General features: G+C 42.5%; 13 protein-coding genes, 1 long non-coding RNA gene and 1 other non-coding gene across 23 annotated transcripts in view; 7 read left to right on the forward strand and 8 right to left on the reverse strand.

The window, feature by feature from the left end:
• The first annotated feature begins 51,746 nt into the window (after positions 1-51,746).
• serpinh2 (serine (or cysteine) peptidase inhibitor, clade H, member 2) lies at positions 51,747-69,040 on the forward strand. Its single transcript, XM_041965408.1, has 5 exons — positions 51,747-51,813; positions 52,413-53,053; positions 58,312-58,404; positions 58,971-59,203; positions 67,702-69,040. Exons 2-5 carry the CDS (start codon positions 52,420-52,422, stop codon positions 68,005-68,007), a joined length of 1,266 nt encoding a protein of 421 aa, XP_041821342.1. The 5' UTR covers positions 51,747-51,813; positions 52,413-52,419; the 3' UTR covers positions 68,008-69,040.
• A 7,250-nt stretch (positions 69,041-76,290) lies between these two features.
• dnah2 (dynein, axonemal, heavy chain 2) lies at positions 76,291-288,956 on the forward strand. Its single transcript, XM_041965689.1, has 108 exons — positions 76,291-76,300; positions 76,514-76,651; positions 77,786-77,932; positions 80,240-80,334; positions 86,970-87,118; positions 101,285-101,404; positions 102,498-102,504; positions 105,689-105,777; positions 118,960-119,136; positions 120,177-120,366; positions 120,971-121,049; positions 125,754-125,884; positions 128,311-128,405; positions 129,287-129,349; positions 129,503-129,509; positions 158,705-158,830; positions 183,501-183,677; positions 213,573-213,761; positions 215,997-216,178; positions 222,829-222,890; positions 224,273-224,341; positions 225,749-225,825; positions 225,960-226,124; positions 226,286-226,514; positions 226,826-226,936; positions 227,389-227,627; positions 228,227-228,418; positions 229,376-229,533; positions 229,670-229,757; positions 230,595-230,800; positions 232,304-232,433; positions 233,025-233,207; positions 233,398-233,612; positions 233,928-234,074; positions 234,510-234,666; positions 235,038-235,147; positions 235,907-236,036; positions 236,483-236,671; positions 236,882-237,026; positions 237,183-237,375; positions 237,790-237,990; positions 238,573-238,729; positions 239,108-239,282; positions 239,898-240,061; positions 240,443-240,604; positions 241,075-241,178; positions 244,049-244,205; positions 245,018-245,100; positions 246,111-246,291; positions 247,136-247,274; positions 247,735-247,952; positions 248,487-248,567; positions 248,758-248,883; positions 249,092-249,202; positions 249,504-249,692; positions 250,136-250,239; positions 250,845-251,034; positions 251,397-251,577; positions 251,829-251,956; positions 253,916-254,068; positions 254,204-254,329; positions 255,713-255,931; positions 256,551-256,668; positions 257,014-257,150; positions 258,102-258,239; positions 258,386-258,544; positions 258,780-258,932; positions 259,223-259,314; positions 259,496-259,691; positions 261,067-261,291; positions 261,546-261,650; positions 262,480-262,668; positions 262,979-263,064; positions 263,258-263,388; positions 263,587-263,736; positions 264,251-264,418; positions 264,596-264,756; positions 265,200-265,339; positions 266,566-266,698; positions 267,133-267,272; positions 267,623-267,833; positions 268,010-268,126; positions 268,432-268,573; positions 269,777-269,946; positions 271,017-271,133; positions 271,273-271,437; positions 271,593-271,715; positions 271,930-272,078; positions 272,276-272,342; positions 273,744-273,894; positions 274,048-274,196; positions 274,439-274,572; positions 275,645-275,789; positions 275,983-276,182; positions 276,626-276,752; positions 277,151-277,337; positions 277,850-277,998; positions 278,233-278,416; positions 278,641-278,831; positions 279,037-279,228; positions 279,684-279,868; positions 280,366-280,600; positions 282,350-282,501; positions 283,075-283,189; positions 286,302-286,478; positions 287,053-287,127; positions 288,437-288,587; positions 288,802-288,956. The coding sequence occupies exons 1-108, from the start codon at positions 76,291-76,293 to the stop codon at positions 288,954-288,956; spliced, it is 15,651 nt and encodes a 5,216-aa protein (XP_041821623.1).
• A 3,148-nt stretch (positions 288,957-292,104) lies between these two features.
• Positions 292,105-385,972, forward strand: kdm6ba (lysine (K)-specific demethylase 6B, a). Of its 3 annotated transcripts, XM_041964995.1 has the most exons (27): positions 292,105-292,208; positions 294,587-294,791; positions 295,197-295,237; positions 326,443-326,509; positions 356,414-356,475; positions 371,235-371,321; positions 373,296-373,417; positions 373,947-374,070; positions 374,283-374,378; positions 374,514-374,787; positions 374,912-374,989; positions 375,219-375,389; positions 375,553-375,729; positions 375,884-376,441; positions 376,658-380,310; positions 380,454-380,580; positions 380,879-380,984; positions 381,066-381,271; positions 381,430-381,536; positions 381,629-381,697; positions 381,888-382,036; positions 382,165-382,279; positions 382,398-382,585; positions 382,700-382,841; positions 383,212-383,338; positions 384,010-384,180; positions 384,343-385,972. In XM_041964995.1, exons 8-27 carry the CDS (start codon positions 373,952-373,954, stop codon positions 384,358-384,360), a joined length of 6,651 nt encoding a protein of 2,216 aa, XP_041820929.1. In that variant the 5' UTR covers positions 292,105-292,208; positions 294,587-294,791; positions 295,197-295,237; positions 326,443-326,509; positions 356,414-356,475; positions 371,235-371,321; positions 373,296-373,417; positions 373,947-373,951; the 3' UTR covers positions 384,361-385,972. The 3 variants fall into 3 exon arrangements, with proteins under 3 accessions (XP_041820929.1, XP_041820931.1, XP_041820930.1); XM_041964997.1 differs by lacking the exons at positions 292,105-292,208; positions 294,587-294,791; positions 295,197-295,237; positions 326,443-326,509 and adding an exon at positions 336,201-336,320; XM_041964996.1 differs by lacking the exons at positions 292,105-292,208; positions 294,587-294,791; positions 295,197-295,237; positions 326,443-326,509; positions 356,414-356,475 and adding an exon at positions 361,858-362,218.
• Positions 385,973-390,309: 4,337 nt separating this feature from the next.
• Positions 390,310-397,341, forward strand: tmem88b (transmembrane protein 88 b). The gene is made up of 3 exons (XM_041965397.1): positions 390,310-390,819; positions 393,238-393,642; positions 396,348-397,341. Exons 2-3 carry the CDS (start codon positions 393,244-393,246, stop codon positions 396,630-396,632), a joined length of 684 nt encoding a protein of 227 aa, XP_041821331.1. The 5' UTR covers positions 390,310-390,819; positions 393,238-393,243; the 3' UTR covers positions 396,633-397,341.
• An 889-nt stretch (positions 397,342-398,230) lies between these two features.
• LOC121627024 lies at positions 398,231-398,394 on the reverse strand. The gene has a single exon (XR_006007985.1). It is a non-coding gene; the product is annotated as a U1 spliceosomal RNA (small nuclear RNA).
• A 2,459-nt stretch (positions 398,395-400,853) lies between these two features.
• Positions 400,854-404,002, forward strand: si:cabz01076231.1 (calcium-binding protein 2). Its single transcript, XM_041965406.1, has 8 exons — positions 400,854-400,907; positions 401,159-401,221; positions 401,433-401,568; positions 402,291-402,321; positions 402,682-402,825; positions 403,069-403,178; positions 403,470-403,617; positions 403,818-404,002. The coding sequence occupies exons 2-8, from the start codon at positions 401,160-401,162 to the stop codon at positions 403,844-403,846; spliced, it is 660 nt and encodes a 219-aa protein (XP_041821340.1). The 5' UTR covers positions 400,854-400,907; position 401,159; the 3' UTR covers positions 403,847-404,002.
• A 282-nt stretch (positions 404,003-404,284) lies between these two features.
• tdrd7b (tudor domain containing 7 b) lies at positions 404,285-426,371 on the reverse strand. Its single transcript, XM_041964959.1, has 20 exons — positions 426,276-426,371; positions 423,983-424,189; positions 422,882-423,026; positions 418,404-418,611; positions 415,567-415,649; positions 413,574-413,782; positions 412,788-413,150; positions 412,350-412,657; positions 412,073-412,265; positions 411,812-411,923; positions 411,435-411,637; positions 411,214-411,348; positions 409,335-409,418; positions 408,884-409,018; positions 408,651-408,761; positions 408,020-408,168; positions 407,654-407,886; positions 407,331-407,514; positions 406,920-407,080; positions 404,285-406,217 (listed from the first exon to the last, which is right to left on the reverse strand). Exons 2-20 carry the CDS (start codon positions 424,187-424,189, stop codon positions 405,997-405,999), a joined length of 3,444 nt encoding a protein of 1,147 aa, XP_041820893.1. The 5' UTR covers positions 426,276-426,371; the 3' UTR covers positions 404,285-405,996.
• Positions 426,372-427,151: 780 nt separating this feature from the next.
• Positions 427,152-440,205, forward strand: LOC121626510 (dynactin subunit 1-like). 4 transcript variants are annotated; one of them, XM_041965068.1, is made up of 32 exons: positions 427,152-427,268; positions 429,221-429,286; positions 429,408-429,602; positions 429,807-429,888; positions 429,995-430,026; positions 430,459-430,479; positions 431,075-431,098; positions 432,046-432,132; positions 432,546-432,698; positions 432,877-432,900; positions 433,420-433,617; positions 433,793-433,997; positions 434,106-434,184; positions 434,360-434,519; positions 434,748-434,852; positions 435,000-435,191; positions 435,275-435,391; positions 435,481-435,633; positions 435,775-435,935; positions 436,150-436,318; positions 436,569-436,637; positions 436,893-437,105; positions 437,272-437,433; positions 437,611-437,742; positions 437,855-437,980; positions 438,104-438,246; positions 438,399-438,571; positions 438,831-438,949; positions 439,039-439,234; positions 439,322-439,395; positions 439,488-439,577; positions 439,669-440,205. In XM_041965068.1, exons 2-32 carry the CDS (start codon positions 429,245-429,247, stop codon positions 439,804-439,806), a joined length of 3,834 nt encoding a protein of 1,277 aa, XP_041821002.1. In that variant the 5' UTR covers positions 427,152-427,268; positions 429,221-429,244; the 3' UTR covers positions 439,807-440,205. The 4 variants fall into 4 exon arrangements, with proteins under 4 accessions (XP_041821002.1, XP_041820999.1, XP_041821001.1 ...); XM_041965065.1 differs by lacking the exons at positions 431,075-431,098; positions 432,046-432,132; XM_041965067.1 differs by lacking the exons at positions 431,075-431,098; positions 432,046-432,132; positions 432,877-432,900.
• Positions 440,206-441,168: 963 nt separating this feature from the next.
• On the reverse strand, positions 441,169-444,601 carry fam113 (family with sequence similarity 113). The gene is made up of 9 exons (XM_041965691.1): positions 444,529-444,601; positions 444,359-444,438; positions 443,809-444,041; positions 443,446-443,596; positions 442,748-442,994; positions 442,566-442,622; positions 441,979-442,047; positions 441,489-441,656; positions 441,169-441,302 (listed from the first exon to the last, which is right to left on the reverse strand). The coding sequence occupies exons 1-9, from the start codon at positions 444,599-444,601 to the stop codon at positions 441,169-441,171; spliced, it is 1,212 nt and encodes a 403-aa protein (XP_041821625.1).
• Positions 444,602-446,435: 1,834 nt separating this feature from the next.
• On the reverse strand, positions 446,436-456,359 carry rpgrip1 (RPGR interacting protein 1). 2 transcript variants are annotated; one of them, XM_041965480.1, is made up of 31 exons: positions 456,269-456,359; positions 455,689-455,820; positions 454,701-454,754; positions 454,473-454,593; positions 454,082-454,287; positions 453,886-453,988; positions 453,536-453,676; positions 453,141-453,246; positions 453,013-453,036; positions 452,762-452,908; positions 452,603-452,676; positions 452,280-452,500; positions 451,989-452,095; positions 451,777-451,827; positions 451,512-451,691; positions 451,235-451,352; positions 450,939-451,102; positions 450,478-450,823; positions 450,163-450,323; positions 449,791-450,023; positions 449,529-449,644; positions 449,005-449,213; positions 448,715-448,771; positions 448,455-448,630; positions 448,186-448,264; positions 448,041-448,095; positions 447,738-447,832; positions 447,418-447,607; positions 447,246-447,330; positions 447,035-447,162; positions 446,436-446,708 (listed from the first exon to the last, which is right to left on the reverse strand). In XM_041965480.1, exons 2-31 carry the CDS (start codon positions 455,774-455,776, stop codon positions 446,449-446,451), a joined length of 4,095 nt encoding a protein of 1,364 aa, XP_041821414.1. In that variant the 5' UTR covers positions 455,777-455,820; positions 456,269-456,359; the 3' UTR covers positions 446,436-446,448. The 2 variants fall into 2 exon arrangements, with proteins under 2 accessions (XP_041821414.1, XP_041821413.1); XM_041965479.1 differs by having other exon boundaries at positions 447,738-447,835.
• A 668-nt stretch (positions 456,360-457,027) lies between these two features.
• btr33 (bloodthirsty-related gene family, member 33) lies at positions 457,028-461,137 on the reverse strand. 3 transcript variants are annotated; one of them, XM_041965482.1, is made up of 9 exons: positions 460,982-461,115; positions 460,839-460,896; positions 459,853-460,425; positions 459,649-459,744; positions 458,691-458,924; positions 458,366-458,507; positions 458,202-458,228; positions 457,844-457,989; positions 457,028-457,729 (listed from the first exon to the last, which is right to left on the reverse strand). In XM_041965482.1, the coding sequence occupies exons 2-9, from the start codon at positions 460,866-460,868 to the stop codon at positions 457,298-457,300; spliced, it is 1,680 nt and encodes a 559-aa protein (XP_041821416.1). In that variant the 5' UTR covers positions 460,869-460,896; positions 460,982-461,115; the 3' UTR covers positions 457,028-457,297. The 3 variants fall into 3 exon arrangements, with proteins under 3 accessions (XP_041821416.1, XP_041821417.1, XP_041821415.1); XM_041965483.1 differs by having other exon boundaries at positions 460,893-460,896; positions 460,982-461,099; XM_041965481.1 differs by lacking the exon at positions 460,839-460,896 and having other exon boundaries at positions 460,982-461,137.
• A 43,031-nt stretch (positions 461,138-504,168) lies between these two features.
• LOC121627023 lies at positions 504,169-505,477 on the reverse strand. The gene is made up of 3 exons (XR_006007984.1): positions 505,406-505,477; positions 505,213-505,255; positions 504,169-504,331 (listed from the first exon to the last, which is right to left on the reverse strand). It is a non-coding gene; the product is annotated as an uncharacterized LOC121627023 (long non-coding RNA).
• A 5,612-nt stretch (positions 505,478-511,089) lies between these two features.
• On the forward strand, positions 511,090-527,132 carry si:dkey-183c6.8 (protein O-GlcNAcase). Its single transcript, XM_041965329.1, has 17 exons — positions 511,090-511,129; positions 513,383-513,434; positions 516,042-516,139; positions 516,756-516,886; positions 516,973-517,144; positions 517,262-517,360; positions 520,010-520,279; positions 521,637-521,723; positions 521,912-522,387; positions 522,484-522,658; positions 522,784-522,840; positions 523,266-523,351; positions 523,506-523,610; positions 524,052-524,143; positions 524,284-524,473; positions 525,717-525,876; positions 526,327-527,132. The coding sequence occupies exons 1-17, from the start codon at positions 511,090-511,092 to the stop codon at positions 526,461-526,463; spliced, it is 2,427 nt and encodes an 808-aa protein (XP_041821263.1). The 3' UTR covers positions 526,464-527,132.
• A 2,378-nt stretch (positions 527,133-529,510) lies between these two features.
• si:dkey-183c6.7 (urea transporter 2) lies at positions 529,511-549,157 on the reverse strand. Its single transcript, XM_041965376.1, has 9 exons — positions 549,089-549,157; positions 548,169-548,319; positions 547,427-547,616; positions 546,686-546,814; positions 545,590-545,779; positions 541,331-541,478; positions 532,011-532,145; positions 530,275-530,324; positions 529,511-529,856 (listed from the first exon to the last, which is right to left on the reverse strand). Exons 2-9 carry the CDS (start codon positions 548,293-548,295, stop codon positions 529,674-529,676), a joined length of 1,152 nt encoding a protein of 383 aa, XP_041821310.1. The 5' UTR covers positions 548,296-548,319; positions 549,089-549,157; the 3' UTR covers positions 529,511-529,673.
• A 21,312-nt stretch (positions 549,158-570,469) lies between these two features.
• The window catches only part of syt4 (synaptotagmin IV), an 8,988-nt gene continuing 2,741 nt past the window's right edge, over positions 570,470-576,716 (reverse strand). The window contains exons 2-5 of the mRNA XM_041965415.1: positions 576,403-576,716; positions 575,946-576,269; positions 571,332-571,452; positions 570,470-570,883 (exon numbers count right to left, since the gene is read on the reverse strand). The exon at positions 576,403-576,716 is cut by the window's right edge and continues 306 nt beyond it. Of these exons, the coding sequence (XP_041821349.1) occupies positions 570,564-570,883; positions 571,332-571,452; positions 575,946-576,269; positions 576,403-576,716 (1,079 nt within the window). The 3' untranslated portion in view covers positions 570,470-570,563. The remainder of the gene's footprint in view (positions 570,884-571,331; positions 571,453-575,945; positions 576,270-576,402) is intronic.

Raw genomic sequence — 576,716 nt, forward strand, 5'->3', positions numbered from 1 at the left:
AACACAAATAGACACATAAACACACTCTGTCAGCTCGTCACTTTCGGTTTTCATTGTTATTTTATGTACAAGCAGTTTTGGGAGTTCCTCCCAAGGTCATCTTAATAGACTTTTGTTTTCTCACACATACTCACTCAAACCAACCATATACTACCCCCCAGTGCCATAAATCACATCCACACACACACGCACATCCATCACTGTGAGCAAGTCAGAATGACAAATAATACCTCCAACAATAGGTCCTATTCATCAATATAGCCATATGTTTTTCAGCAGTGAAAAATGCCAAAATAATGGACCAAAACGTATTCAAAACAAACGCACATGACGAATGTTTGAAAAACTTCATCACAGGCCAAATTGGAGCTGACTATTTCTGGCAGCGGAGGCCATTTACTTTGTATTTCATAGAACTGTGTTCTGTGTTGTGTACACTCAGATAAAACAAATCTACTTTGAGAGTTGCAGTATCTAAGATGCAGAGCGGTGCTTCGTATCATTTAATGCTGAGCCAAATACAGTTTTTGTATATAGTAGGTAGTCTGTTTAAAGAAAAGTTTATGACAAAAGCTTGTGGTTTTACCAACCTGACTATCAGTAACAACAACACTGTTCTTGCTGAGATCTGGTCATGTGGCGATCGCTAGAACGGCGTCCGACAGGACAAAAAAACAGCCAGACATTTCGAAACATCCAGGTTACAGGTTACAGGTTAAACATATTTGGGAGATAAAACAGGGATTCAGAGCAGATGCAACATTTAGCCATCTGGAAACAGGATGTAAATTTTATGATCTCAATAGGACTTACCTGGTTAAATAAAGGTTTGACACTAAAATCATAATGTTACGGCATATTAAGCAATTAGTAGCATCGAAAGAAGCAATACTGCTGATGCGGCTGTGTAAACTACAACAGTTAGAAAATAAAGCTGTTGCTCAGCTTAGTACCACCACACTGGGCAAGTCAGGTCAAGTCAATTTTATGTTTATACACTTACCCAGAATCACAACTTTGCCTTTAGCAAAGGGCTTTGTAGTCCTTACAAAACCCTCTATCCTGATTGGATTAGGAAAAACTTTATTTTTACCCCACCCTATAACGAGCTTATTCTGGACCTGGACCACAAAACCTCATGAGTGCATTTTCTCAGGAGGTGTTATGTTTGTACACAACATTGTGCAACTTTTTATTTTCCACGGCAAGACTTGACATGATGTCAGTATCATTTTCCGTTTTCAGTCATTCTGTAACTGCTGTACAGTAGCTCATTGAAGTGGAAGCTTAACCGTTTGCGTAGACGACTTGATCTAAACCAGAGATGCATGCGGATGATTTTTGCGTCCGTTGACCAACCATGTGACACCCTGTTAGAATCTATTTGAATGTACTCATGCAGAAATGTACAAGGCCAAATAAAGGCTAGGCCGGGGCTCTGATGAGGTTCGTAGTGTCAAGGCCACCTCGCCATCCAGCCCTGTTAACAATCTGCATTCAGGCACAATGCCGACTGATTACTAATCAGAGACACTAAGAAACAGCCAGCTGCTCAGCCTATCAGAGCTTTCTGCAGACACACACACACACACACACACACACACACACACACACACACACACACACACACACAAAAGTGGAGCAGAATACATACAGAGAGCCAAAAAGTGTGATTGCATCTAGGTAAGGAAGCAAGTATAATGGCCATGATGTATGCATTTGTGCACACACAAAAGACATTCATGCACATACTCCTTCCTTGTATGTTTGTCACACGCACACACAAACTCAGACACACACACACACACACACTCACGCAGACCTCTAACAGCCTCCAATCAGTAGCAGTGCCATGCAGAGATGAGAGGACCACACCTCGTTCTGAAAACAACTGAAATCAGTTTAAGGACACGTATTACCACTGCGCTCCTTGTGTGCCTCACTCCTCCTCACCCCTTCTCCCCCTTCCTCACCCTCTCTCTCTCGTGCGCTCTCCGCCCCCCCCTCCCTTCCCTCTAACTCCTGCTTTTTATTTTTCATCGTGTACCACCTGAGCTCTTCAAGGTTGCCGCCACAATTTGGGTCATTCAGCTCGGCCCCATTTCAGCCACCCCGCACAGGCACACACATACACACACACGTACGCACACACACAGACATACATGCAATCACACACCTCCCCCTCTGTGTATTACCTGACACCGCCAGGTGGGAGAGACTCTATTACCGAGTTGAACTCTGACCCCGCTTCGACTGCCTGGCCAGAGAAGAGAGATCTGTGGTGTGTGTGTGTGTGTGTGTGTGTGTGTGTGTGTGTGTGTGTGTGTGTGTGTGTGTGTGTGTGTGTGTGGCGTATCTGTGTTTGTGTGTGTGTGCGTGCGTGTGTGTCTCTGTGTGTGTGAGAGAGAGAGAGGAAAAAAAGAGCTTTGTAACCGAAACAAGGCCATTCTAAATGTTTGTGTGTGAATGAGCGTTCACATTTGTTTGTGTGTAGGTATGTGTGTGTGTGTGTGTGTGTGTGTGGGGGGGGGGGGGGTGGAGGTGGGGTTGGGGGGTTGTGCGTGTCTTAAATGACACCTCTGGCCATTATTAAGTCCAGTTTATTCTCCCGTCTCTGGCATATTTTCTACTCTCCATATGTTCACATTTTTCCCCTCAACCCACTTCCATAACAGCGCTCACTGAGTTTGCACACACGCCATCTTATTAATATTCAAGAAATCCAAGTAGCGTGTAAGTTTGGATGTTGGCTCACATGAGCATCAAATCCCCCTCACATTAACTGGAAAAGCCTTTATTTGATTAGGAGAAACCACAGTATATGACTGTAGTTTTGGATGGTGGTGTTTGCAAGGGGACTGGCTCATAGTTTCATCCATTTGTAAGTGCTGTTTCAAGTGAGGAGTCCGTACAGTTTGTCCATTCATGCATACAGGCGAGAGCGCAGTTAAAGGTCATTCACCCAGATTACAAAAACATACTTTCTCACTTCACCACAATTCTCTCCGAGCCGCATAGATTGTCCAAATTTTATATATCGACATTTTTGCCCCCACCTCCATGCAATGGATTTTTATCAAAAAAACATTCCCTATAAAAACAGCTGACGGTGTTTTCTGTGAATTATCCAGAGTATCAGTTTTTACTGCTGTTAGTGCCACAAATGAAATGTCAGTCACCATGTGGAGTTACAGAGCTCCACCTCAAACTGGCCTTCAGAGAATTATCCACAATATCTCCTGTAACACCTGCTGGCTCAACCTATAGCCACTTCATGCTACTTTCCCCCTCACTGTTTCTTTTTTGTGCATTGCTTTTAAACATGCCGGAAATCAGTGGTTAGCTTGGAATAAACGTGAAAAAGTGGGTTGTAAACATGAGAGGTGATAAATGCCGTGGCTGAACAACAAACAAGGGAAGAATGTCTCCTATGGAAAATCAAATTTCATAAACAGAAAACCCCAAGGAAAAAGACATGGTGGTAGGCTGCAGCCAACTCTGTTTGACTGACGAGGAGGAAATGTGATGCCAGAACAACACAGCATTGTTTATTTTAGTGCCAAAGATGGAGAAAATGTTGAAAAAACAAAACAAAGATATCATGTATTACCAATCTAATGAGGACACGAGCTGCTTGCCAAGATGTTGTGCCTTTCTATGTAACACAGCCCTCCTCAGCTCTGTTTACAACACAAAGCCCCAAAGCAGCGCACTATGATATGGGAAACACAAGAAGAAAGGAGAATTGGAATTTTGGCAAAATTTGGGTGTGAGCTCTCCATCGAAGCAGAGCAACAGCCCCCTTCTGTTTCCTAAATGTGGCCTCCTGCCTCTCTCTACAGCATGCCAAGGCTGCTGTGGTGGGCGGAGAGAGGGAGAAGGGCTTCCTCTGTATGTGTGCATGTGTGTGTGAAAATGTGTGTGCCAGGAGAGGGGAAAGGAGATATCTGCTGCATATGGATGCATCTTTGCATGTCTCTCTCATTACGCATTCTGCATCCCTGCGCGTTTGTGCATTTGTGTGTGTATGTGTGTGCTCGAAGTCGGGGGAGGTGGCTGTGTGACAGAGCGCATTTGACAGAGGCAGGCAAAATGGTAGTCAGATCAGTCGCCGTGGTAATTGGGCGCTCTTGACGTTGTCATTTGCAGCGCCTGGAGCTGCCATTACAGTGTGTGTGTGTTTGTCACTCTTGGTGTGTGTGTGTGTACATGCAATGTGTGTTTGTGTGTGTGTGTGTGTGTGCACTATATGTCTTATGTCTATATGCCTACAATTCTCATTCAGCACACCCCCATAACTTAAATATATGGCTTTTGCATATAACTTTACCTCATCAAGGAAGGCTGTGATGTATGTGTAAGTGCTTACAGACATGTTTATGCAGAACCACCCCTCCAGTCACTCGTTCCTGCCTCCCTATATCTGTGTGTTTCATAATGTGTGTGTTGAGTTGACATTTTACTGTTCTCTCAGTGCTGGCCGGCATCTCTCGCTCTGCACCCCTCAGTAATTTCCCCACTGACTGTCTGCTATCTGCCTGTCTGTGCCTTCCCCTGCTCCCTCCCTCTATCTCTGCTCTCCTATATGAGATGGTATGCCTGAATCACCTCCATTTTGCCGCCGTGACCTCAATATAGTTTGTCCACTGCCCATATTTCTGCTGTGTGTGTGTATGCCGGCCTTCCTGTTTATACAGTAAATCTGTCTTTAGGGCTCGTTTAAAATTTTTCCACACAGGTACCAATATCTTGACTGTTGACTTGAATATTAATACGTGTCAAAAGGAACATCACTAACAAACAATGGAGGACAGCTAGACGTCATTGTAGTGTTTCGTTTGCCTAATCCAGGGTGACGTTTGTGGTTTCTGGAAGCGGTGGCAGAGTGAGACCTCGTACTCTCTCTGTGCTTGGGAGCAGCTAGCTCGGGTCTGACGATCATCAGCATTTCTCTCCTTCAAGCAGCCCCGTGTTTGCTGTCAGAAACGCTCTCCACCTCTGCTCCAGGTATTCCATCCCTGCGTTGAAGAGAAGAGGATGCGGTGAACAAACTCGCTGACCAGCAGATACTTGTTAGCTGCACTGGCTCAAGTTCACTTCATAAACTGTGCAGAGAAGCCGCTGGTGATACAAAAAAAAATCAAAAACAGTGAGCAACATGCAGCCAATCACCAGCATTATTAGATCTTTGTACAAGCAGCTGAATGCTTGTTGGCTCATTGACGCTAATACGATTTATGCCACCGAATGACAAGGAATTTCTTGATACTCCATACTATTGAGGCAATTCAGTCGTTGCTGTAAAGGTATCGATCGGTATTCAGTACAGAGCTCTATCGGTCTTTCACTCAGAGCGGCTGTCTCGCCTTTCTCTCTGTCTCTACTGATCATGACTGCTGATCAATTCATTACTTTTACTGACCTTTACAGACACAGACTGTTAGACTGGCGTCACTGGATGGAAAGGAATCAATAGTTCTTCATCAGTGATTGAATATGAAAACAACTAGAGAGCAGGGTTTGACTGCCGTTTTTAATGGCCAGTACTAAAGCAGCCGATAGCTGATGTTGTGTACATTCACTACTTTAAATCCAATCAATATTCAGAGTTTCCCTCAGAACCGTACTAGACTGGAAATGCCTGTGAATCAGCATTAGATATGGTCCACTGAAACCTCCTGCATTAAACCCACTGATACAGAGAATGATAATCACAATTAATTCATGCACATTTGAAGAATTCTTGATTAAAATGTTTCGTTACAGCTCAATTGAATGAACGCATGCCTCTTCTTAGCTATCCGGAGGTTTATTTCAATTTTTTTCTCCAAAGGTTTTTCCTATTCTTCTTATAGTCAAAAGTATAGTTCAAACCTGTGTTGTTCTGTCGGATTAAAATCATGTCAGCTGACTTGGGCTCCAAATCCGAGTTAAGTATGGGTTGGATTTCAGTTTTGGTGAATAGATGAATATGCACATCCTGCATATGTGAAAAAGTTTTGTAAAGCCTTTCGCAGCTCCAAAGGGGGCTGCATGAAGTCTGATGAATTGTTTGTACTTTGAAAGTGAAATAAAATCTGGATGTGTGGAGTAAGACAGACCTCAGCAGAAACTCCAGGTTACATTAGCCCCGAGCATAACACCCAAACCTGGAACCAAAGTGTCGGTGGCCATGTTGCATTGTTGGTAATGTTTGCAACAGGATTTGACAATAAAGTGGAATTAATTTAAAAAAGACCATATCTCTGGTTCTGCTGTGTTGTTATTTTTGTTTTTTTATTTTTTACTATAGGCCTCCATCATGAGTCTGGTGCTAAATCAGTGAATGTTTAATCATCATTAAACAGCCTCCTCAGGGAGAGACAGAGAGATTTGGTTGTATTTCGTGCTTATGTAATGTAATTTTGTTTTATAATTCTTTGGTTTATTTCAGTTCAATACAGTATAATATTATTTATTGGGTCCATTTTTCATTCATGTGTATAATGTTTAATGTGTTCAATTACAGCACATTATAATTATCTTCTAATATGACTGAGGATACATTTCATATACTGTGTATGAAGGTTTTTTGTGTGTGCATTTTTACACACATATTTAGGCATGTGATGTAATCACTATTATCGCTGCCCTTTAAAAACCACGCATCTCCAAAACATCTTTTTCTGAAAACAGGCCTGTTTTCAGCTTCGTGCCAGTGCAGTTTTCAGATAATCCAGTGGGTTTTGTTTGGTTTGTTTAGTCAACAGAGCAGGAGATTTTTTTTCCATTTCATAAAGGAAATATTTAATCCTTGAGTTTGTCTAGAAAGTTTAAAATCAAATCGATATAATAGGTGGATGAAGCCCATTAAGATGCTGAATGGGGTATTGGGCTATAAAAATAAACTTGACTTGACAATGTTATTCCACTCACTACAAATGTGGAATCAATTATTCAAATATCTAATCAATCACGCTGCATCGGCTTGAGATAAAGGTGTCGCTGAAAGGACTGACTCAGATATCAGCAAACCAATAATCAGGCTGACCTTAGTAGAGAGTGATGATGTTACTTTGTCCTGTCACTGATTACTGATCTCGAGTCCAACTTCCATCTTTTTTTATTTAGTTTCAATCTAGTTTGGCTTATTTGCTCCTCTGCCTGTTTGTCTCCATCTGTTTGCATTCTGATGTTCTTGCTCTCTGTTTATTGACCTTTGCTTTCTGTCTATCTGCTCATCTGTCTTCCATGTTGTCCTCTTACCTCTCATCCTGTCTGTCTGACTCCAATTTACTTTCTGTATCTGTACCATCCAATCACACACCGTCGCATTCACACATGCCTTCTTTAAACCTACACCTGTTCTCCGCTGGGGATGAACCAACACACAGGTCTCCTGCTATAGTTTGCTATAGTCAGTGGTGTGTAGATGTGTTTGTGTGTGTGTGTATATTCAGGTGTGTATTCGTTGTTAATTAACCCCTGTCACCCCACCCAACCCCCCCCAGGAGTGGCTGTGTGCTGAGCTCGATCCCTGAGCCCCAGCCTGCTAATCCACACCTGAGTCTTGCACACACACTCACACACGCACACAATCACACACACACAGATCATAGTGAGTCGTTTAAGGTGTGAAAGATAGGTAACTTGTGTGAATCTGTCCTTGTGTGAGAACACAAAAGCATATCAGCACTGCAACACCTGTGCAGCAGTGGTTTCTGTGTGTATCTGCGTGTGATATCACACAGTCTGAGCTGGAACATATTATACACACCTGGGAGGATTTCGGCCTCATACAGTCATGCCACATTGCTACACACCCAATCGCATAAAAACTAGACATACACACACCACAACTATGCAGACACACACACACACACGCCCGCGCGCAGTCTGGCCAGGCGCACCTCTCCAGGCCTGAGCGCGAGTTGTCTGGCTGTCACTGTGGCATGTTGTGCCAGAGAAAGAGGAAAGCGCGGCTGAAGCGTGCTGTTACGCAACCCACTGAGGACGAAGACCGAGTCTCTTGATGACACGCGCACACACACACGCACACACAACCCCACAAACTCACTAAGGGCTGGGTCTGGATTACAGCTCTCTGCCTCTTTGTGTGGATACCAGACACGGGTGCCATGCTGCCAATGCAAATGCCAACCCAGATGCCAACCAGTGTGTATTTGTGTGTGTGTGTGTGTGTGCGCGCAACTGTGTTTTGGGCAGGAGAAGAGTGACGGCTACAATGCACACACAAGTGGCGTGTGTTTGATTGGTGAGCAAACAAGCAGACTGGCATGCATACATACAGCCGGCTGCAACGCATGCACAGTCAGGCACACGCACACGCACTTGCATGCACGCTTATACAAACAGCCACATAAACATTCAGAAGTACACACACAAACATGCGCACATGCTCTATTGTGACTTTATATGCAAGAGCTAATTGTCTCTCTGGTGCTTTTTGTTTTGCCATTATGTGCTTCCTCCCTCTACTCCTGTTTAAATGGAGATACTGTCCAACTGTGTGTGTGTGTGAGTGAGTGTATGCAAAAACGAGCGTGTGTGTGTGAGTACAAGCATGTGTGCCATTTCAATCCCCTCACTTGGATGCCCACAAAAACGCTTGTCCTGAAAGAGTCCTGCTGTTGATGTGATTGTTTTATGGCTGTTTCCATATTTGGGCAGATTCAATATTCTATTCCACTGTCTCGCTTGCCAGCAGCTTTGACCACGCTATTTGCCTTTCCCTGTCATTCAGGAATGCTCGGGCCCATTCAAACCTAAACACAGCTTGACTTTATACCACCAGCCTCGTGAAACACTGGGCCTGTTAATACACTTGAGAATTATCCTAAAACAAATAACTTTCAATCGTCAAGGTCAGGGGACTATGAAAATATGTGATCCCGCCGTTCCTCGGTCTTCCCGGTGACGATGTTGGACGTTATGAGCTGGGCTGGCAGTGGAGCATTTTATGGAGCCCATATTAGGGTTGGACTGTGATCAGGCTGTTATTGAATGTGTGTCTGGCCTGCTAAATCCGTTGACTGGACGACAGACCCAACACCGTCAGAGAGGGCTAAATACCCCTCAAAGGTAGATCTTGCTCAGCCATAGCTCTCTCTCTCCACTCAATTTCACTTCATTTTAGCACGCTGCACCTGCACAAGTGAAAGGTAATTGTCAAGTGGGACTAAAGGAGTACTTTTCTGTGGCCAATCACAGTCTAGGGAGGCGTCCAAAAAAGCTGCCTGCTTTATGAGCACAGTCTCTGGGAAACTGTCCTCTGTTGAACCTGCGCTGACCAGGCACAGGTGTCCAGGATTTAATGAAGAGGCTGTGGACGCGCTGGCTAGAACATACAGAAAGAGGCAGTACAGTCTTTTTAAATCATAAAATAGATGCGTTCCAGCATTTGTCAGTATTTGACGAAGGCTAAAAACTCCCAGCATCCAACAGTGACAGAAAACAGTCCACCAGCTGTTAACTACAACCATTTCTGAATTACCATTTTCTTTTTGAAGCCGCTTCCCTTACTTTGATTTGTCTTTCCAAACAAGCAGCACACAGGATGAAGTGTATTAGGGAGCACTTAGCCACTTAGCAGTAATAGCTTAGCCACTCTAGAGTTGGTCTTTAACATAGTTACAGAATATTGGACAATACATTACAGCGAAGGGCTGCTGTTGTACAAGCAGCTGTGACTGTTAGACTGAAATTGGTTTTGTTCAAAATGGAGGCGGCTTGTTCACTACGTCTGCAAGTATAAGCCCAAGTGAAGTGGAATTTTACTGTAGTGGTATAAACACACACACACACACACACACACACACACACACACGTTGTTTTGTATTTCTATAGCTAAATACCTGTTGTCATGAGTACATGTGTTTTCCACTCACAGGAAATGCATGTATTTTGCTATAACAATCTCTTCCATCCAGGTATGGAAGTGCTGTCAGCCCTATAGCATGACCCCGTCATTACATATGTGTGTGCGGCCATGACTCTGACATGTGGGTTAGCATAATAACTGCTATGGTAATGAGGCAGCAGTTTCCCCCCAGACCTCATGCTGCTCGCAGGTAAATGGTGTTTACAACCCGAAATGTTGGGGATGCGGCTGCATCTGTGTGTGTGTGTGTGTGTGTGTGTTTGCGCTTGCAGTTTTTGGGTATACATGTGTGTGTGTGGACAGCTGGGCGGCTGTGTTTGGACAGTTGACAGTTGAGTGTGACAGATGACGTCTCTATCCTACCATTATAGAGAGATGAGAGCAAAGGACGAAAGTGTGTTTGTCCATGTGATTTACTGGAGGTGGGAGGGTGGCTTTCAACCAGCACATACACACACACAGTCGTGTTTCCATCACTTACATTAACTTTGTTTCATTTCCTGGAGACTTAACCTGACCCTAACCATAACTACCACTTGCCTAACCCTAACCATTACCCCAGCCTTAACCCAAGACTCCACCCGTAAAATTTAATAACTTACGTTGTGGAGCATTTTGTCTTCATAAGGAAGGTGAGTCCCCACAATGTGACTGTGTAAACAGATTTATGTCCCCACAACCTGAGTAATTCACATCTCTCTCTCTGACACACACACACACACACTTCATCCTGCGTGTATTTGGGGGTGCCCGTGCACGCGCTGCCGTACATGTGCATTTTGGTGTTGTTGTTGAAAGGCGAGGGGCGTAAGCTGACAACCATGACAGATGATGTCTTTATCCAGCTGTTTCAGAAGACTTGGCGCTGTTTGTGTGTGCGTGTATGTGTACATTTCAGGGTCATATTTGCCCCCAGGCGTTTTGGACCTGATTCTACAAGGGCGGGAATAAAAGGAGGGGTTGTTACAAGTCACACCCCAGGAATGTCTGTACTCCTGTCTCCCCTTCTGGGAATTTCCTCTTCTCTCACCCTCTTGTATTCTTTCCCCTCTCTCTCACTCATTCCTTCATCCCTGAGGTGACAGGTAGAGGGAGGAGGGAACGCCAGATGCACACCTGGTTTATTTTTGTGAAGCGAGGAAGAGGGAAACGGAGAGAGCAAGACAGACAAAACAGAGAGAGGTAGTCCTTGAGTTAGTCCTCTGCATCACTGGTTTATTCATTCAGGATCTGGTGCATAAGTGTGTGTGTGTGTGAGTGGGGGTGCGTATGTGTGTGCATGTGCGTGTGTGTGTGCGCTTCTGTGTCCTTGTTGGTTCGTGCATCACTGCACTTATGTGTGTCCTCTATCTCGCATGCATACACAATATATGCATAATACGCCATTTGATGGGACACTTTCATCCAGAGTGCTCTGCAGTAGCATGAGTGTATACAAATTCACAAAAATTCAAGCATTTAAGGAAATACAGTACACATTTAAGTTTCACTGGGAGATTGGATTGGAGTTTAGATGCTCCTGATCATTTACCTATGAAATGATGACATTGCCGCTGTTTATTCCAGAGTGCCGTGCCTATGGCGATAATAATAGGCTCATTATCATTATCTATCAGATATGTGTGAGTCGTGTGTGTGCTGAACGCTTCCCATTTGTCGTATTAATGGGACAAAATGCTGTTCATACAGCCAACTATACTGGAAAGGTAGTTTGAGTTTGTGAGTAGAGCACTGACCTCATCCCTCCCTGAAGCGTACTCTTAAGCCTGCCTGAGTTTGAAAAGGGTGCGACAATAAATTCCCCCCCTTCGGCGTAAACTGCAATGAGAGCCAACAGGTGAGTGTTGGAGTGGAGGTGGGGCTGATAAAATGTTAATGAGTCATGAGTCTGAGTTATATAGTTTGAATTTTATATGTGCAATATCTTTCTGCAATAGACTGAAGAATCATCTAAAACTGTCATCTTAAACGTATAATATGTAACATTTCCACATTAAAATGACAGAAAACGTATGTTATGTATTTTGTTGAGTTGTGTCATTGGTGTCATATCCCCTTTACCCCCTCTAGTTGCTATAATGTCCCGGGAAACACTGGAAACATCAGGTGATACAAGACATCTCCCATGATCCCCCGCTACTTCACAACATCCTCCACTACATCTTTGGTTGACATTGTTTTGGTTGAGACCCCTAGTTGCAGAAATGACATACTGTGTATTCAACCTATAGCAGTTTGGCCAGGTGAACTCAGCTATTGTTCACTTCTCCCTCTACTTACAACGCAGGAAAGACATCAAAGTAATAAAAAAGGTCAAGTGAAATATGGTACGTGTCAGTCTCTCCAGTGGTGAGATGTTATTAAAATTACTGTCTGTGCAAACTACTGCCAAAGATGGTGGAGCTTTTGTGGGAGAGTATCAGCTATTGCAAATATTTGAAAATGTGTGATATTAATAGTCTTAAGATTTCGATTTTTCCTTGTGAAAAGTACAACCACAGTGTGTAACGCGTTGCTCCCACTGCACTGGCTGTGTTTTTGAACAAGCTTTTTCTGGCGCGTCGACCATGACAGATGCGACCCAAGGCCCGCTAACATTTCTGCACTTAAGGTTAATGTGCTGTTTTTTGTTTAAGCATTTTATGAGCCGCATATTAAAAGATGTTAATCATGAATACCAGCTTTAAGCTTGTTACTGTGGCCGTGTCCTGCTTCCCTCTGTCCTTTTTGTCTCAGCACTTAAACAGCCTAACTACCAAACAAAGCTGGAATTTAAACAAGCAGAAGAAGAGACTCATCGGCTCGTACGCGGAGTTGTTCGGTCATGAGAGAAACCTAGGTGACTGTGGACAAAGCCACTTAATTTTAGTATATCAAATCAAATGCGTTTGGCTCACGATTCGAGCCAGCATTCAATTTCTTGCTTCTTTTTAATAGCTTGCAGAACATTTTAACTACCACTTAGCACATACCTGACAACATGACTGCAATGGAAGTAGGGAGTAGGGTGATGTAAAACCTCTAGGAATCAGTGTAATCTGTGATCAGACTTTTTCAGTCCTTGCCGCACCACAGCACCAACACGCCGCTCTCAGCTCTGCTGCAGAACACTTTCGAGGTCAGCTCTATGACGCCAGAAACATAGCACACAATGGAAGTTACCCCGCCGCACTGCTTCCCTGTGAGATTGCCACCTCTCCCGAGAACAGCGAAGCCGGCAAACTCGCTGCGCAGTGCATCAGCACAGCACTGCCTCACTTTTTTTTTTTTTTTTTTGTTAGATTTTGCTTGGTACTGTGACGATCAATGAGATTTTCCTTTCATGGCTCTGAGACTCCAGCTAAGACACGAAATGTGAGTTTCACAGGTTAAAAGCAGAGACTTGACGGGTTTGTCGACAGATGGGGCTGAGTATCTGGCTTATGGGATCGATTTTTAGGATATTGGGTCAGCCCCTTCACATCCAGGCCAGGTTTGTATGTATATAGAGGAAGCTTCGGCTATTGCATTAGAAAAAATAGAGCAGGGGACAGATTTGCATTTGGGTAAAGGTGCACGTGTACCCTAGGCTATCCTGTCTATGCCGTGTGTGCAGTCTGCATCAGATATACTAAATTACTAAAAGGTCAGTCTTCTTACATTCTACTTGTACACTATATCACAATAATCATCTTTCAACAGAAAAACTGACCGAGAGAAAATGTTATATTCCTTAACTTATGCAGTACCCCAGGATGTGCAACATATTTGTCGCAGAGCACCTTGCATTTGAACATGTCTAGCTGCATTGATGTGGAGTGGCTGAGTAGAGTCCCTGCGTTTTCTTTGTGCTGATAAGTGGTCAGGCCTTGGGCACTTGTATTTTAATTAGCATCAGGTGGTATGAGCTTGAAAATGCATGAAGCGACGGTGTAAGATCTGTCCTTTTGCTGAATGCGTTATGAAGAGGCTTTGTCAGAGACGGCAAAATGGCCAGGGCAGCTGAAGGAGAAAGAGCTTTGAACAAGAGAAAACAACCTGAAATGGCGGCGGCTGCTGGGTTCACGGCCGGAGCACGAGTGTGTTTGTTTTGCAAGAGAGATACAGAGAAAGACGAGTATGGGGGGAGGACTAAACACGAGACGGCAGAAAAATACAACCTGAAAAACACAAGTATTGATTTGAATGTCCTCCCATGTCTCTTTCCCGCTTCCCCCTTTCTCTCCTTTGCCCTCGCCATCCCCTCAGCTTTTATTTCCTTGTCTCGCTGCCTTTTTTCCATCTAGAGAGCTGCTGGAGGACTTTATTTTCTATCCATCTTGAAGTACTGTAAGGATGGATGGAGGACAGGATGGAGGGGTGGAAAAGAGGACGAGCCTTTAAGAGAGAGGCAAAAATGGATTGGAGAAGAAAAGTGGAAATGGAGAGACAGAGAGGGAGAGGGAGAGAGGGAGAAAAAATGGGCCGGTAGTTGTTGAAATGAGTGCAACCGGTGCAGCTGAAATGGAAAGAGATGCTTAAAGTGGAATAGCTGTAAAAAAAATAAAAAGAAGAAGGAGAAATAGGGAGCGTATGAGATGGACAGGGAGGGAGAGAGGAGGAAAAAAGGGAAGGAGGCGATGTTTAAAGCAAAGGAGGAAGAGGAGCAGACACACACACACATCCAGTGTGATGTGATCTGTTAGAATGTGATTGGAGAGACGGTGACTGAGTGAATTACTGTTCATACATACGATTGATAACATTATTGTTATTGAGGATCCATTTCAATATGGCTACCGCACCTTTTACATCCTTCCATAAACAAAACGATTTCATCTGCGCACTCGCGCACACAGACACACACACACACATACACACAACATACATGCATAGCGTACGCTGTGTATTTATGTATATATCCGTCTCAGTTCATACTACTGTTATTGTGTACTGTGTTTAGACAGATAGTATTTTGATGCTTTGACAACATTGTTTTTGAAACTTTTATGCCGATAAAGCCTTTTGAATTGAATTGAGTACAGGAGCAAAGGATGCTGGGAGAGGTAAAGGTCTCGTCTGCTCCCCCCGCTCCCCCCCCAACACCCCCTCGTTATCCCTATTAGCACCTGCTGGGCTAACGAGGGCCCCGCTCCCCGTTGCCAAGGCAACTCCTCGCCAACCTTCGCTCATTCTTTCTTCCCTTCTCTCTGCACCCCCACCCCAACCCACACACACACACACACACACAACTCTAACTCCAGCAACCACTAACTACCTTCAATCTCAACCCCTCCCTCCTCCCCTCCACCGCCTCCTCTCCAGGTAATGAAAGGAAGATATGAAGCAGAGGGGGGTGCGGGGAACGAGCAGGGGGGACCCTGAAAGGGAAAGAAAGAAGATTTGAAGTGAACATGCATTATACCCTGTTTCGCTTCCCTCTGCCATATTATCCGCTGCTGTATCCTATTGACTATTCAATGCATTCAGATGGCGTACTCATTCATGTAATGGCTGGATGTGGAGTGGACAGTGTTTGCTGGTTTTATTGCAGGAGACCAATGAGAGAAACCCCTAAACACAGAGACAGAGCTAATGCAGTGCATGTCAGTCATCGGACTTAACCTTGCACTGATCCTCCACATTAAGCATTATGGTTAGTTCACCTGTTCACCTTTTATTATATACAACACGCTGGCTCATCAGATGTTTGCTTACATACATATTCATTATATATGTGTGCAAACAGACCCCCTCCAGTGAAAATCAAGTTTTTCACCTTGTTAACATGTCCATATGGTGTTTTTTATTCTGTATACTGTATACAACTAAGGAACTAATCCGTCTCTACTCGCAGGGTGGGGCTACGGTGAAACAAGGAGTGTCAGAGGGGAAGCCAGGTGTAGCTGAGCATCGATAATATACAAGACATGTCGTGGTTTTGGTTGCAAACTTACAAAAGCAGAAATGATGAGCTGTCATGACTCACCAAAAGATCTGAGAATCGGAGAGAAAACTGAGGTTTGCAGTTTCCAGTGGACTGCTTTGTAGAAAAACAGATTATGTTTTGCCACAGAACTTATAATACTGAAGCCCGATGCTGTTCCATCCATTTATCCTGGGGACACAGCCGGGATGAGCCAGCGTGTTGCTAAGTTTATTTTTCTTCAGTTTCATCCGTTGACTGTGTCCAAACAAATCTGCACTGCTAGATAATGCTAGCCAACGTTAGCCTGCCAAGATGATTCATGTCAAACGCTGACAGGACGTTTTATATGGCTTGAAGGTGTTGACGGAAAAAGTTAGAGAACATGTTACTGAAAACAGTTTGTCATGATGATAGCGATGCTGCTGAATTAGATGATGGCTGTATCTATATATACATTAATTCTGACAGAAAGCTTCGCCTGACTTCGGGGTTGGTGCTGCAAATATATATAACATGTTTTGAAGAACAGAGATGAGTTTTTAGGGGTTTAATCAATGCCAGGACAGGAACTTTAAATAAAAGTAGTCATACTTGAGGCTCAAAAGTCTTCCATTCAAGTGCTTTACTGAAGCATGAACGTCTTTACAAAAGACATTCTGTTATGTCACAGAAGGAAAAGCACAGGTGTAAATAATAAAATGAATGAAGGCTGAATTTCATTTAGCTGCTAACAGGTCCTGATATTGTTCATGCTGGCTCACGGTCACACCGTCACGGCTCACTGGGACACCTGAATACAACAGAGCCATAGTTAATGTTGTTAGAAACACATTGACTTTCCTGCTATGACAAGTCAAATGTCTGCTGTGAAAAGATCTGTTGGCTCTATTGTTACCCAGTTGGCTATTTTTGGATTAATTATGTTTGGTAAAACAGTGAAAAACGCTGTACAAGTACCTCAGAACAGATCTTAAGTACAGTAGTTACTTTGCACCACTGGTTTTCACTGACACAATGCTACAATAAGCATTTTTGTAATAAACAGAGTCAAATCTTAGGATTTGAACAACACATTTTCTGATATTGATATTGGTTTTCAAAAACTGTATTCAGAGTCAAATCCTACAAAAGCGTCGAGCAGGGGGAGGCCTCGCTGTTATTGCTCACAAAAGACCATTTTGTCTCCTTGTTCTCTCCTTCCTCATTCTCTCACGGTCCTCCTTGATCGTTCAATACTTTCTCTGGCTCTCTCGGAGAGATATCTCAACAGCCGTGCTCATTAATTCATGAATGTGCTGAAAGTGCTCACTGTTGTGGAGGACCGCGGGGATGCATCGGCAGTGAACACAGGTACACATAATCATGTGAACACACACGAACGTTAAAGTCAAGTTGAAATGAAAAGTGCCTTTTTTAACCCTTTTAGATCACGTCCCACGTGGTATTGTGCACTTATTTAACAATATATGCCAAGGAAAAACAGGAAATCCATTTTTTTTGTATTCCTGTGTCAAAATTCAATCAGGTTTCGTTCCTGTGAAACAAAATATAGGGCTACGTCTCCGGTAACTGGGGCGATGAAGATGTTGAAAGAAGCGAGTAGTTCACGTCTCCCAATGTTATGTCACCAGCCTGCCCATACTGTTTCACTCTGAAATATGTCAAGATACCCAAAACGCCATTTCATCTGGACTTATCTCTTTGAATCGAGTCTATGTTGGGGCAGGCAATCCCAAAAACAACCACAGTCTGGTGGAGATCCTCACCTTGAGAATCTCTACCAGACTACATTTAGGAAGTAATGTACTCAGTACTGCATAGACACACACACACACACTCAGTTACACACACACACACACAGCCACCCACACACAGAGGGAAGTGGTTGTGAATTCACCGTGTGTCCAGTAAGTGCTGATAATGAAGCTGTCTGTGGTGATCAATAGAGATCAGCTCTCGTCACTTCTCGCCGCTCTGGCCCTCTCCGCTTCCCTCGCCGGTCTTATCTGAGTCCTCCCTCTCCATTCCCCTCTGCACCTCCTCACTCCCTCCACTGATTTGTGTTTGCTCCATCATCGCTCACTCTCCTCCCCCGCATCTCCAACATCAACGCCGGCCTAGAAATGTTTCGTCCGGCCGGTTCCTGTCTGAAGGGTATTGCCACTTGCAGTCCCCATGCACGGCTGAAAAGGAATGAAATAATAAAAACGAATTTCTGACAGTCTTTTGCTAATGAAAGTATTTCTGAAATGGTAATCCTTGAAATCACTGATGATGTTTCGAGGTCAAACAGTTCACAGTGGAAAACACCAACAGTGAGTTTAGAGAAAATATGGGGCTTTGGGGGAACTATTAAGCATTTAAAAAAAAAAAGAAATTTATTTGTGAAACCAATGGATCAGATATGTGAGTGTAATTTGACAGAGGCCATTTGTAGTGAAGAATTATCACCCAACTCCACAGTTTCCTCCAGCTCTATGATGCATTTTAGTGTCTTTCGGCTCAGTGTTTTGGTTTTGCAGCCTGCAGCTTTACTCTTATCAACCCTGTTCGGAGCCACAGCAGCCACAGCTAAAAAGCTCCCATGGTGGAGCAGGTAGCAGGCTAAAGAGGTTTAAACAGAGCTGGAAGTCAGTGAGCACTGGACTTAACATCCATCAGGTGGACAGAAACCCGACACCAACTGAAAGCTAGTGTTGCACCAAGTCTCCTGAATGTGCAAACAGACAATTGTTTGCTAACATGTTCGAAAACAGGTGATCACAAATGTGTAATTAATTTGCTCCACTTCCCCCAACTGGGCAAAAAAAAAAAAAAAAAGGTTTTGAACTTGAACTTTAATAAAACTGGGGAATGCAGCTTTAAAGAACATCCCATCAATTATCTACACCATCCATTATCTGAATCACTCATTTAGAAATGAAATTAAAAGGTCATTAAGATTACTTCCCAAGCTGTTTGTTTCGACTTTTTAAAGCTTATTTTTACCTGAAGTATTTAGTTTTGCGTTCACATTTTGCCATAATGACACATTTACTGTGCCTTTTCTTTTCACTCCCCCCAAAAAAAGTAATTTAGATAAAGTCCACATGACTCTGTCTTCTTGCAATTAAACTGGTAAATATTATAAAATGTTATCATAACTGATAGCAGAAAAAGGGCATATTCTCTGCCATCAGTTGCATTGCTTGACTCGGCATGCTTTTAAATCGAGGCAGCGCTCATATTATCTGCGAAAACAAGCACAGCTTTATGAATTCTAACTGCTCAGGTCACAATTTAGTTTAATTCGACCAATGTAAGGTTGATTACGACGGCATATTTCACCAGTAACACTTTTTTCACCTTTGGTGTTTAAAACAACAGAAAGAATCTGCCATGAAAATGGGAATATTGATATTTTACGAATATTACATTAACAGTGTTGTCGGGCTCAAGTGTGACCCGCATATGTAAAATAAGCCGGAATCAAAATCGGTGCCAGTGCCATCAGTACCCGTCGAGTCCAGTCAGTTCTAGTCTTAAATGTCAAGCAGCTGCACTCTACCATCAATTTCCTTAATCTTCCTCCCTCTCTCCTCCTCCTCCTCCTCCTCTTCATGCTCTCTGCACCCTCCCTTTCAGCTTGCGGAGAAGATCTCGGTTGATTGCTGTGGTTGATGGCTGTGAGGAGAGAAGGAAAGAGGCGAGATGGAGAGGGAAGATGAGCGGGTGCGGCAGAGAAATGACGGGGTGCTGTTTGCCCCCTCGCGCAAATTTCGGATTTAGGGTTTTCAGATGTTCACACCGCTGCAGCTGCAGAATGGATGAGGGAGAAAGTAGAAAAGACAAGTGCGAGAAAAATAACAAACTGACATAAAACCCAGAATGGTAGCAAAAATAATAACAGTTGTAGCAGACACTGCAATTGTTGGAGGTGGAGGTGGAGGTTGGGGATGTTTTTCTCCCCGCTGCTGCTGCTGTAGTCGTAGTTTTAGCAGGTTATGCTATATTTGCTGGTATTTTTGCCGCTCATAGTGCTGTTGTGTAGGTGGTTGTTAGTGTGGATGCCTCAGAAGCAGAAGTTTTAGCTGTTGTTATGGCAGGAGGTGTGATTGTACTTCTTGTTGGGTGCTTTTATTGTTGTGATTGCCACACTTGATGTTGCATGCAGTTGTTGGCAGCCTTTTCTTTTTCCGCGGACGTCTTGGTTGTTTATATTTGTTGTTTTTGTTGGAGCAACTGTTGTCACTGCTGTGGTGGTGGTGGTGGTGGTTGTTGTTGTTGTTGCTGCGCCTCTACTATTTTTCATCCATGTTGATCCAGCCAGCTGGCTGCTCATTCTGTGGCCCTGTGTCAACAGATAGGCCTGAGATGGATGCCCACTGGTCTTTTGTTGGAGGGAAAGAAAGAGAGACCCCCACTAATGTCTCCCTTCCCTTTCACCATGTTTCTGTTTCTCTCTTTTTTAATGTCTCCCTCTGTCCTTTCAGTCGTTCTGCTGCTGTGATTTGTGGCAGCAGGCAGTGATAGGGGAGGAGGTAACTGTAGGGTAGACTTGTATTAAGGGAGGGGAAGAAAAAGAAGGGAGGCGTGGGGGGGACACAGGGCACATCGCTGAGTAAATAAAGGGATGTGAGTTGGGTAGTTGCAGTTTGTCAGGCCATACACACTGTGCCAGCGTGTGTGTGTGTGGATGTGGACGTGTGCACAGACCTGCGCTAAGTCAGTAAATCTGCATGATGCATGTGAATGTGTGTGTGTGTGTGTGTGTGTGTGCATGATAGCACACATGCTCTGCTGTGAATCGTCTCACAGATGGACGGCTGCAAACACACAGCAGACCTCATTCATATTAATGAGCCAAATCTATACAATGAAAATTTTATGCCAACAATTTGTGACTGGATGCCCAGTGTATATCAATGTGCTCAATTAGTGGAGGAATTGGTATGTATGAGTGTGTATGTACAGATGGGTGACAAATTAAAAGTGTCTCAGTAAGGTGTTGTTCCCCCGCACGCCTCCAGAATAGCTGCAGTGCTTCAGTCATAAATTCCTTTAATTTGTCACCCATCTGTATTTGAAGCGCTCAATCTATCAAAAACTCCACCAAGTGTCCTTTTCGTAGCCTTGAACAGTCTTTATCTTTCTGTGTGTGTTAGGGCTGAGCAATAGTTTAATTGAATCATTAATCAGCAATGTGATGCAGGCATCACTGAGATGAGAGACGTCATTTTTTTAAAACAAAAAAAATTAGTGGTGCCATTTTTCTTTTATTATGTGTAAATATTTTTAACTCTCTGACTTTTATTAGAGGACCTTTAACTTCTTGTTGGCCCTTTCGCCAGTTGGTGACAGTTAAAGCCGACATCACACTTTTTGATGAAGTGATAATCACGATTTGAAAATGCTGACATCAGGCAGGTTGTGCATCTTTTTGTGCACATGTGCACGTGTGTCCTGTATATAGAAAACCTGTGGGCCTTTATTACATTGTCCTATTCTTTCCCATAAGGCCTCAGCTATGTGTCACTGAATCACCATCTTTCTCCCCCTCTCCATGCAAAAATATCACCCCAAATAAACTGTCAGAGAGTTGCTCAGATGAAGAAATAGGAACTGAGAATATTGTGCACGAGTGTGTATGTGTGTGTGTGTGTGTGTGTGTGTGTGAGTGTATGAGTGTGTAAGCATCCCACCTGCGTTTGTTCGTGCCGATGTGTCATACCACAGTACGCTTATGCAGTTGTTTGGCAGTGACGGTCGCTCCCATGTCAAAACACACACACACGCACACACACACACACTCACACTTGATACCAAGTCCAATATCAGTGTAAATGAGACAGGAGGACCACTCTTACACCGGGTGCACACAGCAGTGAGTGTCACTGTCACCGCAGGAGAAGAGAGGATGAGGATGCAGAGAGTCAACAAGATAGAAAAAGGAGAGAAAAGGGGAAGGCTGGAAGCAGAGAGGAAGGGGAGGGCAGCCGAGTGGTGGATACTGCTCATTGCCATTGTTATTCCCCCCTGCAGAAAATGGCTACCTCCATTAAGTCACTAATGATCCCTGCATTGTGCCATGGCAGTGTCGGTGAGAGGGACTGAAATGTCTGAGCGAGAGAGAGCCGGGGAGTGATGCAGAGCAGAGGTGAAATTATGGAGTGAGTGATGGAGAGGGAAGGAAACGGGGAAAGACAGAGGAAGGAGAAAGAGAGGGGAAAAAGAGGAAGTAGCGGAAGAGTAAGAGTGAGGGGACGATAAATGAACAAAGGAGAGTGAAGGATGGCGCTGCAGGGAGACTGAGCGAACATGAATGTGACATGCATTTTCCATATGGTGCGGCTTCCTGACGTGGCCCTTTTTCCTCGGTACCGTGCCCAACGCCGCGTCTGATCCGTCATGTCACTCACCGCCACTGGTGCATGACATTAATGGACGCGCTCGGGACGAACGGGCACATAAGAGCAGATACATAGACACATCCAGTCAGAGCCACTGAGGCGCAATGCAATTTTTTTTTTTAACAGACAGACTCTACTTCACACACACGACGCACACGAGTATAAAAACATGCATCATGGTCGTCGGAGGCCTGTAGGAAGAGGCAGTTATGCCACAGAAGATAAAGCAGCACATACGCAAACGTTAAGGCTGACTCTCTTGATCTTGAGCAAGTTTTCCGCACGCACCCACCCACCTGTGTGTTCGCAACCCCCCGAAATATCGTCAAATTAATCTCTTCTCTCCACGCCTCAGCGAACACTGTAGTCACACAAGCCCGTTCTCCAGCCAATCACCGCAGAGATCTGCTTATTGAGGAGCGGGCGAATACCACGGCTAGTTGTTTGATTTGAATTTGAATTTTAAAACATCTCCCTCATTACATTTTCCATTATTCAATCAATTATTCATGAAATCCACAAACGAGCGAGGGCGCCCGGATGCCGAGCAAACACTTGGACAGCCCTGAACTTGATTCACTGTTTCTCCTTCATAACCTCCAAGTATGTGAGCTCCTGCCTCGTATACAAGTGTCTCCTAAGGACACTCAGAGAGACAGAGCAGGAGGAGAGAGGAGATGTCTGACAGGAGAGAGGCCTGCCATAGACAACCAGACCGAGTTAGAGGGATGGTAGCAGAAGCAGAAGGGGATGCAGAGAGGGGTGGCAGATGGAGGAAGATGAGAAGTGGGGCGCTTGGGAAAGGCAGAAGGATGGAGGGGAGAAGAAACGAAGAGGAAGGGAGACGCAGACACAAAGAGGAAGAAAGGCAGACGGCAAGACAGAGGGCAAACTGAGTTGAAGCAACCACGGCAACCAGCAGCATCTGCGATCAATAATATGCGCCCAATGTGTGATATGCGGAGCGGAGCACCAGCCGGGCTCAGGCCCGCCACCCACAGCAAAATACTACGCCACCTGGAACAGGATATTGTGCTTGAATAATAAAATGGATCACATATTTTCCCTTCTCTTCACATCACTCTCTGTCCTTTTGTCTCCTCATCCTTTTCTCTGTGTCTCCGCGCAAGATAAATAAAGAGATGTAATGAGGAATCTTACAAGCTTCTGAGAAGCAGCCATTGTGTTCTTATATTACAAGTCGTGAATAGTAAAAGGCCCTCGCTGTCTCGCTGTAGTCAAGACACAATTCAGGCAAAGTCAAACAGGCACTTGGATAAAATAAAAGGTGGGACAGGGGGCCTTGAGGATATTGAAAAGGCAACAAATGACCTTCTCCAAGTTTCATCTCTTCCCCCGTCTTTCTCTCGCTGTGTGTCTCATTTTCTGCCTCTGCCTCGCCATCTCCCTCTTTTCCCACTCACTCGCTCGCTAATGGTTATTTACCTTGTCGGAAAGGGCTCCGCTTTCTCACCGGAGAGATCGGCAACAGGACGTGAGCAAAAGCCGAGCAGCCTCGACAAAAGAAAGGGAGGAGAGACGGAGCGGGCAGAAACGGGAGAAAGGAACGGAAAATATATCATTCATGTCGGTCTCCCCGGTGACACCGACTCTCCCTCCCACTCTCCCTCACAGCTGTAATGGAAGTGAAGGTTTGGCCACAGACAGAGAGGGGAGAGGAAAAAGAATTACATGTCAATATTTGTTCCCACTGGCTGCTTGGATTGAAACAGATACGTTACATTCTCTTAGTCTTTCTCCCCCTAAAGCCAATTCGAGAGCTCTACCTTTGTTTGGGATCAAGAGGACTTCGGGGGTCGCCTGGGAGAAAGCAGACATGGCAAGATAGTGAACGAGGACACCGAGGAAAGGTATGAGTTTAAGGGAAAGAGGGCGAGAGGATGACTAACGCGGACAAACAATGGTTTTATGGCCACAGAATGGGAATAAGTGGAGAGTGGACATTTCCCATAGCAAGTCTTTGGAACACAAACAATGAGTCAAATCATCGTGCGGGCCAGCTACTTCTCTATCTCATTGACTACAGGCTGTATCATCAGGATGAGCACTTATTGCTCTTAAGCCACAGGCTGTCCCTTACTTGGAAATTGCATTGGCTATACGAATAAATACTACCAAGAGCAGAATTGTTTGCCGCTCTCCAACAGTTGCTGCATTTTGTGCTCTTTGGAATAGCCAGTACGGCTAACATCGCACCTGCAGTTTGCTTTCTGCAGTCCATACCACAGCGGGAAAGTTGGCTTCGTTATATTTGTTTTGCTAAGGTCGACAATACCTCGTTACCAGACGGCTGTGGCTTGAAAACAGACATTACACGCCGCTTCTTTTTTTTGAAACAATTATTCCCTGCCTTATAGCGTTCCACCCGAGTAAACCCACATGTTGTTGTCGTTTGCTGAGGAACAGCAAGAGTCCTCCTCTCCTGCTGAACACAAGGCGCACAGAATAGTAGCTGCTTTATTGGACAGAGTTTTAGTAATCCCTCATCCAAATACATCCGATTTTGGCTCGTGTCAAAGGACCTGTCTGCGCTTGTTGCTAAATTGTTCTTCTTTGGCAGGGACGCCAGTTATGAAAACAGGAAGACGCAGCTTGATACGAGTACCAGTCCAAACTGTAGTTTCCAGTTTGCCTCCTTTTATGTTGGGGGAAAGGAAAAGTCAAGGGATTTCCGGAGTCTTTAGAACACATTGTCTGGGACAACCATGAATGTCTACAACAATTAGTCCCAATTCATCTTTTAGATGTCAGTGAAAGCTTTGGGAGGAAAGGTCATGGGATCAACGAAGTCATCATCTGGGCACCCTGAGTGTCATGAATCATTGCCACCCCTAGAGCCTTACTGCTAGCATGCCTACAAACCTAGATGGCATTTTGAGTGCTTTTAGTTTGCCTGCAAGGTGGCATCACCTTTATGAAAGCTCATTATTATAGTTGTTTAGTGGCACCAGAGCTTGACTGTCACTGTTGCAACAGGACCAAACAAGGCGACAGACTTCAGCACATCATGTGGACACAAGTAGCAAAAAAAAAAAAAAAAAACTGGCTGATGCCCTTATGTGTGCCACAGATTGACAGCCTCACTATGTCAATATTTCATTACGCTAATACTCACTACACTACTTTGTGTGTCAGGATTGATGACATATGTGACGCCAGCTGATTAATTGGCCAGAGGCAGCCAGCCCTTCCTATCCAGGGCCATTTGTAAATGCTTTGTGTGCTTACAAACTGCACTTACAAATCAATGCAGCGCTATCTAACAATGCTTACAAGCATTGGAATATTGAATGAGGCATACTGTTAAGGTCATCCAGAGTTGTACAGTGGGAGCAGCCAACCCCTCCTGCAGTCCCTCTCGCACTGAGCAAAGATTTAGAGATGTAGTTTAGAGTTATCTCAAGCAAAAAACGACTCTGGGAAACAGAGATAAAGCAGGTGTGGAAGATCCTTCAGTGGTTTAGGTTTACTGTAAAGGAAACTGGTGTCACATTTTGTTATATCGCTGTCAAATTATTAACCTCATTACTGCCTTTCAGTCCCAGTTTGCCACTACTTTTACTGAACAACTGCCCTCTCTCCCATTCATCATTCAGAAGTTTGCTCAAAGTCAAGTCTTAAGATCCAAATCAGGCCACGTGAAACAATGATGTTGATTGTCACCGAGGCAACAATTTTCTTGCGGCACCAAAGGCGTTTGATTGTGAGATTAAGGTTGCAGTCATTTAACACAACCTGAATAAAGGTTAATTGTGACTGCAGATAAAAATTATCATGGCATTCAGACTAATCTGTTTGGAACAAGTTGTCTGTGTAGCATCATAATAATTTGCTTTTTGCGCAGAAGTTGTATCACCCCGGGCCACCCTGGGATTTGTAATAATTGCACCAGCTGTCTGCGTTCTTAATCCCATACGAATCTGACATGCCTGTAATCTGTAGCACAGTGATCATTTGATAGTTTTTCCAATTTGATTCGGCATTTTACCAAATTTGGGCCATTTTACTTTCCATAACAATTTCTTTTCTGCACTTGCCTTTCTCTTTTGTTTTAGTGAAGTATGGAGGCCGCTGTGCAAGTTCCTAATGAAAGCTTGATAGCAATTTGGGTACAAATTCAAGCGGCTCATCTAGCTACTCCGCATGAGGACCCATTATGTTTCTGTTGTCTCCAGAGATAATCCTTGGGATTAAATTAGAGTGAAACACTGAGTTTGTTTATCTGATGGAAAAGCAATGCATGAAACACAGACATGGATAAGATACCTAAATCATTTGAGGTCCCCAGGTCCACCCGTGCAAATGAAGCAAAATCAGACATGTGGTTAGAACTCATATGAGGCTGCAGATGTGAATTTAATTTTGAGTAAATAAAGCAGCAAAATAGTCCAAATTTTACGGAGATCATGACTGGTTGCTGATTATCATTTTGTCCTAAAATTACTAATCTGTGATGGATTATATTGTGAAGGAACCCTGCAGTTCCAGTCACATCCAAATGGCATGTTCCAGTCAGATTGGAGGGTAATTTTCTTACATTACTGTACATCTTACATCTGCATTTCGTACTTTGAGGATTCTGCTGAATTCTAATGAGTGAAAGTGCAGTAAAATACATAGCAATATTCAAATGTAAAGGTCAACACCAGAGTGTACCTGAGTACGGTCAATGTGAAGATGCACCCTGAAATGACACCTCCAGGTCGAGTCAGAGCACTTTGGCTAAATGCAGAACTACTGTATGTGGCATGCGGTCCTGAAAGCCCTTCATTCTGGGACAGGGTGCCCTTTTTAAATAATGTAACCTTCAGAATGTGAGGGGTGACTGGTTGTGCTATTCACTGTACTCATTTTAAACGCTCACTTCAAAACATGGCCCCAGGGGCCTCATTTGAGTATGGACAGCACTTCACAGTCAACATTTGACCTTTAAAGCCCCAAATGGCTTTTTCCTCAGTTATTTCGCTGTTGCATATGCACATTTCCCCGAAGGATATGGATTGCAGATGGCAAATAGCTTTTGGGATTGTTTTCATTCAGATTTTCCCCAGTGCTCTCAGTCCAGTTCAGAACTTGTTTTGTAACCTGTTTTCAAAATAAGATAAATCGAATGCAGACTTTTCAGACTTCAAAAAAACGTTTTTTGAAGTTTTTGTCAGTTGTGTTTACTGACAGTCCTTCTCGTAAGAGGTGTGTCAGTCATTCTGAAAAAGAAAAGGCTCCACGTGTTCTTTTTTTTCATCACGCAGTTTGTGCCACATGCACTTTGTCTCATTTAGTCTGTGCGTGTCATTTCCTGTGTGTTTTCCCTGTAATATTAATGCAAGAAAAACTGTACTTGATAAGTATTGAGGCTAATACGCTTCTTAAAAATTGCACTTATGTAACGGATAGAAACAACAATCTCTTTCTGGAAAGTCAGAGATAATCATTTTCTGTTAGGAAAGCAGATTGACCCCTTGAACACTCCCTGCCTTTTGGAGGAAATAACTTTTTTAGCCTATCACCTCTGCCCTAAAGAGATTTGCACGCTGCTGGGCCCATGCAAGCATATGATTTCAATCTCAGCCGATACACTGATAGGGATCATCCAAAAAAAAAAAAAAAAACACATTACACTTAATATTGCAGCATGCTGCAGCAATCACATAGTACTGTAAGATGTATTTCCCCCTAGTGTGGAAAAAAAGCCATCATCACGAGGGAAAAAACTAGTTCTCATAACCAAAGAAGGTGTTTATTACAGATCTGCAAGGAGGAAAATGGATTTACAACAGCCACGGCTGAATCTGTATGCTAATTTGTCTCAGAGCGTTAGCATGAGGCATTCACTCAGACACCGTGAGACAAACATCCACCTACTCCCGATGGCCTTGATGTACACTTTATGGCGCAGAAATAGAAACGCCTCACCTCCCGGCAGAAGTTCACGAGACAGGCACATGGAGGACACATGGAGACACATGAAAAAGAAATGCAGAGATGAATGCAGCATCAAACAGTGACTGAACTGCCTGCTTTGATTCAAATGCATATGCAGCTACATACATAGGAACCGTGCTGTATGTCTGTAGAGGAAGGTGTTTGAGGGTCAGTTTGCAGAAATTATGAAATTACATATTTCCTCTCTCACTTCTACTGGCATGCAGGTAATTGTAGTTTTACGTGCTATGGTTTCCGGATGTACACCTTTTAGATTTCTGACTACGCCCCAGCTCAGTAGAGGTGAATGAAGTCTCATTTGTGTTGGTCAAGGAATGAAAAATGACGCCGCCTCTTTTGAATCTAGAGTCCTGGATAATCTACAGACTTTCTTTTTCAAAGGAATGACTCTCTACCGGAGAAGTGAAGCTGTTGACAGTTTGGTCTGTGGATTGTCCTTGGCTGACTGAGACACTTTGTCTGGAAACACACATTGCTGTCAGTTGTTTTAAATGTGTTCTTTGAAATGCTGCGAGCACCACGAACAATACTTCATGCGCCCCCATGGTGTCGGGGTGGGAGCAGAAACCTCAGAGGCAGATGTGTCAAAACCTGGACAAATAAAAACTATCTTTTTTTTTTTTTTTTTTTTTAGTTATTTTGGTGAATTGACCCTTTAACTACAGGTCAGTTGCTTTCTAATGCCTAATGCATTGATTGTCAGCATTATTATAAAGCTCAGGTGCCACATGACAAATGACTGATTATACCCCTCTGATAAGTTTGCAGCAACAAAGAGTTACTGAAATGTATTGCCTATAGGATAACACTGATTGGCAGACTTATTAAGAAGCTCAGGTGCGTGGTGGTGGTGGTGTTAATAAATGGGCCCAGGCAGTGTCAGATGCCCATCAGGGTACAATAGAGGGGGGTGACAGGGCTGGGCTGTCCCATCAGTCACAGTGCGGTGGGGGGTCAGAGGTGACCCTGGCACCCCATCTGGTTCAGAACACACAGACAGGAGAAAGGAGAGAGGGGGGAAGTGTGTATTAAAGGGAGTGGCAGTGGTGATGCTTGGGGTTGGGAGGGGGTCGTCAAGTACGCTTAGAAAGATAGATGCAGAAATGGGGGGCCTGATGCGAGCGTACAAATGTGTGCATGTTCATAGGCGGACGCATGTGGACACACTCTACATCTGTAGTGTGTAACCAGAGCGAGCCACACACTCATGCATTCTCTCGCAGAGGGTTGGGGTCAGGGGTGATCTGTCACACGACCCACCTCAATTGTAACAGATGGATGCGCACACACTCATACACACGCACACACTTCCACACGCACACACAACCTTGTGTCCCAGTGAGGCTGGCAGGGTCCTGACCCGTGTGACCAGGCTTGCAGACCAGGCAGGCATATGGGCCAGGACCCCGGGGGAAGCCAGAGAGACAAAGAACTGTTTGGCACCGTTAGAGGATAAACACATATAGTTTACCCAGCTTTTAAGTCAGAGAATGAAATTTACACACCTTTTCTGGATAGCAGATTGTTGTTGTTTGGTTTTTTTTAAGATAAGTTCTTTGAAATTGCTCTCTGCCTCGTGTTTGCTGCATACTGTTATTGTTCTCTTTAAAAGAAAAAGTCAAGCACAGTCCAGTGCTGATAGGAAAGCGTTGTTGTTCGTTCAGGCTGGGATGAAGCAGGTGCTGGTGGTAGTTGTCATTGTAAGCTTGGACGAGGAGGGACATACATGGGTAGGCATGGCTGGGTCCAAATGAACATGGGTTGCCTCACCTGCTGCAAACTGCAATTTATATCCCACATCAGTGAATCTAATTCCTTTGCACTTATTTTTACATAGAGTCATTTGATTTTTGCTTTGGGGTGGTAAAATTGGCAGAGGGCTGAAAACAATCTGTGCCTGTCTTGTCTTGTTAGATATGTCACCTAAAAACCTTCAAGGAACAAAATGGCAGTTTAACCAGTCCTGAAAAGATTAGATCTGAACTGCAGTAACACAACAGTCTGCTGGTGTTCTCCAGCTCTTTGTAGGCATATTTACAGCATATAAAACAGAACATCAATCTTCAACTTAAAGGACTAGTTTGACATTTTGGGAAATACACCTGCTTTCTTACTGAGAGTTAGATGAGAAGATCAACACCACTTTCATGCCTGTATGACTAAACATGAAGCCACAGCCAGCAACAGATTGATTTACTTCAGTGTAAAGACTAGAAGCAGGGGGAAGCAGCGCCTTTGGTGAACACTAATTAACGCATAACATCTCATTTGTTTCTTGTTGTCTCATTGTCCTTGGGCGTTTGATTTAAAAAGATGCCACTGATGCATTATGGGAAGCGTAGGAGCTCGACCTGTGCCAGAACCTAAAAGTCGGGATATGTACTGGGATGTGTTTGCCTCTTTAAAAGTTGACATCGGTCTGCACACCCAGTGTACAACGCTCTGCCCCCCTGTGTAGTTAATTTAATCTGGTTTCATTTGTAAGTTGCATTCCCAAGTGCCTCCTGCCTGGATTGTTTTTATAGAACCAACCTGGTCTGCATTCTGCTGATCGTCAGCAACCCTCGCCTGTGATCTCTCCTCTCTTATCAATAGAGATTAGCTTTCTCCGCACATTTACCATCTATCACTCCATCTATTCCCTGTCTCTCTCTCTCACACATGCAAACACACACACCTGTCGCTACATGCGATGTACGCAGTCGATCAGCTTGAGTTGAAATCTCTTCACTCCCCATTTGCTCCCAACTCCATGTGTATGCATGCATGCAGACACACACACTCAGACCTGAGAGATGTGCACAGGAACAAATCACCAGCTGCCAGCGGTAAATGAAGATATAACCACTCCTGGCCGCCATGTACCTCCAGCAGTGCCACTTAATCCTGCCATAGGATCTAATGTGGATGGACTTCAGTGATGGAGAGAGACATGCACTAACAAACACATCCACTCTAGCTAACAGTGATTGACATGAGCCTGTGCGAAGCTCCCCCTGTCTTTTACACACAATCACCCACACAAACAGGCCAACCAGCAGAAACATACAAGCGTGACAACACGCGCAAACGGTGCACACACGCAATCCACACGTCTTATTGCAACAGTCACAGTAACACTTTATGCTTCAATGGTTAAAACGTTTTCTTTTTCAACTGCTGCCAAATCTTTGATGTTCATCACTGAATGACATTTTGCCAAGACGAAACTGTATGATTCCAAGGCCATAAAAACACACTGATGCATTCTCACACACCCTGCTTTTCTCTCTATGTATATATTTCTATATATCTCTTTGCCATCTTAGTTTTGCATGTTACAATAGTAACATTTGATAATTAGCACTAAACAAAGCAAAACTGAGGCTGCATAGGACAATAATACATTTGACCTGATGTCAGACCTGTCAACACTGGGGTTTGGAAATATGGGAAATTTCCATCCCACCACCACAAAGCCCTTACATTTAGACAGCGGTGCACGCAGTGAATCCTAAAGTCGCCACTAGGCAACCACTTGCTTTAAAATATCAGTTCAACAAGAAGGATTGGGTCAGCTGGTTCATATGTTAAGCAAGTGACTACAGTCAGGTGGTCAGAGTCCGATACCTTACTGAAAGTGAAAAGCTGTGAACATGCCTGCATTTTACACAACACAAAAGAGCATATAAATTCAGCACTTAGGTTATTTATGTATTACTTCAAGGATTCGACACGATTTTCTACATTTTTTTCTACATGTGATTTTGAGAGAGGCTACTGGCAAGTGAGACAATCGGTAGGAGAGGATGATTATGAAAATGGATGGCAGAGATAGTATAAATACATTCACTGGCAGAGCATGTTTCTGTGCCTCTTGGGCGCGCTTATACTTGGCAGATTAGTCATACATCGCTTTTCCCTGCGTGTGATGCACAGACATTTGTGTCCATATTTTATCCACATTTTACAAAAAGCATCTCTTTGGCTGGCTTTGCTCCTCATTAAGTACAGACGAGCCTCCTCCCATTTGGTGAGATACTGGACTTGCACAGATTTTTAGACTTTTTGGCCTCTCAAGTTCATCCATCTTCTTCTTCGTCCTCTTCTTCTACCATTGGCGGGTGCCGTTTGAGTGAATGACTTTGTGTCACTACAGGCTACAGCTAATGTTCTACATATTGCCACCTGCATTACCGGAGGGGAATGTAGCCAAATATTAAACAAGCCTGGTGGTTTGACCTCCCGTCACTGTTACAGCCAACCCTTTTTATTATTTTTTTCTTTTTTACAAAGGTTAAAAATACGGTAGATCCACAGGAATATATTTGAAGGGGAGGAGAGCAAAAGAGAAGGGTAAAATACGGGAGGGTCCTGGGTTGACAGGTCTGCCTGATGTTAGTGTTAGAGGAAAAGTTAAGGGATACTCAAAGAGCTTACAGTTCATCCTGCGGGGGACATCAGTGTCTGTTTCAAATTTCATGGCAATCCATCCAAAACTTGTTTCCACATGCAAAACCACATATGTCAAGCCCAGTGTTGCACCAGAGAAAATGCCAGATGATCACCCAAGTCAGGAGGATGCATCATCAGGGAACCAAGAATAGCTGCACAAATTTTCACTGGATAAGAGAAAACTTTGATCTGCTGGTGGCCCCATATGAAAAGCCAGAGGACCACCAGATTCAACAAGGTGAATCCCCTGAGGACCATGGCCGCGCACAATTTTGTGTCAACCCATCCAGCAGTTGCAGAGATATGTCAGTGTAGACTGAAGTGATGGACAGACATACAGACAGACGGACAAGTAGACAGACATCCCCAGAGCTCACACAGATCCTTCTATTCTCACTCCCTCTCTCTCTCTGCCAGTCTCTTTTGTTCCCTGTCCTCCCTCTGTCGGGGTCTGTCACCGTTGCCTCCATCTGCAGAGAGCAGTGATCATCGTTAATGACAGGCGGGCTTTAATTAGCCCACAGTAAACAATTAACACAACAGCAAAAAAAAAAAAAAAAAAAAAAAAACATTTCAATGCAAATCACATCCTCCAATGATAAAGTGCTGCAACAATATCAATGAATACATTTGCCTGTAATTAGGAACACCTTCTAGGTTATTTCTGTGCGTGTGTGTGTGTGTGTGTGCGAGCATATGCATGCAAATGATTGTATATGTGTTTTGTCTTAATAATTCCTTTAAAACTGTTTTCCTTTCCACTTTGCTGGCCTTTTGTGTGACTCTCTCATTAATGCTCATAGAATTGCCATTTCAGTAATGGATGTCTGAAAGTAAAGCCATAGAAACTACAATCAAATGAAGCTGAATGGGCCGCAGATGAATAGGGAAACAGGATACAGTGAAAATAGCTTTCTCTGCTATCTCCCTTTACTCGCCGTGTTTTTAAACACATCCTGTTTATTATTTTCAGTGTAAAGAAGATCTGTATCTGCACTGAATCAAATAGGCAGTTCATGACGGAGCGTGGAAATGAAATGTGGCAGGCCGCCAAGAACAGCATACAATGACACAAGTTGCATTGTATGTCAAAATACATCCAGCCTTGAATTGCAATTACATTGTTAAGAACAGGACAAAGAATTACAGGCGGAGGGAATTAAGTCGTATTAGTCCATCTGTCATTTATGGGTTGTCAGACCCTAGAGAGCATCTTCTCTCTGTTGGTGATTTGGTATGGTGAGCCTCTCCATATGCATCACACTCCCCAGATCCCTCAGTCACGGATGAAATACTGGACTCCAGCATCCCAACAGTGGAACATGATGTCTGGCTGACAAATTAATGACAGACAAATGGCATCGATCCTCGAATGCACTGGCTTTGTGTTAATTGCAAGAGTAAGTATCGAGTCTTGGATAAATCTCAGCTAAAGGCCGTTTGCTCGGAAATGATCAAAGTTCCCATGTGGAATGAAGTAAGGGGCTACAGTGGTATTTTTCACTTTCAGTCTTCCTTTTTTACAGGGGGCTTTGGTAAATGTCATGGAGTGAAACTGGCGCTGTTGACACAATAAATAATTTGTCATCTTAGGCCGGTGATACTGTAGGTTTTACTGCAAGTAAATTGAAATGCCTTCCATGGTGTAGCAATATAGCAGCCGATGGACCTGATACAAACCAGACAACAGCAGAAATGTCATTTCCAGCAAATGTTGCTCTACTTATCTGGGTCAATCACTAACAAACATGTCACCTTGTCCTGACCTGTAATTGCAGAGCCTCCCTACAGGCCAGCCGCTGGGATACAAAACAAGAAACAGCAGCAGCCAGATGTATAAAGGATGTAGGTCGACAAATGAAGAATACGTTTCCACGCAGAATCTGGTATTTATTGTTAAAAATGTGCATACCTTCACGCATGCTTCACACCATGTGTGACACTTCATTTAAAACCACAGACTTTTTCATGACATCATAGCTTTCAACAACAGCCCGAACTCAGTTCCAGTAACATTTATATGAGTGCCTCTTTCTACAAGCTTGATTTTACTCCAGCATGTGCAGATTGTTTTCTACAGTAACCCTCCCAAATTACACAGAATGGTGGGAATAAAAATGATCATAAATTTGACCCACTTATGTATCATTATTCTTATTGGTAGGCTGTTATAGATTGCAATACACAGTGAAGTGATACATATGGCTGTGTGTAACGCTGTCTACATCACCAGTGCCAGATCAAGAATGGAATGAGTCTGGATTTTGTCCAAACAGATTAAACAGAGGGGTGTTGACATAAATAATTTTGGGAATGGGCGTTAAGGCGTGCGCACATACAAAAGCTTTCACAATGACTCATGTGGGTAAATCTGCCGTGATGATTGGATATTTCAGCTTTTGTGCATATGCGAATGTTTGGTCATGAATCTACATAGTCCTTTCAAGCATCGGGCCCCCAAGAAAAACAGCAGTGAGGTGTGTTCCTGTACAAATTTAAAATCCTGCTCCTGAGTCCATTTCCAATTCGAGGATGTGCATCATATTCCATTTTGAACCAAACCTGTCTTGTCTCCATCTGGGTGCATGAGCCCAAATGGATTTTTGCGTTGTCAAAATTACCACTTTGATTTCAGCCCATATTGACTCCATCCCTTTAAGGGCTAAAACCACTCTCCCCCCCTCCCTCCTTTTTATTCCATGTTTTTCATGGCATCTCCATTTTGGCCCTGTTCTCCCATTTTACTCCCCCCTCTCTCTCCTCTCTCTCTCCCTTTCTCCATTCTCTGGAGTAATTGCATTGATAGTGAACAGTGCTGCTAATTAATTATGCAACAGCCGAAAATTGAGGTGAGAGCGAGGGATGAGAGGAGGAGAGATGAGGCTCGTGCCAAATGGTCTACAGTAGAGAGAGGAGCGAGCGAGAGACAGGGAGAGTGTATGAAGCACTGTGAGAAAAAGCCAGATGGGAAGCAGAACAAAGGAAAAGCACAAGAAAATGAGGAAAGAAGGAAGATGAGAGGCGAAGAACGTAGCAGCTGAGAGGTTATGTTTGTAACGAGGATCTGTCAAAACGTGAAGATCAACAGCGCGGAGGCAAATCAGGGCTCTCCTACAGAGGAAGATCAGAAGGATGGATGCAAACACTGGTGGAAAAGTCAAAGGGAAATTTCGCCGGCGAGAGGCGCAGATGTGTTTCTCATACTTAACATATGTCCCTGTACTCTGCAGAGAAAATCCTACGAGAACATTAGATCTGATGGACGAGGGAGGGTCAGGTTAAAAAATACTGGGACTGATTAAAAACCTGAGTCAATATATTCCAAAACGAGGACCGAGATAAGATCGTCTTTTATGAATATATCTTTCTACTCCCTGTTCAGGGGATTAGCAGAGTTGCTAGTAGCTTAGCTCCAATTTCCAGGAGCATGTGGTGGTTTAACTGTTGAAGCTACTCATTAATTTATACAGCCCCAGTGGCAGAAATTGGCATTCACATTAATTCAATGTTTAACCTATTTACAATCTTAAAAAAAACAAACATAGGAATATTAGAAAGCTCAGCATTATAATAGTTTATAAAGAAATAGCTTAAAACATGGAAAAATGTATTTATCGAAACGTTCTTCCAGAATAACATGTTCTTGCAGTTGTTATCTGTATAGCAACTGCAGCTCTTCACAAAGATGATTTAAAATATGATGGAGAAGAAAACCTACTTGATAATGATAGTAAGATAGAATAAGAATGAAAATAAAGACAAAGTGTAACATATGATGGAAAATAAAACTAAATAAGAGACAGAAAATATTGGTAAAGATAGATTACATGAAAATGCATAAAATCAAATAAAATACAATAATTTCAGAGGAGTGCAGCAGTGCAGAAGCGTGAGGCAAAGCACAAAAGTAGGATTGTATAGGTCCACTGAAGCCGAGCAAATACTGTAAGGATTCAGCCAAATTTTAGCCCCATATTGGGGGTTTTCAACTAATTTTAGATTTGGGCTGAATTTCTGCCAGATTGTTGTGTGATTGGGGGCCACGACGCCTGATTAATTGGCTGAACATTCAGCGTTTGCGTGGATTTCTGGCATATCAGAAATTTTGGTCAGCTGACTTGCAGTTTGAGCAGTTCCACAGTCTGATTCCCCTGCAGTCAGAAGACTTATTAGAAACTGGAGTGAACTCGTTTTCGTGTTACTGGAGCACTCTTTTACACGTTGCAGCTGTAAGTGTAGTCTTGACTGAGAATGCTGTGATACAAGACTGAACTTCACTGAAGACGAGGGACCGTGTTATCTGCATCGTCCAACACATCTGCATCTCTGTCGTCCTCTTCTCTTCCCACTGTCCATTCATAGTAGAACAGCACAAAGTAAAGCTGCCTGTCTCTGTCTCTTTCATCTTGTCTGAATAAACTTTACGCATTGTACAAGATTAATAAAAAGGTGCCTGCGTGCCAGCTTCACACACTTCGTGGTCTTCATCAGCGGATGCAGTTTGCTCAGTTGTCATAGAGCTGCAGATGTTACAACTTTCCATTATTCTGAGCCCTTTTAGGACTACCAGTCCACGTCGGCTGGCTCTGACAGATAAGGCTGTGGCTTTTTATTTGAAATTTGAACTACTGTTTAAATATAGGAAAATGTTAAATATTGAATATGTACTCATCTGTTCTCATTCAATATTCTTATTGTAGAAGTGCAACTGGTCACACCTTTCACCACACCGGGGGGCATTTTGAAATTGCATTGCACGTCCTGTTTTCCAGTCGGTGAATAAGGCTACTGTTATGCAAAATGGAGAAAAACAGCATTTTGGACTGTACAGCATAGAGCTGACTTTGTAATACACAAATGCTTTACAGTAGAGTAGCGCTGGCTTACCACTCAACTGGGCCAGTGGAGATACCGTGAGTGAACCGAGCTAATTCTTCTTCGTATGTTAGGCTAGGGAACGTGGGCTGTGCCTGAAATTATATTTTTAAAAATTGTTAGTTCAAAATTGTTTAAATGTCATTTTTTGGTAAAGTGGACAATCCGTCAGCTGATGAAGAAAGTGTGACACAGTTCAAAGCTTAGAAACAAGCAAGTAAGTTGACCTTGAGTCAAGATCATTTTGAAGCTCTGAAGCTGTTTGATCGAAGAAAAAAAAAAAAAAGCGTACCATGATATCATATTTTTTATTCATTTGGGTTGACATTGAACTGAGCCACCCCTTGCACATCCCCATTCTGTAATTGCTTGCAGAGTATTATTGAAAAAGATCTCTATTGGTGTCTTTCATAAGTCATTGTTAACTACTTTTAAATAGAGTAGGAGCTCATAAAACAACTCTGACCTGCTGAATCAGTTCTGGCTGTGACTGAAATATTTTGACCTCAGATCAGATCAAGGCTAGTCAAGCTCTTGTCCTCCCTTTCTCCGATTTTTCCTCTTTCCTGCTTTTTTATTCTACATTCAAGATAATGCTCAGGATTGTCAATATTATATTTATGTAACAATGTTCGACATCTCCTCCATCCTTTGCCCTTTTTGCATTACGCCTCACCTCTCTCCTCACTCCACAGACTCTTCCTCTTCCACTTTCCTTCAAATCCGCCACCCTCCAGCCCATCCCCTCCTCCCCCTTTCTCTCCCACTGTCTTCTCCATCTCTGCCGCCCTCTCCAGCTGAAGTGCTGGCTCGACTAATTAAAAGCCTTAATCAGGATTCATAATTAGGTCTAATCAGCGCCTTGTACCATTCCCTTGCATTCCTCCTTCGCTGGTGGTGAAGGCCGAGATGCTTATGAAATAATTTTGGCAACTTAATATGTCCAAATGCGGAGCTGGGAGCAGGGTTTCAGTGAAAAGGGAAGAGAGAGGAACATGATTAGGACCAGGCGGCTGATTGCTTCCCCTTCCTCCCTCCCTCCCTCCCTCGCCCCCCCTCTGGTTCTCTACTTCATACATTCAGATTTGTTCTCTCTCTTTCTTTCCCTTCCTATCTTTCTGCTCTTTTTCTCTTGTGTGTGTGTGTGTGTGGGTGCGCGGTGCCCTCATGACAAGACAGTGGGGTAATAAAGCAGACAGCCTCCCAGATTACAGCTCCCTCCTCTAACGCTGCTCCTTCCACCTGCTTCATTACAGCTGAGGCCACAGCACACTAAACCCTGCAACTGCCTCTCCGCTCTTTACTGCCTTCTGTCCACCTGAGCTCTCATCTGTTAGGATTAACACCCAACACAATACAGTACAGGAACAGAAAATAATTATACTGTTCATTATGCAGAAGGCCCCAGCATAGCTAAGACTACAGCCTCCTGGTTTATTACGATGTCTCTGTGCTGCTCTCATCACTTCTACAAAGTAGGAATATGATCCCACTGCAAAGGAGCTGCTCCCTTTGAATCTCACTGGTGTGTATCATCGTAGCTCATAGAGTCCTGACCGTGCACAATGTTTCTCTTGCGCCTCTGTGTCAGCCTCCTGCTGTCTGAATAAGAAATTAAGAGGGGGGAAAAATGAAATCGGCTTGTAAAAGAAAAAGAGAAAACAGTAAAAGCCTGAGGAAAGCTGCAGAGAGCAGATTTCAGTGTGGAGCTTATTCTGTCCTCTTTGTCTGTGCTGTCAGAACCAGACCATTTAAAATATATATACCGGGTGCCCAGGTACATGCTCACGCTGCAGTACACACATGTAATAGCAATTATGATGACAAGCATTTTCCAGGGAGCCATACAGAAATTTGTCAAAATCATGACGTGCATTGTTCTGTGCAAGCTTTTAGGCTTATAATGGAGTGGTTACCTTGACGGCCGTGAATCGAGCCATGTAGAGCAACAGGAAAGGTTACTGAGGGCAAAGAAAAACCAGAATTGGTGTCATTTTCTATAAAGGTTGCTTTTTTATCAGTTTATCAATGAAGGGCAGATTTACTTCTAACAAAATCTTTGTGCGTCTGGACTTGTGGATCAACAAGCGTCACAGGAAGTTAGTCCACCAGAAGCTGTTTCTGTTGACACACCAAAAAGAAAGAACCCCCTGCAAAGGAAAACAGAAGTTGTGTATACCAGCATTTACAACAGCAATGGGAAACACATTTGTGAAGCAGCAAGGGCCCTGGACCAAATAAACACCAGAGGCAGATAACATCAGCTGTCTGTTGAACAGCAGTTGAAAACTGGCCACAGAATTGACTGGGAGGGAGTCAAGGTCAGCGACCAGAAGACTGTGGATGGCTGTGCGAAGATAAAGGAGACGGAGACCATCTTCTTGAGACCAGAACCAAGATAAGATTTGGATTTGTCCCCTGTTTCTTACATCAGAATCATGATTATAGCAAGCACAACTGTTTTAGTGCATCTCCTTCTCTGTCTGCCATCCGGTCAAGATGTGCACATTATGTAAATATTGTAAATAGTAGTTTTTCTCAAGTTTTTTATATATAGTGAATATTTGGTTAAAAAAAGAAACTTGTAGTGCTTTGCACACATCCAGAGACACTTGACATGTAGCATGAAGTCATTATTCAGTCCCATTTTACCTCAGTCCTCTAACATTTGTTAACATTTGGTGAAAGTACAGTTACAGACAACACTTCTAATCATAAAAGATATTTAAATAGATATTTATCTACTATTTTATTGGCATATCCCACTGCTTTGTGAACCTTAGGCTTCGGTAAGCCCTTTTTCAGCACCAGAACAATTGATCCACATGAGTAAAGGTATGTTTTAATTAGAGATTTGAAGAATTTCGAAAATCGGGTTTCCACTTTTCAGCTTTAAGGCCAAATTGTCTCTTCTCAATTGACTCATTATACAGAGAGCTGGAATTCTTCTGCAAATTTTGATATATAAGTCATAAGTATCATGTTACATGCAAGTACCTTTAAAAGGTGAATTTACAACGATATGTAAAAATTGAGAAAATGCCTGTCCACCCCAGAGAGTTAACCCATGATCTTTTCTTAAAATTAACAAAGTAATTTTCATGCTTAAGTTTGGACACTCCAAGAGATTTAATTCAAGATTCAAGATTCAAGATTCAAGAGTCTTTATTGTCATTGAGCATGTCAATGAAATTTTCATTGCAACCCCCATGTTAGAAACAGATAGTTCAAATCTTCATAAATACTCTGACTCCTCAAACCTTGTCCCAACAATCAGCAGTCATGGGCTCCTCTCAGCAGCTGTCTCCACAAAGCAGGAGAAGACTATAAGAAGAAAAAGCATATAAGAAGCAAAGCATTTTCAGGTAGTTGTTTCCTCAGCTTATAATGTAATTAAGAAATGGCAGTCAGCAGGAACGGTGGAGGTCAAGCTGAAGTCTGGAAGACCAAGAAAACTTTCTGAGAAACTGCTCAATGGATTGCTAGAAAGGCAAATTAAAACCCCAGACTGACTGCAAAACACCTTCAGGAAGCTTTAGCAGACTCTGTGGTGGTGGTGCACAGTTCTACTGTGCAGCAACACCTGCACAAATATGACCTTCATGGAGGAGTCATCAGAAGAAAACGTTTCTTACGACCACAAAATTCACCATCAGAAGTTTTTGGCTGCAATCAATAAGTTTTGAGAAAAACTGTTGCAGAATTTCATGAGAAGAACACCTCTCCAGCTGTTAAACAAGGGGGTGGATGGATCATGCTTTGGACTTGTTTTGCAGCCAGTGGCTCATGGAACATTTTACTGGTAGAGGGAAGAATGGATTCAATTAAATACCAACAACTTCTGGAAGCAAATATCACGCCATCTGTAAAAAAGCTGAAGATGAAAAGAGGATGGCTAAATGATCCTGAACACACCTCAAAATCTGCAATGAACTACCTCAAGAGGCATGAGCAGAAGGTGTTGCCATGACCCTCACAGTCCCCTGATCTAAACATCATCAAAAATCTGTGGATTGACCTCAAAGAGCAGTGCATGCAAGATGACTCAAGAATCTCACAGAAGTAGAAACCTTTTGCAGGAAGAATGAACAAAAATCCCCCAAACAAGAGCTGAAAGACTCTCAGCTGCATCCATAAAAAACATACAATCAGCTACATATGTGTGACATATTAACAAGTTAAACTACCCAGTCGTATATGCAGTAGTTAAATGTAGCTCCACTTTGACTGGCTATAACATTAAAATGCTGCCTGCACATTAATGCATCAATAATGTAGTAATACTCCATCAGGGGCTGTTCTTCCAAATAAGCACGAGAACTTTTGATCTGTGTCTACATTTTCTTATTGGCATTTCCACACTTTTAATTTTAATGCAGGACCTTAACTGGTGATGAAGTATTTTAGCATTGTGGTATCACTGCTTTTATTGAAACAGTCTGAATATTTTTCCCCCTCATTAACGAAATGAAAAACAGAGCTTCTGAAAGGAGAACTGGGTGGGGCGCAATGCAGGGCCACTTCCAGCGAAACAAACGAATCAGACACAATCAGACCGCGCTCGAGACATCTGTTAGAGCTCGGCTGGACAGTGTCATCCAAAAACTGTAAAATAAAGTTTTCTCCAAAATGATTGCACTCATGAGCAAATCAAAAGACTGCTTCATCTACAAATCTTTATCTTTAATGCACTGCCATCAAATTAATTGGCACAATAGCAGAGATTACTGGAACCCTGCATCTCGTGTCATCTCGTGTGTCCACGTTTCCCGATGATTGCTTTGTTGCAAAGATAATGTGTTATGGAGCGCAGAGGCCAGTAAAGGCTGCCACTCTACTCGGCTGTGTTGGGGGGGGGGTTTGTTGCGGTAATTGTTTTTATGTGTTGAAATTATTGTGATACTGAATTATTGATGTTCCACATGGCAGCAGTGATCTTGTGCCATTGGTCTCATCAGTGCCAGAACAACAGGAGTGTATAGGTTAGACTGCGTGTAGACCAGGGTTTGCTCTTGGACTCGCCTCTGTGGGAATATTTAAAGATTTGTATCCGGTGGACAGTGCCCCCCTTTAAAATCCCATATGTGTGAGTCTTTTATTGCTCATTGCAACAGGAGGGAGAGACATGAACTGAATCAGCGATCGGCATCCCAAACATCATGCAATTCAACAGTTTAAAAATTCAAATGCGCTTTTAATAAATGCATGAGGGCTGCACCTGTGGCCACTCTGGAATTGCAGTGAAGTAATATTTACAAGCCTCTCCGTGTACATCTTCTGACTTCACACTGGGTGAGGCTGAAACTAACTGTAATTTTAAAGAATGCAAAGTGAGTGAATGCGCGGTCGCCCCTGCGCTTGCACACACTTCTGCCAGTAAATGTTTTCTTTTTTTTAAATTGCTGTGTTTGTAGAGAAAGTAAAGGGCCGAACTGGAACTATAAACTAAAGGTCAAAACTGTACAGAGGCTGGCTGAAGTGCAAATGGATGGTCAAAAACTGTGTGTGTGTGTGTGTGTGTGTGTGTGCGCACCACTGGATGTTGATGAGTCCACAAAAATTCTTTGAGTTTGAAGCCGGCCTCTGATTTGAAAGAGCGTTATTAGTCGCTTTCACAACCACTGCAAGGTGCTTTCAGGGGCGCTTGATGTGACACCCACGTGCGCACACACACACACACACTACGCCGCTGTCTGAGCAGTCATTTCCAGGGATATTAGAGGCCCTATGACACGTTGGGCCATTAACAGCAGAATAATATCACAAGTTGACCCTTGACATTCATAGCAGCTTATATCGCCTCGCTGATAGACGGAGGCTCTGCATATAGCAGTCTGTACTGGAAATGAACCGACATGGAGGGAGAAGAGGGCAAAATCCCATCTTAAGCCTCGCTGGAGCGAATAGCAGAGCGGCTTAGGGGAGACGGGGGTGTCGTGGGGGTGGGGGGAGGGATAGAGAGAGACAGAGAGGCTTTGATAGAGAGAGGGAGAGATGATGGGATAATGAGAATGGAGAGAGCAGGTTTTTTTCCCCCCTCTTTTACAAGGTTGCAGTTACACCCCCTCCTCCATCTCAACTCTCGCCTCAAACCCGGTGTGACGGCATTGCATTCAACCAGATGACATCACCTGTTGATTTGGTCGCAGAGTCACGGTGATATGATACGCCCCTCACTCTCTTTTTTTGCGCTCTTTTTTTTCTATATTTGTTTTAATTCTGCCAGCACACGCCACTCACCTCATCTTTCATTCCTGTGCCATTACTCATCTGCTCCCTCTCGCCTTTTGCCTGTTGCTTACCAGAATTCCCCTATTTTTAGATGTATGTTAATGCGTGTTCCTGTCATTACCCACTCCCTTTCCTCGGTAGAGTTGATTAAGAAAGCGGTGACGCTGTTCATTTGCGTCTCTCAGCTACTCAAATCCCCTCATTTGCCCCATACTTCGACCTCTTACCCTTTTCCCCTCTGCCTTGCTTCCCTTTCCCACATTATTCCGGTTTCCTCCCACCATCAGTGTGCCCTTAAGCTGCGGTGTGACCAGTTTCCCATGAGGCTGAGTGGCAGCCTGACCGACAGGCTGCCTAACTTCGCCTCTTCCACCCCTCCCTGCCCCACATTTTCCACCCGTTTCCCTTCCATCCATCCACCTACCAACACCCTCAGATGACTCAGTGCCCACCTGCCCTGCAGCCATCATCTATCAGTCAGTCTGAATCTCATACACACACAATGGATCTCTGTGTGTGCTCCTTTGGATACATGCGTACAGTAACCGCTGTGAAGGACTAAAATGACAGCTTCAGCCCTCAGGGATAGGCTGAACTTCTGTGTGTGTGTGTGTGTGTGTGTGTGTGTGTGTGTGTGTGTGTGTGTGTGTGTGTATATGTGTGTGTGTGTGTGTGTGTGTGTGTGTACATGCTCAAGGGTGTCCGTGTACATGTAAATGTAGTTATCTCTATAAATATGTATGGTAATGCACAGGGAGAGGTTGTGAATAAAACATGTGAACAGGTGATGGCAGCTCTACTATACTCTTTATGGATGTTAATCTCTCAGGCTGTTACCTGGCTGTGATTGTGAGAACTTCACAATATCCTGCTCAAATGTCACTGCATCCTGCAGTCAATCATGCTCAAGTGAGTGTGTGCTGTATCCCTGTTCTATATGTTCTGAATTACATCACAATAACAGTGACTTTTGAACATATGAATATGCTGTCTGTATGAGGCAGATTGGTAAATGTTCCACAATGCAGCTTAACCATTATCCCGTAAAAAAGTTTTTGCAATAAAGTTTTATTATAATTAAAGGGCAGCCATAAGCCGAAAGTATAAAAGCATAAAAGTAACTCTTTTTATAATAAAACTTTAATGCTTTGCTGAGGACATTCATATGCAACCCAACTACTTTTAATTCTGGATACATCAATCATTATGATAGACTTGTTTTTTTGGGTTGATGCATGTAAACATCATAACCTGCTTATAATGACCCAGAAAAGCTTTTCTCCCAGTTATGAAAAACCTGATTAACATATCTGGGATACATCCGTATTAGCTTCAGCAGTGAGGTGAATACACATATACTTTGCACTTTATAGAACTTTTCTTACTTTCTGCCAAGCAAGTTGATTTAAGATGATATTTGATTTTATTTGTTTTGGTAAAAAGACCTGAAATATTGACCGATTAATCAGACTTATAGGAAGTAAATGTGTGATGGGTAAAAGTCAGCGCCGATATTCACTTACATTTTATATTCTAATCTAGAATAATAATAATAGCAATAACAATGACATTAATCATGTTATCACAGAAAGCAAATACACACAAAAAAGCTAATGCTCCAAAAGATGTTTGCCAATCGTGAAAAGTAAATTGTCTGCTGCTGCTGCAAGGGGGAACGTGCTGTCAACCACTTATCATTTCCACTGGATCAGATCAGTGTTAAACGCTTTGCTCAGCAGCATTTCAACTGCCTTTGACTGAGCTCCAGAAAAGAAGCGTGATCTTTGCATTTTTAGCAATGGCTGCATCATTGCTCTCAGGATAGCAATGGCGGACTGTCTGTCAGTCAGTCTGTCTGTTCACCAATTTGGTCCAGACTCAAGACCTCAACAGCCATTGGATGGATTTCCGTGAAATTTGGTTTAGATATTGATGTCCCCCCTCAGGATAATTTGTAACAAATGTGGCCATCCTTTTATTTTTTCATCTTGCGCCATCATCAGGTACTAAGACCAAGTAGTTGCAAAATGAATGACATTCACATCAGCCTCAGCTGTACTTTGTGTTTGATGCTAAGTAGCATAGCAGCATGTTAGCATGCTTACATTCACATTCAGCTAATGTCAGCGTGGCAATGTACAGCTTCGCTGATCCGCTAGCACGGCTGTATGCTTTTAGTCTCGTTAATTGTTGCCTGGTCTTTATTTATGCAAACACTCAACACACTTCAGCTCTGTTTCAGACCGCCGCTTTCATTTCTCTTCCAAGACGAGCCCACAACTTTGTCTCGGGAAAGAATGAAGGCAAAACGGAAGAAATTGGATCCAATTTCATTCAAAAGATGCAATTACATTTTGGTTGTCTTCATTAGAGAAACACTGCACAGTATGTGTTCTTTAGCAGTGTGTAGGAGTTTTTTCACTTTCTTTATCAGACACAACATAATTCCAGCTGACATCTGTCTCCATGACTTAATGACGTGCGAGGCATTTCTTTTCCTGCAGGGAGCCAAACTAAAGAGGTAGCTTGCAAAGCACTTTTGGAACAACAGTATTAACTTGTACACGTCTCTAAAGACAGTACAAATGGAAACTCATTAAGTACTGTGCCATAGACAGTCAATATGTCCATGTCTCCTTGGCACCTGTACATAAGCATCAACATAGCAATTTGAAATAGATATAATAGAACTAGATGCTGAAATCATTTGTCTTCAGTGGACAGTTGGTTTTGCATAAAGAAACCCATGACCTTTATCAGCCTCGATCTATGTGGCCATTAATTCTCCCGACCAACAAATTCACAGTTTCACATTACCAAGTAAGAACTGTGTGGTCTGGAGACAAACGAAGACATTGTAAAATACTGGAATAATAATGCTGCTTTGTGTTGTGCTTTTTTTTTTTTTTTTTTTTTTGGCTGAATCTGAAGTGTGAGCTTATTTTTGAAAACCAGAAATTACAACGCAGAATAATTGCTGAGTGATTTGTCCTGATCAACAACATTTTAATTACGGCTGTTTTGTCTTGCAGGGCAGGAAAAAAAAGAAGAGTCTTTATTTCCCTTTTGTCAAAAACAACATAGCTCACACACAATCAGACGAACTGGTACGAAAACATGGGCTCTCACTGTCAGCGCGTCATTCATCACTGTCGCGGTCATGCTCAGTTTACTTCAAGATGACGAAGTTCTTTAAAATTGGCATGAAAAACACAAACAGGAGGTCACTGAAGAGAAGAGGAAGGCTGCAGACACATGAAAATGTCCTGTAGTTTAGAGGATTGGGATGAGGGATGGGGGAAACTCCCTATGGGCCCAAATGAGACAGTGTAATGACTTGCCAGGGTTGATACAGTTTTCCCAATCTCACTAATGCATTCTGCTGTAGACATTTTCCCAGCTTGCCTCCCGCCTTCCTTCATTCCTCTCCCGGCCTCGTCTCCGTCTCTGTCTCTGTCTCTGTTCCAGCCTATCAGACATGACAGTACCAGCTACCACCTGCTGGCAAACTCACAGCCAGAGGATATAAGTTGTGTGTGTGTGTGTGTGTGTGTGTGTGTGTGTGTGTGTGTGTGTGTGTGTGGGGGGGGGGGGGGGGGGGGGGTGGTGAGGGTGTCAGCATATCTGTCTTGAAGGTGTGTGTCCACGTATGTGACAGTCTTGGGTGTGTTTGTGTGCGGTTGAGCGCGAGGCACATTATACACGCGCGCTTCTGTACGTGCAGTGTGACGAGTCAAAAAGCGGACATGTTGATTCAATGTCATGGAGTCTGAGCGAAGTGATCTGAGTCACAGGTGTGTGGCGGTTACTTGGGGTGGTGTTAAGAGCAATATTTAATTCCTATAAAGATAGTTGTCAACACTTGGCTTGAAGCAGCTGTGCGCTCCTGTGGGTGCTTGGCATTTGCTTTTCTGCCTGACTCACCGAGCACATTAAAAGCCACTTATTTGCCTTCCTTGCTGTGTGGTTGTGTGTCTGTAGAGATCTGTACGCTTGCTTCTGTACTTCTGTGCATTGCACTCAAGTTTGGGTACTTTTACAGAAACATCTAATGACAACAACAAAAGGTGAGAGACCACCTATTTCTTCAACAAGCACACACACACATGCACAAAGAAAGAAAATCAAACACCAACCCCCTTCTGTCTTGACAGCGCGGTGCACTTTCACAGGGCCGCAGGAAACATTTAAAGCTTACTGGGAACGTTCGAGATGAACAGCAGATGTGTCTGTGATTTTGGCACTGTTCAACATGTTCACCCCGACCCCAGCCGCCACTGACCCTCCTCACCTTTCCGCCGCTGCCCCCTCTCCCTTCCCTGCATTGATTAAATACACATATTCCTTTCTTTCCATCTGTCCAGCCATACCTCCCGCAGCCTTATAAAGTTTTGCCCTAGATTCAAAGCGGGGGGAAAACAACATCCCAGTCGGGGGACACACTCATCTCCCACTCCCCCAAATCTCATCCAAAAAGTGTATTTTTAGATCTTCGGTAAAGCAGACCTAAACATAATTTTAGCTGTTGTCTACTGTTTATGCTGTTCTGAATTTCTTCTGCACTGTCCTTTTACTTTTGTCTCCATTTTTTTTTTTTTTTGCCTCCATCGATCTTTGTTTTCCTTGATGGATTTTTACACAAAAAGTTAATCCTATATCTCCAAGATTAGAAGCTGCTGATAATAAAAAATGCAAAGGTCAAGGTCCTGGTGACTTTAAAATAATCCTGTCGATAATCCTTTCATGTGTTTCCCTTTTATTTGCGGTCAATGTTAGATTCAAAGATCTGAGCCAGGATGAGGCTGGGGTTAAGGTAATACTTCAGTAAAAATCATGGTGGCAGCTTAGCAGCTTGGCTAGACATTAAGTAAGAGCCCTAATTTGAAAGGACCACAAGGGAACTTGATGTAAACCAACAGGACCCTGTGGGCCTGTCCAGACAGGGTCTGAACCAGCTCTCTACTGGTTGAAATGGGCCAGAGTGGATGACAGACGGGCAGACCAGAACTGAGGAGAACAGCGGCTCACATGTTACAGGCTGTTTGTTCTGTACAGACTCCAAAATCTGTGAGACGTGAAGGCACGGGGAGCGATTTGGAAGGCGCTGGAAAGGGAGAAAGAGCAGAGGAGAGATGGGAAAAGAGTAGGAGTATGAGATTGAGAGGTGAGAAGCAGAGAGGAAATGGGTTGACAGTGAGTAAGAGGAGGTGGGAGAAGGTGGAGGAAAGGGTGGGGAGAGGAAGGAGTGCTGTGGGAGGGCATTTTTGCATATTCATTGGAAAAGTTTTGAGTTTTTGTTTTAGGTTTTATGGTAAAGGGGTTCCATCTGCTTCATGTCCTGTCTTAGAAATGTCACTTTAGATCCAGAAAAAGGAAAGAGGAGGAAATAGATACAGTATTGTGAGTATTTGTGTGTGTTAGTGTGTGTGTTTGGAGCCCCCAGAGGTAGGCGTATTAAAGAAACTGCTAAAACCTTGGGCACAGTGACGTATAAGGATGCCTGAAAACGGCAAGGAAGAGGAAGTTATGGAGTGAAAATGAGTCTAAGGAAGCTGAGCTAATGTAGTGCGAAGTGAAATATCTCATTCTGAAAAGAGCAAAGGGGAAGAGAAGGGAGAATTACATAAACGCTGCAATATGTGTGAGACGTTGAATGTGTGTTGAGGAGAGAGAAAATGAGAACAGGAATAGGGCATGGGGGTGGGAGTGGATATAGCTCTAGGCCAGTTGGCAGTGACCATAACGGCTTTCATTGCGAGGTGTTGATTCTGTTGCCGAGCCCTTGAGCCACGGGCGTTTAACCTCAACAACAGCCAAGAACAATGGCTAACAGCCGCATAAACGGATAACGTGTGGGGTGAAATACAACATTTACTGCCGAAGACAATGACATCTGGAGCTGGAAAACTGAATCAGGGCTCAAGGCTTGGACGAGGTGCTGAGAGGTGAGGGTGAACAGGGCAGGGTGCAGGTGGAGTAAGCTGTGGAGGTGCATTGTTGTTAAAGTGCATCCCTTTATAAATCCCCAGATGCACAATCTGCTGACTTCTCAGGTTCCCAGCCAGTTCCCCCGGGGACTCGTTTAACTGCAGCGCTAACCCTGCTTTTTATGAATCTTCTGCGCTGTAACGTGCGTCGCTGCTCATTACTGACGAGACTGACTGTGATGTGGCGCTGGCGGGGGGGGGGGGTCCCAGGAGGGGGCCGTGACTCCTCTGGTGAGGGTTAAGACCTCTAAGGTTGCACACATCGACTCATCACCACCGACATGTTTACACAGCCTGTCAGTGCAGCCTCAACGTCATTAACAAATGCGTGTGTGTGTGTGTGTTTCTTTTAAGTGTCCCTGTGATGTGTGACTTCACATCCGCTGTTGGCGTGGGTTGACATATATGCTGTTTCTCTTTTCGCTGTAGATGTCCAGTAATTTGATGATTTGTGCCTTATTTCCAGGGAAAGTGTGATAACTAAGTGTCTGCGAGGGCAATGTGTGTGTTTCCAAAGGAGACGGAGAGGGAGAGTGGCAGCGAGCAGAGTGCTCAGTGTGTGTTTGTGCTTTCTGCTGTGAATGTGTTCCAGATATTGCTGCTGATGGTTATCTTTCGGAGAGAGCTCTATTGATTTGGCTGTGGTAAATAATTGGTTGGGTCTACAAGCTGTCATGTTCGGCCTGATTGCTGAGCATTGGTGGTCTCGAGCAGTTATCTTCCTCCATATCCCTCTCTGATCCTTCTCTAGCCTCCTTAGTCTATCTCTACATTTATTGATTAGGACCCTATATGGCCATTCTCCATCCTTCAATTTTGGCAATAATCCCGTCCCGTAGCCATGTGTTACAAGTTATCCGCCCTCCACTCCTTGTTCTTCTGGGAGAGAGGGCAGGTACAATTTAGAAAGGCGAAAAACAGGGAAATGAGGAGAATACAGAATGGGGACATTTGGAAGGGTCAGACGTAATGGAGGCTTGCATGGTCTGCCCTACTTTTCCTTGACAGTAGACTACATTAGCACAGCTACTGCGAAGTGAGGTGGAGTACGTGGGTGAATGTTTGGAGGTGCCCTGCGAATTTCATTTCAATTACTAGCACTGAAAAAAAAATCAAGAAGCAAAACACTTTCAGCAGCTCAGAGTGTCACTGCCCATTCCCTAATTAGCATCCCAAAATGCAGACTGGATCCGCACTGAAAAGAAGAATTCCTCAGATGGATTTGCCTGGGCTAAATCTCGTCTTCCTGCTGGCTCTGGGGTCTTTATCCTGTCCACCGGGAGGGCTGGATGTCAAGTTTGGGAGGCCCTGGCCCACATGCTGCAGCCTCTGGCAGGGTCACTGAGCTGAGGCGCTGAGAAGACCATTAGCGACCCCGCTTGAGTGGCTTTGGGAACTACAACCCCCAGTGAGCCAAGAACAAGAGGGCTGATTATCCGAGCAAACCCACAAAGCTCTCTTTTGAATGTATGGAGGAACGCCTCATTTACTGCAACTGGTGGGGGGTTTTTTTTGTCCGTTTAAAAACCTATACCAGCAACCCCACATTACACGCACATAATCCCTGCCAAACTCCGAGGAACAGCTATAATGTATCCCTGCAGGGACTTTGTGCTATTTAATTATGGTTTTGATGGTTTTGTAAAGCATAAATATATTATGCCTGCTTAAACCAGTTGGATACAGACACCACAACTGACTTTAAAGCGAGCTAACCGAAGAAAAGTTCATTTTTTATACACGCAGCTGTATATTTAGCTGTGATATGTGGTATAACGGCAGTAACACGGGGTTACATGAGGTTTAATCCACGGGCCAGTATGATGAGCACGGACTTTTATGGTACTTTTTCACCTTTTTCACGACATTACTTCTAAACGCTTTTTACAGTTTTATTTTCGTACGAACTACATTTCACTGCAGTCACAGGGGTATTTTGAGTGGTATATGTGCGCCTACAGCCGTTTTACCCCGCTTTCCGTTACCGGTCATCGCTTCACCGCGACGCCTGGAAGTTTGTAGCCACCCCGGGGGGAAGCTGAGGGGAGCCGGTGAACTTCCTCTGAGAGCTGCCACGTCTGAACCCAGACCCAGCCCCACTTCCTGCGGAGCACATAGCTAACAGGACAGCAGCGGAGGACGGGGATAAACCGGAATTAATTAACGGTAAATTTAAACAAACACGCCTTCTTGTTCTCGGAGGTCCTCGGACGTGTTAACAGAGTAGCCTGAACGAGACAGCAGACGTTTTCCGCCACCTTCTCGGCAAAACCTATAACGAGTCGGGCTTTTGTAAGGCAAGAGAGAAAAACGCTGTTTTGTTTTCTCCTTTTCATTCACTCGTTCGCTCCTAGTCTAAAAATCTTTCTTTTGAAACTTCATCAAAGTTAATTGTCGCACTCAGTTTTGTTTTTTTGTTCGCGCAGCGGGTGAGATAATAACCATGTTGTCAAGTGGGGAGGAATTTACAAAATCAAGTTTACTGCTGTGGCACTGTGGGAGCAGGGGCTGCTGTTTGCACTAAGAGGAGTTATACAGCAAAGAGGGAACCCTAAGGCTGTGTTTATATTGCTTTATCTCAAATATGAACAGTGCAATAACAGCATGAGCAGAATTACACTGTTAAAAATCGGTGTATTGAAGAGTTATATTCCTTGTATTATAAATGAGAGGAATGCTCTCTCTTCATTTCTGTCATTGTGATACACACACAGATACTTTTTTTTTTTTCCTCACACCCTCTCCTCCCTGTGTTTTTCCTCTAGATCTGCCATGCTGCCCAGGCTTCCTGTCTGTATCCTCATTTTTTTGCCAGTTCTGGTACAGGGCAGCACTGCCAGTTCACCCGAGAAAAGCCCTGCTGCCCCAGCCAGCCCTCCATCACGCCCGCCGCCTCCTCTGGGTGACCCCAGCTGGGCTCTGGGTCTGCGCCTGTACCAGGTCCTCCGCTCTGGCTCGAGCTCGGTGAACACCATCTTCTCCCCACTGCTTGTGGCCTCCTCCCTTGGAGCGCTGAGTGGAGGATCAGCGGGCACCACTGCCAGCCAGCTCCAAGACCTCCTAAAGACCTCATCCCCCGCCAAGGATGGAGCCCATGCTGGGGAGCTTCTGTCCGCTGCCTTGAAGAGCTTCACTAAAGCCAATGGGACCAGCTTTCACCTGCACACATCCTCAGCGCTGTTTTCCAAGCAAGCTCCTCCAGTCAGCCAGGCATTTGTGAAGGACAGCCAGGCCAGGTTCAGGCTAAAGCATCAGCCACTGGGGAAAGGAGACTCCAAGGCTGACCTGAAGCAGCTCCATGGCTGGGCTCAAGCTGCGCTTGGTGGCCTGGAGGGAGCTCCTTTAGCAGCTGAAATCCAGGCTAAGGCAGGAGCACTGATAGTGGCCAATGCCATGCGCTTTAAAGGTAAGTAGAAATACACAAGTAGTCTGGTCTATACTGAGATCACAATGCTAAGGTGCTAAATGCTAAATGCTAAATCATAGAAAATATGACATTGGTTGGGTATTGGGAAATGATGGTCATGAAATGGTATTCATACATGTGATTATTTGTTAGTGTGTCTGAAACAGTTCTGGCTGCAACCCTAACGGAAGCAACTCTGTAGCCAGCTGAATATTTCATTGTGGTGAGTATCCAATTGCGGAACTGGTTGGCTGTAGACACGCAACATAGCAGCAAGGCTGGACTGATTAAATTATGCTGAAATAGACTGTTGTGCCTCGTAATTGTGGAGTCATTTGCAGTGATAGTCGAGTGGACATGGGGAGCACTGGGAGAAATCCTGTTGGGCTGGTCGCTTTAGCCGCAGCCCATTATACAAAAAGAGCAAGAGAGATGCGTCGTAGGCCCACTTTGATCATGCACCAGCCCACATACCACCCCTACCCCCAGCAGTCAGAGAATGTGTAAAAAAAAAAAAAAAAAAGTCCAGAGCCATTCATTTTCTTTTTAGTCCCAGTCCATTCCTGTTTACGATTACGCAACGTCTCTAAATTGAAGTTGTTTGCGGCATTGGATGAGAAGTCTTAGAATATTAATATGGCTTGCACATGTACCGTTTTCAGTGTTCAGACAGCACTGAGAGCCTACATGCCAGTTTTCCCACTACACTGTGTGTGCCAGCGTACCCACCCATGTGCAGTGTGCATGACTGTGTGTGTTTCTGTGTGCGTGCATGCGGTGGACTCCAGCTGGTGGACACAGCAGATAAAGGATGATTCTGGGGTCTATCACTGAGAGCTTATTCATCTTCCATTGGGGGGTGATGTGTCATCTTAAATAATTGAGTAACAAGTGTCCAGACTCTCTCCCTCGGTGTCATGCCTAACATCTGTGCTTGGAGCGCTCCAAGTCTGCGGCAGCACAGCTTGGCTCAGATCTGTTCTTTGTGACGGGCTGCGGTGGTGGAAACTAGTCAGTGTTTCGGTACGAATGCACTCAGTTAGAAGCCCCATCTGTGATTGAATAGTTGCATCCCAAAAACATATCCATGTAATCCTTATCTGAAGTTCTTCATTCATCATTGTGCCAGCTTAAAAAGCGATTAATGTAACTTTTACTCAGCCATTAACGGGTGTCAGTATTTGTACAACAGGATTTTAGTTCATCACGAGTCAAAGAAATAGCTTCTTTCCCATCTTCATGAAAACTTTTCAGCAATGTAATCTACCATCTCTCTCTCTCACAGAGAACAGCGAACATTTGTGTGCCTGCTGACGTACAATCTCATCTTTGTTTGCAGTCTCCACAAAAGATGATGATGTGTTAAATATACCCTTCTGTTTCATTTGTTCTTTTTGTGGCGTTTCTCTCTGTTTTTGTGCTTTTGTCATTGTTTATCATGTGTCTAATCTACCCCTGTCTCCTCTTCCTCTTCTTCCCACATGTCTCCTGTTCACATCCTTATCTGCCTCTATCTGCCTCTGTTCCTTCGGTTTCCTCTGGCAGGTATTCTTTTTATTAGGTGCAAAAAAGGCAAAGCTGCTGAAGTGAAAACAGGTTGTCAATAGATAGACTGCCTTTTGAAAATAACATTCCCTGACAGACTATACATTGATAAGCAATTTAATTAATTTTCTTTGTTTGATGTTTTGACTTCATTACAAAATTACTTTTTTGGGAACAGACCCTCGTTGGTCTGTTCATTAATTTTATGGAGGAAATATACAAATTAGATTATACAGCAGATTGCAGCCCACAAATTAGATTATGGAAAATTGGATTCCTTTAGTTTTGATTCATAATTTAGAAGTGGTCAATAGTTTGCTTCTTGCTCTTTTGAGCTGCCTCTCATTTGGTGTAACTTTTGTTGTCTGTGATTTCGTGGTCACACAGTGTCTGATAATGTAATGGTTTCATAGATGGTGCTGGAATTTGTTTTGGCAGTGAACAGGCATCAGGCGTCCTCCTTGCCCATTTTTGTTTGTTTCACTTTAGTTAATCATTTGAAGGGGAGAATTAAAAATGCTCTTCTTGGCCCCTCCTTCCCTGGCCTGTACACAGCATTCAAAGAAAGGGAAGGTCAGGGGCAATTAGTAGCGGAGCATGTTGATAGTGGAGAGATGTTAAAAGCAAAGAGAAAGGCAAGAGGGCTGCAGAGAAAGAGCAGTGTAAGTGGAGATTTCTGGGTGGGAAGGGGACAAAGAGATGCAGGGGAAAAGAAATGGGAGAAAAGTAAAGAGCAAAAACTGAGAAAAGTAAAGAGAGGGTGGCCTGCTGAGAGAGCGAAAGAGATTGACAGACATAGTGGAGGGATGTAAAAGGCCTATCTTGGGAGTTCTAGTCCACGCTAGTTAATTAATTCAGGCTTTGTTCCTGTTTTAGACAAATACTGGAGACGGAAGAAGAAAAATAAGATTGTGGGGAAAAAAATAACAGAGAGAAACTTTGACACAAGATAACGCAACAACATGGGGAACTAGAAGGAAAGAAAAGGCGAGCACGAACAACAAGTCCCCACATATTTAACCTCTAATAATAGCTTCTGAAATACCACAACTACTCGTAATCAAAAGTTGATGAGGGAGTAGAGGGAGCCGGGCGGTCTCATTGATTCTCCTCTGGTTTGTGCCTGAAGTTTACAGTATGAATTCTTAAGTCAGTGAGCGATTGGATTTCGTAGCTGTGCAATTGTCTCATTGTTTATTGTTGATGGATATTAATGGTTCAGGTTTCAAGCGATCTCTCCTCTGCGCTGTTGTCCTATAAAAGAAAATAATGCTGTGCGAACCCAAAGCTCATCCAGATAGGCCACCACAGCCACACACAGAGTCTGCTGTGCAGGCTGGTGAGATCACTAAAACTCTCCTCGATACAACTTTTTACATTTACACGCACATATGTACACATACTGTGAAGCAATTATCCATCATTGGGACATCATTTCAACAACACGGCTGCCACTTCAGATAACCTTCAGCCCGTTGTGTCTGAATGCCTGTGCGATCAGCTTTCATTCTTTGATGTTATAGGAAGCGGAGCAAATGTCTGTGACTTGCGTTAGCATGCCTTGGAGGGAGAATCACATGTGGTTTTGCTGTGATTTGTGATTGGCTTGGGTCCAGTGGAGGCTGGGTGGCTTTTGGGAAAGCGTGGTGCTGAAACAATTACCTGATAATTGATCAACAGAGCATGAGTCAACATCATCTTCGATAATCAGTTTAACAATTTAAAGCGGCACCAATTTTACCCATCAAGTTCACTTTTCATAAGGAGAAACCAGTCGGTCCAAAATAATAGTTGTATAGGGTCTTCTGCCACAATGGAGCTTTCCAAAATCTGAACAAAATACCACTGCTGACATTGTCAGGGGAGTACAGTTTAAAGTCCAACTACAACTACAACAACTACAACTGGTGGAATATTTCAGCCTCTACTGATTTTTTTCAAAAATGTGTTTTTTAAGTTTTCAACTTAATAATGCCAAAAGGTGTTGAAAAGATATACAAACCAATATTAGCAAGGTTTCATCATTTCTGACCTTCTTTTCAGCTATGCCAGGAATGTGGCTTAAGGCATGTCAATATTAGTCATTGCTTGGTTCAGACTGAAATATCTTATCACTTACAAGATGGATTCCTGATGATTACTGAATTTTCCTTTAGCGCAATGATGAGGTTGATATTTGTGGGTTGCCTGACAACGATTTAGCCTCTTTGGGCAACAACCGATGTTTTGGCGCTTCCTGTGTAGCCAGTGGTAACGGATATCCAGTTGTTTACAGTCATTGTTTGAGTCTGAGAACTTAAGATGCAAAGATGACATTTTGGCTAATCTCTGTAAACAGTTATCTACATTTGAATGCAGATACATTTTTATAAAGCTAAATCGACATCAGATGAGAACCGATGGGTTCCGAGATTGCATTTCAGCATATGCTTTGTTGTCCACGCGCATGCACCCAAAGCCTGTGATTGGTCAATACTACTCAGCCTTAGCTGTACTTGTTGTTTAATAGTTGTACTATTAAATGTTCACATACATGCTAACAAGCTACACTAAGATGGTGATCATGGTATATTATACCTGCTTATACCAATAGGTGTTAGCATGTCATTCTGAGTATGTTAGTGGACCGATGTTAGCATTTAGCTCAACACACCTCTGTTCCTAAGTACAGACTTACAGTGGCTGTAGACTCCAGTAGAGTCTTGTTTCTATCTGTCTCTTGCAAGTGTCCCAACTTGACAGAGGTGCAATACTTTTTACGGAATTTATCAAGCAAAAATGTCAAACATTCAATGAGAATATCTGGCATTTTAGAAGATTTGCTGCTTTACTCTGTTCTAATTAATTCTAAATTGACTATTTTAAATTGTGTGGGATGGTTGTTCAAACAAAAAACAAAACAATTTGAAGATGTTGCCTTGCCCTATTGGAACTTGCAATGGGTATTGTTCACTATTTTCACACATTTTGAAGATTAATTGATTATTGATATAGAGAATGGAATGCTCTGCACCCTTTGTCCAATGCAAGAATTTAATGATAAAGCCAAGCAATCGGTCTCTAGACTTTCATCAGAGCAAATGAGCCATTTTTTGATTTTTTCTTACCTTCTTGCACCTTTAGTATTGTGTCATGAGTGTGGTGATCTTTTCAGGTGATTAATTGATAATGAAAATCATCATTAGTTGCAGCCCTAGCCTGCCCCAGGTGACATTCACAAAGAGTGACATAAGTACAAGTCATAATCTGTCGACCTCTTCGCTCCATCCTGTGTCCCCTGCACGACTGAATTGGCCGGCGGCTTTGGGAAAGTGTTGTGAGGTTATTACAACAGTAATTCCACTACTCTCAGCCCCTCCTAAATTGACAGCTGTCAGGGGGTTAGCAGGGCCAAGTGGGATGTGGTGAACACTGAATGGGACAGTGTGGCCTTATGGACCTCATAACTGCCTCAGTATAGCACTCTCAATTCAGCAGCTTTTAGAGGAGTAGACATTTTTTAATGGGCAATAGATATTGATGATTCATGAGTAGTGTCAGCCAGTGTCACTGTGTATCAGGTCTATATGTATTTATGAACAGGCCATTGTTTAACCTACTGTTCACCCTTTCACCTCTTTCAATTATTCAGTATTTTCTTACAGCATGTCCATTTAAGTCATTTGTTATTCAAAATGGCTCTGTCCTCTGTGTTTGTTTGGCTGCTTGTTCAGGGCTGTGGGAGAGAGAGTTCAGCGAGGGGAGCACAGATCATCGTACCTTCTTGGGAAAGAAATACACCAAAGTGATGATGATGCACAGAGCAGGTAAAAAACACAGTCTGTCGCAGCTGTACTCCTGCCAGCAAATAAATGCAGTGAAAAGCAATTCGAGTTCTAAAATGGCTTGAACATCTGTACGGTCCAATCTGTTTCCCTCCTATTTATCACTGTGTACCTTATGATTTATTTAACTTGCTTTTCATATTTTATGTATCGTCTTAAAACAACAAGGCAGAGTGAATTTCTGTTATCACAGCAGTAAAAGATTTTGGATACGTTGTATTCTATTAATGTTATAAATGTTATTTCCATTTCATGAAAATGATTATTTCAGTGATCCATTGTCATCCTGTCTAAGGTTGCATTCACATTGTGTTCGAAGGGATTTAATCCCTGTTGCTCAGTTCATTTAGGAAGATGAGAACTCAGGTTGCACCGAATAACTACAGTGACACAGCTGAAAATCCAAGTCTGAACTGCTGTAGAGGGCTCCTGCTCTGACCTACTGCTGAAAAGTAAAAGTGTTACAGAATGGCAAGCATCTCCTTCTCTCCTTGACCCTCTGATCTTTCCTCATCTCTGGGCATGCCGCTGCTTGTTCCTTCCTCCAGGTTTGTACCGTCACCATGAAGACATGGAAAACATGGTGCAGGTTCTGGAGGTGCCTCTATGGGCAGGAAAGGCCAGCGTGGTGCTCCTGCTGCCCTTCCATGTCGACAGTCTCGCGAGGTTGGACAAGCTTCTGACCCTTGAGCTGCTGTCCAAGTGGCTAGAGAAGGCCACCATCACCAGTGTGTCCATCTCACTGCCCAAGGCGAACATCACCAGCACACTCAGTCTGCAGGTTAGTACAATAAACTTCTAGCTGTATTCATGGTAAAATGTTTGAAGAATATGTACTAAATGTTAATATGTTCTAAATCGTGAACACTCAAAACAACAATGATGACTTTAAAGTTATGTTAATTGGGACTTGAGGTAAGTTACTGTTATTGTAGTTATATAAGTGGAATAGGCCTTTTTAAGACATTAAGGCATTAAGACTGAATAAACTTGACCTCAGCCTCAGCCACTTCTGAATAAATTACACTATAATGTTTTCGTTTCCATAAGCTGTTGAGTCCCATATGTAGAACAGGCTAATGTATCATGCTTGTGTTATGTGGCAGGCGAAGTGAGATGTCTGTGGCTGACTGCTCTGAAATGTTTGGATAAAAGCCTTGGCTGATGTTTTATTCCTCACCTGATAGGCTTGAGAAACTCTTTGAGTGCAACCAGAAGGGCTTCACTACTTTTCTTTATGTCACTGACTTCACAATGTTGCCCTTGTATGACACCCTGTTCCATTTTGGATCATTTCTTTATGCGAGGTACATCCTCTAGGTTTGTGCTTGCATCTTTTTTTCCCTCTCTCTTGTGGTGCATATACTGCTGCAACTCCTGAATATTCCCCAAAGGGCTTGGCTGACTCTGGAAATCCTTGGAGTGCGTGTGAACAACCAGGTGCTCCATCCCCAGCATCCCCACCACCATGCCCATCTTGAATTGGCCTAATTTAGAGTCACCTCATCTGCCCCGATCAGGGGATTTTTGGTGTTTTAAGTGGGATATACAGGTGTTTCTGTGGGAGTGAATACCTTTAGTTTCTCTTTTTGTACTTGGCACAGTGGTCTTAGGTGATGTGCTTGTACAGTACATCAAATGTGCAGTGGAGAAGTGGAATTTGACGGAGTGGATGCTGCACGGAGCCTCGATTTTAGTTTCGTTTTTTAGTCTCTCTCCTTTATTCATTTCTTGTGTCCAAACACAGCATCATTTTTCACTTCACCTGATGCAGTTTCTCATATCTCCAATGAATCCAGTCATTGTCATTCCTTCTTCGCTTTCTCCATCCTCTTCTTTGTTTTTTCCATGTTTCTTCTCCTTTGTTCCCCGCTTCTTTCTTGGCGACCTTCTCTTCCTGACTTGCACTCTGCTTATCTTGGTTCTCTTTCTCTTCCTCTTCAAGAGTAATTCTTTCTCTATTCATATGTCAGTCCACTTCCTCCTCACTTGGCTTTGTTGCCTCCTCGCTCTCTGCTGCTCTGCCACCATGTTGTGCATTTGCTCCTCCATGCATTCCTCACCTGTAACCTCTGTTTCTTGCCTACTTTTCTGTCTTCCTTTGCCTCTTTAGTGCTCTGAGTAACTCAAGCAGTGGCCTGTCTTGCCCCTTCCAGTTCAGTGCAGACTCTGTCTCAGGTGAGTTCGAATGTTACTACATTCCACACTTCTGCTCTCTCCCTTGAGGTGTTGGGCATCCAGCTGTACACATAGTGTTGGGCTGTAACAGCCTTCAGCAGGGAATCAAACCCTGGCTGCTAGGAGGCTAAGAGGGGCCTGAGGATGACCATGGCCTATAGTTCCTCTGTGGGCTTCAGAAGCCTCCCACAGACCTCCTTTTGCAGGAGCACAAAGGTCATGCCACAGTCCAGCTGGTAATCTGCCTGTATCTCTGCTCCTTTTAACCCCAGAGCCAGCAGGTAGCTGGTCTGAGTCAGAAGAGTGGAAGCCAGGAGGAGCACCAGGCAGACAGACAGCAGCTTAGTGGCTTCTGATGCTAATGTGAGTGCATGGGGGTTGTTAAGGTTCAAACAGGCCAAACCGGAGGCTTTGTCGGGCTGCTGTCTGGAAGGTTAGAGAGTTGTCGAGCCAGTGGAAGAGCACGTATTTGACCAGGCCACAGGGCCCATAGCAGGGGCAAGGGCACAGACAAGTTGCTAGAATCACACAGGCCTCCACACCTTTGAGACTGTCCTGCTGAGTGGGTCATGGCAAAAAAAGAAAGTTTCCTTTTCAAGCTTATTGTACTAATATTAGTTGCAGTCATAGTTCTACAGGTTAACTTTTTCATTTGCAGTTGCCAAATAATGTACTCATTAGGGATGTCCCAGACAAGTTGGGGTTTTTTTTGTTTTTTTTATCTGACACATTGAAAAAACAGGCAGAGCTAATGCTGATGGTCCTGGTTTAAAACTATTAAGTTAATTAATAGATAAGACTTACAATACTGTTGGTATTGTTGGGAATAAAGAAATATTTCAGCCACCTTAAGATGAACACAGACCGAATGCAAAGCAATTTTTCACTTTGCTTTTTTTTTTTTTTGCACTGGTCTGATAGCTGGATTATTTTGTAGAGTGGGATGAGTCAGTGTACTGACTTTGCAGAGAGCACACTGACTGTTTAGCTAGCTACCTGCAACTGGCTAGCGCAGGACCTTTATATGAAGGGTGTCTGTGTGCATGCTAATGAGACAGCTCAGACTGATCTCAGAACTCCCCAGAAACTTCAACTTTTTCTGTTATTTTCCTTCGCTGTCTTTCCTTTTTCATTTAGTCTCTGTACAAACAACCTTGGGATAAGTACAAATTATTTTAAGTCAAAACATTTTCAAATTTCATGGAAGCGCCATCACCTCAATTCCCACAACTCAAATCTATTTGCATCCTCTTGCAACTTTCCATTGACTTTGTATGCAGTTACTTAGCTTCTAAATTTGCATCACGTTCGGTCTGAATTCACCCTTTGATTCAGAGAGAGATACAGCAGTGGGTGGTGTAACATTTGTGGATGACTGACGGAGACACGGTAAGAGAGAGAGAGGTTAGTTGAACTTGACAGATACAGAGGACATGCCAGTAAAACCCATTTCCCCAGGGCAGGGTACACTGACTGGAACCTAATACAATGTCCTCTTTACATGTACATTGTAACCTCATCATGAACTGATGAAATCCACTTTGCCCTCTTTCTAGTTTAACAAACATCTCTGAAGAGTTGTGCTGCCATGTTATTCTGCTAGCCATGCCCTGAAGAACAAGCTTTTGACATCAACATTGTCAGGGCACTCTTGGGAAGAGGCTGTAATCTAGAGCTAAAGCTTGAAACAGCTCCTTTTGACATGGCAATGACTTTGCCAGGGAGACAAACAGGGATTTTTTTTAAACCTGTAAATAACTAGATGTATCTGTGTATTTTGCTCTCATTATGTAACCTAACTGTGGACAAGCACTTGAATGTTTTGACCTCTGTTCCTCTGAGATGTCACGAGTTATCTCCCTCCGTTTGCTCTCCCAAGAAAAAGAAGTACATTCGAGGAATCATTATGAAAGGTCTAAATCTCTGAACAAACCCTCAACCCTCTCTGATCTCATTTCATCTGCCTGTCCAACCCCTGGCCAGTGACGGCCTGCCATGTCTTCTCTAACAATAATTTTTCCAATTGGGTCGTACAAATAATTGCTCATCACCGCGTGTTAATACTGTTTACCACTCTGTCTGTCAGTGCCTGCGACGGCCATGGACTGCTGAGATTAGGGGGCAGCATCTGGACAAACAGATCATAGTAGTGTGTGTGTGTGTATGTGTGTGCATAGATTTGCCACATCCAAACGTGTCCATTCCTTTCTTTCCCTCTGTCCTCTCTCTCATATCAGTCCCAGGGATCTAATTCCTTTTTGTAGGTCTCACATGTGACTGTAATACGCCATCACTCAGCATCACATTGGCTCCGCTGACCTAAATAGGAGTGACATTCGGCAGGCAAGTGAGCAGGAGAGGTGGAGGAGGACGAAAGGGGGGTCAATGATTGCTCGGGGACAAGGTGGAAAGTGTCACAGGGAACTATAAATAGCTGCAGAATTCAGCCTTTTTCTTTCTGTACATCTCCCTATTTGTGGTGTTCTCCTCTGGTGAAGGGCAGACTGTGTCGGAGTCTGTAGCCGGAGACGGAGAACCCTCTTAACAAGCCTGGCCCAGAGGTCACTGAATAAACCACCCTCATCGCTCTCTCCCTCTGTCTCTGATCCAGTCCTGACCAGGCCACACACACACATACACACTAATGGTTGAGCTTGAGCTCCATTCTGGCTATATCTCCAGTCGGTGACTAAGACACATGAGTTTGCACCGGAGAGCTCACTCAATCACAGCTAATGAGGTCAAAAGGCCATAAAATATTTACGAGAGCACACTCCACAGTATACAGTATCGAGGGACAGCTGTTTTAACACAGCCACCACAGCCGTGCATCATATGAATTAATCAGATGTGTTTCATGGCCATTAGTTGAATATTCTCTAAAAGCTAAGGCTTCTTTTTCCTTTTTCCATTTGTGGTGAAATTGCCCTGTGGAATAAAAAGCGGTTCATGTGTATATGTGAGCGAGTGAATGAGACACAGAGAGTGTATTGACCGTGAAGAAGAGGTAAAAGCCCATGTAAATAAGATACCAATAGCGGTTTTGCTGATGAGACTCAACAAAGAGCAGGAGAGGCTTTGAAGCCTCAAGAGAGCTGATAGAGAAAGGTTTTTTTTTTTTTAAAGCTTGCATCAAATGTATCCATGAAATGGAGCTGTGGTGATACCAGTGCCACATACTGCATACTTTAAACCACCCACGCAGGATGTTCAGGCCAGTGTTGAATAAAGCAGAACATGTTTGTAGTTGTCAAAAGGTGGCAACAGCTTAAAAGAATCATTTGGCAGGTTTGATTAGTAAGCCACAGAGAATAAGATGCGTAAACTGTGCAGGAGCATTGGAAGTAAGGATAGTTTTACTCCTAATTTGGACCAGATGTGAGCTAGTTTGTTTCAGTCGAGGTTAGTTGGTGTTGATGGTGCAGAAATACAATCATACCATGTGGAGTGTTTAAGAATTTGGATCATTTGCAATGTGATTAATACCTGCTGCAAATATGCCTAACAGGGATGTTGCATGTGCTATAACCGGGGCGTTAAGGCAATTGATATTATTTGAGATCATCAACACCACATAATGAGGGGGGGTGCTGCTACACTAACCAAGGCTCATGATACATCATACTTCATTCAAAATCGACAAAAACAAAATGAAGCTCAGCAAAACTGTCTCATCTTTCCACTGTCACAACAACAACCAGCTCTGGTTTGGTTGTCCAAGCTAGATGTGGAAATGTTCCAGCTCCAGTGCTTTTCAACACTGGTGATGACTGACCTTCCTCTCGGTCCTCTCACGCTTCATGCCTCTCCTGTCCTCACCTGCTTTGTGTCCTTATCGTCCCCGGAGTCAGAGTCTTGGTGGGAGCCGCTGATCACCTCTGCACCATTTTCCCTGTCGTCAAACTGTGCTCCGTCGATCTTGAAGGCCGAGCTTCATCCCGATCCAGCCATGTCCACTGGGAGGCTGCTGAGCCTGGTTCCATTGCCAACTGTGTAAACACCAACAATCCCCTGGTGCTTCAAGCTTTCAGTCAGGGCAGACTCCAGTCAGCTAATGGGGCCACTCACTGCATGGCTAACTGAGCCAACTAGCTGACGGCAGCTCATCGCGATAGCCAGAGATAGCTACAGCAAAGAGTATAGTGAGTAACAGTTAGGAGTGACCTTCAACAGGTGGCCATGTCTTACACATTACCAGTCCCTTTAAAAGGTGCATATAAACAGTTTGTGGTGGTGTGTGAGACAAACTCCATTTTCTCAGTCTCTTTGTCTCCCTCCACAACACTCTCTGAACACTCAACAGTCCTTGTTGCCATTGTCTCTTCAAGTCTTTCATTCAAATTTAGGGTTTTCTACTGTTTCTTAGCATTTTCTTCACAAATTGCAGCTATAATTAGCAAGGAAGACTGTTTTTGACTGATGTTCATTTCTGTTTTTGCACAGGAACAGAAACATTCAAGTTCTTGCAGGATAGATGGGAAGATGATATACTTAATTGTACCTTTGGGGAAGTTTGTCTGGGCTCTGCTGCATTTCCAAAAGCAATAAATGCAATATGCAATTCACAGACATAAAACATCCCATAAGACATTAAAAAACAATTCTATGAAATAGTTACACAGTACTCCCGCAACCATGCAATGTTTTTCATGGAACCAAGTGAAAGGACTTAAATCTGTTGTCCTCTTTACTCAGTTGTTCTGCGTGTGCTCCTGTTTGACTGGCCTGAATGTTGCTGGAGATAGTTGCTATGTGTGGTATGTAGTCTTTCCTGCGTTTTGATAACCATAGTTTGCAAGCAGCAGCTGATATTAAAAGAGCACTATTTAGCATTAGTCTCCAATTGATCTCTGCTTTTCCCATCATCTTACTTTCTTCCCCATAGTCAATATTAAGGCTGCTTTGTCTCTTAACATTAGCCACAGTGATCCCTCACAGATGGAGCTGTAACATGTCCTGGCTGCCACAACCTATCCACTTAAAACTCCCACAGGTACACCCAACAAGCTACTTAGTGGGCTCACCCATCAAGCTGAAATAATGTGATGCGGAGTGTTGCACGCCTGAGGGTTGATGCCACGCTACCTCAGGCCTGGTTCGACTGTGCCGCTGTAGGCCAAGTAAGCCCTTACACACACGCACAGAGGAAGCCAACAGCTGACAATGCCTGTGGCTCTCGCTCGCAGACAAATAGCTCGTTGATGCTGTGTGCAAGGCATCAGCAGTCCACCCAGTGCTGTTCCATCTAAGATTCATGTAGTGCTTCAGAGAGAAAGGGCAGCCAAAGAGCACCTCCCAGAGGTTTTTCTCGCCATATAATGCAGTGCCACACCTCTGTGGTGCACAAGGCCTCCATAGACTCCTCTGACACCCCTGGCCTGTTTCCCGGCATTCAGCCGCAGGGTCCCTTAATTTTTAAACACTTCAAAAAAATTAACCAAGTGCTTTTGCCTTGACAAGCAGAGTAGGAGAGTGGAAGAGAAGGGCTAGCCCATGTGGGGAACTATTGAGATGCTTCATACTTGCCCCAACTCTACTGTAGGCCAAGTGAGCTGGGCCCTGAAACAGTACTGGTGAGAAGAAAGAGCAAGGATGGACATGAGTGACATCGACAGACACAGAAGCCAGCTGCTTTTTCTCTCGCACACACATTTGTCTTCAACAATTTGAGGAATCCACGGGCTTAAGCCTGTTTCTATTTCCCTGTTAGATAAAGAGCGGAAAACCTTGAAATCATTTACCGATGGAGAAGCCGAGGGAGCGATGTATACCGGGGCGAGCTGGCCTGTCAAGGGGATGAGAAGGATGAGGCGGGGAGGAAAAAGACTGAGTTAGAAGCAGAGAGGGAGAGACAGAGTGGGATAAAATAGAGGCACGCAGGGCAGATGAGAGATGGGGATGCCAGGCAAGTGGCAGAGCAGCACAGGAAGACAGTGATGTAGTGGTAGCGGGTGGAGGAAGAGAGGAGGAATAATGGATGAGGACAATATAAGTGCATTAGAGCAGGAGGTGGTGTGTGTCTCTGTCTGTGTTGATGGGGAGTTTTGCATGAAAACACTGGAAAGGGAATGACGGAAGCCTACAACTGTATGTACATCTATCTACAGCATTTCGTGTTTAGGGATAAGCTGACATGATCCACTTTTAACTTCCCGTTGCATGCACATTTCAACTTTTAAGTAGAAAAGCAGACATTCTACACGGATTATTACAATTCTCCATTAGTGCGCGGTTTTAAGGGCAGGGTAGAGCCATAACAATGTGGTTTTGAAAAGAAAGCCAGCAAGGCAGCACCCACAGAACATTTCCAGACAACTCATCCAAATAATGTTGTGTTCTTGTCTGCCGGTAAATGTTATTTCCAATAAAGAGTTCAATCAGCCCAAGTTTAAACAATGCTAGAAAACAAGAGATTCAAACACTTGTCCTCCTCTGCAACTTTTCTTCCAGCCGTGGCCTTCCGCACATTCCACACACAAGTCCACACAGGCACACACTCACACCCACACATGCTCTCCTCTGGCCCCTGGAGAAGCCTGTCACTGTGAGTGGCCCTCTGCCATGGGAGGATAAACTACCTGTCATGACGACGACTTTCTGTGGAATTCATATCAGAGATAAAACAAAGGAGGTGCTGAGGTCACGGGGCATCACTCTTAAATTATTCATCTTCTGCTTCCTCCTTCCGTCTCCTCTCTGCCTGTCGCCCACTTTGTTCTGCCAGCGCACAACAAGGGCAACTGTCAGCCTCCTTCCCATCTAGAATTTTTGGTACAGAAAGTAAATAAACATGGTACAAAACTCCTTTAGAAAAGTTACTGATTGACCGATTTGGAGGGTATGTTTATGTTTACGTTAATCATGTGGCGAGGTTTGGGAAGGGCAGTGCATGTCTCCCACTTCTGAAGGTCACAGCATCATGAAATTTTAAAATGTGCTTTCCCTCCCACTCATTGTTTGGTCCTCTTGCGTGCATAATTGATCAGTGTCCTGGCAACTGCTTGTTCGCATACACTGGATGTCTCTGTGTAGGCAAGCTTTGAGAGAATTCAAATCAAGGAAGTCCATAAATTCCATCACTCTGTGTTTTTTCAATTCCAGAAACAGTTGTCTGCTCTGGGCTTGACCGACGTCTGGGACCAGAAGGTAGCAGATTTCTCCGGGGTGTCAGAGAAGAGCAAGGGGAAACTCTACCTAGCTGAAGTCCTCCAATGGGCTTCCCTGGAGCTTGCTTGTCAAGCTGGGAAAGGAGATGCAGATCTAGAGGAGGAGAACATAGAGAAGCCCAAGCTGTTCTATGCTGATCACCCTTTCATCATTTTGGTTAGAGACAACGCTACTGGCGCCCTGCTGCTGATGGGAGCACTGGATCATGTGGAGGGAGAGGCCCTCCACGATGAACTTTAGCGACCTCCAACATATATCCTTGATTCCTGTCTTTTTTGGCTCTGTCTCTTACACTCTCTCTCTCAAAGACTACACACTGGTTTCTAAGTCAAGACATTGTCATTCACTGTGGCACACTATCACATCAGACTACAGCTGGCTGTCATACATTGACACTGCATAGTCTGGCGCTGACTGACACTGACACTGCCATACCCGACACTCATACAGTCGCACACACATCCCGACACCTACATGGCATACATAAATGAAGATTCTGTACAAGACATTACTAAAGTTGACGGATACAAAAAAAATAGTAACTTGGAGAGACTCCCAGCATTCCTCTCTCTCCCCCACTCGTGCGCCCACACACACACACAGACATACACATTCAAGGACCCAGCGATCAAGTCAATGCAAAACAAAATGACAAACCAGAGTGCACTGACAAACACTAACGTGCTGACAAGCAGAAGTGGTTACACTGACACAACACTTAAAGCAGCAAGAACTTTTATCAAAGAGAGGCTGGCAGTGACACTTGAATCCTCCCTGACAGGCCAACACCAGGGCAGGTGAATGTATGTGTGTGTCTGTGTGCGTGGTGAACGGCAGATCAAGGGTGCCCATGAGGCCGCTCTCGGAGCTGGCAGGGACCTATGGCGGGGTCCCCTGGGCTACATCTGAGGAAGACTGATGGATCAGCCAAGTGCTTATTGATGAGCCAGCTTAATGCTAATGGCTGTAATGAGTCACAACGCTTGTCAACAACACGGAGAGGACGGGGAAACCTTTTAATCTCTTAATACCATCAGGGATCAATGACACCGTTATGCCGCTGGAAACAAACATGAATGACATCGCTTGACTTAAATGTAACAACTTAATATTTAGGGTGATTACAGCTATTCAAAGATGTATTGATTTTCATTTGTGTATTTGTTTTTCCAAGTGCCAGAGAGAATGGTTGAGATATCTGAATGAACGACAGTAGGTACTGCTGAAGTGTATGTTTGATTTTGGGAAGGTGCATTTTTTTAAAATAAATGTCTGGGTGTTTTTTTTTTTTAACAGTATACTGTTTATCAGTGTCTTCAGCTGATCTGATACAAACCAATGAATCATCGAAACATGTACTGTCAATATGTGCAGATTGCCACAGCTTCATCTTTCTTGACAGCACTGATACAAGCTAAGACAGGAGACTATTTATTTATTTATTTCGCCTCTGCCGTGAACCGTATTAGCTGACATTGAGCCTCAAGGGTGTATGGAAGCAGCTTTAAAGCCCTGAACTAGCATCAGTCATTAACGTTTGAGGGGCAACACGTGATGGCTTACAGTGTATAAGAACATGCAGCAACAACTATGTCAACACGCAGATGCTTCCCAAAAAAAAAACAGGTAAAATGTGTTTCTTTCATTTCCACCAATGAATAAGTGAGAAATATAATATATGACACTCCCGTTCAACTACATAGGGTGCTTTAGTGTTATACTGGCTGTCCATGTGTCTACACACACAAAACGCTTGCTGTATACAGTATTTCTTGAAAGTAGAACTGTACATGTGTGCTACATCTGTCCTGTTCTAGTGCTAAATAACGTCTAGACACACAGCTGGTCTGTCTGATGCACAGTATTCAACGAATCTGTTCCAGTTAACACCCCAGTATTACAGCTTTGTTCCCAATTTAGCCCTCTGCACAGGTCTGCTCAGCAACAGTGTGTGCCGTGCATGTGTATGTGTGTTCTCGTCTGAATAAAGCTACTACAATGACCTCTCCGCAGTGGCCTCCTGTGCAGCGGAGACTTGTAAAGGGCACTATACTGCAGGTATACTCTACGCTGAATAAACCCGGGAGCTCAATTTAGACAAGCCAATGATGGATCCGAGGCCGTCTGCTGTGAGCACATCAATCCTGCTCATTCCAACACCGGCTCCCCGCTGACTCACCTTCGCATTTCATTCACTTCAGAACACTTACAAACACATGCATGTCCACATCCGCTCACAGGTAGCCAGGAATAATCTGACTTACAAAGAAAAGGTAGGAAAACCTCTTCTCAGTGATGCATAGAGGAGCTATATGCACAGTATGTCCAAGTATGAGGTTAGGTATTGCACGCCAGTAAAATAAATTATATTTAAAGGAGCATTGCACCAATAGAATACGTATGAGCTTCTTTTCATCCTGTCTTTTGATACAGGTGTTTCTGTTAAGCCAGTTTTTTGGTTCTGATGATTTTTATCATTTTATACATAGTATGACCAAAACCTAGTGATCAGTTCACTACTATGGCTGTGTTTCAGGTGTAGGACAGGAAATAGATGGGGGCGGTTTCATCTGTGCCTTCAGTCAAAACCAAAGTGCTTTAAAGTCATTGGGTGAGTCTTCAAATCCAACAGACTTCTTGTTGTGTGTGTGTGTGTCACATGAGTCTACTGATTTAATGTCTTAATTGGCCTGTTGACATTTACTTTTCCCATGCTTTTTTCCATTTAAATTTATGTCAGTGAGCCACACTCTGCATAATAGGAAATAATCATTTTTCTCTGGATTTAAGGGAGAGCATTTAAGGGAAAGTTCCAAACTAATTACATGTAACACTAAATAAAACCCAAACTAAGCTGATTTGTGCAGCACTCTATAGGTTTTAGAATAGTATTTCCCACAGAAGAATAAATTTGATTTGCCGCAAAGGAAGCGACCCTGAAAGTTGTCATGCCACTGTGCTTAATATATTCCAAAATGAAATCTGGTTGTATTCAGATTGCCTGTTCAGACAGCCTTTTTCCTCTTTGTTGACTGCTTGTGTGTTTGTCTCTCGTCAGCATGCACTGTGGCCGGCGGCACTCCTCGGCGATGGCAAGGGGAAACATTCTGGACAGGTAACTGAAGTGAGCTGCATTATGAGCCCTACATGATGACTTGACACTGCCACCAACAGCAGAGCTTCACTCCACTCTCTCGCAAGAAAAAAAAGAAGGGAATTTAATGTTTAATCTCTGTTTTTGAATAAAACATTTGAAAAAAAAACGGGACCGTGAACTTCTTTCCCGCTGCCTTGTATGATGGGTTCAACCCTTGGACAATCCAAGCGGCAGAAAAGAGGGTGAGACAGCGAAAGAGCACTCAGAGCAGAGTCATCCCAGTTACAATACAGTACTTACCCTTTGATATGAAGTCACAGAAGTGGCTGTGCTCAAATGGGGGTCAACTTGCTGATAGGCATGCTACAGAAACTCCTCCATTTTCACTTCGCTCTTGTTAAAAGCTTGAGATAGGTCAGAAGTAAGAGGCAGGCATGTGATACATGAAAAACAGCGATGTTTCATACTTGTGTTTGACCGTAGGGACAGCTTACTGACACTCTGAGAAACCACACAGATACAGCCAACTGCTTCAGATCATGATCATTCAGGTGTGGATATAAACCTATGTGGGGTGTGGGAGATTGTAATGAAGGGGCACTTTCTCAGCTATTTAAATAGCAAAATGGCCTTCAGACACAAGTAAATCTGACAAGTGTTTACACAGCTATAGCAAGCGTTCACATCATGGGCTCTCTCAAGAGCTGGGAAATGCCTTCCTGACACTGCTGGTGACTCAGGAAAAGCCAAGTTCATTCAAACCAATCGAGTTAATTTTGTATGAATTCATGCAATTTTAGCAAATATGTGTGAATTAATCAAGAGCCTTGAGAGATGCAAAGACATTGTCCAGATTGCAATAAAAGCTGAGGCAGACCTTTGAAAAAACATGCCATGACCCACTCTACCATCAGAGAGAGCCGCTCCATGCACTTTGATATCAAGCTTGAGGTAGATTCCACATCATTACATCTTTTATACGATTATACTGTCTGTGAAATAATTCTGATGATATTTGTTTTTGTTTCTTAAAAAAAAAAAACAGAACAAACTCTGATCTACCAGAGGGTGGCGCCATTATCATTACATTACATTACCTGAACTACGCAGCTTATGTAAGCTAGGTAGCTGATTGGCATGCGGTCGTTACGATGGAAAGGTTGTCAGCCACAGGGGGGCACAGGTAAGAAAAAGGAAACATATTGTAAATTTACACAAATAGTCGTAATTCGGCATGTTTCAGTGGAGCTATTAAAGGTGAGAATACGTAACTGTTGCTAAATATTTTCGAATTTTGCTGTGTTAAACTTGCTAGCTAACGTTTACGTTAGCTAACGTAAGCTAGCTAAGTTAAGTGTTTGTTAACTTTGGCTAAGGTTAGCTTAACTGTTTTGAGCTAGCCTGTGAGCCATTTCACATGTTAGAACACTTTAAAATGAGTGTTTCAAATAATAATCATCCAGACATAACGCTCCCGCAACATGCAGAAAAGTATCTGGTGTGAAATGCCACAATTCATGTTTTATTATGTGATGTGGTTAGAGGGGGGCAAGATTCCTGTTTTAAACAACGCCACAGTTACAAAGTAAAAGACTGAAAAAAAATAGATGTTTTCATTCATTTTGATTTTTTTTTAAATGAAAGAGCGGCATATTATTCAGAATTAAGGCATCCACAAGGAAACTGAGGATTGTATGGTTTGTCATAAATGCATACATACTTATATACTACTATGCAAACCCATAATTGTTGAGTGGGATCACTCTCTGGAAACCACAAGCTGACAAAAAAACTTTTGAAGGCTAAATATCACACAATAGCTTTACTCTGTCACTGTTGTCTATTGTCTTTCTCAGCAGCAGATAGTTAATCTGCCTGCAGCACACTGTCTGCAGCAACCCATATTAATGTTATTGATCATTGTCAACTTTTGTGCTTCCTCTAACCTCTGATCGCATTGTACTGTGGGGTTTCTTGGCTTTTTTTCTTTCCAGTAAATGTTTCTTTTTTCATTATTCCCTTTCTCTGTTCTTCTCCCACAATAACCTGTCTCCTTTATTGCACACAGTCCTTAGAAAGTGACAACTTGAGAAACTGAATCAAAGTTTCAATAAAGCCTGGACTGCTGTGGGCTTTGACAAGTGAGGTGGCTAGAGTGGAACAGTACAGAATGAGACTGAAGGAGGACATCTCGGTTCCAGAAAGATAAATAGTTCATGAAGCTGTTGACTTCACCATTTTATTACTTTTGTCTCAGAATTTTTCCGCCTGCCTGCAGCTCTTTCTGCCCACAAATTATTCATCATGCTCCCCACAGGCCCCAGCTGTCAATCCCAGGATTAGGAGTTGGTAGGGAAGATGGGAGTTGCACGTTTGTCGAGCTCAGGTGCATGGATACTTGCCAGGATCTTGATGAAACTGTAAACGCTATCGTGATACCATATTATCATTTCAGCTTTACTTAGAAAAAGACATAGCTGCAGCAGTGACGACTCTGACACTGAAGACACGGCTGCTTCTTACTTTCTGTAAGGTTTTCCACTTTTAGTTCTTTGACCTTTCGTCTCCCCTCTCTTTTGTAGCTTCCCTTAGGGGGTTGAAAACGACAATGAACCCTTTCTGATGGTCTGAAGTCTCTCATGTTGACTACGGAAGGTCTGACCTGAGGGTAGACAATAATGATGGCTACACACAAGGACATACATACTCCATGTGTCAGGATTTGATAGGAGGATCATGCACATATTGAAAATATATACGTAAATGTAAATGCTCTTGATATATTGGAAATATATTTAACATGGTATGATTATTGGCACACAAGGGGAAATATAGTATGTCTGTCCTACACTTTCTCACACCTCAGTACTGTGAATATTTCCTTTTGATCCAGTGTCCAGCAGATCTTGAAAATGACAAAGCATCAAGCACTTATTCGTATCGTTCTCCTCCAAAATGCCTAATTATATAATTAAGTGATTATGTCTGTTAGGAAGAAATTGTGTGGGTTTTTTTTTTCTTCTGGAGTTTGGAGTTTTCATATTTTCATTTGTACAATAGTCAGTCTCAGCATGAACAATTACATCAACCCTGAAGTCCAGACTACTGTCAAAAGTAATGATGGTGCTCAAAACAAAGCAAAAAAGAGACAGAGAGAATAGTGAGGCGAGATTATTCTGACAATGTGAACCAGACGTAATTATGAAAATTGGTGTCCTTCAAAATGTCACGGCATTTCAAAGGTCTATTATAATGTTTTGTGTGTATGTCAGTGCATATACAGTACTATATGTCTGTAAACCACAGAGAAATTGAAGTTGAATGCAGTGAAAAGACTTTGGCGGGGGAACAAATGCCAGACTGTGCACCAGTAACCTGGTAAAGCCATCAGTTTGTTAATGGAACCCTTGTCAGCAATGAAGAATTGATGGTCAAGGTCTCCCAACCACCAACGGTGTCACTCTGCATGGTTAAAACTACATATCTACACTGCAGACACATGTGAAACTGGAATACCACTCAACCCAAGACATATGTTATTCTTGTGTTCTACCACAGTCCAATCAATGTTTGTGAACATGAGCAACTCTCACTGTGAGCCAAAAAAAAAAAAAAAAAACATCCTGGACTCACCTGCTCTGTCATCCAGGCTAACAGTCTCAGAAGTGCTTTATAAGCACAGAATGGAAGGTGGATTTTGTGAGCCAACAGATGTTTATGTGGTAGCCCATGCCTTTAGTACCAAATGTGTTTTCTAGTGAAATCACAATTTGCCTTTGGGCTTTACTATCTGTACAGCATTCCACGCCCTATATCCTAAGACACTCCCTTAGACACATGAGGAGAAACTCCCCGAAAATTGTTTTAATAGGGAAAATATAGATTCTAAAACATAAGTGAAGAGTATAGATCCAGGAGGACAACTGAACAGTGTCCATCCCAGCCCCACCCCACCTCCATAGAGACCTGTAAAGAAGACAAGACCAATCACAGAGAGAAGAAACAAACACAGATGGCGAGAGTCATGTTTAGGGAGAGTTTCCTTGAAAATCTCTGTACTCTCGCAGTTCTTTGAAATTCAGAGAGTTAAATGAGAAACTTTGTCCAGTTGTCATCATCTTTTTCCATAGAAACATCGAGTGTGTTTAATCTTGACACTCTGCCAACTCTGTTGAGACGGTTGAAGTTCTTGCATCAGAGATTCATTTAATAGCTCTAGCTTTGTTTCAGTGTGGCAGCAGGTTATCACGTCCAGGCAGGGGATTGGATGCTGCATTTATGTGTACAAACAACCTGCTGTTTGACTCTGGAAATCAGTGTACCTAATGGTTAAACTCCATACTTCATAAAAGTAAGGTTAACACAGTTATGTTCAGCTGCAGTTGGATTTTAGATCAAATCAAGCATAAAACAATGCCACGAGTAAGGCTTATCAAACTGTGATATGACATATACCAGTAAGTTTGCAGTATTGTTGCATTTGTATATATTGCCTTCAAATACATAGATTTTTTTTTACTCAACATAAAATAGACACTTAGCGGTAATAAGTGGTTTTGTAAGCAAATGTGAATCAAGTGATAGCTTTCAAATATCAAAATAAATGTTGCAATGTATTTTGCCCATAGCTACGAGTCAGCTTTCCTTCCCCACACTGCTCTGCTGGTACAGAAATACTGTGTCCGTCCTGCTTGTTGTCGTGTAAATGTGCTCAGTGAAAACACCTTTAGGACACTTGATTAAGTGTATACATGGCCAAATAATTAGGCTTTTGTTAGGTTTGTGTTTTACAAAGCCAGGACAAATCTGATAACTGAAGTGCATGTAAAAGCAGTCACCATCATACAACAACCACAGTGCACCAAACCTAGTGAATGTTTTTACTGTTTTTATTAACTGTTTCCTGATCTCATTTTTCCTTTAACCTTAATGGTATTTTTCTCTTTGTAGTGTAAGTCAGCCTTTTTTCTTTTTTTCAGTTAAATTAATTTTAATGCTGAAAAAAGCAGAATAAAAACAGATTTGGAGAATATGGAGAGCAGGATGAGATTGTTGGTGTGCGCTCAGTGAACCTGCACAGTCACTGTCCTCTCATCAATTGAATTAATAGAATTAATTACCACTCCCTGCCTGGGAACACACTGCTGGCATTTACATATGGTGACCTGCAGTGCATTTGCCACCGTGTTTATGTATGCCTTCATGTGTGTACACGCACATTCCCCTTGAAAATAACAGCTCCTGAGTGTGGGCAAGGATCACGCACACACCTACACTCACACACTGGCACGTGCACATTTTGCTGTACCTGCCTGTTAGTGTTATTCGACAAGACAGGTCCATGTATAATCTGCATAGTGATATAATTTGGGTAATATTGGCGATAGCTCAGGGACCACCTGCTTGTATGTTTGAATTTCTGCTGAATGGGGCCAGGTGGGTTGGGGGGTTGGGGGGCTTCACAGAGTTAGAACACAGCCTTCTCCAATTATGATATACATCGTTATAATTGGGGCATACATGACATTGGGTGGTATTTGCACAAACCTTTCCTGCCATTCTTCTGAGGCGTGCATGGTTGCATGTTGACTTTATCGCAGCTGAATAACCACCTTTTTGTCTTCTCTTGTCCTTGCACACACCATCCAGCGGAAGCTGCTATTAGTTCTGTGGATCATTCCTCGTATAACAAGGAGTGGCTGAAGGACGGAAAAAGGAAACTGCGTTATTCCACCAAGGACACCTCCATCACAGCCATGGCAGCTGGAGTCCTCTGTGCCCTCACAGGTACAGCAGACGCTCCCCCTTAACCAAATGTAGCTGCACTGGAGTGCTGCACCGATGGATAACGACTGAACCCCAGTGAGACATGTGTTATGGAGCCCTTAATGAAAGAGTTGTGCCCCATTGAGCCCTATAATGAATGTTCTGACATTGAAAATCTCAAGGGGGGGAGGGCGGCTTAATTCCTGAGTCACTTCAAGTAACGAACAAATTTTGATAGAGAAAATAGTGGCTGGACGTAGAGAGGGACGAAATTATGTTTAGTTGTGTTTTTTTAATTGGCTATGTGTGGTTAGTTCGGTATGCATGTACCTGCATGTCCCCATCAGAGAGAGGCGTTCACATGCCTTTGTTCAGGCGCTTTATGCAGCCTTGTCCAGCTTGTCTGATACCTGTTTAGCTTTCATCCTGACTAATGGAAATGTCAAAAACACTGTAGAAAAGCTGGACTGCCCATTCTCCTCAGAAGCCAAAAGATGTGAAGCAGAGATTGCTGCCAAGCCTCGTCAAAGACACACACACACCCCTACACACACAGGAGCAGTGCTATGCAGTATTGTAACTGATAAGAGCTTTTGTAGATTTTGGTAATGATGTCCCCGAATACCAAGTGAGCTGCATCTAAAGAGACCCACAGGAATTAATAAAAATGTCTCCTATTTCATGGCTGCAGTGGTTTTCTGCTTTGGAGAGATCACAAAAGGGAATCACTGAATGCCACAATTTAATTATGTATTTCAGGGTGTCTCTGTGTGTATTGCGCCTTTTGGAAATTTTTCATAGCCATTATGATCTTGCTCTTTGTCTTTCCCCTGTCTCCCTTTTCTACTTCACTCTTTCATTTCTCTTGTGCTTCTCTTTCTCTCAGCACTCATTTCCATTTCTTCCCTTTTTCTAATTTCCAATTTCTCGTTTCCCCATTTTTCCACTGCCCTTTCTGTCTTGTCTTTCATTCTTTCACATCCTTCCTTTTATCCCCGTGTTCCCTTTCATACCTCTGCCTCTCTTCACCGCCACTCTGATTCATTTCTCCTCTGCTTCACTCTTTTACGTGGACAGGTGGCAGAGCAGCTGGCCTACTACGTCCGTGTGTCAGAGACTGTAATCACAGAGGAGACGTTTGATGCGGCCATACAGTTTGGCTCAGCGCAGGGCGACCCCACCCACAGCTGAGCAGGGTGACCTGTTTGCATGCCCCTTTGGTTGCCTTCAGCACCTACTGGGAAAAGAGCATCAAGGACAATTACACCACCAACATGTACCGCTATCTTGCCAGCCTCACAGGTGAGTACCTCAGTAGAAGTGAAGGAGACAGTAGCCCATTAATAGATACTAAACCTGGTTTTAGTTCTAAAAAAAAATTCTCTTCACTCCTATAAAGAAGATGTTTATGGATTTCCTCAGTTGAACATTAACTACCCACAGATATTCATCACCTCTATTAACATTTGCTCACTTCCACCTGAAGTTCAGCTCTGTTCTGGAGCTTGTAGTCTGATGTTTGCTCTGCTGACTCCAGCTACTTTCTACTGTCAGCTGCAGTTGGCTGCTTGAGTTTTTTGAGAAATTGTGCAGCATGTGATATTGGGCTACACGAATAAATGTAACTAGACAAATTTTATGTAGACCTCTATTTGACCCCTTCCTCTGCAGTTGCAAATCCATCATCATACTATTGTAGCTGAACCTTTGACATCGTTTCTTATTCCTTCTTTCAGTCCTGTAGATCCCATGTCTCAGCCCAAAGCTTCCTCGGCAGCAGCACTTTTCATGAGTTTCACTAAAACTACCTAAAAATTTCTCTGTCCTATGCACAGAACATTTCCTGTTGAAGGGAGAGTTCATCACAATAAAGGTTATGGTGCTATCCTCTTCAGAAAATGTCAGTTTGACAGGCAGCCATTGATCTGCTTCATGTGGAACAACAGGCACTTCGACAATTTGGACCTGTGCTTTCATGTTGCAGCCAAAGAGATGCTCTCTGTTGTTCGTAAAGCCCGAAAGGTAAACGCTGACGGACTAGTTGAATTGAGAGACACACAGGGGTAATCACACAGCATACTGGTAAGTTGTGATGGTTCAATTCTCATGCTAATTATCTCAATCAGCGTACAAAACGCCACTGCTTTTTTTAAGAAGCAACACACACTCCATACACACCACACTGGTCGTAAACAGAAACTGCACACCCACAATTACAGCCTCGTCTACCTGACAGAGCTCCATGTTTCCCGGATAATCAGACAAAGATTGGATAATCCTGACAGAAATCCTTTTCATTCCCTCAGCCCCCTGCAAATTCTCATTTTGCAATATCATTTCAGTCAATGCACCAACAATCAAAGGCCTTTCAAGGATTTCAAATTCCTATACTCTGAAATCATGCCTGTGGGGTAAACATTTTTTTTTGCTTTCTAGAAACTTTATTCTAAACTTTCCAGATTCAGTAACAATGAAGTCACAATGATTTGCCCCCTGTGACTGCAAAGCATAAATATGTATGTAAATGGAGAACACAGGTAATACTATAGCTCCTGGGTGTACAGATTTCACTCCCATGTCAGCCTGAGTGGTAGCAATCATGCAAAGCACTTATTTGGCTCTGAGCAAGGCTGCACCTCAATCACTTTGTCTTTGTCCATTTGCTTCAGCCTCACAAAGGTCAAGTGACCATAGTACATAGGCACACACATTGAAACGTACACATTAAATAGGTATGGGAACAAAACAGTATCCACTGGCTGGCTAAAGACCCTGCACAGATTTATATTATGTGCTTTTTGCTGTTTTGCTCACCTTCTGTGCTCTGAGTCGCTTCATTATTTTCTCTTTTCCTCCACCGTTTCCTGTCCTTGTCATGTTTAGCTCCTCTGTTTAAAGGCTAATGGAGGGTTGCATGTTGTTGCCACTGGGTATGAAAGTGTTTTTTTGATGATGCCCAGCTATCTTCTTTATGCTGATCCTAACTGTTTCCTCAGTGAAAACCGATAACAGGAAGCTGTGGTCTCACCAACACACTGGCCTGTGAAGTCCCTCATTATCCTTAAGACCTTACACACTCTTCCCCTCTGCTTTCATTCATGTGCAACCTCTTCATATATGACTATTAGTTTCATTCATGTCAGAATACGATGTTATTTTCATATCCTAAGTGGTACATGCTGCATATGTGGTGGAGTGGAGGACCACCATTGCTGGTAAAGTTGTAAACACTTGATTTCTTCCGCTGAGGGTTGCAGATTGAAATCCATTTGATGTCAGTGCAGAGAGTGAGTTGCATATTTCATTCCATGTAACTTAACAGCTGTTTTCCCTGTGCTTTGTAGACACAGAAGACCTATAAGTGTGCCACTCTCCCAGTACTCTCCACTCTTTTATACAGTTCCTATTCTTGCACTTTGTAGGCATAAAAACCTCAGAGAGCAGTGCTCTCTTGACATGATATATATGACTTTACTGCATCTGCTGTATTTTAAGGAGAACACAAACCTTTTTTTCCCTCATGATTTGCAGATCTCACACCAGAGCGTAATCCAGTGAAGGTCCGAATGTGGCTTGTGTGATGTTTCGTATTATATTATTTTTGCACAGATAATGTGTGTAAGGAGGTGGACAACACTGTTCTCGACATCCCAAAGGAGGGCCTACAGCACAGCCCTGAGGAGGCCAGCCTGGACAAGAAGCTGGTACAGAGAGTGGAGAGTGAGCCTAAGGGGCTGTGTGTGTGTATGTGTGTGTGTGTGTGTGGGTGCCTTTGTCTCTCCATTCGTCTCTCTGGGGATGCTGTCTAAAAGGTCACACAGACTTTATCTTTTGATCTGTGATTCTCTGTTCAAAAACCATTGAAGCTCCAGCATCTGCTTCCTGACTCTGACTCTTTAGAGTTTTTATTTAATGAGGCATTGGGCTCACCACCTCTCACCTTCACCTGTACACATTGTTCATAGTTTTTAGTCTTTGGCTCTTTGTACCTCCATCATCTTCCATTTCTAAACATCCTCTTCCAATCCAGACCTTTACTTTCATTGTGTCCTGTTTTGAACATAATTTGAACCTTTCTTAGCTCCCTTTGTCCTATGCAGTTTGTCTTTACATCTTCATCTCCCCTTTCCTCCATCACTTTACACCGAGGAGCTTCTGAATTCCCAGAAAATGATAAGGATGAGGGATAAATCTGGTTTCCTGCAAGAGATGGGCTTCTGGAAGAGCTGCTGTGCCAATCTGTTGGGCACATCAGCCAGTAGCTGCAAAAGCCAAAGGTCAAGCAGATCAAGATTATCATTGCCTGATATCAGATGGAACTGTCAGTACACTCTGCTTCCATCATTGGTCTGACATTGCCTCCGCTCTAACAAACTTCTATCAGTGAGTGGGATTCGATTTTCCTTTTAAATCACGAGAGACCAATGTATCCGCGTTGTCAGGTTCCTGACCTTTGAAGCCACTCATTTCACTGAGTTGACAATTCTGTCTGATATCAGGCAATAAATTCAGAACAGAGTTCTGTTTGGATTTAAGAGTATTGGCACTTTTAATCAATTTATAAAAGTCTTGGTGGCAAAGTCTATGTCTATAGTGGTTTGCCATTGTTATTGCTCCTTGGTTCAGGTGCACAGCTTGATAACAGTTTGACAATGGCATTAGTCCTGCCCAAGGCGCTGATTGCATTATTGTTGGTCCTCTCATGGTGCTCATTGGATTGACTGCTTTTTTAGCCGAGAAACGGCTGTTTCATGTCATACTGCCAGGTGAATCGGTTGATCTGGTGGAGTGGGTGGATTCAAAGATCTGTACCCAGGCAAAGATTATCGTGCAGAATATCAGGTTTTTTATGAGGTGATACAGTTACAGAGAATCTGCAGATCCGTGAACAATGTGTAACAGTGTCTTTAAAAGGTCCATCACACAGTTAGTCTAGAGCTGTAACTGCAGTTGCAGAGGCCACTAAATGTTTTGTGTGACAGGACACATCTTGATCTCATAAAAATGTTATTGATAAATTTCGTCCCTACTGCCATTATAAGATTAAATGTAACATGCAGAAACTAACAAATGTACTGCAGTCGTACTGTATAAACAAAGTGGTGTATTCTGGAAGCTGCTATCGGGAAGTTTATGAAACACACATGCACCCTTCATTCCTGGAATTGCAAAGCTTCTGCTCCATTGACTTACTTTAACAGTGGCGATGGTCATTTCAGATAAGTTACCTGTGCTTTTTCTTACCATTAAAATTGCATGCAAGGTGTGGCTTGGAGCATTGTGCAGTCTGGCACAGCACATAGCTTCGGCTTGCACAGCTTATTGGCTGGTAAAAAGCCACCATGAGGCACAATATGATAAATTATGGGCAAACAGAGAATATTGAGGCTTTATCCAGTCTGCTTTACAGCTCTGAGTTGGCTTAGCCAGCTAAACAATCCATTTAACACTGCAGGGTCAACTCTGCCCAACAGCACCTGCTTGGATGTGGAATTTAGGCACTCTGTGACTGACGACACTGGCTAATTCTCAAATCCAACACAGTTACCTTGCTGTATACATGACAATGAAGGCAGTGTTTTGAGTTCATTGAATGTAGCTAGACAGGAAACGGAAAACAGTGATTTGTGAAGTCTGCGTACAAGTGTACATACAGGAGGAAAGAGTGTACAGAAAAAAGAGATTTTTGAGATGGATGGTTACGCATTACCGTTACCTGCTGCTGTGTAAGTGAACACTTTGTGTACTCAGATTTTAATTCTATTCTTTGCGTATATGTTATGCCTGGGATTGCCCAAACCTGCCCTACCTCTCCATATTGAGGGAGCCCTATGAAGAGCTAGCCCAGCTGAAGCGATACCAAGTGGCTTCAGCTGGTGGCAAGTTGCTCCTAAGATGTGACGCACTGTCAGTCTCACTTGCATCATCTGGATCAACTCAACTGACGTTCACTGCACTGTGCACTGTTCCCTTGTGTGAGGGACCTGCATTTCACCATGATTTCTTTGCTTAAACTTTGTTTGCGCTGTCTGTCTTTAACTCCCATTATTCTCACAGAGAATCTCATACTTACATGCTGCATTTACGCATCCTTGTCCAAAGATCCAGCCTGAATATTTCAAACATCTTTGTTGTAGACAATTAATAGACATACTACTTCACACAAAAGCAATCGTGTTTTCCACAGATAAGTCAGTAGAGCAGCATTAACAGATAACCTTTGGCTGTCAGAATGTCCTTTCAGTTGAAGATCGGCTCTCCAGTCGGATTAGGTTTTTGTCTTGTTCTGATAAGGCATCATCATTACTGAAGCCCACTCCCACTCATCCTGGTTGTTCAGGCATCAGAGTTACAATAACATGAGAGTGAATGCGCTGAATAAAAGGCCCCTTCACTATTTTCATTACCACAGCTCTTTTCATTTCTATTGACAGCTCCGCAGGCTGAGGGGAAAATGTTTAACCTTAAATAATTATGTTCTGAACCCTTATTGTTACAATCATTTGCTGCCCTGTTGCATGACTTGTCTTTGTCTTTTAGTCTTTTATGTGTCCCTCTATTTCAACATCTTCCTCATCTTCTTCCTCTCTGCCCTGTTTCACTCTCTCGCTTATTCCTTTGATAATACATTAAGGCTTACTGGCTCAAACAAAAAATTTGGTGTAATTATAAGTGTGGATGTGGCTGAAATGATCTGGCAGCCCAAGCACTGTTAGGGTGGCGCTTGTTTGAGAATGATTGAAGTGCCATTAATGTGTACCTTTACCCAAGGACAATGCAGTGCACTATTGCTGGTTTGTCCACCATGGACTTTGTAGAATTTCATTAATCATGCTGAAATGTTTTACCAAGTTTGAGAAGAGAGCAAATATGCTGAATGGTGTGATGGCTTTGTGACCTAAATCAGCATCCCTGGCATGAGCGTCTCACATCTGGTTACATCTCCAGTGTCTGGCTTCATGTTTTCACATTTTTCAGTGCTCTTCAGTGGTGCCATGAAAGGCTTTTCTGTGCCCTCTGAGTCGTTTTACTCACTTATTCATTATTTCTCATAACTGAGGTGGTGGTAAGATATTTTACAGCAATTTAAGTGCTTTGCTGAGACTGTGTTGTCGATAAAGGCATCCTGTCTGTGCTGAGTAGGCCAGCTGGTGACCGCTGACCTTGATGTATGCATGTAATGTTGGACTGCATGTGTGTAACGATCTTGCAGTATAATTGTGCAAATATGTATGTGTCTTGGTGTACTTTTTTTTGTGTTTACCAACCTGCTTTCTCTGCAGTGGTGCATGTTGTCACTGGACATGGAAGAACTTGGAAACCTGTGGCTTGCTATGTTTTATACAGCTCAGATAACCACGGGCTCTCCTGCAGCGCTGCTCACTTCTCATGGTTAGGAGGCTTTCTTCCCCCTCCAGTTGTATTAAACGCTAGAGATGGAAAATGTCATGTTTATTTTCTGCAGGAAAAAAAGGATTCCATCAAGGCTCTCTCCTTTTCTGGAGCAGAGCCAGATCACTGATGTGGTTTCCATTTGTGTCTGATGTTTTTTGGCTAACACTTTCTAATCAGAGTCCATTTGTGTCATGGTAGCATGTGTGGTTGTCTGTGTCCTTTTATGTGTGTGTGATGTGTAATGCATGCACTTAATGTGTCCTGCTGTGTGTTCTCTCTGTGTGTGCACATCTGTGACTGTGTGAGTCTGCGTGGTAAGTTTGTGTGTGTCTGTGTGTGACTTGCCACTGCCCCCTCTCTCTCCTGCAGGGCCTCAACCATTTTCTTCATTTGTTGCAGCTTTGTGTTTCTTCTCTTTCTTTCCCCTCCTCTTCTCTTTTTGCACTGGGGAACACAATGTCTGGTTTCATATCATTTTCCAATCACTGAAGGCTGCAGGGCAAGGACTTTTGACTGAGCTATTTCGTTCCAGCTAATACCAAAAAGAGGGGAGAGAAAATAATAACCCTAGTGGTTGATAATAGCTGCAGTGATCATTCTGCAGTCATTTGCCTCTGGTGCTCTCTGTAGCTGCAGCTGATGTTGTCTTTGTTTTGTTACTCCCCGCTACACGGAGCTACACCACTATTACAAGCTGTCCGACACCCTTCGTCTCCTTCATGTCCATCTGAGATATATTCAACACCATCTGGTTGGTTTTACAGAGGGAAAAACATGAGATGTGCAGTTAGAAAAGAGGGGAGAACAGAAAGTCCAGTGGATATGTACTTTAAAAATCAAGACTGGCCTGTTGTAATGCATGCTTTTTGAAGAGGTCCAGATTCTGAGGAAACTGATTATACAAGAGCTTAGGGGGAAATCTCTGGAGAATTAAGATTCAGGGACATATGTTGTCTTCATCTCCACTCTCCTCCCTCTCCTACCCATCCTTTTTTCTGAGAGAGAGGGAGGGAGTCAGACTGAAAAGGAAAGGAGGGAGGGAGGGAGGAAAAAAAATCATTATTAACTCATAAGCTGGTTAATGCTGTAGCACTCTCAACCTTCAGCTCAAATGAGAATTTCCGTCATTTACATATCAATTTAATTTCCTGTGTTTCCCTCTCCTCTCTCCCCCTCCTTCATTAAAAGTAGCATTTGCTTGCCACTGCAATCAGCCTGTACAACACATTTTCCTGGGTGGTTAGCACTCACACACACACACTCTTACACATCCCGCACGCGCACATACACACATAAACAGAAAAACACACAGGCGCACACAAAAAACAGTGATATTTTGACACAAGCAAATGCAGAGATGCGCACACCTACATTTACTTTGTGTCATCCTGCCGCGCACACACACACACACACACACACACACACACACAGATGTGCGAGTACACACACACAGATGTAGAGGCAGTGTGTTGGAGCCCAGGCAGGCAGACAGAGCAGCTCCGTGGCCCGCTGTAGCTCTGTCAGGATTAAACCAGTGATCAGAGAAATGAAAGGGAAGCTGTCATTCCACATAGGCCTCTATACACATCATCCTCAATAATTACACCCTCTCCTTCCTCCGCCTCGCTTCCTCCTCTCTTATAACCTCCTACCTGTGTGTGTGTGTGTGTCACAGACTGCATGCTTGACTGACACCCAGCACATCAAATAGGGGCTTTTATGAAATGTGCGCCTGCTTGAATTACACTCACTTTAAACCTTACCCTTTTTTCCCTCTGTGTTATAAAGCCACACCTGCGTGTGTGTGTGTGTGTGTGTGTCTGGGATTTGTGTATTTATGTGATATGCATGCATATGTGTGTGTGCGCGTGCCCACGAGGATGCATGTGTGAGCGTCCCCTTTTGAATTGATACAGATGTGCGTAGCCCTGCTCAGCCCACATCTGGCGGTTAGACTGAACCTGCAGGGGATATATATGCAACTAACTACTTCAATCTGCGGCTTTAAACTTATGAATGTGATCAAATATTCAGTTCAAGCAAAGTGTTACACAGCAAGGCCTCAAGTGTAAAGTAAGTTTAAGGTCTGTCAATTTAAGTCAATGCCATATGTGACCTTTGGTATGAAAGTCAAGAGGTACCAGATCTAAGCTGTCATAGAATGATCCCTTTCATTTTTTGCGACTAATTTTAATGGAATTTCCATTTTGACTGGAATTACAGAGAGTACACAGAGGCTGAAGACTTCAACCTATGTCACATCTCAAACATGGTTCCAAGACTCTGTTGGCTGAGGAATGAAATCAGTGTAGCTTCCTTTAAGCTTTTCCTTTTTTGTGTTTTTGTTGTGAAGTTGTAGTATAGTAGAACCTAATATTTTTTGTCACTGATGGCGCCTTTTTTTTTTTTTAAATGAATGCTATTAGACAATATTTCAACATGTTTTTTGGACATTTGTGTTTGTGAAAGTTCTTATCCATGTTTTCCCAGTTAAGTTACTTTGTCGTTTTCATTTTGGGTTGCCTTTCATGTGTAGTTTGTGTGGTAGTTTTCATCATGTCAGCCACTTACAAAGGAAGTTGAGTCTCTCAGTGGACCATACTGGACCCGGAGCCAGAAGTCACACTGAGCCAGTCCACTCAAACCAGTATAATACTTCTGTCTCCTCAGCTGAGCTTTATAAAATCCAAAACGTGTGCTCTGGAGCGAGTAATGAATAAGCTAATACCTTGGTTTTGCTTGCTGTTTGTCCCCTTTTTATAGCTAATGACTTTGTACTGTATTCTACTTCGTATCCAAGGTTTTGTATAACAGTGACTTGTTATTATAGCTCAGCACTTGAGCGTGTAATAAATGTAAATCTCAGTGTCTGTAACTTGGTCCCCCGAAGCTCATTATTTGTGACAAGTGTGTGAGACAGTGTTTGTTTTCTGCTGTGTTGCAGATGAGTAATGAGATCATTCGCCTGTGCTTCCAAAGCATCTCTCTGGACAGGATCTTTAAGGACTACGTGATCTCCAGCAAGCAAAACCTCTGCCACTGCTGCCTGGCCTGGAAGGAAATGTACTTGCACACCTCACAGATTCACCACAAGTAAGACAAATATCGCCCATGTAGGGAGTCAACGCACTGAGGGTCCTTTAAAAGTCTGTAAAAAAGCATATAGAGCATTGCAGTATTAAATGTAGTAATTAGAGGTCTTAATTTTTCACTGTTTTGCAGATTTATTTTTTTTATTAAATTTCATTTTCACACAACTGTAGAATGAAATAGATAGTTGAGGCAGAGTTGGGAAGTAAGCCCAAAAGTAAACCCAGTTAGAGCTATGGTAAATCAATGGGACTGACTGTTGTGGATTTATTTTCTCATCCATAGTACAGTTTATTAGGCTGGAAATCCACAAGTCTTATAAAATCCTAATCAACTCTGAACGTCACATCTAATGACTGACCTTTGCAAATTACAGTCGTGGTCAAACATGCTGCACTCAGATTTCAGCACAAACTTCTAAATTACATTCAGATTGTCCATTTTTTAAACTTTTGTGTGTGTGTCAAGGCTTTTACTAGTCTGACCCCGAGTTTACATCAGAAGGGACTCATCAGCAGCAGCATGCAGACTGTCCATCTACTTCATTCAGACTCTGACTCACTTTTGAATTAAAATGCTACCTGAGTGCCAATAGCTGTTATTTAGACACTCTTTACAGGCTAACAAATGTCAGAAGTACGAGAAGCAGTTGGTCTTGGTTGTCTCTCCACAGTATTTTCCAGAGGGCCTCACATTGGGTACATGTCAGAGGAGTAAAATGGTCCTGTTTAAAAATCCAAAAATGAGATAATGAGTAGTTATTGATAATTGCGATCGTACAACTGGAAGTGTTTTTGTTCATGAGACAGACCCCGTAATACTTCAGAAACCTTTTACAAAACGGGGCAGAATCTACAAAGTTAATGTGTGCTGACTGTCCTTGGCCCTATTTTGTGCAGACCAGTAACGGCTCTGTAATCTAGAAAGTCATAATAGCCAAATTGCAACTGGGATTTAAAATAGTGTGTTCCCAGATGCACTGCATTTTCAGTTGCTCGTGTTAGGTTTGACATGTACGTCCGATCTACGAGGCCAGGCCAGTCTTAGATCAGCTCTGACAGAGTAAATGCCATATGCGGAGCTATTCTTACATATACTGTTTATTTATTATTTCAGTACTTAACTGTGTTTATTCTTCAATTATTTGGTTTTGTGGGTTTTGGTTTTTTTTTTTGTTCTTTTTGTTTTGTCTTTTAAAAGTTTGGAAGCAATCAGATCGTCCATGAGATCAGTTTACCATCATTACACAAGGTGCCACAGGGAGGAAACTCATGTGTCGGATTAGCGAGTTTCAACTCATTCTCTAGAACTAATTTTAATTTAATTTTCTACATGAGACACATTTGTGTTTTTCTTATTATAGAATAGAATATTTTCCTGCCCGTAGAAAATGCAAAGCAAAGTGTTGAGTGGAAGTTTAGATTAAGAATCGAATTTAAAGCAGATGAAAGATAGACAACTCATCACAGCAGAAAAGGGAAAGAGCAAAGCTTTGAGCTAGAGGATATTGCTAAGACAAGCTTACCAACGTGTGCTATGTGGTGTCAGTCAAGATACATTTTATCAATTGGGTCTTTAATCTGCATGAGGAATTCTGTAGCCCTGCACTGGCTATTGACTGAGCCACATTCACAATCACTACTTAATACAAAAGCAGTTCTATTACTCTTGTTTTTTGTTACATAAATGTGTAGGTGTTGCTGATGGTATTGATAAAAATGACAGATTCTTCTCACTAAAAGCAAATAGGGCATTTGTGTATAATGACAAAAGATGTGAGAGTCTGCTTACTTCAAAGTGATACAGAATTACTGTAGTGACAGCAGATCACTGCAAACATCTGCTTTTCCTGTCAGCGAGTTAGCTTCCTCTCGCTGTCTTTGCATGAATTTACATACACTTTCTAGTAACAGAGTACACAAACTGTACACCCAGATTGACCAATTCAGAAACTACCCACAGAAGACGAACACAAGGAAAAATCACCAAATGGAGCATTTTTTTCATTGGGCTGAGAAAGAAACTGTGCTTCAAGTTGTTTCCTTGAGTTGTCAGTTAATCAGTGGGTCAATGACTTTCTGAACCACAGATTTTCACTTCATTACTATGATTGCCCTAAGAGAGAGTCTGAAGGGATCCCAGTGTTTTCACTCACTCACACACACACACACACACACACATTCCAGGCTCTCCAATACCCCTAAGGGCCTTTCGCTGTCTGCACGGGCAATCGACCTCATCCAACCAATTAAAGACGGCGCTTAGTTCCTGATCGATGGCTGAGGTTGGGGTGAGGCAGGATGAGGACAGCAGGAGAGCAGGGGAGCTATTCAAGAAGATCCCCTTCATGGCCCAACGAGAGTTTTTATTTGGTCTTCCTATCTAAAGCTGCTCACCCCAAGATCACTCTTAATATACCAATGAATCAATTGTTATTCCAAATGGAATTCATTTTAAATAAGAAAATCAGTCATTGTTGCATCACTTTGTTGACAAACCATTGTTTGATACACGTTGGAATGAATCCACTTGTTAAGGTATATGTAAAGTTAATTAAGTCACTGTCATTCTTTTGTGATAATAAGTTTTTGTTGCATCGACATGCAAGGCTACAGTTCATAGTGATATCTAAGCTATGTTGCGAAGGTGTTCGAGTCATTGAACCAGAGGTTTATTTTGTACTTACATGCAGAGGAATGCAGAGAGTAGGTCATGTCGAGTCATTGGTTCACAGTTTGTGTATGAGAGTCTGGCAGACACTGTATGTAATGGGAGAGATTCAACCATAAGAGTAATCAGAGTCATGACTTTCAAACATCCAGAATCTGAAGAATTTCCTTTTACATTAGTTTTTTTATTATTGTTATTTATGGAATTTCTTAGACACCTTGAACTCAAAAGGCCTTAGAAGAGAGATAGCCACCACCACCAATAAATGAATAACATTCCCTGCTACAGTATCTCTAGTCAGTCCTCCCGTCATTAACGGCTGGTGAAGGAGGAAGGGTGTTAAGTAAAGAGACGCTGATCTGTTTTTCTCCCCTTCAGATATCACACCAACGGGCCTGTCACCCACACAGCCAATATCACCGTCAGTCCACACACTGGGTTCAGTCACAGGGCAAGGAGAGAAAGCAGAAGGGAGGGAGGATAAAATGAGGAAGAAGAGGGGAGAAGTCAACAGGGGTAAAAATGCGACTGTGGCGTGTCCTGGTGGCTCAGAGCAATAGGGCACATGCCATATCCTTACAATGCAGTGTGTTTTAGCTTCCGTATTTCTTCCCTTTATATAATGTAGTGTATACATGCACAATAAATAAAATGAATAGAGACAAGTAGTTCATACACTACCAACAGAAATGAGTCAGAAGTTATGACTTGAAAAGAGAGATGAATGGGAGAAGAGTGAAATAGAGATGAGAGAGATGAAGAGGACCAATGGAATAGTGCTAGATAAGCTATAGAAGGCGGCACTGACGGGATGCAGTATGAATAAGCAAAAGAGGACTTTTACATCAGAATACACCTCACTAGCTCTGACACTGGCGAACCCATACCTAGTTGCTGCGGTGAAAAGCACAATCCAGGGAAATTGGTGAAGTGCTGTGAGATGCAGTGTCAACACAACAATACTGACAGCTTGGAAACCCATTTATTAGTCCCCCAAGATCCCACCAGCTCTGAATTTGTCACAGAATTAGGTATCAGCCAGGGAATGCAGCCTTCTCTGTGCAAATGGAATCAGCGGCAGAATAAAGTCATAAATTGAAAGTCTACTGGCAAATTGTCACCAGCGCCACAGTAGCCAGACTGTAGCATTTGCGTCCTTCTCACCTTCCTGCTCTTAAAGCGCAGCTCAGACTCTTACACACATCATTCTTTGCATGGTCACTCCCACGCAGTATTAAGTGCAATGAAGTGATTCTGGGACACATTAACGTGGCAGAACGGGCTGTAATTGCAGTTAAGTAACTCTTTTTATGTATAAATGCCCATTTCTTAAGAGCTGACATTTTAACTCACTTTTGTCGGTTTTCTGTACAAAGCAGTTAAGAAATCCAACTTTTTTATCATAGATACAATATTGAATAATGTCCGGGAAGTGGTCACTAATGTATGTATTTTGTACTTTTTTCTCATCATTAGCACTATCAAGAGATGTTGATATTCAGGAGCCGTGTTGATGGTTTCTGCTCCAGCCGGGTTCCTGTTAGCCTGGCTGTTGGAGCTGCAGAGACAACAGCCTTCAGCCTCATCACGCCACACCTTGCCTTCATAAGGTAATAAACCAGGTGCTGAGACCTCCGCCTGCCTCAAACTATTTCTTCTGTTCAATTTCCCGTGTGACCTCACTTCTATCTTTCCTTTCCCTTTCTTTTGCCTTCACCACCTCCTCTCCTTTGCCTCTCTCCTAGTCTCCTTCACCTTCCTCCTCTCCACACACTCGCCTGCTCTCTGTCTGTCACTCAACAGCCAATTTACGACTCAAGGAGACGCAGGAGTGCAAAATGCATTCACAGATCGATCAAAGTGGAGACTTTGCCATGAAAACAGCTATGAATCACAGTTAGCTCCTCCGCTCTCCTGCAACTTCTCTTTGGTGTTATAACATATATGTTTTTATTAGGCGATACAGTGTGTGTGTGCAGCCACACACTGCAGAGTTTATTTAGTTTATATAACCCTCAAGGGTGGTAGTTGATATGGTTTGTTTTTGTGCCCTGTATGTATGTATGTGAGATACTTTAACTATCTTGTATGTGAATGTAAGTGTTGCATGAGCATGGCGTGGTGACACATGATAAATGTGAGGCTGGCCGCAGCCTGCCCTCTCTCCTCTCTGTCCTCCCGGTGGCCTCTCGCTGATGTTCTCTCCATCTCTGCCTCTCTCATTTTCAACCTTTTTCATCAGCCCCCTCCTCTCTTTTCCTCTCCTTTAGGACCACTTCCAAACACTGTGTTCTTAGCATGTGCATCCATGCAAGAGACGCACGCAAATACAGTCATGCACACACACCTCTCTGTCTTTATTTAATCATTGGCTCTATTATAGGGGATATTTTCTCAGACAATGCCTCCAAAGGCGGTGAGCCAGGCAGGCCGAATGAGAGGGGGAGATCTCTCTATCCCTCATCACATGGAAGCCACAGTACTGGCACTCCCACTGACTGAGATGAATGAATTTAATATATCTCCCTTTTGAAGCACAGATGACCTCCTGATATGGCTCTCTGTCTCTCTATCACAGGAAGCCTTTATTTTTTTTCGCTTTGCCCATGAAATCTGGAAATGCACAGGAAGACATCTGAAGGGATTCTGACAGAGACTAATTTGTTTTATGGCCTGATGTGACTCGTGCATATCTTTGTCCGTATAGGAACAGGCACCCAACACTTTTATGATCATGAGATCCGCTTATCATAGGAGTTTATGTTTGTGTGCAGCCGTATCTGTTTATAGCGGAAGCAACAAGCTGTGCTTTTATGCCTATGGGAAATATTGTATTAAAGGCAGTTTAATAGCTGCTCTAGCTTATGATGTGATAATGCAGGGTGATATTAAAATAAGAGGGATGATCTGTTTCTCGTCATAAATGAATATTTGTCTTGATTTTCTAATTCTTGAAGGTGAAATGATTATTTCATCCTTTGCTGAGGGTTAAGGTTCAGTCAGCTGCTGTGGTGCCTCTGGAGTAGGTCAAAACTGTCTGAGTGCAGCTTTAATCCTGCACCTTTGACCAAATTTATGTCGACATTTCTCTTTCTTTTACCATACGGCATGGTGTTTGTCTTTGTGCTAGAGCCTCTGCTTGCTTACTGTATGTATACAAGCATGCATGTGTGTGTATATTCTGATAATGTGCTTCCATACTGAAGTAAGCCACAGTGACCCCTCTGTTATTTCCATTTCCATGTCCTTATTGGATCAAGAGCTCTCCTGAGACACCAGAGACGTTGATGCCTCCGGTCATTTTTCTGTCTCTTATAACTGACTGTCCCAGTGTGCTATGTAAGTCCCACTTAATTAGGCCTCAAATTGGATGGATTTACGCTTATCCAGACACCAAAATGTCTTTTATTGGGTATTTATCCCATGAGGTTAGGACCACAATGATCAAATTACACTGATTCAGACTTCTGCATAGCCTTTTACCCTGCTAAGCACTGTATGTTCTGTATGGGCAAATTTATGGTGCATACACATACTACGCATAAATACTGACCCCACATCAGCCATCATTCATTAGAAATGGAAATATGTTTTTTGATTCTTAAACAAGAGTAAGGGCCTTAAAAACCCAACAGAGACCCCTAGAGGCCAGATTTCTTTCTACACCCGGCCATTCCAAACCGTCTGGAAGTAAATAACCATCTGTCATATATTGCCAAACTCTGACCCTACTCTGTTGTGAGCAGGGTTTAAAATAGTCACAAATCAGTGAACATCACTGAATTAACACAACCCCCACAGGCACTTGTGGGAGGAAAAAGTAGTTTAATTTGGAGATGACAGTGTGTAGATCATATAAACATGATACAGTGACCTATAAAGTAGTTGTCCAAATAAGGTGAATCAACAGTTTCTAAACTGTAGTTTGTTTTTGTTTTACTATGTTTATTTTGCAAATGATGGTTCAAATGTAACTAGAGATTTCCCAGTTGAGATTTTTTTTTTTTGCAATTTCGAGTTATTTCAAGGTATTTGACACAGCCTCCCTCCTGCATACAAATGCAAGTCACGATTTAGACGCCGATGATGAAAATTCTGGCAAGTAGTCATTTTGTTTCTCCATAACAAGGTTAACATTTTTCACAATCATTATCTTCCATTTTAATTATAATCAACCTGGCAAATTAATGATTCATCATAATGTTTAAATGGCATAATTTAAGAGTCTTAAACTTTTCCGATGAATGAGTCTGATGAGTGAGAAGAGGCTGAAAAGAAAAAAACGCATTATGTCCTCTGAGTGCGAAAAAGTGTCAGAGGCAATGAAAAGCATAACCTTTACATACCCAAAACACCTGTATGTCTTTGTATGTGAGCAGAATTGGGCATTTATTTGTGTGCATGCGTATGAGTGAGGGAGCAGGTTTCGCGCACACACAAGGCACCAGAGTGCTGTTAATTTCCGCCTGAGCACGGGAACGGCCACTAAAAGTATCATTGAAGTGATGAATGTGCTGCTGGGCACAGGCATCAGTGTTTAATCTGAGTCATTGGAGAAATAGCACCACATCAACTTCAAACGACTTCCTTTCATCTGCAGTTAGAGACGGATAGTCACAGATGTGGACCCTCTCCCCTTCTCCTTGTTTCATTTCTCCTGCACATTTTCTTAATCCCTCATGTATTCTCTGCTGTTGAAATGAATGTAAAACCCCATCCTTCAAACCTCGACCTTAGATGTATGTGCAGCACACCTATGGGCCCATGTGTCTGCATGTGTCGATATATGCTGTCAGGGATGGGATTGAATAATATCAGTGGCATGTTTATCATTTCTTTGCTAATAAACTGCTTCAGTACAAATGCTAGTCCTTAGTTAATTTAAAGTGAATTATACAGTGCTGCTGAGCAAATTAAACATAGCAACTCAAAGAGGCTCTTTTATTATACTTATAAATTATATTCCATTTACTAAAGTCATCTGTTTCCTGGTAGCTGATGTCTGGTGTTTTAGTGTAACATCCACTGCAAGTCAGTAATGTCTGTGGTGTAGCTTATGCTCTGTCTTCTTTATTTAGCACATACATTTACTAAATCAATTAAAATAAATTTTCTAGAATCATCTGATAGGGGGTGGTGGTGACAAAATAGTACAGTGGTGACTTCCCACTATGAAGGCGGATAATGGAAAAGATTGCAACAATGATGATAAGGATGGCGACCATGACAACAAACAACAGTGTAAATGGAGGATAATGAAGAGGGACTGCCCACACTGCAGACAAGGTCCAAAGGGAAGAAGAGATGGGAAGAAACTGTGATGACAGTATCATCAGCGTGTCAGGCAGATGCTGGTTAATGGCTATTGGGAACCAGTTACACCGCTAAACAGACTAGGAAAGGTTGGCTTTGAGGTGACCACTGTGATACAATAAGAAGGCTTCTAATTTTGTGTGCTTGAGATTTCCAGAACAGCTGGCATGTGCATTAGTGTCTCTCTCAGCTTCCTCACATAGATCAATCAACCAGACCAAGTACTTGTCATGGAGCAGAGACCTCGCAACAGACTTACCAGGATGGTAATGTTAGACTTGGAACACTAGCAACAAAGTTAATAGAGCTTCCCTTACCCCTTATCCAGAGTCATGTCTGCACTAATCCTAGTCCTTGAGTTTTATGAACATTGTAACCAGTGTTCTAGTACTAGGCCTTTATAATTAGTACTACGATTTCATTCTTGTGTTTATTTCCTCTTCCTTGATCTTGGAACAGTTATTTTATTGTTTGGTTTCATTGTTTTAAATACCATTATTTTGGCTCCAAAATTCCTCACTAGTTTTTAGACATGAAAAACTTCTTATGCATTGATGGCATTTCAAAGTAATGCAGGTCTTTAAACAAGGGGTGATAAGACTTTGCTTTGTTTCTTAAGTAGTGAGTCAGTTTTTCCACAGAAAGAATTTCCTCTACTAATACCAACCAGTTTGTTAGTGTAGGGGGGTCGCTTTTCAGCCAGTTCCTGGTGATGGTCTTGTTGCTCACCAGTATCAGGATTGCATTTTGTGTTTATTTACATTTTGCACACTGTCCCAACATTTTTGGAAGATGGGTTGCAAATCTTACGCTGACCCTCATCATTTAAGTTGATGTGTTTTTTTTTTAGTTGTGCATATTTCCCAAAAATATATAATCAATAAAATGATCACAGACCAGTTTACACTGAGTAAATTTGGTGCGTTTTTAACCTCTTTTTACTTGTTTGGTAATCCAGTCCTTGTAATATATTTTTAGCTGCATTTGTGTTGTATGTATGTATGTTGAGCCTTGAGACTATAATATGTTTGTATTTGTACAATTATGAAACAGCACACTCTTACCTTGTGGTGTTAAAATGTGGTGTTTCTCTGTGTGTAACTATAAACATTTAAGTTTATGGACACTCTGAGCTGCCAGGCATTTTAGGAGTTCCTGTGTTTTGCACAGTGACAATATAGTGGAGAAATGCCCACTTTCCTTGTATGCCATATTGTTTCGCTTGGAGTAGCTCCTGTCAAGCAAGACTACTGAAAAAATCAAACTGTGCTCAAGTCCCCACAGATTGAACAAAACGTAAAGAATGTAATAAAGCCTACACAGGCAAAAAATGTGGGCGCAAAAGGATTGCAATTACAGTGTGTTAGCATATTGTTTTTTTGCATGATTTTGTGTAAACCAAGTAAAGAATCAGCCCTTTTTTTCCAGATGGATTTGGGAAGTCAGGTAGTGTAGTAACATGCTGAGGTCACATGCCCATTCTACTCAAGTCGAAGTAGTACATCTCTCCCTCGTCCCCACCTTCCTATTTCCACTGTGAGCAGCAACTATAAACTTTTTGTGTCTTCAGGATTACCTTTCCATCAGGGGAAGAATGAAGTGTGAAAAGCAATCTGAGAAACGCCAGGCCACCGACACACAACTTCAGCGGATGCAATTATGCCAATGACAGATCATTTTCTGACCTTTATCCCTCAGCCTGTATGGATGGCGGTTTGCCACTGTGACAGCCTGCTTTTTGTTTTCGTGCACTTTACAATTTCGTGACAGCTGGAGGCCCAGCTCTAAAATGCTGAGGTGCTCATCTGTTTGAAAGACAGCTTGACTTTTGTGCTGCTCTTTCTCCTTCACTCTCTATTTACTTTTGTTGTGTATGTCTCTGTCAGTGTAACATTCTCATTATTTCTTTATCGGTTTTTCTGCTCCCACTCGTCCATCCTCCTCTTCATCTTTTGTTCTGTCTCTCTTTCCCTCTCTCTGTCATCTATATTTCCATCATTCTCCAAAGCCCGGGTCCTGGACCAAACCAACATTTATGTTCTGGTTGATGCCTCCATTCAGAGGTTCAGAGACCTGCTTGAGGTGAATTGCTCTCTCACACAACCAGAGCCCTGAATACATATACAGAGACACACCTGTGCACATAGGATTGGAGTCCACGTTGTCAACTCTGCAGGTTCATGCTGCAGAAAAAGGTGTCAGATGTATTGAATACCATCCACTTCAACTCGTGCCTTCATGCTGCTGCTGCCACTTGTCGTACTCCTGAATATATCTGAAAGACTGTCTGAATGCTTGATGTGTCTTTCTTATCTCCTCCACAGTTTACCCATGCCTATAGCTTTTTGTCATACAAACCATGGCTGTTATCTGTCATCTCTCCGGTGGGAATGCATTGTCCTCCTCCTCTCCTTTTGTTATCCATGACATTGCTGTGGTGCTGTCTCCCATCCTGCAACGCTTCACTGGTACAGCTGAACTGCATGAACTAAAAATCATGTTATATTTTACTTTCTTAATTTTGAAATCACCGTGCGAATGCTCTATATCAAAGCATTTCACAAGTAAAGACCTACATTTAAAAAGAGATGCAATACATTGGTTTGCAGACTTTGTAAATGACCATTTGACCTGTGCAAAAAGAATGCTTTGGTTTGATTTATTGCAGGGTTATGATACAGCTCCATTCACCACCACCCTCACAAATTGGCGTGTCTATGACATTTAACTTATTTTAGCTTAACCTTTGGTTGCCTTTTCCCATTTTGTTTTTCCATTCTGTCTATCCACTATCTCTACTATTGTTGACCAAGCCTCCCTTTGGACTTGGCCTGATGATTTCCTTGCATGCAGATGTCCTCCTTTATAAATCCATGGGATGTGACCTTGAATACATTTAGTCCTCAATATTTTCTCAGTTCTTATCCCATCCGTTCGTACATACAAGACATACATACTCTTGTGTGTTCATTCCTTTCACATCTATTCTACCCAGCCTTTTCTCCCTTCTGTTCCATCTCTGTGATCCACCTGCAGCTATTTTACATAGATTATACTACATTATGCCATGCAGAGCAGAGTTGGTGCCTAACATCTTTTTCATACGTGTCCTTATCTTAACCTGTCTCTCCATAACAGCTTTGCCACGTGGGATGTAATTTTATCTTTGCCATGTTGCTGCCAGCAGCAGCTTGCCCATTGGGAGGAGGGTCAGCTGAGGGCCCCTGCCGCGCTTCAGCGGGCGCCAGGGGCCAGAGATCACCCACTGCCTGCTGCAGATACAGAACAGCTTCCACCGCTGCCTACAGATTCTGAACTTCTGAACTTTGTTGGCGCGGGCATCCTGGACGTTGAAACACCACCTGGCACAATGATTACAACAGGTAGTGCTGTTTATCTTTAAAGGACAATTACATTTTTTCCCTGTTTTCTATTTCTTTGTCATTTCCTCACATATGGGGCCCAGTGACCTTCTCGGCCTGGTGGTTGTCAGGACTATTATTAAACTGGTAAGAGTTGTCAGAGCTCATACAAGTTTAATGGATCAAAGCAATGGTGTTGGGTACTATTTAACTTAGCCAAAAGCAATTAAAACAGTCTAAAACCTGCAGCATTTAGACCAACATGTGGCACTAATACTTTTCTGCAGGAGCCAATCCTAATGAAATTGTGATAGTGGAGTTAAAAAAGGGGAATACAGGTTTCTTTACAGGCTGCCACAACTGAAGCTGTCGTCTTAAGATAATCTCTTATAACATTGGGGTGCTACTGTATCTGTGGTCAGACATTCAGAATAAATAAAATTAAAACTGCACAGAAAGTTTAGAACAGCTTTGATAATACTTTTTAAAACTGCTCACATTTTATACAGTCCTCAGTGACCTTATAGAATGCATGCACAATAGATATTATTTTCTGCCAGTAGATTTCCATAAGTCCCATACACTGGACCTGAAACATAAGGAATATACCATTAACAAATAAAGTAATTTACACAATAGCTTTCAACACAATGGCTTGTATTTCACTAAAATACAAAGACTATACATACTGGAGAGAAGTCCTGTTTAGTCTTTGATCAACGTTGGAAAAAAATAACCAAAACTGCAGATAAACCCCTGTTCTTCTTTGGTCCAGAATATTTGCTCCTGGGTATAAAGTGTGATTTTAAAAATAATATTTTTAAATTAAATTAATTTAAAAGCTACGGTGACTGAATCTCGTTCCTAGAGTCTGATGAATATATGATGTGTGAAACAACACAAGTTTATGAATCTAGGCATATGTGTCAGGATTCTTCTTTTAAAAGTAGATGGCCGTGATAAACTCAGTTTGCTAAACTACCAAACATCATTACCGGAAAACATGCTGGTCTTATTATAGCAGGATAGATGAAAAAAACACACAGCTTACTATCTTAAAGTGTTAAACAGAACGATAAGCTCACAGTAGGCCAAGGGCAATGTGCAATTAGCCAGAATGAAACATAATAGTGCTGAGTTGTAATGTTTCTGCAATGACAATAAACTGTGCAATTGTATTTATTGTATTGTTGTTGTTATGCAAATGGGCTGTTCACGTGTTTGTTTCTCTTCTTTAAAATGAAAGCAAGCAAGATGAGTAATCTTACATCGATGAGTGTTCCAAACACAAAGGTATAGTTGTAGTCCTTCAAAAGGTCACACTTGTAGATGAAGCAGGATTGGCTTCAGTGGGATTTAGCGAGGCCTAGTTCAAAACCGCTGTCTTGCTATGTGCTGGATTTTCGAGGTGTTCAGGTGTTCGGTCATTGAGCATGCCAGGCACAAATGGGAGGGATGTCAAGGACCTCGATCACGCATCACGACCAAATTAGGAGTAAATAAGGCTTGCATTTTCTAAAGAGCAGGTTGGAGGACTATCTTCTCCTTTCTGTTTATTCTGTTGAAAAAATAACCAATTTTGAGCAACGAGAGCGTTAAACATTTGATATGAGAGGATCATGCTGATAACTGGTATAAAATCCCTGGGCTGTCATCAGTAGAATTTAGATGCCTGGTGTTGCTGGAAGTAATGGAGATAAATGTGGCGTGGCTGAGAATCTATCTTGTTTCTTCCCTCTGTGTCAGTGCCTTGCCCTGTGAGCCAGGATAAAATATCTCCTCTGTTATGCTAGTTCCCACACACACACACACAAATCCAGACAAGGGTGTTTTGTCATCTTTTTGTCATTTTTCAAGTAATAATGGGTTGCTGTATACAGTTGTCAGACAGGACAGGAATCAGCTTCCTTCCTTTCACACATGCACATGTATGCAAAACATCCCACCCACCAGTATCCGGCCACATCAGTATTGTCCATTATCATTTTGTTTGCATAAAGGCATCATTGTGTGTGGATAAATTGGCCCTAGATAGTTTCTTTGTTCAAACTAATTGTTGTCATTGATAGTCAGCCATTTGTCATGTATGCTGCAGAGTCTAAATTTGTCAACATGTTCTCAAAATGGAGATACAAATTATGCAGTACAGTCAGTTCTAAAAGGCTAAAAAACAGGAAACCTGAATACGCTTTTTTATAGTTAAAAAAAACAATGTGTCTTGAAATTCAAAAAGGAAAACATAAGTATCAAACTAAAAAATGACTCATAAATAGTAAAAGAAAAATGGCACTGTACAGCACATGTATATTCATGAAGCACACAAGCACACAGCACTGAAATGTTTCAGTCTAGAGCTCCTCCATATGGACTAATGGCTGCTGTCCATTGCTAGAAACCAAAGTGCATCAAATTAGAGTTGTGTCTAGGCAGCGTGTCCATGTGGATGTGTGCATCCATAAATTTGACATTAAATGCATAGTTAGTATGTGTCTTCCAGATAAATGAGCGTGCAGTGCTACAGTGTGTGTGTGTGTGATTTATCTGTGTTGGGGCCTTTGCTCTCCCAGTGACGCATGACAGGAACACCCCTTCATTGTCATTCAGACCCAAAAAGGTCAGCAGGTCATTATCTTATCTGAATAACATGATCAAAGATGGATGTGCTGCCTGTGTGGCATGCATGTGTGTGGATGTAATGTATGTGCTGGTGTGTATATATATTCATGTCTGTATTTCCCTTATGTTTCAGTACTTACAGTATGTGTGTATGTATGCATATTTATTCGGTGTCTGAATATCTCTGTATGTATGTGTGCATTTCCAGACTAAAAGTCATGAAGGTGAAGACCCAACCCTCCAGAGACTCGAGCTCACACTGTCCCTCACCCCGCTCTTCTGACACATCCCAAAAGGTCTTGGGAAAAGGGGTCCGCTGGCAGCATGTGTATGTATGTATGTGTGTGTGTCTGTGTGTGTGTTTGTGCAATGTGGATGATGGATTGGGGTCATGGGGGGTTGCAGGGTTGCAATGTTGTTGCCAAGACAAACAGCTGCGCTTGTGTCTGGGGCAGGTGTTTCATAGCGACTCAGCACATTGAAATTAGTCAAATCAATACACCCCTTCCGCTTCTTTGCATATTCGTGTGAGTGAGAGTGTGTGTGTGTGTGTGTGTGCGTGCATTCCTGTTTTAAATGTGTGCTTTTGATCTATTTAATCACTTCCTCTACTCGGCTAATCATTATGTGTCTTTTTTTTCTGTGCATGTATGGAGGTTTTGTGCATTAGTAAAAGGTTTTTGTACTTGCATCATTTCAACCCTGTTCCTATGCAGTATTTACAGTTGCCTAACTATAAATTGTAGAGTACCTATTGTCTGTAGTTTGCTATGGCCCACATACACCAGTCAATTTTCCTTCCCCTAAATGGACCATAGAGAACTGCCCATTCTATCACTTTTATACACAGAGAGCAAAGGCACTTTTCCCACAATAGTCTTGGTGTGTAGATTATCCACCCTCGGTTGATTTCTGAGCTTTCTGAGAGCCCCGAGGTCTGTCTCAGCTTCCCAGTGTGTGCTGCATTCACTGCGAGCTTCTTTCTCACGCTCAACCAACTTTATGTATTCACCCATAGATATAAACACCACTCTCCTGAGTAAAGACTCTTTTTTTTCCATTGTCTTGCTCTTTTTCTCTCTGTATTTTCATCCTCAACACTCACTCAGACTCTCTCATCCTCTTATTCAGGTCCTTTTAAAATTCTTCTTCCATCAAACACACCACAGAAGCAAAAGTGGTGGAAGTGTACTGTATTGTTAATATACAGCTGCACCAGACGACAAGACCTTCTCATGATCCCAGACAGGAGGCCAGGCTCCCTGAGCAAGGGCCATTGGACATTGCTTCGATGATGAGAGAACCATGAAGGTGAGGCCTACACAGTAATCCGATCCTTTCTCATGTACTTACCCAGTTGTTTATACCAGCATTACAACAGTTGTGTGATAAGACCTCTGTTTGTGTCCTCACTGCTTCAGAGGTCAGGTAGGCTGAAGGCAGTGTTGGATCTAATCAACAGGTCAGCAGCGAGTGCATGGTGCCAACAAGCTATTTCCTGTAACTTTACATGTCTGCACAAAGCCACAGCTAGTGAAATATATTTGGGTGACAAATATGGTATCAGCTCAGTTCCAACAATTGAGCTGCCATGCTTTGTCCCACACTAAACGTTTTTTACCATCCCAGTTTGTTTTGTTCCCAGTTCTGAAATGCATGCTACATATAAGTTTTGTTTTCCCTCCTCACTTTGAATGACTTCTTTGGTGATTTGTATAGTGAAAATCCATTCATATCAACATGTTTCCCTGTAATAGTCTTTACAGTGCTCAACACTACCTAGAAGCCAGCAAGTCGCCTTCTCTCAAATCAAACAAGCTAATTTCACTGATTACCTGTCAGTCATATATCAAAGATGCAACCCAGGATAGGCCTCCAATTCATACTTTGGCTATTTTCTGTCTGTGACAAAACCATTAAAACTGTTCAAAACCTAGTATGTGAACCAGGAAATGAGTATTACAAAATAAAAGATAAATGGAATAACAGGGAAGTGCTTTAACTGCTAAGACAATTTACACAACACAATTTTGGGATTCCTGTACCTTTAAGTTTTTTGTTGAGCACTGTCCATTGTTTTATCTTTATTGAAACGGAAAACTTCTACCCCTCCATACCCAAATAAGAAATTAAATCTAACAGAAAATAAGAAATAAAATAAACTGTAGCACAGAAACATGCACTTGAACCAAAACTGGAAAAAATCAGGATGGACCGATGCCCAAAAGTAAAAACTAGTGGATGCACATGCACTCTGTCTCTCACCCATTTGCTTCCCTCTCTTCTCCTTGTCTCTCATTCACACACATATATGCAGACTGTGGGATGCCAAACAAACAGTCAGAGATAGGTCAGTATAATACAGTCAATAAGGAGTCTTTTTATGCCAGCAGACAATAAATGTTTTTGAACAGGAACTATCAACCTGAAAGGAACATAAAAGTCAAATCTCCATACTTGGAAACACTGGAAGGAAGAAAATGCCTTTCCTCACACATAGTAGCTGAATGTGCTTTTGGTTCAGTCATTATTCAGTGAGTTCAATGCACTGATAGTCCACTGTTCAAAGAACCAATGAAGGCCAAGTAAGGCCAAGTTGCCCAGCTCTTTGTGAGCCGGTCTGCACCATCATAGGGCTGTTTTGGGTTTGAAACCTTGCGCCTGCCCCGACAAACCAGATTGATCCAGGCCAGACCAGACCTCCCCCTGACCGAGTTCTGTATCCGTGGCTCCAGTCCAGCTGTGGCCTTGGTGGCTCGGTCACTATTAAACACAGCTGTGCCGCCTTGCCTCTGGGAACACACATACAAATGTACACGAGTAAAAAAACAGTGAGAGCTCATACACTCTTTAACATTATTATCTCCATCCGGGTACACGAAGAACAAGCATGAACAACAGTAAGGGAGCTTTAATTGTACTCAGATATGATTGCGTTGCCCTTCATTTTACTCATATATTCTCGTTGGAATAAGATATTCTTCTATTAAGGTTGAAATATGAGACAGTACTGCAATACAGCCTTGCAACAGTCTCCTGTGAACAATAAAATAGATGATATACAGTAAGTATGCTGCTGTGTGTGTGAATCTTGAATATACTATACGTTTTTGCGATCTGCTGTTGAGGGAGTAACTCAAAACTACCCTCTCATGATTACGAAATAAAGCCCCAGGTACTGATCCTCTCTCAGATAGTATTTTTATGGGATGATATTACTTATTTTTTTCTGAAGGTGATGATGTACATAGTGGGTGGTGTTTTATGCATTTACTCGTCTAATATTATTTCCTGTAATCACTTTCAAAAACTGACAGTTTAACATGATTACATAACACTAACATGAGAGCAAACGACATGTGATGACACAGCGATAACTGTAAGGGGATCTCAGTGCATCAGTCGACCTAGAGATCAGAACCGATCCCTGAGACTAGACTAGACAGTGAGATAAGATCTGGAGCACATGTTTGTAGATAGAGGCACAGAAATTAATGTTTCGACAAACAGCACGTCCTCAACATGTCTTTTTTTTTTTTTTACTCTGAAAGTTTGTAGTGACATTAGCTGCTTAGCTGATTTTACTCTGATGATGGGATATTTATTTGTGCCACAACTAATTTAGTTTTGTTTTGTTTGTGTCTTTATTTTTTTCGAAGAACAATTTTAATTCAACAGACTCTGTGTAGATGCTTCTATTTTAACAGCTACTGTGCAGAAGACAGAATCTGTGTGTCTGCCCTCCAGATACTCCTCCCACACAGTGGCTTCATTAGAGTAACAACTACGCCTATCTTTTTAACTGTTACTTTTACTATTTTTAGTCTGGGTGTCATGGTTGTGATTGCATTTAACCTTATATACATACCCTTATTCCCTCATCATTCATCTGCTGACAATACAGTCAAAATGTAACACTCTGAAGATTTGATGGGTACAGCCTTTCACACTGTCACTGAAACACACTCATATTTTGTCAGTATTTACAGTAGTTTAAATGTTGCTATGTGATTCACAGACATCCCCTCTCGTTAGGACAAAGTAAACGTTCATGGTCTTGGTTTCTTCCTCACAATCTGCATGCATTTAGCTGTGTTACATGCATGTTAACCCACAGCAAGCTGATAGACTTTTCAATGTCACACAGTGCTGGGATGGCAGGGAGGCAGATTGACAGTGTTATTGCAAGGCGTTGTTTCATGTGCTATTTAGGGAAGAAAGAATAACATGAATCCCAACTAGATCAAGCCTGAGGCATTTAAACTAAGATGGACTCCAGTCGTGCTTGCACCCTTGGCATTGGGTCAGGCCCAATCAGGTGTTGGCTACAAATCAAAGTTGGAGTGTGCCCTCCTAAAACAATAAACTACTTTCAACTTGAAAGCACTGTGTTCTGCTCAAAACGAAGCCAGGCAGTGTTTGTTCTGAAGCACCTGCTTTTCATTGGCTTTGTGGCTTCTTCATATTTACTTAAATGTCACAGGCAACAGTTTGATGAAAGCATATTCCTGTGAACATGCTTTGTTTGTAGAGCTAGAGCAGTTGCTGTTTACGGTCTTAGCCGTGTCCCTCATTCTTTGACCCGCTCCCTTGTCCTTTCCTTTTCCTGCAGGCGTTCCAGAAGCCTCGCTTCATGTCTGAGACATACAGCATAGAGCATCCTCAGGCAGGTCAGAGAGAGAACCCTGCTACCAGTAACAGGTCTGACACATACACACCAGACACTGAACTGAACATGAACACAACATACTAGGAAGTGAAATGCTTCAAGGGTATAATACCAGTCCTTGGAGTATCTGTGATATTGAATGCTCTGATGTTTTTAGGCATCATAATCAGGAGCATCAATAGCGTTATCACAAGCTTCGTACAAGCATTAATGCATTCATGCACACAAAGTTCTGGTTGCGGTGCCTCATAGGCGGCTTTCATAAAAAATAATGTTACAGATCAGCATCATCAAACATACTTTAGCTGCAGCATGTGTTTAACTACAATACATTCTTACAGAAAAGATGTATATCACTTCATAACACTCCACCACATGCCTGCTAAAATCACAAACATTTCAGAAACAGAGGATTTGGCCAAAACAAGGAAGATTGGAGAGCAGGAGAGCGGATGAAGATCCCTGAGTAAACAGTGGAAAAAAGCAAACTTCACTTACATTTTCACTAACAACCTCATCATGTGAAGATGATAGTATTGCTTGACAGCACAATGCAATGCAGAGAGCTCATATATATATATATATATATATACAGAGCTGGGACTTTTCTAAGCTCTGTACACACTCATCTGAAAATTAGACCTTCTTGTAGCAAGTGGAAGTACATTTCCGTATGTGTGTGTCTGTAAGTGAGCCAGCACAAATCTAGCCAGCCAGGCATGCCGCGAATGTGCATAACCCAAGAAGGGACCCAGTCTAAGGTCAAGTGGATGCACAAACACAGCTAATGCTGGGAGGGTTTTCTCCATAAATGAAACAGTGATAGCCTTTGAGACATTTGTCCAATAGGTTTGTTCATACAATGAGAAAATGATTGTTTGTTAGAATTCCTAGCCTGTCAGACATTTCCCATGAAACTGTTTTTATTCTCTCAGTTGGTAAGACCGTAAATGGTAGTTTAGCAAAATGAAGTGACACGTGTACCCACCCTTGCTGTCTCAGCAGTTTACGTTATGAGATCATCTCGCCTGTTCCAATAATACACAGTGACATAAAATCTCTAATATTTGCTTAATGCACATCTGTGTACGTGTGTATGTGTATGTGTATGTGTGTGTGTTTGTGCATGTGAGAGAGAGATGCAGTTCACTACTAGCTAATATCAGCATGTGTACAGTAATATTGTCTGTATTTAAACTATTTTTTTAGTATCTTTGGTGTTTAGACTGAGGGAAAATTTTGCCTATGCAGTAGGTTTAGCAGAGCGCCTAAGATCTAATTCATACCATACGATGTTCTGCTTAAGAGGTCAGAAATTCTGTTTGTTGATGGAATCTCAAAGTGTGTATCGGCTGAAAGCTGAGGTTGTAATCAACAGCTGTCAGGGGAAGATGCTGATGTGTGCTGATACATGAGTGTGAAGAAGGTGGTCATTGAAAACAGTTGTCAGTCATAGTTAGCTTACCATGAATACATAAATGCTAACAAGAATTTCTCAGAGAATTGTTTTCCCATATTCGCCACAAAGAATAAGGTTCAGATGAAGTCTGGAGGTTGGTGGAAATTTACAGCGGCCCTCTTAAGAATAGCAAAACAAATCTGTGTGTGAGGCAGCGTCTGTTTGTGCTTGTGTTCAATAAACAAGTGGGACAACTTGATTAAGTCTAGTTTAGTGTGAAGACGTGGGCCTAATGAGGGATATTGGTTTCAATGTGCTAAACAAAAACAATGGCATTATAAAATGGGAGCCAAGTGTTTTATACAGGGAAAGCTCGTTTGATGAAGATCACACTGAATTATACATTACGCATATTACATTAAGCATTTATCATCTAGTAATTTGGTCTGCAGGTGCTGTAAAATGGCCATGTAGAAACCAGATTCAGTCCCGGCAGATTGTAAAGTGAACGATGTACAAGAGCGGATGAATTTAGGTCAAGTCATCATGCATTGAACTGTGCAATGTGTACAACCTCTCTGACCTTGCTGTGCTGTGTCTGTGCACAGCTATAACTGTAACACTGTAGTAACAGAACAGTGATTCTGTGGCATTACACATTCCCTTTACTTTTGCCTCCATTGCTCGATTTCGCATGATATTTCTAGCATCCCCACCTGTATTTACATTCTTGCTCTGCTCTTATTGTGGTCTTTTCCTCATATCATTCTTTCTGATTACCTCTTTCATTCATACACTTACTCACCCACAGTCTCCTGTGTTTTTCTGGCTGCTTAGCTGTCATCACTCTGTCATCTGCGTTTTCTAGCCTACGTAGGAAATGAATGCAGCAGAGCAGCAGTGGCGGCGGAATGGCTGCAGTCCAGGTCCTGATGCATAGGCTGTTTGAGGGGAATCTGGTGTCTGATGCCACAAAGGTCATAAAATGGAAAGATGGATGCTGTGCTGACTTTTAGCACAGCACTCAGTTATCACCAGAGGGGAAAATGTGCGTGTACAGCACATGTATGTGTGTCAGTTCAAGCATGTGTGCTCAAGTGTATGCATGTGACTATGCATGTCTTTTCATCTGCACTCATTTAATGGTTCATCAGGGAGCAAAAGGCATTAATCGTTAGAATGGAAAATTTATTAGAGATGACAGACACATAAACACTTATAGATACAGTACATGCATGCACATACACACTGGAGCTTCCGTACATGGGTTGCTGTTGGCCTACAGTTCAAAAACAATAATAAAAGCCTTGGGATGAGTTGCCAGGGGGCAGCTGGAGCCGCGGCAGGTTGAGCATGCCTAATGAAAACTTAATGCTCATTGGCAGGGATTGCCACTGCGCTCCCCTCCGAGGATTTAAGATCAGGCCGACATCAAGCCAATGTCAAGATCTGTGGAGCCCAAAGTCAAAAGCCTGGCAGTGTGTCTCTGCATTTCTAGGTACACAGACAGAGAGCGTGAGAGACACAGAGGGAATCTGCAAAAGAGATCTAAACTGGCTCAGAATAGTCACCCTCCTTCCTTACCAACAAAATTCCTCTTGCAGGCTTATTCTGCACGCCGTGCCTTATCCCCATGAAAGCCATAAAATCTGGAGATTGGCGCTTGGATCTGGAATTTTGAGTCAGAGCAAAATTACTCTCCTCAGGAATTAGGTCCAGCAGTGTAGACAGCAAGTGAGAGAGAGAGAAGGGGGGGCGGGGGGTGGTACATACTGTATAGAGACAAATGTGTACAGGAAGAGTTGTGGAGAGACAATATCATGTTGAATCTCGGTGGGAACATGCTCTCTGCTCCCACAATTTGAATAGGAAAGTGTTGGATGGAATGTTGGCTTGATGTTGTCTGGATAAGGCCTGTCTACAGTAATTCAAACCAGAGAGCGAGACAGAGGATATGAGGCACTCGCTCTGTATCGGAGACGTGAGAGCCATGATATCCCTGTGTAATGAGTTTCCCTCTGATCTGCAGAGCTGCAGAGAGAGGCAGGGAGGAAAGGAGTGACGGACTGGGAAATGGAGAGGAAGGGATGTTGGAAGAATGGGAACGAGGACTTTGAGGGGTGGAAGAAAACATTGCATTGCTGACAAACTTGGTGGAATACTTCATGCTCCCCAAAATCCTCTCCTCACTTCCTCATATAGAACACACACTCTTACAGTAGGTCCAGTTGATGAATATTTGTCCAATTACTGGGTGACATGCAATGTCCTTCTCACTACAATGGATGCCGAATATGCTAAATTGACCAAATAAATACCTTGTGCGATGATAAGGGTTTTATGTTTCATTGTATATTATCTATAATCTTTTAAATCGTGTTTCTGAACATGGGGAATTAAAATTTGTTGAGCACTTTTTCAAGGGCTTGTGTCAAAGTAAATTTCTTATTACCGAACATTTATAAACAGCACAGCTTAGTGATGTAAGGCATTCATTTTCGATGTGGGTGGTATGTTGAATAGAGCAGTTTCTTCCTCACCTGTGTGGCTTTCTGTTCTTTTCTATTCATCTTGCTTTCCTTCAGCTTTGTTGGTAAAATGTAAACAGACCAACAGATGTTAAGTGTCGGTAACGTTAACTCCAAATTCAAAATACTTCTACATCCAAACTGTACTCAGCTGAAGCACTTCAGTACATTTATTTACTATAGACTTGTGTTGTCACATTAAACTGTAGTTCCATGTTTAACTCTTCATGATTCTCCAGAAGGATACCCTGTCCTGCTGTGTGTTTAACTCCATAAGCTGTTAGCTCCATTAATTCTATTAGCTCCATTAGCCAAAAACACTGCAGGACAGCTAACTAGCTCTCCTGCTGATTTCAACACAGATTTGTTATTCACAATGTGTGTGTGTGTGTGTGTGTGTGTGTGTATGTATATATATATATATATATATGTGTGTGTGTGTGTGTGTGTGTGTGTGTGTGTGTATGTATATATAAAATAGGGTCCATCCCACACGAATCGTGAGTGAAATTTCTTTCAGATTTGAATGCATCAGAGATGCTGGAGGAGTACCTAGCAACATCACTGCAAACTAAAACATCATGCAATCAAGCGCAAAATATGTGATAGTAACTATAGTAACAGCATGAGAAGATGCTCTCCATTGTAATCAACGCTTCGTTCAGTTTGTCACAAGCAATTTACATCCATATATGCATACATAAATTTATACATACTTACATGCATACACACAAAAATCCCTTTCATCCCAGAGGCGTCCTGAGGAAGATCTCTGTTCATCCAACACATTTTCTATTATTGCTGGGATATTGAGATGCTGTTAGTCTCAAGCCTTGCTCTGCTCTCACTGAGATGTCTCTGCATGTCTAGGCATTGTCTGAAGCAGTGCACATTGCACATTGTTTGCATGTGATTTTATTGGTTGCAACATGGGAATTTTTCCTGTTGTTATTCCAGGGGAGTTGGAGCTTGAGGACCACCTAGGGGCTCACCAGCAGAATTGTTTCTAAACAGTGTGCTCAGCAGTGTTGTTCTCACTCTGAAATTCCTTCTTGCCCTGCTGCCTGCAAAACTTTTACAGCAAACACTGTTCTGTGTGTGTGTCTGTGTGTATTTTCTGGATATAATGATTACACTCCATTGAACAATCTGACTGTTTTGAGGAATGACTTAGTATAGCAGTGCCACAGATGTATGTCAACAGCAAAGGTTTTACCAGCTGCTTGGACTGCAGTCCAAAAAAACTCAAGATAATGCCGATAATACATTTTCCTGGTGTCATTAAGGATTGCGTGTCCTTTCTCTGCCACTCCAAGACGACTGTAAGAGGTTTAGCAAACTAAGTCTGTGGCTGTATCTAATGAGTTGGCCCTCTCTCCTTTCCCTCTCTGTGTGTCTAAGCTCCAGGAGCCAGGGGTGAGCAAGTGGACTGCATGTCTTCAGGGTCCTGACCGGAACAGAGAGTCCCCTAGGCCCAGACAAAGGTAACTCCTTCTCCAGCTGGGCTGGGAGAGTCATACAAATATGTTCACATTGTGCTAATGTGCAGAAACAGCATTTTACATGTGTTGCTGTAGTAGCTGCTACAAAGCCGACTGAACAGAAACTCAAGAAACACACCGTATGTTTCACAATCACTCTTTTCATCTGCCCACCTCTACTATTTTGTCTTGAAATTACATGCTTTATTGTTGTCAGTAGTGATTTGTCTGCCCATCATGAAATATTGCTTCTTCTACCTTTCTGTTATTTGTCACAAAGTCATTTTCCAAAGCAGCAGTTTCCCTTCCAACATGTTGCTGCACTATATTAACTTTGATGAAAGTGTTATAGCATTTGGAGAAAGAAGAAAAGAATAATGTGACCTTGGCCTAACATTGACAGAACTGTCAACAGACCTTGGTTCATTAAGCAGTAACCCTTAATAAGCCACGCTATCTATTCATCCTGGAACAGTCAAGAGAAGCAGAGTTACAGTAAACCTTACTAGGTGTCCTAGAATTGCTGTAAAGCTTAATTAGCTTTGACACAAGGCCCTGCATTTGAAAGGAAATTATACAAATGTAATGTAATGAGTCTCATTTAACTGATAATTAGATGTCATTTTCCACCAAAAAAGGCTACAATTTAATGAGACATTTCATAATATCCAGGAGATGTCAAGATGAGTGGGGATGAAAAGCATCGGTTTGGACCATCTCTCCTCCTGTAAGCTTTTTGAGTCCAGGACAATATTAAAATATTTGGTTCCAGGTTTTTTCAGATGATTGTATTGACAGACATGATAGAGGGCATACACACATAAGCTTCTTTCACACATAATTCCCAGTAAATTACTGGGATAACCTCTCAGGCACCGCTAGTGGTTTTGACTATTCACACATGCAGCTACATTCAGGAACATTTCCATCTTGCGCCTCTTCACCTCCCATGGCAGTGTTGGAATAGATGGGGCAAGGGACAGTCGAGCAGATGACGGTGGTGGAGAATGTTTCTTCTTATTAATTTCAGGAACTGTGGACGAGGAGCTGCTTTTGTCCGGTGCCAGTGTTCTTGTGATGCATTTGATAGTCAATAACTTTTTGGGAAACCAATGTTCGCTACATCGTCAGTGGGGTCTTGTTATTGGTTCGCTCACCGTCGAGCATCTTTCATTCACAACACAGCCGAACTGCCATTTTCTCTACAATGTTACTCGGTCTTGAGGTGGGAAATGGGTGGTACAGTTTTCCCCTCAATATCGATCCCTGCCTCCATTCACACTCCTGTTCACCCCATAGAGGAAGTGTTCTGAACATTTCAGGGATAGACTGTTTATGTGTGAACGGGCCCATAGAGAAGCTTACACAACATGTGCAGTGTTGCACAGTGGAGAGTAGATATGATGCCAGGACATGCTGACACATTATCATACACATAGTCCCCGCAGCAGGAAAGTTTTGCATAAGGAATGCAAAATAACAATAGGCAATAACGGCATGTGGAGAGATCTTTATTTATCTTGCTCTGACATTTACTTCAGACGGGGGAGTTCTACCAATATTATTCTTTCTCAGACACAAACTCGTACACATATACAAAGGGAAGAATTTCATATTTTTGGGCTGAACAAAGTCATCCATCTTCCCTGTGTGATGCCCTAGCTTTGTTGCAGTTCCAAGGTCTGAGTCACATTGAGAATCCCATGCAGGCAGGGCTACACCTTGTATACAGCATGATAGGATAGGGAAATAGCCATTTTTCCTTGTCAAACAGCTCAGAACACACACAGACAAATACTTGCACACAATGCTTGGATTCATATAAAAAAATATCTTGTAAGCAAACAGACCGTCACCCACACAGTGATACAAAGTGAGCTGGCATTATAGATCACAGAAGCACTCATGTCTAGGCCGCTGTGGGGGGATAAATCAGAACTGACACATGAGTCATGCCTTATGCATGTTGTTTGACTGTAACCTGCATTAACGAGACAAGCAATAGCACACATCATAACATATTAACTCAACTTGTTGTTCAGCGTCCTGGACAGCCTTGCCTTGATAGAACAATATTGGCTTTGAGAAGAAAGAACCTGATGAATCTTTATGTCACAGAAATCAATGATGTTGTTGGAGATAGGAGCCGGAGTTTGGATTTGACTTTGTTTTTTTTGTTTTTTTTCATGTAGAAAAAAGGAAGCAGGCTTGTTCGAGTAGCCTGCCCCAAGGCTGAAAGCATTGATCCCGTGGAGGTTAGTATTAATACTGATGGGGGAGGTGGTTCTGTGTGATAGATAAAATCAGTATGGGTGTAGGTGTGTCTGTTTGTCTGCGCCCACAACACCATCTCAGACTCTAAAGGGCTTCTTGGTTAGAAAATTACTTGGAACACATTTTTTGCTTAAGAGCTTTCCCCCCCACATTTTCCACGACAATTTAACAGCATGCAGATCTGGGCTCATCTGGCTGGGTGTTGGATAAAAGCAGGCCGAAAGCACGAATGGAAAAATGAATTTGCTCACTGGTTGCAAGCTCCCAATGCTTGTTTGTAGCGTTTTAATCAACAAGGTCTTCATCATGCAAATCAAAACGGAACATTGCAGTAAAGGATTGGGAGCTTGAAACCAGCATGCAAATATGTTTTTATTAAAATTACGATCAACACATCAAGACAGTTTTCTCCAGACCCCAAACTCAATTTTACTCTGCTGTTGAAACAAGCCCACAATCATAAAAAACCTCTGTCTTCATATGGTGATCCGAATGGTCTGAATATAAAAACCTAACTCTTAACTGCTAATACCATAGAATCTCTTGGGGATCCGTTAGCATTCTTGCATGACTTTTATTAACCTTTGAATGGGATCCAAAAAAACAAATGGCTGTTTGTTTTTGTTATACCAATGCCTTTACACAACCATTCCCCAAAATGTGTTTTGTTTGGGAGGATTTTTAATGGGAAAACGACAAGAAGACAAACAAGCAAAAAACAGGAGAAAATTGAATAATTGCCAAGTATAGGCAGCATTATGGAATGTGTAGAACACATATTTGACCAATCATTCACTGTAATCCCTTTTCCAGTGGCCACGCTGCTGCTCTTGTTCCTTTTCATCGCTCCCCAGAGCACCCTTACCTCTGCTTTTCACGTTAACGTATCATTCTTTCTATATTTTGTTTTCTTTGTATTTAACAGATTCTTTCTGTGACCTTTTCGCAGTGAGCCAGCGAGTGTGAATGTTCAATTTAATTCAGCTGGTTTTTCAAATGTCACTGTAAGCAACCTATATGGCAACAGCATACTGGATGGTTTTTTTTTCTGGTTTAACAACCCCTCTGAACACATCTTCACTGCATCAAGTATCTCTGTCCGCCTCCTCTTTTGCTCTTTTAAACTATTTCCACATTGTCTTCTTATCCTGTTAGTACTGTACAGGGAAATTTCAGGATAACAGTACAGCACCTGAGTGCAACAATGTACTCAGTAAAATTTCTGTTCATTTGTACAAGCTACTTTCTGCACTTACAGTGTTTCTATTTGAGTAAAATATAGTCCCTCTACCTCTGCTGTTGACATCAAATATTTATATGTCCCTTGTGCTTGTCCCCTTTAGCATGTGTTTTTGTTACACACATTCAAGCCAAACAACTATTTTCTGCTGTGACTGAATGTGAATAGAGGTTAAAATCATGACCGGTTTGATCAAATCGGGCGAATTTAAGAGAGCGCGCAAATCCCCAGACACAAAAATGACAAAGTTAAAATGAGGTTGAAGCACAAGTGTGTGCGAAAATGTACTCAGAAAAATTCATGAGGCTAGATCCAGGCAATCTCATCTTCAGTCTCTTCAGTCAGTTCTCCCCCATCCCTCCAAAATATTCACTCAGTGACCTCTGCAACCACAGCCAGTCACTTTTTCCTTCCATTAATCCGCACCTCTTTATCACCCTCATCTTAAAATCTGGCCATTACCCCCGTCTTCATGCCAATTTCTCTTCATCTCCCTTCTCACTCGTCTTCTGTCCATCCGCCTGTCCATTTTTCTCGAAGCATCACATGTCTGAGTATGTGTCTGCGTGTGAGAGGGTGGATGCATTGCATATATCACTGTTCTGCATGCTGCCTGTTTCACATGTTTCACTATCGGCTCACACTACTCTGCCTTAGTGAAACTTGGAGGCGGAGTTTGAGCTGCAAGTGGCATATAGTGCATGTACACTGCCTTACTGGAATGTTCCAACTCATTTACTTTAATATTTTTGCTTTGATATGTGCTTCATTTTCCATTCGATTCTGTTCGATTGTGAGCTAGCACTGTTTTAGTGGAGGCAGCCAATTACCTTGAAAGAAGACCCCTATGTGTGATCATTGTGCACTGGTATTGATGAGCTTACTACTTGGAATGTATGAAATATATCCTGTTACAGAATTGCAATGCCATTTCTTTGGAACATCCAAATGAATTATAAGCATTGCAGCTATGTTCTGTTGGCACCTTCATGTCTGTCTGTCTCTCTGTGTTTCCATTTTGCAACCTTTCGTCCCTGTTTTCGGTCTGGTCCACTTTAATCCCTCAGAGCAAGGTGAGCTGATGAAAGACTGCAGTGGCCACAGGGGCGACTGCCAATGCTGGATACCTGCAGGTATAACTGAAGACCTAAGACCTGGCCTGGGAGACCTAGGAGATCAACAACCACTGCTTCCCTCCTTCTCATCCACTGGTGCATATATACACACAGGTAGTTCATGAAAGAATGTACCTGCCAACCATTATTCCCTCTCTTCTCTTTTCAGCCTTTTTAGGAAAAACAACATTCAACATTTAGATGTTGCGAGGATTTTTTAATACGTAAGGAGAGAATGTCTTGAAGGCAATTTGTTGAACAGTATATGAATGCTCTTGTAGGCTTCAGATGAATTCATTTGTACATAGTGTTCAAAGTAGCCAAATGGGATGGCGGGTGAAGTTATTTGAGATGGATGGTATCACAAACAATAAGTCATCACAGGTGCAAAAGATCAGATGGCATCGATGTGGCAGTAATGCTCAATTTGTTGTTTCCTAGCCACTAAAAATACTGCGTAGGAAAGAGAGAGGGCAGAAGATTTGTCTCCTCTTAAACCTCAGATAGGGACTGGATCCTCCAAAGCTCGAATTTCTGAATATGTCATATGCCAACAAAGTCCAAGAGCAAAATATTATACTTGTCATGACCCGTGCCATGCACGTCGGTTTTTTGTTAAGTTTCCCATTGTGTGTTGTCCTTGCCTGGTTTTTGTTACATCCTGTTTTATTTTGAAGGTTCATGCGATGTGTCTTTGTGTTGCTTTACTTCCCGTGTTTTCCCTCCCATGTGATTGTCTGATGTGTTTCACCTGTGTGTCATTAGTGTTTCTTCCTTGTGTATTTAAGTCCGTGTCTTCCCCCCTGTCCTTGTCAGGTCATTGTCTGTGCTAGCTTGTTGTCTTGCCCCCTTGCCGTCTGCCACAGCCTTAGCCACAGCCACAGTCCCAGTCATAGCCATAGCCCCCTTAGTAAGTGTTTTTCCTTGTGTTGTCTTTGTTCATGTCCGTGCCATGTTCCCAGTGAGTGTTTCCTTGTAATGTCGCTAGTCCTGCCACGTTTTGTGTTAGAGTTTCTTGTGTTGTCTTAGTCTTGTCCCCAGCTCCATTGTGTCTTGTGTTCATGTGTGTTCATTCCCTGTGATGTTTGTTGTGTGACTCCTTTTCCTATAGTGTGTCTTTATCATAGTTCCCTGAGTTTTGGTTTTTGTTGTATTATCTTTGTGTTTAATGAATTAGCTTATTTTTGAATCTACGTCCCCGTTGTGTCTGCATCTGGGATCCCTCATAGTTTCCCCACTCCCTGACAATACTTTTAACTCATATGGAACTGTTGTCTCACTTTACCAATATTATTTAAAGTTTGTCATCTATTCAAGGGTAACTTTCTGACAATAAACCTAAATATTTTTAACTTTACAAGTTAAAAATGGAACACATTGTTAATTTTAGTCTCTCTTAGGCTAGATGGTCTAAATTCGGGGAGAACAAGCATGCTCACCTGGGTTTCAGGGCCTCTCAAGGACACACCGTTGTGGACCACTTTGGAGCACCCAGCCCCCAGAATGGGACACAGCTTGTGAGTTCCAAAATTAAGGAAGAAAAAGTATGAAAGCACGGCACATTGGTTCAGAAATCAAAGGACACTTGTTTTATATTCACTTTCGTTCATGATCTGGGTCGGGTTTTTTTTCTTTTTGAAAACAAACACAAAAGCAGTTTTCAACTTTTGTGTGTGGTAGAAACCTTGGTGGTGGTGTCCTACATGAGAATGTGAAATGATGACTGAAATTGCTATAAACATACAGTACTCCACACACACAGCGCATAAATAGTACATCACAAACCACCTCTCGAGTTTTAATGTTTATTATTGATAAGCTGTTTTGTGCAAAAACTCCAAGATGTGAGGTATAAAGTAATTTTGCAGCATGCAGTTTGTCAACTCTGAAATGTCAGTTCCTTTGTCGTCCACTCAGCGTGTCCTGCTGTCTGTTGAACACCTGCAGCGCGAGTTTAGATTTCAAAAGGTGGAGACTGATGCAAACTGGAATGAAATAAAAAGACTCGCTGTGTCTGTATGCAGAATGATTCACAGACAGCAGTTGAGCGGTCAGCATGAATGAAGAAGTGTAGTCGATGTGTGAAGAATAAACAGGATGGTATTTGCGAGCGCTTCGAGCTCTGCCAGCATTCACACTTAAGCACACCTGGCCAGTCTCAGCTGCAGTGAGTAGTTGCAGATCTCGTAATTTCAGTTTCAGGACACTACAAAAGTGTTTGTGTGGGTCAGCTACCAGAGGGCTTTCCAACACTTTGTGTGCAGTTGCTGTAATGATTCAGAGAAGAGAGAAAGTGAGAGTTAGTGGTTAAAAAGTCAAGATCATTGTCACTGTGACCTTGGTGGAATCAGTACACTGACGTCCAGTCACACATCACTGCAAACATGAAACTGAGCACCGTGTGTGTGTACACATGCCCATACTATACATCCACAGTGCAAGCATGCATTATTGCCTTATGGATTTGTCAAAGACATTGGTATGTTAATGGCTGGAGTGTCAACACTGTTCTGCGTGTGTACACACAGTAACCTGCCTCAGCACTTTGGCTCTTACACCCTCGTCGATGACACTCCTCCATCAATAAAACTAATCTGATTTCTTTCATTGGGCAAATGAAGTTTGCATTGTATTACTGCTTGTTCTGTTTTGCAGTATTGATGCTATTAGCCATGATTGCAGGATAGTACAGGTGGTTATGGTTTATTACTTGTTCCTTTTAGATTAGGTTTTTTAGAATTCCATCAGCAATCTCTCACGCAGTAGCAGAATGTTTTTTGACAAAGCACGCTGATGTCTGAACAAGTAAGTAACCACATTTGTTGCATCACTCCAGACTGTCTCTGGTATTGAAAAAGTACACCTCGCTGAAAAAAAAGCAGTCTAGCACAGCCGCCCAGCTGTAAGTCCTCATGAAGGTTAATGTTCAGTTTTTGTTGACACTAAATGAGCATATTGCAGGATGTAGTTTGTCGAGCTGTTGAACATATACAGAGAGGTGTTTTTGTTATTTAGCCTCCTCCCATTGTTATAAATGGGGCGGACAAAATAAAAGAAACACTTATCAGTACTACATAATTCAGTTCAGCACCTCTTTAAAACAGTTTCAGTATCTTTTATGAACACTTTGGTCTTCCTGTAATGCATATCTGTTTTCTTCTTGTGTTTCACCCCCAGATATAGTCAAAAGGCCAACAGCGTTCATCAGGAAGAGACGGTATTGAGCATCCGCTTTGTCATGCTGGACTGTTCACCCCTCACTGCACCCTCAGTGCAGCACTGCAGTGAATGGCAGAACAGGTTCACTCAGCTGCCAACGCCTGCCTCAAAGAACTTACAAGACAATGCCAACAGGTGACGAGTGAAGGAAACCAACCACCCAGACATTTATGATAGCAGATATGTGGGTTAAAGCATGATGTTGAAAGCTAAATTACTAATAATTCCCTCTGCTGACCGTGAACTGCTAGGGGAATAATGTTAGAATTGATCAGTATTTACAATGGACATATTTGCATAAGTCATTTGGTTACCATGACAGCATGTATGTGCATCAGCAAGTGAGTGTAGGACTTTTCCATGATCAATCAAAAAAAGACAGTTTTAAGTCCATTGAAAGTATTGCTATCCCATAATTATACCTGCTGGAATATTGCTATACAAGGTGCTGTTTTGTCCTGTCTCTACCTGTTTGTAATGAGTCATAACATGCAGTTGATTTGCAGTCTCTACCTGACTGAGAACATAAAAAAAACATTAGAAGCATTTAAGTGCTGCATGACCTGCTGTCAGTCACCTGAATTTGATTTTCTCACATGGGTTCTGGTGATTGGTTCATTTGTTAAAAGCTGGTGTCAACACGAACTGGACCAGAACTAAAATGCAACAATGCATCATCTTTTCCCAGTAGAAAGCACCCTGAGTCTCTCTAGTGGACTAGCTCTGCTGTCTAATAACCTAAAGTGTGTATGCTGTTAGCATAACATATTTAGTATTTAATTAATCTACACTGAAACAGGCATTCCTTTGCCATTCTGACTTAGAAGGAATAAGGTCAATGACAGTTTGCTGTTAATGCTTTTCTGTCAGCTGCGATGTTGTACTGTACACTAAGATCATCTCTAATCTTCATGATTTGAAAGCTAGGACAGACCACGAAAAGTCATTTTTTGTTTGTGATGTTAATCAGTTGATAAATATCATTTGTATTGAGAGGGTGACACAGTGAGCAGCTGGTCGCCGTCCTGTTTGTTTAGATTTAAAGTATTCCAACAGAAGCTAGTATTCTCCACCCTTTCTGGAAATATCTAAATGATCAAACTGAGGAGTGAAATGGAGAGTGTCACTGTCTCTAGGCCGTGTTCCATCTTAAAAAGCTTAGCTGTCTGATGCAGGCAGGCAAGCCACTCCATGTTAGTTCAGCACAAGTGTGAGCCACCCCTTCAGATGCTGGTGGAGCTCGGTGAGAGCCTGAAGCTCTTGGAGAGTCTGCAGGGTGATTTGGCCAAGACAGAAGCTCAGAATCCTCTCATCCATGAACAGATTGCTATCCTGCTCAAGTGTGAAGTCCCGGTGGAAGAGGCTGTAAGCAGCTCGCTGATTAATAGAAACATGCATACATATCGAGCAAACAATGCATACTCTCGGACGTCCTTTAACCATAGGTTGCGCTTTGTTAAATGATACTGAATGTTGACTGCTTCCTCTGTTGACATCCTCTAAACAATCTGAACGTCTCACAGTTAGTGAGAGAAGGCACCATGCATCACTATTTAATACTATTTACAGAGTGCAAATTAAAATGCCTGTCATACTTTGTGCTGCTGGTCGTAGTAATTGTGCAGGGATGCTGGGAGGGAAACTACTCATTTGCTCCTTGATAGAAACAAAGATGTGACCCAGTAACAGGAATTTGTTATATAAATATCATTTCACCTTCATGTTAATCAGGCACAAGCGTTTGAAGGACTTTTTGACCCCTCTGAAGTGGAATAATGAAATCTGTGCTTATCTGTGTGGTTATACTTTGATGCATCAAAACACTGACATCAGTGGTGTAGAATACATTATTGTGGTATATATTGACAATGAGAGCATTCTCATAAAGATTTCCACCCCACAACTAGTCTCCCCACAGGAGCAGGACATGTGTGAGGTGCTGAATCCAGAGTCGGTGTGGCTCTAGCAGGTGTTGATTGACAGCTACCTCATACACAGTGGGAAGTTCAAGAAGAGCCTCGTCTTCAAAAAGAAGATCCAGACCACAGGTTGGACGCTAGCTCTCACCCTTTTTCTCTCTCCCTCCCTCTGACACATATATTTTTATATATATACATGATAAATTCAGGTAAAAGGCTAAATAAATCGTTGTAGCAAAGTATTGGGCTTCCAGAATTTCCTCATTTGGTGTTTTGATGATGTTAGTGGAAAGCGCATTGGTCCATAACCTCCTGTAGGTCACATGACTGATTGATTGATTCATACTCCACTCATGTAGTTGGGTTTTCTTTTAGTTTGTCCCCTGTCTCTATTATCTCTACAGGTGTTCATACATATACCAAACTTAGCCAAGCCCTACCTGCAGAGATGAGATGAGTCTCACATATTAATTGCATTTCAACACATTACATGAACATTATACATTGCAAAAATGACATTAAATGGATTAAAGAAAAATCCAACAAAGAAGCTGAAAGCCTTCATTAAAAGCACCCTGGCCGATCTCTGTGTGTGCTGGCATTGCTCTGGCACACACACGATCACACAGATATTTTTCTAATCTTTTCGGAAGCATGGCTTTATGGAGTGCACATGTCTGTGTGGTGCGCTTCTCTCTGTGTGTGTGTGTGTCAGTGAGTGCACATTTGTATCCATCCATCTGTCCTGTCCCCCAAAGACCAGATGACTCAGCTGGGTGTCTATCTGCATGTCTGACATGATGCAAGGCCTCAGCCTTGACTGGCCCAGTGGGTGGTCACGTCCCTGCGTGGCAGAGCAGCAGGCTGAAGCATCTCTCTCCACCTCCGGCCCTCCACTCCCTCCACTCGTTCTTTATCTCCTCTCGCTGTCCCTCTGTTTTCATCCTACTGTCAAGTGGATTAACAGGGAAAGGTGGAACTATCAAGTATTGCACATATGGTGAAATACTATCACTTTCAACGTATTTAACTGGTGTGTCCCACATGACACACAAATCATCATCACCAATATTTGCTCTGTGGAACTGGACTAAATAACAACTTTGCATTGCCATGTGCTGTAATATAAAATTTCCTTATGCATAGAGGGAATCTACATTAGTGGAAAAGTGCTACCAGTACTGAAAGCAAGCACCTTACTGCTGCTCTGTCGCTCTCTTTTCCTCTGTCCCTACTGAGCCATTACTGATCTATACAAGGCCTCATCAGAACCAATAGCCTGTATCTAATCTGTTCCTGCTCCTGGTGATTTCTGACTACACGGCTGCTCCCTTCCACAGTATAAGTGACGACTCTGACTGGAGGACACACCATGACTGATCCCCTGTCCCGTCATCATTCCTCACTTCCCTCTCCCTGCCTTTTTGCTCCTTTTTTGCTCCTCTCTACCTTCTCTTCTGTTCCCAGATCCTCCCATCATTCCTCCCCTTTCCCGCACCTCCTCCAAGCTCCTTTTTCCTCCTCCCTGCTCTCCTCGGTTTCCCCCCGTGTCTTCTGTCTCCAACTTCCCTATCCTCACACACACCGTGTTTTGTGAATAGCTGAATGTTTACTTCATGTCGGCCTCATCATCCATTCTGACTGGGCCTCTGCTGGGAGGATTTGCTCTTCTCCTTCGCATTTTATTTGTTCCCCTATTTGCTGTTTCCATTAAAGATGAAATTGAAATCTCCTGTGCTAACACACACACACACACACACACACTCACACACAAAGGCACATAAAAACACGCACACTCACAGGCATCAGTCTGCACACTGCCACACGCGTCGACTAACAAAACAACAACGTGCTATGCCAAGGCATATGAAAGAGCACAAACCTCTCGTCCTACTTTTGCTTTACCTTCTTCTCATCCTTTCGCTCCACTTCCTCACTCTCTGTCCTCGCCTCCACCTCCTCTGCTTCCTTTTAGGTTTTGCAAGCGCGGTGGGAGACAGTGTGATCCGTGTTTTGTTTTTGTGTTGTATTTCGTTTTATTTTGCTTTCTCCTTCATCACGAAATAACTGACTTTTCGCCTTTCTCCATCTGCCATTTAATTTCAGTTCTCTTGACAAAAGTTTTTCACATATTCAACACCTTTTACTTCTCTGCTCCTCTTTCTAAGCATTCTGTTTCCTGTGACAACATTTAGCTCTAAGAAGGGGAACAAACTAGCCCTCTTAAATGAAGACCACCTGCTCCCCACTTTCTTTTCCCTACAAACGCTGTGCTGGTTCTGCTTATGGTGCCACTCCCGAGCCTCTTGAAGGCTGCCTCCTCTCCGTCCACAGGCTGACTTTTGAAAACACCCTTTCGGACAGGATGTAGGAAGTGTTTGTAGCATTGCAGAGGAAAACAAAGGCAGTCTTCGGCAGGTTAATGAGGCCAGGAGGCAGCTTTGTGCAGAGCTTCATCAGTATTCAACAGAGGCCTCCCTTGCTCACTCTCCCAATAATATCCCAGTCATTTGGGTCAGCCACATCACTGTGCCTCTGTGAAGGGCACCCACACACACAAACAGAAAAAGAGAGAATTCTTGGACGGTTTAATAGAAATACAGTCTCATCAAATGTTCACCTCTCATCATTAGCTCGGTCCTACACTCTCTTGTCTTTTTTCCATTTCCTCACTGTATCCATCTCTTTCACCCCGACCTTCCCTCCTCTCTGATTCTACGCTACTCTTCCTCTCTCTCTACCCCCACACATACAGCTCCTTCGATTAAGATAAAGTGGGTAATCATATATGAATTATATTAACATCTCTAATAGCTACGGCGAGTTATTGGTTCCTCATTAGGACCCCGCTCACTTCAGTGGAGGCCAGCTTTCAATATCAGGTAAAACAGCAAAGTGCAGTAAAGAGCTGAAGTGAAAGCAGATATGAGCTGCAGATGTGTGTGCGTGCATCCGTGCGTGTGTCTCACCGGGGCCTGGGAGCTGGGACCTCGCCACCAAGCAGTGTGTATGCAGTGAGTGCAGGCCCAGACTATGAGTAGATGGGAGGCGAGGGAAAGCTGTGAAGATCAAATATCCCGTAAATCAAAGCTGTCGCGCAAGTGAGCAGGGCCGTGGGAGCCCTCGGTGTGTGTGGGGCTTCTGGCCCGAGCTGAGGGCCAAAGAGGATGCCTGGGCCTTGAGCCAGCTCCTACCGTCCCACGTGCCTCTTTTTTTTTTCCTCCTTTTACTTTCTCCACATCTTCTCTCATATTTTCACCCCTGACCTTCTCTCCTTTAATCTCCTCCTCCGCCTGCTGTACCCTCGCAGCTCACACTTCTCCCCCATGTTTGATTTCACCCGTTTCCCCTTCATCTCCCCTCTCCTTCAGCTCCTTTCCTCACACCAAATGGCTAACTTTCCTTCCTTCTTTTTCCTACCTCTCTCTCCACCCCCTCTCATACACAGCAACGTGGCTGCTGTTAAGACTAAACATCACATAGATAACAAATTCCAGTCACAATGTTCCAGCTCCTCCACTGTCTAATTATGTCGCAAACTGTCACTGAGCACGTTGTCACAGAGGTCTTAAATTAGTGGCTTGGCTTAATGTTGCAAGCACATGTTAGGTGTCAGATCACTTGGAGTGTGTTTGTGTGTGTGTCTGTGTGCATGAAGTAGGGATGTCACTTCATTAAGATGAGTTATGATATTAGATTTCCTGCTATCTCTCTCTCTCTTTCCCTCTCTCTCTCTTTGTCTCTGTTAATTTGTGTGTCTACTCCATTCTTGTCACAACACAAGCAAAATAATATGTGTGTATTCCTGCAGGCTCTACCAGATAGAGTAGGCGTTGTTGTGTTATTTTTTAACTGCATCTGTGTTAGTATGTATGTGCACCTGTGTGCATCTGTTTGAACCCCCTCAAATTCAGAGCAAATGCTGGAGAAGTAGTGCTCATAGTCCTAACACACTGTATTTTTGTCCTGGCATGACCTGACCTTAGTCTCACTGCAACAGAACAGGCAGTTAATCCACAGAGGGAAGCTGTGCCAAGTGTGTGACCAACATGTGTGAATCGGCCAAGATGTTAGCAGGGGAAAACACTTCCTTTTTGTTACTTTCTCCCAGTGCTTTTTTTTTTTTTTTGCTTTGCTTTATGGAACCCTCATCCTGCGTATCACATTAGCATCACTTCATCTCTACGTGTACCGACAGAGAACTACTTTCAAGAAAATATCCATTAGCAATGGGCAGGATTCTGATCACGCATCAAGCATGTGCTGGCTTTCTTTCCAGGCATTGGAGATAGAGGTGCAGAGGATGGCTGGTTCTGTGCGATATTTAATAGTATCCCCAGTCAATGATTAGGACGTCACTTTGATGACGATTGTCAAAATGTTCCATTTCTCCACAAACCGAGGTTGTAGTTGGAATCAAGTTATGTCTTCCATTTTCTATAACAAAAAAAATTCTTGACGAGCATTAAAAAGAAAGCAGTTTTGTTATTTATGTTGTATCCTTCACTGGTTTGACCCAGCTGCATTTTGTGGAGACCTCTTTGTGCTATTATGTTATGCGCAATACAACTGTAGATGAAGAAATTTTCCGCTTGTATTCTGTTGTACATAATTGTTGATCAGCTGAGTTGCTCGCTGAGTCTCCATTGTATTGTGCAGTGTAGCATAGCATTGAGTTTGCCGCTCAGCAATGGCTGCATAAATGCATTAGCCATGGGTCTTGAAGGAATATTTTGGTTTTGTGAATGCTGGCCTTGCAACAGCCTTACATGTATTACAAAAAGCGTGTTTTCAGTTAGCTTTTGTACATACATCTATGTTTGGTATGTGCAGGTATTGTACTTGAGTGCCAGCTGGAACATCTGGAAGGTTGCTCAGTTCACAATGCTGTGGACGAGGAGGGCATGGAGAGCACAGCACAGGACATGTTCAAGAAACTCCACAAACTCCACAGAGAACTAAAGGTTAGTTCTGTCACACAGAGGTGGATAAATAGCTGCAGATTTTGGCTTCATGTCTCAGTGTGTCAGTCATGCTTCAGTTGTAATACATTACCTGGGTCAAGTTAGATTTTGTTTTATGCAAATAAAACAGCCATACTGAAAGAATTAATTTGCTCAGTACAGTAAAATCTTAAACTTGTACTTTGATCGTGGTCTCTGTAGAAAGAACAGAGAATTGCACTTTGTGTTTATAATGGATACAAAGATTTCAAACTCTTAGGGGACGTCATTACAAGTATTTTTAGCTTCACACTCACAAACTCTGCCTTACATGCATTTTACAGTGACAGCTAACACATTCTATGGCTTTCCCTCAGGATGCGCAAAATTTGTTGCTAATATCACAAAATGAACAGCTCCTCCAATACTAACACCTCAGCAGATCTAGCAGACATTACTTGATCTTTGTCTTCAGTCTCCTGTTACATGCTGTACATTGTCTCAGATATACTGTAAATCTTCTCACTTTCATTTGCTCACTTTAAATGCTCGGTTTGATTCTTCTGCACAGCGCTACGCCATAAGTGATGTTAAGGGATAATGATAAACTGGCAAAAGACCAAATTCCATAGAATAAGATTATTACCGTGGCCAGTCTAGTCCTCACCTCCTAAAGTTTGTTCTGCTGCCTTCTTTCCAAGATCTTCCTCTCAGTCTTGTTCCCCCCCCTCAGTGTCTGTAGCTTAATTCCCAGAGGGTCATCCAGACCTTTGCTGCATTCTGTCCTCACTCTGGGAAAGTGGGTCCTTCTTTCTCCCACTTTTTTAGCACCAGCATCCCTGTCCTGACTCATCGTGTCCATTGGGTCAAAATTGGCAGTGGCATTGCCAAAAATACAGTTGGGGCAGACTTGTTTTGACAAGAAGCCAAAGGCAAGCAAATATGAGCAGTCAAAGGCAATGGGTCTTATCATCAGTGATGTAACTGTTTGAAAGAGCCCTCCTAAGCACACTGCACTCAGGAAATAAAGGAAAATAAACAGAGGATTAGATCTTCAGCTACACCACAAAACAACTAAAATAGAAAAAAAAGAAAGATAGAAAACACATATTCCTTTGCTCCGTGTGTCCCCTGGTTGTTATGGTAGTCGTTGAGGGTAATGAAAGAGAAAGAAACACACTGAGGAAGATGGTAAGGAGTCTTGTCTGTATTAAACATTGGTGTATTCGCCTTGTGGTTAATGTCAAGTGTGGCTAAGGTACCTGGGTCTCTAAGGGGTTGCCGAGTGAGAGCACTGTTGCTGTGATTAAAACGGTGGAGAACAGCCAGAGGGTGATAGTTGGCACAGATTCTGCTCTGTCTCCCCCCCCACCCTCTATTTCACCCTCCATCCCTCTCCTCTCAGTGCCAGCTGTCAGTTATGTCAGTCAGTGTGCTAATGATGCTCCCTGACAGTGCTCAGAGCACAGTGATACATCTGTCATGCCCAGATATCTCTCTATTCATATGTAAGCAATCCACAAATGCCCTAGTTTTGTATACTTTGGTTTTTACACAGGATGAGCAATTCATGATCCACGAATGTTCGTTTTTTAGTACATTACGTTTGCTTCTGTGGTATGCTGTGGTCATTAATACCACTTTCACTCAGACCCCATGTTTGACGCAGGATAACAAACCCGTGTTCACCCACATTTGACCCATTCCTGCCACGCTGCTGACACAGGTGAATCCTGGGTTGTTGCTGTCAAGACCCAGATTTGCTATTTTAGCTCCAAATCCATCACTACTAATAGTGTACATGTACAGTGTTGCTGCTTTCAGGTCATTAAAAGTGGTTAGTGCAACATTTCCACTTAAGATACAGCTTGCCAAATAGTCTATCACCCATCTAGTATTGGATGATATCAAGCCTGTGTGTGCACATAGTGCATTCATAGTTGTTTAGTGTTTAATGAACAACGCAGGTCAAAGCGATGAAATCTTTAACATCACACCTTACCTGCAAGGTTTCACACAAATTTTGCGACAACTCTGACACCCCCTTTTTGTATGCAATTTACACTATGTCAAATATTTCACGGTTATTATTTAAATGATGTAACATTCACACGCTGGACGACCAAACTGCTCTGTAAGCAGACCCTGTGCCTTTTATTTTTACATGTTCAAGTCAGCTGGATGTTGCTAATAATACTTAGCGAATCAACAACATTAAAGTTAATTGTACCTGCACTCTCCACAGAAGTGCTGACGCCGGGTGACGCCAGTGAAACACACAGCTCTTATCACTTCCACATAAACAACTAATTAAGAAAAAGGAACGTCTCGTCAGAACAAAGTCAAAGTCATTTAAATATGCAATGAACAGAAATTAAAAGACTGAGTTTTTAAACCTTATGTGCTGATACGCAGTTTTTACCTCTACCACTTCCACCTTCTTTCAGGAGCTGGACACATCTGTGATGAACAGCCATGCTGACCAAACCAACACTAAATTCACCCTGATGAAGATCTGGGCCTCAACAAGTTTGGTGGCAGGGTGAGTCTTCTGGAGCTGTCCATAGAACAGGTCCAGTCTCGTCCTCTAGACTGACTCAGTTTGCTATTGCTGTTCCCATTCATTCTGATGCTCACCTTTTTTCTGAAAAAGTGGTACGCAGACAGCTGCTGTAATGCAGATAAATGCAGATGTGTCTATTTTTAGGTCTGTGCCAGCTCTGATTTGAAGCTTGTGTTTTCCCACCGCCTTACAGATTTACTCACCTTTCCTCTCATACAATACATTTCCCCCTTCTTCTCTCCCATTTGTCTTCACCTCTCTCCTTGCCCCTTTCGAAAGGTCACCAGCATTAGTGTTTGAATTCTCCATGGCTAAGTTATTCATTTGACCTTGTAGTAGTACAGTGCTGGTCTCCTGGGTGAGCCACATGAGACTCTTGTTATGGTTCCAAGGGTCAAAGGGCAAAATGGATATCCTTTAAAATTGTATTTACCCCGAAATCCTGAATTTTGTTTGCATATATGTGTGTGTGAGCCCTGTGCCTCTTGCATCAGCATTAGAACCATATCAGGGTATCAAAGGCTGCTGTGCTGCTGGGAATGATGAATGGCTACCAGGTGCTGAGGTCCATGTGGTGATCACCTCAGGTAAGGGCCTTTGGCCCCGCTGCCAGGGGAACAGAGAGGGTTAAGTGACGAAGGCGGCTCATAGCTCTAGCCCCATAGCCCTCCATAGCCTCTGGCAGCAGCTCATCAGCTTATTCCCTAACATCTCCAAAGGCCCGTGTGGATGTGGAGCTCAGGCAGACAAGTGTAGGGAGAACTGGAGACATGGCGTAATTTCCTCCAGACCGGTGTGGGACTGTAGGAGAGGGAGAAGGGGCAGACTAGTTCCTCGACTTCCTTCCTCTCTGTCTCCAGGCCTGTGGTCCTGGGGCAGCAGAACCAGTTTCTGGAGCAGCCTGTCAACCTGTGTCAACATCAGTGCTGCCCCTTGCCCGCAATGCACCCCAGCACTCACAGAGGTTACATAAGTGCAGATTTAGTGTGTGAATAACCTTGGCCTGGGGATGTGTCAAAGAGGTCTAATTCAGACCTCCCAGTAACCCCCGCTCACTCCCCCAAATCTTTCCACAGTTCACTGGTAAGTCATGTTGTGTAGAGGGAGGGGAGATGGAGCGAGATGAGGGAACACATAAAAGAGATGCCGTTGCATGCTGTCATCATCACGCCTGTTTCTAAAAGGTTCTCGGTCTCTGATGTGCGCAAGCTGCGGCACTCAATAGCTGCTAAGATCAATGGTTTCCTGCCTCTAGTGCTGCCTCATGTCATCATAAAAAGTTACTGTTGGTCCTGTGGAAAGGAAAAATAAAAGAAAGATCTCTCCTTTTGCATCCTCTCTTGACTGGGACTGTTTTCACCTGAGATGTTTTCCGTCTGTTAACGTTAAACTTTGGCTTTGATATTGGAGCATCTTAAGGGAATCGCTGAGACGAGGCAGGAAACGTTCCTGAACATTGCATCATACAAACATGAGGGTCACTGCTGGCTGAGGTGAGAAGAGAGCCTTGAAGGCATGGTTGGGTGGCAGGTCAGGGGGTCAAAGGTCAATCAGCTTTTAAGATCAAGTTTCATGATCGAGAAGATCAGTTATATGGATGTGTTGAAAATCAGGTGATTGGTTTTGCGTTAATCTCCTCTGTCTGGGACTAAGTGAAAGCATTTGTCTCTGTTGATTTTTGATGCTGTTTAGGGTAATAATCTTTTAAAATGAAAGTCAGTCATCTATAAATACTCCTACCCTTCCAAAACAAACACTGGGGTTTCGCCAGCATTGAAGTAGATGAGGCCAGTCACTGTCTGTGCACCACAGAACACACAAGCTTTTACTTCTGCTGTACTCGCACAGACACGACATCTATAAATAGCCACACAAACACACACTCTTCTCTCACTCTGTGTCTCTTGCTTCCATGTGTGGCCAGACGTGGGCTTGAGCCCCACAAAATTCAATTTGCAGTCTAATTCCATATCAAAAACATGGTCAAAACTCCGTGTTTGTTGAGCGCGACACAAACAAGCAAGGACACAGTCTCAGCATGGCTCCACCCGCAACCTCATTATGGCTGTGCCCTCAAGTAACAGATTTGTCCTTAATTGGTGAGTTGTCCTAATTGACTTTAGCTAATTTATGGATTAGATTATTTTTACCCTTTTTCCTAATTGAACCATAACTTTTATGCGTTTCCCTGGCTGGCCAGGTCATGGGTAATTGCTGCTCAGCGCTATGAGTTGTGCATATCTGTGAGGAAGCTGCAGGTTTTGCACCATCACGTTCAGTTATGTGCAGCATCCATATAGAAAATGAATCCAATAAGTGCAACGTGGATGAAAAAACAATAGCACTACCTGAGCAGGAGTAAACAGCATGAGCTTCCATTTCTCAGGCTGATGGAGTGTATCGCCTTGGGGTGCTAGTCCATCTAGAGGCGCGTTGGTTCTTGGAGTGTTTATGTTGGTGCTATTGCGGAATTAGCGTAGCTTGCTGGCTCTTAGGTACTGGGGATAAAATGAAAGAGGACACAAGGGCACAAAAGAAGTGGATTAAAGTGGAAAAGCTTGAGCTTTTAAGAGTTCTGATAAGCATGGACTTTTCAAATCTGGGGGCTTTACATTGACTCTACTGCTCGTCAGGAACAGGGCATGTGTCGCATCTCAACATTTTACACAATATCTGAGTTCTTGCAGGTATCTGAGAGACAAGTCCAAGAGGAGATTCTTGGTTGTTTTGAAATGTGTGTTTTTAATGTACTTACATGTGGATTTTTCTTTCTTGTCTCATGCTTAAAACCAGCCTGAGGCATGACTGCTGCTATACAACTGTGTATTAATTATAATGTCTAGCTAAAAGAAAAAATAAACAACTTTTTGTAGATGTTGTAGGAATAGTTAAGTTATAGGAAGTGTTGACTATATTAAATAGAGACAACTGTTCTCTAATTACTTATAATTTTTTCATTTGATTTATTTTTAATGATTTATTTTGTGGGTAACTATGCAGCAGCAGATGTAGAATAATGAACAATGCTAAATGAAAAAAGCTTGGGTGAACTTCTGTTGTATACACAATTGTAGCAATCAGTTCAAGCACCATTACAGAAACATGTGGAATACAAAGACAGTTCTGTGCAAGGGATGTAGTCTGTACCCTTCAGGGGGACACTGCTGTATCTGTATGCGTGCATCTGTGTGTGCTGTATATGTATGTTTTTTTTTTGGGATGAGGGGGGGTTGTCGTGTGTGCGTGAGCATTACAGTATACAGTGTGTTTGTGTGTCTGAAAGTTCATGATGGTGAGGAGAGGAGGTTGAGACGTGTCAGGGATGAAAGTGCTGCATCTCTCCTTAGGGCTGTCAGCCTGTTACCAGGTGTCACTTCAACTCCTCTCGCCCACCTGCTTTCCAGCCTCTGCCAGACCGCTGCCACGCACACACATACACACACACACACACACAAGAGCTGCAGACAAGAGAAAGATGAGTAGAACGAGAAAGCTAAGCAAAAAAAGAAAGAGACAAAAATAAACACAGATCATGGACTATGTTCTCCAATAAAAGCCAGTATTTAAATGATGGCTTAAATGTTGTATGCACTTCCATGGCATTAGTTCATCACTACAAAAAAGTAAAAAGTGTTCTGTCACACATTCCTTAATTTAATTTAATTATTTGTTTCCTCAATCTTAGCTGCTGCAAAGCTGGTGTTTCACAATAAAAGCCTTCCAGCGAAGGGAAAGGATAATGTTCTCTGAACCGCCCAGGGGACTGTAATTTGAAACAGATGGAGGAAGTGCTGAATTTGTATTTACAGCAAAGAGCGGCAACGATAAATTAATGTGGCAAATGGAGGCACAACCAACAGCAGGGAGGCCTCTTCCATAAACATGATCAGATTTACAGGAATAGGAATAGAGCCCTGTCTGTTATGCGAGCCTGTTTGTCTCTTCTGTTGAGGAAAGTAAAGGACAATAGGCAGACCGTAGTACTATTCTGTCTAAATGCCTGCTACCTTTCCAGAATTGTCTTTTCTCACCACTCCAGTCTGCTCACAGTTAAGACGGGAGATGTTGAGTTTACAAAGCCTGCATCATGCAGCTAAAATCCAAATAGATGTTGAGGTTTTGGTTCCACAGCAATCTAAAAATACTTCGGTTTGCAAGGAAATATTCAAGCGAGAAACAAGGGTTTACCACACTTGTGTTTTGTGTATGCATTTGCAGAACAGAGGGGGGAGGGGGGCGCTGAGGGAGGCAGAGATTAGGCAGCGGTGGATGAGAGCAGCAGAGACAAGTTAAGAAGGAAGGGTTTCGATGTCAAGAGCCAATTCACATTTGAAGGCGATAACACAATAATTGGAATTTGGATTGATAACGGTATGCCGGAATTGACAGGCATCAATAGCTTCTGAAATGCTCCGTTGCTGCTATCATTCGGCTCCTTTCACTACTCTTTGGCAACAAGACATCATTACTGCTTCCACAAAAGTTTGTTGTGAACAAATCACATGCAAAAGATTAATAGAATAGCGACATTATTACAACATACATAAACAGCAGTGTGCTTGCTGTAACATAATGATGATAATTTCATGTTTTTTCTTCAGGTTTTCCTGAAATGAAGTCACATCGATGGGAGAAGTCTCAAGGAGACGGGAAGAAAAAAAGAGAGAGAACAGAGCTCTAAGAAGGTCTCTCAACCCTCGTACGTCAATCTTTTCCCTATTTATAGAGGCTTAGTACTCTGCTCTTCAGCTTGGAGCTCTCGCTCTCAGGTTCTCATTGTCTCTCTCTAACTATCTCTCAAGGTTTCTGTCACTGTCTCTCTCACGCTCCCTCTCCTAAATCTGTATCCTTGTTAACACAAGGGGTTTTGCGTGGGAGGGGAGAGATTCCGTCCATCAGGTTTTCTCCTCTCTCCTCCTCCTCCTCCTCCTCCTCCTCCTGCTCTTCCAAACTGACTCACAAACAAGTAAACGCACACAACAGGAGCAATTTCCCTACAGCCTCGCCTCCTAGTTGTTCTGTCAACAGAAAGAGAAGGACAGAAATAGACAATAAGAGAAATGGAGAGAGAAGGAAAGAGACACCTCTCACAGCTATTTGCAGAATGGTAGAAGTTCAGATGCTGACAGCCCTTTATCATTAGCTTTCATTCTTCTGTCTTGCCAAAGGAGCATTTTATATTCTGAGCCAGGCTCTGTGTTGGGGGGGGACTAAATCAATTCCAAATTATTGCACCTCTCAATAACTGATGGCCATGTCTGGGCAGAGGAGAAATGATTAATGATGATACTATGGACAATATGAGTAAGACACACACTGAGACATTATCGCCTGCATGCCGACACACACACACACTGAAGATATAACTGTGTGTGCGTCTGCAGTAACTGGTGGTGATTACTGAGGGAAAAGAGACATCACTGCTCCTTTTTGTGCTGAGGAGTAGGGAGTTCAGTGTGTGAGTGTGTCTGTGTCTGAGCTACCATAAAATACAATAAGCAGGTGAGCAAGAGTTGAAATCATAGGTGTGGTAACCCATAATAATAACAATGCGATCACAATACCGGTGATTCTGAGCCACACAATGCATTGCAATACTTCAATCAAAGGCCCATCGTGTGTAACTGAAGAGCAAAACATACCTCAGAAATACCCTTGAAAGTGTTTTCTAAGCAGGTGCCATTGGCATACCATAGGCTCTGTTTTGTTGAAGTGACAGCCTGTGGTCTGTTAAATTTGATGAAATGATTAGTCAGTTGAGAAAATGATTCATCATGACTCAGAATTAATGATTTTGATGAGTATTATAAGTGCTGTAGTTGGTTATCAAGCAAAAACGCAAAACATCTTCTCAACTGTGAGGGTTCGCTGCTTTTCTCCGTTTTTGAACCGTTGATCAGACAAAAAGCAGATTTGAAGATGTCAAATGGTGTGAGCCATTTTGGAGAAAGAATCTTAATATTGCCATCTCTCCATCTTCACAATGTGATTACATGTTAGCACGCCAGATTTGCCGTCCCTCTCGCTCCCCCCATCTCCCCTTCCCTTCCCCCTGTCCTGTGCATGAGGACAAACGCCACCTGTTGCTCATTGGCTGATGCAGTGTTGTTTGGGTTGGTCCGAGCCACTTTGATTGTTTCCCATTTGCCAGGGCTGTGTACAAAAACTTTTTTTCAGCTCGCGGTCCGTGGGGATATCAACAATCTTTCTCCAGAATGACTCACTCCACCTTTAAGATACGTACAAAGTGAGCAGAGTCCAGCCCTTTTAACACAAATGCGCTCAAACTGGCACAAGTCTGAACCGACAGCAGAACAGTTCCAGAGTTAAAAGGTGAATTAAAGGAAGAACACATTAGTTTCCAGTAGATACAGCATTATTGGTGTCAGTGAATCAACAACATATTGCAAGAGAATACAGTGCAGTGAGTTGCTGTTCCAGTTATTTGTGTGCTGTTTTTTCGACCTCAAACCTTGTCTGTCTGTATTTAGCCCTGCAGATGAAGCTGCATTGTCTTAGAGGGTCTATAATAAGAAAAATGCAGGATACACTGTGCACTACCCAAATCACCTGCAATTACCACCCACAGTCTCAGCCATTTATCTCTGACTTCTCCCAGACCGACGCGCAAACTCACAGAACATCCATAGAGATGCATCTAAATAACTACTTGTGCTCATGCATTTGAGCAAAAATGTATAAACACACTTGCTTACAAATCTAAGATCTTTGTACAAAGAGCTGCTGTCACGCCCACAGCCCAAATGGCTGTTTTGTGTTGTCAGTCATTTACTCCCAAAACATACACTTACCCGCTCTGACAAAGAGTTCCATCTTTTATTATCTTGCCGCACAACAAAGCCCAAATTCATGTGTGCTTTCTATCTTACTCATAATCTTCCTCACAGCACTCAGGCTGCACTCTGGGGAGTCATCTCAAAACAGTAAGCGCAGCCCCGCGCAAGCATAAAGTGTGCTGTGTTTGCTCGTGTGCACACACACACGTACACACACATACACTCCCTGATGCCTCGTCCCCGGTGCACTTGATAGCTGGTGATAGTAGCCATTGTGAGAAGCAATGTTCCCCATCTTTGTGTTGTGCTGTTATTACATTAGCAGCCCTGATTTTATCCCCGTCTGTCTTTCTTCAGTTCTCCACCTCTCTGCTTTATATCGCTCTATTTCTTCCTCTATCTATCGACCTCCCTCCGTTCCTCCTTCCTTCCCGAGCTGTCTGTTGTGATTTAGCGCTTACAGTGTTTACTCTCCAATGCAGCACCAGAAACCAGGGAAATTATAACTCTAACCCAGGCTGAGTCTCACTCCAAATTATGACCATTTATTTGTGTCTTTATTATGTCTTCAGTGGAACCTTTTTCACCAGCATCACTAAATCCGAACACCCAGTGCAGCTCAACACTGCCATCCAGTGATGGCTTAACCCACTGATGCTTAACAAAGAGAGTGGAAGCAGATTCTTCACCATTTGTTTATATATGTGCCACATATAGTGACTGAGTTGCATGGTTTTCTCTATGCATGACTTGCCTGTAGGAGGCCAAGTATATATAGCAGAGATGATAACTGAAGTGTGAGGCTTGCTTGCTTTGTTAACTGCTGTGTGGCTCAGTAGCTCAAGTGCAGTCAACGCAGTGAATGCAGCTGAGGAAAAAACAGAGACCTCGTACATTTGTGTGTAACCTCAAGGTGACTGAGTTAAGGGTGACTCGTTCTTTCTGTCTCTCTCTCTGTCCATGTCTCCGTGGTGGTTTACATTACCCTGGGCAGAACAGTGTGGAACAGAGCGGCGGCCCGCGGCTGGTTGAATGCAGGAATGCCCCAGCCATCTGCTGCACATTAGAATTAGACCTCCAGCCCAATTCAATTAGCAGCCCAAGCCAGTGCCACTGATTGGACAGAGGGGGGAAGGATACAGTCAGCCACTGGCCCACAGTAAGCATAATGGAGGGAGGCGGGGAGGGTGAAGGGGGCAAAGGGGTCGTGGAGCCAAGAGCGGAGGAAAGGGAGCATGAGAAAAAGCGACAGAAAATGAAACAAATCAAACGTTTCTAAATGAATTCTTCTGAGAAATTAAGCACGGGTGGAAAATATCTGAAAGTCAAATAGATACAACCCGCAAATGCAACGTGAATGACTGCTGGTAGACATGCCTGGAGTCATGTCACATGTTTGATCAGCAATTTATCACACCATGGCAAAGACCCCCCCAGAGATCATGTTAAAACAAAATAGTCCCTAAGTGTCAAGGAGCTGGAAGTATATTGTCTTTTGCTCTTGCAAATCATGCCAACACAGATTAAACAGCAACAGTGGAAGAAAGAAGAAACAAAAAGCCTCCAAAAACAAGTCTTATGCCAACTTTTGAGCAAAACAAGAGGAAATAGACAAAGCTGATTGAATAAAGGAAAAAAGGCCCTACAGATAAGTATCTTGTTTGTCTGCATAATGTTTGGACTACGACAGATGGAAACAAACTTGTCATTGTGCAAAGCAAAACTTGAGTGGCGCAACTACTTTCCCAACTTTGATGATCAAATTGAACATCTGAAACACACTAAGACTTAGATACGTGTGTCGGAATATGTCAGTGTAAATAGGTAGATGCCTTCAAACCATTCCATGTTTTCTCAGATGAGCCAAACGACTTCCTAATGACTCAAAATCATCTCTTATTGTAATCAGTGTGTTGTAGGTCAGTAGTGGTTTTAATCAAATGCAGCTTATTAGAAAGTCCGAAAACCCTCCATGCAGCTTTTTTCTTTCATTTGTTGACCTTATTCTCCAACAACAAATGATTGCAAAGGTCTCCTACCTACGAAACAGAGTGATTAGAAAGAAGAGTGTGTGCATGTGTGTGTGTGTGTCGTGAGAATAGTCTTCTGGCACAAACCTTTGCCTAAGTAGTAAACAGGCCGGGGGTTGCTCGAGATTTTCACAGCACAGTGAGGTGACCTACTCACGGCAAAACACAAGCATATACGAAAACACACACATGCTCACACGCAGTTCTACACAGACCTACCTGCCTAATCTGCCTAATCTCCAGAACATACACACACTGCATATCCACGTACACATATTGACTTGGTGGCAGCAGGACGCATACATCCAGTGGAACATACTTTCTCATATGTTCTAGATGCTGTCAAATATGCTCAGAGCCCTCAGAGACATAATGCACAAAAACACTGGCTCATATAAACAGTGCGCTGTGCGAATATGTTCCCAATTATCTGCTGCATATTTCTCTGATTTTTAACTCATGCCAGACTGGCATCTTTGGAAAACAGAGACTTCTAAACAATTGCGGGATTGTGTATTTTGCTCGAGCGAATGTTCTGCACAGCAGCATTTTTTTTTTCGCCCTGTGCAAGAATAGCAAAATATGTTGAACAGTATTTGTTGTTTTCCCCCTCATACAGTCGTGTGCAAGTTTGTGCGTGTATCGCCGTGTGATTCTGTTGATGTGTGAGTGCAGGGAGGGCATCTTGTCGACTCCTTTTCTCTCTTCTCTCACCTGTTCCTCACACCACAAACCCCTGCGGTGGATCAGCACACCGTGCCGTGCAAACATGCCTTCAGGCAGCTGCCACACACACACAAACTCAGGCACACACACTCAGACACACGTAACTAATTTTCAAAAGTAGATTAGATTTAGACTTTATTGTCCCAGAGGGAGATTTGTTTTCACAGCCACTTCAACACAGAAGCAAACAGATATAAGCACAGCAGCATATGAATAAAGACAATTCATAGTCTCCATAAATACATTACAATACATACACACACAACATTGTCAGGGAGGCAGTTTGTTCAATGCTGCAGTGGCAGAGGGGACAAAACTCGTGCTGAAGCAAGCCCTCTTCCATTTTGAGGTCCTGTATCTCCGTCCAGATGGCAGTCATGTGAAGTGATGATCAAGTCGGTGATGAGTGCCATTTGCAATGGTGAGTCCAGGCGTGTGACGGCGATGTCGTTCACGTCTGGGGGTTTAGACTAGGAAGGCAGATGATTTTAGAGGAAGTGTGATGCTGGTATGTTTGTTTTTGTTGGAGATGGTCAACACGGTGAAGAAGCATGGGGATGAGCAGAACAGGATGGGTTGGATGATGTTTTTGAAAAGCAACAACAGGAGGTGGGGGTGCAGACAGTGCTCTCAGTTCACAGATAGCGTGGAGTCTTTGCTGGAACATGGTTTCCCAGAGGACTTTTTCCAGCAACGGTGTTGAAGTGCGTGAGGTTTATTTTGCACCACTGGAAAATATTTAGCACATCCGCTGACACGAGAAGGGCTTTAGTCACATACTTGCACACAGCCGTACTTGTCAGGCTATGTTTAATACAATGCTTCAAGACCCACCCAGACAGCCTATGTCCTGTGGTTGGTCTTGCCTCTCCTCCTCCTCCTCCTCCTCCTCTGCCTGTTTCCTCTCCCTCCTGTCCTCCTCTCACCTCTGTTTCCATACTTTCCTGTCTAATATTGGAATACATGAAGTAAAGTACCTGATTAAGCAACCGGCACTATAAGAATCAATCAAATAACATTTATTTCCACATTTATTGTGAACCTAATTTTTCTCCAACTACATACCATATATAATATATAATCTGATGACATTCAAATATTAATTCTAAAATGAATACACACGTTTTGAAAGTTCTGTTTGATGTTTAATGAACATGTGTTGAAAATGTCAACATTATTGAGAATTATGTCCACGTTAAAGCAAACACTCACCAAAAACGAATCACGAGGCCAAGATTCATTTTAGTGGAAAGCCAATAATTGCCTGTGCAGGAATGACAAACGTTCAGGAGAGTTTAATATTCTGTGAATGAGCGTGATGCTCGCAAGTCGATAAACAGATCAGATTAACAAAAGCCTGCTCCGTATCTAGATCTTCCGGTCTCCCGCTCCTTGACATAGAAACCCACTATGGCAGTTTCAGATTTTCTGAACCATTCGAGCCGTATACAACAACAGTGATAGGAAAATGGAGGAAATTGGTGGAGATTCTGATGTTCCTGATGGGAGATTTAAACAGCAAATTGATTTAAAGTTGTTGTAAACTTACTACTTTTGGTGTGTGTGAGTTGTTGATTTTTATATTTTTGATAATAGAGTTTAGTGGCTCTGAAGATATCTGATCCTGCAATCCCAGTATCTTAAAGTATTATTGGCTATCTGGTCAGTTAGAGGCGGGGCCTCATTTTGAACAATTGTCTTTCAACCAGCTTTATATCCTGTGTTAGGTAGGTAGCGGAGCCTTCGTAGCTGCCATCTGCTCTGTCAAACAACCAATAACAGACTGCTAAACAGTAGCTATGTGTGGAGGTGTATAATTTGTAATCATCGCTCATCCCTGACTCACCAGTTGTTTTGTTTTGATGTAATAGAGTTATTGTCATTGAGTATTTCAAGTATTTGAAATATGTGGTGATGGGAGAGTGGCTAGAACAGTCATTTGTGTGGAGGGTGTAAAGGAAGAGGACACAGCCCTGAGGGGCTCAGGTGTTGGTGACAGTTGATTATTATACTGTTCCTCTTCTGGTAGTCTGTGGTCTGTCACCAAAGAGGCTGTGAATCCAGTGGATGAGGAGTGGAAGGCGGTTGAGGTGGTGAAGATTCTTGATCACCTGGTGGCACTGAACTGTATTGAAAGTGGGGCTGAAGTCAACAAAGACAATTGTGGCGAAGTTGCCTGATGATTCCAGATGTTGGAGGAAGGCGTAGAGGAGGCATGCCACAGCATCCTCCGTCCCTTGTTTCATCCCGTAGGCAAACTGGTGGTGGTCCAGCTGTGCTCTGACGGCTGGCAGGATGGTGTTCAGCACCAGTTTACCCAAACGTTTCATGATTATTGAAGTGAGTGCGACCAGTCAGTAGTGGTTTCTTGGGCACTGGTACAATGGTGGATGTTTTCCAGAGAGTGGATATTGATGCCGTCCTTTAGGATTTCCAAAAACTGAAATGGAGGATGGGAGAGAGCTCCATGGCACGTAGTTTGAGCACCTTAGCTGGGATGCCATCTGGCCCTGGTGCCTTGCCAGGCTTGCACCTGCCCAACAGCTGCTAGACATCCTCCTGCGTGAAGGGGCGATGTTTTTTTTAAGTAACAAATATGTATTGGGCGGGAAACCTAAAAAAAATATCATTTCACTTTAAACATGTGAACGATCCCCAAAAAACAGCCAAGATAAATGTGAAGCCATAGAAATGCTGCAGGCAGAGAAACGTTTACCTCAGTGCATTACAGACATACTCATCAGCAGAAGACATTCAGAAGATAATGCCGCAGTGTCAGTGAAGCACTACAAGCCTTTCTGTGTGATGGAAAATCCACACGCAGACACAGCAGGCTAAACAGCATGGCAGTAATGACTGTTTCTCATTGGACATCTGCGTGTGTGTGTCTGTGTGTATGTGTGTGTAATCTCCATCTCCCCATTGCTTTGCCCCTTGGCCAAATTCATCCATGAAGCCGGTATTATGGGCCAACAGGCTAAACCTTAGCCTGGTGTGCCTAAGTATCCAGATCAATAAGTGTATTACACTGTGTGTGTGTGTGTGTTTGTGTTTGTGTGTGTTTTAGAGCAGAACAGATCAAGCTATCTGCATGTGCAGAGAGGGGGTTGTGGGTCAATAAGTTTGTGGTTTCAGCGTCTCTGAATTGTTGCTTCAGATGTAGCGGTACATCCGTGTGTATTTTATTGAACACACACTCCTTGGGGGATTTGTATCTGTCAACCCATGTAATAACTAGAATGTTGTACATCATTATGAAATGTTCTGCTTGTTGATGTTAATGTGGGTAGATAGATTGCGTGGTCATAGTTTGGGTCATAGCTCATCAGTATTTGTACAGTAGATGAAATGAGTCACTGCATTGAGTCAGCATCTCATTACAGCAGGCCGGTCTGATGGTTCTGTTCAGACGCACACCCAAGGTCAGAGCATATGTGTACAGATTCGGAACATGCTGTGTGTCAGGGTGGAAGCATAATGCTGCTCCACGTGCACATTTGAGCTTGAATTGTTTTCTTCTTCTAAACCGAATGCAGTTCTTGCGGTTGTGGTTTTAGCCATCAATTTTATCGGTCATGATTTTTTTTTTTTTTTTTTTTGTACTCATCAAAGTAATTGCTGAGATCTAGGAACACAGTGAAATACCTAAAATAAAGAGGTAAGAAACAACAAAATAAAAGTGAGCACTGGAACGAAATACTGTTTGCATGCAGAATTATGATGTGTATGGTAGGAAGTTGAACCAGGAAGACGACAGTGATGAACGTTTGGGTACTGTGTGTGATGATTATAAAGTTCACCTTTTCTTTTCTTTTCCAAATGACAATATACTCCATGACACACCACAGATTTGCCTGTTTTTTGCCATAGAGGTAGCTCACCCTTTAATATCATTGGGTGGTTCAGGCCATGCCTAGAGAGTACAGCAAATCAGTGATCGGGAATGTGTTATGGCTTATTATAATTTTGCATTATTTTTCTGTCAATGTAATGAGATATCTTGATTTATTGGGTGTCTGGATTAAACAGTTTCTCAAGAAGAAGATGCAAACATTAATGTAAGCATTACACAAATCAAACTATTTTTAAAAAATGCTTTCAAAGGCTTTAATAGGAAGGAAACACAACCAGTGTGTTTTGGTGAGAAACACTAAATTTACGTAATGAACATGACTTTGAATGGTATCACAATTTATGTCAGTATCATGGTTTGACTTTATGTACAGTACTCCCTGAATGAGGACTGTATCCATATTGTCCGCTCCAGCTCCAAACTCCTGCAAGCTTGGCCTGACATTGTTTGTTCACAACCCCTGACCGCTCATGTTTGTTGCCCCCTCTGACCTCTTTTTATCAGTGTTACTGTGCTCCCAGGACTCAGCAAGATTCAAGTGGTAATAAACGGGGATTATCCTTCAATGTGTATAAATTTATATGCAGCCATTTGCAATATACTCGATGTATGTATGCACACTGTCAGTGTGTATCTGTCTGACGGAATGAACGCAGTTAGCCTTGAGGAAGGTACAGGCAGATAAAGAAAGCAAGATTTCAGCCTATTTCCTTCATGCTAAGCACACACTGGAGGTCAAGTACCGCATTTCTCAACCTCAATCTCACTCAAGGGCCTTTCTCTTTTTCTTCCCTTGCTCTCTTTTTGTAGTGTCCGCGAGTGCCTTTTTCTGTCGTCTTTCTTCTCTATCAGATGCAGACAGCAGATATTCAATGCCATGGCAAAGCTCGGCTACATGCATCGCTCTGAATGTGATCTTTTTCTTCCACCTAACACACATACGTACTGTAGGCAAAGCCTTTTCTCCCTCACACAGAAATCACGTGTTAGAGCACACCGAGGGCAGTAACAGACTTCACATCATTCACCCTCGAGCACACACACACACACACACACTCACCCAGCCCTACCTCTATGTCCTCTTTGCCCTGTCTGAAATGTATTGTTTAGGTAAATGAGTCTGTGCACCCAGCAGGGGAATCAGCATGAATAAGAACCTGAATGCATTACCCCATTACTCTTCCCTCTCTCTCGCTTTCTCTATCTCTCCTGCTCTGTCTCTCTGTGTGGCCTCTGCCTCGCTCAGCACCCACAGTCCTTGAGAGCTCAAATTGACATTGGAGACCTGGTTATTAATATGTGGGTAGTTGATGTGTGTGTGTTGTGGGTCTGTGTGTGTGTGTCTCCGTGCGTGTACATGCAATCGAGAGTTATAGAGTGCTCTTATCATTTGTGTGCACTAGATGTTGTGTGATTTGTGTTGAGAGAAAGATGAAGATGTGTGTGTGCCCCCATGCAGACAGCCAGACTTGGGCAGGCACTCTAATTAGATAGACAGAGTGGAGCACACAGACTCAGAACAGGAGGAGAGGGATAAAAGAAAGGTTGCCTTTCTATACACCTGCTGAAAGCATTACACTGTGCCGTGTGTGTGTGGCTTTACACTGTGCCGTGTGTGCGTGTATTTGTACGCGTACCTTCCGCTGCCTGTTTGTGCTCACGTACACGTGCCCTTGTGTGTATCTCGACATGTATTTTTACCCACCTGCGCAAAGCTCACCTGCTCGCTTTTCTTTGTTCCCTTTTCCTTTTAGTGGCTCCCTGCTTGTGTGTACGAGTGCGTGCGCATTCGTCAGGTGTCACCCAGTGAGTCTGATCCCCACAGAAAAGCTGCCGCTGCTGTTGGCATGGTGACGGCTGCAGTACCGTGAGACACTGCTGCCATGGTTTCCAGGCACGCCAAGCAGGGGGGAGAGGGCCAGTGCTGCATCGCTGTGTTCCCTTCCTCCTTCTGTGTGTGTGTGTGTGAGGGAGCGAGGAGGGAGCTCCCTTCCTTATAGCCCATATTCCCTCCCCACAGCATCTCACAGACCTCTTTGTTAGGATGTGGTGTTTCTCATCTCTCTGGTGGACTGTGTGTGTTTATGTGTTAGGAGGTGCACATATGTATTTATTTTGTCGGCACTCTGTTGCAAGACATGCACTGCAAGTGTGTGTGTGTGTGTGTTTTATTTGTTCACCTACAAATGGATCAGCAAGCCATACTGTGCTTGGGGCGCATGGGTTCTTCTCTGGGCCACTATTATGTTTACATAATGGATATTCCTCTGAAACCTTTGTGTAGACAGGCGTCTGCAGCGTAGAATGTAAGCGTGTGTGTGTATGTAAGCGTCTGCATATGCATACACATCTTTTGTATTCCATCTGAAATATTCCTTTAGAGTACACTTGAGTCTGATTCTGCAGGGTATTCATTTTTTCTGCTGTTAACAGAAAGCAATGCAGCATTCTTTTTTTTATTAACTATTTTTTAGAATCATTCTCGATTTATGTAGCTATCAAGTTTTTCTGGCCCCGATCCTGATCCAAGTCCTTTAATATTGGGTATCTGCTGAAATCAAGTCAGATTATTTATTTACACATTGAGCAGCTGTAGCCTACTTAATCTGACACAAGTATCTACTTGCTCCAGATCCTGGAGATGGAGATCCTGGTTCATAAATATTAAGTTTTTAAGCTTCAATGATTGATACGGTATGAATAAAATTCCATCAGGAGGTTCGGACCTCTGAAATGGGCATGAGGCGATCAGCTAGAGAGAAGCCGTCTCGCTAAAGAAACACTCGTTGTTCCATAGTGGTGCTGGAGAGTGGAGGTTGTTCCCACATAACACTTGAACCCAACAACAGACGTGTTTCATTTTGTTATCTTGTTCTGTCAGTTTACTCACGGAATTAACATTACTTAGTTAAGTCCAGTTCTGACAGCTGATGGGACCTGCTGTTTGACATTTTAACCTGCACGCGCTGGAGAAAATGCAGACGCTGCTACCACACACCTACCCCGGCTGGAGGAGCAGCACCAGCCCCTCGTCCTGCAGCAGCACCAGGTGTCATCCACCCTGAGGAGGATCAACACCCGCAGAGCTGCAGGACCGGATAAGGTGTCAGGCAAGACTTTGAGGACATGCGCTGACCAGCTAGCAGGAGTGTTCCTGGACATTTTCAACCTGTCCCTGCAGCTGTCCACGGTTCCTGAGTGCCTCAAGTCCTCCACCATCATTCCGGTACCGAAGAAGACATCCATCACCTGCCTGAATGACTACCGGCCTGTTGCACTGACCCCGGTAATCATGAAGTGCTTTGAGCGGATTATTCTCAGGTACATCAGAGACTTCATCCCCTCGGACCTAGACAGCCTTCAGTTTGCTTACAGAGGGAATCGGTCCACAGAGGATGCTGTCTCCATCACCCTGCACACAGCCCTGACCCACCTGCAGCAGCCCAACACCTACGTCAGGATGCTATTTGTAGACTTTAGCTCAGCTTTTAACACCGTCATCCCAGACAAGCTGGCGCTGAAGCTACACACGGTGGGTCTGCCTGCGTCTCTGTGCCACTGGATCAGAGACTTTCTCACCAACAGGCCTCAGGTGGTGAGAATAGGGAACATCACATCATCCCCTCTGGTCCTCAGCACGGGCACGCCACAGGGTTGTGTGCTCAGCCCAGCCCTCTTCACCCTGTTTACTCACGACTGTGCTGCCATCCACCCCACCAACACAGTCGTGAAGTTTGCGGACGACACTACAGTAGTGGGTCTCATCTCAGATAACAACGAGACCCACTACAGAGAGGAGATACACCAGCTCACCCAGTGGTGTTCAGCCAACAACCTGGTGCTGAACACAGGGAAAACCAAGGAGGTCATTGTGGACTTCAGGAGGTCCAGGAAGACGGATCACGCCCCCCTCCTCATGGACGGAGAAGTGGTGGAGCGTGTGGACAACATCAGGTTCCTGGGCCTCCACATCACATCTGACCTCTCCTGGTCCATGAACACCTCCCGCCTGGTGAAGAAGGCACAACAAAGGCTCTTCTTCCTCAGGAAGCTGAAACGGGCTGGACTCTCCTCTCGGTTGCTCGTTAACTTCTACAGGGCCACAATTGAAAGCATCCTCTGCCTCAGTGTGACAGTGTGGTATGGCAGCTGCACGGCACAGGAGAGGAAACAACTGGCACGGGTGGTTAAAACTGCACAGGGCATCGTGGGCTGCCCCCTCCCTGTCCTAGACTCTATATATGAAGGTCGGGTCAGAAAGAGGGCGAGATCCATCGCCACGGACCCCAGCCACCCGGGCCACAGACTGTTTGTACCGCTTCCATCAGGAAAGCGGTACAGGAACATCCGCACCACCACTAACAGACTGAGGGACAGCTTCTTCCCCAGAGCTGTTAGAGCCATCACCCCCAGCAGCCCCTCACTGCAGTGAGAGACTGTGTGAACTGTGAACACTGCACACCGCACTTTACACCTACACCTACACCTCTACCTCCACCTGCACCTTCTGTGTACTTGACTTTTATGTACACACATATACTATAATTATATACATTTTAGTATATCAGCACATTTCAGTTTCATTGGCATATTTTATTCTGTCGGAACATTTCACTGTGTATATTTTATATTTTATTCTGCTTGTATATTTTATTCTGTTTGCACATTTCACTTCCATATTTTATTGTTTATTGTTTAGTATATTTTATTGCCTAAGTATATTTTCATTCTGTTATATTTTTAATTGCTTCACGAATATTTTTTTTTATTGCATGTTGGTTTATTTTATTTTATTGTAGTTATCTTAATTTTATTCACTCTTTCTAGTCTTATCTTTCTTACCATCTAACATGGGGGTTGCAACGAAAATTTCATTGACATGTGCAATGACAATAAAGACTCTTGAATCTTGAATCTTGAATCTTGAATCTGAATGCTTTGTACACCGCTTTTGCTAATGATGATTAGTAGGCATTTTGCCAACCTTCCTGTCAGAAAGAAGAAGATATGTCGGCACAGAGACATCTCTATTATTGTGATGTCCTGTTGTCCCCTGTGCTTTTTTAATTAACACGCAGTAACGGTGATTATAGGTCAGCCATGCTTTCCACGTTTATTAGTAGTCAGTCTGGCTATGAACGTCACTAATTGGCATGAAGTGAATGCGATGCAGGCCGACATCCTTTTCTTTCTATGTCAAGTATTTTTGAGGGGAACTGAAATGAGAATTTTGACTGCACATCGCAACTCGTGTCAATGTAGAAAACAGTAGATATTTACAAAGGAGCTCTGTCTCCAAACCAGTAAGGAGCATCTTTTGCTCATGGGGAGGTGAGAGCCCCTGCCTGAAGCCCTGGCAGTAGGCTGGAGGTTATCTGAGCGTGCCGGCTACCTCGGTGTCAGATAAATGTGTCTGTCTGTCATTCTCTCTCTGATTTGCTCTCTCTTTGTCTCTTGCCTGCTCCACATTTCTGTCTTTTTATATATGATATATATATACATATATATAAATTTCAATTTGGCTCTGTAACTGTTGTCAAAATGATCAAATGATCCCAGGCAGCAAGATGCAGCACCCACAGATATAAAACTCTTCTATTTTAGTTTAACCTGTACTCCATTTGATTAAACTGATTAATCGCTGCAGTCACTCATACGACACACAAATACTGAACTGTTCTTACTGTGGCTTGTGTAAATTTAAGATTTCATGCAGCCTTGTTTTCCTTCTTCCCTTCTTTAATTCTCATCTCTCCTGCATGTAAAATGCATACTACATGTACAGTAAATATGTCACAATCTGCTTCTCAGATCCTCTCTTCTACCACATTACTCTCAGCCCCTGTCTCCAGGCCTTGCTCTCTTCTCCCAGGCCTCGTCCTTTCATCTACTCCCCAGACCTGCCATCCTCTAGCTGTCCACCAGGTGTCCTTGGACTTTCCCTCTTTCCTCATCACCTGACTGCCCCACCCATCTGCTTACCTGTTCACACTTCTCATCAGCCCTGCAGTCGCCTGAGCTTCCCCCACCCGCACCTCATTCCCTAATCAGCCTTCACTATTCCATGTTTCATGTGTATTCATGTCCTGGCTCTCCAGCCTGTGTATTTCCTCCATCCTGTATCCTCCAACCCTGTGCCTGAACCTGTTTGTGCTTGCCTGACCTTCCTGTTTGACCTTTTTGCCTGATTATTTGAGTTTGCATTCTTGTCTGCTCCTTTTTGGATTTGCTGGCCCGTGTTGGACTGCTGCCTTCTGGTTTTGACCCTTGCCTGCATCATTATCCTGCAAGACTTCTGTACCTTGAGTTTTGCTAATGCATCATTGAACTGCATCAGCTCTGCCTCAGAACTCTGCATTTGAGTCCTATCCCCTGTGTTCCTGTTACCCTGCTTGCACCAACCATGACAAAAAAAAAAACTGGATTTATCAGTTGTGTAACCTGCAGGAACAAAGTAATAGGTGCTGGTAATATCGATGCTGTGGCACAGCTAAAGGGGATAGGTGGAATCCATGATGTTATTTTGTTGAGGGAAGGTTAATGTAACATTATGAATCTGCAGCCTGTGATATGTGCTGAGGACAGGAGACTTACTTTGCATTTAAATGTTGTTATTATAGAGAGTATATGTAAATAGTGCTCATTAATAACTGATTAGATTTAGCCTGAAAGTGATTTTGTTCGCCGCCATCACATTTTTACACAGTAATGGGCGAGTGACGCTGACGGACCGAAATTTACCTCTCGATAAGCACGGAGCCTTGGTTGATGCCGCTCTGAGACTGGATATCTTACACTGAAGCAGTGCATATTAATTCATTAGTGTGAGTCTGTTGGATCAGAGTGAAGTAATCCATAATAAAATGTCACCGCGCCCAACATTGTACAAAATATTTACACATATTACAAACAAGCAGACTCAGTTAATCCCCTGAACATGCTGTTAGCTCCTCGATAATCTGCCCAGCAGTGTCCTGAAGCCCATTTGTTCACTCAGGACAATGATCTGAAGCGTTTCAGGTGTGTGTGCTTCATTCCTGAAACACCGGCACACATGGAACTTTTCCGGTCTTATCTCTCTGACAGCCTTCTGCTTTGAGTTGTCTTACCTCCATTTTCTTCTTGTCATCCTTTTGATAATTTGGTTTCCTTTTCTTTCTGTCTCCATCCCTGCTACCCTACCTCAATGTCTGTCCGTCATTTGTCTCCTCCCTTTCTTCTTCATCCTGCCAGAATATTATTCAAGGAGAGGACATCAGGGAGCAGCTGCTCACGAGATAAGACTTTGATAACATTACCTTTGCTTGGAAAATCACATTTGCTCAACTCTTCTGATGTCATGTTTTCAAAACACAAGGGTTGAAGAACACAATTAAAATATTGACAGACGCATATTTCATACACAAAAATGTCAAATACGATGGAAATTAAGATGGCGATGTTTATATCAGTTTTAAACAGGTTTATTTGGATTTGGATCAAATAATGCTAATCCGATGACATTTATTACTTACTTTAAGAAACATTATCTTTGAATAGCCTGTGCTAAATGACCCTTTTTCTTACAGTGTCTGAAAAGCTTCTGTGCCAGGCTTTATCTGATTTTTCACCTGAAGGCTACATTTATTGAGCGTGCCAGAGGAGCAGGGCTGCTGATCTAGCCCCATTTCAGCCTTTTACAACATGATGAATCAGATGTTCAGGATGAACTGGCTGTGGTATGAGATCAGCAGGAGGACCCAGAGTACATAAGTACATAACATTCACCTCATGGATGCCATTTATTAAAATTTAATCAAGTATCTCAGAAGAGGACTTTTGAGGCGCTAGCACAGACAGATCCGAAGTAAAACCTTTTTTTAACCCACATCCACCCACCCGCTGCTTATCAACAAGGCGCCCTGATAATACACTGCAACATTAACCCAAGCACACACATTTCAATCATCAGTCATTTGATGATGTGCTTTTGATGTGTGGGATTGTACCAATCAGAAGGGAATGGACCAGTAAGTTAAGATCAGCTCTGCTTTATCTGTTGAAGGCCTGAACTAAATGGGGCGAAAGACAAAAATGCCAGCAAGCGCTGATGAGGGTGGTGTTATGATGATAGATCTGAGAGAAATCATGATGACATTGGTGGTAATGAAGACAATAAAGACAGTTATGATGGTGAATATGAGCACCGTTTAGTTTTGTGTGCATGTACTGTACGTGTGGCTGGTTGGTGTGGAGAAACCCACGTCAGAACGACTGCTGTAGTTTAGTCTGAGAAAAAGGCAGGACAGAGAGGCAAATGCATCAGAGATTGAACGAGGTACACTTTTCCCCTCAATTTTAATCTCTTATTTTTGACATTTTGACAATACAGACTGAGACTGACGCAATGACACGCTCGTCTTCCTTGTCTCTGAAGGTCACGCAAAATAAGTTGCATTTTAAAGCAATTCAAATGGATTTTCCCATTCAAAATCCAATTTGATGACTAATTTGATATCCGGTATTTTTCATCCTTGTTCTTTTCTTCCTGTATAGCCTATTATACTATTCACAATGATTTTTGTTATATTACAAATCCTCATCCCCGCTGACCTAGATATTACGCCTCTCCATCTCCACTAAATGTTGATCTGTCATCACTGACAGATATGAAGTACTTTACATCGTAAAGAAAAAATTGAAGCTGACAATTATGGAAACTACCAACACATTCTGAGACAAGTAAAGTACAAACTTAATTTTTTCTAATTACGAAAGGACTCGATTTGGAATGTACAATGAGATACTGCTGAGTCTTAGCTGTAACCGTCCTCCTTGTGCTGTTGTGCTAGTTAAATGGCATGTGTAGGGTTCGTGGTTTGTCTTTGGGATTTCAGCTGAAGCTGGCCAAGGCAGGTTGCAATGATGTCAGTATATTGGGAAAAAGAAGAAGAGGTAGGAAAGTAAAACAGACTATGAAGATGAAAGAAAATCAGTAACAAATGTTGATGGAGAGCAGAAAGAAAAAGCAGGAGTTGGAAAATGGATGCCTAAAATTGCTACCTCTGAAATTGGTTGTTAATGTTCATTTTGAGTTTTGTTTGATGGGATGACGGCTCTTCGCCATGCAGGGGAAATAAATCTGAAAAGTCCTTTGCCACTTTCCGCCACTGCTTTTTAATGAATGTTAAAAGACCAAATCGATGGTGTGATGGAACAAGAGGGTGCAGATTAATAGTTTCACGCATACAACAGTTTGTGGCAATGAAAGAAACACTTCAAAACACCCTCTCTCTGCTTCACATTTGTTGCCCATATCATCAGCCTTTCTCACTCTCCACCAACACTGATTGCATTGCTGGTCTGTCTCAACAGCAGCAAGAAATCAGTTTTTGAGGCCTGAACATGGGACAAAAGACCAAAATGCAGACGTATGCATACATCAAGAGCTGATGACCCATGAGGATAGAGGTGGTGTTTTCTTTGCATGCATGTTCGGCTGTGTGGTGTTGAGAAGACCATGTCTGAACAACTGATATTTAGCCTTACGAAAAAGATGGTAGGCCAAAAAAAAAAACACCCAACCAAGACTGTTAGCCACCGTGCAGTTAGCATGATTTACAGCAGTCACCTTTGAGATAAGATGTTGTATCCAAAGAAATAATAATAGAAATCTGAGTGGAAACGGCAAGAATTAAAAAAAAAAAAACTCGGTGGTGGAAAAGTTGATGTATCGATCAAAGCAAAGTGAGACAAAATGCACAGTTAGTTCAGTTCAGTTAAGCGTCCAGTGTCCGCTTCACTGAAGTGATCTCGTTGCGCCCTCTTCTTCTGCAATGGTTTAATGCCACCCAACCCAACTGGCATGCACGAGTGGTCAAAATTTCTGTTACTGTGAATAGTTAAGCGAGTAAAAGATGAAGTGAAGAAGGCATCAAGTCAAAGATGACAGATTTCTTTAATCTTTTAAACCAGATTACTTTTTGATTTTCAGATTTTACAGTTTCAAACTAGCATAAAAGGAAAAGGTCCCGAACCAAAAGGCTTGGTACTCTGTATCTTATATTAGCACCATTTTTTCTCCAAACATAACTTTACTCATTGCGGCCAGAAAGTTATATTTTTACTTCATCAGTCGACAGGAGTTGTTTCCAAAATGCATCAGGCTTGTTTTGATGCGCCTTTTGCAAACTTCTGACGCTGAACTTTATGGTGAGCATGCAGGAAAGGTTTTCTTCTGTATATTACTCTGTCTTGTAGTTGATGCTTTCACCACTCAGATGGCACTGGAAGGTAAAGGTTGTATTGTTGTCACCTAATCATAATGCGTTGTCCTAGTTTATGTACCTTTTTGTTCTTGTTTGGTGATTAACTTTAGTTATTTTTAGCCTTTAGCCACTGCGCATTCAGAGATGACTGGGCACAAGAGACAACACGGTAATAAGCATTACATAAAGAATAGTGCTTTTCACAGGAAGTGAAAACGTCATTTTCTGCTACAGTATTTTGGTTAGTTTGGACATCACAGAGTAATTAAGATCAACCTTACGTCTCTGTGGTGCAACCAAACATTGCATAGCTTTAGTGTCAAACTAGCTAGTTTCAATGTATCATTTAGTATGGGCTTTACACCCCAACTATTTAAAGCAACAGAGATTTTGACCAGAGGCCGCAGTAGAATGAGGAGCAGAAGCTGTTTATCTCATTGTACTCAACTCCTGATGTTGTCATAACAGTTGTGGGTAGAAACGCACATTGATCTGAATCACAATCAGAATCGGCTTCATTGACCAAGTATGTGTGCACATACAAGGAATTTAACTCTGGTTTAAACATTGCACTCAATGTACTTGCATAGGAAAAAAAGACACAGCTCAATGAGGACAGAAAACAAATTAAAAAAAAAAACTTAATAACTTCAGTAGTGAAAAAAACAGTGACACTGTGTGATTGCTAACTGTTCATCAGGGTGACGGCTTGTGGGAAGAAACTGTTTTTGTGTCTGGTTGTTTTGGCGTTCTGTGATCTGTAGCACCTACCAGAGAGGAGAAGTTAGAACAGGTGTGTCCAAGATGTGAGGGAACTGCAGTGATGCTTCCTGCCCGTTTCCTCAGTCCGGAGGTGTGTAAGGCCTGAATGGAGGACAGGTTGGCACCAGTGGTTGTCTCAGCAGTCCTGGTAGTCTGGTGCAGTATGTTCTTGTGCTGTTTGGTGGCAAACCTAAACCAGATGATGATGCATGTGCATAGAACAGACGAGGTTATTCCTGTGTAGAATTCACTTTTTATTTGCAGATTTTCTGAAAATTCTGTGACAGTTGGTGTTACATTTGGATGGAAACCTGACTTCAACCTGCTAAACCTAAATTGTGTATTATGCCTCTGGCAGACAGGATAAAAGGCTAACTTGGCAGGCTGGCCATTTTAGCCACATTTGATATTTAGAAAACGTTCCTCAAGCCGAGAATAGCTATTTATGTATATGAGGTCATTTCAGCATGAAGTCAGGGAAAGAGACACTACTGAACGTGGTGTGAGCTGTGCCACATAGAAAGGCATGTGTGCAAAGTGAGTGTCGGAGTATCATTCATAGGAATGAATGGGTTCCATCTTGAAACAATGTCCAGTTCTCTAAATACATCCATGAAACTGACAGACCAACATGCACTGTGCATCTGGCTACAATTACCCAGGAAACTCTGCACAGCTCGTCACTGCACTCGTTCAGTCAGTTTGATGTTCAGTCCCACAGCCGACACACACTTAAACCCGTCAATCAGCTGGTCACAGAAGCAGCCGATTAACCCCACGTGTTTGTGTTTGTCAGGTAAATAGATAGAATCAGGTAGTGTTACAGTTTTTCAGCAGATCTTTGTGTAAGCGTTGACTGTCAGACACAGTAGCTCTGATTCCCCCAGAAGCACTGGCGCGTTTCAAAAGTGTCCCAGAAGCAGTTCTCTGTTCTACTCCGCTGAAAATACTCACCTGGTCTGTTTTTGACAGAAGCTGCGTCAAGCTGAACAGAGCAGATTGAGCCGGACAGGAAGTCAGACACAGGAGAATCCGATCAATTTTCCAAAATAAAACATCCTGTGCAGACGCCCATTCATATATCAACAGGAACGCAATTAAAGCAGACAAAAAAGAAAACATTTAACTATGTGGCCTACTTACCCATAGTAGAGGACAAATGACCAAATCAGCAAAATCTAAGCCAGTCAACAAAATCAGCCAGGCAAAAAGCTCCACTCGCAAAATGCTCCCGGCGGGGTACGAAGCCGAGCGGTGGATGGAACAAAACTGCATCACCCCAGATCAGTTGCAACAAACCATATCTCTTCACACTGGAGAGCAAACCAGAAAGCACTTATTCATGTCTGGTACTGGCAGGAAAGAAGATGAGAACGGCAATTTAAATGACAGGGAAAATGTTTGATTATGAAAGTTAATGACAAGATTATGATTGATGAAGATGAGTTAATTATATCAATGTGAATATGTAAACCTAAAAGAGCTCAAATATATTCAAGCTCACTTTCTTAAGTGAGGACACACTTTGTGACTCTACTGGTCAGGATTTAGTTGGGACGTTCATGAATTTAGATGAAAGACACAACACTTTGTTTTCCTTTCATTATTGCCAAATGTGTTTAATCTTGGCTACAGTCCGCTGAAAATCGCCTTTGCTTCTCCTTAAAACATGAAACTTGTGATTTTTTTGTTCGTCCAATCAATATTGTCAAAACAAAGCAATAGTAATAACAGACTGCTGATTGGAAATGTTGCCTTTAAACATCCACTGGCAAGTCTTGAAGCTTGTTTAAAGTGTGTATTCCGATACGATGCACCGTATATGCAAATTGGTCATCTTTGTTCAAGCTTTTCATTGCATGTGGTTAAAAGTGCAAAATCATTTGAAATGTCTGCCACTGACTTATGGTGTGTTCATGTGCTCAGTGCTTTCTGAAACAATTGTTTGTCCATTATAAGTTGTTGGACAAACAGAAGCGTGGCACCATGGTGATTCTGTGCAACAAAACCCTGATTTGGCTCCTCATTCGCTCTGCTGGAACAATGCTGGGAGAGTATAGACTTGTTTAGCCAGGGATGCTCTGCTGGTTGCAGGCCAGCAACAAAGCGTTGTCATTTATTCAGAAACAGAGCGATGGCATTACTCTATGCAACTATAAGGGTACCTCATTTCAACTGCATCTGTCTCACTTCTCAGTAACAAGGCCTTGTCTTTATAGTGGATGTATCCGTTTAATGAATTCTGTCTGGGTGCTATTTTTACCCTGTACACAGTTCTGAATACGCGCTGATTTCTAAAGTATATCTTGTTGAATGATCACAGCCTTAATGAAACATCCCCGCTTCTTTTATGTGAAGAGCTCAGGCAATCAGCAGATGAGATTGAGTTCTTCTACACTGATAGAGATGCAATATCATCAAATCAATCTGATGGATTCAATTAAAAATACCCCGCTTGCCTTTTCATGTCAAAGTTACAGACTTGGAGACGTCTTTTATAGATTCACATACTTTTTTAAAAAAGAAAAAAGATTTCTGACAGGGTTTTTAACAGACAAATGTCTGCAGTGTCATTGTCCCAGCCAAAATCACTGTCATTAAAGAGATTCTGAACAGGAAATGTGCCGTTCCTTTATTCAGAGCGGCTGGAGCCTCAGCTGAACATAGATCAGCTGTGGGTGTTGATCCATCTGTTTCCCCACTGATTTCTAGCTCCTTTAAGTAGTAAGCACTGGTCTGGGATCAGTGTCAATGTAGGGTTTGGTGCAGGGCCAAGGTGTGAGAGGATTAATGTTTGTGTGTACGTATGTAAGTGTGATGATTACCACAGACACATGATTCGCCGGGACGAGAGCTAGAGCAGGATTACTGCTGACTCACGAGGGAGCTCTTGCTGATTCGTGTGTGTGTTTTGATGTGAGACATAGCGCGCGTCAGTGTGCAGGCTGTGTTTGCTTGCCACAGAGTGATGAGAAGAGGTGATGGTGGTGTGTGTGCCTCCTAACCAGCGTGTGTTTAACAAGATCCTAATTCTGTCTTGCACCTGAACACGAACACCTATTCTGCTCCCTGGAGACTTCAGTGAAATCCAACACTGCCGCCCACACAGACAAACACACACACTCACTATACTTCCTCCACCAACTTTTGCAAAACTTCAGCAAAACAGCAGTCTCTCTATTACTCACAGACACATTCACATGGACACACAAACACAGACGTAGGCGCACAAATATACTAGGCTGAATGCTAGCGTGGCACCAGTCTTGCCATGCTGGATCCTGTTGGGAGCTGTAATTATGTGCCAGCTAGAGTATTAGGAGTGTTAACCAAGCAGCAGTGCAAACAACAACAGATTAAGACTGAAACAACAAGCCACTCAGCACCCGATGTTCACTGAATACGCTGGTGTGTGAGCTTGATTATTATACGGGCTCCTCCGACGAGGCTACCAAACCTTCTCTTATTGGCTAAAATGTTAATCCTCACCGCTGCATGCCAAGCTATTACCTGAAGCTAAACTTTATCCTAATTTTAATGTCAGCCGTAAACCCAAATTCTTACCTCAGCCTAAATTATACTAATGATCATTTTAGCCGCCAAAGTGCTTTTTCTAAACCATGATCCCATTGGTTCATACGACTCTTAAAGTTTTAAGATCAGTCTGGAGGTCTGACGCACACAAACTCTCAAATACGTTCATGTACGCTTTTAATATACACACCCACCAGTAACTCGTTGCCAGGTGCTGACAAGATCGAGACTTAGTCTTTGTTAGTGGAAAAAGAAATCACGCTGGCACTGCAGGGGACTTTGGTCGCAGGACTGGCCTACTTCAGTGTGCTTTGGCCTGGTTTGGGAGCTCCCTGATTACTCTTTGAGCAGGAACAGAACGGAGGTGGATTTGCCTCCCACAAGCCCATCATCTGCACCGCCTAGTATGACAGCCGTGCTGTGTGCGTGCGTGTCCGTGTGTGCGTGTGTGTGGCACGCCTGCACACACCACCGTGTCCCACGAGCTGCGTGGAGCAGGTTTTGATGAAAACAAACTGACATCGTGGCCCGGGAGTCCTGCACACTGATTGAAATATATGTGAGAGAGAGGTTTCTATTTCCCTCGCATATACAGTGCTGCTCCCTGTCTCTCTTTTCCCCCATCCTCAGGTACACACACACACACACACACAAATAAACTGTTTACATGAACAAATATGTAGTGGTAGTATAATATTCAAAGTTTCTCGCCTGGCATTGATTAAACTCCTAAAAACTCATCTTTGTTCATCAAAATTACATACTGAGAAGTTTTTGAAAAAGTCCCTTCATGCCGTAAAATGACTTAGTTGAAACTCTACAACTTAATTGCCTTAATTTAATATGCATGCTTCTATGAATATGCAAATAGCCCAAGCCTCTATCTCCACCCACCCGTCCGCCTCCGACCTGCTCACCTTCAACTCTGCTCATCAAATACACAAATGGCACTTTCTGGCACAAGCCCTGAAGGGAAACTCCTCCCTCGTGCCACATGCACCTGAATTTCCTGGCCTTATCTTGCCAACACTATTCTAGCAGCTTAGGAGGACGACCTTTATCGTTAACAACTCCAGAATCCTGTGTTGTCTGTCAGAATTATCGTTATGAATATATCCGTCATCAAATTCAGCAGCATCGCTATCTGACAAACTGTTTTCGCTAAAGTTTGCTCAAACTTTTTTTCGTCAACACCTTCAAGCCGTATAAAACATCCTTTCAGCATTTGACATGAATCATCTTGGCAGGCTAACGTTGGCTAGCATTATCTAGCAGTGCAGATTTGTTTGGACACAGTCAACGGATGAAACTAAAGAAAAATAAACTTAGCAACACGCTGGCTCATCCCGGCTGTGTCCCCAGGATAAATGGATGGAACAGCATCGGGCTTCAGTATTATAAGTTCTGTGGCAAAACATCATCTGTTTTCGTGTCAAATTTTCAAACCATACCTCTGGAAGAAGGCTTCTGCAAATCAGAGTTTTCAGACTATGGTAATACACGAAAGCTCACCATTTCCCCCTTTGCACCTTTGCAAAAACAGAACCTGTCTCTGCCATCGCTTTATAAAAAAGTGAATCTTAGCTTGCAAACTTTCAATACGTAACTACACCCAGCTTCTCCTCTGACACCCCTCATTTCACCGTAACCCCACCTGCAAGTTGACATGATTACAGGATATACAAAAGTAGTAGTCTTGTGTTTTTGATAGTCTTTGAACATTGAGTGAAATATTTGCATTCCAAGTTTTTGTGGATAACAATACATGTAGACTCAGTGTATTTCTGTCTGTGCATTTCAGAGTGAGGAATATTATGTTTTAAATCAAGCATGTGCCTGCTATAAAAACACACACATATAGACTCTCAAACTGCCAAAATAGGGTTTACGCAAGTACAACAGGCTGGGACATCCTGAGTGGATGTCCACATCCTACACAGACAGACACACACTTCACATGCTCAGCGCACATTATACGCTTCGTGCTGCAATGCAAGCTGGCTGCATGCTTGAATGGATGTATGATTTGAGACCTGTCTTTGAAGTCCACCGAGGCAGGGAATGGGAATTGATGGATTTATGTTTCATGACATGCTTTGCTGGCACACTGCCCTTCTCAGTCACCCTGGCTCATCTCTGGTTTATACTGCAAATTTTAATCCTATTTATCCAAAGCTGACAGCCTTGTATAATTCACCCTTCTCCTTCTACCCTCCTTCTTTGTCTCTCTTGATTCTTCTTTTTCTGTCTCTGTTTGCATGTTTTTATATACTTCCCTACCTCCGTCTCCTTTTATGTCTTCATCCCTCTCTCACTTTCTCCTCCATAGCTCCTGGCTAAGAAGGTGTTCACCCTGTACTCCCTGGCGGTGCTGCAGCTGTCTAAACAGAACCACTCTGATATTTGCCTGTGTGCCCTCACCTCCTTGCTCCGCTGTACTAGAAAGATGAAGAGGGTCAGTCGATCTGTGCTACATGTAATGGGGGTTTGAATACTCGCTACGGGCACATTACAACTTCTGTCAGTATGCATAAGGGTAATAAGGGAGAAAGTTACTAATGCAGTGAAAATAAAGCCAACTTTGACTATTTAATACTCTTGTTTATGATGTGAGAACACACTGATGGAGGCCAGCCTTTAGTAGCCTTTGCAGGATTTGGTCACCAGAACTGTACCAACTCCTTTGTCCCGTTCCTGTGTTGATCTTTTGGTTTAATTTTATTTATAATCAATGAGCTGACAAATCTGCTTGTGTGTCTGGCATGTGGGCTTCATCCATTAATTAAAAATGGACACTCAAAGACAGTTTTTCCTCAACTTTTATATTCCAGAGGCCCCAACCCCCCAAAAGGCATTGCTATTCCCCCTTCTAGCAAAGCATAGGCTGTCATACTTAAACCCCTCATTCATCCTACTTTAGACAGAAATGAAGGTTTAAGGGCTTTTTCAGAGAGATTTGTGCTACTGGGGCTAAAGCTTGTTGGCAATTCCTGGCAAGGTAGTTAGAAAATAGTATAATATTCCTAAAATCTACAATTAGGACACTTGTTACCAGATGGAGAAGACACAGCTCTATACTAAGCTTCTCAACATCATCCAACCCTCAATGTTCTGTCTCATCACCCTATCCTCGATGGCTATAACAAACTCAAAAACCAAAGTACAACATCTTGCTTTCCACATTATAAAAGAATGACACAGTTATATGAACTCAACTGCTCTTATTCCTCTGTGAAACTTCCCATCTTAGTCCCAAAGGGGGCTTGGGTCATCCTGCGGTGCTAATTGTGGAAGAGTGAACAGAGGTGCGAATGAAAGAACACATTCTGAAAGACAGCTCTTTTCCTTGCCTCGTACATCACACCTCACTGCAAAGCTTGAAACTGAAGCAGACAGCTGTATCGTGCTAAGAATTTTGGCTGGGCCATTGTGAAATGTAACAACAGCACAACTGACTTTGATTCGACTTTGCATCATGCAGACTAGTGTTTTGAGTAGGTAATGTTTTAGCCCGAAGGGTTTGCCCAGATATCCTGTAAAGGAAACGAACTACAGCTGCTTTTATCCGTGATCTTATGCTTTTGGTCACTATCCAAATTGTGTTCCCAGAGGTGAGCTCCTCCTTCAGCATCTGCGTGACTGCAGGTAATGTATAAGACTGATGTCATGCTCTTGTGAGTAAATACGCAAGATATGTAAACTTTTGTGCAAACCCTCTCTACCAACCAGCAGGGACATACCACTGTTTATAGGTAAAATGTTGTGTACTTGGTCTTAAAGGTGCCGGCTGTCATCCTACCTGCTTTAGTTTCAACTGCAAACTGTTCCAGTGCACACTGCTGGTCACAGCCTGACAAATCCAGCAGAACAAAGCTGGTGCGGCTTGTTGAGGTCACAAGCCGCACACTCTGCACTCCTCTCCTGTGCATTAAAATCAGCAGAACTGGCGACAGGGGGGCGCCCCAATTCCTCACCTGGTAGATAGGGCGCCCCATGTACAAAGGCTGTGGACCGGCTTCGATTTCAACTCAGATCCTTTTGCTGCATGTCATCCCCACTCTCTTCCCCCTTTCCTGTCTCTCTCCAGCTGCACTATCAATTAAAAGGCAAAAAGCCAGGGAAAAAAGAAAGGAACTGGTGATAAGGCACAGCAGCCATCGAGAATGTACTCGACCTACTGCTGAGGACACAGCTTTCCCTCCAGCTACACAAGGACCAGATGTCTTGGAGCATATTTCCTCATCCACAAAATCTATGGCATGGCCCTGGAAGGGTTTGACTCCACATGTCAGTTGAAACATTATGGATAGTGTGTCCATGCCATAAAAATAATCTATTAGAGCTCAACCAAATATAAAGGAAAAATTGCTAACGTCTGCATCTCCTAAACATACCAACAACACACAAAAACATTCAGATCTCCATTACCAAGCCTTTATTTTGGCTCCACTAGACTGCTAAGCTAACTGTGTAATTCAGAATGCATGCCTCTATCTTACCACGGAAAGGTCTCACAAGCAATTGACACCTGCAGAATGCAGTCTACATTTGCACTTATCACTTACCTGACCTCTTTTTCTCATCTTTTGCCGGTCAAACTCTCAACTCCAGTCCCCCTCTCTGCTTCTGCTTGTCCCCCCGGCTCTGTTGGGAGAGTGCCCGCCCCCACACACCCATACTAGCGTACAAATGCATACGATTGTGCACACTCATTGGTACGGGGAGTTGATGAGGCAGTGAATGTAGATGAAGGCTTGACACCAGGAAAGTGTGTGTCTATCGCCCCACAGGGGATCTTGCTGTGATCAAAAATGTATCAAAGAGGGAATAAAACTTGAAACAGCAAACTTGAAAAGACCTCATCATTTTGTACCTGATCACAAAAGGTTTTCTCCAGGTTTTTGTGGGGCAACAGAAGCCAGTCGTTCACCAATTACAATGGCTGGTTGTCACAGTTTTCAGTTTTTACCCCAAAATATCGCCATTGTTTAAAAGCCTATTAGCTTGCATTTCAAAGTAATATTAGTCATGCAAGCTGCTGTCGACTTTCTCTCTGTGGGGTTGCCCTGATGGCTGATGGGTCTAGGACAAACTTGCATGGGAATAGCAGGCAGTTGCTGTGACTGCATTAGCTGGAATCCGAACCCAAGCTGTGCTGTCATCTCTTGTTTGGTGTCCTGTCTGTCGGCGCTGAAATGCTAATATAGGTGAACCAGCACCTTTAAAACCTCTCTCCTCCTATTACACATGAGCCAAGATCTAGTCAAACAAGGGAAAGTGAAACTATGTTTGGCTCTCTGTTCTCCGAGCCTGCGGTCATGTTAAAGGTACACATTCACCATGAACTAGTTGCTTTTAGCATGCATATTGGCTCTTTACTAGTTATTTTAAAGCACTTATTAATGCTTTATTCTGGGGGTTAGGGGTATTAAAGATTAGGTTATTATTATTCATTACATGAACTGCTAAGCTGAACGCTACTGGCCTGCCACTGTTCAGTCCCCCAAGACCTGTTCCCTGCTGTGGAAACGCCCATTATAGACTATGGCAAGGTAAACTATCTAGGTCAGCAGTCGAGATCAGAATTCCCGCAGTGAGCTAGTGTGTTGTTGCGTTCTGACTGTGTGCCAGTGCTGTTTCCTCTGTGACTGCAAAATACCAAAAAAGGTGAATCATCTTCTGAGAATGTAGATGTAAAATGAACACAGTTCAGATGTAGTTCATGTACCCCAGAGTGGGTCCTGAGAGCTGTCAGCTCTTCATTGTAGCACTAAAATATACATAAACACCTCTTACCGGTACTGTAACTGGAATGCTCAGAAAAAATTTAGACACCGGCGCTGTCACTGCATCTGCTGTCTAACTTTGGTGCCTGTCTCTTTGCCTGTCAACTACATGGTTGTTTCTTTAGCTTGCAGAGGGGTTACGTGTGCCTGAGTGTGTTAATAAACACAGGTGATAACGGATAGATGAATGAATAGCTGTGCATTATCACATGCAGAGCACACACAGGCTAAATTATTTATGCAGCTGTGATGCTGCGTTTTTCATCTCTGCTTCGTTTCTCATCTCTCCATGCTGTGAAAAGCAGATGGCATATTTTGAGGTGGCAGTCATGTGTGCAGAAGGATGGATAGATGGATGGGATAATCTCTCAGTCCACACGTTTTTTTGTCTCTTTCCCTCTCGCCGAATTTAGCCCCTCCCTGCATAGATCACGTTCCTGCTCTGTGTGTGTGTGTCTACGTGCGCTACTTGGAGGATGCAAGAGGGCACGCAGGTTTTGTCCAATCGCTTCTGTACACATTGGTGCAGATGCATGCACTAGTGTGTATGCATCTGTGTTTGTGTGTGTTAGTGCACCCCGGTCCACACAAAGGCCCAGCCAGAGTCCATTGGCTGGGCGGGAGCGCGTGCAGCGTAGTAATGAGGGCGTCATTAGTTTGGCTGGGAGGCTCCTCCACTATTAGCTAATGGATTCTCAGCCATCTGCTCTGACAGGCTCCACTGGTTACTCATTTCCACCTCGATCAGAGTGTGCTACTGGAGACGTCTTTCCTCTCTCTGTGTGGAGGCTCTGGGAGTGGCTGAACCCCTCCTGCTGCGTGGTTGAACTCCTCCTGTCTGTTTATCTGGCTCACTGTCAGACAGCCGGTCTGTCTCTGCGGTCGCTTTTGTACCTCAGTCAGCATCTGCACCATTTCTTCTTTCACGCAGTCTAAATTTTAACACTTTCTTTTTCTTCTCCCTTTTTCTGTTATCCTCTGCTCTCTCTTTGATTTGCTTAACTGATTTCCCTCTTAAGTAGTCTAGGGTGTAAATACTTGAATGTTTAGTTCTCTTTAGTGATATACTGTATTTAGCTGATGTAGCTAACCAGTAATGTTGGCCTTTTGTACATACAGCATCACAGAGACGTTTCAACCACACTTTCTTCTTTTTCAAGGTATGGCCTCGAGAATGTCTCGAATGGTGTGTCTTGACAAAGACCAAGTGTGTTTTAAATGTCTTGTAAAAAGTCATCAAGTGGAGCTCTGTGTTCACTCACCATCTCTGCTGATGTCTCCTATGGACCAAGTCTTAGTAAAGGACATCAGGGGATGTTAAAAGTACGCAGATAGTCAATGGGCCAGCATAAGGTGCAGTGTGGTGGCCAAATAATTATCACAATCACCAAAATCTGCATTTAAAAAAACAAGATTTCTGCCTTAGGGGAAAACAACAAGTTCTTGGAAAAGACAATGTGTGACCTATCTTGTCAGCTTCACTGGGAGCTGACCTCTTTCTTCCACTCGGGCTGGATCCAGAAATAGTTTGTGGGCCTATTGCTGGTGGGTCTCCACAGGACACAAGCTGTAATAGATTTTAAACAGACTGGCTCCCAGGGATAGAGAATAAACTTGCCACCTGGGATCCTTTTTGAAAACGCACATGAAAACCTGGTCTATTTACCTGCTGTGTGAAGTGATGAAATGTAACTACTATGACCTGAAAGTATGTTTAATCAAGTTTGAGGTAGTTGTTCTGTACTTTATACCTCTGTTCACTTTATTTCAGAGGGAAATATTCTACTTTTTACTTCACTACATTTATTGTTACAGCAGTGAAATGCTGGTTAGACATGAGAATCTAATGGTACAGCAGCCAATGGAACATTTTTCTGCAGGGAGTACTCTTACTTTTGAAGCTTTAAGTACATTTTTTCTGATTTTACTTGCATACATTTACTTTAGTTGCATTTCCAATGCAGGACTTCTTCTTCATGCACATTTTTGAAATGCCACAAAACATAAATTGCCAGTTCATTGAATCAAATCATCCTCCTTTCAAACAACACATAGTGACATCTTATACATGTTATACGTATATGTGTCATAAAATGTGGTAAAATATGATCACTGGGATGTCACACAGACAGCAGAACACAATCAGACAATATGCGTCATATTACAATGTATGTACGCTGTCATCATCCGCTCTACCATGCAGATTGGCAGTAGATTACAACTTTCTGTCATTAGCTCGGAGTAAGTGTCTGTCTGTTTGACTAATAGTCTCTATTTGTTTTTATCTGTCTGTATTCCCAATTCCCCCATGATCCTCTGTCTCTTTCATTCTCTCTTACACTGTCCATCCATTTCTCATTTACTATGAATATCACAACATCCATCCCTGCGGGGCTCTTCCAAGAAATTACACACCCTTCGCTTTGACACAGACGTGTTGGAGCATTTATCACACCTATCAGGATGTGTCGTCAACATATGATCACATCCACTGTCTCTCGGGGGGGCCATAGCTCATGCAGCTCCCACACACACATACACACACACACTTAACACACATCATACACAGACTGCCAAACATCCAGATGTATCTGTCAACTTTATGACATTCATCACGCACAGGCATCCACTCTCTCTCTCACACACACACACACACACTTGCATCCACACATATACCACAGATATTACAAATCTTGCCTCTCTCGTGGTTTTCTCTTCCTACTGGTTTAGCATGGCTCCCCTGGGCACAGTAGAACCCTATCCTGTTTAATTGAGTGTATCTCATCATCTGCAGTGGGCTTTCCCTCCTCTAATGAGTTTTAAGAGCTCCTTTGCTTTTTACCACCCTTTGCACTTAAAGGGAGTCTAGCACTGTGCGTGTGTGTGTGAGTGAGAGAGTACTTGTGAGTTTTAAACTGTTCGGGTGGGCTAAGTGAGGGGAATCAAAGCACCAATGCGAATCATCTTGTTGACACGGAGTCTAAGAAAGTCTAAGTGAGAGAGACAGACGAGGAAGTGGCACGCAGTGAGTGACTGAACTTGAAACGAGAACGCACCTCCAGAAGTCATGATAAACACCGGGCGGTGTTGCAGTCAGAGGAAGACAGTTTTTGCACTCTTTCTTCAAAGGAACCTTTTGAAACGGAGTGAAGTGACTGGTTAAAGCCAACATGCGTACGCCACATTTTGAAGATTCTTCTTGTTTTGCAGCAGGTTACCAGTGACTCTTAAACATCTCATTTCCAGTTAAAAACAAGTTCAAATGCGGCTGGAAGGCTTGTGCTACACACCTGTTTTGTCTCTCTCCACTCTCACATAATGTCTCTCCTTCATGCTTTCCTTCACTTCCCTCCCTCTTCCTCTCCCTCTGCTTCTTCTTCGCTGTAATGATGGCCACATATGTCGATCCAGCTTTATCTGGCTGTTTTGTCTCTTTGGGCCCTGAGACAATCAAGTCACACACAGATACACTTGACTGCATGACGGTGACGCCTTGCTGTGTTTTAAATGGACCCCAGAGATATTGTACAGGCAGACGCACGTTATTCATCATGTGGATTCACAGATACACGCACACACAAATAAACACCTTTAAACTGTAATATACATATATGCTTATCCATCAGTCTTGTATGAATCTATAGACACAAACACACTGAAGTGTACTGAGACACATGCCCCTCTCTCGCTCACTTTCTTACAGCCAAACACCCATTGCTGTATTAACTGACAGCTACCACTCACACACACAAACCCTCACACTCCTGTGGATGGAGGATGAGCGTCCTCCGACAGACCGGGAAGGCAGCGCTACTCACCGGTGCTCTGTAGCGACAGTACGTTTGTGACGCTGCGTCAGGCTGAACTATGCCGTGTGCTGTCGCCTCAGCTGGCTGCTGGTACTGGCTGATGCCTCACAGGGCATAAATCACACACACTGTGGTCTAACTCTCCTCATCTCTCCTTGGCCATGATCGCTGTCCCCACTCTCTGTGCCACCCTTGTAGCAACTCCAGGTGCTGGTATAAATAGGGAATGGGGCTCAGAACGGGGGCCGGTGGGGAAAGAGACCAAGTGTGGTAAGTGAGGAAAGATTAACCTTCTTTTCAGAGGGTGTGGGTGTGTGTTTTTATACATCTAGTGTGCATGCCAGGCTAAGTGCTCATCCCTCTCATGTTGTGTTTCACCTGCTTCACCTCTACCTCCATCTTTGTCTCCTCGTTTTCCTTCCTTTTATCTTTGAGCCTTTTATAAGTACTCTTTGCCCTTGCTTTCTCATTCCACACTTGAGAAGTGCATCTCTACATCACATATGCAAAGGGTGTGTGTGTGTGTGTGTGTGTGTGTGTGTGTGTGTGTGTGTGTGTGTGTGTGTGTGTGTGTGTGTGTGTGTGTGTGTGTGTGTGTGTGTGTGTTAGAGAGAGAGTGATGCTCCCTGTGGTTCCTGTTGTAATTCTGTATGCTTTCAGCTTGTTCTAGGTTCCCTGTGTGACTCAACCTCACATGTCTATTTGTGTCTCTTTTCCCCTCTCTCTCTATCTTCTTGCTCCCTACATCTTGCTCTTAGTAGCTCTTCCTTGCTTCCATTCTCTTACAGTTTTTCCTGCATATTTTCTCTCTCCCTCCCTCTCTCTCTCTCTCTCTCCTGCTTTATTTCCCACTCTTAATCTTTTTTCACAGTTCATTTCACATTTCCCCCCCTTGCTTCTCCCTCTGTCCCTCCGTCTTTCTTCCGCATTTCACTCCTCCTCTCACTTTCTCCCTACTTCGCTCCCTCTCTTTCCCCCCATCCTCCTTCCATGCCTGCCATCTCTTCTTTCATTTTCTGACTCAACACCTTGCTCTTTGCATGTCTATTTCTGGTCTCTATCTTCCTCTCCCCATGCCAGCATCACCTCCCCCTGGTTCTCATTATCTGTCTCCCTCTCTTCCTCTCTCCTGCCTCTGTCTCTGCTTAGATACCTTCTATTCCCGAACCTGTCCCACCCACATGTGCATATGTGCACGTGCGCCCACACGCACACACAGATGCACACTTTTAAAAGCGCCGCATCCTTGGACTAGTCATTTTCTTTGTATTCATTTTTTGCTTCTGGGAACATGGGAAACATGCTACACTACTTGTTAAAAGGAAAGACCCATTTCTAAGATATGCTGGAAGCAGTATAATCTTATGAAATTATACACAGAGCACCAAAACATTTTTGAAACTCACATTTTGAATTATTAAAGAAATTAAACTTGCACCAGGTTGTATTTCCATTCTTACACAGTTCACATCATCTGCATATTTTAGGTACCATGCAGTGTCCTTACTTGCCATATTATGTACTCCAGTAACCACGGATTTAAAAAAGCAAACATCTTACAGGAACAGAAGGCAACCTGCCAATAAAGTAGCATCTGTTACTGAAATGTGTTTTTTTTTTCATTTGTTAGCATCCAGTGACATGATCTAAAAAAGACTATGTGTTATTATAAATCTGCAAAGCCTTTGATATTTTTCTCTCTTGCTGCCCTCTGTTCAGCTTTTTTTTTTTTTTACACCATGAACTTGTGTTTTTGTCGCTAATGATCCCCACTCAGAGCAACTTGCAGACAAAGCAGAGCAGATGTTGCTCAGAAAGCTGCTGTTAAATTATGGCACATTATGCTATTTGTCATTCAAACCTTAGCAGCTAACAAACCAAGCCAGTCATGAGTGATATGATCAGACTGCAGCAAACATTTGTGGTGTCTCTACACCTTTGACTTTTTTTTTTTCTCTCCTTGTTTGCACTGCTTTTGTTGGCACATTGTTACCGTGCCCTCATTTCTTTGTCACTTGTGCGGTGTAAGATGCACACCCCCTGCTACCCTCTGTAAAATGGAGCAGATATTCATTAAAAAGCTGCTGTGGAGTTATAATACATTTTGCTTTTTTGTCACACAAATGTTGATCGCTGAAAAACAAGAAAGACATTTGTTATATGATCTGCCAGTAAGGGGCATTTGTGTCATTATGTGTAACAATTACAATTACTTTGTTAGTATTTTGTCTCTGTGCCCTCCGTCCTGTCTAAGCTTATTCACCATTTACTTTTTCCTCTCATTTTTGCCTAGATCCCCAGTGGGGAAATGGAGGCATCGTCTGAACAGGTACGGATGCTAGACAACACAAAGCAGCGTTCACACTGCAGTATGTGTAGTCAAACTGAAACAAACTCACTTGATTCGCGTTGATAAACTCAACTCAGGCTCTTCTTTTTCATACTTTGTGTCATAAAGCAATGACTAGTTGCAGTGTAATAGTAGAGTCAGTGTAAACAGACATGCACCTTACGTTCAAACACATTTATCCAGCCTTTATTGCACACATCTTGTCTTGTCTTGGAAGCCACAGCCTTCCACTCTGTAATCTAAAATTATCTTATCCAAAACTGAATTTTCTTTGTTTCACTATGGACACTGGGATAAGTTTGTTTTTGGCTCAAGACCCACAAGGCTTTTGTTGTCATGACTATTATGATTATATTAAGAGTCTGAGTGGAAAAAAAAGGTCAGAGCAGAAGAGTGGGCTAGTGGTTCAGCGACTGCCTTGTAGGCTGTGCTAGTAAAGCTGCAGTGAAAATGGATTGATTTGATTCAGCACACAACATTGCAGTACCAATATGGTTTTTACTCAGTGTAAGTTGAGCATTCAATGCACACACTGCTACACCATAAAAAATAAGATGGTGTTCATTTTTCTGCTTGCTTGTAGATGCCTCTGCATCTGCCGTAAAGGCTTAGAGATGATGGGATTTTCAATAGGTCCGTGTTGAATTGTGCATGTGTGAAATGCCTGTGGTACAGTGGTAGCCCTTATAGGCCGGCTGAGAGCTCACTTGTCAGAAATTAAATAAACTGGTCCAGATGTCAATTGTAAGGAATTACGACCTCAGTTACCAGCGATGCACACAATAATATGAGAATAGCTGCAGCAGTCAGCTGTTTTCAGTGGGAAAAAAGCTCTGGTAAACCCACAGCACACTATCTCTCCAGCTGAGCAGGCAGACAAAGTTAGCAGTTAGCGAACACAGTAGAGCATTTAGCAGTTGAAGAGCCAGAAATGTCCCTCAGGAGTCGGTGGAGACTAAAACAGAACTAAAAGAGAGTGGAGGTTGGACACAATGGATGCTTATATTGTTCCACATCTACTGGATGTGCTAACAGTGAACAGTTTTCTAACAGGTTTGCCATAACTTTACGAGGCAATAATATGTCATTGTTAGGTTTACAGCTTGTGCCCCCAGGTGGCCAAAACAAATCATGTCACAGGATGTCACATATTTTTAATATGACTGTCTTGACATTCACTTCTGATAAACCTAAAACCGTCACCAAGTTAGTTCTCACTCACAAAGCATTTTTTTTTTGGTGCCCACATATCGCAGTGGAAAATAATTTCCAAATTAAAGCGAAAACTGCTGACACAGCTCTGTAGACATCTAACACTCGTCTGGTGCACACTGACACTTAAGAAATGGATGCGCACTACAGTGTTGAAATGGAAAATGGACACAGTGCTCTTTCTATCTGTAGAGAACATTAAGAAACATAACAACAGAACTTTTCCTGGTCTTGACCCAATACTAAAAAAGAGGTGGGAGCTCCAGTGTGTCAGAGAGGAGAGCAGAGTTCAAACAGAGATATGTTCATACCGGTTTATTGTGAGCCAATAGTGCTGTGGGGAACATAGTGTGACATTTGAGAAAGAGAGAGCGAAGATCTAGGAGCTCTTCTGAAAAGATTAAGAGATTTTGAGAAAGGTGGAAAGAGGCAGACAGAGAGATAGATTGAGATAGAAGTGGCATGTCGACCGAAATTGGAAGTGAAGTATCTGCAGTACTGTGGACACACACGCGCACACACACACACACACACCATAACCATCTAACAATGAGGTGGAGAGTGTGTGGAGGGGATACATCTTTCATGCAGCTGTGTCCTGTTACCCATCGGAGCTATATGCCCCCTCCCACTCTCTTTCTCTCTAAACTGTGTCTCCGTTTAGCCCTCACACGTCATTAGCTGGAAACCCCGTTGCTTTCTCCCGAGTCCTTCCTTTCTTAGCAGCCGCTCTCTCTGCCCAAACTCAGCTCCCCCCTACTGGACAGAGAGGGGGAGAGTAGTGGGAGGTTGGTGAGTCAGAGGCAGGTGTCTGACAGCCGGCCAGAAAGCTCAAGAAATTTCTCACCCACTACCTCCTGTGTTTCCTTCCCATCCACTTTGCTCTCTGTGGTCTGTTGAGGCCCAGTGCTGCTCACTGGAGATACCAAGACCCACAGTGGAGGGCCAAATCCCCCCATCTCTCTTCCTCTCCTGCTCTTTCTGTCGTCCCAGCACTTATTCTCCTCTTCTTTTCTCCTCTGCTCTCATTCTCCATGACCCAGACATTTTCATTTTCTTTTTATGCACCTAAACATTTCTCTCTCCTTTCCCTTTCTCTTTAACCTCCCTCCCAGCCAGAGTTTCCACTGCAGGCCAGGCTTCTCAACCAGCACAGTGCTGGCACACAGCGCTCTCCTGCTGGGACGCCACTCACACACACACATATGTTGCTATGGCCAAATATGCACACTTGCACAGATAACTCTATATACAGATGCACACAGACTCAAAAACACACAACAAGGCAAGAGCCCACTGAAAAAAAAAGTGTTGTTTGTTTATTCGCCTTGCTCTTGTTTCATGTGCATTTTTTTTTTCATCAAGCATTCGTCGGGTCTCGTTCACCTCTGGGACAGCAGTTCAAATCTCTCTGTTCCCTCTTTTTTCAGTTTGTTTGGTCGAGATTCTTTGAGCCGCTATCAGATTTGTTTGTGGTACCTGGCTGCTGTTGATGGTGTATTCTGACTCTAATGTATCTATTCTCACCGTGTTTGCTGCCCTTTTTCCTCCCGTTCACACAGTCCACACTCACCGTGATGCACACACATGGACACAGTAAACAGTAGAAACAGATTCAGTCCATCTATAAATATATAGATCTTTGCCAAGCCCTGCTTCTTTTTATTATTTATTATGACATTTATTGGATTTTCCAGGATTTTACAGCATTTCTATCAAAGACAAGTACAATTGCATTTTCTAATGTTCCATCAAGAATGAAGACAATAATAAAGATCTTCATAATAATATTATAAAGTGGTCACAGACCCCTCTGGGCCCTGAACAATAACACACATGCTCCTACCAGCAGGCAAACAGGCAGACTGGAAAGCAATGAAAACTCTCAGTAATGAGGGTCTTCAAGAGCACATTAATGTTGTACCTCTACTCATTAAAACAAAAAGGAAAAATGAAGAAAAGCTCACATTGCCACACAGTACTCTTCCACAATTCATTTGTTCAGTAGGAATATCTGATTTCTATTCTTGTTGTATTTGAGAAAAGGCCCCAGACCTTGACAAATGCATTGTACCTTCCATGGAGAGACAGTCTTGTTTTCTCCATCTTAAGAAAGTATAACACATCCCAAATCCAGTGGGTATGAGACGGGGTGCAGGAGATTTCCACTTCATCAGTATCATTCTCTTAGCCAGTAAAGTGGTGAAGGCGATCACATTCTTGTGGGATAAAGAGAAAGAGGGTAAAGAAACTGACACCCAGTGGAGTGCACTTAAAGGGTTAGGGTCAAAGTGTTTAAAATTGTGGTCATCGTTTCACCAACGGTTACAAGTATTTCTAGTTTGGTGAGGATAGACAGAGAAGGGTTGGTAAGAAATAAGAGTAAATCATCAGCGCACATGGAGGCATTTATTTTTACTCCATTCCAATGTGTGTCAAAGACATGCCAGACACTCTTCTCCTGTATCTATTCAAGGTCTACATTCATCCGAGCTCACATCTAGACATAGCAGTGTCATCCTGTCTTGCTAAATGAATATTTTGCTCTACACACATTTCATTCCTCCACCTTTGCTTGTCATCCTCCTAATTTTTAGTACCATCATCACCAATACTGAGTTGGTCTACCAAGAAAAAAGAAAATGTACAGTGGTTGTAACGTCAGCCTTTTCTTCCTGTGTGTGCCTCAAATCATGCCATTAGGACTTATATTACAGTGAATGCTGGTTGAAGCAGATGTTTGAAATGTCTGCACGGTAATGGAATTAGATGTCCTCAGAATGTAGTCAGTAAAAAAAACTCACTACTTACAATGCTAAAAATATTCATATGTGCTTGCTTCAGTGAAGCACATGCATTTTCTCTTTTTGGTGCGATTGTAGAATCACATCTATGTTTTAGCTGTAGAGTGGACACTTATTCTTACAACATCAGGTCAATTCAACCTTTTTATACCTTTCAAAATATTCAGAACTCAACTTTTAAATAATTGCTATGAATGAGAAGAACGTTCAGATCCACCTTCCACTGAACCCTAAAACTGAGGACATTTCCTCAATGACACACACACAGTATAAATTGCTGCCATATTGCTAGATATATTGCACCCACATGCAAATGCATTGTTAAATAAGTGACATACTTTCTTGAAATTGTTGTGAACCATGCAATACAAGGCGGTGGGTATCAGTCAAGAAAAACCCAGCTGCTTTTTTATGTACCAACAAGTGGAAACTTGTAAATAGATAGAGGCTGAGTATGTTTATTGATGCTTTCTCTGTTTCTGCAACACTCAGATCACAGGACTTTGGTCCAGTGTAACCTCAATTCACCCCTTAAAAATCCCTGAACCCTGCAGAAATGCTGCCAGACTCATCAGGCTTTCTGAGCAGAACAAATCTGAAACCAAAGTACTGAATATGGGTGGGGTCGGCAAGCGATAGAGAGAAAATGTTTTTTTTTCTTTTACAATACTATGTTTGTCTCAAATTGAATGTGTTCAATGTGTTCTGGTCTGCGTCACTGCTATGAAGCTCCACTATTGGCCCTGGAGGGAGCAGACAGATATGTGCTACCTTTGTGACAAATGGGGGACTATTCTATGATGGTTCCCATAACACGGTCAAGTGTGCTGTGCCCAGTGCACTGAGGTCTGCCACACCTTTGCTGTCAGAGTGTTTACATGTGCCAACACGCAACCAGGACAGCCTAAAAATCTGATCGAAACCATTACACCAGAGCAAAAAAAATGTGAAAACACAATCTGTAGCTTTTGTGCACACACACACACACACACACACACACACACAACCATCCATTTTCACTGCATCCATTCATCCCATTCATCCCCCCTGAACACTCCTTATTTCCTCCCTCCTTGCCTCTGTTCTATTTCCCCACCTCTAATTGCTCTGCCGGTTTCTCTGCCTTCAAATTCATTGCTTTTCATGCCTTCCACCTCTTATCAGAGTGACTCGATATTTATCTGCACACTGTTCTCGCTCTGATCACCTGTTCCCCACTGCCTGCTCCCAGCTGTGTTTGTGCATTGCAGTCCATGCACTGAGATGGCTCTAACAGCTGAGACACAACCACCAATCTATCTATAAATCAATCATGCTGTCACCTGCCGGCACTTGTGTGCATATGCATGGGTGTGTACAATTGCATTCATGGGCACGCCTTTCATTCGCCTCCAATTGAATTCTAACTCCGATAGGGTTTGTGGAGTAGTTTGGTCTCCTTAGTGTACCATCTGCTTTGTTGTTGCATCTGTCCTTATGTGAACATGCGTGCAGGTGTATCAGCAGACGCATGAGAGTATAAGAATGTATGTGTCTGAAAGTGTGTGATTGCGTATGTCTGCTTGAGTGCTTGACTGCTCCTCCTTTCAGCTCAACTTGTTTATCTTTCCCCGCTACCTTTATTTGCCAAAAGGCTCAGTCCCAGAAGGCTTGTGACAGTTTTACTTGTCAGACGTGGGTTGGCATTTACTCCTGCGCGCGCGCGTGTGTGTGTGTGCGTCTCTCTGTCTTGTTGGTTGTTCGTTGCTGTTACTTGTCTGACTCCTTGGTTTGGAATGGGTGACACCAAAGCCTGGAAATGTCATGCCATGTTTGAACAAAGAGTAAGCACTTGTAGAAGTTTGAATCAAGAGTGTAAAGATGATTCATAATGTAAAGTCAGTTTTATTTATATAGCCCAGTATAACACACCGCAAATTTGTCTCGGGGAGCTCCACAATCGGTGGAGTATATCCTTAGACCCTTCAGAATAAGGAAAATTTCCCCAAAAACCCTTAAATGGGGAAACAATGGAAGAGTAACGGACAGACATGCAATACATGTCATGCTGCTGTAGTACTAGTGTCAAGTATAGTGCACATACTGTGAAATATTCTGTTGACATGTAATCATTTCTGCTATTTGTACTTTACTTCAGTACTTCTGCCACCCACACTCTGCTTCTCTTCTTCATCCTTTAGATGAAGAACTGGACGACAAGTGGATTGTTGTTCTTGTTGTTGTTTGATGGAACTGTAGACACACTGTGGATGTGACAACTGGAACAAGGCTGCCACACTCATCAGCAGAGGAGAAACCTCCTTGCCAGAACAGGTGAGAGTAGAAACCTGGCCAGTATATACTGTGTTAAGTGCCAGGTTGACTAGAAGAAGTCTTCCCCTGGGCAGCAATAAAAAGTTGTATTTAGGAAACAAATTGAAGCAGTTTTGGTTTCTGTCTTGCAAATCCAACAAGGCAGAAGCACAAAGACAGGCCGGGATTAATAGCCCAAAAGGGAAAAGGAGCCAGAACATCCAAGTGGCTTGATCCATTTAGCTGACAGTCTGGCTCACATTAGAAATGGAACAAAGTGACAGCCAACAAATCACCACCATGTTTGTGTGTTTTACATGATTAAATGATGGGGGGAGTATTAAATCAAGCTTAGCCCGCCTTACAGACTCGCCGCTTAAAGACACTCCTTTCTCAATACAACAACAATTTCCCCACATGAGTGAGCTTTCATTGTTCAAAACACGAAGCATTCCTCGTTGACCGCATGTGCTGTTTACAAGTTAGCGGATTCTTTGAAAGTGATCTCAGCCTCCTAGCTGTGGAGTGAAACAGCTGCTCTTATCTTTTCTTTGGAAGCCATATTAGACTTCCTGCGCTGTCATGTTTATATCAGCAACGCAGCCATTAATCTTTCAGTTGTGCGATTGTGTAATAATTTAGTTCTACATATTTAGTAGTCAGGGTAATCACATTATTCCCAGGTGATGGTGTTTAGTCTTGATTTGTATTAATGCGGTGTGTCACCTCATTGTCACCTGACCAGAGACTGCAGCTAAAAAATGTACTTTTTAGCCATAACCTGGCGCACAAAGCATGGAAAACTAAACTGTAGCCTAGCATGAGGGTTACACCTTATACAGCAAAATCAACACTACGATTTTGAGAACATTATGTTGCTATCATGGGGGAATAATAAGACAAAAATATCCTAAATCTTAAAACACACATGTAATGTGAGACAAATGTGACATATCTGCATATTGTACTGGAAATGTTTGTGGTAATGACTGTATGGAAAAGTAATTGTGTAGTCCAGTCCATATTGTTAGTAAAAAAAATACTTGTATATACCACATTTACACACATAATGATCCATTCCATCATATTATGTCTTTGTTCTTTTTTTCTTGCTGTCCCATTTCCATCCGTTCCTCCCTATTGCTCGCTCTGCAGGCTGAAGTGGAGTATGAAATGTTTGGGAAATATTGAGACTGGTCCATCAGTGGGCTCTGATGAGTAATCTCTGTCTGCATTTCATAGAACTGAATCAGGAAACCTAAAATGTTGAGACTGGCTCTACCTACTCCACCCCATTACTTTGTCACTTGCGCCACGCTGAATAGCTTTCCCTAGTTATGTTTGTGAAGTGGAGATGACTTGAACATCAAATGTTTGTAGTCCACCTTTTATGCTATTGTTGTCACTCTCATGTCGCTGTCTGCTTTCTGCAGTTGAAAACACTGAGAGAAGTTAAACTTGTTTTATGGTTAAGTTAAGTAGAGCATATAAAGAGATCCTTTTTTTTTGCTTCATAGCCATGCATTCCTTTGTTTCCATGTGTTGTGTGTGTGTGTTTGATCCCATCAGTGGGTTAGTAGACGTCTGCATACTTTGGCAGTTCAACAAAGGAATGTTGAAACTCTTGAACTTCTCAGGTTTTCTCTCTACATGGGGTGCTCTATTTTCATGGCTGTGGCAGTATGATTCACATTGAAGCAGTACTGCAAACAATCCCTAAAGCTGCCACAATCAATATTTTTTTATTGACAATGGGTCAAATGACTATGCATACATGAAGGGGGTCACTCGTAGTAATTAACCCACAGAGAGTTATCACCTGACTCTGCAGATCCCTTCAGCACTGCAGAGCTTCTCAGCATCTCTCTGTTTTGGTCTCCCAGACTTCAGTGTTTTCAGTCTGTCACTGTGCCCATCAGTGTCGTTTCCAGCCACAGCAGGCAGTTATTTCGCTCAAAAAGCTAAGATACACTCATGATGCACTACCTGCCCATCACCAAATGACAGACAGACAAAGTTAGCGGGCAGCTGGCGAACATAGCAGATTTTTTTTAAGCAGCTAAATAGATGAATACTGTGAATACTTCCCTTAGGGATGTATGTATGTAGATCAGATGGCCAGAAACACAATTGCACAGTAATGCTAGCGCTACTCTGCATCAGCCGGATGTATAAATAAGCAACTGTTTGCCAACAAGTTTGCCAAGTTACATTTTCTCCCTCTTCAGAAACATATTGCATAATATTCAGTCTTGATAATGTGCTGTGAAGGAGAGGAAGAGGTTGCAACACATGTAATACAAACTAGGGACCTGCAGAGTCTAAAGGTGCTAACAAGAGCCTACAAGAAGCCTGCAGTGCTACTCAAGCACCAGTCAGGAACATTGGCCCCTCAGGCTTCAACAATTACACACAGCATGAAGCCCATGGCATGAGATAGAGAATGATCTCCATCACATGTGTTTTGGTGGTGTTTTTGAATTACATTTCTTTGAATGTTTATGCTTTCCCTCCTTTAATCAGGGTTGTGGAGAGGTTTTCTATGTTTCCAAGATTGTAGCAGCTGCCACTAAATGTTACTAAAGAGCACTGAAGTCTCACTGATAGCGCCTGTGAACACACCACATTCTGAGAATAATAGATTGCTTTCCTGTTGCCTATTTGTCCAACAAACTGCAATCCCTCTCTTGGCAGGCCCAACATTGTCTGAACTATTTATGCATTGAACTCTTTTATTCTGAACTCTTTCAGGACACTTGTTTTTTCCCCCACACTGTGTGGACACCAAGAACAAAACCTGGTCTTCTGTGGAAGATAAGCTGTCAGCTGGTGCCAGGCTGCCAAGTGAGTAACAGTCTGGCCTTGTGTAGCTGACCTCAGGTAGTGTACGTGCAAATGTGTGAATATGTGCACCTGACACTATATATAACCTGCCAGCCACCTGCTTCCAGGTTTGCTCATCCACAGTCACCGACCTCACCTCCATACACAAAATCACTTCCATTGTCTGTGTGTGTGTACTGTGAGACCCTCATCCAAGTGTCGTTTTAGTATAATTCATTATGTAACACTGAATTTTTTCTCAATTTATCGCAGTATGTGGCATGAGGACTTTAAGATTAGTTACACCCACACGTCTACTTTTTAATATGCTATAAGGTTTAGAAAGCATCAAGAATATTTTTGTAACCAGGCACATGGAGGTGAGTGAAAAACTTTTTCTACACTTAAGTCAGCAAGTCTCTCGAATCCTGACTGAAAGCAGTACAAATACATGTTTTTTTAATTAAATATTGACAAGAGCTTTTACCCTTTGTTTGTGTTCTGCCTGTAATGTAAAAACTATGATTAGCCATCTTCTGTGGGGGAAAAGGCAGCTTTTTCAATACTTGAATTAAAATGTAGGAGAATGAAAATGTTATATTTGTTAAGTGTTTAAACATGTTTTAAAGTGACGGTTTTCCTTTCTGAATTATGTTGAGTATGTCAAATTTATTAATCTTCACTTTCACATGTAGTTATGTTCTTTCTGTCAGGGTTGTGTCGAGTTTGTTTTCTTCTTTCTTCTCATCCCCTGCTTTTGTCTTCCTACCCTTTTCACCTTATTCCTCTCTTATCCCCATATGTATCATCCTCCTCTCCCTTCCTTTTTCTCTCCTCACCCTCCTGTCTCGTCTCTCGTTGCCTTTTCCTTTTTTCTCATTCTGCCTTACCTCTCTCACTTTATCGTGCCGTCCCTGTTACCCCCTCACGCTTTCATCTGTCTCTCTCTATTCTTACCCTTCATCCCTTATCTCTCCTGTCTTTCGCTCTCCTGTCATGCTTTCATCCCTCCCCTCTTATCCTTCCTGTCTCATCTCGGCTCATCCCGCTCTCCGCCCATCCTTTCATCCATTTCCCCGTTTGTCAGTTAAGTTACTTTGCTGACTGCTTATCATAGACAGTGTTGCCTAAACAGTCTACAAAATGTCACTTTCAAAAACCAACAAGCAACAGTCTCTGCAGTAAAGCTGCAGAGTCTCTAAATTGAAATGTAAGGTGTACATATGATGTGATAACATCTGATCACTGATATCTAAGGCACATCTATTTCTCTATATCCTCTGCCCTCATCTGCAGTTAACCATTCTAGAAAATTATGAATCTAATCTAAAATCCTGTAATCAATGAGATTACAGTGAACACAGTTCGCTACAACTTCCTGGTTAAGGCTCTGGTGTTGGTCAGTACCCAGTGTTGCTCACCAGGCCAGTGGACACTAGTAAAACCTCAGTGACTGGGTAATTCCAAGGTTGGTGCCTGTGCATGAGATGTGTGTGCGTGGGTCTGACTCTGTGTATGCCAAATCCATGCTTCTGTTCTTTTCTCCTTGCACAAGCCTGCATTTTTAGACTGAGGATGTCAATTTGCTAAGGTTCTACTTCAGCAGCCCTGCACACCTATGATACCCCCACACATCACTTATTACTCATTTGGGATGATTAAACCACTTCTCAGGTCTTTGTGGGCACCTTTATGGTGTTTTTGACCACTAGTAGGCCTATGAGGCAATATTTTACATGTAGATTATGTCGTGCATGAAGACACACATGGGTGTGATCCACATCCAGTCACCAGAGGAGCCAACAAAGGCTGTGCAAAAAAGGCTAGGAAACATGCATGTAAACAATGCACATTTTAAAAATGTCAGAAAATGACATTATGAGGAAAGAAAAGCACTCAACACATTTCTTTGGCCTCAAGGATGTGCACATTTTGTTGTGGTGAGAATGTAAACAAAACCTTAAACATCATTTGAACTCTAAGATAGCTGAATAGTAATAATATATGATAAAAGCCAGAGTTTCAAACTTGGGAAATGAGTCTGAAAAGCTTTTACCAGACAGGGAGACTCAAACGAAATGATGGTATTTGATGCTACAACATAAAAAAATATAAACATAAAAACAGATAAAAATCAATGTAAAATAAAATGGAGAATAAAACCCACTTGTTAATGATAGTAAACCTAAGATAGAATAAAGATGGGAATGAAAAAAAATGACAGTGCACAAAACCACAGAATGAAATAATAAAATGTAGGTAAAAAAAAGATTACATAGAATGAATAACATCATTCTCTGCTACTTGTGATAACTGTAGGATGGCTGATGGGACTTCTTTTTTGGTCCATGTCTCAGGTCTTTCTGGGATAACATCTTTCACTTGTACAGTGACATATACAACAGACAGTTACTTCCTGACAGCCTGCTAAGTCACTCCAACCACTCTATAACTCTTCCTCGAGCCTTGCAACAAGCCTTCATGTTTGGTATTGTCATAGCCCCCCCCCCCCATGCTTTAAAATATGGTTAAATGACATGGTCTCCTGTTTATACCTTGAGGAGCTCAGATACACTCTCTCTGATATGCACTTTAAGTTCCTCAAGATCTGGAGACCATTTATTGAACACATTAAGAAGGAAAGATGTCTTCAGTGTAATTGATTGTAATAAATTGTAATTTGCCCTGCTATTTTTAAATTTAATCTTGTTGTCTTTCTTTGCCCGGTCTTATGACCTTTGGCTGGTGTTGTGGACCTTACAGTTTGCTTTACTGTGTTACATGGACTCTCCGGCATTCTGTCTGGTTATATTAATATGCTTTGCCCTGCCCAGGCATATGGACTATTTCTGGCCTTCAATATATCCATGGACTGTTTTTCTCTTGCTATGGACTGACATGAGCACATACTCTTTCTCTGTTTGGCAGTATGGTTTGTCACACCTACAGGTGTCTTGTTGTTTTTGTTGTGTTCTGTATGGTTTTATTGTCATCTAAATTGAAAATCATAAATAAAATTCTTAAAAGATTAAAAAAAAAAGAATGAATAGCATCACATGAAATACAGCGGTTTAAAAGAAGTGCAGCAGTGCATCGGCACGAAACAAAGCACTAAAGTTTTAGACCTGTATCAGGAAGTCTTGGCTAATTAACAGCTAAAGGGAAGAAAGAAGTTTTTAGCTTTCTTTTGAAAATATTCATATTCATATCTATATGTAGTGTGTTCCAGAGCTTTGGGGCATAATGGACAAAAGCTGCATTTCCCAATTTTCTTTCAACTGTTGCTGGAAACCTACAATAAACCAGCAGCAGATGATCGCGGTGTTCTCGAAGGCAAATAATAAACGAGGGAGTTAGCAAGTCCTAGTCCATTAAGGGCTTTGAAGCCAGTGCAGAGCAGCTAAAATGGGACTAATGTGCTCTCTCCTCTTGGTTTCTGGTTAATGGCCGAGCTGCAGAGTTTTGAATGAGCTGAAGTCTCTCAGTGTTTTTTTTTTCAGAAGGCCAGTAAATAATCTGTTCGAGTAAAGTTTTTTCAAGTTTTTTTTCAAGTGTCTTAAATTAGCGATTGGTGCTTGTATTAGTCCCTCAGCATTGGTGTGTGTCCTGGTCTTTCCTGTAGCACCACTACATGGTCTTTTGTATTCAGTTTGTCCAAGAAGCAACACACACACACACACGCAGTCATGGAGAAATCTGTAGATGGACTCACATGCACATAAATTCAGCCATGTGTGTACATCTTAGCACACACATCACACCTTTCAGCCAAATATGACGTTGGACGAGCCGCCCTCGTCCGCAGCACGAGATGCAGCCATGCAAAGGTGAACGAGTGCACGTGTTGGTGTGTGCGTGTGCTACTTCTCTCCATGTGTTCCTCCATCCAAGCACATGGCGACTCTGAATAGCCTCCATCTCGGCTTCACCACAATTAGAGGAAAAGTGACGCGTTGCTCCAAGGTGCCGCAATTAGGCTGAGTCACGTCAGCGCTGGACAGCTCTGATGAAGGGCTATTAGAGGGCTAGGGATGATGGAGGCACTCATCACACCCTCCCACCACCACCACCACCTTTACCACATCACCATCATCACCATCCGTCACCACAACCCCCACCGCGTGGCCCCCCGCCCTCCTCCTCCACATCCATCACCATTACCACCAAACTTTCCCAGGCAACTACTCTGAGCAAGAGTCATTCTAACCTGGCAGCTCTCTCCCTGCCATTTTTCCCTCCTCTCCTTTCTGCATCTGTCTCATTTCCTGCCACGGATTCATATATATTTCGGGATAAGTGCTCTCCATGAATCTTACACCTGCTTTCTCCCTCTCTCTCTCGCTGCCTTTTCCAACTTTCTATCCTTCATCCACTCTCCTTCCTTCTGTTCATCCGCACGTCTATTCATCTTTCTCTCTCTAGCCTCCGTGAGTGCTTCACTCTCCCTCTTCCTTCCGTTTTTTTTTCCTCAGAGTCATGCACCTCTTTTAATAGCTCAATTTCTCTTATTCTCCCCTTATCTTCGCCAATTTGATGCATTTCACCTGGCTTGAATCATTTTGCTTGTATCAATCCATCTCCTCCACCCTCACTCTTTTACTCTCACTCCTATTTTAATATCTTACTCCAAAGCCTCTATTTATCTCTGAAAATGAATATTTTGTGTGGCTTCTAGGAACTCTGGCTCCACAAAGTATTATTTTAAATAGAGCTTTTGTAGGTATTGTATGATATGGTGTAGATTGATCTTATTACAAAATGGTGTTAGCTCTGTAAAAAAATCTATTGTTTACATAGTTGATCTAACAAATTACTTTCATCTTATGACATTTTACTGTAACTAAGCAATTTAACGCCTCATGGATTCAGTGCTGTTTTTTATCCTTTTTAATATTTGTCTGAGTTCCATAAGTTTTAGCTCAAATAGTTCACTGTTGTTACTGTAGTTTGTTTTAATGACACAATTATGCTTTTTTACTGACACAATTATTTGACATTTGCAGTGTTACAAGCATAATTAGCTGCAAAAAAAGAACAAATCTGTTTTAGTGCATGTGCAGAAGAGTTTGATAAATGCAAACTATTATGCCACTTAAGTGAACTGGTTTTTAGTCAGCTGTAATGTGCACAAATAGAAGAGTTTAATCAAATGATCTGAAATGCAGCATTCATAATCTTAAGTCCCACATGCACTTGTGAAAACATGCCATTAATTTGATCAAGTAAACACTTCCTTTAGGACTGAATGAAGTCTCCACCTGTTGAAGTGTGTCACACACAAGTTGCATGGAAATTCAGTTCAGTCTAATGGCCAGTGTCAGGAGAGTCGTGTCCAAATTACTAACTTCAACCCACAATTTATCTGTCACCAGCAGCCGCCTTCCTTGGGTGTCAAAGATGCATTACTGTGTACAGCAAATGTCCAAAGGACTTAGTAACTACTTAGTTTCAAAGTTGCAATTCAAAACACAGTAAACCAGTGATCAGTAAAGCAAATCAACAAATAATCATCTTACCTGCCTAAAATCGTAAAACAAACAACGTAAACACAAAAATCTCACTGTAGCATTAAAAACTATTCCAGAAATAACAGTGTCAGGAGGCCAAGCAGCAGAATCTTAGCTGCCAATCCATTGCTAAGGTAATTGGTAAGCAATGTTTTTGGTAAGGTTTCAAGTATTTGTACATCTTAGAGTTAGAGGCAAATACTATCTAATGACAGCTGTTCAGTTTACCTCTTCTACACACTGTGAGCTGGCCAAATATATATTTGAATTACTTTCATAGTGAGGTCATTTTTTGTGTCTTGTCAGTCTTTCATGCAGCAGTTACAGCTCATAGTTGGTAGGTGTTAATATCTAGTAACAACTTAGATGTGTGATAGTTTCTGCAGTGAATTCAGTGATGTTTTAATCACATTTTTATAAACACCGCTGGCCAAGCAATAACAGCTGGTGCAAAACAATATAACTATCCCTTTCTCTCTGAATCTCTCCGTCTCTCCCTTTGTTTCTCCATCACCGTCCACACCACCTGTAATAACATCCAGGCCATCGCGGAGAGCCGCATAGAAAAGAGAACCAAAGGTGCGTTTGTGCCAGCAGGCGGAAAACACCTGCTGTGCCTCCTGGACGACCTTAACATACCGGCACCTGACCACTTTGGCTGCCAGCCACCGCTGGACCGCGGCTTCTGGTATAACCACCATAGAGACCAGTTTGTCAAGGTAAGAGAGGGCATTTTGGTTTGGGGGCAAGGGAGGTTGTGCGTAGGCGTGTGTGAGATTACAAGACATTCTCATAACAGTTTCCTGCCTCCTTAACCCCCCCTTACTTCTTAATCCCCTCTCTTTTTCAGTGTGTGGGATTAATTGTATACGAGAACCTTGTGTCACGACTTTATCATACGTGCAATTTAAATTTCCTCTGTCTTTACATTTGCATAATGTTTATGTATATGTGGTTGTTCTAGTAGAACTCCTGCTGTTTCCTCTGTGTGTGTGTGTGTGTGTGTGTGTGTGTGTGTGCGTGCGTGTGTGTGCGTGTGTGCGCGTGTGTGCGCGTGCGCCTGTACTGTTCAGGCATACAGTATTCTTGCTGGCATTGAGGGGCCCCCTGGTGGAGGGAGGAATCACATCTTTGATCAATAGTACCCTCCTAATAGTATTCCCTAAGTATTATACTGTGTGATTCATGACATTTAATATACATTTGTGGCCTTGAATGTTCTCCAGCACCGTTTGTTCAAGATTTCCTTGCTGTGCTTTTTTGGTTAAGAAACAGTCTGTGCTACCAACAAATATTTTAACAGCTGATCTCATTTCTTTTTGTTTATACAAGTATTTGACTTTATGTTTCAGTGGTGGTGCTCATAGAAGTAGCAGTATCTAAATAGTAGACGACCACAGTTTTACAATCAATGTAATAAAAGGCTTGTTTCAACGCACTCATTGAATCTCTTTAGCTGCTGCAGCCCCCCCAAAAATCCTTATTTATATTATTCTTTGATTATGTTGCCATTGCTTTGTTGCGCCCCCAAAATGAATGTTGTTGTTATCAGCACAGGCATTGTCAACCTGGTGATTTTGAGTTTCTGGTTGAATTAAAAGAGCCTTATGCTCATTTTAGCAGTCTATCTATTTTCTACACCCTCTGTCCTTCGTTTCACTCTCATCCACCTACTGTATCTCTGTCTCTGCGCGTTTCACCATGGTTACACCTGGTAATGTCCTTGTTCCTCCTATCTGACATTTTATCCCCCTCCATCACCCTTTGCCATCCGCCTTTCCATCTCCCCACACTGGAATTACCCTGATTATGATTATGGCCGTGATGATAATGATAACCACTGCAAAATTGCACTCCCTCTCTCATATCCAACACCCAGGAGATTATGATTGACTGAAAAGCTGCCTGCAAATGTTTCCCTCGTCTCATTTTTTCAGCTTTCCTCGATCTCTCTTTGTTTCTTCCTTTTTTCTTTTCTTTTGATTTATTTGGCTTTTTCATACTTTCCTTGCTCTCTCCACTCATTGCTCACTCCCTCTCCAGCTCACCTCTTGTCTCTCTTCAGTCTTTTTCAATTTTCTGGCAGTCTTTCATCTCTGTTGTTGTGCCCCTTTCAACCTTTCCTGGTCCATCTTACCTCCGCCACTTGTCCCCGGCTCTCTCCCTGCTCACTCCTGGTTTTCAGCCTCTTATTTGTTCTCTTCTCCCTCTCTCCACTCTTCTCCTCTCATGCCTGTTTGTTCTACTGCTACAGAAAAACAAGGTAAATTACCATTTTAACCATATTGCATGCAGGAAATAACTATAGAGTTGCCTTGCCTCTTGACTATGTGAAGTGGACAGCATGAAATGGCTTTGTTACTCTTCATCTTTCATTGATGTCTCTGCTTCCTTGCGCATTACCTGTTCTTTCAGTGCATCATTGAAATCCATGTGTCTTATTGCCGCGGCTGTATCATGCACGGTGCACAAGACCTAGACAGACCAGTTCTCTCTGCATGCAAGAGTCCCAGATCAACAGATATACAGTACCACGATCACACAGAAGCAACAGGGGTTCAAGGAGGAGGTGAAGCCCACCTTAGAGCTGTATTATGCTCTTTCAGCTCGTTGTGTTCCCACTTCGGCCAAGATTCACTACCTCCTCAACCTTAAGGGACACAGTATCTCACACAATAACACGTGATGATGGGTTATATGAATATTACACACATAAGCGTACACATAAATGCTGTACAATACATCGAAAATGTGTTCAAGGAAATGGAAATACACTGGTTACAGTGATCTTGAAGTTCAAGCCAGCCTCTCATTTTTGATTTTTATTTTTTTGCAAACTTGAACTTCAGAAATAAAATGATAGAAAATTACTCCATTTCAGTAATCACAGTATTTTCCAAAATCTTTTTTGAACTTGAGTCTACCCTGCTTTGCTTAATGCACCTGTGTCTGACACATCAAATACTATACAATTCTTTATGAGAGTAGTCATTTTTCTTACCTTTGCAGAGTTTCACCAAAATCTTTCTCATTTTTTTAGGTTTGAATCGCTCAAATTGTTCACTGCTGCAGTAGCCTGGGGAAGCACATTGAACTAAAACTTGAAAGAAATACATCGGCTTTCAGCCCCTCAAAAACATATCTATTAGTTCTTATTCATTATATGTTTTGTTATGTATAATTATCTTACTATTTTTCAGTGTTATCACATACAGTGAGTAATAATTTTAAACGCTAAGATCAACAATGTTTCTCATGACTTCTTCTTGTTTTCGTAACTTTTTCTTGTGCTACATCATAAGCAACAGGGCTGCATGAATCCTCATTCTGTGGTGGCAGGGTATAGTTTGGAGACTCCAAGCCTGAGTTGAAAATGGTTGGCTAGATAAGGCAACAAGTGGAAGGGGACACTTTTGTAAACCGTGGATGACACACGGAGTCTGCTGTTCTCCAGACAGCCAGCGAAGCCTCAGTAGCAAAGCCAGGACCAGTATCTTTTATTGTCTACTCTACGTTGAGAGTAAAAGCTGACCCAGACTTACCTAAAAGTAAAAACACCATCACTACACTGGATCCATTAGTGCTTCAGGTAACTAGCATCTCTGTCTGACTCTCAAGCAGTTGACTTGTCTTACTGCTCCTTTCACTTGCTTGTCCCTCCAGACTTGGTGCTAAAATCAGCTGGATATTTGAATACTGAGCAAGCACTGCAGTCCCATTTATCTGGTGTGTAATATCCTAGTTATTATCCAGTCCATAAGCATGGATTACACAGAGCAACACACCTGACAGCAGAATCTCATTTGGGCAATCAGGGTGAATTTAGGGCATTTCAATTAGAGAATGGGATGCTCTTCTCTGTTGCAGCCCCGTTCCTGATTTAGTGGGTTTATTTTTGTATTAAGATTCTGCCTATTGCAGCTTGAAGTTTATTTGCACAACATTAACACTTACTAAGTAGAATGCTACAAAAATATGTGGGTAAAAAAAGAGAGAAAGCAGATGCAATCAATAATACGCCACTGAGATAAAATGCCTAAGAGGCTTATATCAACGTCTCACCTCCACACAAACAACAACAAATGAAAATGAGACACTATATCACCATTATCACAGACAGCCAAAACCAAATAACAATCAAATCTCAGGAAAATATCAACAGTATACGTAAAGTAACTAAAGAAATGATAATTACTTGGACATCATCAAAAAGGAAAAATGACCAGAGACTGCAAATTTGTCTGGTTTTAGAACAGCAAAGCAAATTTTTAATAAATTGAACTGTTTGAGATCTTAATAAACCAGAATAACACGCTTGAGCAGGGAAAATTTATATTCCTGTTTGACAAACAGTCTGACATTTACAAAGAATCGTAATCTTCTTTCCAGCTGATACAACGAGGCTACTCTCACACACATTATTCTGTTTTATTGAGACAAAAACATTCAAAGCTGTGTTTAAATGTAGCAACACAAGAAATATGGTAGCCTGTGTATGGCACTTTAAAATGACCACACATCTGTGCAGTCACCAGATCCAAACTGGCCACTTGAGTAGGAGGAGCATGAGCTAAAAACAGATCGATCATTTCAATCTGATGGGCTGTGTTTCACATTTTTTTTGTCTTGCACAGACAAACAAAAAGCAGCCTGAAATCTAATTGGTAGTCCCTGAAATACATTTCAAGCAGAAGAACATTAGTTGAAGCTGTAATTGCGTGGAAAAATATAATCATTTGCAATGGATTTGAATTGATCTGTTAGATTTAGTCAACAGCTTTTCCATAAAGTGTCAGCCCAGTCCTCATGTGTTCTCTACATATTGATCAATAACACTATTTTGCCGGGAAACCCTCCTGTGAATATGATGCTCATATCAATATTTATGTGTTATGGTGGGAGGAGAAAACATAGGTGGAAATAATTTTTTATTGGTGTACCAAGTAAATCAAGAATCTAAAAGTGATTCTTATGGAGCAATGAGTGATCAATGAGTAAAGAAACGTTAGTGTGCTGCCATTAGCAGCCAGCACTGTGCAAAGACAGTTACCTCCTAGAAAGCAAGATGGTACATTTCAAGGGGTCCATCCTGGTATACTGTACAATATGCTGTCAATATACTGCAGCATTTAAATGTGTCTTAGAATGTGTAACATTTGGGTTTTTTTTCTTGGTGTATTGCAGTAACTGGTTTTACACAAAGGAGAGAAAAAGATTTCCTAACAGTTAGAAAGGAAAAAAGACTACATGCAAAAACATGGACACATACCATTCGACAGAAAGTTAACATTTTGGGTAAATGGAGCTAGAAAGTGCAGCTACAAAGTTGTGACGTTTGGCTTTGCAGCACTTTTTCACATGTGTGAAATCACGGTCGTGATTTAACGATACAGGAACTTCATCCAAAATATGCAGGCGCTGTTGTTCACTGGATGATCTTTGTTTTTGTTGTTGATTTCAGGCTTTTCTCAGGCCAGCTTGTAGATCAGAGTGACATGGAGGCCTTTGTTGCTTTGCTGAGGGAGAAACTTGGCTCACTCTCAGGTTCCACAGCATCTGCACAAACAAACCACTGCCAATATTTGGAGCATTTATTACTGAACACACAGTGATGTCATGGTGTAGAGATGGCCTCACAGATGAGATGATGGATTAGAAGATGGACTGTAGTTTAATAGTCATTTGAAGAATCGATCGATTGTATTGTCTTAGCTGACAGATTGATGAATACAGCAGGAGATATGAATGTGTATGTGTGTGTTCATTTCTCTCTGTGTATGTGTGTGTGTGTCAGGCGATTCCCCAAGCGATTCTTGTGTGTATGATGACCTACTGGACATGAAAGGTCTCAAGAAGCTGCAGGACTACAACCTGACACCTACGTAGTGCCCATGAGCCAGGCGCTCTTTTCTGAGACGCCATCGAACGCAGCGTGTCTGAGCACAACACACACATCCGCGCTCACCCTCGTACACATGTAAATGGACGCACCGTGGAGAAAATTCTCCTGATGCATCAGCCCACAGCGTCAATTCCACCCGTCACATTCTCTCCAGTCAATCTCGTACATTACCACAATCAATATAAGAGGTCCTCATCTGCTGTGCTGTGGTGTGTCTTTGCTGTGTTCACTGTTTGCCAGTTTTATGATTCAGGCCCAGTTTGAAACTCCTTTGAAAAACACAGCGGGAGACTCGGCTAAAAGCTTCCCTTTAGCTGAAAGAGAGAAGGCCTCTCAGCACCAGGCTCTGCTGTCAGCACACTGCTGTCAATGTGTCACTTTACCACATGCCACTGCATATCAATAGCACTACATTACTATAGAAACAACATGAATCAACATTCCACCGATGGCTTTTGTGTACAGTACGTTTGTGTTGCTGCACATTTAGTTTGTGCATCACTGTGGGTATTGTGGGTTTGCGTAGGCGTTAATTCCCATTAACACTGATGACACTCTCCTAAAAAATAAGAAATCTGAAGTGTGATGTGAAAGGTTGCTGACAGTGATTTTATGACATACACAACAATCTTCTAGCATCTGCAATCTTTGTAATAAACCGTCGCCAGTTGTGCAAGTTGTCTGTCTAAGTTAGCCATTCTGTTTATTATGTTGTCCATGCACAAGGGCTGTGAATAAGTTGCAGTAGTATTTTGTACTCTTTAAGTATTCATTCGCTCTGCAAATCCACCGGAAACTATCCCTGGGCATGAGTATGAATCTGTGTGGGTGTGTGAGTGTCTCAGTGTTTGGTTTTCTTTCCATCTTTTCAATGGCATGCTTGTTGTCTCTGTGCTTCGGTGTGTTTGTATCCATGTGTTTGCATGTGTCCTCCCCTCAGCCGGAGCCTGTCTAAGTTGGCCGCCTTTATCTGAGTACGAGGTGTTCCAGGTAGAAGTCACCAAGCAGCGCGGCGAGCAGGAGTTCAGACAAGGTGAGATCACACACACACACACACACACACACACACACACACACACCCACACTCTGGTGCTACAGCAGTATTGCACATTCACTGATGTTTGAGAAACAACATGGTTATATCTGATGCCTCCTCCTGAGGAAATCACCCTAACCTCTAAGAAATTAAAACAAGGAAAAGTGGAACCAAAGACGGAAATGAAACAAGATTAGATCAAACCGTGGTCTCATATAGCTTCCATCACTCTTCTGTTGCAGACCATGGCTCCACTCGCACATCCTGCATGCTGCTGCTGCTTCACTACATAGTGAACTGCAGTAGTTCTCTCAAAAGAGAGTGGAATCATCAATACAGCAGAGGCGTGGAGATTGTTGTGCCTCAGATTGTGTAAGAGAAGTTCATTTGCGCACAATTGCAGTGAATTATATTGCCGTGACTGTCTGAACATTAAATATTAATTGTCTCAGGCTGCCGCCCTTATGTTGCTGATCTCCGCTAAATGGAACACTTTACACAGACGCCATTTGTCACAGTTATTTGCTGTCATCTCATATTTGGTCCCCTGTTAAAAGTAGCTCCCTTCTAACCGCGTCTTTGTTCAAGACTCGAGCATCAACAAAGTGACATTTTGAATGTGAAGACAGAGGTAATTCTTATTTATTAATCTCTTTGAGATAATCAAGCTTTCTGTTTTCCTTCAACTTGTATTCATCCAGGAAGGGTTGACTGAGCACACTCCTGCTGTAAAGCAGCACGTGGCCGCACTTCCAAACTCTTCACAGCAGAGAAGTGCTCTTCTGCTATTGGAGGTGACAACTGCAACAGAGCAGTCAGACTTATGCTTGATGTTTGTTTGTTTTTTTTTTGCTTCTTTGCTTTGTGTCTGTGGCAACTGACAGACAAATACACGGCAACAGAAAAGACGTTATAATTAAAGACAGACATTTAACAACAAAGTGCTCCACAACAACAGCACCAACAATCAAGAATTACAATCACAATTACCTGTGTTTAAATCCCATGCCAGTTTATCATCAATCACTCTCCCCAGATATTTATATTAATTTACATCTCCAGTATAATCGCCATTAATAGCTACTTGTTGGTGTTTCTGGTATTTTGCTCAAGAAATGACACCAATTACTTTGTTCCATCTTCAGTGATCAAACCAACAATCAGTGTATCATCAGCGAATTTAACAATGAGAGCATCAGACGAGTTAGTCCCACATTCATTTGTATAAAGAGTAAATGGAACTGGAGAGACAGATCCCTTGTGGGGCTCTACTGTTGGCAATACTAGGGGAGGTCGCTGCAGCGTTTACTCTGACACACACTGTGATCCATCCGTCAAAAAGGACTCCACCCACCTGATGATGAGAGAGGAGACAGTCTTGCTCAGATTTTCCCAGCTGGCTCCACGAATAGAATTTTTTATCTCCAATCTGAATGATCCATGAAAGACATGCTCAGCAGACAATGGACACAATTTGTAGTTAATAACTTCCTCAATTATTTGGTGAAAAACAGAATAAAGAAGTTTGGCTCATGACTTAATGACCTTAATTACCATTTTGATGAATCACCTCTGCCTTTGTACAGTTAGTTCCTTTCATCCCCTTCAGTCAGCGACATTACAGGAGGTGATTTTTCAGTCCTTGCCTGTAGACATCCAGAGCCAGTTTTGTCTTTGTTCTTATTTAAATACTTACATATTCCAAGTGTTTATTTTTTTCATGCATTTCTGCAGTTGGATTTCTGTAAAGTAACTAAAATAAAACACAAAATTGGTGTGAGGTTGAGAAAAAATTTGGTCAAGACCACATTGAAGTACATGGGACACAATATTTTACTTCAAATACTGAGTATCTTCAAGCATGTGGATCATAATTCTGTGATAATTGAAAGGTTTGATGGCCTTTATCCAAGGTTTTTGATTTTCTGACATTCTCAGTTTTTGTATCTATTGTATTTTGTTTTTTAGCCCTCAACTTGTGTTCATGTGTTCATCTTAAGTATAGTTGTACTAAGTGTTATAGTATAAAGTATATTGATTTACAAGAGTTGGACTCTACAAGTCCTTGCCACTTAAATAATTCTGAATTCTCACAGCTAAGTCAAACAGTGGGGTTGGCATTTGGCAGCAATTTATTGTGTATTGAAATGTTGAGACACTTCACTTAAGACAATCTGAGCAAGAGTTTAGATTTTAAAAGAGACTGTACGTCAGCCTCTTAAGTCCGAACAATTCCTTTCATACAGCCTTTAGTTAGCTGTCAGATCGTCCATAGCAACAGGTCAACCGAATTTACAATAAGAGCATGTCTTTACAGTTTAAGATGAAATCACACTGATTCTACAGGATCTGCCATTGTGCAAAAATTGACTGTATATTAAACTAAACCAGGCTCAAGGCTTTTGGATAGCAACTCTGAATAACGAACAAGAAAGACTTCATTTGATGAAATGAAACAGTTTAAAATTAGACTCCACTCAACAAATGATGCAAAACGCAGTGACATCATTATGCACACATTTAAAGAACTCTTCCATTTCATGTGGGTCTTCTAACACTGTTTTTGCAGAAGGCCTTAAATTAAAAGCAGTGAGCAGTGCTAATTGCTAAAAATTAATAGACACAGGTGTGACTCATCTTGACACAATGAGCCACATATCACAGGCCAGAATGTTTTATAGCGTAGTTTTATACACAACAGATGCTTAATTTTTCTACTGTTGGGCCCATCGGCAGCACACAGCCAGAGCTGTTATCAATTTCACTTAATGGCTGACTAAAGATTGTGACAAGCTATTAGGGAGCTCATTCAGAAAATGTATCAATCCTAACTTGTGTAACATCTTTCTGTTGTTGTTAGGTCTGCCAGGAAAGTCAATGGAGACTCCTGATTCCTTGTTCAACGAGTCAGGAACAACCTGTATGTAGTTCTCTGTATGAGTCCAGTGAGAGAGCCCTTCAGGTAGGTCTCACACTGTTTCCCACAGCACACTGTGACCATATCAGCTCGTAATGAGCCCGTCGCCACAGAGCGCACGTCGCATGCCCCCTAGTTACACACCCCTCAATCTCCAAATATTAATTTTCAGAAAAAAATTTCAGAAAAAATTTGACTCAACAACTGAACAATTTCTGCTTCCACTGCAATATGTGAAAACTCATTGTTATTGCTGAGGAAAGTTTTCACTGACCACTGTTCAGTATGTGCTAGAAGCACAGCTAGTCCTGAGAAGAGTCCACACACACACCACTTTCAGATGTAGCCACAGCCCCCCACAACACCCTACCCCTGTGAGGTATATTATATGTGTTAGGGTTTTTTCTGTCGCGTTACACCCACCTTTCCCAGCATTGTCACCACATAATCTTTTGTTTAACTTACTACAAACAGCGAAAAGCTCTCCATATGGTTTCCTGTTATATTTTGTATTGTGTCCTGTAGTCATTGTCTGTAGGTCTGCTGATCTGTAGTCACGAGTGCTGACTCTGTGCTGTCAGTGTGATACTGATGACTAAAGTAGCCTACATTTCTTAATTATGCTGTTTTCACATTGTCAGATTGTTTCACTGACCAAACGTCATGTGGCCATGTAAAGATGTCAGTTACAAAGTTGTAAGGGCATTATGAAAGTGTTTTGCACAAAAGTGTGATTAAGTCTGACTGTAATTATGTGTTATGTGTTGTTATGGCTAAAATATGAATGCTTAACATGCAGAAATGATGACAATCACATTGCATTGAAGAAGTATTGAGAGTCTTGTGTAAAGCTCATGATTCAGCAGCCTATATATATATATCATATATGCATCAAATGTAAACATGAACAACATTCACATTGTTTCCCATTTTTAAGGGTTAATGAGCACTTTGAGGAAACTGACTAACACATTTCCCAGCCTCCACTTTCTTCTCTTATCTTCTCTCTGTGAGAATCCTGTTCTCTCTTGTTTCACACTGTTCTGACCTGCAGTCCTCAATGAGTACATTAACACAGATGAATAGCCCTGCTTGTACAACCATAATTAGAGCAGAAAATTTCATCCGCTAATGTGTTTGGCTAGGTACTCACTGTGCACATACACCAACTTCCCAGCCGTCGACACACAGGTTTATGAAAAAGAACACAGTATGAATCACACTGCAGTGCTTCTAAGCTGAAGAGCCTCAGCACTTAATGGCACTCTTCAGCTTCCCTCCAGGAGCTCTATGTGAATAGTTGCCTGAACAACAAGGGATTACATGCAGGTAGTGTACATTTCTGATACATTGCAGGGCACTTTTATAATCTGTTAAAAAGTGTGGACTTCCAGTGCAGCGGTAAGTGGCATAAGACGCAAGCTGAGGGAGCTCCTGCAGAATTCGAAAATATCTAACTTTTTCTTGCACTTTTCATCTGCAACTTTCTGGCACTGAAGACCTGTGGTGTTTTTTTTATCCATTTACTGGATACACCGCTTGTCGAAATGCCCCCAAACCAAACACAGGAGGAAATGTGGCTCCAACACAGCTGCAGCCTGCCCAACATGCTCTGGCCTCGCCTCATAGTGACTCACCTAACTGAGAAGCATCCTCAACGCCGCCAGAAGATACAGAAGACGGGATCCACAAACATGAACTTCTCTTCTCATCCTGCAATGACTGTCCACAAGTCTTAAAAGCTGAGCTGAAAACGTTTTTTGGAGATGATCTGTCATCTATCATGAACCAACTACAAGCCGTCAAAACCAAGCTGTCCAGCTGCATATCAGCGAATTCACATGGATCTGGCTGGGCTAAAAAAACATGGGGGGCAAGACGAAACAGTCTCTATCCACCAGCAGTGGAACATCTGCAGGACTGATCAAACTTGAAAATAAGCATGAAGACTCAGAGTCTGGGTCACACCGCAACAAGATCAGGATTGTGGGCTTTCCCAAGGACGCCAGTCTCTTCGCCACTCTCCACTGCAACAGCCACCCTGCTCAAAGTGGCTTTCAAACCAGAGATCAACAGAACTAATGCGCACTTCAACCAAAGCCCAAACCTGGGTACAGCCTTGCGTAGAAATGTCCCATAGATGATATCCTTCATGAATAACACTTACAGCAACTCCAGAAACACTGATTCCTCTATTAGATTTTTAAGTTGGAATATTAAAGGTATGGGTAATCCTGTCAAAAGATCAGAAGTATTTAACCCACCCGAGAGGCCTTTAATACTCACGTAGCATTTTTACAGGGAACCCATTTACGAAATAAAGACCATTCTACGCTCATGTGCCCATGAGCAGGAAACATTTGTCATGGCAATTTCAATTCTAAAGCCAGAGGAGTAGTAACACTGATTAATAAATGGGTCCAATTTTCTTCAACTAGTTTATTGCAGATAAAAATGGCAGACACCTGATTATTGAAGGCACGTTACTACATAATCCAGTAGTGCTAGTGAGTATATATGCCTCAAATTTCGACTGCTGATTTTCGCTGGGGATTTAAACTGTGTCATTGATCCGACACTAGATCGATCAAATCCTTGCAAATTCACTCAACCCTCCATGTCCAAAGTAGTCTCAGAATTCATGGTTGAAAACAGATGTTTCGATCCCTGGAAGAAGAATGAGAAGAAGAATTTTGCTTCTTCTCTAGGTTGCACCAGTCATGCTCCCATTTTGGGTGATTTTCTGTTGACACCACTCTTATTTCTGAAGCACCCTTAACTGAGTGTCACACAATTGTCATCTCTGATCATGCAAGTCACAGTATAGATATCCAACTCCAGGTTCACCCATGTTACTCATCACCCTGGATGTTCACCTTCTCTTAGCTGACAACAGATTTGTAGAATTTGTGTTAACCTCCATAGACAATTTCACAGCTCCTAATCAACCCAGTTCCACTTCATATGCACCAATATGAAAAAACTGAAAGCATACTTGCAGGGACAGATCATTTCCTACTCTGCTTATTTGAGTAAAAGGCATTAAATTAAGATTCAGGAATTTACCTTGAATATTCTCAGTATAGACCAGCAATATGCTGTCCATCGACTGAACTACTTGAACCCACACTTGATTTAGAAACTGAGTTTGATCTTATCACTACAAATGACACAGAACAGCTTCGATTGTGTATTCCCAGTTCATATCACATTCCACAGATCAAGAACTGGCTGGTCACTGACCCTAAAGACTTAAATGAAACCTTTAAAAAGTTTTATTTGTGCCTTTATTGTTCTCTCAGCTCTCAGGATTCATCAATCACTATTATTCAGTTTTTACTTACATCCTCTCTACCGCTTAACCCCTCTGGCTTTACTGATTATCTGCTAGCTGGATCTGCTGTTCAGATTTAGTGTCATCTGGTTTTCTGCAAATAAAGGCATAGAGAGTTTTCAAGATGTATAAAAAGATGATACCTTCTCCAGGTACGCAGAGCTTCCCACTGAATTTAGATTGCCAGCAACCCACCTATTCCGCTACTTTCAGGTCCCTCAGTCCAGAACCCACTATGCCCCCTAAACAATCCTGGGAAGATCTTCTTGAGCTGAACCCGGAGCAGAAGTCACTGATCTCCAAGATCTACGGCCTGTTCTTGTCACTCGATGAGTTTTCTTTGAACAAAACAATGATGATACAGGAGCAGGGGCATGGCTTAAAATTCACAGTGGAAGGGTGGAAAGGGGCCAATAAAAGGACCCATACAAGCTCTCTCTCTGTGCCTGACTTGGACTCATACAGTTCAAAGTCCTGCACAGGGTTCATTTTTCTAAAGGCCGGTTGTCTGAAATGTTTCCAGAAGTAGTGGACAGGTGTGACAGAAGTCATACATCTCCATGCCGTTTCAGTCACATGTTCTATTTATGAGTTGTGTCATTTTTGGCAGGACTAATTTGAGATTATGTCTGAAATGTAGATTCAAATTAGAAGCAGCCCTTTTATTGTGATGTTTGGTGGCCCTCAGGACTGTAGCCTATTCACCACTGTACGGCTAAGCCTTTTAGCTTTCACATCGTTATTAGCACGACATCGTCGTCTACTCCGGTGGAGATCTAATCAAGCAGATTAGATTGCTGCCATTCTTTGGGAAATGGCAACCCTTTATGAACTACTTCAACTCACTAAAAAAGTCTGACCAGCAGACTAAACCTTTATCTTCTTTTTTTTCCTTTTTTCTCTCCTTCTTTCTTCTTTGACGTTCTTTTTGTTTGTTTGTTTGTTTCGTTTTGCTTGTTGCTTTGTTTCATTATTGCTCGTTCAATAGGGAGCGTTTGTTAATATGCGTAAGGGATACATACAGCCGTGAGCAATTTTCCACTTCTGGTGAGGGGGGGTGAAGGGGTGGTGGGATGCTGTGGGGGAAATGGAATAAACAAATGAGGGGGAGTACTGGAATGACATTCTTCCTGTAACATGTTGGACCAGCTTCACAACAGAATATCAAAACAGGGAAATGTGACTAGATTTTGAAAAAGTCTGTTCAACTCCTTAATAAGGAAATGAATACGAAAAACAGTCTACAGACGAGTTAACAAAAGTAATACAGTCTGTAAGGGTCTGCTGAAAAAAGCAGTTTGTCCTTGTGTGTGTGCTTCTATATTAGACCATGCCTCACCACTACTGGTAATTAATCTTCAAGTTTTATTTGTTTTTAATGTTAGTAATGGCCAGTTTTTTTTATCTGTACCATTTTTATTCAAGAAATTGAGGTGAATAAGCTGCGAGGTAGAGCCGTATTTTTTGTGGAATTTGGTCAAATTCAGCAGGCACTGCAACATGAGTGTGTTCAGCCCTGCATAAAATGTAGCAACAGTTTTAAGTGGAACAGTGGTTCATTTAATGTTGTACTGCGTGCTATATTTCAGCTTCTATTCAGCTTTTGCAGCATTTGTGTATTTGGAGTGCTGTTCCTTAATGTTAGTGATTTTGTTCTTGTGTGTGTTCATTGGTTCCACTATAATAATAATAATGCCCTTTTAATGTTGTTAATAAAAAAAAGAAGAAGATACAATTGAAATACACTTGTGGTCTTAGAACCCACAGATATATGTAATTATGCCCTACAGTTCCTCTCAGCAGCTCCTCAATATTACATTGAGGACAGTGGGTCGTGTCTCACCATGAATCAGTGTGTTAATGGCTGATTGACGCTCAGTGTCAAGCAAATGAGGTCTAGTAAGCTGGGTGATGCTGTAGCAAAGACCTGAGGCTCACTGTAATTGGAAATGACAGGGTGGATGCTGTGGCAAAGAGGGGTCAGCTGCCCGCGCACACACAGACATAGCACACATGCCACATGCACACACATTTCTCATTCTTCAGTCTCTCTCTTTCCTGGTGTCACACACACACACACACACACACACACACACACACTCACTCACTGTTGCTTTCTAACACCTCTTTCCCTCTTACCTCTTTTCTGATTCACTCACTCACACTCACGGCCTGGTTGTAATTAGTGGCACAGGGTAGTGGTCACACATAATGCTGCTAATTGGGCCGGCAGGCACCATTACCCAGAGCTAATCACCATTCTCTGTGTGACGAGGCATCCTGGCCCTCTGACCACTAGCTGCTAGCAGGATCCATATCACATTGCCAGAGCTCAGGGAGCCCTGCTACACCAATTAACCAGCTAAACTCACTGACTCACACTGTAGGTCTCGAGCATACTCCGCTTTACCATATTTTCAGGTGGCGCTTTTGAATTAGGTCCCGCTGCTCAAGGCTAGCCATCGTTCTTCCCCATCTGTGACATCTAACCAACTGCAGCGCAGACTGTTGTACTTCTGAAAATATCTTTGAGCAAAACACTCGCCACGTCCTTACCTGTACCGCTTGACAGTCTCTGTGCTTGCGGGGCTATAATGGGCATCGTTATCCCCATTTGGGAAGTACCCAGTGCTAGTCAGCTGCACCAGACTGGTTCTGTGAGTGGCCCAAAGATGACCTGCTGCTCCTCTAAGACCTTGGTGGCTGCTGTTTCCTACCTCAATATGACTACAGCCTCTTTATCCTTACTCTGACACGATGAGACCTTTAAGAGCCCTATGAAATGGATCTGGCCCATCAGAGTCTTGAGGCCAGCCAACCTGAGAGTACAGCAGCCTTTGAATGGGAGTGAGAGAGGGAGAGGAGAGTGGATTGCTGTCTGGAATGAAGGCAGTAACCTGAACATGGCTGAGCAGGAACTGAGAGCTTTTTTCAGCTTTCCACATCAGGAGGCTTTCATTTTTGTGCCCATTAGACATGACCTGACTTTAATTGCATTTGCAAGCCTCTGGACCAGACCTCATTCCAAATGAGGGTTTCGTAGCTCTTTTCGGCAATGCTTGATTAAGCTTCGGCTGTCTTGTAACGTTAGAGAGCTGTAGCCTTCTATTTTTTTTTATTTTCATAATGCTTCATTGTAAGTCCATGTGCTCTTTGCAAAGAGTTAATTTGTGCAAATGTTCATTTACCATGGATGGGCTGTTTGCTTTTAGGACTTAGCATTTGTTTTTGTTACCCAAGTGACCACCTGATTTATTTCAGTTACAGCTAGAGTAAGTTTCCTAGCAACAAATGAAGAGTTTCGTTCATGGTGCTGGACAGGATGATGAAAATATTTTGAGGTGACGAGATTAATTGAACTGTTATCTCATCACGGTGTTCCCCACATCGTATTTCAGTGGAAAAGGGCTGCCTCACCTGACGTAAAGATTGCCTTCGCCACCATCAGAAGGAATTATTACACTGTTATAGGCTACAACGTTAACCTCCAGGGGAAATAGCTGAGCCGTGTCATCATACAGCACAGGCCACATATTTAATGAGTGAGACTACTGTTTAGACTGTCATGCTGTAACTAAATCGATCTCTGTGATCTGTGTAATACAGCAGATGTTGCAACATGTCGCAATGTTGGGAAAAGCAGAGACAGTCAGAGTTTTGCTCTGGGAGGACTCCAAGCTGGCCAGGCAAGAAATAGTCCCACACAACCCCTGTAAAAACTGTTCTTCTTCACTACTTTAAAGGAAAGCCTCTGCTCTGCTTTCCCTCCATTTATGTTATGCTAGGAAGGGATCACTACAGGGCCAGTACGGACAGGAATGATTACAGTAGGCAGTAACTTTTTAATGTGCACAGGATTTAGAATTTGACTTGAAAAAAATCCAAACTGATTGTTAAGATGCTCTTAGCCTTCTATAGCTGGCTATGAGGCACTTGTTGATCTTTTCTAAGAGCATCTGAAGTTACTCTACTTTTTGGAAACACCTTGCAACTGTGAGAAGATACATAGAAAGAGCATAATGATCAAATTAGCATTTGTGCTTTTGGGAAAAGGGGCCCTGAATCTTTTCAGTCCCCTATCCTCAACCATTTTGTTCTGCGACGCACTTTAGGGTTTGGGTATATCAGAGTGGAACTGAGCTGAACCTAACTCACCTGCCCAATTCTCGTGTGCATGTGTATTCATCGTTTGCAGATAATGGGGCAGACCTTTTGACAACTCTGAAGGAGAAAGAATGCAGAGAAATGCACAGAAAATCTCTTCTTAAAGCCTTTTTTTTTTGCCTTTTTGCAGTTTGAGTTCTCTCCTCAGTCACTTCACAGTCACCACCTGACTGACTTCTGCTAATCTCCCTCTGTGGATAAATGGCTCTATTCAATTCACTAAACACCTGTCTGTTCAATCGCTATGTCACTCATCTCTTTTTGTGTGTGTGTGTGTGTGTCCATCCAGGCTGTCGGCGGGGAAACACACTGAATTGGAGGAACAGGTGAGCAAGCTGCGTAACGGCCTTTTCAAGCTCAGTGACACACAGGAGAAGATGGAGGCCAAGAAGCAGGTGGCCGGTTCCAGTCTGACAAAACCCAGTCCGTCATAGTGCAGCGGAAGATAGCAGCCGACAAGCAGCAAAGGGTAAGCCTTGGATTTTACTTTAACATGTTAGCTGTCCTCCTTAAACATTTGCGTCAAAAGAAAGACTTACAAACACAAGACTATGCTTTATACTTAGTATGAGCAGGTCCATGGTCCTGTTAGCATCGTCATTCTGAGCATAGTAGCGTATTAGCATTTAGCTCAAAGCACCACTGTGCCAAAGTACAGGCTCACAAAGCTGCAGCTCTCGACTCTTAGTCTTCCACATCCAAAAGCACAACATGGAACAACACTGTACATACTTAAGATGTCCTGCCTCATCCGTTAAAGGGAGCATAGCTGCTCAAGTTTAGAAGTTCTTAAAGATATGCGTCCATATTCAGTGTGGCCAACTCTCGATGAAGATCCATGTGGTGAAATGTTTTTCTTTGACAAATTGTTAGCAAGGGCAAGGCAAATATGTATATGTAAAATACTCTCAGCATTCAGAAGAATAAGCCTTACAGCTACAGTCAAGATTGGCAAAAGGAACTCTCTGCAATTGACACTTGGATGTCCTCTTCAGAGGCCAAAGAAGCCAAAATGTGAAAAGCGGCCAGCAGAGTTTGTTAATCTAAGTGTCTGGCCCTCGTTTTACCTGAGAAAAGTTCATAATGACTCATAAAGAATTATACCCTGTTGTAGTTCATTCACCTATTTTCTGTCTTTTCTCATTTACTATGGAGTCTCTTGAATAAAATGAGCATGACAAAGATCAAATCCCACGGCTGCCCCCCAGCACTGGTGCAGACAGTGATGCAGGCCATCATGATCCTTCAGGGCAAAGAGCCCACCTGGGAGGAGGCCAAGAGCCAGCTGGGAGAGAGACAGCAGCAGGATGAAGGGATGAATAGGGGAAGGAAATTGAAAGGAGAGATGCAGGGAGACAGAGCCATTTGGGCCTGACAGAGAGGAGATTGGGAGTGTGGCAAAGAAACACGGAGCAAGTGGTGAACTAAAGTGCCCTAAAAATGAGCAGCGGAAAACCTGACAAGTACACAATATGTACAGTCACACCATTCATCGAGAGGAACAGCGGGGTAAGGTAGGATTATTTGTAGTATTTTCAGCTTGGGGTTTATTCTTTGCCATCTTCATTTGCATAGCATGGCCAAATTGTTGAATTGAGGCCATTATCTCTTCAGGAGTAGACGCTAATATGTCACCTGAATGATTGAAGTTAGGATCGGCTTTCTTGAACTCCCCTCAACCCAAGCAATTTGTCCATAGATGAAAAGGTTTAAGACGTGCAGGTCAGAGTTGAGCTTTGGAGTATTAGTGCTGTTGTATTAAAAAAAACAAAAACTGATCTGTCCCTTTAGGAAAGACAAACAACGAATAAAGGAGACAAAAAAAAGTGCCATAACTGGAGTAGCCTCAGTGCAACAACTTCCTCACACCTCCAATACAACTGGCTTATTTGTCTTGTGTTTGACACCTAAAGCTTTTGAATCTTTAAAACGCTGCTTTCCTCCCCCTCGCCTGTTGATTGGAACCACATCTTATTTTTATTTGGATATATATTTATATTTTTGGCTTTTCAAATAGGATTACAGCAGGTGAATATTCACTGTAAAGACGTCAAGATTCAAAGTCAGGCAATCACAATATCACCTTAAGTTCATTTTTTAATTAGATGCTGTTTACAAAAAACGAGATGTGATTTATGGAAAAATATAATTTTCTCAAGTGCTGCAAAGTCTAATGAAGTTTGCTAGCACACAGGTGAAATGTGTCCCCTCTGACTCACTGAGCTAAATTTTCATCTTGATGATCACAGTCCCGTAACGGTAGAGGCGATGAAAAAAAAACTGATAAAAACACATAAAACACAAAGTGCTAGGGTGGTTGGGGAGATTACAAGGAAGGTCACAAAACAAGGAAACATTTTGCTCTTTACAAGAGGAACTCAGATTAGGAAATTAATCAAACTGATAGTTATAAAAGAAAGTTATAGAAACAAAATATTTCCACTGTTCCCTGTCCTGTGTGCCCTTGGAATTTCTTGCATATGAGGTACATTTTTATGTTTCAAAAATACTTTGAAAATAAGCAAACAGAGCATCCATTGTGTCTGTCTGAGTGACCTTGGCCTTCCTGCATTTGTTGTTCATAATATGATGGAGATGGATGGAAAATCTGCTCTAATGTTCTGTCCTTCTGTGTGACAGTGAGAAGCAGAGGTGAACAGAGGAGAGGGAGTGAACAAAACATTTAAAGCTTATTATGAGGAAAGTTTCGTTGAAAAATTTTTTTGGTAATTGCTTTTCTCTGTGGTTGCAGAAGGATCGTGCTGCACTTGGCTTTGTTTTTCATTTATTACTGTCGTCTGCTCTGTGTTTTAAAGTGTTATACACAAACCTAAGTTACCTCAATCAAGTTGTGTGGATTTCTCCTGTTTGAAGATTACAACTGATAGTGAACCTCTAAGGCCAAGCTCTGAAGTGCATCAAGAATACGTTTCCACAAATTTTAGTCAAATTTCCCTGCTGAGGACAAGGACTATTTCATTATTTATTTTTGCTGTTACCGCACATTCATCACCATTAATGATCATTTTCATCTTCTTTGTACATCTCGCAGCTGCGTTACACACAGCAGCACAGGTAAGGTACACAGGACCACTGGCTGACCATATTTCAACAGGAGATTATTTAGGACTGGCAGACCGAGGGATGATTATATTAATAGAAGGCTTCCAGAGTTGTAATAGGGACACAGGCATGTGTGAGCAGTGTAGGGTGGAAGCAGCTTTTTGAAAGTCACAGCGTCAGCTTTCCCTCTTGTTATCACTCTATCTCATAATGCATTAGAAGGTAATGCAAAGTGATTATTTGTCTACCCATTGTTGCAATTGATGTTCCCTAGTTAATAGTATAGATGAACACTGACGAAGTGTGTGTGGAAAGTACAGCACACACGATACTACTTGATATTTTGGTGGATTCCATTTGCTTGTCTTGAGGACAGTGTTTGCCTACCTATCCGTCAGGTGCCCCTGTGGTCACACCCAGCACGTTGACATGTACAGCAATTCTATGTCTGCTTGCCTCTGGCTGCACATTTCCATTGACTTCGTAAGCATTTCTTGCCACTTTTCTGCCTTGCCTTGTATGATGCCACTGAAGGACCTTCCCTCCATTTGTTATTTAGCTACCTAGAGCTTTTTCCTGAATGTGAGCAAGTGAGTTGCAGCAAAGCGAAGACTTGGAGCACTTGAGGGTTTTTACAGAATGTTTTGTGCCGGGAGCAGAAGCTGCTGCAGCTTCAATCTGTTCTTTCACCACACTTTTCCCTCTTTAAAGCAGTTTAGCCTCAGACATTAGCAGGTCGAGGAAAGTAATCAGTATATTGAAAACATGAGAACATGAGCCCCTGTACAGACATTTATAATGGAAAACAGATTGTCTTGAACTGTTATCAACTGAGGCATTGCAGTGAAGTGCATTATGGTCATATTTTAGGAAGGCTCTTGATATTTGAAGGGATTTACTTTGACTGGATATAAGATAAGCCATCAGCAGTGGAAAGCCAGGGAAAGCTACAAAGAAAGTTTACAAGAGCTAATATATCCTTCCTGTTTTCCACAACTCCTGCGACTTCTGTTTCCCCTTTCTTTCTCAACTCTTTCTAAACTTAACTCTTTTCATGTGTGTGTGTGTGTGTGTGTGTATGGTCTGTGTGGCATTTTTTATGTCCTCTCCTCCAGTCTGTAGCTGCACTGACATGGAGCGTTTATTTCAGTGACAATATGAACAGGAGCTCAATCAAAATAAAAATGCCTCATTGAATCAAATTAGCTCATTTTGAATTTCCCCATTGGGGATTGGTTGGTAGAAAGATTTCACCATGTGCATAACAAGTGAAAATCGTGTCATTTCCAATTTTTTTTTCCATTGTCAATATCCGAAAATTTCCCTATGATGGTGGCTGTTTTACCCATTTGATGTCTCCACAACTAATAAAACTAGATACCAAAGCAGTAAAACTAATTGTCAGCCACTCAACACCATTTCTGTCATTAGTTTGCTTGAGGTGGATTGCCAACGTGCGTCACAGATTACTGATTACTGACTGTGGAGCGAGTGAACAGGAAAAAGCTGTTCATTATTATTTTGGAAGCTGAAATGGTTTGTGTCATCTGTTTTTACTGTGTGTTCCTCTAAATACAGAGCGTGTCCTCTGAGAGTTAGGTGGCTGCAAAGATTTATGTACTATCAAAGAGAGAGAGAGTGGACAAAGGAGAATGAGTAAGTCACCTCACAATTTTTCCATCCCAATCTTTAGGTCATCACTGTTCTCATCCTCCGTCTTTTCAGAATGTCCTTCATCGCCGCAGATCCTCTCCTCCCTCTCCTTTCTTTTCTCTGGCCAATTTCTTCCCAGTGTGTGCCACTCAGAGAGTTTCTTCCTAGTTCGCCTTTCTGACCTTTCATTCTCTCTCCCTCTCTGTCTCTGGGTCTTTGCTCTGCTTCATTGCTCTCACTTCATTCAGCTGCCAGTTCACAATGTAGCCACAGCGTGACATTTAGGGACAATTGAGTTGTGGCAGTTATAGATTGCGACTGCAGCGTTTCACAGTGATGTATTTGTCTAATAGCCGAGTCGTCTGTTCCTTCTGACTTGCCAATAATCAATAACCCTCTCTGTTTCTTTGTTCATCCACATTCTCTTCCATTGGGGTAAGAGTGGTAGTAAAGGAGTTCCTGCAACTCTAACTCATTTGATTATGAAAATGAACACACTCCACAGATGCAAACCCTGCTGTGCTGTGCTTCACATCAGTGTCTCTCATTGTGGACTACCCCTCAGCTCTTTCTGGTAAACCCAATAAACTTGACTCTTTCTGTACTTAAACTAAAACAAATACAAAAGTAAATAGTATTTTTGTAATTATTCATTGTGTTACCACTGCTCCTATGCTTACAATGTGACATTTATTTATTTTTATTTATTTATCACATAAACAACAATGTACAAAAAATAAAAATAAAATAATAAATAAAGCACACATGTATACATGCATACATACATACCTATACATACACAGTACCTATATAAATAATAATAATCATAAGGAATCATAAGGAAATAAGTGCACATTAAAAAATCCACACAAAAAACAGTAACATCTCGTAAGCAACATAGTTTGAGCGAAAGGGAGTAGAAAGAAGTATAAATTTATCTAATCCTACCCCTATAATTTTAACTATTAATATGTTCTAATTTATTTCATTACTAATAATTTAATAATAATAATAATAATAATAATATAATTACACTATGTATCATTTCCTGCCACATTTTAATTCAAATAGCAAGCAAACACCTTGTGTAAATTATTCAATGTACCTCTTATACAGCTTTGTACAGAGCTTGCACTTTGATATTTTGAAACTTACATTCATTTTATGTTAAACATGCTGAAGGAGACGACTGGCTCACACTGAGATATCAGCGCAGCTGGAAAACAACAAACACCCCATTGTCAAGACAAATTACAACCTGAGAGGTCAGGCGTGAGGACAGAGGGATTGAGGGAGGATGACAAGGAAGGGAAAGGACGAGTCTGGAAAAAGTGACAGAGAGGACAGGAAGAGGGCAGAGAGAGAGAGAAGGTTGACAGATTGAATGAAGGGAAAGCTGCAAGAATTGGTTGACAAAGTGGAAATAGAAGCAGGAGAGGGAATTGCGGGAGGAGAGGTGGAAGAGTTGATGAAAAATGTCAAGTTAGTGGATAACCGGAGGGAAAAGTTCGATGGAATAAAAGAGACTGGGCAGGATATGATCCAATTCTTTAAAAACCTATATATGGACGATGTATCTGTGTAGTTACCTGCTTGTAAAATGCTGTTGTGTTTTTGCTCGTAAATTGTTACAGTTTTTTAGGAATTAGATTATCTATATATACATGTGATTTGGTTATATGCCGTACTGGTTTACAAGAGTCGAGTACGCTCAAGAGTATATGCTGACAGTATACAGTGGCATTTGGGGTAGCCCTGGTCAAAATTTCTATGGCTATGGCCTGTTCACAGTCACTGTTAAGAAAGGCCAAGTGATGCAAATTTCAAAGCTTTACAAATACTCTGACTCCTCAAACCTTGTCCCAACAATCAGCAGTCATGGCCTCCTCTCAGCAGCTGTCTCCACAAAGCAGGAGAAGACTATAAGAAGATAGCAAAGCATTTTCAGGTAGCCGTCTCTTCAGTTTTTTAATGTAATTAAGAAATGGCAGTCAGCAGGAACGGTGGAGGTCAAGCTGAAGTCTGGAAGACCAAGAAAACTTTCTGAGAAACTGCTCGATGGATTGCTAGAAAGGCAAATTAAAACCCCCGACTGACTGCAAACACCTTCAGGAAGCTTTAGCAGACTGTGGTGGTGGTGCACAGTTCTACTGTGCAGCAACACCTGCACAAATATGACCTTCATGGAGGAGTCATCAGAAGAAAACCGTTCCTGCCTCCTCACCACAGATGTTTGCAGAGGAACATCTAAACAAGGCGTATGTGTTCTGGAAACAAGTCCTGTGAACTGTTGAAGTTAAGTTTTTGGCTGCAATAAGCAAAGGTATGTTTTGAGAAAACTACAAAAAGCCTTTATGAGCTGTGATACTTACCAAAAAGTAAGTACTGGCCATACTGGGTGCCCAAACTTTTCCTTTTTTGTTATTTTAAAACTGTAAAATATGGACATAAAAAATTAGTCCTGTTTAAAACATGAAAAATACTGATCTTTAAGTTTGTGGCTTTTGGTAATCAGGTCACTTTCAGAAACAGAAATACAGAAATGAGTTGTCAGAACTTCTGCATGCTGCTGTGATGCTGACTGTGACATCAGATTAAATGCTACAAGTATTGTCAGTATGTATTTGGAAAAGCTGTAAAAACTGACTGTGTGCTACCTGTTCATTACTGAACTGTAGAAGAATGAAAATAGTGACTACGGAGCGGGTGAATATAGTGGAGCTTTTTCTGCTGGCTGAAGACAAAGACATGTCCCTGAGGATATGGTGGAGACCAAATCAGAGCTAGAGGAAGAGTGGATATTGGATTAGATTCATCTGGTTGACACAAACATGACTCCAAATAAGTGCTTCCTATCTGCTGGATGTGTAAATCAGTAACTGTTTGCTTACAATGAACCAAGGTGACAATATGTTAGTGTTGTGTTTACAGCCTGTCTTTTCTGCCTCAATTATCAAAAAAATCATTTATTGTAAGTAAAAAGTGACGTACCTTGGTCATCATTCTACAAAGGAATTAATGGATTATATACTGCAGATCAATTGATTGACAGTGTTGTGAGTTGTATTACTTACAGTGATACCATGAAGATGTTATTGTCTGTACCAAGATTTAAGACCCCCCTAGCAATGCCCCCCATCACAATGCTCAACAGCACTGCCTGCTGTGAAGCAGATGTGCTTCCTGAACCATCTCAGGAAGTCCATCCTGCCTGAGGAGCTGCTGATCCAGTTCGACACTGCGACCATCCACCCTGTTCCCTGTTCATCCATCACTGTCTGGTTTGAAATGGCCACCAAACAGGACATGAACGGACAGTTTGGACTGCAGCCTGCCCATCCAGGACTCAGGCGACTCCAAAGTCGGAAAACAGGCAGGAAACATCAATGCAGAGCCACGACACCCTGGACAACAATCTGTTCCAACTTCTCCTCACTAGTAGGCGCTGCAGAGCCCTGTAGGATTCAACCAACCACACACAAGAAGTTTCTTCTCACAAGCCGTCACTCTGGTGAGCATCCACTTACTTCTAGATTATATTTTTACTATTTTTTTTAGTTTAGTTTTTAGTAATTTCTACATATATATACGCAGTATATATTGTGTACACATCATGAGCCAATAAAGCTTGTGCTGACGTTTGTTTATATTGAGATTAGGTCATTAATAGTGATGCTGATGATTTCATGTGATATGGATTGTGATTGTTCTTAATGTTTATAATTATCTATATACTGTCTTTTTTGTCTGAGTAGGAGGACAGGGAAAGATGAAAAGGGGCCGACAGAGTGGAAATACGTCAAGGGAGGAGGGAGAAAGAAGACAAATAAACGAAGGAGGACAGAGGGCGAGGGATGGCAAGGAGCCATAGCAGGAGGAGGCATGGGGAAGGAAGAGGGATGAGAGAAGAGAAGAGGTGGAGAAAGGGTGGCTGAATGAAGATGAAGAGTAATGCTGAGGTCAGTAGAAAAATAGTTACGAAATCTAAGGACAGACAGAGAGAAAGGGGAGAGCTGAGGGAGGATTTGTAAACATTTGAGAATAAATATGTCAGACATGAAATGTAAATCTCAAGACAAATGAAGACTGTACTCACGAGGTGCTTTGTTACAGAACGGTACTGTGTACTTTTTTTTTTTTTTAGACTAAAACATAGGTTAAACATAGATACATTTCCCAAACTCAAACTAAAATAGTAAACCGCTTGTGAATTGTTGTACAGACTTAAAACACACATACAACCAGGAGAAATGATTGACACAAAAAGAAAAAGACATGCGAACTCTACAACTGAAGAATGCAACCAAAGATTCTGAAGAGAATGACTATTTAACACAACTGGGTATTGTAGAAGTGCACTGTGGAGGTGGAGAGTAGACTAGAGCAAGACTAATTTCCACTGCAGCAATGCTGACGGATGGACTAAAGGAACCTTATTTTACCCTATAAATTTTTTATTCCTAGATCCTCCAAACTATTAGCTGCTTCCCCTTTGTTCCTTTTCTCTGCCTCCCTACCTTTCTTTCTTTCCCCTCACTCAACCTCCCCTAAGCTCTCTGCTGGGATCAAACTTTTAGAATAGCTCTGACTTTGTTCTAAGTCAGCTTGTTCTTAAAATTACAGGAAAAGCTTCGGCACTTCCAGCATGAACTTGCAGCCACAAAGAACGGCATGATTAACCTTGGGCAGTAATCGTAATCCTCCTGCATGCACAGTGCATGTGTTGCATGTTGTATTACATGCCCCAGCAGAAACGACACATCTGGGGTCAGTAACAATATCAGGTTTACTCTAACTAATATTGTTTGGTGACAGTGACCCTGGATTAGATTTGCCTTAGTTTGGTTAGTTTATTTTGTAATTATTTAATCTGTTTGTAAAATTAGATTATTTTGTATTTGGGCTGGTATGTATTGGTTCAGCTTGCTTGACTTAGCTTTAGATTTTGGCCTCAGATTTTCTTCAGAACACAACCAAACATCCTGTAATATAAGGCTATTGCTGAAGATTGCTCAGAATGTAATATGTAGTGATACAAACAGTAACCTCATGTACACTCAACGCCGTATCAAAGGATTGTGTCTTTGATGAAGTTTTACATGAATTATGACTGAACTCTGTAGAGAGAAAAGGAGTCATGAAATTAAGATGTTTCAGATATGATAAAACCTCAGAACTGTGGAGCAGGACTTGTATCCTTTGATCTTGGAAACAGAATGATGTACCTTTACAGGCACAGAACATTCAGTACATGTTTGGAGCTATGGCAGACTGAATAAAATATGGAAGAGATGCATGCCATTGCTGGAAGTCCATGGCAAACGTAAATAAAACAGAATGTTATAACCTGCTAATCCTTTTTGACATTTACTCAATTAAAAACAGTACATTATATTTAATGTTTGACCTCATCAATTTAATGGATTTTTGTAAATATCTGCTTATTCAGAATTTGATGCAATAACTCATTTTAAACAAGTTGGGACAGGAGCAACAAAAGACTGAAATGGAACGCTCCAAAAACACCTATTTGGAACATTCCACAGGTAAACAGGTTGATTGGTAACAGGTGATTGTATCATGATTGGGTATGAAAGTTGCAAGGATGGAGCGAGGTTCACCACTTTGTGAACACATGATTGGATAAAGGATGTTAATACATGGGCTCAGGAACACTTTGTAAAACTGTTGTTGGTGAACACGGCTTGTTTGCAAATGATTGCAGTCTGTTTTTATCTACATTTTAAACAGTGTCCCAGCTTTTTGGAAGAAGGGGTTTTGAGGCACTGATTCACAACCTTTTGACTTGTGACCCCTTAAAATGAAGAAATGTCTACTTTCGATCCCTCATGACTTGATGCACGTGTCAGTGAGTTGTGAGCAGTAAAGCCAAACATTTATTTTGTTTGTTTGTTGGTTTTATTTGAATGATTTTTAGAGGCCTGAAGAAGGAAAATTACCCAATTATTCATGTGGGGAAATAAGCACAGATGAGAGGAGAACGGAATAATGTGGCTTCTATTTTCGTATGTTGTTTGACATTTCCCAACAGCTCAGAGTCATGTTGCGAGCCCTTGTGTGTGTCCTGACCCTCAGGCGGAGAACACTGTCTCAGGAGACATCACACACAATGATTCTTTGGCGTTACTGTAGGCAGTAGGTGATATAAGGGGAGATGCCGTCCTCCTTGTTAACCGGCCACCCCTCCAATCCCCTTGTAGCAGAGAGAGTGCAGGGGCGTTGTTTAGTGAAATATGCTAGTCTAGTCAGCCTGACTCATCGATCCTTTATCTGACTGAGGGTTGTGCAGGATACAATCTGTGGCCTCAACCATGGTTCTGACATATCAGTAGTCTAACTGTGCCGTATATTGATAAATCAATGGCGCTGTCCATGCTGTTGTAGTAGACAGATTTGTAATTGTGCCTTTTAGTCACAGTTCCGGCCTTCCGTCAGTTCTATCTTGGATCTATAATATTCTCAAAACTCTGTTCTATGCTGGATTGTAGCCTGTATACTCTATAGAGAATTCATGAGCAATGATCAAAGTGACAAGTGGCCACATGTAGTCATAGAAAAGTGAGAGGATCATAGAGACACACTGCTGCTGTAGTATTCTTGTACTATTCCTGTGATCATTCAGTAGCGCCTGTGCTGCTGAAAGACCAAGCCACCAATGTAATAATTAGGATTAGGGTTACTCTTACTGTTGAGCCATCCCCACTGTTAAAAATGAACAAATCACCGGCTGACTGTAGGTAACAGAGTGTGTGTATTTATCCCCTGCAGGTGCGTGTGCTGTGGTCTGTTTGAGGTCTTCAAGCTGCACTTCAGCCTCCAGACATGTGCCAACTCAACACAGTACAGAGTACAGCTTCTCCCTTTAAGGAGGGGTCGTAAGAAAACACAGAACACACACAAACATATCTTCTTTTCCTCTATTTGAGATAATCCAACAGGACAAACCTTTTATTTTCAAAGGCTTGGAACACGCTTAATGCCCCCAAAGACACACCATTGTGCTTTCAAATGTAGAACTGTGTATAAGTTATGCTTCCCTTCAAAGACTGCCCCCTCATTCACACTATCAGAAGATAAGATTTTCCTAACTACCTTTCCTGCTCTTGCATGTCCAGTGTGGACAAGACTTATGTTGTAAGTTCAGGTGGAACGAACTGGGACAACAAGGACCCTCTGCTTTGCCACCTGGTTTGTATGTGCTGTTGAAGGTTTTTCTTGTTTTGCTGCTGCAGCAAGAATATTCTTCCCACTGGTAACATTAAGAGAGGCAGCCTGTGTGTGTTGATGTCTTCATCGTGGTTTCCCTGCTGCGTCCTGAAGAATTTTCAGCTTTTGCTTAAGTATGACACTGACAATCGAGAACAACTGTATGCCTTCTGTATTTGATTAAGAAAACAGCCCCCTGCACTGTGTATATATATCATACCCTGGTGATGATGAATACATGTCTTCGTCTCTGCTCTCTCTGACAGCTGAGGATCTATTCACGGCTGCTTCACTGAAGAGACAGGAGAGCAAGAGAGTGTGTGGGTTTGTGGATATGTGTCACTCACTTCCATTGCTTTATTCCATCAGTGGGAATTAGATTCGACAAAGTTGAGCTCAATATTAATGTGATCACAGGAGGATTTTGCTGCTGCCAAGATTTCTTCTCCCTTCAGCTTAGAGTAGAGTCTAGTGTTTATCTAGCTAAGTTAATGATGTTGGGCCGTGATTCATGACTTGTATTAACTCACCCAGTTTGACGAAAGTTTCACTGTTACATAATCTTAATGAACACATTTAACAAACCCTACTTTCTAACCTATTTCTCTTTCTCTGTACCCTCCTTATATTATGCATTATTTGCCCTATCCACTTTCTTCTCAGCAGTTTCTCACCTGCCCTCTTGTGCTTTGCATCACCCTATCCATCCATTTATCCCTCTTATTGCTCCCGCTGTCACCCATGAATTCTACGGTTTTACCCTTCCTCTTCTAGGGGATTTGGAGAATAGCTTTAATGAGCGGCAGAAGATTTTGATGTTGTGAGCTCTCCTCCTCGTCACCTCCTTCATTGTTAACAACATCGGCGCTCGCTTTGTGGAGCCTCCCGCTCTGTGCTGCTCTTCAAGCTGTGAGTGTCAGCTGTTATCCCATCAGTCCCTGTTGCTTCTTCTGTCTCGTTGTTCTTCTCTGTCCACGTTGCTCTCTCTCTCTCTCACTCTCTCTCTCTCTCTCTCTCTCTCTCTCTCTCTCTCTCTCTGTTTCAGGCTGTCTGACTGAGCCCTTCCTCCCACCCACCATCAGAAGCCCCTCTTTCTTAACTCCAATGGCTAAAATGGCCACCAGAGACTGAGGCAATGCTGCTGACTTTCTCAATTGTTGAGTTTAAGTTAAGAGCTGTATCAACTTGAAATTAAGCAAATGTCACTTGTCTAATTCTGTGAGATTGTGGCTCACTTGAAAACTCTAAAATCCCATCATGTCAAGTGAGTTCCACCATCTTGGCTCATCCATTGTCACTTTCTCAGCCCTCTCCCCAGGTTGTGGAGGAATCCACCTGTAGGACTCCTCTGATCTTTGTTCTGTCTCCTGGGGTGGACCCCACAGGAGCCCTGCTGCAGCTGGCTGAGGCCTCGAGCATGAGCAAGCACTTCCATGCTCTCTCTCTGGGCCAGGGACAGGCCCCCATCGCCAAGAGCATGATAGAGGAGGGCATAAAGAACGGTACAGTGCCATCTTTGCTCAGTCTAACTGCTCTGCTGTCCTCGATTTGTTCTGTTGCTTAGCAGTGTTATTCCTTTCTCCCACAAGTGTTTCTTTTAGGCTCAAGTGTCATTTGTGCTTGACAAAGTGCACAAAATACTTGATGAATATTTGATTGATTTGGTTTATTCAGATGAATCTTTCACTCTGTGTATCGACCCACTGTTCCCCTGCTCTCTCATGCTCATCAGCATGATTTGCAGCTATTTATTATACCAGTGGAGGCCTGACTGTCAGTTTCTATGGTTTGTTGCTTTTCAGACACGCCTCTCTGTAACTAGGGAAATGTCACTGTTATACATCAAGCATTTTGTTTGTTTGAGGAAGTCGATTTTTATTGTCTTTCCTTTGATTCATTTTCACCCTTCCTTGTCCTCCCTCTTCTTTGCCAGCATACAACAGCCGTAAAGACCTGGGTACAAGTGGCACACCACCAACTTCTGCTACCATAAAGGAATCAAATTTTCGAACACAGCAGTGATTCTTAATAAATGGCTTCATACATATCTAATTAAACATACTAATGCTGAATGTCAGCATACCAACGTTGACCAAGTTGGGGTTTGATCGTCGCACTGAAACCCCACACTAGGGGTGTGTCACTGTTTAGTGGCAATGCAGGTGCAACAATGCATGGCCTGTTCAGCAGCCCTGCTTAGACCGCTACTCTGTATAATATACAGCACATTATGTACTTGATTGATTCATTAGGTTAGGATTCATTAGGTCGCTCATTAGGCTTGGATACAGTCATAGCCAGCACTGACTAAAGATAAAGCACCTCGTGTTACTCAAAGACATGCATGAAAATAGGCAGGTGTGGTGGCCCAGTGGTTCAGACACGTACCAAGCAACATACCCGATTTGATTCTGGTTGGGCACCTTCGTCACATGTCGTACCTCTCTCTTGCTTCACATGTTTCCTGTCTGTATTTTCCATCTGTTATTCACCTGGTGTGTGCATATTAGACGCCATTTCAGCACCAGGAGCTGTCCTAACAAGACGACCCACTGTTGTCTCTCCTGGAAGCATGACAAGCAGGTGGATCACCTGAAGGTGCAGAAGCCCCATTTTAACTTCAGCTCTTCACACATGACCATTATCATAAGTCTTGAGGCCCAAAATATAACACCACATGAACATACAGTATGTAAATATAAATTGAAACACGTACATATATGAAATAAAGAAAAGCAATCCCAAACAAAGCTCCACCATAGTCTTAATGAATTTGATCGTCTACTTATGTTTTATTTTTTCCTCAGCATCTTCCTGGAAACGAAGGCCTTCCTGCAGCTGGGCTGAAACACTGTATATGGCTTCAATGATTCTGACTTTGAGGTCAGGGCCTCATCTAATACTGAAGGAAACAATGACAGCTATTGACACATCTGCCATCAGATGGACTGCCATCAGTGCAGCAAGGACGGTAGTGACAACAACTGAATGATAGAGTGTCTATGATGAGGTTGAGTGGAATTTATTCACGGCTGATGTGTTCTTTGTCAGTAATGTGCTCTAAAACACAAATATAGACGTAAAGGTGCTGTATCCAAGAATTGGCCGCCTGTCAAATTCAATACTCCAAACAAATTGGAGTACCACCTGAAAGTTGTCCGCCCCTGTCGGAACAAACAAGGAAATACATTGTGCCTAGCCAACCTCTGCATTAACAGCTGTTTACTTACCAGTGCAGATGAAACAGTGTGAGTTCAGCATCAAACTTCACCCCTTTACTCGCCAAGAGCTGTCACCAGCACGTGTAAACTAGCCTAACACCAATGTTAAGTCTCGTTTTGTTCAGCCTTCGTTGTGTTTCCTGTTCCATTCATAGACTACCCAGGGCCGTGGATGAGAGGTTAGAATACACCCTTAGGGCAGCGCAACTTCTTTCATGTTGAACTGAGAGCAGACTAGACAACTCCCTGTCACCTCTTGAGGTACGAAGTGGTATTATAAGACAGGATGGACGGACCGGGGCTCGCTGGTTACCATACCAGCTACAGTGGATATTTCTGCACCACAATACATAGACATCTTCTTCTTCAGCTTCTGTTGATCATTTTTGTTAATTTTGCCATTTATTTCAACTAAAATTCTTACATATAGATCCTCAAGCTCAAGGGCTTTACTTGCCCTTGGTCTTTGTCTTGCATTTCATAGTCAGTCTGTTGAGATCGTCGTCTTGATGCCCTTGTAGGCGAGTGAGAGTCTGCTGAGTCTGTACCTGGATGAGTATGAGGAGAGTCCCTGGGATGCACTGAGGTACCTCATTGCTGGGGTCAGCTATGGAGGTCATGTCACAGATGACTACAGGCGTCTTCTAGCCACATACATCAATAACCACTTCTGTGATGCTGCCATAAACCAGCCCTTCTTCAGGTGAGACACTGTAACACACTCACACACACAGACATCTCTTCAAGTCATTGAATATGGGTAAACATCTATATACACAGTGAAGAACATGAAGAAATTATGAACCGTACCTTCAGACTCAAGCTGTGCTGCAAATTAAAGACCCAGCATTAAGGTGCTGTATTTAAAATGCACATAGCTGTGCTTTAAATAAAAAGGTAAGTATTAATGTCTAAATGCACACAGTCCACTGACATAAAAACACATTACTTTCTGAGGAAGCGCACTGCGGCTGCACTCAGCTGACAGAGGCCACTTCAGCTCCCTGCTGGTGCTCCTCATGGTCACAGAGTGCCAGCACCACCAAGTGGACACTCAGACTCGTACAGCCTGGGAAATATAGACACAGTGCCACCCTGATGAACACTGACAGGAACACTTAGTCCTTGCTTTTTTTCATTTAATCACTTACACAAATGCACACAGGCACCCGTGTCCACTCACTTCATTTCCAACCAACCATTCTCAAAAGACTTAAGGCTGGGGCATGCTGGTGGGAGAGCAGATAAAGTGTCATTTCTTATTCACAAAAAGCCAAATTGAAGTCTTCAGGATTTTTTGTTGACACTTGATCCAGCTGTCATGACATGATTAAGGTATATGAATAACTCTGCCCCTAAAAAAACACTAAAAACACTAAAAACCCCTCATAATGCACACCATAGTACGTAGATGGAACCATGGCAACTAGTTATTAATTTGCCATTTTTTCATATTTTCATTCAACTGTATTGTGTAGTTTTACTAGAACAAAATAAATGATAAACTAAGCTGTGAAGATTCTCAGTCATCCAGACGAAAGGCTACCTAGATTCGAAATATATTAGTCTATGCACAGGCTCCTACTTTTAGCTGCAAAAAGTGTGTTTGCTTATGACAGTATTTTCATGTGCATGGCTGTCTGTGTTCGGGTGGGGATTACTATCTTTTCCATTTGTGTGTTAAAGCCTGAACTTTTGCGTTTCATGAATGGGTAATGAAGAAGCTGTGGCGAATATCAAATTGGAACTTTGCAAACATATTCAGGTTTGAAAGTTGTCCGTGGAGGTGTGTGTCCCACATGCTGTCAAGTAAGATAATAAATCTGAAGATTGATGGAATACTCAATGCCGGTTTACATGAATGAAAGTAAACAACATTGATAATTCAGGAAGCGTGGAATAATGTTGGATATGTGAATGAGTCTGCTAACAGCTACCCCAGTGGTGCAGGCCATATTCCCCATTTCTGCTTTATCTTTTTCTTTTATTTCTTAAACTTTAATGAATCACTGTACAGTTCCAGTAGATCCAGGTTAGACAGGGTGGCAATTAAATTTCAGCTGTAAGTTGGGGTTAGGATGATAAATTGCCATCTGAAACGGTGTGTTTGTCTGTCTGTGTGTGTGTGTGTGTATGTGTGCATTAGTTAGTCTGTCCCTGGTGCAGCTGGACAAAGTGATCAAAGGCTTAGTGGGGATGTCATTGAATTTGGAGCAGACCTTTCACTGCATCTATGACGCCTGTCCATGTCCATCTATGACCAGACCCTCACTACACACACACATTCACATATGCACACACACACACACACACACACACACATATGCACACCAAGTTCTTTCAAGGCTACAGCTTTTGTGTTTTTTATTAATTCTTTTCCAAATCACAACATGTAATTCTCAACTTCTCACTTTCATACTGATGCACTCCTTTACTTGCTGCCTTCCTTTTTTTCTCACTTCATAAAGTGGGCAGACACAGACTAGAATGAAGAAGTGCTTGGATCAATATTATTGACACAGGTTGGAGAATGAATAGTCTTGGATAAAACGAGACCAAAAAAAAGCCAATGCTGCGTCAGGACTAAAAGTATGTAGAAACAATGCTTCTTTTCATTTTCCACACTCCGCCCACCTGATCGCACACTTTATTTAACAGAGCAGACTGCAGTGTGCCACTGTTTAGCACTCAGTTGTACAGGAGGCTATTCTTAAATATCCAGGACTCTTGTGTATTGATCTTTGTGATTGTGATCTGATCAACACTAATCTATTCCGCTCTCTTCAGCCAGTCAAACAGCTGCAGGCCTGCGTCTGTACTGACTCACTGGTCTGTTATTAAAGGTGTATTTATCCATCACTCTGCCTGACTGCACGGACACACACTTATTGTTCTCCTTTGTCCAACCACACACACACATACACACACACACACACTCTCTCTCTCTCTCTCTCTCGCCATGATGGGGCTCTGGCAGCATTCCAGCTGTTATTCTGTCCGAACACTCCATTCTGGCTTCATTATCACTGGACCTCTCTTTACTGTGGGGCGAGAACACAGGGTGCTGTCGGCCCGGGTCAAGGGGCTAGAAAAGACCGGCTACAAGTGTGTCTGTGTGTGTGTGTGTGTGTGTGTGTGTGTGTGTGTGTGTGTGTGTGTGTGTAATGTATGAGTCAGTGGAATGTGTGTGTGTGCGTGTGGGTGAGTGAGCAGGGGTCATTCAGGGCAGTGCATGTTTATCTTCAACTGTCTGATTCTGTCCTCATTATGGGCTGTGCATAAAAGCATGTATGCAGACGCATGTGTATATTCGTGTGTGTGTGTGTGTGCGTGTGCCCGTGTGCATGTATTTGTGAGTAGCTGTTCATCAGGTGGAGCATACCTTGATCCTCGGTGGCTGAACAAAGCCAGCATCTGTGGACTAATCGCAGTGTAATAAGCAAAGTAAACCTTCCAAGGCCTGCTCCACTTTCCTAAAAGACCCTGAGCTCATTGTGCTCAAGCCAGAGGCTTATTACAGCTAGATGTACTGTATGTGTGTCTGTGTGTGTGCGTGTGTTTCCTTTATAGAAGTATTAGTGCTGCTGCCTCCAGCTGAGCGTCTCTGTTCCACTGACCACTTGGAAACTAGACAACTCTGTTTCTCTTTTTTTTGTAATTTTTTCTAATTGTGGCTCTCATACATCCCCCCGTCTTTTCTCATTTTGCTAAGTGATGCGGTGTATCTTTGGTCTCATCTGGTCTAAACAGCAACATCAGCCCCTCATACACTCTGTCCTGCTTATTTATCCCTTCATCCCTCTCTTCTCCGCCCCTCCTTGGCATGGCAGCCTGTCATTAGTTCTGAGCTCACCGACTGATGGCTTTAATTTTGGCCTGCCTGCCTCTCAGTCTCTGGACATTTTGTATCTGCTTTCTTCACAAGGCTCTGCTGTATGTGTGTGTTTCTGTGTGAGTGTTTCTGTGTGTTTAGTGGTTATATGGCATAACTGCTAGAGATGACTGTATTGCATGCGTCACTCTGTTGGAGTATTCCACACATGTATACATGCCATCTAATATGTTAATGGATCTGGACGTCAGTCCAGGCTGCACATCTATTCAGTCAGCACTTCTATTCCACTCTCAAACCATAATTTTCTCATATGGCAGGCATTATTGACAGGCAAACAGTTTGCTTACTGGGCAGGCAATTCACTGCCAACACTTGATGTCAACAGGTACAATTCTGTTTGCGTTAATTTTAGTCATCTGAACCACAGAGGAATATTTTCATTTGATGAAAATTACATACAACCTCGATTTGACACAACCAGATACACAAATACTGGCACACAGTAAGAAACACACACACACACACACACACACACACACACACACACACACACACACATACAAACAATACAGTTAATCAAGGTGAGGTAAAGGATATTTTTATGCTAATACACATTTCCCCCAAGCTCAAAAAGAGGACAGAGGGAGGGAGCGACTGAAGGAGAAATGAACCTATTCAAACAAATGAATTCTAATGAAGCTTCGCAGACAAGACGTTTGGAGTCGGTCAGCGTTGTGTGAGAGAAGGCCCGGACTTCCCCACTGGAAAGAACTCAGCCCAAACTCCTGAAAGGGAGGGAGAGAAAAACAAGAGAGGGACCCTGGAGAAAGTGAGCCGGGAGGAAGAATGGTCCAGTAATGAGAGAGGGGAACCAGAGAGAGGGGGGCCCGAGTTCAAGGTTGTATTCAGACGTAAGGATTGTCCCCCTGAAAGACCGAACACAGACTTCCTCAGGGTTTAAGAGCCTCTTTATCAGGCCCAGGTCTCTGTGTGTGTGTGTGTGTGTGTGTGTGTGTGTGTGTGTGTGTGTGTGTGTGTGTGTGTGTGTGTGTGTGTGTGTGTGTGTGTGTGTCTCCCCGTCCGTACATGCACTGGTGGTCTCAGGTTGGGTGGGTGGAGGGAGGCACTCATAGGTTTTTGGGTTTTTTTAATGGATAAAAGCTTCAGCTGACAGCAGCTATATTAGCAATTTTATCATAAGTGAATAAGAAATTGTGCACTGTAAAAGAATACTGTATGTTTTGTGGCTAATACGCTTCTGAAAAATGCCATGCGTCTGTAACTTCAATAGACAGGGTAATCATCTGATGGAAATAGTTGTCTAACTGTCTAACTCCTGAATGCTGATGTTAATCTGCAGCTTGCCAGTGGTCCCCCTGACATCAGGCAACCCTAGGAGCCGAATGAATCTGGAAGGATTGGAGAGATTTAGAATGAATGGATCAGAGGGAGATTTACACACAGTAACATGCAGAGACAGATCCATTGAATAGTTAATAATGGAATTTGGACAAGTTGTACAGTGAGTTTTGGGAGGAGGGAGTCAATCACGGTGAGATAAAACAGTCTGTTTTCCAACAAAGTAAATGCGCAGTTTGCATGCCTGTTGGCTCTGACTGCGGTGGGCTGTTCCTCAATGAGAAATGCTTTTTACTAATAATATTTTGGGGTCACTGTGGAAGCCTACAGTGAGAAGTACCAAGTTAGAGCACTGCAGCTGCTGTTTTATTGTGGACGCCTACAGGCTACTTTCTCTCAGGCTGTTTATTAGATGCATACTTCAGAGGAGGAAACGAGCTGCTGATCATTAAGATCATCATTTAGAAAGGCGATATGACTGTGCAGAGATGCAGGATCAGTGATGAGTCCATCATGCCTTTCCTATGGGTGAGCACATCCACCGTGATCTATCTGCGTGTACTGTGCTCCCCGTGTCGACGCTTGCACCCACGCGTTATGGATGGTGGATGGGGGCTTCATGTTTTTTTTGGGAGAGGGCTTTTAAAGGGCTGCGTCATGGCTGTGGAAAGATTTTCCACTAATGCACTGTTTTTGAACAGCGAGACTCAGCACAGCACATTTTTGGATTGCATATAAAAGGTAGGATAAACTCATAGTTTATCAGAAGCAGAGCAGAAACACTGCGGCCATAGAATGATACTGTGTTGTTTCCTTATTTGAACATTTAACAGTATTTCAAGTCACTTCAATTAAATAAACAGCTGCAAAACTTTACCACAACTTGAAAAGCTTTTTGTTTTTGCTTTCTCCAATTCATCTTGAGGAGGCTATAATTTTTATATTTTAGTGGAAGGTAAGTCTGGAGTTCCTGATAACGCAAATTGGTAAGTTTTCCATGTCCTTAGTATTTAGAGTACTTGGCTATAGCTAAATATACAATATCTAACTTCAGTGTAATATGTAACTAAATGAAATAGTTGTTGGGTGTTGTGAGATGAATGTCACATTTGTCAGTTGCCATGTACAGTGATATTTTATGTTTGACTCTTTTTTCCCCTTGTGTCCCTGCAGCACTTTAGTCATTCAGCCACCGGATGGCGACCCAGGACAGCTGTTGTTTGGTTTTGGTTTTGATTGGAAGACTGAGGAAGGTGTCAGAGCATAGTTCTGCAGAGCGATGATGACTTTCACATTGAACAGATGTAATTCAAGATTTTTAGTTTAATGAATCTATAGTGTGAACTTCCTGATTAATATTAGGTCTATTACATGTTTATGCAGTGAACTTCTTCATGCATTGTTTAGTAAACATCTTGTCTTTCTTTGATTATGCTCACTGAATTTTACATATGATTTTGCAGTGGACTGTGTATTGCATGAAAAGATCTGAATATTTTTAAATGCATCTCTGTATCAACAGTGACATTCCTAATCTAATTATTAGATTAGCAATGTGCACTCATTTTTGGGGATGCACTAAATTGCGCTGTCAGAAGTTAACATCCAGCCTCAGTAAAGAGAAGACGGTGTCGACCAGGAAGACCCAGAGCATCCACTGGTCAAAGAGCAACAGGAGGAACTCTGCAGCAGTCAGTAGGGAGAGCAGCAGGAGACCGATACCTTTGTGTTCACTCCACAGTCATGGATGTATGCAATCCTGAGGTTCACTGTAATACTAACACATGAGTCAGTATCAAATATTCACATGAGAATCCACCATATTCTTGTCACATCTGTGAGAAATGATTCATTTGGACATATGCATTAAAAGCTCATGTAAGAACCCACACAGGTGAGAGCCCAAATTCTGACAAAATATAGTAAATAATGTCATGAACTTTTGGTCAACTAACCTTGTGTTCTTTTTCCTTCATATTACTGGATTAGTCACATTTTAGTTGACAATGGTTGTTCTTTGAAATAATCATAATCTTTGAAAAAAGATTGTGAGTCCTTACTTCTTACTACTTCAGTTATACGAGTGTGTTGTGAACTCTGATGTTGAAGCTGAGAAAATCTCTGTAGTGATGTTTCACTAAATGTTGTAATCCTGCCAGCTGGTCTCTATATGCCTCCATGCTGGTGATAGCTGTGGCCGGAGGCGTTATGTTCCTGGGCTGTCTGTCTGTCCATCCCATTCTCATGACCGTGATATCTCAGCAGAGGGAATTTGAGGGAATTTCTTCACATTTGGCAAAAGCATTCACTTGGACTGATTAGAGTTTCATGATCAAAGGTCAAGGTCTCTGCGACCTCACAAAACACATATGGCCGTAACCCAACAATTCATACACTAATTATGACAAAATTTCACACAAATGTCTTGTGGGATAAAATAAAGAATGAGTGAAGAAATGATGACATTTTATATCCAAAGGGTCAAAGTTCAACTTCACTGTGACATCATAATGTGCTGCAGAGACCCTTTTCTGGCCATTACTCAACACCATAACTCAGGAACAAAAGGGGAGATTGTGACCAACCATATTTCATATTTGGTCAAATACTGAATTGGTGACACTAATCTTGGGCGTCCACCTTGAAACTGTGCTGATTGTATAGATCCTGTATGGTGCTGGGTTGAAGATGCGTGTGAAGCATCCATTGCTCTCAATGTAGTAGGCACAGGTATAGATACAGCGAAGAACAACAACAGACACTGAACAAATAAACGTAAGACTGGTCGATGTTTAAGAATGGTCAGGACTCTGAAGTATATATATGTATATAATCACCAATGACCAACAATATAAATAAAAGTCTAAATGCAAGTCAAGCATTCAAAAGTTGGAAAGAATAAAAATAGTGCTAAGAAATGAATATGTATCCATGCAGTGGAGGATTATGTACAGAATATGCTTGTAAATATGTCTAAATACATTATGTACAGCATGCAGGAGTTAAATTGACTGACTGCATGGTAATATGTACATGTTAACTACTACATTTCAAACTGTAAATAAATATACCCAATATAACACTGACTTAACTGTTCACCAGAGTGATGGCCTGTGGGAAGAAACTTCTTGTATTTTAAACATACTTGTAGTGGTGGAATGTAACTATATGTCCTCACGTACTGTACTTATAACTTACAACATCGTCTGCTTCAAATGACAAAGACTACATGTACATTACAACATGTGAAAGAAAATTTGAAAACATTTTAATTTAGGACACATAAGCACAAGAGGTGAGTGAGCTGGAAGATATGACACACAATACACCCCTCATTCAAAAAGTTACTGTCAACTTTCTTTGTTCTACGGCCCCTCGAAACCTTGATATTTAGTTTTTATTCTGTGTCTCTGGGAGACTGCACAAGAACATGAGGTGAGTTAGGCTGGAAGATGAGACACTACACAGCTCTTATTCTAAAAGTGAATGTAAGCTTTCTGTGTTGGATCCTTTGATGCTGACTGGCTGCTCAGTAGTGTCTTCTTTGTCCTACAGCTCTTCCAAAGCTTTATATATATCTTTGTTTTTTTTCCCCCTCAACAGGTTTGACTGTGGAGGTTCTGTCCAAGGCCAAACTGACTGTGGTGACAAGGCTGATGGTTCCTGTGATGTGTGAGATGCAAATGACTGCCAAATTAAATTTTACATAAATTTACTACAAACTTTATGGATGGCTATGGAAAAAGATGAAAGCTGATACAACAGCCAAAACAATATATATATATATATATATCAATGAAATAAGGTTGATTATAGGATATAATAGCTACACATTGAATTACACATCCTCTCATGACTCTAATAGAAATACAATCAATTAAAAAATATATATATATTGGTGCAGGTTATCTGATCCCCTTTGTAAAAGCAGAAGTGTCAGGCTGGTCTCCCAAGATGATTCAAAGAACAAGACTATAATAGGACAAGTTAAGCGCAAAAAAATTGATTCTTAAACTGGAAATCCAAAACATTGCTAGGCTATGAAATGGCTCACTTGTAATATGTTGCCAATTTCTAATCGATTTATTAACATTAAAAAGCTATTACTTACAATGCATGAACCCTTATAGTGGTGTCATTTCTATGATGGTGTCAACGGAGACAACCCACGCTGTCAGCTGTAGTCTGCGTTGCAGGTAAGGAACAAGTTCTGCTGATAGACCACGAGTGTATTATCATGTAGGACAGCTGTCGGTGTCGCATCATCGAAAGTAAACTAAACGCGAACTAAGATGCGTCCTCCAACAACCCCCAGAAAATCTAGAGTAATTCCAACATTGTGGAAACGTCCGTAAATGCACCTTGTGTCACTGCTACTACATCACAACCCACATTCTCGTGCTTGTCGCCCTCGCGAGCGAGCCTGTGTCGCGCTCTCGCCCTCTCCGAGGTTGCCCAGGTAACCTAACGTTTCCATGGAGACATGCACACTCAGCCGCAGGTCTGACTGAAGGTATGGTGAGTTTATGGAACACTTGAAAGAAGCATTTGCAAAGAATGACTTTTCGTAATTAATTTTGCCTGAGCGTAGTTGAAGGGGGGCTGTAAAAAGTTAAAACAAATACGTCGTGTTGTAGTTTAGCTCGTTGAGACTTAACGGCTGCGGTTGTTGCATGAGAGCTACATCGGTTGGCAGCTAAAAGTTGCTAGCTGGCTAACGCTACATGTGTAAAGTTCTTCTGATGGGGCCATGCACACCAAAGATTAGTCAACAGCAGGGAGCTTTCATTCACGCGTGCAAATGTTGGCTAACCGACACTTTGTACAGTTTAAAGTTTCTAAACAAGTCAGACGCGCTCGGAAGAATACAAACATAAAAAGAAAAAGATAAACGATGTAAGTATTGAACTAAAAATCTAGAAATACGTCCTTTCTCGCTTAGATTATAAGCAGTTTAAGCATTCGTTAAAGCAAGCAGCAGGATAGTTAACGTTAAAGGTTAAAATTATGAACTGGTATCTCAGTATGTCTCAGCATTGAAGTGTATGGTGTGTGTCTGTGTGCGCTGACTTGCTTCAGTAACCACAGAGAAAGACGCCTGTGAGGTGGACGCTCTGACAGACATGGAAGAGGATTATTCAAAGACCATTCGTCTGGTAAAGCTGATTGATTGTAATATGTAATTTTTTACTTTTTTTTCAATTGCCATTCCATGATATCACTAAATAACTACCTATCTCTCTTTCCCTCCCCCTTTTCTCCGTGGACCCCTCCTCTCATGTCATGGAAGTTGTTTATCCGTTGTGTGGCTCTTCCTGGAGTAACTGAAGAGTTGTGGACTGAGGAGAATGTGAGGGCTTTGGATCAGTTTATTGTAGACACCTCTGTCACGACCATGTTGGTCTACGTAGACACTGAAAACAGGCTGCGGGTGGAGTACTCCATGCCCTTACCGGTACAGCACACTTTCCTCTCTATTTGAATACTTAAATCCTAATCTTGATCAAATTCATATACAAGTACTTTTATGGTAATGTTAGAGAGAGGGCTTTGAATGCCTTTTTTCCACCTTTTTTGGAGCTCTCTCTTCACCACCACACCTGAAAATTTCTTCAGGTCGTTGCGCAGCTGTGCTATTTTATCCGCATGCCAGGAGCCATAATCACAGCAGAGACGTTTGATGCGGCCATACAGTTTGGCACAGTGCGGGGACACGCTGCCAAGAGGCTGCTTCATGACATGACCTGTTTGCATGCTCCCCCAATTGCCCTCAGCACCTACATGGAGAGGAACGTAAAGGACAAGTATACCAACAGCATGCACTGCTACCTTGCCAGCTTGACAGGTGGGTACTTCAGAGAAAAAGAGAGAGAGAGAGTTTGCTGTTAAACATCACTACACAAGGTAGTGTTATACAAAATGTTTGGACACCTGTAAAGGTGTTATTTTTAGTTTTGATGCATTTTGTTATCTTTAAGGGTCTCTTATGCAATATGTCAGTAAAGAGCAATGTAGCAAACTTTTTATTTGACTGTCGGTATTTGACTTTTTGGTACAATGTGCACAGGGTGGCCATTACAAGTTGCTGACATTTTCACTGAGCCACCTGGACGTGTGCTAAAGTGTAACATTTTATATACTTTAATTTTTGAACAGATGATGTGTATATGAAGATGGGCAACACAGTTCTATACATCCCAATGGAAAGCCTGCAGTGCAGCCCTGAGGAGGCCAGCAAGGACAAGAAGCTGGTACAGAGAATGGAGAGTAAGCCAGATGAGCTTTGCATGTCTCCATTTCTGTCTCTGTCGAGTCTTTGTCTCATGCTCACAGACCTTTCTGTTCAAAACATCGTCCAAACTGTAGCTTCGCTTTCAGTCTCACAGAGAGTCTTTTTTTAATTGATTTAGGCACAGGGCTCCTAAACTCTCACCTGCATCAGTCCAACCTGTCCATTGTTTTTTTATTACACTCTTTCTCCACCCATTGTATTTATTTTTAAATGTATCCCTAAAACTAATTTCTCCTATCAAATCCGTGCTTTTATTCCAACATTTCCTAAGTCATACTTCGTGGTTTTCATATCAGTCCAACCTTTGCACCCATTTGCTCCCTCCATCCCTGTTTTTCTTTTTCTGACTTTCTGTCTTTCTCTCGTCTCTATCTCTCCCTTCCTCTGTTTCTATTTTCTTCCACTCACTTGTTCTTCCTGTTTTTAGCGATCATGATCCACTGGACAGATCAGATCAAGGACCTGCTGAATAACCAAGACATAATGAACATGACTGACAACTGTGGCCCGCTGCAGGAGATAGACTTCTGGAAGAGTTGCTCTGCCAAACTGTTGGACATGAGCCAGCAGCTACAGAAGCCAGTGGTCAGGCACATCCAGAGCATCCTGCAGCTCTCCAAATCGCTCTATGAAGAGTCCTTCTGCCAACTGTCCAAGGAAATACAGGTTCAGGAAGTCTAAAATAATGTCTGAACAAAGTTGTAATACAATTAATGTCGCATTTGACATGAAAGACGAATTCTGCTTATGGTTGCAATATGTTGTATTCCGATGGCAATGTAAGACTCCTGTAAGACTCCCGAACATATATCAACAATAAACACAATTAAAACAGACAAAAAGAGGAACCATTGAACAAAATAACCTACTTTTCCATAATAGAAGCACTAACATCAATGGAAAATAACCAAATCAGTAAATCTGAGGAAATCAACAAAATCAGACATGCAAAACACTTGGCCTCTGAAACACTCCCAATGGAGTTTGAAGCCATGTGGAGGATGGAAGAAGACTGTGTCGCACCAAGAGCCCAACGCAGCTGCGCCCAGTGGAATCTTGGGCTTGCTCATGAACTGGAGTGTTGGTGATGCTGCTCATTCTTGCAAAATTATTCCATCTCTATTACCTATTAGCACAAGTTAGAAAGTTGGAAAATGTTGACATGAAATATTTTGTTAACTTGGCTGAAGCATATTAATAATAATAATAATAATGCTATAACAATAATCTTTTCATCACCTTTCTTTTGTGTATGTGTTGCCCAGGATTTCTCTCTACAGGCCCAATCAAACCTGAAGTACCTGTCTATACTGAAGGAGCCCTGTGCAGAGCTTGCAAACCTCAAGCCTAGCCAAGTTGCTCCTAAGCTGCAAAACATTGTCAGTCTCATTCGCATCATCTGGGTCAACTCCGCCCACTACAACTCCTGCCAGAGGATCACTGGTCTCTTTTGCAAGGTACTTGCATTTTACTGCATCGGAGTAAGGGGAAGTAACTTTACATACTACTTGTAGAAATAACTGCTGTTTTGTAAACAATTAATAGATGTGCTATTTCAAATCCCTTAATACAAGCAATCATGTATTCCACAGATAAGTCAGTGGAACAACATTTGCAGATAACCTTTGGTTCTTTTAGTGGTAGAACAGCTCTCCAGTTTGATTAGGTTTTTGTCTTGTTCTGATAAGGGATCATCATTACTGAAGCCCACTCCCACTCATCCTGGTTGCTCAAACATCACTGTTACGGTAACATGAAAGTGAATGCACTGAATGAAAGGCCCATCACTGTTTTCATTACCACAGCTCTTTTCATGTCAACTGAGAGCTCTGCAGACCAAGGGGAAAGTGTTTAACCTTAAATGTTGTGACCCACCATCATTTGCTGCCCTGTTGAATTACTTATGTTTTTCCTGTTCCTTTATGTTTTCTTCATCTTTTTCATCTTTGCTCTCACACTCTTGTATGCCTTTGATATTACACAAAGCGTGTGACTGTTTAGTTCAATGATTGAGTTCCATGATTGGCAACACAAGCACTCCCTGCAGTTGTGTTCCCTTCAGAGTTGCTGGGGTTTCTTCCAAACAGTCAGTGTGGTTTAATATAATTTTCCAATAGCTGAAGGCTGCAGGGCATGGCCTATTGACTAGGCTCTTCCAGCTAAGAAAGAAAAAGTAACACTACTGGGTGACAGCCGCTGTACTGACCATTCTGCAGTCAGTTCCCTCTGTAGCTATAGCTGTTCTATATGTCCTTTGTTTACAACAGTATACCAAGCAATCTAATATTCCCGCCTCTCCCACATCTGTTGAGGATAAATTCAGCCTTGTGTGGTTGTGTTACAAAGAAAGAGCAAAAAATAAGCATGGAGCTAGGAAGGCGCATTACCGCAGAGTGTTTTCTGCTGTGTTGCAGATGAGTAACGAGATCAGCCGCCTGTGCTTCCAAAGCATCTCTCTGGACAGGATCTTTGAGGGCTATGTGTTATCCAGCAAGCAAAACCTCAACGACTGTATCAAGTGCTGCCTGTCCTGGAAGGACATTTACGTGCACACCTCATGGATTCACTGCAAGTAAGAGAACTCTCACCTGTATAGGGCCTCAACACACACTGGGTACATCTGGGTACCTCGTGGCATGTGTTTGATTTCGAATAATCCAATATTCATTGCTTTTCTTTTCTTTTGTTATTCTCTGTTTTTACACAAGGTACTCTAAAAAATACTGGGATGTGGACCAAACAGCTTGTTTTGTGGTGATTGATGCTGCCATTCAGAGGTTCAGAGACCTGCTTGAGGTGCGGTGGTTTTGCCATATACGGAGACATTAACACATGTACAATACATGCACACTACAGCTCTGTAACACCATGCTGTTGAAATCCATGTCAGAGATAAGATAAAACTTCATTGAGCCCATGCTGGGTTGTTACAGACAGCAAGAACAAAAGAGAGGGGTAAAAAAAAAGAACAAATACATAATAAAAAGTATACAAATAAAATTAAATATATATATAAAATATATCACAGTAAAAAATATATAGCGCAGCAATATATGTCATGTTACATAAGATAGTTGCACAGCTGTAATGGATATTATCAACATAAACAACAGAATACAACATACAAGCCAGCCAGGAGTTGAACCTAGAATATTCTCATTTATAGTCATGTTATCCATTGCACCACTGGCCCACAATGGCCTGCACTTGCGATGAAGTACTCTGTCATACTGCCTGTATCCAATTTTTGTAATGATACCAATAAATTATGGTGATAAATCAGAGGGAGTTCGTATTGCCGCATGTTTCACATTAGGACTACAATAGAAAATGTCAGATTGTATGTGATTTGTGTTATTCTCATTGTGATTTAAACAGATCTGAGTCAAATGAAGAAATGAAGGGTTAGTTTGGTGGCTTTCTTTTCCATTTTGTGTCCTCTTTATATTCACATGTTTTGTGTATGTCCTCTATCTCTGCTTTGTGGTCCTGTATAAATCAATGGGAAATGACCTCCTGTGTCCTGACAGTTCATATAAATCTTAGATTTTTTAAGATTTAAATCTTAAATCTTGTGTGATAGATTATATATTGTTTCTTATCTGAGACATTATTTTCTCTCGCCTTCTTAAGATATGTGATTGCCAGTACCAATTTGCCCGTTGGGAAGATGGTCAGCAGGGGGCCCTGCCATGTTTCAGCGGTTGCCAGGCATCAGAGAGCACCCACTCCCTCCTGGAGATAGAAGGAAGTTTCCATTGTGGTCTAAAGAACCTGCGCTCTATTGGAGAGGGCATCCTTGATGTCAAGAACAATGTATGGCACAGCGAATACAGCAGGTGGGTCTATTCCTCATTTGAGCATTTAAACTAAGACTAAACCCCAAAATTTGAATTAAAATATTGATTGCCATGACACGATCAACAGCATCCACCAATAACTGAGAATGTATCAGCTGGTCTGATGTTATCTGTGCATTCTCGCTATCTCAATACCTGCTGTGCAGGATTTTAAACTACTCTTTGACATTAGCTCTGTCTCCGCTTCTCTAAATATTATTTTCTGCTGGAATGTCTGGTGGTTATAGTAGCACGAACACTGAATAAAAAGAAAATTAGTAAATTTGAACTCTCCAGTTCATCTCCTCCACTGCATATTTAATTACACGAGGAAACACATCATACAGTGTGCTTCTGCCTCCGCAATCTGCATTTATCAGTGCATTTTTACTTATTTAGATAATGTTGTTCGTTTTGCCATTATTCACCCCACCAGTATCCCGTACCCCAAGCTTTTGTCTTAATGTCCAGCAACAGCTTTGAGCCTGCATTATATTTCATCATGGGTCAGGTCACGTTTTATACTAACAGGTTGACTTGGGTCCAGAATTTATTTAGAAATAACTACTTTTAACTGAACGGGTTTATGCTGAGGTTTGCTCCAAAGAAAAACACACCCTCAGATTTGTAAACTTGAACTGAATTTTTTTTTGTGGCATTTAGGTTACTGATTATAGGGATGTGCTTCCACATGAACCACTAATGCAAATATTTATAAACACGATTGGAAGTGACCAAATGGAAAACTCACTGTAATAATCCTCTTGACATTGACTCAAAGTTTGGACTTTTGCTTTTAATAAAAATGTCTTAAAAGATTTCACTGAGCTCACGGCCCTAAGGACATTACTCCAAATGATTTTACTGTGTGATTGAAGATATTGCTGCTGTGCCATCCATGTGTAAAATTATGCATAGCCCCTCATAGGCATAGCCCCTTTCGTATCAGAGACTGATAAAACGTGTTTCATTCCTGCTGCTGTGTGATGGCTATAGGTGTTCAATCAACTGCACAGTTAAAAAAATCAGACATTCTTCAAGTTGCTTTGGGGAACTCAGTCATCAAACATGATTATTCACATTTCTGTGGAATTCCAGGTCAATGGATTACAATTCTGTGGATGATTGATAATTGTGTTTTGATGCACATATCAACCTGAAAAAATGTGTACCAAACAGGGGAGGAAAAACTGTGTGTGTGTGTCTGTGTGTGTTTTTCTTTCAGGGACACATTTCAAACTAAAAACTAGTTAAATCTGGCCGGCTTGTCCAACTGGGGACAAAAGGTGTGTCCCCAATTTGGAAAAATCATATTTTTGATTCGGTTAAGGCTAGATATGATTAAGGCTAAGGCTCCAGTAAGTCAATGTACTGCAAGTCTTTTTAATGTCATGTAATGCCCCCAAAAGTGTTATCAGTAAACAGTGGTTTGGGACTGATCATGGTGTGCGTGTTTTCATGTGTGACTGTGTGTGTATGTGATGTTCTTGTGTGTGTACACAGGTTTCGTGCATTGATGAAGGATCTTGAAATGAGGATGCAGAACCTGATCTGTTCAATGTTTAAGACAGTAAACACGGTGGAGGAAGGAATTCGACTTCTGGACATTTTTAGGCCTTTGTCTACTCGAGAGGTGTGTCTATCACAAACACACACACACACATGCACACAGAGTTGTGTTTCCATCACTTTTAGGGACATTACATAGACTTACATTCATTTCTTGGAGACCTTAACCCAAGTATTTGACCTAAAATTTTTTTTATTTCCCCAGTCCCCACAATGTCACAGTACAAATTCAGTAATTCACGTCTATTCACACACATACATACAGGGCATACATTCAAGTCCTCAATTTATGTGTATATGATGAATGTATATGAGTGACATGAGGTGATAAGTAGAATGGCACGAGTCTGTGTAATATTTTATGAGTTACAAGAAGAATCTTGAAGTCGGATCTAGCATACACAGTGAGCCAATGTAATGAAATTAAGAACATATTAGACTTAGATATCACTTCTTATGTTGTATTTTGATGCCTGAGAGCCCCCAGATTTGTCTCGGTTCTGAGAACTAGTTGCTTTCAGTACAAGGCTCATTCTTAAACTCTCATTCTTTATTTTCTTTGTCACTCAACTTTAGTCTTTCATCTCTCTTCTCTCCTTCCCATACCACACAATTTATCTGCTCATTCTTTTCCATCCAATCTTCTCCATCACAGGCCATTAAGATCGCCATAGAAGAAAAGGCGGAGGAAGTGTACAACATCTTTAATGAGGAGCTCAGAATAGTCAACAAAGAGCTGAACTTAAGGACGAGGTCTTTACCTGACCATATGCCCCGAATAGCAGGCCAGGCCCACTGGGTGAGGGCCCTCAGACATCGCTTAGAGAGACCCATGGAGGTAGGGTCATTAGACTACACAGTAATCATTTTCCCGTTATCTTGGTACATACCAGCTACTTCATACCATCACGCACATAAGCAGTGTGTGAACTGTTGTAAGAACTCTGTCCACACTGGTTCTGCTTTGGTTGAATTTTATTCATGGTCCTTCACTTCTTCCTCCTTTGTCCCCTTTCCATCCCCTTCAGGTGCTTCAGAAGGCCCACTTCATGCCCGAGTCATCCAACCGCAGGCAGGTAGTTTTCCTCCATAACCAGATGGTCCATGTTTTGGATGAGATGATAAGGAAGAACTACAGTGAGTGGAGCCAGAACCTTGATGGGCAGTACCTCAAAAACCTGGAGCAGCCACTCATTGTCCGCTGCAAGGACAAGAGTGGCAAGCTGGAAATCAACTTTGACAAGTGGGTTACACAAACACAACTTATACCCAAGAAACACAAGGCATTCACATGAAAGTTTACATGCAAGCAGTGTCTTACACTGTGTACTGTCTTCTGTGTACATCTGTGTGTCACACAAAAACCCACACCCGATCATTGTGGGCTATTTCTGCATCAATACCCACACAAGAGTTAAAGACAAACTCTCTCCATCAGTTGGATATAGAAATACACTCTTGCACACTATAGTCATGTGGAAACAAAACAATTTGACACCAACAAGTTTGAAAAATACATGTGCTCATTTTTTACTTTGTGTTTTTTATGCTCTTCCAGCAACCTGTTGAACCTGTTCTCTGAGATCCACTACTGGGATCGACTAAAGTTTGAGATCCCCCAGTGTGTGTGTGACATTTACCAGGACAGGGAGGACCTCAGAGGCCTGAGGGAGAGAACACTGCTGCTGATCAGGGACTATAATAGGTCTGACACACACACACACACACAGAAGAGGAGAACAAACATGCATGCAACACTAAACAATGATTTCTAACATTAGGAGCATGATATGGCTGTGTATATGGTGGCCAGCACAGGATCTTAGTGGTAGTGGGTAACTTAAATCACCTACACAGTTGTCTGATGTCATTTTGTGGCAGAGGGTTGAGGGAGTCCTTATTTTTCCTTGACTGCTATTGTCATTTGTTCATTGTGTTGTTTTGCTGCACAATGCATCACATTAGCATCTAAGCCTACCACAAATACTGATGGTTGTTTTATCATGAAGTAGTAGACTATCAAAGATTTTCCCCATCAAGCATTATTATTAGTATTCGCAAGTAGCTCTAGCAATATTCAATCAGTAGCAGGGACACTCTAGTGTTTACTTAATTCTCTTCACATCTGTGTGTGTATCAGGATCATTGGGATGCTGTCTCCTGATGAGTTGGGTCTGTTTCGGGAGCGAATTCGTGTAATGGATAAGAAGATTCAGCCGGGGCTGAGCAAGTTCCAGTGGTTGTCCAAAGGAGCTTCTTACATCTTCATCCGAGACTGTCTCCTACACGTTGAGAAGGTCAGAAAACATTGTTTACCTCATGCTGTTGTGGGCATGTCTACAGTTTAGTTCTTACTTTTTTTTGTTTTTTGTTCTTTTTGTCCTCGCCGTGTCTTGTAAAATTCAGATGGCAGTGGTGGGCTGTAGGTTAGAAAAGCAGGTGAATGGAGAGTTGTGTGGATCAAATCCCTTGGTTGGCTGGAAAGATGTGAAAAGATAATTTTTGGTTTACCTTAAAACACAGGCACAGTTGTGACAAATCTTAGTTCATCAGGCTGTATGTTCCCTCAACAGATCTGGAACTTATTCTTGGTTCAGTAAGAAAACCAAACTGGATTGTAGTTACTAAGGAGCTCCTTTCCTTTTCTCTCCTCTTCATTACTCTCCAGGTCCAGTTGATAGTTGATGGATACAAAGCATCCAATCTATCCATCTCTAACCTCTGTCGGCAAATCAGTGAAACATTGCTGGTTAGACTGGATGGAAAGACTGTGTACAGGTAATGACTTCTTCCTCATTGCATGGGATGCATTATGCACTAAATACACAAAATAGATAATGTACGGTATGCTTATATTATTTATTCCATTTTAAGTCACTTCTTAACACATGGTTAAGAAGTGTACAGTATGTTTTTAAGATGCAGTTTCATTGAGTACAGTGTGGGTTAAGCATTTTTTTCCGGTTAAATTAAAGATGATGCCACTTCACCACCTGCTTCTTTTTCATTTTTCATTGATGTACAGACCTGATCAAATTCTTAAGACCAGTTGAAAAATGGCTAGAATTTACCTAACGAATTGTTGAAGTGATTCACAAGAACGGTGGAGCTACTCATTACTGAGTCCTACCGAGAAATGTTTTTGTTCTGGTTTGGAGAGTTTTTTGTCATTTTTTTTAGCAATGGTCTTAAACTTTTGATCAGCTGATAAACAGCCTATTTGAGTTTACTTGTTATTTTCAATAAATTATTTTTTTTTAAGTGCTTTTTGTCACACTCCCCCTTCTTGCTTTTGCATATTGTAGCTCTACTTAAAACCTCATTAAGATCCAAATGTGCAAAAGGTAAATTCTAGCTATTTTTCAGCTGGTCTTAAGATTTTGATTAGGTCTGTATTTTGTAATTATGTAGCATGGAGACTTGTGGCTTTCTTCTATGCAAACTGTCATGGCTGGTAATTGTACCTGTGTTCCAAGTAATGCACTTCCTTTCCTTTGTTGGTTGCATCTTAGGTGTTTTTTGTGTTGTAATTTTTAGGAACCTGGATTTTGAGGAGGACCAGAAGGCTCACCAACGGAGCCATCTCCAAATACTGCACTCGGCACACCAGGATATTGTTGATATCATGACCCGCATTCACAACACCTTCTCTAATGATGGACTTGAGGTCCGTGCTGTGTTTTTCTGTCATTCATTCAGTATTAGTAGCATTCCATCAGAAATATGCATGTACTTTTAGAAAGTTGTAATCTCTCCACATTTATAAGATTGATATTCTAGATTTACTTTATGTGATATAGTGTAAAGTATAAAGTAATTAAGGTTGAGGCTGAGGCTTAGAGAATAGAGAAGATTTTTCATTTGAAACTGTAAAGTGATCATTAGTTCTTTTTCTGGGGATGGACTTTAAAGCAGCACAAAAATTGATGGATAAAAGTATTGACCCACACAAGTTGTTCAACTTGAATTGAGTGTTTGGAATGGAACTTTCTCATCTACTGTTTGCAAAAATATGACAGCATCTTATTAGATTTTACTAAGCCTTTTATTTAATAATGGGTACCGGCCAACACTGCAGAGTCATGTGTGTAAATTGTTACCATGGTGTTTAAGGTTCAAGAACACTGGGTGACTTACACAGAGAAGGTGGACCAGATGGTAGAGGAAGCTCTAAGAAGCAACATCAAGCACTCCTTGAAGAAGCTATCCAGGGCCATCAATGGAGACAGCAAAACATCGCCTAATCCCCTTTTCAAAGTCCTGATAGCACTGCGCCAGACAAGTCCTCAAACCACACCAAAGGTACCAGCAACCCCCTTTAATCCAATTAGGTCATGTGACAGTGCACCTGCACCTTACTTATTCTTACTGAGACACACACACATCATCCAACCCCTCATTGTACTGCTCCCCCATCTGAGTTAAACTGAGTCTATTGTGTGTTTGTGTGTCTGTATTTGGTGTATGTGTGTCTGTGTGTGTGTGCATGTGTGTGTGTCTCTGTTTTGACAGGTGGAATTCTCCCCGACACCTGGAAAGCTTGCTCAGATTGTGAACATTATGCCTCAGCTCATCAACACCATCTCAGAATTTAAACGACTCCCTGAACTTCTCTCCTGTAACCGGTCGCAGAGGAATCCCATACACATCAATATAGGTTAGAAGTATTTCTTATTTTATTTGAAAACATGTTCTTTTATATTACATAGCAAGTTCTTCCTTAGGAAATCATTTTCCATTATTCCAGGAAAAGAGTCTTAGTGTGCACATCCATCCTGTTTTTATTTTGCCCTGGTCCTCTTTGATCCTTCAGAGCAAGACGAGGAGATAAGGAAGATTCAAGCTGCAGTTGCCACAGGGATGACAGCCAATGCCAGCCACCTGCAGGCCTATCTGAAGACCTGGGACAAATACAGGGATATCTGGGAGATCAACAAGGACTCCTTTATACAACGCTATCAGAGACTAAACCCACCAGTCACTTCTTTCGATGCAGACATACACAGGCACTGTGCAATACATACTAAAATCTAAATATCATTCTTCACTTGACTTGTCTAAAAAGTTTCTATGAACCTTTTGATACTTTTTGCTGCAAAAGCATTGGAGTACCTAGTAAGTGGAATCAATTAAAGCTGACTTCAGTCACTGTTTGCTATGAAGAAGGAAAGTATCAACTTTTAATGGTCACCTTAAAAGCAAATTGTTTCTTTGTGACAGCTGCAGTTGCCAGTGGCTGTTTCTCTTGAAAATGCCCATTCACACAGGCCTATATTCTGCTTGTGTTTATTTTTATGTCATTACATTCCCCAAGTGAATTTTGTTTCACTTTCGTAAGACATTCTTTAACAAAATGATGCATGCAGACGAATTAATCTTCTGCTTTTCTGTGTCATGTCCATTCTTTGGTTCACCCCCAGGTACACTGAAAAGGCAAACAGTGTTGAACAGGAAGAAACGGTACTGAACATCCGCTTTGTCACGCTGGACTGTTCACCACTCAAGTCCTCCTTGGTGCAGCACTGCAGTGAATGGCAAACCAAGTTCACTCAGCTGCTCAGCCGCATGGCCAGCACGCGCCTAAGAGATCTTCATGCCTCGCTGCAAGACAATGCCAACAGGTGGGGAGTCAAGTGGAAGGACTTTATCCATTTGTATGTGTTTATTATATACAGTAGAGATGACAGGCAAAGAGGGAGAGAGATCTAACAAAGGGAACCTTTGTTAGACTCGAAACAAAAAGTTAAGGTCAAAGGTTAAACCTTGTGAAAGTTAGTTTCTTTTTCCAGGAAATTCTTTTATTATCTCTTATTTGTTCTGTTCACCTTGTAATTTCTTCCTCAAAGACAATTTGTGTAAGGCAGTTTATGCCAGCTGATGAATTTTATTTGGAGTTAGAAGAGCACACAACAATGGATGTGACTTCATGGGCTAGCTGTATTGTTTTGGGCAAGGTGGGCAGGAAGTATTTGTTATATACATGTATTTTTGTAAAAGATCAGGATGTAAAAAATCTGTTTCTGTGAGAAAAAAAATATATAAATTATTGATTTAAACTACCCCAATCTCTTCAGTCATTGAGGAAAGATGGTAGAGACAGCGAAGGAAAGGGAGGAGCTTTTGATCCCGTAAACATTTGAGATATGTGTTGTTTTAAAGGTGTTGTGACTCATTGTTGTTTTTGTTTTTATGGGTGTGATTAGGCTGAGACAACCCCCCCAGACTCTGGCGGAGCTTGCTGAGAGCCTGCAACTCATGGAGACTCTCCAGGGTGACTTGGCCAAGATAGAGGCTCAGATTCCTGTCATCCATGATCAGTTTGCTATCCTGGACAAATATGAGGTCCCAGTGGAACAGACTGTAAGCACCTCGCTCATTGATGAAGATATATACTGTGTGTATGTGTGTGTGTGTGTGTGTATGTGTGTGTGTATATATATATATATATATATATATATATATATATATATATATGTATACACACACACATACACACACACACAACGATACAGGACTGTATATACACAAACCGTGACTGTGTACTTGCATAAATGTATAAACAGTATATGACTAACAGTGTCTTTACCTGGTGTTTGCACCCCTGTAGTTACTCTCAGGTCAGTGAAAGAATGTGCATGTAAAATACCTGTAGTCATGGATACTCTTTATGTACACATAAACTAACACTCACAGCATTCCTTATCATTATTCTAATTGTGCCACTTGGTTCACCCACAGGTGCAGAATATGCGTGAGATGCTGAATGGGGAGTGGGTTTGGTTCCAGCAGGTGTTGATTGACAGTAATATCATGCTGCAGAAGCACAAGGAGAAGTTTAAGAACAGCCTCGTCCTCTCATCTGAAGAGTTCAAGAAGAGGATCCAGAGTTTTTTGCAGGAGTTCAACAGCACAGGTCACACATTCTCTCTCTTACTCTCTCTTTCACAAGCTCATATACAGTACATTATCACCAAGCATTTCATCACTGTGATGTGTGCACCTTACTGGAGCTCTCTCCTGGTTTTTCCCTACTGAGCCATTACTGATCTATGCGAAGCCTCTTCAGAACCAGTAGCCTGTATCTAATCTGTTCCTGCCCCTGATTATGTCTGACTAGAGTGCTGCTCCCTTCCACAGTTTCAGTGATGTCACTAACTGGAAGACACATCGTGACTGATTTCCTGCCCCATCATCCCTCACTCCTCTCTGCCTCCTCTCTGCCTTTCCCACTGCTTTGCCTCCTGTCTTTTCCCATCTGTTTTTTAGATGCTTTGTTTAGTATTTTCTTTGAGCTCACCGTATGGAATAGCTGTCAGTTGGCCGTCCATGGTTTGGATGATGATTTCACAATATATCAAAATCTTTGTGTATTCTCGCTGACCATTAGGACACAGTAGGCATTGTGTAATATGTCTTCCCTTTGTTTTCATGCTTTTGTGTGTGGACATATGAATGTGTCATTTTGTCTATTTTTATGCTTTTTCATGTGTGTGTCTGTCTCCCTACTTTTTTGCGTGTACATATCCAGGTCCATTTGACAGTGCACTGAGCACTGAGTTGGCCTTAAAGCAAATAGCAGAGCATCACAGCCAATTGGAGGCTCTAAAACAGGAAGAGACTACCATCCTGCAAGGGCTGGGCTTCTTCAAAATAGAACAGCCCCCTTCCAAAAGCATCCGGACGCTGGAGAAGGTCTGACATGGCACTAGTCTCATAGTCTCAACATGCTGTTGTCTTTTGTAAGCTAATACAGAGTCAGCATAATGAGCAACTACTTAAGTGAAGGTCACTGCGGGAATTGTAGTTGTGATGAACTGGCTCAAAATGTGTGGATAAGGCGAGTTTTTTAAAGCAGTTTTAGTTTTTGATAATATGATTTGATTATACTCTGTAATAGGAAATTGTGAGGACATGAGATGCTAAATTCAGACCCAAGATCTTGTGATAAATTTTAAACAAATATTTGAAAATGTTAATACAGTCCCAGATTATTCCAACAATGCAAAACCCATTTAACGATTGACCTTCTTTGTTTGTTTGTTTGTTTTATTTGTGTCTTTGTGTTTTGTACAGGACATAGACCACCTGCAGCAGGTCTGGGAGTTCACACAGGACTGGAACACCAACTGGAACATCTGGAAGGTTGGTCAGTTTGCTACGCTGCAGACAGAGACAATGGACAGCACAGCACAGGACATGTTCAAGAAACTCCACAAACTCCAGAGAGAACTAAAGGTTAGTTCTGTCACACAGAGATCAATAAACAGCTGCAGATTTTGGCTTCATGTCTCATTATGTCAGTCATGGTTTAGCTGTAGTATATTACCCGTAACAAGTTAGATTTTGTAAATAAAAAATAAAAAATAATAGTAAATAAAACATCCTTACCAAAAGAATTACCTTGCTCAGTACAGTCCAATCTTAAACTTGTATTTTGATCATGATCATGGTAGAAAGAACAGAAAATTACACTTTATGTTTATGATAGATACAAAGTTTGCATACTCTTAGGGGACATCATTACAAGCATTTTTAGCTTCACTCCCACAAACTCTGCCTTTTTAATGCATTTTACAGTGGTAGGTAAAAAATTTCTATGGCTTTCTCTCAGGATATACCAAACCCATAGCTCCCCTAAAATAAACTCTGTAGCTCTCACACTTACATTACACAGTAATGAGGAACTGATATTTGTCTGATTGAAGGATAAGGAGTGGGACATCGTAGATTTTTCCAAGAACAAGATTGACCAGTTCAAGCGGATCATCCCTCTCATTGATGATCTGAAGAACCCAGCCATGAGAGACAGGTACTGACAGAAACATGTCTACATGTATTTTAAACACACACATTTTCATTGCTGTTACAGTGCAGTAGTTAATGAGAGTGATGAAAAAGAGGCATGTCCATGGTAAGGAATAAAAAAGCTGTTTTACCTTGGTGTTGAATGAGTTACTTTGTTTAAAAAGGAGAACAACCAGAAAGTGCTGCTTTGCACAAATTCTGCTCTTTCAGAGAGAGAGAGTAGGTCAGCTAATGAGTAAGAAAACAACATTGTAGTAAAAATAGGATGCAGTTCATGCAGTTAAAGTGAGTAAGCTAGTTTGAAGAGATGGATTTTAAGAGCAGGTTTGAATTCTGTAATAGAGTCCAGAGTTTGGATGTGAGGGGGGAGAGTGTTCCAAAGTTTAGCTGCAGCATAAGAGACAGCCCTAGCACTCATTGTGCTGGGGTTGATGTCTGGTAGTGCCAGCAGGCCTGCTGATGCGGATCGCAGGGAGCAAGAGGCAGAGTAAATCTGAAGGATCTCTGTGAGATAAGAAGGGGATAGATTTTGGAGAGCTTTAAATGTTAATAATAAGGTTTTAAAGTTAATCCGCTGTGACACAGGGAGCCAGTGTGGTTGAATCAGCAAGAGAGTGACATGTCCAGTGGACTTTGAGCGTGTAGTAATCCATGCTGCAGAGTTCTGGATGCGTTGAAGTCATTGAATAAGTTTGTTGGAGATGCCTGCCAGGACTATATTGCAATGGTCAATGCATGATGTGACCAAAGCACTGACTTACACTTCCCTTAGACATTGTTAATATGACTGGAAAAAAAATATAGATAATGAAATAAGATGTTGCCAAGAGGGAGGAGGTAAATAATAAACACGAGTGGCCCCAACACTGTACCCTGTGAATTTTTTGTAGTGGAGCGTATGATCACAAAGCATTTGTTTTGGGCACTGACCTAAAGTTTTGAGCTGGTGAGCGGGTGAGAGTATTAAGTGAAAAGTCATTGTAGGAGTGAGGGCGTTGGACCAGGTTTTGAGATAGTTGATGAGATCTTCTGGGTTAACATGTATCATGTTTTGGAATGATATGGAATGATGAACTGAGCGGTAGGCGTTGAAAAGCACAGCTTTATGGTCTGAGATGGATAGTTCAGCATAGGTGATGTTATAACATGTGATGCCAGAAGAACAAATTAAGTCAAGGATATGGACCTTGGCGTGGCTTGTAAAGTTGACATGTTGTGTTAGATCAAAGCAGTCTAACATTACTTTAAAATCTGTAGTGAACATATGTCAGTGTTATTAAAATGAACATTAAAATTATTAGGATAGTATTTGGAGTCATTGCACTAAGGCCAGTTAAAACTGATAAGAGTTCAGTAATGAAAATATTTGATGACTTGGGTGGTCTGTACAGAACAGCAATAATGGTGGGTGAAGGGTCCACAGAGCTTAACAGCCAGCAGTTCAAAGCAAGACTGATCAGATAGAAATTGGTGTTCGTTTTCTCTCTCTCTCTCTACTCTCGTGATAGATCAGGCCACCTCCCCTGCCGAAAGAACAGGGTTTGCATATCTGAACAAATCGTGGTGGAGCTGCTAAATTTAGTTACAGAAAATCATTTTGTGGCTGCCAGGTTTCCGTAAAGTCAGTAATCATTGCACCAATATCCTAGTGTTGTATACTTTTTTAGACAGGATTGGCACACGATAGACATCTGCTGAAGTACATCACTGTTGCAACAGTGCCACAATATATTTTTTTGTTTTTAACAGTGACCATATTATAGCATCGTATTACAAAAATTAAATTGATACTCCACTCAAAATGTGACTCTACCACTTTTTACTCTATTAGCAATGTAGGGAACATATAAAAAAGAAAAATATATAAAATTTAGATATAGGCGTGTGTGTCTTGGAAGAAATAGCCTGCCCTATAATGTAGGTTAATTAATGTAATGTGATTCATTCTCAGAGTTGGAAAAGGGAGAGGATTATCCAAGCTACTACACTGATTATTTAATTGGCTTCATATGATGTCCAACGTTCACACAGTTCCTCTTGACTGTTCCTCAGTATTATATACTCAACATTGCCTGTCATTGTTGGTCTTGATGTAAGGACATTTCCATCAAGTTAATCCACTGGGTCTTCACTTACTCAGATGGTGGGAGTAGATGCAGACTTTTGTGTTGGTTCTTGCAACCAGCAAGAGAGAAATTGGTGTGCTTTGTTTGTAATGTTACCTTCCACATGTTACTGAAGTCTGTATTATAGCGATGAAGATAGTAGTTACTACCTGCTTCTTATTGAGCCACGGCAAAGCACATTATTTTTATTACGCGAAAAAATTTATCACAGTAATAACAGTATTGCAAAATCCATGTCATAGCAAATATGACACCAGTGGCAGTGACAAACGAGTATATCGCCCATCCCTAGTAAGAAGCTCAGTCTTACATTCCTTGATGCTGCCAAACCTGTTCAGTTGGTTGTTATCATGTAGTTGAGCATAAATAGAATAATATATAATATAATAAGTTCAAAGTTGTTGAAGTATTAGCATGTAGTAAGCATATGTTTTAGTAATCATCTCTGTTTACTAACGGCTAATGGTCTCAAGATAAAGGGTGTTGTATGTTGTACAAATTGTAAAGCCTTTTCTTCATCTCAGTGAGCTCGTATACAAATTATATAAAATATTCCAAAAACAGTACAGAATTTACAGACACAAACACACTCAAAGACAAGTACAGAACATATACAGTATAAATACAAACCAAGGTATAAAGCTGCTAAACATGATCATTATTGACATCTCACATTGGTTATATCCTAGTTATTGCAGCAAAGAGTTAAGAGGATATTTATACAAAGACAATGCCACCTTTCTTTCAGGCACTGGAAGCAGATCTGTGAAGAGCTACAGTGCTCTTTTGACCAAACCAGCACTGAGTTCACCCTGGAGAAGATCATGTTTCTGGGCCTGGACATGTATGCTGACAAGATCTGTGAGATCTCTGGAGCTGCTAGCAAGGAACTCTCAATTGAACAGGTCATCTGGTCTAGACTGGTGCTCAGTCGACATTTTTGTAGCTTCTTCTTCCTCCGTTGATTTTATCCAAGGTCTCACCCAGGAAGTTAGAAGTGTAGCTGACTGGCTCACTTCCACTCTGCCTTCAGGCTGTTCTGGGCAGCACGGCCGGCACGGGAAGCAGAAGTGTCTGCCTCTCATGCCTTTCAACCTTTAGCAAAATGAAATCCTGCCCCCAGCTGCTAGCACTTATAGAGGTTTTAGGGCTGGATTTTTGCACATGGAGGCACAATGCAAATTTGTTCAATGGCTTTCATTCAATTTGAACTCGCAGTCTGCATCTAATTAGCTGGCGATTTACTAAAACAGAGGATAATTGTGTGATTAGAAACATTCGAGGGATAGTCTAAGACAGACTAAGATACACTCATGCCATAGGGTTTATTTGAGATTAGCCAGCTCAAAAAAGAAATCATCCTGTCAGATTCTCAAAAATGATTCCTCCTTAGTGGTGTTTACTTGACAGACATGTTTGTAAAGTATATTTTTCGGTATCAGTCCTTATATAAATCAAAAATCAATCCATCAAAAAATGTAGAATGGCATGAAAGAAGCACAAAAGAATACTTATGAAAATGAGAGAAAAAAACAGACTTGTCACTATGCTAATTTATAAAAGGTCTATCTCTGATGCATGGTCATTATCTAGTCATGACGATGTGTCATATTGAGCTTGTGGAAAAGGGAAAGAATAGAGATGTTGCCCCCTCATTTTGCCACTGCCAGTGGTACGTTCTGTCTGTTAAAATTACTCCTTGTGTTTAATATTTAAGGGTCTGGAGGGCATTACAAAGACTTGGGAGGAAACGTTCCTGGATATTGCACCTTACAAAGATGAAGGCCACTACCACCTGAGGTGAGTGTTTGGGTGGAGGGTTCAAGAAGTCATAATTGCAACCCAGGCTGAAAGTCCCTCTAGCCTGTGGTCATAGATGTGTCTCTTCATTATGTCTAATTTACATGCAACACTAGATCCCACAGCTCCTTATAGCTCGATACTGCCATCTGGTGATTTCTCAATCTTTGCCTGTGTATATGAATGTAATGCATTGGTAGCATGGATGTATAGTAGAGAGCATGTATTATGTGATGCTGATGTAAGAACAATCTGTATGTTAACTGCTTTGTTGGAGAAGTCAGAAAAAGGGAGTGAGTGTGTTTGTTTGACAGTCTGCCTGATGAAAGCAGGAATACCCAGCCCATCTGCTGCATATAAAAATAAACACAGTCAGACCTCAGGCCCAGTCTAATTAGCTTTTATGCTAATACAAATATAAAGTATTTAGTGTTTCCCTACCAGAACTGTATTCCTGGTAGCATGAATAAAGATTTGCAACAGCATTTAGACCTTCATGTTGGCAAGTAGAACCTACAGAAATAAAAAGAACAGTTAATAAAATGAATTAAATATGGACGTTAGAGGGAACCTGTCTTCATGACCTCAGTATTTCTACAACCCTGGCTACAGTCATGCTTATGATGCTTAAGAAATTATATGGTGTTCTTCTGACAATGAAAGTCATGTACTGCACTTACAAAGCAGGATGTCAGCTCTCTCTAAATAGCAAACTATATAAAAAAAAAGGCAACAGATTTGTTTCCATAGTCATCTCCCAGGCCAAATCAAAGCCTCAAAGACTACCAACAAGGTTAATTGAAACCTTTTGGCACAAAGTGAACATAATAATCCTTACAAGGATGGCATTTATTGCATAAAATGTGCATTACACTAAACTGTGCAGGTTTACCTAACAAGCTTCACTGACTTCTTCCGCTGTGAAAGAGTTTCACCATTGGAATTCTTTATGAGCAATCAGCAGCAGTCATGTTTAACCCCCCCCCCCCCCCCCTCTCTTTATTCCCTAGAGGCACAGAGGAGGTTTTCCAGTCCCTGGAGGACAACCAGGTTATTCTGTCGACAATGAAGGCTTCTCGCTTTGTCAAAGCCTTTGAGCGGGAGGTGGACCACTGGGAACGCCAGCTGTCCCAGGTGCTGGAAGTCATCGAGATGATCCTCACTGTGCAACGTCAGTGGATTTATCTGGAGGTACTGTACAGGAAACATACTTATCTACTTAACTTTTCCATACGATCCATTATTTTACATGGATATTCATTGCTTTACGGTTGGCATATTATTGTCTGTGAACATTCATCATTTGATGATGTACACATTTCTTATCTGTTGTGGTCTTTTGTTAAAAGAGTTTATTTCAGTAGACATGTTGATTAATTGTTGGATTCTGCCACACAATAAGTTCTTTTGGAGCAGATCTAGCTCACAGTGTGGCAACCCCTGTTGGCGACATTGTTCACTGTTACACTGTGTCTACGCGGGAGGCATCATGTGAGCAGCACGTTAGCAGAGCAGCAGCAACTTCAGCGCTCTGTTACAGCACAGGTTACTGTGTATAGGTCAACTGTGCTTTCGCAACACACAGAGACCAATACACAATCACTGTATTTATGCACATAAAACAGAGGAAAAGGGATCACCTTACGTCAGCTGGGTAGACAGCTGGATTGATTTACATAGGAGTGCATTTGTTCTATAAGATGCGCAAGAGACAAATGACGAAAAGCACCGCTGAAACTCCTCCTGTGTAAACACCCAATTTTAAAACACACCAGGGCTTGTTTACAACATTGTTGCCAGTCTGCATTCTGTGGAAGGGCATCTGGCTGAGAAGTCCATATACTGATTAAAGTATCATTTAGTTTGAGCCTAGTCTGACTGAATGATCTCTGTCACAGCTCTCTGGTTTTGGTTTTCTCACTTTTGTTTTCTATTATTATTGTTGATTATCCCCTTCTTTTTTAAGTTTTCCTCTTTCCACTACCACGATCTTTCTGTGTCACTTTCCATTTTTTGCTTTTTTTTATCACTCTAGAATATTTTCCAAGGAAAGGACATCCGGGAGCAGCTGCCTTGTGAGTGCAAAGAGTTTGAAGACGTTAGTTCTAGTTGGAAGACCATCATGGGCCGACTCCACGAGGACAACAATGCCTTGCAGGGAACACACCACCCCGGTATGACAGCCTATTTAATTTTTCTTGAAACAACATGCTGTTATCATAACCATACCATTAGATTTCCTTGTGTGTCTTTGTGGCATATAAACAAATGACCTTAATCAAATTTTGTGCTTTTATATAATGTAGGCCAATATTTCTATGTCGTAAACTTGTGTTGTCTAATGTTGAGATGTATTTATTTTCTTTTTGCTATAGTTGTGGGTATACAGCTACTTTGAAACGTGGCCCATGTTTATTCCCAGTCCTTCATGTGAGATGTAAATTCTACTTGAAATTTAGAGTGAAGACAATATCACAAAACATGTGATTAAAGAATAGTTTTAAGGATTCTTGTGTGTTAAAAATAAACAAACCTGTGATTATGGCATCAGCCCAAAGAGACTTAGCATGAATAAAAACAATATTCAGAACAACAACAATATTCTTGAATCAGCCTCTCGTCTCCGTCTTTCAGGCTTGCTGGAGAAGCTGTCAGAGATGAGCGCCAAGCTGGAGGAGATCCAGAAGGCCCTGGACATGTACCTGGAGACCAAGAGGCAGATCTTCCCAAGATTCTACTTCCTTTCCAATGATGATGTGCTGGAGATCCTAGGGCAGTCACATAACCCAGAGGCCATGCAACCTCACTTGAAGAAGTGTTTCGACAACATCAAGAGCCTGCACATTGAAAAGGCAGGGAACTTAGATAAAAATCAATCACAGTTACACATACTTTCATTAGCTAGTGTTACCCTATTGCTCAGAGAGATTTATTTAAGCCCATTTATCAGACTGGGTTACTAAACATCATACATCTACAAGTGGTGTTTCTTCACATGAAGTTCTTTGTTGCACCAGATTCAGTCCTCTATTTTCTGCGCATAATGGGACACAAAATATTGGAAAGCTGTTATATGCCCCATATTTTTTAATCATGGAATTGTCATATTTCATAGCTGATAATACATTTTGAGTCAATGTAGTCTAACTCTACGCAGGAAATATAAATAAAGAGTACTTTCAAAGTAAATATGAGATCAGAGTTTACTCAGGATTTGGAGCAAAACAACATGATCCAGACAGCCCAGGTTTAATCATTCAAACCTTCAGGATGAACTGTCCTCAAAACGTGGACGTCAAAACACTGTATTCAGATTATACAGGATCATACTGAGATGGACCATGGACATACAGAGAACTGCCACTGTGTATCTGTGTTTTCTACAGCCGTTTGCCCGTGGGATGTTCTCTGCTGATGGAGAGTTTGTTGCGTTCCCCATCCCAGTGAAACTGGACAGACCTGTGGAGGTACAGTAGTGGTGATCATGGTGATGAGTGTTATGTTGATTAATCTGAGTGAAGTCATTAGCATTCTCTACTATAACTCTCTTTATTGCATTGATTAGCATCAATACTATCATGATATTGGTGCTAATGAATGCAATAAAGAGAGTTATAGTAGGGAATGTTTGCACCATTTTGTTTTCTGTTTATATAGGTTTGGCTGTGCGATGTTGAGAAGACCATGCGTGCTGAACTAAAGTATTGTTTGAGTGAATGCCTTGGTGCTCTGAAGAAGATGACAGGACAGAGAGACAAATGGGTCAGAGACTGGCCTGGCCAGGTACGGTCCTCTCTTGTTTTTGCCTCTTTAATTGCCCATCTACTGTGTACTACAAATCCCAGTTCATGCTGAACTCAAAACGACTTGCTTGTGGAACTAGTAGGTAATGTGCACAATTATTAATGCTAACATAAATTAAATCGAAGTTAAAAGGTTATTTAAAGTGAAGGATTCAGTTTTTGTTAAATGTGTATTCTTCCTGTTTTAGTTGCTGATCACAGCCAGTCAGATCCAGTGGACCGCTGACGTCAGTTACTCTCTCATTACCAGCAAGGAGAGAGCTGATAAGTCCTCCCTTAAGACCATGAAGAAGAAACAGGTTTGATAGACTTTTTGTCACTGAGCTGAACTGAACTAAACTATGCTAATGCACCAGTATGTCTCCATACAGTGCTCTGTACCTAGCATGATAATTCTAAGCTTGTGAAATGTGTCTTGTGTCATCTGTGTATGTTGTTTATTGCATTTTCAATAATGAAATTTACCTTATTATTATTATTATGTACAAATCAATGTGTCAGACTTCTCAGCACCATGGATAGCTGACAAAATGATTTAAGAATTTACAAGCTTCCAGTAAATTCATGTGCTCCTGTGCTAAAACTGTCTTCATTTCTCAGGTCTCCATGCTTCAGTGCTATTCAGAGACCATCCGTGGCAACCTGTCCAAAGTCCTGCGTCTGAAGATTGTAGCGCTGGTCACAGTGGAGGTTCATGCTCGAGACGTCATTGATAAGCTGGCTAAGACAGGCTGCAATGACATCAATGCTTTTGAGTGGCTCTGCCAACTGCGACTGTACTGGGAGAAGGTATGCTCTGAGAGGGACAAGTAAGGACAACAGACAGGAGACAGTATGGATGGATAGTGTATGGACACTATGGAAAATGAAGAGCACATAAGACATTAATTAAGCCATGATTTCACCAACATTTTGTTACTGTTCTTTGTAGCTTTTGGGCTTTTGTGATTTATATGATAAGGTCTGGAATCCATGCGGTGAAAATACACCTCAAAACATTTTGTCTTCTCCATGAGAGTTTTCCCATCTCTGAGTTTACTGACATTTAGTCACAAAGCTGAAAGCAAAACTGATATAAAGAACAAGTGGGTATAGATAAATAGGTTTTATTGATTCAGTATAATATACACGTATTTTTTCACTCTCCACCACTGGGATCAGTTTTGTTAATGTGAGCTGGAAAGAGACCAAAAAAACCTCCACTAAACTTGTTTTGTTTGTTCCCCCAATAGGATGTGAATGATTGCATAATCCGACAGACCAACACACGGTTCAAGTATGGCTACGAGTATCTCGGCAACTCTGGACGGCTCGTCATCACCCCACTTACTGACAGGTCACAATCTGATACTCAGTCAATTAGTGCACCAATCAACCAATGCATCAACACATCAATCAATCTGTCACGTGCTAGTAATTAATTGATGAATAATATAAATATATTAAAGTTTATTGTATTTTTATATTTAAAATGTCATTTTTATGTTGAATATTGGTTCCGAGAATTAGGCCTCTGAATGATTCCCCATGCTGGAGACTAAGGGCAGATTTACACCATGATTGCTATCTTGTGTAATTAAATGTCAAGTAAATAGCATGAGAGCAGACAGAAGCTAGCATTAGCATTGTTACAGTAGTGTAATCACTAGATTACACCTTGGCTCTTTGCACATTCGCAGATAAAAGGATTACTGCCAGTTATTATTTTAATGGTTGTTACTGTGGGTATATTAGTGACTGCAATATGTAATTTATTAGTTCACATTGGAGCGTCTCATCTCATATATGATATATCACAATCTCATAGATTTATTTTTAGTGTACAGCATAAAAAGCTAAGAAACATGTATTTCCATGTGTGGGCCACAAATATAATGAATGCATATAATGAATTTCTTTCTACACTGCTTCTCATTGGAGTAAATGTTTGATTCTGTTCAGGTGTTACATGACCCTGACCACAGCGCTCTATCTCCATCGAGGGGGCTCTCCTAAAGGCCCAGCTGGTACTGGGAAGACAGAGACTGTGAAGGACTTAGGCAAAGCTCTAGGCATGTATGTCATTGTAGTCAACTGCTCTGAAGGACTAGACTACAAATCCATGGGACGCATGTACTCTGGCCTGGCACAGGTAGGCAAGAAAAGAGATTATGATGGCGATGATGACGACTATAGATAAAACCTGCAATACCTTTGAGTGATGAGATATGACTGAATATGCTGTTAATTATGTCTTTGTAAATGCAAGATTGGGTCTGTGTATGTTAGGGATTTCATTTTTTTTTTTACTGTCAACTTACTGAAACACTTCTTTTACGCTAGCCAAGATCAAAAACACCTAATTTAAAGTAAGATCTTCTCTGGGTTAGGGAAATAGTAGATTGCTCTTTCTCTCTCTTTGATTAATTATTTATTTATTAATTATATATCTTTTTTCTCTGTGTAATTGAACTCTCAAATTTGTATGTATTTCATTGTGTCCACGCTGAACAGACAGGGGCATGGGGGTGCTTTGATGAGTTCAACCGTATCAACGTTGAGGTGTTGTCAGTAGTGGCCCAGCAGATCCTCTCCATCCTGTCTGCCCTCTCAGCCGGACAATCCAAGTTCCATTTTGATGGACAGCACATACGTCTGGTCTGGTCATGCGGCATCTTTATCACCATGAATCCTGGTAAATCAGTACCGATATGCAAGTGTACACACTGCATTTTACTGTATGTGAATATATGTTGGTAGAAATGCAAACATTTGAATGATACTGAGCATGTAATTGGACAGACGACAAGTGTAATGTTGTGTAAATAGAAATACTTCATTGGATGAGAGATTTAGATTTTTTTTGTGTGTCATGAAAGCTGTCATAATTGGCTCTTTCTCTGTGTGTGATTCTAATCTTTTCTCTCCATTTGTATTTTTTCCTAGGTTATGCTGGTCGCACTGAGCTTCCAGACAACCTCAAGTCCATGTTCAGACCTATCTCCATGGTGGTGCCAGACTCTACACTAATCGCTGAAATCATGCTGTTTGGAGAGGGCTTCAACAACTGCAAGGTACGACCACTCAAGGAAAATTTATACTGGTAGTGTGCTGGGAAAGAAAGAGGAAAATAGAACAGCTGAAAGAAGGAAACCATGTTAGTAAGGTTAGTCTTAGTGTTAGGGTTAAAGGGCTGTCTTGAGAAACCAGGATACTGTGGCATATAAACGCTGTATCCAGGTTTCTGAACACTCTTTGTTGGTACAGAACCTAGTGCCTGAGATGGTGAAAAATCAAAGCGCAACTGCATACAGTCGATAAGAAACACCTGTTATAATTATATATGCATGCATACAGGGATATGAATAACCAGGTTTCTCATGTTCCATGTAAACACCATGTCCTGACACACTCATCGACTTCTGTGGCCAGGATCAGGGCATTAATTGAGCTTTTTTTTATTACCATCCCTGACCGTCCTGAAATATAGTTTAAACTGTCCTGAAGTAAATGCTTGCCGTCCCAATTAAAACATGGCTGGATTGTACAGTAAAATTATTTTGATAATTAAATGCAGACACATCATGTCCATTCAAGATGGGGGGCATGTGCCACACCAGAATATTATTATTGTTATTATTATTTTTTTTTTAATTTAATTTTAGATCTTATTTTGTAGTTCTGATCCTTTTATGTTATGAGTCAGACTTATTCTTCTAATTATGTCATAGATCATACCCTAAAAAGTGCAAAGTTCCAATGTGAGGAAGTTATGCAACCTTAAGCTAATTCACACTTCCGACATCCCTCACACCAAGAGAACAAGTTTGTCCCTGTCTCTTCCGTAGTTTGTTTGTCGGTGTGTCCACTGGTGACACCAAAAAACGAAAAATCACAATAACACTTTGGGGCATCGTTGTAATGGCCTGACAGCCGTGACAGTGATATCTGGAAGCAGAGTAGTCTGTCAGGCCGTTGCAATGCTGTCCTGAAGCAGTTGTGTGATTTCATGTTTTCTGGTTGTGTTGTGTTTTTTTATGTTGGGTCTACCTTATTTCTGTGGACAGTAGTGATTCAGGAATGTGGGGATGCTGCATTCTTCTATGTTGCTGTAGGGAATATTCTTAAACTCTCTCACTTCTCAATAACAAGGCCTTGTCTTTATAGTGGTTGTATCAGTTAAATTAATTCTGTCTGGGTGCTATTTTTACCCTGTACACAGTTCTGAATACGCACTAATTTGCAAAGTGTATCTTGTTGAATGATCACAGCCTTAATGAAACATCCCCTTTTTATGTGAAGAGCTCAGGCAATCAGCAGATGAGATTGAGTTCTCCTACAGCGATAGAGATGCAGTATCATCAAATCAATCTGATGAAGTCAATTAAAAATACTATGCGTCCCTTTTCATGTCACCACCACAGAATTCAAGGTTTTTTCATTATTTATCAAGTAAAAGTTTAATTGAAGGTGATCTTGTTGGAAAGTGTGAATAGCAGGAGCCTTGGCTGAACACAGAACAGCGGTGGGTGTTGATCGATCTGTTTCCCTACTGATTTATAGCTCCTGTTAGGGAATGGTTTATGTGTGAATGTTCTTCTATTGAATGTAAAGTTATACTGTATATTATACTGTAAAGTATATCAGCACATATAGACACTAAACCTGGTAAAAAAAGCTACAGCAGGCTAGGACAACTTGAGTGAACAGCATGAAAACAAACACGTGTCATACTCAGTTCACATTATTCTCTTTCGCTGCAACACAAGCTAGCTGCATGGTTGAACAGATGTATGATTTGAGACTTGATGTCCACTGAGGGAAGTGATGGGTTTCTGTTCAGTGACATGCTTTACTGGCACGCTGCTCAAAGTCACCCTGGCTCATCTCTGGTTTATATGTGCAAATTTTAATCCTATTTAAGACGGCATTGTGCCCTTCTGCCTCTTTCTTCCTTTGTTCCTTCCTCTCATGTCTATGTCTGTATGTTACTGTCCGTCACTCTATCTCTGTCTCCATCTTTGTCCTCATAGCTCCTGGCTAAGAAGGTGTTCACACTGTACTCCCTGGCAGTGCAACAGCTGTCTAAACAGGACCACTATGATTTTGGCTTGCGTGCTCTCACCTCCTTGCTTCGGTATGCTGGAAAGAAGCGCCGATCTTGCCCCAACGTTTCTGATGAAGAAGTAGGTCTCTCTCTCTCTCTCTCTCTCTCTCTGTGTAAAACTTCTAATTAACTAACAACTGTCCTTCAAATTAACTAAACTTTTCAATAGGATGGGTAATTGTGAGCAAGTCTGCATTCGTATCTCTGCCCTCAGGTCCTGCTAATGGCTATGAAGGACATGAACATTGCTAAGCTGACGTCTGCGGACCTGCCACTGTTCAATGGGATCACGCAGGACTTGTTCACTGCTGTGGAAACACCCACTGTAGATTATGGCAAGGTAAGTCAGCAATCGGCGTTTCTAGTGTCATAACTAGTGTTCTGCTTTGTGTACTCTGACCCAGTCAGCTGAACCTTTATTTCTTTTCTGTGCAAGTAGATGTGGAAGGAAAGCTGCCATTCATGTGCCCCAGGGGTTGCCCTGACAGTTGTCAGCTCCTCCTAATATCAATTGTAGCACCAATATATAGATATAAAGAGCTCTTACCAATACTGAAACTGGAATGCTCAGCAGTTAGACACCACTGCTGTCACTGCGTCTGACATCTTACACTTAACTTATTCATTGCCTCTCTGTCTTTCTATGTGGCTGTCTCTTTAACTTTAGTGGAAAGTGTTGATAAAGATCGCTGTAAAAACAGATGTATATACAGTACATATATAATTATATAGATACGCATCATCACATGCAGAGCACTCGCACAGCACACATCTCCACTTTTCCAACACAGTCAGCATCTGTGTATCTCTTTTTTTATTTGTCACTGTAACTGTCTTAACTTTCATCATCAGTTACTTTCTGTCTTTGGTATACAGTATACCCTTGTTTTTCGCGGGGGTTACGTTCCAAAAAGAACCCGTGATAGGCAAAATCCGTGAAGTAGAAACCTTTTTTTTTTTTTTTACAATTATTATACAATTAAATACTCTATTATACATTGAAAAGAAAGAACAAACCATTTTACAGGCTCAAGCATTTGTTTCACAAATACAAGTACTTTAGAAACGTTTTTTTCAACAAATAACTTCTGTGCTGTGCTGTCAAATAATAATTTTAATCATCGATGTGAACAGAAGGCTTCAAATTGCGGAGATTAGCACCGCCCACCGCGAACCGAGTAATTGGATGAAACGGGAGAAAATTAAAAATGATTATGAAAAAAATACAAAGTACAGTCGGACAAATAGTGACTCAGGTGTATTTCACTGCTCTTCAGACTGAGCCGCTGCATCCTGACTCCGCTCTGCAGTGTTTTCTTCTTTTGAAGCCCGCGGTGCAGGTGTGTTTGTTCGGGAGAAGAACATAGCGATAGGCAAAACTCGAAATTGCAAGAGAATTTGCACGTACGTAATGTAAATTTGGCAAGCTGTTTTACGTACGTGTACATTTTAAACTGCAACGTTATTGACGCACAGGTAGAGAAGAAGCGGAGTGACTTTTTAGCCAATCAGAATGCAGAACACAATGCACGAAGCAAATCCGTGAAGTAGCGAAACCGTGAAAAGTAAACCGCGTTATAGCGAGGGATCACTGTATTATATGTACCAAAATAGACAAACTCAGTTCAACTTCGCGCTGGTACAGTGTGGTGTATTCGCAGTGTCATTCAGGGTATCACCATCACTGACTATCTGGCTGTCTTTTGCTGTCATTTTGTTGCAGTTGAAGGAGGCTATAGAGGTGCAGCTCCGTCAGAGCAATTTGCAGGTGACTCCTTTCACCATGACCAAAGTCATCCAACTTTATGAGACCAAAAACTCTCGACACTCCTCCATGCTGGTGGGGAAGACAGGGAGCGCTAAGAGTGTCACCTGGAGGACCCTGCAGGGAGCCCTCACGGCCCTCCACCACAGGGGAGTGCCTGGCTTCCAGCTGGTGCAGGTCAGTGTGGATGGAAAACAAGACACTGTAATTTATTGGCTAGTACTGCTGCTCCCTTTTAGGGTTGTGTTCTAGACAGTCTAATGTGCACAAGCTGACAAATAACATCTGCCTCTGAAAAAAATATAATTTATTGTTTTAAATTCTAACTCTCCACAAATTAGTCTGCTTTAGGTCATGAAGTGCTCCAACTTTATTATGGAAAATCATGAGTAAAACATGGAATAAAAGTACACATTATGAGCACTGATATTGTTGTTTTATTATTGCTTGCTGTAGATGGACTCAAATATCTAGGTACACTTGCCACCAAAATGCAAACCACTCTATTGTCACCCTTCTCCATTTTATTCTATTTGCTTGATTGTATTTGCACCCAGCGAAAAACTTATGTAACTGGTTTGGTGGACATTACTGTTTTCATCATTACATGTTCTTCTTACTGCTCTGTCTGTCCTACCTTATTCCTCACTCCAGCAGCATGTGTAACCAAAGTGTTAGTACACACCCTAAAGACATATACTTATCCTTGACAAGCAGACTTAAGTAATTATGATCTGCCATTATAATGCACTTTTTCTCATCTTCTCTTTCATTCCTTGGTCCCCATGGCAAACAGGAGTATCCTCTGAACCCCAAAGCAATGAGTCTAGGAGAGCTGTATGGAGAAAATGACCTCTCCACCAGTGAATGGACTGATGGAGTGCTGTCCTCCCTCATGAGATCAACCTGCGCAGGTGCCGACACACAAGAACACACATGTAGTACAAGTGAACACATACAAGGGACTGATGATTCTTCCTCTGCCCATTCCCAGTTCAGAATTCCACCTCAACTGAATCACATCATATCATCATATTTTATATCATTCATACATGTACAAATGTTTAAAATGTTAATAAAATGTTTAAAAAAATATGAATAGCTTTTAAAGTAGTAATATTAAATAGTGATAAATGTTGTGTGAAAGGAGCATCCAAAGCTGGTGTGCATTGCATAGACAAGCTAATCCTACTGTCACTTTAAATGTCACTGTCACTTTACTTTTTCTGTCACACACTGCATCTCCTCTCCTTTCTTAGATGAGAAACCAGATGAGAAGTGGATTGTGTTTGACGGGCCTGTTGACACACTGTGGATAGAGAGTATGAACTCTGTTATGGATGACAACAAGGTGCTCACGCTCATCAATGGAGAGAGAATCTCTATGCCTGAGCAGGTGAGAACAGAACTGGAAACAAGGCTCATCTGCGTTTTTCACAACAGACATTTTAATTTTTCTGGAAAAGCACAGATGTTTCAAATAACATTAACAACATTAATGGCTCTGTTCTATTCAAGTGTCCCAGTAAAGCAGTAAGCCTGGGATTCTCCTCTCTTACATTTCAAAATGTCTTCCATTAAAACACATTTTTAATGTAGGAACATGTGGACATTGTGTTAAGTATTAAAGTGGATTCATGGTGCCCATGTACACAGTCGACATAATTCATAGGTTTTCAAACGACCAGGAACTAAGCATTGCCAGCTTTCACCAGTTTCCAAATGGAAAGCAGTGAATGTGCAATGACTAAAATGTCTTTTGTTCTCAGCAGCAACAAAAAGGAAACAAACTGAGCTGTTTTGGTTTCTGTTTAGTAAATCCGACAAAACAAACGCACAAGGACGGGGGAAGATTAATGGCTTAAAATTGAGAAGGAGCCAGAGCTTTCAAGTGACTTGATCCATTTAGCTGGCTCACGTCAGAATTGGAACAAAGTGACAGCCAACAAATCACCACCATGTTTGTGTGCTTTACATGATTAAAAGAGGGAAGGAGCTTTAAATAAGATTAACACCACAAACTAATGAGCTGAGAAACACAGCTGTCCTCTCTAGACACACTGACAATAAGCATTAATGTGTATGATCAAAAAGTCATTGTTTTAAGTTGATTCACTTTCTTTGAAATTGAAGACAGCATTCTGTCTCTTGAGTAGAGAACATAGTAACATTGAAATGTACCTTTTTCAATAGCAGTAATCTGGTGCAATAAAATGTTGTTTACAGTCCCAGATAAATAAACTGATGACAAAACAATCAAGTTAATTGCCATATATTATTATATCATCAACCATGTACAGTAAAATGATCACAACATTAAAACTGTATATAAATTCTTCTATCATAGGTGTCTCTGCTGTTTGAAGTAGAGAACCTGGCAATGGCCTCTCCGGCTACAGTGTCTCGCTGTGGGATGGTCTACAATGATTACACTGATCTGGGATGGAAGCCTTTTGTACAGTCCTGGCTGGACAAGCGACCCAAGGTACACTCATAATAACTCTTTAATAACTCTTTTTGTAAGAATACATTGATTTAAGGAACATAACAAAACTGTCATGAATGGTGATTTAATGACCGTATTTTACCCTCTCTCCTCCATTTTCTCCCCATTACAACATGTCTCCACAGGCTGAAGCAGACCATTTAAAACGTCTGTTTGAGAAATATATAGAGAACACACTGAACTTTAAGAAGACCAACTGTATGGAGCTGATTCCCATCACTGAGCTTAATGGAGTAACCTCCCTCTGTCGCCTCTATGACTCCCTAGCCACATCCAGCAATGGGGTATGACAAATATCTCAGTGCCTTCTGTAACCTCCACTGCACACCAAGTTTCCAGCACACCTTAAATGTTGAACCTTAATGGTATTTAATGTAACTGACTAAGACTTGTGACTGAGATTAAGACATATATTATCCAACTCTACCCCATTTCATTCGTAAGTAAGTTCCAAAACAAAGGCTGACATCATCTCTAAGCATCCCCAGTGTAAAACAATGCAATTCACTCCTTTCTAAGGTGAATACTTCGGACACAGAAAATGTGGGTAGGATGGTGGAGCTCTGGTTCATCTTTAGCCTTATCTGGTCCATCTGTGCCTCTGTTGACGAGGATGGGCGCAAGAAGATAGACAACTTCCTGCGGGAGATGGAGGGCAACTTCCCAATTAAGGTAGAGGACCTTAAGAGCATAATACTTGTTTACACACATGTGACTTACAATGTCAGCCAAATGGCACTGTCTCCCTTCACCTGGTTCCTTCTTTGAGCAGTGTTAGGTGCACTGTAGGTTGCAACTGCTGCAAGCCTTTGTCGGGTTAATGTAGGCATTTTAAATGCACCACAGGCATAGTAATAATAATTAAAAATAATAATAATAATAAAAGGTAACTCTGTATGCCACTTTTCATCAGTTTTAGCAGCCACCAACATTCTCTAAAGTGTTTGTTGAAACTCTTTCAGGACACGGTGTATGAGTACTATGTGGACACCAAGAACAAAGCCTGGGCTTCATTTGAAGATAAGCTGCCAAAGAGCTGGCGATACAATGCCAAGTAAGTAACCAGATGGTCTTATGTAGCTGGCATCTATTGTTGTGTGCATATATGTATGAGTTTGTGGATGTTTTATCCATTTCACTATATGCCAATTCAGTTATTTAACTTTTAGAGATGGCACAAGTTACCACTAACATCCAAGATACATCAATATCTGTCCCTCTGCCCTCTCCTGCAGCACTCCGTTCTATAAGATTATGGTTCCTACAGTGGACACACTTCGCTACAACTTCCTGGTTAAGGCCCTGGTGTTGGCTCAGTACCCAGTTCTGCTCACAGGGCCAGTGGGCACTGGTAAAACCTCAGTGGCCCAGAGTGTCCTGCAGGGATTAGATAAGAAGTGGACCGCCCTCACTGTCAACACGTCTTCTCAGGTTAGGGCCTTCGCTCTTCTTCTTCTATCCTCATAAAAAACAGTTTGCCTTTGGAAAGTTAAGTGTTACTGCACTGGAAGGTCATTTTGGTAAATGGTATAATTTGGTCTTGATATTTTATTTGTCCCTCTTCATTTGCATGTGTGTCTGCCCTCTTGTCTTTCCAAGAAACTTAAGGTTATAATTGGAATATTCCTGGTGTGTCCTCCTGTGCCAGACATCCCTAGCCCTTGACTTATTAATTAAGTCTCACTAAAGAGAAACCTAGGATATAAGTACCATTTTATGTTTTACTATTTATGTGTTATTATTTACATACTGAATATCCTGCATGTCCAGTAGGCTGCACCACACATGCTGAAATAGAGTATATATGCACAGAACTCACCCACAGATGCACAGGCTAGCACACACATCTCATCTGTCCACTAAATATAACTCTGGATGAGCCGCCCTCACTTGCAGCCTGAGATGCCGTCATACAGAGATGATTGAGTACAGGTGTTGGGTGTGCATGTGCTTGTGTGTGAGTGCAACTGCCTCCATCCCACCACGTCATGGCTTTGAATAGCCTTCATCTCGGCTCTACTACAATTAGAGTCAAAGTGCTGTATTGCTCTAAGGCGGACGTCAGTGCTGGATGGCAGTGATGAAGGGCTATTAGAGAGCCCCCCCGTCCCCCTTTTACCACCATCACCATAATCACCATCACCCCCACAGCCCAGCTCTAACCTGGCAGCTCTCTCCCTACCATTTTTCCCTCCTCTTTCTTCTGCATCTGTCTCATTTCCTGCTGTATAAACTGATTCATATATATTTTGGGATAAGTGCTCCTTATTAATCTTCTCTCTGCACTTTTCAGCTCTCTTTCCTTTACACACTCTTCTTTATTTAGTTGATCTGCACATCTGTTAAGTTCAGCTTTAGCCTCTTTTACACATGGTCTTAAAATTTTTAAAGTGTCCCCCAAGGTTCAATTTTAGCTCCTATTCTATTTTCTGTATTTATTATAACATTGGGAAACCACTAAATTGCATCTTTATGAAGATGACATAGTGGTGTACTCAGATACCCTTTTTCCACAGTTTTGTAGTATCTTCTTCATTTTAGTTATTTTACTCTCTTTTGTGTTTTATTGTAAAGCATTTTGAAACTGTGTTTTGAAATGTGCTATTTAAATAATGTTTATTATTATTATTTTAACTTGTGTACTGTCTTGGCCAGGGATCTCTCGAAAAAAGATTTCAATCTCGAGGGACTTCCTGGTCGAATAAACTTTAATCAAAAAATGAAATAAAACCTACAAAACATTTCCAAGGTACACAATATCATTTCATCTTTGTCTCTCTCTCTGTGTGTCTCCATCACTGTCCAGACCACTTCTAATAACATCCAGGCCATCGTGGAGAGCCGCATAGAGAAGAGAACCAAAGGCGTGTTTGTGCCAGCAGGTGGGAAGCGCCTGCTGTTCTTCCTAGATGATGTCAACATGCCAGCCCATGACCTCTCCGGCTCCCAGCCGCCACTGGAACTGCTGCGCCTCTGGATTGACTATGGCTTCTGGTATGACCGCAAGAAACAGACCCTAAAGTTTGTCAAGGTGAGAAAGGTCATTTTGATGAGGGCAGGAGTGAGGTCTGTTCATGTGTGTGAGAGATTTAGATATTATCATTTTTCAACCTTCTTAGTGTCTCCTCCATAATTGCCTTTTAATTACCATTCATTTTTGGTCTGTGAGGAAAGAGCTTTATCTGTGTTACGTTTCATTTCATAGATGTGTGTTACTAAGATCATTAAACACTGCAGATTTCTGTTGTGTGTGTTGTCTGTTTGTGTGTATGTCTGCTTTGTTAGGACATGTTCTTGTTGGCAGCCATGGGGCCCCCTGGTGGAGGGAGGACTCATATTTCTGACCGCTTACAGAGTCGTTTCAACCTCATTAATATGACCTTCCCAAATGTAAGTCCTGCTGACAATTTTTTTTCTTCTCTTCTCTTCTCTTCTCTTCTCTTCTCTTCTCTCTGACTTTTTGCCTTTACTACTGAGGACTAATTGTGTCATTATAGTACTATATTGATTTTTACTTAAATGGTCATTGAAATATATTAAATAGGCAAGGAAAACTAAGACTATTAAATTAGCAATGAAAGAAATACCCATGATATTTACAATGTGATGTTTTGACATTTGTCTTGTGTGTAGGCTGAAGTTTTACCCACTAACTATAGAGGTTTGATTTAAAGAGACTTGCACCCATTTCAAAATGGTCTTTTTCTTTATCTGTGTCTCTGTCAGTCTTCCTGTCAGACATTTTATTATCTTCCATCACCATTTGTCAACAACTTTTTCATCTTTCTGTACAGGAATTGCCCTGATTATGATTATAATCATAGTCATAATTATAATGATAATCACTTCAAAATTGCACTCTCTTTCCCTGACATCCAACACCAAGAGGATTCTGATTATCTCAAAGAGTTTTATCCCTTTTTTTGTTTGTTTGTTTGTCTTGTTTTGTTTTATTTCACTCTCTTCACTCATTGTTCACTCCCTCTCCACATCACCTCTTGTCTCTTTTCAGTCTTTTTCAATTATCTCTTTTTCTCCTTTCAACCTTTGCCAGTTCTTTGTATGAGGTGGACAAAATAGAATACCTCTTAGAAAATTCCTATTCTGTTTTTCTCTCTCTTGACCAGTACAACTTTGAAATTCTATATGTGTATCTTATTGATATGGCTGTATCATTCACAAGATGTACCAAACATGAACACGTCTTCTCTGCATGCAGGAGTCCCAGATCAGGCGGATCTACAGTACCATGATCAACCAAAAGCTACAGGGGTTTAAGGAGGAGGTGAAGCTCATTGGAGAGATTCTGACTCAGGCCACCTTAGAAATGTATCATGCAGTTTCAGCTCGATTTCTTCCCACTCCAGCCAAGATACACTACCTCTTCAACCTCAGGGATATCTCCAAGGTACACAATAATACATAAAGAGGGGTTAGCTTCATACAAGTATACACCACAAACACACTGAACGTACAGTTCTTGAAATATGTTCTCATGAAAATACAAGTAGATCCTTTTTCAAGGTGGTTTGATGTAGGAAAGCACACACTAAGCCTCACACTGGTAGTTCGGTATAACCATTATCACTGCCCATTATCAACGTATTTAATATGGTTATTATACATTTATTATACATTCAAACTGTACTATAATAACGTGCTAATTAAAATGTTAGATGACACATGTTTGTTTTTGTTTCTTGTTCCGCCCATTCTAGGTCTTTCAGGGTCTGCTCAGAGCTCACCCAGACTTCCATGACACCAAAAACAACATCACAAGACTGTGGATCCATGAGTGCTTCAGGTAAACATATTTACCATAGTTCCAGCGTCACTGTGACAGTGTCCTTATCCATCATTATCCATCAGCTCAAGCCTTGCCTTTATCCAGTTGTGAATGGTTTTCTACTTTATTTTACATTACCAAAACATTTAGGTGCTTTTGTTGTGTATATATTTCATAATATTTGTTGTTGTTGTTTTGTGGTTGATTTCAGAGTTTTTTCAGATCGGCTTGTGGATCACACTGACATGGAGGCCTTCATTGCTTTGCTGGGGGAGAAACTGGGCTCACTCTTCAACCTCACGTTCCACAACATCTGCCCAAACAAACAACCGCCAATATTTGGTACATTTATTATTGTACACACACATGCATGCACATTGCAATGTCAGAGTGTAAAAATATCCTTACAGATAGGACAATGGATTGATAATGGACTGTGATTTAAGCAATATAAAACTGATAGACTGATGACTATATCAGATATGAATGTGTATACATGTGCTTATTTATCATAATCATTGCAATAATTGTGTGTGTCAGGTGATTTCCTAAGTGAGTCTCATGTATATGAGGACCTACTGGACATGAAGGGCCTCAAGAAGTTCATGGAAACCCAGCTAGAGGACTACAACCTGACACCAGGCGTAGTGCCAATGAGCCTGGTGCTCTTCCGAGACGCCATCGAACACAGTGAGCATGAAATTACCCTGATGCATCAGCCCACTGTGTGAAAAACACAGCCGGAGACTCAGCTAAAAGCTTCCCTTTAGCTGAAATAGAGAAAGCCTCTCAGCACCAGAATCTGCTGCCGACACACTTCTGTCAATGTGCTACTTCACCACATACCACTGCATTACTACAGAAACAACATGAATGAGCACTTGCTTGTATGTATTGTTGGTTTGTACATGTGTGCAGTGATTTTCAGGGACACTGAAGTTCTATGTCAATATTAGAACAATTTTCCACTACCTTTTAATCGATTGCACACTACTAAAAGGTAGTAGAAATAAAGTAAACTGTATGTATGACTGGAGATTTTGTCATATGCAGCATAATAACCTTCTAGCAATGCAAGCTGATTTGAGAAGAACGTGTCATTTTTTGTAAGAAATCCTTTTCAGTTGTACAAATCATGCACAGGGTAATTATACGAATCCTGTTAAGAAAGGATTTGGGTAATATTTTTGTCTTTCCTCCACAGTAACACGTGCAGTGCGGGTGATAAGTCAGCTCAGGGGCAACATGCTGCTGGTTGGTGTTGGGGGCTCTGGTAGACAGAGTCTGTCTAAGATGGCTGCCTCCATCTGTGAGTACCAGGTATTCCAGGTGGAAGTCACCAAGCAGTACCGCAAACAGGAGTTTAGAGAAGGTGAGGTGAAATACACTACTATTACATTCACAGATGATTGAGAAAGGGAATGTATTACTGTCCCACTTCTTTTTTTCTGGAAGTAGCCCCTGTGGTCTGGAAATTAAAACATGTTTCTTTCATCCCATCTTCAGTTAGCTACATTACAATAGGTGTTTTTTCTGTCTTGGCTTTCAGACATCAAGAAGCTGTACCGTTTGACCGGGGTGGACAACAAACCTACAGTCTTCCTGTTCAATGACACCCAGATTGTAGACGAATCCTTCCTAGAGGACATCAATAACATCCTGAGCTCTGGAGAGGTGCCTAACCTCTACAAGCAGGATGAGTTTGTTGAGGTCTGTATTGTCTTCAATTTTCATGTCTATTTGCGTACTTGAATATTTCTATTAGGAAATCTACAGCTAAGACATAGGTGATTTAAATGAACCCAGTTTCAATCAGAATGTAGTGAGGTTTGGTTTAAACTATTGGAAAATGCCTTGACTCCATCAAAAGCCGACAAAGTTGTTATCCGTGGTCAAATTATTGAAACCTTTGCTGGACAAATACGAAATGTTATTGTCACATGCAACATTTTCCTGATTTTCTCAGTTTCTCAGTATTGCTGATTAAGTCTGCTCTCGAAATCTACCATAAGTAAGAAACAGCCTCCATTGTATTTGACAGTTTGACAAACATCATGTGCATTTATAGATCATTAAAGTTTATATTGAAAAGACATGTCTAGTCAGTTAATAACAATTGTCACGACATGTTTCTGTTGCTGTTCTACATCTAGGTATGCAATGCTCTGTCAGAGTCTGCCAGGAAAGACAATGTGGTGGAGACTCCTGACTCTTTGTTCAGTTACCTGATAGAGCGAGTCAGGAACAATCTTCACATAGTTCTCTGTATGAGCCCAGTGGGAGAGCCCTTCAGGTAGGTTCTGATACTGTTTCCTGCAGCACACTGCATCCTATATCTTGAGTCACAACATGTTCCTCTCTCCTCTTTGAGACTCTTGTTTGCTGTTTATGGAAATGAGTACAGTATTAATCACATTGTAGACCTTATAGCTGAAGAGTCACAGCATTTCAGCAGCTTCTCTGTAGCCACTGTATGTGCATTGTGGGATTACCTGAAACAAATAATTTTCATTTCATTTTGTGGTGATTTTATTTTACACACAATTCAATACTGGCTTTCACAGTTAGTGTCCATACAGTGCCCAGTAGTTTGTATTTCTATAGTTAGAAGTTCTATAGAGGTACTGTTAAATCAGTGCCTCTCAGTCAGCGGCACGTCTACACTGTGGCCTGTAGGTCATGTCTCACCAGAAGACAGTATGTTGGCTTATTGACGCCAGGTCTTGAGCAAATGAGGTCTAATAACTCGGGTGATTCTGTTGCAAGGACATAAGGCTTAGTGTATTAACAACCGGTGCGGATGCTGTGACAGAGAGGGTCGACTGTGTGCACCCACACACAGATGTAGAATGCACACAGACAGACACACATTTTCTGTTAATCATTCATTCTTTCCCTTGTCACACAGATTCTTCTCACAAAACACCTCTCCCCCTTGGGCACTGATGGCCTGGTTGTAATTAGTGGCACAGGGTAGTGGTGACATGTAATGCTGCTAATTGGGCTAGCAGGCACCATTACCCAGAGCTAATCGCCATTCTCTGTGTTACAAGGCATCCTGGCCCTCTGACCACTAGCTGCTAGCAGGATCCATATCACATTGCCAGAGCTCAGGGAGCCCTGCTACACCAATTAACCAGCTAAACTCACTGACTGACACTGTAGGTCTTGAGGTCTTGAGTATACTCTGCTGCACCTTGCTGTAGGAGGTTTTCTCAAAATGGGCCTGTTGAGAGCTTTTGTGTCATTCTGCCTGAGGCTAGTCAGTGTTATTTACACATCTGTTTTAAGGTACCCATCTGAAAAGACAGCCTTTGCAGCGAAAAACAGCATTAGTTTGAATTACTTTGAAGCACATCCAGGGTGCATAATGGCTTCATTATTTGTTTTTTTTCCGAAACCAACTGCCAAATGTACCTGCTTTAGTTTACAGACCCTGTGTCCACAGGGCTGTAGTGGGGATCATTGCATCCACAATTTATATCTGGATAATATTCATAAATGTCTGGTTGCCAACAGGAAACGTATCCTCCAGTACCCAGCACTCGTCAGCTGCACCTCCATTGACTGGTTCTGTGAGTGGCCCAAAGATGCTCTGCTGGAGGTAGCTGAGAGGTACTTGGATGGGCTGGAGCTGGGCTCCTTGGAAGGGGTGAGGAATGCAAGCACACACACATAAACCTACATTTTTATTTGTGGGCATTTGATTTCATACAGCTAAACTGGTACCTAATTGACACTGTGATGCATGAATCTGTTCTCCCATCATCTGTCAGTTCAACCTCATGTGACAATCAGTCATTAAAGGAAAGATGAAAGGGAGAGGATGGCTTTTTGGAATGAAGGCAAAGACCTGGACATGACTGAACATGGACAGAGAGCTCTACCTTCCAGTTTTTCACATAAGGGGCCTTCATTTTTGTGCCCGCTAAACATTATCAAATATGTAACTTTAGCTTTGAACTGCTATGAACCTGCTGTGACACTCAATCAATTAATAAGTAGTAAATAATCTGACTCCTGAAGTTGCATTCCTATTATCTGAATTTCAAATCATCTTTCTACATACGTTGTATGGTGTTTTAGATCCAGACAAAGGTTGCCACCATCTTTGTGACCACACACCAGTCGGTAGCAGAGGCATCCCAAAGGATGAAGTTGGAGCTGAGGAGACATAATTATGTGACACCCACCAACTACCTGGAGCTGGTGTCTGGATACAAAAAGTAGGCATCTTTAGTGTTTCTCCTTCACTTATTCTTGCCTGTCTTTTCACACCACCTTCAAATGCTTCATATTTCTCTTCAGGGTTACATAGATGGATAACAAAGATACACTAAGCCCCTATCCTGTTATTGTCTTGGAGTATGAGTGCACACACCTAAAGCAAAGATACATTACCTGTGGGTGCTTTGAGTACTTTGGGTTTTAAATGCATCAGAGTAGACCCAAACCAGAACAATCAAGAGCACAACACTAGCCTGTTTAATTCTAGTGTTGAAGATATTCACTTTGCAGTTACCACCTGCCTTCTATTGTACTACTTCAAGTTCTGCTAAATGGTGTGTCAATCCAGACTGTTGGCAGAAAAACGCAGTGAACTCGGGGAACAGGTGACCAAGCTGCGTAACGGCCTTTTCAAAATCAGTGACACACGGGAAAAGGTGGAGGCCATGTCTGTAGAGCTGGAGGAGGCCAAGAAGCAGGTGGCCGAGTTCCAGGTACAGTGTGACGAGTACCTGTCCGTCATCGTGCAGCAGAAGATAGAAGCTGACAAACAGCAGAAGGTAAGCACCACATGCACACAAATTACTAAACAAATCAAAGTAATAGACCCAATCAGAGAGAACAAGTTTATGTTAGTGGCTCATGTTTAGATGGGCGTGTGGTTGTTGGCTAATAGGAAAGAAACATATAATAGTCAATGACACATTGGAGTATGTTTGTGTGTGCTTGTGTTGAGGCGGTGAGTGCAAACAGTGAGAAAATCGGGGCAGAAGAGTTACAGTGTAAAGCCATGGCTGAGAATGCACAGAGAGACCTGGACGAGGCCCTGCCTGCCCTGGAGGAGGCCATGAAGGTAGATCTCTGTCCAGTTGACTGTTTTAATCTTGCCAGCCCCTCTGTGTGTTGGTAATTTTGTCTTTACTGTATGAGCACACTTTGTTCATTATCATGTCTGGTTGAATTATCATTTGATATTTGATGAGAAATGATTCTTGTCCTTAAGTATTGACTGATCTATTTCTCTCCTGCACTAATCTAAGAAGCTTGTCATTTGAGTCTGTGCTTTCTACCTGTCTAAATTTGAAAATGACTCAGCAAGCAATATCCCCAGCCTTCTCAAATCCACACATTCTCCTTCCTTCGTCTCTTTCCGCATAGGCTCTGGAGTCTCTGAATAAGAAGGACATGACAGAGATCAAATCATATGGCCGTCCCCCAGCACTGGTGGAGACAGTGATGCAGGCTGTCATGACCCTTCAGGGCAAAGAGCCTACCTGGGCAGAAGCCAAGAGACAGCTGGGTGAGTGACAGCAACAGTGCAGAGATTAGGGATGGACGAAGAGAGTTGGGCAAACAAACAAAGTAAATGGGAAAACTAAAACTGCTGTGCTAATCGCTTTTACTCCAAAAGTAAACAGCTCAAAACCACAGATTCTGTAAAGTAACACTCAAGAAAGGGAAAGATGTAACTGGAAAGAAGGGGGTTGCAGATGCTATATTAGAAGTCCCCTCAGTAATGACCTTGGTAAAAGTCAACCTGGGAATTATTTGTTTTTACCATTATGACAATAGATTGCAATTAAAGTTGTCATTAGGTTTTTCTTGAACTCTGAGTCGGTTAGGTGCAGTGGGGAAAACAGAAAGAGACACCCAAAGTGAAGAAAATAAAACAAAGGTAGTTATGTAGTAATTAAACAGTTGTGGTAGTAGTAGTAACATGTCTTAGAAATTAGCAAACAGATTCTGACAAATTCAGAATGGCCATTTAATACCATTTAGTATTGCTGATACAGTACACTTCATCGTGTACTGTGCTGAAAGCTCATCACATGATGTGAGGGTTTTCTACAGCCTGGCTCTAACACAAGGTGTGGTCAAAGCCAAGAGCAGTGCAGGGGAGACTGGCTATTCTAAATTGGAAAAAAAAGGTGTGTACTATTCTGGTCACTTGATTACATAATTGTAGTTTTGATACTTCATATGGAAGAAGCACGAAAATGGACTTGCAAGGAAAGGGTCCTGGCACAAACCTTTTCTGTGCACACCTCCCATACACACAATACATCTGTTGTGAGAAATGCTTGTGTAATCGTTGACATCTAATGATCTGTAATAATTCAGATGTTTTGTTCTTTTTGATCTCGAATGAGTTACACTCCATTCATATGTGGAAGCAGACATTTCCTATTTTACGAGGAGGAAATTAGCAAGTGAAAGTTCACTGAAATTATATCATTTCTATTGGATACTGATTTACAATCAAATGTACAATCAATACATTGTAATGTTTGCTGGAGCGCAAATGAAAAAAAAACTATTTACCAACTGCTCTGCATTTTCCTCTTGCTAATGACAAAGATGTAGAGTTGTCATAAGACTAGATGACTCAAAACAGGAGAATGATGATTTAATCAAACTGAGATAGGAAGAGGAACAATTTGGCAAAAAATGTTTTGTCTTTCATGGTTGTCTGACCTACTTGACCTTGGAATGTTTCTGGCAGGTGAGTCCAACTTCATCAAAACGTTAGTTCACTTTGACAAGGACAATATATCGGACCGTGTGTTGAAGAAGATTGGCCAGTACTGCAGACAGGTAGACTTCCAGCCAGAGATCATCGGCAAAGTATCACTGGCTGCCAAGTCCCTCTGCATGTGGGTCAGAGCCATGGAGGTAAGTGTGTCTGCTGGCTACCAACACACACGCACACTCACACACATTCTTGCAGATATGAGTAGTTACCATAAACCCACAAGCGCACATAACAGTTTGTAATTAGCTATTGTTTTAATAGTACACAATGTAATGCGTCTAGACTATGGTACTAATTTTGGCACAGTGTACACACACACACAAATCCCCAAAGAGCTGTATGCATTGAGTACTGCATAGCAGCAGCGTTAAGCCAGAGGTGTTAAGACAGAAAAAGCACAGCAAAGGGCAATATTATATATACATATATACATATAACGTATTTTCCGCACTATAAGGCGCACCTAAAAGCCTTTAATTTTCTCAAAAACCGACAGTGCGCCTTATAATGTGCCTTTTATATGGATCAATATTGGTAAATTATGGTTATCGTAGTCAGGGGGCGTGGCCGAAGTAACAGCAGTAAATGTGTAAAGGGCATTCCACTCTCAGCGTGCCGTCATCCTTTTACTGGCGCATGCAGTCAGCTGTCAACCTGAATAATAAAATGACTATTTCACTGAACAATGAAAAAATATGAATATATGCTAAATAATAGGCAATTAAAATATTAATCAAACATAGTGATTTCTGCTCCTGAACCTCAGTGCACAGCGTCTGCACATCAGCGCTGTGCACCGTCACCTGCACCTTTAGGCAGGATCGCAAGCTGTCATCCATGAGTGTGCACGATGTTTGTTTCAAAACGAACGAACTAAAATAAATTACATTTTAAATAAATGCTCATTAATTATTTTCAAGAGCCGCATCAGAGGGATGAAAGAGCCGCATGCGGCTCCGGAGCCGCGGGTGGCCGACCCCTGATCTAGTGGATGCATAACGCAACCCCAGACACTGCAGTACGGTAGTTTCTTTCTATGCGCCTTATAATGCGGTGCGCCCTATATATGAAAAAAGTTTTAAAATAGGCCATTCATTGAAGGTGCGCCTTATAGTGTGGAAAATACGGTATATATATTCGTTAAATGAATGTATGAAGCGGAAAATAGGAAGCAAAACTAAATCCATGGGTCTGTATGCTCTTCCTCCAGGTTTATGGGCGTATCTACAGGGTGGTGGAGCCAAAGCGGGCCCAACTGAATGCTGCCACGGCCCAGCTAGCAGAGAAACAGGCTGCACTGGCTGAGGCCCAGAACAAACTACAAGAGGTATGGAGCTCAGTGCATCTAGCAACAAGCTTGATAGATGTTTAGACACTAGCTCAAGTTAAGTCAAGTTTATATATGAGTGCAACAGTAGTATTGTGGTAAGTCCAATTTACTTGCGTTTTTGTGTGTTGGTGAGCAGGTGGGAGAGAAACTAGATCAACTGAAAAAGCAGCACGGCGAGAAGCTGGCCATGAAGGAAAGTTTGAGAAAGAAGTCCGATGAGATGGAGGTGAAACTGGACCGAGCTGACAAGCTGGTGACTGGACTTGCTGGAGAGAGGGTCCGCTGGGAGGAGAGAGTTGCTGTAGGCCATAAACATGCACACACACACATACACAACAAAAATAATAACCCTTCTCCTGAAATTGGTCCTTTCAAGTCACCAGCAAGAAGCAAACAGATCATATAATACATAACTCACATACACATACTTGTAACTTGAATATGTGTGTGCTTCAGGGTCTTGAAGAAAACATGGGATACCTCATTGGAGACTGTTTACTAGCAGCATCCTTCCTGTCCTACATGGGACCCTTCCTTTCCAACTATAGAGACAAGCTGCTTGCCATCTGGATGAAGGAGGTGAGACACAGACACACGCAGACACACACACATCTCATTAAAACATATATCCTGCTGTGCAGTTCAGTGGAAAGCTTCCCATATACTTGTACTCCCTCTACTATTGAAATGTTGACAGATTTATGGTTGTATTTCCAAAGAAATCCATGTTTTACTCAGTTGTTTTTCTCTCTTTCTTTAATTCCCTCTTGCTCTCGGTTTGTCCTCTCCTCAGGTTCAGGACTTAGAGATCCCATGCACACCAGGATTCAGTTTTGCAGCTTTTCTATCCAAGCCTACAGCAGTGAGGGACTGGAACATTCAGGGCCTACCCTCTGATGCATTCTCTACTGAGAATGGAGTTATTGTCACCCGTGGAAACCGGTCAGTACAGGAAGAAACAACTTGTTGTCAAAGGGCTAATTAACTGAGATTAGCTGTAGCCCAGCAAGGATACCAGATTTAAATGCTTTTGGGATTGATATCCTTGGATTTGGATTTGGTTGTGTTCACAGTACAGATCATGTGTTTCATACTGTAAGTACAAGTTGACTTGTTCTATTCCTGTCCCTTCTTTCAAGATGGCCACTGATGGTGGACCCTCAAGGCCAAGCTCTGAAGTGGATCAAAAATATGGAGATGACGAGAGTAAGTCTTGGCTCAGCCAATATTATTCTGATTCCTATTAAGTTATTGTGTCATTACGTTTCTGGAACAATCTTGGGTATTAAGGTGTCTGCATAGGAAACAGAAATTTTTCAATAAAAGATTTACCAGAGAAGACAGGGAATGCAGTCAATTTTTATTTCATTTTATTGAATCAGTGTGTTTGCAGCTAATAGTATTTTTTTCAGTATTCCATGCATTGTCTCTCATTTATTGCCATTGATGATAAATAACAATGGAAAATCTTTATAATTTCAGCTCAGTGAGTTGTAAATATGGTGCTATGAAACAGCAGCAGAGGTAGGATTTACTATGTTCAAATGGCAAATTGCTACCTCTACTTAAAATAGAGGAAAGAGATAAAGAACATCACAAACACATGAGTTTACTGGCTCTAGGAAGCAGGTTTATCCATAGTAATCTTGATAAGTTTGTTGAGGGAAAACCTCTGGAAACACTTGTTTTGACTGTGTTTTCAGCAAAGTTCTGATGATGTGTAAAACTGCTTCTTAGAACTGGCCCAAGGAAAGGAAATTCATTCATAATGGATAGGAAACCTTTCTTTGTGTCCCAAATGAAGTTATACAATTTAACATGATACCAATTTCTGCTTTTCTGCCTCAAGGCATATTCACATTTCACCGGATAAACAAGGCACTGACTCTGCACATTCATCTGCACTGTTTTCCACTCCGGCACTGTACTAGATGTTGCAGTAAAGTGCTACGTTTCAGAGACTCAAACAGTGTTTTTGTAATAAACCTGGTAGCTGCATCTGCATGCTGATGTTTTGCTCAGCTAATTTCCATTTTGTCTGGTCTTGATCTGGAGCCAGTTTTTTATTCAGTTCTGGAAATTAAAAATTTGTTTTTCATCCACCTTTCACTTCAGTGGTGAACAGCATTTGGCTCTGCCCACAAAGGTCAGCATGACATAAGCCAACGTTGCATCCACAGAAATTCCCAACACACCACATACACAACAATGCAGGAGGCATACGCAAAAGCTGTTTTTTTGTGATGATGTGAATACGCTTGGCCACTTGGCCTTCAAATATCATCGAACATCCCACTGGATGAATTTAAACTTTGATTCTGAATATATTTTTGAGATGTCTGATTGTTTCTGATGCTGTGCGTGCGTGCGTGCGTGCGTGCGTGCGTGCGTGCGTGCGTGCGTGCGTGTGATAGCGAGAAAGAAGGAACGAGAGACAGGCTGTGTTTTGTTGGGCATTTTATGTCTGTTCTATTTCTCTAGCTATACTCAGGTCTCTCTTGCAAAAGAGACCATGAGCTCAATGAGACTGTCTGATTAAATAAAGGTTATATATGATTTATTCCTCTTTCTGTCCTTGTGTGTGTTTATCTGTGTTCACATGTTCAGGGTCTAAAAGTAATAGACTTTCAAATGCCAGACTACCTGCGGGTGCTGGAGAACGCCATCCAGTTTGGGAATCCTGTTTTGTTGCAGAATGTCCAGGAGGAGCTGGAGCCCTCTCTCAACCCAGTTCTTAACAAATCCCTGACACGGATCGGTCAGACACGCGCACAAACACACGCACACACACACAGACATGCACTCAACATTTTTTCTCTTTTTTTTTCCTGAAGAAAATATTCAAATGAAATTGAGGAGTGCCTGAATTCATTGTGTGTAAGGGTGTACATTTGTGTGCACTTTTTTCCAGGTGGCAGGCTGCTGTTGAAGCTGGGTGATAAGGAGGTGGAGTACAGTCCCGAGTTTCGTTTCTACATCGCCACCAAGCTGTCTAACCCCCACTACGCACCAGAGATTTCTACAAAGACCACCATAGTCAACTTTGCTGTCAAGGAGCAGGTCTGAGTGTGTGTGTTTGTGTATGCATGTGTGTGTGTCTTCTGCATGTTTTGACTTTATTTCAATATAGCACACTTATCTATGTGTGTATATCCTCTTTTGTATGCACATATAGTTTGAAAGTATGAGCTGCTGCCTTAAATTGTCTGTGTATGGGATTGTGTGTGTGTGTGTGTGTGTGTGTGTGTGTGTGTGTGTGTGTGTGTGTGTGTGTGTGTGTGTGTGTGTGTGTGTGTGTGCAGGGTCTGGAAGCCCAGTTACTGGGAATTGTGGTGCGTAAGGAACGTCCAGAGCTAGAAGAACAGAAAGACTCTCTTGTGATCAGCATTGCCTCAGGCAAGAGAAGCCTGCAGGAGCTGGAGGATGAAATTCTCAGGTGTGTCAGATGACTGTTTCAGACACTGTGACCTTAGTAACAGTGTGTATGTTAGTATGTTATTATTACATATTACTAGTAGTCAAAGTAGTAATAATACCACCTGTAACAGTAATACTAGTAGCCTGTTAGTTGTTAGTTGTCCTGGTAGTGGTAAGCACATTTTGAGTAGCAGTAGTGGGAGCACCATTACCTACCTCTGTAAGAACCAGCGATGACATGTATTGAAGTGAAGATTTAAGGTTGCATTTAGATTGCTCTACAAGTCTTTATGACAAATAGCTTAAAACTTTCTTCTACTCTTGCTACTAATTGTAGCAACCACTTAGCTTTATCTTATCTACTATTGTTAGTCAGTTATGACTGAGTAACCACCAACCCAAGCCAATATTAAATCGCATTTAGCAACTTTATAGTACCTTAAAGACTGCAATTTGTGTCAACTTGATATGTTAATCACCCAGTAGCACCACAGCAGCCACTTTAAACATCTGCTGTAGCATTATGCAGTGACCTAGTTACACATAAACAGGAAACACATAGTGTAAATTTGTGGAGATTTTTGGCAACTGTTGATAATAAACTATTAGTTTTCATGTAGAAGCAAGTAGTGGTAATGACTTATCAACAGTGTAGTAACAGAGCAACTGAGCTGATCATCGCAGCTCGTCTCCACTGCAGTCTATGTTTTGTCTTTTCAAGTCTATTAATATAGTCTATTAATGAGACCCCCTCCCCCTCTTTTTAAAGTCTCAAGGTTTTATTTTCACTGTGTAAAGAGAGTTTAACACTTTCAACCACTTACTGAGTGCAGGTTTTTACAAAATTTCCCCCAATTAATGTTTTTCTAAGTATGATTCATTATTATTTAATGTATGAAGAAATTACATGACTGTTTTTTAAACATGCAGTTTTGAACTCGAATTTTTAGTGTATGTGAACCTGTTTGTGTTTGTAAATGTTTCTTGGTCTGTCATGCTTAGTAGGCAGTGTGGCAGTGTTTTGTTGGATTTATTTATGTATATAGGTTTTTTATGTTTTATATGTGTTATATGTATGTCTACTCTACCAGGCTGCTGAATGAGGCAACTGGCTCACTGCTGGACGATGTACAGCTGGTGAACACCCTGCAGACAAGCAAACTGACAGCCACTGAGGTTTCAGAACAGCTGGAGATCAGTGAACAGACCAAGATCAAGATCGACTCGGCTAGAGAGGTCAGGTGTATGGATGAAGGGATTGGGGATTTGGGTCTTATGATAAATTGAACACTTTCAGTGTTTTGAACCATTTGTTAGACAAAGTAAGCAACTCTAAGCCGTCACTGGGTTTTCTGGAGAATTGTGACAGGCATTTAGTATTCATTTTTAGACTAAATATTTAATGAAATTTTAATTGCGCTCTTAACAGATCTACCGCCCATGTGCTCAGCGAGCCTCCATTCTCTTCTTCATCCTAAATGACATGGGCCGCATTGACCCAATGTACCAATTCTCCCTGGATGCCTACATTACCCTGTTCAACCTCAGCTTAGAAAAGAGCAAGCGCAGCCACAAGCTGGAGGAAAGGATTGCCAACCTCAATGACTACCACACATATGCAGTGTACAGGTAAGCAAGGATGCATTAAGAGAGGCTCTTTTCATAAGTCATAGCTTTAGGTGAGTCAAGTGAATTCCAATCAGAAAATGACAGAGGGCTTTACAATTTGTCGCTCATTCACCCATTCACACACACACGGCAGCATGGAGTTCAGTGTCTTGCTCAACAGCAATTTGACATGTGGACTGGAGGAGCAGGGGATCAAACTGCCAACCCTGCATTTAGTGGACAATGCGCTCTATTTTCAGTGCAAATATAGCAAATATCCAAATACTGACTGACTAATAAACAGCTCTTCTGTGATAAAACTGCATTTAAGGTGTTTCACTGAGATTTAAAAATGTTAGGTATACTATACCTCAGAATTTACTGTTGGTTGAGACATGCTGTAGTATCATATACACTATGTCTGTAGAGTTACTCTAGCTAACTGAGTGTGTTATCATCTCCAGGTACACATGTCGTGGACTGTTCGAGGTCCACAAGCTGCTCTTCAGCTTCCAGATGTGTGCCAAAATCCTGGAGGTGGCTGGCAGACTCAACATGGATGAGTACAGCTTCTTCCTCCGAGGAGGGGTTGTAAGAAAACACAAGAACACACACAAACATCTTGTTTATATCTTATTTTATCTGAGATAATCCAACAAGATACAACCATTTATTTTCAAAGGCTTGCAACTCACTTAATGCCCCAAAAGACGTTCCACTGTGTATTCAAATGTTTAGTTAAATGTTTTAGATTTTATGCTTCTTCTCAAAGACAGCACCTTCATTCACGATATGTTTTCCCAAACTTGCCAAAGCCATTAGGAGATATGTGTTCCATAACTACCTTTCTTCACCAGTGAATTTCTTAATATACCTCGGACAGGCCTGATTTTGGATGATTGATGTGTTGGTGGATTGTTTGGTCAATTTACTGATCCATGGATGAAAGGATAGTTCAACTACTGATTCATTGATGGGTGTGTTTCAAGGTGCTTGATAAGGAGGATCAGATGGACAACCCCTGTACCAGTTGGCTGGCCGACTCCAGCTGGGACAACATCACAGAGCTGGATAAACTGCCCAACTTCCATGGCATCATGGCCTCCTTTGAACAGTACCCCCGGGAATGGAACCTTTGGTTCACCAGCGCTGAGCCAGAAAATGCCGTGCTACCAGGTCTGTATGTGTTGTTGGAGGATTTGTTTTTCTAGTGCTGTGTGGCTGAAGAAAATGCTTCCCACTTCAAACAATGAGGTTGAATCATGCTCTACTGACAGGGCAGATATATTGGTGTGTGATAAAAGCAGCTTGTTCATACTGCTTTGTATTTACATGTGTCAAGTTTTTGTTAAAATATTCCACTGTGACAATATAGAACTTATAGTACCATTAATTGCTTTCTGTATTTGATGTGTGTGTGTATACAGGATATGAATCCCCTGTGATTATAAATATGTGTATTCTCCTCTGCTATTTCTTACAACTGAGGATCTATTAATGGGCGGTACACTGCAGCCCCTGTGTGCTCAAGTTCTTTCAGCCATTCCCCTTATTACATCCTTTGTTCACTACCCTTTTCAGTTCTTTTTTACTCAGCTCTCTTAATAATCCACATCATGTCAATCACACATCTCCTTCACCCCTGCATTCCCTGTTTTTACCCTTCTTCTCTGTTTTTTTCTTTCTAGGTGATTGGGAGCATAACTGTAATGAGCTCCAGAAGATGCTGATAGTGCGCTCCCTGCGTCAGGACCGTGTCTCCTTGTGCGTCACCTCCTTTATTGTTCACAACCTCGGCTCTCGCTTTGTGGAGCCGCCTGTTCTCGACATGAAGGCTGTGAGTGGCAGCTGTTGTCCCTTTCATCCTTGTTGCTTTTTCTATCTTGACTATTAGTTTTGAAGCTTTGAATGTGAATGAAACAGATGCTTTATACATCTAATTTGTGTGTCAATTTGATTGCAGCTCTTGAAAACTCGATTTCACAAAGCCCATCGCTGTGCTTCTATTAAGTGTCAAGTGAGTTCTACCATCTTGGCTCATCCATTGTCACTTTCTCTGCCCTCTCCCCAGGTTGTGGAGGAATCCACCTGTAGGACTCCTCTGATCTTTGTTCTGTCTCCTGGGGTGGACCCCACAGGAGCCCTGCTGCAGCTGGCTGAGGCCTCTAGCATGAGCAAGCACTTCCATGCTCTCTCTCTGGGCCAGGGACAGGCCCCCATCGCCAAGAGCATGATAGAGGAGGGCATAAAGAACGGTACAGTGCCATCTTTGCTCAGTCTAACTGCTCTGCTGTTCCCTGATTCCCTGATTATGTTGCTTAGCAATGGCATTCTTTTCCTCCCACAGGTGTTTTTTGTGCATTTTCTTCCTCTTATGGTCACCTAATATTACCCAAAAACACAAAAACAACTAGACGTGACCTAAAAAATCTAAAGAAGTTACATCATCTTATCTCAAGCCCTGTTTTTCTCTGCACAGGCCACTGGGTGTTCCTTGCCAACTGCCACCTCTCACTCTCATGGATGCCTGAGCTGGACAAGCTGGTGGAGCAGCTACAGGTCCAGAAGCCCCACTCAAACTTCAGGCTTTGGCTTAGCTCTTCGCCACACCCAGAATTTCCCATTACCATCCTGCAGGCCAGCATCAAGATGACCACTGAGCCACCAAAGGTGCTTGTGCGAGCACATTCCAATTTCCAGACTTGAGATATTTACAATACAGGCATATATGCATGATATACATGGCAACAAATTGTCATCTACAAGCCATCTACTTGTTTGTGTATTGACTTTTACTCGCTCACATGTATTTTAAGATGTACATCCTACACGCAACACCCTCCATAGTGTTAACAATGCCCCCTGCTGTTTTCAGGGTGTGAAAGCCAACATGAAGCGTTTGTACCAGCTGGTGACGGAGGCTCAGTTCAACCGCTGTTCAAGACCGGCCTTCTACAGGAAGCTGCTCTTCTCCCTCTGCTTTTTTCACAGCATCCTGCTGGAAAGGAAGAAGTTTCTACAGCTGGGCTGGAACATTGTCTATGGCTTCAATGATTCTGACTTTGAGGTCAGGGCCTCTTGTGATACTGAAGGAAACAGTGACAGGTGTTAGAGTGAACAAACTAAAAACAGAAAGATTACTCTGTTGTTCAGTCCAGTGAAAATGGTGGTGGTGTCTACTGAATGATGGGGTGAAGATGATCAGGATCTAGTTGTGGTTGTAATGGAAATGTTTGACTGGAATGTATGGCTGATGTTTTCCTCTTCAGCAATCTGCTGCCTTCATCAGAAAGGTCATGTTATACCCTGTCAGAGTGAGGGCCAGTTAGACTAAAGAATAGTGACAACCTAGTTCAGATGCATGAAATTGAATCCCAGTTACTGCATTTATTAACATTTCTTCCTCTCCAGTCCATTTTACTGTTTCTCTACTTTGTATAGCAGAGAATTTTGCTTGCCCTTGATCTGTATCTTGCATTTCAAAGTCAGTCTGTTAAGATCATTGTCTTGATGCCCCTCTAGGTGAGTGAGAGTCTGCTGAGTCTGTACCTGGATGAGTATGAGGAGATTCCCTGGGATGCACTGAAGTACCTCATTGCCGGGGTCAATTATGGAGGTCATGTCACAGATGACTGGGACAGACGACTTCTAACCACATACATCAATGACTACTTCTGTGATGCTGCCATAAACCAGCCCTTCTTCAGGTGAGACAGTGTAACACAAACACACTCACACACATTTATTTTTCTACATAATAGTGTGCTAATCCAATGTACAGTACACAATATAAATCAAAGTACTCCTACTTTATTATATTTAAAAAAACAAAAAAGCATGTATTGCAGATGATCGCATTTAGATCATTTAGTCTTGAAAAGCATATAGTCCCACTGAAAAGACATTCTTCCCTGGGTAAGTAAATTCTGGCAGCTAATTTAACTATCTGCTTAAGTTCCTTGCAGATCATAGTGTGCTAGCACCACCAAGTGGACAATTAGATTATTACATCTGAAGACATGCAGACACTTTGTTGCACTGTCAAGAACCCTTAGTCCTTTGTTGGCTTTTTTTATTGTCTAGTTTTCAATTTTCTATTGAATTATTGTACCTTTGTTGTATTATTATGAATAATTATAATAACTTTTCAGAAATAAAATATATATGACTGACTTTGTATTCCGTCAACCCCCGTGTCTGTCAGGTTGTCCCCATTAACCACCTATTACATCCCCCGAGATGGTCCTCAGTCCTCCTACAAGGAATATATCAGCATGCTGCCGGCCACAGAGCACCCTGAGGTGTTTGGCCAGCACTTTAATGCCGACATTGCTAGCCAGATCGCTGAGACCAGGACGCTGTTTGACACCCTGCTCTCCCTGCAGCCCCAGGTCACCAGTCCCACTGCTGCGGGGGCCAGGCCCAGTAGAGAGGATAAGGTAAGGGGGAGCTAAGGTGAAAGATAAGATGGCATAAGATGAGACCAACAATTTTGAGTAATATATTGGGCCATACAGTAAGTTTCATCTCTATTGTAGTGTATGTAGAGTATAGTAGCTTATTTAAGAATCTCCATGTAGAATTTGGGAGATTCTAACATGTTGTCCTTTTTAAATTATCATAAATCTCAGCATTTTTAAGACATACATTTTATGTATTTGAACAAGAATGGATATAGTGTTATATGCCAGCAGTAAGCCCTTTCCATCACTTTCTAAAGGGCTATTGGTCTGTACTAGTCATCACAGGACAACACAGAAATAACAATACTGAGATCATGATCAGGTTGAATACCATGAACTAAGCTAGGTTTCATCTCATCATCAAGCTACTTAACCATCACCATTACGCCTTCAGTTAAATCAGCAACACTAACATACTTCTCTCACAATAGTGTGGAGTTCAGCCAGATGTTCATTCCAGCCAAGTTTAACATGAAACAATGCTCGTACTACTCCTGCTATAACTACTGCCTGACGCTGTTTTCCTTCTACTTTTCATACATTAGATTAGTTCTGACTTATGGCATTTATGCATGTTTACATTTTGTTCTCAAATCTGGATAGTATGTTTTTCATGTTCAGTCATGTGACCTGTCAAGCCGGTTTCTCTTTCAGATATACACAGATATAATCTGTCAGCATTGAGGTCAGGAGAAAATCTGCAAAAACACTCTGCACCTTGATCTCAACTGCAGGTGTATTTCTCAGATTCCCAGTGCCCAGTAGTTTCCTCCTGCTTTTGTGGATGGGGCTTGTGTGGGTCAAACATTTGAAACACAGCAGCTTGCTCACATGCTGATCATATAAAGTGCGTCAGTAGATGTATTTGGCATGGCTGTAGTCATAGCTGTAGTGTCAGTGTCTGTTTTTTAGTCAGGCTAGTCAATACTTAAAGCGGTTAGCTTAAAAATTCACTCTTCATGAAGCCACTGTTCATATTTGACTATTTTTTCATAGCAATGCTGAGACATCCATATGGTTACGCAACCCTAGCATGTGGTCATCAGTGTAATAAGATACAGATCTAGGAATCCATGCTTCTATATGGAGAGCACTGCGCTGTAACATTTTAGGACAGGTCTCAGAGTACCTTTGGATGCTTCTGAACTGAATCTTTTTGTTGCTCTTTACCTTAAATTAGAATAAGTGTTCAGTTGGTCCAAGAAAAAGGTCAAAACACTTATTTATATACCACAAAACTCAGGTGTCATTTTAACATATTTTAATCACTTGTATGTAGAAATTACTGTGTTGTTTTGAGTTTAAGGGAGTGTTATCTCTTCAGATCCCTCTGAAGCCATCAGCGTTTCTCTGTTCTCTATTAAAACAAACTGGCTGTTGTATAACAATGAGACTAGTCTTTTTTTTTTCTTTAAATGTTACGGTAGTGTAATAGTGCAGACAAATACATGTCAGTGGCCCAGCTGATAATGGCTTTCAGTAATGTAATCTCATCGCCAAGCTCATTTTTAGCGGTTCTTGTGGTTATTGGAGCATGTTGGACTATGTGTGTGTGTGTTTTGGAAAGGATTACTATCAACAGTCATAGCCAGGGCTATTATAAGTCCTTCAATTATATGCAGCACCATCAGCTCTGCAGTTCTTTGTTGCAAATGCTTGTGTGCAGTGCCTTGGTAAGTTAACCTGTCTCATCTGCTTTTGTACTTGTTTCATTGGTGTGTCCAGGTATTAGAGCTGTTGGGAGACGTTCGTGGTAAGATCCCAGCATTGATTGACTACGAGGGCACCAGGTCACTCCTCCAGGACAACCCTTCACCTCTTAATGTTGTCCTGCTGCAAGAGATCCAGAGATACAACTCTCTGCTGGACATCGTCATGTATGAACTCTGTGTCTGTGTGTGTGTTTCTTTGGATTTGTCTCAGCTGGCCATGTGTGTTGTAGGTACCATGCCTCTACGTGTCTCATTTAAGACTGTACAGTTAAACAACTCTCAAGGGAAAGAGGGCTGTACATTTAGTGATTTGGGAAGACATTTACTTGTTTTTTAGATAAAATGAACTACAGGTGTCAATTTATAGAGATTTAGGTTGAGCAGTTCATGAGGTCTGGTCAAACCCTTCCAAGATGGACCAATGTTGTTTTTTGCTCTAATGGGGTGGTCTGGTTGGGGTGGTTAGACCAGTCACAAGTTTATCAATCAAGTGGATTTGACTGCAATGCAAACATCACAATATAAAAGACCTGGCAGCCACAAGTAAAATTTATGAGCAGTGCATGTGTTGGCTCCAATATAAAATTAAGGCACTGCATGCAATCGTCCAGTCGCCTACCCTATTTGTTTGTACCACTGTGTCTGAGTGCATGGTACAGACTAGAAGGGACTACTAAACACATACAGTAAAATTGGGTAAAAAAGATTTGTTGCTTTAACTGCATGTTTGTGTGTTAGTTCGTCCCTAGTGGAGCTGGAGAAAGGGATCAAAGGCTTAGTGGTGATGTCATCCAGCTTGGAGGAGACCTTCCACTGCATCTATGACGCCCGTGTTCCACCGCTGTGGGAGAAGGTGCCAGACACACACACACACACACACACACACACACACACAGAGCACCCACCATAACACACACAATCTCCTTGAGTCCTCCTCCAAAACAATTTCTTTTGTTGCAGAAAATAAATAAACACAAATAGGCTTTAGTGCCTTAATTTGTTCTGGCCATCTGTTTATCTTTTGTCTGCTGCTTGAGGTGTAGTTCTCAGCGTATAATGTATAGATGATGTATGATGTATAGAGGATGCACATACACACACTCTAAGTGGGATGCCTATGCAGTATGAGAGGTGAGATCTCCTGAAGTGAGAAGTGAGACTGCACCTGCTACCTTCCTTTTATCCTACTTCATAAGGTGGGCAGACAGACTACAATAAAGAAGTGTTATAGGATCAATAGTATTGAGGTGGCTGCTCTGTGGAGAATTGAGCTGACTTAAATAGCACATGGCTAAGAAGACTATGCTGGCACAGGATTAAAATTCTAAAAAGAATGCATGAAAAAGGTAGCAAATCATGAAAACATCCAAGGTAAACAGTGAAATAAATGTAGCCTCCATTGGTTTGGCTGCACTGTGCTGTATAATCAAGTATTGACCAAGCAAGTCTTTGTAAGGTTCATAGATAATGTTTCGATACAGACAGACAACTATGTTTATTTTTCCATTACTTATTCTGACTTCATTTGCAGCTAAGCCTTTCTCTCTACAATAAATCCGACATATGTCTTCGGTCTGCTGCCATTTGACAGAGACCATTCAGATTTTCACTCAGGACTCTTGTGTATTGATCTTTGTGACTGTGATCTGATCAACACTAATCTATTCCGCTCTCTTCAGCCAGTCAAACAGCTGCAGGCCTGCGTCTGTACTGACTCACTGGTCTGTTATTAAAGGTGTATTTATCCATCACTCTGCCTGACTGCACGGACACACACTTATTGTTCTCCTTTGTCCAACCACACACACACACATACACACACACACACACTCTCTCTCTCTCGCCATGATGGGGCTCTGGCAGCATTCCAGCTGTTATTCTGTCCGAACACTCCATTCTGGCTTCATTATCACTGGACCTCTCTTTACTGTGGGGCGAGAACACAGGGTGCTGTCGGCCCGGGTCAAGGGGCTAGAAAAGACTGGCTACAAGTGTGTCTGTGTGTGTGTGTGTGTGTGTGTGTGTGTGTAGTATATGAGTCAGTGGAATGTGTGTGTGTGCGTGTGGGTGAGTGAGCAGGGGTCATTCAGGGCAGTGCATGTTTATCTTCAACTGTCTGATTCTGTCCTCATTATGGACTGTGCATAAAAGCATGTATGCAGACGCATGTGTATATTCGTGTGTATGTGTGTGTGCGTGTGCCCGTGTGCATGTATTTGTGAGTAGCTGTTCATCAGGTGGAGCATACCTTGGTCCTCGGTGGCTGAACAAAGCCAGCATCTGTGGACTAATCGCAGTGTAATAAGCAAAGTAAACCTTCCAAGGCCTGCTCCACTTTCCTAAAAGACCCTGAGCTCATTGTGCTCAAGCCAGAGGCTTATTACAGCTAGATGTACTGTATGTGTATCTGTGTGTGTGTGTGTGTGTGTGTGTGTGTATGTGTGTTTCCTTTTATAGGAGTATTGGACAACTATTAGGGCTGCTGCCTCCAGCTGAGCTTCTCTGTTCTATTGACCACTTGGGCTGTTTCTCTTTTTGCATGTGCTGGTTTACTCACCATGTACTTCATCTTTGTCTGCATCTCATTCCTTTTTTATCCTCCATCTAGTGTTCCCTCCATTTTGCTCTTCTTTCTCTCAATCTCTTCATGCCTCATCTGGTCTAAGCAGCAACATCAGCCCCTCATACACTCTGTCCTGCTTATTTATCCCTTCATCCCTCTCTTCTCCGCCCCTCCTTGGCATGGCAGCCTGTCATTAGTTCTGAGCTCACCGACTGATGGCTTTAATTTTGGCCTGCCTGCCTCTCAGTCTCTGGACATTTTGCATCTGGTTTCTCCAAAAGGCTCTGCTGTATGTGTGTGTTTCTGTGTGAGTTTAGGGTCTGTGTAGCATATGTACATAGGGGGAGATGTGCATGTTATGAGAATGCATTAAGGGTAATGACATGCCACTGATCCTGTCGTCATTCCCTCCTGGGTGGCAAAAAGGCTGTCATCCCCTTCAGACAGGAGAGTAATGATATACAGCGATTAAGATGTGGTGAAAGCAAGACACAAATAAGCAAATAATTATGATAAGCTCCATTTTTTACATATTCCTAAGGAATTGACAGCCACCAGCTCCACTCCACAAGACTTCCCCTACAAAAGTTTGGTCTTTTTGCTGTGTGACAAATGACCAATAAGGAGCTAAGGGGAGATTTTATGGCAGCGTGACTGTGAAGAGTAGTGAATTGTTTCATGGGGCCTTACAATAAAGCAACGCCTTAACCAGACAAAGCATGCAGCACATAACGAAGATTCTCTATTTCACACACGAGTAGCTAAGTCATGTTAATATGAGCGTGCTTCTTTTGCATAGTCTGGAAGAGCCAGTTATGTCATATTACCAGGAAAAAGCTATTTTAATAGCATGGGCTCCATGGTTGCAATTATGACATATGACTCTAGAGAACTGTGTGCCGCCAGAGCTGCTGGAGACTGTCAGTGTAATTGCTCTTCTGTTATATATCTTTGTACATTGATTACCTTTGTATTATTTAACTGTCAGACAATGTGGGGAAGGCTGGCATCGCTCATTATTTCTGATGTCTGAAAAATGTAATCATTAATTGATAATGAAATAATAATGAATTAGATATCATTGGTACCAACAATTGTGCATCTTGTTCATCTTCTGTGGCCCTCTACAAATCATGTTAACATCAAATCAACCAAAGGAAGTAAAAGTTATGATATTAAAATTTAAACACAGCTATGGTAATGCCTCACTTGTGAATTTTCACACAATTCTCCCACACCACTCCTGCGTCCTCTCCATGAGTTGACAAGACCACAGTGCTACTGTACTGATCTTGTACTTGTTCCCATGATGAATAGCTGCCAACAGCTGGAAGCATGAAATGACTGTAGATTTGCCATGTCTCTCTCTCTCCCTCTCTCTGCGTCACTCTCTGTCCGCTAGGCGTACCCCTCACTGAAGTCCCTGGCAGCGTGGACCAGGGATCTTTGCCAGCGAGTCAATCAGTTTGCACGCTGGGCAGAGACGGCCCAGCCCCCCAACTTGTTCTGGCTCTCCGGCTTCACCTTTCCCAACGGTTTCCTTGCCGCCGTGCTGCAGTCCTCTGCTCGACAGCACAATGTGAGAGTTCACTCAACCACATGCACATAGGCAGAGAGACAGTTATGTGGTGAAACTCTGTTTGTATTCTCTCAAACAGAATGTTTGTATTCTCTCTCTGTAATTCTCTTGTTGTGTGCAACTGAAGATTAAATTGTGGAAAATGAACACCAGCACCAGATGTAAGCATGACAACAGCTACAATTCATTTTTCACACCTTACACTGTCAATTATGTTCTGTCTCATTTTCACAGCACACATAATACACACACAAAAACACCCTGGGAAACACAGTGGTTTTCAGATACACACTGCAGTCACCCGCTTGTGCCGGTTTGGCAAACCCAACCTGCTGAACACTCTTTCCTCTCGCTCTTTTGAGTCCATACATTAATCTCAGCATCTCGCAGCCAGCAGCCACTTAATGTTGTACATTAAGAAACTTGAGCAATTTGTCAAACAGACATGCATTCATGCCTGTCAGTTACATTGTTTATATGAAAAAGCTATTCCAATATGGCTCTGCTGCAACTAATGGACGTTTGGACCGGTGATGATAACAGCTGTTCACGTTGTGTGAAACTGTTCTTGCAGATATCAGTGGACACGCTGTCTTGGGAGTTTATAGTGTCCACTGTAGATGACAGCAACCTCCTTTACCCCCCCAAGGTGACTCCCTATACACACACTTCTATTTCCCTGAACTTGGCACTTTCCTGAGCCATTAACTTTCAGCTGTCATCTCCACTTTCCATCACATTTTTCATTTCTACTCAAACATTGGCTCTGTGGTTTTTCCTGAAAAATATATGTTTTCATTCAAAGCAGCACCACTTCACACCTCTATCCTCCCCTTCCTCAAATATGCGCTTGCATTTACATTTTTTTTTTGGGGCAGTTTTACAATTCAAATTTTGACACTGGTAGAAAATGTCGCGTTAACACCGATTGTCACGAATTCGCATCATACCGCTTTAATCCACATTGCAGCCGAATCGCGCATGCATTCCTCTAATGCCGGTTTGTGCATATTCAACACACACCGTGGAACCTTTTGCAAGCACCAGTTTCTTGTCAGACCGGTCAAAGGGAAAACTACATCGGTTGTGTTGTTGTTACAATGTAATGGTTGTAAGCCAATTTTGTGGCTTTTATGATGCACTTTTATGAATTTTGAAAAAAAGAGCATTTTTATGCAAATTAGCGACAACAGGCGTGTCGCTAATTTGCATCATACCTAAATTTATATCTATTGTGTGTGCTACAGAAAAAATAACAAACTCCTCTTAATTTAGGATCACTTTGAAAGCAAAAACACAAAGAATTTATTTTTTTTTAATATAATTCTAAATAAACTCTCAGGGCTTCATTTGTCAGATTGTTGCCACTTCAGAACATCTGTCATTATAACTCTTTGTTTCTCACTCCTCTGTGCCTCCCTGTGCTACTCCAAACCCAATGCACACTTCCAGCCCTTCCTGTCCTTTGTGCTGCTTCCCTCTTGCCTCTTTTAGCTCTCTGACTCTATTTCCTTCTGTCCAAACCGGTCCTTCCTTTTTCTCTGTCATTCTCCTCTTTACCTCCCTCTTTCTTCCAATGTCCTGTCTCCCGTCATTCCTCTAACTCCTCTTCTCCCTACTGTCTTTTCCCTGGGTGCTTTTTGCCCATTCTCTTCCCTCATTCTCTATCTCATGACCTACCATCATGACCCATGCTCCTCTCCTTTCTCTGCTTTCCTCTTCTCTCTCTGCCCTGTCTTCCTCTTTTCCTTTCCCCTCTCTCCTCCCTCCTTCTTTTCCCTATAGCCCTCCCCTTTCCCTTGTTTCCTACCCTCCCTCCCTATTCCTCTCTCAGTTTCATTACCTAATTGGCATGGCTGTTTGTCATAGACATTTTTTCAAAGCTCCATGCAAAATGTCACCTCCAAACAAATGTTTATATCTCTCGCCTCATCCCTCCCTGCCTCTCCTTCCTCCAGGATGGAGTGTTTGTCCGAGGTTTGTACCTGGAGGGGGCTGGTTGGGACAAGAAGAACTCCTGTCTGGTGGAAGCAGAACCCATGCAGATGGTCTGTCCCATCCCCACCATCCACTTCAAACCTGTGGAAAACCGCAAGAAGATGGCCAAGAGTGAGTTGTTTGGGGCTTTCTGTCAGAGATTTCCTTCCTTACTCCATCCCAACTACTGTCTTTCTATCTTCTTCTTTTTTTTTAATATATTTTCTCTTGTTTTGTTTTATTTATCTTTGGTTTCCTGTTTTCGCCATCTCTTTGTATGCCGTTTGTGACGTCCTTCCCTGTGATCTCACTGTCTTAACTCTGTCTGTGTCTGGTGTGTGCGTAGGGATGTACCTGTGTCCGTGTTACTACTTCCCGGTGCGTTCAGGTGGGGCAGGCCGAGCATCTTTTGTGGTCAGTGTAGAACTCAAATCTGGAGCTGTGACCCCAGACCACTGGATCAAGAGAGGGACCGCTCTTCTTATGAGCCTGGACAACTGAAGGCCTTAACACACACACACACATACACACACACACACACACACACACACACACACAAGCTCACACTGGCTATATTAGCTGTTTATTACTATATATGCTATTTATAACGTTTGGTTTTATCTTTACTTGTAACCTTCATATTTTAAAGGCCACATTAGGCAGCGAATGAAACAACACTGTGATACTTCTCAAATCTGTTGGATTTTGTAAAGCAGATTTTCACACCTGGGGCTTCACAATAAATGGAACTGAGTCATTATTTGACTCTTTGAAGTTGCTCTGACACAATTCTGGTGAAGTCTCTTTCTCTTCTGTTTCTTTTTTGTCTCCTTTCTCTGCCGTCAGCTGACCGATTATTCACTCCTCTTCACAGACATGCATCAGTCTTTCCATGCTGACCCCCTTTTACCCTGCTCAGACACTCACACACCCACACACACATACACACACACACACACACACACACACAGGGAATAGTCTCTTACTGTGAAGTGTAAAGTTTTACTGGAAACTTGCTTCTTTGCAACATCTGGATCAAGTGACTGTCTGGTCATGTAAGTGTTTGTTGTTCTCATTGAATGCTTTAGTAATCCATTGAGCTCTTTCATTCACTGTCATCTATGTCGTGTTACCACAACAGAAATGACAAAGCACTTGTGTGAAGACAGTCCTGGGCTATAAAAAGAGATGTGCAAAATAGCATAATTGAGTATGAGCGCTTAAGTTTTTGAATACACTGAATGTCCAAAATTGTTATAAATCCCGTAATATATCACTTCCTGGCATTGTGCACTTATTCACCAGATGTCCTAGAAATGCAAATCAATTAAAATCTGATCAGAAGTCTGCAGTTAGTGGTAGTTTTACATCTTTAACCCGAAGAGTAATGTTTTAATTTTGTGAAAATTAGACTTATCGTTGGTTTGGCACACTCATACACAGAAACTTGCACGCACATGCAAACGATTCAGTTATTCAAGGTGAGGTAAAGGATATTTTTATGCTAATACACATTTCCCCCAAGCTCAAAAAGAGGACAGAGGGAGGGAGCGACTGAAGGAGAAATGAACCTATTCAAACAAATGAATTCTAATGAAGCTTCGCAGACAAGACGTTTGGAGTCGGTCAGCGTTGTGTGAGAGAAGGCCCGGACTTCCCCACTGGAAAGAACTCAGCCCAAACTCCTGAAAGGGAGGGAGAGAAAAACAAGAGAGGGACCCTGGAGAAAGTGAGCCGGGAGGAAGAATGGTCCAGTAATGAGAGAGGGGAACCAGAGAGAGGGGGGCCCGAGTTCAAGGTTGTATTCAGACGTAAGGATTGTCCCTCTGAAAGACCGAACACAGACTTCCTCAGGGTTTAAGAGCCTCTTTATCAGGCCCAGGTCTCTCTCTGTGTGTGTGTGTGTGTGTGTGTGTGTGTGTGTGTGTGTGTGTGTGTGTGTGTGTGTGTGTGTGTGTGTGTGTACACTGGTGGTCTCAGGTTGGGTGGGCGATGGAGGGGGGACTCATAGCAACATGCTGAATTCAAATTCAAATTGGCTTATTCTCAGGCTGGTTGTAACAGAAATATCAGGCTTGGAGGTGTTTTTTATGGATTAAAGCTTCATCTCAAATGAACTAGAATGTAAATGTGGCTTGGAAACATTTTAGATGCATTTGTTATATCTTGTCTGTTATTGTCTAATACATGAGTTGGATCTGTGTGTATTCCAGGTCAGGACTACAGCGTCAAAAGTTTAATGGCTGCTATGCTTTCAAAAAAAGTGCAAATTTGAAGTATTTATCGTTTTATAAGCGGTGCTATCTCTGCTCAAACAGTGGATGTCTTATTTTAGAGCCAAGGTTTTCAAATGCTCGCCGCCCGCAGAAATATTCATTTCTTGAGGGCACTGGAGGCCAGCTTCTTCCATCTGCTTATCCACTCAGAAACTATAAAACAGACGCTTCTGAAATTCCTACCTTTTGAAGAAATTTGGACATTCAATGAATATCTGCGATGAGGCAATCCAACGGTTTTTATTTTTTATGTAACAAGGCGCTAAGAAAATTGTTGTGTGTAGACCCCTGTTTGGAAAGGTTGTCTGTCACATTAGAGGATAAGCGAGGGTGAAATGTCAAATCAGGTTACAGCCTCTCCTATTGAATGTATAACCAGTGAAATTGAATCAATCTGCAGTTTGCTAGAGACCCCCTGACAACATTTGAAGCACCCTGGGGAGCCAGCTGAACCTCTGTGTGGGAGCTACTGACCTTGATCAGTGTGCCTTGTGCTTTAATTTGATTTCCCACCATGCTCTTGTCCTAGTTTTAAGTGTCTTGGGAAATGACAGGGACCTGACAAGATTACTAGACATCAAGGCACAACTTTTGATTCCTCAAGTGGCTCTTGTCCCCTTAAGTTACGACCTCCAACCGAGAGTTCGACTCTTGAACCGAATATTTCCACGGGGGAAACCTGGGGTCCAGTTGTTCTCCGTTGAATAGTAGTTAATAATGGAATTTGGGCAAGTTGTACAGTGTGTTTGCCAGTGACTATGGAGGCGGGGCAGTTAATGTCCAAGACTCTTCCACCGAAAATAAACCTGCATGAGGGAAGAGAGAGAAGGAGAGAGAAAGGGAGAGGAGGGAGGGAGGAGGAGGAAGGGAAAGAGCCTTTCAACGGGGACAGAAGGGAAAGAGTCTCCGTTTCAATGGAATAAAAACTGCGCAATTTCTTTAAGGGCTGCCTGCTCTGGCCGCGGCGGACCATTCCTCTCTAGGAAACGGATATCAGTAGTGTTTTTGGATGATTAGGGAATCCGTGCCCATTGCAACCTCCGCTACCTTGGAGGCTACAGGAGCTGGCGATTTTTTTACCAGATGGTCTCCAGAGGAGGAAACGAGCTGTGCAATCATTTAGAAAGGCGATATGACTGTGCAGAGATGCGGGATCAGTGATGAGTCTATCCGTCATGCCTTGCCCATGGGCGAGCACAGCCACATTTTCTCAGCCTGGGCTGTGATCTATCTGCGTGTACGGTGCTCCCCGTGTCGACGTTTGCACCCAAACGCGTTATGGATGGTGAATGGGGGCTTCATGTTTTTTTTTTTTTTTTTTTTTTTTTTTTTTTGGGAGAGGGCTTTTAGAAGGCTGCGTCATCCGTGGCTGGGAGAGGAGATGGACTGCTTTGCAGATTTTCCACTATTACACTGTTTTTTAACAGCGAGGGTCAGCGCGGCACCTCCCCAGCACAATTTGGATTGCACATAAAAGGTAAGCATAACGCACAGTATGACTCTGTCAGGGACACACGCTGACATGTGAGGCTACAGCTCCTGTTACCTAATTGTAACAGGGGGACCAATCAGACTCCATTGAAAACAACCTGAACTACGGTATCTTCATCAATCTTAAAGGACACGATTAACGGCAAAAAAACACGAGCTGCTACGAGAACATAATCACCGAAGGAGACAATTGGATGTCCAGTAAACTCCAGATGTGGCGGAGCAGAAACACTGTGCACCTACATGACAGCAGAAAGCTGTGTGACTGTGATTTTTTTTCAACGAGATGATCTGATCGCATTATGTGCGTGTACACACAGTGTAATGTGCTGCACAACTCTAACTTTACGTGAATAGGGCCGATAAGTTTCCACACTGCAGCAGCTTCACATTTCTGTGTGCCTGACAGCTGTTTTGGCCGTTTTGCCCACAGTCGTATTGAAAGTGCCGTTGGTGATGTCATGTTTTTACGGTCAGGAAGGAATAGTTTACGGGAAGGTAGGTCTGGGAGTTGCTGATGTCGCAATCGCCTCGCGTTGATCTCGGTTACAACGTTTGCAAATGCACGAAAATGCGATGGATCGTGTCCGTGGGTGTGATCTGCCACGCGTGGCCGTGGTATGTTGCTGGTTAGGGACTGGATAGCGGCTTGTTGAATGAAATGCAGGCTCGTTGTTTGCAGAGGAAGGAGTGTCGCATTTTCTTTATGAAATGTCATGTGGTGAAGTTGTGGCGGGTTCTCCACTATTTCCAGGAAGAGCGTTTGAATTCTCTTCCCTTGGATTTTTTTTCTCTGTCTCCACCCCTCTCCGCGCTGTTCCCGTTGCACTTTCGACTATTTACCACTGGATGGCGACCCAGGACAGTGAATCGGCCAGACGACGTCTGATCTGTGGATTTAAACTCTGTGCGTAAAGTGTAAGTGATCGTGCGCGTTCGGGTGTCTGTACCTGTGGCGCACATAGACACCTGTATTACACCTGACCGTTCGTGTCTCATACTGCGTCCAAATTCCACATCACCGCATTATTTCAATAAGTAGCAAAGAGGGCGAGCATGCGGTGTGTCCACATGAACAAGTGACACAGTTAAGTACATTTAAATGACAGTATGAAAGATAAATCTCCTAATTTTTTTGACTGTATTGTTGATGTTGAGTCCCACAATGCATTGCAACTGCAGGATTACTCACAGCTGCGGCAAATTAAAGCTAATCGCGACTGGTGCAGCTCCGGCAAGACAAAACAAAGCAAAAGAATAATTTATTTTTTGCCGGAATACTTTCTTTTATTTTTGTTATTAACTTCCTGTACAGCCTCTTTTCCAAAGCCGCAGACTGAAATCCATCGACGGACGTTTTGTGTTCATTTCCTGCAGTAATTATAAAAAGTGCCGGCTGAATATAGCGAGACAACAAACATGTCACAGTACGCAGCACTGCCTCTGCCCAGGTAAATATGTAATTCTGCTCTCTTATTTATTTATATCACTTTTTAAGTGTGGTACCTACATGCTCCAGGCGTTATACTGAACAACTGTATATACTGAATATTTGCTAAATTTACGACAAAGAAAAATAAATACGCGGTGTGTGTTGCAGGTTGAAAGTTAACTCTTGTAGGCCCACCTCATTAAGGTTAGACTGGCTGCATTTAAACGCATCAGTATTGCGACCGGAAACAGTATTAGGCCTCAGTTTGCGTCATTTCCTGTCACCGCACTGTGTCATGTGGCCAGCACAGCTGCAGTATAGTGTTCCCCTGCTGTGCATCAGGTAAATTCAGCTTCACTGTTAACTTGCCCAGTTACCATCCCTTGTTTAATGGCTTTCAGGATCTGTTCCTTGTCTACAAGCTGCTCTTCATCTCTACCGTATCTCCTCCTGTATGATGGACATGTATTTGAGGTGTGAAATCAGTGAGGTATTATGGCTTTTACCTAGATTAACATGAAAGGACTACGTGCAGACAGTGACGCAGTGTGTCATGTTTGCACTTGTGTACAAAGCTATATAAAGTGCACAGATTGCTGAAGTGCATGAGTGTGTATTCCCCTCTAGATGGCGATGCATTTGCAGTCCAACCCTGGCTTGTGTGTGTCCTTTGTGAACAGCTGCTAATTTCTCACAGTGCATAGGTGGAACAGCAGACTGTGGTCTCTGAATGCATGTTGTCGCTCAATCATCTGAGTTTGGCCAGCAGATAAAATGACCAGATTCAGTGCAGTTGTGCTCCAGGTTTTATTACCTAAATGGCTGAATAGCTATATGTGACGAACATACTCTCTGAAGCCTTTACCATGTCAATGAGTTTTGTCTTAAAATCACTGATCACGGATAATAAAATTCATCTTTCCCATTCACAGAGAAGGAGTGAGGAACATGGCCAAGCATTGTTGTGCTATGTTTGAAGAACCACCAGCGCCGGATTGAAGCCATAAGTGAAATGTCTTACTGGGCGTCTGACCAACTGTAGCCACGGATGGGCAAACGTTAAATCACCAGCAGAGCCTGTCGAGATGGACGGCACAGTCTGGGAGTGGAAAATGCTCATGCCATTCCTCAGTGATGGTAAGACAGATAGCCATCCACAGCTGTCCCAGTCATTCCTTGAAGCAGTCTGTGACTTTTTATTATTTGACATTTAGGTTCATTAATTAGGCTGGGCACAGGATGGGTTACTGGACAGCTAACTTGCCAGCTTTGTGTTGCATTTACTGAATGTTAAAACCCACCACTTTAATATTTATTCATTTTCTAGGCTTTGCAAAACATTCAGTCAGACCCAGTATTTAGTTCATAGCATTTTCTGAGTAATATGATAGATGTTTTGAATAAAATTGCAATACATTCTATCAAAGAGTTAACAATTCATGAATTTTTCAAAGTATTTTACTGCTACTGACTGTTAATAACAGCAGACTTAACGGACAGGTCCACATCAGACCCACTGTTTACACACTGTTGTCCCTGCAGGGGAGCCATCTGCATTTTGCTGCAAGCACCCACCTGCCCAGGTAAGACTTCTGACCTTTTACCCAGAGTTTGACGTGCCTGCAGCGACGCATGGGAAAGGAATGACTTTACTGTTGATTCTGTTTTGCTGTCCAGTAGATGTGTTTGTGTGAGCTTCTTTCAGAACAAGGAAATGTTTGAGTAGCTCAGACATATTGGAATATCAAGCAAATGGGTGCCATATGTTCACGTGCAGTCTCTGACATTGAGTAGTTTAATATGCAGTTTAGAAGTTTCGAAGTCTATGCTGTGTTTGGGGTCAAGAGGCTACCTCCTTGACACAACCTATTGTTTCAGCATCGTCCCGTCCTATAAAAGCCCTGCAGTGGTGGATTAAATTCATGACTTGCTGACAATTGAAGATTTAAATTCAACACTCTTACTTAGGTGTATACACACCTAATCCAACACCAGCTCTGTTTCATTTTCACACACGCGGACCTCAAACACTCTCTGACACACATGTCAAACACCCCAACACCCTTCTCACCTACTGTTTTCATCCCTCTCATAGGGACAAAGACACACACACACACTCTCTCTCCTCTCTCTCTCACACACACTCTATGCCGGCGTCTCCCAGGACCCTGCTGAGTCTCACACCTGGGCTTTTCCATCATTTTGCCTGCTCAGCTTTATTACATACATTTACAGCTGGCCATGAATCAGATCCATTATACACATAAATGTATGTGCACATAGACACACAATCCAGCTCAAGACCAAGTAGACACCCTCCATTGTGCTTGTAGGCAGATACTTGCGCACATACATATGAAGCACAGTCTGGTTGCACCATTTTCTGTAAAAAAAAAAAAAAAAAAAAAAAAGGATGTTTATGAGCAGAAAGGAGGGAGAGAGCACGGATTGTTGGAAGAAGAATGAGAGGTCTTCTCGTCCCACTAACCATGTATTTAACAGGAATATCTGCAATATTTTGTCCAATACTATTCACTATGATAAATCAGGTAGCCCTTCTTTGCATATGACAGTCAGTACATCTATATTCCATGCATTGTTGTTTCTATGGGGGCATAAAGACTGAGGGTGATTTGCAGATGAGACTGTGTGTGTTTGTTCAGTGGAGGTCATACTGTAACTGTCACACTGACTCGTGCTGATTGACTGAATGTGTTTTATATGTTCGTGAGAGAAAGAGAGTGTTACTGTGCATTTTCCGTTGAAACTGTTACTGTGAGCTCTGGCGTCAATCAGCACAACAGAACCACCAATCAGCTCGCATCTGTTGCCAACACACACACATGTGCACACTCTCGCCCCTTTAGACACGGTGCCTTGTATCACCTTCCCTTTGGGTTCGAGTGTCATCGTGTATCTCATCTACCATCATTACAGCTTGTTGCTTTTTTTATACACTGCTGCAGAGATAAATGTGTCACAAGGCCGCTACTGTGTCCTCGTGATCAAGTAAGATATTTTGCTTATTGTGCACCTTAAATGTTGTAGCGTTTGAGCTCACAACCTTTCCGTGTGTGTCATTCTCTCATAATGTTGTTACGATTCCAGAAAGTTGACTTTAATACTAATAATAAATCTAAAGCTACAGTGAAGTCATACTTGACTTGCAGAGCTTGGCAGCACCCTTTACACCAGGGTTTTGATGTTGGCTGGTTGTAAGTGAAATAATTCCATATGCTGCACCTGGGACTAGTTTTGTGAGACGGCTTATTTGGACAGGGATCTAGTTTAAGACATGGTAGATGAGGGGCATATGTTCAGCCTGCACGGTTTTGCTTTGCAGAGCACTAGGAGTCCATTGACTCCAGTACGTATACTGTCCTGCAGATGGTGATCAAGGAAGCAACTTACTTGAATTTTAAAAACAGGGATGGCAATGAAAGGCTTGACATGTGCATCACACTTTACTGGCCCAAGAAATGCCAATACCACAAGTAACATTTGATGTCCTGCTTGCTTTGTGCCTCCTTTCATACAAGCAGGTGCCAGTTGGTGAGTGTTCAGTGCAGGGTGCAGGACAGGATATTAGGACTCCACGTCTGTTTTTCCCATTTGCTTTGTCTGCATCCTCCTCCTCCACCTCCTTCTGTTCTTTTCTTTTCTTCGAGATGCTTCAATCCATGTGCCATCCACATGTGCCACACACCCTGTGGAGGCAGCACAGAGAAGATTCTGTGCTGTTCTGTGCTTCTTAATTATTTAGTTATTTAATGCTGACTTCGGTCTGTCATAGCAGTAATAAAGAAGTGTGGATATTTCAGTGATCATTACATTAATTCCCTCTATCTGTTTCTGCTGCCTGATGTTGAATAAAACCACATTTCTACAGAAGTGTGAAACCGCCTCAGACTCTGAGAATGAAGGTCATGGGACGAAAGGGAAGAAAAATGCTCTTGCTTCAAACGAGAACAGATTTGAAGAGAGGATACAGAGAGAGATTGAGGAAGAGAGGTGGTGAGAGCTGACTCAGGATGCCCGGGGGAGGACGGCAGGAAGCAGTGGGTGAGGAGGAGGACAGGAAAGAGAGGGAGGGGGAGAGACTCCTCTTCATCATCATCCTCCTCCTCCTCCTCTGTCATCATCAGCGGTGTCATTCAGGGAGGAGTGGCGTAGGGAGGGAAGGAGGAGAGGTGGAGCTGACATCATCCACCTCCTGGAGGTCTGTGAGGGCGTATTACCACATTCTCCCTGTTAAAGCTTTTAACAGTCACATTTATGGCATCAAAGGGATTTTAATGCATATTCAACAACAGCTGGCAGAGGACAAAAAATCTCATTCAGGAAATGCTGAGTCCGTGTAAAGAAAACTGGCAGTGAACGAGAGAACAGAAAGGCAGGGATGGAAGAACAGACAGAGCTCAAGAGAAGAGGAATGGAAAGATGTGAGGAAAGAAAGCAGGAAGAGATCTCCTCTGCCTTTCTGGTTATGTAACTTTCCTGCAAACGAGGGCATTGGGTTTGTGTGTGTGCGTGCTAGTTCTCATGTGAGCTCTCTTTGTAAACTGTGTGTGTGTGTAAAGAGGTGACAGAGTTTGCAATGAGGAAGATGCCCAACATGCCTCCTGTCCTCTGCTGTGCTTGTTGTTTAGCCAGCTTTACCCAGCTGTCACAGGCCTCTCTGTTTGGTTATACAATGAAGAATTGTGAAATATCACATCTGTGAGGCTGTTCTCAGCAGACAGATCACAGGCGTGGAACTGACATTTCATATTCCTCGCAGCGATCGCGACGTTCAAGCTGCATGCAAAGTTAATATTGTTTATTGTAATGCTGATTAACATAAGTGGTGGTGTTTTGCCTGAGTATTTATTAATACCACCACCAAATAATGTGCTAAAGGGATCAGGTTGGGAACCCATAGGTTTATGCATATTTCTCCTTGTTGCATTTAGTGCTGCATGAAATATGACAAATGCGTTTTGGCTGTAGCTGAAGTTCTGCCTTAAAAACAACTGCAGTTCCAGGGACTCCCAGGATAGTGTGCGTCTGTTCCTGGGATAGGATATGTTTTATTTTCAGGAAAAATATCAACCCCTGGTTTGCACCTAGTCTCTACACCGGGGACGTAGTGTTGCATGAAGCCTGAAGTCACATAAGGACCCTGGATACAAACTACTGACTCGTTATTTGTTCTGGCATGGTGGAAGCTGGTCGTGGTGTTTGCGGTGTGTTCCAATGCATCCTCAAACAGAGGTCATGACGCGAGGCGATTGTGATTTGGGGTCGGACTTGCTGGCCTAGTTCTTTGAAGCTGGCTTGGTGTGTGAGAGACCTGAGAGAGAGGGCGACATGCAGAAAAGGATAACAGTTCAGAACTGAACCCAGGCCTTTGTAGTTAGGACGCAGCCTCAGAACACGGTGAGCTACTTGGGAACCCCTGATCACTTGTTAAACCAGGACACCAAAGTCATGCGTGCTGTAGTCATACAGAGTACAGTCACAGGCAATTTAGATGGAGTGACTGAGTGGACTAAAAACAATCTAAGGATGGATTTTTATCTAAAACATTGTGGACCAGAAATTGTCCCAGTGAGTAACTGTGGTCTGTTTGCTTCTCTTAGCTTTAGCCTTTGACAGTTAATGTGATAAACAAAGCCTGCATTCATCCTGAATCTGCCTGTGCAATCGGCTGCCGATTGCTGATGCTGAACGTGTGTGGGCGCAACCACGGCAACTTCCACATGATGCAGGGAAACATCATAAAGGCACACCTTGAATCTCAGCTTTGGATTATAACTGCACTGCAAGCTCAAAGACCCTAATCGAAGTCACAATAAAGGACATGATTTCAGAGAAAACCCAGCTCTCTGGCATTGACTCCCACAGTGTGCAGTGTGCTGGTTAAAGTGGTCATTCATAAGTCAGCCCCTACAGAGTGATGTCACTTGATCAGTCATATTGTCTGGTAGACAAACCAGTTTTCCCACCAGCTTTTTCAGATCTTTGTTTGAGTAAAGGAAAAAAACACAGCGGTAGCAGGTGCACATGCAAGTCCGTCAGGACATTTGCCTTTTTTTCCTGTGTTTTCTCTACACTGTACATGCATCGCCACCTTCATGCTGTGTTATGGGAAGAAAATGTCGGTGCAGTTGTTGCTCTGAACTGTGGCAAAGAGGGCACAAGCATGAAGCTTAAAAAAAAGAGAGGTGGCTATAACGCTCCCACAGGCTTTGGTAGATAGTGGATGTGCATTTCCCAAACCAAATCCTTTTCTTGAACAAATCCACTGCCAGCCCCCCTTCAAAGTGGAAACAAAAAACCCCGCTGCCGCTATAAGCTGTCTTGTGTAGTGCTCCCTCACCCTCGGACCCTCCCTTCCCTCCATCGCTCCCCGTCTTTTTACCCCAGCTCCTGTTCTGGCTTTCTGACTCTCAGGTTTCTCCCCACCCCCCATCCCTCTACACCCCCATGGCCCCCCTTTGACCCCCTGTTACCCCCCATCCACCCCCCTCACCCTCCCTCTCCCCAGGGCAAGCCCACAGCTCCCAGCCCTTTGTGCCTTCCTCCCCCTCCCTCCTCCTCCACCTCTGCCTCCCCCTGCCTTTGTGTGTTAGAGGCCACTAAAGGGAGAGGAGAGGGAGACGGCAGAGGAGGAGAGAGGAGCTGGAAGAGAGGCATCCTATAGATCAGATGTGGAACTAGAGCTGGAAGCCTTTTTATTTTGACATGCTCTGACTTGACTTGTGGATTTGCACATCGAGTGGAGGCTGTGCATCCGCCTTGCTCCAGTGCTGTCAATGTCCTTTTGTGGCAGTAATGTAGAGTGAACAGCGATGCACTATAGAGATGATCTTTGCCACACTATGTCCTTTCTCTTACTAGCTGCTTGTACCATGAATTAACCAGTGTCCTTTAAAAAGACTGTAGGACATTAAGTGGTGGGTAAACTTTCCATATTCAGCATTTTCAATTCCTTCAGTTAGAGCTACCTGTTTTGTCTGCTGGAGGCTGATGATGGAAAGTAGGTCTGTAACTGACAGTTATTTTCATTGTCGTTTAATCTGTCGGTTGCTTTCTTGGTTAATCGATCAGTTGTTTGGTCAGAAGAGTTTAACAAAAAGTAGACAACATCCACATTTAAGAGGCTGGAATCAGATTTTTTTTTACCTTTTTTCTTTAAGACATTGCTCAAACTGATTGATCTATTATCAAAATAGTTGGCGATTCATTTAATAGTTGACAGCTAATGGATTACTCGTGGCAGATTTAAAGCAAAGGGTTACAAAACCAGAGAAAAAGAAATCCTGACACAGCATTGAGATGACATGTCATATTAAGTTTTACACACATGCATTCGCTTGTTATTTTACAGACATGCAACTTCTGACTGTGCCCTGTGTGAAGCAATTGTACATTAAACGCACACACTAAACGAACTTGTGCACGAGAATGTATACCCATGTATGTATAGTATGTCCAAGGAGGATTCAACAGGGGGCGATATAGAGCAGTACAGACACAGATACAGTATACTAGGAACACAGACAGTCCAGTAGACTGATGCATTTTGCTGTCACACTGTACTGTCTGTGTGCTCTGTGGAAAAATGTATGCTGAATTTTAGGCTGCAGTCGTTATTCTTGAAGATGTTAATGACATAACTGATCACACGCTGATGTCAGTTTTTTGTTTGTTTTTTTGGTTTCCACCAAAATTTAGAAAACAACAGTTTAAAGGAATGTGTGCTAACAAATATGAGCAATCCTCAAATTCCATTCATACTAGACAGTACCACACATTATTTCTGCTGGAGCGACTGCTGTCGATGTGATCTTCAGTCTTTCTGCAGACTTGCTTCATTTTTAAGATTTTTTTAAATACCTGAGATCATGAGACTTACAAGTCAAACCTCAAGTAGCTGAGATGTCACCTATTTCATAAAAAGAGGGAGAGCTGTATCTAAAATCACATGTCAGCCATACATATTCAGAAGTGATGATCACAACTGCACCCTTTGGCACAGGTCATCGAGTTCAGAGAGTGGAAAGGGGCCATTATGTGGCTAAGAGGGCTTTAGTGTTTGTGTTTGTGTTTGAGTCCAAACAAGGTGGCCAGACACTGAAGGCGTCACTCACCTACTGACCTACCTGAATGCCTCTCATAGCTGCCAGCAGATAAACAACACACGCACAAATATACCGAAAGAGTGTCATCTAAGCACATGCGAGGTGTGTCGGTAAGAGTGTAAGTGTGCTGTACATGCATTTTGCATTCGCTGTCCAAAGACCCACAGCACGGCACGGCACATGCATTTTTAAAACCCAAGAAACAGAAAGGTAGGTCACGCTGCATGCATTTGCATGTGTATTCGCATGCTTATCTGTGAGCGTGTGTCCGTGAATCTGTGTGTATGCACGTAGGGGTGAAATCCCCTTGCAGGGAGTGCAGGCTCAGTAGGAGAGTATATTCCTGGAAAGCCAGCTGCCACTCCTGTTATCACAGCTAACTCGATTAGAGGAGCTTCTGCCGCCGAGCCCTCTGCAACATGCGCACGCACACCCACACGCGCTGGAGGACCCCTACTCTAGATTTAATTGAATCAGCCGAAATAAAGTACATTGAATCTCCAACTAATGCAATGTCGTAACCGTTGCACTTAAAGCTTGTGCCTATAAAACTCCATGAGTCACATGTGTATAAAAGCTGCCTGAGACATATACACAACCAGAGAAGCTCAACGCAGCAATATTCAAGTGAAGTAAAAACAAAAACTAGCCAATCTGGCCATAAAAATATATAGATTCAACTATAAGAAATATGACTTCAGTCTTTAGGAAAGTTTGGAGTGTCGGTCTTTAAATTCATTGCACCCTGAGATGTCACCCTAATATGTGTTTTTCTAAATCGCTAATAGAAAACAGCACTTTGTTACTGTTGCACCAATTAACTGCAGCAAAGCAGAAATGTCAGTTAGGCGGCGAGCCCTTCATGTGAGGTGCTGACCTTTGCCAGTGATCATGCTAATCATTGATCGTTTAGATAAACACAGGCTACCATAAGAGCCCATTATTGTCCCTCCCAAAGCCTTCCTATGGACAGCGGTTATAATTAGGCCCTGGGGTAATTGGCTGACTAATTGCTGTTGGTGGGATACATGCATCGCCTCTCATCAAACCCAAGAGGAAGCTCTGCTATTACTTTTAATTACCTGCTGTTAAGTTTGACAACTGACCCCGAGTGCTGCTTTTGGAGCTGATGGCTGGTTTTGTGGGATGGGGAAGGGGATACTGGAGATCAGCCTCTAGTGTGGACACTGCCACAATGGCCCAGATGGATCGCTTCTGTAGTTACACACGCACACACACATGAACACTGTGGGGTGAACAGACACATGCTGGCTTTTTAGGCAGCAGACCCATTCATCATGTGTCTGTCTGCAGAGGAGCTGCTATTCATTGTCTCTCCTCCTGCTTATTCTCCAGGAGCTGGCCCGTCTCATACATCTTTCTACCTCTCTCACTACTTCTCTCTTTGTCTTTCTGCCCCCCTCCATCTCTCGCCTCTTGTCTTTATATCTTTGATACTCTCCCTGCCTCTCTCACACCCTTTATCTATCTCGCCTCACTGAGAGAACAAAGAGGACACAGCTAGTTACCTTGTCTGTGTCTGTCTGCCTGCATGTGTGTTTGAAATGTATGAAGTGCGCTGTTAAGGACTCATCCCAGTAAGCTTGTTTCTGCAGTGCCACAGAAATCACTCAAACAGCTCTAAGTGTCTTATGGATCAGAGAGGGCTAAGACGCCGGAACAGACACCTGCTATGTAGCCTGCTGCAGCCCTTCACTTACATCAGCTCAAGCTCATTAGAACGGGGACGTGCAGTAGAAGCACGAAGAAGATTATATACACTTACACACAAAATGTAGTCAGGTTGTGCTGAATGTTTAAACAGAATGTGTTTCCTGCATTAAACATCCACCCATGCATCCATCCATGTTCTATAGTCACGTATTCCTTTTCAGGGATGCGTATGTTTTACATGCACTAACCAAAGGTGCCCGTCACACCAGTGCCTACTTACTGTATGTTTCTCTCAGCATTGCTATTGGTCACATGTGACTGTCCCAGATGGTCTCATAATCCATTAGATTAGATTGGATTAGATATGACACAGAACTCTAGTTCCTGTTCTTTACGCAGTTGAACACATGTGAAACTATATCATAACAAATCTGAATGGGCAAACTTTTTACTTCTCTTGTGATTTCTGTTGTGTTCACGTTCTGTGAATGTTCTATTGATTTCTATTGTGCAGGCAGTTTCCATGATGGTTGTCTTTATTTGTGTTGCAGTATCCAGCATTGTAAAGAACCGACAGTAAATACACATGTTAGATAACCTTGTTGCGAAGTAACCTTGAGTGTGCGCGTGCGTGTGTGTGTATTGTGAAGTAACCTTGTGTGTGTATAAAAGAGTTATTCAAACATCACCAGGTCTTGGGAGGGCTAACTGCCAGAGCAACCTTTACAGAAAAACTATGTGAGGTCCTTTTCAGACCCGACACCAACATCTGAAACTGCCAGAGCATTTGCAGAATAAGTACATGTGTGAAAGCAATTTCAGATTGAGGTTTCCCCTTCCAACCTGGAGAGTGAGCGTGAGAGATGACTGTGAGGATAGTTTACTTCCATTGGAGGATGCACACTGACAGATGGACAAACACAGAGTGTGACAGTGTGTTTCCTCTCCTCATCACGAGTGTCAGTAGGTACTGATCCTGGGCTGCCCGTGCTGGATATTATTCCAGCTTCCCAATGTTTTTCACTGTGTGTGTGTCTGTAACACTTAGACACATGCAATTACACACTCACAGGTGTGGAGACACAGCACAGTTAGCTTTTTGAGTTAGCTCATCTGCCATGTGAGTTTTGTTTATATCGCTGGTGTTGTCAGACTAATTGCTTTGGGCTGAGCTCATCAAGGCTTGTCAGTGTGTGTGTGTGTGTGTGTGTGTGTGTGTGTGTGTGTGTGTGTGTGTGTGTGTGTGTGTGTGTGTGTGTGTGTGTGTGTGTGTGTGTGTGTGTGTGCACGCATGCACTACACAGGCCACATCCAGGGCCAAGAGCAGGGTTGTGTTGCCATGGTGAAAATGAAATCCAAAATGCAGAGTTGCAAGGAAACCCCTGATTGGCTGAGGATCCATGCATGGGATTGTGATGCATGCTGTCAGCTGGCCAATGGGACGCAGGCTGAGCCAGGGCTGTTGCTAAGGGGAGTAGCTTGGAACAGAGTCAGCTGGGTTTTCTCTCTCTCTCGTCTCTCTCTCTGCATCTTCCAGTCAGTTTCTGGCTCGCTCGTCCGCTCTCTCCTGCTGCTCGCTCTGCCTTTGCCCTCATTGACTCCTTCTCCCCCTCCTTCCTGTCTCCCCATCGCTCTCCCTCCTACATTTTTTTTTTGCACTTCTACACGTGCGAAAGGGGAAAGAGCACATGTTGAAAAATTCACTGAATATTTCATGCAGCTTGTTGTGTGGGGCTGGGGCCGTATCCGAAGAAGCTCTGCACACAAAGTGGTGTGTGTGTGTGTGTGTTTGCCTGCATGCATGGAAGTTTGCATGTTTGTGTGTGTTTATTTGAGCGTGTTTTCTTATTACATGCATCGGTCTGGGCCTTTGTTTATGTGTGATCGTCCTAGTCTGTGTGTGTTTGTGTTCATGCCCATTCCTTTGTACCTCTGTGTTTGGACTCTTGTGCACTTATGCTGTCTTTTACCTCTCAGTGTTTGCATCTTTCTGGTGTTTTAGGTGTGGAGGGGTTGTATGTTTTTGTACGTGTTTAATGCCTGTGGGTTTATGCTGGGGAACTCTCCAGGGACTAGGGGCTCACCAGCTGAAGTGGGGTGTGCTTGAACACAAGCCAGGCAACTTTGGGTACGCGCCTGGCGTCACGTACCGCTGAACCCCCTCCACCCTCTCAGTTCCCCATACCCAACTCCTGGTCATCACCACTATTCACTTCACACCCTATATCTGTACCCTGCTGAACAGCAATTGCTGACCCCTGTATTACAGGTAATGTTATGTATGATTCAATGTCTTAAAAAAGGTCTATAGGCCAGGTGATTTGGCATTTTGATACTGTAAGATAAACTAATCAAAATTAAATGAGAAGAGATTAATAAAAACAAATAATAAGTCAATCTGATGACATGTTACAGCTCACTACTGCTGATTCCCATAATGCATGGCTGTATGTGCTTGCCATGCCAACTCTCGTATAGCCAAGATGGAAGTTAATTGCCTGGGTTGATTTCTACGTTTTTTGTTGTAGCTTTCATGCAACCTGGACAACAGCTTTACTCTCCTATACGTTATGTACTTTGCATATATGCATAAGCAAGCAGTGTAGTGAAGCTGTAACTTTAATGTGGCTTTGTAGTTTTTGGAGGTTTTGCTCGCACAAGTCGAGGGTGTGGGGATAAAGAGTGTCGTATATTGTTCAGATGGTAAAGCTCTGAGACAATTTTGCAATATTTGGCTTTATAAATGAAAATGAGTCTCTTGCTGTTTAATGCACCACCCACTGAACAGAAAGTCAAATAACAGAAGCCTTCATCTGCCTCCTGTGCCTTTGTGTGTGTTAATGACACACATCGTGCACAGGAGTAGGCTGAGGTTGAGGCTGAGAATGTGGGTTAGGATCAGTCACACAGAGTCATAATCAATTATTTATTTATGACACAGTTGCTGGTGTCATAAATAGTTGCAGTCAACTGTCTGACTTTATTTGTGCAGCATTTGATTTGCGCATGTTGCTCTCCAGGCAGTGCGGGTGGAGTTTAATATCCTGATCAAGCTAGATCTGAGGTGTAGCTCTGAGTCATGTTATACTCTGTGCTAGTCAATGATCAAGCTTTGCCAAGAGGCAGTGGCGACACAAAGAATGACCTTTTTGTTCGTTTTTGGAGAGGCAGGAATATTGTACGTCACCTCACAAGTGGGCCGAAACAAAGCATCCGCTCTGTCTACACATTTTTCTGTCTCTCCCCCTTCTGTTTCCTTCCTCCTCTCATTTCCTCCTTCCACACTTCCTGTTTCCTGGCTCTCATCCTCTCTTTGTTCAGCTTTCTCTCTCACGGATACATTTTTTCTCCTTCCGCTGTCATTTAGTTTTTCCTACTCAGTGTGTGTGTAGTTTGAATCAACCTTGTGCGTGCGTGCGTGCGTGCGTGCGTGCGTGCATGTGTGGGTGTGTGTGTGTGTGTGTGTGTGTGTGTGTGTGTGTGTGTGTGTGTGTGTGTGTGTGTGTGTGTAATGGATCTATTGTGCCGACGGCTGCCAGGGGAATCACTGAATTTAGGCTTTCTACTTATGAATCAAACTCCGCTAATAGAGCATGGCTGGCTTTGAAATGACACAACACACACACACACACACACACACACACACACACACACACACACACACACATGGTCGTCCCACAGCCCCGAATAATTCATTCATAATAATCCTCACAATCAGTTATTCAGAATGAGAGATGGAGGAAGAAGAGGGATGAGTGAAAAATTGGGAGGCAGAAGGTGGCACTCACTCACTTCATGTGAAAACAAAACAATTACAGGCATTATTAGTTGTGATGTGTGTGTGTGTGTGTGTGTGTGTGTGTGTGTGTGTGTGTGTGTGTGTGTGTGTGTGTGTGTGTGTGTGTGTGTGTGTGTGTGTGTGAGCATGCATAGGCAAAGATAAGATCACAAGCAGGAGCCCCAGCTGTGGCTGGAGCTGGGCTCTTAGCTCTCCCACTGGTTTCATTTGGGTTATCACCATGGTACTCTTATTGATAACTTGTGTGCATGCATGTGTGTGTGTGTGTGTGTGTGTCTGTCTGTCTTTCCCTCCTCTTTGCAAGAAATGTATTCACATGGTATTCATATTCACATGGCATTAACGTCACAAGTTCATCTTGAAATGGAAACACAAATATAAAAAGTGATCAGGAATGAGAGCATCTCGGCAGGCTTTAGTAAATGTAGGTGTGTTTTCAAGAACACAGTCACACACACGTGCACATGGTTTCCACTTCTGTAACAATGGAAAACATTATACACATGTGCATGAGCGCACACACTCAGAAAGTTTCCTAGTGTGCACTTGTGCAGTCAGTGGGACTTATTGGAAGAGAATAAAGCAGTCAGCCTGTGTGCAGTGGTTTAAAAATAGAAATAACACACACACACGGCTTGCAGCTCAGAAATAGAAGAAGCGAAAAGTATCTGAGTAGCTGAGCCCAGTCGCTTTCCCCCTTTTTCTTCTCTTTTTTGCTCTTTTTCCTCTCTTTTTGCTCTTTTTCTTCTCTTTTTTGCTCTTTTTCTTTTCCTCCTTTATCTCGTCCGTCCTTTTTCTGGCTTTTTACTTCTCTCCCTCTGCTTGCTGTGCACTCCGCCTCAGACAGAAAACAAAGAGAGTCAGCAGAGAAGAAAGAGCAGAGGTAAGAGAGCAAGAAAGAGCGGGTGTTAAAATGAAAGTGAGCGTCCGTGGGAATCAGACGTGCCAAGTTTGCATCACCGCAGCGCCACGTGCATGTGTTTGGGTCACGGGCACATGCAAGCGCGTGTGTGTTTGATGTTCTTCAGTGTGCTGCTGTGTGGGTTTAAGCAGCAAAGTCTGCATACATTGACGTGTCTGTGGTAGATAGCGACAGGGAGACTTTGGATGATGGAATTTCAGTAATCTCTCTCTCTGCTTCACAGGCTGGGATTCAGATGGAGACTTAAAAAAATGAAGAGAGTAAAAGACTGAGTGTGAGGGTAGAGCAGGTGTCATGGTGAATAACACAACACACTGTTACTGCCAATATTTATCTGTTTACACAGAAAAGTTCGCTTCGCCACTCTGCACGTCTTTCCATCTCTTCTGTTTGTGTGTGTGTGTGTTTTCCATGCAGCACAGTGACAGTTTATTATCCCTCTGATCACTGCTGACAGCCCCTGCACAGAGAGAAGGGGGGGTGGGTGATGAAGAAGTAGAAATTTGATGTCAGAGACGACGACAGAAAGACGGAGGGAGGAGAGAGGGAGGAGGAAGATGAAAGCGAAGGAGAGAGAGAGGAGATGATTATGCAGTTTAAGATAATGCTGGCTTTAAAGAGAGAGCAGAGGGAGCTAGAGCGAGATAAACAGAGAGGAAGGCAACACAGCTGAACTGTCTTTCTTTATTCCATGTCTTCTTCCATTTCGCTCTTTTTTTCCCTTCCTCTCTATCTCTGTGTCTCTCTGCTGTTGAGTTATTTTTATCTGTGACTCTGCGACTCCTTGAAAATGTCGAGGTACATTGTACAATGAAGGTGTAGATGGCATTTCTTCTCTTTTTTTTCCCAAATGAGTCTCAGTAAAGGGAGAAACTGAAGCGCAGGCATATAAATCAGGATAAAATACTGCAACATAGGCTCACTGTCTCTGACGCGCTGCTGAAAATACTACCATTAGAAGCTGAACTGCACTTGAATGAGACAATAAAGGAAGTAAATACGACTGTGGAGGCGTTTCTATGACATCTGAGTTGTTGGGAGGGTATCAAGGGTAACAATTCACCTTATTCACACATCCGCTCACATTTGATGAAACACTGCGCTGATGGAAACAGACATAAACTCAGATATAACCCTTCAGTGTAGAGATGAGCGAGGCTCCAGAAGCCGTTATCTAACTCTTTGTCAATCAGTACTTTTTACGATGACATACATTTGTGAATTCAGACCAGAGCACATGTTTTTAGCATTAAGTGAGAGACATACTGAGCTCTTGCTCTTACTGCTCTTGAGGTTTTGATCATCTATAAAAAAAAAAATTAACATTGCACCTAAGCAAAATTCACCTGCTGAGGAAGATCATGTGATATTATCACGTGAAGTGGTCATTCGCTTCTGAACGCAGGGAGTAGTCATGTGATGAAGGTCTGCAGAACACATTTTCAGCCGTCGTTGGACACATTCATAGCTGTCACAGGTTAACCTCAGGCTGTCACCATGACGTTTCAGTTTCACTTCTGCCTCTGTACACAAACTCTCTCCCACGTGCACGCTTTCTCCCTCTCATGCTGACACTCACCTCTCCAGCTGTTAAGCTCTCGGTGTATCGATCATGCTTTGGGCTTGTTTTGCAGTGGCACGGGGAACATTTTACTGGTAGAAGGAAGAATGGATTCAGTTAAATACCAACAAATTCTAGAAGAAAACATCACACCAAGAGAGGACAATTATCCCAAATAGACCTCAAAATCCACGATGAACTGCCTCAGGCTGAAGGTTTTGCCATGGCCCTCACGGTCCCCCGAGGCCCAAGAATCTCACAGAACGAGAAGCCTTTTGCAGGAAGAATGAACAAAAATCCCCCAAACAAGACCTGAAAGGCTCTCAGCTGGCTACAAAAAGCCTTTATCAAGCTGTAATACTTGCCAAAGACAGAGTTAGTCAATACTGACCATGCAGGGTGCCCAAACTTTTGCTCCGGGCTCTTTTTACTTTTGTGTGATTTTGAAACAGTTAAATATGTAAATAAAGAAGTCATCGGTCTTAAAGGATTAAAGAAATGTGTTGTCTTTAGCTTTATGCTGTTTGCTTAGCTCAATTAGCTTTTCACAGGAACATACATTTTGAGCAGGGGGGCTCAGTCTGAGAGGGTCTGCTGAGACAGCAGCGACCTGTGTCCCACCAGCACACACCTGTCTCATTAAACCTGTATCTGTACGAGTGCGTGCCATCCAGTATGCCAGTCGGTTTGTGAGTCCGTGTGTGCGTGTGACAGAGAGAGAATGACTGACAAAGCGAGTGTTTCTCATAACAATGTGAGAGACAGGAAGACGAAACAAGCTTCTCATCAAATCTGTTTCCTTCGCTGTTTCTTGTAAACACTCACTTGTCACGCTGACTTACTGCGACATGTTGGAGGAGACAATGGACATGTAGGCTGGACCAAAAGCCGCATTTTTTTTTAACGTCCGCGCACACATAAACAACACTAAGTTCCAGCTAAAGGAAGTGGGCGTTGTAGTTTTGAGCCACTTGAAGTGTCTGAGAAATACAGTAGGAAGCAGCAGGTGTTGTTCAGCTTCTCTGTAGTTTGAAAGACTTTCCACTCGTCTCAAGGGGGTTTTCGTACGTGTCGACAGCCGGAGTACGCACCTCTAACTGATGAACGTTTGAAACCACATTTTATTTTTTGTGCAATAACAAATGTTTTGTGTAAGATCGTCTTGATAGTTTGACAAAGACGAGCTTTGCTGTTTCCTCTCTCTCCTTCAGTCTCCACTCTTTCGATCTCTCCATCTCTCCCTCCGTCACTGGGATATGACCTCTCGGCCAGTGACCTCATCAATAAGGGGCTCGTTTGGGGGAAGGGCAGGGTCAGGGGTGTGTGTGTGTGTGTGTGTGCGTGTCTCTGTGTATGTGTGTGCATGACCCTGATGGGGCCCCTAGCATAGTTCGATTGTGAGAGGGGGAGACAAGCAGGGCAGGCAGGGTCTTATGGGCCCCCCATTTTCCGCCATCTTAGGTTTCTGTCTATTGACTGCTGTGGCTACCCGTGATCTTGTGTCTCCTCGTGTGTGTGTGTGTGTGTCTGTGTGTGTGTCTCTGTGTGTGTGTGTGTGTGTGTGTGTGTGTGTGTGTGGTGTCTGTATCTCCTGTCCATTCTCCTCACAGCAATCTCGCAGGTGGACAAGACAATCACTCACTCTCATCTCTCTTTCTCCATCCGTATAAATCTCTGCCTGTCTGTGTGCGTCTCCTCTCCTTCCACCCCTCCCTCCCATTCAATTCCTCCATCCTCCTCCCTCCTCCTCCCTCCCTCCCCCTTCATGTTCCTGCTCTCTCATCCTTTTATTCCGTCCCACTCTCCCTGCCTTCCTCCCTTCCTCCGGTCAGGTGAGAGGGAGGTGAGGGAGGAGGAGGAGGAGCATTAGCCTGGCTGTCTGGAGCCAGTGGTAACCTTATATCACGACAGAGAGAGACAGAGAGAGGAAGGGCTGGTAGTAACTTGAGCTTTAGTGATTGTGCATTCAACACAGAGGTCATTTTTGTAGACACTGGATATGAGTGAACACACACTCCCAGTCTCCTTCCTGTGCCAAAATATATGTATACATCGAACAGACACACATTGGAAAAGCGTATTTAATTCCCCCTATCAGTGATGTAATCCCAATGCATCGTCGCCGTGGCGATTGTCCTCTCCCATCCTCCGGAAATGGAGGCTCTGAGGTTTTGTGGATGATTGGCTTGTCCAGGCAGCTGGAAAATGGAGTTTAGTCAGCTCTGTGCCCCCGGGCTGCTCTGCTCTAACACACACACACACACACACACACACACACACACACACACACACACAAATGTACATACAGTAAATGTACCCGACACAGATGAGCTGCAGGAAGGATGAGGAGGAAGGAAATGGAGAGATTCATAATTAGGGGGAGAAACAAGTAAAGCAAAAAGGATTATGTACTATTCCATGTTCTCAAACCAAACAATAAATCTTTTCAGCGTGGTTTGAAAGGATGAAACTGTTGTTTGGCAGTTTTTGGACGGTTTGTCACACAGATTTGGCAATGCGCCGCATAAGCAGTCATACCAGTAAAGTGACTCAATTAATTGGAAACAGGAAAGAGAGAGATACAGCAGCAAAACAGAGACACGCAGAGGTTAAAAGGAACAGAAGAAGAGATGAAAGCAAACAGAAAGCATTGTGTCACTCTGAGAAATCTATAAAGACAGAGGGCTGGGTTTTAATCAGTCGTAGCAAGTGATGGTGAAACAGTTCGTCGGCGAGCAGCTGTGGGCTGAACGCTGCAGTTGCCTTCAAATGACTTTCAATTCTGATCTTTTCACGACCTCTGCTGCAGCTCTGATCCCAGGAAGACTCAAAGACTCTTCTATTGACGTCCAACGTGAAGTCGAGAAAACTTGGTTTCTTAAAGTTGGCCCGGCCTGTCCTGAACCCTCGAGTTGGTTGAACACAGTGGTGTGGTTCTCAGACACGGGAGGCGTTCAGAACGGCGCTGAGTTAGAAGCTAAAACATCCACTTGATGCACAAATATGATCACAAAACAGTTGCCTAAATGACAAGTGCTCACTCATGTTAAACATCTATTTTGCTTCACACGACTAACATTTATTCAGTAGTGTTTTGAGTGATGTTGTGTTTATGTAGTGCAGTTTCCACGGAGAAGCTGTTACCATGACGGCTCAATTTCTGACGAGAGCTCGCTCGTGTCTGTATGTGGTGGACCCGTCTTTGTACGTTCAACCAGTTTGGCGTAACTGCTCATGCTATTACCAGATCTTCTGGTTGTTCTAGACCGGCTGCTGTTGCAACTTTGAAAGCATTGGCCTACTTAACGATCCACTGTAGAGCTGAAAACACAAGTCAATTAATCGAGTAGTCAATCAGCTGAAAATTAGCTGGCAACTTTTGTGACAATGTTAGGCTTTTCTCACTTTTAGGAAGTTGGGGAAATTGTAAATTGAATATGCCACATGTGATTTGAATACACCAACTGGAGCTCTGAGAGACTGGACATTCTTTACTGCTTTCTGACATTTTCCAGACTAAACCGTTAATTGGAAAAATAATGTGTAGATATGTTGATGATGAAAATCAGCCCTTATGCACTGAGGAGATTCAGACCACTGGTGGCTCCATGAAGCAGTGTTTTGATGAGAGGGTCCCTGTTTTTTATGTATTGCATCACCCGCACATGGGCACACGGGTGATGCAATATACGTGCTGCACTATTCCAGTGACAGTGGGTGACGGTGATAACGCGCCAAGAAAAGCAGCAATACAACAGGAAAAGGTGGGGCATGGTACACTGAATGTAAACATAACTGTTTGCTTCCAAGAAAACTCCACAGAGTATTGTTTAAATTTTTGAATTCCACTTTTTCTGAACATTGCCTAACTTAGTAGCCAGTAATCACCTATAATTCAAAGCTTTCAGTTGCGATATTGCGCCGTCGAGCCAAAAGCCAAGTTTATTTTAGTCCCAGTATTTACTCGTGTGTCTGTATAATCAGCTCCAGGCCACTTCGGCTCAGGTTAGACCGCAGACAGGTCTGCAGCACAGTGCCAAGGTGAACGAGTCCTCTCCAGGCTGAGGGGACCAGATGTGTCAAGTGGTGGAGCGGGGGACACAATGGGCCCCCCTGGGGCCTGTTGAAGTGCCTGGGGGGGGGCTGGACTTTGCCCCCCCCCCCCCCTCAACCCCCTGTCCCTCTCAGGCCGTGGCTTTTCCTGGGCAGCGTGGCACAGTGTGTGGCCTGGCCCTGGGCCAGAGCAGCCAGCCTGCCTGCCTCTGCCAGCCTCCCTCCCCCGAGACCAGAGACAAAGCTGGGACACGGCCAGACACTCCACGCTCTCTGTTTATCTCTCCATCATTCCCCTCCTCTCTCGACACTCTTTTTCTTCTCAATCATTTGAGGTCATTGTGGCCCCTTTTTCTTTCTCATTTTTTTCTCTGTCACTCCATCCCATCTCTTTTCCCCGTTTGCTTTCTTTCTTTTCCTCTCTTGTCCTTTACTTCTGCCTGACAGATTCATGTTATGTTTGTCTTTCATCTCTTGGTCTTGTTTATTTTACCATCTTACTCTATCTGCACCACTCCTAATCTCCCATCAGTGTCCAGAGTATCTCACACATCATTTCACACACACACACACACACACACACACACACACACACACACACACACACACACAGTCATTGTTCCTTACATCTGCACAGATATCCAAGCTCGTAGGCAAACCCCACTATACACACACATACTCCACATACACACACAGGTTTACAGGTATCAGCCATCCATCTGTGCACAGGCACATGCACGCACACACACACCCATACACCCACTCCCCCACATAACTTCCAACCCACTTTACATTCACCCACATTCAGTCTCTCTTCAAGCCCCCACACACAGAGGCACTATTGCACTTTTCACATATAAACACACATATAGCCCAACTCAACACATCCCATTCCCACACCCCCACACGCACCCCCCTCCCGCTGGTGGTGTGTGTGTGTTACAGTGTGTCTGTCATCCTGTCGCTGTGTGTGGGCTCCACATCAAACCAGCTGCCTAACCAATAAAGGCTAGTGTTAGCCACCAGGCTCAGACCGGCTAGCATGCATCACTCACTGAGGGTGTGTGTGTGTGTGTGTGTGTGTGTGTGTGTGTGTGTGTGTGTGTGTGTGTGCGCGCGCCTTTGTGTGCGTGCATGCTCCGTCCTCCACAACCACCCACGGTGCTGCTGCTAACAACTCTGGTTGACTCCGACACTTTATGGGGAGATGACTGCTTCTTTCTCCCTCAGTCTCTCTTCAGTCTCTCTCACTCGACACCTATTTTCAGCGTTCATTTATTTGCGCTCTTTGACTTTCTCTCCCTCCCTCTTCCTTCGACGCTGAACTTCTTTTCATCTTCCATTTGTTGACTTTTTTAAAAATTTTCATTATTCTCTCTTTCAGCGTTTTTTCTCTCTGCCATAACTTTCTAATTACCACTCTGTCTGTCACACCGCCGGTCTCGAAATGACTCCGAACCACAAACTTCACACCTCTCATGAAAGAACAAAATGCACACACACACAAGTCGGGGTGCCAAACGGCTTGCACACACACACAGTTCAGTCACACAGCATACTAACCTATTTCCTGTCTACTTTTCAAGAATATGAAGCATAGATATTAGATATTTTTCTCTTGAAATGCTTCTTCAGTCTCTGCTCTGCTCAGGCAACATCAGAATTGTGTTTAACACTTTGACACTCACCTCTTTGGCCACACTATTATTTTAATGTTCCAGTAGTGGACTCTGAATTGTACCTGGTTATTATTACGACAGGAGTTACCTTTGAAAGTGTCCCAAAAGTCGAAAGCTGGACGACACAGTGGGTGTAAAAGGATAAAAACTCTCAGTTTTTGCGAAGGGGTCAGTATGCTTCAAACAATGTGCTTATCAGTGGTCGTTGTCTGAAACCCCCTCCCTGAGACGTTTCTGACCTCAAATTGAGGGGAAGGCCACATGTGACAATAGTGTAACGTTCTGAAAGCAACAGTTCAACAAGCATGCCCATGTCATGCAGCAATTAGCAAGGCGTTTTTCCTCTTTTTCCATCGCTTTTTGTAAAAACCAAGAGCAAACGTCTTTCAGGAGAAACTATTGAAATATATGTGCTGTTAGGCCCATCTGAATGATGATCACACCTCACCCCTCTCAGTGATGGCAGCCTATTCATCCCGCCTTTGAGTGGGGCTGTTCTCAGCAGCTATTAACATTTTGGCCTTCAGGCCTGATCGGACGACGCTTCATATTAGCTGCTTCATTTCAGTCAGAGCCCAACATTTACTGTTACTCTGGTGGTTTGACTCTAGCTCTGATGCATATGGAGGCTCTGCTCACTGAAACACTGCGTTTGCATATTCCTCAGCAGTTCCTCTAGTATAGGAGCCAGTTGCTGGAAGTAGGTATGTGTGCTAAGTCAACTTTCCTTGTATAGGTGGATGTGAAGACATTAAAACGTAAAGTGGAAACAGATGACAAATGTAAGAGTTCTTCTTAAGATGCTGGAGACTTGGAAGGACTCAGCTAAGCTTGTCCTACGTAGTGACCTTAGTGGATGTGTGAGTAATACTTTGGCACTCGTCTTCATAAACACGCACAAACACATGGTCATATACACACTCCTTCGGCCACAAAACACAAATGGGAGCATCACAACCGTTGCTAGGCCTGCATTCCTCAGTGTGAACTGGTGTGGCCTTACCCCACCACCCGTCACCCTCACCTCTCAACCTCACTCACCCCTTCTAATCCTCACACCACAGTTCCCAATTAACCCTGAAACAAGCTGCTCTAACGGCCTGAAAAGAACATTTTCAGTGCACCTTAGGTCCTGTTTGCATTCTATTGGCCGTATTTTTTTTATATTGAATAGTTATTCTCTCCTCAAAAAGTAGTGAATCTAATCAACACTCTGATCAGATTATATGAACCTTTTTATTTAGGAGATACATAGGAGGAACATGTTGGGAATAACAGAGATACTACCTCATTTTGCAGGAAAACTATCTGTGCTCAAAGCTAAATCAAGTATGGTTGGTCAAAATTGTCAACAGAGAGTTTTGGAAATAACTGTGGCCCTTTAAACCTATAGCAGAATCAATCCACCCTTCTATTCATATTAGTTGCTGTATACTTGCTTATCCTACAGAGGGAAGCTGGATCCAGTGTCTGGGCATGAGGCGGAGTACACCCTGGATGGGTCGCTAGTCAATCGCAGGGCTGACACATGTAGCACAGACAATCATTCTCACTCACATTGCCACCCATGGGCTGTTCAGAGCTGCCGGGCTGATGCCTAACCTGCATGTCTTTGGGCAGTGGGAGGAGAACCTGGAGAAAAGCCACGCAGGCACGTGGTAAACTCTACACACAAAGGTTAGAAAAAAAGTTTCAAACCCAGAAACCGTGTTGTGCTAACCACTACCCCACTGTGCTGCAGGATCCCAATCAGTTAATTGTTTGTTAGGAAGACAAACTTGAACTCTGTTGACTTCAAAATGCTGTATGTCAGTCTGCATCGACAGTAGAGGCAAGTGTGATCTTAGATTATTAGCCTGTGTGAACATCTATAGCTCAGATTATTTTGTCACATATTCCAAAATGAGTTTCCCTGTAGATGCTGCATAGTAAATATCTCAGTCTATAACTTGACACTGGACTGTTCCTCCCTTGCTACTGTGCAGGATACATGTCACAATATGCCTGCTGATCAGTACTTAACACATTAACACGTGCTGCAGACCTACAGCTTCACGGTGTACTTGTGTAAAATGGTGTTATAGTTAAAGTGAATTGAATTATATGGTTCTGTATTAAAGGCTTCAGTTGGATTCTGCTCAGGCTCATGCAGCGCGTCACATTACATGATTCTGACATTGTCTCTCTTACTGACTGGGATCACTTTCTCTCCCTTCAGGTCGGCCTTTCTTTATATAGCTGACTGAGGCAGCACTGGCTCTGGATCAGTTTTTAATTTACTTTTCGGACAAAAAGAGAGGCTGACTACAGGATAGATAACACATCCCTTTCTTTCTCTTTTTTTACGTCTCTCTCTGAGGGGCATGCTGACCTGTTATGGATTGATAGTTGCTGTGTGTCTGTGTGCGTGTGTGTGCTTTCTTTACTAGAGAGAGAAGTGTGTGTGTGCAGGGGAGGTAATCTTTTTAATTCTATGCAGTGTTTGAAGTTTTCCTTTGGTCGGCTCCAAACTTTAACATCAAACGCTCAGGTCAGCCGCCCTCCCTTCATCTCTGTGTCTTCCTCCTCCCATCACCCCCCCCTCTTCTCGCTCTCTCTCTGTGATCTGGTGAGACTAGCAAAGGGGTGTCCCGCAGATAAAGTGGGGGCAAGTAAGATTAGACATACTGACGCCCCTACACACACACACAGACACACAGACACATCACAGAGACAAGAGAAGGCACAGCCAAGTAACACTGTTTGTGCAGTGAGTTCAGACAATGCCTTTATGGAGCTGCGTGCATCCAAAACAATGTGTGTGTGAGCAGCTGGTACGGCCAGTTGTTTCATCATCACTCTGTAACCACGTTTGACACGCAGGGCTATTTTTACCCCACAGTCAGACCCGCAACCCACGAGATGACTCACAAGTCACTACGAGCCAAACACACACACACACAACCTGAGGATTTCCACTGAGATGCACGTGGTGGTGAAAAAGTCTCACACCCTTGTCCACTGCCCAAGTAACAATCATGTTTGCCTCTGGTTGCCATGGTGTCGGGTTGACTTTGGGTGTGTGTGCGTATGTGTGTGTGTCATGTGCCTCTCAGGGAGAAGCTGAACAGCTGCATGTGGTTTGTGTTTGTGTATCTGACAGCGGCTGGCCCCTCTCTCTCTCCTGTCTGGACTCATGGTGAGCCCTCCTCCTCATTCGCCAGCTATCAAAGCACTGACCAAATGACGGACACACACACACACACACACAATGCCACATTCACTACACATACTACTTCTTTTGTGTCTTGATCTAAGCAGAGCCAGATGCGAAGTAGCACATGCTTGTGTTCCCCATACTGCTATGTGTTTTTTTTCCTGTGTCTTACTGCATTTTATTTGTGTGTCTGTTCCTTTGTGTTTGTTGGTTTTCTTTGTTCCTGGGTGTTTCTGTAACTGCATGCACGTTTCTGTACTTGTGGGCGTGCAGTATGTTACCGTATAATATGTGATCACGAGTGAAGTTTTGTGTGTGCGTGTGTGTGCGCCGCATGTGTCTCCTAGTTACAAGGCTCGTTGTATTGTCTAAACCTCCAGTCTTTTCTCTTTTGGCGTGCTGACTCAGCTGATCTGGAGCATTTAATTGGGTGTGTGTTGCAGATCCGGCAGCGTTTAATAGGGTCTGTGTGCTTTCTGGGCTCAGACTCACGGCCCAGTCAGCCAACAAGTCTCTGTGTGTGTGTGTGCGTGTGTGTGTGTGTGTGTGTGTGTGTGTGTGTGTGTGTGTGTGTGTGTGTGTGTGTACTGTGATACCATTTTAACACGAGTCATTACAGTATATGTGTTGGCAGAAGTATCTTAGAAAAGTATTTACTGTATATGTGGTAGTTCTATAGGTGGAATGAAGGGTGTGTGTGTGTGAGTGCGCACATGTGTGCAATAATGTATTGACCTTGTCTCTCATTGCCAGTTCCCAGAAGGTTGATGAATAAATAAAGGCTTGACGCCTCCCCAGCGAGCCTGTGTCTGCTGTTATCAAGACAGTATGACACACACACACACACACACACACACACACACACACAGAGCTATGGCCCACTCCGTTTGCAGGGCTGTATTTGCACAGTGGAATAATGTTGGTTCCCTGTGATACCCAGAATTTTACCTTTTCTGTGCTTCTGCATTCACATGCATTTCTAAATAGGTGTGTGTGTGTGTGCATGTGTGTGTGCGCGAATGTGTGGCAAACTAAGCAACCGCCCAGGTCCCTGGCCTATCCTGGTAGCACCTTTGCTTTTCTTGGTTGTTTCCAAACTGCGTCCAAAGTCCAGGTCCATAGACCCCTATATTGCCATAATAATGCTTTACAGATGAATAAACATGTTGACAGCCTGGTACAAAACATGGTTTTAAACTTCAAAAATGAAAACAGTTGCATATTATTGAATTCTGATTAATGAGTGGGAAGGAGGAGGTGAACCCACAATATGCACATTTATATACATGCAACAATCACCCACACCCACTGTCATGCCTGTCATGCTGACCCAGACTCTCTCATATACACTGTGTGTGTGTGTGTGTGTGTGTGTGTGTGTGTGTGTGTGTGTGTGTGTGTGTGTTTCTCTCTCTCTCTGTTTCTCTCTCTCTCTGTCATACACACCTAAGCACGCAGAAGTATGGTGGGAGTGGTCAGTCAGATGAAGTGCCAAACCACTGCTGAGGTCATGAGGGTTAGTGCTCTGTGGGTCAAAGGTCAGGCCAGACAGTCAGGCCTCTGCACGTGCCCAAAGAAAAGCAGGTGTCCTAGCAACCAGGCCAGGCGGAGGGAGGTGAAATTTACACACTGCAAGAAATAATGGAAGCAGTGAGAGACACACATATTCTCTCTCACACTCACACATGTAGAACCATTCTGCAGCACACGCTCCAGCATATTGAACACAGTTGTGGGATTTTCCTTCTCAGTGTGATTTAGTGCTTTTGCGTCATGTGGTCGTCACCACCCACTGAATTTCATTGCATTCCATCCTCTAATTAATGCAACAAAAAGCATCATTCACAGAACAGCATCCACTGTTTTTTCATACAGTCACGTGACATGCCATGATGCCTGATCGACGAAACTGACTACATGGCACATCTGGCTGCAGCTTTCCCTAAAACAAACACGTCTTTATCCAACTTAATATTTGTTTCTGTTTAGAACATAGTTTTTGCAGTACATTTTCTTTCACACTTTTTAAAGTTGTACGTTTAATCTGCAGAGTCTCCTGTCCAGATACACTCAGCACCTGTCCTGAAACATCTCTGTGTGTACCTGTAATTTGTGTAATGCACTGTCTGGCCATTGACTGGTCATGTTTTGTTTGTTTGCCCCTGTCTGCATTATTTCACCGTCAAGACCTGGGCCGCGAGTTGAGACACTACCACAGCTCTCATTAAGACCGCTATAACTCATGATAATGGCTGTCATGAACCCAAGTGAGCTGCAGCCTTATTAGGACGCATAAATCACAAGGTTGTAGGTTACTCTTGTCTCTTGTGTATTTTATAACTCCTGTTCGTATCCCATAATTAAATTCCATACATCCCAACAATGACATTTACTTTTTAAGTTATGCTTCATCCAGTTTTGGCAGATATGTACAGCTTTACTGTCAAGTGGATTTACATAAAAATGAAAGGTTTTACAATGACTGTCTTCCCTAGGTGTCCTGTAATTACTCTTGACAGTTATAAGAAGTGGTGAAGTTGTTTATATTTTTCAGCTGCACCTGAATTTTTATACAACTCGGCTTTAAGTGTGCCTTTTCTTTGCCGCTTTATTTTTCTTTGGGGAACTTACACATGGTGTTCATAAGGGTATGTTTTTTTCTAATTTAAAGAGAAAGTTACCACATGTAGTACATAGCAAGTGGACAACTTTGATGTGGGCTCACAGGTTTAAGGTCGCTATGATTTAAGTAAGCAATAAATTCCTTCATGCCCTGTCTGTGTCCCTCTCAGATGCACACACTCATATAATGACTTGTCCCTTTTGAGGTCAGGGTTGCAGACATCAAAGCAAAGCAGAGAGCCAAGTTGGTAGCCGATTTCAGACATGAACTTCACTACCTACGTGTGCTGGCAATTTCATGTGGCCACGTAATGTTCAAATTATTTTTCATGCAAAAGTCGACCAGGCGATCTTACCAGGACCTCATAGCATTTCTTTAACGCTGCTACAGGGCTCAAGTCAGAATTGAATGCATTTATGAAAAGGCTACAGCACAAAGTTTTATACACACATTAGAGAGAGAGATCTCACGCACATCTTGTTCCACCAAGACAACAATTTGATGATTTAATCATGAATTCTTCAGCATAGGGAAATGAAATTACTGTAATGAACATTAAAATAGCTCAAATTAGCTAGTCTTCAATTGTAGAGGAGATGTTGTTCTCTTGCAGTGTGCACCATCAAGATTTGATATTTCACTTTCTGTCCAGATCAGTGTTTAACTTGCTAAAATCACACAGGGTTTTTAGTATTTCTGTCTAGCTATGTGGATTGCAGATTCAAATTATTCTCTTCACTCTACTTGCAGCGAGACCTGTGCAGCTCTGCCATGTGTAGCACTCTCTCTCTCATGCATTCAATAGTCACACTGGGTATGGTGTGGAATATTGGGAATATAATACTGGAATAATCACACCTCCTCAGTCCTGTTTCCCACACAGCCTCCATATCCAGACAGACAGACAGACAGACCTTTACAGCACACACACAGAGGCAACAGACATGGAAAGTGTGAGAGCGACGCACTGTCCAACACAGTAATTATAAATGAGAAATTCAGGAGGAAAAGGTGCAGAGTGAAGTCAGAGAGGAAAGCAAATCCAAGTCAGGCAGAGATCATAACGACGGGCGACTGAAGAGACAGAGCTGATTGGAGAAGAGACAGAGAGAGAAGGTGACAGAGAGATGAGAGCATATGGATGGGGGAGGGAGAGCGGAGGGAGAGAGAGAACTAATTAAAGAAAGTAGAGTTTTAGTTGGGTGTTGATTCCACGAGGAGTAATGGTCCCAGGTGTGTGAGATGAGGGGAAACAGAGGAGATGGGGGACGGGGAAGGAAACTAGGTCCCCGTACACCATATGTTCTCCATCTTCCCCTCTTTCTTCTCACTCTCTTTCATTCCCTTTCATTTCAGTCTTTGCACTGGCTCAGTGAGAAAAGCTCACGGTGGATTGCTTTTCTTCTCGTTGCACAGCTTCCTCGTCGTTCTGTCAGCTATCGCTGTGTACCGCAGGTTAAGTAAGGTGACAGTGGGATCGAGTGTGCGGCGGCGTGGCGACCGAGTGATTGTGCAGCTGTCTGCATATGCTTTTGTGTGCATTTCAAAAAGGCTCAATAGCTTCCATGATTTGTCCTCACAATCTGAGGCCTGTTTATTGGGGATTTCTATTTGATGTTCTCTCTGTAGATATGGATTTCACTATTTGTCTTACACATTCTGTTTTTTTTTTATTGTTTAACTTCTCCTTTGTTTACATCGCTTATTGTTTGAAGGTGAATTTCTCTGTTTGCTTTGTTGGGCTGCAGCGCTGCCAAAGTACAGCAGCTCTGGTTGCTGTGAGTTTTGTTGAAGTGCCACTTTACAGGTTGCACTTTGTCCTACAGACTTGTGAGTACAGTGCAAGTCCACGTATACTAGTGTTTCATTCCTTGACCACAGGAACAGACTGCGAGTTTAAAATGACATGTCATCTAAATATAGCGGCTAAACTTGTGCACCCTCCCCTCAATGCAGCCCCACTCCGGATAATCACCCCCCTCATCACGGATCTCTCCACCCCGTCATGAAATGCAAGCTGCTCCCACTGTACATTCCACCCAGAGGAATGAGCCAACTCCCCTGTAAATTAGAGAGCGGGGGGCTAGTCATTGTTTTCTGCCAAACAAAGGCAGTAAGCAAACAGGAGCGGAGCAGCTTCCAACTAGTGGTTAGTCGGGTTTACCGGCCAGGGGCCTGGAGGGAGGCTGCTGCCTCTGCTGCTGCTGTGTCACCAGGTTGGAGTGCCTCAAGGCTCAGTCCCCGGGCCCTTCTTTGGTCTCTTTTTTTTTCCTCTCTGTTGTGACTGTGCGTTTGTGTCTGTATGTGTGCCCATGTGTGGACCCTCAGGCTGTTGTCAGGCAGATCACGGAGCTGTTGTGAGTTAGCCCGGCTGTCTGTGTCTACCTACATGACTTTGTTCCCTAAAGAAGGACAAAGAAAGGAGGAGAAGGAAAGGAGGGAGACCAGGGATGGGAGTAGGGGGGGTTACAACAGAGGGATGGAGCGAGCGCATTCCTCGACGTGCACAAAACATGTCCGCAGGGAACTGCAAGCCCAGCAAGATTCACAGACATCCAACTTCTTATAACAAGACTCCCCTCTTCTCCCCCTCCCCATCTTTGTCCTCCACCTACCCCCCCCCCCCCGGCCCTGGAGTGGTTTAAGCGAAGGGATAATCTGTGGAGGAATTCCAAAAGGCAGGAATCCAGGGATTATCCAAAGAGGAAAATGGTAGAATATTTAAGGGTTTACCTGAAATGATTGCTTGGGTTTTAGGCTTTGGGGTTTGAATTTGTGACAGCACGACCAATTTCAGTTCATAAATAAAGCGATGAAAATTTAACTAAACAATACAACATCAGCCTAAACAGGATGTGCTGGCTCCTCTCTGGAGACGTTGACAGTGTGTAGTGCAGGAATGTTCCTCATGACAAATTCCCCTGGCGTTTAAATGCAAATTAAAACTTAGACAAGTCGACGAGTCTAAAAGTAAGGACAGAAAAGAAAGCATCATATGACTTGGAAGACAGGACATGCAAATTATGTCAATATGTAAATGTGTACCTTTATAAAGTAATACATTTAACTGACTAGTATTTCTGGGGCCCACGAGTGAGAGCAGCAACATTTAAGAAGTATTGAAGTTGTTTATTCCCACAGTTCTTATAGCTGAAGTTAAGTAATACGAATGTGTATTCATGTTCACTCGTCAGAATGAAGTTACATTAGTGTCAGTCAGCATTAGTAATCTGGTATTCTGTTTCACCCATGAGAAGTGATCGTCTTATCGTCAGCCAATCAGACATCATGTATGACCCTGAGAGCCAATCCCATCTCACCTGAGATGGTAGTGCAACAGAGAACTATGGTCTATTGATATCAAATTAGAGCCGACTGATTAGTTGATGGGGCATTGTGATGAGGCATTTTTTCAAATAATCAGCAAATTAATTGTTAATAAAAATGATCCTTATTCAAAGCACAAATCAAACCAAACTAAGACTAAAGGTTACACCCCAAAATCACTATATATTCGAGCTAAAGTCCTGGATTTGAACTTTTTGCATAATTTATTTATTGCTTCTTTGAGTATGTTGTATCTCTGCTCCTGCATTATTCCCACAGCCCCTGTGGACTTTTCTTCGGGCACCTGGCGGTGTTCTGTGTGTGGCTACAATAAATATAGACTGGCAGCAGCACGGTGTTTAAAAGCTGTTACACTATCTGTGTATGGCTGTGTTTTTGTAAACAGGCTGCATCTTCGGGGCTTAGCTCCTCCTGTCCTACTTAACTGGTCGATAAACAGGCTTTAGCTTTAATTATGGTGATGTCTAATATTGCGCCTTCTTACATCATGCTGGTATCTTGTTTATGTGTTTTGTCTGGCCATGTGTTATTTGTGCATGTCCGTCACAATTTCTCCACGCTTGCGTGTGTGTGTGTGTGTGTGTGTGTGTGTGTGTGTGTGTGTGTGTGTGTGTGTGTGTGTGTGTGTGTGTGTGTGTGTGTGTGTGTTTTGGATGTCTCAGGATGTAATGATGGTGGGTGTATGTCTTGTCTGGTAGCTGTAATCATTACTGCGGTTGGTCAGTACATTAGGTTCTTTTCGCCTGAGTATCTGTCTGTTTTCATATGTACATGGAGAATTACATCAGATGTTTATTTTTAACAGGCTCTGCATATTTTCTGCCATATTGTGTTATTGTCTTTGTAGTTGATTAATATTTTGATCATGTGTTGTTGTGTTTCTGTGTGTATCTGTGCATGAGCCATATGTCTCATCAAGGTCACTCACTGAAAGAAAAGAAGCGTCCTGCACTCTTTTGAAGGGCTCCCACTACTTTATTTCAATTAGCAATTAGCAAATTTGTTGTTTTGGAGCGGTTTGCTCTGATCTGATATCTTATCATGAAACATATTGTGTGTTTAAATATCAAAGGTAACATTTTCACATTAAAATATCTAAAAATGACCAGACCTATGTTATAGAATTTGTTGATTTGTGTACTTGTGCTATTCCAAATGTTTCCAACAATTTTAAAACCCAGAGATAAGTAACTATGGGTTTTAATGTTTTAGTTAGTTTTGCTTTTGATAGCCTGACAGCCTTTAACCACATCTAACTCGGGGATTATTCTTACCAAACATTATGACGGGAGAGACTTAAATATGTAAGATTCCAACAAATTTTTCACAGTCACAAAAATAGTAGTTACCAGATAACAGAAACCCAGCTCCAGTCAGCACTGATGAAGTGACCAGTAGTTGTGCTCATCCCTCTCCTCCTCAAAGTTTTTCATTGTTTAGTCACAGTGGCTCTCAATGGTATAAAATATTTTTAAGTTTATAAAATGCATAGTGTTTAAGATTAAAGCAGTGGTTTCAATCTTTGTGGCTTGTGACCTCTTCCAAGCAGTGTATAGCTGGAGCCCCTGGCCCCTACTACTACTGGACTGAGCTGCTGAACTGTGTGTACAGTATTTAAAATGGGCTGCATGCTTTTAGCCAAGCAGTGAACGCGCAAGTCTGTGCGGGGGTGTGTGCTTCAATAGGTGTGGCTGGCTTTTTACTAAAGCATAGCACTACTACAGTATATGTGTGCCAGTGCCACTGATACATGTTGTGTGTGTATATGTGTGTATGCTCTCTTATATCTGTGGTGCTTGCTTTTCAGGTACAGCCAATATCTGGCCCACCCAGTTACAGGCAGTACACACCCCGAGTGTGCTCAGCAGTGGCAGGTAGGAGGAACAAGCGTGTGTGTGTGTGTGTGTGTACATGCGAGTGTATGTGTATTTCTACACTAATAGATTATCGATGCACTGCTGGGTTGGTTGGCTACAGCAGACAGTGGAAATGGGCCTGGACTCCCCTGAGGAAACAAGATATCTCCAATACACAAACACACACAGCTAACACACACATACAGTAGCTACAAACACAGGCACAATGTGACTTCATAGAAAGAAAGCTCTTATGCGCGGGACTTTAAAGCACATTTTTCACACACACACACACACACACACACACTTCCGTACAATTAGCCACACCACACACCTGCTGGGTCTTGAGAGGAAGCTGAGCTCCATTCCGCCTGTATCTGAAGATGAAAGGAGGAGAAGAGGAGAGACAGGCAGGAGGGAGAGGAGGAGGGATTAGAGGAGAGGAGGAAGAGGAGGTGGCGGAGGAGAGAGGGATGGAGACTGGCAGAGAGGTGGAGGACAAAGAAAGAGCGCAGATAAAGAGGAAGAGGAGGAGCAGGGATGAAGAGTGATAGCCAACTCTACACACTCCCACTCTCCTCTCTTCTTCTCTCCCTCTCTCCTTTGTGAACAGATGGGTGGAGGTATCAGATTGTGATGAAAGCCAAAGCAGGAAAAAAGGGACAGACAGACAGACACGTACGTACACTCCAGCAGCCACACACACGCACACGCACACACACACACTTTCTCTCCACCAGACAGATGCAGTACTTTGCATGTCTTGCTGCTCTCTGTTGTCTCATTCTGCCCTTCCATCATATTAACATATATGATCACACTGTATGTGTTGTCTGTGTGTATGTTTTTTGTGTACAGTGATCATGGACTCATACAGGTCAAACAGGCTCTGCAGTCTGATTCCCACAGTGAAGGCATTGTACACACACAATACAACACATCTGCATTGAGACCCAGTGATGTCGATGCTTTTCCTCTGGACGGAGAGACAGACACAGAGAGGGAGAGAGGGAGGGAGAGGCTCCAGGCGCATGATGTATCAGACGAACGGTGGGAAGAAAGAGATAAGGCGCCATGAAGAAAGAGGAGGATGAGAGGGAGAAAAAAAAGAAGGCATCAAACTTGTGAGCCCTTTGGGTCTTTGCTTGCAGAGGGGTGGAGGGCAAATGGAGGCATGGTGGAGAATTCAAATGTCTCGGTGTCAGTGGGTTCAACAGCAATCTGTGCTGAATCCATCGCACATCACAACACGCAGTTCTGCTTGAGCTTGGAACTGATGAAATTTGTGTCATGTGGTGTTGCATTTTTAAAGCTGCGCCTGGCTGGCAACTTCAAATGACACAGAAAAGGTAGCAGTTTGCCATTTAAGAACTTCACCACCTTGACATATTGGAACAAAGCGTCAGTAAACTGCACACAGGACGCACGTTTATACCAAACTACACAACCAGATAGCTCTATGCCAGCAGATAATGCAGAGCAGGCGGACAAAAGAAATACTTGATGAAATATATGAATGTAAATCACAGAATGTACAGTAGTGGATGTAGCCTTTAGAATACAAATGAAGGTCACGGATCAGGGATGAAGATTTATTTGGCTACAGTAGCAGTTGGATGTTTTCACAGGACAATATCAAGGCCAACATTTTATAAGGATTATTTGGAAAAGCTCAAGCAAGTTTTTAATGTGATAGAACTGAAAGTTTCCTTTGCCCTGTGATTTCTTACCCATGACAGCAGTATTTCTTGAGGGCAAATGGGATGAAACTGCAGCATGATTGTTCAGGTTATGCTGACAGTATTGCATACACAACTGTCTCAGTAGCACTTCCAATGTGCAGGTTTTTTAGCCCTTTCAAAATAATGTAGCATGTAAAAGACCGTTGCAGTTTGAGAACATTAGGTTTATTTTAACTCAGAGTAGCAGGAAGTCGGATGGATGGTGACGGGTGTGTAGTCTGACCCACTAAGCGTTACAGGTGTGTGTTTGTGTGCGTGAAGTGATTTTTCTATGGTCACCGAGTCTATACTTTCTGCCAGTCATGGTGGTCAAATGTACTGCCAGCATGAACTCTGTGCTCCCAGTCAAACAAGTTTAGTTTTGAAGTTTTTTTCTGGCCAGACCACCCTCTGAAATCTAGCTCTGTTTACATTCAGCTGTCAAGTGAATTTTATGCAAACTTTTATAATGCTGCAAAAAGTAAAATGCAAATGAGGTGTTTTCCATCAGTCAGTATGAACTGAATAAAAACAGGCTTCCTGAATGTCAAAACTGAGCATCCGCTGGAGAGAGTCTTTCAGCACGTAATCTGCTGTGGATTTTTTTGGACATGATAAATTTGTGTTTTTTAGAACCTCCAAACCATCCCTTAACTTTTCTGCAACATAAATGAACCTTTATGCCAAAACAATCCCGTTTAAAGCAATAGTTTGGCATTTAGAGAAATACACGTGTACACTTTCTTGCCAAGACTTACATTAGGAGATCAATACCTCTCTCATATCTGTCCGGTAAATATAATAAGATAATAATAAGACTTTGGGAAGTTACTGCTCCATGCGAGGAAATGGTGTGACACAGCTTCTCATTTTTCCACTTCCTTCATTTTGTTAAGGAAGCAAATCAATGCAAACTGTTCCTTTCTTTCTTTCTTTCTTTCTTTTCTCTTGATTATGCATTGCATGCAAATTTCACATAAGTGTGAAAGAAAACGCACGTCTCCGAGCAGCTCAGACAAGCATGTCCCAGCCCTGCTCAGACTGACTGGACACATTCATCACTGACCAGAGAGAGCTTCAAGTCAGCATGTATGTTCCTGCAGTAACTGCCTCCAATCAGCTTCTTAATTTCAACTGATGAGCCTGACTTTCTGTAGTGAGGAATCAACAGCAGAAGGGGAAGGAGAGGCAAGATCTTTGATGGGGGGAGAGAAAGAGGAGGTGGTGGGGGTGTTGGGAGAGATTGTGCCTAAACCAGTGTTAATTGAACACAGCTGTACCTCGTTAAACATTAATTGGCAATTAATCAGCTCACACCCAACCAACCCCCACCCCCCCGTTCCCCTAGTTGAATGTAACTTCAATATATCTTTTAAGAGCGAGAGAGAGATACACAGAGAGAGAGAGAGACAGAGAGGAATAAAGCAAATTATTCACAGTAGCACAAGGAAAGCCTGTTCTAGCTCAGCCTCCCTCTCTCACTCTACTTTTCTCTCCTCCATCTTCTCACTCTTTCTCTCCTCCCCCCTGCTCCATTCAGCCCATTAATCTAGTTTTCTGCCTTTATCTCCGCTTCCTTCCCCTCACCCGTCTGTCGTTCACCCAGAGATGGAGAGAGAGAGAGAGAGTGGAAGAGAGATGTCACAACAAGGCGGAAGTGCCAGAGGGGGAAGGAGGGATGGAAGAGGAGGAATAGAAAGGGGAGGCCCTGATGCAGCGTCTTGGTAGTCAAATATTACTGTGCACGCCACATAACCACAACATCGCTGGTTTGATTCCAGCTGGGGACCTCTGTTGCACCTCATACCCCCCTCGCTCTCCCCACATCTGCCTCTTAGCTATCAAACTGACCAATAAAGGCAAAAATACACAAAAAATAATCTTTAAGGGAGTCATGAGGAACAGGAATGCCAGTGAACAAGTGTGTGTGACTACGTCCACACTTAAGTCAGCTAATTTTGAAAATGCTGTGAAAATGACATACATCGATCAGGTTTTCATCTTGCACTCATCCTACCTACGAGGAAAACTGCTTTAAACTGCAAGAGTGCACATCACAGCCAACAAGTTCATTCATTCATTCTGCCTTTATTCAAAATCTTGAAAACCAATGAGGACATGAAACTAAACGTGAAAACTGAAAACATTGAGCATTAGCTAGAACAGGTCAGTAATGACTGTGGGACAACAGATGCAGCCCAGTTACCCAGCTGAGCTTCAGCCTCTGCTCTGTCTCCTCCTGCTCTCCATGGCCAACTATACTGTATTTTAATATACCCAAACCCACAGTATGATTGTTCTCATTTTCATGTTTTTCTGTTTCTGTCATCAGACTTTTAATTGCAGGCCATAAATGTTAGCCCCAACCATGTCTCAGCTTGATGTCATCCTTTCGTCCATTTATCACCAAAGGTCCAACAAATTAGTTCATACGACATGGTGTCCAATCACGTCTGAAGGCAAAAGTGTTAGTGGCTGTTCCAAAGAGCCGCTCTTGAGGGTGGGGTGAAATGCCCGTTGTCATACAGACGAGCGAGATGCGATGATTGTTCAAATGGGGATATTGGCACATGCTTTTGGACAGTCGTTCTTTGAAGCCGTCCATGGTGTTGCACTCAGCTGTGCATTTGAAACGTCAGTCAATCGTTGCGTGAAATGCTCATGCTTCAGAAAGTTTTTAAAGAAAAGACGCATCCCCCTCCAGCCGATTCCAATGTCAAAAAGGTGTGCAGAGAGAGAGAGCGAGAGCCAAAACTGAGAGAAAGTGTCTTTTCACATTTAGCCAGCCAGTGTGGATGTTCTTTCAGAGCAACCAGCACACGCTGCTGAAGTTTATATCCAGCATATGTGGCCCCAGGCACTTTGTGTTCCCAGCGTTTGAAGACATACAGTGTTTGTGCCGTAAACCCAGTCTGTCCTGTAGATACAGTGTGTTGGGCCGCTCTGCCCAGCGCTGCTGCCTCTTATATAACAGCACCGGGTACAGCAACAAGGATAACCTGCAGTGCACTCGCTGACACACATTCTTTCTGTCCCGCCTTCCCTCGATCTGTCGCTATCTCTTCATCCCTGCCGACACTTGTTTCCTCTCCCCTAAATCTCGTCTATTTTCATCTCGCTCAATTAAACGCTCTCTTACAACGCTTTGTTTCCTTCTGTCTCTTTTCATTATCCGTCTCGCTTTGCTCTTTTTATTGCTGTCACTTTGGCCGCATCCCAAAATTCCCAGCCTTTCTCCTCTTCTCTCTTTTTCACTGTCCTCTCTATCAGTCGCCATCTATCTGCCCTCGCCATCTAAGTCTCTCGTTCTCTCCCTCGCTCTCTGTCTGGGCTCCGGCTCAAATATTACAAATGCTATTGCATACTGGCTAGGGGCCAAATCAGCAAGGCGATAAATCAATACAGCGAGAGAATTATGTAACGTGCCACCATATTGACTGGCCCTCTCTCCTCCTCCACCCTCCTGGGTGGTTTCCTCCTCCGCTCCTCGCTCTCTGTCATCGACTCACCTTGTTTTACTTCCCTTTGTTTGCCTTCTGCCCTCATTTAACAAGATAAATTGTCAAAATTATTTACAACCTTGGCCTCAGGGTTACTCTTGGAGTGAAGGCATGTTCTGTATGCTGACGTGCAGGTTCATACAACTGCTGTCAGTAGACAATTATTACCTGTTGAAAGTGATGGGAGAATAATTGCCAGATAATGAGAAAACATCTCAGTGAAAATGGGATAAAATGCAGAAAGATTTTCAACCTGACAAAGGTTTGAATCGTTAACAAGGACAAATTAAAGCCATTGTTTTACTAAACCTTTAAAGGAGACAGTCTCGTGATCTTTGTACATTTTTTGGTGCTCTGTGTGTACACTGGTTCATTTGTTCTTACTGCGCAGTGCTTAATTACAGTACACCCAGTGCCCCAGGCAGTACAATAGAAATGAAACATGGAGAAACTTAAACTATAAACTGGTGCATATGCTCTCATGGTGCTGCTGGTCTGTGTGAAGTACTTAGTCATCTGCAAGATAAGGTTGTGGGTTTAAGCCTCACCTGAAGGAAAGAAGCTGTTTCCAATGGCGGCTCACTGAAGAAAGGCTTTTCAAGGTGTGAATCTGGTCTGTGTGAGGTTGGTTTCTCCTCGTCTTTGTTTGGGACATAGTTCTTGACTGAAGTGCTGGCTTCAGACTGGAGCTGGTCCCAGTGGGTTGAGAGCTCGCTTCCTGCTCACTACTTTTTGGGGCTGGTAGAGAAGAGTAATAAAGGATTAAATGCTGAGGACAAATGCTGTGTTTGTGTAAAAACTCGCGTTTTCTGCTTGTATATCCAAGATATGCTTTGCTGATTTTCCAACATTATAGTGTAAAGTGTGAACAGTACTTCTGCCCGTTGAGGTCTGTAGTCATGCACCAGTGTTGTGCGCAGGTATTCACATAGGTGTCTGCAACACTTTAATGATTTCATCGAATATATAATGTAAACTTTCTCTGCTGGTTCTTCATCTAACTTCCTTTCTGGGTGCTGGACAGATGCGCCAGACTGCAAATGTGCATGTAGTGTGATTTCTCCTGTGAGCCTCTGCGAGCTAATAACCCAGAAAACCCTTATCTGCATCACTTTAAAGAGCAATGTTTGCATATATCCTGTACATACATTAAGCATTTTACATCCAGTTTTCACAGTTATTTCATAAGTAAACTTACCCAATCATCAATGTCTCCACCTCTCTGACAGTGAATTTTAGCACAGCTGCATAGTGGTTGAAGGGTCATCAGCTTATGACCAAAAACCTCAATTAAATGCGTAAGATTGTCTATGCTGATGAATAATACAATAATACTACAAGCAGCTAAAGTCTGTGAACTGCTGTAAAGCATGAAAAGGTTTGATGATATAGTTTAGTGCTAGGCGTGTTTATATGTTGTCCCTCAGGATGCTGATTGAACAGGCTGGTAAAAATGTGGCAAAGAAGCATTGAGCATTAGGTGAAGAATATGTTTTCTCATTGAGTTGGAACACACCAGATGGAAACTTATGACACACAGCGCTGGATGCCAACAGCTTCACCAACAGACCGATAAAAAATGAATCTATAATACATTTGTATTCATGCAAACTATGTGCACAGTCCAGGGATCTTGTAACTTGTGAGATCAAACATAATTAGACATGCTTATCAGCTGTAATACATTTCCATCGCAGCTGCTCTCTGATGAAAGGTTTTCATTTCAAACAGGCAGCTTTAGAACATGCATGCACGCTATACAGCAGGAGGTGAAGTGAAATTAACCTCTTTGCAGGGCAGACACTTTCACTGCTTGCACAATAGCTGTTGATTTTCTTGAAACTCCTCAGTTTTGCCCTCAGGGTTTTTGTCTCAGTGTTCTCTGTTACCTTTCCATTCTGGTCATGGAGTCTGGAGCTGTGGCTCCTGATGCCCTGGCTTCTTTATGGAGAGAGAGAGGGTGGAGGAGGGGGGCCAGTCTATAGGAGTCAGTGAGTGCAGTAATAGTGCCTATATTTCCTCCAGCCTATGCCCTGGTCAGAGAGTGCAGCGGCTCCATGCTGTATTTTCCATACCGTCACCCCCTACCCGCCCTCTCACACTCTCTCTCGCTCTCTCGCTCTCCCGGCTTTCCGACTGTACTTTTTCTCTCCGCTCAGGAATTCCATCTTCCTGCACGTGGCCGGCACTCAAGAGGGCACGCTGTGTGTGTGTCTGTGTGTGTGTCTGTGTGTGTGTCTGTGTCTGTGTCTGTGTCTGTGTGTGTGTGTATGTGAACGTGAGCCATAGGAAACATCTCTCAGTGAAAAAGAAAAGGAAACATGAAGCATGCATTTTTCTGTGTGTGTGTGTGTGTGTGTGTAACATGCTAACAAGTGGGCACTACTTGCTCCACTGTCCCAGCCTGAAAGCTCTGTAGAACACAAACATAGTTTCAGTGCCTACTGTATATGCTATACAGTTTGTACCAACACTGTTAGTTAAGGGCAATCAAAAGATTATTTGTTAGGAACCATTATATTAGTCTTTCTAAATGTCATTTTGGTTGTTTGTTCTTTTGTCCAACTTCTCAAGTTGCACACTAAGTAATATTGATTTGGAAAGCGATTGCTTTGCTCCACAAATATCAAGCAATTTCCTTGAGAAAACACTCAAGGAATTACACACTGATAAAACATTGTAAGAAGGCAAATAAATCCATACTGCAAAGCAAAAACAACCAGCCAGTAGAGTGTTTTTTTGTTGTTTTTTTAAATTAGGATCTTGCTATCATAGTTTTGGTTATAACAATCATAAAAAAGAGCTACAGCCGAGCGAGAAACATGAGCAATCAGACAGTACATATAGTTAGAAAATGATGGCAAATGATACCATGATAATGATAGGATAATCATACCCAAACTGTCTGTTGTAAACAGCCAGTTAACAGACCAACTTCCTGGTTCAACTTTGACCTACCGTACGTGGTTGAGTACACGTGCAATGAGGAATTGCGAGATGCATTTTGGGTGGGTCACTTTTGGTTTTACCTCCAAATAAATGTTGGCATGGTCCATCTCAGCAATTGCTCTGGAAAGTACAGTGTAATAATAATAATTGATGTATATGATGGACAAAACTATGAAAATAAGACCCAAGCCATAATGAACCTGAGTGAAACTTTGAGGTTGAAAAAATGACAGGAGAAGTACACAGAACTCAGTTTGCAAAGAGGAAATGGCAGTAAAGCAATCATCTAATCTAATTAGTTTAATTGGAAACAGAAATTAGATGTAGTAAATCCAATCAAAACATTGAACGCATGCTGGCAGACATAAGTAAATGCATGCGTTAGTAAGAGTTAGCAAGTCCTCCACTGGTCATGTTTTACCAGATCTGGATACTGAACCTGGAAGCCATTGTTCTCATCGCACCACATGTTAGCTCGTTTCCATGCCAAACCCTTATCACTGGCTTCACACATCTGTTGGTGCAAAGATGTTGGTGTAATAAATTCACATCTGCGCCGCAACACGCGCTGCACAGTTTTATCACCCCGACTGAAGGTTATCTGCATCTGTATCGATTAGTTTTTTTAATCATCTGTGTGTACTGTAGGCCAAAGCATACCTCCATTAGACTTACATCACACTAATGAAGAAGAGAAATCAAGGTACAGAGTGAGCACAGAGGCTCCTTCTGCTCTCCAATCCCATCTGTTTGACACGCAGAGGTAGGGAGGGGAAGGATGGAGAGAGAGAGAGAGAGGGAGGGAGGAGAGAGGGAGGGGTGGTAGACGAATGAGAACGAGGCCAGATCAGGCTGAGGGAGGGGTGGGGGGTGGGGGGTGGCAAGGGGGGAGGTGCTGTTTAGAGAAAGGCAGGGAGTGAAAAAAAAAAAAATCAGAGGGAGGCAGGCTGGGGGGTTGGGCTCCGAGCCTGTGCATGTGTATGTGAGAGAGGGAGAGAGAAAGCAGCAAGCGAATGTGTGTTGTGTATGTGTGTGTGTGTGTGTTTGTGCGTGTGTGTGTGCTCGCTCTGTTCCTTTCCTTTCTTTGTTTGACTACTGAGTGGGAAAAAAAGCGAGACAGAATATAGAGAGATAGAGAGAGGGTGAGGAAGAGAAACACAGACAGAGGAGAGGAAGAGGATCTAAAACGAGTCACTTTTTTTTAAGAGAGAAAGAAGAGAGACAAAGGATTTCTATTTTGGTCTGTTTTTTCTTTTCTTTTTTTTCCTTGCACTTTGTAAAATAAGAAAAAATACACACCAACAACAACAACAACAACAGCAGCACTGAATGCTTTTGACAACAGTGTCATATTCAGGAGCAGTGTGTGTTTTGTGTGCTGGCTCGGTACGCGTGTGTGTGCCTGCGCTGAGGAGGTGGGGGGAGGCAGCCCGTGCAGTTTAAAGGGAAAATACAAGGCACACACAAAGCTGGGAGCGCAGGCAGGCAGGCAGCAGGCAGGAAGGCAGGCAGGCAGCAGGAAAGGCAGGGAAAGGAAAGGGAGAAGGTAGTGGGAATCTGCTGAGCTGGCTGACGCTTTCACTAACAAACCTCCTTTGGATTTTACTCCACCGAGCCCTCCCTGTGTCTCCCTCTGAGCTCACCCTGAGCCCGGCCACGGTAAGACAAGCTTCCTATCCACGAGCTCTCAGCTGTTTCAGCGCTACCGCTCTGCAGACAAAAGCAGGGGAAAGTTGCTGTGTGTGTATGTGTGCAGATAGAGAGGAGCTAAGCTAAAGGCTGAAGCTAAGGCTAAAAGGCGTGAGGAATGCAGCACAAAGGGAGCTTGTGTGCTCCAGCTGGGGCTGTGTGTGTATGTGTGTGTGCGCGTGTGTGTGTGTCTTTGTGGACGGGCGGGATGTTTGTGTCATGGGGCTTCCCAAACTTTTGCATGTGAAGGATGCCCCAAAATAGATGAGCACCGGACTGCAGAGCCCCTTTTCGGCAAAAGATCTGTCCTGTCCTGGCTGATTGGACGCTGAAGGTGGAGCGGGTGAAAGCTCCTATCAGATTAATCATTATATAGAGTCTGCTAGAGGTGCACATGAAAGCAAATACTCAGGAATTAAAGCAGTTGTCATAATACTGAGAAACAAAAGGAAACCTTGTCTAGAGGAGTCTTGAAGGTCCCAGCACGTTAGTTTAAAAACCAGTGGGTCATGTCAGAGCAGGGCGATTTAAATACCCCTGACGACTCCGCAGCCAGCTGGCTCACCGGCTCGGAAAACAAAACACAAAAGTAGTTAATTTCCACTTCTCTGTCTCCTTGTCTCCTTTCTCTCATCCCTTTTCACTCCTTTGACCCTCTTCTCCCATGTCTTTTCTCTCTCTTTCATCATCACCCCTGGCTCTTCACCGATTTAAATGCCACTTTGCACAAAAGGTTTCTCCCTTTCTTTCTCCTCCTCATCTCCGTTTTTCTCTCCTTCGCTTTTCTCCACCAGCATCTCTCTCTCTCTTTTATCTCCCCATCGCGAAATGGGCAGGTGACTGTATTGAACAGGGTTCTTGTGTGACTTTGCTGCCTAAGCATTAATCAGTGAATGCCTATCTGTTCTGCACACACACACAGATGCCGGCTCCCATTAGCTTCTTACACACAGTAAAACACACACACACACTCACACACACACAGAACTACAAAGTGTGTTGTCCTGTCCAGTGTGTTGCGGTCTAGGGGCTTTCAGCTGGTTCTTGTCACTAGTCTGGTCTGCGGTCAGCACCCGTTTTGTAAATGTGTGTGTGCTACTGATATATGAAGAGCAAAGAGGAGCCAGCGTTCTGTGTGTGTGTGTGTGTGTGTGTGTGTGTGTGTGTGTGTGTGTGTGTGTGTGTGTGTGTGCATGCTCCTCCCTACGCGAGTGTGTGAGAAACACAACACTTGTGCCGGCGTCTGCCTGGAGCTAATATTGGTGTCAGTATGTGACTGCGTGTGTGTGTGTCCGTCCCTGTCCTAATTAAGTCCATGAACCCCCCCCCCCCCCTCTCTGTGAACCAATACAAACATTCCTAGAATAAAAGCCTCACTAGAAAGACATCTCACGCGTACTACTGTAAACTGATCCTTACAGCGCTCCTCCACACACACACACAGACACACACACACACGTGAGTGCCCGGCTCGCACATGCGCACACACATACTTCCACACACACAAGGAAAAAATACTGTTACTATTCCATTTGCCGCCCCCACCCTTCCTGTCCCCCCCCTCGGGGAATTTCCTCCTTTCTCTCTTTTCGTGAGTTCATTACCAGCGGAAGTAGAGCATCCTCTACTCTTCGACATTTCTCTTTCCCTTTTCTCGTCTTTCTTTTTTTATTTCCTCCACCACTTCCTGTCCAGCTGCGATTATCCAGTAGTGGCTTGCCAGACGCGGTTCAGCCAGGGTCGCCTGCTGCGGGCTGGAATACATCATAGCTGCTCGCTCGCTACCTCACATAGCCTTGCCCTGATTAGGAAATAGTGTATACCGGACTCAGCCAGCACTAATGCTGCACTAATCTGTTTAAACTGTGCTGCTGGTTCCCATGCTGAATACAGAGAATGGTATATTAGGCCCAGGGCAGAATATGATGCATCATGATCTATTACATTATGGTGTCAGAATTGATCGTGCTACGATGGATTACTTTTTGATAGAGTTCTGTATGTTGGAGTAACTTATTTTAGAGGTTTTGGAATAAGAACATGATAGATGAAGATCTGATTTTGTAGTGACTGGAATTAACTTTTCTGATGTTGTAGAAAGGCAATTTCTTTTCTATAATGTGCAGTTTTATGGCAAGTTGAACAACACATGGCATAATAGAGAACATTATAAGTGAGTAAGAAATTGAATTGATCGTGTAAAGAATGTATTGAGGAAGAACTATCATCATGGAATTTGATTTTTCATTGTTAAGTGTGTTAGTTTTTATTGTTTTTATGTTTGGTACATGCTGCTGTCTCATAATCGCATGCGGGCATATGAATACATAAATTTGTCTTTATACTTTCAAAATAAATCATGTTTATCTGCAAATTTTGGAAACAAATACTTAAAGTTTATCTCGTTAAAAGACTTTTTTTCTCACCTCTTCTACTAAAAAGGACAGCATAAAGGGGTTATGTTTGTTAGCCAGACACAAAGTAATACAGTATAATAGCATCTAGAAACAGATTCCATTACTTTCCATTATGGCTGTTGTTTTTTTCTCTGTAGGCTACAGTTTTGCATAGTCATTAGTTGGGGGAGGGGGTGACCCGGCCCAGCTGTGAGTGAACGTGTGTGTTTTGCCAATGCAGATAAAATATGGGGATGTGGCCCGTGATGACAGTTGATTCTGGAGCTGTCTGTGTAGCAACAAGCCATTTCCTGCACTGAGAGCCATTAGGACGCCACCCAAACCTCCCACCCCCGTCTGTCACCCACCATGCTCCTGTGTTCCTCTGCAGATGTGCACAAACAAACACATAGAGAGGGGAGGAGGGGGGGGTATGTTTTTGTGATTGAATTTGTGTGTGCATGTGTGCTGCTCTCCTCTTTACCCCTCCTCAGCCCCGGGGCAGTCCCCCCACGGCTGAAGGGGGGAGATTGTGCATTCATTGGAATGGAGGCTGAGATGGCAGGGGGGAGGAGGAGGAGGAGGGTGAGGGTGATTGAGTGTGCTGCCTGGAGAAGAAAAAGAGAGACAGAAAGAAGAGCGAGGGGAAGAGGAGAGGGGGAGGGGTGGTCTGCCTTGTGTTTAAAAACAGGGAGAAAAGGGGGAGCAGAGGGAGAGGAGCAGACAGGCAGGAGAGGAGGTTCAGGGGTGGAGGTGAGGGGAGGCTGGCTGGCGCCGCGGCTGGGTTGTGTCTGTGGAGAGAGGGGCTGGAGCTGGGCTAAAAACAGCTCATGTTCAATGATGATTTCAGACACGTCCACGTAAATAAATGCCTGTTTGTGACCGTGAATCTGTGACTGATAGCATGTCACAGCTGCTTGATGAAAGCTTTTTCTGCTGGTCTGAACTTTTTGGTGTTTGTTAGATCTTCCCCGCTACACAGGAGGGTGATGTGTGTTAGATTTCTGTTAGCATGCATTGCAGTGAAGAATCAAAGCCTTTGTTTTGACTGTTTAAAGTAACTTAAGTGATAAACAGCCAAGTGGCTTCTTCATTTTGCCGACACCTTTGCTGATGTGTGGCCCCTGCGCTTCTTGTTCATCTTTGTTTTTCATCTCTGAATCTTTCCCATCCTTGGAAGGCACTGCCGAGTTTCCATCAGTTTGAGCTTGCCTTGCTGTGACCACATCAGAGCCATGGTGGCTACTGCTCTCAAAGCCCCCCACCACACAGTTCTTGCTTTGTTTATCACTTTGCTTCTTCTGCAGCAGAGGGATGAAGCTTTATGCAAATGGATGTCGATCGGGAAATCTAAAAGCTTTAGGAAAGTGGTTAAAAGTTGAGTGGCTTGTGTAGCGTCATGTATTATGAGAGAACAGAAAATCAGACGTGTATCTATATTCAGATATGCAACATAGTTCTTTAAACACTGTTTAAAGCAAATATTGGGTATAATGTGTGGCTGAGTTTAGAGTGATTCGTGTTGGACAGCGTTGGTGGTTTGTGCGAAAGTAATATTACACAGATGTCCAGTATTTATTTAGTTTGGAAGGATACAAGTATTAGTGAACTGCGTATATGCAGTGGGTGGTACCAGCTGGCCTTGTATTGTCTCCAAAAGATTTCCAAGATGCACTGTGGTGCATTCAATACTGCATATACAGTACACTGGTGCAAGTGCTAGCTACATTCCCCATGCACAGTCAGCTGCTCAGAGAGCATATTTGCCAGAATTGTGCCAGTACACTTAGGATCCAGGTACATACATTTCAGCGGCACACACACACACACACACATTCAGACAGATAGACAGGCAGGCGGGCAGACAGTCAGTCCCATAGATGCATTTTGTTCTGTGGCTAAACGTTCTGGCCTGAGGTTTTATCTATGACTACACTTACCAGTTTTAGATTGAAAAAGCACAGTTTGGTAATGCACAGAGGGATAAGGCTTAGATGGTTAATTCTATTATGCAGGGTCAAAGGCCTCTGGTAGATTAGCTTTGGCCTTGGAGCCAATATCCACTATAGAAATCTAGCCTGTGTAGGTAGCTGTATATGATTAGCAGAGAGGAAGACAAAGAGAGTGACAGAGACATTATGAAAGACAGAGACGGAGAATAGCGGCAGTCTGGTGATAGGTCATATCCAAGTGCTGCAGCCTGTCTTCCCTTTTTATTCAAGTCGGTCTGGATCTGAGCTGCAGTCAGGGAGCTGCATGAGAGAGCAGAATTAGAGAGAGAGGAAAGAAAAAGACCTGGACATGAAGAGATATCTGGGAAAGTGGAAGAAAAATAGCCCTGCTCTGCTGACACACACACACACACACACACACACACACACACACACACACAGGGCCATTGGCAGAGGTAGTTTGCTGAATGTGCACATGGCTTCTTTGTGTGATGGAGACGGCTGGGGTTTGTTGATTTGAGGTAATAGTTTCCAGTTGTCTCAGTCAGGAGAGGGCTGTGTCACTACTATGGGAGATAGGCAGGGGATTGGCAGGCTGAGTGAAGTCAAATTCATAACACACACACACACACACACACACACACACACACGCACACAACTGAACACTTACCAGATTGTGTGACTGTGATGTGGGTTTCTTGTGGTGGCCTTTGCACCATGGAGCCTGTGACTGACTGAAGCAGGTGTGTATGTGTGTCGGTGGGTCTGTGTCTGTATGCACAAGTCCTCTCTGCACGGCCGATTTTATCACTGCTCAGCAAAGGTCAATGCTGGAACTGTGTGTATGTTTATGGCACCTCTTGCATAATGTGTGTCAAGGGTTGCAGATTGTTAAAGTGTGCTTGCTCTGTAATGAAGGATGCAGACTTCTTTATAGCTCATGATGAAAGGGAAGGGAAGGAGGAAGAGAAGAAGAGACATGTGGGGAGTGTGGCTTCGGGACTTGAAAGAGTGTCGAGTTTTAGAATTGAAACCTGTCAAGTAGTTGTGTAGGGCTTTTAATAGACTTTGTGTCTTTCCTCCTATTTCTGCACCAAGCACATCTTTATTGTACGTGTGTGTGTGTGTTCATTACTAGCTGCTTGTAATGTTTGTGATACCTGCATTGGAGCTTGTCTTGCTGTTGCACTCTGGGTAGGAGCAGCTGTGAAATGCCTGAAATGTAAACCACATAGAAAATATAAGTGCACAAACACAGATTCAAATAAACACACACAGACACATGACAGTTGACCAATGCCCTGTGTTTTTACTGCAATCTGTAATTGTGCGCGAACAAATGTGCAGACTCTTTGAAGGCTTCTGCTCGTATGCCGCTCCTCTTACGTCGTCTCTTTGTTTAACCGTGGCGTTTCTCCTTGAGTGATGTGGCCGTGCCCGGCTTCTCATTGTGTGTGCATGGGACGTTGTTTCTATGCTTGAGTTTAGGGACTGTGTGTGAAGCTGAGTGCATGTGCTTGAGACCACTTTTAAAAGTAGATGCAGGTTAGGTTTTGTGCGTGCGTGCGTGCGTGCGTGCGTGCGTGCGTGCGTGCGTGTTTCTGGGAATCTTTGTGAATGAAAAGGTGAGTCTCTCTCTATCAGGGCTTTGCTTGCTCGCAGGTGCACTGTATGTTTGGCTTCTGCTCTTAATGATGCAAGACTGAAACAGCCTGCCTTATCTTACTGGTCTCACTGGTTTTACTGGCTTAATGTGAGTGTATTTACTCCAGGGCTGCTCATATGACATGTAGTCATGTATTCCCATTACTGTTTTGTAATAGGCAAACAAGTAGTAAGTGACACGTTTGTTTTTTTTTTTTAAACCAAATGCTTGCCTAACAATTTGGCTACTTGCACGTTCAGCAAACCCTAACAACATTTCCATCCCATGGCATTCACATGTCCTCCAGCTTTGCTTTGGTCCACCACTTATTGAATCGATCTCTTTGGCTTGTTAGATGTTCAGCTTTCTTCACTGACCAATACTTTTCCTTGGTTGTTTGCTTGCGTGTGTAATAAAACAACAAGTTAAACTCTTCATCTGGCGTAATCAGGTTAGTATATCTGTGGATGTTCATTAATGACACATTCAAAAGAAAAACACACACCAGACCGTCTGCCTTCGAAACTACACACACCACAGACACACACACACTGTTTATGGCATGACCCCACAATGACCTCAATCGATCCAGCTGATTGACTTACAGTAATGCATCAACCTGATTATGTTTCTAAGGAGATGGAGGGTTAATATCAAGAGGAGAGGAAGAAGATGAAGATGTGTGTGTGTGTGTAGAGAGCCTGACAGCTATAATTAACTGATCAACTAGGAGGGGGAAGTTTCACTGTGTGGATTATTTGGTTAGAGATCTCTTCTCCTCTCTTCCTCTTTCATATCTGCCCCCTCTTTCCTATCTCCTCCTCCTCAGCCTGCCACCTCCACTTTGCTCTTTTCTTCTCCCTTTTCTTCGTCTCTCTCTTTCCTGCTCTTGTTCTCCCTCCCGCATGTTACATCGCCTGTCTCTTTAACCCAGTTCCACACTGAACCCTGACCCTCTCACTTGTGTAACTTCTGTGATAAGAGTGCTTTTGTGTTCGCGATGTCTCTCGCTCCACTTCTTCTCCATACGTGAGTCACAAGTCACAGCTGAGCCACACAGGAGTCGATTCATTCTGTAAGATCCAGTTGAATCTTTCTTGAATCTCTTCTACTTTGTTCGCAGCCTTTGTGTCTTGTGTTATTACCCTGCTTTCTCTTTGAGTGTGTTTTAGCGGATTCTTTTCAGTCGTGCATGTGTCGCACTGGCAGGTGTGCAGTCAGTGTGTGTATTAAACAGAGTGTGAGAAATCAAAGCTGTGTCTGCCTTGCAGTGTTTATGAGGATATCTGTGTCTCTGCATGAGTGTGTCTGGAGGGCAGCGGGTGCACTGTGACCTTTATGGGCCCGTGAGTGTGTGTGTGTGTGTGTGTGCGCCCCCAACCCGGTAACATGATCTGTCTTAAGGAGTCTAGCCCTCTGTTGCTCCTCTGTCTGTCTGCACCCTGTCTGTCCTTCCTTCTCTCCTATATCTTCCCCTATGTGTTCACTGCCGTCTCTCCTTTCTGTCTGCCCCTTTTCCTGTCTTTCATCCCTCTTTGCCTTGTCCTGCCCCCTTTCGCCCCCATAACCTTAAACTTGTAAATCTGTGTCAACCAAAACCTAGAAATACATCTGCCTGAACTCTCAACCCTTTCAGCACCCTTTTCTCTCTCTTTCTGTCACTCTCTCGCTCACACACACAAACGCACATACTCTGATCAGATGGCTTTGATTGCAGAGATCAGAGAAGGGAGAAGTAGATGTGTGTGTGTGTGTTTGGTAGGGGGTCAGCGTTGGTGTTGTAATTGATTTTCTGTGTTTCCTTTGTTTGACTAGTGTTAGATGTCTGGAAGCACTCTGGAAGCTGCCTATACTGTACAGCACTGATACGATGTGGTATAGATTGTGTGTGTGTGTGAGGGTTGGGTGTTGCGAGTGATGGAGGAGGTCATGAGACAGGCTGACTCTCTCACAGGATTTCTATCACTGATGTATAGAAATACAAGCTTCACAGTGTGTGTACTCGATCTCCTCTCTGTCAGATGGTCAACACTGCATTTTCAGGCTTCTTCTTCCTTCTTCTTTCATTCAGCAGAAACAGAGAAAATCTGCAAAAAAAGGAGAAAGTATGACCCTGAGGCATACAAAAGACCAGGTCCATGCGTTCACATGGCTTTGGGAGTTGATAAACCTTTAATAAGAGACAGCCAAGACATTAGAAACTCCTACACTCATCAGCTGATGGCCATAGGCCGACATGTGTAGGTGGTTTTAATATATTGGAGCAGTGTTGTGGTTCTAACGAGTGTTGCAGTCCAAACTGGAGTCCTCCACCCTCCCATCGCCCACTACTACAAAATATTCTCTCAGATATCTCTCTGGTTAAGTGTGACCAACTCTTCTGAGTCTTTTATCCGCAGTTTCCAATCAAACTGGAGCCTTAAACATGGGGCTGAGTGTGCACCATGCACTGTTTGGGCAGTGTGTTTGCAGTTTCCATGAGCTGTGTGTGCGTGTGTGTGTCCTGTACTCTGTTGCCATATGGCAGCTGTATTAGTCCACAGTGTAAACACAGCTGGCTGCCTCCCGTGGCTGCATGGGTGAACAGCAGTCTGCCTGCAGATACAAAAGGCCCGAATAGAAGGATCACATCCACCGCTAGCACATTATTGGCTATTAGGCATGTTGGGATTCATGGTGGGTTATTTGTAAGGGACATTAGTGTTGGTGATGGAGCCTGATATCAGACTATTATTAACATAAAGATGGTGATTAATAAGTCTGTTAGTGGCTGCTTGCGGTACTTTGCTGCAGGGAGTTGAGATTTTAGTTTTTTTTAATTGTGATGACATTTTTTATAAATGTTGCAATCTGAACACGGTCCTTAAAAATGTGTTCTCTCTAATGAAAAGACAAAGTATCATCTCTTGAAATAACAAGTCACTGTCACTATACTGATTTTTTTTAATCCTGCTCTTGTATAAATCAGCGAGGGTAAAAGCTACATTCCTGTGGGTTTGTTTTTACACAGATTTTTTACACATGCCATAATTTGTTAGTATTCATATGGCTAGCCAATAAAGGTATTTATCAAAGAGTGATGCTTCTGGCCTGAAGCTGAGACACAAAGAGGGAGATAAAGCAGAGAGGACAGGGCAGGTACTGAACATTTCACATCATAAATAATGTCAGAAACACTGGTGCATGCTAGCCAGTGCTCAGGGTAGCGTGAAATCTGCTCTCGCCCCATCCTTTCTTATCTCCCCTCCCTATCGCACTCCCTCCCTTGCTCTTTCTGTGTGTGTGTGTGTGTGTGTGTGTGTGTGTGTGTGCGCGCATGCATGCATGCATGCGTGCATGCGTGTACGTGTGTGTGTGCGTGTGTGTGTGTGTGTGTGCAGGGTAATTGAGGTGTGTGACCTTGCTGTAGGCCTGGCAGGTGTGAAGGGAGGAATGGAGGGAAGCAGGGGATGAGATGAATGGGGGAAGAGGGTGAGGGGATGAGATGGATGGATGGAGGGCTCTGCTGTTACATGTTGGTAGACTGATATCCTGCCTGCATGCATATATGTATGGTAATGTTAGGCCTTCTGTAGTGAAAAGAAATACAAGTGATTGTGTGCGTGGGTGGAGACCCATTCTTCTGCTGTAAGGCTCTCTGCATGCAACTTGAAAATGAGACCATGTGCATGTGTGTGGGTGTGTGTGTTATCAGACAGGATGGCATATATAATTTCTATATGCCGCCATGTGTGCATCTGAGTCTGTTTCCCATTAAATGGTTGCATGTCACATTTTCAAACATCCTCGTCAGATTGAAGTATGTCCGTATAATTACTGTAAACCAATGAGAGTAATGGTGGAAATGATTGACAGCCTTGATGTCAAACCATTTCTATTACTATCATTAAGACTACAGTTCCTATACACCCTGTATGCTTCCTGCCACAAAGATGTTGATGAATGTTGTTTCTTCTGCCACTCTGTCCCTCCCTGGTGTTTATCGAAGCTTTACAGAGCAGGATAAACATGTTGGAGGCAATTTTTCCTTTGGTTCGTTTCAGAAATGCAGCCCTTTATGTCAATCTGTTGGCAATTTTACATTTTTGTCTCGTGGCTGAATGAGCATTTGAGTCACTTTTACATAAAAGTCACAACAGCCATCTAGGTCGGACCTAGTAACATTTTGAAGGTGGCGCTTTCAAAGTGGGAACTGAATGCAGGTTAAACAGAGAGAAACATGCGTTGTGTCCTTGTCTTCTAAAATCACTGTCATACATGTAATATCTCAGTCGAGCTCTCTCATGCACAAAATGAGTTTAAACTAGGGAGAGGCAAATTTAAGTTGGTGTGGAGGTCGATCTTATATCAGATCAGTCTGTAAAAACTATTTTCTCCTCGTGGTGCGACAGGCGGTAGAAGCTGAAAAGCTCTCACACATCCACTACAAGAATCTGACCAACAGTTCATTCATGCCAGCTGCAAATGTCCTGTCATGTCTGAATGAAGTCAGAAGGAGCATTAACCTAAAAGTCATCTCTGTCTGAATGACACAACACATCGCTGTAACAGATAAAAGAAGGCAGAGAGACTTTGGACTCCTTCCCCGTTTGGCTATTACATAAATTCATAAAGCTGAACCTCTACCTGCACAGTGCCCTCTTTCTGTTTTGTGCTATAAAACAATGCAGCAGATTTTCAGCAGAATCTGACTTTGTGACAGACCAGACTGATGATGGTGACACACACATGTATATTCAGTAATAATAATACTGGTAAGGGGTCAGCAATTCAGTAATATACTGTCTAGCTCACAGTGAGCCAATGAAGTTCTTTAAAGGACCAGTGTGCAAGATATAGGGGAGTCTATTGGCAGAATACAGCAGAAATGGAACATAATATTCACAATTATGTTTTCATTAATGTATAATAACCTGAAAATAAGTTTTTGTTACCTATGAATGAGCTCTGTATATCTACAGAGGGAGTGGGTTCCCTTGAGCAGAAGCTGCCATGTTGCACCTCCATGTTCCTACAGTAGCCCAGAAGGGGAACACTGGCTTTAACTGGCAGATTTCGTGTTTCGTGGCCAGAACAGGGGTGATATGAAGTCATCTGCTTGAGTTAACTTGCATTAGTTCTGCAGCTGTGTTTTGTGCCGGGTGTGCAGTAATTATAATAATGTTCTATAATGATGAACTGATCTTACATGTAGCTCCTTTCAACAAGAAAGGACACGTTTTCATCTCCACACTGAGCTTGCCATCACCTTCCCCACAGAACAGTGTAGAACCACAGCAGAGAGGCAGTGAGCTCTCACACACCCATCCCCCTCTTCTTCTTCTTCTTCTTCTTCTCCTCCTCTGCCGCTCTGTACCCTCCTCCCCTCTGCTCTCTGCACAGTAGCACAGTGCATCTGTGTCATGTCACTGGGTTCTGGCGTCCCAGAGTAACCCCCACCCTCCCATAACAGTGCAGTCTCTCTCTCTGTCTCTCTGCCTTTCTCTCTCTCTCTGTCCTTGTGTGGCTCAGGCTGTCATCTCCGATCTCTTCATCTTCTCTCCATCCAACTCATCCCTGTCTGCTTTCCCCTAAAGAAGCCTCCCCCTCTTGCCTGTCTCCGTCGTCCTCTGTTTCGCTATACTTATGTGTGTCACTCTTTTAATATCTCCCCCCTCTCTCACCCCATCACGCAACATCATTGCTCTCTCACCCTCACTCCCTGTCCTTCCCCCTCTCTCATGGAGCGTACACAAACATAAAACTGTCTCGGTGCATACATTAATAGATCCAAGCTCCTTAGCTGGCTGCTGCATGCATAATCTATCTGCTCACACAGAATGTGAACAGCACAGTGAACAGTGAGTGTGTTTGAGGCCCTAGGCTCCTCCCCCCAGAGAGAGAGAGACAGACAGGTGTGGACCAGATTGAGTTCCGCCTCATTTCCTCTGCCCTGTGCAGCTGGTCAAGGACACACATTTGCGCACACACAAAAACGCACACAGGCATGTCTTTGACACATGGTTATGCACACATGCACGCACACTTCAGATACAAGGGCAGAGACATGCATACTGCACACACCTCAAATATAAAGACACAAGATGTAGAAGGATCAAGCTTTAGCAGAAACTAGGTGTGTGTGTGTGTGTGTGTGCGTGTGTGTGTTAATAAGGCTCTCTGCACTTGAATTCCTATGGAAGAGGATTACAGCAATGATTACAACAAGATTGGCAGAGTATTTCCATGACGACGCTGAGAGATTTGGGAATAGTGAAATCCCGCCCCAGTATAAAGTCACTTCAGTCCCTCCCACTGCATGTTATATTCATACTGTATCTAACACACACACACACGTAACACTACACTCACCATTACAATATTTATAGCTGTCTTTGGTTATTTATATTTGACATGACAGAACTCATATTGGTCGTCCATTTTTCATGCTGGTATCAAATGTATCAACATGGGAGGGACATTATGACCATGGCATACGCTCCTGAACACACACACACACACACACACACAAAACACTCCCCGCTGACATCAGCAGTGTTGAAGTCAAGGCAGTCTCAGGAGGAGCTGGTCATTGGCCATCAAAACAATTTCACCGCTACAAGCATTTTTCCTCCACTTTAATTTTCCATTTTTATTTCAGGCATATAGCTGATTTATTTAAGTGTGCAGCAGCAGAGTGGAGATCCAGCTCTTTTATCACCAATGCTGCAATCAGCCAACAGCAGGGAGTGCAAAGAGTTTTAAAATTAATTGTTTTGTTCCCACTGAGATGTCCAATACAACAGAAAGTGGCAAAAAAGGCTGCAAGATTAAATCATTATTTCACATTTCTTTCCAGTGTGGATAGAATGAGACCATAGATTATCTGGAGCCAGGTTATAGTATCTTCACCTCTCATATGCCCTTCAGATTAGGTGTGGTGACAGAGAATGTGAGATGTGTCTCATCCACACCGTGAAATAGATTTTTGCAGAACTTCTCTCTGTTTCATTCTGTTCTGCTTTTTTTCTCCTCGCTTGACTTAGTTTCTTTGTTCTGGCGTTTCCACCTTGATAGATATTGCACACCCACCCTCTTTTGTCTGAAGTATCTGTGTACTCTATATATGCGTTGAGATCTGTTGTGTGATTATGTATGGATCTGTGTGTGTGCGCCTGTCTGCTGTGGCGCCTAACCAGTGCAGGAAGTGTGGGGTCACAGTATCTGGAGAGCAGCCAGACAGCCTCCCTCCCCTTTAAATGCCCAGACACTGATACTTTGCCTTTAAGAGCTCAGCCTATAGGAAGGGGGGGGGGTGTATGTATACATTATGGGGTTTTATGCTTACTTGCTGGCGAAAGTGATTGAGTGCTTGTCATATTGTGCAAGTACATATGTGAGTGTGTGCGCGAGTCTTTGTGTGTGTGTGTGTGTGTGTGTGTGTGTGTGTGTGTGTGGTCCTGTGAAGACGGTATGAGCCACCATGTGGGGATCATGTGTGCCACAGCAGATAAAGGAGTCTTTGTGAGCAGATGCAGAGGATGCAGCTCAAGCACACATCCACTTACACACACACACACACACACAATTTACATGCACACACATTAACCTATGCAGACACACTCTATTGTGTTTTTACATGCTGTTTCTCAGCTCACTTTTGCTTTCAAACACACCCTCATTGTTCAACTCACCGGTGTGGTTGCAAATGAGAAATTTCCATTTCCAGCCTTTTATATTTATTAGGTATGAAATCATTGCGGTTTGGAGTGAACACACACACACACAGTGGTGTGATTATAAAGGCCTGAGTCAGTGTTTTTGGTATGTGACGGTTAACTTAAATGGCATTGTGCAACTGGATAGTACAGTTTAGCACCTCTGCACTGGTATGTGGGCTTGGCAGGGCTTGCCTGACCACTCATCAACTCTACCTCTCACACACTCAGCCAGAGACAGTAACAGTGCATCCTAATACCTACAGCCTTAAACACACCTTCCTAGTAAACATGACACACACACGCACACCAAATGGCAGACATATGCGGAGTTCCTTAAAGGTTGAAGGAATTGCTGTTGTTGTGACTCATTATCAGAGTCCCATCACTGACCACTCAACAAAAAGAGCATTTTCTCTTCTTCTTTTCCAGCGTGTTTATTCTGTTGAGCTTGTATGAAGGGGACGCCTCAGGCCACATTTCTCAGATTGCGTGTGTGTGAAGCGAGTTCAGGCACGCCGGCTGCCTGCTCCCCTTCATTCTGATGTTGTTGTTGTTTTTGAGCTACAAGCAGTGTGTCAGCATTAGGGTTGGGCGATGTATTAAAATTTTGCAACCACCCACCATCAACCCATCAACGGCCAAGTGCCGATATATTTGCACATGTGTGTGTTTTTGTGGCACTATGCTGGATTATTCTGTAAAAACTCCACACCTGTGAGTTTTGATAATCTCTCTGTACCAGTGGAAGTTTTGGCTTGACTGTGGCAGTTGAGAAAGAAGTATTCAAGTACCCACGGCTGTGTTTTTCAGGGTTAGCCAGGGAGGCTCTGCTATGTGCGTCTGCACTAAGGTACATTAGATGCTGTTTTTAGTCAAAAGTTTCAGGCTTTGACGGCAAAGCCATGTATAATTTTGCAGAACTGACGTCACGAGACTGCCAGTGTCGACTGCTGTGGCTCTGAATCCTCTCTGCAGCTGTGAGGGATGCACTCTGCTTGGCTGGTGTGGTGTGGTGTGTGTGTGAGAGAGAGAGAGAGAGAGAAAGAGAAATGACAGTGGGGGTAAAAACAGCACTTTACAAGTGTTTAAAGGGTTATGTTCATCAAACGCTCATTTACATGTACTTGCACAAACATCTCTCACACACACTCACAAACTCTCTCTCTCCCACACACATACACGCACATAATCATACTGTTCACAGGTCTTGATTTTGGCAGCAGCCACAGCCGGGCTGCTTTCATTAGCGTCTGTCTAGACACGATTTATTACCAACTGTTCATTCTTGTCTTCTCTCCTTCTCTCTGTCTGTCTCTGTCCTCCTGTTTGTTGTTGCTGGATTCTCAGACAGTCTCGGCATGTGTGTGTGTGCGTTTGTGGCGTGGCTTTAGTCAGTGAGTCTGTCTGTCACCCTCCTCCTCTTTAAGTGGGTGTCATTTTCTTGCCTGTCCCCAAAGAGGAAGTCAGTCTGTCTGTCTTGTCTGTCACTTCATCTATCCATCCGTTTCTCGTGTGTGCGTGTGTGTGTGGGAGTCAGAGTGGGTGCGATGGTTTGTGAGCCAGGCTTGGTTTTGACCATGACCTTTTACTGAAGCCATGTGGCAGAAGTTCACCGAGCCGAACAGCCTCAACCACAGTCAACCTGACACTCCTCCTCACTGTCTGTAGTTCTGCCAGCTCTGGCCGCGCAAACACATGCATGTTTACAGGCAAAGGAGACAGAAAACAGACTCGCTGCCTCTTTCATGCATGCACACAAAAATAATGCCTTCCCCACCCAGTTTGAATCCAGTTTATTGGGTTTGAGTGATGTGGCATTTGATGTGTTTGCCACGTAGCTTCTTAAATAGCAGCAGATCTGACAGAAAATGCAAAAACAGATGAGTCTTAATATCTGTTTCAGTTTTTAGAGGTTTGGAAGAGACATGTAGAAACATGGAAACACATGAAGAACATCCACTCTGAACAGTTTTAAATAGACAACTGAGGGAGAAAAAATGATTCCCCACTATTGATAGAATCTGTAAAACAGGCTTTTGCATGATTAACGACGAGGGAGGAGAAAGAAACCTTCCTGTCATTCAAACAGCATGAACAACGGTACCCTCTTACAAATGTCTGCCCACATCCTGGATGTGGTGCGACAGCATTCCAAGGAGCTCTGAAGTTGTTCACAAGTTGTTCCTCTCTCATTGGTTGCTCCTTCATGTGTGCATGCTGATCAGCGCTCGTATCGTAGCCCCCACCCCAGGCTGGTGATTTTGCTAAAGCTTCATTTAAGGATTTAACCTGTCCCAAGAGACAGGCAGGCAGACACTGAATGCAGCCTGAAAGACACTGAAGGAGAAAACCCTGTCATTTACCACTCCTGCAGCAGCCTGCTATTGTATGTGCATGTGTGTGTGTATGTATGTGTGCAGGTATGAAGCTTGCTGCCCTAACTTGAAGACACCTACTGAATCACCAGTGACTAAGGGCTGGAGCAGCCCAAGCATGGATACTCTGCTCACGCCATGCAGGCTCACACAAGCTGAGGAGATATGTGTATGTATGTGTGTGTGTGTTTTTACCATTACGTAAATGTGTTAAGCTGATTTTACTGTGCAGTAGGTCAGTATGTGCAGCACGCAGCAAAGCAGTGAGACAGGCCTCCTGTAAAAAGGAACACAGGTGTCAGATTGTACACACAAGCGCTTGCATCAGTTGGTCAGAAGTACGTGTGCTTTAATGCATATGCACAGCATATATGGATGTGTGTGTGGCATATGTTCATACATATCTGTGCGTTTGTAGTTTTATACAACATACAGTATGTGTGTCTGTTTTGGGGATGGAGCACCCGCTTGTGTGGCCTTTATGCGTAGTTTCTTACACAATGGTACTGGTTTTCTATAAAATGTATTAAAACATTGTGTTTGCTTAATGACATATTTTTTTTCTCTTGCTACATGACCTCACTTCATTGGTCCTTAGATTATAGGAACCATTGTAATGCTTGCTCATATTCCTTTCTAGAGGTTGTTTAGGTTGCCTTGGTAGCCAATGGCTGCAGCACATATAACATGACCTCCATGTCTTTGGTTGGATTCCAGCCAGAGACCTTTGATACATGTCATACATCTCTTCTATATTGTCTACCTCTTCACTCTTCGCTTTCATAAACAATGAAAGGGAATAAAGACAGTAACTGCAAAAATACAGACAACAAGTACAAGAGAAGGTTGTTTAGACTGAAACTTTGTGTTAATAAATGGATCTGTAGTTAGTCAAACAGTATGCAGGAATTTTTCATTCTCAATCAGGTTGTGCTGACACATGTAGCGCATTCAGGTATTCGTTTTTTTAGACAAAAGCACTGAAACACAGTAGCTGAGCAGTTAGGCTGTGTGCTGACAGACCCCTTTACTTATTGCAATTATAGCACATCTTGGAAAAAATTGCAGGATCGGTCAGCAAAGAAGTTGAACCATTTGCTGCAACACAATGAACCCACCGCGTCGACCAATCAAATACATGCTTGTTTCTGATTAGTTTGTATTCCACTGAATAGTATTCTGGCATCTGATGAGCCTTCAAGCTATTTATCTTCATCCACTGCTCCGACTGGACTCCCTGCATCATATTTCATCCTCTCACTGTACGTCTACCAACACGCTTCCAGCAGAGCCCCTTGCTTGTGACGCAGTGCTGTTTTGGTCTAAATGCCGGGTTAGACGACTCTGCACTACACAAACACTAAACACACTCTCTCCCTCATCTGTCTCTGTCAAATCAGCCCTGCTCTGTTTGCACTCTCTCATCTCTCTCAGCCCATCTTGGTTTTTCCTCCTTTTTCATCTTTTGTCTGGCTCAAGGCCTTTACACCATCCCCCTCCTCCTCCCATCCCTCTCACCCTCTACATCTCCTCTGCTCTCCACCTCTGGGCAGAGTCTCTGTTGCTCCACCCCTCAGCATCTCCCTTTGACATTATCCAGCACACAGAGAGAAAGGCGCCCACTGGTTAACCTTTACATAAACACCACTTTCTATATCTCTCTATCTCTCACTCAGCCTTTCATTATTTCTCTGGTGTTCTCTCACAAATGGTCTCTGTCTTTATCTCTCTCTCTCTCTCTTCCATACAATTACAGCTTAAAAGTTTAATTCTTTGCCTTTTTCTTTTTGTTTTGATGGTGTCTTTCTTTTATGCCTTGCCACCCCCCCCCTCCCCCCCTTCCCCCTCTCAAGGTCTCCTTTTCTCTTTCACTCTTGTTATCTTTCTCACAAGCCTCCTCCCTCTTTCTCTTCCTACAATCCCTACATCGATCAAGGTCAAATGATTATGTCAGACCTTGTGACATTTACTCGATGTGTCATGAAAGAATATATTAGACCCTTGCAACAATCCAGCCTTCGACACACACACTTGCTCTCACTGGCATGCCTTTTTTTTAAGGTGGCCCTGCTTGCCCACTTTCTCCCTCACCCACCTACAGACACGCACACAGCCAGTCCACCTTTACAGTGTGGCCAGCTGTGAGCCTTTAGGGGGTGTGACATTTGACCTTGAGTTCAAAGGTTTGGGGCCTTAACCACCAGGCTGCGATATCAGTGAAGGCTGAGCCAGCTATATCTGCCTGCGACTGACTCAACTGTCACACACACACACACACACACACACACACACACACAAGCTGCTTTAGGCTATGTATGTTGCGTTGGTTCTGTTTGTACAGGCTCAATAGAGAAACATATGGAAGCCGCCATGTGTGGGCGTGTTTTATGTTGCAGCCCTGTAGGTAGAATATCAAAGTGAGACAAAGAAAGACAGGAGAGGAGGAAAATAGAAGAATAAAAGACGAGCAGAATGAAAAAGAGAGAGGTTTTCAGCTTACACAGATTGGTTTGCAGGACAGCAGCTTCCTCCATGTGTCTTTAGTCGATCATTCACTTTGCTGTTCCATGTTGACACTTTAGCACAGACATTAACCAACAGTACAGTCACAGTACAGTCAAAAAAGTTAGTGCATTCCTAACGAAAGCCAAACCCTGTGTTGTAGTATGAACACTTAAAGAACCTTGCACCTTGAAAGTGGACACAGCGCCTTTGTGTTTGTGGGTCAAAGGTCAGGTAGACGTTATAGAAGGAGAGAGAGAGAACAGGCTGAAGGCTTACATGTGAAGCGTTAGGGGGAGGAGGAGAATTAGAGAGCTGGTGACATTTAGGTTTTGACTACTGTCAACTACAACAACTTGTTAAAAGGGCACATTCTGTGTATGTGATTGTATAAGAGAGACAGAAAGTGTGTGTGTACCAATTTGTTCCTCTCCTTCTCTGCTCCTGCAGTGTGTGTGTGTGTGCAGTACATGCTCCTTTTAGTGTTTGAGCACCATCACAGGTGCTATGTGTTCTCAGGGTGCAAGCAGAGGTGTGTGTGTGTATGTGTGTTTTTTTAATGTGTGTGTGTGTTGGGGGTGGGGAGGTACACCAGAGTGCCACCTGTTCTCAGTCATGTGGCCCAGCACTGACACTGTGAATCACTGAACAGGCGGCACATGAGGAACACACACACACACAAACACAGATGGCCACAGCGCTGGTCCAGGCCCCGCTGTGCATTTTGGCTGACACACACACACACACACACACACACGGTTTCATAAGCCACACCAAATGACATATCGACAACACCATGACCACAGGATAGTCTGCAAACGTCACGCATGCATGATGAAACAAGCGAACGGAATAACCGATGAGGTCTGGTTGTCTTGTGTAGGCAGAATGAGGTGCTGATCTTTTAACCTTTGACTAAAAATGCTGATGAATTGCTGACCACTGCTTCACCTCACACTGGAATGTCACAGATGTGTCCGCTGTGACCACTGCAAACCAACTTCAGACCACACGGTTGTGGAAAAAGTCATCGGCTAATGCCTTGTCAACACGTACATGGGTATTTTTAAAAAAAACAGCTCCTGTCCACACAAGCACACACACACAATTGAAGCACCTCATGTTAACAAAGGAGATAACGGCGCACAAGCTACACACTCAGTTTTCTCTGTCTATACGTTTCTTAATATGTTCAGCCTGGAAGGAGTTCTCCAAGAGGTCCGTTTTCAGTGACCAAAAACTTTGTTTGTGTGGATGAAAGGTAAAGGAAAGAAAAATCCCCATGTGCCTGTGGACTGGGCTCTAAATGGCTGAATATTGTCACCAACCTGAATATTGATGGAATAAAAAGAGCATGCTTAATTTTGTGTGTGTGAATGTTGATCAAGCAATGCAACGGTATGCTTTTGAACTTGTGTCCAGCTCCTTGCTGCTGTTGTTGACACTGTTCGACCTCTAAGACTGACCTCTGTTCCTCCATGTTGTGGTTTCAGGAGGTGGGACGTGTCATGGTGGCCTGCTGAAAGTGACGGACTGCATTACCCATGATCACCAGGTAAGGCTCCCTTTTAGCTCACAGTTCAGTTTCCTGCCTTCATCTTGCTCACTCTGTTTCAAGCCTACTGTCATTTCTTTAATCCACAGACATACAACACTGTGCCTACACACAGACACACTGCAGTTATATGCTTTTATAGGAATGATTGGTGATTCATGCCTTTGTTCAGTTTTTTTGTCCACCTTCTGCATTTACTTGTCAGTACTGAACAACAGGTAATACCTAAATACATTAAGCACAGAAATGGTGTACAGTCTGTACACAGAGACAAGCCCCACTGCACAATATGTAAGTTAGACAGGTAGAGCAGCAGGGCGAGATGTGTCAGAAGAGAGTGAGTAAGACAGGAGTAGGAGTAAAACAGAGAGAGAGAGTACATTACACACACACACACACGCATTCATCAGTTAAGAAGGCAGTGAGTTGTGAAATCATGGGTGTGCGTGCACCGCTGCTCCTTTCTGCAATCTCACAAAATCAACTGTTCTTTTGAGTGGTGTGTGTTTTGTCAGTCCTCAAAGAGTCGTGTACTTTCAGGCCTCTGAGTCAGATATCAAACTTTCAGCTCCTCTCGGCTCTTCAAAGCCACATTAGATTAAAAGAAAAGGTAAATTATTTGCTTGCTGTTAGCAGCTAGTGTTCCGGCAAAACACCCAAGTGGGTGATAAATTTTCCCATTAACTTTCCCAAGTGATGGATGCCAGAATGATCCGTGTCTCGCATTAGTTTGACTGGCGTGTTTGGAATACATAGCTGTTAGTATGATTAGAGCTGAAATAAGTTTTGAATAACCAGCGATAACCAGGTAATTGTTTAAAATATTTTTCATCAAAAATACCACTAATTCACTCCTTCAAGCCTCTCACATGTGAATATTTTCTGTTTTTCCTCGTCTTTTATGATAGTTATCTGTTTTCCTCTGGGTTTTAGACTGTTGATTAGACACAGCAAACAGTTTCAGGATATATTCTTGCCAGTTTGCCAGTGGAAATCTTTTAATGTAAAGCATAGCCAGGACACAGCTAAGAGGAGGCTCAGCATGGCTGCCGTGGACCAACCCCAGCTGATGGGAGAACCCTTATAGTGTACACTTAAGTGTTAGCATGTAGCACCAAAGCCAATTATCTACCCACCAGGGACACATGGAGAACTGTGGTGTCCATGCTTTCACCTTTTAAGAGGAAAACTGACCAGTAATGCAATCTCCTGAAAACCTGATGTATTCCTTCAAGAGTCTTCTGAATTTTTTAAGCTCCTCTAAGAGGAGTTTACTTCCTCACTGTGTTTAACTTTTGGATAGTGAGTATATTAAGCAGGACTGAAGCGCTTAGCTTATCATAAAGCAACAGTCGGGATTAGCTGGTTGCTTGAGAAACTAGAGGGAAAGCAGGGCTCCCTATCGACCCTCTCTCCTTGAGTAAGGGCCCTAATTATCAGGGCTGGAGTGCTCCACTCAGCCGGCTACATGGCTGCTATATGTGGGTGTGCTAAGCCAGTCTGTCTGTCTGACTGCCTGTGTGGCTCGCTGTCTCCTCGTGGTGTGACTGTGTGTGAGTATGTGCGTGGAGGTGATTATTATCATGTCTGTCGGCCTCTCAGTGTACCCAAAAGGCTGACTCACGTTGTGCCACATGTACACACACACACACAGTCCCACTCACTCCACTCACTATCCTACATATCAGAGGCTGAGAAGTACCATCTGTACCAGGGACACAGTCTCCTACGACTGCAGACCACACTCACTCTCTCACATGCATACTTTCTTTCTTCTACTGTTGCTCTGTCTGGACCTCATCAGTATTACATGCTGTTTATTTTTTAAGTGTGTGTGTGTGTGTGTGTGTGTGTGTGTGTGTGTGTGTGTGTGGCTGGTATGACAGGAATTCTGGGGCTTGTACCCATGAGAGAGCTGCTAAATATATATATTTGGAGTGTGAGAACGGAGCTGTCCTTGTCCCCGATCTCTTTAATTACACACACAAAGTCCCCACCACACACACAAACACACACACACGTCTCCCTGCCTCCCTTCTAGACACATGAATACAGATTTGCAAGCCATGCATAAGAGCTGTGGACTGTGGAAACACACACTGCTTGACAAAAATCTTTTTTCCCATTATTGTCCCTTCCTGCCACGCATGCACACACACACACACACACACACACTCACACACACACACACACAAACACACACATTTGGGACCCCTCGGGCACACTGTAATGCCTTGGCTTCCCTTGTTGTGGGACAGGAAGGATGGAAATTGAGCTCATACATACATTTAATATTCGCAGACCGTTATTATGTACATTACAGTACATCTAGCTGAAGAAGCTGTGTGTGTGTGTGTGTGTGTGTGTGTGTGTGTGTGTGTGTGTGTGGTACACTACAGTCCCACCCATGACCACATCAATCAGCAATCCTCTTCCTGTTCACTTTTGATGGCTAATGGTCTCCCACCACACTCTTTATAGTGCAATCACACACACTCACACACATTCATTGACACATCTAAAGCCAAGCAAAGTCACACACTTTGGACACTCTCTCAACACACCTAATGGAGGATATGGTGTAATAATCTCACTCACAGTGAACAAGATGAGAATAAAAGTTCATATCAAAAATAGAGAACATAACTATTGAACAGCAGCAAAAAACAAGCAGCATGGACTGCGCAACATTTAGTACTGTCAGTCTATTTTTGTGCAAGGGAGACCAGTGCAGAAACAGAGTGGACAACATACACAACAGTGAGAAGCAGATGATATATGGCCTACATACAGAATGCAATAGTTTACAGCTCTATGATAGGTAATTAAGGACTGCAGCAATTCAGAGTGTAATAGCTTCCAGATGATGTTAGAAAATGTCTTTGGCTTCAGCTGACTTGATTTATTATAATATACATACTGATTATAACATTAAGGGTGCAAGTTTTTCTGAGTATGTAATTATATCATCTGGAATTTAATTACCTTAACATTTTTTTTTTTTTTTTGCAACTTCCATCCATTTGCAGAGGAAATGTACGCATTAACATGCTAAGACATTATCGGCTGCTACAAGCTTTTGTTCCACAATCACTCAGAAATCAAAGTAGCCTCTTCATTTTTGCACTAGACCCTCGCTTGTACTCACTTTCGCAGGCAAACTAGCAGCTGCAAATGCTTCGACTTTGGCCAACACACTAAATTACAGCTCACTATACAGGACCGCCTGAACTGTATCTGCTGATTTCTCCACACGGCCTTTGACAAACAAAAACAAAACATCCATATCCAAGCACAATGCCTCCAGTGTCATAAAGACCCCCACTGTGCTGCGTCTCTCCACTTTCTCAACACAAAACACGTTATTGAACATTCATCGTCACTTGACAATAGACTCTAGATCCACCCTGGTGGTACATATCACGCATGCCATGCATTTACTTCACCAGGGGTTTGAGTCCAGCACACACACACATCTCTTGACACTCTTCACTACATATTAATGGAAGTCGAAATGCCTTCAATATCAGCCTGCAGTGAGAGCAACCTGTTGTGAAAAGACAGTGAGAGACTGATGGCATCACTGATTTGTACCCAGGCAGAGAGAGGGTTCATAATGTTCTGGAGTTATTGTTTATGTTGTTGTTTTTAGAGTTGTTATCACCAAAAATAAACAGCCTGTGTGTGTATCCTTATGTCATCGTCTCAGCATCATCCATGACACACTCCCATCCTCCCTGCCACGACTAATTTTGCCTCCCGTTGTCTGCTGAGCCAGTGCTTTCTAAAAATAACTTGTGTGTGTGTGTGTGTGTGCGTGTGTGTGTGTGTGACACATACTGCTGGTTGTACCAATGTGGTTCTTTGGCGTTATTACAGAGTACAGGATGGTTTCCTTGGCGAAGAGAAGCTGGAACAAATGTTTCCGGCCTTAGAGAGACCCATTTGTGTTTTTCAAAGCCTTGTTTACCTCACACAGGATGTTAGCTGGCTGCCTCTGAGCACACAGCATATACAGTAATTCTTGGACATCTGTGTGCACAGTCATGACATGCACAATGTTAATGTCACCTACAGGAGGAACAAGAAATGTATTGGCCATATAACTTGGGCTTGTCTGTATTGTGTTAATAAATAATACCTTAGTTAAATATGACTAACCCTTCAAAGACGCCACAGCTTGCATTTATCTGCCTATTTATTGGTCAATCTAGATTGTGCACTATATAAGCACTATCTATATCCTACATTTACGTTCTCGCTCTGTATTTTTCAGTATGCCAGAGTTTTTAAGTCTGGTGTCTGTAATGACCTTCCCGTGCTGGCGCATCAATGGCAGTACGTTTTATGTCAGCCAGCAAATTGGTGTGAGGTTTTGGCTACTGGAAAAGGCTCCAGAGGATCTGGGCCATAATATTAACAGTCTATTAACCCTTTATTAATAAATACAAGTCAAAGTAATCTTTCACAACCCCAAAGGTTGTACTTCAAATGGCTTAATTGAATCTTAAAACATTAGTTAATTGTTTATTAATTTTCTATAAAGCTGTTAGTTACAGTTGACAAACCCTTTATAAAAACTGCCTATTTAGATTTTACTCTTTAAAGTGTTACCTAAATATATAGAAAGTTATTAATATATCAGAGACAATGTCCCTGAGTCATGCACATGCAGCCTCTTCCAGCTTCGTTAAGGACAGGCTTACATAAAAGGTTTCATGTTGATTAAAAGTCTAAATATAGAGGCATTGGTTGTTTTTGATTTATGAAAATGCAAGTTTCCCCAAAAAGAAGTTTGAGCAGTTTAAGCCTTTTTGTATTGCTAAGGCTCACAGTGTGTGCTTTATTTACCCACACAAAGGTATGATACAGAGTAGGTTATAACCCCCACATAAGTTTATTTTAGAATATTTAGCCTGTACAGCCCACACCTGGACCTACAGTATTTATAGTCCGCTTAATCTAATCCTAACACTGTGATACTGCATCTGTCTTCCTGTGGTAATATGGCGTCAAGGGCTAATACTCCATCCAAAAATAGACGGTCACACGGAAATATGGCTGTTCACCGAGTCCGACAGTCGGTCACGAGTCTGCCTAAAAACAGCTCAGTTGTGAAATAAAAATAAAAAGGTACAAATGAATAGACCCAGCAGGAGGGGGGAGCGTCGAGGAGCAGCTCCAGGACCGGCAGGCGGACTCGGTGCCAGTTTGCGCTGTCAGGGAATTCCGGGGCCGTGCGCTGACGTCACGCGTGTGTACGCGTCCGTCTCGGAGTGCGCGTGTTTGAGTGCGCGTGGCTCTGTCCCTTTAAAACAGAGCTGAGCGCAACAGGATCCCTGCCCGGCTGCTTCTGTGTGAGAGGCAGAGGAGGAAAGGAGCTCGACGCGGACAGACACAGAAACACGGGGCTGTCGCCGAGACGAACAAGGCGGCCATCAAACGGAATAATACGCGCAGAATAGAGGAGAAGAAGAAGAAGCCTGTCGCGGCTCCGCGGACGTCAGGCGGCTCAAGTTTCATGGTTGTTTCGAGAGGAAGCGGCAGAGACTAACAGGGATTACAGAGCTGCGGCTCCGCTCAGATCAGACAGCTGGTCGGGAATTTCTCTGCAGACTCGCAGCTCCAAACTTGCGGATACAGAGACCATCAAGGCAACCGTGGACCTCAAGGAACCGGATACATATTTTCACTGGAAATGATGTATTTTCTGGAGCGTCTATTTGAAATACTTCAATGAACGGTGAGTGCGGGAGCTGCGGGTTGAGCCGGGAGCGTTTAAAAGTCCAGCGGACTGTGTTTTGGTTGTAAGCAGGTTAGTGCTGATGACAAAGTCAATTTTAACGTTATGAGCGTCCACGTGTCGGGTTATTTCCCAGGTATACCATATGTTGTTCCATTGTGTTTTCCTGTTGCGATTCAGGACGGCTGTGAGTGACTTATTGTAATCAAGCGGAACCCTTGATCATGTGTAATCGATAAGGTGGGGGAATTTCGCTGTGTTGTTTTTTTTTAAACCACGGGTGACTCTAATCCCACGCGCTTGTGCCTCAATTCGGCGAATTGTTTTCCTCATATCATCGATTGATCATCTTTACCGGCCATGTTTAATCATTCAGTGCACGTGGATAAGAGTCATTAAAGTGGCTTTAATGTGAATGTGGGGTTCATGGGATTTTTTTTTTTTTTTTTGGGGGGGGGGGTCACATGACCCCAAATAACCCCCATCCCCAAATTGTAAGGTTTTGTGAGTTCAGGGAATTTCTCTTGATAATGACACCTTCTTAACGGAGTAGTTGTCCTAATATATCTGTTCATGAAACTGTGAAATGACCCGATCCTCGTCTTGCTGTGGGACACCCCGGGTCCTAGTTTGGTCATTGTTACCCTGAAAACTCACGATCGTCCCATGGCTAGAAAAGGGAAGGAGAGCTAGAGGACAGGGAGAGAAAATTGCCTGTGTAAGGAGATCTCACGCCATTGTGTGTGTGTGTGTGTGTGTGTAGGAGTGGGTGGCTCTGCTGGAGTAGGAGTGGGGGGTGGGCAGGATCACTGAGGTCGGCAGCCGTATAAAGTGAATGGATGGCTGCCACCCCCATCACCCCCAGTCAATCCTTACGCACACAAAGAGCCGGATTGAAAGGAAGTGATTTGCATCACCTCCCGTTTTGGGGGGGGGGGAAGGGCGGTGTTTTGGTGCTGCTCTTTAGGTCTGGGTTTCAGGGGTAGTTTGTCTGACCACGTAGGATCCCCTTTAGAGGAAACCATAGTCCACAATGACGCGCTGCAGTGACTTTTTGACTGCTCCCATCTTGGTCCACGCTCTCCATGACGCAAAGAAAGCCCTCAGGAGTCAGCTGGGCTGAGTTACGGCAGGTCTTCACACCCAGCTGGCGCACATGGCTGTGTTTGAGCCGTGCGTAATTTCAACTACCAAAACAGTGCAAGTTCAGCGAGATTAAAGAGGGCTGGTTGGGGGCGTGGTGATGTCTTTTTTTGGAATAGAATCAATAGTTGTTGATATTGGTGCTTATTATTGCCTCGCCGCCCACAGACAAGCAGTTAATGAGAATCTGTGGCGAGGGGGCTCATTAGTCACTTTATTGCCCGCAATAAACGAGCTCAGATCAGGAAGAGCGGAGTGTGCTGGCATGGGGTCGCGAAGAAGACAAAGCGTCTTTTTAAAAAAAAAAACCTTTGAAGATTCACTTCCGATCTATCAGATCGATTGGCATGGAACCCAGCGGCGCGTTGAGTCCCCGCGTTTGATGTCGGAGGTTGTAAAAAAAAGATGAAGCTCCACATCGCTCCACACACCCTCTTGGCCGGCTGAGTGCTGCCTCAGCGCTCCCCCGCCCCCGTTTGTCCCGTGATCTCAGAAGGAGAGTGTGTGTGTGTGTGGGAATGAATGAACAATCGCCGCCCATTTTACTATGAGTGATGACGAACATGGAGGAATATCGAAGTGATACACGCGCAAGGAGAGGGGAGAGAGATGACGGTGGAAATGAGGCTATAGCTCAACAATAGTGACTGACTCACACAGCTTGAGTAGGCAAAGTAGAAGAGGAGTGTGTGTACGTGTGTCAGGACAGTGCCCCCACCCTCACCCCATATGTAGCCTTGATGGGGGTGTTGCACGTGTCCAAAGCAAGTTGAGGATTACTTTGATCTATTTTTTTTCCTTTATGTGTGGGGCTGGCATGGGAAATGGGTCATTGGCTTAAAGTGCTTACTCATCTAACACTACTTTGACAGTTGTGCTGAAACAAGAGCTGTGTGTGTGTGTGTGTGTGTGAGAGAGAGAGAGAGAGAGAGAGAGAGAGAGAGAGAGACAGTCCAATAAAATTTGGGGGTTCTTCTGCCTCCCAGCTACCTTTGTGGAGTGTTACAGAAAACAAACAGTGACGTGTGTGTGTGTGTGTTTCAAAGGGAAGCGGGTGGGGGAAGTGATAGGATGTCATCACGAAACGTCTGTTCGCGTGACACCGTGCTGTCGCAGCCTTTCCAGTAAAGGGTGTCGTTTCTTCTCCCGAGAGCGACTCAAAGTGAGAGTGAGGGAATAAGGGAGGTGCGGGATGACTTCTCAAAACACTCCCCACACACCCCGACAGATGAGGCGTGAAAACACGAGTTCTTCTACGTGTTAGCTGGCACAAGGTTTGGAAACCAGTGGAGGAATTTCCCGTCATTTCATGTCAGCAGAAATACTGAACATTTAAAGGGGCACTATCATAGCTGTTCCGGTTCTTTATTCAATGATAGATATTAAGCACAGTTATATTCACACCACAATAATTACTGAATTTCAGGTACTTCACCTGGGTATATAGTGCTGATCGGCTGCCCTCGGCGCTGCAGTGAAATACCTCCAGGTTATGTAGTCTCCTGCAGTGCATGCAAACACCACAGCTCACTGAGCTTGTCCAGACAGCAGGATGAAGGTTTCAGAGTTTGGTCGGGGCCAAGGGGGGCAAAAACTCAGTCAACCAAGTGTGGAATTCCTCCATGCAGCGTGAGACTGCCTACTGTGGATCCTGGTCTCTCACAGTGGCGGCCAGGCCCCCAAAAAAGGAACTGTACTGTCAGCTGTAAACTTTTGTAGGACCCGCCATACGTGAAGTGTTAATTTCAGGTATTTAACTCTATTGGGTATTTGACAAGGGTATAAAAGGCAAGAAATAGGGTGAAAAGAGCCAGGCAAATAAAATGTAGCAGTGCTCATGCTGTTGAATACAGTGTGATTAGCTTTAAATAATCAGCGGGGGAAAATTGAGTCATTGCAGCAGAAATAGTACAACTCAGATGAGGTAAAATTCCTAAACTAGGCAATAAAATATGGGTTCTAATGCATATGCGCATAAAAAGGCTTTTTAGGGTTGAAATATGGAAAAACACTTTGGTTTACATTAATCAGTAACATATATTGATGGAGTCATGATCCTTATTACACATTTCTCATTAGTTTGTACAGAGCAGCAGGACCCTGCTGTACTGCCAGCCAACCATGAGGCTTAGACATCCATAACTATAAATACTGGTCAAACATGCAGCTGTGGTCTCATTCCAGGTTCGGTTATGCTGTGTTTTGGACCTGAGAGCGGTAAGGAAAAACAGATCGGTATAATTCAGTCCAGAAGTTGAGCGAACTTAGAGAGAGCTTATACAGCAGCAAGCAATTCAAACGCAGCCACAAGCCGAGCCGCTAGGCTAATGTAAAACGCGTAAGCGTTTCGAGCCGAGAATCAGCCATTTTTGACATTAGAGAACAGAAGAATCTCCAGATTGAATCAATCCTGAGCGAGCAGATCGGCGTTAGAGAGTTACAGGGTGTTTACGTCCTGTTCGCCTGTTCAGCCCAGTGAGAGAGTAAGGGAAAGTTTTCCCTCTGAGTTCAGTTCCTCTTTGTTATCTCTGGCTCTTTGCCACCGGTGATGATGCCACAGTGGAAGGGAAGTGTGCAAACCTACACACTGTGTAGTGTGTGTGACTCATACACACACTAACAGACACTGTAACAACTTGGAAAGAATTTTCTTCCTTCTCTTTTTTACTTCCGCTCACCTCCTGTAACTACTTTTCCCCACCTCCAACTACACTGGCAAAATAAATGATAACTGAGCCAGCGAGCATGCCCGTGTGCATCATGGGAAATTAAAAAAATACTTAAAGGATCAACAACATTGGTATTTGAGGAATCTATAAACTGTTGTGGATGAACAAATGGCGCTGTCATAACAAAGGTGGTCAGCCTGCGTCACAGTTGTTCTGATGAAGTCAAAACGATCTGTGCGTAATTACACCAACTGTAAGAACAGCGCTGTGCCGGCCATCTGCACACACGCTGTCATTAACTCTGATGCATATAGGACTCATGCACTTTTTTGTTGCTGTTTTTAGTTATCCACGCACAGACTGCTGATGAGACATAATGTTATGAGTCCAGGGAGGAAGAGGAAGAGGGTGGTGTGTTGTGTGTGAGGTCAGCCTGTCCTGTGTCTCAGTAAACATGTTGATCAGTAAAGACCTCTCATAAACCCCATTCCTCTCTGTGTCTGTCTCTCCAGCTTAGTTTTATAACTGTTGGTGAAGACGCCACCGGTTCCCTTGGCAACTGTTACCAAGGGAGCAGAGTCTGCATTTCTGAGCTAGTCAGTGTGTTTGTCTGTGTGTGTGGTGGTCCTGGATGTGGAGCAGAAGCACCAGGAGAGTGGAGCAGTGTGAGGGAGGTGGGTTTTGAGGCGTTTTACAGAGGCAGCAGTGTGATGTTCTGTTTATTTCTGAGCCGGCATTGTTTCATGAAGAACCAGGGAGTTTGGGTGTTTTGAGGTTACTCAAAAGTGGAAATCGAGAGTGACGATGATGAAGCCGTTGTCACTCGTCAATGAGACCATGTCCTCTCAGATTTCCTGTTCGTCAGGCTTCACACGCTGTTTTCCCTTCTTTAGAGTCACAAGCCAGGTGTTGAGTCATTTTTCTGTCTCACACACAGACGACAGCTACGTGCACAATACGCCTGCATGTCGAGAAATCCAGACATTTTCCTCCTCTGAGCAGAGTTGCTGTGAAAGTGAAGCAGGGAGCAGAAGTGACTGGGAGGAGGAGCTACACACACTCACACACTCATTCTGCCATCATATGTTTGTCATTCACTTTTACCAGAAGCTAAAAAGGAGGGCAAACAAGGCTTTTCACCCAGGGTCAGAGCCAAGTAAACGCTTTTCAAGTCATTTGACTGTCTTGTTTTTGTTGACGAGGCTTGTGTGAGTCATGAGTTGGGCACATGTGCCGTTCACACGAGATGACTGTGTGTCTGAGGTGTACTTCAGGAGCCACGACTGAAACCGAGCAGGGTTTTTGACTCGAGTCCTCGTTTCACATCTGCAGACTCATATTGGTAACATATGTTGACTTTCATCTTTTAAGGCTTTTGTAGACCCACTAAGACATATAGAACTCATATCTTTTCAACAGGAAGCCTCAGCCATCAGACCCCTCCCCAAGGCCTCTCACACACACACACACACCCCCCTCAGGGAGGCCTACTTCCTGTGGTTGTGACGACAGCTTCCTCTCCCCTCCAAGCTCTGTTCCCCTTCTCTTCAACGTCACACACACACTTGCATCAGACGTGTGTGTGTGTGTGTGTGTCAGAGACAAGAGGAGATGCACCACAATAAACCAGTTGTAACCCCCCCTGTTCTCTTTCTTTTTCCACTAACAGATGCGAATGTAGAGTAACTGTTTTTCATCAGTGTGCCACTGGGGGTCCGGAAATCAATGTTTTAATCTCTTAAATGTCTCACCGCCAAAGCAGTTCTGTATAGAAAGATGGAAAAAGAGGTGGTGACAAGCCAACCAGCACGTTGACAGCCTGTCCACCAACAGCCACAACAAAACAGCGTTTGGTTGGTGGTTGCAGCCAACCTGAAGCTTCTCACTGTTGTTTCAAAATGTACCGAATGTCGAAATAAGAAGCACGGTCAACCCAGCAGAGGGTAAATGTGAAGATTTGGGACCTTCTCCCCTTGTGTTGTACAGGCGCTCTCCGTCGGCCTGAATGTAGAGCAGATGTGAGAAGCCAGGATAATGACAAATACGAGCTTTTATCTGGCCTGTTATGGCCGGCTGCTGCTGCTGAGCATAGAGATGGCCTGGGGGCGACCGGGTGAAGGGTTAGGTCAGCGGTCTGTCCCCTGGATCATGTGTTGTGCTGTTGAGACGGATGCTAGCAGGAGCTAATCGTCCATTATGGAGGTCAGACTCTTCTGTGTTTGTGTGCAGGAACAATGTTTGCTTGCTGTGTCCTCGGCTGACCTACACAGTGTGCTGACTGATACGACGTCTTCTGTTTGTGTGTGTGTGTGTGTGTGTTTAAAGATTTGGACGTGATGAAGTTATCCCGCATCACTGTCCTGGAACGGCATTTGCTGACGTCTGCACGCGAACAAACAAACACACACGTGTGCACGCACAAAGGCAGGGAGCCTGGCAACGAGGTGGGGGAGGACGGATGCAGGAGCTGCCTGTTCCTCTGTGGGTGTGTGCATGAGAGAGAGAGAGAAATGCATGGTGTTTCCTTCAGAACGCGATCTCTATCTGGGTCTGATTATGTAATGGCCAAATGGAGTAGAGAGAGTGAGGGAGGACAGAGCAAGACTGAGAGAGAGGGAGGGAGGCAGGGAGTCAGGACCATGCATGGCCTTTCCGTCATCCTCTGCCAGAACTCTTCCCTCGCTCTATTTTCTGTTATCTGCCACTTCTCCCAGCCTTATCTGGTCATTTCTTATCAGACAGGCTCCACAGTGACTCTACACGGACAGTAACACTCTGCAGTTGCCTGCCACTACACTCTCAAGTTTTTAGTTTTCAGTTGTCTCAGCCTCCGTGGTTGTTCACTCCAGCACTCTTCTTACAGCACGTCTACCTCTTGCTCTTTCCCCAGGCAGTATTGATTAACACTGCCATGCTGCAAAAAGTCAAATCCTCAGCTCAGCAATGCATTCATCTTGTATTGATTGCTAAATCTTAAAATTTTATTGAGGCACGTAGAAATACTTGCAACCAGGATGAAAGAAGTCTGCTTTTTTAAGGTTCTTAAGGGTCACAATGCAGGAAAGTATTAAATTTTTAACACTTGCACCAATGGATATTTTTTGCAGTGTATGCCCTTACTGGCCTTCCGTCTCCCCCCAGTCTATTTTCCTCTCATGGCCTCAGTGTGGTTGTCTGGCTGCGGACCAGAGCAGGCCAGTGGTTGGCAGGGAAGGGTGAGGGTGAATAAATTAAGGCTACTGCACAGAGACGGACGTCATCTGAACATCTTAATTTCAACCATTTGTTCCCCCCAGCTCATGTCAGTGACCAAGCAAGCTTCCCCGTGCACGGCCACAAGCTCGTGACTTTGGTTTGTGTGTCACATGGGATTATGTTGGATTTATTTATTTTGCTTGTGTGTTTCTTTGTTAGATGCCACAGAGGATTCAACAGAGCTCCTTTATTTTCCTTCCAGCTTTTTGGTTGGCGTGGTTGACGACAGTTGGCACAGCTTTGTCCCGATGCCAAAGCTTCCTGCCTGACCCCGCCCCCCAGCTGATAGCTAGTGTTGCTGGGACAATCACAAACTTGCGTAACTACGACAACGAGGGTGTTGACTGGAACAGCTCTTTGATGTGTGGTGTCATTAGGGGGGATTTCACTTGTGGAAGATGTACGGGGGCGAAGGGGGGATTTTTGATGTAACAGTGAAGTGTCATGTCATCTACTTGGTAATAATTAATAAAAACATTGGCTCTGTATATTGTCACCAAGGAGACTCACAAGATAATAGCAACAGTCCTTAAATGACTGTTGCTGATTGTACTCAGCTGTATGGAGAGAAATCTACAGCTTGTTGTGGTGAGAGTGAGATAAAACTGAAAGCAAAAATCTCACTCAAGCACTTGGAGCTATAAACTGAGCCACCTGAAGTTTACATCAATGTGAAACCGTCTGATCAGCATGTTCGTAGAATTTGCCCAGTCATTTCTCCCGAACTTGTGGTCTGGTTGTTTGAATCCTCTCTCAGCCGTGAACCCCCCCACCCTTGCAGCTCACCGTCGCATCCTGTTTGTCGATCTAAACACACATACGCAGCCCATCAACCCATGCGGCACACTTCATAGGAAGCCGAAATGACATCACGGTGTCCGAGAAGTTCCCGCGGCTGTCACATCTGCGACAGTGCAGGAACACGCCCCCGGTCACCTGACTGTAAGCGGTGTCCCAGGGGGGCGGCGTTTTGGGTGAGCGGTTTCGGGTAAGCCCTCTTCCAGGGTGCTGAGTCATCAGGGGTTCCCCGAAAAAATACATGCGTAACGCTCCTTCGCAGACACACACACACTCCTTCATACAGTACTGACCCACTAACTCTTAGCTGATATAACCACATTTCATGACTCTGGTGTCACCTGAGCTTCTGTGTAACACGGTCTGCCGTCCTTCTACAAGATCTGGTTTCAGGGTACTGAGTTTCTCACACTGTGCTGGTAGAGTGGCTGTGAGCAACGTGATAGCCAGGGTAGCAACTGGATTAGACGACCGTTTGGTCACAACAGACATAAACACACACCCTCTATAAAAGTGGTAATTACAACCTCGCCACTGTGTCCCTGTTTGCACTCACCAGTCACAACTGGGTGTCTTGCTAGATTTCTCTCTTCTTCTTTTTTTTATTTAAAATTTACACCCTGTCACCCTCTCTCCTTTTTCCACGTGATTTATTATTTTACTGTGTTTTCTCTAGCGCGACTCTTTCACATGTGATAGTTGACTTAGGCGGGCTGGCTCTTCCTGTTCGAGCGAGATCAGCCTCGTCTGCTCGCCCGTTAAGCTGCACAGTCAGTCTCACCATTGTGTCGGTGTGAGAAGAGAAAGCGAGAGCGGGCGAACGAGAGCCCCCCTCGCTCCCATTGTGTCGGCCTCCCCGCTGATTTACCCCTTCGCCTCTGAGCCACCTTCAAGTTTTCCACCCAGCTCTGACACCAGGCGTCACGTCAGGGGTCAGGAAGCCATGAGCGATGAGAGCAGCGACGAATCGTTGTCTAGAAAGTCAGAAAAGAGACGCAGCAGCATGAAAGAAGTTGTCAGTTGATACTGAAAGCAAAGACCACCCTCAGACCTCAGTCATATGCTTTGAGGATTTACAGTTTTGATCATTACATGTCATGTTAAGCATGGTTGAGCTGGACATGAATGTTTTTCTCTTCTCTGTCTTTCAGGGTTGAAGAGACCCCAGAGAGATGATTGGCGGCCGAAGCTGAGACTTAACACAACTGTGAATCAATAACTTGGTGCTACTCTAAAAGGTACGCTCAGCATGAGTGTGTGTTTATTTCAGTTTGTCTTAAAAGCGTGTCGTGTGCAGTCCTGACAGTTAGCCTATCTTCACATAGCAGCAGAGTCTGGTGGATGATGATCCCTGTGAACCACATGGGGAGAGATAGGGAGGGTGGTGTGTGTGTGTGTGTGTGTGTGTGTGTGTGTGTGTGTGTGTGTGACACTGCATAGCACCCCTCCTGACAAGCTAAAAGTGTACAGCGATTGAAATATCCCCCACTGGGCTTTAAATAGAGACAGAGAGATCCAGAGTTGGTGGGAGGAAGAAGAGAGGAGGAACTGGTGGGAGGAAGGACTGCGTATGACCAGAGCTAATTTTGGAAAAGTGGTGGAAGAGTGCTGTGCTGAGCAAGAGAAATGAATCATAACCAGCGTTTGAATGTCTGCTCTCCAACTATTGCATTATACATTACTTGTCACGTACTTCAAAATGTTATCATTCTGTGCCCTGAACGTTTGGAGCTGCAGTTCACTGGACAACTGGTTTCTTTTACGTCACGCTTCCACAGACACAGAAATCAAACGTGCGTCTCTGATGGTCTTGGTCATATTGACATTGTTTTTGTTTTTGTTGTTTATTGACATCACTCAAATTAGTGTGACAGGGTGAAGTAATCAGTAGAGGGAGGTGGCAGGTCGCTGTGTTTGAATCGTTCAGCGTCACTGATGACAAAAAGTTAGCATTTTTATGTTGCAGTATGTGTGTTAAGTATCTGGAAACAGGAGTTTTAAACAGTGGTGAGTGTGTAGGTGTGAACACATCCCTCTCAGGTTTTGTCAGGGAGCTCTTTTGTTGTCTTTTTTTTTAATCGAGGTACTTTGAAACAGACTTCTTTGTATCTCAACACCTTCTGTCTTTTGTTTTGTGTGTGTGTGTGTGTGTGTGTGTCCGGTGTTTGAGAAAGCAAGGAGGGGAGGGAGTTATCTCTCAGCTTCTTTTATGCATTTTCCCCTCAACCGCTTTCCTTTGTGTTGTCTCGGTGTGTGTGTGTGTGGGAAGGTGTGTGGGCGTTTTCATGGCACCGTTCCTACTCTCCACTCCACTCCACCTCCCTCCATCCCTTCCCTCTTCTCCATCTCCATCTTTTCTCCTTAATCTATCCTTCCATCCTGTTCAGACCGTCTGTCGCTGCTGCCCCCCTCTCCCTCTCCATCACGCCTGCTGTAATGAGATTAAACCTTAGTGTATCCACCAGGCATGCACACACACTTAATGCACACACTCTTCAGAGTGCTGCAGCACACACACACACAATCATCCACTTAAGAGAGCGCACTATTCTCTTGCATGCGCTAAATCAGCACAAGCCTGACACGACCATGCAGCTTGCACACTTGGCATTGCTTCCTACATCTCTCTCACACACACAGACACACTTGGCATGTGACCAAGGCCTCTCACTCTTAGTCTTTCCCTCTGTCTCTTGTTATCAGGAGGCCCATGGTAAGGATTACAGTAACCCCAGGTCTGTCCTCATAGGTGAGCTCCCCACTGAGCCATCTGGGCCTCAGTAATAATCCTGTCTTGGACCGACTGGTTTACTGACGCCCCCTACAGGCTGACTGACTCATTGCAGCCCACCCCAGACAAAGACATCCCTCATGATTTGAGACTTCAAGCAAATTTAAGTTATGCCCATGTTGCTAGGTAGAAAAACCTTATTAGAGCAAAATGAAAGGAAATTTCAATGGTGAGAATTAGATGTAAACAAGGGCAAACAAAGGCTTTAATTCAGGTTGCCTCTGCAGTCACAGTAAGCTCTCCCCTGCCCTATATTGTACTTACACCCTCCCTTCTCTGCTGGCAAGCTCTCCAGCTCGCACACATACACACACCAACTAGCCTATATAATAGAGAGCCCACTGGCATTTATTGACTTTTCAGTGTGTCTCTGTCTCGCCTGTTCTCATAGTGGCTCCCCTGTTCCCCTTTCTCTCTGCAGCCAATAGGCTTTTGGGGTCTTGGTGCTAAAGCCAGAGGAGTCGGACAGCACAGATATTCTCAGTGTTGGTGTGAGGCCCTCTCTGTGCTGCAGTGGAGGGCTTCACAGACACAGCTAGTTTGGTGAGTATGAGCTCCCTTATTGTTTTTAATGACAGACATTGTGTTGCAGGTGTGTGATATGGGGCAGTTACCTTACCTTGAATAAGTTAGTGGTAGTTTATAGAAATATGTAGTTATCTATCATCTCTTTTAAACTGTAATATTTAGGTTAGAGGAGAGATAAGAACATTCAAAAGTAATTACATTTCTGAGTCAGAATCCCTCACTACAGCCTGTAATTTTGATTGGCTAACTAGTAATTCTAGTGCAATAGATTTTTAAGGCAATCTGTTGAACCCTGTGGTTTGTTGCGTAATGACACATCTGCCATTCAACCACAAGTCCACGCCATGACATTTAAAAGATCATGGCACTTTATAACAGTATCACATAGTGGTTTATATTTTCTACTTGTAAAAAGATTTAATTAAAAATGTGCTCATTAACTGAAGCTTTTAAAGTGAATATACATTATGCTTTTAGTCCATATGGGTTTTTCTGTATGGAACCATGTGAGTAAACTGACTGTATTCATAAAATCCACACACAGGCTGGATGCATCACGCAGTAGAGCAGTTTGGCGGGCGTGGCACACGGGATTCCTTCCCTCTGGACGGACTCAACCGGGGACCATGGGCTCCCGTGGGCGGCCGCGCCTGGCAGCCACCTGCCAGGTCTGTAGCCATGACAACACATACAACAAACTTTTACAAACCTCTTTGTTAACTTAAATCCATCAGGTTTAACCTCTAATTAAAGCAGCTGAGTTCATGTTGTTATGGCAGAACTTAAGTAAAAGCTTAAATCTACTCAACAACCTGAGTGTAAAAACTAGTAGGAAATATCATCTGACTGTACTGTGTGTGCTCTGTTTGTTCCTCGTCAGGTGTTCGCCTGGAATGAACCAACACCAACTCCTTTCCCATCTACCTCCTGGTCCTATGGGCGGACTGAATCATCCCTATAAATTCTTTAGCAATGGGTGAGTGACAGAACAAAATTTAGAAAGCAAAGGGTAGTTAATTTCTAGAAAAAATGAAGCACAATGAAGCAAGGTTGTGCTTTGATTTTGTTGTTTGTTTTGTAACATTGTCTAACCCTTTTTTTGGCTGACCAGGCCCATGCGAGGAGGTGAAAAGCTTGAGCTCCCACAGCCTATGTTACCAGGTCTACAGAGGGAGCAGCAGAGAGCTCCTCCTCATCATCATCATCTGCATCTTCCACCTCCCCACAGAGCATCGGAGCAACTGGGTCAGCTGTATGAATCCCACCTCCCTCCTCAAGGACATCCTGAGCACTCACTTCGTCTCCATAATGGAGGCTATGCAGGCAGCGGCGGACCACCCCCCAACCCACATCATCCCCCTAGCAGGCCAAACCAACTGCTGAAGGTCAGTAACAATGCCACAGGTGATTTCATGGCAGATTTTTGCACAAGAGTTAAACCATGTCTAAACAGTTGTCAAAGATGAAAAAAAAACTCTGTTGACAGTTTTTGTCTTCTGTCTGTTTTAGTTCGGGGGTCCTCAGGAGCAGCATGCTCCCAGGGGACCACCATTGCTGGGAGATGAGATGTGGGCTCAGGTGCAGCAGGTAGGAGCTCTGTAATTGGCTATGATCATATTTCATCATCCATACAGAAATAGATCAGTCCCTGTTCTGGCTGTCATTTCTGCTGCACATGAAAGACACACACCATTCAAAGCCACTGCCACTGAGCTATGGCTGAATATTTCAGCAAAGGAATGTTTTTGAACCAACACTGCAGTAACTGCACTTGATCTCTGCATGTGCTCTGATCGTGTCATTTTTCTGTTTACAGCAGAGAGGCTATCCAGGGAAGATGCTTGGGGGTCAGCTGAAGAGACCGGGCCCTCCATTGGGAGAGCACTCTGTTATCCAGCACACTCCTCCGCCATCACTGCACCTGCCTTCTCGCCCAGCTGCCGAGGACTGTCCCAGCCCCAGCAAGAGGAAAAAGAGTTCAGATCAGGTATTCCACAAGAACAAACTCATTTATTTCTGTTATACCAAAACATCCACGATGAGTGGCAATTCTAACCTCAGTTCTAGATTTTTGCTGCATTTTTGTTTTGTCATTCTGGTTTGTTGGATCTTTGCATCATAAATATTGTACTGTCCCACTCCTTGTGCAGATATCCCATCCTGGGCTGCAGCGTTTCGCTGGTCAGACTTTGTTATCTCAGCACCAGTCGTCGGTCCACCACCTCCCTCCAAAACCTGCCTTCTGGAATCCCGTTCACAAGAACAACAGCACTCCCTGGCAGCCCCAGGCTTCTGACCGCAAGAACCCTCCATCGCAGGACTTCCAGGTCTGAACAACAAGAAAATATCCCTTCATTATTGGCGATCAATAGGGAAACTTTTACTGGATGAGTGATACCATAAACATGTACTGAACCTGACAGTGTTGTTTGATGTGCTGTGAATTGATTTTATATTACTCCAATCATCTTCTCTTAATAGGATACCAACAAACATGGAATGGGCAGCTACACCCAAAAGTCCTCCCCTGCTTCTTCCACCCCTTCAAACCTCTCCCCTCTACCAAACTCCTCTCCAGGAAGCTACAACCATGGATGTGCTCCTCAGCTCCAGAAAGACACATTCCAACCTCAGGCTGTAAACCAGCAGTCCCCTCACTCCTCCTACCCCAGCCCCAGCTCCAAACTGAGGCTAGCTCCACCCTGCCAGGCCATGGAGCCACATGGTCCTCACAACCAGAGAGGCCCTCACATTGGGGTCCAAGGTGGCAGCCAAGCTACCTCTCACACTGCATCTACCCCAACTAGGGGAGACAGAGATCAACACCTACATGCCCAAACATCACCAGCAAACCCTCCTGCAACCAGCAACAACAGCAGCAGTAGTGTGCCTTACAGCCACTTCCAGCCTCATCCAGGGCTGGTGCACCAGGGTCCCCCTCCTCCACCCTCTCCTGCCAGCACCTCAGTACCTCAGCAACAGCAAAACGGGCCCCATGAGGCCTGGAGATACCAGAGCAGGCCCAGCAGTCAGTCCCTAGTGAGTACAGGTCATTCATGCAGTAACACATTTTCTACCATGACCATATCAGTTTGTTCCTCTGCAGCCATGAGAGTTATGGTTATTTGATGAATGCAACATGTGTTTCTACTCCATTCAATTTAACTGTTATCTCAGCTGCAGAGTTCAGATAATTAAGTCAAAAATGATCACTTAATAAAAACTGTTCAGTTAATTGAATATGTGTCTCTACAGGAGTCAGGCATCTACAGGCCTCCAGGACTGCTACCTCAGCGCCAGCAGAACCACAATCAGGTCGTGGATAGTCGGGTTCCAGGTCCCTCCCAGCATCACCATCATGTCAGCCCTCCTCTGCCCCCAACCAGCTCCACTCGAACACCTGTCATCACCCCCAATCTTCCCATAACACAGGCCTCCTGCTCCATCAGCGGCTATACAGGCAGCTCCAGAGGTATGGCTGGTGTCTCCTCGCTAACCACGTCACCCCCTGCTGGTTGCCCTGTGACCATTGGCAGCAGTAATAACAGGTGGCAGAGAGGAAGAGAGCCAGTACCCCAATCCTCCACCAGTGGCATCACTAGCCCCACCTCTCAGCTAGATGCTCTTTTACAGCCAGGATGTCAGAGAGGCCAAACTGCTACTGCCAACCAGTCTCACCATCATGGGCTGCCCAGACCCCAACAGCAGGGATCCACCAAGTCCCAGCCCATGAAGGGGAAGACATCATACTATGCTCAGGCTGAAGTGGAGCAACCTCCTGCATTTTCCTCATCATCTTCTTTGTTCTCCTCAGGGCACAGTGTGATTACAAGCCGTGTTTCAAATCCTCTTCCTAGCTCTCCTACTACATACTGCGCAGCTCCTCGCTCCACTGTCAACTCTAACCGTCAGCCATCCAATCCAGCCCTGTCCTCCAGACTGCATCATCAGCCAGAATCTGCCTCAACACAGGCGTACTCTCAGCCCCAGATTCATCCACCAGCTCCGACCTCTGTCTCTCAGTCAATCGAAGAGGCCCTAGACAAGCTTGATGCAGAGCTAGAGGGTCACATGCAAGCTGAAGAGAGGAAAAAGAGGGACAGAGAGGAGCGAGAGAGAAAAATGAGAGAAGAGGAGAGGCGGAAGAAAGAATGGGAGCTGAGACAAAAGCGTGATGAAGAAAGGAAGAGGAAAGAGCTGGAAAGGAAGGAGGAGGAGAGGAAAAAGAGAGAACTGGATAGACAGGAGGAGGAGAGGAGAAGGAGAGAATGGGAGAGGCAGGAACAGGAGAGAAGGAGGAAACAAGAAGAGGAGAGGAGGAGGAGAGAAGCGGAGAGGCTGGAGGAGGAGAGGAAAAAGAGAGAATGGGAGAGGCAGGAAGAGGAGAAGAAAAAGAGAGAATGGGAGAAGAAGGAGCGGGAAAGGAAGAGGAAAGAGTGGGAGAGGCAAGAGGAAGAGAGGCAGAAGAGAGAGGCAGAGAGGCAAGAGGAGGAGAGAAAGAAGAGAGAACTGCAGAGGCAAGAAGAGAAGAAAAAACAAAGAGAGTTGGAGAAAAAGAGGATGGAGCAAAAGAGGGAGGAGGACCTGTGCAGTGCAAAAGGCAAAGAACAGACTGCAATTGAAAATCTGGAGAGACTCCTCTCTGGTAACACTTCCCCCACACCTCCACCTCCTCGCCTGTCTTCTGTTACTGCACCTCCCTCGGGTCCATCACCCCCCAACTCCCAGGCTTCACCCCCCTACCCTTGGCTAAGCCGTGGTGGCATACTCCCCTGTCCACCAGGCCAAACACCCACCACCACTACTCCTGCAGAAAGGCTGCGGCCACCCCCCCTCACACCTCAGACTGAGTATGCCAGAGAAAAGCAGAGGCAAAGGGAGATGTGGGGCAACAACAGCGGAACGACTTTCAGTCCCTCATCAACACACAGTACCTCAGGGATGAATCAGTCGGTATACCCCAACAAGCCCCCGGCAATGCAAGCCGCACCCAACCAATCCAAAGACTCAGCTAGGGAGAGAGACAGCAGCCAACACTCTCTCCCTACCTTGGCACTTAGAGAGCCCCCCAAACTGTATCAGGCTTTTCCCAGAGAAAACTTGCCACCCCCACCTCTATCTACCACTTCCACAAGGGGCATCCTCAACAAGCAGGGGACAGGACATGGTTTGGAAAATGCCAGCAGCTGCGATGCTGACTCTGACAGTGCTCAGTTTGAGGAAGAGCCCTCAGAGTTGTCCACATTGCTCCCTGATGGTCTGGCTAACATCATGGCCATGCTGGATGAATCCATCAAAAAGGAAGAGGAGATGTATAACAGTGAAAAGACTGGGTCCACAGGTCTGCTTGACAACTTTCCTCCTAGTGTCCAGCCGATCAAGAGCTACCTGTGTGCCCCAGACCTCATTCCAGCAACAAAGCATCAGCCCAACCAGGAAGACTTTGGGTCCAATCCGCATGCTAGCCCTCCTGTGCTCAGCCGCCAAGGCTCTCTGGCATCCCCCTGCAGTCGAACATCGTCTCTTAATGAGGAGGATGAGGACTACCTTAAACCTTTTCCAAATGTACCTCTCAACCCTAAACAATCAATTGACATTGGAATGGGAGTAGGGAACACCAATTACCGCCACAGTGACCTGGCTAAACTTTACGGCCTCCCTGAGCAGACTAAAAGTGAGGCTGACGAGGAGGATGACGAAGAGGATTCTGAGACCCCCTCTTGTTCTCCACCACCCCAAAGACCCCACCTCCACCAAACGGGTGTAAACAGCATGTTCAAGTCCCTAGCAACTGTCCTAGAGAGCCAGAAGTATGCTTACCGTGGTGGGCCTTTTGGGAGACCCCCTCCATCAGCGCTGGTTGGGGTCAAATATTCATCTTCACTGTCACTGGGCCCTGACATCTGCTGCCAGCAGCAAGGCGGTTCTCCCACCTCAGATACAACCAATCCACCATTCAGTCCAGCTGTCCCACCTGTGAAGTCCTCTCCTCATCTGCTAGAGGACAAGAAACTGAAAATAGAGGATGCTGATGTTTGGAGAGATGATGGAGAAACATCAGAGGAAAGCGTAAACTCTACCAAAAAGGAGAGTTTTGCTACCATAAATCCTGTCAGAGTGGTCAAGGAGGAGCAACTGCTGACCACCATCTCTGAGTCTTCTCTGGCAGAGCTGGGCAAGAGCTGCGAGGTCATGCTTAGTAAACAGTCACTTCCTAACAAGAATTCCCTTGATAAACCTGACGGCCATGGTAAAGTGGAGGACAGACACAAATCTGATAAAGTAAAGGAACACAGAGAGAAAGACAGAAACAGAGAGAGGGAGAAAGAAAAGAAGAGGAAGCATGGTCACAGCCACAGTAGCAGCAGGAAGCATGAAGACAGGAAAGACAAGAAGAAGCATAGAGAAAAGAGGGAGGAGATGGCTTTCTCCTCTTCGTCGTCGTCGTCATCATCATCATCTTCTTCTTCTTCTTCTACTCATTCCAGCTCCAGCCACAAGCGGCATAAGGATGGCAAGAGCCATAAGGAGAAGAAGGATCGCAGAATCCTTGGTGACCTCAACCTCCAGTGCAAGGAGGGCTCTGAGAAAAATCGGAGTCATTATGACACAGAAAAGAAGAAACGTAAAGAGGCATCCAGTGCCAGCTCCACCAGTGAAGGGAAGCATGCAGAATGTTCTTCTGAGCACAAAAAAGGCTCTGAATCTGGTTCTTCATTAGGTTCAACAGACTTCTTGAAACTGAAGGCCCTGTCAGATGGGCCACCCAAGGAACTAAAGATTCGCCTGATCAAAGTGGAGAGCGGGGACAGGGAGACGTTTATTGCCTCTGAGGTGGAGGAAAAGAGGATCCCACTGGAGGAAATCAGCATCAAGAACACTGCCAGTGAAGTCATCAGGTCCTGCAAGTAAGTGCACTGTGGAGGAAGACTTTTAAAAAATGCATTTGATGTGAAATTTCACCAGGCCACATTTTTTCATACCACCACTAGTAGTAGTAATAGAAATGTATGTATTGTATCTGTCAACATGTTCTCTTTTTCTGTTCTAGGGGAGCCAGAGTGAAAGGAAAGTTCAGAGAATCTTACTTGCTCCCAGCCTTCTCTGTCAAGCCCATCATGACCTCAGAGGAACCCATCCCTAGAGAGAAACTCAACCCTCCCACACCCAGCATCTACGTATGTCCCATTTTATACATATACTAGCTCTCTTTCAATCTTTGGCCTATCATTTGACACATGTGAGGAATTAATATTTTATCCATTATGATACATGGTAGTAAGTGGCCAAAAGTAACTTAAAATTTAATCACAAAGTGCACACATACATTCTTTAAAGCACCAGAACATAAAGTTGCTTTAATGTTTTGTACACTGAAGACAGTTGATAACACACAAGTGGTGCCCTCTTATGGTGATTCAAAAAGCCAACACAGTTCGTGTTTGATTGCGCTGACATGATTTTTCTTCCCTATAGTTGGAGAGTAAGAGAGATGCCTTCTCCCCTGTGCTGCTGCAGTTCTGTACAGACCCCAAGAATCCTGTTACTGTCATAAGGGGCCTGGCTGGATCTCTTCGACTCAGTAAGTGTACACTTACAGTGACTGTTAACATATTACTGCATCAAAAGTATGTGGCTAATGTTCCCTCTCATTGTTTTTTAGACTTGGGGCTGTTTTCTACAAAGTCACTGGTGGAAGCCAATGCAGAGCAGGCAGTGGAAGTTAGGACTCAAGTGCAGCAGCCCGCTGATGAGAACTGGGACCCCAGTGGGACAGGTCAAACGTGGCCCTGTGAGAGCAGCCGCTCCCACACCACCATCGCCAAGTACGCCCAGTACCAGGCCTCTAGCTTCCAAGAGAGTCTGCAGGTAAATGTTCTACTGCTGTTGCGATTACTACTCCATTCTCGTAGACTTTCTATTTCAGTCATATGGTTTTATATGTCAGGTAGAGGGTCAGGATTTCCATGTTTCTGCATTCTGTGCTGCAATCCACCTGATAAACATGCTGTGATCCATGTCTTCAGGAGGAGAAGGGCAGCGATGAGGAGGATGAAGAAGATGATGACAAGGAGAAGAAGCCATCCAACAGTTCTGATACTCCCAACAAGGACAGCTCTAAAGAAAGTAGCAGGTAAATGTGGTGTTAGAAGAGCAAAAAGTTAATCAAAAAACTGAAGTGTTTTGCAATTTGTAGTAATGCTTAAATATTTTTCTTTTCCTCAGTGCTGAGCAAAAACCAGTGGGAAAGATAATTAAATTTGGCACCAACATTGACCTCTCAGATCCCAAGAGGTGAGCAACTTCACCCTAAGACATTAATCATCTCTGTGGCAAAACATGGTGGTCTCCATACATACATTGCCCTCTGGTGGTCAGGCCTCAACACTGCAGCATGGTCATAGCAAAAGCTCCTTTGTTCTCATTTATACATTCATTACTAAAGGTAAAATTAATTGAGTTATGACCTGCTATCTCTGCTCAGGTGGAAGCCCCAGCTTCAGGAGTTACAGAAGCTGCCAGCATTTATGCGTGTAGCATCCAGTGGAAACATGCTGAGCCATGTCGGACACACCATCCTAGGCATGAACACTGTCCAGCTCTACATGAAGGTTCCAGGGAGCCGAACGCCAGGTAAAGGACACTGATGGTCCTTTGGTTAAATAACAATATGTAACAGAAATTACTACATGGATTAAGATCTGTTAAATTATAAATCTAAAAAAGAAAATACCATTGTATATTCTGTCCTTAATCCACAGGTCACCAGGAGAACAATAACTTTTGCTCTGTGAACATCAACATTGGCCCCGGAGACTGCGAGTGGTTCTCTGTCCATGAGAACTACTGGCATGCCATCAGTGACTTCTGTGAAAAGTGAGTGGATGGAGACAAATCTGAGAATGCAAGCTGACCTCAGTGTTTGCATTTATTTTTTAGGCATTTGGGTAATGGGTAACAGCTCTAACACAACCTTTTCCTCATATGTGCTCAGGCACGGAGTAGACTACCTGACAGGATCCTGGTGGCCAGTGTTGGAGGACCTCTACAACGCCAACATCCCTGTGTACCGCTTCATCCAGCGACCTGGAGACTTGGTGTGGATCAACGCTGGAACTGTTCACTGGGTTCAGGCTGTTGGCTGGTGCAACAACATCGCCTGGAATGTCGGACCTCTCAGTGGTAAGGAATGCACCATCTAGTGACCAAATACAGGTTACTTCAAAAATAGTAAGAATATTTTGTAAGACAGCGTTATTTTTTTTTTCTTCAACATTGATTCATGTGTATCTGTAGCTTACCAGTATCAGCTGGCCCTGGAGAGGTTTGAATGGAATGAAGTAAAGAAGGTGAAATCCATTGTCCCCATGATCCATGTGTCCTGGAATGTGGCCCGCACTGTCAAGATCACTGACCCAGACACCTACAAGATGATTAAGTGAGTATAGACAACTGCTATCAGTTACCAGTTTGAGTTACACTATGCTAAAACTAATGAACAATAGAATCTTATTAAGGTTATAAGGTTTGAACTGTTCATAATACTGTTGTGTGGTTCTGCTTAACTGTAGTGTATTATACTTGAAGGTGTTAATATGAGGTCGAACTAAATATCCCTCTCAGTATAGTCAACAGCACTAAAGCCTCCACAATCAATATTGTAGCCTTCATGAAAGTAGGACTGCCTGCGGGGCTGTTCCATTACATTTGTAAACTTGGAGTAATACACACAGAAAATGTCAAAATTTGGAGTTTCAACATTTGATGGCAACTTAATGTTTATGTTATTCTCTTTTCCTTTCTGCCAGACACTGCCTGCTGCAGTCCATAAAGCACATCCAGATCCTGCGGGACCAACTGGTGGCTGAAGGCAAGAAGCTTTCCTATCAGAGTCGGGTCAAAGACGAGCCTGCCTACTACTGCAATGAGTGTGACGTGAGTAGCCAACAGTCACTCTAACCATGAAACACTATTACAGACACACTAAGTTGCCAGTTTATTGGGTGCACTTAGTTGCAACAGATGCTACATTCCTATGGTAGAAATGCTGATTCAACTTTATCATCATGGAGTCGATGGTGGTGTTGAAATGTATTACTTTAAACTGATAAACCCAATAAACTGGCAACTGCTTCTTCTACCTCTGCAAGTAAGAAAAGTTACCTAGACTATAACATTACAGTGTATTCAGTTGTTTCAGCTGTTTTGAGTAGCTGTAGGTAGGTTGATATAGAAGAAGTGGACAAAATATTAGAAACACTCCTGTATAATGCAATACAATTCAACAGCATCACAAACTGCAGCCTCCAAAATTACTACCATGGTAGGACGCAAGGTGTTCTTGAAGTGGTCACATATCAGTCAAGTGACCAACAGAAGCATGTATTTCATTTAGTTGCAGGAACCCACAGTGCAAACCTTTTCACCAATAAACAGGGTACTGTTGTGCTCTAACGCTGGACATGCAATGAGTTTTTGATACTCAAACCACAGATTTTACAACAGGAGTCCTTTCAGAAATTCGGCAAAACATACTCTTGATATCTCTTGTTCACATAATTCCTTTCTGCCAGCATCTTGAATATGTCTTAACCTCTCTGTCACAGGTGGAGGTGTTCAATTTGTTGTTTGTGACAAGTGAGAACAGCAGCAGGAAGACATATGTGGTTCACTGTGAGGACTGCGCACGTCAGCGTAACGCCAACCTGACCAACGTAGTGGTGCTGGAGCAGTACCGCATAGAGGAGCTCATGAACACATACGACTCCTTCAGCCTGGTAAGCAGACACATACCTCTATTCAATATTCCCCATTTTCCAGTGAGGGTTCCTTTCTGACCTGAAATAAAAATAACTGTCAAAAAGAATACCGCCCAGTCATAAATACTTTACTTTAATTATTTGTAAATTAACTGTTTGTTGTGTGTTTTGTCTCACCAGGCCTCTTCCTCCCGGTGACAGAGCTCCCCTCCTGCGTCTCCTCAGCCATAACCAAAACTCCTGCAAGCCAGGACAAAAGACACAGTTTCACTTTGGTTTTCAACTTACCCTTTCATTATTTAAGATCATTTTTGCTACTACTACTACTGCTAATACTTGCCGAACAGCCAGTTGAATACGTTTACTCATCATTACTGTTTACAAAAAGAAATACCAAGCCGCCAATAACATACCAGTTTACTCTCAGACGGTGCTTTCAACCAGAAACCCTGGCAACAGTGAAGTTGAGAACCAGGGGGCAGTTGGTGCTGCCATTGAACAAGCTGTGGAGGGTATTTGATGGTTTCAATGGCGTATTTCTGTCAGTACCAGAGAGATTTTTTTTTCTGTTGTTGTCGTCTTGAATACTGAAATTTGTACATGCTGTTTGCAATTTTTGTGGGGTGCTGTCTTTTTTAAAATAATTTATTGTTTTGTTTTTTCTAAACTAGATCAGCCTAGATATATACCACATTGGCCTTGTATTTAGAAAAGAGAGAAAATGAAAAATACTAATAATAGAGATATGAACATTTTTCTAAAGCATTAAGAATTTTAAAAAATACAAATGTTTGGAATGCTTCAAAACATACGGGTTTTAACGACTTTGGTTTTTTTGGGGGGATTTAATTTTGTCTTTCAGATTCTTGTATGTGTTGTAAATCTTGTGTTTGTATGAATTATACTTTTATTTCCGCTAGAGATTAATATTCAGTTGACACTCATCAGGTCTTTTTGTTCATTTCTTCCATCTCTGTATGAACTCTCTTTGAAAAAGAAAGAAAAAAATCATTGTCATCTGGTGTTTGTGTGTTGTATCTCTGATTGTTTTGTTCCAATATGCAGACTTAGTATTTCCTGGAATTTTTTTTTTTTGGCATTGTACATTTAATTTAAAATGTTTTCTCTATTTATTGGATATCAATGTTCTCCCTTTTTTAATAGGGTTGTACAAGTTTGCGTTTTTTTTCTCCTTTATTTTTTATAGTGACTGATTGCTCTGTAAGAACTGAAATGTGGGGGTTGTGTGTCCACGGGAGTGGAGGCTGCTGTTTCTCTGGTGCTTGCCTCTCATGACTCCTGCCTTTTTCTCCTGATATATATTAAATAATATCTTTATCTTGAATATAATGCCACCTTTCCTGTAGACAATAGGCACACTGCTCACGTAGAGAAGATGACTAATGGAATGCTGTGTTTGTATGCTCATTAAGGAAAAAAACAAAACGACTTTTTCCTAAGCGTTTTGAGAAATGGTAATTTTTTTTTATTATGTAGGGGGCTTTTAGATAAGATTTTATGATATCTGTTGAATATGATAATGGGATAGATGGTGCTAAATGTTCTCTTTGAACAACCTTTTTTTCTGTTCATTTTCTTAAAATGAGAATTCTATTTTTCCTGTTGCAATATTACCTTACCCCTTTCCTTCTCTTTGTGGTCATTTATTTATAACTGCACTGTTTAGAGAATTCACACAGACATACTTGCAGACACACACACCAAACTGAGCCAGACATGTCTTAAACACTTGTGAATTTGTGTGACATTACTATGATTATTAATAATAAACGCTTTTTTGATAAATCCAGAAGGGAGAAGGATTTGTCTGTATTTTTTTTTTCCCAAATGACCTGCTCGGCCATTGCTCATCTGCCTCAGAGGTTCACCACAATCTGCCATGACAAATTAATAAATAAGACGGGTCTCTAGAGTCGGTCTTCCTCCTAAGACACCAAAGACAAACTATTCAAGAAACATAAAATAGTAAACCAGGTACTCGTGATTTGTGTTGGATGGTACAACAGTTACTTGGTTTGCTTGCTGCTCTTATCTGACAGATGCTTGGACAGGTGGGCAATATGCATACCATTCTCTACCCCAATACAGAATCCTCCACCACAATAATGATGTGTATTGTGATGCAATATTTCGTCTAAAAAATGAATGCTGAAATTGTTAATAGATAAAATACCCAAACAGGAATACCTGTTTGACATCATTACCTGACAAATCAATGCACCTCATCACACTGAGGCAAAAATGAAACGCTGATGTAAGACAGGTCTTCTCAGTTGATTTGCAACATTGCACAGAATTGCCTCAGAAACCCGGAGATGTGAATGGAATAGCTTATCACCGTTCAAACTGACAAAATCTGATGGGTGACAAATTTATATTGTCTCACTTTACATTATATCGCCCAACCTCATTAGAATCTTAAACCCACATATCATTATTTTCATTGTCACATTAGTCTGCATATGACACACAAGCCTCCAGTATTCTGTGTACATCACTGACAGTAAAACCTCTTGTCAAAAATGTTTCCAACACCGACCATCACCTGCTGAAAAGTTAAGGACTGAAATGGGCAACATACAAAGCTTCGGCTCCATTTGATTCCCAAAACAGACTCTTTTTTACTACATACTGACTCACTGACTACACCCTTACCACCTTTGCAGCCAACTCACTGCCCTCAAATGTGTCACAGCAAACTTGAAATCCATTCACTCCACTCCTACAATAACAAGTCATATCACTCAGCAGTGACAAAGGTTTGCACAGTTTTTTCATCCAAGTCCTCAATCTGAGCTTGTGATTGTTAGAAATGCGTGTGAAAAAACAAGGCAGAAGTTCGACAGAAAAAGTTTCTATTTAGAAATCAGCTTCCAGCGTAAACTACGGAAGGAGACTGCACTAGTGGCAAAACTTCACAGATAGCAGAGCAGGAAATAGAGAGCTGTAACAAGACTTCAGTTTCCTTCAGATAATCCACGGAAGTCAAACAACACCTTAACCTTACAGGCAAGAAGTAGTCACTTTCAAGGTCACACTTGTGACTGGGTAGTCCCAGTGTGTGAACTATGTTGCCTAACACACCATCCTTTTTATTCCCACCTGAATTGCATAAGGAGCATTTTTCTCTCTTTTTTTTTATCATGTTAAGGAATCTATTAATTAAGTGCAGAAAGTCAGAAGGAAACTTGCTTATCAGATGTTGTTTACATGTTAAAACACAAACAAGAAACTTTGATACTTTACTTTGTCCAGTTTCCGTACAGCATCGATCAGCCAAACAAGCTGGGCCATAGATATGAATGTGACCACACTGAATGAAAGATGCCCTTATGGAAAGGTAGTATATTTGTCGAGTAACTACACATCAGAACATTGTTTCAAACAAATATTGTTTCCAAAAAAAATTCAGCTAGCATCTCCAGCATTGTCTTGAAAATGTTTCAGTGAAAACCTAATTAATCCAGTGTTTCTAAAATAATCTCAGTAGCTGTAGATATAAACTTAGCTTGTCAATCCAGTGCACATTTCATGTCTCATGAAAAGAAACAAGCCACTTCAGTGGTCTTAAGAGAAAAGGCAACAACCAATGTCTGAGCTTTTCTTGAAGCCAATATTAATTTTCATTCATTGTTTCTGGAGACAAATTAAGGCATTAATGCTGCCTTCTTACAATACTATTAATGTTTTTTTTAACTGAAACAAAAGAAAGCTAATTTTCCTGTAGGTAAAGGGATGAATAAATCTGTACAACAAGTTTCTTGTGTGTTTTGACAGCCATTATTGAGCCTGAAAGTTTAGCTTTTCCAAGCAGAGAGAGCAACCTCTGGCAGGTCACCATGTCCTCAGGTCATGTTAGGGGCCACGGGGCCAGCAGAGGGACAGAGCATTACTGGACAGACTGAAGGAAATCCTGCTTCAAATCACACAGGAAGACCACCTCCGTCCGTCTGTCTGTCCACCACGCAGCAGTCAGGTGATGATGAGAGGATAAATGCTCTTCCCTCCGCAAAGACTAAATACTTCAGCAGTTCAATCAGCACTACATGGTGGAATCATGATGGACAAATCTTTGAAGTTTGTTTATGCTACTCTCGTTGAGCATGAGAGAAAAGATTACATAGTTGCCATTTCATCTATAAAAGCATCCCAAAGGAGCACTGAACTCTTGACAGCAGTGACATAACACCACCAAATCAAAGACTGCAATGTCAACCGTTGATAAAAATCATCTAATGAAAGATAAGTCCATATACTAATATGTCAATGAGTTCCTTGCCCTTTTCTGTAAACCACCATGCTGCATGTAGACATCAAAATACTGTTATTCTAGATCTATATCATCTACCCACACTGCATGCGGACCAACAGAGGGCTGGAAGTAAACAGACAATGTAAGCTCAAAGCAGAGGGAAAAGGGTAGAAAAGTCAGGATCAGACAAGACCAATTACTTAGCTTGTGCTCTGATCTGTTCTTATCATTTAACTGATTACTGCCTTCCTTGATATCTTTGTTCTTTTTACTTCATCCTCCTTTTCTTATCCTGTGTTCTAGAGAATCCAAGCTTTTATCTAAATCACATCTCCTAACAGTGCACGCATTTTACATCACACATTGTAAACAGTGGAGACTGACGTCTCTTGCTTGGCTTCACAACATCACACATCTTTACATCATGTTACCGGTGCAAGGCCCTCGGCTCCGAGGTCTGACTCCCGCTATAATGAATCATCATCATCTGAACCTCAACAAGTACACATTGTTTCTTAGCCTCCACAGACTCTCCTTTCAAACCACACATTACAAAAAAGTGTGCAAACCTTGTCTTGTTGTTCAGTCGTTACTCAACTAATTGATCTCAAGAATTATCCTTACCCTGAAGTGAAGTCCTGACAACAGGATGTTTTTATGTAGGTGACGTAATGTTTAGAGACAATGTCCTTCAAGAGGAGGAAACATTGTTTCCTCTACTTTAAATGTCATTAATTGAAACCGTTTCAGCTTCCCCTGGTGCTAATTCATAGCTCATTTCCCTACAGGAATTAATGATTGCATGATATAAAAGGTTCAACAGCACATGTATTTTAATATTGGTTAATTTAGTATGTTTAGTGCATATGTATATTTAATGGAAACAAGACTGCTGGACCTGGACCATTATGTAATATATGCTTCTAAATAATAGAAGAGGATAGCTCAGTCCTTACTGAAAACAGTATTATGATACAGCCTAATTAAAACACACCCAAATAAGTAAAATGCACATGTGCAGGCTTGCACTCTTACTGCTGCACACTACAAACACTCGAGGTCTCTTTCAGATTACTTTACATCTTATAACAGGAAGAGGGAGCTGTTCTTCCAAAGGAAACAGTTTCACAGTGTCTAGCAGAGTTGAAGGCCTTTTGTGGGGGGAAAAAAATAACACCATTTTCCTATTATTCTGAGTGGACACAAGCACCATGAACCTGTCTGGTAAAGGAAGCATTAACAAACATCAAATGAGATGAGATAGACACTCTCAACAAGCTTTTACTCTGATTTTGTTCATGCTAATTACACCCCCAGATCACATACATACAACGATCACATCACCTTCAAAAAAGATGCAGTCTAGAGAGAAAAATTAATAGATGCAAAGAGCCAGTCTGATGAATATGCATAGGTTCATTTTTACTTACTCCTGTGCATTACATCTGAATTCTCATCCTCACTGAGCTGAACTACCTTCTTTGAAGACTGCTGTAAAAACACCTACACTAAAGCAATACTTTAAATAATGTTCAGCATCATGGTACCTCTTCTCTACCACTTTTAACAAACAAATCTGCTTCAGCCAGCCTCCCCCCTCATTTACTGCTCTCCTGAACCTAAACTTATCAGGCATGCCGCCTCACTCTGACCCCCAACACCCAGCCCCCACTGCAACAGGGACAGGGTAAAGGGGGGTGTAACATGTCCTGAATATGAGAGGTGGAATGCATGCACTGAGAGGAGATGTTGGAGAAAGGCAGGGGGGCTGATAAGCCTAGTGGGTGGAGAAAGAGAGTGGGATGGATGCAGAAAGGAGGGAGGGACGGAGAGACAGCACTGCGGACTCAGTCAGAAAGGGGGGTGGGGGGGCAGACAGACAGAAGTTTGACATACTTAAGACAAAGACCACAGCAATTTGGAGTTCACTTGTTTTCAGCCACTGAGGAAGGAGCATCTCTGTGTTACTACTTCATCACAGAAGCCCAGGAATTTCAAGCTGCATGAGGAAAAGAAAACAGAGACTCTGAGACATAATCTGTTCCACTGACAACTCTGGATAGTGGAGACAAGAAGCAGCAGGAGACCAGAGCTGCAGGAAGCCAACATACCACCACTAAAAAGATAAGGCTTCAGGAGGGAACCTCCAAAAACACACAAAAAGCTCTTCCGACTTCACATGAGGAAAGGAGGACAAACCTCTCTCTAGAGAGGAGTCGAGAGCTGAAGGGCTGAAGAGGAAACTAAAAAGACCTTGCTGAAGTGTGCAGAGAGCGTGTGCTCGGAGGACTGACTGGACTGAAGTGATCTTGAGAGGTAGTGAGAAAAGCAGCAGCAATCTGGAGGACAATCAGCAAGAGGTCCACCTAGGCCCACAGCACAATGTGAGTACAAGAGCAGCTGCATCACTTCGACACATTTAAATCATATTATTAGTCATTTTCATACAACAGAAAGGAGCTGAAAGATCATATTTACCATTGATGGTCAACATAAAGCTACAAGTCTACAAGGTCTGAGAAACAAAGAATTAATTATTGCAGCTGCTTTGTTCCAGACAATAGAATAACAGAATGATAGAACAATAGAAAATCTCCCTGCAGCATCCAAGCCAGATAACATTGCAAGAGCTAGCACAGCATCTACATGATTGCCTGCACACTATGAAGAGTTAAGAATCAATCAAGGTGATGTATTGGGTGACCACATGCCACCATGTGGCAGCTACATTAACTTCCTCACACACTATTTCTTAGAATTCCTGAGTTTGGGTCAAACAATGACATGACGTGTTATTCAAAGAAACACTATTCCAACAATAATAATAACAGTGAGTAAAATAGGTGGAGCGCCTAAATGTATTTTCAGTCAGGGGTGCAATGAGTCACCACGTACACACTTTCCTGCCAGTCCTTCCTGCGTGACCTTCAACCTTAAAACAGCACTTGGGATAACAATGGGAAACAGACGTGGAAAATAAACAACGCTAAAGCAGCTAGGCCAGTATAGTAAAAAATGTCTGCCACCGTCAATTCAGATATTAAGTGAGACAAAGTGTGAAACTGAAGCACAATCTGAGATGTTATTTTTTTTTCAACATTCTTTCAATTTGAGCTTCATGTGAACATTTACCAAATAAATACCCAAACATAGGTAGGAGCGTTTCAATTCAGAGAAATGATGTAGGGTATATGCTGGAGCTCCTGCTAGCTGAACTAACACAGTGAAAGACACCGAACAACTCTCACAGGGCTGGATGACGGCTTGTTGGATTGGCTAACTGAAGGAGCCGTTTCATCAGACCCTTCCTGTTCTGGCATCAGCAGAAGCTTTTGTTATACACAGAGGCAATGTCTTAAAATTATTGTCTGGTTATATGACCTGTCATGCACCACCACCAAAAGAGGTATAGTTGTGTGTTGGTTCTTACACTTTGGCAACAGACTGTCCACACGTCAGAGCATCGAGGTGTTGCACATGTACAAAAAAGTGATGGCGGATAAGTAATCACACAGTATGACAATATGGTACTTTAGCAGTAATGATGCTACATCTTGAGTAAAGAAATTGCTATTAGAGTTACCACCATTGAACACTTAAAAAAAAAATCATTCATGCATGACCCTTAACCGTAAAATATCTTCAAACAGGAAACAGGAAAAATTGCTTATGTGAAGGCACCTGTCTGTCGTGTTGGCCATGAGGAAACACTGACAGGTTGACTGTGTCATCCCTATTAGAAGTTTTCCACTGCCGTAGCTTTTTGGCACTTTCTGGCCCTGTTGTGTGGCTGTCTCCTGACCTCAGAGAAGTGAGGATATCCTGTACCAGACACAGCTGCGTACCATATAACACCTGTCGGAACACAGAATAAATGCAATCTAACTTAGATCGGTCTTAGATCAAAGTAGACCTTACATGCAGGACCTGGTCTCTGAAAGTATGAGGTTTGAGTGTTTGACTAAGTGTTTAGTGATGCTAACTCAGAAAATGTTAAATTATAAAACAAAAGGCAAGTGTTGTACCACAATTGCAATTGCATAATGATATAAGGGCCATTATTTGTTTTGGGGTTTTTTGATGTTGTTTATTCCCCAGTGATTGTAACATTTTAGATTTTTTTTAATGATTCCTTAAATCATATATATATATATATATATATATATATATATATATATATATATATATATATATATATATATATATATATATATGTATATATATATATATTTATATATTAAGATTTTAAGACAAGATTTTAACTTATACATTAAATGTACTGTGGTGGCACAATCTAAGTATCGTGTATCATTATCAGCGGTTGCATCTGAACTTCTATGTTTAACACCATCTCGACTTAACTCACAGGCATGACAGTATGTATAAACATCAGCGTACATACAGATAGACACATAACAAACAGACTTTGAAGCCAGTAAGCCTTAATGCCTCTACCACACAAACTACACATGACAATTACGAGCTCCTTTCCTTTTGGCCAATCAGCTCTCTGATAATCATCACCTCACAAACAGAATCACACAAGGCTGGCTTCCCGATGGATAACACCACTAACCTCTAAGTGAACCCAGAGCCACCAAGCCTTTGAAGAGTGGAATTTGATTAGGTTCAAAAGTATTGTGTAACTATGACACCAGACTCCTGTACTCATCCAGCCAAACATGCTAATCATGGCTGACCAGCAGTTTCAAAACATCTGCAAATGTTGCCTCTGTTGTTGATTCTGATAACATTTCTATTTCCATCTCACACTGCTGATACGTTTGTTCTTCTGCCCACAGTTCACTATGAGTATGACTGGTACTCTAGAGAAGGGGGCCCACCACCAGGCCTTGGACCTGTCTGAGGAACTGCCGCCACACCACCACCATCAACATATCAACCACCACCAGCATCTTCACCACTCCAACTCCCTAGCCTCCACCACAGCTGTGGGGGGAGGCAGAGAAACACCTTCACGTGTGGTTGTACCTCCTCCTTATTCTGCAGCTGAGAGTGGTGGTGGAGGCAGTGAAGGTCCTCTGGAGCTGCGGGGGTCCTTGGATTGCTGGGCCTGCTCGGTGCTGGTGACAGCTCAGAACCTGATTATTGCCACGATCAACGCCTGCCTCGCTGGACTGGTGTTTGGGACCATCCTGATGCCAGCCATTGTCATGGTGGCATTTGGCTTCCTCTGCCACTCTACAGTAAGAAAGGGGGAGATAAGGGGGAGGGTGGATGAGTGAGTGTGACCACTTAATGCATGTTGAAGGAGTTTGATCTTCAATTAATTTGTGGCCAGTGAGCAGTCACACTGTAGTTGGCAAAGTGGTCACTCAAGAGCATTTTGCAAGACTTGTTGATTGGACAATTTCTTCCCAAACTCCATATTTCCTATTTAATCTATGGGAGAATTTACTAAGCAAGAACACACAGACATTTGATGCAAATGTCTGTGCATCAACTGTGCAACTGGACACAAAATTCCCACATTCCCAAGTCTATTACTTGCTTGCAGGAAATACTGCCAAGTCAAAGTAATATACCTCAACATCTGAGACCAGTGCAGTTTGGTGTGAAAGTGAAAATGTGTTTGCATGTTGGGAAGGAGAAATGTTTACACATGAATTTGCTGCATCTAAACAAAAGATGAATGAAACAGATGATATGTATATCCATCTTTTCATTAAAAATCTAAAAGTCCTAATCTCAAAACTTTGATCCAAAAATTTGAAATAGTTGTGCCCTGGGCTTAGGGTGGGGGCTGGCTCTATCAGTGATGAGACGTTTTATAATCAGATAAGTCTGAGGTTCTCTCAGATGTTGAGGAGATGGGTGAACTGGAGGGAGCAAAGGGTCAGCAGTCTCCGGAGCCAGACATTAAAGCACTTGAGTTAAACACTGCTTAGTAGCTAGTTGAGGATTAAAGGACAGGGTTTGGTAACAGACAAAATATGAAAATGTGCAGAATGTGATTATAACAGCTGAAAATATTAAATAAGACATGTAACTCAAACAAAACAACCTATTTGACCCATTAGTCAGGAGGCATTATCCTGTGCTATCCTAAAAAGTTATCATGGTTCAGAGACTTTTAATGCATACCGATGGCATTTCTGTGGGCCGACGACCTCTTTAATGACCAGAGACCAGGATTCTCTCTGTTCTCCTGCTCTCTCACAATTAGACCTCATGTGACAGCAGCTTAGAGAGGGATTAACCAGGACCTGGGAGGATGGAGAGAGGGGGAGAAATCAGAAGAAAATAAAAGGGTGAGAAGAAAAACAGAAAAAGACAGGTGGGTTCAGCATTTAGGATTCTTCAAATAGAGTAGGCAACATTGAGCACACTTTCAAGATATGAGGAAATGTTGTTTAAAAGAGCTGTCCAGAAACGCCCCCAACACAATGTTTCACATGAGCAAAAACAAGCACACTCTTAAAAAACGCCTTTCACCATACAAGCTGGCTCAGATCTAGAGCCATACAGGAGGCCTCACCAAGCAAAAACAAACATGGGCATACTTACATTAGTCTTATCTGTTACAACTCAAACCCTCAAAGCTCCCCTGCACCCACCTTCTAGCCTTTACTTTTTTTACAATCATGTACTGCTGTTTAAATCATCTCACTCCCTCCGTAATGTTTTGCTTTCCTTCTCCAGCTGGGATTTCTTTCTGGCCACCTGTAATTCTACATCTATCAGGACAGCATTTAATTTGTCTGTACCATTTTTCACATTCACTATGATTTGAAAATTTTAGTCTTTTCACATAATACTAAAAAGTATTTAACTACATAACTACTAAACTAATGCACATGTTTTTCCTGAAAAACTGTTGAGTCAAACCATAACTTTAGAATTTAGCTGTTACAATGTCACCATGCCCTCTACTATAATGAATTCCCTTGAGCTCCCTCGGTCCTGCAAACCATTTTAACTCTCTGCACTTTCCTCATGCACTTAAATGTTCACGTCATCCTTCATGGGGCGATAAGGATGATTCAGGCCTGCTGTCTCTCCATTCCTCTCCCACACTCAAAGCCTGACCCCTTTTACCTCCTCTCCCACTCCCCCAATGTTATTGCTCAACATGCTTTGACAAACAGTATTTACCGATGAACACCTTTGAATCTATGATGATAATGATCGTTGAATGTGATTCAATGTATGCATGCAAGTGTGTGTGTGTGTGTGTCTGAGACAGAGAAAGAAAGTGCTATATCACAGACTACCAACTGGTGTCTGTCCTCACCTCATACACACATACCACACAGAGCACGTCATCTGCTGTCCTTATCTAGTCTTCCCTGCACTTCACCAAATATCTGGATCACTTCTATATGTTCAACATGGACAACCCAAAATACAGAGTAAAACTAAAATGTTTCCCAATATGTGCCAATACACAACTTTATCCAATTTTAAAATCTCTGCATGACATGGCAAATTGGACTATATAAAGTAAATGTAGTAGAATGTAGCAGGGACTCAGACACTGTTTCCAAAGCAAAGAGCAATTTTCAAACAGCACACAGTCACGATTCTATCATCATGTAATGTACATTGAGGAAGGCAGCTGAGTCCCTACCACCTGTAGGCCCAGTAGCTATGCAGGTGCCCCTGACGTTTGACCTCAATAAGCATTAGTAGTACTTGAGCACTGCCCTGTTACAACAGAGGTGCCCTAGAGCAAGGACTTCACCCCTCGGTTACTCCAGTGGAGCTTCTGGGTTTTATGAGTACTGGTCTTACAGGTGTGGGTGTGTGTGATTGTGTTAGTGTTGACAATATATTCCTCTCTGAAGCTACCCTGGCAAAATAAAGGTTTGAAAAATATCAACACTGGTTAAATGACAAACATACCTCTGCCACATCATTCCAACTGCTGTCTTTCTCCTTGCCTTCCCAGGTCCGCCCTCATGGGACCACCCCCTACTGCTCAGACCTGCTGACTGATGGAGGCTGTGTGGCTCTGCTGGTGGTGGGTTTCCTCTTGGTCACCCCTCTGCTGGTCCTGGCACTGGCTGCATACTGCCGCCTGGCCCGACACCTTCAGCTGGGCCTGTGCTTCATCCCATACAGCCGGGCTGTGTACAAGAATCTGCCTGCCACCCAACACCGTGGCCTGGGCACCGGCTGCTGTGGTGGACGAGATGGAGCAAATGGCAGTGGGAAGGGAAAGGTCTGGGTGTGAGATAGTCAGAACATGGGGGATGGGGAGGAAAAAAAACATTAGATGAAGCATATGGAGACAACAGCACAGTGTATACCAGAGAAGTGAAGAAGAAGGTATGAATGGAAATTCCAACAACAACACCTTGAACATCCTGGAAAACCAGTTACATTGTTATAAACACTGACTAATGACTTACTCCCCATGACTTTAAAGTCAGAGCAACAATACTGATTGTTAAGAATAATGAAAAAAGAACACAGTGAACGAGGACATTTTGTTGATTGGTATTATTCCACTGGACACATTGGCTGTTACTGGAACTTTGACTATCTTGTAACTTTCCAGCTACAACTTGGTGGCATGTATTCTACAGGAAAGACGACTAGGATAACTTTCAAGGTCAAATGTATATAGTTTCATATAAACAATCATAGAAACAAGAAAATAGCATGATACTAAAATGCAGTATTAATCAAGGCAATAAATAATAAGGATAAAGCATCTTAACAGATTTGTATACAACCTTAACTTTCCTGAATTAATCAGGGGAGAATAGGAAAACTGAAAATATCACACCTCAGAAAAAGTTGAACTTACACTAAACAATAATTGTATCACTTTTTTTTATTATGAAAAACATATTTGCTTAATGTAGTTTGCTGTTAAGTTGATGCAACCTGTGACTGTAATTTCTCATGCTTTTCCCTTTTTATAAATAAAATTTTTGGATTTAGCTTGACTCTGTTCTGTATTAACATGGGGTGGGATCCTACTACTAGGAAAAGGAAAAGATTATGCAAGAATGTTCCCAGTTGGCCTCAGGACCAGCCAACACCAATGTGAACATACACACAGTACAAAAGCACTTCCGGGTGCCACCAGAGCTCCACTGCTGATCGCCTTCCACTATTGTGAGAAAATGGCCCTTGAGAAATGAGGTCTGAAAATTGATTACAGTGGAATTTTAAAAATGCACATAGGCAAAGCCAGCCTTGTGACCAAGCGGACAAAACGTCCTGTGATAGGCTTGACAGTGTGTAGTTACTATCGCCCCCATGTGGTGAAGGAATGGAATAACACATGGGATCGAAACGCTGGGACTGTTATCATAAAACCATACATGTATCGAAATTATGAATGATAAACTACATGTTAAAAAACTAAATAAGACAGTTTGAATGACATATACAAGTATACTATGAGCCAACGGTTCCCAACAACCTTCTGCCTTATGACCCAATTCAAATGTAGTAATGTTTACCTGCAGTAACTGCATAAAAGATACTATTTTAACATTGATCAGAGTTGCAGATGTATATTTTGTTTTTCTGTACTGTTAAACATCTTGACACCGTTATCAGATTTATTCTGGAAACTACTACAATCAACCATTATTTCTCGTTGAATGAACCAAATTCAGTGCAGATGCAGATTGCAGAATGGACCCTGTCAATGACTTACATGCAGCACACAACACGTCACAGCCACAACGTCATTGTAGTAAATACAATACATTCCTCAATCAACATATAATACACTCCACATATATAGAACTTAGTGTACTTCCTGTTGTCGATATGATGACCATAACGACATAATTTATTTTCACACCATTACAGGGGAGAGCGCGAACGCAGTCCCCCACTACCAGAAATTATGCAGTCGAGATTCCCACATTTGGGGAATTCGCAGGGGTCAGCACAACCGGAGTGCAATGGCTGAGCCTCGCCCTGGGTGAACCACCTTCTTGATCATGGTATCTCCCCTGCCAGGTAAGTATGAGTTGTACAAGTTAGACTGGGGGTGGTCTTTCTGCTACATACGGACCAGACTGACGGTGACACGGATACAAATACTGAAACACGTCCAGGCAGAACACAACGATCACATTATTTAACCCTCAGTATCAGTCGTATCACACATGTTTAACACAAAAAGCACTTAATCTGAGTAGTTCGTATTCGTATCTCTTCCCATCATGCTTTACGGCATTGTTCAGGGATCACGTGGAAGGCAACTTCCGGGTTCTCACTTTTGCAAAACAATATAGACATCTGCATTCAGTTAACCAGTCCATATGGTTCTCAAATCGCACTTGCTAAAATACTGCACAAGTGAGTTGTTCCGTTTTTAGTTTTGGTGTCACTCCTCGACTACTGGTGCAACTGAACAGTAACATACCATACCACCCCTCTCTGACAACTGCAACATAAACTGTCATATTTCTGCAATTTCCCCAAGAGAAGCGGAATTAAATCAGAATGAAGGGGATTAAATCCTGTTTGAGCCTCCATTGCTATAGACGAGAAAACAAAACAGCGGCGAAATAAACAAAAACCGATAAAAAGCTGCCTTGATGCCGTATGAAAGTGCTTTTTCAAGATGGTCGCACATAGGGAGCTTTGGCGACATCTGGTGGAGAAGAGAAATAACTACATCCTTATATGGTAATGGTGCTGTGAGGGCTGCAGTAGGCCTAAATAAAACAAGTTAAATGCAATTTAACTTGTTTGGAAAAGACATGAACGCGTATAATCTTACTTTCACTAGCATTTCACAGCCCGTACTTATGAGAAAAGAGGGTAATTGATCATTTGAATATTCCTGTAAATATCGCCTATTAACATACTTTGTGTTCAGTGTGGGACTACGTTTTTATACATTATGATGAAGCGAGGCATTTCACAGCCTAGTCCATCCATAGCAGCAGTAAAGCTTCGCTGTTAGGCTAAGAACCCCGTTTCATGTCACATAAAATAACTTGCGGTTGACGAGTACGTTACATGTCTTTTAATGACAGTAAAATAAATGACAACTAGTCCGAAGTGTTGACTTAGTGAACATATTTTGGAGGCTCAAAAAACTTGGCTAAACCCCGCTGCACTGATGTTTGTTTGGGAGGAACGGCCATTTCCGTCAATTAACCTTATAACAATCAGCCTTACGTTACGCTAAAAGACGACGCCGAAGCTAACGCCAGCGTCGTCCTAAAAAGTCGCGTTTTCCCCATCTCAACTGTAACTATGCGCACACGAAAGCGTTAAACATAAGTTGGTTTAATAAGCTACACAACCTTTGCTAACATTTTCAGGGCAGAAAACTCACCTGGGACGAAGAAAGTTGCGGTACCAAAGTGCGCCGTCGAAGACGCAACAAACCGCTCAGAGAACTCAAGCGAAAAACTCGCCTTCGCGTCATGTGACGGTCATTCCTCCAACAGTACACGAAGTATTTCACAAATGTTCTAATGAATGCACTACAAAATTAATAAATGTCCTTATAAAACTAAGCTAACGTTAATTAAACTGAATGCAATTACGGATACGCAAATTAATCATTTAAAATGTTCTTAACAAGCCACCTGGCGGTATGCAAATTAACCGGAAACTGCGGTTGAAGGATCCACCCCCTGAACGTTGATATGTGAAATATGATTGGTTAATATGAAAAATCCAAAAAGCTGATTCGTCCTGATGCAAATATAATACAAAAACATAGGATAGTTTGACACAAACTTATAAAAGTAAAGGCATTCTTTAACACAAACAATAGGGTTAAATGGAAACTTTCTGCAACAAAACAGAAAATTTAAAATGAGAATAAACAAACCAATAAACTAGAGATGCGTTAGATACTGTCTTAGTTTTTCCAGTGGACTATACTGTGAGATGACAGAGGTGATAATAATATATGTTAATATATAGTAAATATTACTATAAGATTGGTCAGCTATTTGTTTGGAGAGATTTTACATCACAGTTGAATGAAGGGCATGCATTGACATGAAATTATGTGTGTGGTCAAATATTGTATATGTACTTAAAATGTTCAGTCTGCAGTCATTCCCACGTGTAGTCATCACAGTGATTATCCCAACACCACCACTGAATGAAGAAGTCAACAGTACACAAAGCACTTTTTCACTGTAGAACCAAGAGCAACTCTCAAGAGCCAGTGTGAAAACCTTTTAAGACTACAGGCTCAGTGCAACTGCAAGAGTCTCCAAATAAAGACACTTAAAGCTGGTGTTAGAAGCAAGTGGGAACTGATGTCCTGAAGGTCATATCAGCCACACTGCTGCTCCACGTTTTGCTTTCTAATCGTTGGCTGCACGTTTAGCTAGGTAATTACCTGTTAAGCCTCCCTGAAGGAAAGAGGTCAAGAGGCAGAAAAACAGAAGGGGCAGGATATCGTGCAGCCATTCACAACACAAGTCGAGTGCTACTCAAGGAGGACGAGGAGGGCTCTGCTGCTCTTGTTTTCTTTTCTCACCATTTAGGAGAGGGAATAAAGGTAAGCAAATTGCAGAGAAGTGACTGGGTTCATAGTGAAGATGTTGGAGACTGTTGGGAAATCCAAGATTGGCAATAAAACCAGTGGAATTGCTTTTAATTTTAAGGCGTTTGATAAACATGGATTTTATCCTGGTGTGTCCCAAAAAGCATTTATGGAATTTTTGCAGCACGTCCAAACATGTATGTATATACTGTAACTAATGTGTGAGTTTTATTGGACACACAGTTTATGCCTCTGTTTATCCACAGCATGTCCAAGGCAGGAGAGCGAACACCCTCTACGACTTCTGTCAGTTCATCCGTAACAGATGGGTAATAATCTCAATCAAATATAATCAAATATAAAATCCAAGAAGGAAAAAAAAGCATGTTAAATAGGTCTTTCTTGTCTGAAGCTGTAAAGTTCATTTGCTAATTCTCCTGATCTGATGGTGATCTGAAAACACCACATAATCAAGTTGTTGACATGGAAAGTCTGCATTTGCCTGATTGCTATTTATCATATCATTTTTCCATCTTGTAGCAAAGATGGTGCCTCCAATGATTCCCCGTCAGGTTCAGTCTCCGAAACACCCAAGAAGTCATCAAAGAAGTCTAAGAAAAACACAGAGAGCATGAACAAAGTCTACAACTCTGTGCTTGACAGTGTCTTTGGGGCGGTAAGAAGCTGACAGCCACATTTTGTGATTTGAATGTCCTGTGTAGTTGAAATGGATGAAGCATCCTCTTGGCTATGATGGTACCTGACCTCTGCTGTGGCACTTTGACCTTTGATCCATACTGTATGACACTGTCCAAACAGTTTGAAGTTACAGCTCAACTTTTGCTTTCAACACCAATTCCCCAAATTTAAACACACCTTTATTGAATAAAATGTGCGTCTGCTGTGTGAAGCCTTTCCTAACTGACAAAGCACCTTGATCTTTTGATAAAAGCCATGGCTGAGAAAGGCCTGGGGATTACTTAAAATTCTGTAATTTATACGATTAAGATCTAAAGTTATGTAGATCTCTCCAAAACAGTTGCTACTCATTCCCAGTTAAAGGAAACGTACATCAGACATTTAAACATCAGAGTCAGAAATGCAATGGAAGTCAGACAGAGAGCCGTTCCTGATCTTTTTCGAGCTGCTGTCACTAAGCCTGGTGTGTCTGCTGTATTAGTGGCTCATTAGCTGAAGCTTAATGCCACGCTTCATTAGACTTATCCAGATGAAGAACACTTGCCTGATTCAATTTGAAAATTTTTCCTTTTTTCATTGTAGATATGTGTTGTTGTTGACTAAAGCACAAGACAATGGTATCAGTACTGTACAGTGTACATTCATCTTCCTAACGCTAACAGATTGACATTTCAACATGTTCTGTTACTGTTTCTGCAGGACAGAGAATTAGCTCAGGCTGAGTTGGACGGTAAGTGTCACTGCCATGTTAATGTGTTAATAGCTGCATCTTAAGTAATATCAGAAAGCCCTAAAACCCTCCACCAAAACCCACATTCATTATTTAGTTATTTGTTTTTTCCATTCAAATCTCCCTCCAGCTCTTGCTTTTTTTGTACTTTCTTCAGTAACATAAAAGATAATAAATAAATGTTCCAATGGATTGTAAGAGTTGACAAAATTTGGATTTCTTTCCCAAAAATGATTTTTGGTTTTTACATTTGTAAGCCTGCCTGTTATATTTTAGAATAATAAATGTAGGATATTTAGAACATCAAATTTAAATTTGATAAACCACGTCTGGAACTGTGGCTACTGACCTTTCCTACAGAGTTGCAAGAGGCCTTCAAAGAGTTCGACTATGATCAAGATGGATACCTGAACTACAAGGATGTGGCTGAATGCATGAGGACTATGGGATACATGCCCACAGAAATGGAGCTGTTGGAGATAGTACAACAAATCAAGATGAGAAGTGAGCCCATTAAAGAGCCTTTAAAAATATATAGAATACAAGCACACAATGGCCATCAAATATTCATTATACATGAAATTAAATGTGGAATTATGAAATGAAAATGAATTATTTTATTTCACTGAATTAAGTGATCTAATTTTAACATTTCTTTGCATAAAAAGATGCATATTTGTTTGGCTGTTTTTTTGCCACTGAGCCCCTTTTCCATTTCCTGGCTCCTGACATCCATCCTCTCCACAGTGGGCGGGTTAATGGATTTTGAGGACTTTGTTGAACTGATGGGCCCCAGGATGATGGGAGAGACTGCTCACATGCTGGGACTCAAAGAGCTCCAATCGGCCTTTGTACAGGTCAGCCATCTTATAATAAAACAAGCTATGTAGTTATTAAATTACAGCAAAAAGATAGAGATGGTCAGTCAGATGACGTTCATCAACATAAGCTGTATATCAGACCTAAAAAGAACTTAAGTCAGGTTGTGGGATTTTCAGTGAATGAATGCAAAAACAAAACAAAACATTGTAATCCTCTTGTTCAATTTCCTTGCATTTTTTCCACTACAATTAACTGAAAAGTCCAAAGTAAAACTACCTTTTCCTCCTGTTTCACGTCATCTTCATCACTTTGTCTCTTTTTAAAAGTTTGACCTGGACGGAGACGGAAAGATCAACCAGGAGGAGATGAAGGAGGCAGTCAAGTCGCTGCTGGGGGAGAAGCTGAAGAAAGGAGAGCTGGAGGAGATCTTGAAGGAGCTGGACATTAACGCAGATGGAAACATTGACTTTGAAGGTGAGAATAAGAAGTTCAGGCCACAGCACATTCAGACGGTCGACTTGCTAAGCAGAACTGTGTGTTTGTGTGTTTCACATTTTATGCATGTGTATTATGCACTAAACATAACTGGCCCCTTGCTGTTTGGTCAGAAAAAGTCAGTACTGACTTAATTTGCTCTCTTTTGTCTTCTCTCTCCTCTTCTCCCTCTTCTTCAGAGTTTGTGATGATGCTCTCCATTCGCTAGCTGCTGAAGCGACTGACAGCAAGGACAGGACACACTAACACTTCTGAATCATTCCACACAAAGTTAATGCAACTATCATACCTTGGCAATTTGGTAAAGTGTAATGTAGATATAGACTTCGACTATATAACGTGTGCCTACCTCTGTAATAACTGTATGAATGATGAATTGTTAAAGGAGTCAAAGTGATGCTGTATGACTCCTGCACCAAATATGGTGCATATTGTCAAGAAAAAATTATTTTATTAGATACTTGAACTTTTTGCAGTGATATAACATGTAAATAAAACCGAAATGGTTTGCTATTTTAATAAAGAAATCAAAATGATGAAATGATGAGTGAGTTTTCTCAAGTTGGCTTTCAATTAAACATCACACTATTGTAATACATGACATAATGATTGATTGAATGGACTGATCACATGTAAACCTCTCAAATGGACTTTATTCCAAAAAACAAGTCTTTTATTACCTCCAGGTCATTGTCAAACAAAATGATAATGTAATTATGATCTAGAGTATATAAGTTAAATATAAATTAAATCCATTGTCAATTGTTAACAACAATGCAGGTTTGAGCTTTGTCAGGTCTTCAGAACTGGAGAAGCATTTGCACATCCAAAACCACGATGCAGGTGCGTCCGAAAAAAACATTTCAGAATGAAATCCCACATCAGGCCAACATTTGATGGTGGCACTGGAACTAACCAAGCTTAACTCCAATTTGAAAACTACAGGCTTAACACTACTGGTCACTTAATCGGCTTATTGTTATAACATCAAACTATATGTGCACACAATTCAGAAAGATCTGCAACATGCAGCACATGTAATCTGCTGAAACTGAAGTCTCGTTGTCAGACAAGAAACAGAATAATATAGGCGAGATACTCGGCTCCTAAAAAGCTTAAAGTCACACTGTAATCAGTGTTTCACGGGAGGAGAAGAGATGGATGAGGCGCTGCCATCACAGGAGTCAGGAAGTAGGCCTCAAGTTAAATAAAATCACCTCTACTTTTTTTCCTGCACAAAACGGATTTGATAAAGTCACATTTATCTTGTTCACAGTTGGTCAAAATATAACTTTTCCTCAGCATTCAATGACTTCTTTCAGTTTAATAGAAAACCCCAAGCATAGGCTTTTCTGCTGTACGTGCAGTGCCAGGCTGTACCAATGCTAAAAACAACTAATGCTGGGATAAAACAAACAACAACAAAACATATTGAGTGTATCACTCCTCACCGAACCCTACTGACTTCTCTGTGTTGCTTGGATTGCGTTGGTGCTGCATTTCCTGTTGATTACCAAGACAGTAAACGTTGCACTCTAAATCTAAAATCATGCTTGGGCAAAATAAATGCTCTCTACATTACGCCTGTCTCCTGTGACCCATTGACTTGTCTATTTCTTCTCCTCTTAGGGGGGAATGTTTGCTCTAACCTCTGTAAACTTCATGACGATCAGAGATACCATCCAAAAAGCAGCTTTTGTAAACAAATGCATATAAGTTTCCCAAGCACATGAGAACTTTGCTGAGTTACTTTTAACATTTTATGCACTTTGCATGGTGCTCACATTGGCAGGGTTGAGGGTCTTCAGGTGTCCCCCCAGATGACACACACTAAGACTGGATGCACTCACAGTACTGAAGGGTAAGATGCCGCATTGGATTAAAGCTCATACCGAATGGTATAAGAATGCATGTTGTATCGTTTCCAAAGCTTTGTGAGACTAATATGGAAAGATTCAGCAGTTCGTTACTGTGTGCTGAAGGTATGTTTTAAGTATCTGTGGCAAGTTTGGACTGACATCATGCATGGGTGTGTCGTCCCGTGGTCACACTGCAGTCACTCAAAATCACATCACAACGTCCTTCGATGCACAGCCCAAAACACAACAAGTAAGTGGCTACGACACCTACACCTCTCCTCTTTCTGTCAGTGCCAGTCTCTACATGCTACCTCTCAATTTCCCTTCTTCGTGTAATTTCTCCTTCATCGTTTCATTTCTTTCCTCTTTCCGTCAGACTAAATGGTAGATAGATAAAGATGGATAAGCTTCTATTTTGTCTATCCACAACTCACAGCGCCTTCACTGAGCAACAGGATAACTGCTCAGCTAGTGGGACTCGACGATGATTGCCTGTTGTTTACAGCTCGTTGGTCAGCTCATCAGCAAATTCAGCCATGATGTCATGCACCCAGATGTCCCTTTCTTCCTGTGAAGTGTCGACCAGGAAGACTGTCAACTTCCTGTCCCAGGGGTTAGTGGCTTCCTGTACGGCCTCCAGCTGGGCCACAAGTGGTTTCTTCTCCACGTGGTTCCTGAAAACAATGGAAGCTTCTTCTGACCACTGCCTTGGCTTCAGTCCTATGAGGGAGACAAGTAAAAAGGTCAAGCTCACTTTAATGATACAGTCTTGGCTTTTCATGCTAACACTGTATCATTATTGCTACAATGCAAGTATAGACATCAACAAACTCATTTATTAGTTGTTACACTAAATCAACAAATGTAGCTCATACACGTACTTATACATCCATTATCTATACACCACTTTAAACTAAATAGCATTTAGTATGTCACAATACACATTTTTAAAAATCGGTTCAGAGTTCCAGCATCATATGCACATTACATATGTGGAATTTAACAGGATCAAGTTGACATTTTTTATATTGCATTTTAAGTGGATCCAACTATTTTGCATAAATCAGCTAAAATATGGCAGTTTAATACTTAAAAATGCATCATACGTATTTTATAAGCTCACCATATGTATTATATGTTAAATATGAATATGCAGAGGTAACAAGTAACTATTGCTGTCATTTGAATGTAGTTCAGTAAGAAGTACAATATTTGTTACTGCAATGTAGTGTAGTGGAAATATAAAGTAGCTGCAAATGGAAATACTCAAGTTAAGTTAGAGTACCTCAAAATAATACTTATGTACTTTACTTAAGCAAACATACTTAGTTACATTTCACCACTGGAGTGTGGACACGACCTTAGCATTACCCTTCAGACTCTATTGGGGTGGAGCTCTGTATGGATGTCCACTCTACTCACCGGCCAGCTGAGCAGTGATACCCTGGAATGGCAGCTGTCTAAACTCCTTGATCAGAGGTCTGAGCTGGGTGCAGCTGACCAACTCATGTTTACCGTAGTCCAACTCGTACACAGACACCAAGCCATTGGTCAGAACTCCCTTCACTAACACACGATGCCAGCTGACAGAAGAGAAAGAGTGGATATATTCAGGCAAAGCTGCTTCCATTTGGCCAGCTATTGAATATCAAGACAGAAGGCAACACAAATACTGTGTGGAAATCAGAGTAATGGACTCTACTTTTATTCATTTTCTTGCTTTTAGCAGAGCTGTCAGCTTTTAAAGGCCAGTATCCAGACAGGTGAAGGTCTTTTCAGTTGTGCTCATTGTTTTCATCAGATGTAATGAAATTAAATCATTGCTTAACTCACTTGTTCTCAACTTTAGCAGCGTATATCTGATTCTTCTCGATGTTGAGTGGTTTCTGTTCAGTTTTGTTGTAATAGAGAATCATCTCTCCCATCAACACCACCAGTTTGTACATATCTCTCCAGGGCTGCAGCACAAAGTGTCCGGGATGGCATGCCACTGACACGTAGACATCCATGTTGTTTCCTGAGAAGAAAAGACATGTGGACACGTGATTTTCCAGGCTTCAGTAGGGCAAAATACTGAATTAGACTGCACTAATACATATATGGTTGGTGTCATGCCTTGAAATGTTTTTGTCTTTAATGACTATGATCTTCGTTACCTGCTGGGGGCAGCTCTAGTAATGGTGGCAGCTGGAGGGAGGATGAGGGGGATGACGGTGTCTCCGGTGGGCTGGTGGTGGTCGTGCTGCCTCCTCCACCTCCTCGGGGTCCTGACATAGCCCTCCTGAGATGAGGCTTGGCTGGGACAGAAGTTGACGCTGGACTCCCATTAGTGGAGTTACTGCTGCTGGAAGTCTTGGAGGATAAAGTGGGTGTGGAGATCTTGGCAGGGCTGTGAAAATAAATGAACAAACAAGATGTTAATTTGGTTCATTCATGTGGTATATATAGGGTCATATAACTTGTAACGAACAGTGGCTAAATAGTGCGGGGATGATACAGATGAATATAAAAGCAGCAGGAACCTGTGGCTCGTCAGGAAAACGTCTGGTCGCTGTTTGAACAGGTCAGACTGGGCCATCTGATGGTTGAGGCTGCGGGCCGGGTCATGGAAGCTCTTATCAGTGAAAAGGTGGACGTAGATGCAGCGCTTGGTTTCATCTACCTTGGCAACCTTGTGGGGGTGATGTCAAGGTGGTACATGAAGAAGAAAAACAGAGGGAGGGGGAATGCAACAAAGCAAACAAGGTGGTGGAGGCCACATGGAGGCAGAGGAGGCAGAGAAGAAAACAATACTAGTGGCAGCCGGTAGTAAGTGAATTTGATTTTTATCAGATTGACAAATGTTACGAAACAAGCTAACAGTGAAAGAGACATAATTACTCAACCTTTTTATGTCAATAAACACATTTGAGGCTCCATTAATGCTACATCTCATGTGAGAATATTTTTCACTGTTGACTTTGTTCTCGACTGTAGAAGTCTCTATAGTAATAGTGAGTCAAATACATTCTTTCATTTGCATCATTTTAATACATTAGGCTGTTTTCCACATCGTGAGAGATCCTTTCAAACTTCCTAAAAGATCTGTCGAGGGCTCTGCAACCCTGAACCAATATATGTTTAGATGTTAGGGAAGGACTGGCAGCAGCTTACCTTCATGCTACAGTCTGTGGTGTTGAGCACTTTCTCCCGAAGCCACTGGACAGCGTCTGGAGTCCAGGATCCAACACTGACAGCCAGGTCTGCTAGACAGCACTTCACAGCCTAAACACAGGTTGCTGGGTATCATTTTATAATATATGTAGGACTGCATGAGGAAACACAAGAAAAATCCCATCAATGTATCACTGCACTTGACCGTTTTACTTAAGGACATAGAGGCTGACCTGTGGTGGGATGGCCATGAGGTCACGGAGGAATGGTGGAGGGATCTCTCTCAGCTCAAACACCTCTACAGAAGCCTGCACACCTACATCTATGAACAGGATGTCCAGCACTCTGCTGCCGTGAAGGTTGGTGATCTGAAGATGGAAACATAGGCAGGGAAACCTATTATTTTTTAGATAGATGCACAAAATAAACAGCTGTATATGAAGGCATAGTATATGAAGGTTATATAATGGCTACTAGATTTTCCGACATTATCAAAATATGTACCTCTGGTGTACCTGTAGGCTCTTTTTGATCTTTGCTCTCATGGTAACTACACCTAGCTCTGTTGTGCAATTGTGACTTTATTGCTTTTGATAAGCCAACATCAATCACATTTTGGTAAATGGTAAATTTGGTAAATGATTCACAGTCTGTGAAGTATTGCAGGGAACAGTGCCTTCTTACCTCTATACGGGACCATTTGCCTTTGTAGCGAGCCAGACATCCTTTCCCACAGAAGGGCCTGGACACCAGGAACTCTGATGTTACCTGGAACACAAACATTTGTCATCATGAAACCTTTATTGACCTTCTATGTTAAATCTGACTGTACTTCCTCTGGATTGGTGAGGTCACTATGTGTAACTGCTGCTTTATGACTGCAATAAAATGATACTGTAAAAGCTCACACAAACATTTCACAGGTCCACCCAGTCTGCTGCAGGTGTACGCTGCAATGACATCAAAGATTAGGACTTTAGATCTGTGGTTACTTGAAATAGAAAGGGCTTGATGTTGAAATAAATTAAGATAGCATATGTTAGAATTATGAATGGTTAATTAACCATAGCAGAGATGTGTTACTGTCTTATTCCTACATTTATTACAACAGTTGCTTGATGAGAGCAACATTACACACCAGCAGGGGGAGTTACCCTAAGAGACAAACATCATTCACTTTGCTTGTCTCAATTATGTATTACCAAACTGGATGTTAAATTGTGAAAGTTAATTTCTGACTCTCCTTCTGACTAGTAAAACAAAACCAGATCATCTGGTTTGTTAAGGGTGTGGAATTGATTTGTATAAAAACCCTATTACCTCCCGGCATGCTTGATGATTTGAAATACACTGTCTCTTGTCTGGTACAAACTTGCAAGGAGACTCTAGCCTTGGTAAAAAGACATTACCAGACACCACAATGTTTTTACCTAAATACTGACGTAAAGTGTTACTGAGCTGCAACTATGGGCTTTAAAGGACAGCAGTGGAACACCTACAAAAAGCACCAGCTCCACTGCGCTGCAAACAGATTAAGTGGCTTGGTAATGTCTTAACTCCAGATTATCAACCTAATCTCAATCTGTCCACAACACAACACGTCTGAAAGAAGCAACACAACACAAATACATTCACAAAATGCTTTTACAGATGAATGTGTGAGTTGTAGTCACGTTTAATTTAAAATGCTGCAATGAAGACATATAGACTAAGCAAACACATTAGCACATGTCAAAGGAAGGTATATATTTTTCTCTTTTCATTTCCAGTCAGGAGTTTGCAACACATTGGTGCACACCCCATGTGAGTTCCAATAAGAAAAAGTAATTCTATATTAATAAATACTTATATACAGGCATATGCTAATGCAATGGTTGCCCCTACTAAATTTTAAAAGCATGGCATATAACGCTGCACAAGAAAAGGCTGACCTGCAAGAAAACAATGAGATGAAGAGAACAGCAGAGAAGAAAATGAAATGGGCTGTCAAATGCTTTGAAGACTGGAATAAGTATAGTGGTGTAGATCCAGACCTGTGGGTCTATCATAAAATCAATAACATAAATATAACTACAGTGTTTGTTTTATGTACATTTTGTGGGGGAACTTTCACTCTCCACAAGCCTCCTCCTGCACAGAACAAGAACAACGTAGATGTCATAATTACAATAATTACCTGCCAGCTGTCATTCTCTACTGAAACATATACTCTGTTCTAAGAGGTTTTCGTTGTATCTTTGTATATGTATGTCTGTTGTACATGAATTAAAAATGACAAGGATGTCAGTGTAGCTATGGTTCTCTTCATTAACGTATTAGCTAATTGCACCATAATGAATATAAAGACTTACAGGATGAGCCTGGTGATATTCTATATTTTTTCTTATTGTCAATATATTCCATAAAAAGACCAAAACCAACAATGCATTATCCCATCTCTCAATCTCAGGTTTTTGGTCAACAATAGAGCTCTATGGCACATTTGTTTCACCAACTGAATAGCAATGCAAGCATTTACGGTTTGAAAAATGCACAAAGACATCAAATGTAGCGTGGTGTTAACCTGTGAGTGGAAGTATGTCTCTATATTCTCCAGTATCTCATTCAGCTTGGCAAGGCCTCTGGAGGGCAGCTGGCAGTAGATGGTCCCATCTGAGCAGACGCTGCTGACAGTCACGTTCATATAAGCACTGTTCACCTGAGGAGAGCCAGCAATAAAAGTTTAGTATGCTCCACACACACACACGCTGACTCAACCACACACATGCACAAACTCTCCTGTACCTGTAATGGGCTGGCTAGCGTCTTGTCCTGCAGAGCTTTCATGCAGGCGGCATTGATGTTGACATCATCATCCTGTGACGTGTCGTACAGAACGACAAGAGGGGTCTGCCCTCTCTCTAGGATCTCAGCCAATAGAATCCTTCCACTTGCCATTGTCTCAAACTTCTTCAGCGCGGCAGGCTCCTGACAGAATGGCTCCAGGCCTGGGAACACACACAAGTACAGTTACATCAGTTTGAACTGCAGAAATAACATCATCGTGTGGGGTAAGACAAAAAGGATAAAGTAAGAAAGTGTTTGTTTTCCTTTGATTTACTATTCAAAATAGCTGGACTTTGGATATCCCGATGACGTGTTGATGATGTGTTCAGACCCACCTGCCAGTTTACACTTTGTCGCCTGGAAAGGCAGCTGGAAAAACTTCTCGTGCAGTTCAAACACTTTGGTTTTGCTGATCACCTCTGAGAAGCCATGATCCACATAGTGCACCTACAGAGTCAAAGGCAAAGACCACAGGGTTAACTATACTTCTCATCTCAAAATGCAAATTGCAAAGATTCCTACAAAGTCTTTTATTTTTTTGTCCATCACTTGACCTTCAGTGACTAGTGTCCTTGGTTATTTCCTTGACCTCTCACCTTGACCTTGTCAGCCATGACCTCGCAGACTTGCGCCCTCAGAATCTCCTCCTCCTCCTCGGCCCTGACGGCAACAAGCTGACCCGAGGATGGAGATGACAGAGGAGATGTACTGCTTTGTTCTAGGCCGTAAAACTCCCTCATTTCATCCTCCATGGACTCCTGGGCATGGGAGTAACCCTCACCAATGTACCTGAGAGAGGAGGAGAAACAGACAGTGAGAGATTTATAAACTATCAAGTCTTGCAGCACATTCACACATAAAGCTCTCCCCTACCTGAGTATGACTCCATTGGTGTTGGTGGCTTCCACCACCAGTACAGAGGGATACTCCTCTTTGGGGATCTGCAGAGAAGGCACTGCATGGTTACTGAGCCTCCTCCCCAGCTCCTGCCTCACCCTCATCTCCTCCTCACTGACCGAGGAGTTCCTCTGATTACAGTTCTCATCCTCTCCTCCTCCACCTCCAGAGCTACTCCGCCTGTATAAGATGGCCCTCTTGGGGTTGTCAGGCATCGGGTGGTCGATGGTGCAGATGTCAGAGAGAAGGTGAAGGTTCTCAAGGACATGTCCGGGCAGTTTGGTCTTGTAAATAAATAAATAATAAATATAAAACATATATATATATATATAAAATATATTAGATGATGCATCAGATGCAGCTCCTGAATTTGGCAATGACATTATTATGACAGGGTTTCAAATGGTCACTGACTTTGTAGGTGTCCTGGAAGAGCTTGGGCAGCGCGTGCGCCCACAGGCCATTCGAGTACTTCACCAGCAGCTCCTCCAGTTTCAGCTTCAGGTCAGGGCTGAGGGTGGCAGGAGAGGAGGGAGGGCTGGGGGACGAGGAGGACGACGGTGGAGACTGAGGAGAGCGAGAACCAGAGCGAGTCAGATGGGTGCTGGAGGGTCGCTGCTGGGCAGGGGAGTGCGAGGGTTTGTCTGTGGGGGTGTTTGAAGTTGGGGCAGAGGTGGAGTTTGGGTTAGGGGTAGGTGAGGGGGAGGATGTAGTGGTCTGTTCCTTGGCGGGGTAGAGTAACAGCTCTGATGGGTTGCTGCTGCAGGTTTTCTCTACCTAGAAGAATAAATGCAGAGAACTCATTATAAACCATTTTGTGGGCAACACAGACTAAACATGACAAGAAGCAATTGTTGATTTTTAATGAATGAATGCTCGCTCACTTCTCCACTGCATTTTGGCAGGCACTTGTTCCTGTTAATAGGCATTTTTTGCTTTACCAGCCCTTCTCTGGTGACCGACTGTGTGCCTGGTGTCTACCTGTGGGTACTGTGATTGTGTGCCTTCATTTGTTGGTGCTCTGCTCTCATCATCTTATGTGTTCTAGTCTTGACGGTGAGCTGCCTTGTCATGCTGCTTCTCACTAGCACCACTGTATTATCATTTCATCACAAAAGTAATTATTTGGGCTTATTGTTTGTAAACTAATTAAGATAGCAACTCATAATAAATAACTACAGTAATATAGGGAGTACATACAGTGCATATGTGCGTCCAGGTCTCCAGGTCTTTGATGGACTCAGTGGGCAGGTCCTGTTTGTACAGCTCTCTGTAGATCTGAGGCAGCTTCGACACCCAGAACCCGTTACTGTACTTCCCCAAAATCTCCCTGATACGACCCTGGACCTGCTGAGGGTTGTAGGGCTTTCCTTTATCTGAGCTGGGGCTCTCATTCAGATTCAAGGGTGCTGGACGAACAGAGGAAAAACACAGAAGAAAAGAGAGATTACACAAGCAGGCAATTACCGCTTCTACAACTTTGATCTTCTCACCCTGGGAACTTGATCTGATTTGAATCAAAAACGAGGGAGGAATAGAGAAATGACAATGAGGCATAATCACAAATAAACTTATGCTCCCTTATGCCCCTGCATTTGTCTTTTGATGTACAGGAACTTTTCTTCAGATTCAAATTAGCTAGATAAGAAGACATGGAACATGACAAACTGGCCCATTGACCTTCAGGCTTCTTTCTGATTAATAAACCTTAATAAAGAGGTCAGACTGTAAACTGACCACTTTTGACCACTGAAAAATGCTGCTTGAAACTTGTTGACATTCAGTATTCATCCAAATCTACACATATATCTCCAATATTAAAGCATGAATCCCTAAAATGACAATAATCAAATTAAACTGAGTTATATCAGAATGTGAAGCATACTGTCGGTACTGCACATTTTCCAAACATGGGTCTCACATTAAAGGGTAATGTGGTAACCTGGGCCCTATTTGCTTTACATATTTTGAGGTCTAAATGACAAAAAGGTACAAAACATTTTGGAATTGGTGCAGTAGATTGTCTCAGATGGCTGCTGGGAATTGGGCTATGACATAATCCTTCTTGGCAAATGCAGCCGTCAAAGTACGTCCACGGAAAATGCTTGTTTTGCCACTGACAGGCTCAGATTGTTACTCTACGTGTCTATGGAAAGGATCCCTGCAGAGACAGACAGTTTCAAACAGTCCTTTCTGATGGGGAACTGAAGCCGTTGAATCACTCTCTTCAAAACCACCAGACTCCTCTTACAAAAGCAGTAGTTTCACCTCGCAGAAAACAGGAGTTTCTGTGCCACCGCTGCCACAATTGGTTAATTTGTTTGTGATATTGCATGACTTCTGTGTTTTAAAGGGTTAGTTCAGAACAAACTAACTGTTTTTGTCAAATGAGTCTGGAGTCATTGAAGATAACGGCAACAGATTCCAAATGTTTTTGTACCTGTTGGTCATTTAGACTTTAAAATATGTGAAAATAGGGCCCAGATTCAAAATACTGGAATTACCCTTTAATACAATTTCCTCTTCCATCAGGGATGTCTCTGTACATTCAGGAAGCACAGACTCTTAAACCCCTCAGTATGAGACTTTAATGGTGTCTTCTGTCAGTAGGGGCCTGATATAAACATGTGTAAAATGAGCCCTCAACATAGTTTGTCCCTCAAAGCTATGCAGTTCATTACATTCCAGTGCTTTCCCCACAGGCTATACATGCCAAAGCCCTTCATCTCACAGGGAACATGACAACAAACACATATTCAGTGGAGGTAAAGACTTGTAGGAGAGGAAGTAAAGAGGCGGGAGGTTCACACAGACAACTCAGAGCCCTGGGTGCTGATTGAACCTCAAAGGTTTTAAAATACAGTTAATGTCTGCAGGAACCTCAGGGAACTAACGGAGATGGGGTTGCTGTTTGTTTCCTCAACACATCACAGATATCATGAAGGTCCATAGGAGACAGATGGCTGTGATCTGACACTTCAGAACAAGATAGCACAGCATGCCACGGGCAAACTGTCGTCTGCCTAGATAAGTCATAAATGTTAAAGTTCTCCAGTGATGCTGAGAGGAGCTGGCCTGCATATGAATTATTAGATTAAATACAGGTCTTGATGACATTTCTTTTTCGTTTGGAGGACAAAAAGCTACACAAACAGTATTTTTAGCATAATACAAAGCAGCCTGTCCTACTTACAGCCAGTCTGTTGGGAGTTTCTGGAAAGGTGAGCATGCACCTCCTTCTGAAACCGTGACGGGAGGGTCATCCTCTTGTCTGACCTGGACACAAGAGACCAGAACAGGAAGAAGGGTTACTTTCTATGACACCTGGAACAGTAAAATTGGGAAGAAGGCAGGCGAGGCCCTTTCTCTTTTTGGAGCCTTCAAAAGCTACAGCATACTTCATCCATCAACTTTGTGCACACTTTAACCCCCCCCCCCCCCCCCCACTAAATTCTGTCTTCAGTTTTAAGGGTAGGGTAGGTCTGGCTCTGTGCTGCATGTCTCATCCTTTATCTCTTATTAGGCACAGCATATTGTGGGATCCGTAACAAAAAGGACTCTGGTAAAATCTCAAAGTCTAAGCAGATAACCTGCTTAAATTCAGTGAAAGACAAAGTCTTTTTTGGTTTGTCCTCAGTATCACAACCCATTAATCAAACTGTCTCATCCCCCATTGGTCCAGAACAATGAGTCATGAAATACAGCACACTGGGTACTGCATTGCACTGTGTGTTGCATATCAGATGCTACCTCTCAGGCCTTGTCAGCGACAAACTGAGAACGCATGTAAAGATTTCTTCATGGTGCAAAATATTAATCTCTTTTTCCACATAGCTGACCTGATTTTAATGTCTGTTATTCTATCTTGCAGGACAATCTCAGTCCTGAATCCAATGATTCAGTAACTGCTTTGTTTTTCTCTTTATTCAGCCTGCATATCCTCTTTTTGTTTCTCTCTTCAGTCACAACTCCTGGCCCACCCTGGTACATACCTAATAATGGCAGCGAGCAATAAAGAGAGCACCCTAAATGGCCGTGAGAAGGTCTAAATGACTTTACAACCAATACATTTGTACACTTCACTGACCTAAATTAGTTTTTCTTCAGGGCTGGTGGAGGTGGTGAGAAGAAATTATAGCAGGATCAACCAACACTGATGATTCTCACAATTCAACACAATACCTTCTCGGACACGCTGCACTTTTATTTAGAAACTGCTTCCGTAACTATGAATTTCTTGCCAAATAAACCTGTGACTTGAGTGTTAACACCTTTGTTGGGGTATGGTTTTGAGAATCACCCAAGCTGGTCACACAACCTCACCCTTGTGCTTTCTCTCCGCAGGCAGAGGCATTTGCCCATAAACTCTCACCCAGATATGTTAGTAAAAGTATTTAAACTGTACTTCTATGTTGGCTCTCTAATTTTGTTTGCTGAATTTACCACTTGTGCTGCCAGGCATCCCATAGTGCATCTGCAGGCACACACACACGGACACACACACACACAAATGATGACTGTACCGTCCAATGGAAGATCTAGAGCGATACAGAGAGATGTGCTGATTCACTCTGTGTCGGTTTAGAAGTGTTAATCTACCAGAGAATAGAGCAGGGATTAGAAAGGGCTCACATCCCCCTGCTCTAGGCTCGTGTCCCCTGGCAGAGCACCGGGCTTCCCACCCTGCCGCCCCATTGTGCTGCGGAGGGCCAGCAGCACAGTGGACACCCACGGAGACACTGACAGAGGACTGATGTCAGTTGTTTTCACAGTGGACAGACGAACAGGGCCATGGATGGATGGAAGTGGGAGAACCAGTCAATGAGCTGAATTAATCTAGATTCAATGTTTAAGCAAAGTAGATAGATAATATCTCACTATGCTCCTAGATGGCTTCTCAATAACAATGAATCAGGTTTTTAACTCAATCAGGGTCATGGTGAATGATTGAAGGACTCTGAACCCAAAGTCCACTGGAATAGGTGCTGATATCACCAGTAAAGGGGGGTAATTATGATCAATCTACCACTGCATTCACAGAGAGTGTCAGAGAAATGATGGAAATTAAATACAGACACCAATTAAGGTGAACATTGATTGTGTGCCAAACATTTAGAGGAGGAGGTGAGGAGAGAAGAGGTAGAAAGAGGAAGTGATTATAGTGAAGGGAGGACAGAGGCAAACAGAGAGAGAACCAGAATAATCTAGAGAGCACATCATCAGCCCAGTGCTGAATAAGCACCAGCAGGGAGGCTGTCTGCACTCAGAAACCAACCAGAGTTCAATCACGCTCCCATTCAGCAGCAGCCTATTCTGATTCAGCTCAGATCACGCAGGTGGGAGGAGAGGAGGGGGGGCAGAGAGAGAGAGACAGAGAGAGAGACAGAGAGAGAGAGAACGGGGAACATGTAAGATTAGCATCAATTTTCATTTACTTTTGGCTGTGGTTTGGACTAAATGGTGGACAGTGGCAAGAAAATACAAACAAGTAGTTAGAGACATTGAATTCACCGCTGTAAAATACCCCAAAATCATTGTACCCATTGTAACTTTTTGATTCCTGGAATTGTCTGAGATAGCTGAAAGAACTGTTGTGCCGCAGAGTACATCTAAAGGAAATGTTCTGGTATGAAATCTGGCTTTTCTGAGCATGTTGGTCATTTACACAACCCTCTGCTGTGATTTCCTGAGCAGTGCGGAAGCCTGGTTGGTGACTTCCACTTATAATTGTGCTATAAAATCCCACAAATATGTGGTGCTTCAGAATTGGGACGTGAGCTACAGTTTTCGTTTCATACTAAAGGCCTGCAACAAGTCACAGTTTGAATGTGAAATCCATATTTTGTTTATTCCTCCACAGCCAAAAAGACTGTATTTTGCTCTCAAACTCCATAATAGCATTAACATAAAATCATCTACATTCATAAACTCATTTGAAATGACGGCGCCTAAGTGAATAACTCTGTTGAGCGTCTCCTCCTTGTCTAGCTGCTTATACCTGAGTAGCTCCTAAACATTCCCCTCACTCACTTCTCTGCAGGTGGGTTCCCTTTTCTGTTGGGTGTGTTCTGATTGGACATCTTGTTCGGATGCACACCAGTCTTGCCCTCTGACTGGCCATCCCTCATGTCCCTCGCCTGTCTGAAGTCTCCATGTCCTGCCCCTCGGCCGCCGCCTCCTCCTCTTCCTCCGCCTCGCCCACGGTGGTTTGGCTGCCTCAGAGAGGTTTGAGGTTTGGCTGCACGGAGAAAGAGAAGGCAAACAAGAGAAGTAAAACTATGGACTTTAAGTATACACATACTCCCAGACGGGTGCACACACGCACACCCTGACTCAGCTAAATCTGATGCTGAGGCAGGGCAGTGTGTCTGTGTGGAGGGCACAGTGTCACAGAGATCTGTAGATAGATGTAGACACATTAGATCTGATGATCATAGCTCCAAGCAGCAAGCCAAGCAGCATTAACAACAGACTATCGCATATTAAAAAGGACATTGTTTGAGAAGTTGAAGAAATTCTCCTGTACCTATGCTCTTTGGATTTGTCAGGATAAATTCCTAGTAGGGTTGTGTAATAAATGGGTGAGGAAGGTCAAGGAAATACGCCTATTTGCTTGCTTGCTCAGAGTTAAGCGATAAGTCACTCCCATGTCACTTAACTATGGAGCTGGAGCAGGGAGTCAATTAGCTTAGCTTAGCATAAAGCAGGGGCAATGAGATACCAGCACCTTTATGCTCAGCAATTAGCTCGCTAGGGAGAACAGGTAAAACCTCCTTAGACTCCATAAGACACTGCGTTCAAAGAATAGTTATATATGCAACTCTCTGTAAACCACCACATGTCCTTTTTGCATTTCTGCAGCAAATAAGATTTCAGGTGTCAATTAGTGAGCTTTGGTGATTTTCTTGAATTTTGGGGACAGCCAGGACCCTTTGTTTCTAGTCCTAGCTGCTCAACCGTTGATGCAGGGACATGAGTGGTGTTGTTCTTCTCATCTAACTCTCAGCAAGAAATTTCTTTAAACGCTTAAAAAAATAGTAAGCTCCTAAATGAGACAAATTTTATTTGGTGTTTCAGTGATTGCTATTAATAGCTGAAGGGAAATAGACACAATTCAGGAGACTGTGGCTACACTTGGAACATTTAAGGTGAATGAAAGAATGTGTGTACATATGAAGTGGGGCTCTGCTGGATAATAACATACAATATATACTTAAAGTAAGCTACATACTTTCACCCAGAAAAGATAAGCTCTCAACCCTAATTCCTTAATTGTGTGTTTAACAAATTATAGACCGGTAACATCTCTACTAGCTAAGAAGAGTTCATATAACAGCAAGCAGCAGAATTTTTCTAATATGATTACACAACTGTAATCTGTGATAGCCACTCTATGTTCAGTAAAAAGGCTAAAAGTCACAGTCAAGTCATCCTTACACAGCACCTACCAGTCCAGCCCCTCATCACTCTGATGTTACATCATTCAAGCACAGCAAGGCTGGCTGGCTTAATGACATCACATTTCCGCTCAGTGACATCATCAGTATATCTCGTTGTGCATAACCCTTAGTCATTTCCACTCCCACACTCCCTCTTCTTTTTCAGTTCTTCCTCCCACTGCCTGCTCTTTTATCATCACTCTTTCCTTCATCTCTCTCTTCTTCAGCAAGATCTAGAACTTTCTGCTGCTCCCTCATCCTCTCTGTTCTCACTGAATCTCATTAAATCTTTCCAGTGACAAAATCCAACAAGCGGCTTCATCAGCGTACGTCTTCAAAACTAGGCATAAGGCAATTTGGATTTCTAAACCTTGTGTAGTGTTCTACTACATAAGCTACTCATAACCTATGAGCTACTGGCAGTCAATCTAAGAATAAACCAGCCAATTAATTCATCAATAAAACTTCCAGACATGCATACATTGCAGAAAGTCAGCAGTCACACACACACACACACACACACACACACACACACACACACACACACACACAGGCGCAAGCTTAAATTCACATGCAAATATAGGCAAGGACAAGCACACACAGACACACAGTCAGAGCAGACGCCGCGTCACCTCACCAGCATGGACACACAGTCCCTGGTCGGTCTCTGCCTGAATATCAATATCCTGGTGAGGCGACGGAGGAGAGAATAAGAGGGAGAGAGAGAGAGAGAGATGGAGAGGTTGATTTGTGAATCAGCTGCTCTTTGCTTGCAGCTGAGTCTCAACTGCTATAGGCTGCATTAGCCTCAAATCTCAACACCCCACCCACCGTCTCTCTCTCTCTCTCTCTTTCAGGCTCCCTCCTTCCCTGTCATCTGTTCACCCCCTCCCTCCTTCCCATTTCACCATGCCTCTGCTTCTCTCTTCCTCCGACCCTCTCCTCCCAGCACTACCACCTCCCACTTGCTCCACTGACTCTCTCAGAATATTCTGCAGCATCGCAGTCTAGCGAGGGTAGGCTATGAAGGAAAAAGACATACATGTTTCTGTACTTGTGCGTGCACGTGTAGAGGAACGTGCATTTATGGTAGTTTGTGTTTTTACAGAGCAAATAAAATCGGAAAAAGGTGACATCTTTGTGCATGTATGACCTACACCTGTCTGCTTGAGTGCATGTGCGTGTGATATTCTTAGTGCCAAAGGAACTGCAGGTCTCCACAGAGCAACACTTTAAACAGGCCAGTCGTTCATCCACAAACTGCAGGGCAGCAGCGCAGAAAGCATTTGCTAATGTTGCATTGTCACAGTCCTGATACAGGCACTGGACACTTTCTAGTTCTCTTTTTCTGCAGTGCTGCTGCACTGTACCACCAGACCCCGAGAGGTGTCTGGATAAGGTTTGGAAATATTCAGGAAATTGAGTGGTTCCTGTGATTTCCAGGCTACAGTTTACTTTTGTTTTGTGAAAATGAGGTAGTGTATGATAAAAAAAAAAATACAGCATAAGAGAAATACAGACATTATTTACTCAAGAGAACTAAGACACAAGGGGCAGAAAACAGAACTGCTTTGTCATCACCATTATGCAAACAGGAGGGATTATATACAGCAAAGATATGCTGCCAGTATTGTTATTTGTTCCATCTTTTCAGCAGGGCCATACTGTAGCTACCACTGAGATCACTGGTGTCATGTCTTGGTGTCTTCAGGTGAGTTAAAAGCATTTTATTTAGCATAAGAAACTATAATGTTTAAAAATATAAAATAAAGCATATACAGTAAATATATTCCCTATAAGTATATATAACTATATCATTTTAGTCCTGTGAGGGACGGGGAGGCTTTGAAACAGCATTCAGCATGTTGGAAAATAAAGTTTATGGAAATTTTGGAACAGAAAGGAATTTTTAAAAAACATTCTCTTCCTCTTTTTTCTAATTGAGCAAGGCACTGGACTCACAGCCTTAGTATTTCAAAAATCCTGGCCCTGACTATGAGTAACATTTAGTCAACAGACACTTAAGCAAGGTCTTCTGACCTCTCATGTTGTCTGCATTTCTGGATATTTTTTCTATACTCACAGTAACTCATGAGATGTGAGGCATTTTCTGTCACACCAGATGTACTGTATATCAGTGCTGATATTCCTCCAAAGGCAAGCATGTGTGCTGAGCTCTCCTTGCTATGTTGTCAAACATGTTTTCAATAGTGCTGCCAAGTAGTCGTTCATTCATCTGAATGACATTCAAGTCCTTTATAAACAGGAAATGTTGTATTCCAGGGTTTGAATAAATACCACGGCCCAACACACACAGGACACCCGACATCAGTTTTTCTGGCAGTGCTACAAGTGTGAACCACTGAGCAACAGAGCTGCCACACTATTCATGATTCCAGTCCATATTCATTTGCATTTCTTTAATAAAGAGTTTAATAAGGCCTTGTTAAAGATTTCAAATTAGTTTTGAGAAACAATATATATAGTAGATGTTCATTTTTGCTGCAACTGAAATAACATTTAATCTAATACCGAACTGATTTAAAGGCACCTTGTACCTCGGTTAATGTAAGCCAGAAACAGCTGTGTAATTCAATAGATGTAATTGTGTGTTCTCCCAGAGAGCCTGATAAAAGGGAAAGTCTATAAGATTACAAGTGGTATGTGGATCTTGTGAAACTGGATTATAGTTTCCTGTTGAATACTGTAATGGAAAACCCACAAGATCCAAAACCATTGCCTCCCCAGTTCTGTTTCTCCCTAAATTACTGAATATTTTAGCTTGCAGTCTTTCACACAGAAACAGTGAAATCTCAAACGAAACCAACAACATTTTCAAACCCTCCATAAACTGATTTAGTTTTAAGTTGTTTAGCCTCTTTGCCACCAAAATAGTTGAGTGACCTGTCAGGCTTTGCAACCCAAACAATACTAGTATCAAGTTCAATAAAAAAAACATATATACACACGTATATAATTGATGATAATTTTTAATATAAGCTAAAGAAAATGGCTGTGTAGCATATTAATGCTTGCAAACACCCCCAAACTGGTGGTCCACAATCTTACCATTGAGGACGAGCTGGGCAGCCGGTTTGACCCTCATTTGGGTGTTGACCAGGTGGGGTCGGCCTGTCTTCTTGGAGCTGCGCTGACGAGCCACCACCTTGGCTATATGGGCTGTCTCATTGGCCCCTGAGGCGTAACACACCATCTGATGAGATACGAGTACACAGAAAAATACTCATATCAATAAAAGATTGAGTTATTACCTCCTATTAACCCCCAGATGTGCATCTTATCTAAACTATGTCTACAGTACTTTGGATACATTCTGGTATTGGGCGCTCCAAAACAAATATTATTCATTTAAGAGACATAACAGGGTTTCCGTTGTCTGCTAAATACTGTTTTTTTACTGAGAAATCTGTTGAGGTCTGACATATTTAAATCTCTCCGGTCATAATGTCCAGTGAAATTAATTCCAGAGGGGGATGTGAAAATATTCTGGCTCTGCATTCCTCACTGCTTCTCTGATGTCCACCTTCCCTGTCACTCTTCCCCGGATATTTTCACATCAAACTCCATGAATTAAGTGTTTATTTCAACCAAACCAGGTTTGATGATTGTTGGCACAGTGGAAAGTTGAACCAAGATGGTTTTGGTGAGTGTCATTTTGTGTCTGTTGAGTTTGGATGAAGTGTGTTTTCCAATGATTAAATTGCCGTTTCTGTGAATGGAGTCTGGTGGCTTTGGTGGGAGCAATATAGCAGTTGTTTCTGGTTAAACAAAATGGATGTTACTCTGTCTATCTATCTCTGTAGGGATCCTTTCCATAATGTTGTCAGACTTAGAATAACAATCTGAGCTTGTCAGTAGCAAAAACAGGCACTTTTGGTAGACGTTCATTGATGGTGCGCAAATGCCTGGAGGGATTACACTGCAGCCTGTTTCAAAGCTGGCAGCTGCAGCACTCCTACTCAATATTGAACAAATTTCAAAAATTGTTGCTCCATTAGTTGCTTAGACACAAACATACAGGCAGAGACAAGAGAGAAAACAGAGAAGGAATTAATTGTGTTATTTAATCTTGGCTGAATATGTGTGCACATCTATCCTCCAAACCAAGCATCCTGCACCAGCCAGACACACACACAAACACACACACACCTCTCCAGAGCGGTTGCGCTCCATGCGGACTAAAGAGGGCATGCTGGCTAGTAGTGCGTCCAGGTGGTTGTGTCCCATCTGTTTGTGTGGTATCTGCTCCCCGGTAAGCTCCTTGTACTCCGACTGCAGGCGGGACAATGACAGTCCACCTTTGTTGGCCTGGAGGACGGCCCGCAGCATCTTCTTCACCAGCTCCACGTCAGCCATCTGTGGGGAAAAATGAAAAAATGTAATTCCATAAATTGCCTGGCAAATAAGCAAAACTTACACCAAAATGAAATGAAAACCGGTAAATCTAGTTACAAAAAATAACTAAAAAAGTAAAAAAAATTAAACCTGAAGAGCGGAACAATGAACGAATCAAAGCAGTCTATTAATATGATGACAGATGTAGAGATCTTAAAGAATATTGACTGGCTCATAAGCCACACAAACAAAAGAAGGAACAAGTACAGACAGACAAAACATGCTAAGAATTCAGGAGAACCACTTCACAGCGCTTGATGACCCATCCATTTTGATATTAGCTTTTCATCAGTTTTGTTTTCCCCGAGCCGTTCAAGGCAGGGGGCAAGTCCGAGAATGACTGCTGCTGATGATGATGCACACCCATTCAAATTTGCAATAGTCGACACATAGACTGAGTTCATCCCATGTGCCGGTGACTGACTGGTTGGGCAGGTTTTTATTAACTGATTTTGAAAGCAAACTGTGTATTTCAATCAGGCTAAAACCCAGTTACAGACTGCAATGGCAGCTAGAAATGTCGGTTTAGAATTTTTACTACTATACTATGTATGTATACAATGGATAGCCATACACATAAAGGTTTTTGATTTATGATAGTCATTGTCTATGATGAAAACAAATATTCATCTACCACATCTATTTTTCCACAGACAAGGGCGAGGAAAGCATATTTTCAATGACCATTTCCACTGTTCTGTCAAATATGCAGATATTTATTGGTGATTTCACTCACTCGGAAATTCTCTGTTGTTTTTCAAAGCCACAAAGTATTACCGTAGCCCACAAGAGACATTATGGTGAAGGGCTTTAGGTTTAAGATGTGATTGATTTCCCCTCCGTTGTACACCCCGGCACATTCCAACTTCCTGCAGGGAAACACTTTCAGTTTGCCAGCAGCCAAACCAAACCACCCTGCAGAGGAATTTAGGAAAAACTACCAAAGTACAAACTTGATCCATTATGATCTTCGTGAAAAGTGTAATAACGACAAAATACATCTCACGATGTCAACAAGTACTCGGTAAAACTGAAGAATCTCGAGACCTTTGCGGACGTGGAGACACACCCTCAACCAGACACTTAGCGCAGAGGTCTGTCCAGAGCAACGCTGTCCCTTTTCATGACAAGTGGCCAAACAGCCCTCTAAAATGACAACATTGTTTAAATTTCACGGGTAGTCTTTGGTGTTTGTGCTCTGCCCGTTGAACAGGAATTCATCGCATACATTTTGCATTAAGTATTAACATTGTTTTCGGGAAGACATCCACGTTTGTAATGAGATTGCATCCCCTCCCGGGACTTATCTCCATGCCTTCAATTGAATATTTTAGGAATATATATGTAGGCTATCCCGTACTGAGCCTGGATTGGAGAAAAAAGTTGCACTGGAAACAAGGGAGAGGATCTTGTAAGATTTACCTGACTTGTCATAATGGAAATGTTGCAGCACTAGCTGAGTTTAGGCCACTTGTTGATATGGCCACTTTCTGCAGCGCAGACAACAGACGGGACAGGGAAACTGTGAATGACGTAACGCGTCACACTTCAACTCCACACCCTCCATCGGGACCAAACTATGTGAAGTTTGCTCGTGGTTTATTGTTTTCTGAACAAAACTGTCCTTCGAAGTGCCTGACAGATGGAATGATCCCGGCAGAATGCATCAGACCCGGTGTACAGACCGCTTCGGCAACGATACCGCGCGTAATATCGAGTTAAATCCTGCGGCCACCTCCGGAACAGCGGCTCGTCAAGCTAGCTAGGAAACGCTATCAAAATACCGGAAACACATAAATGTTGCCTCCATAGTAAAACTACAGAGGGCCAAAGAATATTTTGTAGTAGGAATAGTTGTCACGCCAGTTATAATTTTGAAAGTCCCAACCGGAAGTCAAGCTTTGCGTCCTAGCTAGCTTGAAAGCTGTCGCGCCATCCAACCGGGAGTATAGAGAGACGCAAAATAAACACCCGGCAAAACTTTGCCAGGAATGAGTGTTACAAAAGTCCAAGTAAGTTAGAGTAAAAGCTACAAAAAACATTCTACCTTGCTTTAAAGAGACAGGGATGGTGAAGTCAGGAGCTGGTCCAGTCGCTGTCAGTGCTGTCACCGCCACAGGGTTGAGCTGCGGCCGGAGCTCTGTCCCCGGAGTGTCTGCCAGCCGGTCCAGGCACAGCCTCTCCTCCGCCACCTGATTGGTCGGCTGTGCATGGGCCTCTGGCTAATTACACGTCAATATATGCATCCAGGGGACACCTCCTGTCCAACCACAACGAAAGATCGTTAACGTTATTTTTTTTGTAGTAATGAGTGCTGGACCTGTACGTTTACTCATTGCAGTTTTTAGGCAACACACCCAGAAAGGACAAAAATAAGTCTATCAAAAAGGCATTTGAAAGTTATTCACATTATAGAGGAATCTGTAGATTCCTGTAATGTATTTTCATTATAGTGTATATCATTCTTTCTAAAAATGTTTTATTTTTTCTATTTTCCATTTGTTAATTAATCGTCTTTTTTTGAAAAAAATGTAAATGCATTTTGAATTGACTGGACTGAATGGATTTGTTAATTTACTTTCCATTCTCAATAATTCTTTAAGTTTTGCATTCTCTGTCATAAATGTATTCCACTTCACTCTGTAAGTTTAATTTACTTTTCCCTTTTCTAACTTAAATGCTGGTTTAAAACCCCTCGGTAAGACTGATTATTTATCAATATCTGTCAATAGTAAGATTATCGATTATGTTACTGTTTTTACCAAATTCTCCAATCATCCCTGTACAGTTATTTTACACGTATAATTTAAAAACAAAACTGCAGTAAGTCATAGCGGATATAAAATATCGCCTTTTAAGTAAAGAACAGGTGCAGCCACCAGCGGCGCTAATGTCTACTTCTCATCTTATCTTATCCGGAAGTGACCTGTCAAAAAACGGAAAAGACTACCGAATTTCAGGGCTAGGTAGCCAAAAAACAACAACAGAGATTTGCATGAACACCTCAAGGAGCTACATTTAAAGACAGGAATCTCGGGAGGTAAGATAAAAGACAGAATACAGTTATTCTATTTAAGCTTCTTAACAGCACTATTCTGACTAACTTGCATGCTCGCATGCTAAGCCGCTGTAGCCTGTTTTAACGTTAGCTATACAGCTAATCTTGCTAGTTGGCTAACTAGCTGTTAACTCAATTGACTGATGTCTAACTAAACCTTGGGGGCAAAGTAAAGCATAAGTTATTTTAAAGACATTTGGTGCATGACTGTCAGTATCAACTTAACCGTTGCTCAAGCTAACAATGCGGTAACGGTAAAGCAGAAAAACTGTTAGCTTGATTGTGTTTCATGACATTTCTCCCTATCGCACTTTGTTCAACTTCTTCTCTCGTAAAGCGGTTGGATCCTGTGCATTGTGTATTTTTTTTACAAGTGTGGTATACTTAGCGTATGTATTATTTGTGACAGAATAAAAACAAATGTAATAAGTTAACACCGCCCCTCTAAATAATGCTTACGTCAATGTATCTAGCGAATAAACATTAGCAATCGCTTGACACCGTTTGTCAGCTGGCATCTGTTTAATGAGTAAAGGAGCCCTTTGTCACCATTTGTTAGTTAAATAAATATTGTATTGTATTGCATTGTATGAGGATTGTATGAATTGTATTGTAACTACGAGGATATAATCTATGAAAAACGAGAAAAACACACACAGCAAGTTCTGTATACGTAGCTACTTGTCAAGTGAGTGTTAAATAAATATAGCCATAATAAATGTAAGCTAATAAACTGATTATCACATCACTATTTAACAGGTACAGTGTAAAGTATCAAGCTAACATCCTTGTGTTTTTCCCTGTGGAAAGACACAAGAGCTAGATTTTCCCCCTCCCTCTTTCAATTCAAATCAGCAGTGACGTTTGGTGATGCACCACATAGGATCCCACCTCGAAATCACAGTGTTGTATTGTCCTCTCCTCTCTCTGGGAAAGCGGAAGGGATGTGAAAGTAGAGAAAAATCAGCACTTTAGCCATATCTTTGCACTGGAGGTGAAACCATCTTAACCTGCTATTATGGCTTTGAATAGGAGACATTCTTATACCCCCCGGGTGAGTAACATCACGCTCAGTATTGAATAATATCTAATTTAGTACATCAGTGTTTTGATTCCTGCACTTAGTCAGTAGAAGTCACTACATTATCATGGCTAAACCTGTAAAAAGTTAACGTTTGTTGCACTCACCATGCAGTGGAGGATTCACCTTGTTGCAAATTGGGTCCTCAGATTAGATAAAACAAGTAAGAATATAACTTGGTAACTCTAGATATCCTGAAGAGAAGATGAAGTTTCTTCTTCCCAATAACTTTCTACTTGTATTTAGTCTGCAAAACCCTTTCTCTGCCTCCCTGAAAATGACTAAATCCTGTGTTACAGCTTCTGTCACAAGGCGTAGATAAACTTTTTCTATCCAGCTTTGTGCCCTGTGGTTCAAAACTGAAGCAGCATGAATTCACATGTCCCTACAGCTCCATAAAAGGTTTAGACACAGTCCTAGTTTGTTTTGAATGAGCATCTTTGTGTGAGCAAGGCAGGGATATGGCTTGTTTATCAGGGAGTCTGTTGTGGTCTAGGACATATGACTGGGTGCATGAGTGTGTTTCTGTGCTTTGTGGCCTTAAGACTCTCTTGTCATTGAATATTTTTAATTCCTCAGACTGTTTGTTTGGGTCGTTTGCAGGCCTGGTGGACAATATTAAATTCTTTGTCATACTCCTACAAAGCTATGTCTGTTTGACCAAGATTAAGATTTAAAAAGATACCATGATTGAGGAATTCTGAAATATAAACAATAAATTCTCTGGTGTGTAATGCCCTCACCCACCTTACCCCTCATTCCCATTGGTAATCAACCTTCCTTTACTTTCTTTTTTCCACATTCCTCATCTTTCTTACCATTTCTCCCCATTTGTTTTTCACAAATCCTCCAGCTGACCAGCCCACTGATCAGCAAAATGAGCAGCGCAGGAACAGTGGAGAGTGGTAAACCTCCAAAGGTAGGCCACTTCTCCAATACAGACACAAGAAAGGAAGAAATGAATAATAAAAAAAAAAATTACTATCAACTAGTGTGTAATAACTCACAGTCTCTCATCTTCTTGTCTGTTCTCCTCCTAGATTGGCTCCGTAGTGGAGGTGATAGGGAAGGGTCAGCGTGGCACTGTTGCCTATATCGGCGCCACCCTCTTTGCCTCTGGGAAGTGGGTGGGTGTCATACTAAATGAGCCCAAAGGCAAGAACGATGGTACCGTGCAGGGGAAACGCTACTTCACCTGTGAGGAAAATCACGGGATATTTGTCAGACAGTCCCAGGTTAGTGATAAAAATGTGCTATGAAGTAACAATGAATGTACATTGTGCACATGAGGGTTGGATGATGGTGTACAGCCTCCTATGACTTAAATCACTAATTAATTCAGTGACTTTAAGGGCTGAGCTGAGGTGCATGTTGTCAATAGACCCATCCCTGTTTTTCATGCCCACAATGTTCTGATTACACCCCTTCACTCTGTACAGATCCAGGTGGTGGATGAGGGCTACAGTGCCACCTCACCAGATATTCCTGAATCAGGCCCTGCAAAGACACTCAGACAAAAAGGTGAGTGTGAATCACAGCTGTGTTTGAAATCCGTACTTTTAAAACAAAGTATCTCAAACTTACTCAAAATAATAGCAGATAATAATTTTTCATTTGTTTCCTCCAGACATTCCCGAGACTCCCAAAACAACCAAGCAGGTAGGCAACCATTACTTGCACCTCACTGCTTTGTTTTGTCCCTTTTTCAGTGTAGTAAGCGTCTGTTTACTGACTTGGCTTTGAAGATGGTTGGATTCCTGTGGATCTTTGTGTATGTACTGTGGATATAAAAAAAATATGGTTTTCACTCCGTTTAAGTGAACTACCAACACTAAAAGTTAATACCTACCATTTCCAGAACGGTTATGCTGGTTTAAATGTGTTGAAGTTTAATCAGACCAGTAAAGCAACTAAACTCATTTCAGAGATGGTGAGATGACTATCAGTCCTCTCTGACTTGTCTTTGCTGTGTTTTCCTGAACAGAGGTGCTTTTTTCAAAAATGTCCTCCAATTTTCTTCCCTTTTTTTCTGCACAATGTGAATGGGTTTCTGTTTTGCCTCATTTTTGTTTTTCTGAATACTTTTTGCAGACGCCTGTGAGCATTAAGAAGGTAGAAATGTTTAAATTCAGCACATTTGCTTTTGCCTTGGTTGTTGTTAATCACACTAACGTGGCTCCTCACCTTTTATTTTTCTTGTGTTGATGTTTGCACTGGACATGAAGACATCACTTATCATTGATGTCATTTTCACCATATTTTCTCCTGGTTTTCCATGGCTGCATTCCCAATGTTGTACAACAGTTGCTGTTGTTGTTTGTTCGCTCAATTTCTTTCATGTACTTTTTATTCTGGTGAAGGCATCAGTGTTCACATTTAGAGGCCAACACTAGGACAGTTCTAAGGTCATCGTGATGGTGCCTTGGTCATTCCTCTTCGCCTCACAATTCAGTGACATTTTGCCTGTTTTAACACTGTTGCATGAATTCACATTTTACTCCATTCCCATGGCTTGAGTCATTTGGAATAACTATTCTCAAAAATGGTGCATGCAGCTGTCAAAAGCTATGATCAGTGGATATGAACTAACAGTGGCTATGCTTCTGATGTGCTGCTAATCTCCTATCTTGGTTCACTACTGGACATGTGTGTGTATCCGTGTGTGTGTGTTCATCCCTCTCTCTGCAACTCACCTCCTCTCCTCCAGTCCTCTACCCGCCGCTCTGCCAAGGTGAGCTTGTCTACAGCAGACAGGGGAGGTCACACGGCATCAAAACAGATTTAAAACAGCAGTTAATTCTGAAAAGTCTTGCTATTTTAATGCTTCATCTTGTTGAGGGTGCTAGGCAAGTTAACTCAAGGGCACTGCTTCAAGAGTCTGAAATGCTTTCAAAGGACATTCATTTTTGTGTAGTATGATAAGAAGTACATGCTTGTGCTCAAACTACAGTAGAGAATACAGCCAGGATTGCATTAGCTTGATATATTGATAATATAATAGTGTAATATTGAGATTTAGAATTATGTTACATATGTATAAAGTCTTGAGAAAGCATTTCTCCACATTCTTTCCTGTGATGACAGTCCTTTTGCATAGTTTTAATAATTTTGGACATGGCAGTTTTTGATCAGTTACATTTGAAAGCTTTCAGTATAGTAGCAGACTCAACATGGGTGCACAGTTGGACTATTTTGAGGGGTATGTAGGTTGCAGGCAGCCCATTTCAGCCATAAATAATACCTCATTTATTTAACAGAATATAAGTGGTGTTAGTTGGCTGGAGTGAGTTGTAATTTGTTTAATTTACAGTTATTGAATTTATGTAGTGCTCTCCATGATCCTGGTATTCAATGGAAAGTTACATTAAAACTATCATCAGAATGTTAAAAACTGTGATTATTACACTGAATCATTTTAAGGTTTGTTTAAAGACAGCAGTTATGTCTTGTTATGCACAATGTTTTTCTTTTTTAAGTTTATTTTCAATAGCTGGCTGTACTTCTCTGCACTTGAACAAACATCATGCAATATGGGCATAATTAACACAGGATGGTGGTATAATAATAAGAACACAGTCCCACCAAGGTTTCATTCTGTAACCTCAGGCTAACTTTGCAGCCGAGTTTTACAAATAACTTGTGAGTCCTAACACAGTCTCTATGATCGCACTGTGGCAGTGGAACACTCCAAGTCGACTCACGCCTGCCACCTCCCTCCCTTCCCTCTTGATACGACCCTCTGGCCGCACCAGCCTGTCGCTCATGGTACGCTCTGTCATACCAGGGTACCTCACCTGGTACTTCACAGGGAGCTGTGATTGGGTTTGTCACTGAAAACTGGTGATTTGTTGTCCTTCAGTGCACAGGTGCAGGACTCCACCACTTAAATGACCTCAAAGTGGTGTGTATGGGATCTTGTGAGGGACATTGGCCATGAAATGTTTGGTCCTGGAAACTACTTTGTATTTAAGCCATCACAAGATGAATCTGGTGGCACAGTACATCACCCAGCATGTTCACTGTTCTGGGTTCACTTTGGGAGAAGCGTGTTTTGATTATTGGATTGTTTACTGACATTCAAATACTTAGCATCACGTCTTCTTTTCTTTCTTCCTCGATTTCACTCATTATCTTCTTCCTCTCAACTCCCCCTAACACATTCCCCCGTTGGTCATCAGGCTTCTCGTGAGAGCCTCTCGTCCTCTCTGTCTGGTGATGTCAGTGAGGCGGGCCTGCCCCCCCACCAGGGTGCTCTGGGGGCTCCTGTCGTGCCTCAGCCCAGTGGATCGCCTGCAGCAATGGCAGCTCCGGTCCAGGCTACTCCAAGCAAGGTGGGTCACTGATATTCCTGAAAACCTAAAATCAATAAGTTTTTAGTCCCATATTTCATATTGTCATGTGGTATTCATTGCAATATCACCACCAGAAAAGATCAACATCATGTTTCCATCATGTTCGTCATTTTAACGAGCTTGTCCCATTTCATCCATGTTGTCATTATTAAACCAGGTGGAACCTGCCATTTCCAAGCAGGTAGAGTTTCCTAATGGCTACATGCATGCTGATGATACCTGGCATGAGTTCACTAACAAACTCATAAAGGGCAAAATGACCCTCAGTGCACCCTTTCAGTACTCAAATATGGTTTTGTAATGTCCACACAGTGAATTAATTAATTTAATAATTTAATAATATATTTATGAAATGGTTAACGGTGCATGGTCTAACTTTCTGAGACACTGAATTAAACACTCAGCACTCATTGTGTTTGGAGGGGGTGGATTAATCTGTCTTCATTGCTCAATTATGTCTCTGGCAGAGCTTCTTGTTGAGGTGGTGAATTCAGTGGTTAAAGTCAATTATTTGAGATAATTATTTGGCAAAATTTTAAAACCTCATCTTGTTCTGGGTTTTTGATGGTCAGACTTTTTGTGTTTTTGTTCTTTACTGCCTTAAAATAAAATCTTGGGACATGAATAAACTCCAGTTACTCCAGCACATTTAAACTGTCCCCTCACTTCTCCCTTCCACCCACCAATCCATCCCTCTCAGGAGGAGGAATCCCTGCGAGCTCAGGTCAAGGACCTGGACGAGAAGCTGGAAACGCTGAAGATGAAGCGGACGGAGGACAAGGCCAAGCTGAAGGAGCTGGAGAAGCACAAGATTCAGCTGGAGCAGCTTCAGGAGTGGAAGACCAAAATGCAGGAGCAGCAGGCTGAGCTGCAGAAACAACTCAAAGAGGCCAAGAAGGTACACAGAAAAAGACATTACAAATTACTCTGTCATAAGTCTGAATTACAGCAATATCAGGATATTTACAGTAAGACATGACTGATATTTTCCAAGCCTGTAAGCATGAAAGAAGCAGCTCTACTGTCAGCATACATGACTTCTTAGACTTTCATTTTATATGTCCTCCTCCCAGGAAGCCCGTGAGGCACATGAAGCCAAGGACCGCTACATGGAAGAGATGTCCGACACAGCAGACGCTATAGAGATGGCCACACTGGACAAAGAAATGGCTGAAGAGCGGGCAGAGTCACTGCAAGTGGAGGTGGATACACTGAAAGAGAAAGTGGAGGAGCTCTCCATGGACCTGGAGATCCTCAGACATGAGATTTCAGAGAAAGGTCTGTACTCCTATATCTCTGTCCCTCTTTCTTTCTTCTGGTCATCTCTCTCCTTTATTTATGCACTGCTTTCCTTCACTTTGTTTCCTTTTTCTTTTTCTCCTGCAGGCTCAGATGGAGCCGCCTCAAGTTACCATGTCAAACAGTTGGAGGAGCAGAATGGCAGGCTAAAGGAGGCATTGGTTCGGTCAGTCAAATGTCTGAAAAGCTAGTTTTGATTAAAGTATAAATAGAAAATAAAAACAAAATAGGGTCCATGAAGAAGAGGCCTATACCGGGGTTTGGGCGGTTTTAGGTGTCAACATTTTGTTCTGTAGCCAATAAAGAGAAAACCTTGATTTAATTGTCCCTTTCCTCCTCAGGATGCGCGACCTCTCTTCTTCAGAGAAGCAGGAACATGTGAAGCTGCAGAAGCAGATGGAGAAGAAGAACTCAGAGCTGGAGACTCTGAGGACTCAGAAGGAAAAACTGCAGGACGAGGTCAAGCAGGCCGAGGCCACTATCGATGAACTGAAGGAGCAGGTAAAGTGAGCGAGAAACAAGAAAAGAGGATGAATATGATTACGGAGAGGACATGTTTTGTTTATGCGTCTCTGATGCTGCTTTCTGGAGGTTACAGTGCAGTGAATATTAAAGAAGCCAAGTCAAATACTGTTATTAACAGAGCAGATTCTCAGTATGGACATTTAAATGAAACAAGTCAGAAATTAACAGTGCATATATGCTTGCTGTGTGTGTGTGGACTTACAGGTGGATGCTGCTCTGGGTTCAGAGGAGATGGTGGAGACCCTGACGGAGAGGAACCTCGACCTGGAGGAGAAAGTCAGAGAGCTGAGAGAAACAGTCACTGATTTGGTCTGTACAGCTACATTTATGATTCCTGTCTTCATTTTTAACACTACTGATGCTTCTATTTTCTAACCCATACAATCTGCACTCTTATTATGCAAATAATCACAATTTCATTCTCAATGTGCGGTTAATGTTTTCCTGCAACAACAGGAGGCCATCAACGAGATGAACGATGAGCTCCAGGAGAATGCGCGGGAGACCGAAATGGAGCTGAGAGAGCAGTTGGACCTGAGTGGAGCAAAGGTCAGAGAGGCTGACAAAAGGGTGGAGGCTGCCCAGGAGACTGTAGCTGATTACCAGCAGACCATCAGCAAATACAGAGAACTCACTGCCAGGCTACAGGTGGGTGGAGAGTCTGGAAACAGACATGCTGAAGGAGATAATCGTTTTGTGACACCATATGTGCTCTTTTTCCTGTGCATCAGGACGCCAACAGGGAGCTGATCAGCCAGCAGAACGCAAATGCGGAACAAGTTCAGCAACCTCCTGCCGAGCTATTTGATTTCAAGATTAAGTTTGCAGAGACCAAGGCTTATGCCAAGGTAGGAAACTTTTCATGTGTTATCGTGCCAGGAATGTTAACTGATAGTTTACACACTTGGGGCTTTTTGGTGATAATCTGTGTTCACAGGCCATTGAGATGGAGCTGAGGAAAATGGAGGTGGCTCAGTCAAACAGACAGGTATCCCTCCTCACCTCCTTCATGCCGGACTCCTTCCTCCGTCACGGTGGCGATCACGACTGTATCCTGGTCCTTCTGCTCATCCCCAGGCTCATTTGCAAGGTATGACGCTGTGTGTATGTTTGTAGGTGGAGTACAAGCCTTTTTGTGGAATCACGATCACTATTAACTTCCTTTCAACTCCTTTTTGCCGTTTCTATAATTGAAGCTTGTGGATGTGTGTGTATGTGCTTTACCTGGTAGGCTGAGCTGATCAGTAAACAGGCCCAGGAGAAGTTTGACCTGAATGGGGACTTGACCAAGGGGATGGGACTCAGAGGGCCTCCAGGAGAGCAGCGCAGCTTTGCCTCAGGACTGGTGTACTCCCTCAGCCTGCTGCAGGCCACACTGCACAAATATGAACAGTAAGAACCGCAGCTTCACCACAATGTATCAGAAATCAAATATGGTGTCATTATTAGATAAGAATTGTGTCTTGGCTGCTGGCAATACAAGAAGAATTATTGCAGATAAAAAAAGATATTTCTCTCCAAAAATGATTTTAAACCTAATTCAACAATAAATACAGATAAAACAAAATTGGTCTATTCTTTTTCCTCCTTTCTGCTCTGCTTCTAGGGCTCTGAATACCTGCAGTGTGGAGATTTTTAAGCGCATGGGTACGCTCTACTCTGAAATGAGCTTCCATGAGCGCTCTCTGGATTATTTCATCGACCTGCTTCATAAAGATCAGCTCGATGAGACTGTTCAGGTGGAACCTCTGACTAAGGCCATCAAGTACTATCAGGTAAAAAAAAAAAAGTTGTATTTAAACACACAGGCTAGTTAATTTAAACACGTCAAACTAAGTCAAACTTATGCATTCACAGTGGAATAAAGGAAAAGACCTGTTGAACTACTATTAAATATATACTAACCAATTATGTTCATGTATGTACAGCCTCAAATAATGAAAGAGTTTAAAAGACAGCCAACATGAAATTTTAATTCAATATTACCTTAATCATAAAGTTTCTCACTGTTGTTTTGTTCTCCAGCAACTGTATAGCGTCCATCTGGCAGATCACACTGAAGACTGCACAGTGCAGCTGGCTGACCACATTAAGGTACTTCTAGCCTCTTCTTCCTTTCGCTCGCAAGCTTTTAACAGTTTCACTCTCACAGCAGAGCATTCATGAGGTTATCAAGGTAAAAATCCAGGAGTAATCCAGACAATGTGATTGTTAAAAAGACCATGACTCTTTTAATTTTAACACACTTTTTCCTATAAGAAGAAATAAATATAATGCAACAAAGTAAAACCTAAATGAGAATAGTAATAGAGTTTCCTAACTTCACTAATCCAACCCTCTCACCTCCAGTTTACCCAGGGTGCCCTGGACTGCATGGGGGTGGAGGTGACTCGTCTGCGGGCGTTCTTGGCTGCAGGTCAGGAGAGCTCTAGCTTCTCTGTCCTTCTAAAGGACCTGGACACTTCCTGCTCTGATATCAGACAGTTCTGTAAGAAGATCCGCCGTCGCATGCCCGGAACAGATGTAGTTGGAGTTCCTGCTGCTCTCAATTTTGGACCACAGGTGTGGGATACAGAAACTCGCACATTTTTGTCTTAGACTACCATCAGTGTTTATCCTTTCTACGTTCTGTTGACACACTGTAACAATCACTGACCCACCAAAGTGCACACAAAAGTGATCGATCTACAGTATATATGTGACTGACATGTCATGTCTCATCTGGTAGGTGTCGGAGGCACTGACGGAGTGCAGGCGCCAGCAGACCCGCGTGGTGGCTGTGCTGCAGGAGGTGGCTGCAGCTGGAGCTCAGATGGTTGCACCGCTGGCAGAACAGGAGGGGCTCAATGCTCTCAAACTGGAGGATATCGCCTGCAAGGCTGTGGAGCAGGTAGTTGAACTGTCAATAATCATGCACCATTTACCCAATACTGACTGAAACGATGGCCCATTTGCCTCTGACAGTATTGTAAGGAAGTTGTTGTTCTGGGAAAGTAGACAAAGGTGGTTCTATTTAGGTTGTAGCTGTATTATTATATTATCTAAATCTAGACTCTTTTCTCCCAAGGTGTATGGCTCTCATGGCCTGAATGGCCCAGAGTGTCTCCGTCAGTCCTGCAGCTCTGTCATCACCACCATGAACAAGATGGCCACGGCCATGCAGGAAGGAGAGTACGATGCTGACAAGCCACAGGGCAAGGTAACTGTATGCCTTAGTTCTGTCACATTGATGAATTACCTAGTTCAGAAAGTTGTTTATAACTTTTTCCGTTACAATTCTTACTATTTGATCATGTCCCCCACGCCCTCAGACTCCTCCAGTGGAGATGAGAGCAGCCACCGTCAGGGCCGAGATGACCGACGCTGAGGGTCTCGGAGTTAAACTGGAAGACAGGGATACGGTCATCAAGGAGCTCAAGAAGTCGCTGAAAATCAAGGTGACACACGCAAACAGAAACCACTCAACCTTTCTCTGTAGACTACACTACATAAGTCTGCCACTTTGAAAGGAAAAGAACCAGAACAGGTGGAATTAACGTGGCTGTACTTCTCTCCACCAGGGCGAGGAGCTGAGTGAGGCCAACGTCCGTCTGAGCCTGCTGGAGAAGAAGCTGGACACCTCCACCAAAGATGCAGATGAACGGGTGGAGAAGATTCAGACCAAACTGGACGAGAACCTCGCCCTGCTGAAGAAGAAAGAAAAGTAAGGAAGTTAATGAAGCAAACAGGAGAAATTAACTCACTTTAACATTGGAGGCAGATTTCACATCCTCCTTTTCTTTTTTCCTCTTTCTCTCACTTGCTCTTTTTCTGTTGTTTTCCTGCTTGCTCACCTTCCTCTCGTCCCATCTACAGGGAGTTTGAGGAGACGATGGATGCTCTGCAGGCTGATATCGACCAGCTGGAGGCAGAGAAGGCAGAGCTGAAACAGCGCATTAATAACCAATCGAAGATGACCATCGAAGGCTTGGTATCAAGAGGCCCACCTGCCTCTGGAATTGCCTCCATTGTTCAGGGATCTGCTGGAGGTGAGTTACTGTGTGGTTATGGTCAATTTCGGAATGCAGATCAAAGTGTTGTTGTTTTATTTTAGATGGCAGGTGTGATGGCCTGTGATTCAATCTTCTGAAAGCAGTTTTAACCAGCTGTTAATGAGATATGTATTGCCTGTAGTTGGTGTAAATATGTTATTGAATCAGATTTTTGGGAAAAACAAATCCCACTATTTTGGGACAGGGTGTTCCAGTGATTGAATGTCTCACTGTTCTACCTGTCTGTCTCCACCAGGTGTGCCTCCATCCCTGGCAGGACCAGTACAGATAGTGGACTCCCCTCTCCTCAGGCAGCAGGTTGAAGCCCAGAGACTGGGCATCAAACACCTCAAGAATGAAAACAACAGACTCAAGGTTAACCGCTGTTGGTTTTATTATATTGTTGGATTATGCCAGCTGTCTGAAGCCTGGTAATATTAACCTAGACTACATTTGACTCACAGGCGGAGAAGATGAGAGCCCAGCTGGCCTCCCTGCCTCCACTCTGCCCTCCCAAACTACCAAAAGTGTCCAAAGAAAGCTCCATGCCACCAGATGGACTAAACACAGGCATCTATCGCAGGACTGACCAACTGCTGGCAACCTTGCTCAAGCTGAGTGCAGAGGTTAAAGTAGTGGACGTCACTGGGAAGACGGCGGGTGTGTGTTTCTTTCTAGGCTTTCCTCTCCTGTGTTTATTGCTGTTCTCAGCTGAGTAAACTGGTTATTTTTCTGTCTTTGTTCCAGTTAGTGCCAGTGCCCAGCTGCTGGAGCAGACAGCTCGACTGCAGAACCTCAGCAATGCTCTGGACAAACTCAAGGTGACACCTTCACAACCATGTCTATTGTCCTTACCATGTCCGTAAGATGACAGCAATACGAAATTAAACATTTGGATGCTTTCATGTTTTAGGGAGAAGTAGCTGAACATGTAGTCTCATATCAGCCTGGAGCAAAGGTGTCCTCTGATTTTGCCACCTTCCCAGTCTCCTCCTTTGTTAAGGTAAAAACCACACAGAGTATAGGTGATGTGCATTTTCTCTTTTCTGGTCAGAAGTTGTCAGTAATTTTCCCATATTTGTGTTGTTTCCTAGGCCAAGGAGGAGAAGCAGGAAGGAACAGTGTTTGTAGGTCGTGTTGCCATTCCATGCACTCCTGGACAGGAACAAGTCCACCGCCTCGTCCTATCACAGCATCAGCTACAGCGAGTGCACCACCTCCTCATGGCCTAAGACAGCATGTCGTTAACCTACAGCCATGACTGAAATCAAGAAAAGCTTTTGTTGTTTATTCTCATTCCAGCTTCCACTTCAACATTATCCTCTATTTATCCCTTTTGCTTTTCAATATTCTCAGGAAATCCTATCCCATATTTGCATAAGTTAACACTATAGCTCTAATAAATCTTAGGCACAGTAATGTCTTTATATCGAAGTGAAACCGATTGGTGTGGATTTGACTTCTGAATGTCACACTATGAAGGTGTCATGTTTTCATCTCTGAAACAGTTTGTATGCACCAATTTTACCAACTGTACTACTGTACATGCACCTATTGATAGTTTTTTTCCCCCCCTTTATATCTTTTGTATTTGTAGTCAGCCAATAAAAGAAAGCAATTCACTTCAGAGCAAGAAACGTCTAGTAATTTGTCAATATTGACTTATGAAATGTTTCCCCCATATGTCACCTATAATCTGTTGACAGAAATGAGTTGCTCCAAAGCTGATAGTTTAATATGAAGGTCCACTGCAAGATCACAGTATTAAGAGTCAAGATGTTTTTGATATGGAGAACAGCATGTGCAGGATTTTCCTAATTTTTAATCATGTACAGTTTAGGTTATCAGTTTTAATCTCATTATTATTAACTTTAAGATGGATAAGACAGCCTACATCCAAATGACAGGGTAAAATGATATTGTTTAGGAACTGACATGTATACACACTGCATGATTAAATGCATGCAGCATATAGTCATGCCAAAGTAATCACTTTAATCCATCACTAACTCCTTTTTATGAAATAAATACATATTTTCCATTTGAACATCAGTAACCAGAGCCTTGCAAACTGGTTAAGAACAAAGTCTCTAAACTCCTATAGCCAAAGCTCCTTCTACACCAGATGTTGGGGCATGACAAGACAAAAGAAAGATCATTCATTTAGAACTGTAATAAGGGATTAATTTTAAAGTAAGTCAAAAACAGTTAACTCCTGAAATATTAACATCAACTTTAATAGAACACTGCATTTAACACATTTTAAGTGCAGAATTTAAAACTTTTCCAAATGAAAAATGTATTTCAAATTATTTTTGGAGCCAAAGAACAAACTGAAAATGCAAACAACTTAATGGAGTACCAATTTACAATATAAGAAAATTACCAATATATGTACGAATCAAAGAACATTAACAGAATTAGTATAGTATAATCTGAGCATGAACTGCATACTTTGGGGATTAATGCTTCCTCTAGGCTACAAACTGTGGTATAGCTCTGTGTTTGACAGCTGTGAAACGCTATGTTCTGCTAATGAGGCTAGAAACTAGAGTAGATAACATGTCTGAATCTTGTAAAACACCCTGCCCTCATTAGTAGTGGCCATGATGGGGTCTGTCATGGGTGTACGGAGCATAGTGGTGTCTGGTGTGACGGCTCCTCATCACATAGCTATGATGGTGCTCGTGGTATGGCTGAAAGTGGTAGGGAGGCCTGTCGTCGAAACCTGCAGAACATACAGGTCATGTTAAAAGGTTCTCGAGCTGACATGGCAGCTCAAAATGCTTCCAATAACAAGGTCAGAAGACCCACAAATACCTTAGTCTTACAAACCGATACTAGGGGAGGGAGGTAATATCTCTGTACTATATCTGCCACATTTATACCAGCACACCAACATCTCCACACTTACCATTTCTAACTGGTCTGTCTTGACATCTGTAGGCTGGCAGGTGAAGCGGTGGTGAGAGGGCAGGTCTGTAAGCCATATGGTGATATGGCTGTGGGCTGTTGTGGACGCCAAACGGGAGGCAGGGCTCTCCCCTGTAGTCATAGTCATGTCCTCTTGATGGACGGTGCTCTGTGAGAGGGGGACGAGAGAGACAGCAGGGAGAATATAAAACACGTTTTCCCAGTAAAAGCACAGGAAGTTTGTGCAGCTGCTATATTCCTGTCTGTCCTGTCAAATTACCGATACTGCACAAGAACCTGACATTCAATTGATGTTGTTCTACAATTCTTCTGCAATTACATATATATGAATTATAAATGAGTTGGATGAATATTTTCATGTGCTATTACTTTTGGCTGTTGAGTCAGAATGACAAAAATCCCATGAGACATCTGGCCCAGAAGTATTTCCAAACAAAATAACCTGACTGAGTATATGTTTTACATCTTACCCATGTTGGAAAAGTAGTCGAAGGGAGGAGTGTGGTGGTATTTAATCGCGCTTGCTACACGACCCACTCCTGAAAAAGCAGCAAACAGGCATAATAACAGAGACAGGCTTCAGTTTACATGATTTACACGCTGTAGTCATTCTCTAAACTGTAGATAGTGTTGCCATCACGTGTTCAGGGCCCTGCAGATTTCAGAAGGTCAAATGTTGTTATAGTACATACCACTTCATTTTAAACTAGTCTAAATCCCAAAATAGACCAAGCTGGAGGTCAAAGCCAACATTCAGATGTCAGATAACAGTGTAACACTGGCCATTACACTTTTTTCAGTAAGGTGAACAGAGATAAACAACTGTGATTCAGTACTCCCACCTTCAGCTGATTCCATTCCATTCGAAAATGTCAGTATTAATATATAACAGTAGTAAAACCAAACACATGTCCTAATGTACAAGCTATTGTTCGGCTAGATTGTAAATGAGGTCTCTGCCTCAATGTGCTTATTGTGATTTATTTGACCCATATTTGCATGCCCTTTGTTAATCCATCAACAGAAATACTCCTAATCTGAACATCATAACCCTTACCTGTAGGTTTGGTAGTGTTCTTAAAAGATGGCTGCGCATCAATAACCTCAGTATGATCTAAAAAGAACAAAATCATTTCAGTTTAACCAAATAAATGCCAGAAAAAAAAGAGGAACAACACATTGGATTGTATATTTGCCCCTGTGTATGTGTGTGTGTGTGTGTGTAGTCTTCCTCCTTACCAACAGCAGTCAGTGGACAGGGCATGATGACACCCCAGGCCCGTGCACTGTGCTGTAAAAGCAGTGAAGTTATCCTGCGGTGAGCAAGGGCGTTCCAGTGGACCCCGTCCGAGGTACGGTGGTGCAGGGAGAAGCGGAACTGGAAGTGGAGGTCCAACACATCCATCCCGTAAGAGTCAGCCAGAGTCCCGCTGTAGAAGTTGGCTTCAATCACGTCCTGACGTAACTGGGGAGCCTTGTGCTCAATCTGAGGGGGTGGGTGAGAGAGGACAAAGCTTTAAAAAGCTGAAGAGAGGCAGAAAATGCAGAAAAGTAAACCTTACCTCCTTCAAAGTCAAAATGTACTGAAAATTCAACTCAACTACTCTTATACACATCGCACCTGTTCAACTGACACAAATCTCCTGCTGTCTGTATGATGTGAACATATGAACTGTATCTACTGTATAATGATCCCAGACCTGTCATCACTCCTGTTTTTAAGTGATTCTTCTGTATTTTGCCATTCTGTGAGAGGTCAGAGTCGATGTGGACTGAATATGTGCATGCAACAGTAGTAGTTACACCAGCCTTGAGCCTAATGTGAATTCCCAGTAAGAAGGTGTAAGAGGAGATATTTTATGACTCTGCGGTAATTTAACCCAACATAACCAAATGTCCATGTCTAGTTATGATGCAGATGGTTTGAGATGACATACCTCAGGCACCAGGAAACCTCCTTTGATCTTCTCTCCTAAGGGCATGGTGAGGTTCCATATAACCAGGGTCTCCTCAGGCAGAATCTCACTCAGCTCAAGAAAGAACTTATGTAGGTTGTCCTTGTAGTTATCAGTCCAATTGCAAAGGTATCTACAAATCCAACATGGATATGGACATATCCATGAAGAAATTCAAATTCACTATGCACAAAACAATCAAACTGGGGCTTGATTATAAAAGATTTAGTGACCCACCAGGGAACAGATCAGGCAAATGAGGGCGTGACTTGGTGAGCATTGAGTGTGTTCTCGTCTTCTGCCCACACCTACACGTCTTTAAAAATAATGTCTTACAGGACCCACCTTGAAATATCCCAAACGCAGGAGTTGACAATGACTACATCTGGTTTCAAGCCCTGGCGAAAGTCTTGTAGGATGCTCCGCATGTATTGAGAGTAGATGCGCGTCACAAAGTAGAAGCGGACCAGGTGGTGGGCGGATTGAAACTGTCGAACCTCCTGGTACTCTGTACCGTTGTGCAGTGTGCCAAGACAGCCCCCTTCCACCAGGAGGTCCTGTTCAAAGCTCATCTCACCCTGAAGGACAAAGATATGAGAGAGTGAGCATAACAGGAACAAACGACGATGGAGACACAAGCTACCAATGTGGAAAGAGACAAAGAAATTTAAGCATAGCTTGTCCTGAGACCCACTGAAAGCAAATCTAATGATGAAAAAATGTTTCCAGCTCAAGTGGAGCAATGTTGCTACATTTAACTGTGCAAGATCACAGCTAATAATGACAACAGTAAAAAAAAAAGAAAAAAAAAACAAAAAAACACCCGGAAACAGTTTCACCTTCATTTTATCAGGATGTAAGTCTGGTTAATGTCAGCCCTCTGAACATCACTTACCTTGCTCTTAAGTTGTTTTGATGTGAGATATTTCTCCTTCTGCAACAGCAAAACAAGGTCCTTATACACTGAGCGCTGAACTGAGGATGAGACACAGAGAGCGACCCATGATCAAACTGACTGAACTCCTATTGGCTGATTAGAGAAGGTGAATTCAAGTGATCACTCACTGGAGTCTCCCAGCACCACAACAAACTTGTTGTGGAGCAGCTGGCTGGCCTGCTGGTGGCTCACACACTTCATTACCTCCTTCTGTTAATTACAAAGCCAAACATTTGTGTTGTTGAAGTAAAACGCTGAACGTGAGACATCCATTTATTTATTTTTACTTGGGGTAGGCTTTACAAACAGGGTTTTGACAGCTTTTTAGGAGTAAAATTCAAGCACTTTCAAGGTTCCTAAACTGAAAATGTCCAGACTCTTGAGGTCTTTATCATCACATCGAAATTGTTACTATAAATGCAACTGCTAAATATAAAGGTTGTTCCTTTATACCCACAACAATCAATGTATATTGTCACTTTGTTTATCTATTAGCTGTTCATATAATCTGATTGTATGTTTTGACCATGATTATTTAATGCTTGCCAGGAGACACAAACAAAAATGATGGCGGGATCGTTCCATTTCAAATATGAAAAGATTTTCTGTTTACATTAGTGACTGTGTAGATGAACACCAGATTATGTGGAAAATCAAGCATTTTTCAAGGAGTACATCCGAATGCAAGCAAGTTCCTAACCTTGAAAACGTAGCAATTCAAATAATGCATTTTCAAAACTTTCAAGACAGGTACTAACCCTGTAGAAGTGCTTCCAGGAAGAATAATCACTGGCGTTAAGTACAGAATCTCTAAGCCTCAGGTTAGCAATGTTAAGAAATTCACACTTCCGTTAAGATACTTAATTAGCATTGGCATCCTAATGAACTAGCCTAATAGGCTAATTAGCACTGATTGAAATTAACATAAGATAACAAATACTTACCATTGTTGAATTTAGAGGCAAACTGTAGATTTATTGAAAAGTTGAGAACAACTACTAACGCTAGCTATCCGCTTGTTGTTGTTGTTGTCGTTTTAAAATCTAGCTAGCCGTGACCGACTTTAATGGAAAGTTCCAGCATATAACCAAACCCGCAATGTCTTCACCAACTGCCGGCACTTACAGAGTCCTTGAACAACTCGAGCAAGCTAAAAGTTATGGCAACAGTTTCATTTTGTAGTTTCACCATAAAGTTTTAGCTTCTTTCTAGACTCTGCCGTTGGTGGGATAAACAACAGGTGCCTCTAATTTGATGATGCTTTAAATGACTGTGGGAAAAATCACCCTGAGCCTTCACCCTGGATCAAAGTCTCGCGAGGCTAATAGGCTACAAAATAAAAGTTGTAATAAATCAATTCATGCATTTTCAAAAAATATTGCAAATTTATTTACATTTTCATTGAAATTGTGCATTTAAAAGCTCTAACTGTAAAAAATAACATTTGAATTAAATTTGCTCCATATTTTGTATTCCATCTTCAACCTGTGATTTGATAATTCAATTTTAAAATGTAATTACAAAATTAATATCAAGCCTTTTATATGTTACTTTTTGTTATTACATTTAGGCTCGAATTTTATGCCTTGAGAAAGGTATGCTATTCTCTTATGATGGAATAACACTGCATGGTAGCAGGTTTTACATGCATCAATTAGCTTGTGATAATTTGATTAAACACAAACTGATAATCATCATTGCTTTAACACCACTCTGGTACCTTTTAAAGAGGAACAATGCCTTTAGGTTTAAGAACAAATCCTGTTCTCTGTTCTTTGGTCTGAGTTTGGTGGAAAAATAAATGACACCCAGGAAAAATATTTACAAAAAATATAGTGTCATATAATAATATAATATATAATATAATATATTGCCAATCAGATAGAAGAAAAGATGTATTGAATAAACAGGAATTGAAAGACATCAAACTCATAAAACCCATAAATAAACTTCAGCCTCAAATGCCTTTCAAAAAATTATTCTTTATTTCATTGTTTTCAGAAAAGGGGAAGGACACAAATGCTCAGCTCATCTCATTCTAATTGCTTTCAGTAGAAGTCACTGTCATCATCATCATAATCTATCATTTGTATTGGATCTTTTTTCTTCTCTTCATCCTCTTCGTCCTTTTCTTCCTCCTCCTCCTCCTCCTCCTCCTCTTCTTCTTCCTTGTCTTCATCTGTCTCACCTTCCCTCTTGGTCTCGTTTTCCTGGTGAAACTCCTGGTATATTCCAGTTAGAGCTTTTGCTGCTTCCAGAGACACTTTCAGATGTCCAATCACCTCCTTGTCTTCATCCACACTCATGACTGAAGGAAACAGAGACACAGAGAGACAAATCATAAAAATCGTTAAAAAAAAAAAAGCATCCTCCTACATGAGAAATGTACATAAAGTTGCAAAAAAATCTGTGAATGATTTTTCAATCATAATCAAGTTTAAAATCTTCAAGGCTACTATTAATATTGGACACAGAGTGATGAAAGTGCTACCATCAAGTTAATCAGAGCGTTGCTTTTAAGTGCTTTTTAGAGTTTATTTTAGTTTGGTGGCATCAAATATGGTTGTCAATATCAATTACAACATTTTCTTTTGTAAAAAAACACAAAAAACATCACACAAATGCAACCCTTACTGTCAATTTGTTGGTCGATGACATCATTTCCTGTGAGGAGCAGTTCCTGTAGGTCCAGAAAAGCGTGCCCGACGTCCACACACTCCTCGTCATCATCCATTGGCTCACTGACGACCGTGAACTTTAACCTGTAGCCATGACACACATCCACACAGTGCAGTGACATAAACTGATGTATTGACTCATACTTTAATGTGTGAAATGACATTACCTGCCCTGGTTGGGGTCACTGCCTTCCAGCATGGTGTAAAGATACTGTCTGAGTGGAGCTGACTGTGAACCATCCACGTAAATCACTGAGAGAGACACACAGGAAGATTTGGGGGTCATAAAGGATCTTTGGAAAGAAACGATCTGGACACACGAAGGTCACCCACTCTCACCTCGTGTGAAGTTGTAGTGAATCTCCTCCCCCTCTCTGGGTTTGCGGAGGGACATGGGTGTTTCTGTCGTCTCCATCGGGACGCCCAGCAGCCGATACTCTACATAAACACGCTGCACTGACTTGTCCAACGCCACGTCCGAGGACGGTTCAAATGTCAGGGACAGAATCTCCACTCTTAGCTTGTCTCCCTGAAACACAATGAAATTCTGTCTATTTATATCCACAGATGTTCAGATGATAGTTAGAGCACGATATGAATGCTTACATTTTCCCTTCATTCTCTTTCATTCATATGTTTTCTCACACCCGCTCAGTTACCTTTCTCATTTTCCGTTTAGGTGGAATGATGATAATGTCACTTTGTGTGGAACTTGAAGAACCTGATTCTGCGGCTTCGCTGTCTGCTGCTGCAGCTGCTGGACAGTCATTTAAAGAAATAGCATGAGAAGAAATGTTAAATTCAGCGGCTGAGCTGAAAATCAAAGCTTCACATGTGATCCAGGCATGTTTTGTCTAATAAATGTCCATATTTTGTAAAGGTTTTGAAGTCTGAAGAGTGAGGATTTAAATTACAGAAACTCAAAGCAGGTGTTTTGCCTTATTGTGTGTGTGAATACTCACCACTCTCGCTCTCCTCCTCTTCCTCCACCGACACCTGATCCACGGAGGGAAGGTCCTGAGAAGAAGAAACCATATATGAGCCCATTCACCAGCCGCCTCTTAACTGGCGCCTTCTAATTCTCGTCCTGTTTGTGAGAGCTCCCACCTGAGTCCTGGCATCGCTGGCAGAGCTTCTCCTCGACTGTGTGGCGGATGTTTGTCTGGAAGACGTTCCCTCTGAAGATCTTAAATAAGATCATGTTTTTTAAAATTCTATTTTAATTATTTTATCTTAATGTTTTTTGAAAACTTTTTTAGTAGAGGTGGAAATAATAACCATACTAAAAAAACACAGTATTCTGATTGTTTAGCTGGATTTGAAATTTCAGCGAATTTCAATCAGCGTTTTAAAAGAAAAGAAAATCTGCAACTTACTTCCTTGTTCGCCAGTGAGAGGGCGTGGTCAGTCGTGGCTCAAGCGTCACATGGGGCGTGCGCTGGTTAAAGTCAGGTGACCTCTTGCTGGATCTCTTCCTGTCTGCGGACTGGCGTGTGGCCAGCTCTGGTTGTATGCTCTGTGAGCTTTTCTGTTTGACAGCTGGAGGCTGAGGCTGTAGACAGAAAGATGTGCTGGTGAACAAGAGTTTTTATGCTTGAATTAATTATTTCAGCTTTGTCAGTGCTTAAAACTTTACCCAAGCTTTAGTCTCTTTCTGCACTGCTTTGGTTTCTCTTGCCTCATGTAGCTGCATCTGTGGTAAAGCCACAGAGGAGCAGATATGAAGAGGAAGTGTCTTTGAACACATCACATATTATAAACATTGATTTTTGGACTTCTTTACCCAAAAGCCCCATGACATGATGTTAATTTATTTTGAGAGAAGGTTCATGCATTCTTGTATACAAACAAATGTACAAAAAATAGAGTTTCCCAGAGCACTCCTATAAATGTCCAAACCTGACTCACTAGAAAAAATAACATCACCTTCACTCTGGGCTTGGCTATGGGCCTTTGTGATGTTTCAACCTCCTCTATCCTCCTCTCTTCCCTCTCAGTGCTTTCCATCGCTCTGTTCTGTCTTCCCTGTCCACCCAGCACGGTGTCCACGGATGGCTGGAACGGGTACTTCCATTTCATCATGACCCTGACCATGCCCCGAGGTCCACCAGCTGGATCCCTCAGAACATAGTCACCTGACAGGACAGAGAGGAAGAGTGCTGACTGGGTAGTTGGAGTCCAGCTGTTCTGGCATTTGAACAGAGATTTAATACTTATGCTAAAATACAGACAATAATGTTTCAAAGGGATCAGTTTGTCCTCCTAACTAAAATTCTGAACATATTGTGGACTGCTGCAAGCAGATGTTATCAGTTCCCATATTTAAGCAGGTATAGAGGGGAAAGGGCAGACATCATGGTATATGTGATGTAACCATCTAAATGAATGCTTCCTCCAGTAAGGGATACAGATGATATCATTTAATTGTTTTACTTTTCTCTTTCCCTCACCTCTGATCTCCCTGCCTGTGGCCAGGGCTCGCAGTGGGATGGGGGTCTTGGCCAGATAGGCTGGTGGTATCTGGTCATCGCTGTCATCAAACACATACACCCACAAACTGCTGGACCTGGGCAAGAGAAGGGTTGAAGGCTGTCAACATTTCACAGGAACGTAGCACGAGTTTTACGGGACGTTAAAAATTGACAAGATCTTTAGGATACTCATTAAATGTTTGTGTGTTTGTTTGTTTTTCCTGTTTCCAGACGAACATACCTCAGGTAGTGCAACACGTCACTTGTTACTGCTAGTGGGTAGCTGGTGGTGTCATTGAACACCGGGTCAGCGGTGCACTGGGCTGTTTGAGAGACGTGAGGCGGCAGGTCATACAACCTGTATGTCAGGTAGGCGTCAGGAAGAAGTCCCGGCCAGCGAGAATTAAGACCCACACAACGTTCCAGCATCACCACCAGCTCATTGGGGATCCCCCCACCATAGTCATGCAACTCCTGTGACAAAAGGTGTGACATGTAACTAACAAGTCAGTCTTACACACTGATCATACATACCGATTCGCATAAGTCGGAAGACTGAGCCACGGTTAATTACACAGTGGAGAAAATATGATAAATAAGTCACTCTCTTTACCTCATGACCAGCATCTTGCCAGCCAAGAGAGACCTGCACAGGAGTCCTCTGTGTGGCTGTTCTCCGGTCAGCTACTCTCTCTAGCACAGTGTCTGTGGGCTCTGCAGGATAAAACAAGCGCACCCAGTAATCCACAACACCGGCAATTTCACCCTGGGAGCCTTGGGGAGAGACAGAGAGATTTTTAGACATGGGTTGATGCCAAATAATAAAATGAATGAAGATGAGCACACACAATGCTTTATGTCATAAATAAGAACAATGCAACAGCATCATATCCAGTATGTTTCTTTTTCTTTATGCAACACTGCTCACCTGTGATATTGACACGCCCAATGATGCGCTCCGCTCTCCTTTCCATGGCACCCATGAGGGACAGCTGCCCACTTCCATGTGTCACAAATTGCACCCCTCCTAACGCCTGGTGGAGCTCCACTCTGATCCTTGACCCCTGACCTCCCAGCCTGCCCAGATCTCGGGCTGTTAGAGCGTAGCGGGACGTGAAGCCGTAGCTGGGTTGGCTGCCTGACACCAGAGGAGTGGAGTGCACCTCAAAGTCCAAGAGGCTGTAGGTGCAGAAGGTCACGATGTCTTCACCTCCATGCACTCCTGGGCGGATGCTGCCCATAGTACGAAGCCCTGCTGGGGTGAAGGTGGCGGCCTAAAGGGTATAAAAAAACCCCCCAAACAACAGATTTAAGCTTCATGGGAAACATTTAAATGATTTTGAATGAAAAAACATCAAATTCAGGGACAACGTTTGAGTGTTTTTGGACCTTAAGGTGGATCTCCAACAATGACTCTCCAGCCCTCAGCTGAGAAAAAGACATGTCATCTTCAATGGGCTGTACCACCTCCTGGTCTGCAGCTGGCCAGGTGTACTGTGTTGGTATGGTCCGTTTGTAGTTCCTGGGGCTGTAAGCTAACTCTTTCAACTGAGCTTTGGAGTACAAACAGAAAAAAAGATTTTTGAGATTCTGAAGGTTGCACTTTTTTCGCTGCTCATTCTAACAACACTGGGAATTATTTTGGATTCTCTTGCCTCTACTGAAATGAGTGCTGTTGTTCATACCTTGTAAAGTGTTGATCTGAAGAGCTCTTTTTGATAAAAGTTTGTCTTTCTCTGCCATTCTCCTCCTGCTCTCCTCTCTCTCTCTCTCCATCTTCTGTTTGACTGTGTTCAACTCTTCCTTGGGAAGGAAAGTTTGATTGAAGACAAGTTCAGTTAAAAATGGGAAACATTTAAAGAAAGCTGTGAATGACAATCAGTGGAGTATCAGTGCTGAATACAGTCTTGATGTTGATGTCAATGTGTTTGACAGATGTGTTTAGTGTGTATGTGCTTGTACCTGCAGGTCTTTACTGATATGGTGCTCCAGCAGCAGAAGGTTTCTGGTTTTGTCTAATTCCAGCACAGTCTCGGCATGCGACGCCTGGATGTTTACCAGCTCACGGGGCGAATCCTCCACCTTCCCATCAGCCCCGGTGAAAGGCATCCCCATCCTGCTCTCCTGTTGCATCCTAAATGCCTGTAGTTGGAGGCAAGGCAAAAAGGTTTAAAAGCAATTTATTGTGTCTTAAGTAGTCCTAACAGAGGTTAAAAAGTGTCCAAACCTTGATCTGCAAAAGAGTTTCACTGAGCTCCTCAACGCTCATGTCAAACTCCTGGAAGAGAGAAGAGAGCGAGGCGATGGGAACTGTGGCAGGATATGTCATCAAACATTTAATCCGAGTGTTTGAGGTGACTAACAAAGTATCCCTCAATCAAACAAAGAGCATAATTCTAGATTAGCTACTGCTTGTTAATACTGTTCAAAGTCACTGACCTTGGTAACAGAGTCCAGTCTGTCCTGCAGAGCAGAAACCTGCTCTCTGTACTGGAGAACCTCCTGCTCCAGATGCTCTCGTTTGTCTCTCATCATCACAGAAAACTCTGGAAACAACACAGGACATACATGAATAAACCGGATGTGAACTGATAGTTTGCAGGAGAATCTGTTTGCTTTTTCCCTGGCTGTGTCGAGGCTTCATAAGAAATAAAATTCATCCTCATTATCCAACCCCAAATGCATTGTCACACCGCAGCAGATGCGGTGCCAACATGCTGGGACTCGGACCTCGTTCTCGCTCCCTCTGCTCCTCCAGTATCTCCCTCTCTCGTCTCAGTTTCTCCTTCTCCAGCTCCAGCCTGCCTCTCGCTTCACTCTCTGCCTGCAGCCTCTCCTCCAGTCTCTGGACGTCCGTCCCGCAGATGTTTTCTCCCCGTTTCTCCCAGTTCTGGTCCACTTGTCTTTGTTTTTCCACCCGGCCATCGTGGCTGCTTTGCCCAGACAAAGTACTAACAAAGAAAAAAATATAGAAACATACAAGGACAAAGACATTGTCTAATGTTAGGAATGTCCTTAGTGATTGTTTTGCAGAGAAGACTCTCAACTCTTACTTTGCCAGTAGAGTGTCATAGTTTTCTTTTATTAGATCCCTCTCTCCCTCCAGGTCTGATATCCTCTCCTGTAGCTGAAAGAGACAGAATTCCTTTTGTTTAAAAAATAGCACATGATCTCCTCTTAGTGTGGACTAAAAGCAGATACAGACGTGGTACCTTGCCCAGAGCCTGCAGAGACAGGGTAGAGGTGTTAAGTTGTCCCTCCAGTGTCAGAGCTCTCTGTCTCTCCTGCTTCAGCTGCTCGGTCAGCTCCTCCACTTTCTCCAGCAGAGCTCCCTGGCTTTCCCTCAGCGACCTCTGACTCTGGGGTGAACACACGACACAATCAAAATCAATGTGATCTCTGAGGAAAGTAGCAGACAACATGTTTCAGGTATTCATTAAGCTTCTTGTCTAACGGCATCTACCTCTTCCAGCTGATTCTCATATGCCTGGAAGGGAGGAAGAAAGAAAAAAGAGGACACTTATCACTTGAGGACCAATCAGTGCATAGATTTAAGTGTAAACGTTTTCGAGACAAATAAGGTCATCTGACCTCCTGCAGGTTGTTGAACTTCTCCTGGGTGACTCTCAGGGCAGTGCTCTTGTCTGAAAGCTGCTTCTGTAGACGGATCAGATCCACGTTCTCTCTGATGGTTATCCTGACAGAGAGATGGACAGAAGTTATTGTGAGAGTGGCTAGTGATGGAAAAAGTACAACAATGTCTGTCTTGTGAAGAAAACTATGACTTTACGGGCATTCAAATTCTGCAAATGCAGGTTTGAAAATACGAGTAGCAAAGTACACTAAAATGTATTCAAATAAAACCTAATTTACTGATTTAGAAATGCATTCAGCACAAACCAATGACTGCACCCTTCCATCGGCTGCAGTAACAGTCATGATGTTAGTGTTAGTAATATTAGCAGTTGTGTTTCTGCTGCAGCCACCTGTGCCGGTCAGCCTGCTGCTTCCTGATCTCTCGTACGGTTCCCTCGATCTCCTTCTCTTTGTCTCTCAGCGTGTCTCTGAGCATCTGGGCGGTCAGCTCCAGCTCTGAAATCCTCACATGCTCTGTCGCACTGGACCTGCTGTGAGGGAGGGATGAGGAGGTGTAGAGGGAGGTCAGGGTGGAGTCATGAGAGGGGTTGGGAGTAAGGGTGGGATGGAGGAGAAAGAACGAGTCTATGAGGAGGACTGATGAAGACTCGCTTGCCTTCAGTTTCCTAACATGATTTATTTTGTTAGTGGTAGATTTATTTCTTTTTTTATTATGCTTAATGTTCCATCACACGCTTACAATCTCTCAATCTCTGTCCTTGTGTCTTCCAGTGTGGGGCCATAGCGGGGTGGGGCAGTCTGTGCTGCCCTCCTGACTCCACCCTCCACTTCCAAACTTTTACCTAACAAGAAGAAGAAGAAGAGAGGGAGGAGGGTCACAGATGGTAGAGGAAGTGTGCACCCTGGCCGCCATTCACGTGCAAGATTTTTCCCACCTTTGCTTAACTTGTATGGCGTGCGCCCCCCAAGGTCCATGATGTGCTGCTTGGCCAGGCTGAGTTTGTTCTGCAGCGCACCTTTCTGGCTCTCCAGCATAGTCACGCGGGCTTCCAGCTCCTGTATGGTGTCCTCCATGTCCCTCTCCTTCACACCGCTGGACCCAGGACGGGCCTGACGAAGACGCATCAGTCTGGTGGACATCCTGAGGCAAGGAGGGGGAGGTTAAATCAGCCGTATTAGGGGACTTTGTCGTATATCTCTTTAAATCACATCCTAAGGCTGTGGCAGAAATGATTATTCCAGCTGCTCTGAGATGCCACATTGATGTCTGGTGTTCAGTACAGTCATTCAGGTGTGTGTCAATGTTTCTGTGTTAATGTGCGTTACCTGCGTAGCCTCTGCTCCTGAGTACGTGTGTGTTGTCTTAGCACACTGTTTTCCTCTTGCAGTCTGAGACACAGGTCCTCCAGGTGTTCTCTGGGAAACCGAAACAGACGCTGAGGATCGGCTGAAGGGACAGACAGACAGAGAATTGTTTATTTGTGTGCAGGAAAGGTACTTTTGTATCCTTTTGATTGAAAGTCTGAAGATTTGAGGTTTGTAAAATGGTTGAACCTTTTGTCTTCATGACATGATGCTTCTTCCATGGCTTCACATCACGTAGAGTATCTGGAGGAAAACAGCAGGAAGGCCACGTACAGACACATTTACTCCAGACTGTATGTATGTAAAACAAAGGCACAAATGCAGAATTGACAGAGACCTCTGAGACAGCTCATTTGCTAAACTCCTAAGCTTCACTCTTGCACCTAAATACTTAAACTTAACCTCAACTCAAAGCTACTGTATCTCACTACACTTCTGTTGAGAATATACACATTACTGATCATTACTGTCTCCTCATTAGATCATTAGCTCTGTTGCACTGTCTATGCAGATAACAATTATATTAATGCAACTTAATTTGTACAGCAAAGAAATGACATGAACCAAGTGCTTCACATAAAAAAGACAGAATAAACATCAACAGATGGAAAATAAAACCCACTGATAGTGATGGTAAAAATAAGATGAACACAGAACAAAGAGAGAGGGAGAGGAAAATAAAAGCACCAAATAATAGTAATAAAATGAAGTTATGTAAAACTGTCACATTATCCATATTGAGTGATAATAAAATGACACCAGTTCTAGTTGTTCTGTGAACAACATGAGATTCTGACAAATTATGATGTTACACCTTTCATACAGGAAATACTGTATGTGTGATGTGGGTCAGGATACTAAAGGTGACTGCACAGCAGTTGATTTCATACCTGAAGCAGTGCCATCATAATCCTGCCTACACCACCAAACTGAGTTCATTACAGTTAATGGTAAAAATGTCAGCTGTCTACTAAGCCTGGTATCACTGAATAAAGCGCAGTCCAGAGTTTCAATGATCATTTGAGAGTTCATTTTTAATGTCTATTTTGTCATAGCTTAGATTAAAATTCGGTAATGGGCCTGTCTACCAAACCTCTGGTGAATCTCATCTCCCTCTGATCTCAGGTGACAATCAATGGAACAGTTACAGTACAAATGTAAGTTTATACACACAAACCTGGGACAGCTGGCATCAGTCCGCCCCTCATCAGTCCCACATCTCTGACTGGGAGATCCCCGGCCGTCTCATCCACCACTGGCGACATCACGCCTCTTCCCTCAGACTCAGCCAATCAGACAGCTCCTGTCTCTGAAATGTCACAGCAGCAAGCTTATATTGATATCTGCTGCTGGCTCCCACCCAGGCGAAGTTACAGACTGGAATGTCGACTAAAAATGGTGAAATAAAAGGCTCTTAGAGAAACCAAAAAAGTATGAGTCAGTGTGACCGCGACCTGTTATATTTACATTTGTGTAATTACAGTCATTCCCTATCTGGTTTTTGCCATTATACTCAATGAATGCTACTCTGCTGCCATCCCGAACAGTTTAAGATTCACTGCACATTTGTAATGAAGATGTGGCAAATAAGGAAATCTCATTGCAATGATTTGCTGCTTTAAAGTCTTACATTGCTGTAGAATCAGTGATAAACATCAGGAATAACACTGGTGGGACAGTGGTTTGCATTTTGACATTCCCTCCTACAGTAGCAGACATCAACATTGAACACGATCAAAACAAAATATTAGTCTTACCCTTGTCTGTTGGCCATCCAAAGAAGTTTTACCTCTGGGGCAGAAATATGCAGTGTTCTGGCTTCAGTCGGGTGTTCATTGTAACCTGTTGGCTCTCTATGTGTGTGTCTCCGCCCTTTGCTTGGGATGATATCAGTTTTAATCCCTCTTCATCCCTGCCTCCTTGCTTCTTTCCCAACTCCTTTTAATTCTCTTTACAGATATCTTTCCTAATCATGCTTTAAGAAACCCAGAACAGTGTGAAATGATGACATGCAATGGCTGTGCGCTTGCATGTATGCATGTAGTTCAGTGACATACCTTAGTGTATAGTATGTGTGTGTATAATGCCTTCTCCCAAGACTCAATCCTGAAGTCTGTCTCAGTGCTCCATCTGCCTTGAGGCTAATCCCATCCCTGCGCTAATCTGATTAGCAACCATCAAGCTGCACAATCTAAAACGTGGTCTGAAGTCAGTTTTGTGGTCAGCCTGGAACGGCTGAGGATAGTTATTACTGGAGTGAGGCTGGTCTAGGATCTGTGCTCTGGGTGTTAAAACTCAAATCTGCATGAGTGAGGGGAAGAAGAAAAAGGAGGAAGAGGAGGAGAGGTGAGCATACATAACAGATACATGATCTTGAAGTTTATTGAGGGGAGGGGGCAAGTCAGAAACAGGATATGTGTCATCCATGTGTGAAAGTTGTTATTGTTGTGAATGAATCCTAAAATAATTCATCCTTTATTACAAGAAAGATATCCGAAGACAGTGTTTGAGCTGACTCATTATGACGTGTTTATTGTCACCTACAGTTTGTACAGTTTTATTCCAAAAAGGCCTAATTGTGATTTCATATAAAGACAATTTCTAATTCTGGATGAATTACCTGCAGAATAAACCGTACTATTGCTTGCTTATGTAAACACAGAGACTTATAGCAAAAAATTAAACTTTGGTGTATTGTTTCTTGATTAATTTCAGTCAAAACAGCCAAAACATAGCACAATTTTACCAAATGTCATGAAAACCTGACACGGTCTGTACATTTCACATCATATTGTAATGCCATCTAATGCCCCGCCTCCATCAACACCACTGACAGGGCAGATGATAAGCGGTGACTTGTTCCTGTTCTTGTCACTCATGTCTGGGTTAAAAAAGGCAAACATGGCTTCAGTGAATTGGAAGTGTGTGAAGGAATAGATGTGTGACTTGGCCTCCGCATCATAGAAGGACACCACCCCGTCCTCGTAATCCAAAAACACCCCAACAACCTGCGGCCTCTGAGAGAGACACAGCAGCTGCGCCTGTCCCGCGCATGCCCGGTACTCATGGGCCTGCCTCAAACAAATAGTCCAATAACCGTCCTCTGGACTTAGTGTGACCACGCCCTTCCTGCTGACTGACTCCCGAGCCACACCCAAGTCCCACGCTGTTTTGTCTCCCACTTCTACCTCCCAGTAGTGCCGCCCTGTGGTGAAACCCTGCGTAGCAAGAGAGGCTCAGGTTGAGGGCGACTGTTTGTTTCTCAGAGAGTGAAACAGAAAGACATGGAATCCCTCCAGGGATGAACACATACAAACCACATCTTTATTTACCGTGGTGGAAAGGACACATGGTGCTGTGTCAAAACGCTCTGGTGTGTCCACCAGGTTCTGTTCAACATCTCCATCCCTGACCTGTCTCCCGTCCTCCGATAGAACGAGCCAAGGGTTGGCTGTCCTGGGGTCCAGATGAACATCAGCTGATAGATAGACATAGTTTACATGGAAGTTTTACTTCATTATCCTCTCTCTCCTAAGATTAAATTACTCTTTTTCCTTTTTGGTTTCCATTAATGGAGGCATCCAGAGATATACTGACACAAATACAGTGTTTGAAAGGCAGGTAATATCCAGTGGCATGCAGAAAAAAACAAAAGGCACATTTATTGACATTTTTCAAGCCCAACTGTACCTGCATACTGCTGCATCTTCTTATGCTCTGTAACATGATAAGAACACATCATGGACAACGAAACAACATTCACGCAACCAATCTGTGATCATGACATCAAATCTAAGCAGCTGTTCTGTCACAGAGCAAAGCGATGCTGAGGAAAAATCTTTTTTGAAGTTGACCTTGAATGGAAAGCTTCTTCAAAACTGACTGAAGCTGATGTTCAATGTCGGCCACCGCTGTCCTCACGGTCGCCACACATGTGTCTGAATGGACAGTGATGTCAGAGCAGGTAGAAGGAGGAGAACTCAGAGCCGGAAACCTCTGACACAGAGAAGTCAAATGAGAGACAAATGGCTTTAAATTACAGAAGACAAGAGGCAGGGATAACGATAAAACAATTAACTAGCAGGCTGCTTTTCATGAATGCTCTATGGCATCACTGTTTCTACTGAGGATTTGTCCCTGCATGTCAATCAAATATCTTGCCATGAGATGACTCCTGACCTGCAGAAGGTGGAGGTGGTCCTCAGTGTGAGAAAGCTGCTCCATCTCACTCCTCCTCCTCTCCAGCTCAGTGACTTCCAGCTCCAACTCTGTGATGAGCCTCTCCGCCCTCTGCTCCGCTGCCGCCTGCTTCCTCTGGATCACCTCCACCAGCTCAGCCCGACTCCTCTCCATGAAACGAAGCAGAGTGGAGAAGACCTCCATGCTTTCCACCAAGTCCCTCTTTGAGTTTTCCTGCAGACAATTGTTAATGAAAGAAAATGGTTTAAAGTCCCCCACCACTCAAAAAACATGTCTTGCTCATTGTTAATTCACCTGGATGTTGGAGCTTCACTGTGCAGAATGATTTATGCATTTGACAAAAGAAAACTGTATTCAAATTTGTCAACAGGAGGAGGAAAGTTTCTCTGTGCTCACCTCAAATCTGAGTTTGGAGATAATAATGGTCCAGTATAACTTAGACAAGCGTGATGTGGACATACTGCACTGAGAGCAGAGACGTCGGAAAGATCTTGTATCCACCAGTTAAATTTTAGAAATGATTCTAAATTTTTTAATGAGAAACAGTGGATGTCATTTTCAAAACTTGTTAACTATGCAATTGAACTTTTTTAAAAAGTTTTTTTTGGCAGAAAATGCATATTAGACACAAATTATTATTATTTTCTTCTGTCCTAAGACATGCCTGGAGGGGATCTTTACTTATAGTGAGTGATGCTGACAGTTTAGGCAGTAGTACTAGTATAAGTAAATACAAATAATGCAGACTTATGACATATTTGTATCTATTTTATTTTGGGACTATTAGTGTTGTTATCTGCTAATTTTTCTTTTTATTTCTGTGTAAAGCACTTTATTATTATTACTATTGAAGTACCAACACTTTTTTCTGCTAGCCACACATGGGCCCAACAGGCAGCATCCAGTAAAGTCGATCTATGATCTCATGTCAACTCACTTTGCTGAGCTCCACAGAGTGTTTGATCTCCTCCACTTTCTGCAGTCTGTCCTGGATCATCTGCTGAACATCAGCCTGGATCCTTTCCATCTGAGCCTGCACATTAAAGAGGAATGAAAACCAAAGCTGGAATCAGAGTCCAAAGGCTGCCAGTGTATTTAATGGAAAGATGGTGCATTGATGATGAGGAGTTCAGGACCTCACCTTCTTCTCCTGACTCTCTCGCTCCACTGGGACGGTGTCATGGCTTTGGTGGTCAGTCTCGGTGCACAGCACACAAACGAACCTCTGGTCGCTCCTGCAGAACAGCTCCAGGAGCCTTTGGTGCCTTTTACAAATCCGGCTCTCAAGCGTTGCCACAGGTTCAATCAGCTTGTGGATCTTCAAGGTGGCAACTCTCAGGTGTGGCTCCAGGTGACTCTCACAATATGAGGTCAGACAGACGAGGCAGGACTTCAGGGCCTTTGTTTGCTTTCCCACACACACATCACAATATATCAGTCTTCCTGCCTTTGACACAACGCCGTTCTGCCTTCGCGCTCGGATCTGCTCTGACATTTCCTTCGCGAAGGAGTTTTCACAAAGCTCAGGGCGGCCCTCAAAGACACTCTGACATTTGGGACAGCTGATGGCGAGGCTGTCGTCCCAGTGTGACGTGATGCAGGTGAAGCAGAAGCTGTGACCGCAGGGGATGGAGACGGGCTCAGAGTAAACATCCTGACAGATGCAACACTGAAACTGCACCTCCGACAGGAGAACGCTGGGGGAGGCCATGACCTATAAGGAAAAAAGAGCACTGTTCACTGATTGTCAGTGAGGGATTAATCATTTACATCCTGAGTCAGAGAGGAAACGTTTCATCTGTTGTCTGTAAAATAAAGACATTTACAAAACATGCAGCATAGGCCAGAGAATTTTTAAAGCTTTTATGTTACCGTCTTTAATGTGGACACCATGTGCTGTTATAACAGTGAGAAACCTGAAACATGAACTTCCTCATCATTAGCTCCAAAGCTGTCCACTGACCAAAGTCCAGCTGCATGGTCACATGACTCAACCTGCCACTCTGTAAATTTATTTTGCACCATAGATTTAATATATAAACCAAAATCCAGATAATATCATGCATGCTCCTTCACCCTGCAAGTGTTTCAATGTACCACACTCCTATAACTCACTGCACACCTCACCTGGGGATAAAGACTAATGTCTTCAAACATGAGTCCCCTTACATTCCACTTTACCTGCCTGGCAAAAGACAAAGCAGAAATGATTGTTTCTGTTTAATCCCAATGCTGACACATGCCCATCTGTTTTTTCGTCTGGGTCTTACCTTGTTGCTGAACGTGAAATGTGACCTCTGAGGTAGCAAAGGTAAACACTGGCACTGCGGTTGTGAAGCCAAAGTCTTCCCTGTTTTGCTGCTGCCACTCCCTCCGGGACTTTTTTTCCTCTGGAGCTTTTCAACTACCATGTTATTCCAAGGTGGGAGGAGTCCTGCCTAGATCAGATTCCTGAATGGGTTTGTATTGTGCAGTTACGTCTTTGTATTGTATTATATAATAGGACTGTATTTGTATTGGATTACGCAACAACAAAAGAGCATTTTAATACAGCTCAGTCACATTCTTCACTTCACCAGTTCAAGTCTCTTTACTTCAAACAGACAGAAACATACTCAATATATTCACACACTTTATCAAAACACTGCAAAGACAAAATCTAAACACTGACAAACAAAAACTTGACACATTTAACCAATATATAAGCAGGGATGATTTAAATATCACTGGAATTATGAGGTAAGTACAGAACGTTTGCTTTGAAAATTATCCCTGCTGAACATGAAGTGCACACAGTTTAAAAAACAACAACAAAAACCTCACATTAAACAAAACTACACACTAAACATAATAAAAAATCTTGAATCAAGTGACCTGTACTTGACTGACACCATCACAAAGTGCCCGAAATCCATACTGCACACTTTTGAACATGTTCCCAAAAAAGTGACACAGGGAATAATACACAAACCATTAATCATACACAAAATACTGTATATGCAGGAGGGGCTTTTTTTTTGAGAGAGCACACTATTTTCCCATAATGCACTGCTCAAAGGGAAAGGAAGCATGACTCACATCTGGACAAGTCTGATGTTAGACAGCTCCAAAAATATTTCAGAGAGAGAAATTTTGCTCTCTCTTTGCGGAAGTTTAAATAGTTGTGCATTCCAAAGTTGCAGCTTGACCAGAACATGTACTGTATCGTTTACTAACAGTACAAACTGGGAATTTGACTTATGTCGTAAGATGATTTTGGGTGCATTACGTCTCATTTTAAGAAATTTCTGTGCAATATCACAGGAATCTGACAAAACTGATTTTCCCATCATCATTTTTTTTTTCTATTTGCTTGAAGGAAAGCACTTGAGAATGTTTTTGCTTTTCAGATCCATTCTCCTCCGTTTTATCTAGTCCTTTCTCCACTGATCTCACGTCTCAACCGACCGAATGTTCAGGGACAACACCTGTGGCGAAAATCCATATAGTTTGAGGAGCTAGATATAAAAAGAAAAAAAATACACACACACAACACACATACACAACAGAGAGAAAAGTTAATACTGAACAAAATAATTTCTAGATTATTTGAATCAAAAGTGAACACAAACTAGTCATTGCACTGAAAAAAATGAGCTGAAGCAGCAGTTAGTCTCACCTCTTCCAACATAGCCTTAATGTCCAATTCTGCCAACTGAACAGATGTCTTCAATCTGATGTTCAGTCCAACAACATAATCTGTTCATATAAATGCACAATATGTTACATTCAACAACATGCATGATAGCATGAATGGATAATGTTTTCTATTAATATAGCGAAGCATTCAACATCGTTTAAATTAACCCCAAATATGATACTTACATCAGCTCATACGATTAGCTTTTCTACATAACAATTAATGAATAATTGCTTGTTACACATGTCGTTATATTACCAAAGAAGTCTGACATGTATTTTCTGTACACAACACTACTTTATAAATCATGCAAAAATTTGATGCATTTATATAATTGTAAGGGAGGTATTTATTCTCACATATTAAATAGCAGTCTAGTTTCTCTTTTAGCAACAGTTAAAATAGATCCTAACACATAAAACACAATAAACAAATACAAGAAAAATAAAACTGTGTATGATAAGCACATCAATGTCAATCAATCTGATGAAAATACATTTATTAATTGGGCACTCAGAGCAAAGGCTGTAAGACAATGTAATAACGAATGCTTATACTTACAAGGCTCTTTTGTTGGAGGCAGAGAAGTTTTGGCAGGGTGGTGTTTGTTCACATAGAAGAAAATGTTATGATGAATTGTTAATAACCTCACAATTTGACATGTACATTTCTCTACAATGCAATCTAAAATTTTGCTGCATAATCTTTAAATTGGAAATTAAATTAAACATCTTCTAATTACACAAAGAAACAAAGAAAAATAATGACGACAGTCAGAAAAAGGAAAAGAGGGAATATTTTCTCATGTAACAGGAAAATAACTACTCCCCAGTTTGAAGGAGAAAACTGAGCAGCTTTCATGAACATTTTGTTCAATTTAAGGTATTGCCGCTGCAAACTGATCTTGTTGATGCTACCTTGCACTCACTAGGTAGTGACCATCGCTACACTCCCACTAAGGTCATAAACCAACGGCCTGAAAGCCAATTCTGTTACACACAAGCTATTCAAATGTACATTTCATCATCTAGTACATTGTCATGTGCAGACAAGAACACCAGTGAGATTCTTGGTTCATAAACCATTAAAAAAAGTGAATTCTCTTACTTGTGACTGCAGTAATGTTGACTCCACTGCTTCTGACGTCCTCAAACACAGCGAACAGGGTGAACGTGTATTTAGTTCCAGCAGTGAGAGATGAGACTGTGTAGGTTATTGGTCCATCTCCATCTGGTGCAGTGATGTTAATCTCTGTATCATCATACTGAAGAACAAAGCTGATTATGCTGTTCACTTTATTCCACTGCAGAGTGACACTGGTCCCATCTTGTGCTGTTGATGTGAAGCTGTCTGGGTTTGGAGGAGCTGAGACAGAAAAGGAGAAGTGAATGCATTTATCTAAACAAGCTTGCTTGTAAAAACGATACTTGTTCATTTTTCAGATTCTAAACTTCGTTGAAAAGCATTTATAAACAAAACGCTGGAAAAAAAATTACGCTTTTCCATTTGGCTGTTAATGATGATCCATTAGGCACATGACGTAGCCTGGTTTCAAATAGGAAAATAAAGCTATTAAAGCCACCTGGACCCACTGTTCCTCAGCTGCTCCTGCTCAGTGCAAATTGCACACATAGCACAAACAGAGCTGTACTTGTTTTATGCCAAATCTGTTACTCCTGTCTGTCACTGCTGGTATCAGACGCTCACTTTGTAAAACTAATCTAATCTAATAGTTGTTTGTCACCACAATCTAAAAACAAATCAGCCCATCTTTCAGTCATAACTTTCATTTCACTGTTTGCTGCAGCACACCATCGCTGCAGCTTCACATTCTGACTACTGGTCCACTGGTTACCACTACATTACACCATAATTCATAAAATATTGCTCAGCCAAACCATGTGATGCACCAGCCATTCAAAAATAGCATTGTTGCATAATATGCTGTCAAATATATATGACTAAATGGAAACAGCTGTGTTATCCTTGGTATATAAAAGTTAGTGATCTTACCAGTCACTGCATCAATGTTGACTCCACTGCTTCTGACGTCCTCAAATACAGAGAACAGACTGAAAGTGTATCTAGTTCCAGCAGTGAGAGATGAGACTGTGTGAGTTACTGCTCCACCTCCATCTGGTGCAGTGATCTTTGTCTCTGTGTCATCATATTGGAGAATATAGCTGACATTGACATCCTTGACTTTATTCCACTGCAGAGTGATGCTGGTCTCATCTTGTCCTGTTGAAGTGAGGCTGTCTGGGTTTGGAGGAGCTGAGACAGAAAATCAGAGCAGTGAACAACAAAGGACAGTCTGAAAAAACAGTCTTGATTTCATTCAATACAGCGAATGTTTACATTCTCGCTGCCTTCACTTTCTCCATCTTTAGAATTATTCTAGCAAATACAATACAATCATTGTTCAGCAGCTGTCTCCAAGGTGAGATGAAAAATTCTACGAACTTTAAGACACTTGTTCAATGAAAGCAATGGCTGCTGCTAACTGCTATTAACTGGCCAGTTGATGCCACACCATCACAAACTAATCTATGAGACACAGAATTAACTATGATACACACTTTAAAACGCGTCTTTTATCATTTAGAGTGAGCCCTTCAGTACACGGCTAATACAAAACAACAGTGCTATGCATCGTTCAGAAGATGATAAAGTCAAACTTCTTACCAGTGGCTGCATCAATGTTGACTCCACTGCTTCTGACGTCCTCAAACACAGAGAACAGACTGAATGTGTATTTTGTTGCAGCAGTCAGAGATGAGACTGTGTGATTTACTGCTCCACCTCCATCTGGTGCAGTGATCTTTGTCTCTGTATCATTAAACTGGAGAATAAAGCTGACGTTGTCCTTCACTTCATTCCACTGCAGAGTGATGCTGGTCTCGTCTTGTCCTGTTGATGTGAAGCTGTCTGGGTTTGGAGGAGCTGAGACAGAAAATCAGAGCAGTGAACAATTTTATCAACGAAGGACAGTCTGCAAAACACTCCTGATTCCATTCAACATAGCCAGATGTTTGCATGCCTGGTGCATTCAAGTGTTTCTGTTCATTGTTCAGTAGCTGTCTCTGAGGTAAGATTTGAAAAAAAAATGACACCAGCTATAAGACACTTGTCCAATGAAAGCTATGGCTGCTGAGAACTGCTTGGTTTTGCTTCTTGCGATTATAGCTGCCAACAAATATGGCTGCTGCTAACTGCTTTTAACTGGCCAGTTGATGCCACAGCATCACAAACTAATCTATGAGACATGAGAAAGCCACAGAATTAACTATGATGCACATATTTGAACACAACTTTCATCATCTAGAATATTGCCTTGTGTACACTGCAAACAAAAAACAACACTGTTATGATAAATTCATAAGATATTGATAAAGTCAAACATCTTACCAGTGACTGCAGCAATGTTGACTCCACTGCTTCTGACGTCCTCAAACACAGAGAACAGACTGAATGTGTATTTTGTTCCAGCAGTGAGAGATGACACTGTGTGATTTACTGCTCCACCTCCATCTGGTGCAGTGATCTTTGTCTCTGTATCATTAAACTGGAGAATAAAGCTGACGTTGTCCTTCACTTCATTCCACTGCAGAGTGATACTGGTCTCGTCTTGTCCTGTTGATGTGAAGCTGTCTGGGTTTGGAGGAGCTGAGACAGACAATCAGAGCAGTGAACAATATTAGCAACAAATGACAGTCTGCATAATAGTCTTCATTCCAGCCAACAGAGCCATTCATTTACGTTTGGAAATAGACCCAATTCAACAACCAAATAGGTAACTTCGTTTGTTGAATTGGATGATACCTTGATCTTTTCCGGAAGTCTTACTGAGCACGTTTAACATGTCCGTCAAATCCTCCACCAGCTCCTGAGGAACCGCCTGATTGTTAAGGCTGAGAAATTTGAGGTTCATTCCACATCAGTTTCTGTTCTGGGTTTCATTGTTGCCAAAGAACTGGGAAAAAAAGGATCTAACCAAGGTAAAAGCGGTTCTTGAGTGACCCAGCCCAGCCAGATGTCAGGAACTTCCAGGAGTCTACATGAGATTTATCCGTAACAACAGCCGCCTCACAGCCCAACTCACAACTCTGACTTCCACCTCCCAAACGTTTCTGTTGAATCCTGTGGCAGAAGCAGCATTCCAGGATCTCGACAACTGTTTCACCTCAGCACCTATCCTCATTCAACTGGATCCATCAAAGCAGTTTGCAGTGGGAGTGGACGACTCTCTGTTCTGTCTGTGTAAAGAAGAAGACTTCCACCCAGCGCAGGACCAGTCTGCTGCACCCTCTGCCCATTCCTCAATGTCCCTGCTTTCATTTGTCTCAGGACTTTGTCTCTGGTCTCCCCATCTAACATGGTAAGACAGTTATTCATTCTTCTCACTGTGGTTGCCTGCTTCAGTAAAACTGGCCACTTTCTGCCTCTGTCTAAACTTCCATCAGCTAAGGAAACGCCGGACATACTCGTGAGGCAAGTTTATCAGGGCCTGTCTTGTGACATCGCCTCTGATCCTCCTCCCCATTTCACCTTCACGGTGTGGAAAACTTTCTGCTCTGCCCTCTGTGCCACCATCAGCCAACCCTCTGGAATTCATCCACAAACCAACAGCCAATCTGAAAGGACAAACCAAAAACCTCAAACAACCCGCCACTGCCCTGTGCCTGCCGATCCATCCACCTGGGCATCAAAACTCTCCATGGTGGAGTCTGACCACCACACCCTGCCAACTTCAGACACAGGTCTTGTCTCCATTCCAGTGCCTGTATGGTTATCAGTCTCCACTATTCCATTTTCAGGAGAAAGACATCCCAGTTCCATCTGTTTAAACCCACATAGGTCAGGGCCATAAGACCAGGCACCGAGCCCGTTCTGCCCTGCTGAGAGAGCCTGGTCGGTATCACCGAAAATCTAACCTTTCTTAAGCCTTTGGAGAAATTCACTGTCCAGCAGCCGTCATCATTTCAAGGTGAAAATGCAGCCCAACCATCACTGGCATGCTGTTTGTTTTAGGCTATTGTTGCTGCTGGCAGCTCGCTGTTGCTACTGGCAGTTGCTATTGCTAACTGCTAAGGCTGCTGTTGTCAGGAATTGACTGGCTTGTGGCCCCACAACACTGCACCGTATTTTGATAAACATCTGGTTAGCATTACAAATATCTGGACAATACCCAAGGTGTTTCAACAGATATCTTTCCAGAATGGTGCACTGATGAAGTCAAACATCTTACCAGTCACTGCATCAATGTTGACTCCACTGCTTCTGACGTCCTCAAACACAGAGAACAGACTGAATGTGTATTTTGTTCCAGCAGTGAGAGATGAGACTGTGTGATTTACTGCTCCACCTCCATCTGGTGCAGTGATCTTTGTCTCTGTATCATTAAACTGGAGAATAAAGCTGACGTTGTCCTTCACTTCATTCCACTGCAGAGTGATGCTGCTCTCGTCTTGTCCTGTTGATGTGAGGCTGTCTGGGTTTGGAGGAGCTGACAAAGAAAAATAAAGCAGTGAACAATTTTATCAACAAAGGACAGTCTGCAAAACACTCCTGATTCCATTCAACATAGCCAGATGTTTGCATGCCTGGTGCATTCAAGTGTTTCTGTTGATCGTTCAGTAGCTGTCTCCGAGGTGAGATAAAAAAAAAAAAATGACACCAGCATTCAGACACTTGTTCAATAAAAGCTGTGGCTGCTGAGAACTGCTTGGTTTTGCTTCTTGCGATCATAGCTGCCAACAGCTATGGCTGCTGCTAACTGCTTTTAACTGGCCAGTTGATGCCACAGCATCACAAACTAATCTATGAGACATGAGAAAGCCACAGAATTAACTATGATGCACACATTTGAACACAACGTTCATCATCTAGAATATTGGGCCTTGTGTACAATGCAAACAGAAAACAACACTGTTATGATAAATTCATAAGATATTGATAAAGTCAAACATCTTACCAGTGACTGCATCAATGTTGACTCCACTGCTTCTGATGTCCTCAAACACAGAGAACAGACTGAATGTGTATTTTGTTGCAGCAGTCAGAGATGAGACTGTGTGATTTACTGCTCCACCTCCATCTGGTGCAGTGATCTTTGTCTCTGTATCATTAAACTGGAGAATAAAGCTGACGTTGTCCTTCACTTCATTCCACTGCAGAGTGATGCTGCTCTCGTCTTGTCCTGTTGATGTGAAGCTGTCTGGGTTTGGAGGAGCTGAGACAGACAATCAGAGCAGTGAACAATATTAGCAACAAAGGACAGTCTGCATAATAGTCTTCATTCCAGCCAACAGAGCCATCCATTTACGTTTGGAAATATACCCAATTCAACAACCAAATAGGTAACTTCGTTTGTTGAATTGGATGATACCTTGATCTTTTCTGGAAGTCTTACTGAGCATGTTTAACATGTCCGTCAAATCCTCCACCAGCTCCTGAGGAACCGCCTGATTGTTAAGGCTGAGAAATTTGAGGTTCATTCCACATCAGTTTCTGTTCTTGGTCTCATTGTTGCCAAAGAACTGGGAAAAAAAGGATCTAACCAAGGTAAAAGCGGTTCTTGAGTGACCCAGCCCAGCCAGATGTCAGGAACTTCCAGGAGTCTACATGAGATTTATCCGTAACAACAGCCGCCTCACAGCCCAACTCACAACTCTGACTTCCACCTCCCAAACGTTTCTGTTGAATCCTGTGGCAGAGGCAGCATTCCAGGATCTCGACAACTGTTTCACCTCAGCACCTATCCTCATTCAACTGGATCCATCAAAGCAGTTTGCAGTGGGAGTGGACGACTCTCTGTTCTGTCTGTGTAAAGAAGAAGACTTCCACCCAGCGCAGGACCAGTCTGCTGCACCCTCTGCCCATTCCTCAATGTCCCTGCTTTCATTTGTCTCAGGACTTTGTCTCTGGTCTCCCCATCTAACATGGTAAGACAGTTATTCATTCTTCTCACTGTGGTTGCCTGCTTCAGTAAAACTGGCCACTTTCTGCCTCTGTCTAAACTTCCATCAGCTAAGGAAACGCCGGACATACTCGTGAGGCAAGTTTATCAGGGCCTGTCTTGTGACATCGCCTCTGATCCTCCTCCCCATTTCACCTTCACGGTGTGGAAAACTTTCTGCTCTGCCATCTGTGCCAACATCAGCCAACCCTCTGGAATTCATCCACAAACCAACAGCCAATCTGAAAGGACAAACCAAAAACCTCAAACAACCCGCCGCTGCCCTGTGCCTGCCGATCCATCCACCTGGGCATCAAAACTCTCCATGGTGGAGTCTGACCACCACACCCTGCCAACTTCAGACACAGGTCTTGTCTCCATTCCAGTGCCTGTATGGTTATCAGTCTCCACTATTCCATTTTCAGGAGAAAGACATCCCAGTTCCATCTGTTTAAACCCACATAGGTCAGGGCCATAAGACCAGGCACCGAGCCCGTTCTGCCCTGCTGAGAGAGCCTGGTCGGTATCACCGAAAATCTAACCTTTCTTAAGCCTTTGGAGAAATTCACTGTCCAGCAGCCGTCATCATTTCAAGGTGAAAATGCAGCCCAACCATCACTGGCATGCTGTTTGTTTTAGGCTGTTGTTGCTGCTGGCAGCTCGCTGTTGCTACTGGCAGTTGCTATTGCTAACTGCTAAGGCTGCTGTTGTCAGGAATTGACTGGCTTGTGGCCGCCAAAACACTGCACCGTATTTTGATAAAAATCTGGTTAGCATTACAAATATTTGGACAATACCCAAGGTGTTTCAACAGATATCTTTCCAGAATGGTGCACTGATGAAGTCAAACATCTTACCAGTCACTGCATCAATGTTGACTCCACTGCTTCTGACGTCCTCAAACACAGAGAACAGACTGAATGTGTATTTTGTTCCAGCAGTGAGAGATGAGACTGTGTGATTTACTGCTCCACCTCCATCTGGTGCAGTGATCTTTGTCTCTGTATCATTAAACTGGAGAATAAAGCTGACGTTGTCCTTCACTTCATTCCACTGCAGAGTGATGCTGCTCTCGTCTTGTCCTGTTGATGTGAGGCTGTCTGGGTTTGGAGGAGCTGACAAAGAAAAATAAAGCAGTGAACAATTTTATCAACAAAGGACAGTCTGCAAAACACTCCTGATTCCATTCAACATAGCCAGATGTTTGCATGCCTGGTGCATTCAAGTGTTTCTGTTGATCGTTCAGTAGCTGTCTCCGAGGTGAGATAAAAAAAAAAAAAAAATGACACCAGCATTCAGACACTTGTTCAATAAAAGCTGTGGCTGCTGAGAACTGCTTGGTTTTGCTTCTTGCGATCATAGCTGCCAACAGCTATGGCTGCTGCTAACTGATATTAACTGGCCAGTTGATGCCACAGCATTACAAACTAATCTATGAGACACGAGAAAGCCACAGAATTAACTATGATGCACACATTTGAATGCAACTTTTATCATCTAGAATATTGGGCCTTGTGTACAATGCAAACAGAAAACAACACTGTTATGATAAATTCATAAGATATTGATAAAGTCAAACATCTTACCAGTCACTGCATCAATGTTGACTCCACTGCTTCTGACGTCCTCAAACACAGAGAACAGACTGAATGTGTATTTTGTTGCAGCAGTCAGAGATGAGACTGTGTGATTTACTGCTCCACCTCCATCTGGTGCAGTGATCTTTGTCTCTGTATCATTAAACTGGAGAATAAAGCTGACGTTGTCCTTCACTTCATTCCACTGCAGAGTGATGCTGCTCTCGTCTTGTCCAGTTGATGTGAGGCCGTCTGGGTTTGGAGGAGCTGAGACAGAAAATCAGAGCAGTGAACAATTTTATCAACAAAGGACAGTCTGCAAAACACTCCTGACTCTATTCAACATAGCCAGATGTTTGCATGCCTGGTGCATTCAAGTGTTTCTCTGTTCATTGTTCAGTAGCTGTCTCCAAGATGAGATAAAAAAAATGACACCAGCATTCAGACACTTGTCCAATGAAAGCTATGACTGCTGAGAACTGCTTGGTTTTGGTTCTTGCGATCATAGCTGCCAACAGCTATGGCTGCTGCTAACTGCTTTTAACTGGCCAGTTGATGCCACAGCATTACAAACTAATCTATGAGACATGAGAAAGCCACAGAATTAACTATGATGCACACATTTGAATGCAACTTTCATCATCTAGAATATTGGGCCTTGTGTACAATGCAAACAGAAAACAACACTGTTATGATAAATTCATAAGATATTGATAAAGTCAAACATCTTACCAGTGACTGCATCAATGTCGACTCCACTGCTTCTGACGTCCTCAAACACAGAGAACAGACTGAATGTGTATTTTGTTGCAGCAGTCAGAGATGAGACTGTGTGATTTACTGCTCCACCTCCATCTGGTGCAGTGATCTTTGTCTCTGTATCATTAAACTGGAGAATAAAGCTGACGTTGTCCTTCACTTCATTCCACTGCAGAGTGATGCTGCTCTCGTCTTGTCCTGTTGATGTGAAGCTGTCTGGGTTTGGAGGAGCTGAGACAGACAATCAGAGCAGTGAACAATATTAGCAACAAAGGACAGTCTGCATAATAGTCTTCATTCCAGCCAACAGAGCCATCCATTTACGTTTGGAAATAGACCCAATTCAACAACCAAATAGGTAAATACGTTTGTTGAATTGGATGATACCTTGATCTTTTCCGGAAGTCTTACTGAGCACGTTTAACATGTCCGTCAAATCCTCCACCAGCTCCTGAGGAACCGCCTGATTGTTAAGGCTGAGAAATTTGAGGTTCATTCCACATCAGTTTCTGTTCTTGGTCTCATTGTTGCCAAAGAACTGGGAAAAAAAGGATCTAACCAAGGTAAAAGCGGTTCTTGAGTGACCCAGCCCAGCCAGATGTCAGGAACTTCCAGGAGTCTACATGAGATTTATCCGTAACAACAGCCGCCTCACAGCCCAACTCACAACTCTGACTTCCACCTCCCAAACGTTTCTGTTGAATCCTGTGGCAGAAGCAGCATTCCAGGATCTCGACAACTGTTTCACCTCAGCACCTATCCTCATTCAACTGGATCCATCAAAGCAGTTTGCAGTGGGAGTGGACGACTCTCTGTTCTGTCTGTGTAAAGAAGAAGACTTCCACCCAGCGCAGGACCAGTCTGCTGCACCCTCTGCCCATTCCTCAATGTCCCTGCTTTCATTTGTCTCAGGACTTTGTCTCTGGTCTCCCCATCTAACATGGTAAGACAGTTATTCATTCTTCTCACTGTGGTTGCCTGCTTCAGTAAAACTGGCCACTTTCTGCCTCTGTCTAAACTTCCATCAGCTAAGGAAACGCCGGACATACTCATGAGGCAAGTTTATCAGGGCCTGTCTTGTGACATCGCCTCTGATCCTCCTCCCCATTTCACCTTCACGGTGTGGAAAAGTTTCTGCTCTGCCATCTGTGCCAACATCAGCCAACCCTCTGGAATTCATCCACAAACCAACAGCCAATCTGAAAGGACAAACCAAAAACCTCAAACAACCCGCCGCTGCCCTGTGCCTGCCGATCCATCCACCTGGGCATCAAAACTCTCCATGGTGGAGTCTGACCACCACACCCTGCCAACTTCAGACACAGGTCTTGTCTCCATTCCAGTGCCTATCAGTCACCACTATTCCATTTTCAGGAGAAAGACATCCCAGTTCCATCTGTTTAAACCCACACAGGTCAGGGCCATAAGACCAGGCACCGAGCCCGTTCTGCCCTGCTGAGAGAGCCTGGTCGGTATCACCGAAACGTTTAATTTTCTAAAACCTTTGGAGAAATTCACTGTCCAGCAGCTGTCATCATTTCAAGGTGAAAATGCAGCCCAACCATCACTGGCATGCTGTTTGTTTTAGGCTGTTGTTGCTGCTGGCAGCTCGCTGTTGCTACTGGCAGTTGCTATTGCTAACTGCTAAGGCTGCTGTTGTCAGGAATTGACTGGCTTGTGGTCGCCACAACACTGCACCGTATTTTGATAAAAATCTGGTTAGCATTACAAATATTTGGACAATACCCAAGGTGTTTCAACAGATATCTTTCCAGAATGGTGCACTGATGAAGTCAAACATCTTACCAGTGACTGCATCAATGTTGACTCCACTGCTTCTGATGTCCTCAAACACAGAGAACAGACTGAATGTGTATTTTGTTGCAGCAGTCAGAGATGAGACTGTGTGATTTACTGCTCCACCTCCATCTGGTGCAGTGATCTTTGTCTCTGTATCATTAAACTGGAGAATAAAGCTGATGTTGTCCTTCACTTCATTCCACTGCAGAGTGATGCTGGTCTCGTCTTGTCCTGTTGATGTGAAGCTGTCTGGGTTTGGAGGAGCTGACATAGAAAAATAAAGCAATGAACAATTTTATCAACAAAGGACAGTCTGCAAAACACTCCTGATTCCATTCAACATAGCCAAATGTCTGCATGCCTGGTGCATTCAAGTGTTTCTCTGTTCATAGTTCACTAGCTGTCTCCAAGGTGAGATAAAAAAAAAAAAATGACACCAGTTTTCAGACACTTGTCCAATGAAAGCTATGGCTGCTGCTAACTGATATTTACTGCCAGTTGATGCCACAGCATCACAAACTAATCTATGAGACATGAGAAAGCCACAGAATTAACTATGATGCACACATTTGAACACAACTTTTATCATCTAGAATGTTGCGCCTTGTGTACACTGCAAACAGAAAACAACACTGTTATGATAAATTCGTAAGATATTGATGAAGTCAAACATCTTACCAGTCACTGCATCAATGCTCACTCCACTGCTTCTGACGTCCTCAAACACAGAGAACAGACTGAATGTGTATTTAGTTCCAGCAGTGAGAGATGAGACTGTGTGATTTACTGCTCCACCTCCATCTGGTGCAGTGATCTTTGTCTCTGTATCATTAAACTGGAGAATAAAGCTGATGTTGTCGTTCACGTCATTCCACTGCAGAGTGATGCTGGTCTCGTCTTGTCCTGCTGATTTGAAGCTGTCTGGGTTTGGAGGAGCTGACACAGAAACATAAAGCAGTGAACAATTTTGTCAACAAAGGACACTCTGCAAAACACTCCTGATTCCATTCAACATAGCCAGATGTTTGCATGCCTGGTGCATTTAAGTGTTTCTCTTTTTACTGTTTGGTAGCTGTCTCCAAGGTAAGAGAAAAAATGACACCAGCTTTCAGACACTTGTCCAATAAAAGCTATGACTGCTGCTAACTGATATTAACTGGCCAGTTGATGCCACACCATCGCAAACTAATTTATTGGACACTAGATAGCCACAGAATACAATACACACATTTGAACATATCTTTCATCATCTAGAATATTGCCTTGTGTACACTGCAAAAAGAAAACAACACCAGAAAACAACACTGTTATGATAAATTCATAAGATATTGATAAGGTCAAACATCTTACCAGTCACTGCATCAATGTTGACTCCACTGCTTCTGACGTCCTCAAACACAGAGAACAGACTGAATGTGTATTTTGTTGCAGCAGTCAGAGATGAGACTGTGTGATTTACTGCTCCACCTCCATCTGGTGCAGTGATCTTTGTCTCTGTATCATTAAACTGGAGAATAAAGCTGACGTTGTCCTTCACTTCATTCCACTGCAGAGTGATGCTGCTCTCGTCTTGTCCAGTTGATGTGAGGCCGTCTGGGTTTGGAGGAGCTGAGACAGAAAATCAGAGCAGTGAACAATTTTATCAACAAAGGACAGTCTGCAAAACACTCCTGACTCTATTCAACATAGCCAGATGTTTGCATGCCTGGTGCATTCAAGTGTTTCTCTGTTCATTGTTCTGTAGCTGTCTCCAAGGTGAGATAAAAAAAATGACACCAGCATTCAGACACTTGTCCAATGAAAGCTATGACTGCTGAGAACTGCTTGGTTTTGGTTCTTGCGATCATAGCTGCCAACAGCTATGGCTGCTGCTAACTGCTATTAACTGGCCAGTCGATGCCACAGCATCACAAACTAATCTATGAGACATGAGACACACATTTCAACACAACTTTTATCATCTAAATAATCAGATTGTGCTTGACTTATATTTTACACATCGTTACAACTTCTTTGGAATCTGGATGATAACACATTTTACTGTGCTGGCAAATATAGTTTTAACAGACATTTAAATACACATTCAGAAAGTGAATATTTAACACATCTAATTCTTGTTTTACAGTAATGCTGAGACGCTAAACTGTGTAGTAATGAAGTCAAACATCTTACCAGTGACTGCAGCAATGTCGACTCCACTACTTCTGACATCCTCAAACACAGAGAACAGACTGAATGTGTATTTTGTTGCAGCAGTGAGAGATGAGACTGTGTGAGTTACTGCTCCACCTCCATCTGGTGCAGTGATCTTTGTCTCTGTATCATTAAACTGGAGAATAAAGCTGACATTGTCGTTCACTTCATTCCACTGCAGAGCGATATTGGTCTCGTCTTGTCCTGTTGATGTGAAGCTGTCTGGGTTTGGAGGAGCTGACATAGAAAAATAAAGCAATGAACAATTTTATCAACAAAGGACAGTCTGCAAAACACTCCTGATTCCATTCAACATAGCCAAATGTCTGCATGCCTGGTGCATTCAAGTGTTTCTCTGTTCATCGTTCAGTAGCTGTCTCCAAGGTGGGATAAAAAAAAAAATGACACCAGCTTTCAGACACTTGTTCAATAAAAGCTATGACTGCTGCTAACTGCTATTAACTGGCCACAACTGGCTATGTTGTGCATTCAACATAGCCAGATGTTTGCATGCCTGGTGCATTCAAGTGTTTCTCTGTTCATAGTTCACTAGCTGTCTCCAAGGTGAGATAAAAAAAAAAAAAAATGACACCAGTTTTCAGACACTTGTCCAATGAAAGCTATGGCTGCTGCTAACTGATATTAACTGCCAGTTGATGCCACAGCATCACAAACTAATCTATGAGACATGAGAAAGCCACAGAATTAACTATGATGCACACATTTGAACACAACTTTTATCATCTAGAATGTTGCGCCTTGTGTACACTGCAAACAGAAAACAACACTGTTATGATAAATTCGTAAGATATTGATGAAGTCAAACATCTTACCAGTCACTGCATCAATGCTCACTCCACTGCTTCTGATGTCCTCAAACACAGAGAACAGACTGAATGTGTATTTAGTTCCAGCAGTCAGAGATGAGACTGTGTGATTTACTATTCCATTTCCATCTGGTGCAGTGATCTTTGTCTCTGTATCATTAAACTGGAGAATAAAGCTGACATTGTCGTTCACTTCATTCCACTGCAGAGTGATGCTGGTCTCGTCTTGTCCTGTTGATGTGAAGCTGTCTGGGTTTGGAGGAGCTGACACAGAAACATAAAGCAGTGAACAATTTTGTCAACAAAGGACACTCTGCAAAACACTCCTGATTCCATTCAACATAGCCAGATGTTTGCATGCCTGGTGCATTTAAGTGTTTCTCTTTTTACTGTTTGGTAGCTGTCTCCAAGGTAAGAGAAAAAATGACACCAGCTTTCAGACACTTGTCCAATAAAAGCTATGACTGCTGCTAACTGATATTAACTGGCCAGTTGAAGCCACACCATCGCACACTAATTTATTGGACACTAGATAGCCACAGAATACAATACACACATTTGAACATATCTTTCATCATCTAGAATATTACCTTGTGTACACTGCAAAAAGAAAACAACACCAGAAAACAACACTGTTATGATAAATTCATAAGATATTGATCAGGTCAAACATCTTACCAGTCACTGCATCAATGTTGACTCCACTGCTTCTGATGTCCTCAAACACAGAGAACAGACTGAATGTGTATTTTGTTGCAGCAGTCAGAGATGAGACTGTGTGATTTACTGCTCCACCTCCATCTGGTGCAGTGATCTTTGTCTCTGTATCATTAAACTGGAGAATAAAGCTGACGTTGTCCTTCACTTCATTCCACTGCAGAGTGACGCTGCTCTCGTCTTGTCCAGTTGATGTGAGGCCGTCTGGGTTTGGAGGAGCTGAGACAGAAAATCAGAGCAGTGAACAATTTCTTCAACAAAGGACAGTTTGCAAAACACTCCTGACTCTATTCAACATAGCCAAATGTCTGCATGCCTGGTGCATTCAAGTGTTTCTCTGTTCATTGTTCAGTAGCTGTCTCCAAGGTGAGATAAAAAAAATGACACCAGCATTCAGACACTTGTCCAATGAAAGCTATGGCTGCTGCTAACTGCTTTTAACTGGCCAGTTGATGCCACAGCATCACAAACTAATCTATGAGACATGAGAAAGCCACAGAATTAACTATGATGCACACATTTGAATGCAACTTTCATCATCTAGAATATTGGGCCTTGTGTACAATGCAAACAGAAAACAACACTGTTATGATAAATTCATAAGATATTGATAAAGTCAAACATCTTACCAGTGACTGCATCAATGTTGACTCCACTGCTTCTGATGTCCTCAAACACAGAGAACAGACTGAATGTGTATTTTGTTGCAGCAGTCAGAGATGAGACTGTGTGATTTACTGCTCCACCTCCATCTGGTGCAGTGATCTTTGTCTCTGTATCATTAAACTGGAGAATAAAGCTGACGTTGTCCTTCACTTCATTCCACTGCAGAGTGATGCTGGTCTCGTCTTGTCCTGTTGATGTGAAGCTGTCTGTGTTTGGAGGAGCTGAGACAGACAATCAGAGCAGTGAACAATATTAGCAACAAAGGACAGTCTGCATAATAGTCTTCATTCCAGCCAACAGAGCCATCCATTTACGTTTGGAAATAGACCCAATTCAACAACCAAATAGGTAAATACGTTTGTTGAATTGGATGATACCTTGATCTTTTCCGGAAGTCTTACTGAGCACGTTTAACATGTCCGTCAAATCCTCCACCAGCTCCTGAGGAACCGCCTGATTGTTAAGGCTGAGAAATTTGAGGTTCATTCCACATCAGTTTCTGTTCTTGGTCTCATTGTTGCCAAAGAACTGGGAAAAAAAGGATCTAACCAAGGTAAAAGCGGTTCTTGAGTGACCCAGCCCAGCCAGATGTCAGGAACTTCCAGGAGTCTACATGAGATTTATCCGTAACAACAGCCGCCTCACAGCCCAACTCACAACTCTGACTTCCACCTCCCAAACGTTTCTGTTGAATCCTGTGGCAGAGGCAGCATTCCAAGATCTCGACAACTGTTTCACCTCAGCACCTATCCTCATTCAACTGGATCCATCAAAGCAGTTTGCAGTGGGAGTGGACGACTCTCTGTTCTGTCTGTGTAAAGAAGAAGACTTCCACCCAGCGCAGGACCAGTCTGCTGCACCCTCTGCCCATTCCTCAATGTCCCTGCTTTCATTTGTCTCAGGACTTTGTCTCTGGTCTCCCCATCTAACATGGTAAGACAGTTATTCATTCTTCTCACTGTGGTTGCCTGCTTCAGTAAAACTGGCCACTTTCTGCCTCTGTCTAAACTTCCATCAGCTAAGGAAACGCCGGACATACTCGTGAGGCAAGTTTATCAGGGCCTGTCTTGTGACATCGCCTCTGATCCTCCTCCCCATTTCACCTTCACGGTGTGGAAAACTTTCTGCTCTGCCATCTGTGCCAACATCAGCCAACCCTCTGGAATTCATCCACAAACCAACAGCCAATCTGAAAGGACAAACCAAAAACCTCAAACAACCCGCCGCTGCCCTGTGCCTGCCGATCCATCCACCTGGGCATCAAAACTCTCCATGGTGGAGTCTGACCACCACACCCTGCCAACTTCAGACACAGGTCTTGTCTCCATTCCAGTGCCTGTATGGTTATCAGTCTCCACTATTCCATTTTCAGGAGAAGGACATCCCAGCTCCATCTGTTTAAACCCACATAGGTCAGGGCCATAAGACCAGGCACCGAGCCCGTTCTGCCCTGCTGAGAGAGCCTGGTCGGTATCACCGAAAATCTAACCTTTCTTAAACCTTTGGAGAAATTCACTGTCCAGCAGCTGTCATCATTTCAAGGTGAAAATGCAGCCCAACCATCACTGGCATGCTGTTTGTTTTAGGCTATTGTTGCTGCTGGCAGCTCGCTGTTGCTACTGGCAGTTGCTATTGCTAACTGCTAAGGCTGCTGTTGTCAGGAATTGACTGGCTTGTGGCCGCCAAAACACTGCACCGTATTTTGATAAAAATCTGGTTAGCATTACAAATATTTGGACAAGACCCAAGGTGTTTCAACAGATATCTTTCCAGAATGGTGCACTGATGAAGTCAAACATCTTACCAGTCACTGCATCAATGTTGACTCCACTGCTTCTGACGTCCTCAAACACAGAGAACAGATTGAATGTGTATTTTGTTCCAGCAGTGAGAGATGAGACTGTGTGATTTACTGCTCCACCTCCATCTGGTGCAGTGATCTTTGTCTCTGTATCATTAAATTGGAGAATAAAGCTGACGTTGTCCTTAAATTCATTCCACTGCAGAGTGATGCTGGTCTCGTCTTGTCCTGTTGATTTGAAGTTGTCTGGGTTTGGAGGAGCTGAGACAGAACAATAAAGCAATGAACAATTTCTTCAACAAAGGACAGTCTGCAAAACACTCCTGATTCCATTCATCATAGCCAGATGTTTGCATGCCTGGTGCATTCAAGTGTTTCTCTGTTCATTGTTCAGTAGCTGTCTCCAAGGTGAGATAAAAAAAATGACAACAGCTATAAGACACTTGTCCAATGAAAGCTATGGCTGCTGCGAACTGCTTTTAACTGGCCAGTTGATGCCACAGCATCACAAACTAATCTATGAGACATGAGAAAGCCACAGAATTAACTATGATGCACACATCTGAATGCAACTTTTATCATCTAGAATATTGGGCCTTGTGTACACTGCAAACAGAAAACAACACTGTTATGATAAATTCGTAAGATATTGATGAAGTCAAACATCTTACCAGTCACTGCATCAATGTTGACTCCACTGCTTCTGACGTCCTCAAACACAGAGAACAGACTGAATGTGTATTTTGTTGCAGCAGTCAGAGATGAGACTGTGTGATTTACTACTCCACCTCCATCTGGTGCAGTGATCTTTGTCTCTGTATCATTAAACTGGAGAATAAAGCTGACGTTGTCCTTCACTTCATTCCACTGCAGAGTGATGCTGGTCTCGTCTTGTCCTGCTGATGTGAAGCTGTCTGGGTTTGGAGGAGCTGACACAGAAAATCAGAGCAGTGAACAATTTTATCAACGAAGGACAGTCTGCAAAACACTCCTGATTCCATTCAACATAGCCAGATGTTTGCATGCCTGGTGCATTTAAGTGTTTCTCTTTTTACTGTTTGGTAGCTGTCTCCAAGGTAAGAGGAAAAAATGACACCAGCTTTCAGACACTTGTCCAATAAAAGCTATGACTGCTGCTAACTGATATTAACTGGCCAGTTGATGCCACACCATCGCAAACTAATTTATTGGACACTAGATAGCCACAAAATACAATACACACATTTGACGTATCTTTCATCATCTAGAATATTGCCTTGTGTACACTGCAAAAAGAAAACAACACCAGAAAACAACACTGTTATGATAAATTCATAAGATATTGATAAAGTCAAACATCTTACCAGTCACTTCATCAATGTTGACTCCACTGCTTCTGACGTCCTCAAACACAGAGAACAGACTGAATGTGTATTTTGTTGCAGCAGTGAGAGATGAGACTGTGTGATTTACTGCTCCACCTCCATCTGGTGCAGTGATCTTCGTCTCTGTATCATTAAACTGGAGAATAAAGCTGACGTTGTCCTTCACTTCATTCCACTGCAGAGTGATGCTGGTCTCGTCTTGTCCAGTTGATGTGAGGCCGTCTGGGTTTGGAGGAGCTGAGACAGAAAATCAGAGCAGTGAACAATTTTATCAACAAAGGACAGTCTGCAAAACACTCCTGACTCTATTCAACATAGCCAGATGTTTGCATGCCTGGTGCATTCAAGTGTTTCTCTGTTCATTGTTCAGTAGCTGTCTCCAAGGTGAGATAAAAAAAATGACACCAGCATTCAGACACTTGTCCAATGAAAGCTATGACTTCTGAGAACTGCTTGGTTTTGCTTCTTGTGATCATAGCTGCCAACAGCTATGGCTGCTGCTAACTGCTTTTAACTGGCCAGTTGATGCCACAGCATTACAAACTAATCTATGAGACATGAGAAAGCCACAGAATTAACTATGATGCACACATTTGAATGCAACTTTCATCATCTAGAATATTGGGCCTTGTGTACAATGCAAACAGAAAACAACACTGTTATGATAAATTCATAAGATATTGATAAAGTCAAACATCTTACCAGTCACTGCATCAATGTTGACTCCACTGCTTCTGATGTCCTCAAACACAGAGAACAGACTGAATGTGTATTTTGTTGCAGCAGTCAGAGATGAGACTGTGTGATTTACTGCTCCACCTCCATCTGGTGCAGTGATCTTTGTCTCTGTATCATTAAACTGGAGAATAAAGCTGACGTTGTCCTTCACTTCATTCCACTGCAGAGTGATGCTGGTCTCGTCTTGTCCTGTTGATGTGAAGCTGTCTGTGTTTGGAGGAGCTGAGACAGACAATCAGAGCAGTGAACAATATTAGCAACAAAGGACAGTCTGCATAATAGTCTTCATTCCAGCCAACAGAGCCATCCATTTACGTTTGGAAATAGACCCAATTCAACAACCAAATAGGTAACTTCGTTTGTTGAATTGGATGATACCTTGATCTTTTCCGGAAGTCTTACTGAGCACGTTTAACATGTCCGTCAAATCCTCCACCAGCTCCTGAGGAACCGCCTGATTGTTAAGGCTGAGAAATTTGAGGTTCATTCCACATCAGTTTCTGTTCTTGGTCTCATTGTTGCCAAAGAACTGGGAAAAAAAGGATCTAACCAAGGTAAAAGTGGTTCTTGAGTGACCCAGCCCAGCCAGATGTCAGGAACTTCGAGGAGTCTACATGAGATTTATCCGTAACAACAGCCGCCTCACAGCCCAACTCACAACTCTGACTTCCACCTCCCAAATGTTTCTGTTGAATCCTGTGGCAGAAGCAGCATTCCAGGATCTCGACAACTGTTTCACCTCAGCACCTATCCTCATTCAACTGGATCCATCAAAGCAGTTTGCAGTGGGAGTGGACGACTCTCTGTTCTGTCTGAGTAAAGAAGAAGACTTCCACCCAGCGCAGGACCAGTCTGCTGCACCCTCTGCCCATTCCTCAATGTCCCTGCTTTCATTTGTCTCAGGACTTTGTCTCTGGTCTCCCCATCTAACATGGTAAGACAGTTATTCATTCTTCTCACTGTGGTTGCCTGCTTCAGTAAAACTGGCCACTTTCTGCCTCTGTCTAAACTTCCATCAGCTAAGGAAACGCCGGACATACTCGTGAGGCAAGTTTATCAGGGCCTGTCTTGTGACATCGCCTCTGATCCTCCTCCCCATTTCACCTTCACGGTGTGGAAAACTTTCTGCTCTGCCATCTGTGCCACCATCAGCCAACCCTCTGGAATTCATCCACAAACCAACAGCCAATCTGAAAGGACAAACCAAAAACCTCAAACAACCCGCCGCTGCCCTGTGCCTGCCGATCCATCCACCTGGGCATCAAAACTCTCCATGGTGGAGTCTGACCACCACACCCTGCCAACTTCAGACACAGGTCTTGTCTCCATTCCAGTGCCTGTATGGTTATCAGTCTCCACTATTCCATTTTCAGGAGAAATACATCCCAGTTCCATCTGTTTAAACCCACACAGGTCAGGGCCATAAGACCAGGCACCGAGCCCGTTCTGCCCTGCTGAGAGAGCCTGGTCGGTATCACCGAAACGTTTAATTTTCTAAAACCTTTGGAGAAATTCACTGTCCAGCAGCTGTCATCATTTCAAGGTGAAAATGCAGCCCAACCATCACTGGCATGCTGTTTGTTTTAGGCTATTGTTGCTGCTGGCAGCTCGCTGTTGCTACTGGCAGTTGCTATTGCTAACTGCTAAGGCTGCTGTTGTCAGGAATTGACTGGCTTGTGGTCGCCACAACACTGCACCGTATTTTGATAAACATCTGGTTAGCATGACAAATATCTGGACAATACCCAAGGTGTTTCAACAGATATCTTTCCAGAATGGTGCAGTGATGAAGTCAAACATCTTACCAGTGACTGCATCAATGTTGACTCCACTGCTTCTGACGTCCTCAAACACAGAGAACAGACTGAATGTGTATTTTGTTGCAGCAGTGAGAGATGAGACTGTGTGATTTACTGCTCCACCTCCATCTGGTGCAGTGATCTTTGTCTCTGTATCATTAAACTGGAGAATAAAGCTGACGTTGTCCTTCACTTCATTCCACTGCAGAGTGATGCTGCTCTCGTCTTGTCCTGTTGATGTGAAGCTGTCTGGGTTTGGAGGAGCTGAGACAGAAAATCAGAGCAGTGAACAATTTTATCAACAAAGGACAGTCTGCAAAACACTCCTGATGCCATTCAACATAGCCAGATGTTTGCATGCCTGGTGCATTCAAGTGTTTCTCTGTTCATTGTTCAGTAGCTGTGTCCAAGGTGAGATAAAAAAAATGGCACCAGCATTCAGACACTTGTCCAATGAAAGCTATGGCTGCTGAGAACTTCTTGGTTTTGCTTCTTGTGATCATAGCTGCCAACAGCTATGGCTGCTGCTAACTGCTATTAACTGGCCAGTCGATGCCACAGCATTACAAACTAATCTATGAGACATGAGACACACATTTGAACACAACTTTTATCATCTAAATAATCAGATTGTGCTTGATTTATATTTTACACATTGTTACAACTTCTTTGGAATCTGGATGATAACACATTTTACTGTGCTGGCAAATATAGTTTTAACAAACATTTAAATACACAATCAGAAAGTGAATATTTAACACATCTAATTCTTGTTTTACAGTAATGCTGAGACGCTAAACTGTGTAGTAATGAAGTCAAACTTCTTACCAGTGACTGCAGCAATGTCGACTCCACTACTTCTGATGTCCTCAAACACAGAGAATAGAGTGAATCTGTATTTAGTTGCAGCAGTGAGAGATGAGACTGTGTGATTTACTGCTCCACCTGCATCTGGTGCAGTGATCTTTGTCTCTGTATCATTAAACTGGAGAATAAAGCTGACGTTGTCCTTCACTCCATTCCACTGCAGAGTGATGCTGCTCTCGTCTTGTCCTGTTGATGTGAAGCTGTCTGGGTTTGGAGGAGCTGACATAGAAAAATAAAGCAATGAACAATTTTATCAACAAAGGACAGTCTGCAAAACTCTCCTGATTCCATTCAACATAGCCAAATGTCTGCATGCCTGGTGCATTCAAGTGTTTCTCTGTTCATCGTTCAGTAGCTGTCTCCAAGGTGGGATAAAAAAAAAAAATGACACCAGCTTTCAGACACTTGTTCAATAAAAGCTATGACTGCTGCTAACTGCTATTAACTGGCCACATCTGGCTATGTTGTGCATTCAACATAGCCAGATGTTTGCATGCCTGGTGCATTCAAGTGTTTCTCTGTTCATAGTTCACTAGCTGTCTCCAAGGTGAGATAAAAAAAAAAAAAATGACACCAGTTTTCAGACACTTGTCCAATGAAAGCTATGGCTGCTGCTAACTGATATTAACTGGCCAGTTGATGCCACAGCATCACAAACTAATTTATGAGACATGAGAAAGCCACAGAATTAACTATGATGCACACATTTGAACACAACTTTTATCATCTAGAATGTTGGGCCTTGTGTACACTGCAAACAGAAAACAACACTGTTATGATAAATTCGTAAGATATTGATGAAGTCAAACATCTTACCAGTCACTGCATCAATGCTCACTCCACTGCTTCTGACGTCCTCAAACACAGAGACCAGACTGAATGTGTATTTTGTTCCAGCAGTGAGAGATGAGACTGTGTGATTTACTATTCCATTTCCATCTGGTGCAGCGATCTTTGTCTCTGTATCATTAAACTGGAGAATAAAGCTGACATTGTCGTTCACTTCATTCCACTGCAGAGTGATGCTGGTCTCGTCTTGTCCTGCTGATTTGAAGCTGTCTGGGTTTGGAGGAGCTGAGACAGAAACATAAAGCAGTGAACAATTTTGTCAACAAAGGACACTCTGCAAAACACTCCTGATTCCATTCAACATAGCCAGATGTTTGCATGCCTGGTGCATTCAAGTGTTTCTCTTTTTACTGTTTGGTAGCTGTCTCCAAGGAAAGGGAAAAATGACACCAGCTTTCAGACACTTGTCCAATAAAAGCTATGACTGCTGCTAACTGATATTAACTGGCCAGTTGATGCCACACCATCGCAAACTAATTTATTGGACACTAGATAGCCACAGAATACAATACACACATTTGAACATATCTTTCATCATCTAGAATATTGCCTTGTGTACACTGCAAAAAGAAAACACCAGAAAACAACACTGTTATGATAAATTCATAAGACACTGGTAAAGTCAAACATCTTACCAGTCACTTCATCAATGTTGACTCCACTGCTTCTGACGTCCTCAAACACAGAGAACAGACTGAATGTGTATTTTGTTGCAGCAGTCAGAGATGAGACTGTGTGAGTTACTGCTCCACCTCCATCTGGTGCAGTGATCTTTGTCTCTGTATCATTAAACTGGAGAATAAAGCTGACGTTGTCCTTCACTTCATTCCACTGCAGAGTGATGCTGCTCTCGTCTTGTCCTGTTGATGTGAAGCTGTCTGGGTTTGGAGGAGCTGAGACAGAAAATCAGAGCAGTGAACAATTTTATCAACAAATGACAGTCTGCATAATAGTCTTCATTCCAGCCAACAGAGCCATCCATTTACGTTTGGAAATAGACCCAATTCAACAAACAAATCGGTTTTGCTCCTTGCGATCATAGCTGCCAACAGCTATGGCTGCTGCTAACTGCTATTAACTGGCCAGATGATGCCACAGCATCACAAACTAATCTATGAGACATGAGACACACATTTGAACACAACTTTTATCATCTAAATAATCAGATTGTGCTTTATTTATATTTTACACATTGTTACAACTTCTTTGGAATCTGGATGATAACACATTTTACTGTGCTGGCAAATATAGTTTTAACAAACATTTAAATACACAATCAGAAAGTGAATATTTAACACATCTAATTCTTGTTTTACAGTAATGCTGAGACGCTAAACTGTGTAGTAATGAAGTCAAACTTCTTACCAGTGACTGCAGCAATGTCGACTCCACTACTTCTGATGTCCTCAAACACAGAGAATAGAGTGAATCTGTATTTAGTTGCAGCAGTCAGAGATGAGACTGTGTGATTTACTGCTCCACCTCCATCTGGTGCAGTGATCTTTGTCTCTGTATCATTAAACTGGAGAATAAAGCTGACGTTGTCCTTCACTCCATTCCACTGCAGAGTGATGCTGGTCTCGTCTTGTCCTGTTGATGTGATGCTGTCTGGGTTTGAAGGAGCTGAGAAAGGGAAAAAAATCACTTAATGACTTCATGAACTCACTCCGACTGTCTGTTAAAAGCATCCATTTTCCATACCCACATAAAAAAGTATTGCTGACTATGAGGGACAAAAGTGCAACAGGTGGTTGCATTGAACCACAACGGTTTGTGAATGCATGTGTCACATTTCATGCAGTCCTTAAACAGTACAAATCTAGATGGTCCTTTTCCTCTTCTGAAAAAAAACAACTCAATGAAGTTGATGATGGAAAACTTTCAATATACTGTCAGTCCGTGACTTTTGGAGCACAGTGCTGATGATCCAGCGTGTTGACGGGACCCTCAACGAAGAAAAAAAAGATGAGTCTTCTGCGTCCTTTAATCCAACGGGCCAGATAGACGCTGAGTGCCCGGACACTCAGAGTGCTGTCTGGTTTTCCTCAACGTTCCCTCATTGAAAATGCTGTATGCCTCCGCTGGTTTAGCCGTTTTAGCTAACAGGTGGCCTACCGCCCGTTTACCTGGCTAATGGAGGACTGTACAACTTACTCTGTTACTTATTTGACTAGCGTAACATACCAAGTGAATACAGCCTCACAAAAGTCCAGGTCGGGTTCTTCTGCTGCTCACAAACATGCAGATATAAGCCATATAAACAGAATGTCGAGCTCACAGTCCAGGAATTAGTCCACAAGCTAATATAAGCATGACTTAAAACCTTCTGACTTCACTTCTTCAGCATTTCTCTCCAAAACACTATTTTTTTCTCTAACTCGCTCTCTGGTTGGCCCATCTCCTGATCACGCACTTCTCTCATGGACACAGCATTGACCAATGAGAACGCAGCATTACACTCCTGCTCAATTAAAACAGTTTAACCAGATACAGATTAGAAAAACTATAAACTCTTCATAACTTTTGAATTTAACATTGACCTTTTTAACATATTTATTCTACAACATACATACTATAATTTTCAAACATGAATTACACCATATTTTCCCCTTTTTATCTTAATGAGATTACTTTCAATCACAGATATAATTATTATGAACTTTTTCCATTAAGATTAAGGAATACTATTTTTAACTGGGTTACAAAAAGATGTGACTCTGCTGCCAGATACAGTATTAAGTTATATTTAAAAGTGGATCCAGAAAGTGAATATTGGACTCATCAAACACAGTCTTGTTTTACAGTGCTGCTGAGACTCTAGAACGGTGTAGTAATGAAGTCAAACATCTTACCAGTGACTGCTTCAATGTTGACTCCACTGCTTCTGACGTCCTCAAACACAGAGAACAGGGTGAATGTGTATTTAGTTGCAGCAGTGAGAGATGAGACTGTGTGAGTTACTGCTCCACCTCCATCTGGTGCAGTGATCTTTGTCTCTGTATCATTAAACTGGAGAATAAAGCTGACATTGTCGTTCACTTCATTCCACTGCAGAGCGATATTGGTCTCGTCTTGTCCTGTTGATGTGAAGCTGTCTGGGTTTGGAGGAGCTGACACAGAAAAATAAAGCAGTGAACAATTTCGTCAACAAAGGACAGTCTGCATAATTGTCTTGATTCCATTCAACATAGCCAGATGTTTGCATGCCTGGTGCATTCAAGTGTTTCTCTGTTTACTGTTTGGTAGCTGTCTCCATGGTGAGATAAAAAAAAATGACACCAGCTTTCAGACACTTGTTCAATAAAAGCTATGGCTGCTGCTAACTGCTATTAACTGGCCAGTTGATGCCACACCATCGCAAACTAATTTATTGGACACTAGATAGCCACACAATTAATTATGATGCACACATTTGAACATATCTTTCATCATCTAGAATATTGCCTTGTGTACACAGCAAACAAAAAACAACACTGTTATGATAAATTCATAAGATACTGATAAAGTCAAACATCTTACCAGTCACTGCATCAATGTTGACTCCACTGCTTCTGATGTCCTCAAACACAGAGAACAGACTGAATGTGTATTTTGTTGCAGCAGTCAGAGATGAGACTGTGTGAGTTACTGCTCCACCTCCATCTGGTGCAGCGATCTTTGTCTCTGTATCATTAAACTGGAGAATAAAGCTGACGTTGTCCTTCACTCCATTCCACTGCAGAGTGATGCTGCTCTCGTCTTGTCCTGTTGATGTGAAGCTGTCTGGGTTTGGAGGAGCTGAGACAGAAAAGAGACCAGGCATCAAGCTCAGAATAAGCATTGTACATACATTCACAAAAAAACTGTGAAATTGATGCAGGAAAATTTTAAATACATTGTCTGTGTGCTATTTTCAGTTGAATATAGATGAAAAAGGATCTGCAAATAATCAGATTGTGCTTGATTTATATTTTACACATCGTTACAACTTCTTTGGAATCTGGATGATAACACATTTTACTGTGCTGGCAAATATAGTTTTAACAAACATTTAAATACACAATCAGAAAGTGAATATTTAACACATCTAATTCTTGTTTTACAGTAATGCTGAGACGCTAAACTGTGTAGTAATGAAGTCAAACTTCTTACCAGTGACTGCAGCAATGTCGACTCCACTGCTTCTGATGTCCTCAAACACAGAGAATAGAGTGAATGTGTATTTAGTTGCAGCAGTGAGAGATGAGACTGTGTGAGTTACTGCTCCACCTCCATCTGGTGCAGTGATCTTTGTCTCTGTATAATTAAACTGGAGAATAAAGCTGACGTTGTCCTTCACTTCATTCCACTGCAGAGTGATGCTGCTCTCGTCTTGTCCTGTTGATGTGACGCTGTCTGGGTTTGAAGGAGCTGAGAAAGGGAAAAAAATCACTTAATGACTTCATGAACTCACTCCGACTGTCTGCTAAAAGCATCCATTTTCCATACCCACATAAAAAAGTATTGCTGACTATGAGGGACAAAAGTGCAACAGGTGGTTGCATTGAACCACAACGGTTTGTGAATACATGTGTCAAATTTCATGCAGTCCTTAAACAGTACAAATCTAGATGGTCCTTTTCCTCTTTTGAAAAAAAAAAACTCAATGAAGTTGATGATGGAAAACTTTCAATATACTGTCAGTCCGTGACTTTTGAAGCACAGTGCTGATGATCCAGCGTGTTGACGGGACCCTCAACGAAGAAAAAAAAGATGAGTCTTCTGCGTCCTTCAATCCAACGGGCCAGATAGACGCTGAGTGCCCGGACACTCAGAGTGCTGTCTGGTTTTCCTCAACGTTCCCTCATTGAAAATGCTGTATGCCTCCGCTGGTTTAGCCGTTTTAGCTAACAGGTGGCCTACCGCCCGTTTACCTGGCTAATGGAGGACTGTACAACTTACTCTGATACTTAATTGACTAGCGTAACATACCAAGTGAATACAGCCTCACAGAAGTCCAGGTCGGGTTCTTCTGCTGCTCACAAACATGCAGATATAAGCCATATAAACAGAATGTCGAGCTCACAGTCCAGGAATTAGTCCACAAGTTGATAGAAACATTACTTAAAAACTGACTTCATTTCTTCAGCTTAGCCGATGCTTTTCTCTCCAAAACACTATTTTTTTTCTCTAACTCGCTCTCTGGTTGGCCCATCTCCTGATCACGGACTTCTCTCATGGACACAGCATTGACCAATGAGAACACAGCATTACACTCCTGCTCAATTAAAACAGTTTAACCAGATACAGATTAGAAAAACTATAAACTCTTCATAACCTTTGAATTTAACATTGACCTTTTTAACATATTTATTCTACAACATACATACTATAATTTTCAAACATGAATTACACCATATTTTCCCTTTTTTATCTTAATGAAATTACTTTTTTATCTTCATGAAATTACTTTCAATCACAGATATAATGATTATGAAATCTTTCCATTAAGATTAAGGAATACTATTTTTTACTGGGTTACAAAAAGATGTTACTCTGCTGCCAGATATAGTACTAAGTTATATTTAAATGTGGATCCAGAAAGTGAATATTGGACTCATCAAACACAGTCTTGTTTTACAGTGCTGCTGAGACTCTAGAACGCTGTAGTAATGAAGTCAAACATCTTACCAGTGACTGCTTCAATGTTGACTCCACTGCTTCTGACGTCCTCAAACACAGAGAACAGGGTGAATGTGTATTTAGTTGCAGCAGTGAGAGATGAGACTGTGTGAGTTACTATTCCATTTCCATCTGGTGCAGTGATCTTTGTCTCTGTATCATTAAACTGGAGAATAAAGCTGACGTTGTCGTTCACTTCATTCCACTGCAGAGCGATATTGGTCTCATCTTGTCCTGTTGATGTGAAGCTGTCTGGGTTTGGAGGAGCTGACACAGAAACATAAAGCAGTGAACAATTTCGTCAACAAAGGACAGTCTGCATAATTGTCTTGATTCCATTCAACATAGCCAGATGTTTGCATGCCTGGTGCATTCAAGTGTTTCTCTGTTTACTGTTTGGTAGCTGTCTCCAAGGTGAGAAAAAAAATGACACCAGCTTTCAGACACTTGTCCAATAAAAGCTATGACTGCCGCTAACTGCTATTAACTGGCCAGTTGATGCCACACCATCGCACACTAATTTATTGGACACTAGATAGCCACAGAATTAATTATGATGCACACATTTGAACACAACTTTTATCATCTAGAATATTGCGCCTTGTGTACACTGCAAACAGAAAACAACACTGTTATGATAAATTCATAAGACACTGATAAAGTCAAACATCTTACCAGTCACTGCATCAATGTTGACTCCACTGCTTCTGACGTCCTCAAACACAGAGAACAGGGTGAATGTGTATTTAGTTCCAGCAGTCAGAGATGAGACTGTGTGAGTTACTGCTCCACCTCCATCTGGTGCAGTGATCTTTGTCTCTGTATCATTAAACTGGAGAATAAAGCTGACGTTGTCCTTCACTTCATTCCACTGCAGAGTGATGCTGCTCTCGTCTTGTCCTGTTGATGTGAAGCTGTCTGTGTTTGGAGGAGCTGAGACAGAAAAGAGACCAGGCATCTAGTTCAGAATAAGCATTGTACATACATTCACAAAAAAACTGTGAAATTGATGCAGGAAAATTTTGAATACATTGTCTGTGTGCTATTTTCAGTTGAATATAGATGAAAAAGGATCTGCAAATAATCAGATTGTGCTTTATTTATATTTTACACATCGTTACAACTTCTTTGGAATCTGGATGATAAAACATTTTACTGTGCTGGCAAATGTAGTTTTAACAAACATTTAATTACACAATCAGAAGGTGAATATTTAACACATCTAATTCTTGTTTTACAGTAATGCTGAGACGCTAAACTGTGTAGTAATGAAGTCAAACTTCTTACCAGTGACTGCAGCAATGTTGACTCCACTGCTTCTGATGTCCTCAAACACAGAGAATAGAGTGAATCTGTATTTAGTTGCAGCAGTGAGAGATGAGACTGTGTGAGTTACTGCTCCACCTCCATCTGGTGCAGTGATCTTTGTCTCTGTATAATTAAACTGGAGAATAAAGCTGACGTTGTCCTTCACTTCATTCCACTGCAGAGTGATGCTGCTCTCGTCTTGTCCTGTTGATGTGACGCTGTCTGGGTTTGAAGGAGCTGAGAAAGGGAAAAAAATCACTTAATGACTTCATGAACTCACTCCGACTGTCTGCTAAAAGCATCCATTTTCCATACCCACATAAAAAAGTATTGACTGCTGACTATGAGGGACAAAAGTGCAACAGGTGGTTGCATTGAACCACAACGGTTTGTGAATGCATGTGTCACATTTCATGCAGTCCTTAAACAGTACAAATCTAGATGGTCCTTTTCCTCTTTTGAAAAAAAAAACTCAATGAAGTTGATGATGGAAAACTTTCAATATACTGTCAGTCCGTGACTTTTGGAGCACAGTGCTGATGATCCAGCGTGTTGACGGGACCCTCAACGAAGAAAAAAAAGATGAGTCTTCTGCGTCCTTCAATCCAACGGGCCAGATAGACGCTGAGTGCCCGGACACTCAGAGTGCTGTCTGGTTTTCCTCAACGTTCCCTCATTGAAAATGCTGTATGCCTCCGCTGGTTTAGCCGTTTTAGCTAACAGGTGGCCTACCGCCCGTTTACCTGGCTAATGGAGGACTGTACAACTTACTCTGATACTTATTTGACTAGCGTAACATACCAAGTGAATACAGCCTCACAAAAGTCCAGGTCGGGTTCTTCTGCTGCTCACAAACATGCAGATATAAGCCATATAAACAGAATGTCGAGCTCACAGTCCAGGAATTAGTCCACAAGCTAATATAAGCATGACTTAAAACCTTCTGACTTCACTTCTTCAGCATTTCTCTCCAAAACACTATTTTTTTCTCTAACTCGCTCTCTGGTTGGCCCATCTCCTGATCACGCACTTCTCTCATGGACACAGCATTGACCAATGAGAACACAGCATTACACTCCTGCTCAATTAAAACAGTTTAACCAGATACAGATTAGAAAAACTATAAACTCTTCATAACTTTTGAATTTAACATTGACCTTTTTAACATATTTATTCTACAACATACATACGATAATTTTCAAACATGAATTACACCATATTTTCCCTTTTTTATCTTAATGAGATTACTTTCAATCACAGATGTAATTATTATGAACTTTTTCCATTAAGATTAAGGAATACTATTTTTAACTGGGTTACAAAAAGATGTTACTCTGCTGCCAGATACAGTATTAAGTTATATTTAAAAGTGGATCCAGAAAGTGAATATTGGACTCATCAAACACAGTCTTGTTTTACAGTGCTGCTGAGACTCGAGAACGGTGTAGTAATGAAGTCAAACATCTTACCAGTGACTGCTTCAATGTTGACTCCACTGCTTCTGACGTCCTCAAACACAGAGAACAGGGTGAATGTGTATTTAGTTGCAGCAGTGAGAGATGAGACTGTGTGAGTTACTATTCCATTTCCATCTGGTGCAGTGATCTTTGTCTCTGTATCATTAAACTGGAGAATAAAGCTGACGTTGTCGTTCACTTCATTCCACTGCAGAGCGATATTGGTCTCATCTTGTCCTGTTGATGTGAAGCTGTCTGGGTTTGGAGGAGCTGACACAGAAAAATAAAGCAGTGAACAATTTCGTCAACAAAGGACAGTCTGCATAATTGTCTTGATTCCATTCAACATAGCCAGATGTTTGCATGCCTGGTGCATTCAAGTGTTTCTCTGTTCGTTGTTCAGTAGCTGTCTCCATGGTGAGATAAAAAAAATGACACCAGCTTTCAGACACTTGTTCAATAAAAGCTATGGCTGCTGCTAACTGCTATTAACTGGCCAGTTGATGCCACACCATCGTAAACTAATTTATTGGACACTAGATAGCCACACAATTAATTATGATGCACACATTTGAACATATCTTTCATCATCTAGAACAGGCATGTCAAACTGATTCCATAAAGGGCCGTGTGGCTGCAGGTTTTTGTTCCAACCAAGGAGGAGCACACCGGGCCAACCAATCAACATCAAGGGATCACTTAGTTATCAGCTGAAGACTGAGATCAGCTGATTAATTGATTCTAGCCAGGTGTGCTCCTCCTTGGTTGTAATGAAAACCTGCAGCCACACGGCCCTTTATGGAGTCAGTTTGACATGCCTGATCTAGAATATTGCCTTGTGTACACAGCAAACAAAAAACAACACTGTTATGATAAATTCACAAGATACTGATAAAGTCAAACATCTTACCAGTCACTGCATCAATGTTGACTCCACTGCTTCTGATGTCCTCAAACACAGAGAACAGACTGAATGTGTATTTAGTTCCAGCAGTCAGAGATGAGACTGTGTGAGTTACTGCTCCACCTCCATCTGGTGCAGTGATCTTTGTCTCTGTATCATTAAACTGGAGAATAAAGCTGACGTTGTCCTTCACTTCATTCCACTGCAGAGTGATGCTGCTCTCGTCTTGTCCTGTTGATGTGAAGCTGTCTGTGTTTGGAGGAGCTGAGACAGAAAAGAGACCAGGCATCAAGTTCAGAATAAGCATTGTACATACATTCACAAAAAAACTGTGAAATTGATGCAGGAAAATTTTAAATACATTGTCTGTGTGCTATTTTCAGTTGAATATAGATGAAAAAGGATCTGCAAATAATCAGATTGTGCTTGATTTATATTTTACACATCGTTACAACTTCTTTGGAATCTGGATGATAAAACATTTTACTGTGCTGGCAAATATAGTTTTAACAAACATTTAAATACACAATCAGAAAGTGAATATTTAACACATCTAATTCTTGTTTTACAGTAATGCTGAGACGCTAAACTGTGTAGTAATGAAGTCAAACTTCTTACCAGTGACTGCAGCAATGTCGACTCCACTACTTCTGATGTCCTCAAACACAGAGAATAGAGTGAATCTGTATTTAGTTGCAGCAGTGAGAGATGAGACTGTGTGAGTTACTGCTCCACCTCCATCTGGTGCAGTGATCTTTGTCTCTGTATAATTAAACTGGAGAATAAAGCTGACGTTGTCCTTCACTTCATTCCACTGCAGAGTGATGCTGCTCTCGTCTTGTCCTGTTGATGTGACGCTGTCTGGGTTTGAAGGAGCTGAGAAAGGGAAAAAAATCACTTAATGACTTCATGAACTCACTCCGACTGTCTGTTAAAAGCATCCATTTTCCATACCCACATAAAAAAGTATTGCTGACTATGAGGGACAAAAGTGCAACAGGTGGTTGCATTGAACCACAACGGTTTGTGAATGCATGTGTCACATTTCATGCAGTCCTTAAACAGTACAAATCTAGATGGTCCTTTTCCTCTTTTGAAAAAAAAAAAAACCTCAATGAAGTTGATGATGGAAAACATTCAATATACTGTCAGTCCGTGACTTTTGAAGCACAGTGCTGATGATCCAGCGTGTTGACGGGACCCTCAACGAAGAAAAAAAAAGATGAGTCTTCTGCGTCCTTTAATCCAACGGGCCAGATAGACGCTGAGTGCCCGGACACTCAGAGTGCTGTCTGGTTTTCCTCAGCGTTCCCTCATTGAAAATGCTGTATGCCTCCGCTGGTTTAGCCGTTTTAGCTAACAGGTGGCCTACCGCCCGTTTACCTGGCTAATGGAGGACTGTACAACTTACTCTGATACTTAATTGACTAGCGTAACATACCAAGTGAATACAGCCTCACAAAAGTCCAGGTCGGGTTCTTCTGCTGCTCACAAACATGCAGATATAAGCCATATAAACAGAATGTCGAGCTAACAGTCCAGGAATTAGTCCACACGTTGATAGAAACAATGACTTAAAAACTGACTTCACTTCTTCAGCTTAGCCGATGCTTTTCTCTCCAAAACACTATTTTTTTCTCTAACTCGCTCTCTGGTTGGCCCATCTCCTGATCACGCACTTCTCTCATGGACACAGCATTGACCAATGAGAACACAGCATTACACTCCTGCTCAATTAAAACAGTTTAACCAGATACAGATTAGAAAAACTATAAACTCTTCATAACTTTTGAATTTAACATTGACCTTTTTAACATATTTATTCTACAACATACATACGATAATTTTCAAACATGAATTACACCATATTTTCCCTTTTTTATCTTAATGAAATTACTTTTTTATCTTAATGAAATTACTTTCTTATCTTCATGAAATTACTTTCAATCACAGATATAATTATTATGAAATCTTTCCATTAAGATTAAGGAATACTATTTTTTACTGGGTTACAAAAAGATGTTTCTCTGCTGCCAGATATAGTATTAAGTTATATTTAAAAGTGGATCCAGAAAGTGAATATTGGACTCATCAAACACAGTCTTGTTTTACAGTGCTGCTGAGACTCTAGAACGGTGTAGTAATGAAGTCAAACATCTTACCAGTGACTGCTTCAATGTTGACTCCACTGCTTCTGACGTCCTCAAACACAGAGAACAGGGTGAATGTGTATTTAGTTGCAGCAGTGAGAGATGAGACTGTGTGAGTTACTGCTCCACCTCCATCTGGTGCAGTGATCTTTGTCTCTGTATCATTAAACTGGAGAATAAAGCTGACATTGTCGTTCACTTCATTCCACTGCAGAGCGATATTGGTCTCGTCTTGTCCTGTTGATGTGAAGCTGTCTGGGTTTGGAGGAGCTGACACAGAAAAATAAAGCAGTGAACAATTTCGTCAACAAAGGACAGTCTGCATAATTGTCTTGATTCCATTCAACATAGCCAGATGTTTGCATGCCTGGTGCATTCAAGTGTTTCTCTGTTCATTGTTCAGTAGCTGTCTCCAAGGTGAGAGAAGAAATGACACCAGCTTTCAGACACTTGTCCAATGAAAGCTATGACTGCCGCTAACTGCTATTAACTGGCCAGTTGATGCCACACCATCGCACACTAATTTATTGGACACTAGATAGCCACAGAATACAATACACACATTTGAACATATCATTCATCATCTAGAATATTGCCTTGTGTACACTGCAAAAAGAAAACAACACTGTTATGATAAATTCATAAGATACTGATAAAGTCAAACATCTTACCAGTCACTGCATCAATGTTGACTCCACTGCTTCTGATGTCCTCAAACACAGAGAACAGACTGAATGTGTATTTTGTTGCAGCAGTCAGAGATGAGACTGTGTGAGTTACTGCTCCACCTCCATCTGGTGCAGTGATCTTTGTCTCTGTATCATTAAACTGGAGAATAAAGCTGACGTTGTCCTTCACTTCATTCCACTGCAGAGTGATGCTGCTCTCGTCTTGTGCTGTTGATGTGAAGCTGTCTGTGTTTGGAGGAGCTGAGACAGAAAAGAGACCAGGCATCTAGTTCAGAATAAGCATTGTACATACATTCACAAAAAAACTGTGAAATTGATGCAGGAAAATTTTAAATACATTGTCTGTGTGCTATTTTCAGTTGAATATAGATGAAAAAGGATCTGCAAATAATCAGATTGTGCTTGATTTATATTTTACACATCGTTACAACTTTTCTTTGGAATCTGGATGATAACACATTTTACTGTGCTGGCAAATATAGTTTTAACAAACATTTAAATACACAATCAGAAAGTGAATATTTAACACATCTAATTCTTGTTTTACAGTAATGCTGAGACGCTAAACTGTGTAGTAATGAAGTCAAACATCTTACCAGTGACTGCTTCAATGTTGACTCCACTGCTTCTGACGTCCTCAAACACAGAGAACAGGGTGAATGTGTATTTAGTTGCAGCAGTGAGAGATGAGACTGTGTGAGTTACTGCTCCACCTCCATCTGGTGCAGTGATCTTTGTCTCTGTATCATTAAACTGGAGAATAAAGCTGACATTGTCGTTCACTTCATTCCACTGCAGAGCGATATTGGTCTCGTCTTGTCCTGTTGATGTGAAGCTGTCTGGGTTTGGAGGAGCTGACACAGAAAAATAAAGCAGTGAACAATTTCGTCAACAAAGGACAGTCTGCATAATTGTCTTGATTCCATTCAACATAGCCAGATGTTTGCATGCCTGGTGCATTCAAGTGTTTCTCTGTTCATTGTTCAGTAGCTGTCTCCAAGGTGAGAGAAGAAATGACACCAGCTTTCAGACACTTGTCCAATGAAAGCTATGACTGCCGCTAACTGCTATTAACTGGCCAGTTGATGCCACACCATCGCACACTAATTTATTGGACACTAGATAGCCACAGAATACAATACACACATTTGAACATATCATTCATCATCTAGAATATTGCCTTGTGTACACTGCAAAAAGAAAACAACACTGTTATGATAAATTCATAAGACACTGATAAAGTCAAACTTCTTACCAGTGACTGCAGCAATGTCGACTCCACTGCTTCTGATGTCCTCAAACACAGAGAATAGAGTGAATCTGTATTTAGTTGCAGCAGTGAGAGATGAGACTGTGTGATTTACTGCTCCACCTCCATCTGGTGCAGTGATCTTTGTCTCTGTATCATTAAACTGGAGAATAAAGCTGACGTTGTCCTTCACTTCATTCCACTGCAGAGTGATGCTGCTCTCGTCTTGTCCTGTTGATGTGATGCTGTCTGGGTTTGAAGGAGCTGAGAAAGGGAAAAAAATCACTTAATGACTTCATGAACTCACTCCGACTGTCTGTTAAAAGCATCCATTTTCCATACCCACATAAAAAAGTATTGCTGACTATGAGGGACAAAAGTGCAACAGGTGGTTGCATTGAACCACAACGGTTTGCGAATGCATGTGTCACATTTCATGCAGTCCTTAAACAGTACAAATCTAGATGGTCCTTTTCCTCTTCTGAAAAAAAACAACTCAATGAAGTTGATGATGGAAAACATTCAATATACTGTCAGTCCGTGACTTTTGAAGCACAGTGCTGATGATCCAGCGTGTTGACGGGACCCTCAACGAAGAAAAAAAAGATGAGTCTTCTGCGTCCTTTAATCCAACGGGCCAGATAGACGCTGAGTGCCCGGACACTCAGAGTGCTGTCTGGTTTTCCTCAACGTTCCCTCATTGAAAATGCTGTATGCCTCCGCTGGTTTAGCCGTTTTAGCTAACAGGTGGCCTACCGCCCGTTTACCTGGCTAATGGAGGACTGTACAACTTACTCTGATACTTAATTGACTAGCGTAACATACCAAGTGAATACAGCCTCACAAAAGTCCAGGTCGGGTTCTTCTGCTGCTCACAAACATGCAGATATAAGCCATATAAACAGAATGTCGAGCTCACAGTCCAGGAATTAGTCCACAAGTTGATAGAAACAATGACTTAAAAACTGACTTCACTTCTTCAGCTTAGCCGATGCTTTTCTCTCCAAAACACTATTTTTTTCTCTAACTCGCTCTCTGGTTGGCCCATCTCCTGATCACGCACTTCTCTCATGGACACAGCATTGACCAATGAGAACACAGCATTACACTCCTGCTCAATTAAAACAGTTTAACCAGATACAGATTAGAAAAACTATAAACTCTTCATAACCTTTGAATTCAACATTGACCTTTTTAACATATTTATTCTACAACATACATGCTATAATTTTCAAACATGAATTACACCATATTTTCCCCTTTTTATCTTCATGAAATTACTTTCAATCACAGATATAATTATTATGAAATCTTTCCATTAAGATTAAGGAATACTATTTTTTACTGGGTTACAAAAATATGTTACTCTGCTGCCAGATATAGAATTAAGTTATATTTAAAAGCGGATCCAGAAAGTGAATATTGGACTCATCAAACACAGTCTTGTTTTACAGTGCTGCTGAGACTCTAGAATGGTGTAGTAATGAAGTCAAACATCTTACCAGTGACTGCTTCAATGTTGACTCCACTGCTTCTGACGTCCTCAAACACAGAGAACAGGGTGAATGTGTATTTTGTTGCAGCAGTGAGAGATGAGACTGTGTGAGTTACTATTCCATTTCCATCTGGTGCAGTGATCTTTGTCTCTGTATCATTAAACTGGAGAATAAAGCTGACATTGTCGTTCACTTCATTCCACTGCAGAGCGATATTGGTCTCATCTTGTCCTGTTGATGTGAAGCTGTCTGGGTTTGGAGGAGCTGACACAGAAAAATAAAGCAGTGAACAATTTCGTCAACAAAGGACAGTCTGCATAATTGTCTTGATTCCATTCAACATAGCCAGATGTTTGCATGCCTGGTGCATTCAAGTGTTTCTCTGTTTACTGTTTGGTAGCTGTCTCCAAGGTGAGAAAAAAAATGACACCAGCTTTCAGACACTTGTCCAATAAAAGCTATGACTGCTGCTAACTGCTATTAACTGGCCAGTTGATGCCACACCATCGCAAACTAATTTATTGGACACTAGATAGCCACAGAATTAATTATGATGCACACATTCGAACACAACTTTTATCATCTAGAATATTGCCTTGTGTACACTGCAAACAGAAAACAACACTGTTATGATAAATTCATAAGACACTGATAAAGTCAAACATCTTACCCAGCCATGTCCAAACTATTCCATAAAGGGCCGTGTGGCTGCAGGTTTTCGTTCCAACCAAGGAGGAGCACACCAGGCTGGAATCAATTAATCAGCTGATCTCAGTCTTCAGCTGATAACTAATGATCCCTTGATGTTGATTGGTTGGCCTGGTGTGCTCCTCCTTGGTTGGAACAAAAACCTGCAGCCACACGGCCCTTTATGGAATAGTTTGGACATGCCTGATCTTACCAGTCACTGCATCAATGTTGACTCCACTGCTTCTGACGTCCTCAAACACAGAGAACAGACTGAATGTGTATTTAGTTCCAGCAGTCAGAGATGAGACTGTGTGATTTACTGCTCCACCTCCATCTGGTGCAGTGATCTTTGTCTCTGTATCATTAAACTGGAGAATAAAGCTGACGTTGTCCTTCACTTCATTCCACTGCAGAGTGATGCTGCTCTCGTCTTGTGCTGTTGATGTGAAGCTGTCTGTGTTTGGAGGAGCTGAGACAGAAAAGAGACCAGGCATCAAGCTCAGAATAAGCATTGTACATATATTCACAAAAAACTGTGAAATTGATGCAGGAACATTTTAAATGCATTGTCTGTGTGCTATTTTCAGTTGAATATAGATGAAAAAAGGATTGGCAAATAATCAGATTGTGCTTTATTTATATTTTACACATCGTTACAACTTTTCTTTGGAATCTGGATGATAACACATTTTACTGTGCTGGCAAATATAGTTTTAACAAACATTTAAATCCACATTCAGAAAGTGAATATTTAACACATCTAATTCTTGTCTTACAGTGCTGCTGAGACGCTAAACTGTGTAGTAATGAGGTCAAACATCTTACCAGTGACTGCAGCAATGCTGACTCCACTGCTTTTGATGCTCTCAAACACAGCGATCAGGGTGAATGTGTATTTAGTTGCAGCAGTGAGAGATGAGACTGTGTGAGTTACTGCTCCACCTCCATCTGGTGCAGTGATCTCTGTCTCTGTATCATTAAACTGGAGAATAAAGCTGACGTTGTCTTTCACTTCATTCCACTGCAGAGTGATGCTGCTCTCGTCTTGTCCCATTGGTCTGAAGCTGCCTGGGTTTGGAGGAGCTGAGACAGAAAATCGGAGCTGTGACCATTGTTGTCAAGATGGGATTGGCTTCGGTGTTTGTTTTGTACTGTTTGCATTTTACATTACACTTAGCCTTGTGACAGGGAGGATCATGAAGTCAGTTTGGCCACGCTGATTAACGAATCAAAAAACACTACAGAGCTGTCTATTTAAATGCCTCCTCAATATATTTGTGGCGCTCTTGTCTTTAGAACTGCTGCTAGTTAGAGCTGTTCACTGTCCAGCAGCTGACCTCATGTCAAGGTGAACATGCAGCTCCCTGCTTTCACCCACCTGTTGTTTATTTTAGTAACTGCTGCTGCTAACAGATCACCATTGCTACTTGTAGTTGCTCACTGCTATGGCTGCTGTTGTCTGGAATTAACTGGCTCATGTGTGACTGTGTTAACATTTGATCATCTATGTCACAGTGTATATTTGCTCAAATATCTCATGAAATATATTTGCTCCTCGGTCCTTAATCAAACAGTGACCCTCTCTTCATACAGTGTGTGAGCAGAAATAAGATGCATTACTTGTTGAACAGACGAATGGGAAACGGAGTGAGCAGTTATCATCTGACCACTGTCCGAAGTCTGTTAACACTGTGGTGACACACTGCTCCACGCCAGAATCTGGTTGATTGTCAGCCCAGTTTCGAAACAGAGAGCTGCTTCCATCAGACCACAATTTTTCCCGGTGCAGACCGATCCATACAAAGTGCCCAGCTGTCAGGTTTGTGATGATGTCATTTTCTGCCTGATTTCTTATACTGAAAAAGAAACAGTAGCATATCCACACCAAGGTTGAGAACAGACATAAAAAAATGTCAGGTGGTGGGGGGTGTAGTGGGCTGGAGCCAACCCCAGCCGACATTGGGCAACAGGCGGAATCCACCCTGGATGGGTCGCCAGTTCATCACTGGGCTGACAGACAACATTCAAGCTCACATGGGCAATTTAGAGTCAAGAATTAATTGCATGTCTTTGGACTGTAAGAATTAGCCGATTAGCAGAAACCCACTGCACCACCGTGCTGCCTCCATTAAAATAAAGGTATACAGTCTGCTGCCATACTTTGACTATAAAACAGTAATACAGGTCATAATAGAAGAAGATGAAGCCTTAAAATGCCATGCTGCATTTTTGGATCCCCTTGACAGTGTTGGGAACATTCTCAAAATGAGATTCCAGTCAACTGCCACAATAATGAAGAAGCACCTGATTTGATAAACAGAACAGACAAGAGCTTAAGTAGTTGGTTCAGTACTGCACCTGGCTAGATCGACATGATTCTTCCTGCAGAATCTCTGAGCTTCGGTCCAATTCAGAGATTTGTTGATCTTAACAAAGGATGGCATGCCATCTACTGTACCTGGAAATATATGGATGAGGATAACTTATAAACACTGTCAGAATGGACTTATAGACAACACTCATTTTGGTTCAATGTACACAGTTTCAGTGGCAGAAGGTAGGAAGCTCCAAAGATCTGGATTCAGTGGTATGAAGTATTGCTCATATCACCTCCACATAACAAATACAGAGAAGTAATAATGATAAGAAATTAACGTTTTATTTATATGTGCCCAAAAGTACTTGAGGATGACGTACAAGACACGGGTAATGGTACAAGAAGTGTCAAAATGTTTCTGGAAATGCTCAGTAGAACATGTATTTTGCCCTGTGTTCATTCTTAAGCCATACAAAAACTCACCATTGTAGCACACAAAGTGTCGTGAGAGGCTGCAGTTTGTGTCTTCCCATGTGCCAAAGTATGGACTCTGACTTAAAAGCTCCACACAGTACTGTTGTCCTCCAAGATTGTTGGGCTGGCCGGCTTGCCAGTTTCTAAACTTTGCCCCATCATCGCCGTAGAAGTTTCTGTCACTCAGGGACCATCTCCAGCTATCTTTCAAATCATCATAGAGACCTATCCAAGCCTTGCCTGTTCAAAAAGATGTTCATTATATAAAACAGCAGGAATTAAAAACTATTTTCAAGCACTCAATTGACCTAAATGATTTACAACTGACGAAACATCACTTAAAAACACACACAAAGTATGTGTCTCCTCTGTTCATTATTGTTCTCTCACATTTCACATGATCATATTTTTATATACTGTCTATATACACACACACACACAGTATGTATGTGTGTGAGTGATTTGAATATTGAGAACTTGCCCGTGTAGTTCAGTGTGGTGCTGGCAACAGCTGCGATGTCAGCTGAGTTTTCTATGGTGGCCAAGTCAATGTAGGACTCTCTGCAGAAGCTCTGCGCACCTTTCCAGTTCAGTGGTGTACCCACGAAGTAGTACTGACGTGACTGGGCAGCCGCAACACTGAGCAGTACTCCTGAAACAAACAATATGTTATTGATTAATTATTTTTTTTTTATTAATTATCTTCTTTTTCTTTTCTGGTGAATTTGAAGAGGCACTATGTGTCCTGCTGAACAACATTACTGTGGCTTCTTCCTCATTGATGAGATATTTGGAATTGAGATTAAGATTTTTTTCATCTGCACCTGCCATCAGTTTAAAGAACAACAACCAGCACTTTATTAGGAGTTGAAATAGTTTTGTATATTGTTCATGTACAACATTGTTGTTAATTTATACCTAAGTTTCTTATTTATTCATAGCTAAATACGCAATGGGAAAAAACCCTCCCTCTCCACCATTTCTGCTGTGTCATTGAGTGGGCTGTGCTCCACTGAAGCTGAACCAAACCGCTTTGTTGGATGCAACGTTTAATGCCTTAACTATTTCTCCACCTCAGCCTGAGCCAGATCAAGTTTCAGTCTGTCTCAGTACATCAGGGTTCACTGTTCACCACTGATAGCAAAAAAGAAGAGCAGAAAACATGAAATGTGCAGAAATATCTGTACTGTGTGTACTGTGACAGTCAGATTATTCAAAATATTCCAAGTCCAACAGTACACATCTGTCTCTGTACTGTGTTGTCTATTCACTTTCTTTACCACTGTTTGATTATCATTCATAACTATGATGAAAAAAATCCAGTAACCCCACACTTTCTGTACTACTACGAATTCCTGCCCTAAAAACCTGCAATTATAATTATATTATTATAATAATTATTAGCAATTGTTACAGTTATTTCATGCTATTGCCATCTTATAAGTTGTCCTCTTTCAGTTCCATCCACAGCAGACAAGTTTAAATCGCTTTAGAAAGACAAAAAAGCAGAATAATGAAACAAGAGAAACCAACCTGTAAGTACAAAGAAGATCAGCCCATAATCCATGAGTTAAACCTTTGAAAAAATACATAATGTGTTAGTACATCCAAAATGTATAACCAACTTCAGTCATTTCATATATGAGATACACTTGGATATGTGCCAGTATATAGATGCTCAGCACATTTCCCTGCAAAATAAGGCACAGCCATTCATTCTACTTACCATTATGTCTTTAACCTCTCCCTGCTGAGAAATACAGGGCAGCCCCTGACTGTCAGGTCCTGTGTGCTGCTTGTATGGCAGCGTAGTGCTTGTTTGATGCTTATCAGTGCACAGCTGCTGTGAGTGCTGAGCGACAGTCCTTTGTCACGGCTGTAGTCAGTGAAGAGAGACAGACTCTTCACTGGCTTAGACAACCTTGGCCCGGGAACCAGGAAATAAAAGCTTAACATGACAATTTACTGTCACCACTTCCTCCTTTGAGATGAACCTTAAAAAGGTATGCAGATCTGGTCGAACCTGACCTGTTTGACTCTGTGTGCTCATTTACTTTGTGTCACACTACATACTGTAACACAAGGCAGGGTCTTTAACAACAACTGGTTCTCATGAGTAAAAGTAACTAATTATATTACCCTTTGTTGCTGTAAGTGGTTCTTTGTGCTGTACGTCTGAGCATGTTGTGCGCTACTTTTACTAAGCTTGATTGAGTGGAATTTAAATTTTCATCCATCACATTTTTCTAAAGCAGAATCACATTGTAAATATTGTGCTGAATTATTTTACATATTTAATGCTCCCTGTTTAGTATCCTTACGTTTTAAAATAACTTTACTTTCAGTCTATTTTTTTTAATTTTAGTGGATTTTAGCAAAAATACCTTTTTAAGCTGTTCTATTGATACATAACTGAATTATTTCAACCAAAGTCATTGCAAAATCAATTTCACCAACACTTGATAAAAGTAACACCCACTTTAGTGCATTATCTTCCTCTGTACAAATGTGGTGCTAAACAGTATCGTCATACCATCAGACACAAGACAGATGGTTTGAAAGAGGAGTGAAAGAAGCCATCCATGACAAACTGGAAAGACCATCACTCAACCGAGGAGATGGCCTAAGACACCACTTATCAACCTCTTACAATGCTGTCCTCAGACCCCTCCCCAGGCAGCTCAACAGCCATTGGCAGCAAGACCCCGGTGACCCTGATGACTCATATGTGACCCTGATGACTCACACCAGGACCCACCCATTGACCCATTAACACCTTGGCCTAATGACTCACATGACAGGTAGGCGGATCCTAGACCCTGCAAGAGGATAAACACATGAGACTCCCCACCAGTCAGTTAGAACTGCAGAAGCCTCTTGGATGAGAGGTGAAATGTCTTCTCGAACCTCCAAAAAGTCCAGTTACCTTTTGGAAAACCTTAAAGATGGTTTGTGAATGCAGCAAACTGCCGTGCATCCTAATATTGTATGCATGTATTTTTCACGTCCTCTGTCTGTTTTGTATTCAGCCTGTTTGTGTTGGCCCGGTTGCTGAAACACTTCTCTGAGAGCAGACTGGCCTGGACAGCCAGAACAGTCCACTCATGCTCCTTATACAAATCCCTCTGAAGCTTTGCTATATTGGCTGGAGGCTGCTGATTCAGGACTTGATGCATTCACTGAGACAGACAGAAGATTCAAGATTCAAGAGTCTTTATTGTCATCGAGCATGTCAATGAAATTTTCATTGCAACCCCCATGTTAGAAACAGATAGTAAGAAAGATAAGAAGATTAGAAAGAATAAAATTAAGATAACTACAATAAAATTAAATACACATGCAGTAAAAATATTTGTAAAAGCAATTAAAAATATAACAGAATGAAAATATACTAAGGCAATAAAATATACTAAACGATAAACAATAAAATATGGAAGTGAAATGTGCAAACAGAATAAAATATACAAGCAGAATAAAATTTACACAGTGACATGTACCGACAGAATAAAATATACCAGTGGACAATAAAATATACCAATGAAAATGGAATGTGCCAATATAGTAAAAAAGAATAGAAAGCCAAAAGGGTAGCAAACAGAGCAGAACAACAGTGCAATGTCCACAAGTCTGACAAATCCTGGTCCAGAGCTCAGTAACAGGAATGAATAGCAGCACTTGATACCAATAAGGATTAAATACATGATTGTTTTGGTTGAGCTCTCTTCATAAAAAAAGTGATACATTATTCTCTGTAAATACAAGTTGTGTAGATTGTAGAGAAATTAGGGACACAAATGCAACTAATTTAAACATGCAGTTTGCTGTTAAAGCTATTCAGGAACCTCTTAATCATGACTATCAACCTTTCCAATTAATGCACAGCAGATGAAAGGGTGACGGTTTTAAAAGCCTCTATTACATGTAGAAAATTATACACACACACACACACAGACACACACACACGTGTGCAAACATGCTACACAGTGTAAATAAAAAGGTTGTGGAAATCTGAATAGAAGTTTTCCATAATCTTTCTATCCATAATGTTTATTATATTATTTATTATACTTTATGTAATGTATTTATTTATTTTTAAATCAGGGAGCTTTTCAAGGTGAGAAATCTCTCACACTGAGCTTGGCCACCTCATATTGCTGCCTTTTCGTATAAATATAGTTTGATGCCTTTATAAGGAACCTTCAAATGAGTTTCTAGGTTCTTGTGAAATTCTGAACACATACCATCAGCTTTGATCCTACTGTTTGTCTCTGTTGTTCAGAGACATTTTATTGTGTCAATACAAAAAAGACAAATCCTAAGATGCCGGCATTTGTTTGTCTGGTTGGAGAAGTTTTTAAGCGCGTACACACCCTTTAGTCAGCTACTTTTTTTGTGATATACGTGCGCTCACATCTGGGAAGCACCCAGTCATACCACATTCTTCTCCTAAGTTACTTGCTCACGGGCATCTTGAACTTTCATGGGTGAATAAGTGCACACCAAACCTTTTCACTTACTCTCTCCATACCTTCATGTCTTTATGAATGTCAACAAACTTACCTGTATACATTCACGACTTTCATGGCCATACATCAAGGTGAGCAAACAGGTTTCTTAGTCCAGTCTCTTTGAAAATCAGTGAAATCAATCACTGCTTGTCTGGTTTGAGCATTTGACTCACACACATTTCTCACACTTCCGAACAGTGAAGTAGACAGTGTGTCTTGATGGTAACTGTATCTTATTTCACGACTGGCTCCTCAGCATTTCACTCTAAGCATTTCTGCCCCATCCTGCTGGTAGCACTGCCATGTGACAGGATCAGTTAACTAGCACAAAGTAATCCCATATTAGCCAAACATCCAAAAATGAAAGATCTATATCTAAAATATACATGTGTTATATGTATACGTTATGTAATATCTTTAATGTGTGCTTTTTGTCTGCTGATAGGGATCAACAAATTGTGGGCAGTAAGAATATGACATGTACTATTAAATTGTGCTTGAGGGAGCCAGTGTGTGGACTGTTTTCATTGCTGTCTTCTATTGGTCCAGTTCCTACCTTTTATGGTATTTGGAAGCGTGCGACTATGTGCTGGTCACTCTGAGATATGAACCTGGCCAACCACCAGTTCACCCTTTGATGTAGCACCAGTGTAATTTCATTTAAATCCACCAGGGGGTGCTAAGAGTCTGATTCCTACAGTAGGCTGGGTATTCACAGTGATGCCATGGTAAATGTACAAAGATATTAAACACACATCCCGCAGTAAATTAATTTGTGAGGCTACAAACATGTATTTTAAATCAGTAATACTGTAAGCAGTGTTACTTATATGCAAGGGAGGCACCAAATTACTGGCAAGTGGTAACGTGTATAATAGTGTGTAATATAAGTTTGTTTTCTAATAGGCTACAAATGGCAGAAAATAAGGGTTAGGGTTAGATTAGATAGGTTAGATACAGAATATTATCCTGATGGTTTTGGAGACATACAGTTTTAGGTCTATAAACGTGCTGGAAGCTATTTTGCATATAACAGTGTGTTACACCTAGTTCAATTAAGACACGACACCTTCACACACACTACCAACATCTCAAAATTCAAATATAAAAATGAGATTATTAAAATACTCTCTTTCTCTTTCTCTCTCCCTCTCTCTCTCTCACACACACACGCACACACACACGCACACACACACACACACACACACACACACACACACACACACATTGCTCTCATCTTGCATGTTAGGGGCCAGTGCGCCTGTGCGAAACGACTGGAAGAGGAGGCTGATGCTGCCTTCACGACACCCTGGAAAATTTGCACCTAAAAAACCCCTCAAACGACCAACAGAAAAGGTAAGTAAGAGCACTTGGTTTTCCAATAGCAAAACTGGTTGAGATGGAAGAAATCATTTATAGCTACATTCATTTCATGAATGAAGTAATTTTATGTGTGAAACAATATTGGATTTCAGTTCAACATGTATTTGAAATGCTGTATGAAATCAAAATGTATCCATAAAAAAATATGTATTTAAAAATATGGACAACAGCCTATTTAAAATCTCCTTGTCTTGAATGCTAATTATCATATGTCAGTGGTCACAAGAAAGTTCTACTATCTATATTTATGTATTTGTACCATGCAGTTAGTGTTAACTTCTCTTTTTGCTTTATCCTACACGTTTTTCTACGCACTAAAATACAGACAAGCCTAATTATGCAATGTTGTTGGAAAAAGTGAAAATGCTTTTAATTAGGCCAATAAATTTCTAATGTTTTATTACGCAAAGAATTAGCTACCTGTAGTAGCCAAATGTTGCTGCTGGTCATCTATTTTAACACTTCACCAAGGCCGATATAGGGACAACATAACTCAGAATGTTTATATTAACACTGAATGCAATGACTATGTTAAATAGTTCATAATGATAAAGAGCCCACGGGGCTCATAATAACATTAAGGGTGGCTCTAATTCCATTACATGTGTCAGTAAGCCAGGCCAGTGAGACAGTAGACGCATTACCAGGGCTGTGGAAGTGACTCACCTAAATGGAATACAGCTGTTATTAATAATGCTATTAGATACACCTATGCTTTTCTTGCTATGTCTAAATGTCTGCCAGGAAAATGGTCTCTTGCCCTGAATGTCTGTTACCTGATGAATGTTTACATCCCCATGTCCCAGATGAATTCAGAGGAGGATTTTAAGATCTTGAAACAAGAGTATAACAAATGACAAAGCACTTTCATAACACAGTAATTTGCTTTGTGATTTAGGCTAAAGGTCTCTTTTCTAGTCACTCACTTATTTTAATAAAAAAAAATGCTTTGTCCATTTATGCATATTAAAAACAGTAGCCCAACAATATCATTATGTGTCACTGTTTTATTGTATTGAGTTCGACATTTACATTTTTATGCTGATTCATTATGTCATATTTTATCGCCCTGGAGCAGTTTTATTGTATGTAAGTTCCTTACCAATTTTTAGATTGCCTAAATGCAATAAAAATAGAATTATTATTCGTTTTTTACTATTGTTTTGTTTTAAAAAATTATGATACACATACAAGTCTGTCATCACAATGTAATGCAGGACAGACTCTATAGACTCTCTATTTGCTGAATAAACTCAACCACCTCTGTTATGTTTTTTTTTTTTCTTTAATTGGCGTTAAGTGCTTGAAAGCAGGAGCTTCCGCCGAGCACCTGAACGCAGCACGCGAGCTCCAGCTATGTAGAGAGAAGGAGAGGGAGAGGAGGAGGTGGAGGCAGATCGAGGAGAAGCATGAAGAACAAACCCGGTATCTGAGCTGACAGACGTGGAGAGCATCTCGTCTTCCCTCGCCGATTAGAGGCCGACTCAAAGCGGAGGGAGGCAGCGGGGCCGCGGACAGGATGGAGGAGAAGAAGCAGTTTCTTTGTGGGGTGGTGGAAGGTAAGAGCGGCCGACTTCACAACTGACCTCTTGTCAGATCATGTGATTTTTTTTCTTACCTCGGGGGGATGATTTTGAATAGCCCACCGTTTGACCTAGATTTGAGAATTGTTTTGTCACAGACTGCAGGTGAAGGGGGGAACGGTCATAGATGCACGAGCACGGATGTAAAGGTCTTTATGAGATGATGTGCTGGTGATCAGCCGGGCTTGAAGTGAAGATCAGAGAGCAGGCGGCAAAAAGCATTCAATAATGTCTGGTTCAAAGGCTGCAGCCTAAGGAAAGGAAAACACTCTGGATAATGGCTGGGGTAATGAAGATGATGATGGAGATGATGTTGACAGTGAATCTGATGGTGATGAATGTGATGATGATAATGGTGAGATTTCAGATAATGGGATGATATTGATAATGACACTAATGGTGAAGGTGAGCTTGATGATTTAGATTGGAATTAAGGCTGGAGACTGTGATGATGTTTGGGTATATATGACAGCATGTGGTGGTTTGACAGAGGATGTGATAATGTGATAATGATGATGATGATGAGACGATGAAAAGAACACAATGAAGAAGAGGGAAATTTGAGGGCCATAATGAAAAAACTACCAATGAGGAGTACTGATGATGTTGGAAGTGATGGGGATAAAGTGATGGCAGGGATGTTTATGAGGATGATAATGAAGAACAGGAGGTGATAACCACAACACCAGCAGGGGTGATGGTGAAAGTCCAGGTTACAGCTACAGGTCATGACAATGACAAAGCAGGATCCACACTAATTAGTGCAGAAAATATTGACAATGAAGAAACTGATGATGGGACTGTGAAGCAACTGTCACAACCAAACGCACACTGTGAAGAAATTATGCTGCAAATTTGCATCTGCAAGTATAGACCCTTAAAAAAGAAACCAAACATGTTTTTAATGAATTGATTAATTAAATCATCATCAGACAATAGAGAAAAATGCACATTGTAATAGTCTCTAAATGCTTTGCTTTGTCCCAAACCCCCAAAATATCCAATTCCAATATCCAAGGATTTAAAACAGAGAATAGGTGGAATCATATTTGGTATTTTTGCTCATTAACTTATGATTATTGATTGTTATAATTGTTCTCAGTTAACTCATAGTTTTAGCCTTTTTGCCTCAGCTCTCCAGCTCTTAGAATTGTCAGCTAGTCTGGTTTCACAGCCCTTTGGGACGTGTTTATTTTGGAAATTCATATCGCAGCGACAATAAAAGTGTGACACATGCAACACGCACACACACTCACACCACATTGCTAATTCTTGAAACCTCTTAAACCAGCGCGTTTCTCAGTCCCATGTGGTGACATCCAGCAGAGTTCGTAATTGGGTTTGACTTAGTGGGGAGTACTGTGCAGCACACACACACACACACACACACACACAGGCACCCAGGTACCTATGTCACACACATGCGCATACAAAGGTGTGGATTTTCAGTGGATCTGATTTACTTCTCACAATGACCCACTTACTGTGTGCATGGGCATACACACACAAGCTCTCTCTCTCTCTCATACACACACACACACACACACTCTTTCCCTGCAGACTTATTCAAAAAAACACAAAGGAGGGAGAGGGACACTGGAGATGCTCCCATTTCTAAAAATAGAAAATGTGATGGAGAGTGGAGCTGGAGATGAATTATGCCTCTGCCAGACACAGGGGGGATGTGTCCAAGAAAGCAGTGGAAGAGCTCACATCCTCTCATGTGCTCATACTGTACTGTGGCTGTTCACTAACAGTGTCCAGTAGCTGATAACTGTCCAGTTTGTGATTAATTACTGCAGAGCTGGCAACTAAAAAACAGTGCAGAGAATCATATGATATCCGCTATGGAATGCCATGGTGTAAATTCAGTGGTAATGCACATGTATGTTTGAATGTGTGTTGGAAATTATCATTTGCAGCAAAGATATTGACATTTTGCAAGAATACCACAGTTTCTGAGCTCACACAGTTACACTGTGTTGTTTGTGTTACACACAGTTATTGACTGTTACGAAAAAAGAAATGTAATATATCAAAAAGGATGTCCTCAAACCATCAGGGCGTATAATGGTGAACAGATCAATTATAAAAGCGTGTCCCCTCTATGGCCTTGTGGAAGAAATCAATACTCTAGGTGTTTCATTATGTCAGTGATCGGGTGTATCTGAAGGTGTGGCTTTATAGTGACATGTATGCACTCGTTTCATGTTTGGTTTTCCTCTGCAGGGTTCTACGGGAGGCCCTGGTCTATGGATCAGAGGAAAGTTCTCTTCCAGTGGTAAGTCTGTCACCGACCATTAAAGAAGCCTGCAAGCTGTGATGAAACTGCATGCAGTGTAAGCTGTGTCTGTGAGCAGCACAGGTGTACCACCTGGCTTGTTAATGTGGTCCGAGTAGGGTGAGCTCAGGAGCCTCTGACCTGACGCCTCTGGGCTGAACCCAGTTACACGCCTCTATTTCAGTGCCAGGCAGACCTGAGAGAAATCACTGACTCAGAATGACTCCGTGGCAAAGGCCAGGCTCATCCTGGCTCAGTCCTGAGGCTCAGCCATGGATGACAGGAGGGGAGAGAGTGGGGGCAGATACTGCATTTTCTTAAAGTAGAAGAATAGAGAAAGAGGATCAAAGATGGGCTGTGGATCATTTGTTACCGTAGATATTGTTTTCATGTAGCCGAGGGAACGGCAGCGTTGGTCTGACAGTCAGTTAGTCTGCAACTTTGGTCCAGACTGAAAACGCTCAACAGCTACGGGACGGATTGTCAGGACATTCATGGTTCCCAGAGGATGGATCCTAATGACATCAATGATCTCCTGACTTTGCTTCTAGCAACAAAATGAGGTTAATATTTGTGTTTTTTGGAAAATCTTGTAACAAGTATTGGATGGATTGACATGAAATTTGCTAATTTACAGCCTCACAGAGCTGCTTGCTAGCATGGCTGCAGACTCTTGTCCAGAGTTAGCATGACATTTGTATGGTCAGTATCTTAAAGTTTGTCCATTTAATTGCACAAAAACTTTAATATTCACTGTTTCCTCCAGAATGTTATGCTCACCCACGTTTTCTTAAATTGCGGTCATCATATTAAATGGCATCCTGTTACAGAGTGTATTCGTCCTCTAAGACTTTACAGAGGAAAGAGTTCGCTGTGCCCATAGCTCTTTATTTAGCAGCATCTTTTTTCCATGCAGAGACCTTCACACCAGGGAGTTTCTCTGCTCAACCACGCTCTTTAGTTGTTGGCCACAGAGTGTGGAGAGGCACTGGTGTGGTGCCATCGTAGGCTCTCGTTTGCAAGCATGATGACGACATAAAAACAGTAGATGAAGAGCCGTCTCAACCAGGTGAAGTTCCACATTCAATATAATCAGCTGTTCTATACGGCGCGAGTCCCTGAAGAGACAGTAATCCATTATCAAGGCAGCAGGTTCATGAGCCAAGTCTCTCTGAATCTTGATTAAACAGAACCAAGGCAGCTCCTTATTGAGACTGCCACAACAGTTTTCATTAACAGTTTCATCAGCTCACAAGACACACGGGCTCGTTCAGCTTGAATCAGCGCACAGTGATTGCCATGACAGTGAACTACAGTAGAATATTAAATGTCCAAGTGCACAATACAAACAGTGAAGGTGCCATTTAAAGCACTGGTAGCCCATTCATGCTAATTAAAACATGAATACACTGATAATGGGACAACAGCATGTTACATGTGAAACAAATGCACTAATGACTGATGTGGCATTCCCTTTTCATGCACATTTACTGTATATTACACCTTGTGTGTACCTTCTAGTTAGTAGGGATCCAATTAATTCTTGATGTCACACTGATCTCACAAACGAGTGGATCAGCATAAAGGCCTGTCGGGAGCTCTGACACAGTTTTTGTAGTACAGCAGCTAATAGAGACAGTCGACTGCATCCCTGGAGAGAAGTTGTTCCCTCTGCTCTCTGCTTTCCACTGCTCTTAAATATATGGACTAACTCATTATAGCACACTGCCTCTGTTCCCTATTAGGAACCATGTTAAAGGCGCTATACTGTGTCCCGAAATCTCTTTTGATATTCGTGTGATACTGGCAGACAAAGCTTTGGTGAACAGGCCATCGCTGCTTCATGAAGAGGAGGAAAAATGACTCCCAAAAACTTTGTCAGTGTAGCAGCAGCTGAGTGTGTGGGCTCCGGGTTTATTTATAGATTGGCTTTTTTAGACCGAAGTGCGGGGTGCAGGCACAATTCATACGCTCGAGTGTTGCATAAGTTTGGCAGAGTAGGCCCGTGGACGTGCGTACAGTATGTGAGTGCGTGCGCGCGTCTGATTGTGCGTTCGAGGCAGGCAGCTTGCAGCTTTGCGGAGGCGACTTACGTACCATCTGTCCAGGAAATGAAGCAGGGAGAGAATGAGAACACAGTCCACCCACAAATGACAAGGAAGGCAAGAGCTGGTCCATGTCCAGAGAGAGAGGTTGCGATATTCATGTTTTGTCTATGTGTGTGTGTGATGCAGATATTGTTTCACTGCTAGTACTATGCTCTATTTATAATTCAGGAGGTCATTTCCTGTAACTGTGGCGGCCATGATCGATACAGTGGACCTATTTTCTTGCTGCGTGTCGTTGTTTTCTGTTTTGTCCCCTCCTTCCGTCCTCGCCTCTTCCTCAGCTGCTCGTGTCATCAAGTAATAGATTATATTTTCAAATTATCTGAAAAGTGACAAAGCATCTTTCAGAAGTGGTGATAGGAAAGCGAATGATTATTTTATACAATAAGTGGATGTCTTTCCTTGTTGCAGACTCACTGATTTAGCGTTAGATACTGTTAGAGCTAGATCAGGTGTAATGACTTAAACCTGATCATTCTCCCGTGTGTTTCTGTGCCAGGATGCAGCATTGGGGGTTGAACACGTACCTGTACGGCCCAAAAGATGACCTAAAACACAGACTGTTGTGGAGAGAAGTCTACTCTCCTGAGGAGGAGGGTAAGCTCATCCCGTTCATTCACCCAGCTGTTGATCTACCACTCATTCACCCACATGTGCGACAGCTGGAAATATAAATTTCAAAATTTGAAATCACTTACGTGCAGTTTAATATTACAAATCAAAGTCTGTTCATCGTTGTTGGAGAGTACAAGTGTGTATGTGCAAAAAGTTGTATAAATAAATCCTGCTGTGGTTCCAAAGGAAATTGCCTCAAGTGATGCCACTTGAGTTTAGCATCAGTTGGGGCTCGCCAGGGCTCGCCAGGGCTCGCCAGACCTCTGTAGCCTGCTCTACATGTCTGCTAGAGCTCGAGGCTACATCAGCCAATAACACACCTGAATCTGCTTCCAAACTGTCTGCAGTTGAGTTGTATTGTGGGCAATGTAGGCGTCATGTTTTGGCAAAGAATGCATGAATTAAAGGAAGTGATGCCTCTGGTTCTGATGCAGTGGTGCTGCAATTCCCTTAGAAATACATAAAAATGGGATTAGAGAGACGTGTTCAAGTGATATGAAAGCTCAAGTGATGTTTATTATTCACTGGCCCGTGTCTCATTTTGTTTCACTTTATAGTTCAAACTCAGGGTTTTTCCTCTCCTGCCTCCTCCTTTCAGGTCAGTTGCGTACTCTCATAGCGGAGGCCCAGTCGAGAGGCCTGAGGTTCGTTTACGCCCTCTCTCCTGGTCAGGACATCGTCTTCTCCTCTTCCTGTGACCTGACACTACTCAAGCGCAAGCTGAGACAGGTATCAATGAGATGAGATTATAAAAAACTGCAGGAATGTAGTGTTTTATTTTTCTCTCTCATACACAACCTTATCTCTCTCTCCAGGTATCCGACCTGGGTTGCCAGGCATTTGCCATTCTGTTTGATGACATCGACCACTCCATGTGTCAGGCCGACAGCGAGGCCTTTTCTTCATTCGCTCATGCTCAGGTCACCGTAACCAATGAGATCTATCGGTTCTTGGGGGAACCACCCGTCTTCCTGTTCTGCCCTACAGGTAGGAGTGCTAAACTGAACTGAACTGGAATGTTTGCAGAGTCTGACATGTGCAGTTTTTACTGCCCGTCCATAAAGCTGGATGATGAAGTGCACCTCTCTTTCTCTCTCCCTGTAGAGTACTGTGGTTCTCTGTGTTCTCCCAGCGTATCAAAGTCTCCCTACCTGCAGACTGTTGGAGAGGACCTACTGCCCAACATAACAGTGGTATGGACAGGTGAGTAACATACACAACTGCACTCTTTACCACAGTGTATGATGTGGCTGTATTCCTGCAGACATGTGGAATACATCAGAAGATGCAGAACACCTGTCATTGCTGTGTGACGCAGAGTAGTTGATTGCTGCTTGATCTTTTTAGTTTTTAAACTACTCTTCTATAACGTGTTGTCCATGATTAACTTTCAGCAGGCTGCTGCTGGCTGTCCACAGTGTCCTACATCAACAGTTCCAACCTCTTGCGGGAATGCAGACAGTTATTTAGAAGTGATGGCATACATTCTGGTTGGGTGCAAAACTACTTTTTGCAAACATTTCCTTTTCCGTCACCCACCCTAGTGCTCTGCTAACAGGTAGCCAAAACACTCCCATGACATCCTCTAGCTCTGACCAGTCCTGCCACTGTTGATGTCCCCGAATGTCCTAGCACACCATTCCTGTTGTTTATAAAACTGGCCGTCTAGCTTAGCATAGAAGTCAAACTAGGTGTGCCATCCTATGTCTATTGTGCCCCCTCTTCTGCCTTCTGCTACCTCTAAACAGCAATTACACTTGAAACATCTCAAGACTCCAGGCACTAAATCCACACTCGATTTAGTGCCTGGAGTCTTGAGTCTTGAGAACTAAATTTTTTTTCAGCTCATAGACAAACCCACCAGACCAAATTTCAATAATTTGTCGAGCTCTGACATTAATAACAATTAAATATTTTTTAATTGGCAATGGCAAACTTTTCATCTTCTAAGGAGGGAGCGCCACAGGGGTCTATCCTTGGCCCATTACTGTTTACATTAAAGATAAATAACATAATTTTTTCTAATCAATACTTCCATCAATAGTCCATACTATTTAACATGTCCCAGGCTCCACCCCAGCCCAGGCTCTGACTCATCCTCAGTCTGCGTGATGCTTTCCAATCATCACTCCTTAATCACTCACTAGTTTTTTTATTGTAGAGAAGACCAAGTGCATGGTATTCTCCACCTCCACCAGTGACTGACTATCTTGCCATTAAAACACCCTTATTAGTCATGCTGAGTCATACATATACTTCACTTGGCTTGACAGCAGACTATCTGTCAGACCATCTTTCTTTTTATTTAACATTTAACGCAAAAATTAAGAATCTAGGCTAGGCTTCTTGTGTAGAATTAAAGGACGTGTGCCTTCTTCCAGCTGTAAAACGATTGTGCAGTCAACCTTCATATCTGTCTGTGACTATGGAGATATTCTGTATTGTTGTGCTGCTCCATCCGCGTTTTAGTAGCTGAACTCGGTGCACAGTGTCACAGTGCATTACACTTCATTAAACATGACAAATTTCAGACTCATCAGTGTTGTCTGTATCCTGTAAGTGATGGATTGGATGGACTTCCTTCTTTCAAGAAGAAATAGCCATCTCATGTTATTCATGTATAAAGTATGAATCCCTGGTTTATTGAGTAATTTTGTTGTGTCTGTTTGCTGATTGCGTTCTTGTGAGTGTATATTGTTCTCGGGTCAATCCAGAAAAGGGATCTTTTTCTCAATAAGACAGCCTGATTGATTACAGATAACAACAACAAGTACAATTTTTTTCTTTTCTGTCTTTCGCCTCATTACTTGACCCACAATCTCTTGCTTAATAAGAGTATGCACACCCACACCCACCCATACACCCACCCACACACACACACACACACACACACACTAGCAAAACACAGCTCAGCACACTCACATGAAAGTGAGTGCAGGCACAAATCCACACGCAACATCCTCCATCCTTGAGGATTTAAGTGCAAATCTGCCCACATGCATATGGAAGTACAATAGAAACACAAACATGCACACACACGCATTATCGCCTTCTCTTGTTTAGTTCAGTTTTTGAATCTTCTTGCTTGTCTTGTCTTTATTGTTCTTCTAACAGAAGCTATTCTTTGGTTGCTACTTTATTGTTGCACTGGGATAATTAAAGTTTTCAGCATTTACAAATGTGAGATACAGTTTTCATGCTAGTTTTTCCTTCCTGAGTGCACATATTATACATACTGTATACCACCCAGTGTAGTTTACATTGTGGCTCCTTAGGATTTGCAACCTTTTTGTCATGAACTGCTTTCCAACTTTCCGACAGCTTTTCAGTGTAGGAAATGAAACAGGACCAGAGCTGTAGTGTGTTTATTCCATATGTGCACAAGGCAGCACTTGTTCTCATTGGAATCTGAAGAACTTCCAGGAGGCCTATCTTGATAAAGACAAAGACAGCTCGGCATGCAAAATATGCCAGAAAGCTGTTTGTGAAATTATGCACGGCCACTGTTTAATGAACATGTGAGCATCTTGTGAGACCTGATTGTCCACCTATTCAGAGAAGATATTCTGTCTATTTTGTTTTGGTTCAGTAAAGCAAAGTAAGTAAGTGAAGGCTATCTGTTGTGAATATCATTTACATACTCTGTCTTTCAATTTTACATTTTGGGATTTGTTTCAGTTTTGATTTTGTTATTCTTTATTAGGCTATTCTATCATTGTTCAAGATTAAAGGGACAAGTCCAAAGTTCAAATACACCAAGAGAACAACTTATTCTGCTGTGTGCCTCAGATTTGATGTGGCAAAGTCTGTTTCTCAAACCTTCAGGCTTCCTCTCCTCTTCACTCTCCACAGGCAGTAAGGTCATCTCCAGGAAACTGTCCGCTGACTGCCTGGCTGAGGTGGAGTCTGTCCTCCAGCGCCCCCCGCTCATCTGGGACAACCTGCACGCTAACGACTACGACTCCAGGCGTCTCTTCCTCGGGCCGTTTAAGGGCAGAGAGCCTCAGCTGAGGAGCCACCTGAGAGGCCTCTTACTCAACCCCAACTGCGAGTTTGAAGCCAACTACATCCCTCTCCATACGCTTGGAAGCTGGTACCGAGCTGGGAAGGAGGAGAGGAAAGGTGAGGGGAATGCTGGAGGGAAGGATGCGGCAGAAAGGCAGAGAGATTAATGAGCAGTTAGAAGGAGGAAGTAGCAGTGATGAGACAGGAGATGTCCCGAGTTAATAAACGAACATTGGCTCTGCCAGACCAGAGCTGTACACAGTTGGTCCCATTGCTTCTGGGAGAAATGTTTAATAAGCCAGTGTTGCTTGGCAACTAATGCAATTTTAACCACCAGGCAGAAATGTTGCCTGATATTATTTAACAAATCAATTAACTTGTCGGAATTAAAGTTCCATCTGTCATCCCAGACAAATCGACTGAATAAACTTATTGCCCGTAGTTAAACAGAGTAAAAATATTTCTCTGATACTGAGTTGTCCAATTCAATTTTCATCTACTCTCGCTGCAAAGTGACATCTACATATTGACAGAAGTTGTTAATGTTAGTCCATCTCTTTCACACAGTGTGTATGTTCTAAGTTTTATACTTGATATGTTCTGTCAGACTTTGTGTGGAGCATTAATAGCTCTCGCATGACCTTGATTCATCATTTGATTCATATTTATTGCATTAAATCTTCTGACAGTAATACAATAAAATACCACCAGAGACAAAAGAGGCAACAAAGGAGCTGGGTGGAAAAATGTGGGGGAGAGAACTGCTGTGGCGTGTGATGTTGCTCTGAATAGAGAGCGGGGAGAGGCGGTGATGGAGGAATAATTGTGTGGTGTGATGAAGGAAGAAATGAGAGGAGAGGAAGGTCCCTCTGTGGAGGAGAAACAAGGCGGAGGGCTGGAGGAGAAATGGGCTTTAAGGGAGGGGATGAGAAGAGAGATGGAGGGCAGGCTGAAGACTGTGATGTAGATGGAAATGGAAGAGGAATTTTAATGATATCGTGAGAGGGAGGGTGATGGGGTGTCAGTAGTAAGCGAAGTAAGTACTGGATTCAGTGTTTTTGTAGGAGAGGGAGCTAAGTAATGCTGCTAAAATAATATACAAACACATAAACACATTGTTGTTGGAAAAATTATAGGTCATAGTCAGGGTTTAGATGAGACGTTTAAGTGTTGATCTGAAATTGATGCTAGTGATGCTAGCTAATTTTCCTTGCCCATGATTTTGAGTTGTCATATTTAAAACTATTGCAAATGTCATGTTTCGTTTTTCCTGTAGAAACTCATATCAGTAGTTCCGACCAGGAAACACAAGATAAGTCGTGTTCTGAGACGGGCGGGTATCTTCCTTTCCAGTCATGCATGAATATCGCGGATGAAGGAGATACTGTATGTGCGATGTGTGTGGGAAGGTTGTTCTGTACTGTGTGCTGTATGAATATGAGTATATGGTAACACAATGTTGTGTATGCTCTAGATGAGGAGTGTGAATACTGTCCTGATAGAGCTCTGTCTGCTGCACTACGTGATTGGATGGAGGAACTCAACCAGCCTCTACAAGCAGGTATGTATGTCCAGAATGGACTGGACTCCAACACTTCACCTGCTCAGCCACTTTCATGTCCTTTGGTTGGACAAATTAAATCAATTTATACCTTAACTGCATTATTTCAGTACACTGTTGACCACAAGCTGAAATTTTCAAGGTTGTCCAACAGAAATGGGACATATTTGTACTTTTAATCATTACAGGTCGGCAGAGCACACGAGCAGACCAGCGTTCCTCTGCACCCACATCTCGCTGCAAAACTCCTGACAGATCCGACTGCCCTTCCACCTTGAGAGGAACCTCTGCCGTGGCCAAGCTTCCTGTTTTCCCCCTGAACTCCAGCTCACCCCCGTCATCACCCACTAAGGTCAAGGGGGAGAGGGAGGGACAAGAAGGGGAGAAGAAGAGGTCAAACCAGTCGAGTCAACCCCATCAGCAACCTCCAGGGTCCCGGTCTGGAGCTCCCTCAGGTGGCGGCAGGGGGCAGAAGGCCCAGGGTCGGGGACTCTGCGGTGGGAAAGTCCTACTAAGTGAATCCCAGGTGCGGCTGCTGGTTGGTCTTCATTATCTGCCTCATGAGCATGGCCCGTCTGCCCAGAAGCTGCTGCAGGACCTGACCTGGCTGAAATCAAACTGCCACCTGGTCAGCACTAACAGCAAAAAGGCACCGCCTCAGAAGGTCAGTGTGCGTTTCTTCTGCGGATTTAATTGTGGAGTGCGTGGCCGATGGATGTGACTGATGAAAAGTGATTGTATTATCTGTGCACGGCCTCAGGTCGATGAGTGGCGAGGTCGGGCCTCCAGGTTCCTGTCCCTGTGTGAAGACATAGCACAGCTCCACTGTAGCGTGGTGGGCGGGGCCAACAGGGCGGTGCTCTATGACCTTTACCCTTATGTGTGGGACCTGAGGAACATGGCTCTTGTGGCAAAAGCATTCATATGCTGGCTGGGTGAGTATAAAGAGATGGAGGCAGGACAGTATAGTATACTATACTCTTATACTGTGCTCTTTTAGTCTTCATTATGTCGTACCATACAGCACACTATAATCTAACCCCACCCACTCATCTCTCAGATGGACGAGTGTTGAGTGACAGCTCCACCCTGGGCACATGGAGGAACTGCTTTCACTGTGAGTAGGCATGACCTCTAAACTCCATAGGTATGCCTTAAGTAACTACCTACATGCTGCCTCTGCTGCACAAATCATTGCTACCCAAAGTAAAACCAGTCTGAAAATGTTCTGCTATAAACCCGACATCCAATCACTATTTCTTGCTTAGTGGAGCTCCAGATAAGGGCGCCGTGAGGACTGAGCCACCAGTCATGCTTCAAATATTTATGGCACGAGCATAAAAACTGAAAAAGAAGTTAATGTCATCAAGCATCTCCTGAGGAGCTGTAATGCTGTAAAACACGGAACTTTTATGCCAGCATGAATATTTAAAGCCGATTTAACTGTGCAGTCGTTTTCCATCTGTACGGACTTTCCTGGCATTTCATTGGCCATAACCACATGATGTCACCGGACTGACATGCGGTTCTTGTTTGTGGTAGGGTGTGGGAAGTCCACGGGGGCGGACCTACTGGGAGTGGAGTCAGAGCCATGGGTGTTCAAAGGGGGCGTGTCTGGGGAGGTGCAGGTGTGTGCTTGTATAATATTTTCCTCCTCCTGTTGTTTTGTTGCCAGTCTATGTGAGCGTGCTTGTATTCTTAGATTATTAGTACATGTGACACTGACATCCTGTCCTCTCGTAATAACGTGTGTGTGTGTGTTTGTGTGTGTGTGGTTTGAAGATGCTTCTCCCAATAGGCAGCAGCAGTGAACTCTTCACTCATCCTCCTCCTCTCTTCCCTACCTCTCGTCTCTATAACATCAGGCCCTACCATGGCAAGGACAAGGTGGGAGAAGTCACACTCACATGTGATGCTGTTTCACACATGATGTCAGGATGATTCATGGTGTAACATGGAAGTCAGAGGTTTAAGACAGGGAAAGACAAGGAGTGTTGGTGCCCGTTTTTACAGCTACTGAATACACAATCACTGCAGGAGCTGCAAAGCTTAACCATAGCTGCTGCAGTGGAAACCACACTACTTACCCCTTTGGAGAGAAACCAGGAAAGAGGAACATTTTAGGTCATGCAGACACTCTGACTTGGTGATGGAAAGTCATTGAGAATTGATGGGATTTTCAGTCAGCGCCACAGTGAGATCCTTACATGGAGAAATGCTGCAAAATTTAACATAGTTTTGAAGGGATTTAATGACCTGATTGTTCGGTCACCTGTTGTCACCCTTTCAAACAATAATCATTTATTTTGCGTGCGTGTGTGCGTGTAGGTGGAGCTGTATCGGATGGTGCGCCAACTCCACCTGAGGACTCAGGGTGGGCAAGGGTCCAGTGCTGCTCACCCAGATGTCATAGGAGACAGGTGTGTGTTTGTGAGAGAGAGAGAAAGAGGAGGCAGAGTAATCGTCTGCATGGCAAAACATTTCCACAATGGCTATTTATCACATTGGAATACTATTTTCACATATTTTTTTAATAGTAATTGTCCTTTCACTTCCATAGATGTCTCGGGCCGTGCCTGGCGCTGTGCCCGGAGTACAGCTTCATCCTGGAGGATGAGCTGGGTGTGTGTGGTTGCGTGTTGGGCATCCTGGACGTTCGCTCCTTCGCCAAGCGGTGCCAGGCCAGCTGGATGCCGGCCATGAGGGACAAATACCCACCCAAAGGGGGCAGCACACACCCCAACACGCAGGTGAATATGTGGAGAAGAAGAAGCCAAGTAGTTGTTAAAGGCATCCTTTTTTTAATCCATAGCTATGGTGTCATTCTGAAGGGCACGGGAATACACACACACATGCACACAATTGTTTAGACATATCAGTTCCTGCAGTTACACCATCTGGATCTCTCTGTGATGGATTAATAACCTACTGGGCAGTGGGTGGCACACACAGGTAAACAAAGCAAATAACACACACACACACATGCAGTGCTGATTAACACACACACACAGATTGGATTTGGGGTTCTAGTTTCTGTGTCAGCACTGCATTAACACTGCATTGTAGCATGGTAGTTATGGGTAAGCAACAGTCCCGACCAGTCAAATTTTTTTTCTCCTTGATTAATAAGACATTGGAAACAGGAGGCGATACCACACTTGGCTGCAGTGTAGCTGTCGGCCATCATAACAAACAGTTGAGTGATCGTAGGCAAAGAGCCAAGCAGAGCAACAGGAACAGTCAGCCTTTGACATCTGTGAAGGATTTATGTGCCCGCTCTGTGCGTCACGGTGCACGCTGACAGTCCGACTCTGGACGTCATTCACACTGCAGCCACAGGTGTATGAAGCTGTCAGAAAGTTTCCCACATGGGGGATTTACCAGTAATCAAACCTGAATGAGCCAAACAGTTGGCAGGTGTCTGAGTGGCATCTTTCCCTGCTTTAGTCGACACGGCAACCTAACACCAGTGTTTTATGTAATTAGTTATTACCACATGTGAGTTATACTTTCCTTCCTTGGGTAGTTGCCTTAATATATGTTTTATGGCTTGAACACTAGTAAGTTCCATTCCAGGAAGCACTGTGTTAAACAGGAATAAAACTAAAGCTATTAGAAGTTGATGCTATAAGGGATTGAATGTATGTTAAAATAAATTTGTTGAAATTTGAATTAATGATGATGATTATTCTACTCTCTGTTTTTATGCAGTTATGTTATTTGGTTGTTGGGTAACTTGAAAATTCAGGTCTGATGAGTTTTATAAGGGGCAATTAGTCAAAAATGGCCTGTTAGTACCATCTAGTGGCAAATGTGGGAAACTACAACAACACAGGACTGCAGTTTCCACAACCCTTCATCAAACAAGCACTACAAAGAAAAAAGTCCACCACCCACCAATCATTGAAGCTAAAAGGGACAGAGTTAACTTCCAGGAGTTCATCAGCAAGTGAGAATGTCTTTGTGTTTGCGTCTCTGCCCTCCTCTGTGTAGGACTTAATCCAGCTGATGGAGGAGGACCAGGGAGAGTACCCAGACTCTCTCCTCTATCACTTCCCCTCTCAGCTGCGACTGGACGCCCTGCCCGAGCTGGTGGACATCAGCGTCAGCCGCACCCTGCTCACCGCGCTCCTCACTGCACTCAAAGCCAACGGTAAAGACACAATGTTGAGTCATTATTAGGGTGTGCTTATGTACACGCCTTCTTTTTTGCTTTAAATTTAGGCAATGGAATATCAAAATTACAATTAACCCTCACTTGCGACTAATCTGAGGTAAATGGTGCAATCGGAAATGTTGTAGAAAATATTCACACACTTCTGCACAGTATATTAATATCCTTTTAGGAGGAAAGGCCAAACTAAAGAGCAGAAAAACATGGAGGGTTGAAGTAGTGACGCTCAACATGCTCATTAATGTGAGCAGCGGTCAAACTGCCTCCCCATGTTTTCACACCATTAACTTTGTCAGAAATTATTTATTTGCCTGCATGCTGGAGAGCCGATGTTAATTCTGAAGACTGAATCCTGCAGTTCTGCTTCTTGAAGAAACATCACCTGTGTTGTGACCTGTGTTTCACCTGTGTGTGTGTGTGTGTGTGCAGGTTCTCAGGGTGTGTTCTGCGAGGTGCAGCCGACAGACCGTCAGAGGCTGGAGTTCTTGACCAAACTGGGCTTCCTGGAGATCCTCAGAGGAGAAGCGAGGAGCAGAGAGGGAGTGGTGCTGGGCAGGCTGCTCTGAACGCAAACACACACACACACACATCACCAGAAAAACACATGGAGACACAGAGGCGCTCGCTCACACACACAGAAAGATGTTGGAAGCACAGCATGCACAGCACAGCATAGAGACGGCTCAGCCTCGCAAATAAGCAGGATCTGTATTTTCCCCCGTCAAGAGCGACAATCCTGGATTCCTTTAAGTCTGTGTGGCAGTAATGGGATGAACCCGGAGAGTTCTGAGGGACTTCCGAAATATAAAATAAGCTTTGAGTTTAGACATGCAGCAGAACAGTGCTAATCTCTCTCAGATTCCACCCCTGACTACGGATTACAGAATTCAGTCAATTTACAAGGAAGTCGACGACAGAACAGTGTGAGATGGGAGCAGAGCAGTAGATCACAGCAGCAAAAACATTCTTCTCTGCAGAACGCCTGTCACTTACAATCATTTACATGTATGTATATACTGTATATATGTAAGCTTGTGTCCAAAGTGGTCACAAAAATCTGTTCTTTTAGGTCAGTTCAGGTGAATGTGCTCAGGAGAGTGAGCATATTACACTGCAGCCATGTGCACATTTTCAATGAGTGGTGCTGAGGCATTTATAGGATAATAATTCATTAAATCATCCATTAAAAATAGAGGCATCAGGCTATTTAAACATTTTATTAATTTAAAACAGAATAACTGAAAAAGAGAAGAAATGGGCTTCTTCTGAATATTTACAGTCTGGGACATGGCCGTGTGTAGATTCAGAAGAATGTGTATTGCCTTGGATAGCCGGACTTTGCTTCAAGGATCTGCCCTACTGAAGAGTCCTTAAGCAAGGCACTACAGAGCTGCTGTTCTTAGCTGACCTGACGTCTGACCTACCTGGAGAGGGGCAAATCAGCCTGCATAGACCAAAGTGTAGGAACCAGATGTTGTATTTATGTGCTGGACTATTTCTTGGCCAGGGGGCAGTAACTTCCTGGATTCTTCCTGGAGTGTATGGTTACCAGGCATCTAGTGGACACACTTGGTTATTTGTACAGGTTAAATAAAGGAGATACGTGTCACTATGTGAGATTTAAGGTGCTGGACAGAGCCAGGCTTGTTGTTCCGCCAGTTTTCAGTCTTTTTGGCTTTATTTTCACTGTACAGACAATGAGAGTGGTGTTAAATTTCTCAGCAAAAAAGCAAATAATGGCATTTTCCAAATTAAGATGACATAAAACTCTCCCCTCCTGCTGCTACAGGGGATCTCATGCTCTGCTCCCTCTGCTTCGTTCATGAACGACAATTCTTCTCTTAAAGTTGAGGCTGTTGTTTTCTAGCTCGTGTCCTGTTGGTTGAATCGTCTGCTAACTGGCAGGCTGGACCCAGGCACAGCGTCACTGTTTACACTTGCTTAGAGTAGATGAATGTTTAAATGCATGAAGAGCAAAACGAAGTAGGATTACATGTATACTGACATAGACACGAACATGCATATATCATTACAGTGGAATGCTCTAACATGGCGACATTAACGATGATTTTTTTTAATTGGACTTTTCGCAGCCATTATACCTAGAAAGTCCTGAGAGAAAACAACAAAATGCAAGTGCATGCACACTAAAATTCATCAGAAAAAAAAAAAACTATTTATTTATTCATTAAGATTTCTGTACATGAAAACAATCGTGCAGACAGATAAGACGCATTAAACACACACACACACACACTTATCTGAAGTTTACACTTGGGACAATTGGACATAATAGATACCTCTCTGTCATTTCATTGTCAGATACTGTAAACATCACCAGTTAGTCATGTGTGTGGGGTATGTGTGTGAGTGTGTGTGTGCAAACATACCAATTAAGAAAGCTGTCATTCTGCCTTTATTCTGAACCATAAGGAACGCAGACACACACACACGTGCATTCATGCTAAAGGAAGCACAACAGCACTCACAATCAAACCTTCAACTGAAAGTATGTAGAACTACGAATGTTCATTATTTTGTAATGCAGCTTAATAGACACAAGTACTGATTGTGCAAGTATTTATATTTCTACTTTTTCCTTTTTTTTATGCTTGATCAATCAGACTGAGAGGCACTTTTGTATGTTTCTTCTTCTTATCAACCTCATCACCATCGTCTGTGAGGTAGTTCACGATAAAAGAAATGACTCCCTGAGGTGAAAACGATGTAGACAAAGAAAAAAAGCACTGAGGTAGAAATGCATGACGTTAAGAAAAATGTTTAGAAAAGATGTTATTGTTTGTGGCAGAACGCGTCACTTCTCACCTGGAAGAAAAAAAAAGAAAACAATCTTTTTAATAATCTTTTAATATTTACTATTCTTTAATATATTTTGACATTAGACTGGGATGTGTGGTTTGTGTGTGAATGTGTACAAGTGTGTGTTTGGGGGTATAGGGTGTTGACGGGAAATATACTTAAAAATAAACTACACAGGCAAAATGAAGCACTGTGAAAAAAAGATAATAATGAACCACAACTAACACTTTCACTTTTCACTCAATAGAATTAAAAATATGTAATAACAATAATAATGGTAATAATAATAATAATAATTTGAGATTCAAGCAGTTGCCTTTAACTTCCAGGCTGAAGCAGCTGTTTCCTGTCGTCTGTGTGTACTCACTGTCTCACTGTCTGCCTGCCTTGAGGTACATGTACAGTCTGTTTTTACAATGAGTCTCAGTGGAGTGCTATGTAGTATGTCTATGCAGGGTAATGAAGGGGTTAAAAAAATAATCACTGTTGAATTCAGTCTGTGTTTTTATTGACGATAACAGTTAAACTGTCATTTTAACAACGATGATTTTATTGAACCGACTTGTTGATTTCATGCCTATTAAAAAAAAAAATCTTTCCCCTTATCTGGCCGTCTGTGTGTGTTTTTTTTTACGTGTCATGGTGAGTGAAACACTTCCTGGAATAACACAGGTGGACAAACCAACCATGGATAAAACTTGGTTGAAATTTTTTACAGATTTAATAGAAAGAAGTGAATTAAGGTTACAACTTTGTGATAATTCATAAACATCTTCAACATTTTTCTGCAGAACACTGCTCCCTTGTGGACAAAAAGTGGAGTGAGGGCTTCACAGTATACTGTACACTTGTAAGGCTAGGATGAAACGGGAATGTATATGTAATAATCTATTTATAAATTCTTTATATAAAAAATGCATGATACAGTAGTTTCTTTGTGTGTGTGTGTCCTAGTGCTACACATCAGTGCTCTGCCTCTCTGTGGTGTTCCCGGCTTCCCATCGGCTGCGGGAGTACAGGTTGCGTTCAGGGGTCATGACTTGACCAATAGGGATGCGGTACGCTGCTAAACAGCCGGTCAGCAGCAACATCAGTGTGGTTGTCAGCGTGGCTGCCCAACTGCATGCTGGGAGACCAACCTGGTGAAAGAAAGAGAGAGAAGGCTTTTAATAACAAGTAAGAGAGAGTGAGTCAGACACTTTGAGTGAAAACCAGCTCTGTACCTGTAAAAAGGGCAAGAGATTTATATGATATAATCAACATGTGAACGTGCTGTTTGATCGACCAATCTCAATCAAATACTCAACACCAGAGTGTTGAAACACTGGTTGAAAGTCCTGCTTTTTATGTCATGTCAAAAACACCCCGAAGAATGCAGCAATAGGTTATACAGTTTATCCACTTTTTCATCACCCTCTAACATATGTAGCTCCCACCAGTCGGAAGCTTGACACTGTTCTGCAACAACGACATTCTACAGAGTCTACAAATGAAAGAAGAAATGAAGCTAAAATTGTCCTAGCCGTATAGAACGGGACCAAAGGTGTGTGCACTTACAGTTCCCAGCAGATTACTCAGAGCGATGTCAGCATATGCAGAGAGGAAAGCTGCAGGCAGAGGTGGAGAGATTAGGCTAAATATATCCTCAACACACTCTATCTTTTTCCAGGTTGCTGAAACAGTGTTTGGCTGCAGCTGGTGCTGATAGGAGGCACACTGGAAGTTCCAATAGTGCCCAAATTATCAAATGTGAGTTATAGATCAGCTACTCAGACTGGTCAGCACTAATGTCCACGGTGCTCTGGCTGCAATTTCAGATGTGCGTGATTTTGTCAGTTTGTCTGTGTCGATGAATGGTCCAAGTGGAAATACTTCCAACTAAATCAAGCTGTGCACTGACAAAATTGCAGAATTATTAACATTTTCTCTGCAATTACAGCCATTTAGCGCAGATAAATTTCAAAAGGGTGTGAAGGAAATGGGTTTATAAAGAAGAGAGATGCAAAGGAGGATACAGAGTGAAAGCAACAGGAGAAAATCAAGGAGAAACATGTATGCAAACCAAGTGCCTGTGCAGTACAATAAGCGGACTGGATGAGCTAATGTGCTGCATTTACATAGTAGTTATTTTTACTCTGAGCACATTTAAGAAGGTGTGATTCAGCATGTAATTAATTCAGGGGAATTAGTTCTTGATTTACTGAGAGATGCCATGATGCGGTAACATCTCGATTATTCAAAGAGCTCACACAAATGGCTGAAACTCACAACGAGATGCCTTTCACACAAGCAGGTGACAGGAGTCCCATGTCAACTATCTGCTGGTAGCAACGATGAAGGGGAGCTTTGTTTGCTAACTTCTTGACTTTCTGTTGGACTGCCGGTACGTCGTGTGTGTTGTATACTGTGTTGTGATGTGTTGCTGGGTATGTGAATTGTACACGCACTGATGCTCTGCACAAATGAAATTCCGAACGGATTAATAAAGTTCTTTGAATTTAATTGTCTGATTGGTTCCAGTGTGTTTCTGAAAAGGTTTCACAGGACAAAGGGTCTCATGAAAAGGGTCAGTTAGACAGCAGCATAAACGACATGGAGAATGATAGTGACTGAGTCTAAAGATAAAAACTTATGGAGTTCAATGCTTTGGTATGAGTTTCATTGCTTTTAAAATACATTAAAACCAAATTCAGTCTATTGAGTGCCATTATTGTCTGAACGTAAAACCCGTGTATAAATTAAAGGGTATTTAAACAAAGTAACTTAATGCAATAAGTTCAAAATAACTTGTTGAAAGGCTAAAGAGTGGAGGCTCAGTTTCAGCTATCCTATCCTATCCTATTATTGTCTATTTTACATCCACCATGAACAAGAGCCAGTAAGAAAGGTTGCATTTGTCTCAGCTGAATGGACAGAGAACGTTGAAGCAGCTGGTTTGTTTCTGTCGCCCTCCAGTGGCCGAGAACCATAATGACAAGCAAAAAAATTTGGATTTATCCATAAGTCTGTCTGTTTTAACGTTCTTGCAAAATACCAGTAATACCAGTCTATTATGGTCCTGAACAATACCACACAGTATTCAAATACCAAAACTGGACTTAGAGCTGTTCAGTTTAGAATGATATATTTGATGTTCCCCATTTTAGTTTTAATCATGCTTTTTGGCTAATGGACAATATATCTGTTTATACTTTGTACTGTGCTGGAGAAGCTTTACATCATTTTTTAGATCACTAACACTGTTATTAAGCACTTTGAAAAATAGCGTATGTGTGTGTATGTGTGAGCGTCACCGCTGGCGATGGCAAGGAGGTGAGTCCTCCAGTTGAAGGTGAAGAAGAGTCCTCCAACAGCCATGCAGCCCAGAGCGCCATTAAGGCCCGACAGACCTGAGTACAGGAACTCATGATGCACCGCCGTGGATAAACCTGCCACACACACACACACACACACACACACACATACACATACACATACACATACACATACACATACACATACACACACACACACACACACACACACACACATACACATACACATACACACATACACACACACACACACACACACACACACACACACACACACACTGAAAGTTAAGTCTTTACATGGGTCACTGCTGTTGACACCTGGGAATCTCTCTCTCTCTCTCACTCACACACACACACACACACACACAGTGAGAACTAAGTCTTTACATGGGTCACTGCCATGGAATCTCTCTCTCTTTCTCTCACACACACCTGCTGTACTAGAACCATCCATGTGGTGGTGCTGGACACATACTGTTGGCTGCCTTTGGTTCAATTGTAAATTTGCGTGTAACCTAATATGGAAATATGTTAATTCTTCCTTTCTATTGCCCATATCCAGACAGAAGGAATCGGAATATCTGGTCCAACATGGAAAACTGGTCTGCCAATAGCAAGCTATTAGTTTAGAGTCTTGTGTAGGAGTATTTACAGGATGTGATGTGCCAAGGAGGAGCTGAGATGTAAATCCTGCTTTGTCTCTTGTATTTATGATTTTTTCCACTTTGAAAAAGAACTGCCTGCGTTCCCCTAGCACGCATGTGATGATGGTGAGTAGGGCTGGGCAGGAGAAGTGTGACAAAGACCCTGCCTGTCTCCTCTCCAGTGAGTTACACTAAAATAGATGATTTTTTAAAAAGTCTTTTACTCTAATGAGAGTGTTCGAGTAATGAGAAAAGGAGACATGAAGAAAGAGGACTCTGGTAGAGATCAGTCACACAGGACTAAGACTTCATGCTATTCCTCTTTCCATTTGCATGATAATGATATTCATTTTCACATTTCCACAGATGTAAGTAACATTTTAACACGTCCTTCCAATAACATCTTCAGTATCAATATGTTTTTTAGGTATTACATTTTTCTGATAGTTTTCAGTCCTGATTCCATCATCCAGTCTCTTTGAGGTGCTGCTGCAGGGCACTGATGCACCTCACCTCTGACTCACATCCATACTACAAACACTACACTGTGAAGCTGGGGCTATGTGCAGACTGCCCTGGCCCAGATATATCTCAGCGAGGCCAGAAGCACTGACCTTTTCTCTGCCGGCCTTCAGCAGCAGCTGCACTGCGTCTGTCAACCCACACGTGAGGGAGAATAACAATCAAGTCACAGTGACATCAGAGGGAGTCGGATCACTGAGTTCAGCTGCAAAGGCCGGCAAGCTTCATTCAGAGCCAGCACGCAGCACAACGCTCTGCATTACTGTGAAATATTTAAAACTAGTAACAAGTTCTTGTTGTGCCCCTGAAGCTTGTTGCAGCTTTGACAACAGCCAGCGTCACTGATGAGTGCAGACAGGAAAGTGCTGTCGCACCTGTAACCAACAGTGATACCACAACGTACTGACACACCCAGGTTTAACCACTGGAGGTCAGCAAAAACAAGATTTTCAGGAATTGTTGAGATGCTCCTTGATAAGTGGGTTTCCATCCAAGTTGTTATGTGCATTTTAAATAAATAATAAAAAAAAGAAATGTCGTCCAAATGTATATACACTTGAAACAGACTTAGTGAATAAATCCTGATGTTTATTAAACATGGCTTCATGACATCCAAAGAATCTGAAGAGATTTGAAAACCGATCTTTATGGAGCAATGATGAGACTGTCACTTTCTTTAAAAATCATCCATCATTTTGTTAAGCCCTCTTCTTGTGAAAGAATTAGCACCAATTAGCTCCTGATATTTGGAGAAGAGTAATGGATGGAAACATTTCCTGGAAATTCAGTTTAAATTTGGATGGAAACGTGACTAATGAGTAACATGCTACAGTATAAAACCCTAAAATCAACTACAATTGATCTCTTTCTCGGATGATAAAGTCCGCAAAGTCACATTCCTTGTGCAGAAGTTACAATAAGAGACGTTAAGAGTAAAACACCCTCAGGTGAACAGGCCTCCATCTCCTGCAGGCTTGAGAGAAGCTGAGAAGACGGTCCAAAGATGTCGGCAGCTGAGCCGAACTGTTACAGAACCTTTTGCTTGGTTCAGAGTTGCAACTGACTACAGCTTGAGAAACAGCGGCAACAAAAACTGAACATAACCACAAAGACGGCGTGTATTGCAGGGCTGTACAGGTGTCGTGTTACTTAATAAACTGGTAACGCTGTGTAGCTGGAATCAACATGGTGAACTAACTGCAATTTACATATCTGCTTGCATCTCTGCTTCTTGCTGCACACAAAGTCAGTGCATCTGTGTGTGTGTGTGTGTGTGTGTCAGCACCGGCCATCAGTCCTGCAGCCCCACCCAGAGCAGCTGCCACTGCTCAGCTGTGGAAAGGAATGAGCTTTAAACTTAAAACTGCTTACTGACTGTTTCATTGATATATACACTACCTATATTTGTGTGAGCACAAACCCTGAAGCAGAAATTGTGTATTTTTACCTTCCAGAGTGAGAGCAGTATCATAAAAAATTACTGAACACTGTCTGCCTGTGCAGGAGTGTGCCCGCCAGTATTTGCTGTTGCAGTATATATTATTTACACACACGTGCACTGTCTAAATGTGCTCCTGGGTGGAGGAGAAGGACAATGCTTTGGTCAGTAGGCTGCTTGGATTGTCGCATCACATTTCTGGTAATTGTCACATTTTGGTTAAAAGAAGCCATTTCAAAGCCATTCAAAACTCTGAAATTTGTAGCAGCCAAGCTGAAAAAGCGTGACCGTCCATGCTAAAATAAAGATAAATGACTAAAATGACACCAGGATAAATGTAAGCTATAATTCACGTGGTTAGCCACTGCTGCAGCTGCTCCACCCTGCATCATCCCCTGTATCAACACTGCAGGAGTGTCCGAAGAATTCATCTGCAGCAGCAGCAAATTTTGGAAGTCCTTCTGTAGATAAATGACCGTGGGGGTGTGCTGTGATTGATTCCATCATTACCGGGCATAGTGGGCCGCGATTTAGCTGGTCTGGTCCTGAGGCGGACTGACCACACCCCAGTGCTGCCTCCTCTCTCTGTGTCTGCCACTCTGCCCCCCCCCCTGTTTTTCCTCCATCACCGCTACCCCTCTTTGTCTTTAAACAGTCCGGCTCCCTCTGCGCTTGTCTCTTCCTCATTCTACACTTCATTATCTTCTTCTCCATCTTCCTGTCCATTGTCACCATTTCCCCTTTGTTTCTCGTTCCCTCGCTCCTGTCCTTGCTTCCTCCATCGCAGCCTCTCACTCTGCTCCCCTCGTTCCCTCCCCACATAACGGTGCCATTAAAGACTAATGGCAATGTGGGAGGGGTTGCCCAGAGAATCCTAAAATTTTTACTGTGTTTCCAGTGTGTGGGTGCATATGTGTGTCACACCCAGGGTGATGCTCTCTATGCTAATAGACTGACTCAAAGAGCTTTTATCATATCAAACCCAATATCTCTCTCGTCTCCTCTTTTGCAGTTGCTGCCTGCGAACCACAGCGACTATCTGCAGACTAAATGGAGGATAGTACAATAGGTTGGAATGAGCAACTGAAATGAACTGTGCATAATGACTTGTTTTCCGTTGCTAGTGGGTGTTAGTGGGTGAATCCATCATTCTGTCCTTTGATGCCTTCGAGGGGAAGACTGTTTGTGGATGCAGCTAAATGGATTGCTCTGTATGTGGGCTCATTTGTTGACGCCGTCCAGCAGCATGAGCTGTAGAGGGAACTGCTTGTTGCCGTCCACGCAGTGAAAAAAAACTGCTCTGTGTGTCTGATTGGTCGACTTCCACCAGCAGCTATTTAACTGAGAGCCTCGTTTCAGATGTTTCTGCAATCCTCTTTTATGTGACCGCTTCTAATGCTTCCAATCATGTGTGCTAAGAATTTTAGGTTTGAGCTTTATCCTGCCAGGATTACCGTTAGGTCAGTGAATATCTTTTCTCTTTTTAGAAGTTAAATCCTTGCTGTATAAAGCCTCTTTTAACCCACTACACAGAAAATGGTGTGCGGTAAGATGCTATTTTCTATAAAAAGACGAAGAGCCCACGACTATGCTCTGTGAGGCAGAGGCTGACACACAGTGGTTCTTTGAGTTAAATGCTAATGTCAGGCATGCTAACATGCTTGCAATGACATGTGCTAATTTTTACCTTGGTCATTACCTTTGCATGTTAGCATGCTATCATTTCCTAATTAGCGCTTAACACAAAGGACAGCCAGCCTGGTGGGAATGTCATTAGTTTTGAAGCTATTTGGTCAGACAACACATTTTTAAGATAATTTTGTCTTGAATTTGGTGCTGGATGACGAGTCCAGGAATCACCAAAGTAATTCATCCTGAGGGTTTGTACCATATTTCATGGTAATTCATCCAAATGTTGAGGAGACATCTTACTCAAAACCACAAATGTCAGCCTCATGGTGGCACCAGAGGAAAAGTCAGGGGCCACTGAAATCTGTGCAAAATGTCCTGACAGTCCATCCAAGAGTAGTTGAGATATTCAAGTTTGAACTAAAGTGGACTGACAACAACACAGCCATCCCCTACAAATGCGTTCTTTCTATACTCAGGTGAGAGCCCTGTGCTTCTCCTGTCTGACGCTGCATCTACTACACATACCTTACATGTGTGGTTTCACATCAAAAATACAAAACTACTTAAAGCACTCAGAGCTAAGCAGTGAAACCCAGCTGAATTTTCCAACTGCATCACATTCTTTTCCCTCCCGTGTTTGATCCCACCTTAAAGCATTTCTACAATTATTCTCCTGTAACCTGAATGCAGCGGGAGGTAGATGCTCTGGCCTACATACAGCCCCTGATCTCCTCCTCTGGAAACCCCTAATGGGAATAGTTTACACCACAATGGTTTGAGTGACAGCTCTAAATATGGCCACACATTCTGCCTGTCCCAGGAAAAAAACTCATGTGAGTCCGACCCACGCTACTGTCTCTCTCTGTCAGTGGTGCAGGAAGTACTCAGATCTTTTAACTAAGTAAAAGTAGTGATAGCACAGTGCTGCAGCTGGTCAAGATGGGGCTTATTTTAATTACCATATGTATTGCTGGCAAATACCTTAATTCAAAAAAATAAATCATCATTTATGAGTTGATAACATTTTGTATTAATAATCGACTTTGCAGAGTAACTTAAGCTGTCAATATAATCTTTGCATTTTGAAACAGGATGGCTGACTTCTACAAGAGAAAAAGATTTGAAGTTTGCTGGATCACTAACTTATTCAACACTTGCCTGTATTCCAGCACATTAGCACCTACGCTATGGCTGTTCCAGTCTTAAACTACAAAACAAGTTAGTTAATGACGTGTCGTTTAGAGAACAGTTAATTATCAGTGAGAAAGGTGATGATAACTACAACACAAACACACACACACACCTTCAACTGCCTGAAAGCAAGTCAGAGTAACTTTACACTGAGGATTTTGTGGGCGCTGAAGGATAATGAATGCACAGCAGCAATGGAGAGAATGATGCAAGTGAAAAGAATGATAAGAGGGATTTTGAAAGCTGATGAGAAGAAAGGATTAAAAGAGACAGAGAGAGAGAACAAGAAAGAAGAATACGGCTGTTCATGGAAGGGAGGTAAGACAGGAGAACAAAGGCGGAGCCAAGGGCACAACTTGTCTGAAGTGTGGAAAAGATGGTGTCAGTGCAACACACACACACACACACGCACACACGCACACTTTCAGACCTCTTGATCATACAGGGAGTCCCCTTTTCTTCTCTGATGTATTTATTAGCATGTTTCTCTTTTGTCGCTTCTCTCTCTGGCACTACTTTCACTTTCACTCAATTTATGGCCCCTGCTTTCCCCCCTTCTCAACTCTCTACCCCGTTTTTATCCTCTCCATCTTCATCTGACACTTTCTTCTTTCTCTCCTGACACTGATCCTTCTTTTCCCCTCTGGGTCTCTGTCAGGCAGGATTACGTTTTGAATCTGACCTTGTAGCACTTATTCACACTCTTAACTCTCTCGCTGTGGCGCCGCAGCTTCAGTTGTTTCTGTGTGTGGGTGTATGTGAGAGCATTTACTTTTATTCAGAGCAGCTAGCTCGCCAAGCTCCATGGTAAAAGATACAGCTTTTTATTACATTGTTCCAAACAAAACTTCAATGTGCCTAACAACATAAAAGTAACACTAATAAGAATTGCAATATGATTAGCAGAAGAGGATGAAAAGCATGAATTTACATTGCAGATTTTTCAAGTAGAGACTTAAAATGTGATGTGGACTAGAGATGAGATGTCAGACACCTGCCAGATGATCTCAAGGTGCGCTGTGTATCACAGAGGACTGACATACTGTATCTAAAATGTAGTGTGGCGCTGTTCTTTAAAGGGTAAGACTGGTATTATTCCATATTTTTTATTTTTGTCCACAAATCCCATAAAAAGTCAGTCTCTTAATATCTCTATTGATTGATATCATTTCCCGACTGTCTGTGACTCCAAGCCCATTTACTCCTCCTGAAGAAATGTTCACAATTACATAGCCTCATTTAAAAAAAGGCTGAATAATTTAATAAAGAGAGCTGGGCACTGTAGTTTATTTCAAATGTCACTAAAACAGGATTAAATAGTTTTTTTGGCAACCACTTTCATCCGTGGATTAACACACAGCTGGTGCTCTAATGAGTATTAACAGCAAGACTGTGTGTGTGTGATTAAACTAATGCCCATGTTCATCATAATGACGGCACATGTCACCCAGTGCAACAATGAGGCTCACTGATGTGTGTTTGGACAATGATGGAACTAAGGTACAGAAGAATAAGCTATGCCAGGCTTCGGAGGCACAGACAATAGACAGTAGGTTCAAATCATCAATGGTTTTTGGTTTTCTTATTATATTTGTTGCCAATAAGAAATGTATAGAGTATCACAGGCCTTATTCTTCAGACAAAATCAATACTTAAACACAAAGGCAACAAGAGAAGAGGAGCCAGACAGGAATTTAATACACCCTTGTCCCATGGAAGAAGTTAAAAGGCTAACGGCACGATTTTGGATCTGGGAAAGATAGAAGATTGTTTCTGGCAGAGCTCTGAATTACAAGCGTCCAAATGAAAGAAATAAAAGCATGGCTGACTTTTTTCAAGATCAACAAGGGCTACAAATGACTCAAGTTTGGCTGAAATCCTGAGCTGGAGAAAATGAAACTCACTGGAGAAAACAGAAAAAAAACCAGATTGTGCAATGCAAAAGGAAGGAAAGCAGACAAAATGTACAAACGACAGCCTGATTGCTACGTCGCTCTTACGCATTTAACTGCCTTGCTCCAGCAGGCTTTGTTGCCGACACAATCTCATTAAAGTCACATCTCCTTGATTACTTTCTTCTCACACTGTTGTTTTTATTGCAGCAGTGTGTACATGTGTGTGTCTGCCACTGTCAGCGCGTGTCCACGGGTTTGTGCAAGTGTGTGTACGTACGACCTCACTCGCACTGTTTTTTACAGTGTGACTCATAGCTACAAAAACACAACACACACGCACGCAAGCACACACAGACACACACACAAAGTATTTTAGGATACTGTATTGTACTTAAAGCAGCAGACAGAAGCAGGGGGCCGAGTCCCCCAAAATCTCGCATTCTCTCTCTCCCTGAATAGTCGCAGTGAGGCACATATAAACTGCACACACAGCCACAGGTCTGTGTGTCTGTATATAACCAGTAGTTATCAGTGCCTCGGCTAATTGCTCAGTGTCTTTTGGAGCAGCTGCCCACAGGCTGCTGCTGCTGCCTCTCTCACAGTTTCATATTCATACGCTCTGCTAACATTCTGTCGTACAGCTAGAGGGATTCATAAAACACACCAGATTTTAACCTCGTTAAAATGTGCTGTAATTCAACATTTGCCATTCAGGGAGCTACGCCTGCCATCTACTTGAGGTCCTGAGTGATGGTTTAATAAATGGAAGGTTTATACTGCTACCTAAGACAAAGTTTAATGATACTGCATTAGATTATTGGTACGCTGACTAATGCAAGTATGACTGCAGAACATCGTGTCAGTAAGCAAAGAAGGCAAGTAATTCTTTTATAAAATATACTAGACACATGACTAAGGTGGAATTAAGAGTAAACAACGTGAAGCCATGCTATTAACGTTCAGACTGTAAGTTTGTATGTGGTGCTTGTAGGGAAAAACCTTTCTGACTATCAGTCAAAGCTGCAAACACTTGTAGCTGTGTATTTCAGGTACTATAGCCATTTAGTGTAATGTATGTAAGTTGCAATAATATCTGGAGTTCCACGTACCCGCATGGGTTTCTTCCTGTTTTTTTTCTTCCACAGTCCAAAGACATGCAGGTTAGGGTAATTGTGTGAATGTGAGAGTGAATGGTTATTTCTATGTGTCAGACAGACTGGCGCCCTGCCCGGGGTGTAAACTGCCTCTCGCCAGCAGCATCAGCTGGTATAGGCTCTAGACCCCTGCAACCCTACACAAGATAAGTGGCTGCGGATAATGGATGGATTTCCATGATAGCTGGGGATCTCACAAGAGACAGAACCTGAGGCTTAGGGGATGAGAAAGAGAGAGTTTCAGTCTGGTTTGGAGACCCTTGTTGCATTTCTCTCTCCCATTTCCTGTCGCTTCTCTGCTGCCCATAATAAAGGCAATGCACCAAATACGGTATACTTTTAGTTCGATCTTTCCTGCGTGGTAAGGCCTTTCAAACTCCACACCCAGGCCCTTTGTTATGAACACAAGCTGCAGTCATTCGATCATTAAAGGTTATTTTCTCAATAAAACTCCTCCAGAGCCACAGTGTTACACAACTGTTTTCACAGACTGAGTAGTACTCCTCATGACTAGTAAACTGACATTTATGTGTGAATTTTTGGAGTTTCCCTGGAAGTAATAATATCCAGGAAGGAGTATTGCATAGAGATACTGGCACTGAAAGGTGTGGGAGACACACTGACATGTCAGTCTGAAACTTCAGCCCTGATTAGTTCAAATGCACACCAACCACAGCCTGGTGTGAGGTCAGTGATGCAATCTGTGTCAACCTCTGTGGAAATGTGGCGGACAGAACTGAAGCATTTCTGCAATAATATCCCCACTTTACGAACTGTCCCACTCCGCCCACATGGACACACAATCACACAGATGGAGACTCACCAGCCAACGTTCCAACTGCCGATCCCAGCAGAGCATGGGCGGCCAGCAGGGGGGAGTAAAGCAGAACAGCTCCCAGGATGAGGAGGGTGGGCCCCAGGGCTTCACAGGCAAAGATCTGACCCACACCGAGGAGGCTGCCACGCATTACCTGGACAAGAGGGAGACGTACACTATGTTAATCACTGCAAATTATCATACACATTTCATGTTCCACTCTAAAATTCCAAGTGCAGAAACACAGTCATAAAAAAACATAATGGCAGAATGTGTGGAATAGATTCAGTGGCTCTCTTCCCAGTCAAATTCAGCCATTCTTTTCTTCGCCCAGTTAAACACACACACACACACTCACACATGCCGCTTTCCCAACAGTCAGTGAGAAGTGAAGAGTTTCCATGGCGACGTGATGGGTGCACCTGCCTGTCGCTGATATTTACAAATCATAAATGGTCTTTAAGTATGGCTGCCACACAACTCTTAGTGGGTATGTGCATCTATGTGCGAACGTGCAGATGTGCATGCGCGCGTGTGTGTGTGTGCGTGTGTGTGCAGAAAGATGAAATGCGCTCCCTTGGTGGCGCAGCTAGAGCGCCATCCACAGCAGAGTGAAAGCTGAAGACATTAAATATAAATAGTACCGACGTCACTGCCATCTCTGGAGAGAACCAGGGGAAAGATGAGGGGAGGAGAGAAGGAAGGAGGAAATGGAGATGGGCAGAGGAAAAAAAGAGGAGGAGAGCAATAGGCAATAAAAAAGGGATGTAAAGGGAGAAGAGCAGAGGAGGAGAAGGAAAAACAGAAGATAGATGAAAGAGTGAATGAACTTGTTTCATATCAAGGATCATGACAGAATAAAATCTAAAACTTTACTGTGCTGTCCTTCAAAATGTGGTCACGTAGTTGTTTATTGTTGAATTATGAGGATGGAGAGCAAAGGAGGATGAAAAAGACAGGCAACTGGAGGAAGGGATGGAGACAGATGTAGAAAGTGGTGGAAGGAAGAAGGAGATTTGCATTGCAGCGTAGAGAATGGATGGAAACGGGGGAGAAGACAAGCAGGATTTAGAGGTTTCAGATCTCACAATTATCAAACCAAAGGAAAAATAATGATTTAGTGTGAGGGGCATACTGTGCCACAGGCTGTGATGCTTCTTAATAGAACTATGTGCACTCAATATTCAGGACACCTAACAGTGCTGAGAGGGTTCAGGCAGCATAGCTAATCTAGCTTTTAGTCTGTTTACAGATCATCGTGTGCAGAAACACACTTGTACTACCTCCTTCTCCACTCCTGGCTCCGACCGTGCTTCCAAAACACACAAACACCGCGTGGTAAATAAGTCCAACAAATTCAGTCAGTGTTCTCTGTCAGACAGTTTCACACCGAGACGCCCTCTTACAGGCCGAGCTAGGTGTTGTCTCCGTCTTCAGTGTTATGTTTCAAGAGGGCTTTTCCTGGAAGAATGAATGAAGCAAGGTCATACTGGCTAAAATGTGTTTTCCCACCATATAAAGAGTATGTAAAGCAGAACTTTACATCTACAGTGTTCAGATTTGTTCAGATTTATGTGGTGAATGATTATACGGAATTTTACATCCAGCTCTGATGCAGCAAAGGTCCCCGGGTGGAGCTGAACTTGGGACACGGCGGTTAGGTGGAACACATCTTAGAGCACCTGAGATGATTTTCTAAGATGCTGTTTATTTTTTCTTTTTCCTCACGCACTTCATTTGCATCCTGCTACTGTTTACAATTTCCATTCTACAAAATGTCCTGGCATGGCTGATTAGCGACGGGATTACAATCAGGACAATGCCTTTAGTATTTCTTTATATATCTGTATATGTTTATAGGAATTTCGTTTTGCTTATTGTATCTGCATGTGTGGTTTTGTCCATATAATCAGCAAAAATTGTCAAACTGTAAGTCAGTACATATACACAAATGCTAACACGTTATTTTATATACATTCATTACATTTGGAGGAAGATAGAGCTTGTCTGATTCGCATTACATAATCTGTTCTGCTTGTTTCCAAACAACAGCACAGAGATTAAAATCCAGTCACTCCTCAAGCCTTCTGATGCCAGCTGGCTCAAAGCAGACTCCAGAAGCTGGTGCAAGTAAGAGTCTGGATCCTTTTGCCAAAGTTTTGTAAGAAACAGCTCAAGGCAACTGCATTTAAATTCAGTGGTCGAAGCGAAGTCTACTTTATTTATGAGGTGGAGGCCACTGTGCAACAGCTTGTATTCTAATCAAGTAGTTCCAGTGGCATATAAACACAGGCCTCAAGGTTTTATTGTTGCTTCTTTTCTTCTCCTGGCTATACAAAGCTAACAGCTGTTGTAAAATCCCGCTCAACGTATCCTTCCTGGAAAACCTGACTGACTTCACTATCTAAACCTTTACTACCATGTTCATGCACAATCTAAGTCCACCAACTAACCAAAACAAGATGATCACTTTATCTTGAGTGCTGCATCTTAAAACAGCCATTATGACTTTCAATCATCAAGGACTGTTAATTAAAACAGTTTGGGCTGATTATAATTTCTAAACAGGAGCTCCATCAGTGACTGTTGCTAAGTAACTGGTGAGTCATAGCTGGCTGATCTTATACATATTGTGCTCCTATCAGTTTCTGCACTCTAGAGACGGGGCTGCAGCACGGCAGATGCACAGAGGACAACTGCTTCAGCTGGGTTTCTGTCTTTTCACAATCTCATCTTCATTACATATCCTGTCACTTCTAATAGTTCCCTCAGAGACGGCTAACGACCTGCACCTGTTTTTGCGATCATGTGACTTGATGGGCTGTCTCTGTTCAAATATCACAGCAAATGTTACTCCGGCAGGTGGAATGCTAATGAAGACAAAATTTAGCCTCAAAGTGTTCTTTCCTTCCCATCAGAGCAGGGAAATATGCCACAAAAATAAAAGAGAATAATAGATGATAGAAACACTTGTTATAACAATTATTAATCACTGAATAATTTACTACAGTTAAAACATTATGTTATAAACATTTTTTAGCTGTTAAATCCAACAGCTGACAAATTCCCAAATTCAGGTGCTGGTGAGATCTGGGTGCAGCTACATTTACCATAGATGGGATGCAGTATATCAACATGTAAATGTACATATGATTCAAGTCGCACACATAAACAGCTTCATCCTAATTCTGTTTTATGTAGCATAAGGTCAATAGTCATTCACTGCCAAGCTGTGATTCACAGTAGAACTTGGATTTGTTTAGCTTCATGACTCTCTTCTCTCCTCCGTCGGAAGTTGGCGGAAGTTTAATTTACAGTTTAGCAGATTAAAAGGATTATTTCAGGAGTTTATGCAACCTTGTACAGCCTTAAATTTTGTTTCCACGACATGTTGCACTTTTGATTCAAAATCAATTCAATCTGCAAAACAGACTAAAGTTATTATACTATATTATCACATTGCTACTTATATATATTATATCCCATACTACACTATATAATACTATGTTATGTTAATATGTCATACTGTCTTACTAAATAATATACTATGTATTATTTCAATTTTGCTGCTATATTTATACAGACAGCGGCAGAACCACCTGTCAAAGCGTCTGCAGAGAGTCACATGACATGACAACAGACAGAACATGATGCTAATTTCCTTTTGTTTTTATTTATCTTCCTCGACAGCGGTCCAGCTTCCTCAGCAGCTTCCCGCCTTCTGTTGATGTGAAGGTCAAATGCTTTATTTTTTACAAAAAAAAAAACCCAAAAGAGGCGCTGTTTGCTGCTCGCTCTCATCTTTCTCAAAACAGCAGGCGGAGAAAAAAACAAAAAAACAACTGAATCTGGCTTAGGGAGCTAACCTTCTTCCCGATGGTCTAAACCCAGCTCTCAATCCCTACTAGTGGGTAAACAATCCAACGTTTGGTGAATTTTGTGTCATAATGACTACTAAATTTAGATGGATTGCCATGAACTTTCATAACATTCATGTCCTCCTCAGGATGTACTGTGATCACTTGCTGATGTCCCGACTTTTCACAATTTGATTTGGTCAACTACTTGGCTTAAAATTAGTAGTCCAGAAGTCCAGAAGCACAGGTTAGTGGTGAGAGCAGCCTGTAACTAAGCGCATTTACTCAAGTACTGTAGTTAAGTCAAACCTGAACTGAGAGTCTGCATCTGAACAGCAACCTGCAAGGTCCTGTATGACTGACCTCAACCTCTTCACAAACATTTAATTGAGCATTGGATCGCCGTACCTCTACCACGATGAGCTCAGTGCCATTGGGATCCAGCGCCCCCGGTGGTGTAGCTGTGTGGTGCGGGAAGTACGGGTTGTCTGGGCCGGTACAAAGGAGGTAGAGGAGAATAGTGATGTTGAAGGGAAACACAGCGACGGGCAAGTCCCAGCGGTCCAACACTGAGGAGAGAGCACTGTACAGGAAGACACTGGAGAAAGGGATGGGGGTGAGAGAGTGGAGGTGCTGATCACTTTTAAAGAAACGGACCTTGTTTATGTGCATGCTTTTTACAGACACCTGCAGTGTTCATAGTCATACTAAAGCTCTTCCAAAATGACCTCACTGTGGCATCTATTTCTCACACACTGTACACTGTGAGAGAAGTGGAAGCCTTGGAAATGTGTGCAAAAAGAAGAATATTTGCAGGTTTATTGACATGAGCAAAGGTGTCTATTGTCACAGGAGCGACTCTACTGTCACTATAGTGACTCACAACTGCTATGGCACAAAAAAAAAAAAAGGGTCGGTAAATTCTGGTTAATATCATCAATTGATTAGTTTCTGGATTCAATGTTTTTCCTATAGGGTGTCAAAACAATGCAAAATGTCACCTCAATGTGACATATGCAAATTACTTGTTTTATCTGACAAGCGATCCAACACCCTCAGATAATTAGATATCATATATTATGGCTGGAGATTTGTGATTTATTATGCACTTTTGAACAGCATTTTTAATTTTTATAAGGCCTGAAGGAAAAAGATTAAGATTGTTTTAGCAAATATACAACTTGGTGAACTTCTTCACCTCTGATACAGAACAGCACAAAGCCAGCTCCCTGAGCAGTTCAGTGGGGGGTATCCAGGACTGTCGAGCAATGTGGGAGTGACAGTCTTGAATGGGGCTACAGTAATAGGACTTATTTTTATAATGGTCTTACGCGGTTTGGAGGGTGAGGACAAACAATGTCCTGCTGTCACCAGATTGCTGTTTTAGAAGGAAATGTAAAATAAACGACTTTGTTGCTTAGTTTGGAGGAGTTGTTGGGCACCTGCCATGCCTGTCAAGTTACAGAATGAACAGCGTGTGTGTGTGTGTGTTCGAGTGTCTTACCATGTAGCTGACCCCAAGCAGACAGGCAGCAGCAGCCACCAGTACCAGTCTCCAGCCGAGCTGAACACTCCCATCAGCAGAGACACCAACATGCCGTTAAAACCATGGTGACCTCCTGACACCTCAGCACTACACACACACACATGCATGCAGAACAGGAAGAGTCATAACTGGTAGATAAACCAGGACTTTTCTGTAACACAGTGATGTACGCTAACATCATAAAAATGATGAAAGCACGCATTAGCTCAGCTTCTCAACAAATAATTGTTCAAGTGTTTTAATGAGCCGAGGCCTCCAGGTGACACGAAATGTATTCAACATGTCAGACTTAAAAACAGTCGGAGCCCCAGTTCAGATGGAATTATTTTCAGAACCATAAAACAAGGTTGCATATTAGCATATTATACTGTGCATGGCATAAATATTGGGATAGGATCTAAAATAAGAACTGCTAGGCAGTGGGTGTGGGTGAATGCAGGGCTATCAGTCACGCAGCTGTTATTCTCATGAATTTTAAGTAGAACCCTCCATCAACTTCAGTTGTAAGGTCGAGCAAATTATAGGCTTGTGTCACAGGGTCGGCCTCCAATCAACAGGCAAGTTTTCACTGAAGATTCAATTTTTTGAAAGGGACAATTTTCTGTACCCAGCTCATAAAATACGTACATACAAAAGTGCACTTTCCTGAGCTTCTATCTGCTTGTGTGTATGTTTCTCTGTACGTTCACATCAGTCCACCTGTCTTGCCCTATGACAACAGCTGTTAGCGTAGAGGCCAGTACACCCAGAGTTCCCAGCAGGCCCTGCCAGGGGGAGGCCCAGTACAGCGCAGCCAAGATGAGAGCACCGCTCAGCGGGTTGTTGGCTAGAATCACCCTGGTCACCCCTCTCAGTCCCCACACCGCCAGCTGCAGCACAAACAACTTGTCTGAGGACACAGAAAGACAACATTTGACAATATTTTGGCAGCATTTCCACCCAAACCTGCTGGGGACAGCAATGTTTTCAGCCTTTTTTAATTTTTCAAATGTAGTAATAATGGAACTAAAGAGGCAAACTGCAGCACAAAGCTTGTTTCTCAGTTGGGTTTCTTGATGCAAATACAGGCTTTTCTAGGATGAATCATGATGGGAGTTTAATGATGTTATGTTTTATGTTGGAGGAAGAGTGCTGCAGCATCCACCGTGGGAGTTGTGTGATGACTCCATCTACATATTTTAAAGGCAGTGTAAGCATTTCAGACTCACTTATTTATGATTATGGCAGTTTAACACATTCCAAGTGTTTGGCAAACTTTCTTCTTTTTGAAAAGTTTTGTAATTAATCACATTATGAAAAAACTCAGACTTGATGATGAATTATGCATTTTCTAAGCACATCTGATAAAGGTCATCCAATACATTACATTTAATGCGTGGGTCCAGATTAGGAGTAAGAAAATGTTTTGGGATGTAACAGCGGATTGTGAAAGTTTTCCTACCCTGCATGGACTTGTCCAAGTGGTCCATGTCCCCAGTACACAACAGCAGACCATTCAACACGCGCTGACTGAAGCTGGCACGGCTCCTGCTGGCCTCCTCCATCTCCGTTTTGGTATCCATCCACATCCCTGCAGCTGCTGGACTGCACCACTACAAATGTGATGAATATGTTGTAGTAATGTTGGAAAACCCCAGAGCTCCGCCGTACCTCGCTGCGTCTTTTTGTTCTTTTTGCTCTTGTTTGTTTTGAGGCCTCTTTCCCCCCTTCCTTCTCAGGCATCCCCTCTCTCCTTTTCCTCCTCCTCCCCTCTTTCCTCTCCAGTGAGGCTTAAGGGGTTGACTTACAAACTGGTGGACTGGGTAACATATTCACTCAGCTTTCGACACGTGCCAGAGAAAAACAAAGTCCACCATCATCAGGACTTTGTCAAGGTGAGGAAGATTAGTACACTTGGTCACCTCCTTCCTCTGTCTTGTCTTTCCTCTGTTCTCCTCCAGCCCCACTGTGACATCTCTTCACCTATTGTTTGTCCATTCCAGTTACTCATCCACTTTTTACTGCAGTGCACACGTGTTTCCCTCTGATTTATTCGTAAAGCCACTGGCGGACGTCGTGTTATCTCATGTTTTTCTAATCGAGAAGCGTAATATGTAACTGAGCTATCCCTGCTGCGTTGCCATCTTTGAGAAAGTAAAAAACTTAAAAAACTGTTGACTCCAGATTCTTCCGTGACTTCCTTTTGACTTTCTGTTGACATCACTCTTAACAAGCTCCTCGCGCTGCCTCTAACTTCAAAGCATTTTTTTTCTTCTATTTTGTTTCCACTTTAAGAACAGGTGAGAGCACTTGGAGTTCAGATGCAGTGGATGTTTGTGCGTGTTCGTGCGCATGCATTCATACAACTCCACCTCTTGTCACCTTTTCTGTGTTTTGGAGTGACACCCATCTCACTGAATGACAGAAAAATGTTCTGGTTCCTCCTCCACTTCAGAAACACGGAAATGGGGCTTCCGCAAAGCGTGTGCATGTACGTGTGCTCCTGCACTGTACATGAATGGAAGTTGGTGCACATCCATTAGCGTGCTCAAAGTGCAGCGAGTGAAAGGCAATAACAGCATGTCAGATACCGTCACAGAGAGGATCTTTTCACTCTGTCTGAGCTGGAGCAGCAGGGATTCAAAGGACTTGTTTTTGCAGGTGGAAATTGCTGTGCCATTCAAGAACCCCTGACAGCTCGTCTCTCTCTTCCTCTCTCTGTCTCTCGCTTCCTCTGTCTCCCCTGCTCTATCCATTTTTTATTTCCTTCAATAAATATATCCCCATCCTTCTGTCTGCATCTGTTGCTCGGCTCATTCCATCAATCACAGACTGTGAAGCTGTGGAAAAGAGCAACAGATGGGCCAACACACACGCCAGAGCGAGCTGTAATGAGAGGAAGCGATACAGGTAAAAGGTTCCACCTTGACCTGCGAATGTGTTGTTGTTTAAGGCAAAAAAATCATGGACACACTCAGCCGTACATGTACACCACAGAAAAGTGTCCCACCATTCTGCAGCTGCAGCCTATGGTTCCACAGATATTACTGTATGTTATCACTTGTGCAGTGTTTCCTCTTTGCAGTTGCAACAGCTTTAACTTCACTTCAAAATATTTTACATTTGAAAGCAGAGAGATGAGCAGCAGAGGTTCAGCTCTGAGAGGTTCTTGCTAAAGTCCACCATGAAGGCCAAATCACTCAAACACCTGCTGTCAGAGAGTTTCCACGTCAGATTTTCTCTTCATCTCCATCATCTCCCATCATCTCGAAGGTCACACTTTGGAACAGTTTTACTTCGTCTTGTGTTAGCAGCTCCACAGCAGCAACAAGGCTCTCTTTCACACATCCTCCCTCTGAGTGAGGGTTAAGCTTCTTAGCTATTATCTTGCTAACCACAAAACTCTCCTGTATAACATTGTCTCTGTCACAATGTGGTCTTGAAAACTGCTTGTTGGGCTCCTAAATTCCACTGAAGACACTGAACACTATCCAAGCACATCTGTCCTCGTAGCTCATCCAGTTTAGCATGTTGGTAGCCGTAATGAGTCTTGAAATTAAACTTTTTCCATCACACGGAGTTCGTCCCCACAAACTAACTTACTCACACTGGCTTGAGTTTTACTTAAATAAAAAATGATTGTCTGTCAATTTCTCATGGAAAGTGCGACACTCCACATCTACTTACGTGAAGCGCCATGATGCAGTGACGTGTGTTGACGGCGACGTGTGTTGCGTTCTGGGACAGCTCGGAAAAACGTGCTTGTTTACTGTTTTATGTTATGTTGTCTTAATCACAATAAATGTTGTATTTATTAATTGCCTCTGACTTAAAATTGCCGTATCAAACGGTTTTGCTGGTCGCATATGATCCGAAGGCCACAGGCTTTCCACCCCTGCTCGTTTAATGTGTGTTGCGTAATAAGTGAAAACTGAACCCAGTGATGTGGCCATGCAAACCAGGAAGAAACTGGACATATGTACCCCAGATCAAGCAGTAATTGAGAGACTACAGAAATACTAAACAAGCTTTCATTTCATACGGTTTTCCCTTTTGAGTTTCTCTAAGTAAATGATCTTATTCCACATCATCTGACACTATCGTACATATTCTGTGCTGGATCAACTTGCCATACAAGCTCTATGATGTTTGTGTTAGATAAATAAAAAGTGTTTTAAAGTTGCACCACTCTATTAATTAGAAATGCTCTACATTTATTTATTTATTTGACTGTTTTTATGGGAAGTATATGGCATGTTATATGAGCTAAATCAATGCATTTCTACTGTCACATGTCTCTATTTCAAAGTGATACACTGGCTGCAATGCATGTTGTCAGCTTCAAAATATAGCAATCTACCAAAAAGCATTAGTGTCACATCGGAATCCATGAAAACAGAACAACACAGACGTACCAGCGACTGTTAAGATCTTCAATAGGACAATGTTATTTGCAAGTATTATTTTATTAACCTCAGTCTGATTTTAAATGAAAAAAAAAATCAAAAGTAATATCAGCATTTGGATCAGTTCACACAAACTCCCCAAAGCCACTAAAATATCTAATTACTGAAGTGGCTGAAAGAATCCAATCTCCAAAGCAAATGAAGCATGAGGCCCAGACAACATTGCAAATGAGGTGCTGAAATTGCAGCCCATCTGCACTTCAAGATGCGATTGTCACACTGTTCATCATGGTACTTAGCTTCAGAGTTTTCCCAGAAGTCAACACTAAAGGGCTTCTCATCTTAAAACATTTCCTCGCTGCATAAACGTTGAATTACTGAAACCCCACAGAAGGCAGTCGGAGCGCGAGAGTTGAGCACACATGAAACACCCATATGACACGCCGACATAAGAGGGAGAGAAACACGAGCAGTCATTTCCTCCTGTTTCCATGATGATATAGGTTTCTCACATTGTTATTTTTCTGCCTGTCTTTCTGTCTCTCTCCCCTCCTGTAGTGAAATGCATGGAGGAGCAGGAAAACGCCCACGCCCACCCACACACACATACACACACAGGCTTTATTTTAATTCACCACATTAGGTTAACATGATACTTGATAACTTTATCAGAGTTTCCCACAGCGCTGCAAAGTCAGTGTGAGCTGCCAAACAAAAACTTTTATTCTCACATATTAACCAGAAAAAGCTAAAGGAAAACATCAATGCCCTCTCCGACCAATAATGTGTTTTACTGGTTTTCATTGTATAGAAAGACATATGTGCATCGTTTGAAACTACAAGACTGTTTTCACATTCATCTGCTGAAGAGGGAAGGTACCTCTGTGCTCATTTTAAATTTTAAGCCTTTACGACGCAGAGATTTTGTGTGCATTCCCCCTGTTTTAGGATTTTGCAGCAGAACAGTGGACCCATAATTAGAGACAAAGCAACCAAGGATGTTTTAAGACCAAATTTGAAATATTCTTTACTGAAAATCCAACAGTGTAGGTTTAAGGTTCACGGACGCCCTCCTTCAGAAGCTACTGTATGGTGCATGAAGCATTTCATGTTAGTGTAGTGACATATTGAAAACTACCAAGTGTAAACAGAGGATGTACTGCTTTTTATAGAGCTAAACTGATCGTATTGCATGAAATAGTGCATTAAGACAACTGGCCAGCTAGCTGTTCTGCTAAAATAACTTAGTTGTGTCTAGGCCTACTGTGGCGAGCTGACTGACCAGTATATTCTGTATTCGTATATTCTGTTTCTGTCCAGACAATATACAGCAACAGAAATAGACAGCACCCTCCCGTCCATCATTCCTCTACCTGTCACAACTCAACGCAGAGTCAAAGAGCTGCTCAACGAGCCAGACTGTGGCATCAGTTCAGAGCAAGATATTCATCGTCACCTGATGTGTGCTGCAAACTTCAAACACCGACTGCACAGTACTGGCTACTAAATATTACATATGATTAATTTAATTAAGTTAATGTTATCTTAATTACTTTAACACAACAGTAAAAGGCTCATTATCATGATACTCTTTGACTGCACTGATTAGTTGTCCTCTGCCACCTTGACAATTCTTTATCTTGTCGGAAATGCTGACTCTGAACTATGCAAATACACACAACACAGAGGGATAAAACTACAGTGAAGCTGATCAGTGGAGTGAGTTTTCTTTGATTTGTTGTCATGGCTTGCTTGATCTGACCATGACCTGCTCCTAAAAGGCCCCTTTTGATTTGATTTACTTTGTCGTCACCTTAAAGATTTCAAACAGAGTGAACACCCTCAGTTCCAGTCTTCAATTAAAGAGCCAGGGGTGCAAGGATCACACAAAAACTCCAAGTTCTCCAAGCACTAAAAGTTCAAAAATCACTAGAGATAGCAAAGGCTAGTCTGCAGTATGGCAAACAGGTAGTGGATCACTAGGGCTATAAATACTGGGGAACTGATTGGACGATTCAGAACAGGTGTTAAGTGAAACTGGCAGGGAACAAAACAAAGACAGGAAGTTTTCATACAGAAATGCATCAGGAAGGCTACTACAGCAGGCAGTTGGACGGACAACTTATCAGCCTGTCCAATAATAATTTTTGTGATGACATTTTGCCCCTCCAACATTCTCATAGTACACACAAACACAGATAGCAGCATTTTAAGTAAAGAGACTACAAGAAACCTTCATTTGTGTGGATTTTATTGACCCCTCTGGACAAAAGCTGTAGTGTTTCCTGGGGTTAAGACTGCCTTTCCTATGAAATACAAATCATACAGGTGGATCAATTTTCTCTCTGCTGATCCTGCTCTATTATCGCCACAAAATATACTGTTAATTCTCCTTCTCCCTCTAAACTTTATACTACATACTGCAAAACCTTGCCTGAATGTTTCGTTTGATCTCGCAGGGAATTAGACCCAGCGACAGGCATTAAGAATGATTATATAGAAATAACCAGTCTTGTTGCTGATGGTCTCATTTGCTTATATAGGTCATACAGAGGCCTCAGTATTCATCTGAGACTGTTTCATAACCAGTTCAATACTTCTTGTAGCTGCTTTAACACTGACTTCTCAAGCATGAGTATCATTGCAATAGGCTCTTCTTCACAGCCTATTAGGGAAAGCATTGGAGAGCAACAAGACAGACGAGAGTGGAGGAGGTGAATGACTGATGGAGGGAGCGGTCATGCTGCTCCAGTGGAGAGCCCTCTGGATGATGAGTGGAGCTTTTTCCTTCATGCCTTCTCACCATTCCTGCAAATCACTCTCTCAGTTCAGTCCTTGTTGCCACCTGTTGTCCGTTATCTTCTCACATATGCGTAGAGATTTCATCAGATTGTCTGAATCTTTTAACGAAATTATGTGCTGAGACAATGAAATCCCCAAATTCTTTGCAATTTTTCATTGTCGGAAACATTTTTCTTACATTGTTTTTCTATTTGCAGCGCAGTCCGTCACAGAGTGGTGAACCCCTCTCAGCCTCTCTGGAGCCTCTTTTTATACCCAGTCATGTCACTAACCTGTTGCCAGTCAACCTGATTAACTGTGAGATGTTCCACCAGCTGCTTTCTTTTAGCATTTCACAACTTTTCCAGTCTTTTGTTGTCATAGTCACAAATTTTTTGTAACTGTGTTGCTGCATCAAATTCTAAATGAGGATATCGTTTTCAAAAACAATGACGCTTTTCAGTTTCAACATTTGATATGTTGTCTTTGTATTACCTTCGATTAAAGTCAGGGTTTCAGTGTTCTGAGTTTGTCATAGTTTTGACCTTCAGGTAATTTTGACTGTCTATCTCATTGTTGTACTCACCAGCTCATGATTTTGTTGTTTTCGATGTATTATCTGAAAATGTGACGTGTTAAGTGTGACATATTTTATTACACATAACATCTCAGCTTTTTAAAAAAAAAAAAAAAATCTGGCAGAAATTGGCTTCTATGTCGTAGTATTTCTGTTTAAACAAATGAACACTGGTTCTGGGATGTGGAATTATGGTGATCAAATATTCATATTTACAACAATCAAGCGGCAAACCGTGAAACTAATCCCTATAGCTACAGCATAGCTGCTTCCAAGGTGATGTCTATTTGTTTCTTTTTCTCACTCACACATACACATGAACCATATCAGTTTCGTTCATTAAAACTGATTGTTTATGCTGATTTTCTGGAGTCTTTGAATGTGCTTGCATGCATGTTTGTGTGTCCATGTATGATCTTTTGTGTTGTACAGTCAGTGTGTGTATGTTGTATTAGAACCCCAAAAACTACTGGTAGGTAACCGATTGCACAGCCACAGTAAATATAGTCTTGTTTGGACAGCTCTGAGGAGGGTTTAAATATAGTCCTCTCTTACTCTGCATTTCTCCTTCTGTGTGCGCTTCCTTGTTTGGCTGTGCAGAAATGACGACTACCAAACCTAATCCAATTAAATTAACATGTGACGTGAGAGGAAACAGACAACATGGAGGCGGTGAGTGACTGCTGTGTGCCTGTGACTCACCACCTGAGACTATCGAGCTCCTCAGCAGCCACTGCACTGTGCACATGACTACGTGGTGGGCTTTTATATGGGCATGAACTGATTTAACCACGGTGGAATCAGGCCGATGAAATGAAGAGAGATTCAAACCAGGAGGGTGCATTTTGGTTAAAAATGAGATCTATACAAGTCAAAGCTCTTTATGGCTTTTCAGTGGTCAGTCCTGTGAAGTCCTGTCATTTGAATGGTTACATGATGAAATTAAAAAAGGCATTTCATTTAAAATAGGTCAAATTAAAGTCATAAACCTCTTTTGGACATCTTTTACCCTCTCCTCAAGGGTTTTAGTGGATACAGGTTTTTCAGGACAGCTTTGCCAGGGGCCATCTTGCTGTTGGGTGGGGCCTGCTCGTGATACGCAGTGCAGTTTCACTGGCTGCACTGTCTACAGCTTTGGCCCTGATTCGCTAACCTACAGATTGAGACAGGCAAGCTGTGTCTCTCTGTGTCCGGTCTTAATGCTAAGCTAAGCTAGCCGGCTGCACACAAGGATGAAAGTGGGATTTTCTTGGCTAACTTTTGGGGAAAAAAAGGATAATCTCATTTCATCTGGTTTCCAAATGAAACTTGTACAACGTTTCATTGGACACTTTTGTATTAGCTCCATTTCTCTGTAAAGAAAAAATAAATTCTTTGTTGTTTTTTTTAGCAGCCTGTAGCCACTTTAGCCCTTTTTTATTTAGTGAAGGAATGACCTTAAAGGTTAGAAAAGGAAATGATCAGACACATGACCACATATAAAAACAAAGCTGACCCTAAAGGAAATAATCAGCTGCTCTGTTTGGCTTCTATATCTAATGCTGAAATGAAGTTTCTGCAGCAAAGTTAACATCAACTTCACTTCCCAAGATGAGAACACACAGCAGCCAGATTGAAGCAGACTCTTTCAGACAGTTTCCAAATCACTTCCCCCTAAAGTGCCCTTGAGCTAACTTGAACTGTGGAGGGCTATTTGATCCTTGCAGCTTTGAGGTGTCAGTGCTAAACCAGCTTTAAAGCATGAACCCAAACTGTTATGTAAATGAGAGCAAAATGCATGTACACTAAATTGTTCTCAGTTAAGGAGATTTATCTGCTTTGACATTTAAAGATGAGTCAGCAAGGTATCTAGTAGCCCGATGGTTCCCACTCCATCCCTTCGCTTGGGAATCCCACAGTGTATTCAGTTTCCATCTCTTTTAACATGCCCTTGAACACGACACCAATCAAACTGTACTCTGACCTCCCCGGTGGCACCCATAAATGTTTGATGCTCTGTGGAATTGACCACATAGTTCAGTTTGTTGGCGCGGCGCTCTGCTCACCAGAGACGTCAAACATTGAAACCTTTAGTTTACCACCTCTCTTGTTGAGTTTTCCCTTATTTTGTTTCACTTCCAGTTGCATCTGATGAGAGGCAGCAGTGTCAGCCTGTGCAATGTTATAAATTTTATCCTTGTAGTGAAGGTACAGGAGGTCATCCCTACCATTTCTCCCTCGACTGAAAGGAATAGACGGGACAAACTGGAATTTGGATTCAAGTGTTTATCCTTCAGATAACCCAATAAACCAGTATCTGTGTCTGTGCTGTTAGGAATTTAGACTTTACTGAATATAAACTATTCATGTTTCATCAAAAACATCTCGCCATTTTTTGTGGCCTTTCAAGGCTGAAAACCCCTGATATGAATTCCTTGATCTTAAAATAGTTTTTCATTGAGTTCATGTCAGCTGTTTGATCACTGGCTGTGAAAACAGCAGTTTTCGGCGGGAGCTTGACAGGCAGTTTGGGATGCTTTTCCCCAAACGGCTGCGTGTTTGATCAGCATTTTATCTTCCTTCCTCCGAGCTGCTGCTGAAAAATAAAGCTGAATGGAAATAAATAAAGAATCTGAAGCCTGGCTGAACATCTGTCGTTGGGGCTTTTACTTTTACGTTTTCGTGTAGTTTCACTTTTTTTTTTAATTCATTTCACAAACAATTTGAAGTGAGTACAAAGTTCTTGCCTCAAAAAACAATTTCTGCTCTTCATTTCAAAACCCATTTGGGAGGTAAACAAGAGAAACAACTGGAGGGATTTGAAGACAGTTTTATTGCTGAGGTTTATTGCCAGAGGAAGACAGGATGAGGAGCAACTGCCACACTCAAGGTAGATATTGAGGTGATGCTGTCAGCACAACTGAAGCAAAGCCACAGCTTCTGGACAGTAAATACAACAAATATCATTGCAGCCTTCGGCCAAGTTAAGCCTCGTTTTGGATTGTCTCGTTAGCAGCATCCATCCACTGCGTCTTTGGATAGTTCCATAGAAACACATAGGGAAGAATCTCTGCGACGCTCTGCATCAGAGGTGATTAATGCTCTCTGAGGCCCAACGGCTGAAAACAACCACTGGTTCTTGACAACTGGTGAGAACTACAGTTATAGTGGTTATTTTTATCCCCAGTGTCCACAAGGAGCATCAGTGACCTCATTCCACACATATATTCTAGAATACATGCACAGTACGACGTATATATTTAACAATAAATTCCCCCCAAAAGAAATGTCCAGTGATTACTTCAAATAGCAAATCCCAACGAACACTCTGCCACTCTCTCTGGGAAAAAAAGGCTTTTTCTCCCTAACTGATTACATGTTTGATTAACCCCAGCTTGTGTCACAGTATCTACCCACGTATCTTCACTCAGCTGCAAATATCTCTATTACAGAAGCAACATGCTCTCAGAATTCATTGTGCGACCTGGTTTCGTACCCTTTATTGTTCATGCTGGTCTAAAAATGCGATTTGCCCTCTTAGCAAATGTATAAAGGCGTGACAACATCATCTCATGGCTTTACTGTTCTGCAGAACACCGTGTGGAGATGCTTTTATCTGCAGCGGCCCAAACCTTTTGCTCCTTTCGAGTGCGCCGTGACTGAAATGAGTGACGCTGTTGTGCCAAGCCGGTCGATAACCTACCTTCGTCCCTCCGGCGGCTGCAATTAACCAGCAGCAGCAGATGAAGACAAGGGATCATTAGGGAGGCTAAGCCCTAACGAGCAACTCTGCGCGTGTGGGTGTGAGTGTGTGTTTGTGTACGTGCTCGCTGTCTGCGCATCTCTTCCTATGTCAGTAAGCGTGTAGGTTGAGCTTCCATCGACGCAGAAAATCGTTAAACCCTGCTCTGCTTCTGTAACTCTGGGTACTCTCCATCCCTCTTGATGCGATGCTGGATCTGATGCATAGTTGGAAATTCATCGTGTAATATTTAATTAAATAAGACTACTTCAGGAACGTAAGGGTAAGAGATTTTACCTGGTGTCCCGAGGGCCCATTCCACTGCATTTTAATATGGTTGGAAAATACTAATTTCTACCTTTTCACCTCCTCTGGGATGCAGCTTCAGCACATTCACACATGCACAGTCTCTGTCTTTCTCTTTCTCTGCTCATTCAGTCGGATCAGTCTGTACTGTCAATGTCATTTGTTATCCAGGCAAACCAGCCCCTGACCCTCCGCTAAGCCCACAACAGCTGGCTGTCTCTGGGGTTCTTGGTCCAGTCTTACCCCCTCAAATCCAGGTTGCCTCTACTAAATCTGGAGAGCAAGAAGCGGAGGAGGCTGGCTTAGTGGTGTCACAGCGAGAGTTAGGGACCTCGAAAGAACTATCAATTTGTAGCCTCGATTGACATCCATGCAGACAGAAGATTTTGTTTTTCCGGAGAAATCTGACAGTCAAATCCAATTAGGCTAAGCTGCTTAACCTCACGGCGCCTTTTCTGTGCCTCAGCTGAAGGTTTGAAAGTGTGCAGTCTTGTTCACTTTGAGTTCTATGCAAAGTAGGTTGTGGCACAAACAGCTTGCAAACGGCCTCTTGAACACCATTTGCAATAGCATGCTTCAGCTGCTGATCCACTGAGCCCAGCACCCATGAGCACCAAAGAGCCCTTTAGAACTGAAGTGTTCTCTGATCTGAGCTGACCTCCGTATTGTCTGACCTCCCTGCAATCCATTTGAAGGTGTGTGACTTGGAATTGTGAAACACAGGAAGTCTTTCAAGGATTTAAGTGAAGCATCAGTTCTAAATGGCCACAAAGAACACAGTCATATATATATAAACGTGCTACAATAATTTTGGGAGGTTTGTTTTTAACAGTAACATTGACACTGAAATAAAATGGTGACATCTAATTGTAGTGCTGGGAAATGCTGCAGAGTAAAACAAAAGAACAGCAATAAAAATGCACGAACACATAAAAAGAGACTTGTGTTCACAAGTCTGTTGCCCCAGTGCATGCTGGGAGGCTATTTTTAAAAATGAAATACCGCTAGATTGTCAAATAATAAATTCAAATGTACTGCTTTAAGCAACATAACCACATTGTCAGGGAAAACATTCTTTGCACAGTAAATAAAAGCGACCCTTGTGATCGTCAATGATCAAAATCAATGAAGGTTTTCCTGTTATGGGATATCAGTGCAGACGCTAATGGAAGATATGAGGGAATTAATTATTAAATATCGCAAATGAAGTTTTATGACTCATCTGTACCACAGTCAGTGAGGAAGGTACTGCTGCTTACTGTTACTGTGGTATACTATACCACACTGACTCAGAGCAGAGCCTTTTTAAGTTGTAGATTGATAATACACCATTCTGTGTGTGTGTATGTCTGTGTGTGTGACTCTGCATGAATGTCGTAAGTGGTTACGTACTCTATATCCTTCTTAAGGTCATTTTTGAAAATAGATTGTGTGTGTGTGTTTTTGTGTTTTTGTGTGTGTGTGTGTGTGTTTACGGTCATGCTATCAATTGTCATGCAGTGCAGTGTCTTGTTAAGTGAGTCATGATGTAGCATCTAAGGTCAGTGATGTCAATACATCCCTCAGTTGTATTGCAGCAGCCTCTTATATTTGCCAATCTTCTTCTTCTTCATCATCTTCTTCTTCTTCTTCCTACTGCACATATGTCCAGTCCTATGCCAAAACTCCTCAAGTGGCGATGTGGGCTAATAGTCCTGATGGATAAATAGTCCATTTACCATCTTGGAAAATGAAGGAATACCATACAGTATTGTATATTTTTTGTTTATTACAGTATGTGTGTAAATCAAAGGCATGGGAAGACTGAGTGAAGGGAGAGACGGATGAGAGGTGAGTGACAGTCCATTGAGGATATATGAACTCTGCGGTTTTACAACATGGCAGGAGTTGCTGTTGGTGGGAAAGAGAGCAGGGTCAGAGATCAAGGCTCTCTCTCTCTGTGTGTGTGTGTGTGTGTGTGGGCCACTATTGACCACAGGGGATGTGGCGAGAGGGGCAGGGAGAGCAGGGTGGATGGCCGGTAACAGGAGCCGCATATGAAAGATGATGCGGCGAGCGCGAGGAGAGGATGTTCTGGCAGAGAGTGGTCGACTGAGAGCCATAAATAAAAGCGAAGAAACAGTGAGACAGCGATGGAGACACGGAGTGAGAGGAAAAACTGGGGAGAGGGAGAGGGGGTGGTACAGGGGAGATCAAAAGGAAGTTGTTGGCTCCCTTCATCTGTCGCCCCGGGCTGTAAAATGTCCATTAACAACACATGAAATTCGCACCAATCTCACACGCTCACACAATCCTCCGTGTTCAGATTCGGTTGCTCTTTTGATCTTCCCCTGCCTTGCTGGCTGCAGACCATTAACCACACCTTCCCCCCGTCTCTGCAAGCAGCCATGGAAATACATGGCGATAAAGATGATGAGGGTCCCTCAGACCGGACATTCAATGTCAGAAACTAATTCGCCTTTTCATTTTGCTTAAAGATAAACGTCTGCAGCAGCTTATTCTGAAGAATTCAATGGCACATTCACACATTTCACCAAACACATACATTTAGATACACAGTAATGGAATAGATTTTCTACTGTGTGTCCACTTGCCACCTATTCTAACTAAGGAAGCACCACCAGAGCCAGGGGCTGAACGCAGAGTTGTCTGTTCTAACAAGGATTTTATGTTTATACCACTTTAAGCAAATGATAGGATACGCCTGTTTACTGTACAATAACATCCAATATTAAGACATTGTCTATATTTAATTGGATGTTGCTCTTTCTGAAAATAGAATTTCTGTTGGTTGAATATTGTAGAATAGTGTGCTAACTCTGCACCATGATTAAATTAGCTGTTCATAAGGTGACATCAAGCCAGGAAATAGGCAGGATAGTTTTTCCCCCTCTAACAAGTTTTATTAATCTAGAGAAACATATTGGCCATATGACAGTCTTATTGCCCTCTGAGCCTCTTCATCCTCATTTCCACAGCAAACCAGAAAATTAGATGACAGAGTCTTAAAACCATCACTAAACATACAAGTGACTGATGATTTTTCACAACATTTTCTGCCATTTTTCTCGTTTTATTAAAGTTTTTCTTTTAACATTGGAGGGATTTGGAACATATTTGGATGAGCCCTGCCAAATGTTTTTCCTAAACTTGGTTCCCAAAGTTTTGTAGATGAAATGAGGTCTAATTGACATAAACTGCCGTAATACATTCGAGAATTGTTCCAAATTGAGAGGTGAGCAAGATTAAGATAATTCTATAATCCAGATAACACTAATATTTCCGCAAAGAAGAAACACTGTGTCTCTCAGAAAAAGTGTTTTCCAGTTATTTGATGTTCATGTATTTTCATTAATTTCCAGATGGCTTGTAGTTTGGTGAAGCTGTGATTGGTGCTGCTGGGGAAGAACTTGCCAACATATGAAATTAGACAGAATTCCAAACAGACTTTGAGGAATATAGATTAAATAGCAACTACCAGCAGTCTGTGCTGTACTTTATTACTGTTCCTTTTCAGGCTAAACATTTCTCCAGATTGCTGACGCTGCACTTGCACCAGCATGGAACTGCACAGCTGCATAAAGCCCCATTTGCTAAACTGTCCCATGTTGCATCTGTTGCATGGACCATCCTGCATAGCTATTCCATCACACATGTTCACACTTTAAAGGTCATTTTATCATCTGAGCTTTTGCTTTGTGACAAGATTAAGATGTTGCTCTCTCTCTCTCTGTCTCTCCACGTGTCTCATGAGCTGTGGTCCCTGCAGGGAGACGCCAACAAGGAAATGAACCCAAGAGACTGTTGTTGTTTCATCCTTCCATTCCTATTTACTGCAGTTCATTTTTCCTCCAAACACAGTGTATATTTCTTTTTAACCTCAGTACAAGTATTCTGGGTCTCTACTGTTCTGCAAAAACAAGGGATAGACCTTCAGAACTGGGACTTGACAGTGGAAGCAAAAACTTATCAGTGCAGTTGTGCCAACCTTGTTCTTTCATGCCCATTATCTCACACTGCCTCCTTTCCATATCTGCTGCCTTCTTGCCAGGCTGACAGAGCGAAACTGCTCAGGCTGGCCGAGGCATCCACCCCCTCAGTCTGCCATCCCTGCCATCAATCTCCCGCCTGCTGCCCGACATTCCTCCTCCTTCTCTTCCAACATATCTTCCTCCATTTGTTACCCTCCCTCCCCGTCTCTCGTGCGCTCCACCGCCCTCCTACCTTGGAACCGCTACAGCACTCTGTTGCCATGGCAGCAAAGGTAATGTGGAGGCAAGAGATCAGTGAACCTGTTTTTAACCTTTCGTTTGCGTGTGTGTGCCCAAATCACACACACACTCTAGCCTCAGGTGGCTGTAGCTTTATAGGCTCGGTCTTGTAAACCCAACAGGACCTTGTTGTCTATCTTATTTGCCGTCTTGCTCAAAGATAGGCACCCGTGGCCTTCATGCTGTTGCTATAGCGACCTAAATGGATCCTTTATTCGACCCTTCCTTGGTTAAAATGGCCCAGGTTGTGTCTTGATTGGTTGGAGGGATGGAGGGCGCAACTTATTAACAACCCATGCAAATATTTTTTGGCTAGATTTTTTCTGGAGCCATAAAGGGAGATAATTGCTATTGGTCAGGTTTGTTAACTGTGATGCACAGCATTCCTAATTAATGTTTGAAATTCAAGCTGAAACACATCATTTTCAACTCCAAATAGGACTGTATGACATCAGTCTAAAGAGGAACATATGACAGTATATTGTGTGGTTCATTCCATTTATCAAGATGAGGATGGTAATTTAAAAAACAAGATAATTTTTCTGATTATATTATTATTCATGGCCTTTAATGAACTCCATTTCCCATGAGGCCTAGACCAGAGGTTGTCAAACTGTGAGGCACGGTTCCCCAGGGTGGTGCGAGGCAGTTGAAGGAGGGGTGTGTGGAGTGAGAGCCGCGAGACACAGGGTGAGGTCAAAGGAACTGATGCATGTGGCTGTTCTAAAAACAACAGTTTAGTTCATGTAGTTTGGCCTGCTGATTTGGCAAACTCACCAACACTGCCAGCAGTTGCAGCAGTGCTACACACATTTTTAGATTCAGTGAATCAGAAGTCAAGTTTTCTTCTGTGTCGGAGTAATCCAGTGGATCCAGTTTTCCGTACACGCAAACAGGAACTGCAGGAACTGTTAACAGCTGGAGTATGACAGGTTTGACATAACTAACTCAGCAGAGGAGGTGAGCACATGGGCGATTTGAGGCACAGTGGCTAGTCCAGACAAATCCTGTGGATGCAGATGGGCCTTAAACCCCAGGAACACACTTAATCCAGAAAGACTGATGGAAAGTCGGGCCAATGAGAGACTGCACTGGGTCACAAAAGCTTGTGGAACAAAAACTAACTTGAAGTTGACGCCATTGGTTCACCCACAGGTCCCAACAAGGATCATTCCTAATGACTTTTATTTTCTTTTAGCACCACCATCAGGTCAGAATTCTCTTATATAGCCAAGAAATGCTAAAGTATAAACTTTAGATTGCCTTGGACTCTTTATGCTCCATTCAGAATAAGAATTTTTTAAGTATATTTTTGCAGCCATACAGAAGTAATGCATTTTGCATATGAATGGTGGGTTGATAGAAGGATATGTAATATTATAAAGAAGGTATAGCTAGCCACGTGGCGTGGGCTGCCCACAATCTGTTGATTTTCATTTCACCCAAACACAAAAGCAGCAGATTAGTTCCTACTCGCGTAGCTGTTAATCAGCGAGACGGCCTGCTGTTTGCAATGCAAGCCTGCAGACGTTCAGCCCTCCACAGTACGTGGCTGCCTCCCCCAGATTAACTATATTTTCAAATCAGGGGTGCAGTGATGTTCTGTTTGTCGTATGTCTCAGCTACTGCAGCTCCCCAAAAAGCAATTGTTTGCTCTCATCAACCAATGCCAGACTTTTTCCCTCTAATGGCTTCAACCTCTGACTAATATGTTTCTCTGTGTTCTCACAACCTTACTAATAGGCAGCCTTCAGTCTCCATTAAAATGAGGTGATTAGTGTGTGTGTGTGTAGGGGGGTGTTTATTTGTAAGCATCAACATTGAGGCAGATGCTTCATGTTAATGCCACTTTAGAGACGCTGATCAGTTCACTAACATTGTTTGTAATAATATGTCAGTTTATGTGCAGAAGGATGCATGCAATATGTGCCAAAGGCTCCCCTGTGTGTGTGTGTGTGTGTGTGTGTGTGTGTGTGTGTGTGTGTGTGTGTGTATGCCAAACGTAAAGGTCTCAGTGAAACTTGTTTAATTGTCTGTCATGAAGGTTGTTTTCACAATGACTCATCCCCGCCATACCACAGTGTATTGCAGACATATTTCTCCAGACAGACAGACAGATGTTTTAAAGAGCAGTACTGTGAGATTAGAAAGGCTCCGGAGGACAAAACAATAATTGTGACTCCGAGTGGGTTTAATGTTGCGGTGGAGGGATCTGAGCTCAAAGGGGCTTTTATACACTATTACCAGATGTCTGTATTGTGCCTGTGGTGTGGTTCAATAGGGACAGATCAATTGCAAGTTACTGAGCGCAGCAACAGAGAGAGACTTTGGTGATTAGACTCCATAGGTGTCAAGCATCCTCATTAAGCATGGACCCATACGGAGGTAGCAGACAGCACAGCATCCACCCGGAGACTAGATGGAGTAAAGCCTGTTGGAAACTCTCAAATGAACAGCTTGGAGGTCACGGTGGTGATGTGGAGGTGGTGGGTTGTGCAATAGTAAGTCTGAAAGACAGAGTGACAGAATTGCACTATATATATATATATATATAGAAAAGCATCCAAGGATTGGAGTGACTGGAGGAATACAGGCTGAGAGATTATCGGTCAGATACGCTGACGTCAGAATTATGAATGCCAGGCACTTTGACACTGTGTGAAAGCAGAAGAGATTAGTGTGGAGAAAAATAGCACCAATTCAACCGTAGAAGAATAAAGACAAACTGTGAGAGAAGAGAACTTCTCTTAATAACTTTATGTAAAATACAATATATTAAGATATTAGCTTGCAACAGTGTGCAAATTAGAGGCAGAAAAGGTTACATGATATTATTATTATGGATTAGTGTCAGTTTAAAGTCACAAAACACAATATGATATTATGTCTGTGAAAACATGATATCAAAGTTATAATGTCTCTGCTGCAGCAGTCTTATACTTCACAGGATTTCAGCTTCAAAATAGATAAAAATAATACTGTATGAATGAGGGAGGAATCCAGAGTGGGATTATGTTTTATACAGGTAGCACAGTGGTCAACATTTTTGCCTTACAGAAAGGAGGTCCTGGGTTCTCTAGTGTCTGTGTGGGTTTCTTCCAGTCCTGCCAGCGCTCTGGTTTCCTCAGTCCACAAACATGACGGTCAGGTGCAGGTCAAGTGAGCTGGTGACTTGAAAGGCTGTTTACGCCTTCGCAAAATGAGCAGGATAAGAAGGTAAAGACAAAGAGTAGATGGGCAAGAATCACATAGAGATACATACAGTATGTCCAAACATCACAAGTCAGAAATTCTGCTTTTGTTGGTCTCTTGGCTTGCTGATCTCAGGGTAAAAACAAGGCTATATAGTGCTATTTTTTACATTGAAGTGAAGTAATTCTTCTGTATCTTCAGTTGCTCTCTTACAGTGTATACTCTAGATAGCCCTCCCCTCCATTCTGTCCCTCTGGGCGAGTGTGTGTGTGTGTGTGTGTGTGTGTGTGTGTGTGTGTGTGTGTGTGTGTGTGTGTGTGAGAGCAATGATCACATGAAACCAGCGTTTAGCTGCAACTAAGGCAGCGAACACTTTCTAACCCGGAGTCTTATATAAGGATGTTGTCATCATTAGTAATTCACAGGCCTCCTTTGAAGTTTCGTCACCAAACGTTTGCCTTCTCCTTCTCCTGCTTCATCTCTCTGACTCTGACTCTCCTGTACTATCTTTGTTGTTTGTCCTCTCTCTCCCCCTCTGTGCCCCCGGTAAAGATGCAACACTGATAGCAGGTTATATAAATATGTGGCTTCTCCGCCGTGTTAGTCATGCCCTTTGTTTCTCCTCCGCCGTCATCATGAAAGAGCAACCAAGAGGAGGAGTGTTAGATGAAAAGAAGCATCTGATATCTGAAAAAAACTGTGTGGCCATGGTTGTCATTAAACTGTTGTGTATCGCTGACCCTCGGACATCCCTTGTCTGCAAAGCCACACGCATCAGCTTCTCACAGACTCACCTCACTGTGTCCCAAACTAACTTTCCCGCTGCTCATCTTTCTAATTTCACTCCCCTTCGCCTTGACTTCGTGTCTCAGCATGGTGCTATGTCATCCCTCTCTCCACACCTCCCTCCACTCCCATCAGGCTGTGCGACTCTAATCTCATGTCCTCCTCCCTCCGGCCATCTATCTACCTCCCCCTCCACTCCTGCAGTCTCATTTGAAAACTTTCCTCTCCATATTTCTTCACTTCCCTCTTCAGATTGATCTTCTGGAGGTGTGCTTCACGGCTGCATGGTTAGTACTTCAAGCTTCAGGTCTGACTCACATATCTATTTTATGGCGCATTTCAGAGACCAGGAGGCACAAGTTCATGGAAGTTCAGACTTGTGTTTACACATCGTTAAAAAAAAGGACCCAGGTGTGATTGTTTTGCTAACTTAATTACCTTAGACAACGAATGTTAGCTTATGACCACCTGACACTTCATCGGAATGCTGTTGAATGCAAGTTGCAAGTCAAAAACACTGCAAGTATAAAGTATGATGCTAGCGTCAGGCTAACTAACTAAAGAGCATAATTTAGCTGAGCGAAATCTATTTGCTACTCATTTTAAGATGCACACTACTAACTCCAAAATGCATATTTAGATTTAGGCCTTTGCACACAAAGTCATATGCTTGCAAATAGCTGGTGCAGCCAGTTTGAATTGTCTTTGAGGTCTCCTGTGCCGAGCTTGTAATTCACTAAAAATCTAGCCTAATGTAGCTTTTTTGGTGATTAAGAGTGATGTCTCTTTTTCTTTTTATCGCTAAAAACATTAAACTGAAGCCGCATAAAAAAGACCAGGATGATTTAGAGCAAAGGGAATGCTGCTCAAGCATGGTGACAAGAGGCATTAATAAGAACAGAGATATCTGGTTTACTGATATTTGCTTTATGTGCTTGCCTACAAGTTCCCCAATTAGGACAAATCTCTATTTTGTACAAAGTCATATGCACACACACACTCTCACTCACAGCCTTTTCTGTATTCTAGGCACACACACACACACCCTGCTGTAAGTGATTTGATTTCAGTACCTGTCTCCCTGAATCGACCTGACCTCAGTTTGACAGGCTCTACAGTAGAGAGGCTACATATTGATGTACATGAAGGCATGTGTTTAAGAGTGTGTGTGTGTGTGTGTGTGTGTGTGTGTGTGTGTCAACAGTGTTAAGATTGCACTGAGGCGAGCAAGGGTCAGGGACTAACTGCTAACTGCAGCACTGGCCCTACTGCATGATGTTCAGCAGCATCGGTTTACTGAGCCTGAGCTGAAGAAGCTGTGAAAGAACTATGAAATCTGAAGGACATGTAAATCTGCAGGTCTGTCTGTGCGTGTGTGTGTGTGTGTGTGTGTGTGTGAGAGAGAGAGAGATAGAGAAGGTGTCATTAAAGTTGCTGAGGGGTTTAGAAAGGCTGATGAGGCAGCTGTCCTTGCAGTGGCTGTCTGACTTGTGAATCATGCAGAAAAATAAATACCCTGCCCCACTGGAAAAACAGTCATTATAATGAAACTTACATTTGCTATCAAAAGAATAAATCTCTTCACTGTTATTAGTTTCATCTTTTGTTTGGAGGAAAGACTGTTGTGCTTTTATTGATTTAGTCATTATCTATTTTCTACTTCTTCTCATTCCAACATTTCACCCTTTGCTGATTTATTATATTTTGTTGTCTAGTCCTCGCCACATAAAAACAAGGTATGCGCCAATAATTACGACTTAGCAGAACAGAAAATGAACAGACAGAGACATGAAGTCGCTGCTGCTGGTCGAGCAGTGTAGAGTTAGTCTATCAGAGCTTTTTTGCTGAAAATAGCTGCCTACTGTTGCTGGAAATAAGACTGAACCAAGAAGAGTAAAAGCTTGCTAGTGTGTAAAAGCTTTAAACAAACGCAGTGCGACTTGTTTTTTTCATCCATGACCATGGCACCAATCATCTTACAATATGACTGGGCTGCAGTGTGTGATATCGTGACCGGAGTCACAGCCACAGCACTGAAAATGCCCTTGAATACACTTCACCTATACAGAACAATATGTCTTCATACTATAGCATCAGCAATTGGGTCATAGCTGGCTTAATTCTAATAGTTAAGCCAGAGGAGGTGAGGACGGGGATGGCGGTGATGCTGCACATTGCACAGGTCTGTTATACTGCTTCAAGGATGACACCAGAGGTTTAAAATAGAAACCAGCCTCAGTGAGCGACCTCACAAGTCAGAACCACAGAGGAAGAGGCGAGTGACAGGACGTCCTGCTTCTCCAGCGACTTCACACATGATGTAACTAGGTGTAAGCTTAGAGACCGGAGGGGGGAGAGAGGGAGGACAGAGGCAGAATATGACGAGAGGTTCTGCAGATACGTGTCTTGGTTTTATCTGTATTTTTAAGCAGATAAGCACGCTGAGCCAGCTGCCTCCCCACTGAACCACTTAGCTGATATTAAATTCTGACATGATGACTTCATCCTGGAGCACTTTGCCACTCAGCAGCTATTGCATCATCGGACTTGGAGCGGGGCCCAATGATGTCATCCCCAGCGTGCTGGAGGTTAGGACACACACACGCACACACACACACACACACACACACACACACACACACGTCCATGCAGACTGTATTGTAATTCTATGATTTCGAAAGAGTCTTTTACCTTGGATACAAGAAATGTGGAATGGAGCTGCTGAATGTGACAAAATAAATAAAACATATTCATTCACCAGATAAGAGGTAAATGCTTCTCGTGGTAATAGCAGACTTCTGAATACACACACACACAATTAACTGGTATACTCGTGAAATAAAGACTACAAACTCAATTTTTTCTCAGAACTTGCCATATTTTATAGTAAGGTACACACAATTTACACTTCAGCTGTCTTTGTGCTCACAGTAAGGGGGACAAAACACTTACAGTAAACAGTATGTGGCTCACATCTCTTCAGAGCTAACACAGACACACAGACACACGCACACACAGTCGCGTCAGCAAAAGCACTCTCATATCGAAACACACACACACACACACACACACACAAATAAATGCATCCACAGTTAGCTGTCCCCAGTGCACTCAGTCTGTTCCAGTCTTTTCTCAAACCACCTAATTTAGGCTTTCTTGTACTTAAGTAATGATATATGAAATACCACTTATACTTACAAAACATGTTCAACAAATCAACTGTAAGAGTACAAAACAAAAACGTAAATAAAAAATCTACATCTTTATGAAGAAAACATTGTCGTTAGAAAATAAACTTTAATAATGCACATTTTTTACAGCATTGTCAGATGTGGTTCATTCTGGTTTTCATATGATGGACTAGGTTACTATTTATAGGACGAAGAGCTGAAGAAAGAGAAGAAGGAGCAGAAGAAGAAAAGAAGTGTAATAGCGACATTTAAGACATTCTGCACTGCACACGGTTACAGTGACAATTGTTTGTTGCCATGGAGATGATGTTGCATGTTACCAGGTGATTTTCTGTGTCAGTCTTTGGGATCATTTAAAGCTATGGGGTTCCCTTTGTCATGCCCCGCCCTCCCCGCTGAACCCCAATAACTTCAAAGATAAGTGAATGATTGATTGACGGATGACATCACTTCAAACGACCAATCCCACAACATCAGAGCCCCATCCCCCTTGTTTCCCACCCGCCCTCACTGAAAGTCCAATGGGTACCGGCTAGCAAGATGTTAAATCCCGCCCATTCTCATTCCATCCCTCTCATGGTTGGACCAGATTGGATATGGACAGAATCCACCAAGACCCCGGCGTTCTAATCCTCAGACATGACGTGCCACTTGGCAATTTGGCGACGCGGATGGTCACAGATCTCCCTCCAGTGCTCACCGGGGGTGCCTGCCGCAGATGTGCCCAGCACCAGGCGCCCTAGGATGGTGTTAGGGCAGCGTGAGTTGCCTGTGTCTGAGTCCATCAGCAGCAGCTCCACGCTGGTGTCCCTCAGGCCCTCGTCGGAGGGCAGATCAAAGACAAACAGCTCGTTGAAGACAGGGTTGGGGGAGCACTTCTTCACATGGGTCTTCTTCTTGCAAACGCGCTTCTTCCCGTGGTACATGTTCACCTTGACATATGGATCTAGAGTTGAAGAAGCAGAAAGCAGAGAGCAGAAACAAAAGGCATGGTGAGTATCCATCCCTGCCATGGTTGGAGAGTAGCACATTATTCCTAAGCCAGATCAATACGGCAATCGATTGAGCGGAAATGATGGATATTAGTGATGAGGACCAAGGAGGCAGGCTGTGTAAACACTTTGTCTGTGTGTGTGTGTGTGTGTGTGTATGGGCTTGTCACTAAAGTGCTCTCTATCACATCCTGATCAGATTACTTTAGTGTGGTGGTGGTGTCATTATGGCAACTATCAGAGCATCCAAAGTAGTCTGGGCTGCGTGGCAGAAGGAACAAAATGACTTTTAGTCTCATCTGTTTATGGTTTTGTGAAGGAGGTTTATGCATTTGTGTTTGTCTGTGTAGGCAGTGTTCCCTCAGGTTCCAGCTCCAAAGGTGCAGCTCAGGGTGTACGTACCTGTAGGTCCATTGTTTTCAGTCTTGGGCAGGTGGCGAGCTTTGAGGACGACCACGGTCAGAGTGTTGGTGGTGGACTGGTAACACAGGGAGAGCAGCAACTCTCCTCGGCCGGAGGACTTCTGTGGAGAGACCGGGGAGGGGAGGGGCGAATGGGTGAGAGGTGGGAGTAGGGGTGAAAAAACAAAGCAAAAAGGTGATGCAAAAAGAGATGGCAGGTGTGAAAGGAGAGAGAGAAGAAGACACTTTCAGACATGTTTCTCAGCTTCCAAACCAGACATGAATGCATAAAGAAGCAAATTTAAAGCAGCAGACCAAACAAGCCAGAACACATTTGTTTCTCACTTTTAAAGCAAACCCTCCACTGATCCTGACCTTGTTACCTGCAACAGCAGGTGTTTGCAAAGAAGACCTTCAACCCTGTTTTCAACAAAGTTGGGATGCTGTCTAAAATGAAAATAACAACACGAAACAGAATGTGATGATTTGCAAAACACTGACACCCCATAATTGATTGAAAGCACAAAGACAACATGTCAAATGTTGAAACTGAGAAATGTCCTTGTTTTTTGTAAATTATATCCTCATTTAGAATTTGATGCCCACAACGCAGTTCAAAAAAGTTGAGACAGTGGCAACAAAAGACTGGAAAAGTTGTGAAATGCTAAAAGAAAACAGCTGGTGGAACATCCCACAGTTAATCAGTTTGACTGGCAACAGGTTTGTACCATGACTGGGTATAAAAAGAGGCTCCAGAGAGGCTGAGTCTTTGTGAAGTAAAGATGGGGAGGGGTTCACACTCTGTGACAGACTGCACTGTAAATAGTGCAACAATGTAAGAATCATGTTTCTCAACATAAAATTGCAAAGAATTTGGGGATTTCATTGTCTTCAGTTCATAGTGTCATTAAAACATTCAGAGAATTTGAAGAAATCTCTGTACACAGGAGACAAGGATGAAAACGACATTGGATGGTGATGATTCTGCAGTGAAGATCACTGCATGGCCTCAGGAAAACTTCCAATAACCATCGTCTGTGAACACACTTCATTGCTGCATTCACAAATGCAAGCTGAAACTCTACCATGCAAAGAGGAAACCGTATATAAACCATATCCAGAAACGCCGCCACCTTCTCTGGTCTCAAGCTCATTTAGGATGGACTGAGGCGAAGTAGAAGACTGTCCTGTGGTCTGAAGAGTCAAAAATTTTAAATCTTTTTTGGAACTCATGGATGCTGCATCTTGCAGACTTAAGTCATCACTGCATAATTCAAAAGCCAGCATCTGTGATTGTATGGGGCTGCATTAGTGCACATGGCGTGGATCACCTGCACAGTTGCGAAGGCACCATTAATGCTAAATGATATATACAGGTCGTGGAGCAACATATGCTGCCATGTAGAAATTATTTCAGCAAGACAACTCCAAACCATGTTCTGCACGTATTACAAAAGCATGGTTTCATAGTGAGAGAGTTCAGGTGCTAAACTGGCCTGCCTGCAGTCAAGAATTCTCACCCATTGAAAATGTTTGGTGCATTATGAAATGTAAAATACAACAAAAGAGACCCGGAACAGTTAATGCCTTCTTCTACATGACTGTATTCTACAGCTACTAGGCCATTATCTTAGAATTTTCCCTCAATAATTCCCTAATTATTGCTGATTGATAGTAAGTAAGCTGTTGTTCATGAATCATGATCTTAATATACTATAACCCTAACCCTTAACGACCCTAACCCAGAGAATATGTCATTCATAAGTGCTTTATACTGACCAACAGAGAGTCAGTATTCTACTGATATGCATGCTTATAAGCAACTACTTCATGGTGTATCTGTGCACCTCAAGATACAGTATTTAATAGTACCTAATAGGGTGTGGACATTGGGAAATCTGTGTAATAAAAAATAGCTATGTAGAACAATGCGGTGAATTCTGCTTATATTGTAAATGGTGTTTGTGCTGACTTTTAAAAGCCTGTCAACTACATAATCATCACCTGCTTATGGGGTGTGTTCTCATATCTTGACTCTTGAGAAGCTCCCTGATCTGCTCTGCATTAACATTTTCATTGTGCTACTGTTCTGCAATTTGTGGCAGACACACACATCCACATCTGCGTCCACACACCCAAGAGAGCTGACGCTTGGATGCTGCGATCACACCGAACAGGTTGTCATGCCTCAGCTCACGGTTGCCATGGCAATGCCAAGTAGCACGCAGACAACTTCAACCCCTGATCTGATGGTTTCTGAAAATAAAAATGTCTTTCATCTGGGGACTTTGTAGATGTATCATAGATGAGAAGAATAAGAAAGTAATAAGACAATACAAAATATTCTGTTTGGGGTTTTTTTTGTCATCTTCCAGGGAGAAAAGGGCGATGGCTATGCTATTTGCGACAGGCTGTATCGATTCCATGAACTGCTCACACATGCACACACCCACACACAGTCACACACACGCACCCACACAAAGCAGTGAGACAAAATCTATGCCATGCAAACAAAGAGAGCCACCACCCTGTTCGCGAAAGGCTGCTTCTAATCATAGCGAACAATGTAGACAGCTCATATTGAGAGAATCAGCCAAAGATGTCTCACTGCACGTCATACACATTTTTACAGAAAGTGATTCAGAAGGATGAGTGCCAATATATTTAAATAAAGAAACCCCTTTGATTAAGTACAGCTGATACACAGCAAATGACTCCATTAAAAGAGGCCCTTTTGCTCTATTCACCTGCCCACATAAGAAAATCATCCACGAGAAGAATCCCACTGAAAAACATTATCATAGATCTAAAACTAATTTTTGATTGATTGCCCAAAAAAGCATTCAGGCGCAGCAGACTCCTCCCTACAGCGGAGGTTTATGAGATCGGTCTCTCCTCGGACGGCAAGGAGGAATAAAAAAGATAAAGTATGGTTAGCGTCAGCGTGGAGAGAGCCAGCAGAATATCATCCTCCTGATGATAAAAATACAGAAGAAGCTGTGCTGAGAGGGAATGATCCTTTTATATTTCTCAGAATCTGAGTCACAGTCTCTGGAGTGCTGTATCGTTATCAGAGATCTTTAAAGATATTACAGAGAGCTCACATTCCTCCTGGGAAGGCAGAAATGTGCGCGAACATATCCGCTCCCACCTGGTAGGCACAGTGCTTCCATTTTAGCAGAGTGCTGCAGCATGCAACATTAGCCCACAAATCTAAAATTACATTGATATCATCTCACATTCCACCTACAAATGGACCAATGCTCCTGTACGGCCAAACCATCTCGTACCAATCTAAAGAGCTGCTGTATACCCAAAGAGCTATGATAAGGATGGAGATATCATCTTACATTCCATCCATTAAATTCACCAGTACACTAAATGGAACGTAGCCACCCCTGCTGCCACAATCCAAGTGTGCTCCACAGCATTTTCAGGAAATATATATAATCATGGCTATTGTCTCTCACAGTACTACAGCACAAGATGATGCTGATAGTATACTACATGACATTGCTCTAACGGGAAGATGTCCTACTGGAAACACAGCCCATTTGTGGTCCTCACAGTTGTCAGGAACAGCCAGTCTGGAGTCTGTTTACAGCCAGGCCACAGATCCATAATGGTGTGGTGTGGATATCACTCCCTCTATTCAATACACTACAGGGAATGTAAGAACGTCTATGTGATAGCCTTTTCCCTTTCAAACCACCCATCCCTGTATAACTATTTTAATGCTCTTTTAATGGTCATCACTAAATTAAAGATAAATTAAGCAAAATTCAGATTATCTGTTGGTCCAAGCCTTGTTTGCTAAGTGGCAGGTATTTAGAGAGGAAACATTCTATCTAGTCTAGCTTTTAAATGCATTGATCACATAAAGGAGAGAGAAAAAAAAAATCATCTAAGGCTTTCCTCTATCCAAACTCACAGCAGTCCATTTAAGAGCAACACCAGACCTCAGTATCAGCTTTCCAAAATCCATAATGGTGCAACAGATCTTGTCTCTGTGTCTTCAGAGTGACACTTCCTGCTGCTTTCTCAGCTGGCTTCGTTTACCATGAACACTTTTCTACCTAACTAGAGATAGAAGCAATGAAAGAAAATTGCTTCAATGCATTTGCAAAATGTATTATTTACATTAAAATTTAAAACTTTAATTAATTAAATTAACATGTGAAAGTGGTGCGAAAGATTTCAGTGTGGTTTTAAGAAACATAATATGGTGCATCTGTTTTCAGGTGAAAGCTCCATGATATTAATATCATTATACTTTCATAAGTAAATGGATTTCAGGGTGATTAAATACTGATTTATGTCCTGCCTGATATTGTAATTGTGGAAGCACTTTGTTGTAGTGCTTTTAGGGATGATGCAAGCACTAATGTTGAGGGAAATGATGAGTCATTATTGGAGCTGTGAGAAGTGATTTTGTGGCTAGTTTTAGCGTTAGTTTGTTGTATAAAATAAATACAGTGTGTCGGATGCTGTAAAATCATTTTAAGTCACTGTATGTATCATAAATCTTATCCCAGTGAAAGCACTCAAAGAAAACTCATAAATGATATTAAAAAAAATTATAAATTTCAAACATCGAAAGTGTTTGAGATCTTACCTTGACATTCCTCTTGATGATCTCTCGACTCATCAGGACACGCCCCTCCGATAAATCAATCCCGGACAAGGGTACAAGGGTCTCTCCGATGACCTCATCACGGGAGAACCTATCAAAGCTCAGCACCATGAAGTGGAGGGCCAATTCCGACACTCTGGCCAGTGGGATCCCGTAGAAGCTGAAGGTCTCATCAAAGGCAGGGTCCAGAGTCTTCCTCAGGACTCTGGTCTTCACGCGGTGCTTTTTCTCTGGCAGCAGGGTAAGCTTGATGTAAGGGTCAGAGGTCAGCGACTGCTCATCAGTTGGGGTCAGGCCGTGGGCTTCCTGTGAATCAAAAAGATAAATCAAGCAATCAGTTAAGACTGTGTGAAACCGTTTTATTCAGTCTTCTATTAAAAAGCTGAAGACACACACACACACATGCAAACCTAAACACTAGCTTAAACACATACAGTACCTTGATGTGGACAATGAACGCCTTTCTCTCTGGCTGGTACTCCAGGGAGAAGTGGAGTGTCCCCAGCCCACCCTCCCCTTCCTCTGCCTGGGGCTTGTCCACAGCTGGGGTCGGCGCCTGGCTGGAGAGGGTGCTGGATGGTGAAGGGAGGTCTCGGCGGTCCATCACACCAGGTTGGGTGAACCCCGCATGGGGAGAAGGCAGCTCGAGGTCCGGGGAGCTCCGCACCTTCTGGTGATGGTGATGAAATGGTTTGGTGGTGAAGTTGCCATTCAGATCCCGCTTCTCCAGATCCAGATGCAGAGCCGGTCTGG

Source organism: Chelmon rostratus, chromosome 23, assembly GCF_017976325.1.
Source record: "Chelmon rostratus isolate fCheRos1 chromosome 23, fCheRos1.pri, whole genome shotgun sequence".
NCBI classification, from domain to species: Eukaryota; Metazoa; Chordata; class Actinopteri; order Chaetodontiformes; family Chaetodontidae; genus Chelmon; species Chelmon rostratus.

Excerpts from the sequence above, each read along its gene's own strand:
- rpgrip1 (XM_041965479.1), bottom strand. The coding sequence starts at position 455,776 with ATGTCGCCAGTGGTGGATGAGACGGCCGGGGATCTCCCAGTCAGAGAT. Across the intron at positions 454,594-454,700 it reads TCATGTCATGAAGACAAAAG|CCGATCCTCAGCGTCTGTTT; the intron begins GTTCAACCATTT and ends CTGTCCCTTCAG. Across the intron at positions 452,677-452,761 it reads CTCTGCAGGCTCTGGGCAAG|CTACAGGAGAGGATATCAGA; the intron begins GTACCACGTCTG and ends TGTCTCTTTCAG.
- kdm6ba (XM_041964995.1), top strand. The coding sequence starts at position 373,952 with ATGCATCACGCAGTAGAGCAGTTTGGCGGGCGTGGCACACGGGATTCC. Across the intron at positions 375,390-375,552 it reads GGAAAAAGAGTTCAGATCAG|ATATCCCATCCTGGGCTGCA; the intron begins GTATTCCACAAG and ends CTCCTTGTGCAG. Across the intron at positions 380,581-380,878 it reads CTCCCACACCCAGCATCTAC|TTGGAGAGTAAGAGAGATGC; the intron begins GTATGTCCCATT and ends TCTTCCCTATAG.
- tdrd7b (XM_041964959.1), bottom strand. The coding sequence starts at position 424,189 with ATGGCTGACGTGGAGCTGGTGAAGAAGATGCTGCGGGCCGTCCTCCAG. Across the intron at positions 423,027-423,982 it reads AGCGCAACCGCTCTGGAGAG|ATGGTGTGTTACGCCTCAGG; the intron begins GTGTGTGTGTGT and ends GTATCTCATCAG. Across the intron at positions 412,658-412,787 it reads TCTTCCAGGACACCTACAAA|ACCAAACTGCCCGGACATGT; the intron begins GTCAGTGACCAT and ends TTTATTTACAAG.
- dnah2 (XM_041965689.1), top strand. Across the intron at positions 247,275-247,734 it reads GCAGGGAACACACCACCCCG|GCTTGCTGGAGAAGCTGTCA; the intron begins GTATGACAGCCT and ends TCCGTCTTTCAG. Across the intron at positions 274,197-274,438 it reads ACTTTGCTGTCAAGGAGCAG|GGTCTGGAAGCCCAGTTACT; the intron begins GTCTGAGTGTGT and ends GTGTGTGTGCAG.
- btr33 (XM_041965481.1), bottom strand. The coding sequence starts at position 461,122 with ATGGTAGTTGAAAAGCTCCAGAGGAAAAAAAGTCCCGGAGGGAGTGGC. Across the intron at positions 459,745-459,852 it reads GAGAGAGTCAGGAGAAGAAG|GCTCAGATGGAAAGGATCCA; the intron begins GTGAGGTCCTGA and ends TTTAATGTGCAG. Across the intron at positions 457,990-458,201 it reads GAAGATGCAGCAGTATGCAG|CTGATGTTCATCTGGACCCC; the intron begins GTACAGTTGGGC and ends TCTATCTATCAG.
- si:cabz01076231.1 (XM_041965406.1), top strand. The coding sequence starts at position 401,160 with ATGTCCAAGGCAGGAGAGCGAACACCCTCTACGACTTCTGTCAGTTCA. Across the intron at positions 401,569-402,290 it reads TTGACAGTGTCTTTGGGGCG|GACAGAGAATTAGCTCAGGC; the intron begins GTAAGAAGCTGA and ends CTGTTTCTGCAG. Across the intron at positions 403,179-403,469 it reads TCCAATCGGCCTTTGTACAG|TTTGACCTGGACGGAGACGG; the intron begins GTCAGCCATCTT and ends TCTTTTTAAAAG.
- LOC121626510 (XM_041965068.1), top strand. The coding sequence starts at position 429,245 with ATGAGCAGCGCAGGAACAGTGGAGAGTGGTAAACCTCCAAAG. Across the intron at positions 435,634-435,774 it reads TCCCCAGGCTCATTTGCAAG|GCTGAGCTGATCAGTAAACA; the intron begins GTATGACGCTGT and ends TTTACCTGGTAG. Across the intron at positions 439,235-439,321 it reads CGTCACTGGGAAGACGGCGG|TTAGTGCCAGTGCCCAGCTG; the intron begins GTGTGTGTTTCT and ends TCTTTGTTCCAG.
- si:dkey-183c6.8 (XM_041965329.1), top strand. The coding sequence starts at position 511,090 with ATGGAGGAGAAGAAGCAGTTTCTTTGTGGGGTGGTGGAAG. Across the intron at positions 523,352-523,505 it reads GCGTGTCTGGGGAGGTGCAG|ATGCTTCTCCCAATAGGCAG; the intron begins GTGTGTGCTTGT and ends TGTGGTTTGAAG. Across the intron at positions 523,611-524,051 it reads CCTACCATGGCAAGGACAAG|GTGGAGCTGTATCGGATGGT; the intron begins GTGGGAGAAGTC and ends GTGTGCGTGTAG.
- serpinh2 (XM_041965408.1), top strand. The coding sequence starts at position 52,420 with ATGCTGCCCAGGCTTCCTGTCTGTATCCTCATTTTTTTGCCAGTTCTG. Across the intron at positions 53,054-58,311 it reads CAATGCCATGCGCTTTAAAG|GGCTGTGGGAGAGAGAGTTC; the intron begins GTAAGTAGAAAT and ends CTGCTTGTTCAG. Across the intron at positions 59,204-67,701 it reads CCAGCACACTCAGTCTGCAG|AAACAGTTGTCTGCTCTGGG; the intron begins GTTAGTACAATA and ends TTTCAATTCCAG.
- fam113 (XM_041965691.1), bottom strand. The coding sequence starts at position 444,601 with ATGAAGTGTGTGAGCCACCAGCAGGCCAGCCAGCTGCTCCACAACAAG. Across the intron at positions 443,597-443,808 it reads TGCGTTTGGGATATTTCAAG|ATACCTTTGCAATTGGACTG; the intron begins GTGGGTCCTGTA and ends TTGGATTTGTAG. Across the intron at positions 441,657-441,978 it reads CGACTACTTTTCCAACATGG|AGCACCGTCCATCAAGAGGA; the intron begins GTAAGATGTAAA and ends CCCCTCTCACAG.
- si:dkey-183c6.7 (XM_041965376.1), bottom strand. The coding sequence starts at position 548,295 with ATGTGGATGGATACCAAAACGGAGATGGAGGAGGCCAGCAGGAGCCGT. Across the intron at positions 546,815-547,426 it reads GTTGTCATAGGGCAAGACAG|TGCTGAGGTGTCAGGAGGTC; the intron begins GTGGACTGATGT and ends GTGTGTGTGTAG. Across the intron at positions 532,146-541,330 it reads GGCAGTTGGAACGTTGGCTG|GTTTATCCACGGCGGTGCAT; the intron begins GTGAGTCTCCAT and ends TGTGTGTGGCAG.
- tmem88b (XM_041965397.1), top strand. The coding sequence starts at position 393,244 with ATGAGTATGACTGGTACTCTAGAGAAGGGGGCCCACCACCAGGCCTTG. Across the intron at positions 393,643-396,347 it reads GCTTCCTCTGCCACTCTACA|GTCCGCCCTCATGGGACCAC; the intron begins GTAAGAAAGGGG and ends TTGCCTTCCCAG.